General features: G+C 46.1%; 2 protein-coding genes and 1 long non-coding RNA gene across 35 annotated transcripts; 2 read left to right on the forward strand and 1 right to left on the reverse strand.

Moving 5' to 3' along the window:
* The first annotated feature begins 9,957 nt into the window (after positions 1-9,957).
* EYA2 (EYA transcriptional coactivator and phosphatase 2) lies at positions 9,958-303,720 on the forward strand. 2 transcript variants are annotated; one of them, XM_003826012.3, is made up of 16 exons: positions 9,958-10,145; positions 104,759-104,877; positions 116,193-116,238; positions 120,275-120,417; positions 131,498-131,614; positions 187,796-187,863; positions 189,777-189,954; positions 204,891-205,033; positions 212,742-212,825; positions 258,739-258,828; positions 284,728-284,786; positions 288,294-288,454; positions 294,690-294,804; positions 295,709-295,830; positions 298,202-298,302; positions 302,929-303,720. In XM_003826012.3, exons 2-16 carry the CDS (start codon positions 104,769-104,771, stop codon positions 303,007-303,009), a joined length of 1,617 nt encoding a protein of 538 aa, XP_003826060.1. In that variant the 5' UTR covers positions 9,958-10,145; positions 104,759-104,768; the 3' UTR covers positions 303,010-303,720. The 2 variants fall into 2 exon arrangements, with proteins under 2 accessions (XP_003826060.1, XP_034803643.1); XM_034947752.2 differs by lacking the exon at positions 258,739-258,828 and having other exon boundaries at positions 9,968-10,145.
* A 20,511-nt stretch (positions 303,721-324,231) lies between these two features.
* ZMYND8 (zinc finger MYND-type containing 8) lies at positions 324,232-484,766 on the reverse strand. Of its 32 annotated transcripts, none has more exons than XM_055104876.3 (23): positions 484,657-484,766; positions 462,642-462,712; positions 424,858-425,006; positions 413,509-413,652; positions 409,450-409,563; positions 406,635-406,727; positions 405,044-405,131; positions 402,114-402,169; positions 398,434-398,511; positions 396,964-397,079; positions 391,166-391,647; positions 377,131-377,271; positions 364,316-364,468; positions 361,010-361,519; positions 353,874-354,116; positions 351,286-351,476; positions 344,683-344,763; positions 342,159-342,237; positions 339,200-339,439; positions 336,252-336,412; positions 335,196-335,262; positions 327,529-327,612; positions 324,232-325,789 (listed from the first exon to the last, which is right to left on the reverse strand). In XM_055104876.3, the coding sequence occupies exons 1-23, from the start codon at positions 484,698-484,700 to the stop codon at positions 325,653-325,655; spliced, it is 3,522 nt and encodes a 1,173-aa protein (XP_054960851.1). In that variant the 5' UTR covers positions 484,701-484,766; the 3' UTR covers positions 324,232-325,652. The 32 variants fall into 32 exon arrangements, with proteins under 32 accessions (XP_054960851.1, XP_034803006.1, XP_014198550.2 ...); XM_034947115.4 differs by having other exon boundaries at positions 353,736-354,116; XM_014343064.6 differs by having other exon boundaries at positions 413,509-413,727.
* On the forward strand, positions 467,179-469,422 carry LOC130541074 (uncharacterized). The gene is made up of 2 exons (XR_008955119.2): positions 467,179-467,529; positions 467,790-469,422. It is a non-coding gene; the product is annotated as an uncharacterized LOC130541074 (long non-coding RNA).
* Positions 484,767-572,511: the final 87,745 nt, after the last annotated feature.

Raw genomic sequence — 572,511 nt, forward strand, 5'->3', positions numbered from 1 at the left:
TCTTATAGACCGAAGCCTCCTAAACATAAGGCTCTTAAAGTATATAAATTGTTAAATACAAATTATTCCTTTTTAACAAAAAGAATAGTAATTCAGTGATGCTGAATTTGTCAAATATGTCCATGCTTATTTCTGAATCTTATCTCTGTTACACATGCTTACAGATAAAATCACTTTCCCATGTAGGACATTCCTATAAATAACTTTAAATATTCCTGGAGTTTAAAGATGCTTCCCTCCTGGGAGATTATCATATTTCTGGGTACTCAAGGTTGCTTCCAACTAGACTTTTTAACCTGGGGTTTGTGAATAGAATTAAGGGGGTTCGTGAACTTGGATGGAAAAAAAGTATCTCTATTCTCACCAACCTCTAACTGAAATTTGGCATTCTCTTCACATATGAACACAAACAACAAACCACAATTGTGTTAGCAGGACCTGTGACTCTCTCACCAATAGAAATGATAGGTTTTGTTTTGTTTGTTTGTTTGTTTGTTTGTTTTTGAGACGGAGTCTTGCTCTGTCGCCCAGGCTGGAGTGCAGGGGCGCAATCTCGGCTCGCTGCAACCTCTACCTCCCAGGTTCAAGCGATTCTCCTGCCTCAGCTTCCCGAGTAGCTGGAATTACAGGTGTGTGCCACCATGTCCAGCTATTTTTTTTTTTTTTGTATTTTTTGTAGAGCTAGAGTTTTGCCACATTGGCCAGGCTGTCCTCCAACTCCTGACCTCAGGTGATCCACCCACCTCGGCCTCTCAAAGTGCTGGGATTACAGGTGATTTTTATATCACATTATAGTTGTTGTATCTCAAAATACCTTTTCTAGGCAGCACTAACTTTAAAATTAGCTTGCTGCTAGATCCTGTTATTTAATGCATTAATGAAGAAACTCACATGGCCATATCACAATATTTTCGTATTTATATTCACCATATAATTGAAATACAATAAACTGGAAATACTTAAAGTGTTAAATTTTTTACCATTTTTGACACATACACCATGAAACCATCACCACAATCAAGACACTGGACTTTTCCGTCACCCCCACCGGTTTCTCTGTGCCCCTCTGTAATCCATTCTTCCCTTCACTCCCACCCACAGGGGACCATTGATTTGCTTTGTGTCACTATACATTAGTTTACATGTTTAAGAAGTTTACATAAATGGTCCAGGCATGGTGGCTCACATATGTAATCCCAGCACTTTGGGAGGCTGAGGTGAACAGATCTCCTGATGTCAGAAATTCAAGACCAGCCTGGCCAACATAGTGAAACCTGTCCCTACAAAACATACAAAAATTAGCCGGGTGTGGTGGCACAAGCCTGTAGCCCCTGCTACTCGGGAGGCTGAGGTGGGAGAATTGCTGGAACCCAAAAGGCAGAGGTTGCAGTGAGCTCAGATCCTGAGATCACACCACTGCACTCCAGCCTGGGTGACAGAGTGAGACCTTGTCTCAAAAAAAAAAAAAAATTTTTTTTACATAAATGGAATCATGATTCTTTTTTGGTAGGGAAGGTTCTGCCTTTTTCACTCAACATCATGGTTTTGACATCCATCTGTGTTATATGTGTATCAATAGTTCATTCTTTTTTTATAATTTAATAGTCATCTATTGCATGGATATACCACAATTTGTTTATTCATTTACCTGCTGATGGACATTTAGGCTGTGTTTAGATTTGGGCTATTACAAACAAACTTGCTGTTAACAATCGTATACAAGTCAAGTCTTTGTGCGGATTTGTGTTTTCCTTCCTCTTGGGTGTCAAATAGGTGTGTCAGATGACAGAGGGATGTGCAACTTTTTAAGAAACTGCCAAACTGTTTTGCAAAGTGGTTACACCATTTGACATTCCCACCAGCAATGAATGAGAGTTCTAGCTACTCTACATCTTGCCAGCACTTGGTCTGGTCAATCTTTTTGTTAGCCAATATATTGAATACATGGTGGCATTTTATTAGAGTTTAATTTGCATTTCCTTGATTATTAATGTTGAGCATTTCTTTATGTGCCTATTGACCATTTGTATATCATCTTTTTGAAGTGCTGGTTTGAAATCTTTGCCCATTTTAAAAATTGAGTTAATTGTCTTCTTAATTGTTGAGTTGTAAAAGTTCCTCATAGATCTGTTATAGATTCCTTATAGATTCAGAAGATATGTCTGATACATCACATGTCTTTGATACTCAGAACATGTACAACACATGTATCAGACACATCTTCATATATCTGTTATAGATTCTGTTATATGGATAGATTCCTTATAATATAGATTCCTTATATGTGTGTATATAATATGTGTAGGCGTAATCTCAGCTACTCAGGAGGCTGAGGCAGGAGAATCACTTGAACCTGGGAGCCCGGGAGGCAGAGATTGCAGTGAGCCAAGATCACGCCACTGCACTCCAGCCTGGGCAAATGAACCAGACTCTGTCTCAAAAAAAAAAATTATAAAACTTCCAGAAGAAATCATTGCAACCTCAGGGTAGGCAAAGGTTTCTTCGAACACAAAAAGTACAAACCATGAAATAAAATATTGATAAACTGGACGACATCAAAATTTAAAACTTTCGTTCTTCAAAAGACAAAATTGAGAAAATAAAAGGCAAGCCATAGATTGGCAGAAATCTACCACATATATCAGAGACATTTTCTTATATCTGTTATAGATTCTGTTACAAGGATAGATTCCTTATAACAGAGATTCCTTATAACAGAATTGGAGGTTAGAAGCAAGATGGTTAAGTTGGATCTCTTTCACTGTCTCAGTCATAATTTTGCAAAGGTGGTTCCAGGCAGAGAGACCATCTGTCCCAGTTTGCTGGGGACAATCTTAGTTTATGCTTTGTTATTAATGCTCCTTTCGCTCTCAAAAGTGTCCCACTCTCAAAAGGTCTCTAGACCTCTGACCTTGAGGGACTCCTATAGTCTCTTCAGGTACTCCTTACGTCTTCAGGACCACAAAATCTTCTAGAATTTAGAACAATATCTGTTTGGGTTCTGGGGATCTCTGATGTCTCTCAGTCCTTGCTTCCGAGATAATTCCACCGACGCACGCTGAGATCAGTTGACTCCATTCACCATCCAAGACATTATATCCAGCTAAAAGCCAGCAAAAAGACAAGACAAATGTATTAAAAAGCCTTCTGGCTTCATTCTATTTGTTTTTACTCTCCTGGGAAAAGAGAATGCAAAAAGTGACAGATCTTGGAAGGAAATGGCCAGGAGGTGTAGAGATTCTTGTGCTTAGCTGAGAGGGCCTGCGTGGAGCTGGGTGAGGAGGTCACAGAGGAAGAACAGTTAGAGGAGAATGCTGTTTTAAACAGGGTGGTCAGGGTCTCTCTGGGGTAGAGGCATTTGAGCAGAGACCTGAATGGAGTGAGGGTGAAAACCATAGGACTATGTCAGGAAGGGGTAGTGCAGGCAGAAGGAGCAGCATGCCTGGGTGTCTCAAAGGTCCCTCTTCACATGAGTGAATAAACCTCTCCCACCGAACATTGGTGATCCTGAAATTCTGATGCTCTGCCAGAAAATGCACCCAAGAGTTGATTTCCCATTGTTTTAAATGGGAAACATTATAATGCATGACAGGTCAACCCAAGCCTCCAACACCCCAATCCTCACGGCCTAATCACTTCTTCAAGATCCTGGGCTCAAGAGATCCTCCCGCCTTGGCCTCCCCAGGTGCTGGCCCACTTTCTTGATAATGTTCTCTGCAGCAAAAAAGTTTTTAACTTTGATGAAGTCTAATTTATCTTTTGTTTGTTTGTTTGTTTGTTTTTTTGAGACAGAGTCTCACTCTGTTGCCCAGGCTGGAGTGCAGTGGCAAGATCTCAGCTCACTCTCTTAAAATAGAGCTAAGCACTTAAAATGCTGTCTTAGTCTGTTTGCTCTGCCATAACAAAATACCTGAGATTCTGGTATTTTATAAAGAACAGAAACTTATTTCTTATGGTTCTGGAGGATGAAAAGTTCAAGATCAAGGTGCCGGCAGGTTTGGTAGTCTGGTGAGAGCTGCTGTTTGCTTGCAACATGGCGCCTTGTTAGTGTGTCCTCCAAAGGAGAAGTTGAAGCAAGCCTCTATTTAAGAAGGACCTGAATCTCATTCACAAGGGAGGAACCCTCATGACCTAATCACCTCTTCAAGGACTCACTTTTTTTCTTTTCTTTTTTTTTTTTTTTTGAGACGGAGTCTTGCTCTGTCACCCAGGCTGGAGTGCAGTGGCACAATCTCGGCTCTCTGCAAGCTCCGCCTCCCAGGTTCACCCCATTCTCCTGCCTCAGCCTCCAGAGTAGCTGGGACTACTGGCACCCGCCACCACACCTGGCTAATTTTTTTTATTTTTTAGTAGAGATGGGGTTTCACCGTATTAGCCAGGATGGTCTCAATCTCCTGACCTCGTGATGCGCCCACCTCAGCCTCCCAAAGTGCTGAGATTACAGGCGTGAACCACCTCGCCCAGCCAGGACTCACTTCTTAATTCCATCACATTGGCCATTAAGTTTCAACTCCTGAATTTTGGAGGGGACACATTCAAACCACAGCACATGTCTACCAGTAAGTATCAAAGCAGTGAAATGTTTCAAACATAGCTTCCTGATCACCAAATCATCAGGAAAGTTTTCAACAAATAATTGGTTTGTCTGTGGCAACACAGCCACGTCTGATTGCATGTCCCTTTCATTGCTTCTTAGTGTACTTTTCTAAATGTGATTCTGATGTTCTCTCAGTGGTAGTTGACATGCTGCTTTTCCTGCATGGTGTTTTGATGGAGATGCTGACTCTAATTTGGGGGATACAAATATCAGTTTTTCTTTGTAAATATTCATCTGATAATTGTGAGAAATGTGCCTTCTATGAAGTTTGAGTATTAAAAACAAAGTCATTTTATTGGAAAACTACTTACTGAAGAGACATTTGAAACATCCCTGTATTTGTCTGCTTGGGTTAGGAAGGACGTGAGATTTCTCTCTCTCTGTCTCTCTCTCTCTTTTTTTTTTAATGTTTGCAAAAAGCCCCTGCCCATCCCCACATACATACTGTATCATAAACTGCCTTTTTTGTAAAGACTCTTGAGAAAATTTCTCACCTGTATCAATATCAGGCAAAACTCTGATTTGCCCAAGTCATTTGGTTTCTTTCTCATAGAGGAATTAAGAATCATGAACACTGGCTGGGCACAGTGGCTCACGCCTGTAATCCCAGCACTTTGGGAGGCCGAGGCAGGCGCATCACCTGAGGTTGGGAGTTCGAGACCAGCCTGACCAACATGGAGAAACCCCGCCTCTACTAAAAATACAAAAATTAACTGGGCATGGTGGTGCATGCCTGTAATCCCAGGTACTCAGGAGGCTGAGGCAGGAGAATCGCTTGATCCCAGGAGGCAGAGGTTGCAGTGAGCCGAGATTGCATCACTGCACTCTAGCCTGGGCAACGAGAGTGAAACTCTGCCTCAGAAAAAAAAAAAAAAAAAGAATCATGAACACTATGGAGCACTTTGAAATCCATGATTCTTAACCTTGACTCTTCAGAGCTTTGGGGGTTCCTTCAAGACCTTTACACATACCTACAGGAGAAAGGGGTGAGGCATAAGGCTGTGGCTGGGATCCTTCACCTCCTTTTTCCATACTGAACTTCTATACATACTAGATTTTAAACAAAGGAAAGTTTGAAAGCCACTGATGTAATTGATCACATTTCTGTCCTTGCAGTGGCTGCCTGGAAGCTCAGCATCTAATTCTCAGTTCTCCACTGACAAGTGTCCAGGACCTTCTAGCTCACATTTTGTGTGCAAACCTTACCTTGACTTTCTTTTGTTTTCTTTCCTGTTTCCCTGTTGTCTGCTTTTCTTGTTTTCTTTATTCTGCTGCCATATATATGGTTTTATATGTTGCCTCAAATCCTTTTTGGAACGAGCCAAGGTTTAAGTGAATGTATTTTAAAAAATTGAATGCTTTTTCTGTAGAGGTGACCTTTGCAGGTGGGAAAGGAATATGTTTAGAAAAAAGGCATGATTTGTCACGTAGAATTCATATGTGTGTTTGTAGGATATGTATATACATATCCTACAATGAATATACATACATTGGATATATTGTGAGGTTCATAGTTTTCAAAATTAATGTGTTTTTCTGGCTTTAGAGGGCATTTACTTGGAAGACTGGAGGGGGGGAAATGTGTTTTACTCCAAGGTAGGCATGACTGTGGACTACACCACAAAGAATCTGCTGTATGGCTTAGCGCTTTCAAATTTTGTTTGGGATTATTTTGCTGGTTGTTATCAAATGAGGACAAATACTTAACAAAGAGATAGCAAGGGAAGAAAGAGATAGAAAGGGGGTGCTTCTACATAGGAAGGTGGCTGAATTTTCAGGGTCTTGAATAAGCATTGGGGGCTTAAGTCCTATCAGCTTCTGCTCATCTGCTGTGACTCTGTGGTCAAGGTCTCACTCTCCCAAAGATAGGGATTCTCTTCCTCTGCTGTATATTGGAATCACCTAGGGAGCTTTAAAAAAGGATGATGCCGGCCAAGCACAGTGGCTCACACCTGTAATCCTAGCACTTTGGGAGGCCAAGATGGGTGGGTCACCTGAGGTCAGGAGTTCAAGAGCAGCCTGGCCAACATGAAGAAACCTTGTCTCCACTAAAAATACAAAACTTAGCTGGGCATGGTGGCGCATGCCTGTAATCCCAGCTACTTGGGAGGCTGAGGCAGGAGAATTGCTTGAATCCAGGAGGCGAAGGTTGCAGTGAGCCAAGATCACACCATTGCACTCCAGCCTGGGCGACAGAGTAAGGCTCCTTCTCAAAAAAAAAAAAAAAAAAAAAAAGGCAGATGCCACAGTTCCACCCCAGAGTCTGGTTTAATTGGTCTAGGATGGGGCCTCAGCATGGAGATTTTTAAAAGCTCTCCCTGGAGATTCTGTGCACCCAGAGTTGAGAATCACAGCGCTAAGAGAAGGAAAAATAAAATTAATAAGCACCTGCCTCCTGCTTATCTCTCAGGGGCGTTGGGGTGTGTCTGTAATTTATGAAATAATGGGCCAGATTCTGGGGAAGGAATAAAATGGTATGAAGGAAATAGATTAACCCTTTGCATTCTATAGGGTACCTTTGGTTAACAAGTGTTCAAGATTTTTCCCCATGAGCCACAGGAAGAAACATTTCACATCCTGACCAAAGATATAGATATAGATATGGATATAGATATAGATACAGATACATGTGTATATATATGTATATATGTATACGTATATATGATATACGTATACATATATACATATATATCTCTCCATTGTAAATTGAAAATATCCTAAGTTCAAAATGCATTTAATATGCCTAACCTACTGAACATCATAGCTCAGCCTAACCTACCTTAAATGCACTCAGAACACTTGCATTACCTCGCAGTTGGGCAAAATCATCTCATACAAAGCCTATTTTATAATACAGTTTTGAATATCTCATGAAATTTATCAAATATTTTGCTGAAAGTGAAAAATAGAATGGTTGTATGGGTATCTCAATTGTGGTTTCTACTGAATACACATCACTTTCACATCGTCATAAAGTCAAAAAAATCATTAAGTGAAACCATCATAAATTGGGGACCATATGTATACATTTAACTATATATAGGGGATCATATGTATATATGTAACTATATATGTATAGGTATGTATATATATTCTTACTGCATACAATTCACTTGATATTTCCTATTCCAGTCTATTCCTTTAGGAAAAAAAAATTAAGGTCCACAGGCCAAGACAAATTAAACACCTCTGAAGGTCATTAAGACGCTCAATTTATAATGACTTGGAGCACTTAGCAAAGATACTATGGGAAGTGAAGCTGTGTGTACAGTAATAATATTTGTTGAGCAATTGCTAGTGCCAGCTGCAGTCATAGTAGAAAGTGTTTTATGAGCATGAGCTCCGTGAATTTTCACAATAATAGTATAAGATGAGTACTGTTATTTTCACTTTAGTGATGAGAAAATCAAGGCCAAGTACATATGTACATTCTGCCTCTAGAAGCCAGAAGCAGAGCCATCTCCAAGCCTGCCGCGGCAGGCCCAAAGAAGAGAACAACCATGTTTACTGAATACATTTGCTTCTGTCTGAAGTTTGGGGAGTAGAAAGCGGAGTAAGCTATGACCAGAGGTGGGTCCGGGAATGGTGAGGCCTGATACATGTATAATTTGCAGCCCCTATTCAAGAAAAAGAGTACAAAATTATGAGTCCAAGATTAGATAAGAAAATGATTATTTCTTTAAATTAAGAAAAGAAATCACTACAAATTCAAATTTTAAGAAGCTGAAAATTACCACAAACATCACAAAATTCCCAACTCAACTTTCCTCCAAAATGCCAGCAGCCACCCGACACCACCCTACTCAAGGGCAAGTTGGGGGTGGGGAATCGGAGTGGAAAGACAGCGGTGTCTACTGCCTGCAGCCAAATGTCCAAAGCAAAGGACTTTTGTAAACTTTACATCAACAAGCCACCATCTGAACACTTTTCTAAGTTCCCTTAGAAAGGGGTCCAAGCACGTCAGGGGCCCAAGAACTTAACCTTCATCAGCTCCTGTAAACTTACAACTGGAATTGAAGACTGTTACAGCTCAAGAGCAAGGGCTTTGGAGTCAGCCAGGCCTGAATTTCATTCCTGGCTCAGCCACTTTCTGCCTTCTTTGAGCTTGGACCTGCTCATTTGTGAAATGAGTGTGCTGACAGCAGCTACCTTGGGGTCTCTCTTGGGGATTACATGAGATAAGGAAGAGTTGGGCATTGGATGAGCTTAAGGTTGCAAATAAAAATATAGGACCCCCGGTTACATTGGAATTTCGGAGACAAAAGAAATACTTTTTAAATATAAGTACGTACAACCAATCGCATAAGACATATACTGCAACTGATTCCTCGTTTCTCTGAAATTCAAATTCACCTGGGTGCCCTGTCTTTTACTGCACTTAAGAAATGACAGTGGTTGATATTGCTTTTGGATTGAAGCATCCTGGGTGTCCCACGGTGGAATTCATAGACATTAGAGAGTGGGTGACGGGCTAGGAAAGGCTGCATAGACTCCAATTAACACAGTTCATTGCCAGGGAGACTAAAAGGGGGGTGGCTATGAGAGGATGGAGTAAGTGGGGTGCCTTGATTTTCGCATGTAGGTGGAGGAGGCTATACCTCTCACTTTCACTAAACCAGTTAAGCTCTTGAGACCTCAGTTTCCTTAGCTGTAAAATGGGTGAAACATAGGGGAGACCCCTGAACCGTTCTCACCTAAATACCACACCAATGGCACTTCCTCATAATTCAGATGTCACCTCCTCAGAGAGGTCTTCCCTGACTGCTCTAGCTAAAATTACCGCCTCTCCTCCACTCCCCAACAGCAGATACATATATTATTTTTCTCCCTGTAACTCTAACTTTCTGAAACTGTCTTGCTTCTTTACTTGGTTATTTGTTTATGGTTTGCCTCTCCATGTGAATGCAAGTTCCGGGAGGGCAGAAAACTAGTCTGTCTTGTTCTAGCTGAGTCTCTCAGGAGTGGTACCTGGCACAGTAGATGCTCAATATATTTTGAATGAATGAATGGGTGGTTGAGTGAACGAATGTTAGTGTCACTATTGAGGTCCTCTCCGAGCCGTCGTTCCTTTCACAGGGGTCATGCCCGGGTTGCAGGGAGGATGTGCTGCCCCGGGGAGGGAGGAGGTGCGGGGTGTCGGTGGGTGGGGAGGAGGCTGGGCCCTGGCCTCTAGGACCGGCGAGAGTGAGCGCGCTCTGCTCGGCTGCAGGCTCAGGAAGCGGCGCGGCGGCAGCTGCTGGGCCAGAGCCCCGCGCCCTGCGTCCAGCCGCCGGGTGTGTGCGCCCGCGTAGCCCAGCGTCGCGCCTCGGCGCCCCCACGCGCCCACGCAGCGGCGCGGGGACCCGGGCGGGGGCAGAGGGAGGGCCCGGCCCAGGGAGGAGAAGGGGCCGGTCCTCCCCGCGCAGGCAGCAGCCGCGGCAGCCCAGGAGGCGGAGGCAGCGGCAACGGCAGAGACAGCAACGTGCCCGCCGCAGTCAGCCCGGCCTCGTCGGACCCGCACCGGCCCGCCCGCCCGCACCGCGTCGGGGCGCCCTCTCCACTGCGCGCGGTGAGTACCGCCCGCGGCGCCCACCCCAGGCCGCCCGCCGGGATTCGCCGGGCGGGGGGAGTTGTTCACCGGGACCCCCTCGCCCTGCGCCTCTTTCCGGCACTCGCCAAGCGGGGCCTCCGCAGCTGTCGGGACGTTCTGGGGCGCACGGGCCTCCCAGGGCCAGGAAGGCACAAGGGCAGAGGGGACAGCAGCAGAGCCCCTCGGGAAAGGCTCTCCCAGGCTCGGGGCCCCAGTTTCCCCATGCGCTTTGGGGCAACGACCCTGAAGTTTGCTCTCCCGCGCGCGGGACAAGTGCATGGCGCGCAGGCGGTGTAGACGCGGCTGGGTCCTTGGCGTTTTGTTCGATTATGGTCCCGGCGGTTCGCGATAAGGGGCGCTCCCCCAGTCCGCAAACTCAAGCCCTCAGGTAGTGTTTATGGGATAACCAAGAAGCAGAGCCAACCGCTGGAATCCCGGCTTGGGGCTGGAACGGCCCGCTGAGCCTTTGCCTTCTAGCTATTGATATATTTCTTTTCAAAAGTCCGTTTGCGCTCGGCCCGCTCTGGTTCAGGTCTGGGGCTTTGAACCCGGGCAGGGAATCCTGGCGCCTGCTGCGGGTAGAGTTGAAACTTAGAAAAGTTTACATCCGAAGGGTGTTTAGAAGGCGGCAAGGATTTCGTTGTAGTGGGAGAAAGTGGGAAATGGAATTGTTTTTCAGTCATGAAGTCTGGAGGTTAAACGGCCGTGCTGGTCCAGGCTCCTTCAATATATTCCTGCCTCCCTCCCCCCCCAGCAATAAATAGTTTATAAGCTCAAGGAATACTAGGAAAGCGTGACTGGTGAACGTACTCCTATCGCAAAATCCTCAGTGCGCTTTTCTCAGCTGTTGAACTGGAAGCGCCTTTTGCAGTGCGAGGTTCCTGCTTCCCCGAAGCCGAGGCTGAGAGTTGACAGCGTGCGCCCTGCCGCGGTCTGAATTCTTTTTAAAAAGCAAGACCGATGCTGCGTTTTTATGGATACCCTTTTCTTTTCTTTCCCCTTCCCCGAAATGCTATGTAATCTTTAATTACTTTTTAAAATATAACGTGGAGGTATAAATCACCCCGGTAAGAGGTACCTTTTAATTACGAGGTGCAGTGGAAGAGGTGAACATTGGAGTCTAGCTGTTAGCGAGGGCGGAGGGGCAGGAGGATGATTTACAAACATCATGTAAGAATTTGAGCACTGAATTATGTTTGAGTTAGGGAGATCCCTTACAAAGGAAATTATAACCAGTGGACAATTGTATTTCAAACCGAATTTATTAATTTCATGAGCCGTTTCTTGATTGAGTGAAATGTCTGTGACCATAATAGATACAGAACTAGTAAGCACCTTACCAGACTATGACCCATTTGTTAGCAACTAACATACACATGTAACCATCCTGCTTACAAAAAAAAAAAAAAAGAGGTACACAAAGAAAGTGGGAGGAGAGAACCTCTTTTTCAAAATAATCTTTGTGAAAGAATCTTTCACAATTTTACTCGATAAATAAATGTTCATTTTTTCCACTTGTCTTTCTTCATCCCCTTAAGCCCCTTCATCCTTTACATATCTTTGCATTTAGACACTCTCACACTTGGGTAAGTTCTTCTATAATTTATATAACAAATAACAAATGATAGTGGTTTGAATCTTGCTTTTGACTAAGCATTAAATTGTGTTTGTATTTAAAAAAATCTCCTTGCCTTCGTAGCAAACTCTTAACTTTTGCCATTGTGAAAAGACCAATGTGGTTAGATCCAGAAGAGCCTGAACTTTTTTTTACTTTAAAGCAGTTTATATGTCCCCATTCTCTTGTAACTTCAGCTTCACAATATCATTCACTATTTTATCTGAAAGGAATTGGCATTTTTCTTTTCTGTCTTAAAATAGCTCACCTGGTGTTGTGACCATGTGTATGAGAATACTCTATAAACACACAAATCAGTTCCCCAATATCAGAAAAACTAAAGGAAATATAAAATAAAAAGATGTGTATCTCAATACTTTAGGATTTTTTTTTAAAGTTTTCATCGCGTAAGTTTTAGAATCTTCTTTTCATGTCTTTTGTGTTGCATTAAACACATCATAAAGAGGTATGATTTGTTGACTTGTTATAGGATTACCATTTGGCAAAAACGCCCAAGACACGCTGTTTCAAATATGTGGTATTACTTCTGCTTTAAATTGCGTGTAAGAGATTGCAAACCTTGTTCCAGATGGATAAATTGATAAAATGCTAGCTGCTGTTGGGAGAATGGAAAAGCCCTCAGCAAAAAGGCTCTGTGGTGTAGCTAAGTACATTTTGAATTAGGGTGAGCAAGCTATGGAGACCCCAGCCGTTTGTGAAAAAATATACACAGTCCAAGCACGTCCACTTTAAGACGTTGTTGGATCCTCCGTGACAAGATGACTCCTTTCCCACAAAGAAGAAACCGTTTCCTTATTTTTTCAGTTACTTTTCCAAAGACAACTTGCATTGGGCGCAAGAGAGCAGAGTTATGCAGAAATCCAACCGTAACCAGCTCAGAGCGAGGACTCATTCTCTCTCCTTCCACCAGATGTTTTTTAGGTGTCCTCAGCTGGAATGCCCAGTTTGAAACTAATTAGGCCAGCAGTAAACTCCTTGTATAATAAAATCGCAGTCCGTAATGGTGAATAAGTGAGGTTCCCAGCCGCTTATGACAGATGCCTTTCTGGGCAGAGAGAGAAGAGAGCCTGTGGCTGTCAGGAGAAAATGAAGGGAGTGGAGGTGCCTTCTTTAGACACATGCCTTTCCTAAATATCCACGCACATCATCTCAGTGTGGAGGAGTGGAAGTTGCGACTGGGGTAGAGTTTTGTCTTTGCTGGGCAGGCCTCCTTCATACAAAGATGCTTGGGGGAGAATAAATTATAAGTATTAGGCAGTGTCTTCAGGTCTTAGGTGTATGCTGTGTGTGTGTGTGCAAAGGCTTGGGGAGAAGGATTGGTGTCACGTGCGGGGCAGGGTAAAAAACTTAACTGCTTCCCACCTGGGCACAAGATGAAAAGAAAGACTGCCTGGCCTGACATAAATTCCTTGGGAGAGAGGAGAACCTGCTCCCCCAGAGACTTTTGATAAAGGGAGAATTCGCCTAATGATGTGGTTCCCCTTATCTGTGAGGTTTGTGAGGGTGAAGGAGTTGGTTAGTCTGTTACCTCCAAAGGCTGGACTTTCTGACTGTTACTAAGACTGGGTTTTGTTGGTGGAAGGAACCGGGTTTTTTGGGTTTTTGTGTTGTTGGTTTTTTTTTTTTTTTTGGTTGTTTTTGTTGTTGTTTTTTTTAGCTAACTGTTCTGAAAAAGGAGCTGGTAGACTGTGCTCAAAAGGAATCTCTTTACAAAGAATTAATCCCAGAGTTAAGAAAACACAGCCTGTTGACAGAAAACACACACACACACACACACACACACACACCACAATTCTTCACTCACTCCCAACCCTCTTCCCTGATCTCCATCCCCCAATATCATAACAGCTTCCTGAATGGCCCACTTCTCCCCACTATCATTTGTGGCAGTTCAAACAGTCCTAAACATACAAAACAAAAAGAAGATTCTGGTAAGAAAACAATTAGCAGAGAATTCGCTGGAGACAATGCTTCGTTTTCACTGTTTGGAGATCGTAACTGGCCTAATGGTGTTTGACTAACACCCTTTTCTAGTCGGAGGAGGATAAACACCCCCTCCGTCAGGTGGTAAATACTTGAAGTGACAGTAACTGAGGCTGCAGACCCACTTGTGTTATTGTAAATGAATCAGAGGGGCAGGACCTTGTTCTTTACGGCGTGTGATTTAAAATCAGTTTTAAGGTACCTGCCAGGTGTATTTAGAGGAAAAGGCATGAAGGAAGCCACAGGCTTATACGTTCATTTTTAGTGCATATTTCTTTTTGTTCATTTTCATCCTATTGAGTTCCTTTGTCATTTCTCTGACTTGCAAATTATACCCTTCTGTTTAATAGTAATGACGAAAATAGCTGCTGTTTATTGAGAACTGGTATACCAGGCCTGCAGTCAGCTCTTCACGTGTCTTTTTAAAGTGGATTCTTGCCGCAACCCCTTGAGTATTATTATCATTATTTCAACTTTGTTAACAAGGAAACTGAGTCGCAGGTCAAATGACCGACACAGGGCCAGACTGAGTGAAAATGAAATCTAGGCTTTTGCTTCTCTGCAAAATATGCCTTATCCATGTGCAATACAAGCTTTGGCTCAAAACATTTCTGCTATCATTTCCTTTGGAGGAAGATGCTGAATTTGGATGGTTTTAAATGCACAGAACACAGTTATTTTCTGAACCTGCCCTGACGTTTTTTGCCACTGTCATTTGAAATGGGGAAACAAAATCATATTAAATATTTAGAAACACAAATACAAACCTCTGTGAGCCATGACCCTTAGCCGGTTGGGTATGGTTCTGTAAAGGAAAATGATGGTTTATTTAAGGGCTAATTTGATTTATTCCTTCGATACTAACACTACGCATTTCAGGTCCTAAAAAGAGTCGATAAATTTACCGGCAGTGGAGAGGCCCTAAAACATTACGGTAGGCGCAGCCCAAGTCAAGTTTACCGGAAGGTGCTGGATCGCTATGGGTGGGTGTTGTTTCGGGGTTAGATTTTAAACATTTGGAGAGCAAAGAATAATTTGGAACAGGTGGTGCCGAGAGTCAGGTAGCTGGAATGATTTATCTTTGCCTCTTTGAACGTTAAGGGAGGCCACTGGTTGCCTGAATCTGGAACCAGCAGGCTGCGGGTCGGTGGGGGCTGAGAGACTCGTCTTTGGGACAGAATTTGGCAGGATCCAGGGGCTTCGTCAGCGCTGTCATCGCCTTTGGATGATAGTAGTCAGAACACAGTTGTGCCTGCTCGTGCATTTTTGAAAAGTCTGCCTCTGCCTTCAGATATATGCAGAAATCTAAAACAGGAACTTAGATGCGGGGCAATGCCAATTTAAACATCTTTAAAAATGAACAAAGTATGTAATAGAGGTTAGAAACTCTTTTGTCATTTGGTATCAATAGTGTTGTGTCAGTAACATGAAAATGTGTGTAATTTCAATGGCATTGCACTTTCTTCTTTTTTCCTTTTGAGTATCTAGTAAAGTTACATTTTTTAAAAGTCTGTGTTCCCAGATGTAATAGATACGAACGTATCTACTTGCAGTCATTCAGAGGAGAATTGTCAACTCTCTGCTAATGTAACTAAAGGAAAAATGATAAAATCAACATATTTTTCCCCAAAGAACGAGGAACTGGAGGGTTTGACTACTGTATATGGCAACTTACTTTTGTCTCGCGTCAGCTAAATCTGTCAGTTCCCCTTTCTTTTCTATTCATCTCCCAAGAATGGCCTTTCATAACTGAAATACACGTGTATTAGCCAAAAGACATTTTAATTTTGTAAAGAAAAATCATGCCAGAGACAGCCGGGTCTGTTTCAACCATTATTGTTTCTGCAGCATGCATACTTTGGGTTTCATGGTAAGATGTGGGTTTGTCAAGAAAGAAAATTACAGCAAGAAGCTATGCTGAAAATATATACACTTCTGTTTAAGAAATGAGAAAAACACAGAAAAATTCCACACAGTAATTGCTTTTACGTGAGTTTTAAATGTCATTGTTTGACTTATGTCAAAAAGCCCCCTTAGCCAGTTCTCTCATACTCCGTTACCAAATATCTCACCTTAAAAACAGCAAATGTTGGACTTCATTTTGATGATCTTTGAGGCTTTCAGAGATATCCTTAGTCCTAGTGGAAACATTCCAAATTTTTAGATTGTGCAGGCCATTTTTTTAAGGTTACTTAGATATCGATTTTATTTTCTTGACCCAAAATGAGAAAACACGGGGAATTCTCAAAAGCTTTTTACAGGCTGCTATTATGAGAAGAGAAGCCAAACCAACATGTATTAGGTCATGCGCTTGAAGTGCATAAATAAGCCCTATGAAGGTCACCAAACAGGGTGAAAACCACTAGTTCTCGTTACCTTGGCCAACTCTAAATTCCTGCCTGTTAGACGTGTTTGGTTGAAGTGGACGCAGAAAGCGGGTTTCTGAGCCCGTGGTTGAAAGATCTCAATTTGACTTGGGTCCTCAAGGCATCTTTGTGGTAAAGGGAGATAGGAAAGCTGAAATTCTGGTCTCCTCCCCATGGCTCCCTCTCACGGTTCCGGAGAAAAAGCAGGTACTGGGGCCTTCTCTTACTCCAAAGCAGATGTTTCCTACCTGGTATTCGGATATGCGGAAGTCAGAAGCTGAAAATAAAATGAAATGAAAATGTTCCTTCTGGTCAGTTTCTTCACCTCCCATTCCCTTCCTATAGTCACTTTGTGGTTAAGGTATTCATGGTTTCCAAAACAATTTTTTGTTCCCACTATGTTTTCTAGCATTTAAGATGCAAGGTATAAGTACACACCTTTAAATCTCTATTGATTGGCAGCTTCCTGAAATACAGAATCAGAGAGCGTGTCCACCACGTCCTGAGTTTGGTACCAACCCAGGTGCTGATGGAAATTCCAAGTAGGGAGAAAACGTCCTCTTGGGAGAGGCAGGGTGTCAGCGCAAAGAGGTTATTTTCTTTTGTGGGTGTGTATTATTTGCACATATCAGGACTTTTGTTTCAGGGTGTTCTAGAAACATTGATCTCTCCAGCAAAGTTCTGCGTGTCCTTCTTGGTTGGGAAGGGAGTGGAGAGGAAGGAGCCCTGAGGAGAATCGTGCACCTCTGGCCTTTTGTGTGACTCCTAGAGTAGAGGGAAGCCTCCGCTGCTCGGAAGGTGTCACGTGGTATAACAAGTTGTGACTTGTGCCTGTGTTGTCAACAGAGGTTTAGCCCCGTCCAGACATGAAAAAGAATGGAGCCCCGAAGATGATTCACCTCCAGTCTGCGATGGGCCCAAGCTGTCCAGTGCTCTCCTCTTGCTAAATAGACCATACTCCCTGGAGGAGTTAATGGCTGGGGTGTGGAGAGAAGAGGGGTAGGAGGGGAGAAAGAATGCCTTAAACTCAGCAAATGTCTAAAACGCTCAAAATGTCTCAGCATTGCTCAGGCACCCACAAGAAAGACAAACTGATAAAAGGACATAGAATCAGGCTTTTTTTGAGGGGGAAGCACAGAGAGGTTGGGGGATTGCTAGAGGTTTGATCTAGAGTGGACAATTTTTCTAACACCTTGGGACCCCCGGGGCACCTTGAGGAACCCGATTTTGGAAATGTCTTCCTGTAGCCTTGCTGTCATTCCTTTGTGCTTATTTTTAGTGAATTAGTTTTGGGGATTTTCTTTTGTTTTTAAGAAAACACAGAGTTGTAAGACTTGTTTGGGAATCACAGGTTTTATTGAACACTTATTATTTATTGAATATTTATTATGTCCCAGGCATTGTGCTGTGGAAATACTTTATATGTTTTGTCTCCAAATGGCAGTAGATGGAACGTGCTGTTATTATTATTTCTATTTTACAGATGTGGAAACTGAGTCTGGAGAGTAACTTGTCCAGGATCACATGGCTTATGCCAGAGCCAGGATTAAACCCAGTTTTGATTCCTAACCACTAGGATGTCCAGCCTGCTCCCTTGGTATAACAAGAACTTCCCTTTCTCCATCTGTCTGCCCTGGAGAGCTAGATTTTAAAGTCATTTTCCACTTGCATTGCCTTATGGATATTTATTGATGGTTAGGTACAAAAATCAGGTTGAGAAAGTAAGAGACGCCAGCAGATTCTCACAAGATTTTGAATCTGCCCTTGTAGAAATGAATGAATGTTTCAAGCTGGACCTATGGAAATGGTCGTAGCATCACTGCAGTTAGTGGCCTAAGCCATTGCTTACAGCTGCTCTTGCCCTATAACCGCAGAGTTGAACAGCCGTACTACAAAGACCATACGGCCTGCAAAGACTATCTGGCCCTTTACAGAAAAAGTTTGCTGACCTCTAAGCTATTGCAATATGACAAGACAATCCTTGTAGACCAGAAATAACATGCACTTGGGACATTTCGTATACCATTTCAATGATTTATTATTTATCAAGTGCCTCCAATGTGCTTGACACATTGCACAGTGATAGGGGAAAATTACAAGTGACTTCATTCCTTCATCCATTTACTTAACGACACTTATTTAGCTGTGTTCTGGGCCGTTTACTGGAGAGCCAGAGGTGAGAAGGACCAAATCCAGCATCTCCGGTAGGAGGATCCCAATGTGTTCTCACCAGTATCCCATGGCCTCTTCTTTCCTGAGGGTGCAGAGGGTGTTGACATGACTTTTTGAGCTTTCTAATGTTTGAGCAGCACAATGGAAGCAACACCTCAGTCTGTAGACCCTCACCCACAGAAGCTATGCCTGGTTCAGTAAGAGCAGTGCCTCGGCTTCTGCACCTGAAACCGCACTAGGCATATAGGACTTACCAGTGCCCCACGCTTACTCAGCCGACAGCAACTCTCTGCTTCCCTCAATGCGTTGTGCAGAATGAGGAGGAACGTAGAGAATCAGACTTCCCGAACCTCAGCCTGGGTACTGACTTTCAGCCTCGAGATTAAGAGCTTGAGTCCAGGAGCCAGGCTGCTCAGGTTACACTTCCCTCAGTGTTAACGTACTCCTGTGTTTAGCTTGGGGGTAAGTTACCAGACTTTTCAGTGCCTCAGTTTCTTCGTCTGTAAAGCAGGGTGAATAATAACGCACCTTCCTCAGAAAGCTATCGTGGAGATTGAGTTAATAAACATGAAGTGTTTGGAACTACGGCTGGCAAGTGGTATGAATTATATCAGTGTCAGCTACAGTTATTATTATTATTTATGAATTTGACCCAAAGCAAATTACTTAGACTCTTTGGGATGATAATAATAATAGTAACAACAATAATAAAATAACTTTTCATAGTGCCATTGTGAGAATATAAATGAGGCGATACATGGAAAACACTTAGCTTTGCTACACTGCCTGCCTCCATTCAATGTTCAATGAGCTAGCTATTGAGATTATGGGGAACTGCGCACTGGATCAGTGTGGTATCTATAAGCTATTGATCAGTTGAGTCATTTTAGGTATCGAGAGAATGTTGGGCAGTGGTCGATAGCACAGGCCCTGGACTCAGACAGATCTGGTCTGAGCCTGAGTCAGTCCATCACTCACGGGCTGCCATCTCCAGCAGGGGTCTGACCCTCTCAACGTCCCAGACATCGGAGACAGCAGTTAACTGTTCCTGGGGTGGTTGGGAGGCTTAAAAGAGTGGCTGGCACAGCGAGCACAGAGCAGGGTGTTTGGCACATAGTAAGCACTCAATAAATGGTAGCTTGTATTATTATCACCCCCATTTCTTGCTGTACTCCCACCCCCAAGAAAGCACTGAACATTAGTAAATTTTAATTTGAAAATAAAAGAACACATTTTAAAACTGCCAAACAGATTTAAAATAATATTCATTACACAAAATTAAAATATTCTATTAAAGCCAGACTTTGGGCTCAGACCAAATTTTTATAACCCAAGCTTAAAGGCCAGGGAGTCCCCCAGCCACAATGGGGACATTGTGATTGAACTTGAGACTTCAACGCTGCTATTGAGCAGTCTTTGAAATGCACGTTTCCCCTAAAATAAAAGGGAAGTAATGGGAAGGAAAAAAATGAGGTTCCTGCTCCCCTCAACAAGCCTTAATGAATTGGAAAAGAAAAACAAAATATTTCTCATTTTTCTCCTGCTACTCGATCCTGCCAAAGACGCACGGCCCCTCCTAACCCTGGCTTTGAATGGTGCCCACTCAGAACCTTCCAGATCTGATATGCTATACGAGCAAACCTAATCTAAGTTGTAACATTGTAGTCTTCACCAGGTTTTACAGATGGCGGAGTGTATCACTGGGAATCCAGAATGGGGAGCCCAAATTCCTAGGTTCAAGTCCTAGTTCTGCCTCAGTTTCCCTATTCACAAAACAGAGATATTCCTCCTACTGCATAAAGTGGTGGTGGGAGTCTGAACGGTTAGCTCTCCCCATGGATGTTTTAATCTTCTGCTGTTACCTAATGAATGAAACTTGCCCTGAGTTCTGGGACTTTGAAAAATTAAAGTATACAGGTATGCCTCTGAGAGTTACAAATAAAAAAAAGTCTATTCAGGGAGGAGAATGGAGGAGGGAAGAAGGAGACATAAAAATGGCTCACAGGAGTTATTATGTGACAGACACTTTCACAAAGCTCATTTAATCCTCTCAAAAAAAAAATCCATGATATAGATGTGTCCATTTAACAAACATGGAAACAGAGACTTGGACAGATCAAGTGACTGCCCAGCGGCATTCCATTCCAGGTCTGTGTGACCCAAAGCATGGGCCTGTTGTACCACATGACCCACAGCCCTCCTGGAACAAGGTCACAAACAATCATGGTGGACTGGAGAGACTCCCCTGACCAATCAGTTATTTATGATCTATTCTTACATTTCAATAGCATCCTTCATCCTCAATGAGCCTGAGCTGCTGTGGCCTTTTACCCCACATTCCATTGAGAACCAGTAGATTTTTTCTTGAACAGCACATGGAAAAAGTAACGTAAGTGGGTTGCAAAATCCTTTTCTGGATGAACTCCTTCAAGAATCCCTGCCATTTCTTGCCAACCAGAATGAAGTGACTTCCTCCTCAGACCAGGCCAGGCCCTTGGCTATGGTGTGGGACCATGAGACAGAGTTGTCTGAGGCTGGGCAGCTCCTGGAGAGGGTATGGGGTCCCCTCTATCGCCAACCTGCTGTGTGTCTTCGGGCAGATCACAAGAGCCCTCTGAGCCCCAATCTCCTCATCAGCCCATGGAGCAGACACCTTCTATATGAGATTTGTTATATGACTTAAATAAAATGACAGTGGAATACTTAGGGTACTGTGGAATTGGACCCATTCCCAGGAGTACTCAAAGAAAGGGGAGAAAATGAAAGTTACTTGCCCTAGGCACATTCCTTACTGTTCTTCAGGTAGCTACCGTTTGGGGACTTTAGACATTCTGGAAGAGTCTGTTAGTCTCTGAAGGGCAGACTTCTTTTTAATGATGTGGACACCCTTTGCACATTAACTTGAAATGTACATGAACATTTTTTTCTTTAGAGTTCTGTCTCTATCTTATTATGCATTTGGAAAAGATATAAAAAGCATTTGAAACAAATGGTTTTACAATTTTTTACTGCTTAAGACAAAAATGGTTTAAAAACCAAGTCCATCAAGTAATTGATAGCAAAAGTGGCACACAGCCATGGCAGAGTTCATGAAAGTTTCAGAAACACGAATCTGATGATATGAAGTTTTCCCTGTGATCTATTCATTTAAAATAAAACATTTTAGTTTTAAAACTCATCCCCGCAGGCTGCCTACGACAAATTCCACCCAAATACCCAGAACCTTTTACTAACCAGAATTGCAATGCTGTGCTGTTTTCAGGGGAATAAAATGAAACAAATGCAGTCTCTTAGGAACATTGGTAAAGTCGTGTCAGAGTACATCAGTGTCCAGGCACATCTAGTCTGTGTCTTGTATCTTTGAAAGAAGAATAACTAACCTTTGGATGACTGTAATGTTGATAAAAAATAATCTCTGAGGGCTAACTTTATGCCGGGATATGTTCCGAAAGATTATAGGCATTAACTCATTTATTCCTTGCAATAATTCTACAATGAAAGTACTGTTACTATTCCCAGTTTAAGTGAGAAAAGTAAGACACAGAGAGGCCAAGTGACTTGTTCAAGGTCACCCAGCAAGTGCAGGGGTAGAGCCAGGCTTTGTATGTGGGAGTATGGTTCTAGAGTTTGTCTTCATAACCCCTGACTTCCCTGATTCTTTAACCACCATAAAAAATTAAACTCTTTGACCCTCACTTACTTGCACAATGAATTAATTAAGGACAGGCATGAGAAGGGGCTGAAAGCGATGTTAAATCTCAATTATAATTTTTCACTTTCTTACAAGGATGTATTTGCGTATTCCATTATCTTTAGGGTACAGTACACTACAGAAGCCAGTCTCTCCACATTCAAATCCACAGTCTACCACTTACTAGCCTTGGGCTTCCTTCACCTCTGTCAGCCTCAGTTTCCCCATTGATGACATGAAAATAACGGACTCTGCATAACAAATGCATTGAAGACCATGAGACACACACAGTGATTGTTAAAAGCTATTGATTACCTGTGGAAGAAAAATTAAGTCTAGAAATCATATCTTCCTACAGGGCACAAATGCAGTTTGGTATAGTTTGGAGTGAAAAAGAAGGGAAAACTGCCTGAGCTGTGAGGTTCAAGCTGGAAAATAGCTCAGGTTTTTCCAGATGCCTTAAGACTGAGCCAAAGAGACCGGCTTTCCATGTCTCCACATGAGAAGTTACCGAGCTAAGTCCTCAACAGGCAGCCTACAAGCCATCGATGTTAGAATCTGTCCAGGTGAGGAAGCAGCAGCCTGCGGGAGGGTCTTGCCCATGGCCACGTGGCCAGTCTGTGGCAGAGTGGGGACTCCCCACCCTGTTTCAAGACGAGTGAGGGATCTTGGGTAGCATGGGTCAGAGGCGGAGAGGAACACATAAAAAGAAGCGTGAGGCCAGGCGCAGTGGCTCACACACGTAACCCCAGCGCTTTGGGAGGCCAAGGCAGGCGGATTGCTTGAAGTCAGAAGTTCGAGACCAGCCTGGCCAACATGGTGAAATCCCATGTCTACTAAAAATAAAACAATTAGCCAGGTATGGTGGCCCGCGTCTGTAGTCCCAGCTACTGGAGAGGCTGAGGCAGGAGAGTTGCTTGAGCCCAGGAGGTGGAGGTTGCAGTGAGCCGAGATGGTGCCACTGCCAGCCTGGGTGACAGAGGGAGACTCCATCTGAAAACAAACAAACAAACAACAAACAAGTGTGCCTGGAGCGACTGTCTATGCAAACTCTGACATCAGCTCTAGGCTCTAGTTTCATGGTTTTCATTTTATTTCTTGTTCCCTTCTTTACATTGGGGAAAATGTGTTTTTCTCTAGAAGCAACTACCTGGTTCTCAGTGGCAAGGTGCGCAGACTTTCTGGGTCTTCCGTTCACCTTTCTCCTCCACTGTGCCTCCCGCTTCCATTTCCTCTTCAGTATGGAAACGGCACTTATTTATTCATTCATTCAAAAATATGTATTGAGCACCTGCTGTGTGCCAGGCCCTACTCTGGACGTGGGGAATGCAGTCAAGAACAAAAATGACCAGTCTCCTTCCTTGTGGAGCCACAGTTAAGTAGGAGAGAGAAAATAAACATATATGTATATAAGGTACGCAGAATATCAAATGATAAGTCCATGGAGAAAAAAGGTCAAGAGAAGGTGACGAGAACATGCCCAGGGGAGGCGAGAGGAATGCAGCGCTGAAGGAATGTGGGAGAACATTCTAGAAAGAAGCGGTAGCAAGGACAAAAGTCCTGAGTTGGGAGCAGTCAGTGAACAAGGAGGGCAGGGAAGATGAGGCCAGTTCTGGTAGGGCCTTGCTGAGAGAATCCAGCTGCCGTTCTGCGTCAATCAGTCATGTCCAGAGTCAAAATTATCGTAATTTAAAAATGATTTTTCAAAGTACATAGAGCCTAAATCTGAAATCAATGACTGCAACCACAGATACCCAGAGAACCCAAACAGGTAAGAATTAGTGGAGTAGGTATGCTAATAGCAGGACTCCACCCGGTGCCATTCAGGAATGGTCTCCGTGTTGCTAGGTGTTCTGATTTTTCAAAATCTGAATTTTTAAGAGAAATGTCCCACTTTTAAAATCACCATGAGGAACCACCAGAAATATACCTCCAGGCTCATAGTGTACGATCCCTCTCCCAAACATCGACACAGACCCTGGGAATCAAATTTCAGTGAAAAGGCACTAAGCCTGTCTCCCGCACTGTTTTTTTTTTTTTTTTTTTTTTACCAATTCCTGACCAGAAAGGATGCCAAGAGATGCTAAAAATTGTTTCCAGGAAAAAGTAGGACTTGAATCTCATGGGGATGAGGCTGAGACTTCTTCCAAGGAGCAATCAGCTTGCTTCATTATTATGTCTTTCTCAGGAGTTTTTCCTGATCTCCGCTCATCATGGGGAAAGGCAAGATGGTCCAAATCTATCCTCCTTCGGGTTTTCATTAGTTTCTTGATGATGATTATTATGTCATCTGGGGTTGATTTAAGAGTGGTGAAATGTTTGCAGGTCTCATAAATGGTTGTCAGCCACTGTTTAGAATGGCAAAGAACTTCTTGTGTTGTTCCCATTGCAAGGAGTGGGGTGATAGTTTCCAATGGCTACAGACAAAAGGGGGATAGTGGGTTCTGAAGCCTTTTACAAGAGGAGATTGGAAAGTTGAGTAATTCAATGGGGGTGCAGGTGGGAGGCAGTAAGGAAAGCTCCAGGAGCTTTTTAAGACCTGAGATGCCTACATTGACAATACTGAAATCATCGTCGGCCTCCCCAGCCCCAAAGCTGGGCTTAAGCAAAATCCCAGCCAGTGGTCGCCTTAGCTGTGGAGATTGCTCCAGATGTAAGTGACAAAAAAAACTTACTTCTGAGTTGGTTTAAGAAAAAAGAAAATGTATTGCCTTGGGAAATGAAAAGTTTGAGGAGGGCTGGTTTCAGGTACAGCTGGTTCAAGAGCTCAGATGCAGGTCATGTGCCCATCTCTTAATCAGTCTCTCTGTTCAAGAGGATTCTGTACTGTGCCACCTGTGGAGCTGTGGATGGAGTGAGAGAAAGGTAGATTTCCAAAGTGAAATCGGCAGCATTTTCTGGAAGTGTGGGTGGACTGGTTCCTTATATCCCCCAAAACTGTACCTATAGGTATGCCTTCTCCACCCCTCTCCTCCTGGACTACAGTGCTGCTTATGAAATTTGTGCTTTTTCCAGGCACCATGTTATACTCTTTGTGTGCATGTTTTACTTTTCTCCTCAAACATTCTTACTAGGTCAGTATTTTTAAGACCTGCTACTATTCTGCCCTCCACATGCTCTTCCCCATGGGCCTGGAAGATTATCTTTTATTTCAAGTAAGGGTGTTTGTCTTACTTATTTAAAGTAAGGATGTTCATCTTAAGGGTGGGTCATCTGTATTTGTCTGTTCTTGCACTGCTATAAAGAAATACCTGAGGCTGGGTAATTTGCAAAGAAAAGAGTTTTAATTGGCTCCCAGTTCCACAGGCTGTACAGGAAGCATGTTACTGGCATCTGCTCAGCTTCTGGGGAGGCCTCAGGAAACTTACAATCATGGTGGGAGACGAAGAGGAAGCAGGCACGACTTACATGGTGGAGCAAGAGGAAGAGAGAGAAAGAGGCGGGAGGTGCCACACTGTTGTAAACAACCAGGTCTTATGAGAACTCTGTCACAAGAACAGCACCAAAGGGGAAAATCCAATCCCCCTTGATCCAATCACCTCCTACCAGACCCCACCTACAACACTGGAGATTCCATTTCAACATGAGACTTGGGTGTGGACACGCATCCAAACCATCTCATCATCTCTTTTCATGGTCTCTGGTACAAAAGTTGAGGCACTCCAGCCAAGCATAGGACATGCGCTGGGCTTCAGAGGATAAGTGAGAGATGAATCAGGATCACTAGGAGTAGAAGGTTTACCCTAGCAATGCACGCATTCCCAGGCCCCTGATGGTCAGCCTGGATTTCTTTTTCTGCTCTGAGCTTTTGCTCCCGTTGCTGCCTGTATTGAACTTTCTCATGCTCCATCTAGGGGCATGGCAGTAACATCGGGTACACACAGAGCTTGCACACTGGCAATCAAGATGTGTTTTGTTTGGTCTGCAGATCATTTAAAAAATAGAATGGAGCCAACTTTGAAGATCTGGATCTTTCACACAAAAATGTAGATTGCTGGCTCCCATTAAAACATCACAAGATCTGTCAACACTGTGCCCACATTTCCACATTACCGCAGTTGACTGGGGCTGGGAACTGTCTGTCCCTTTTAGGTGGATAAGTTAGTTCACCCAAGTCCTCACCTTTCCCTATAGTCTCTCCAACACCGAGGTTCAGGTTAGTTACCATTTACCGTTGGGACCATGCTGTTGGCTCTCCTAGAGTAGATTTAAGACAGAAAAGAAATCTTTCCTATATCTAGATCTCCATTAGAAGTATGAAAATGAAGTGTAAACCAAGGTGGTCCTTGGTATTTACAAAAAGGAGAAAGCATCTGTCTTCAGGTAACACAGGGTTTCTCAACTTTGGCACTATTAAGATTTGGAGCTGGATAATTTGTGTGTGTGTGTGTGTGTGTGTGTGTGTGTGTCCACCCTGTATACTCTAGGATGGCATTTAACATGTCCATGTGGACATCATGCACCATCTAGAAGTAAATAGGTCCCTGTGCTCTAGGCGCTCACCACCAGGTTGGTACAAAGAGTTACCATAAGTGAGGAAAGCTGTTCTTCTGCATGGCACCCGGGCAGGCTCAGCATTGGCAGTAGAGGTTATGAGTTGGCTGATTTTTGATTTAGTCCTAGGTGGACTTGCCAACCATTGAGGCTGTTTATGATCGCCTGTTTGAGATGTTATAGAAGGAATTCAGTGTTGAATGAGAGGTTAAACTATTTTAAAGAGTCTTTGGAGAATTTCTTAACTCTTAGCTGAGTGAGGCCATGGTGGATGCTACTTGCAAAAAGTTTGAAAGTAGCATGGATGGAACTGGAGGTCATTATGTTAAGTGAAATAAGCCAGATGCAGAAACACAAATATCTCATGTTCCCATTTGTGTGTGGGAGCTGGAAAACTCGATCTCGTGGAGATAAAGAGTAGAATGAGGGTTCCCAGAGGCTGGAAAGGTGGGGGTGATGAAGAGAAGTTGGCTAATGGGTACAAACATACAGCTACATAGAAAGAAAAGTTCTAGTGTTCAAAAGCACAGTAGGGTGACTGTAGTCAACAATATGTTCTATATCAAAATAGCTGGAAGAAAAGATTGAAATGTTCCCAACACAAAGCAATGTTAAATGTTTGAGGTGACGGATATTCTAAATACCCTGATTTGATCATCACACATTGTATGCATGTATCAAAATATCACATGGACCCCCCATAAATACATACAATTGTTATGTATCAATAAATAATCTTGCAAATAGAAGGTGGAGCATGGGCAGTGGTTGGGCTTATTGGAGAGTGAGCAGAAGGACCAAATGACCTCTGGATGTCTCTTATGTCTCCTCCAGCTCTGGTTCTGTGAGCTGAGGCTTAGTGAGTTTCAAAATGTTGCCTACTACATGTTCGCAACTGCTAACCGTGGTCTACCATGGAAACTCAAAGGCATGGATATTCAGGGAGGAATCTTATTTTTCCCTAGGCTAGTACTGTGTACGAGGTGAGACTTTTTTTTCTTTTTGGCCTTCCCCTAGTGTTACAAATCCTGTCGAGTGTCTGAAATACCATCCATGTGAAGGTTTCCCATGATAACTGTAACAGCTGCCATTCATCCATTCAACACATATTTATTGAACACCTCTATGAGGCAGCCACTGTTCCAGGCACTTGGCAAGCAGCTATGTACAAAACTGACAAGTCCTTGCCCTCATGGAGCTTTTGTTTAGGGGGGAAAGAAGATAGACAATAAAAAAGCAAATAGTAAGACAGTCTTGGCATTGCTATGGGGAAAAAGTAAGTAGAGGGGAGGGAGGTTGATGGGAAACATTGAGGTAGAACAGGGAAGAGGAATTTTTAATTTTAATTTTAAATAGGGTGGCCACTGTGATGGCATGCTGGTAAACTGGTTCTCTGGAAATTAAAGGTCCTGATTTGTAGCCTCTGCCACTTACAGTGCTGTAAATACTCCCACCATGGTCACTTACAGCCCAACAGTGATTTTAACAAGGAGTTCACAACATTCATGCACATTTAACAATTGTTTCTTGCAGGCTGGTACAGGCTGGCTGCAGCACATCACTGGCAGGCAAGGCCTCCCTGAAACTATCTGGCAGAAGAGCCCACACAGAAGCTCTGAGTGGGGTTGTGCCTGGTGTGTTCAGGAATGACCAGGAGTTCATTGTGGCTGGAGCTGAGTGAGAGGAGAGGGGCAGGAGATGTAGTTAGGGAAGTAGCCAGGGGCAGATAATGTAGGGTGTTTGAGGCCAGGGTCAGATTTTTGGCTTCTAAGCTGAGTGAGGTGGGAGTCCCTGGAGGAATGGGATCTGAGCAGAGGAAGGACATGATCTGCCTTAAGTAGAGCAGAACTCCTCTGGCTGCCAAGAGAACAGACTGCAGGGGTCAGAGGGTGGGGCAGGAAAACCGTTAAGAGACTGTTCAGACAGGGAGGTGACGGTGACTTGGACCAGGGTGGTGGCAGTAGGATCAGGGAGAAGAGTTGGATTCTAGATATGTTTTTAAGATAGAGCCGATGGAATTTGCTGAGGGATTGGCTCTGGGAAGGGATATGAAGAGAGGAGTCCAAGGTGACTCCAAGGCCTCTGGGCTGGGCATTTGGGAGGATGGAGCTGCCCTTTGCTGAAATGGGGACAGTGGAGGGAGGAGCAGGTTGGGAAAGGAGATGGGAGCACCTCGTGTGGACCTGGCATTGAGTCAGGTGTTTGAATGTATGATCATCTCCTTCTGTCCATTTTATCATGCCCATTTTGGAGAGGATGTGACAGAGAGTTGAGGTTAATCAGCATGCCCAAGGTGGCCCTGCTGGTACGTGGCCAGGCCAGGCCTCCCACACCTTTACCACTCTGCTGTCCTACTGTGTTTTCTTGGCTTTCTCAGTCCCGTTCCTCCTCTTCTTTTTGAGGAAATGACAACAGGAGAACTCTGCAGAAGAAACCACCTAGGAGCCGAGACCTCTCCCTCGTTCCTAAAGAGCTGTCCAGCGGTTAACGCTGGACACACATCAGGTCTGCTCAGTGGATCTGTCACCCACATTTTTCCCTGACAAATTTGTTGGATTAACCTCATGAAGATGCATATTCCACAGTAGAACTCACACTTAAAAAAATAGGAGTCAGTGGCATAAAGGCTTTGATTTTTCTGTGGACACAGGCTTAAATCCAGATTCTACCGCTTGATGGCTTCTCCATGGGAGCCTCAGTTTTCTCATCTGTGGAGTGGGTGTGTATTACTCCGTTCTCACACTGCCAATAAAGACATACCCAACTGGGTAATTTATAAAGGAAAGAGGTTTCATTGGCTCACAGGTCAGCATGTCTGGGGAGGCCTCAGAAAACTTACAATCATGGCGGAAGGGGAAGCAAACACATCCTTCTTGATATGGTGGCCGGAAGGAGGAGAATCAGTGCCCAGGAAAGGGGGAAGCCTCTTATAAAACCACCAAATCTTGTGAGAACTAACTCACTATTGTGAGACTAGGATGGGAGAAACCACCCCCATGATTCTAATTATCTCCACCTAGTCCCTCCCACGACACGTGGGGATTATGGGAACTACAATTCAAGATGAGATTTGGGTGGGGACGCAGCCAAACCGTATCAGGGAGTAAGAAGAGTTCCTCTCTCAGATTCAAGGAGATAATGCGCTGAGGCACTCAGCACTGTGCCAGCCCCATCGTCACACTCAGCACACAGAGGGAATCATGACCATGATTGTTTGAGAGAGGGAATTAGAAAGTTGGGTTCAGTTTTAGGCAAAAGCTGACCTGCCTTCAAAGCTGGAGTATGGGGACAGGGGGCCGTGCGTGGGACATCGTGCTTGAGAGCTTTGCAGTTTGGCCTTTTCTTTTCTCTACCGGAGATGGGAGGCCTCTGTCCGTGTTTCTGCTGTGTTCACCAGGAGGCCAGTCTGGGGCAATTACTGCTCCCCATCTCCCAAAGGAGCCACATCAGCCTCACAGCAGTGTCTCTAGCTTCGAGCTGTTGTCTGTGGCAGGCAGAACAGTGTGTACTCGCAACAAGCAAATCCCCAGATGTGAGCCCATTCGGGGCTGCCACGTTTTTCCTGATGAAATTCCTGACTTGGTGTGTTGTGTTTTTTTAAAAAACACGCCCACTGCCTCCAAAAACCTCAGCCGGGGAAGAGAAACATTTCTCGTTGAATTCCCGGTTTTTGAAACGGTGTCAAATTATGCCCCTTTCATGGCCTGGATACGCCATTCTTTCCACTTAGTGCTTTTCAGAGAGGCCTGGGTGGCAGAACATGGATGTTATCTAGGCCAGCCTTTGCATTATACAGGTGGGGAAACTGAGGCTCAGACAGGCCAAGGAGGAGCCCCACATGGGAAGTTGGTCTCAGAGCCTTGGTGATACCCCCAGATCTCTTGATTCCAGGCCCACTTTCTTCCTTCTTCATCAGAGGTCACAAATGGGCAGGCTGCAGCCACCTCTACCCTACAGATGTGCTTTCTTTGGCCTGAGATTGTTTTGATTTGAATGAGTTGCCGGCATTTAAAAATTAGGAGATTCCATATAAAAACCCAGATTTCTGGCTTCTCTGGGGCCATTGGGAGATCTGCCAAATGAGCTGTGCATTCCTGCATGGTGACAATTGAGGGTCTCAGTCATGGCCACTCCCTTTAGCCAGAGCATGTCTTCATCAGTTCACCACAGTCCCCGCCCCTCCCTCTAGTACCCCCGGACCTGGGGGCTCAATGTCACTTGTCATCATGGCGCTTTCCCTCCCAGTTCTATGGGGGTGCAGTTAAGAGAAAAGTGAAGTATTTCTTGAAACTGTGTCTCTATCAAAAAGAAGGAAACAAAAGATCAACCGAAATGACCACTCATTTAAACATTAATAGTACAGAGCATGATTGCTTTGTGGCAGAGCAAAAAATTTCTATGAATTTCATATGCAAAGAGAATACGTCAGTGTTGAAAATCGCTGGCCCCTTCACTCTCTGAGGTTACCTTCCCCTTCTCTGCCAGTGTTACACTTGCCATCCCTGCGTGCCAAGGCCATAGTTTCCACTTATTTTTTTAAGGCAGCATTAAACTTATTTGACCTACATCTGCCCCCCTCCTGTGAAACTTGAAATGCTATTAAACCAAATTAAGAAGTTTTTAAAAGTTGAAATGGTCTTTAACTGCTCGAGAAAGGGTGTATGTGAATATGTGAATGTATTGTGCAGTGTGTGTGGGTGTGCATGAACAAGTATGCTGTGTGTGAGTATATGAATGTGGGTGAGTGTGTCAGAGTCTGTGTGAATATGTGTAGGTGCTTAAGTGTGTGAGTTTGTGTGTGTGTGTATCTGAGTATGAAGGTATTATGTGTGTGTGCATGTGTGATGGGTTCTTGATTTATAGACTTTGCACCAAGTAGAGTTGGACAAAAGTGTTTTTCTTTGGCTCTGGGACTGGCACTTCTGGGCTTTACCATACATTTAAGCCAAGGTGCAAAGCCAAGTTGGTTTTAACTCTAATGCCACGTCAGTGAGCTGGGTTGAGATTGAGGTTAAGGTTGACTTTCCTTTCTTCTGGGATATAGTGGGGAGCTTTTGGAAGGGAGAGCTGGGGGTGCTAGGCTTTACAAATGATGCTCACTTTCTTCCCAGAGCAGATGGCCAGAAGAGAGGGGGCTCACACTTTGAGAAGGCCTGCTGTGTGCCAGACATTCATATGAAGATTATCTCTCTACCGTTCGAAGTGAGCTTTGGACCCTTCCTTATTTACTGATGTGTTCATTTCGGTGTCTGTTAGGAAAAATATATAGAGAGATAACCTATAAAATACATAAATTAGTAGTATTTCTTAGAACAAGGCTCAGTTTATTTAAGGAGGAAAAAGAGTTCATTTAAAGAAAAATATGTTAAATGATATAGTTTGTGGAGGTGAGAAAATCACAAATAATTGATCCTTACCATGTGCAGGAGTGGTCAGGTGGGCAGCCTCCCCCCACATCAAAATCTTCCTAACATCTTGTACTTCCTCAAAGCACTTAAACTTGTTAAATACTTAATCATATATGCTTTTGCATAATTTTGTCTCTTTTCAACTAGGACTGTTTATGTCATTTCAAGGTTGCCTTTCCAGCATCTAGCAGAGTGCCAGGCACGCAGGAAGTGCTCAGGAAATAGCAGCGAATGCATGCACAGACTCCCTGCCAAGAGGGGAATTACTGTCCCCATTTTATAGATGAGGAAACTGAGGGTCAGAGTGACTTGCTTAAGATTTGGCAACTAGGATATGGCAAAACAAAGATTTGAATGTATGACTCTCAGGCTGCACAAAACTTTTTGCCAAACACCAATATGTGGCCCTCAGGTCAGACTATGACCACTGGCCCATTGCAAAATGAGGAAAGCGAAGTGGATGTGAAGAGTTTCATAAAGCTACAGGCATTCCTTGGAGATGCTGCGGGGTTGGTTCCAGAACACCACAATAAAGCCAATATCGCAGTAAAGCAAGTCACATGAATTTTTTGGTTTCCCAGTATGTATGAAAGTTATGTTTACACTAATACTGTACGTAGGCCACTAAGTGTGCAGTATTATTATGTCTAAAAGAATGTATGTACCTTAACTTAAAAATACTTCATTGCTAAAAAACGCTAATGATCGTCTGAGCCTTTAGCGAGTTGTAGTCTTTTTGCTGGTGGAGGGTCTTGCCCCATTGTTGAAGGCTGCTGACTGATCAGGATGGTGGTTTCTGAAGGCTGGGGTGGCTGTGGCAATCTCTTAAAATAAGACAAACATGAAGTTTGCTGCATTGATGAATCCATTCTCTTCCTTTTATGAAAGATTTCTCTGTAGCATGCAATGCTGTTTTATAGCATTTTACCCAAAGCAGAACATCTTTCAAAATTAGAGTCAGTTCTCGGCCAGGCGTGGTGGCTCACGCCCACAATCCCAGCACTTTGGGAAGCCGAGGTGGGCGGATCATGAGGTCAGGAGATCGAGACCATCCTGGCTGACACGCTGAAACCCCATCTCTACTAAAAAATACAAAAAATTAGCCGGGCGTGGTGGCAGGTGCCTGTAGTCCCAGCTACTCAGGAGGCTGAGGCAGGAGAATGGCGTGAACCCAGGAGGTGGAGCTTGCAGTGAGCCGAGATCACGCCACTGCACTCCAGCCTGGGCGACAGAGCAAGACTCCATCTCAAAAAACAAAACAAATCTCACGCTGTAGCCCAAGCTGATGTGCAATGGCACGATCTCGGCTCACTGCAACCTCCACCTCTGGGGCTCAAGCAATTCTCATGCCTCAGCCTCCCGAGTAACTGGGACTACAGGCACATGTCACCACGCCCGGCTAATTTTTTTTAGTTCAGTAGAGACGGGTTTTACCAGGTTAACCAGAGTGGTCTCAAACTCCCGCACTCAGGCGATCCATCCGCCTTGGCCTCCCAAAGTGCTGGGATACAGACGTGAACCACCAGCACCTGGCCTATTTCCACCACATCTGCAGTGACTTCCTCCACTGAAATCTTGAACCTCTCAAAGTCATTGATGAGGGCCAGAATCAACTTCTTCCAAACTCCTGCTAATATTGATATTTTTACCTCCTCCTGTGAATCACGAATGTCCCTAATGGCATCTAGAATGGTGAATCTTTTCTAGAAGGTTTTCAATTTACTTTGCCCAAATCTATCAGAGGAATCATGACCTATGACAGCTATGGCCTTATGAAATGCATTTCTTAAATAATAAAATTTGAAAGTCAAAATTACTCCTTGATCCATGGGCTGCAGAATGGATGCTGTGTTAGTGGGCGTGAAGACAACATTTATCTCCTTGTATATCTCCATGAGAGCTCTTGGGTGACCATGTGGACTGTTGTGAGCAGTATTATTTTGAAAGAAACCTTTTTATCTGAGCAGCAGGTCTCAACAGTGAGCCTAAAATGTTCAGCAAACCATGCTGTAAGCAGACATGCTGTCATCCAGGCTTTATGTTATTCTATTCATAGAGCACAGGCAGAGTAGATTTAACATCATTCTTAAGGGTCCTAGGATTTTCAGAATGGTAAATGAGCATTGGCTTCAACTTAAAGTTATCAGCTGCATTGGCCCTTAACAAGAGATTCAGCCTGTCATTTGAGGCTTTGAAGTCAACCATTGACTTCTCCTCTCTAGCTATGAAAGCCCTAGATGGGATCTTCTTCCAATCGAATGCTGTTTTGTCTGCATTAAGAATATATTGCTTAGTGTAGCCACCTTCATCATTGATCCCAGCTAGATCTTCTGGATAACTTGCTGCAGTTTGTCCATCAGCACTTGCCGCTTCGCCTTGCACTTTTATGTTATAAAGATGGCTGCTTTCCTTAAACCTCCTGAACTCTTGGTAGCTTCAAACTTTTCTTCTGCAGCTTCCTCATTTCTCTCAGCTTTCATAGAATTGAAGAGAGTTAGGGCCTTGCCCTGGATTAGCCTTTGGTGTATGGGAATGTTGTGGTTGGTTTGATCTTCTATCCAGACCACTCAGACTTTCTCTGTATCAGCAATAAGACTGTTTTGCTTTCTTATCACTCGTGTGTTCACAGGAGTAGCACTTTTAATTTCCTTCAAAAATTTTTCCTTTGCATTCACAACTTGGCTAAACATTTGTTGCAAGAGGCCTAGCTTTCATCCTGTCTCAGCTTTCGACATGCCTTCCTCACTAAGCTTAATCGTTTCTAGCTTTTGATTTAAAGTGAAAGCCATGCGACTCTTCCTTTCACTTGAACACTCAGAGGCCATTGTTGGATTGTGGATTGGCCCAGTTTCAATACTCTTGTGTTTCACGGAATGGGGAGGCCTGAGCAGAGGGAGAGAGGTAGGGGAACAGTTGGTTGAGGTCAGAACACATGGAACATTTATACATTAAGTTCACCATCTTATATGGGCACAGTTTGTGGTGCCCAAATCAATTATGAATAATATCAAAGATCACTGATCACAGATCTCCATAACAGATATAATAGCAATGAAAAAACTTTGAAATATTGAGAGAATTACCAAACTGTGACACAGAGACATGAAAATGACACTGATAAACTTGCTCAATGTAGGATTGCCACAAACCTTTAATTTGTTTAAAAAAAAAAAAAGCAGTATCTGCAAAGTACAATAAAGCAAAGCAATAAAACGAGGTCTGCCTGTATTTGCTTTATTGCGGTGATCTGGAACCAAGTCCACGATATCTCCAAGGTGTGCCCGTATACTGTTCCAATTTAAAAAATGGTCTGTTATTTTTATTTTCTTCCTATTTTGAGGATGTGACATGTTATCTTTTTATGACTAAAATTTCTCATTTTTTGTTTTTAAATGTTTCACTGGACAAATCAAAATGGCAGCCTCCTTTTGTGGGTTCTCCCAGTTTTTTTCTTTGTATTGCTTTTTTTCGGGAGGGAGATTTTCTAGTTGGTGGAATCCCAGAGTCTGAGAATCATCAGACAACTTCAGGCTTATCTGGAGATCTTATCAGGTCCATTGGGGAAATCTCTGTGCTCCCCTCTGACTTCTTTCCAAGTCACTTCACCATTTCCCCTTCATGGGGTGGGGCCAGTGTGTCTCCCTCATTCCAGGCCCCAGGGACACAAATGCAGAAACCAGAGCCACATCTCAAGGATGTGTCCTTGGACCTCTCCAGAGGGCCAGAGCCTGCCCTTACTGATTTTCCAGGGAGCTCAGGACTCATCATCTCTCTGGGAGAAACTGGTGCCACCCAGGATGCCCTTGGTTAGCACGGCATCTCTTCATGGGTTCTGCTCACCTCTTTTGGTTTCAGCACAATGCAGCTTTCCTTTCCATTTTCTTAACCAATTCAGATGCCCCTCATCTAACTGCTAATCATAGCTCCCTGTTGAGCGAGGTGTCACCTCTGAAAGTCTGCCCATTGTTGACCCTGCGGTCTCTTCTTCCAGGCTTGGAGGCTGGGTAGATGCCATTTCTCTAACCCTGCCAGAACTCTAGCTGTGCCGACACCTCTGCTGGCTCTTAGTAGGGGCGCCTTCTCAGTGGGGAGGCTGACACAGGGCTGTGGAGACTTGGAGCCAGAAATGCGCCGGCCCTCGCCTCAGAGAGCTTGGAGCCTCGTAGGTGAGACCAGGCAAGCACAGATGTTTCTTTGGGACTGGATTCTAGGCCCTGTTGAGGGCTGGAGGGTAACCTCTTAGGCTTGCATAGTATATTACAGTTTACAAACAGTCTCCACATTTATTTTCCTCATTTCCATTTGTAGTCCTCTACAGTACGTGATGCTTATCTTGCCCAGCTGGCATCCATTCATCTCCTGGTTTTCTTTTCTTTCTTCTCCTTTCGCGTTTCTACTGCACCTTCAGGCCATTACCCCACTCTCCAGTTCTAAGTGCGGACCTATGACCTCCCCATGGGCAGTCACAACATGCTATCCCTCTGCCCTCAGGGTTCAGGCACAGGAACTGGACTCAGGTTGAGTGGGGCCCAATTCTGGGAACTTTGCTGGAATTGTTGAGGAATGATGCCCTCTTTTCTCTGGGTTGCTAAACTCATAGAATGTGGCCATCTTGCTTAAGGGAAGCCTGCCTGAAACTAAAGGCAACTCAAAGGAAGACAGAGACAAGATATGGAGGGCAAAAGATTCCCAATGACCTCATTTGAGCACCTGGATCCAGCTGTTGCTGAAGCTAGATACCATGTGTTATTCCCTTATATTAGCCAATACATTATTTCTTGTTTACTTAAAGAAGTTTGAATGGAGTCTTCTCCCAATTGCTATAAACTAATACAGGTGGTTTTGCATTTACTAAGTTGCCCTGCTTCCTCTGATCACAGTAAAACTCCCTTTCATGTATGAAACCCTCTTGTAAGTGTTTTCATAGCAATCAGACTCATGTCTACTAGACACAGCACTGGCCTAATTTCAGTGAAGAGGGATTTGAGGCACAGAAGAGAAGGGAAGCAAGTTGAGGCTGGAACCTGCGTTTCCTAACACCTGTTCTAGTGCATTTTCCACTTGGAGCATCCTCACCAGCTTTCAGTTTGGAGAACAGTTTTAATACCCAGGACATCATCACCCCGGAGGACAGGAGTACTAATTGATTTAATGAACAACCCAAGCAAGGTCAGAGAAAACTCTAACTACATCACAGAGTAATCAGAAGAGTTATACTAATGGTAATTTTAGGTGCCTAGAAAATCTCTGGTAGATAAGAGAGGAAATAGCTAACTGTAGTTACCCAGGGGAAAGGAAATGGGGAAAAGGAGTTTCTTACTTTTTTACTGTGTATACTCTACTGTACATTCCAAAATGTTTTACTAGGGGCACCGATTGTTTCATATTCAAGTAAACAGTGAATTTTGAAATGTAACAACAGCAGGCTTTCATCTGAGACAATTAGAGCATCAAATAGTGAATTATAAACCATTGAAAAAATACAAACCTATGAATATATACCACTAATAAATAGGTAAATAAGTAAATAGGGAGGAGGGAGGTTTTGTGCTTACAGTCGAATGCCGAGGACTAGCTAGAATTGTGGGGGAGAGCTGGGTTAGAAACATGCTGCAACCACTATAATAAAGATTGGTTCAGTCAAGAATCATCATCAATAGATGCTGAATTTGGGGTGGGGATGTTGATAAGGAGTAGCATTTTGCATGGTCTTAAGTGATCTCTTCACGGATGGCTTATAAATTTTAAGAGAAAATAATAGTCACTATGCAGTGCAGAAATTGGTGATCTGTATCAATGTCATCACTGAGAGGCAGATAGACAGGATGTCCGGAGAAGGACGCAGCATCACCCATGCAGTATTCTGGGAGGGTGCATGACCCGAATCTAATAAGAAAAGAGCAGACAAACCTAGAATGAGGAACATTCCATTTCAAAAAAAGGTACCTTATTCTTCAAAAATGCCGATGTTGCAAAGTACAGAAAAAGACTGAAGAAATGTTCTAGATGAGGCCGGGCACGGTGGCTAGTGCCTGTAATCCAAGCACTTTGGGAGGCTGAGGCGGGCGGATCACTTGAGGCCAGGAGTTTGAAACCAGCCTGGGCAACATGGTGAAACCCTGTCTCTACTAAAAATACAAATTAGCCAGGTGTGGTGGCAGACACCTGTAATACCAGCTACTCAGAGGCTGAGACATGAGAATTGCTTGAACCTGGGAGGCAGAGGTTGCAGTGAGCCAAGATCGTGCCACTGCACTCCAGCCTGGGTGACAGAGTGAGACTCTGACTTAAAAAACAAACAAAAGAAATGTTCTAGACCAAAGGAATCTGAAGGGATAGGACAACTAAATACAGTACCCAGTTCTAGACTGGATTCTAGATAGAGGGGGAGATGTGATACAGGAAATTATTGGTGAATTGACAAATTGTACTGTGGAGAATGGATTGGTTAAAATATTGTATCAGTGTTAAAGTGATTGAAGTGGGTAATAAACCGGAGATTCTATAAGAGAATGTTATTTTTCTTGGGAAATACCATTGGAATATTTACGAGTAAAAGGCCATTATGCACATAACTCTGAAATGATGCACAAAAGAAAAATAATACACATGTGTGCTGGGTATGTGGCATGCGCACGCACACGTGTGTGTGTGTGGAGAGAGAGAGGGAATTGGTAAGCACATGGGTGAAACATTAACAGCAGATGCATCTGGGTAAAAGATCTGTGAGTATTCTTTGTACTGCCATCACATAGGTCAGCCTCTCTCCAAAACCTGCACTCTTGTTTACTAAACCAGTATTTCCCAAAACATGGAACGCCTTAGTGATTTTTTTGAAATCTCATTTTGCTAACTTTCAGCTCTTTTAATTAAGTCCAAAAGAAAATCTTAAGTTGGTGCTGGATGGTTTGGTTTTTAACACCAAACACTTGCTAATTCTCTTTGTATAACAAAGAGAGTCATCAGGCAAGCAGTGGCCTCTAGAAAGATCTATCTTTCATGGGGGATTCCTCATATTAATTTTTCTAGTTATCTTCTATTTTTTGACAGTGATTTACATTTGTGATTTTTAAAAGTTCCTTTTTAGGTATATTAATTTAAGTTTATTTTTAACTTGTTTTAGGATGTGAGTCAATTCAAAGAAAATATTAAGGTGGTGACAGTGCATGGTATGGGTGGCACATGGAGATGGCAGAGGCTGGGAAGGACTAAAGTTTCAGCCACTGCAGCTGGAAACTCCTCTCAAGTTTAAAATGTTTGGGTCAAGGTGACACTTTCCCGTCTGTGGTCCCTGCTTTCTTAACACTATCATTTAGAAAGGCCCCAAGTGTAGGCCGGGCGCGCTGGCTCACGCCTGTAATCCCAGCACTTTGGGAGGCCGAGGTGGGTGGATCGCGAGGTCAGGAGATCGAGACCATCCTGGCTAACACGGTGAAAACCCATCTGTACTAAAAATACAAAAAATTAGCCAGGCGTGGTGGCGGGCGCCTGTAGTCCCAGCTACTCAGGAGGCTGAGGCAGGAGAATGGCGTGAACCCAGGAGGCGGAGCTTGCAGTGAGCCGAAATCGCGCCACTGCACTCCAGCCTGGGCAATAGAGTGAGACTCCATCTCAAAAAAAAAAAAAAAAAAAAAAAAAAAGCCCCAAGTGGGTAATTCCTTTCCTCTAAGGCAGTAACCAGAATAAACCCTTCTCTATCACCAATGCATGATGCTTCCATTATGTTTCACCTCCCTAATCTTCAGAACTTGGAAGAATGAGTTTGGTAATGTTAGACTGGAAACTCAGACCAAGGAGGCTGTGTTAGTTTCCTGGGACTGATGTAAAAAAGTACAGCAAACTTGGTGACTTTAAACAACAGAAATTTATTCTCTCTGGAGGTGGAAGTCTCCAGAGAGCCTGCAAGGTGTTAGCAGAGCCGTTCTCCCTGAGCCTAGGTAGAATTCTTCCTCACCTCCTCCTGGCTTTGGTGGTGGCCATCCGTCCTTGGCATTCTTTGGCTTGTAGCCATGTCACCCCAATCTCTGCCTCTGTCATCACATGGCCTTGTCCCTGTATGTCTTCATGCAGCTTTTTATAAGGACACCAGTCACATTGGATTGAGGACCCATATAACTCCAATATGACCTCATCTTAACTAATCACATCCACAATGACCCTATTTCCAAATAAGGCCAGAGGGTGACAACTTTAATATGTCCTTTGGCGGAACACAATTCAATCCATAGCAGAAGTTTACTCAAGCACTCAAGGGCTAGGAAAGAAAAGATTGATGACTGGCCCTATGTAAAAATAAAACACCTCAGCATAATGCAAATACCATATGCAGAATCAAAAGATAAATGACAAACTGGGGGAAATCTTTGCAGTTCATATGACAAAAAAAGAGGCTGGTTTCTCCAGCATAGGAAAGAGAGTTCCTAGAAATTGATCAGAAAACAGCAACAATAATCCATTAGAGAAATGGATGGAAGGTATGAACAGGCAATTCACAGGAAAGGAAATACAAATGACTTTTAAATATTTGAAAATATGTTCGATCTCACTTAAAAAAGAGATATGCAATTAAAATCCACCCATAAAATCGAGAACAATTTCAAAGTTTATGAACATACTCTGCTGGTGAGGCTGTGGGGAAACAGACACTCTCATCTATTGTTAGGAGGAGTGTGTGTCACTACGGTCCTTTTGGAGGGCAGATTGGCGTGGTCCATCCAGATTACAAGTGCACCCTCCTTTAATCTGGCAATCTGTTCCTAGGAATTTACTGCAATTGTATGTGTGCAAAGTAGCACTTGTAACTCAGTGTTTATTGCAGCCTTATTTGTAACAGCAGAAGTTTGGGAACTGTCCAGGTGCTCACAGATAATAGAGAATTGGTCACATAACTTGGTATCTCCTTGCAATGGAAAATTATGCAGCTGTAAAACAAAATGACCGTACTTTCCAGGCACCAATTTGATAAAAACCCCTGGAAAAATATTACTGAAAGGAGGTAATATAGCATGCTACTATTCGTTTAAGAAGCAAGTGTGGAGTGAATAAGAATATACATTCACATTTGCTTCTGTTTACATAAAGAAAATTTGAAAGGCTATGCAAGAAATTAATTATTAGGACTAATTAACTATTAATTAGGATTTTTCCAGAGAAACAGAAAAAAATAGGAAATATATACGTACACACATACAGTGATATAGAGAGGGGGGTTGATTTATTATAAAGGATTGGTTCAAGCAGTCATTCAATTATGGAGGCTGAGAAATCTCATGATCTGCCATTTGCAACCTGGAGACCCAGGCAAGCCAGTGGTATAATTCTGTCCCATTTCAAAGACCTGAGAACCAAAGAAACTAATGGTATCAATCACAGTTCAAGGGCAGGGGAAGATGAGATGAGATGTCCCAGTTCAAATAATGAGACAGGAAAAGAAGGGAGAAATTCCTTCTTCTTCTTCCTTTTGTTCTGTTCATGTCCTCAGTGGATTGGATGGTGCTCACCCACTTTGGGGAGGGCCATGTACTTTACTGAGTCCACTGATTCAAATGCTCATCTCATCCAGAAACACCCTCACAGGGATACCTAGAAATAATGTTTCATCTGGGCACCCTGTGGCCAATCAAGCTGACATGTAAAATGAACCATCACACTAATGAAAGTGGCCGTGGAGGGTGGTAAGGATAGAAATGAGACTTTTCCACTATATCTCTTTATAATTTTAATTTTTGAATTATGTGACTGCCGTGCCTAATTAAAAATAAATGCAACACCTTGGGTGTGGGAGCAGAGTTGCCGTGGGCTCACTGGTTGCTGCACACGTTGCTCTGCATGTCCTGGGTTCCTTTTCCTCTGGTTGCTCCTTCTTAGTTATTCTGGGAGAAAGCAGGTGCCATGGGGTACCTGAGACTAATAAATAAATGCAGGTCAGCTTGTGGCCCACAGAGGATGGCCCAGCAGGCATGGGGTGCTGTGTCATGGGCAAGGACATGGGCCATTCTTCAGTGGCAGTCATTTTCCTTGATGGGAGCCCAGAAGTGCTTTGGGAAGGTAGCCTCGTGCTGGGCGTGTCTGCCCTAAGTTGAGTTTACCAACACATAGGAAGGTCTGAAATTCATTTCAGCACAAGAGCAGAACTGACCCTGTGTGCTTACATTGGAAATCACAGATGCCCCTTCCCTCAGTCAGGAAAATTACCCAGGTCACCTCTGGTGAGCAGAAGGCCTTGCAGAACAAGTGCTCAGTGGACAGTGTGACATATGAGCCCCGCCGGGATCTCCCGCTGCAGCAGCGAGGAAGTAGTGTGGTGCAGTGGTTATGTGTTGCGGTTTCAGAGCTGAGTTCACAGCATGGCTGTATTAATCTGTTCTCACGCTGCTAATAAATACATACCTGAGACTAGGTGATTTATAAAGAAAAAGAGGTTTAATGGACTCACAGTTCCATGTGACTGGGGAGGTCTCACAATCATGGCAGAAGGCAAAAGGCACATCTTACATGGTGGCATGCAAGAGAGAATGAGAGCCAATCAAAAGGGGAAACCCCTTATAAAACTATCAGATCTCGTGAGACTTATTCACTACCACGAGAACAGTATGGAGGAAACCACCCAGATGATTCAACTATCTCCCACTGGGCCCCTCCTACAACACGTGGGAATTATGGGAGCTACAGTTCAAGATGAGATTTGGGTGGGGACACAGCCAAACCATATCAATGCCCTGCCCTCTTACTAAACATGTGACCTTGGGCAGGTCACTCAGCTCTTTAACCCTATAGGTTTTGTCACCTATAAAATACGAGTCGCTAGTACCTGTCTCCAAAGGTGTATGAGGATCAGGTGAGGTAATGCAGTGAAGTGCACATAGTAACCCTAACCGTGACCCGAATCAATAGAACACTTAGAATTATCACAAACAATAATAACAGATAATACTAATGTAGCATTTACTATGCTGCAGACACTGTTTTAAGCTCTCCAACTATATTTACTCTCCCTGCAACTCTGTGAAGTAGGTATTGTAATTATTCTCACTTTACAAGTGAGGAACAGAGACATGAAGGGTAAATGTCTTGCCCTACATTACTCAGCTCTGCACTGGAGGAGGTGGGATTTGAACCTAGGTGGTCTGGCTCAGAGACTGCTTTTACTGACTTCATCACTGTGTTCAGTGAGTTCCAAGACGTGAGTTTGAATAAATGGAAAAATGGGAACCTGAAACGCTCAGCAAAGTCTGCTGTGAGCATGTGTCTCTGATCTTTCAAGTACTGCTTTGGCCACTCTTAAGCTTCGTGAACCTTATTTTCCTCATACATAAATGGGAGGAGAGTAGTAATGACATCTACTATTTATTAATCACCTGCTGAGCATCAGGGGCTGTGATGAGTGCCTTACAGGTCTCATTTTTTCCTCACTGGAGCCCTATAAGATAAGTACTGTTTTCCCCATTTTATAGACAAAGAGACTGAGGTTCAGAGAGGCCCAGAAATCTTAGGCAGCCAGTAAATGCCAGAAACAGAAGTTGAAGCCAAGTCTGTTTGATGCCAGAGCCTGGGCCCATCACCACCCCCTGGACTCTGTGCCCTCCGGGAGCTGTTGCAAAGATGAGAGTTATTTTTCTGTGTGGTGCCTGGCACACAGTGCCGGTGTGCAAAATCACCAACGCTTGGATTGTCGATGTAACATTTGCTCACGGAAAGCTGACCTCACCCATGTTGAAGCTCCCTTTCCTCATCTGCTGAGTCAGGATGCAGATGGGGCGGCTTTCAGGGACTGCTGTACGGACAGAGTTCTAGAAGGTTGTGTGGCCCGGAAGCGGTGCTGTGCCGATGTTAGGGGCCTCTACCTCTGAACTACAAGCAAATTCTCCCCTCCAACAAGAGCACATTGTGTTCTGGCCCCGGTCTCCCACTAAGGCTACTTTAAATGCAGATCCTTCTGCCAACAGCTACTTTTAGCAAGGGCAGACTATCATAAGGAGAGAAACTTGCAAGAAAATAGCAAAATGGAAGCATTGTTCCTGAGGGTTTGGAGCAGGCTCAGGGAACGGTGGGGTGGGAGAGCCCTGGAGACGTGCTTTGCCATCACAAATAAGTTGTGCAAAAAAAAAAAAGAAGAAGAAAAGAAAATTCACTTAAAGTTTTTCCTGAAACCTGAAAGGAGGAGAGGGCAGACAAAACTAACTTTGGAAGGATTTAAAATGCTATAGTCCTGTGGAAGCTTCTCTGAAGGAACTGGGAACTGTTTATAGCAAGAGAATTGCATCTTGAGGCTGGAGGGAGCACAGGGCTATTGATGGATGAGTCCCTAGTAACACGGGAAGATGGGAGGCAGGAGAAAAAGCTTGTGGACTGAGAAGGGGCTTTTTTTTTTTTTGAGGAAATTTGTGTTCTCAGGGATGAACTAGGGCCGTATGATAAAAGATTGCAAGGATGGTTTCAACTTCACACCATTTAGAGCCTCTGGCACTATGAGGAGGTTGGCTCATGCGGTAGTGAGTGGACTGTCCTCAGAAGCATGCAAGCAGAGCCCGGTGATGATACAGGGAGTCCAGCTTTAAGATAGGACACAGGACTTGAGCAGAGGCTCATAAACACTGGGCCTTGTGCAGGGTCCGCTCTGTGCCAGCTCTCACACTCATCCATGATGAAATGAGAGCAAAGAGGACTGAGGCTGGGCGCGGTGGCTCACATCTGTAATCCTAGTGCATTGAGAGACCGAGGTGAGAGGATTGTTTGAGCCCAGCCTGGCCAACATAGTGAGACACTGTCTCTTAAAAAAAAAAAATTGAGTAGTGAGATTTTAATCCAAAAAGACTGTTCTTTGAGACTACACCTTCCTAAACTTAGGTGTTCAAATGCTCTTTATAAAATGACCCGTCTGTAAAAGCCTGGAAATATTGGGATTAGATAATGTCCAAGTCTTTTCCTTTGCTAAGATTTTGTGATTCTAGGAAAATATGTTTCTGATTTGGATGAAACAGAATAGGAGGAGCGTAAAAGCAAGCCTAAAACTGACACATCAAGAAATGGCCATGTCAGCATACCAGTTAGAGATGCGGAGTTACTTACCAGGAGGAACAGTTACAAGTTGACTGTGGTCCTCCTGGAGAACAGGGCTGGAGGTGAGATTTTGCATAAGTATCAATTCTGCATTGGTATAGAAATTTTAAAATGACATGCATGTACTATATGACCTTTGGTTAACACTAAAACTTTTAAAAAATAAAAGACAGGTAATAATTATAGCTGCCCTTTACTGGATTCTGTGCTAAAAGCTTTTTATATTATTATTTCCTTTAGTTAATCCCATCTTAGGGATGAGGAAACAGGCTCAGAAAGGTGAAGTTACTTACTTTGCTGTACAGACAGGGTGAATTTCAGGTTTTTTTGACTTGAGAATCCAAACCAGATGCATATACACGAAGCTCAGTTGTCCTCTGCCAGGGTGAGACTTCTGTGGGGCTTCAGGAGAGGAAGAGGATGGGGGGATGTGGGGGTAATGCTATAGAAAGCACCAGAAGATAACTGGAAGAGAGATGATGACAAAAAAGGGGGTCCTGGTTAGGTTTCTTGATCAAACATCTTGAGGAATTCAGCAGCTTGTCATAAACTATAAAAAGGCACACTTGCACATTAAAAGAGAAATAATTAAACAATTGCATGAGACACTTGTGTTCCTTTCTCCCCTCAATTTGGATTTGATGGGAGGGAGGCCACATGGGAGGAAGTGAGCTGTTTGGACGCGTTGACTCTGTGCCAGGCACTGTGCCAGGAACCTTATGGAAATATCAGCCCATCTAGTCTTCGCCATGACTCTGAGAAATAATATTAACCAAGAACGTCACTTAGGAATGCCTACCGTAGGGTCTGTCAGCTTCAGCCCTGCTGATATTTGAGACCAGATCATTATCTGTTGTGGGAGGCTGGCACCCATTAGGTGCCAGTGTGATAACCAAAAACGTCTCCACACATTGTCAGGTGCCCTCAGGGAGTCAAACTCACCTCCAGTTGAGAACCACTGTCCTCAGATGACTAGGCATGTCATATATATTATCTTGAGTCACCCTGCCAGCTAGCTGTCATGATGCCCACTTTATAAATGAAGACACTGAGGCTGAGAGAAGGCTGACATCATTGTCAGTAGCAGGGCTAAGAACTGTGCCACGTATTTTCAATACTGAATTTAGAGAAGCAGCAAATGAAGACCCCGGCCAAGTTAACCTTGGGCTAACACTAAAATATAGATTGTATCTTCTCTTTTTTAACCACGGTGAATGTCTTAGAGGAGGGGCTGGTGTTTCATTATGTTTTGTTTGTTTGTTTGTTTTTTGTTTTTAAGTAAGCTGGCGACATGGCACAGGCTCTGGAACCAAGCACCTTCACTTATTATCTCTGAAACCCTGTCATGTTACTTAACCTCTTTGGCTGTCAGTTTTCTTCTCTGTAAAATGGAACTAATGATTATACCTCCTCATAGGGTTGTTTGGGGATGAAATGAGATCACGTGAGCGAAGCAGTGCCTGGCAGATAGAGACTCAGCATCAACAAATGTGAGCTGTCATTCTTACGAGCAAGTTTTTAAATCCATTTCACATACTCAGACCTGGAAGTGGCCCCAGTGGCATCATTCAGGGCACCATCTCTGGGGTGGCTGACTCTGCTTCTTTGCAGTCAAGCCCTGGGGTTGTAATTCATGTCGGATTTTCGCTGACCACTGAGCAATCCCCTCTGGGCTGCAGGAGTAGCCGGATTTGGCTTGAGCGTCCAGAGGAGAAGCCGTCCAAGCTGATCAAGCATTTGCCTTCTCCACCAATAGGAGTCTCAGGAGAATTATGGAACTGTCTTTGCACATGGAAGAGATTAATTCATGTGGCCACAAATAGCTTGAACACTGTGTCCTCAGCGCTGTGATCTAGTATCCCCTGAAATTTACACAGGGTGCCAGCCCGGCAGCCAGAAAAGCCACAGGACCGTCTTAAGCTGCCCAGCGCTCCTAGCCGGGGGACCCCTCAGGAATTTCAGAGGGTGGGGACAAGATTAAGTCGTTTGTTTTTCATTTCATCCGCCTACCTCACCCCCCGCCTAATAAGCCTGCTTTCTGGCCTCCCGTTTATCAGCCAAATGGAATGATTGTGCACCCCCCCATCCCCAGGTTTGCACCTCCAGGCTCAGTCCGTCTACTTCCTCCACCTGGCGTACCCTCTTTTATGGTCATGCTCACCTTCCAGTCTCTGCATAGCTAAATGCCACCATCCTGCAAGCCTAGTGCCACCACCTCTGCTCCCCCCACCAAGTGGTACATGGCTTTAAAGGATGTGGGCTCTGGAATAGAGTTTAAACCCCAGCTCTGTTAGATGTAGGTGAGGGGTGATATGGTTTGGCTCTGTGTCCCCACCCAAATCTCATCTTGAATTGTAATTCCCATGTGCCAAGGGAGGGACCTGGTGGGAGGTGATTGGATCTTGGGGGCATTTTCTCCCATGCTGGTCTGGTGATAGTGAGTGAGTGTTCGTGAGAGCTGATGCTGTTAAAGTGTTTGGCACTGGCCAGGTGCGGTGGCTCAAGCCTGTAATCCCGACACTTTGGGAGGCGGAGGTGGGTGAATCATCTGAGGTCAGGAGTTCAAGACCAGCCTGGCCAATGTGGCGAAACCCTGTCTCTAGTAAAAATACAAAAAAAATCAGCCAGGCGTGGTGGCGGGTGCCTGTATTCCTAGCTACGTGGATGGCTGAGGCAGGAGAATCGCTTGAACCCAGGAGGCAGAGGTTGCAGTGAGCTGAGATCGAGCCACTGCACTCCAGCTGAGCAACAGAGTGAGCCTCTGTCTCAAAAAATATTTAAAAATGAAGTGTTTGGCAGTCTCCCTCACCACGATCGCCCCCTCTCTGTCCTGCCACTGTGTAAGATGTGTCTTGCTTCCCCTTTCCCTTCCAACATGATTGTGTTTCCTGAGGCCTCCCCAGCCACGCAGAACTGTGAGTCAATTAAACCTCCTTTGTTTATAAATTACTGTCTCAGGTATATCTTTATAGCTGTGTGAGAACAGACTAATACAAGGGGCTTACTTTCCTATGAACCTCAGTTTTTGCCCCTATAGGTGGGATACTAATGGCTGATTAATTCCTGCCTCATCAGATCATTTGAGATTTAAACCGGAAAAGGCAGACTAGGTGCTTGGCTCCCTGCTGAGAACGTGGTAAGGACTCCCTCGATGTGAGCTCAGGGCAGGTCAGGCAGGTAGCTGGCCTAGACAGCTGGGGCAGGAGGAGAACATCCGTGCAAAGAGGCTAGAGTCCCTCAGCAGCAGCGTGGTGGCAGCTGTTGGATCGGCTGGCCACACTTCCACAGATCTGGCCCATAAGGAGACAACACTCCAGATGGATGTAGGTGGGTTCTTACTTCACAGTGGACAAGATCAGGTTGGTGTTGGCTCCCACATCCTAGTCCCACAGGGTGACCCCAAACTGGAAGGGCCAGACAACAGATGGCATCAGTGGTGGGTCACTCTGTTATTGAGGAAGCAACTCTGGACACAGCTAAGTGGTTTTGTAGTCTTCATCTGTACCAAAGTGGGGCAAGATGGAAAGCGCCAAGTCTCACTAGAACGAGGGAGGCCGATGAGAAATGACCGTGCTACAGCTCCTCACAGGACTGCTGTCTTGCAGCACCCCACGCAGGATCCTAGGGCCTTCCGTCAAGATTTGGGTTGGACTGTGCTTGAGTCTTGCCTATGGGGCTTTTGCAGAAATACACAAGGTCACCGGGGCCCAGAGAGTAATGAGAGAGGCAGGAAGACATTGTGCTCACCTAGAACAGTGCCTGGCACATTGTATATGCTCAATTAAAAAGTGTTGGATGAATGAATGAATTTACCCCACAGTATTTAACAAACCCCTGCCTGGAGCAGGCCGTGTGCTGGTTGCTGGGAATTTGGAGATAAGTGAGGCTTAGCCCATGCTCTCAAGACTTCACGTGACAGTGCCAGAGATGCTTCAACTGATCATTAGCAAAGGGTTCTGAGATCTCTGAAAAAGCTAAGCATGGCTCGGAGGCACTGACAGTGGAGTGTCTGCATTTATGAGAGCATTTTGGGTGGCAATTGGCAGAAATGTCAAAGCCGTTGAAACAAACAAAAGTAAGAGACTTAATTGGCTCATGAAACTGAAATGCTACCTGCAGGCATGGCTGTATCCAGGCACTCAAACAACATCAACATAGTCTCTCTCTCTCACCCCGTCCCCACTCACCCATGTCTCTTGGCTCTGTTTTCCTCTGTGTCACCTTCCTCCTGGCCAGCTTCCTCGTCGTGGTGGTCCCCAGCCCTTCTAGGTGTTCATCATCCTGAGGACTGGCAGTGGCAGCAGAAAGAGGGCTCCTCTTTCCCAGTAGCTCTCCCAAAATTCAAGGATTGACCCAAACTAGCCCAGTTAGGTCGTGGGCACATCCCTCCACAAATAGCACTGTGGGACGCGAAAGTGATCAGCTCCATCCAAAGGATGTGGAGAGAGGGTGAAGCGGGAGAGGCTCTCCAAGGGAAAGTGAGGATGCTGCTAGGGAAGAGGAGGTGGGTGCTGGGCAGGTACAGACAACAGATGTCCACTAGATCCACCTAGAAGACCGTTCATTCAAACTTGATTATGTAGACTGGGTGGAAATTTATTGGATGGGACAGGGGAAATAGAATGGGAGGAAGGGAATCTCTGGCAGAGGGAACAGCATGAGCAAAGGCCCAGAGGGAGAGAAGTGGATCACAAGGAATTGGACCAGGAGATGGGTAGGTGGTCGAGGTTGGAGGATTGAGCAGAGGCCAGATGATTGAAATCCTTGAATGTCAAGTGATTCAAAGAGGAAAGAGCTATGGTTAGATTTGCATTTTTAAATTCATTCATCCAACACATATTTACTGAGCAACTACTATGTGAATAAGCAAAGTCCCTGATTATATTCTAATCATACCCTAGGGTAGTGCTAGGAAGCAAGACTGGAGACGCTGAGTCTGGAGGCAGGGAGAGGGAGGAGGTTGCACACCAGTCTAGACGGGAGTGGCTAAGACTTAGCTGGGGCGTGGAGCACATTTCCCCTGCATCAGCTCTGCTCAGAGCCAAACCTTTGCTATGTGGAGTGAGTGCAGGAAGCAGATCTCCAGGCTCTCGTGTGATGCTCCACCAGGGCAGCCTGCTGGGAACATTTTTATAGCATCTGTTTGCACAGGCTGTCACCAACAGAATTAGCCTAGATTTGAATCCTTGCTGTCCCATGCACTGGCTGTGTGACCTGCCGCACCTCTCTGGGCCTCAGTCTCCTCTGTTAAATGACTTTGTGCTGGCACCTACTTTGCAGAGTTGTCATGACGATTAAATGGGATAGTGTTTGGCGCCTAAGAAGTGCTCAATAAATGACGATGTTATTAATTACTATTGTTACTGTGACTGTCTTCAAGGGACATCCACTCCTGAAACTCATCTTCCTCTCTTGGAAACTGGGCACCATGATAGCAAGTGCCTTAGTGGAATGGTAATCCACTTAGTGGCCATGTGACCTTGGGCACATGACGTCACCTCTCTGTGCCTTGGACTCCTCATGGGAAAAAATGGGGCTAATATTAGTACCTGCTTACAGGGCTGTTATATGAATTAAATAAATCATGGTAAGTCCTGAGGAGAGTTCCTGGCACATAGTAAACTCTCAATAAATGTCAAATAAATAATTATTATTATGTATTTGTAATATTATGTTGCAATAGGTTGTTATATTAATATAATATGTTATAATAACAGATTATATTATATTGCAACATCATAAGAATAAGTATTATTATTCGGTAGTAGTAGTTTAGATTGACCATCTGCAATCTGAAAATCTGAAATGCAAAATACTTCAAAATCTGAAACTTTTTGAATGCTGACAGGCGGCTCAAGGGCAGTGCTCACAGGAGCATTTTGGATTTTGGATTTTCAGATTCAGAGTGCTCAACTGCTGAGTGTATATATAATGCAAAAATATTCCAAAGTCTGAAAAAGTCTGAAATCCTCAACACTTCCAGTCCCACGCATTTGGGATAAGGGCTGGTCAGCCTATAGTATGTTATTAACGAGGAGGGGTTAATGATGACATTAAAAAAAAGCCTTATTAGGCCAGGCGCAGTGGCTCACGCCTATAATCCCAGCACTTGGGAGGCCTAGGCAGGCAGATCGCCTGAGGCCAGGAGTTCAAGACCATCCTGGTTAACATGGCAAAACCCTGCCTGTACTAAAAATACAAAAATTAGCTGGGTGTGGTGGCACACGCTTGTAGTCCCAGCTACTCGGAAGGCTGACGCAGGAAAATCGCTTGAACCCGGGAGGCAGAGGTTGCAGTGGGCCAAGATCACGCCATGGCCCTCCAGCTTGGGTGACAGAGCAAGAATCCATCTCAATAAAAATAAATAAATAAATAGCCCTTATTAAATGGCTGTTCTCAGAATCATCATCATTATCCATCAGACACTTAGAGGGAAAATGACTGCATTTGGGTTTGGGGATAAAAGGGCCACCATTTCCTCCCACAAAGGCAGGTGTCTTTCTCTCAGAACACGTGGTTATTAAATATTGCTGTTATTAATATTTTGAAACGACATCAGACTCAAACCCTTCTCCCAGCAGAACAGGAGAAGGAGGCTGGCTCCCCTCCCCTGATCTGTTTCTCCTAGGCTGACCTGAGGGGTGTCCCGTCCCCCACTTCCCGTCGACAGTTCTGTAACTCCCCAGAAGGCCATCCCAGCTGGCACTTTAGTTTTGCGATTCGGGGATTTCTTTTCTGCCTCATGCCTGGAATAATTTGTGGCTCCATTTACAAGAGCAGAGCCCTTGTGTTCAAGCCCGCTCGGGTCCCGGAAGCAGCGATGCCTGGAAAGCAGTTTGGAAAGGTCAGCTCGGGGCACAGTCCAAAGTGATTTTAAGTGCCCCAGCTAAGTGCCGGCCAGAATGGGGAGCGCTTTTAATCTATAAGCCTTGCCCTGTGAAGAAAGAGACAACACTGCTCTGAAGCAGTTTGATTGCAAAGTAATAAATCCCTTTGTGTATATAAAATGTACAGACGTATCTAGCTGACATTTCAGAAGAAAAGAAAATCTCTGCAGTTAGGGCATTGGAGTTGAACTCATGTACATGAATCTATGGGAGGAACTTCATCGAGAAAAAGGAGTTTATAATCGTCATACATTTTTAATTTACAAGGATGTGTTCTGAGACTGCCTGAGATCACAGTTTCCTAAGCTGTGTGTCCTTGAGCCAGTTGCTTCACTTCTCTGTGTCTCATCTGTATAGTGGGAAGAGTGAGTACTCACTTTTGGGTTGTTGTAAAAATTAAATGAATTACTAGCTGTAACGCATTTAGGATAGTGCCTGGAACAGTGTACACACTTAATAAGGGTTAGTTACTATTATCTTATAGTACAGATTCTTGTTTTAGGATTGGCGGCGATTTTCTGCCTGGCACACAGGAAAGCCAGTCTACAGAGTGGCCCTGTTGTTTGCAACAGAAACCTATAATTGTCTGTTTCTCCTTGGTTTTCTGGGTTGAGAGTCCAATGCACACATTTCATCATGCCTTGATTTTTTTTTTTTTTTTTTTTTTTTTTTTTGTCCTTTTTAAATCCAACCTTTCAGGACGTACTTCCAGCAAGGCAATTTGGAATTCTTGAATTCCAGAGAGACCTTTCCGGCCACATTAGCTAACAGAGGAACTTTTCAAAACCAAGAGAAGCTTGCAAACCACTGGTTAGAAAATCAACTCATTCATTCATTCATTCTACAAATATTTCTTGTGGGCTTACTATTTGCCAGGTCTCCGTGCCAGGCTCAGGGCTTTCAAAGAGAGCATGGCATATTAAAGGTGTATCCTATGGGGAGCCAGGCCGTGATTTAAGAGCTGTGTATACATCAATCCACTCACCACAATCCTATGAGATCGATCTTATCTTATCCCCATTGCGCAGACGCAGAAACTGAGGCAAAGAGAGGTTAAGTATCCCTAAGGACACACAGCTGGTAAATAAAGTCCAGATTCAAATCGAGGCAGCTCAGCTTCAAAATTTGTACTCTTCTCTTTTTCTCCCCAGCTCTTTAATTTGGAAAATTTCAAACCTACAGAAAATGTACCAGTATGGCACAGTGAACATCATATATTTGTGCCATTGACTTAGTCATTGTTTAAAGCTTCCCACATTTTCTTTACCCTTTCCTTTCTCTGTAAATTTTTGTGAAACCATTTGAGAGTTACTTGTAGACATGATGATTCTTCACCCCAAAATACTTCAGCATGTGCAGTAGTATCTATTACTGCATAACAAGTTACCCCAAACTTTAATAGATAAAAAAAACAAGTATTTATTATATCATATCTGTAGGTCAGGAATCTGGGAGCAGCTGAGCTTGTCCTCCACTCAGGGTCTCTCATGAGGCTATAATCAAAGTGTGAGCTGGGGCTGCCTTCACATCAGGCATGGTGGAGCTCATGCATGTAGCTGTTGACTGGAGGCCTCAGTTCCTCTGCACATAGGCCTCTTCATGGGGCTGGGGCTGCTCATGACGCATTGGCTGACTTCCCTGAAAGCAAGTGGAGAGAGAGAGAGGAAGAGAGGGAGCAAGAAGCCTGGATGGATGCCACAGTGTTTTATGTCAGTGTTTATGTCAGAGTGACATACCATCACTTCTGCCAATTCTGTTGGTCACACAGACCAACCCAGGTACTGCGTGGGAGGGGACTACACGGGGGTGTGAAGACCAGGGAGGCAAAGACCACTGGAGTATCTTGGATGCTGGTGACCACAGTGTGTTTCTCTGAATGATGAGGACATTCTCCTACAAAACAACCGTACTATGACCACACATTAATACTGTACTACTACCTAACATTCACTCCGTATTCAAATTCTCCCAGTTGTCTCAATAATGTCTCTTTTAATCAGTCTAGATCCATTCCACCTTCTTGACATAAGAACAGGTTGATTGTCCTTTTGGGAAACACTCCTTCCCCACTCTCAGTCCACCTAGTTCAGGAGGGGCCGATTCTGATGCCCCAGCCATGGGTAGGCTTATGGCTCAGATCCAACTAGTGAACACTCAGCATTGCCCTGGTGACAGCGATTGGTTCAGGGATCAGCATGTGACCAAGCTGGGCCAATCAGAATAATTCCTGAATTTTAGCTGGGACTGTTAAGGAAAAGGCGCCATCTCACCACTAGGGTTGCAGAGCTGGTGGGGTCAGATTAAAGATGGGAGCCATCTTTTCTAGCAGCTTGCAGGAGAGGCTGCCTGAGAATGAACTCAAGGTGGTAGAAAGCAAACCTGAGCGATAGAGATGGGGGGAGGGGAGACAGAGAGATATTGACTTTATTTTTATTTTTTTATTTTTTTTCAAAAATCCCTTGATCAAGCTATGTCTGAAGCTAACTACCCCTAGGGGTTCCAGTTATGTGAGTCAATAAGTTCCCCTTTTTATTTAAGCCAATTTGAGCTAAAGTTCTTGTTATTTGCAACAGAAAGGGTCCTGACTAATACATGCATCTTCCAGGGAAAGAAAATGACTTACTGTAAATCCTTAACACAGAAACTAATTTGCAGCAGAAGTGTGCTATGAGGAAGCAGGACTGATATTCTTAGAAATTAGAGTTGTTTTGTCTCCTCTATTTGTAAGAGTCTAACAGATGACACAGCAAAATCTCCAGCCCTCCTACCTTCCATAACGGGTTTGCTCATCCATGGAAGTTCATGAAGTTCCAGTTATGCCACTTATTACTGCTGTGACCTTGGCTAAGTCATTTAACCTCTCTAAGCCTCAGTTTACTCATCTATGAAACAGATATATTATTAAGACATAAAATAAGGGGAGAGTAAAATAAGATAGGGCATGTTAAGCATAGGGACAGTACTGAGCATATAGTAAGTGCTCAATAAAATGTAGCCATTCATAGCAGTTCTAAGATGAAAAACCTACTACGTGCGAGGATCTTGCAAAGATACACAAGAAATATAATAGGCCCACCTGAGGATGTCAGAAATCTTCATGGAGGAAGAAAGGCTCAATCTGGCCCTTCCAGGATTCACTCAAATATAAAAACATAAGCAGATGAATAGAGGTGGGCTTCCTACAAAGAATGTGCAGGAACACAAGTCAATAATAAGAACAGCTGAGATGTATTGAGCACTTACTGTGTGCCAGGCATAGCTGTAAGTGCTTTTCACACATCAACTCACATAACAGTTGAGGTCCTCCCAGCCCTTGAGGTGGGGATTGTGATGGACAGTTTTGCAGACAAGGACACAGAAGCCCAGAGAGGTCAAATCATTTGCTCAAGGTAACTCTGGTCCTGTGTGGAGAGCCAGGATTCAGACCCCAGGTGCCTGAATTCAGAGCCCGCATCCTTAACTGCTCTGCCAACGCTACTGTTGCTTATAAAACGTAAGTGATAACAACGACGGCAGTTACAGAGGCCACATATCTATGCCACAGATACAAAACCCAAATGATATGGATATCAAAGAAAAGGCACAAAGGCCACCCATGCAGCCAGGACCAAGGCCCAGGTCTGTGGGCCTCTTGTCCCTGAGGGGTTAAATGTTCTGTTCTGTGAGAGTGGCCAGGACCAAGCACAGAGCTCCGGGAGGGAAGGTGACAGGCCAGCTCAGGGCGGTGGCCAAAGCTCCAGGCAGCTGGTGGCATCGGGGGCTGTGGCCAGCTGTCTCCTGCTGACCAGGCCTGAGCACCCCCAGGCCTCTCACCAGCAAGACCTCCACAGCTGTCAGAGGGGAACAGTGCTTGCCATCCACGGGCAACTCACGGAACGGGGCCAGTGACCCCGGGGTGAAAGGTTTGCCTGCCGGGCCCCTAGCCTCCTGACTCCATCTGTCTCGCCACCTGCAAGCACCATTTCTGACTTTTTCCTTTGGTATAAATGGGGAGGCAACTACGAAATCAACAGTGGGAAAGGTGCAAGAGGCCCCATCTTCCCAGAGCCCGAGCCTGCTGGCTGTTGAGACATATAGGCTGAGAAGGCTGGACAGGGGACACTGACTAGGGGACCCCCGTGCTGGATGGTGCCATGGGTAGGGCTGTCTTGGAATCCCACAGACCCACATTCAAATCCTGGCTTTGCGCCTAAGAGCTGCCTGAGCTCAGGTGAGCCACGCACCCTATCGCATCTCTCCTCTGTAAAATGGGCACAGCCCACCTCACAGAGGAGCTGGAAGGATGTAATGAGGTGCCTTCAGTTTCCCTCAAGGTCTAGGAGGGTGTTAAGTCCACCGGAAGTAGAACGAAACTCCTAAGTCGATTCCCGGCTCTCCTGCTCCTCTGCTGTGTGGCCTTTCATAGCCTCCTTCATCTTTCTGGGGCTCAGTTTCAAAATCCGCAAACTAAGGGGCATGATATCCATCTGACAGGGTTATTGTGAGAAATTCAATGCATTTCTATGTGTAAAGTACCTGGACTTCAGTAAACACTATTAAAAGAAGCAGTAACAGAGTGGTTAAGGCTCTGACATTTACCTGCTGTGTGATGTTGAGCAAGTTACCTTCCCTCTCTGTGCCTCAGTTTCCTCACATGTATCATGGAGATACTCATGCCCTTATCTTAAAGACTTGTCCTAAGGGTTAGATGAGACATTATAAAGGCCTTTGGAGCTTAGCAGGTGGCGGGTACATGATAGACATGGGTTCTTTTTTCTTTTTTTTTTCTTGAGACAAAGTCTCACTCTGTGATCCAGGCTGGAGTGCAGTGGTGCCATTATAGCTCACTGTAGCCTCAAACTCCTGGGCTCAAGGAACTCTCCAACCTCAGCCTCCTGAGCAGCTGAGACTACAGGCACATGCCACCACCTAGCTAATTTTTAAATTTTTTTGCAGAGATGGGATCTCACTATGTTGCCCAGCTGGTCTCAAACTCCTGGGTTCAAGTGATCCTTTTGCCTCAGCCTCCCAAAGTGTTGAGGTCACACACGTGAGCCCCTGTGCCTGGCCTAGACGTGGGTTCTGAATTTTACAAAAGTGCTTGGCAACGAATGTTACTGAGTTCTTAATAGTAACATGTTTTCTGTTACTAGCCCTCCTCACCAAGGAGTGGGTGGTGGACAACCTAAGGAAAGATACCTTTTTATTTTATTTTATTTTATTTTTTACTTTTTTTTTTTAGACAAAGTCTCACTCTGTCACCCAGGCTGGAGTGCAGTTGTACAATTACAGCTCACGGCAGCCTTGACCTCCTGGGCTTAAGTGATCTTCCCACCTCAGCCTCCTGAGTAGTTGGGACTACAAGTGTGCACCACCACCCCTAGCTAATTTTTGTATTTTTTGTAAAGACAGGGTATTGCTATGTTGTACCATTTTTAGGGAGGGAAAACTCTCTTAGAGAAAAGGTGGGGAATGGGGCAAGAGGTCTCCTCACATTTAGAGACATTTTTGTGTAGTTGTGTAGTGTGGGTGCCATCCTAAAAGGGAACACCTCAAAAGCCTCCAAAGAGTGTTATGCAGATGTGACTTACCCACATGGCCCAGCTTTCGAGGGATCACACAGCTGGGCTCTGGAGTGGATCTGTGTCCCTTCTCTGACTCTCCTGTGTGACTTGGGCAAGGCCAGCCACTTAACCTCACCAAGCCAGGTCCCATCATCTATGAAATGAGGACACTGACAGACCTGCCTCATTGGGAGGGTTCTCTGTTTTGTTTTTTGTTTGTTTATTTGTTTGTTTTGACAGGGAGTCTTGCTGTCGCCTAGGCTGGAGTGCAATGGCACGATCTCGGCTCACTACAACCTCCTCCTCCCCGGTTCAAGCGATTCTCCTGTCTCAGCCTCCTGAGTAGCTAGGATTACAGACACGTGCTACCACGTCTGGCTAATTTTTGTATTTTTAGTAGAGACGGGGTTTCACCATGTTGGCCAGGCTGCTCTCAAACTCCTGACCTCAAGTGATCTGCCCGCCTCGGCCTCCCAAAATGCTGGGATTATGGGTGTGAGCCACCGCTCCCGGCTGGTTCTCTGAATTAATCCATGCAGAGCAGTGATTCCCAACCAGGAGTGACTCTGCCCCCGAGGGGACATTTGACAGCATCTGTAGACATTTGGCTGTCACATCTAGAGGGGAGGCGTGCTGCGGGCGCCTAGTGGGTAGAGGTCAGGGTTGCTGCCAAACATCCTACAATGCACAGGACATCCCCCACCCCGCCCCCAGCACTCACCAACAACAAAGGACCATCCACTCTGAATGTCAGTAATGTCGATAGACATCCTCACGTAGAGTATTGGCTTTAGCATAGTGCCAGTAAAAGGAAGTGCTTGTGTTTGTTGAATGACTAAATGAACTTGCTCACTGCAAGTCTCAGCTTCTCCTGGCATGGAGAAAATGTATCTCTCTCCCAGAGTTGTCGTGAGATTAATGAGAAATACGCCAGCCTGAGGGCCTCTCTGGGGCCCTGGGAACTGCTGTTGGATGTTGAATGAATATCGTAGCAAGGGAGCATTCGGAGTCTCAGATCTGGGATTTGGGCAGGAGGGTTCACCCAGGAGGCCAGCTTGCCTGTGTGTAGCATGTAGTTCTTCCAGCTGAAACTGTTTCTCCCTGAAGGATTTCAAGCACGACATATACCCAAACTAAAGAGGATGGCAGCAAAACGTGCAGAAGGAAGCTAGGTTGGATTCAGCCTCGGCGCTCCCGCCTTGCTCATCTCCAAAGCTGTAAGAATTTAAGGGAAACTTACCCCATGTTTTGTTGCCTCATTTGTGCATAATTCATCAAAATGCTGTCCTGTAAAAGAACTTCTCTGTGGCTTGAAACCCTTTGCACACTTGTATCTTTTCCTGCGCTCTCTTTTTCTTTTATGTCTCTCCCTCTCTCTCCCCCTTTCTTTCTCATTAAAAAGATGCCTTTTCTCTCAAGTGCAAGAAGCTGACTTGTGCTAAAAACAAGCAGGGTGGATGCTGAAAGTTCCCAGGGTTAGCCTGGAGCCTCCCAACACTAGACCTTGAGCAACCTCCCAGCTGAAGTAAAATCCTCCTCCCTGCTCTGCTCCCCCTGGATGGCTCTGGGGAGTCCCAGGAATGGCCAGGACAGAGGGAGCCAGGTGAGGGCCTGGCTGCTCCCAGGAAAGAGAGGATGTCATGGTCCTGTTTTGGCCAAGCAGGTCCTGTTTTGGCCAACCAGTGCTCCCGTGCGCAGATCCCTGTGGTGATGGGAGACAATTGCAAGGGTCAGGGTTCGAGACAAGATGCTCAAAAGTCCCTTCCAGTGGTGGGCACCTGACTCCAGGGCGGGTTCGTAAGGGCTGCGGTAGCTTCGGGGCAGGTGCAGCCTCGGTCTCCTCACCTGGGCAGTGGGAATAAAGGGGTCTATTCAGATTGTTGGGATGAGCAGTCAGTGAGGAGGAGGATGTGAGGTGTGTGGGTGCTGGGCACTACACCAAGCACTCAGGGCATGCAAGCCACCAGTGTCCCTGCATCTTCAGGGCACTTTCTGAACCTCAGCACCTTCCTCTCCAAAATGAGGAGAAAAATAGCACCCGCTCCATAGTGTTGTTGAGAGGATTCAACAAGCTCCTTGCTACAAAGCCCCAGTAGGACCTGGCATGTAATTCCTGTTTTGAAAATGTTTGTGTATGTCTCACATCTTACCTAATTCATGCCCCTGCCTGCTCATACCAAGAACAGGTATCCAGTAAAAAGGGAGAAGAGTGTAAAAGGTGAAGATGCTACATTTATTTTTTCCTGGCAATTCATTTGATTTTTTAAAAAGAGGCCACATGTTGGTGGCTCATTCCTACAATCCCAGCACTTTGTGAGGCCGAGGTGGGCGGATCTCTTGAGCCCAGTAGTTTGAGACCAGCCTGGGCAACATGGCAAAACCCCGTCTCTACAAAAAATACAAAAATTAGCCAGGCGCGGTGGTGCATGCGTGTAGTCGTAGCTACTCAGGAGGCTGGAGCAGGAGGATCACGTGAGCCTGGGAGGTAGAGGTTGCAGTGAGCCTAGATCAAGCCACTCCACTCCAGCCTGAGTGACAGTCTGGGTGACAGAGTGAGACCTTCTCTGGAAAAAAAAAAAAAAATGTTGCAGTTCACAATAGGAAGGTCCTTTCTTTATTTGGGTAGCCTTAGCCTCACTGGACCTCAGTTTCCTCATCTGTAAAATGGGGATAATTATAATACCTGCATGGCAGAGGTATTGTGGATTAAATGAGAACTTCTGTATAAAGTACTTAGGACAGTGCCTGGCAGTTCGTAAGTGCTGTTTTAAGAGTTCGCCACATTCAGCCAGAGTGGACAGTAGACTGACCGATTTTTAGAAAGCCCAAATTCCCTGTGTTTAACCAGCTCTAAAACATCTCAGGAACCTAAGCAGCCTCTCTTGTACCTCAGGTGTTTCTGTCCTGTGAAAAAGGAATGAATTTGCTGGCCGCCTGTGGAGTTCCCACAGTTGCGCTGCTTAGTGTTTGCTAAGCCCTCAGAGCCCTGCGGAAATGCAGGCTGCTACGAATGCTATTACCAGAATCCACATTCCCCAGAGCTCTTTGGAGATTTGGGAAGCTTGGGTTTGTTTGGACTTTTCATGACTCGACTCTGGTCATCGTTAGGGCGTTTGATGATCTTAGACGGAATCTGCCTTTCACCTCTGTGGCCTGCTGGGCCCTTCTGGGCGTGTTACAGGAAGGGAATGCATCATTGCTCCTATCTGCCTAGTCAGCTTTTGTAACAAGCTCTTGATATGATGATTTTGTGCTTGGGTAAGCTTTTCAGACCTTCTGCGGCGCTTTGCTGCAGAAGGTGGAGGTACTGGGACAATCGAATCAAGCCATCAGCTGTTGACAGTGGGCCTGGCAAGGTCTCACGGTGCAGAAGACACTGAGCTGTCTCACGCTGGCTTGCAGTTTGGTATGTGGGATCCGGTGTGCCTGGGATGAGAGCACACTCGCAACCCAAGAGGGTCTGAAACCCTAAGCACTCTTCGAGGGTCTTGAGAATAAGTACTGACCTCAGGATCTGGGTCCCTTTCCCAGTGGGGGTTAGAGTCTCAGTGGCCTTGGTTGTCCTCCTCCAGTGCCTGTTTGTATTTGAACTTCTTCCTCCTCTGGACCTCACCCATTTGATCCCTGCAGGATTGCTGGACCCTCTGCCAAGACTGGCCATCAGCGGGAGGGCTGCTTCCCTCCCTACTTCTAAGCTCAAAGCCCTAGGAGGTCTTGCCCGTGGAGACGAGGTACATGGCTTTGTGTTTTATTGCCATTTATTGTTCTTGTTATTTTAACATTTATGGAGCACGTTTTAGCTGTGAACTCATTTCTTGAGCATCACTGCGGTCAAAATCTCCCCAGGGTGCAGGGCCAAGGGTTACTTTGATTCTTTTTTTGGCTGTTGCCCTACTTACTTTATTAAAAATATCATTGTGTGAGGGGCTCCCTTTGTTCTAAGAACTTTTCTGGACATGACCCTGGGTCCACCCTAAGCCCCTGATTACCATCATTTGAACATGAGCCTGGGTATGAGTAAGGCCATATAGGCCAGCGGTCAGCAAACATTTTCTGTAAAGGACCATGTCATAAATATTTTTGGCTTTGGGGGCCTCTGCTGTAACTACTCAACTCTGCTCTCATCGCATAAAAGCCGCCATAGACAGTATATAACTGAATAAAACTTTATGTACAAAACCAGACAGCAGCCAGAATTTGGCCCATGGGCCATAGTTTACTGACTGCCCCCTCCCCACCCACCCAATGTAGATGATGGGGCTTTGTTCTACGAACTCCCTTTTAGTTCTTCCATAGATCTAAAGAGTCAGTTCTTCTTACTGCAGTTTTGGCCTGTTTCTACTTCTTTGTTTGATCCCCTAGAGCGTGAGTTGGCAAACTGAGGCCAACAACTCAAACCTGGCCAGTTGCCTGTTTTGTAAATAAAGTTTTATTGGAAAGCAGCCACACCCATTCATTCTGTGTTATCTATGGCTGCTTTCCCACTACAACAGCAGAGCTGAGAAGTGGCGTCAGAGACCTCATGGCCCCCAAAGCCTAAAATATTTCCCATCTAGCTCTTCACAGAAAAGCTTGCTGACCTCTACTCTATAGAGTTGAGGAATGGCTGGCTGAGAAGCAGACTTTTTTTTGCATGTACATGAAGAGCATTACTAGCCCTCCCAAACTCATCTTAGAACTTTTCTCCCAGGTTCTCTTGTCTAGTCTTTCAAATATTTTAGATGTTATCCTCTGGAATCTAAGTTTTTTTTTTTTTTCCAAAGTTCCAGACCACTGTTTTTAAACAACTTTGGACTGTGATCCTCATAAAGGACATATTTTATATGTCACCCCTGTAATGACATACAATAAACTGCATACACACAGATGTCCCCACCACACACACATAAACCACACAAAACACGTACAGAAATGAAAGTTTTAAGAAACAATGCTTGCCTTACTATATGTGATAAGCTCTCGTATTTTCTATGAACACCAGTCAGGATCAGCTTGATGGTGCTGTGGTAACAACCCCAAATCTGAGTGCCTTAAATCAACAGACATTTATTTATTGCTCCTGCTCCACGTTTGCCCTGGATCACTGGGGATCCTGAAGGAGCAGAACATCACACACTGATCTCCAAGTGTCTGACAAGAGTGGTACTCACCATTTCCTTGAATATTTCTTTGGTCAAAGCAGCTCACATGGCCATAACTTTCAATAGAGTGAAGAAGTGCAGCCCTACTGTGGACCCAGAAGGTGAATCTGAGATATTTGGTCAACAGCATTAAGATAACTACCATATGGCTGGGCATGGTGTCTCCTGCCTATAATCCCAGCACTTTTAGAGGCCGAGGTGGGAGGATCTCTTAAAGCTAGGAGTTCCAGACCAGCTTAGGCAACATAGTGAGACCTCATGTCTGCAAAAAATTTTAAAACTAGCCTTGCATGGTGGTGCATGCCTGTAGTCCCAGCCACTCAGGAGGCTGATGTGGGAGGATCGCTTGAGCCCAGGAGGTCAAGGCCATGGTGAGCTATGATCTGCACTCCAGCCTGGGCAACAGAGTGAGACCTTGTCTCAAAAAAAAAAAAAGAAAAGAAAAAAGAAAACAAAAGAAAAAAATTACTACCATATTAGTCTATCCCAGGAGTTGGCAAACTTTTTCTGGAAAGGGCCAAATGCTAACTATTTTTGGCTTTGCGGGCCATACCATCTCTGTCACAACTATTCAGTGCTGCAGTTGTCATGTAAAAACAGTCATAGACAACATGTAAACAAATGGGCTTATCTGTGTTCCAGTAAAACTTTATTTATAAAAGCAGGTGGTGGGCTGGGTTTGGCTCATAGGCTGTGGGTTGCCAACCCTGGTCTACTCTATTTCTTTTTTGAAAAACACTGGTCACAGCTCACTAAACTGATTTTATTAACCCATCTATGGGTGAGACTCTATAGTTTGAAAAACCCAACTGACTATAAGCTGCATAAGATGAGGGACTAATATTTCTTATCAGCTGTATCCTCAGTGCCCAGTACAGGGTTAGTGCTGAGTAAACATTGTTGAAAGAAGCCACTGAAAATCCTCTCCAGCTGTTTTTCTGGTGATAAATACTCTGTTCAAGATGCATACGTTATTGCGTTTCTCTCGTAAGGTTGCCTGGAAAAAAAACAAAATAAAATAAAGCTGCACACATTATTGCTTAATTCGTAAAAGGTTGACCCTACTTTCAAGGTAACTGTCAGTTCCAAACTTAGAGACACAAGTATTATGTTCACTTCTCTAAGAGCACTGTTCTTCATTCAAGCTTGAGATGATCGCTCCATAAATGTAGTGTTGAAATCTATACTTGTGGAAACCCAGGTCATTGTATATCTGTTTTCTTCATATATATTTATTATTTATTGTGTCAGGGAAAATACATGCACTATCTCATTTAATTTTCTCAAAAATTGCAGGAGGTGGGTGCTAATGTTATTCGCATTGTACAGATGAGGAAACTGCAGCTCAGAGGAATATGCCCAGTGTCTTGGAGCTCAAGACTGGTAGAGATGGGATTGGAGCAGAGTCTCTGACTCCAGAATATGGGTGTTTGATCATTTGGCTATGGTGTCTCTGGGACGTGCCACCACATACCAAGACCTACTCAAGTGCAAGGTCTTTAAATGCTATTGGCAGTGGAGGCCATGTTTTAAGTCCTCTTAGAAAGACACTATATTGTGCTTCATAAGATGATACAAAACATACATGAGCCGGTTCCTTTTATGGGAAAATCTGAAGTTAACAGTGAGATTGGGGAGTGGGGAGGGTTTAACACTTTAACAGCTGTCCTGCTAAGTGTGAGAGTAAGTCAGGCCAAACCTAGTCTCACAGTCAAGACTTTCAGGTAAAAGTAATAGAGAACTCAAGTCAAACTGGTTCAGCAAGTAAAGAGAATTTAGGGGATCAAGGAACTGAGAGTCCAGGGTCAGAGCTCAGTTCAGGTATAGCTGGATCAGGGTTGCTGATGCAGTCAGGATTTCAGTTGTTTTCTGACTCTTGACTTGTTTTGTTCTTCTCCACGTTTTGGGTTTAACCTCAGCCTGCACATGGAGCTAGATGGTGGGGTAACTGAGCCACACCCTCTAAGGCACATAGTAGGTGCTCACCAAATATTTATTGAATGGATGGACTGCTCAAGATTGGCTTAAAAGCTTGATACTTTTATGTAGGTGTTAGGTTGGTATGCATTTTAAGATTTGTGTGTATCTGTCTGTGTGTAGCCCAGAGGTTAAGAGTGGAAGCACATTGCTTTGGTTGCAACCCTTGGCTGTGCCACTTACCCACTGTGTGACTTTTGGCAAGGGTCCCAACCCCAGTTCTGCACCTGCAACTGCCCTATGAAGTAGGTAGTATCATTTTGCATCTATGATGCACAAGGATAGCATGACACAAAGAGGCTGAGGTGCTTGCACAAGGTGATTTATGGAGCTGGGTGTGCACCTTGGCATTCTGGTTCCATAGCCTGTGTTTTCCTCCACTGTGCATGCAAAGTGCTCAACACAGTGCCTGGCACAGAGTAAGCTCCCAGTAATCAAAAGAGCCATCAATCCAGGCTCATTTAAAGGTGGTGGTGGACAGGGCAAGGGTTTCTCCCAGGAGAACACGTAGTGAAGCATGGAGTTGAGTGATATAAAAAATAATCACTTTCCTAGAGTCTGGGAGAACTGAATTATTATTTCCCAGCTGCCACTAATCTGCAGGGGGACCTTGCAGCAATGTTCCCCTCTCAGACAGAGACTCAATTTTCACAACCATAAAATAATCTAAGGAGTCTCAAGTACCCTTCTAGCCCTGATATTCTAAGAGTCTGTGACTTGATGATGCCTGTGAGTTTGGAGGTCTCATGGCTGGGCTCTGAGTTTCCAAGATTGCACATGGTTTGGGGTGCTGGAGCTGTGGGGAAATCATGAGGAGTCACTCTGCAGCATCTGTTCCCTGCTCCTCCTTCTGAGCCCTCCTCCACCAAGGGGCAGGAAAGCCCAAACTCCCTTGCAGCTAGGTTTCTAGGAGTAATAGAACGTTAAGCAGGCACATGCGCTTCCTTGAAATTCAGAAGGCGGAGGTCGTACTCAAATTGCCTCTGCTGTGTTGGTTGTTTCTGTCACTGTGCAGAGTCTGGAGTAGTTTGGCTTGCTGCACAGCTTTAGCAGAGGCCCCAGCGAGCAGGCACTAGCTTTATGTGTGTTGAGAGGCATGGTGTCTTTGTGTGGGTTCCCAAGAAGCTGACCTCAAGATCAGGGCTCCAGTGCAAGTAGTTCATTTAAGAGGTGACTCCAAGAAACACCAGAATGGGAATAAAGAAGGAAGGCATGAAGCGAAGGAAAGTAACAGAGGGTGTGTGATCCAGCAGGTTACTCCCTGAGCATCTGAGGCTACACCCTGATGGGAAAGGGCTTATAACACGTGCCGCTGAGTAATCCCTCCTTAGGGGTGAGGGAGCTGGGGTCTTTATACCCCACATAATGCCAGAAAGAGCCTTCAGGTAAAACATTGCACTTGCTGCCATTTGGAAGTTGGATGGTTTTCATGGAAATGGTATTTGCCGAAGGGATTTAGGCAAGGTAGTGACAGCATCAGCCACACAGGGCACAGGGCATCCTTGTTGCTTGTGAGGATTCTGGCAAGTGTGATAAGGTCATGAGGCTGGCACATTAGTGGAATGGTTTCCTGATAGAGATATCCACAAGGTGCCTATCATGGAGGGACTTTTTCTGTAACCAGCAGCTTTCTGGTCACAGCACATGTAGCAGTAACCAGTTGTCTGGTGTCGCTTTGGCATTCCCTAAAGCTTATCCTAGCGTCTGTGCCCCCAACCTCCCCAGAAATTCTCTAAGTCGTTTGCTAGCCTGAATTAACCCCTTCCTGCTTAAGCTAGCTGTAGTGGGTTCTACCCTCTGCAACTAAACTCTGGTTGATACCAGTTATAACCTACATCCTGGGTCTGCTGGACAAGCAGAAGAGTGCCAGTCACTGAGGATTAGAACAAAGTTCCCACAACAGCCCTGAAGGGCAACCGGGCTATGCACTTCTACATCATGGGCCACCAGGGAGCTGAGTAATAAAACCACTCTCAGGCGTCAGAGGACTCAGATTCTTGTCCCAGCTCCCCCACTAACCTGCTGTGGGACCTTATACAGGTAATTTTCATCATCTGAACTTCAAGTGACTAATCTGTGGCCCAGGCAGGAGAGGATGGGGGCAAGAGTGTGGATTTCAGGATCAGATGGGCCAGGTTCAACCTCTCAGAGCCTAAGTTCCTTCATTTGTGAAACAGGGATAACAGGGTTCCCAGAGAAATGTTCAGAAGCATCAGAGCCTCTCTGAAGAATTCTGCCACCTCCTGACATTGTCAGTTTCCCTCTCTCCCTCTTCCTTCCTCTCTCTTAACAAATATTTATTATGCTCCTACTTATACCAGGCATGACTATTGGTATTGAAAGCCCACAAGTCTCTCTTTCTGTGGATCATAGTTTCTGGAGGGTAGAGACAGACAAGAAACAGACAAAGGCACGTGTGTAATGAATGTGTCCGGGGGTGAGAAATGCAATGGAGAAGAACTCCGCCGAGCAATGGGGCAGGAGTAGTGAGGGACCCTCCTTAAGGTAGGGTGGTCAGGGAGGTCTCTCTGGCAGAGGCCTGAGAGGGGCAGGGAGAGCCGTGGGCATGTCTGAAAGGAGAGCATGCTTGGTGGGGGATGGGGCTTGAGGGACCACCACTAGGAGGCCAGTGTGAGAAATGGAGGGTGGCGGGAGCTGAGCTCCAGAAGTCAGGGGCCGGATCAGACAGGGCCTCATGGGTTGCGCTTGGCTCTTTAGATTTTACTCTGAGCAAGCCAGAAGCTGGCCTCATTTAACCTCCTTTTAGAAATCGGTGTGATGAATCAATAGCTTTGGCCATTTGTTCATCAGTCATTCATTCATTCAACAAGGATTTGTTGAGCACCTCCTTTGTGCAGCTCTGTGCTTTTCTAGTTCCTCTGCTGAACAGTGAAGGGCAGAGCAAGCACCCACCGGAATAAGGAGGGAGTTGGGCATTTTGCTAGAGCTCCTGTTTGGTCCAGAGGCCGCACACAATGGAAAAGTAAAGCCTGGTCCCCTCCGCAGGCCACCCCGCATCTGGAGGCATCACCTGGAGCTCTTCCTGGCAGGCTGAGGCCTGCGAGTTCAGCCCCACTGGCTTCCCCAGGGCAGGGGTTGCCCACACTTGCTGAAATAAGAACCTCATACCAGATCAGCCCCGCATCCCAAGCAGGGCACCCTAAGGATGCTTTTATGTAAGAGGTTGCATTCCCAATTATCTTAAGATGCAAAGTGAAGGCGTTTTGCCCAGGGAAACTCTATCAGGAGTCGTTGTACATCTAAACACATGAAAAATGAGACTTCCTGAAACATTCCTATTTCACCCTGTGACAGTTTTGCACAGCTCATAGAGTTCAATTTTCAAATGTCATCCCACTCTGAGAGACCCAATATTTGAAGTCGTGGAAATCTATCTTTAAAAATACATTTAACAGCATTATTCCTAATATTAAAACTTGGAAAACACGAAAGGGAGATACTTGAGTTGTCATCATAGCAAATGTTCCTATAATATTTAGTGTGTGTCACTGATGCTTTATATATTCCAATTCGTTTCATCTTCATGACTACCCTCTGAGGCAGATGTACTGTTAACCCCACTTTACACATGGGGATGCTAGGGTCTGAGGGCTTGAGAACTCCGCGGGTTAACCCAAGAGTTATGGGACCTGGTTATGGGACCTCAGTGCTAAGGAAAGTGACACCATCATAGGTAGTGTTAGAACAAAATCTTGGGGAATGGTTGTGTTTTCCTGTTCGGTGGAAAGGAAGCATCAACATAGAAGATTAGGTAGGAGCTCATGTACACTAAAAATGAAAGTAGATTAGAATGAGCCGGGTTGGAAGTGGGAGAAATGTCCCCAAACACAGGTTTAGAGTTGGCCTTGAGGACATCAGCGGTATGGACAGATGTATGGACACTGGGGCCTGATAATTCTTCCTTATGGCGCTGTCCTGTGCCTTGTAGGATGGTTAGCAGCATCCCTGGCCTCTCCCTCCCCAGTTCCTCTCCCTCCCCAGTTATGACAACCAGAAATGTCTCTGGACATTGCCAGCTGTCCACTGGGAAGTAAAATCACTGCCATTCAGAACCACCAGCACAGATGCTAAGATCATGGGTGGCATTTTTCTTTCCTTTTTCTTTTCTGTGGTTTCCAACTTTCCTTGAATAGGCATAGATTGCGTGAGTAAGTAGGAGCAAAGGAGCTCTCGTTGGGATGACCATGCCACTCTCCTGTTCAGAACCTTCCAGCAAATTCCCAATACACTTAGCTTCCCCAGGGCCTACAAGGCCCTGTGTGAGCTGGCCCTTGGCTACTTCTTGGACATGTTCTTCTCTCCCTGTGACTCTTTCTCATCATGTTCCAACCACACGATTCTTCTTTCTGACATTCGGACACATCCAGCTCATTTCCATCCCAGGGCCTTTGCATGTGCTGCTCTGTCCTGTTGCTCTTTCCTACCTCCTCTTCACATCACTTGCTCATCCACTTCAAGGGTCTGCTCAAATATCACCTCTTCCGAGAGGCCTTCCCTGATCACCCTGTCATGAATATTTAAGCGCCTCCTATTTATTGTAGGTCACCCCTACTAGAGCATCATCTCCAGGGGGACTGAGACATTGTTTAATTTGCTGTTCCATGCCTCACTCCTAGAACAACGATCGGCACATGGTAAAAGTTCAATAAATATTTGTGGAAGAAGGGAAACAGACAGGGAGGAAGGAAGGGGGGCAAATAAGAAAAATAAAATCGGTAAATTTAGGAGCTTACAGTAAAGAAGCAATGTCTCAACCCACACAGCTGTGTTTCTCTCTAAATTCTAACTCATTTTGACTTGTGGTTTGTGGACAAAAGATTTGCGTAGCACACAGTCTCCTGGCAGCTCGCTCTCTTTGAGGGAACACACTAATACAGTTTTTATGCCACCTCTCTCCACAAATACCATGCCGATGAGTGGCCAGTGTCAAAACAGCAGCAACAACATAAACAGATGCTCCTTCCTTTCAGCCGAGCAAGTGAAGAAACCCTGTGCGTCATTCCTCAAACACCAGGAGATGCCACCGATAGCCACCTCTCCTCACAGTTTCGTTCTGTTCGGGACTGTGAGTTCATGTCAACCCTGAGCCGCGTCCCCAGGGAAATAGGTTCTGATAACAGTCAGTTCTTACTACGAGGCATTCTCAGAGCCAAGGGGAAGCTGGGTTGGTGGTCTGCAGCTGAAAATCTTTGGCAGAAAATTTACTCGAGGTTTTTCATGTGTGTCATTTGCCTTGATTTTGGGAGTAGGGAAGAAGCACTATCAGTATCTTTGGCCATTCGTAAGGTCAAAATGGTTGTCGGCACGTCCTGCAGGCCTTTTCTCAGCCTGAGTTGATTTCCTGGTGCTTGATGGGTGAGCAGAGGAAGGCAGGTTTTCATTCTCTTCTCTCTTCTTTTTCATTCTTTTTCTGCATTATTCATTTCCTTCCACACTCGTTCATGCAGTCATTTTTTTTTTTTTTTTTTTTTGAGATGGAGTTTCACTCTTGTTGCCCAGGCTGGAGTGCAATGGCGCGATCTCGGCTCACCGAAGCCTCCGCCTCCTGGGTTCAAGCAATTCCCCTGCCTCAGCCTGTAGCTGGGATTACAGGCGTGAGCCACCAGGCCCACCGGGCCCGGCTGTCATTATTTATTTAATGAGCACCTACTGTGTGTCAGCCAGGCCTCACACCTGGCACTTAGAGACTCTGAATAAATATAAGGACCACTTTTATACTCAAGAACAAAGGCCACCTCACCAGAAACCTCTACACACCTTTGGGTTCAGGTTTCTTGTGACTTTCTTTTCCTTTTTTGGTTTCATTTTTAATTACAAAAGTAATTAACATGCTTATCATAGAGCAATAAAATGATGCCAAAGTATATAAAGTAAAAATAGATCTTTTCTGACATAACCCCTGTTAATTGTTGGGTATATACCCTTGCAGACATGTTTTAATAAATATAAAATCATCCACAAATTCATAGTTTTCTTTTTACAAAAAGAGGATCAGACTTTACACACCACAATTTGCTAGTCTCCACTTTCATAATCTCGACATTTTTTCACTGTTAGTACATCTAGATCTTATCTGCTTTGTTACTAATAGTAGTTCATGTTGCTTATATGTTACAATCTTAATCTTTCCTATGTTGATCACTGAGTACAGGCATTGGCAAACTTTTTCTGTAAAGGGCCAGATAGTAAATATTTATAGCTTTGCAGGCCATGCAGTCTCCATTTCAACTACTCAGTTCTGTCATCATAACATAAAAGCAGCCCTAGCCAATATGTAAGCAAAGTGGGTGTGTCTGTGTTCCAATAAAACTTTATTTACAAAATCAGGAAGTGCACCAGATTTGGCCTTCAGGCCATAACTTGCCAACCCCTGACCTTTTTGTCTTCCACATTTTTCTTCATACTTTTGTGTTCCTAAACAGATGTATTCAGGTTTGGTGTTTAGTTTGGTTTGGGTTTTTTGTGGGAGCAGGTGGCAGGAAGAATCACTGATTGTTTTTTAAAAATAATACATTACACCTGCTTAGCATCTGATTTTTTGCCCATCAGTGATATTCACGGAATTGCTTCCAAAGCAATGGGTATAACCCCTACTTACTGTTTTTAACAGCTGTATAAAATTCCATCGAATGGATAGAGGATCTGTGTTGGTTAAGGTAATGTTAGCTGCTGTAACAAATAAACCCTATATTCTCAGGGCTTAACACAATCACAATGGATCTCTCACCTAAGGACCAATAACTGTTCCTGGTAGATGGGTGTCATCCATGTGATCAACCAAGGGCCCAGGTCCTTTCCATTGCATAGGTCTGTCTCCCTATAGTGTCTCAGAGGCAAGTCCAATCAGCAGGTAGATGAGAAAAGAGAGGGAAGGGTCTGGTATCCAAGGTCTTAATGGCCAGCCCTACACATTGCACACATCTCTTCTGCTCATGGTCCATTAGCCAGAACTCAGTCACTGGCTGGACCTAACTGCAAGGAGACTGAGAAATGCAGCGTAGATCTGTGTTCAGGAGGAAGAACATCTGGATTTGGTGGGCACATAAGCGTCCCTGCCTGTATTAGTCTGTTCTCACACTGCTAATAAAGACATGCCTGAGACTGGATAACTTATAAAGAAAAAGAGGTTTAGTGGACTCACAGGCCTCAGAATCATGAAAGGCAAAAGGCATGTCTTACATGGCAGCAGGCGAAAGAGAGCATGTGCAGGGAAACTCTGCTTTATAAAACCATCAGATCTTGTGAGACTTACTCACTATCATAAGAACAGCATGGGAAAAACCCAACCCTATGATTTAATTACCTCCCACTGGGTCCCTCCCATGATATGGGGTGGGAGAGATTTGGGTGGGGACACAGAGCCAAACCATATCACTTTCTCTAAAATTAAATGACTTACTTGAGGTAAAGCAGTTACAACAGGGCCTGGTATGTAGGAAGCACTCAATAAATGCACCTCTGCTATTGCAAGCTTGTATTTTTTAAGTATTCCATGATACTGTCATGTCCTTGGGACCTCTGGTCAGCTCTTTACCCCCGCAGGTTACTGTACCCCTTCCTCCTTCTTTACTGCTTCTAATAGCCTATCAATGGCAAGCCTATCAATTATACACACTTGCTAAAATTTCACTCTAAAAACTAGTCAATACCAGGCTGAATGAGATATCAGGAAGATGTCGGGTTCTTATCACTGGAAACTGTACATGTCACCTTATGTGGCAAAAATACTTTGCAGATGGGATTCAGTTAAGGATCTTGAGATGGGGGATTATCTTGGATTATCCAGGTTGGCCCCAAATGAGATCACAGTTGTTCTTATAGGAGAGAGGCAGAAGGAGATTTCAAACACACACACACACACACACACACACACACGAAGACAATGTGAAGACAGGACAGAGATTTGAAGATGTTGGCCTTGAAGCTTGGAGTGATGCAGCCACAAACCAAGGTTTGCTGGTGGACACCAGAGGCTGGAATGGATTCTCACCTGGAGCCTCTGGATGGAATATGGCCCTGTAGACACCTGGATTGTGGCCCAGCGATTCTGAGTTTGGACTTCTGTCCTTCAGAACTGCAAGAGGATAAATTTCTGTTGTAAGCCACCAAGTTTGTGCTTCTTTCTTACAGCAGCCACAAGAAATGCATCCACTGAGGGTTCTAGGGCTCTCTTGTGAATAAAATGTATAAGCTTCTCAACTTGCAGTTTGTCCCAAACCACATTCCCTGCTCTCCCTACCAACTGCCTTCCCAATGGTCATGAGCTCTACCATCCACTCAGAGTTCACTCTGAAAGCCTTGAAGACTTGCTGGCCTCTTCCCAATCCCTCCCCTGCTGTATCAAAGTTGATCACTAAGACTTATCACCATGGCTCCGAAATAGCTCTTGATCCACTGGAACACTTTATTCTCACCATCACACCCTCGCTTGCAGTGTTGGCATTTTTTGCTTAAGCTAGAACTCTAGTCTGGTAAATGGGTTCAGCTGCACCTGTGTCTCCCTCTCTGCCTCCTGCCATGCTGCTGCCTGGGGACAGTTTTCCAAAGTTTTCCTGTGCCCAGCATTCCCCACAGGCTCTCCTGCTCCTTTGAGAGAGAATCTAAACTTTAACCAAACCTTGAAAATGCCCTCATTTCTCGCCAACTGAGCCATGATGGGGATGACTTAGGCAGGGAGACAAAATGAGCCTGGTTGCAATAAAGTTTGGTGATTTTTTAAATGAATCTGAGCTCACGTGTAATTATGAAAAAAAATGAACATGTTATATAGTTTTTCATTGATGGCTGGTATGAAGATAGTAGCATTATGGAAATGAGAGACAACTTGTCCATGAGGAACCCTCATTTTTTTTAACTGTTAAGTTCAGGGGTACGTGTGCAGGTTCGTTCTATAGGCAAACTTGCATCATGGAGGTTTGTAGTACAGATTATTTCGTTACCCATAAAGTACCCATTAGTTATTTTTCCTGAGCCTCTCCCACCTCCCACCACCACCCTCCAATAGGCTCCAGTGTCTGTTGTCCCCCTCTGTGTGTCCATGTGTTCTCATCACTTAGCTCGCACCTATTAAGTGAGAACATGCAGTACTTGGTTTTCTGTTCCCGTGATAGTTTGCTAAGGGTAATGACCTCAAGCTCCATCCATGTCCCTGCAAAGGACATGATCTCGTTCTTTATTATGGTTGCATAGTATTCCGTGGTGGATACGTACCACATTTTCTTTATCCAGTATATCATTGATGGGCATTTAGGTTGATTCTGTGTCTTTGCTATGGTGAATAGTGTTGCAGTGAACATACACGTGTATGTGCCTTTATAATAGAATGATTTCTATTCCTTTGAGTATATACCCAGTAATGGGATTGTGAGTCAAATGTTATTTCTGTCTTTAGGACTTTGAGGAATCGCCACACTGTCTGAGGAACCTTCATTTATTGGGAACCACCCAACACAGAGTAGATGCTCAGGAAATAAATATGCAGTGGATGAGTAATATGTGCAGAATGACCTGACTGAGTCACAGAGACCTTTCTGGTTGCATTTGCATCTGTCATTGTGTACATAGAGCCCTTCCCCTTAGTTCAGAGTCTCTCCCGTTGGCACTGTGGAGATTTGGGACTGGACCATTCTTTTGCTGGGGGTGGGGGCTGATGCTGTGCATTGTAGCATTCGTTTAGCAGCATCCCTGGCCTCTACCCCTTGGAATTGTGACAACCAAAAAGGTTTCCAGACATTGCCAAGTGTTCTCCGTGGCAGGGGTGTGGAGTGAAGGGCAGAATCTCCTCTGTTACTGCTTTAGCTGATCGTAGTGAGGCCCTGTCCCTTTGCAGAACTTTATTCCATTCCCGCCTCCCACGGCATCCTCCTCAGCTTCCTCCTGCATCACTCTGCCGTTGGCATCCCCCCAACACATACGCACACAAACGTGCACACATGCACGCACACGCACGCACACGCACGCACGTACTTTCCTTCAATTGGTCCCCATCTGGCTTATGAAAGTGACAGAGAATAAAGCTTCTCTCTTACCCTCTCCCAACCCCCAGGTTGTTGTCCTGCACCTGGCTGGCCATCCAGGGCTCATCTCTTTTCTCTGAAATTCTCCAAGCATCCCTGTCATTGTCCTGCACCTGGCCGGCCATCCAGGGCTCATCTCTTCTCTTTGAAACTCTCCAAGTAGCCACTGAAGTCAGCAGGAACTCCCAAAGCAGAGACATGCCGTGGGGGGAATGTGGGAACCTGTCGCCTGATTTTTCATGGCCTTCTGAAATCACGAGAAGTGGTTGCATGGAAACGGTTGAAAGTAAATGATTTTTTAAGTGCCCCTATGGCCACACTGACCAGATTCAGGCTAGGTCTGGCAGCCAGAGCTCAGGGCACCACGTCATGTCTGAATTTTGTTTTATTTTTCTATCCATTATTCGAAGGAATCATGCTGACTTTGGCTGTTAAGTGAGCACTTACTATGCACCAACAAAGCACTCGACATGTATTCACTCATTTCACGCCACTGCAACCTAGGAGATGGACACTATTATTATCCCCATTTTACAGTGGAGGAAATGAAGGCTTAGAGAGACACTTTACCCACGGGACACATCTAGTAGGAGGAGCAGCCAGGATTTGATCTCAGGACTGTCTGATGCCAGATAGTAATAATAAAAACAGCTAAGTTTACTGATGTATTTACTGAGTGCCGGGTGCTGCCTGGGGGGCTTTACATGAATTGATTTACTTTAATCATCCCAGCAGCGCTATGGACTAGAAACCTTCGTGATTCCCATTGGTGGATGAGGAAACAGAGGCACAGCAAGGTTCTATGACTTGCCCAAGGTCGTGTGGCTGGGCTCCCGTCGTCCAGCTCTTAAACCCTCTGCTCTAGTGCAGGGGGGGAGGCAAACCATGTCTCATAGGCCAAATCCAATCCACTGCCTATTTTTGTAAATAAAGTCTTATTAGAACACAGTCATCCCATTCATTTATATGCAGCTGCTTTCACAGTTCAATCGCAAAGTTCGGTAGTTCAGCAGAGACAGCGTGACCCACAAAGCCTGAAATCTTCACCGTCTGGCCATTTACAGTAAATCTTTTCAACCCCTGCCCTAGGACCTTCCCTAACTACCATCCTGCCATCCAAGCTGTGGGGCCCCTTCCCTGCTGGAGCAGCAGCACATCGAAGAACGTAAATGAGTGGGCATTTCTGCAGCCCCCAGAAAGCAAGCCGGCATCCCAGGAGGTGCCTGGGAGGCTCTCTGAGAAGGCTGACTCCCCACCTCCACCGTGTTTCCTGGAGGTTTGGCTGATAATTAGGCCAGTCCTATTATCAAAAAGACCAAAATAAGGCCGAGCACAGTGGCTCATGCCTGTAATCCCAGCACTCTGGGAGGCCGAGGCAGGCGGGTCACCTGAAGTCAGGAATTCGAGACCAGCCTGCCCAACACAGTGAAACCCCGTCTCTACTAAAAATACAAAAATTAGCCGGGCGTGGTGGTGCGTGCCAGCTATTTGGGAGACTGAGGTGGGAGAATCACTTAAACCCAGGAGACGGAGGTTGCAGTGAGCCGAGATCGTGCCACTGCACTCCAGCCTGGGCAACAGAGCGAGACTCTGTATCAAATAAATAAATAAATAAATAAATAAATTTATTTTAAAAAATAGAAATAAAATAACAAATGCTGGCAAGGATGCTGAGAAAGGGGAACTCTGACACCCTGTTGGTGGGAATGTAAATTAGCACTATTGTGGAAAACAATGTGGAGGTTTCTCAAGAAAACTAAAAATATAGCTACCATATGATCCAGCGATCCCACTACTGGGTATTATCCAAAGGAAAGGAAGTCAATGTTGAGGACATATCTGCACTCTCATGTTCATTGCAACGCTATTCACAATAGCCCAGATATGGAATCAACCTAAGTGTCCATCAGCAATGAATGGAAAAAGAAAATGTGGTAGGTACATATACACAATGGAGTACTATTCAGCCATAAAAAGGAACAAATCCTGCCATTCTCAGCAACATGAATGAGCTTGAGGGACATTGTGTTAAGTAAAATAAGCGAGGAACAGAAAGATAAATACCACATGTTCTCACTCGTAGTTGGAAGCTAAAAAAGTTAATCTCATGGAAGCAGAAAGCAGACTGGTGGTTACTAGAGGCTGAGAATGGTGCAGGGGTGAACCAGAGGCTGCTTAACAGATACGAAATTACAGCAAGAGAGGAGGAATAAGTTCCAGTGATCTCTACCATAATAGGATGACTACAACTAACAACAATTGACTATATATTTTCAAATAGCTAGAAAAGCAGATTTTTTTTTCTTTCTTTCTTTTCTTTTTCTTTTTAAGACAGGATCTCACTGTTTGTCCAGTCTGGAGTGCAGTAGCATGATCAAGGTTCACCACAGCCTCAACCTCCTAGACTTAAGTGATCCTCCCACCTCAGCCTCCTGAGTAGCTGGGACTATAAGCACATGCCACCACACCTGGCTAATTTTTTATTTTTGTAGAGATGGGGTCTTGCTATGTTGCCCAGGCTGGTCTTGAACTCTTGGTCTCAAGCGATCCTCCTTTCTCTGCCTCCCAAAGTTTTGGAATTACAGGCATGAGCGACCATGCCCAGTCAGAGCAGATTTTGAATGTCCCCAACATAAAGAAATGATAAATGTTTGAGGTGATAGGTATGCTAATTACCCCAATACATTGTATACCTGTATCAAAATATCACACTGTACCCTATAAATATATACAATTATTATGTGTCAATTAAAAGTTTTTTTTTTAAAGACTGGGCCATTCCACATAGGCCCAGGTGCCTGCCTCAGCCCTGGAGAAAGAGAGGGGCATAAAGAAATCTAAGTTGCTTTCTCCTCAGTTTACTTAATCCCTGACAAAACCTGGTACATCTTCCACAGTGAGATCATATGTCGCCTCTTCCATGAAGCCTTCCCTGATTCCTTCAGGCAGAGTGGGTGAGGATTTCCTCTGGGCTCCTCATTGCCTTGACTACCTTGTCGCATCCTACCACGTAACAGCAAAGTCTGATTTTCCCTTTGCATGCCTGAAGCAGACGCTCTCAGGGCCTTGCCCACATCCCCACTCTTACTGCTTCAGTGCACAGCTGGACTGTGGGTTTCTAGCTGCCAACACCTGTGTACCTTTACCCAAGGGCCTTCTCTCGCCACCAGAGAGCCTGCTTTGCCTGCCTGCATGGCAAGTCCAAAGCACTAGAGTGAATGCCTCTGTTCCCTGGCACCAGCCTTCAGCCAGTGCCTCACAGGAGTGGGTGTATAAATACCACTGCTCCCTCGCTCTACCCCTCCACCCCGTGGGATGATGGCGAGTGGCATTTTCTACACTGACTCGCACAGTGCCTCAGCAGGACTAAGCCCCAGTTGCCCATGGTGGTAACTTGCTTGATGACACACCCTGTATCGGCTCCTTCTGTTTCTCTTGTCACATCCCCAGTCCCCTACTGGTGTTTCTCAGGATCATCTCCCAAATAAACTGCTTGCCCTGGAATCCTTGTCTCAGTGTCTGCTCCTAGGGAGCCCTCATCAAGTCAGCATCCTCTCTTATCCCTCCTGCAGGCAAAAGCTGGGTCTGTCTCTGAACCCACCGCAGGGCCTGCTGTAGAGCAGATGCTCACATCAGTCAGTCGTCAAAAAAGAAATGTACTGAGTAGCTGCTGTGTGCCAGGCACCGTGCCAAGCCCTGGGGACACAGCAGCAGACAGAACCGACAAGGTCCCTGCCCTGGTGAGCTGAGATTCTAGGACAATCAAACACAAATAAATACATGAGCTAACTTTAGATGGTCTCAGTGCTCTGGAGGAAATAAAACAGGGTCATGTGCAAGACCTAGGGGTCTTCCATACTCACTGGGGATTGTTTTTAATGACAATGTCCAGGCCTTATTCCCAGAAATGTCTGATTCATTTGGTCTGAAGTGGAGCCTGAGCATTGATATTTAACAAAAAATAACACCTCCCAAGGTGGTTCTGATGTGCAAAGAACACCTGAAGGTGGGCCGGGGGTGGTGGTGAGGACAGGCAGCTGGCCTCCCTGAGGAGGTAGCCTTTGGCTAAGCCAAGGGAACAAGCAGGAAAAGTGCCCTAGGCAGAAGCAGCTGCACATGCAAAGTCCCAGTGGCAAGAGGTACTATGGTGCAGGATGTTCAGCATGATGGGAACATGGGCTGCCAGGAGGAGACAGAGAGAGATGAGGCCCACAGGCTTCGGGTCCTTGGTCTTAGAGCTCTTGAGGCATCGTGGCTCAGACTGCAGATCTTAACACATCAGCGGGTTATGAAATCAATTTGGTGAGCCACAGCCAGCATCGCGGGAAGAAAAGTAATAGAATCGAAAATACCAGAGTGTGTTGCACATGAGGTCAGTGTGGTTTTTTGAAACTTTTATTTGAAGTTTTATAAAGGTGTACACTGCACTGCATTGCAAAACAGGTTTCTTACTGTGAGTCTTGGTTGAAGAATTCGAAAGCCACTGTTTTTAGTCCCTGCGAAAGTTTGGAATTTAGCCCAAGGGGTAGTGGGGAGCAATTAAAGAGGTTTTAGTGGGGGGCATGACAAGGTCAGATGTATGTTTAAAAACCTCACTCCAGGAGTGTGGAGAACAGATTTGGAGGAGGTGGGCAGTGGAGGCTGGGAGGCGTCTTGGCAGGCTGTTGGAGGCAGTCACTGGGGTGTGACAAAGAGAACCAAGTAGCACCTGGCACACACAGGTCCGCAGGTGGCTGTTGAAGGGATGCACGTGTCTGCAACATGGGAGGATCCTGGGAGGTTGAAAGGCAACATTTCAAGCTTTGCCTCCAACCCCTCCCTGGGATGACCACCTACTTGTCACCTGTCCTGTGACGCAGGTATCCCAGGCATGGCAGATAATAGACTCTGATTTTAACACTTCCTGTTTGCCAGACACTCTGCTAAATGCTTTCAAAACTCATGTAATGCCCTCGGAACAACCCCATTGGTAAGTACTGTTAGGATTCCCGTTTCACAGATGAGGAAACTGAGACCCAGAAAGGATGTTACTTGCCCAAGGTCACAGCGATCATCAAGCTGTGTAGCTGGCACTCCAGCCGGGCAGTGCGGCTCTAGAGTCTGTGTGCCCCAGCATCTGCTGCAGTCATGTGGGAGCCAAGCTGCTTGGGTTTGAATTTAGGGGATAATACACTGAGTACTCTCGTGAGGATTTAGTAAGGGACGGTCAGTGAGTAATACATTCAGGGCAGTAAGGGCCTGGAGCTTAGGACGTGCTAGATAAATGAGAGTGAGTTGTGCCACGAGATGCCCAACTTGTAGAGTTGGATTCAAATTCACGTAACTTGTGAACAGACGGTGGAACTGCCAGGGTTCGAATCCGCCTCTGACACTTAACTGCCTGCATCGCAGGAGTGTGGTACCAGCGTTGGCTCTTGTAATTAGGTGCTCTATGTCCAGTACTTAGAACTGAGCCCGACCTTGGTGAACCCTAAGCATGAGCCATTGATCCTACTGCCCAAGGTCATACAGGAATACAAGGGCCAAGGCTGGGGTTCAAACCCACAGCCAGCTTGCTACTGAGCAACTACAGCCCAGTGTAAAAAGGGCTTTAAACAGTCAAGTTAGGTTTTTCTCTGGCTCTTCGAATCCTTAATCCCTTCTCTCCATGTCTGCCCACCAGCAGTGTTCCCAAGTTAGAGCTTCAGACCCAGGCAGGCCGCCAGAATCACCAGGCACCCCAGAGCACAGAGACCCATCCACAGCCTTGGGCAAAGGTGGGGGGTTGGAGGGAAGCCTCTGAGAGAGCTGGAAGGTCCCAGCCCCGCAGTGGCCACCAGGTGCCAGGGCCTGGGCCTCACGCCTCATAGCTCCTGAGTTTGACCTAAGCGTGCCTTCTTCCCAGCGTGCAGAACTGTTTGCCTGGGCGTAGGTTGGAGACAGGTGACCCCACCTGGTTGGTTCGGGCCCAGGCTTGTTCAGCCTCCTAGACGCTCTGAGTCTTGGCCTCCTGACTCCTCTGGGGTTGGCGCAGCCTTGCTTGCCTTGGCTCCCGTCCGCCGGGCTGTTCCCTGCACGTACGAGTGGCCCTTTAGAATGTGTTTGTCTGGTCAAGGTTGACAAACTTCCTGAGCCCACGTCTGTTGACTTTTGTGGGACCTTCTGGCTACCTGGCTGCCGCGGATGCTTCGCTCAAGCCCTGTCTTCTCTCTTGGGGTGTGGAGTCAGCTAAGAGGGCAGCAGAGCTGGCTGTGTTCACGGAATCCAGTGTCTGGAGAGAAAGCTGGTGCCCATGGCGGCTGGGACTGGCAAGTGAAAACTTGAAATTCCATGAATGTAGCACCTGGTGATTCTTTGGAGAACTTTAAAATGCAACATGAGTATAAACCGTTCTTAACAACCAGGATATGAACGAGGCAACCTCTTAAAGTCTTTTTTTTCTTTTTCTTTTTTGGGATGGGATATCCCTCTGTTACTCAGGCTGGAGTGCAGTGGTGGCATCATAGCCTTGAGCTCCTGGGCTCACGTGATCCTGCCGCCTCCGCATCCCAAAGTGCTGGGATTACAGGGATGAGCCACTGTGCCCAGCATACCGTTCATTCATTTGTTAATTCAGCAAAATACTATTCATCACATATTCTGTGGCAGGTGCTGTTCTAAGCACAGGGATAGAGCAGGAACAATCTAGCTACAGCCTCTGTTCTCACGGAGCGTGTTAAGGTCTCCAGCAACATTGTCCGAGAAAAATGTAACATGCTTTACCAGTGTGAGCCACATATGTAACTGCAAATTTTCTAGTAGCCTTGTTAAAAAAAATATGTAAAACAGCAGGCCTGGCGCGGTGGCTCACGCCTGTAATCCCAGTACTTTGGGAGGCCGAGGTGGGCGGATCACGAGGTCAGGACATCGAGACCGTCCTGGCTAACACGGTGAAACCCTGTCTCTACTCAAAATACAAAAAAAATTAGCCGGGCATGGTGGTGGGTGCCTGTAGTCCCAGCTACTCGGGAGCCTGAGGCAGGAGAATGGTGTCAACCTGGGAGGCGGACCTTGCAGTGAGTCGGTATCATATTGTGCCACTGCACTCCAGCCTGGGCGACAGAGCGAGACTCCATCTCAAAAAAAAAAAACTGTAAAACAGTACATTTTATTTAACGCAAGATGTCAAAAAATATTATCATTTCAATACATCCACACTTTTAAGATTACTAATGCATTATTTTACTTTTTTTGTATCAAGTCTTTGAGATCTGGTGTGTGTTTGGACACATCTCAATTTGTTTTTTGTTTGTTTGTGTTTGTTTTTGTTTTGGGGACAGAGTCTTACTCTGTCACCTATGCTGGAGTGCAGTGACGAAATCTCAGCTCACTGCAACGTTCACCTCCCAAGGTTCAAGCAATTCTCGTGCCTCAGACACCCAAGTAGCTGGGACTACAGGCACACACCACCACATCCAGCTAATTTTTGTTTTGTTTTGTTTTTAGTTGAGATGGGGTTTCACCATGTTGGTCAGGCTGGTCTCAAACTGCTGACCTCAAGTGATCCGCCCACCTCGGCCTCCCGAAGTGTTGGGATTACAAGCTTGAGCCACTGCACCTGGCCCACATCTCAATTTAAACGAGCCACATTTCAAGTCACCTGTGGCTCATGGCTACTGATTAGAGTCTAAAGAGAGAGATAAGCATTATACAACTAAATACTCAGCTGTTAATTCCAATGGTAGTAAATGTCATGATTGACAAGTTCAGAGTGCAGTGGAAATTAATCCAGTCAGGGAGGATGGTGATAGCAGTAATGGTGTCAGGGAAGGCTTCCTGGAAGCAGTGACTTTGTGATTTTTATGCAGAAACCTAAAGTAGGGTGAAGGGGAAGGATGAGCATTCAGGACAGAGGGAACAGCTGTGAGCAGACCCCAAGGTGCCAAGGAGCTTGCTGCTTTTAAGGGATACCAGGTAAAATGCTGGTATCACCAGAGAGTTGAGTAGGAAGGGATGCAACAGGAGAGGTTAGCAGGAGCCAGGCCATGTGAAGCAGCTCACGTGGCTCCTGGTGCACAGCAGTGCTGCACTCACAATGACAATTGGCACTTGGAGAGACAGCTGCTGCTTGCAGTTACATCACAGATCGGGATGATTGGCTTGACCTTGTGTATTGGAGGCCTCCAGGACAACCCCTGGTGGTGGCATAGACAGCAGCCATCATCCCTCCTTGCAGGCCAACAGAAGCTCGATCTTGTCTGGCTGACCATGGGCTCTGCCCAAGGAGATGAAGGGTGGTTAGACCAAGCCCCTTGTGATTGGTCTGGATGAGATATGGGGGATGGCTGCTGGAGGATGCTGATGGAGAATTCCTCTGAGATAAAATGAAGGCGCCACATGAATGGAGCCTCTTTTCCCACTTTCTTCCTTCCTGCTTAGAGTAGGACCATGTCCAGTTGTGTTTCTTAGAAATGTGGCTTCTGATGTCCTGTGACCCTAGGGGGAGGCCAAGAGACAGGCGAAGGCGCCCATCTAGGGCCCTGATCTTGTTAACCCACCTGAACCGCCATCACCAGACATCTTAGCAATTGTGATCATTCATATCTGCACCTTTTACTGTAACATGCATTGTGTGGGATGAACCCAAGAATGGCAAACATTTACCTGGCACCTACTGTGCTCCAGGTGTTCCTCAAAGCCCTTCGTCTCACATCATCCTCACAGCAACTCTCTGAGGTTGGCGCCTTTCTTATCCCCATTGTACAGATGAGCAGGGACTCACGCCCAAGGGTTGCGGCTGTATCTTTTAACCGTCACCTTATACTGCCCCCTCCGTGTTTAAACATGTTGGTTTGGAAAGCTCATTCCCCTCCCCTTCACCACCCCCCGGAACATCATTCCTCTAAAACAGGTTTCTCGTGCTCAGCACTTTTGACATTTTGGGCTGGATGATTGTTGTGGAGCTGTCCTGTGTGTTACGGGATTTTAGCAGCACTCCTGACTTCTACCCACCGGATGCCAATAGCACCCTCCCCATTGGTGATAACCAAAAATATATCCAGACATTGCCAGGTGTCCTCTGGGCAGCAAAATCCCACCCCGCCGTGCCCCCCACCGACCCCACTAAGAACCTCTACGCTAAAAGATGTTTTCCTGCCAGTCACCTGGGTCGCTCTGTGTCCTTGTTCGGTTAACGTTTCTGAACCTCTCTTTCCTCTTCTGTAAAATGAGGGGACAGTATTACTTATCTCATGGGTTATTTTAAGGATTAAATCAACCAGTGTATGGAAAGCAGCTAACAGTGCTGAGTGCATAATGAGCACTTGCTCGGTGTGATGATTTGACCTACACGGCTCTTTCTTGTCTGTTTTCAGCTAACAGGAACTGCTAGCTGGGATTTTTTTTTACCAGCAAAAGAGAATTCCTTGATCCAAGGTGAAATCTACCAGGGTGTTAGCTCTGGGAGTCAGAGGCTCCATCTGTCTTCCTCCGCTACTGGATTGCCAGGAATTTTTTTTTGTTTTTTGTGTTTTGTTTTTGGTTTTTTTTTGTTTGTTTGTTTGTTTGTTTGACACTTAGTCACCCAGACTGGAGTGCAGTGATGCAATCTTGGCTCACTGCAACCTCCGCCTCCTGGGCTCAAGCCATCCTCCTGCCTCAGCCTCCCAAAGTGCTGGGATTACAGGCATGAGCCACCGTGCCCGGCCGATTGCCAGGAATTAAATCAGTGCTGGCACATAGTAGGTTCTCTGTAGTATTTGTTGACTGAATAAGTGACTTAAATCCCTTTAATTAGCTATATAACTTTTTTATAGATTTCTCTTGTTTCTTTCATTCTTCCCTGCCTTCCTCTTTGTTTCTCCTCTTTTGTTTTTGTTTGTTTACTTATGTGTTTTGTTGTTGTTGTTTTTTATTTGTTTTTACTATGGCTTTGGTTTTACTACCCAAGAAATCCCAGACTTCAGCACTGGAAGCTAAAGCTGAACTAAGCTAACTCAGGAGCCTCGAATCTATTTTAGGAGTTAATTCCCTTGGCTTGGTTCAGCCCCACAATGCACTCTTTGGGGGTTCGTTTAATTTTTCTTAGCAGGTTCTGGCTGGATGTTAAACCTGGCCAAGGGAATGTGCTTCAGGCTGTTGAGTTTAGGCTTTACTTAGAATCTGAAGTCCCTCCACCATTTGTGTACAAACATCATTATAATATAATTTACTATTAAATGTAAGGGGGTGAAGGGGCATGCAGAGGTCACACATGTTCCCTGAAACATAATCCTATAATTAAAAGTGTGCTAGACCATAAAACTTATGATGTTCCCATCTCTAAGGCTACTTTTATAAAATGCATCTCATGTTCTTCCGTCGGATCTTCTGACCTGAGGCATAATATTAAAACATAGATCAACTCAAAGGGTCTTTGATTTATGTGGTACATTTGCAGACACCGACTGCAGTTCTTGGTGAAGAATCAGTTCTCAGATTGCCATAGTTAAGCGCGACTGAAGCGTGGTGAAAGTACTTCCTAAAATCCAGAGCGAATGTGAATTCATCTTTTTCTCAAATAGCCACCATTTTGAAAATTTCTCTGTTTCCATTTCACTACTGGCCTCTGCTATAGAAATTAGGGTTTTCTGCTTGTTTAAGTGTATATAAAAATAGAGGAGAGGTTCTCAACCAGGGTTGATGTTGACCCCAGGGGACATTTTGCAATGTTTGGAGACATTTTTAGTTGTTACAACTTGGGGAGAGGGCAGCTACTGGTAACTGGTGAGGAGAGGGGCCAGAGATGCTGCTAAACAGCCTGCAATTCCCTGTACAACAAAGAATCACCCAGCCCAAAAACCTCAATAGTGCCAAGGCTGAGAATTTCTGAGATAGAGAGACGTTTGTTTCATCATTGATTAAAATAGGGTAAAAAAACCCAAACTGTGAATAACCTGGATGTACATTGGTGGGGGGATGGTTAAATAATAAACTCTGCTACATTATTTCAGTGGACTACTATGCAGACGTTGAAGAAGAAGCAGGCGGCTCCATGTGTACTGATGTCGAAAACTGTCCAGGATGTATTTTTTAATGGAAATAAAAACAAACACAACAGAGTTTTTGTTAAACTATTATGTTTTTGGTGATATTAGGGAATTTTGTGCCTTAATGTTAAGGAATATTGTGGCTATGTTTTCAAAAAAAGGATCTTTTTTTAGAGAGAGACTTACACGGAAATATTGACAAATGAAATGGTATTATGGGGTTTGCTTCAAAATACTATGACAGGGGGAAATAGATGGAGTGGAAATGGGGCAGGACTGGCCACGAGTGCTGGGGCTGTGTGATGAGTTTAGGAAAGCTCATTAGATGAGTCTGAGTATTTTTGCAGTGTTTTTGGAATTATCCATAAAGTTGCTACACACACACACACACACACACACACACACACATGCACACACACGTAAATGCACTGAAGAAGATCTGGTGGGAGATAAGAGATGGTGAGTAGATAGAAAAATACAGACAGATGTAGATTTGGCTCTGTGTAACAAAGAGCTTAAATAACAGTGGCATAAATAACCTAGGAGTTTATTTCTCTCTCATCTAAGAGTCTGAGCAGCAGCTCTGCTCTGCAAAGTCATCAGCAGCCCAGATTCCTTTCATCTTGTTTCCTCATCCTTAAGGTGCTGCTCTTTTCCTCATTGTCCAAGATGGCACTCCATCACATGACGTTCTATCCAATAGGAATGGGAAAAAGAGGAAGGTCCACCCCATTCCTTTAAGGACCTAACCTACATGTTACTTGCATCACTTTTGATTCCACCCTAGTGACTGCGCTTAGTCACATGACCACAGCCTAACTGCAAGGGAACCTGGGAAATGTAGTCTTTATTCTGGGTAGCTGAGTGCCCTGCTAAGAATCAGTTGTTTGTAGAAGAGAGAAGAGAAAGAATATTGGGGATCACCTAACAATCTCTACCACGGTGTACTCAAACTGTGAATGATAATTAGTACAGATCAGTGGGACTATGGGGAACTTATCTTTTCACATTATATGTTGTTCTGACTGTTTTACCATTAGCATGTGTATTTTCTCTTTTGTAAAGAGAATTAAATATAAAAAATGTTATGATAAGTGGTGTATGCATGATCCTTGTATGTAACACTGTGAGGCTGTAGTGTCATTTTTCAATATTCATTTCGCTGGTACTCATTGCCTGACTGTTTAGTGCTGATTACAATTACTTTATTAGATGCTAAGGACACAGGAGTGACAAGACAGAAAAAGCCCCCAGCCTCTGACAGTGAACAGAGAAATATGCAGTATATTTTAAGATAGTGATCAGAATTAAGAAGGCAAATAAAACACAATCATGGGATAGGAAGCAGGGGGGTGATTAGGGGGATGTAGGAAGAGTTTGACAATATGATCAAGAAAGGAATCTCTGAGGAGGTGACATTTGAGAAAACACCACAGGTGGAAGAGGATTTGTTGCAGAAGGAACAGCAAGTGCAAAACCTATAAAGTGGGAACCAACACACTAGGTTTAAATAACAGCAAAAAGGATAATGTCCCTGCAGGAGAAGCTATAAGGACAGAACTTCCAGAAGGTGCGATTAGAGGGTGGGAAGGGTTTTGGATTAAGTGTTATGTTAGGTCATTTGGGTATTAATTACTCCAAGTCATTATGACCAAAAGGTGGTTTTCCTAATTATTTGCAATCATTTTCAAAATAATTAGGAAACATGGAATGTGGAAAAACACTCCATTGGCACAGTGTCATGTGGTGAAATGAGATCTGCACCTTGTTCCAGCTCTGCCTATCATTAGCTGTGGGACCTGAGGAAACTTACTTGATTTGTTGGCCTCCCAGTTTCTTCACTTTTAAGGATGGAGAAGAGCACTTACTCTGTATCCTATTCTGCTCTCAGAACTACACAAGTAGTAAGTCATTTTATCCCCACAGCAGCCCCAGGAGGTGGGGACCCTTTTTATCCCCACCTGGCAAGTGAGAAAATTGAAGCAGAGAAGTCAAGGAAGATCCCACACCATTAGCAAGTGGCAGAGCCAGGATTTGAACTCAGGCACCTGGGCACCTGAGGTAGCTGCTTAGTCACCACTGTACCAGGTTCCTGCCGGGTCTGCCTACCTCACAGTCTGGTTGGGAGTGTGCAATAAGGAAAGAATTTTGACGGCAACTTTCAAGAATGTCAATGCTGAACAAATGTATTAACATTATTGGAATATTCTGGAATATCTCTCTTCTTTCCAAATAAATATTTTAAAGTTTCTAAACTCCTAATGAAAGAATCGATTCAGGCCACAAACATTAGTGGATGAAACCATCAGATCGGAGGTTAATGGGGAACTTTATAATGGAGGAAGCAGGTGGTGCTACCTGAACACAAGGGCCCTCGTGGTGTCACTAGGAGGGACACACCTGGGACTCCTGATGAGATGCAATGGTGAGAGCCCAGCACAAATTCCAGAGCATTGCTACCCTCCCCCAAATTACTCTGAACCTAATCACATTTCAAGTTAATTTATGGGAAATACAATGAAAAGAGAAATGCATTAACAACACCGTGAACAGGCAGACAGACAAATACAGAACGTGAGATATTCTACAACACAACTAACCTAGTTTCTCCAACACATCAAGAGTCTGTATAAAAAGGAGGGGGAGGCTATTCTAGATTAAATAAATATAGGCGATACAATAAGCAAATCTACTGTGCAGACTTCGTTTAGATTCCGTATCTTACAATCCACCCTTACAAAGGCATGTTGAGACAATTGGGGAAGATTGAATGTGGACTGTGTTCACGATGGCACAAGGAGTGAGTGTGAATTTTGTTAGATGTGATAATAGAAAATCTCCATAGTTTTAAATGAAGTGTGGTGGAGAGAAGAGACTTCAAGTTTGAATTTGTTTTAAACACTTCAGCAAAGAGAAAAGTAAACAAACCAAAATTCTGAGAAGAGACACATTTGGTAAAAACCGTGAACATTGTTGAGTCTAAGTAATGGGTGCACAGAATTTCATTCCACTATTCTGTCTGCTTTTGTATATGTTGGAAATTTTTCATTAAAAAAACTTCTAGCCCCACTATGAAGCCGTCTGACCAAAAGAGAAGGAGGAAAAAAAAAAAAACCCTCATCGTATGAAATTGCATAAAATTCAGCCAACCTCAAAACAAGAATAAAAACATTTTTTAAAAAACTCATGAATCGCTGCATGGCTCTTTCAATTTTGGGGTAATGATGTAATTAGAGGAGCTCAGTCATTAGAAAAGATTAATTTTAAGACATCTGCTGCTGTCAGTGGCAGATGGCAGAAGAGTGGAACATTCAAAGCACGGGGCTCTCAATCCATCTCTGCTACTTACCGTTGATTTTAGGCAAATGTCTTCAATTTCTGTCCTCACTTTCCTTATCAGTAAAATGGGATTAAAGTTCTACAGGGGCTATTGGGAAGATTAAGGGGACTCAAATATGAAAGGCACTTAAAACAATGTCTGGCTCATAGACAGTGCTTAGTCTACGTGAACTACTATTATTTTCACTTTCATGGTGGTCAGAGCTTCATGGGGGCACAAATAATTTGGACCAAGTGAAGATATTCTCATATTTGGTTTCCAATATTCAGTTTCTCTTACCCATTTTCCAACATTTCTCTCCTGCCTGTTTCCCTTCCCCCAGTAAAAATGCCCTTGCTCTGTAGACTCAGAACAAAGCTCACCACAGTTTTAGTGGTCTCACTTGGGTCCAGGTCATTGCAATGGGTTATGGTTGGGATGAAGGAAAGGAAGAGGTAAACAGTGAAGGGCGGTGTAGTATCTGAAAGCAAAATGCCTCTGCAACCTGAGGATTCTCTTTCCTCCCTGGATCTCTTGCCTGCCTCTTGGTAGGATACCAGGACTCCAGGACTCCCCCAGTGGCCTCAAGCACTTCGTGTTGTCCAGCCATCCTTGGCAGGAAGGACTCTTCCCTTACAGGAAGAGTCCTTGGTGTTTTGCTTTGTGCCTTGTTTTGGTGGTTGTGGGTTGGGGTGTGGGTTTGGTTTGGCTTTTCTTTTTTTCTTTTTAATGGCTCTGCATGAGATATATTCTATAAAGTTCTACATTTTGCTCCAGGGCCCTGCTGAACCCAACCAGGAATCAAGCAGAACGTGTGTGGTCCTGTCCCAGTCTGTCACTGCACGTTGGGTGCCTTTTTGAAGGTTGCCTTTTGTGGGCCTAGAGAATATTGGAACACGCATCGTAAAATGCAGGCATCTGAACTTGCATCATGTGTTTTTCTAAAAAGCTCATCTCAAGAGGTTGCATACTGCGTGATTCCATTTATATAACATTTTCAAAATGACATTTTAGAGATGGAGAACAGATTAGTGGTTGCCAGGGGTTAAGGGTTTTGGGTCGGGTGGGTCTGGGGTGGGTGTGCCTATGAAGGAGCAGCACAGGGAAATCTCTGTGGTGATGGAATCGTTCTCTAGATTGCCGTGGTGGTTATGCAGAGCTGCACATGTGATAAAATGACACAGAGCTACACACACACTGCACCAACCTCAGTTTCCTGGCTTTGACATTGTACTATGGTTATGTAAGATGTAATCACAGGGTGGAAGACATTGGGTGAAGGGTACTCAGGACCTTTCTGTACTATGTTTTGCAACTTTTTGTGAATCTAAAACTATCTCAAAATAAAAAGTTTTGGCCGGGCACAGTGGCTTATGCCTGTAATCCCAGCACTTTGGGAGGCCAAGGCAGGAGGATTGCTGGAGCCCAGGAGTTCAGGACCAGCCTGGGCAACACAGTGAAATCCAGTCTCTTAAAAAATAAAATACATAAAATCAAATAAAATGAAAAAAGTTTTTAAAAATACCAGGGACAGCAAAATTGGGTTGATTGACCAAATGATGGGCCCTTGTTTTACATGCGATCAAGAATGAGGGAAACAGGCTGGGCACGGTGGCTCATGCCTGTAATCCTAACACTTTGGGAGGCTGAGGCGGGTGGATCACTTGAGGTCAGGCGTTTGAGACTAGCCTGGCCAACATGGCAAAACCCCATCTCTACTGAAAATACAAAAATTAGCCGGGCATGGTGGTGTGCGCCTGTAATCCCAGCTACTCAGGAGGCTGAGTCAGGAGAATCACTTGAACCCAGGAGGAAGTAGAGTAAAAGCTTTCCCACCAGCTGTTTTTATTTTTTATTGTATGCCAAGCTCATATGAATGAGAATTCATCAAGCATAGGTGAGAGAATTTAGTCTGGAATTGAGATTCAAGACTCAAGCTGGTTTCCTTTTGTCATAGGACTCCCTAGGACTCAGTCCGCTTGGCTGAAGGATGGTGCTCTGAATAGGCTGCTGGGGAGGCATATTGCTTATGCAATTGCTTATGTAAGCTGAGTGCGGCGGCTCACACCTGTAATCCCTGCACCTCGGGAGGCCAAAGTAGGAGGATCACTTGAACCCAGGAGTTGGAGACCAGCCTGGGCAACAAAATGAGATGCCTGTCTCCACAAAAAAATAAAAATGAAAACACTAGGCAGGTGTGATGGTGCACACCTGTAGCCCTAGCTACTCAGGATGCCGAGGTGGGAGGATTGCTTGAGCCCAGGAGGTGGACACCAGGATTTTGCTAGGCAACACAACAAGGCCCTGTCTCTATAAAAATAGAATAACTGTTTATGTCTTCCTAAGAGAGTTTTTGGGTTTTGTTTGTGTGTTTATTTGTTTTGTTTTGTTTGAAACGGAGTCTCACTCTGTCACCCAGGCTAGAGTGCAGTGATGCGATCTAGGCTCACTGCAAACTCCACCTCCCAGGTTCACGCCATTCTCCTGCCTCAGCCTCCCGAGTAGCTGGGACTACAGGTGCCCACCACCACGCCTGGCTAATTTTTTATATTTTTAGTAGAGACGGTTTCACCGTGTTAGCCAGGATGGTCTCGATCTCATGTCCTCGTGATCCACCCACCTCGGCCTCCCAAAGTGCTGGGATTACAGGCGTGAGCCACCATGCCCGGACCCTAAGAGAGTTTTTGGATAAAGCTTTCCAATCAGGGAGTAAAAACAGCACAAGGGATGAAGACATGGGACATTCCATGGGGAATATAGATTGGACTCACTGCTCTGAAGAGTGACATGCAAACGGGTTTTTCAGTTTTAAACTGGGGGGCCCAGCAGTTTTTCCTTGGAGTATCACTTCTAGAGAACTCCAGGCACGTGCACCCAAGAAGACCTGCTCCAGTCATTGTGGAATTTGTTCTCATAACAACAACGTGGAACCCCTGAGGACTGGACAGGTGAACTGTGGAATAGACATACCTGCAGATACCATGCAGCAGTGAGAAAGAATAAACTAGATTTCTGTGTCATGGCATGGAATCAACACCAAGGTATTTTATTATTAGAGTGAAAAAACATCCTGGAACAAGATGTACAAGATCAATAGCGATAACAACACATTCACAAAACACATTTGTAAAAACAATACTGTATATTTTAATGAATGTGTGCGGGTGTTTGTGTTTATAAGCTATTTATCCTATTAATTGTGGATACATCTGGTAGGAGGTAGTGCCCCAATGTGGCTGTAATCTTATCTGAAATTTTAAAATGTATTTACAAATATTTTTAGATGTTATTTGGGTAACCAAAATTCTATTTTAAAAGAAAAAGGGCCATGCAGTTCTTATCTCAGCAGGAGGAGGCACAGGTGGACTAGTTGGGGTCACCCGTTGAGGAATTCCTACTAAGTCTGGATAGCAAATCCCACTCTGAAATGCCAACTTCAGGAGAGCAGGAACTTGTCTGTCTGGTTGGACACTGTATCCTCAATGTCTGAGACAGTCCCTGGTTCTTTGAAGGCCCTTAAAGGACAGGGGAAGGGGAGGAAAGATGAAATCAATTAGTGAAGGAGTAGCAGCTTTGCTCTTTGGTGTGCTACGTAAACAGCATCGGTGATTCTAAATGATGGGCAGCCTGACTCAATGAATGAATCAGTGAATGGCTTTAGTGTCAGCTGTGTTCCTGATCCATTTATCTGCCTTCTAGCCTTTGCAAAGGAAACTGAATTTGCCTTATTTATCTGGGGAGATGATTCCCAACGCATTGCAGCCCTGCCCCACAACTTCTATTCAATGACACTTCCCCATGTTAAGGGAGACAGGGTAGGGGAGGATGGAGGTGTGGACAGGAGGAGGGATTTGTGATCACTTCCTTGTGGCTTGTGGAGTTCTTCCCCAAAGTTGTTGAAGTGACAACAGCACCTGAATGTCACTGGCTGGACCCACAGCTGATTCCTACTCTAATTTTTCACACTGAACACCTGGGGCGTGATATACCTGTATCAAAACAAAAGGCAGTCTGCAGTCCCGCAGGCAAGGGTCTGCCCACGGCTCCAGGTAGACATCTTCCAGGGCTTGTGTGCAGCAGGAGAGAATGTCTCTTCTCCAGCAGTTCATCTTGGGCCTCCCGTTGGCCCCAGGTGGCTCACGTGACCACCACCCTGGAGCCAATCACTGTAGACCGAGGAATGGGAGATGCTAATTGCCAGGCTCAGAGCTTGTTAGTAGGGTCAGTCCCAGCCAAGCCACATGGACTGAGAGTCATGGGGAGACCTAGGGAAATTAAATAACTCACAAACACCTGTAAAAACTGTTACAGTGACTGGTGTGTGTGATAGAGGGCCATGGGCCTGTGAAAGCTGCAGGAGGGAAATCGCTTACTCAGGGAGAGCCTGGGGAAATCCTGCCGGAACTGAGGCCTCTGCAGGGTGAGCAGGAGGGACTGGAGTTCCAGGCAGAGGGAACAGCATGTACAAAGGCCCTGTGGCAAGAGGGAGTGTGGAGCGAGAGAAAGGCCAGCGTGCTGGAATCAGATATTGGACAAGGAGAAGCCAGATCAAGGCTGTGTTCGGAACTCTTTGCTTTATCTTAAGAGCAATGGAAAGCCATCAGAGGTTATAAGCAAGGATGAGGTGAGGCGGGCAGGTTCAGATTTATGCTGTCATTTGCTGCACAGAGAACAAACTGGAGGGAGGCCCCGGTGGCCCCAGGGAGGTGGGCAGGGGGGCTGCCGTGGTCTTCCTGGGCAGAGAGGATGGTGGCTTGGACCTGGGCGATGGCCGTGGAGGTGAACTTTATAAGGCCTGGAGATGGATTGGACGTGAGCATTGAAGGAGAGGGAGAAGTAAGAGCAATCCTGAGCTTTTGGTTTGAGCAACTGCCCCCGAAATGGGGGAAGCCAAGATGGTTTGTGATTCACAGATGTATTTTGAATGGAAATTGAATGAGGCTGGTGGAGGCTGTCAGAGACGTCCAGGTTTGGGCCACAGCTGCTGTCTGTCCAGAAGCCTGTGATTGAAGTCAGCAGGCTTTGATTTCTCAGCCCGTGAAGGATGCTGGGAGTGGCCCTCTCCAAAGTACCCTTAGCCGACTGGCCATCTGTCCTCTGCATCTAACAGACAGGGCCACCATCCTCAGCCAAGGTAGCTGGTGTACTCACGGGGGTGTGGAAAGGTGAGCGGCCCACCCGCCTGGGACCCTCCATCTGCTTTTGATCCCTCCCAGCCTTTGAAGCTGCCCCTGCCCCCACCCTCCAGCTGTCATCTCTCGGGCTCCCCCACTTCTTCCCAGTCCCCAGGGACAGGGGTGGTGACAAGGGTAACAAATGGCACAAGCCGCAGGCAGCAGCAGGCCAAGGGGGCCAGAGGGAGGGTGTTCCTGAATGCCTCTTTCTTCCCGCTCCTTCAGCCTGTCTTCTGAAGTAGCCAGGCTATCAGGGTTTTGCAACAATGCAACAAAGAAAGAATTTTTTTTTTTTGTAAATGAATTCCATGCTTTTCCTTCCTTTCCCTTCCCTGCCTTCGTGAAAGGGAAGCTAAGTCTTTCTCCTACCCCAGATTCCTTGAAGGCTGTCTGAGTTCTCTCTTCCTTCCCCTGCATAGAGAATAAGCTGGTCTCCAATTTCAGGTAATTGTGAGGTGGGGAAGAGTGGGGAGAATGTGAAGGAAGCCTTCCCCACCAAAGTGCAGCAGAGCTCAACTCTGCCCCTCAAACCACAATAGGAACCAGTGGTTTCCGGGTGATCCTGATGACAGTTTCCAGTGTCTACCTGGAATGAAACGAATGGTGTGTTTCAAGCCTTTGTCTGTGTGCATGCAAATAATCTCAGCTGCCCTTTGTTGAATACCCACTCACTCGTGCCTTCTCTGACTCATTTTTCTCAGAATAACCTGGCGGGGAGGGTATTATTTTCTCCATCTTATAGAACTGAGGCTCAGATAAGTGAAATAACTTGCCCAAGGTTACACCGCTGATAACAACATAGCTGGGATTTGAACCCCTGGAGCAGATAACACGTCTGGTGCTCTGACTGGGTAGCTTAGTAGACTTTAGAGCTGGATGGGCCCTGAGTTGAAATTGTGATCCAGAGCTATTTGCAAGCTGTGGTTAAGAGCACAGATCTGGAGCCACATCACCTGGTTGAGAATCCTGACTCTACCACTAACTAGCCAGGTCAGTCTCTGAACCTGTCTCCTTATCTCTACCTACTTCATAGGATGAAACGAGCCAGTGCATGCAGAGAGATTTAAGCCTCAGCATAAATGCTCTGTAACTGTGAGCTGTTTTTATTTCTAGTATCTGTAAACTAAGCAATATAATTAGGGCCAGGTTAAGACCTTTAGCAGCCTCAAACACCAGAGACTGGCCTCTCTCCTCCATTGTCTCCTCCAATACAATAATAAAACTGTGGTTCGTAAGACAAAAAACTCACTGTGCTGAAATTTTTTTTACAATTTTGTTTAGTTTTATTTTTTATTGATACATAATAGATGGACATATTTTCAGGGTGCATGTGACTGTTTGATACGTTCATATAATGTATACAGATCAAATCAGCATAATTGGGATTTCATCCCCTTAAATATGTATCTTTTCTTTATGTTAGCATCATTCAAATTACTCTATATTCTGGCTATTTTGAATGTGTGATAAACTATTGTTAATTATAGTCACCGTACTGTTCTATTGAACACTAGCTCTTATTCCTTCTAACTGTATATTTGTACCCACTAATCAACCTCTCTTCATCCTCCCCACCACCCTTCCTGGCCTTCAGTAATCACAGTCTACTCTCTATCTTCATGAGATCTACTTTTTTAGCTCCCACATGTGATTGAGAACATGCCATATTTGTCTTTCTGTCCTTGGCTTATTTCACTTAACATAATGACCTCCAGTTCCATCCATGTTGCTGCAAATGACAGGATTTCATTGTTTTTTATGGCTGAATAATATTCTACTGTATATGCATACCACATTTTCTTCATCCATCAATTGGTGGAGCGCGCTGACATTTGAAAAGCTTCTTTTTAGATCCTCATGGCAGAACAGGATAAGTTCACCAAACAGGAATGATTTCACGTTTTCTTGGTGTCTAGACTTTGCTCAGACTTAAATCTGTGTTTAGTCGGCCTTTGAGGAAATACAGGACAGATCCTTCTGTCTCCCAGCGTGGTTGAGAGAATTGAAAGAGATAATGTAAATGTGATCAGGAAAATTGCCTGGTGTATAATAGGTGCTTGGGAAATGAGAACCATGACTAGAATTTTTGGAAGGGTTTTACTAACTCTGGAAACTGAGTTGCCTTGAGTTGCTTGTTCACATTCCTATACTCTGTGGCTAATAGTTTGCTTCTGCAAGTCACCAGTGCCTGTAGCTGTAGCTGACAGCAGGAAAGAACAATTGTCAGGTTCTCAAGTCAGGGTCATGTTTACTTTGTGAAGATTAATATTTCTGTAGCTTTGGCTTTATTAGTGCTGTTCATTTATTTGCCTCCAAAGGATGGTGTGTTTTGATTGCTATAGGTATTTTAATTGCTATAGGTATTTTAGATTTTGCAGATCTAATTCTAGGTCTAACAGAGCCCTAGAATCAGTCAAGTCCCTTTCTTCATGCACATTAATTTTGGAAAAAATAAACTTTTAAATTATCATATATTGGTGGATTATTTTATCATTATTGTATGTCCCTGTAAATCTCTAATAATGGTTTTTATTTTAAAATCTACTTGGGGTATTGTGTTGTATTCATATTATTGAATCCTTGCTTTGAATCTTGGTATGTCTTTATATTTAAAAGGGGTCTCTTGTAATAAGCATGTAGTTAGGTTTTTAAAGTCAGTCTGGTGATCTTTGTCTTTCAAGTGTTGTATTTATTCTGTTTGCATTTACTGTAACTAATGTAATATAATATAAACATACATGAAATGTTTACATTTATTATTATTCTTTAAGTGGTTATCCTAAATATTATAGGATACATTCTTGATATATCTAAAAGTTTACTATAAATTAGTACTTTTACCATTTCCAAGAAAATGCAAGGTCCTTAAAACATGTTAATTGTATTTATCCTCCTGCTCACATATTTACCCTTTTATGTTGTTCTTTATCTTTGCTGAATTTTCATGTTTCCAGAATATTCTTTTTTAGTGCAGGTTTACTGATGGGAAACAATCTTAATTTTGGTTTGTTTCATTTTGATTTTGTCTTCATTTTGAAGTATTTTTTTGCTGGCATAGAATTCCACAGTGGCAGATGAAATTCCATTGTTTTCTGGTTTCCATCAATTCTGCTGAGAAGCTGCTTCTCAGTCTTATTATACCTTCTTTAAAGATTGTCTTTTATTCCTCCTCTGACTGCTTTTAAGATTAATTTGTGCACATGTGCAGTTTAACCATCACATACCCAGGAATGCTTTTCTCTGTATTTATCTTTGGGATTCACAGAACTTCTTGATTCCATGACTTGATGTCTGTCATCCATCTGGCAAGGTCTTCTGTTAGTTTCTCTTTAAATATTGTTTCTGACTTGCTCTCTCTCTCCTCTCCTTCTGTGGCTCCTATTACATGTGCGCTAGATCTTTTACCACGTACCATGTTTCTTTTATGCTCTTTTAAACCTGTTTTCAACCTTATTCCTGAGATCTGTTTACTGACTTACCTTCCAGTTTGCTAATTCTTTCATCTGCTACATCCAGTCTGTAGTTCAACTGATCTATTGAGTTCTTAATTTTAATTATTTCATTTCTCAGTTCTGTAATTTCCTTTTTTTTTTGAGATAGAGTTTTGCTTGTGTCACCCAGGCTGGAGTGCAATGGTGCAATCTCGGCTCACTGCAACCTCCGCCTCCTGGGTTCAAGCAATTCTCCTGCCTCAGCCTCCCAAGTAGCTGAGATTACAGGCACCTGCCACCACACCTGGCTAATTTTTGTATTTTTAGTAGAGATGGGGTTTCACCATGTTGGCCAGGCTGGTCTCAAACTCCTGCTTCAGGTGATCCACCTGCCTTGGCCTCCCAAAGTGCTGGGATTACAGATGTGAGCCACCACGCCTGACCAGTAATTTCCATTTTTAAAGAGCCTAGTTTCTTTAGCAGCATTCTCATCTTAAATCAAATTTTTTATTATATTATCACAGTTGCTAGGGACTCCATGTTTGACAACTTCAATAGCTGAATCTCATGTGAGGTTTTTGTTTTTGTTTTTGTCTTGGTTTTTGATCATTTGGTTTTGTCTTTTTGCATGCCTGGTAATTTTTTTATTGTGTATAAAACATTGTGGAGACTCTGGAAGATGACATCTCCTCCAAAAGAAAAGTTTTTCTGCTGGCTATTGATGATAGTAGAGGCAAATCACTTTGGTCAAATATGGGATTGAGATGACTCAAGGCAGGATCTATTTTGTTTGCTGTTACTCCAAGGAAGTAATCCTTTAGGGTCCCAGTTAAAAGCCTTGAGTGTTTCTCAAGGCTCCTCATCCTTATTGGCCATGAATTCCAATTTTTGCCTTCCTGTAATTAGGCAACTGCAAAAAAGCTCTGCTTAATTTCTTGCCTTTATAGCTACCCCCTTTTTGCTTGGTTTCTCTGCCTCTCACCGCACCCAGCTTGGATATCAGCAAATGCCTCAAGGCTAATAACTTTCAACAATATGAGACTCATACCTCTGTGGTTCTCATATTTCTACAATCTTTGCTCCTGTGTCCTAACTACTTTAGTAATCCTGAACTCCAGTTTTTTTCTCCCCAGCCCTATAAGACTGGAAAACTCTAAGCTGTTGCTTTTTTTCTTCTTTGCTTATAAACTGGCAAATGTCTTGAGGGGAAAATTGATAGAGGTCAAACTTGGTCTGTTTTTCATCTCTCTGGGATCTTGTTCCCTCAGGACCTGCCTTGGTTGACTTCCAATCCCTTAAGACAATATTTTATAGCTTTTATTTTTGATCATGATAGTGAGGTTGACTAAAAATACAAGCTATCCCGTCATAGCTGGGAGGTGCACTCAGTTGGACAGTTTAATACATATTAGGAAAAATGGCTTATTTTTGTTTTCTTCAATATGGAGAAAAATTAAACTTTAAACCACATAAAAAGGCAGACTGTAAATGAATTGAAGACTTAAATATGAAAGGTAAAATTCTAAGTGAATAGTTGAACATGTAGACAAATTTTAAAATCCCAAGAATAGAGAAAGGATTTTTACACCTACAAAAAGAAATTATTAGGTAAATATGTAAGGATTTTTTGTTCTACAAAAGATAATAGAAATAAAGAAAACAGACAAATGAAAGACTAAGAGAAGAAATTTACAGCATTCGAAAAACACATTGAATACCTAGACTCCGTAATGCACTCCAGCAAATCAGTAAGAAAAAAAAAAATAGAAAACCCAGTAGAAAAATGGGCAAGCATAAAAGATCTGAACAGACAATTTCCAAACATTCATATGGCCCACAATTATGTGAATATATGCTCAAACTCACTAGTAATCCTAGAAATGAAAATCAAAATAACTATGAGTTATTGCTTTCCATGCATCAGTTTGGCAAAAAGTAGAAAGTGGGGCTGTGCCAAGTGTTAGCAGGAAATTGTGAAACTGGAACCCTTATGTACTTCTGGTGGAATCTAGAATGGCACAGGAGTTATGAAGAACAGTCTGCTAGTACTTGTTCAAGTTCAGTTCACATATACTCCATAACACAGAAATCCTCCACCTTGGCTATAAATACATTTTAGGAATGTGTGTGTATACATATATATAGGGAGAGATACTGCATTTTAAAAAATGAAGATGAATGGAGATGTTCATTGCAGCATTGTTTATAAGGTGGCTGAGAGATAAAGGCTACCTAGCTGTTCACCACCAGGGCAATGCATAAATTCAATAGAGTGGGTGTGCAGTATAGAATTATAGCTACAAGCTAGATATGCATCCAGTAACATACACATGTTTAAATCAGTGCAGACTGAAAATAAACAGCCTTCTAAACAGAGTGAGATATTGTGCACATTATTCATTAAATTAAAACACATGCCACACATAAAACAACATGGCATCATTTATAAGGAAACATTTACATATTTAATATGTCAGAGTCATTGTCTAGGGTGTGGTGGAAAATAAGGATAAATGGGAACTTTTAAAAATCTCGTTGGAAGAAGGTGATGGCTCAAATAAGATTTCCTTCCTCCCTGTCTCTCTCTCCCTCTGCCCCTTCTTTCCTCCCTTCCTCCAACAGATGCTAACTGGATGATGGAATGAACAAGATTCTGTGTTAAGTGCTGTGGAGGAAATAAAGATGATTTCCCCATTGACTTGGCCTTCAAGAACCTTAGGCAAGGGCCTAAGGTGAATACACCAGAAGCCTTAGTAGCAATACTCTGTCCCAGAGTTCAAACTCATAAACACATTCCTGCTCGGCTTAAAATCAACAAATGCTGTTTTGGATGTGTAAGAGCTCTTAAGGATGACAGCAACACTCAGTAAAGTAAATAAGCTATGTGACTGAGGCCAGAAGTGTCACACTGCCGTCTCTTTCCTTAGCAGGCTTTTCTGATAATACATATGACATAGCTGTCAAATGCAAATGCCTATAGGGACCAGGAGGAAATACAAATGGAAAAAGAGGGTCAAATTTAAGAGAGTAGGGAGTGGTGGGGACTGTGACAAAATGGAGCCCATATGCCTTGACTTAATTGGGCCGCCACTGTTCAGTGCCAGCTGGTTGCTGCCATGCAAGAATAAGGCAATACTCTTGTATTTTCAAGAAAAGCCGAAAATCTAGATTTTTATGTGAAATTGTCTCATTTTTAAATATTGGCAACTACCTCAAATATTTTTAAACCCTAGGGACTGGGGAAAACAATTCATTTTGTTTTTAACCACATTTGGTCAGTTGGCTAACAATTTGCTGCTTCTAATACTCTCATAGCATCTGGATATCTGGAAACTAGTGATATTTTTTAACCTCATTGTTTTTTTTTTAACCTTTAATTATTTGCACATACCGAAAAAATGAAGGGAATGAGTTTAGATAAGATGCAAATTTCTGGCACCTGTAGCCAGATGAAAGATACAATGTCTACCATTTGCTAAGCACCATACAGTATGCTTTGATGTATTAGAGGGAGCAAGACACCTAGGCCTCTATCCTGGAGTGCCTGTGGCATTTGAGAAACAAGAAAACAGGCACCCAGGATGCATGTATACGTGGGGACATTTTAGGACTCAACATTTATATAAACAAAAGGAGATATATATATATAATATATATAATATAATATATATTATATATATATCTCTATATATCTAATGTATATATATACACATTAGATATATTATATATTAATATATCTAATGTGTATATATATACATTAGATATATAGAGATATATATATAATATATATTATATTATATATATTATATATATATATCTCTCTCCAATATAAAGATATAAACAATAGAGCTGATTTGTGTATTAGCCCATTTTGCGTGCTATAAAGGAATACCTGATACTGAGTAAATTTATTTAAAAAAGAGGTTTATTTGGCTCACGGTTCTGCAGGTGGTACTAGCATGGCATCAGTATCTGCTCCACTTCTGGTGAGGCCTTGGGAAGCTTTTACTCATAGTGGAAGGTGGAGGGCCAGCAGGCACATCCCACGGTAACAGAAGGCGCAAGAGAGATGCCCGACTCTTTTAAACAACTAGTTCTTCTGTGAACTGATAGAACAAGAACTCACTCATACCATGGAGAGGACACCAAGCCATTCATGAGGGATCCATCCCTATGACCCAAACCTCTCCCACTAGCCCCACAACACTGGGGATCACATCACATTTTAACATGAGAGTTGAAGGGGACAAAGTCCAAACCATATCAGGGTGGGATTCTGTCATCAGATCAAAAAGTCCATGTACAGAAAGTACTTCCTATGTGCAAGCCTGAGATAAGGGCTTTCTTATTTAAAAATTATTAAGTGTTTCAGGCATACAAAGATGGGTAAAACATACAAAAGTAGGGTACCCAGCATCCTGCTTAACTGATACAGGTGTTGGCAAACTTTTGCTGCCAGATACTAAATACCTTCGGCTCTGCAGGCCACACACGGTCTCTGTTGAAACTACTCCGCTTAACACTGTGGTGTGAAAGTAACCACAGACAGGATAGTAAACCAGTGAGCAGGGCAGTGTTCCAATAAAACTTTACCTATGGACACTGAAATATGAATTTCACGTCATTTTCACATATTATGAAATAGTATTCTTCTTTTGATTATTTTGCAACCATTTAAAATATTTTGCAACCAGACTCGGGTCACACAAAAACAGCTGTGGGCTGGATTTGGCTTACGGGCCATAGGTAGTGTCAGCCCCTGAATTAAAGCACTACATAGTCTGAGCCCCCCAGGTGCCACTTCCAAAATTACATCCCCTCCTACCCCCAGAGTTAGCCATTCTCTTGAAAACAGTGTTGATCATTCCTGAGTGTAATTTTGTTTTTGTAGAATGCATCTGTGTCCATTAACAGTACAGTTGGTTCCAATTCAAGGATTCAGTTAACTACAGATCAAAAATATTCGGGGAGTGGGGCAAGCACGGTGGCTCACGCCCGTAATCCCAACACTTTGGGAGGCTGAGGCAGGCAGATCACCTGAGGCCAGGAGTTCAAGGCCAGCCTGGGCAACATGGCAAAACCCTGTCTCTAAGGGGAAAAATTAGCTGGGTGTGGTGGTGTGCACCTATAATCCCAGCTACTCGGGAGGCTGAGGTAGGAGAATCACTTGAACCTGGGAGGCAGAGGTTGCAGTGAGCCAAGATTGCACCACTGTACTCCAGCCTGGAAGACAGAGTAAGACTCTCTCTCTCTCTCTCTCTCTATATATATATATATATGGGGCAAAAAACAAAAAATACAGAATAAAAATAATATATGTTTTAAAACAATGCATATAACAACTGTTTACATAGTGTTTACATTGCGTTGGACATTATAAGTAATCTAGAGATGATTTAAAGTATATGGGAGGATGTATGTGGGTTATATGCAAATACTCTACCATTTTTTATAAGGTACTTGAGCACTTGCCAATTTTGGTGTCCATGGCGGGGGGCGGGGTTGGGTCCTGGAAACAGCCCTCCTGGGATACTGAGGGGCAGCTGTATTTTTGAACTTTATGTTGAATAAGCATTTAAGTTGCTATTAAAATAGTGCTTTTTTTTTTTTACATGAATCGTCTTTTTAAATCTTCACCGTGACCATTTTCCAGATGAGAAAACTTTTGACTTAGAGCAGTTTGGTAACTTGCTCAAAGTAGTGGGTAGCACACTGGGATGTGAATTTGCAACCTTTTTACAATGGGATCTGAGTTTATAAGCACCACACCAGCGATCGCTACCTTGTGTTTCATTAACCAAATAATAACTGATCTTGCCAAGGATGACCTTATGATAACGATGTGCTCACAATAAATTTAGCCTTTCTCTGAAGACAGCTGCAGGTTAAATGTTACTGGTTGTAGTTCAGACCTTGGAAAATTGCTACGCCATGTACAGTGGTGTGTGCGTTAACCAGAAACCTCATTTTCTAAACCCAGTGGGTGGGAATTTATTAATATTTATTTTGAGACAGGGTCTCACTCTGTCACAGAGGCTGGAAGGCAGTGGCACGATTACAGCTCACTGCACCTTCCATCTACCCTGGCTCAGGTGATCCTCCCACCTCAGCCTCTTGAGTAGCTGGGACTACAGGCATGTGCCACCATGCCCAGCTAACTTTGTTGTATTTTTTTGTAGAGATGGGGTTTTGCCATGTTGCCTAGGCTGGTCTTGAACTCCTGGGCTCAAGTGATCTGCCTGCCTCAGCCTCCCAAAGTGCTGGAATTGAAGGTGTGAGCCACCATGCCTGGCCAGAATTTAGAAGGAGTGACTACCAACATGGTGCAAGAATTGGAAATGTTTTCAATTAAAAAATGAGAAAGACCAAAGGAGACCTCATCCCTACTCTCCCCTGCCCGCCCCCCATAACATATTATAAAAATCATGGGTGATTCAGGAGCCAGTATGTTCTCTCTTGGTCAGGTCCACAGTGATGAGCTGTGGAGTGTTGTCACCTAAAGAGTTGTTAATGACACTTATGCCTTTTGAGCTTTTCTCCATCCCTGCAAGTAGTACCGTGTTTGTTTGTTTGGAGATGGAGTCTCATTCTGTCGCGAGGCTGGAGTGCAGTGGCGCAGTCTCGACTCACTGCAACCTCTGCCTCCCGGGTTCAAGCGATTCTCCTGCCTCAGCCTCCCGACTAGCTGGAACTACAGGCATACGCCACCACGCCCAGCTAATTTTTATATTTTTGTTAGTAGAGACGGCATTTCACCATGTTGGCCAGGATGGTCTTGATCTCTTGACTTCATGATCCACCCGCCTCAGCGTCCCAAAGTGCTGGGATTACAGGCATGTGCCACCACACCCGGCCTGTTTTTCTCTCTTAACCACAGTCAACTCCACGTTCTCCCCAAGCCTCTGGCTTTTGGAAATCTAAATCCAAACGCTCCCTCTCTGCCTATCTGTCTCTTCCTCAGCTGGGAAGTTGCCCTAGTTTGCTCTGGCTCATTTATATGACATTGAAAAGAGACCAAAATATAATTTTTCTAATGGCAAAATACAGCAAGAAGGAGGGGAATGTTTTAATCAACTGGTTGTATTCTCCAGCGGGGAGCAAGAACTTCATTTTAATTTCTCATTTCCCTTTGATGAAAAGTTGAGTGAATTTTTATCATGTAGAATTTATAAGAAGGCTGGGTTTAGGTAATCAGTTTTAATATTTATACTCTTAGGGAAAGAAATAGGAATCATTAGTAAGCATGCATAATTAATGAATAAATTATATTTCCCTTTGTTTTCTTTCAGGTACAAGGAAATGCTAGAACTAGTGATCTCACCCAGCCTCACTGTAAACAGCGATTGTCTGGATAAACTGAAGTTTAACCGTGCTGACGCTGCTGTGTGGACTCTGAGTGACAGACAAGGTAGGCTTCCTGCTGTGAGTTTGGGTCAACAGGTATGGTGGTCCTAGGTCACCCTGAGAATATCGTAAGCAACAGACACGCATCCTTTCCAAAGTACTGTCCTTAGGACAATTTCTCCGCCTGCCATTTAAATGCTTGCCTCTGAACCAAAACTTTGGCATACATCTCTAACAACTCTGTCTCATCGTTAGAGGTAAAAATGTGCTCGTTCGTGTCTTGAACTTCCTTTCTTGTTCTCCAATTCCAAGAAATGCTGACACCACCACGGATGATAGTCACTTTGGGGCGTGTCCCAGGCCCAGCCCTTGGATGTGTTTTGCAGTGTCTGTTTCCGGCTCTGAGCTCTGTCCTCTCTACTCTGCTCTGCCATCCCCTTGTCCAAGCAGGCGTCTTGCTTACAGGGGTTTGACATTAGGACAAGAACTCGTCTGCCTCTTGCTTTCAGGTCGGGTTGGAGTCAAGGAAGCAGAGAAGAATTAAAGTTGTTTAAAAAACTATTGGCAAATGATGCAGTCGAACTAGTTTTCACTAGAACAATTCCAGCTATTGTTTGTTCTGTTTCAGATCTGTCAGCCTTCCTGGTAGAGCTTGGAGTTAGCAAAAGGCATTAAGCTATTATGTTTAACCATTGGGCTTAACCCTTTCTTTGGCCAGCTTTGGGATTTGCTGCTGTTGTCCTGAGACCCCCTCGTTGTTTTTCCTTCATTATCTGTTTGACACCAGCTCATGGGACACAAATGCTATGTAACTGTCACGGAAAACCAAAGTGACATGTATCTAGTGGAATATAACATCACAAGGAATTGGCTTTGAAGCCAATCCAGGCTTCCATGAGTAATTATTGCTGTCAGCAAGACAATGACATTTCTCCTTGCATGCTGGTTACAGAGCTGGAACTGCGCTGATGAAAGTACCACCAGTGGCTTGGGCTCTCATGCCAAAACTGGATGGTGAAGAACATACCCTCATTCTTCCTGGCACTTTGGATCATTCGTGTAAACTGCCCAGGGGCCTTTGAGAGTTTGAGAAAATTTACTGAGCCCCGTTCAGAGACATTCATCATTTTCTTTCCAAATAGAGACACAAGTCAACTTAAGTAGAGACGCAAGTCAACTGTCTTCATTTGCGAGCCCGTAGTAACAGGAAAGGGCATAGGCTGCTCGGGGGGAATCCCAGCCCACTGCTTCTCAGCCAAATGATCTCAGGCAAACTGTTTAACTTTTCTGAGCCTCAGTTTTCTCACCTGTCAAATGGGGGCATAATGGCGTACTTCATAGGGTGCTGATTGCAAGAAGGAAGTGAGGTGATGGGATGTAAAGTGTCTGGCACACCTTGGGGGCATGGTGCATGGTTAAATGCACCATTCCATTGTCGCTCTCCTCTGAACCAAATAACCACAGTAAATTCAAAACCATGGTTGCACACAGGGCAGCCCATAGCCACATCTGGCCCTGAAGTTTGTCTTTGTTTGGTTTACACTATGTTTTAAGTAAAAGTGAATTTATAAAAATTGGGAGCATTCACATAAAAATCTGGAGTTCTGGTTTATCTTAAAAGACTGAAGGCTGGCTGGGAGCGGTGGCTCACACCTGTAATCCCAGCACTTTGGGAGGCCAAGGCAGGCGGATCACAAGGTCAGGAGTTCAAGACCAGCCTGACTGACATGGTGAAACCTCGTCTCTATTAAAAATGCAAAAATTAGACAGGCGTGGTGGCACACGCCTGTAATCCCAGCTACTTGGGAAGCTGAGGCAGGAGAATTGTTTGAACCCGAGAGGTGGAGTTTGCAGTGAGCCGAGATCGTACCATTGCACTCCAGCCTGGGCGACAGACGTGAGACTCCGTCTCAAAAAAAAAAAAAAAAAAAAAACGCTGAAAGCTTTAGCAACCCTGGGCCCCCACATTCCCCGCTGGCTGCCACCGGTAGGAGCTGAGAGGCTGCTGTCCTGTAGATGAATCCCCGCCTCTCCCTTTTGTCCTTAATTTTTATGAGCACATACTTTCTGCCAGGCACTGTTCAAAGCAACATAAATCTAGATTCATTCTCCTCCTCCCTCCCTATCACCATCAGAACAAACACTCGGCACTTGTCATGTCCCAGCATTGCTCTATTAACTCATTTAATCTTCACAACTCTAAAAAGTGGGTACTGTTATTATCCCCATTTTACAGACGAGGAAACCAAAATGCAGAGAGGTTAAGCAGCTTGATTGAGATGGCACAGGTGATAGCCCAGATTTGAACCTAGATAGTCTGACTTCAGAGTTTATTCTCCTGATCAGTACTCTGTACTGTTTCTCATGTAATTATTATACAACTGGTAGGCTATGAGCCCATTTTACAGACATGGAAGTTGGGGCATGGAGGAGTTACGTAACCAGGTTAAAGTCACACCAGAATCAAACCCAGGCACTCTGGTTCCAGAGTTCCCACTTGTAAACCACTTCTAACTCACTTTCTGCCAAGCTGTAAGAGTCTCCAGACCCTGGATCTTCAATTCTCCCACAGTGGTGAAATCCACAGACACACTCCTTTTTGTGACTTGGAGCTGTCAGTGCCCTTTCTACTGCCCTGGAACAATCTGGCTGCCATGGTGAAGGCTTTGAGGGTGGAAGCAATGAGGCAGAGAGAGGTTGCTCCCAAATTCAGAACAGGTAGCGCCAGTGAAGTCAGGTTACACACACTTTCTTTCTCATGGGGCAGGTGGTGAGCTCCAGAGACTCTGCAGGGGACATTCCACCCTGGAGCATGACCCCCAAGTGCCGGATTATGCCTCTCCCCCTGCCTGGCCTACTGTTCTCCCTCCTCCTGGGCCATTCCTTCTATTACAGAGTCTTTACTAGGTGGCTTCAAAGGTCCTGCTCAAAGGAGGACCCCCAAGAGTCATGAGTCACAGGACCTGCACTCAGGGGGATTCTGGAGGGAGCATGGAGCCAAGAAGCCCCCCAGTGGCTTCCATTGCATTCCCACCTCTGCTTCTTACCAGCTGTGGGACCCTGGCTAGTGGCCTAACCTCCTTGAGACCCATTTGCCCCATCTGTTTAATGGGAGTAATTATTCCACCGACCTCACGGACTCAATGTGAGGATGAAATGAGTTGAAACAGGGAGTGGACTTAGTGTGCTTAGAAAGTATAGAACAAGATCTGAATTCCTTATCCTTGGCCACCAGGCCCCACTTGTCTATCCCTGGAAGCCTCCCAAACTCATCTCCGTCCCTATTGCCTTTGCTCCTTGGGCCCAGCCCCTGGCCCCTTTTCCTTTACTTTAACTGAGAAGCATGATTCTGCCCTCCGAGCCTTTGCATCTGCTGTTTCCTCTGTCTGGACCAGTCTTCACCCAGGCTCTGCAGGACCAGCCCTCCCTCAGTTCTCATCAGAGAGGGCTTTCCTAATGAAAGGAACTGCCCCTTCCTTCATTCATTTGTTCATTCATTTATTGAACAAATGTTTAATCAGCCATGTGCTTGGCATGGTTTTAAGTACTACGGAGACAGCATGGAAAAGCCTATCCTCATGGAGCCCACGCTAGGGTGCTGACAAAGCAAAAAGCTGACAATGACGATAAAGAAGCAGAGTATTTAGCACGTTGCATAGTGATGCTTGCTGTGAAGGAAAAAGGCAGGGGAGGAGCATGAGGAATGCAAGAGTGGAGGGTTGCAGTTTTTGTTAGGGTGGCTAGAAAAGAGGTCCCTGAGAAGATAACACTTAAGACCTGTAGGAGGTAAGGGAGGGTGCCACATGGCTACACAGAACAAGAGCCGTATGCACAGAGAAGACAGCAAGTGCAAAGGCCCTGAGGCAGCAGTGTGCTCAAAAAACTTTACATATATTAATACAAACATATGTACGTATACATATTTAAATTTCTGTTCCTGTTTAGCATGCAACTTAGTGCCTGGCTCATGGTAGATCCTTAAAAATTATTTCTGGGTGAGTGAAGGGGTAGGTGGATGAAGACAGAATGGTGCTGAGGAAGCCAGATAACTTTAGGGAGATATTGGTTCTGAATCCTTAGTAAAGTTTCCTTCACTTTCCCCTGCCTCATTTTCTACATTTGCATCATACTGATGACAATAATTTCCTTACTGCATTGTTGTGGAGAATAAAGAGATCATGCTCATGCAGTCCTTGCCACAGTAACCCTGGTTTGTTTGTAGGAACCACTTGAGAAATATTACCTATTATTCCTTATGATTCAAGGGAAAAATGGATTTGAATTGATTGTATCCTGTCTCTGGGAAGGGGTGGTGGGGAGTTCCCCTGAATAGAGGAAAATTTTTCTTTTAAAATGCACATTCATTTTTCAGAAACTGATGCTCTAATCTCATTGTTTCCAAGGAGAGGTGAAACCACCACCCTACGCTACAGGCTGGGCTGTCAGCTGCTCTCACTTCCTGCACCTCCTCTGCCCTGGGCATGACAAGACCTCATTTTCAGTTTCAGTCTCACCGGTTCCAACCCGGGGCTGACGGGTTTTGATTCATTTCATCCAAGCCAGGCTGAGCTGCCCAGAGCTTTGCCCAGGTGCTGGCCTGGGGAACCACATGTCAGCTTCATCCTTCTCACCTTTAAGCCTTTTGTAGCTGTTCACACCCAGAACAACCTCTACCTGTGCAGAACAGAAATCCCGCTTTGTGGGAGGAAACGGTGCTATTAATCCCATCGTGGCCTCCACAGGTAAAGAGCTTCCACTGATGGCAGTAGCTCACAAATGTCATAGTCTCGAGCCACTTTCTGTCATATATTCAGACCACCTCTACTGCCACTTGGTACTAATTTGTTCTTTTTTTTTTTTTTTTTTTTGAGACCGAGTTTCCCTCTTGCGACCCAGGCTGGAGCGCAGTGGCACGATCTTGGCTCACCGCAACCTCTGCCTCCCAGGTTCAAGCAATTCTCCTGCCTCAGCCTCCGGAGTAGCTGGGATTACAAGTGCCCACCACCACACCCAGCTAATTTTTGTATTTTTAGTAGAGGCAGGGTTTCACCATGTTGGCCAGGCTGGTCTTGAACTCCTGACCTCAGGTGACGCACTCGCCTCAGCCTCCCAAAGTGCTGGGATTAGAGGCATGAGCCACCGTGCCTGGCCTGTTGTTTCTTTAAAACAACTCCTTTGAAATAAATTCATTTTAAAAGGATGACTTAAGCCAGTTCCAGAAATGAAACGTTATGACTTTGATGGTCTTGTTGTGATTCTAATGTACATAAAATTAATTTGCAATGATTTCAATCAAAGAGGGAGTATTTATAGACTCTCTAAAATCATTGCAGTCTGGGACTTGCAGCCTCATTCCTTTCTGTCCTCAGCGGCACCTCCCGCAAGAGACAAAGGGCTTGCTCATGGTCACAGAGCCTCTCAGTGACAGTCAGAATTGGGGCACACACTTCTGGATGCCTAGTGTGGTGTCTTTCCAGCTGTCCCTGTCCCTAGTATGGGAGTGATTTAAATCACCCACACAAGGAAGATGAACTGATACAGTTTACAGACATTTACCTTTACAGCAGAGACCCGCCTCGAGACATCTCGCTGGCACTACAAATTGTCTCATCTCACTGGGGGATCCCTTAGAAGCCAGCCCCTGGGGTCCAATTAGGCAACATAACAGCCGTTGCTGCTTTCAGAATCATTAGCTTCTTAATCCTCCCAGTGAGAGGTGAAAAAAGTGTGAACATTCAAATTGTGCTCATGGATTTAAGTGGCTTAACCAAGGGCCCCCAGGAGAGTGGAAGCTAATAATGGCTCCTCTGTGCTGAGCACTTAACCATTTGCCAGGTACCTGCCCCATCTGCATATGTGCAAGATATTGCCCCAATTTGCAGATGAGAAAACTGAGACTCAGAGGGAAGAGGTGAAGGGCACAAGGTCTCATGGCTGTCTTGCAGCACAGCCAATATTTAAATTTGGATCTGACCCCTTAAGCCTATCTGTTTTCTTTGGAAAGAACATCAACAAATTATGAGAATGGGTTGTAGATTTGGCCTACGGTAGGTGCATGATAAACACTTGTTGACTGCGTGAATGAATGAAACATGTGTGTCCTCGGGTAAGTTGCTTCACACAGTCACTCACATACACAATTGCACATAAGTGTGCACTCAGTACGCACAGACTGAAGCTTTAATTTCCTCTCTTAAAACTGGATCTTTTGCTTTGCACATTTATATTGTCTTTGTGGCCCCAATATGCACTTGAGTTTGTGGCTTCTGGAATGGAGATTTCTTTTTATGAACCCCAAATTGTGATAATGCTTAGTGATGTGTAGTTTTGTATTAGCCAGTGGTCTAAACTCTTACTCCTCAAAGTGTGGTTTGTGAACCTGCAGCATCAGCATCACCTGGAGGCTTCCTTGACCAACAATCAGAACCTGTGTTTTAACAAGATCCCCAGGTGAATCCTGGTTCCAGGTGCACTGGTCTCAAATGTCCATTGCTTCCTTTGCACTTCGTTGTAATTGCAGTTAAGTACTCATTTGTGTGATTGTTTATCATCCATCTCACTCACTAGACAGGAGGCTTCGGGTCCATAAAGACAGGGACCCTGACTGCCTTGGCTCACTGTATTAGTCCGTTCTCGCACTGCCATAAAAAAATACCTGAAACTGGGTAATTTATAAAGAAAAGAGATTTAATTGGCTTACAGTTCTGCAGGCTGTACAGGAAGCCTGGCTCAGGAGGCCTCAGGAAACTCACAATCATGGTGCAAGGCGAAGGGGAAGCAGGCACATTTTCCATGGCTGGAGCAGGAGGAAGAGAGGGGGGTGGCAAGTGCGAAACTCGGTCTCAAAAAAAAAAAAAGAACAAATTAGTACCAAGTGGCAGTAGAGGTGGTCTGAATATATGACAGAAAGTGGCTCGAGACTATGACATTTGTGAGCTACTGCCATCAGTGGAAGCTCTTTACCTGTGGAGGCCACGATGGGATTAATAGCACCCTTTCCCCCCACAAAGCAGGATTTCTGTTCCACACAGGTAGAGGTTGTTCTGGGTGTGAACAGCTACAAAAGGCTTAAAGGTGAGAAGGATGAAGCTGACATGTGGTTCCCCAGGCCAGCACCTGGGCAAAGGTCTGGGCAGCTCAGCCCAGAGAACTCACTAATGTGAGAACATGATAAAACTTACTCACTATCATGAGAACAGGATAGAACTTACTATCATGAGAACATGAAGCCAGGGGAAAATACACCCCCATGCTTCAGTCACCTCCCACCAGGCCCTTCCTCCAACACTGGGGATTACACTCACTGTTGTAATCCAGTTCTGAACTCATGCCTGGCAATGGATGAATGAGCTCAGCTGATCCCTCTCTCCTCACCCATAGGAAGCTTGGGAAGTAGAGGAGGCTCAGAGTTTACAATTCAGAAGGAAATAGAGGAGGCACTCTACCCTCCCTACTTGGCAGCCAGCTGGCCTGTTATGCATCAGCCACAGCCCCTTCATCCTGTGGGTTCATTCTCAAGCCCTGGGGGAGGATGAGGAAGGGGCAAAGCTCAGAGTAAGCAGATTTGGTTCTGTTGGGCGCCAGGTCGTTAGAGCTGCTTTCACTACCAGCAAAGTGGACCTAAGTTGCCATCAATGACTCCTCCATTGACCTTGACCTCGTAGCCTACATGGTCCAATATGAATCCATCACGGCAAGTTCAATGGCAGCAACAAGGTTGAGAACAGGAAGCTATGATCAGTGGGAAGTCCACCTCCATCTGCCAGACACCAGATCCCAAAGAGGGCATTGCTGCCTTCATCACCCTAGAGATGCTTGGGGCTCATCTGAAGAGTGGCATCAAAGGGGCATCATCTCTGTCCCTTGTGCTGATGGTCTGTGTTTGAGATGGGGGTGACCTACTCCCTTTAGATTTCCAGCATGCCATCTGCTTGTTCCCCCAGAAGGGTCTATGACAACCATGGCATCATAAAAGTACTCATGACCACTGCCTGTGCCCTCTCTGCCCGTCTGGCAAGCTGTGGTGCGATGGCCATGGCACTGTTCAGAGTGTATTCAGTGGCACTGCCAAGGCTGTGGCAAGGTCATTCCTGAGCTGAATAGGAAGCTTGCTGACACAGCCTCCTGTGTCCCCACCCTCAGTGTGTCTGTCCAGGATCTGACCTGCCATCTAGAAAAAGCTGTTGAGCACAGTGACATCAAGAAAATGGTGATGCAGGCACCTGGGGGGTCATTGAAAGAAATTCCGGGCTACACTGAAGACCACGTTGTCGCTTGCAACTGTAACAGTGATGCCCACTTCTCCACCTGTCACACTGGGGCTGGCATTGCCCACAACCACCAGTTGGTCAAGCCTACTTCCTGGTACTATGATGATGTTTGGCTACAACAACTGCAGGGTGGACTTCCTGGTCCACGTGACCTCTGAGGACTAAGGGCTCTGGACCACCAGCAAGTGCATAAGAAGAAGAAAGGCATTCTCTGCTCCTGGGCAGTCCCTGCCCACCTCTGTGCCAAAGCAGAGAATCTCCACCCTTGACACTGTCCCATCCAAGGCTCCCAGAGGAGGGAAGGAGCTTAGAGAGCCCTGCCTTATCATGTGTGTTTATGATAAGGATTATCAATGAAGTCCACACCACCCTAACCATGGAGAAAGGAAGCAGAAAGGGAGGCAGAAGATCACTCTACATAGAGTTTAATACACTCGCTCTCTAGTTTCTCAATTCCTCCAGGTGTCCTGGGATGAAAAGGTTAAATGCGATTGATACCAGCAGAAAACAGAAAAAAGCCTGTGTTTTTTCAAAAATCACACAATTGCCAAAGGAAAATCTCTTTGCACTTACAAATGCCTGTTTCTCGCTTGCACAGTCTTCCTGAGGTTGCTGGGGTGGGAAAGGGAGAGTATTTACAGGTCTGCGTAGTGGGGGAGGGGAACCTGTCTGCTGGGGAAGGCAGGTTGCTCAATTCAGAGGAACTGGGTGGAAGCTTGAAAAGGAGCTGGGTGAGGCAAACATGCAAATCATGCCATGGAGATTGGCAGAAAAGACGCTTGCCTCCAATTTATGGAATGCCAAGTTAATTCGAGCCCATAGGAATGTTGTTCCCATAGATTTAGATTTTTATGAATATATACATACTTATGAAAGAAAACATTTAAAATGTTTAATTCAGTAACTTATGCAGTACTAAATGCACTCAAGTCATGGGCTTTTACGAGGAATGAGACTGTGGCTGCTTCAGAATGAGACAGTTCATTCTTGAGCCCTGTGGGAGGTTGAAGGAGGAGTGTTGGGGTACAGGACACCCCGCCTAGGAGCAAACCCAGGATAGGGAAATCAGCATTGAGTGAGCACCTACTGTGTGCCAGGGGCTTTCCTTGACATTCGGCTACTGTTGTTCCAACCTTTTCTTTGAATGTGATACATGATGCGAAATATATTTCTGCATTGTTGAATGCACGTGCATGCACACACAACACATTCTCACACCTGGACCTGCAACAAAAGGGTTACACAATTCCTTCTTACTATGGGCAATACATGCTGCCATCGTATATCATAAAATAGGCAATTCTCCTTTTCTTAATTCCAGTTATGACTCTCTAAGTGAACTTCAAGACCACCACCCCCGCCCCGACCCCAGTGGTTTGGGACTTGAACAGAATTTGGCTCAGCCAGGGGGAGGGGATTAAGAGTGTTGACCTTGGACTCACACAGCTTTTGGGTTCAAGTCCCAGTTCCCTTGCCCACGGCTGTGTGACTTGAACAAGGCACTTGACCTTCGGAGCCCCGGTTTCTTCATCTGTACAATGGGGTTAATGGCATTGCGTGCTCGGAGCGCTGTTGTGAGGACTCAATGAGAGCCTGTCTATAAGCAGTTAACAAGGGCCTGGCACATAGTCAACCTCTAAGTGAATGCCAGTTGCTCTTATGACAATGACTGTCATCGTCAGCTGTAGTGTCATGGTTGAGAAGACAGACTCTGGAGCCAGACCACTTGGGTTCAGATCACAGATCCACACCGTACTTCCTGTGTGGCCCTGGGTGAGTTACTTAAGCTCTCTGTGCCTACAGCTGTTCATCTGAGGATGAGAATAGAACCTTTCTCACAGGGTGCTTATGAGGATTAAAATAATTAATCCAGGTAAAGAATTTAGAAGAGAGCTTGGCACGTAATAAGCACTGGGTAAATGATGGCTATCAGCATCATCTCATTTAATCCTTTCCTGTCGTTGCAAGATAAGTATTTTCATCCTCATTGCACAGGGGGGAGCCCTGAGGCCCAGAGATCTAGGAACTTGCCTGAAGTCTCATAACTAGGAAGTGGCAGAGTTGCAAGTGCACGTTGGTCTCCTGAGCCTCCAGCGCAGAGGCTGAGGCAGGCTCAGAGCTCCACAGCCTTAGGGTGTGATGATGACGCAGCCACTGCCCTACAGAACAGGGAGTGGGCATTGGCAGGTTGACGCCGTTCCCATCAGTAGACACATTATCTAGAATTTGTCCAGGACTCTGCAGTGAGGACATTGAGTTGCATTGTTCAAGATGACGGAGCACAAAAGTACTTCCCAGTGAACTGTCCCTATGTAAAATTATCCCCAGGCAAACGTCTCTCCCAGCTTAACTCTGTCACCTTTTCATCACCCCCTGCATATCGCCTCCCATCGATGATTGGACATTGTGTGCTGAGTGATTGGGTGTTAGGTACTTGCATCAGGAGCCCAGGTTTCATCCATCTCTCTGCTCCACCACCCTAGATGGAGCTTAGGAGATGATCGAAGTGGTTCCTTCCCCTAAAGTGTTGGGGCCAGCTGCACCTGCACCCCATGGACTGGAAGTGAGGAGGCAGGGGAGGAACATCAAAGCCATGTCATTAGAAGAAGGGAAATGGAGGTTGGATGAGCAAAGCCAACCTGTGTCTGCCATTCTGGGGTTCTTGGGGATTGCTTTTGAGGCAGGGAAGGGAGCGGTTTTCCATCCAGGAGTGGAAATGGCACCAGCTTGATTCACTTCCTAGTTGTGCTGCTGCCTGGTCATGTGACCTGGCTCAAGCACATTCTTTCTGTCTCTTTGGCCTCAGTTTCTCCATCTGTACAATGGATGGAGAAATGGACTCTACTCTGATGTTTCAAGGTGCTATGGATTCTTTGGATGTCATTTTTCCTTAACCGCACAGAGACGAAGTGCACCCAGAAAGGGCTCTGAACCCCTCAAGAAGAAGAGTGCTGAGATGTGGCGCCTCAGATAAGCATCTGTGGTGGAGAAAGCCGCAGGCAGCACCCCTCCAAGTCTGCTCCTGCTTAAGTGGTGTCTGAAGTCACCACCTCTGCAGAACATCACCCTAATCGCTAAAACTCTTCCAATTTTTCTTTTTCTCCTGCAGGCATCACCAAATCGGCCCCCCTGAGAGTGTCCCAGCTCTTCTCCAGGTGAGTGCCATTCACTTGTCTCCTGCTCACATGCCCACTTTTTCTTCTGTCTTGGAAGGTAGAGGTTAAGAGAGAGGGCCCTGGAGCCAGATTCCCTGGATAGGAATCCCAGCCGTAGCACTTCCTAGCTGAGTGAGCTTGAGCAAGTCACTCCACTTCCCTGGGCCTGAGCCCTCCCATCTGGGAGCGGGGGACAGTCATGCTGCCTGCCCCCACGAAACCAGCAAAAGCAGGTAAAACACACTTAGAATGGGGCCTGGAGCAGAGTGTCCTCTGAGTCTTAGCTATTATTTTCTTCTTTCTTCTCTTCATTCTTTTTTTTTTATTATTATTCTTTTCTTTCTCCCCTTCCTCTGCTTTCCCATGCATAGGGAATTTCTTAATTTTTCCCTCCCTTTTCGCCACTGTCTTTCTCTCTCCTTTCCTCATTCCTTTCCTTTCCCTTCTTTTCAATCTCCCTTCTATTTTTTTTTTCTCCGAGACAGAGTCTTGCCCTGTCACCCAGGCTGGAGTGCAGTGGCGCGATCTCAGCTCACTGCAACCTCTGCCTCCCAGGTTCAAGTAATTCTGCCTCAGCCTCCCAAGTAGCTGGGATTACAGGCTCCCTTCTTTCTATCCTTATTTTTCTCTCCCTTTTTCTCTTTCCCTTCCTCTCTTCCCTCCCCTTTCGTCCCCCATCCTTTTCTCTCCACCTCTCTCTCCCTTTTCCCCTCGCTCCTTTCATCATTTCTTTATTTTAAGTTCCAGTATACGCATGCAGAACATGCAGGTTTGTTACATAGGTAAACATGTGCCATGGTGGTTTGCTGCACCTGTCAACCCATCACCTAGGTATTAAATTCGACATGCATTAGCTATTCTTCCTGATGCTCTCCCTCTCCCCTACCCTTCCCTAACAGGCCACAGTGTGTGTTGTACCCCTCCCTGTGTCCATGTGTTCTCATTGTTCAGCTCTCACTTGTAAGTGAGAACATGCTGTGTTTGGTTTTCTGTTCCTGCATTAGTTTGCTGAGGATAAGGGTTTCCAGCTTCATCTGTATCCCTGCAAAGGACATGATCTTGTTCCTTTCTATGGCTGCATAGTATTCTATGGTGTATCTGTACACATTTTCTTTACCCAGTCTATCATTGATGGGCATTTGGGATGATTCCATGTCTTAGCTATTGTAAATAGTGCTGCAATGAACATACGCGTGCATGCATCCTTTCTTCCTCCTCTACCATTCACACATCACTCCTCGGTACCTAACCCCACACTGAGCCCTAGAAACTCAGAGATGGATGAGATGGAATCTCTGCCCCCGGAGAGCTAGTCCAGTGGGGGAGATAAACCAGTAAATCAGAGATCTCAACCTGGCGCCATAAATGCTCCACCACAGGCACATGCCGGGGGAGTGGGAGCTCAGTGCTGGGATAGCCTTGCCCAGAGCACTCAGGGTGCTGCCCTTGGGAGAAGCCATCCTGAGCCCGCTGCTGCATGCCATGCCCTGGGTGCCCCTCAGGCTAGGTGGTGAGCTCCTCAGCATCTGGAAATCTTCCTTCCTCTCCAACACTGGAGCAGCTCTTGATAAGGAAGACATTTTCTTTGCCTTCCATTCCCACCAGAAGATGTTCTGGGGAGTGTTAGTAGCAACCGAGGACTGTTAAATCTACCTAACTTTTTTAAGGCCTCAGAGTTAGAAAGCTCCACCATCCTTCCTCTGGGTTTTAACTTTAGCCCCTGTTTAATCTGAGCCACTTGGATGGGTTTTGATGGCAAGCAGGAGTTGATCATCTTGGGTCTCCAGCTTCTATTTCTCTTCTAAGGAAGGGCGTGAATTGGGAACATTTTCAAATCAGGCTCTCTGCTCCGCAGGTTGCATGCTTCTCAGGTGCTCCACAGAGGTGAAATATTGATGGATGAGACACCTTCCAGGACTGGGGCTGACATCTCCAGCTCAAATGAGTTTCTTATGCATTTTGCAACAGGTTCCCCCAAATAACCCTTTATCGTGGCAGTAGTCTAAAAGAAAGAAGGGCATAGGGACATCTGTTTATAATTCCATAAACTTTTGCATTCACCTGCTATGAGGCCTCAGGTGGAAGAGGAACTCTGGAAGCAAACAGGCTTTAGCAAAAGTGATGTAACCAAAATGGAATCAGATACAGATTGGGGAGTCTCATCAACATTTACCTGTACGCTTAACCCAGTTGTGACAGTTAGAAACATGATAGTTGTGGTGTCTGGGGGAGGGTGGCATAGTGGAGGGGTTGAGGTGTGGCCTCTGGAGCCAGGGTTCAAATTCTCTATCTGCCGTATGCTTGTGGCGTGTTATTAAGTCTCTCTCTGCCTCTGTTTTCTTACCTGTAAAATGGGGATAGAAACAAAAATTACCTCCAAGGCTTGTCACAGTTGTGGTGGAGTTTAAATGAGCCAATTCACATGAAGTAAATAGGACAGTGCCTGGCACATAGGCATGAGAATTGACTACCTTTACCACTAAGGGAAGTGGCCCTTGTAGGCATTGTTGCGGACAGGATGTGATTCGGTCTCAAGAGGTGGCTGCTGCTCAAATCCAGCTGATAGCACCACACAGGCGTGCAGACCCAGGTACGCTGAAGCACCTGCTTTTCAGGAGAAGGGAGACAAAGCGAGTGTGTTTATGTGCGTGCCTGCATGTGTGTGTGTATCTGTGCAGGTAACCTCCTGGTTTTCAAATTTTAACAACAATTTCAAATTAGGAAAAAAAATAACTTCACTGGCCAAAGAAATTATATCCATGGCTCTGTGGATTGGATGTGGCCCCTGGGCCACCATTTTGCTCCCTTTGTGTTAGAACAACTGACCTTGACTTTATTTATTGCTATCTGCAGGGCTGGATGAATCCTAGTCCTGTGAGAAATAGCAGATTCATGGTTCCAAGCATGGGCTCTGGAGTCAGACTCCTTCGTTTAAGCTCTATATTTACCACTTTGTAGCTGTGTTTTCAGCTCTCTGAGTTTTGGTTTCCTCATCTCTAAACCAGGAGAGATAAGAGCCTCCACCCCAGAGATTTGATAAGAGCATCCATGAGATACAATGTACATACCAGGTGCATGTGACACAATTCCCAACCCTTAGTAAAAAACACAATGCTTGGCAGCACCCATAGTACAAATATCTTAAGTAAGGAGCCCTGTACATCCTAGCCCATTATAGAACCTGTTGTTCTCCATGGAGTAGAGAAGTCATTTGTGGTCTTTGGTTGCAAGCAACAGAAATCAACTCTGGCTGATATAAGTCTAAAAGAATTTTGGGGGGAATATCTGGAATAGCTCACAACATAAATGAAATAATCAGGCCTCGAGAGAGATTAAGAATGGGACAGATTCAGGATTCAAGCAATATGGAGGATTTAAATTCCCAGGGCAGAGTCTGATTGGATGATCTTACATCATGTCCCCACCCCTTAGCTAAGAGCAAGACATCTTGATTGACAGCCCTGTTAAAGCTGCAGTCAATTGAGACAGTATCTAAATTAGGACAATCGGGGTAGGATAGGCTATGCTACAGTAATCAGTAAACCTCAACATCTCAGTGGCTTCACACAACAAAGGTTTGTTTCTTACTCACATAAAGTCCAGTGTGGATGGGGTGAAACCCTGCAAGGCAGCTCTCTCTTCTCCACAAGCTGACTCAGGGATCCAGGGTGTTTCCGTATTATGGCTCTGTCATCTCAACCTGTGCCCTCCACAGTTGCTATCGAAAGAGGAGAAAGGACAGGAGGGTTGCGGGGGATGTGTTCATTGGCCAGGCCTGCTAGTGGCTTACAGCATATCTGCTTACATTCTACGGGGCTGAACCCAGTCACACGGCTGAATCTGACTGCACAGGAGACAGAAAATGTAATCTTTCTGCTTCCCAGGCAGAGGGAAATAAAATGGGATTTGGTGAACATGTATGTTGTCTCTGCTCTGGAAAGAGTAGAACCCCAAAGAAAAATGGGGGTGTTGATATCAAGATAAGAAGGGGTGCCAGACTGGGCTTGGAGATTTAATCTTCCCTCTTTCCACACAGATCTTGCCCACGTGTCCTCCCCAGCCAGCCTTCCACAGCCATGGCAGCCTACGGCCAGACGCAGTACAGTGCGGGGATCCAGCAGGCTACCCCCTATACAGCTTACCCACCTCCAGCACAAGCCTATGGAATCCCTTCCTACAGTGAGTAGCAAACAAGTCCTTACTCTCCTCCTCAGGTCCCCAAATCATGATCTTTGTTCTGCACTATTGTCTCAGCTAAATGTGGATTAATAGACACAACCAACCTGATTTTGGATTAGAGATAAAGGGAAAAGAGTAACACTTTAAATATGGTTCAAATTCTATAGCCTATAATATCAAGATCGCTTTTGATGGCAAGAATTGGAAATTGAACCCAAGCTGGTTTAGGGAAAATCGGGACTGAATGATTTGCATACTGAGAGATCTGTGGATACAGCTGTCATCAGGTATGACTGGATCTAGGTGCTAAAGTGTCATCGTGAGGTGTAAGTCTCTTTCCATCTTCAGATGCTCCCAGCAATTTCTGCCTGCATGGCAGCAAAGATGGTGCCTGTCCACTCAAGGTTTGCATCCTTTTAGCTCTGCATGCCCAGTGGAAAGAGAGCTCATCTTTCCCAGAAGTTCCAACAGAATCCCATATTGGCCCAAGTTGGGCCATGTGGCAATGCTTATAGCAAGGCAAGGAGAACAGGGTGATGGAGATAAGGAAGCTGAAGCCTATGGATTATCTTTGAAGGAGGGGTGGTTTTCTTAAAGGAAAAACAGAGTGGTAGTATCAGAAGAAGGAGAAATGGATGTGGTGGGGGACGGGGCAGAAACAACAGACCTCCCACCCTTGACTGTTCACATCTTACAGCTAAGAACTGAAGACTTGCGAACCTGGCTCACCATCCATGCCCACCTGCCCTTGCCTCTGGCCTTGAGTCATGCTATTCCCTCCCCTCCTAGCTGATATCTTAACCAAAGCCCTTTTAGTATCAAGTGACAAAAACCCAAGCTAATCAGCTGGAGGAAACAGGGGAGTTTATTGCCTACGTAGCTGGAAAAACCTAGGGCACTGGCTTCAGGCAGGCCTGGGTCCAGGTCCTCAAGGTATAATATCAGGACTCAGCCTCTGCTTCCCTTTCTGTGGGCCTCAGGCTCAGGCAGGCTCTCCCACTGTGGTGGCAAAGACAGCCCTGGCAGTTTCAGGCTGCAGTGTCCCCCAAAAAGAGAGCCCCTCCTGTCTAGGACTTCCTGCAGAGTCCCAGGAATTTCTCTACTGGACTCCCACATCCATCCAAGAAGATAGGTGCTGTGGGTGGCCATATTTGGCCACATGTCCACCCGCAGGACCAGGGGTCAGGTCAGCCTCACCCAAAACAACTGATCTGAAGGTGAGGCAGGGGTGGTTCACAGAGGAGAAGGAGGCAGGAAGAAACTACAGATAGCCACTCCACGTGACTTTACAGCCCACCCAAATCCGGGCTATCCAGTGGAAAGGACGTAGCATTGGTGGCAGGGACCTGCCTGCCTGACTTCGCTGCCCCTGACCTCTCCAGGCCTCAGTTTCCTCAATTGTAAAATTAATATGCTCGTTTCATCTTCCCACCTAGAGGGGTCCTGCTTGAGTTGAGCGCAGAGGCTGACTCTTATATTTCTTTCCTCCCTCCTCTTCCTCCATACCTCTGCCCTGTTTGTTTGTTCATTCGTTCATTCATTTATTCATTCATTCAACATTGAGTCATGTGTGGGGCAGACAGTGGTCAACAAAGCAGAACGGGCCCTGTCTTCATGGAGATTACTGCCTAAAACCGATGATCAGGCAGCACTAGACTCACAGTTTTGGTATCAGGGGTTAGTGGCTCTGTGTGGACAAAAGCCCTGCAGACATTTCCTTTTAGCTTTAGTTTGCCACAGTCCTCACCCAGCCCACGTTACTCCCTTGAATTATCTGCCTTTTCCGTGAAGACACTTGAGTTTGCAAACTCCGGCCTAGAGATAGAAAAAAAAGTTTTTTTAATTTTCTTTTTTTGAGACAGCATCTCACTCTGTTGTCCAGCCAGAGTGCAGTGGCACCATCGCAGCTCACCGCAAGCTCAACATCACAGGCTCAAGTGATCCTCCCACCTCAGCCTCCCAAATAGCTCGGACTACAGGCATACGCTACTGCGCCCTGCTAATTTTTTGTATTTTTTTGTAGAGATGAGGTTTTGCCATGTTGGCCAAGCAGGTCTCAAATTCCTGGCCTCAAGTGATCCACCGCCTTGGCCTCCCAAGGTGCTGAGACTACAAGCAGGAGCCACTGTACCTGGCCCCAGATTTTTAAATCTGTATGTGTAATTTCAAATTAGGACGCATGGCATAAAGGAAGCAAAGACTTGTTTTAGGTTCTAGGGATGGGAAAGGCCTTTTAAATAAGGAGCGAAATTCAGCTGAGAACTGAGAGATAGCCATGTGCAGGCACAGACAGGAGAGCATCCAGGCAGAGGGGCAGGCCCTGGGAATGCGGAGGAACTTGGCAGTTCTGAGAAGACTAATGGCTGGAGCACAATGGGAGATGAGGTGAATGAGGTGGGCGGGGCCTCCGAGGCCCAGGAAAGATTTGGGGTTCTGTTCCAAGTGAGACTGGAAGCCACTAGAGGGTTTATAAGCAGTGGGTAATAGGATGCAACTTAGATGGGTTTTTTTAAATTTTATTCTTATTTTTATTATTTTTAGAGACAGGGTCTGGCTCTGTCTTCCAGGCTGGAGTGCCATGGTGCAATCATAGCTCACTGCACCCTCCACCTCCCAGGCTCAAGCAATCCTCCTCCCTCACCCTCATGAGTAGCTGGGACTACAGGCACGCACTACCTCCCCTGGCTAATTTTTTTTTTATTTTTTTGTAGAGACGGGGGGTGGGGGGGTCTCACTTTGTTGCCCAGGCTGGTCTTGAACTTCTGACCTAAAGCAATCCTCCTATCTCTGCTTCCCAAAGTGCTACAATGACAGGCATGAGCTACCATGCCCAGCCTAGGTTTTAAAGATCACACTGGCTGCTATGGTGAGGCTGGCTCAGAGGGGATCAGGAGGAGAAGCAGGAAGGCCCGTTGGGAGACGGATGAAGCCTGGAGCAGGAAATGCTGGAGGCCTGGGGCGAGGCCATGGCAGCGGACAGACACATGTAGACAGAATCAAGAGCAACTCTAGAGGCAGAATTGACAGATCCTGTCGAGGCATCAGTCCAGGCTTAGTAATAGTCACCATCGTTGACTTCCTGTCACTCACATTGGTTTATTTCGACTAATTCCTTTAATCCCCACCTCAACCCTACAAGGAAGGTCATCTCATTATCCACCCTTGAGCGATAAAGAAACAGAGACTCAGAGAGGTTAAATAACTTACCCAAGGTCACCCAGCTGGTTGGTGGCAGAGGTGGAATTAAGCCCAGGCAGCCTGGCTCTGGACCCCGAGCCCTCACCCACGGGGCTCCGACGCCTGGCTGTGCATTCTGTAAATCCCGGGGGATTACCTATGACAGACCTTGGCCAACAGGTGTGGGCATCTTTTCTAACTTTTTTCCCCTGCTATGCTAGAAGGCTTAGAATACAATCACACATAAGTTACCCCGCTTGGCTGACAGCCAAGAAAAATGAAGCCATATTCTTTTTCACATAAAAGAGAAAACTAGCCCTGTTCCCAGACAAAACATGGCATCAGGTGGAAATCAATTTGGTGCAAAGTTATTTTACTGTCTCAGTTACTTTTGGAGCGTCTGTTCCTGGATGATACAGAGTAGATGATAAGAGCACATGTCCTGGAATTCTGCTGCCCGGATTCACATCCCACCCTTGCCTGTTGCAGGCTGCAAGACCCTGAGGGAGCAGCCTCCCCTCCCTAAACCTCTGTTTTCACATTCATACAATGGGAGTAATACTAAGTCTACCCCTCTCATGATTGCTGGGAGGATTAAATGAGATCATCTACACCAGGGGTTGGCTATCTTCTTCTGTAAAGGCCCAGGTGGTAAATATTTTCTACTTTGTGATCCATATGGTCTTTATCACAACTACTCAGCTCTGCCATTGTGGCGTGAAAGTAGCCAGACTGAATGTAAACGAATGGGTATGTCTGTGTTCCAATAAAACTTTATTTACACAAACAGGCAGTGGACCAGATTTGGTCCATGACCCTGATCTAGATGAAGGGCTTCCTCACCAGGGCCCACCCCAAGAGAAATGCTCAACAAATGTCACCTGTCCCAGTAGAAGCCAGGCTGCCACACACACACACATGCACGCACACACACATACACACACACAGAATGTCCATGTCACTGAACAATAACAGGTGGATGAAAAGCCGTTTCCCTTTACATCTGCCTGTGCCTGAGCAAGCCGTATTTGCTCATCGTCTGGACAAACCTTGTTGAATCTTGTCAGGAAACTTTTTTCATTGCTCCTTGGCAAATAGTGCTATTTACTTTGTTTAAATAGCTGCAGGAAATAACACAATTGAGCAAACTAGAGACAAGGACAGTTAGAGTATTGAGTATTTTTTTCTCAATTTATTATGCAATATTAAAGACATACATAATAGAGTAATACTATGACACCTATGAACTGACCATTCAATTTAAAAAATAAAGGGAGGCGGCTTTCCTTTCCTCTGAAAGATTCCTGTGCCCCCAAGTTTCATGTTTATCATTCCCCTGCATTTTTTTATGTAGAAGAGATCAACAAACTTTTTCTATAAAGAGCCACATAGTAAATATTTTTGTCTTAGCAGACCACACAGTCTCTATCTCAATCACTCAACTCTGCCATTGTAGCATGAAAGCAGCCATAGACAAAGCATAAACGAATGGGCTGTCTATGTCTCAAAAAACTTTATTTACAGAAATGAACAGCAGATGACATTTGGCCTATGGGATGGAGTTTGCTGACCTTTAATGTAGAGTATTTTAAGCATGTTTTAAAACTTCACCTACATTGCATCTTTTAGTACACATTCTTTTGCAACTTGCTTTTTCCACCCAACATTGTGTCTGTAAAATGTATCCATGTTCATACAAGTAGCTGTAGTTCATTCATTTTCACTACTGTATAATATTCCACTACTTGACGGCACCATAACTTACTTACCCATTCTTTAGACAGTCTTTTAGGGCTTTGTTTGTTTCTCATTACATAGGACGCTGCAATCAGCATCTTTGTGCATTTCTCAGGGGTGGAAACCTATGAGAGGAATTTCTGGGTCATGGGGTATGTGCATTCTTCACTATCCTGGATAATGGCAAAGAATTTTCATTGTCTCTGGCTTTGTAAAAAGCCACTCCAGAACTTAGTGGCTTAAAATAACACTGACGTATTATTTCTGTGGGCTGGCCAGGTGGGCCTGCTGCTGGTCTCACACAGTCCCTCTCATGCTGCTGTGCTCGCAGCAGGTGGGCTGGGGCTGCCTAGATGGCACAGTGGGGCCTCTCTCTCATGTGGCCCTTCCTCTGGGTTTCTTCAGGCATGGTGGGCTCAGGTTCCAGGAGGCTGAAGATAAAAGCTTCAAAGCCTCCGGGTGCTGAGTCTCAAGAACTACTGGGCATGGTGGCACACACGTGCTCCCAGCTACTAGAGAGGCTGAGGTGGGAGGATCACTTGAGCCTGGGAGGTCGAGGCTGCAGTGAACTGTGAGCATGCCACTGCACTCCAGCCTGGGTGACAGAGTGAAATCCTGTCTCAAAAAAAAAAAGTAGTTACATATTTATTTTAATATGCATTTATATCTATATATATGTGTATGTGTACACATATATATATAATATATATAAAATATGGAACCTGTGATTTCTTGGTCATTATTGCTTAAGGCAAGCAAATAGTTTTAAAATTGAGTTGATTTTTTTTTTTTTTGAGATGTAGTCTCGCTCTGTCTCCCAGGTTGGAGTGCAGTGGCATGATCTCGGCTCACTGCAACCTCTGCCTCCCACGTTCAAGTGATTCTCCTGCTTCAGCCTCCTGAATAGCTGGGATTACATATGTGCACCACCACACCCAGCTAATTTTTTGTATTTTTAGTAGAGACAGGGTTTCACCATGTTTCCCAGGCTGATCTTGAACTCCTGGCCTCAAATGATCTGCCTGCCTCAGCATCTCAAAGTGCTGGGATTGCAGACATGAGCCACCATGCCTGGCCTGATGTTTAAAAATAACATGAAATGAATCATTATATGGATGGTGCTGGGATATGGGAAAACCAAGCAAGTGGTGCACAACATTGAAGATGGGGAAGCACTAATTTGGTCCAAAACCCTCATTGTAGTCATGAGGAAACTGAGGCTTGGAAAGCAGAGGGCACCTGCCTTGGTGATACCACAGAGCCAGGACAGGAAACGAGTACTCTGGGCTGTGCCATGTGCCATGGGCTGATCCAAATTCACATCACGGAGCACCTGCTCAGGGGGCTGTTGATATTTTAAACTTGAACCATCTCCTGTCTCTCCTCTGCTCAGATCCCTCCAGGGCCCCTCTCAGGATCAAAGCCAAAGGTTTTCCACTGCAGTATCTTTGCCCTGTCCCCACCTTGATGATCTTTCTGACCTCATCACTCACCCTCTCCCCAACCCTTACCCCACTCCAGCCTCACTGGCCTCCTTGCTGTTAGTTCATCCAACATACCAAGTACACTCCTGCCTCAGGACCTTTGCACATGCCTTCCCTCTGCCTGGACAGGTATTCCTTCGAGTGTCCACAAGTTTTGCTCCTTTGCTTCCTTCAGGTCTTTGTTCAAATGTCTCTTCCTCCATGGGACCTCTTCCTCCTCCTCCAAGGGACCTTTCAGGATCACTCTGTTTGAAATTTCAAATCCCAACTCCCCTTAACCAACTTTGCTACCTCCTTCCCTGCTTCATTCTTCTTTTTAGCACCATAAGACTCTAAATGGAGTCCAAAAAATTTAATCATGTTTGGAGAATTGTGTTAGTGTGAGGTTCATAAGATAGCAGGGAAAAGTGTGTGCCGCTGAGTGTGCCAGGGAGTCAGGGAGCCAATCATGTTGTCTCTTGTGTTACCCAAAAAATATTTTGTATGCTTCTCCTCTACTGTGTGTTTTTACTTGTTTTTCTGCTGTCATTCTCCTCCCACTAGCATATAAGCTCCAACCGCTACAGTATCTGCAGCATCAAGATCTGTATCTCCTGACCTGTTGCAGGTGCTGAGCTAATAGTTGTGAATGAGTGAATGAATGCTTATTGGCTGTCTGTTGTTGACACCCTCTCTGAAATCCACATGCTCACTTTGGTGCTTCCATGAGCGGAAGCCAGTGGAATTTGCAGATAGTTCACGAGCACCTTTTCGGAGGCCTCTTTCTCTTTGCTGTGAAGATACTTATCAGAGATGCCTGCGGAGTAGCAGGTCTGATGAGATCAGTCTGTCCTCAGGCCAAACCGTGACCAGATTTCCTTTGAACATAATCTCTTAGAGCAGTGTTTCTCTATCTGGTTTAAAAGACCAGTTTTTGGGTTTTTGCTTTTTAATTGCCATTCCACTGTGGACTAATATTTTAGTAAAAATGAATTACCAGAAAAATCAAATTAAAATTTTTATTTATTTATTTATTTGAGATGAAGTCTCGCTCTTTAGCCCAGGCTGGAGTGCATTGGCGTGATCTTGGCTCACTGCAACCTCCACCTTCTAGTTTCAAGCAATTCTCATGCCTCAGCTTCCTGAGTAGCTGGGATTAGAGGTGTGCACCACCACACCCAGTTAATTTTTGTATTTTTTGTAGAGACAGGGTTTCGCCATGTTAGCCAGGCTGATCTCGAACTCCTGACCTCAAGTGATCCATCCACCTCAGCCTCCCAAAGTGCTGGGATTACAGGCGTGAGCCACTGTACCGGGCCAAATTAAAATGTTTTAAAAGCATACTAAATACAAGTCTGGAGAAATGGCCTTAGATGTCAGAACAATGCCAAGTTGCTGCAAAAGTTTCAGGATGTTTACTTCTCAGTGTCTGACTTTCTCATTCTGAACTTGTAACTGATGCATGGACCACAGTCTGGACAACAGACTTAGGGGACGAAGGCCCTCGTGTGCCTTTGCCATTTTCATATTCTCTTCTCTTTCTCATGGATTAGAATTTTATGATCCAACCCCTTCAGCAAACAAAAGAAGAGATGAAAAACTTTATTTTCTTTTCTTTCATAGTCATTCATTTACCAGACAATTTTTGAGCGCCTACTATGTGCAAGACAGGGAGCCACATATGGGGAGACTGCAGGGTACAAGAGGGAACCAGCCCCGCCCTCCTGGAGCCTCCAGCCTAAACAGAGAGCAGAGGTTCAACAGTGAATGGGGTTGAGTGCCAGGCAGGAGAACTGCATGCTACTCAGGGCTGACTTAGGTCATAGAAGACCTTTCTAGGGAAACAACATTTGCCTGATAGAGAAGAGGGAGGTGTGGATTCCAGGCAGAGGAAGCAGCGTATGCAAAGGCTTTGAGTCCAAAGACATGGTTGCAGTTTGTCTGTATCATCTTATTTAAAATGGACAATGTAGGTACCCTTAGAGGCAGCAATTTTTGTCTTGTATCCAACCAAGACAAACACTCTGACATTGCTTGAGGAAGTATGTACATTTCATCTTGGATTGTGATAGTAAAAACTGGAATCAACCTGGAGTTCATCATCAGGGAACTGGCTGAACAAGCAGTGATATTTCCGATTCTGGCTTTCCATCCCGTCACTAAAACAGAGTGTCTGAGCATATGGCTTGGGCAGAGGGAGCGAAGGAGCCCAGGAAAGGCAGTGAGGTCGGAGGGGTGGGCAGAGCCCATGCAGGGCCTTGGGGGTCACTGCAGAGTTTAGATTTTACTTTAGGTGCACAGTGAGTTAGACTGTACCCAATGCAATGTTAACGACTCCTAGTGGACTGAGCAAAAAGAAGGTGCTGTATAAATATTGATTGTTGCTGCCATCATTGTTGTTACTGAAGTCTGGCACCATCAATGGCAGAAAACCCCTTCACACCTGTTATTGAGAAGCATCAAGATAAGGAACCTTGACTTCAGAGTTATCTGCCAATTGCTAGACCCCAGTCCAATGGATTGGCAATCTCAATTCCCACATCCTTAAAATGAAGGAAGTAATGTATAGCCTGTTTTGTGGGATTGATGTGAGGATAAAAGAGATGTGTTCTTTAATTACTTCATTCAGAGCCTTTATATGTTCATTCTTTCCTCTTACTTTAATTTCCTAACAACCCATCATTTCACAAGAAAGGAGGCCTCCAACCTGGGGTTGCAGGAGAAACTTTCCAGGTCACCAGTCAATGAAGCAAACCATCTAGGACTCCAGCCCAGATTTCCTGACTCAGAATCTATCTGTTTTTACCTTACTAAGCATTCTCTTATTTTACGGGGTTGACAGGATAAGAAGGAGGAAATTTCAATACAAAAACCATCAGCAGAACTAGAAATGTTCTTGAAAGAAATGAAACTTTAAACAGCAATGAGATACTGTTTTATACCCATAAGATAGACAGAGATAAGCAATGTTTGATAACAGTTGATGTGGTTGTGGAGAAGCAGGACTCACTCAGTGACTGGAGAGAATGTCACCTACAATCTAGGGAGCACCATTCAGCAACATCCAAGAAGATTTAAGATGTTCTTGCCCTGGACTCAGTGATTCCAGCTACTGGGAATTTACCTAAAAGATAGACTTGCACATGTGCACAAAATATGTGTGTGTGTGTGTGTGTGTGTGTGTGTGTGTGTGGTGTGATGACTATAAGCTGCAGCAAATACATATGTATATGCATATAGGTACATCTATATGTTAAATATATTTTCTTCATGTATATATGTGTGTATATATACACATTTGTTGCATGTGTGTGTGTTATGTGTGTATTTGCTGCAGCTTAAATTACAGTCATAAAATCTCAAAACCACCCAAAAGTTAATGAATAGGAAACTGGTTAAATGATGAGGAAACCACACATTAGAATGTCACACAGCCATCAATACAGAATAAGGAAGAACTTTATAAGCTCATGAAGAATAATCATTACCACATATTGTGAAGCAGTAAAAGAAAAAGAAGAAAATGAAGAACAGAATTTATAGAATACTCCTGTTTATATTTTAAAAGATGGAATAGATATATACGTTACATATATATATTATATACATAAGTTTGCATATGCACAGAACCTGTCTGGAAGTGAATTGTGTTCCATAAAGCTGGTAATCGTGGTTGCCTATAGGCAGAAGAGCTGGGGTTTGAGGTCAGGGATAGGAAGAGACTCTTTGCTTTATGCCTTTTGTACTATTGGAATTTTCTACAATGCATTCATTACATTTTCAATAAAAATTAAGTGAATGAGCTGATGATGGTTAGCCTCTCCTCCTCAACACAGTCCCTTTCTCAGCCAGTTGTTCATGGAATTAGTACCTATGCTTTAGGTAAGCATGCCGAGTTTTGCTGAAGCAGAAGGCAGATTTGTAACTGTGGCCTTGGGATTAGCAGGTCCCCCCGTGAGATTGGAGAGTGTCTTACAGTTAAGTGATATCATCTTTGCAGAGGAAGGGTGATTCATTTCACACCTTTGCCCAAAATCCTAATGGACATTTAAGCCATACACAGCACTACTCAGTGGAGTAGTGGGCTGCAGGCTTGCATACCTACCAAGCTGGCAGGTAGCATGAAGCTCACGGTGGCATGTACAAAATATGAGACCTTCATACCTACCAAGCTGGCAGGTAGCATGAAGCTGGTGGCATGTACAAAATATGAGACCTTCTTGGCCTGCCTTTCCCTTCCCCACTTTTGATAGGGTCCTAGGATGTACCAAAACAAATCACAACTGCAATGAGAAAATAGCACGTTAAAACCAGCCTCAAAGTCCTGCAGATGGAATGGAATCTATGATGACCTGGGAAACACCTGAATTGGGAGCCCACAGGGGCAGCTTGTGGTCACATGGGTTGCAGACATGGTGTTACTAGACCATCTTGTCATTCAAAAAGAAGCCGTAAGTCCAGCTTTTTGTATGAAATATCCTGACTTTTAACAAAATCAACTAATTCAGTTTTTCTTAAAAATATGCTGGCCAAGTCAAATGTCTATAGGCTCACTTTGGCTGACAAGCCACCAGTTTGCAACTCCTCATTTGGAAGCTGATAAAATTGCATGCTGTCTTGACCCAGTAGCTCTTTTGTGGGTGACAAGGACGCATCCTAATCATGTGTCCTTGGTCCTTTTTTTTCCCCCTCTTCCTTCAAAGGCATCAAGACAGAAGACAGCTTGAACCATTCCCCTGGCCAGAGTGGATTCCTCAGCTATGGCTCCAGCTTCAGCACCCCACCCACTGGACAGAGCCCATACACCTACCAGATGCACGGTCAGTGTGGCGCTGTGGCCCCTTCCTGCCCATCTCTAAGGACCACCTAAGTTGGGTGTCCATTCATTCATTCATTCAGCAGATTTTTTGAGCACCTACTATGTGCCAGGCTCTATCTCAAGGAGTGGAGAAAATAGATACGAGATCTGCCTTCATGGTCATTACCTGGCAGTGGGGAGAGACTAACGATAAAGTCGGCAAATAAGCCAGATGATTTGGGAAGGGGTTGAATGTAATAAGGCAAATAAACCTGGTCTTTGCATAAAGAGTGATGAGCACTTGGGAGGTCAGGAAAGGTGAGATTTGTGACTTTAGATCAAATCACCAGGGAAGGCTCTTTGAAGAGATGACATTGGGCAGAAACCCAAAGGGTGAGGCAGAGCAGCCACATAGACATCTTAGGGAAGAGCATTCCAGGCAGAGGGAACAGCCTGTACAAACTCTGCATGCAGGGAAATGTCTGGATGTATTTGAGGCACAGAGCTGAGACCAGTGAGACTGGAGCAAAGTCAGAAGGCATGTAGGAGGAGAGAATCTTGGAGAAAGAGCAAGGCGCAATCACACATGGCCTTGAGGGATATGGGAAGGAGTTTGCTTGTATTTTAAGTGTGATGGGACAGGCAAGTCTATTGTAGAGATTCAGAAATGTCGGGTGGTGGAAATATTGGACAGTCGGGTGAAGAAGCTGTTATTCCAGGCAGGAGGATCAAGGCTCTGCAGCCCTAGAGGGTGGCCTTAAGGAAGAAAGAACTCCATTGTATAACCCTCCACCCACCTGCCATAAGGAACTGGCTTACTGGGTTCTCCCATGCTCATCTCCACTCTTTTACCATCCAAGAACCCTTCTCTGTTCTGATGCCCCCTTGGGAGCATGCTGGAGTTGATGCATGGAGCAGGGGGCTGGTGGCTGTAATTATGGGGATCCCCATTCTGCTGTTTCCCTTTATATAAGCTGCTAAAAATTACCATCGAGGGTCTGAAAGAGTAAAATGATAAGATGGTGGGCTGATGAGTGATTGTACTTTTTTTTGAGATGGAGTCTTGCTATGTTGCCCAGACTGGGCTCAAGTGATTCTGCCACCTCAGCCTCCTGAGTATCTAGGACCACAGCTGTGCGCTGCTGTACCCAGCTTTGATAGTATTTTTCTTTTAAAAGCAACTACTTGGAAGTACTATCACTTCATCTTTATTATTTTAATTTTTTATTAAGGAAGTAATAAAAATGATTGTCAAGGGCAGCATTTCAGGAAAAAAAAATTGTGAAAGGAGAATAAATAATCTTAGGTATGTGTGTAGGGAAAGCAGGTGATAAGCATTCATGCCCAGCCCTGAGAATAGCTTCCTGGTAAGGTCTGTGTCCAAATTTGTCAGTGATGCCATGAGCCAGCCTTGACCAAACATGCTAGGTGCCAGGTGATGCTCTGTGGGTTCTCTCATACAACCTTCATGACGCTCTCAAGCAACGGTACTGTATTGTTCCCATTTCACAGAAGAGGAAACTGAGGCATAGAAGGAATGACTGATTTGTCCAACACCAGGGCAAGGATTTTAGATTTTATTGTAAGCATAATGGCAAAGGGACTGTGTCAGATGTCTTGGGGGCCTGGTGGAATCCCAACCCCCAGCCTCACTGCAAAGCCCATCGCTGTAACCCCGGCACTTTCCTGCCTCCTCTGCTTCTGCTGTCACGTCTGTGTCCCCAGTCGGGCCTTTCTGAGGCCCACTGAAGGAAGTAAACTCCTGAGACCCATCTCTCCAAGTGGGGAGTGAATGATGGCACCGGCCCTGATAACAGGAGGTGTGTGAAGGTACTGAACTTCAACTTGTATTTGAGTCCATCTCAAGCCAGTTTTTTTCCAGCTCTTTAAATAGAAACTGGACTTACTGCCTCAGGGCTTCTGAGGCCACAGAGGTTGAAATGGAGACCCGGTCCCCGTATCCCTTTTTGACACCCCCTCAGCCACACAATAAGTGATCTAAGTTATGTAGGAGAGGCCCCCATTCATTCATTCATTCATTCATTCCGTATGTTGAGCACCAGCTTGACACCTGGCACCCTTCTAGGCACTGAGGGCACAGCAGCCCACAAAGACAATCTCCTCATGGAGAAAGATGGACAGTAATCAATTGACAAGTAGATAGATAATTATAGATTTTGATAAAGCCTGTGACAGACAAAAACATGGTGGCATGCTGGACCGTGAGCAGTGGTATGGACCAGGAGTGGTGATCGGCATTCAGCAGGTGGTCAGGGGCCTCCCGATGGAAAGGAGGCTGCCACAGGAGGGGCCAGAGCTGGGCCGGGCCGTACAGGCAGCGGGAACGCAAGAGCAAAGGCCCCGCGGCAGGAAAAGGCTCACAGTGTTCAAGGACTCCAGAGGAGCCTCATCCTATCCTCCCCAGAGCAGGATATGCAGAATAATATTCTTTCTTCTTACAGCAACCGCGTGAGGTGGGCACCATCAGCCCTGCTTTCATAGATGGTGAAAGTGAGGCTCAGAGAGGGCAAGTGACTTGCCTGAAACCGCAGAGCCAATAAGTGTTCAGAGCTGGGATTCAGACTCCAGTTTCTCCGGTGCCACTTCCTCTAAATGATGAGATTTCCTGGACTCCTTCAGGACTCCAGGAACTGTCCTAATGTCTGCACATAAACATGCGGCTTAATCTCCCCAGTAGCCCCGTGACATGAGCACTGTCACCGCCCTCATCTTACAGGTGGAGAAACTGAGGCATAAAATGTTTCAGTCACTTACCCAAGGTCACACGGCCTTGGCAGTGGGAAATGAGCCAGGCAGTCGCCCAGGCACATAACCCTCACGCCATCCTGCCCTTCACACTCTCTTAGATCCATCTAGAAGGTGATTCTCAGGGGTGAGCCTAGGGCCCCACCCCCCACCTCAATCCCCACCAGCCAACGTCTCCAGCTCTCTTCTCGCCCTACCATGGGAATCGTCCAGGTTATTTTCTTATCCTCCTCACAGCCCAGATGACAGAAGGGCAGCGGCAGCAGCTGGGCTTCGTCCCAATTAACTGCCTTCAGTCTGATGCTAATGGCTATAAACTGCTCTTGAGACAGCCCAGGCATTTTGCAAGCCTGACATATTCCTCCTTAAGTATTTTTTTCAAACACAAACACACAGAACGCTCACACACCATGCCCATGTGCTTCCTATTAACTTTTTTTTTTTTTCTGAGTTGTTCCAGAGGAGAAATAAACTCTCGAACTACTGAGAGCATTTCAGAATGGAAGACATTGGTTGAGCTTAGTTTCTCAGAGGAAGAAGAAAATAAAGAAGATTGAGGCTTATGAACTTTTAGGCCTGAAAATGCTGATTTTGTGAAATTGGCCCATGGTGAGAAGCTAGCATGAGTCTTTTTCCTTTCTAAGAATTAAAACCATAATTTTGGCCCATAATCCCAGCACTTTGGGAGACCAAGGCAGGTATGTTTATTGCTTGAGTCCAGGAGTTCAAGACCAGCCTGGGAAACCTGGTGAAACCCATCTCTACAAAAAAAAAAAAAAAAAAAAAAAAAAAAAAAAAAATTACCTAGGCATGGTGATGCATGCCTGTAGTCCCAGCTACTCAATATGTTGAGGTAGGAGGATCACTTTTCAGCCTGGGAGGTCAATGCTGCAGTAAGCCGTGATCATGCCACTGCACTCCAGCCTGAGCAATAGAGCAAGACCCTATCTTTAAAAAAAAAAAAAAAATGCTGGGCATGGTGGTGTGCACCTGTAGTTCCAGCTACTCAGGAAGCTGAGGCGGAAGGATTGCTTGAGCCCAGGAGTTCAAGGTTGCAGTGAGCTATGATCACCCCACTGCACTCCAGCCTGGGCAATACAGCATGACCCTGTCTCAAAAAAAGAAAAAATATATAATTTTATAGAAGCCAAAAAGGACGCTCTTGGGGCTCACCTCATCATTTTGCAGATGAGTAAACTGAGGCACTGCAACGGAGTGTCTTACGGAAGATCACAGAGCAAGCTTTAGACAAGCCAGGATGCCTCCCACTAGGTCTTCTAGCTAATCTCATAAACTTCCAAAAACTTTAGCACAGCCATCACCCCGTAAGGCCCTGGTTTGAGATCTGTATCTGTTTGGATAACACTGCCCCTCCATGGAATATACAATAAATGTAAAAGAAAAAAGTTCACAGCTCTTGTTCAGCCTTTGCAGAGTTGTTTATTTTCTTTATTTTAAGTTCACCCTGGGGTTTTTATAGCTGAAGTGTGTTTCTTATGGGTTTGATTTTTTTTCTTTTTGGCTTCTTCTGGTAAAACACTGCTATTCACAGAAATAACCACAAAGATTAAAAAGAGGGGGAAAAAAATCTCCAGAGTGTGTTATAAGAAGTTTCTGGTGCCACAGAGTTGTTAAGAGTTCTGGACCTGGCCTGTGGTCAGTCCTGGCAGTACCCCACACACAATGGCATGAGTTGGGGAAGCACGTGGACTTCTCTGTGCCTCAGTTTCCTCACCTGTGAAACTGGTATCATAGTGAGAGAGGTGACAACATGAGGCTTTGGGAGACTAAATAACATGATTCATGGGCACCTCAGCTGAGATCCATAAAGGCTAGATTTTCTTTTTATTATCTCTGTTATTCCTTCCTTAGCATGGTAGTTAAAAACAACTAAAAGCAGGGACTCTGAAGTCAGGTTGAGTTAACATCCAAATACGGCTGCAAACCAGCCCTGTGACCTTGAGCTCAGTTACTTCTCAGTACTCCAGTTTCCTTCCCTATGAAATGGGGACACTAAGAGTACTTTACTCGTGGGGTGCTGTGATGACTAAATGAGTTAATGTACGTGAAGTGTTTAGAGCGCGCCTGGCACAAACTAACGCTCTCTAAATGTTAATTATCGTTATTATGATTGACATTGTTAGCCTCACTTCAGGTTTGATGGGCCATGTTCTTTCCAAGTTTGCTTCTATTTCCTGAACTCTCAATTTTAGTAAGTGGTCAGGGTAAGAGAAAAGAGGAATACTAATCTGAGACTGTGGGACTGTCTGCATCCACATAAACTCCCCTTCCAGTGAACTCTGTGTTGTAGGGAGACTTAAAAACAGGCCAAGTGCAGTGGCTCATACCTATAATCCCAGCCCTTTGGGAGGCTGAGGCGGGCGGATCATCTGAGCTCAGGAGTTCAAGACCAGCCTGGCCAACATGGCAAAACCCCATCTCTACTTAAAATACAAAAATTAGCCGGGTGTGGTGGCACACGCCTGCAATTCCAGCTACTTGGGAGGCTGAGGCAGGAGAATCGCTTGAACCCGGGTAGTGGAGGTTGCAGTGAGCCGAGATCACGCCACTGCACTCCAGTCTGGGCGACAAAGCGAGACTCCATCTCAAAAAAAAAAAAAAGGCAAGAAAACAGTGGGATCCCTATCCAATGGAAACTCTTTTTGCATTTATGAAGGGCCAGGGAACATAAAGACTGAAGCTTAGGACCCCTCCAGCAGCCACTCAGCAACATAGAATCGTGCAATTCAAGGATGTGTAGGAAATTAAAAGTTCAGTAAAAGCACTTGTTACTCAGTGATCTCAGCTCGAGACCTCCGAGACTGGATTGTGTTGGATTTAGAAAGTCTCTATGTCAGATTCATGAAATCTACCACCAGTAAACTGTGTGACCTTGGACAAGTCACAAAGCTTTCATGATCTGTGTTCCACAGTTCTAGTGCTAACAAGAGTTCCAGGAAAAAAATAAAGGGGTTGGGGCGGGTCATGGTCATACATACCAAATACGTTTAGTCAATAGTGCATGCCACAAAGTTAAAATAGACATCTTTGCTACAGGACTTTTCAGAGCCTTTGCAGGCTGTTGTGCCTTGTACTTCTCCAGAAATAGAATTCAGGAGGCAGTTTTCCCAGGCAGATGGGATGAGGGCCCCTCCGTCCAAACTCGTTCTGTGGTCACTGAGAAGCCCTGGATGTCATGATCTTTTAGGACCCTTCCTTTATGAACGTTCTTTGAATTTCTATTGTTTTAAACAATGAACATGTATGTTTTTCTTTTTCCTGTGTTTTAATTAAATTGTTTCTTGTTGAGATGGAGTCTCACTTTGTCGTCCAGGCTGGAGTACAATGGCATGATCTCGGCTTACTGCAACCTCCGCCTCCTGGATTCAAGCAGTTCTCTAGCCTCAGTCTCCCAAGTAGCTGGGATTACAGGCGCCTGCCACCACACCTGGCTAATTTTTGTATTTTTAGTAGAGATGGGGTTTTGCCACGTTGGTCAGGCTGGTCTCGAACTCCTTACCTCAAGTGATCCGCCCACCTCAGCCCCCCAAAGTGCTGGGATTACAGGCATGAGCCACTGTGCTCAGCCTTAATTTTTAACTGAGATATAACTCACATCCCTAAACTTCACCTTTTTTTTTTTTTTTTTTTTTTTTTTTTTTTTTGAGGCAGGGTCTCTCTCTGTCGCCCGGGCTGGAGTGCAGTGGTGTGATGACAGCTCACTGCAACCTCTGCCTCCTGGGCTCAAGCGATTCTCCCACCTCAGCCTTCCGAGTAGCTGGGACTAGCAGGTGCCTGCCACCATGCCCAGCTAATTTTATTTTTTATAGAGACGGGGTTTCATTGTGTTGCATAGGCTGGTAAACTTCACCTTTTTAAAGTGTTCAATTTAGTGTTTTTAGTATATTCACTAAAATTGTGCAACCATCACCACTATCTAATTCCACAGCATTTTTGTCACCCCGCAAAGAAACCCCATGTCCATTAGTGTCACTCCCTAGTTCCCCTCCCTCCAATATATTCCTTTTGTAATAAAAAAAAAGACACATGAATTTTTTAAACAGGTTATGCATTTACCTAGTTCGGGCATCTGTGGAAATCTTTCTTCTACCCTCATGCTACATCCACCCCGTTTCCAAACCCCTAACAATTAACCACTGTAATAATTTCGTGGGAACCCATCCAGAACATCTTTTTGCAAACATAAGTAAAATATAAGCAGTCTATTATATTGTACGTTACTATTACAAGAATTAGTTCAGACGTGATTCATAAATAAGAAAACTATGTTAGTATAACTCGGAAGTTGCATTGTTTCATTTGCTTCTAAGGGTTTCTCTATCACTGTTGTTGTTGTTACGTGCCTTGATGTAGTTTTCTTTATGATTCTTGTGCTCTGTGTTCATTGAGACTCTTAGATCTGTGGATTTATCGTTTCCATCAAATTTGGAAAATTTTCAGCCAATATTTCTTCAAATTTTTGTCTGATGTTCCACACCACTACCTCTCACTCCAAGTTCATAAATCTTTTCTTCTGTAGTATCTGATTTGCTGCTAATTACATCCATGTCATTTTTCATCCCATACATCATTTTCATCTCCAGAAGTTTGATTTTGGGTGTTGTTTTTTTTTTTTTTTTTTTTTTTTGAAGACAGAGCCTTGCTCTGTCACCCAGGCTGGAGTGCAGTGGCATAATCTCGGCTCATTGCAACCTCTGCCTCCAGGGTTCAAGCGATTCTTATGCCTCAGCCACCTGAGTAGCTGGGCTTACAGGTGCTCACCACCACTCCTGGCTAATTTTTGTATATTAAGTGGAGATGGGGTTTTGCCATGTTGGCCAGGCTGGTCTCAAGCTCCTGAGCTCAGGCAGTCTACCCACCTCAGCCTCCCAAAGTGCTAGTACAGGCATGAGCCACCATGCCCAGCCTGGGTCTTTTTCTGATAACTTCCATGTCTCTACTTAACATGTCCAATCTTTCTTCTGGCTTCTTGAACAGATAGAATCCAGTTGTAGTAAACGTTTTAATGTCCATGTCTAATTCTATCATTCCTGTCATTTCTGGGTTCATTTTCATTGATTTTTCTCCATGTCGAAAATCATATTTTTCTGCTTCCCTGCATGCCTGATAAGTTTCAATTGGATGCCAAACATAAATTTTACCTTGTCAGATGCTGGATATTTTTATATTCCTATAAATACTTTTGAGCTTTGTTCTGGGATGCAGTTAGGTTACTTAGAAACTGTTGAATTCTTTTGAGTCTTGCTTTCAGCCTTGCCAGTTGGGATCAGAGCAGTGTTTAGTCCAGGGGAAATTTTTTCCACTACTGAGGCAAACCCTTCTGAGTATTCTACCCAATGCCCCATGAATTGTGAGGTTCTGCAATTCTGGCAGGTGGGAACAGGAACTATTCCCAGCTCCATTATGAGCTCTGAAGCTTGTTGCTTCTGATCTTTTCCAGTGGTTCTCTCTCAGCCCTGGGTAGTTTCCTTACACCCATGTGCTCATCAGTTCTCAGGTGGCCACTCAAGGGGAACTGTGAGCAAACCTCCAGAGCACTCCCAGCGCAACTTTCTTTTTCTGGGAGTTCTGCTCTGCCAATTCCAGCCACATTAGCCTCCGCTGACTTGCAGCTCCATCTCCCCAGCTCAGAGAGACCACGGGCCTCCACCTGGGTTTTCCCTTCCTGGAAACTCTATCCTGGGGCAATCATACAGCTCACCATCTGTTTCTCCTCTTGCAAGGATCACTGTCCATGCCTGAGACCCAATGTCTTGGAAACCTAGTTTTCAAACTGTTTCAGCTGGGAGGGTAAATCCAGACCTTGTTACTCAGTCTTGGCCAGAAGTGAAAATTCCACTGCATTGGTTCATTTGTAATTTTTCCAGAGCATAGGCTAACAGCAGCTGAATATAAAATACCAAACACAAGCAAATGCAGCAAGCCTGGTATGAGTACAGTTCTGCTCAGAATGCCCTATGTTCTTCCTCTTCCTCAGTTTGGTTACATGTTCTATTTTGGGAGAACTAATTTTGCAATTCCTGCCAATTTTTATGCGTTTTGCCCTTGTTTCCATAATTCAGCACCTCCATCATCTCTTCATCACCTCCATCAAGATACTTTCACTTCCTTTTAAAAGCAAAGATCTCTATTTAATGTAATGCTTCTCAGTTTATTATTTACATTTTTATTTTTTCACCATGCTATCATTTTTACTGGGATTGTCACTGCTTTGGTTAATGCTCTGGTTACAAAGTGGCATTGCTGTGGGGCAGTCAGCTCTAACCCTACTTCTTCCCATAAGCTCTCTGATTTTAGTGCACGGGTTTGCATAACTCATGGCCTTTCAAGAAAGCATTATAACATGATGGCAGAAATGCTTGTCTATATTCTTTTCACAGATAACATACTATGCACACTCTTCTGCACTTCGTTTTCCTCATTTAGCTATATACCTTGGAAAGAACTTGCTAAGTCAATATATAGAAAGAGCTTCTTCATTCTTTTTCATAGATGCCTATTATTGCATTGAATGATGTGCTATAAATGATTGAGCCAGTTCCTTACTGGGGGCCATTTGGCCTGTTTCTACTCTTTTGCAACTGCCTCCGAAATGGTCATGAAAACCCCTATATGTATATTATTTTTTATAAGTATATCTGAAGGGCAAATTTCCAAAAAGTAGGAGTTGGGGTCAAGGGGCAAGTCTATATTTAAATTTGGTAGATATCTTCAAGTTACCCTCCATAGGGATTCTACCCATTTACACTCCCCCCAGCAGTGTCTGGGAGTAGTACCTGTTTTCACAAAAACTCATCGACTCAGTGTCATCTAACGGTTGAAGTTTTTGCCAATCTGAGGCATGAAAAAATGGTGTCTCAGGGCAGTAGTAATTTCTAAGTCTTGTCCCACAAGTGAGGTTGAGCATCTTTTCAGACCCTTGACTGATTTATATTTCCTTTCCTGTGAACCAGGAGATTTGACTTTTAAAAGTTTGCAAAAGAAAAGCAATTAAGTACTAGGCATACCAATATTTAAGCATATCATAAAGCTGCAATAATCAAAGCAACATGCTTCTAGTGTGAATACGCTCACCGATCAATAGAGGAGAACAAATGGTCTCAGAGAGAGACCCACACATTCAGTACATGGAGAAGGTGATGTCTTGAGTCAGTGGGAAAATATGAACTATTGAATGAATGGCATTGGAACCGCTAGTTAGCCATCTGGAGAAAAGTATCCATTCCTACTACCAGAAAACAAATCCAAATGGATTGACGGTTTAAATGTTAAAAATAAAACCATAAAAATACTAGAACGAGAATAAGCACAATTTTTTATAAACTTGGAGTGGAAAAGTCTTTTCTAACCAGGACTCAGAAATCCAAAATCCATAAATGAAAAGATTGACAGGTTCAACTACAGAATTTTTTTTTTCTTTTTTGGCACGGCAAAGAACACCAGAAGTCAAAACAACAAAACAAATGACAAAAAACAAGCAAACAAACAAAAAAAAGAGAACAAAATGACAAACTGAAAAGAAATATTTACATCTGAAATCACAAAGAAATGTTACTTTTTCAAAAATGATTCTACTAGTCTATGGATTGAACCTGCTCCAGGATGTGGTTCTTCTCAATCAGGATTTCAGACTCAAATAGTACAGGGCCGAGCAGTAATGTAAAAGAGAGACATGAGCTAGATATAGGGTTATAGGGAGTGGTGGGAACTGTAGCAAACTAGAGACTAAACCCCCCACCAACGCTGGGGATAGTGGGGTGTTACTTGGCTTCAGCCCATTGCTGCCCCTCTAGAATGGATCCCAAGGAGACCACATCTTTCCATTTTTCAAAGTGATCCCTAAAACTCTATTTAATGTGAAATCTCCTTATTCTTTTTCAATATGGACAATTGATGTACACTCTCTTTGAAACACCTTGTGAAGCATACAAACACGTATAAGGCTGGCTTCATGCCCACATCTTGCAGTCTTGCTCCATATTTTCTTAACTGAACCACAGGTTCCGAGATGACTAGATGGGGCAAATCACAAGCCAAGTGGTGACTTGGGGAACCACACAGATCACCTCCTTTGGGTTCCCCCACCTCTGGCTTATTTCATCAGTGAGGTGTGTTTCAGAGAACTTGAGTGATAGGTGTGGCCATAGTTGAGAGTGGAGCCCAGTGGCCTCCTCATGGTGAAATGGAGTCATTTCCCTATTTCTCTCCGGTGATGGCAACTTTCAGGCTGTCCCAGCCCAGCCAGTTTTGAGCAGTCTAAATCTTCCTGATCTCACTGCATCGGTCAAGACAGGAGCCAGTCTTGGCATCCTATGGGTTGTTGGACTGAGGCCGAGTTTCCTAATGTGAATCAGCAACTCTTCTGCACACAATGAAGTGGGTGAGGTTTCCCCATGCATGTCAGCATTCTCGCCCTGTGCAACACCTCCAGCCTGGGGGGTCACTCTCCCCTCCCCTTCATGTGTGCTGGCAGGCTTGCTGCCTTTTGCTTGAGCTAAAGTCTTCTGAATTTAGAACGTATAGAGTTTAAATGGAGGGTCTTTCCTCTAGTTACATCACAAGTTAGATTTGGTCACCCCTATCTCCAAAAGCCACTGGAGGTAACAGGTGGAAACAGCTGGAGAGATTGAGAATGAGTTTGGGATCAGGAGGGAGTTTAGTTCAACAGCAATTTGCTAAGGCAGTGCTGTCCAACAGACCCTTCTGTGATGATGGAAATCCTCTGAGTGGCTGTGCAACGTGATAGCCCCTAGCCACAGGTGGCTACTGAGCACTGAAATGTGGTTACTGCAACTGAGGAATTGAATTTTTAATTTTGTTTAATTAATTGTAAATGCACCTACTCTATTGGGCAGCACAGGTCTAAGCAATGTTTCAAAGCTAACTCTTAAGTTGTGTTATGGACTGAATTGTTTCCCGCCCCTAAAATTCGTATGTTGAAGCTGTTACCTCCAATGTGATGGGTTTTGGTGATGAGGCCTTTGGGAGGTGTTAGGGTTAAATGAGGTCATGAGGGTGGGGTCTTCAGGATGGGATTGCTGTTCTTATAAAAAGAAAGAGAGAGAGAGATCTCGACCTCCTTGTCTCTCCCTGAATGCACATACTGAGGACAGGCCATGCAAGGACACAGCGAGAAGGTGACCATATGCAAGCCAGGAAGAAGACCTTCACCAGGAATCCAACCAGCTGGCACGTTGACCTTGGACTTCTTGGACTCCAGAACTATGAGAAATAAATGTCTGCTGTTTAAGCCACCCAGGTGACAGCATTCTGTGACAGCAGCCTGCACTAAGACAGTAGGTTTTTCCTAGACATGCAAAAGCAGAGATGGAAAAGCTAATATCCTGAGCATTTTGTTTGTTTCTCTTTTGAAGATGCTTCACCTTCTTCTCTTCTTGCCCCCACTATCAGACGGATTTTCAAAGCAAAGCAGGTCTACGTGTGGCATCAGGAGCTGGTGAGTGACAGAAGCTGGTGCCTTCATATAGCCGTCATCCCAGTAGATATTAAGGGAGCATCTCCTCTGTGCCAGGCACTGTGCCAGGTGCTGAGAAAGCAGAGGTGAGCAAGACAAATACAGTCCCTGCCCCCCTGGAGTTCACACCAGGGATGGGAGATGGACAATAATCCAATGATGGCGCAACACATGTAAAATTGTACCTGTAAAGCACTAGGACGCAGGGCCAAGACGGAGTCTGCAACTGTCTGGCTCCAAGCCTGTGCTCTTCACTCTGCCACTGGTCACAGACCCAGATGCCTCATGAGCCAGCCCACAAGGTCAGTGTGTGAAGATGGCTGGGTGGCACTGTGGCAAACTAAGGAGCCCCAGCCCTATATACCGGGGTAGCCCCACCCCATTAAAGCTGGTTATTGCAATGCCATAGATTATTCAAAATTTAAATTAAAAAAAAACAAATGCCAGAAATCTTTTATAAGAAATTTCCCAATTAAAAAGACTTAAATTGGTAGCAACAAATTTTTAAAATAAAATAAAATAAAACTTACTGTGCAAGCCAAAGCACATGTACAGATTGGATTCAGCCCACAGGCTGCCATTTTGCTAACTGTGTTCTCTATCATGACCATGGAGAGAACTGATGTGAAGGCAGGGGACTCTGAGCTCAGAAGGGGAAGAAATGGGGGTTAGCATATTCAGGACAGGGTGCAAGAAGGCAGAAGGGCCACAGGTTATGGATGTGTCCTGTCTCAGCCACATCAGCTGGAAGAATAATGATGGTGTGGTTTCTAGAATTAAGAGTTGAAGTTGAACAAGGGCTCAGCCCATAGAAGGAGCTTATCGAAGACATGCTGTGGCAACTTTGCCTGGCCCCCTGTAGCTCGCCAGTTACTTTGATGGGCAGCCATGGCTTTTATCCATATTTTCAGGGCAGAAGACAGGTGGAACCAAAATGATGCCATAATGGTTGTAACCAGTGGGTGGCCAATTTGGGGTTGACATAACTGTATCTGCAGGGGAAGCATGATCAGGTCCTTCTTCATATTTAAGGCTTACCTACTCCTTTTACCCCTTCCTCTATAAGTAGCACTGCTGTCTCTTACATCCTTTTCCTCATACCTCCCATTCATTCTGTCTGCAAGGTTACTAACTGCCTTATTCTCTATACTTAACACATCTTTACATTTTGCCCATATCACCCAAGCTCCTTGCCTGCTCACTAAGTTTTTATAACACTTCTTCTGAGTTTCATTCACCCCATCTCTTTTTCTTTTTTCTACAACACATAATTGAACATCGTTAAATATTCAATTAAGAATTATTGAATACAGTACAGTTACAATTGAACACATTACAATAGCATTCTTACAAAGTTCTATGTATGTTAACGCCCTGAAAAAAAATTCTGCGTGTAAAATGGACTGATGTGCTAGAACAGAGGTGAGCAAACTTTCTGTAAAAGAGCCAGAGAGTAAATATTTTAGATTTTGAGGGTCATAGGTCTCTGTCCCAATTACTCGTAACTCTGTCATTGTAGATTGAAAACAGCCATAGTCAATACGACAACGAATGGGCAAGGCTGTCTTCCAAGACAGTGTTATTTACAAAAGCAGGTGGTGAGTTGGATTTGGCTGAGCTCTGTGTTCTAGGGTCATATTATTAAAACCAGATCTTATCTGCCTGAATGTTTGGTTGGATATTTGAAAGTCAGGTGGGACCTGGGAATGGTCTTCCTTTTACTGGACTCTCCACACATGGCAGAATGTCTGCACCTCTGTCACATGCCCACTAAATGCCACTAGTTCCTCCAATAAAAGTGTCCCCATGAATTTCCAGGTACCCCCTAGGGGTACTGCAGCCACCCAACCACTGGTTTACACAGTGGCAGGTTCAGGCATGGGGAGAGATGGCTGTGGTGTAGGAATGAACATCTGTCATTCACTCAGCAAACATTCACCAGCGTAGGCTCTGTTGCAGGCAGCATGCTAAGCATGGGCCACGCAGCCCCAGGCTGACAGTCAAGCCACACCTTCATGGAATTTATATCCCAGGGAGAGGATACAGGCAGTGCATGAGTCTAGTTGACCTGCCATAACAAAATACCATGGTCTGAGTGGCCTAGACAACAGAACTTTATTTTCTCACAGCTCTGGGAGCTAGAAGTCCCAGATGAAGGTGCCAGCAGATTCTCTTCCTTGTGAGGGCTTGCTTGTATATGCTCGCTCTGTGAACACATGGCCTCTCCTCTTTGGGTTCACAGAGAGAGAAATCTCCGGTGTCTCCTTTTTTTGAAAGACAGGGTCTTGCTCTATAGCCCAGGCTGGAGTGCAGTGGTACAATCATAGTCACTATAACCTTGAATGCCTGGACTCAAGCGATCCTCTCGTCTCAGCCTCCTGAGTAGCTGAGACTACAGGTGCGCACCAGACTGCTGCTTCTTATAAGGACACCAGTTATTACCTTGTAACTCTTATGACCTCATTTAATCTTCATTACTACCCTGGAGGCCCTGTTTCCAAATACAGTCACATTGGGGGTTACAGCTTCAACATACGAATCTGGGGGCCACAATTCAGTTGCAACACACAGTGGGTAAGGAAATGAGCAAATGACAAGATGATGTCAACTGTGATGAGTGCTCCAAGGAGAATAAACAGGGAGATGTAACAAAGAGAAACCAGGAAGGACGCCAGGCTCTCTGAGGAAGTGACAGTGGAGCTGGCACTCGCAAATTCGGAAGAGCCAGCTGTGGGTCACAAGTGTCGCCAGCAGATAGGAGGCCAAGTGGCCGAGGAGCCAAGGGGAGAGGGGTGGGGAATGAGGTGGCTGGTGCTGAGGCACCGGGAAGCCATGGGGTTCTAAAACAGGGCAGGTGATCTGGTTTGCATCTCAGAAAGACCAGTTGACTGCTGGGATGAGTGGACTATGGGGGGATGGCAAGGGCTGCAAGGAGGCCAGGAGGGAGTTCTTTCCTGAGACAGTGCCTGACCTGTCCCTAGCTCTCCCTTCCCCTCCCCTTCTCTAGGTCAGACACAGTGAAGCCAATATTCACAAGTGTACCTGTGACAATGCCTGACAGATCTCAGTGACCCCATTCAGAAAATTCTAGAATTATCACAACTTATCCTTTTACTCCCAAAGGAATGAAGGCCCAGAGCACGGCTTTGATGACGTTGCTTTTGTGTCACTTGTTTCTTATTTCATTTGTTTATCATTTTTATTTCTGACGTTTCGATGAAATGAGAACTGGGCCCACAACCAAGGTCTGCACCTGCAAAATTTGTTGAAAAGGTCATAGATGAAATCTCTCTGCCATCTGATCATTGGCAGGGGCAGGGGTGGGGGAAGGGGAGTGGAATGAGAAAAAGGAAAAAAAATGCACCAAATTTTAAAAACCAGTACAAACACACAAAAAATGCAGAGTCCTATCCAAGGAACAAGTCCCTGCCCTGCTAATTCCTTAGAGATAAAAGGAGAGCAGCCTGCTCCCAGCCCAGGCAGCCCAGCCTTCTGTTCCGGAATTGAAAGGGGTAATTAAGGGATAGGGGAAATACAGCCTCAGGCAGGGAGCCATTTATTAGAGAGGCACAGACAGACACACAGACCCTGCAACTCCTCAGTTCAGAGAGGAGGCACAGCCAGGACAGAAGCCAGGCTGTGGGATGCTCAGTATGTACCCTTAAAGCAAACCAGATTTTTGCTGCTCCTAAAAGTTCAGGTGGTAAAGGGGGAACCAGAGTCCAGATTCCACCCGCCTTTGAGTTGTGTGCTTCTTTCCCTGGGCCCAGGGAACATGCAGGGAATTCCTGATTTTTGTATTATTTCCCATTCAGTAGCTTTACACATGTCCCAGGAAGGCAGCTTAGCCCCCTAGTCCTGAATCCACCTGCCTTCTTACACTGCTTTTTATTTTTCATACATTTATTTTAAACCACATCAGTGCTATTAGTGTGTATCTTTCCAGAACATTCTCTATGTATGCATTTACGAGCTTATTTTTCTTCTCACTAGTAGAAAATCCTGTTTTTTTAAACGTAAGTAATATCTTGGTGTGCATCTTGTTTTATAAGTTGTCTTTTATATTTTTCACCAATTAACATGTCTCAGAGATCTCTCAAAGTCGGTTCAAACAAACCCACTTTAGTCTCTTGTTTGGCCTCTGCAGACGCTGCAGTACTGCATCGAGAAAGCCAGATGCCGGGGTTGAATCTCCGCCTCTGCACTCACTGGCTGTGAGACTTGATTTTCTCATCTGTGAAATGGGGTTTATAGGAGTAGCTTTTGTGAAGCCTGGGACAAAGTCAAGTGCTTCCTTGCTTTGGCTGTCATGGTTAGTGTTATGGATATACCACGGCATTTAGCCATTCCCCTTGAAATGGACAAAACTTCCCACATTTCACTGTTTTCACAGAGAAGCCTGCAATCTTGAATTTTGGTTGCTGCAGCCATTTGCTGTCCCCGTATGTGTCTCCCTTTGTGGCAACCAGGGCCCCCTTCCAATTCCCGCAGCAGGCCTTGCCAGGTCTCGCCACACTTTGCATCTCTGCTACTCCAGCCCTAAACTGCAGCCTGTAAGAACTGGCAGCTCAAAAAGATTGTGCAACCCCCAAGACCATAGCTCAGGGCCATCCCAGCTGCTGCTGCAGGTGAGCCCTAGCTGGCTGCCTGACCTTTAGGTCAGTGGAGTATTTTTGATCGCTTAGGAGCAAGAGAAGAGAGCCAAGAGGAGGCAAATACCGAAGCCTACTAGAGACAACCCAGGATCCCAGAAGTGTATTTCTAGAAGGGGTGATAGAGATCATCTAGGTCAGGGGTCAGTCCAAATAGGAAAAACTTCAGGCTTTGCAGGCTATACAGTCTCTGTTGCAACTGCTCAACTCTGCCAATGCACTGTGAACATTGTTATAGATGACACATAAACAAATGGCATGGCTGTGTTCCAATAAAACTTTATTTACAAAAACAGGTGACCAGCCCACAGACCATAGTTTGCCAACTCCTGATATGAGTTGGTCTAAGTCAATCCATCCCGGGGCCTGGGTGAGTTGCTATGGCTGCCTTTAGTGCTGTTCCTGACACTGAATCATACACAATGACCCAGAGTGGCAGGACTGTATTTCTTGCCCTTCTTGCAGGCAAGGTGTCGGGGAGAGGCAGTCAGCTAATTCTAGCCACTGAACTGAGAGTGGAAATGATCATGTCATGCCTAGGCCAGAGCATTCAATGGCCAATACAAGACTCTGCCAGTGTTCAAATTGAAGGCTGCTCCTTTAACTGGTGCCCTTGAGTGACTCCAGTGAACATAGTCCCTGATGATTCTCAATGGACATATAGCATGAAAGATAGATCAACTTTGATTGCATTCAAGCCAGTGGGATATTGGGGATGTTTGTTACCACATCATACCATAACCTCTCCTGACTAATTTATTGGCACAAGAGATTATTTTACATGGAACATGAAAGTGGCACTCGAAGTCATTGGGTCACATAGTGAGGAAGTCATTCCCCTTTCTGTCGTCTTTCAGCCCTTCTGATTCAGTGATAAAGGGAGGAAGGAAGTCTCTATTTGATGCTGATATATCTTCAATGTGTCTCTAATCCCTGCAAATATTTCTTTTTAACAAGATGAGAGCAAACCCTAGGTTTAAGGTCTTTGGCAGACAACAGTATTTGGCTAGAATTAAAAACATTTGTTCCCTATGTATTTTTTGTGTTTTGTATTTATCATTAATGGCAAGTGGTATTGATTTTCTATTTACAGTAATAATATAAAGTCTTCTCAGACAAATTTATTTAAGTAAAAACAGTGAATGATTATACGGATAGGGCTTAGGACACAGGTAAGTTTCGCAAAAATGTGAGTCAACATTAAGCTGATATAAGGGAAATATTAAATAAAAGAATAGGCCAGGTAGTTTGAGGATATTGTAAAAACTGTGTGGGGGTAGGGAGATGAGTAGAGTCTGGATGCAGGAATCTTGTTCAATATCTTCCTTGCATAAGTGTGCAAGTGGAGGCTTAGAGAGGGGATGTGCTTTGCTGTGGGTGAACCAGCTTCCCAGGACCAAGGCGAGGAGGGATCCCCAACTTTGCAATTCAGAGGCCAGGCTATCCTTGTGCCCGAGGCCCTGTCCCCACCAAAGTTAAAAGGAAAACTGAGAAATGACAGTAAGTCAACAAAATTGCCTGGATGTGTTTCCTAAGACTGTCATAACAAAGCACCACAATCTGGGTCACTTTGAAGAATATAAGTTTATTGTCTCACAGTTCTGGAGGATAGAAGTCTGAAATCAAGGCATTGGCAAGGTTGGTACCTTCTGGAAGCTCAGAGGGAGACTGTCCCATGCCTCTCTCCTGGCTTCTGGTGGTGGCAGGCATTCCTTGGCAATCCTTGGCCTATAGATGCTTCACACCAATCTCTGCCCCCGTCACCACATGGCATCCTCTCTGTGTGTCTGGGTCCAAATTTCCTTCTTCTTATGAAGACACCCTAATCCGTTATGACCTCATCTTAATTTGATTACATCTGCAAAAGACACCGTTTCCAAATAAGATCACATTCACAGCTACTGGGCCTTAGGAGATGAACATAGTCTTTCAAGGGACGCAACTCTACCCACGACATCACCCAACCAGGGTCCCTGGCTGAGCTGCAAGAGGCTTGGGACCAACAACTGCATCCTGTCCCTGAGCTGGCTGGGCTTAGCAAAAATTGAAACCACCCTAGTGAAAGAGGTCGGTCAAGGATCCTGCTGCTCAGCTGGCTTGCATTAGTCTCAGTCTGAGACGGTGGCGGCAAAGATGGTCTAGGCCCCAGCAAGTGAGGCAGCAAGAGGCCAATGCCAGCAAAGGTCAGGGCTCCCTCTTTAAGTATAAATAGAACCTTCTTCCCGGCCACCCCCTCCGATAGCCACACAATATCTCTTTCAAAGATCTCAAAACACTGAAGCAGACCGTACCAAATTGACTTTATTGTTTTAAAACCAGCCCCTTCTGTCTGCCACCACCCGCCACCCCTTCCCCAAGGGGAAGAAAAAAATCATAATAGATGTCTCTCCAGCGTGCACCTCTGTTCTCCTCTCTCTAATGGCAGCTCGGGACCCTGAGGCAGTGACGCTTAGTAATGTATCCTAATAGTCAGTGTTTGTCTGACAAATACCTAGTGACCACAAGCCTAATCAGGGCTGCCATGAATTAATGGCCAGTGTAGTGATGGGTGCTGAATGATCATAAAAATAGCTAATACTGGGCCGGGCTTGGTGGCTGATACCTGTAACTTTGGGAAACTGAGGCAGGAGGACTCCTTGAGACTAGAAGTTCGAGACCAGCCTGGGCAACATGGCAAAACCCCGTCTCTGCAAAAAAAAAAAAAAAAAAGCCATGTGTGGTGGCGTGCACCTGTGGTCTTAGCTACTTGGGAGGCTGAGGTGGGAGAATCACTTGAGCCTGGGCAGTCGAGGCTGCAGTGAGCTGTGATTGTGCCACTGCACTCCAGCCTGGGTGACAGAGTAAGACCCTATTTCAAAAGAAAGAAAAAACAATGCTCACGCTGAATGAGGGCTTCTGGGGACCACGGACCAGGCTGAGCACTTGGCCAGTATTCACTCCCTTGGTCACCACTTCAGTGTTTGCAGCAAGTTGTTGCCATTTGACAGATGAGAAAACTGAGACTCCGAGGGAGGAAGCGAGAAAGCTGGGAGGTGGCGTAACCGGGATCAGGGCCGGGACTAGCATGAAGTAAGAGAGGCACTGGCTCCATGTGCAAAATGTAACAGAGTGCCAGGAAATTCAATCATGGATAACTATTTTAAGGCACTATTTAAAATAGCCAAAGTTCGTGCAAAAACTCCCTGATGAACAAAGTATCAAATTTTGAAATAAAGACAGACTCCTGCTGTTTGTTTGTTTTGTGACCCAGCAATATTGTGGAACAGGAATGGTTGTTTCCAATCAGCCTAGGGTTCTGGTGCACACGGGCATTATGGTCCTGCCGTGGCAGGGCTAGGAGGGTAAGCAGACAGATTTGGCAATACAGGGACTGTTATAAAGTCATGCTTTTTGATAATAGTGTTTTTAACTTCTTCCACTTGCTTCGTAATATTGGAGGATATTTTGGTAAATGCATATAAGAGCATGTATTTTTCCTTTTGCCTCAGGCTTCAGTACAGCTTGGTTCAGTGCCCATCAGGACACTTCTCTAGGCAGCCGGAATCCAAAGTTCTTGCTTTATTTATTTCCTTCCTTCCGGTAGGTTCTACAGTTTTGCACACACCACCTATGTCACCTGCATAACCAAGTACAGGGGTTCAGAATGTGGCCACTGAACTCAGATCGCCTAAATTCAAATCCCAGTTCTGCCGGTTATCAACTATGTGACAGGCAAGGGGCTTTATTTTTCTGGACCTCTGTTTCCACATTGGTAAGATACAAATGATGGGTGTATTAGTTTGTTTTCACACTGCTATAAATAACTGACCGAGACTGGGTAATGTATAAAGGAAAGAGTTTTTATTGACTCATAGTTTAACATGGCTGGGGAGGCTTCAGGAAACTTACAATCATGGCGGAAGGTAAAGGGGAAGCAAAGCACCTTCTTCACAAGGTGGCAGGAAGGAGAAGTGCCAAGAGAAGCAAGGAGGAGCCCTTTATAAAACCATCAGATCTCATGAGAACTCGCTCACTATCATGAGAACAGTATGGGGGAAACCACCCCCATGGCTCAATTACCTCCACCAAGTCTCTCCCTTGACACCTGGGGATTATGGGGATTGAGGATTATAATTCAAGATGAGATTTGGGTGGGGACACAAAGCCTAACCATATCAATGGGAATTCCCCTACTCATCAGCAGGTTGTTGTAGTGATTAAATGAGTCAAAACTCATGCAACACTGAGAATAGACATGGCGCAAAAGAAGCACTCCATGTTCATTGGCATTATTACGTGTTGCGTTGTTATGTGTTGCATTGTATTATTAGTTTTCCATGACTTCTATAACAAATTACCACAAACTTTGTGGCTTAAAACAACATAAATTTGTTATCTTACCATTTTGGATGTCAGAAGTCTTACTGGGCTAAAATCAAGGCATCAGCAGAGCTTCTGGAGCCTCTAGGGGAGCATCTGTTCCCTTGCCTTTTCCAACCTCCCAAGGCTGCCACTAGTCCTTGGCTTGTAGCCCCTTCCTCAAGCCAGCTACAGTGGGTTATCTTCTGTAGTCCCATCTCTCTGACTCTTTCTGCTGCCTTTCTCTGCCACTTTTGAGGACCCTGGTGATTAAATTAGGCCCTCTCAGGTAATCCAGGATCACCTCCCAATCTTAAGTTCAGCTGCTTAGCAACCTTAATTCCATCTGAAACCCTAATTTCCCTTTGCCACACATGTAACCTAAATATCCACAAGTCCTGGGATTCGTATTGGATATCTTAGTGGGTAGGGGCATTTGTTCTCTCTACCACACGTGTTCATCATTCAACAAGTATTTATTCACAGCATCCGCTGTGCAGCAGAATTAGGATTTACAGCAGTGACAAAACAGATAAAAACTGCCCTTGCAGGGTTTACATTCTAACAGGGAGAGGTAGATGTATATATATTTTTAATTTTAAGTAAAATTCATAGTGTTTCTGATGGTGATGGATTCATGTAGAAAAAATAATAGAGCAAGGGAGAGAATTAGGAAGCTGATGGTTTTAGGTAGGGGTGGGGCGGTCAGGGAAAAAAATCAACTACTGGCTGGGCTCAGTGGCTCATACCTGTAATCCCAGCATTTTGGGAGACCAAGCTGGGAGGATCACTTGAACCCAGGAGTTCGAGACCAGCCTGGGCAACATGGCAAGACCCCGTCTCTACAAAAATTAGCCAGGCATGGTGGCATGTACCTATAGTCCCAGCTACTCAGGAGGCTAAGGTGGGAGGATTGCTTGAGCCCAGGAGATTGAGGCTGCAATGAACTGTAATCACACCATGGCACTCCAGCCTGGGTGATAGAGTGAGACCTTGTCTCAAATAAATAAAAATATAAATATAAACTACTGCTTCTGCCCACAAGGGTGCTCTAGGGACAGGTCCACATAGGGCAGAGGAAACCCTGAGGGGTCTGTGTGTGTGTGTGCACGCACACACACACAATGTTCATTGTGATATAAAATTTACCATCTTAAACATTTTTAATTATACAGTAAGGAGTGTGAACTGTATGCACCACTTTGTGCAACAGATTTCTAGAACTTTTCCATCTTGCCAAACTGAAACTATATCCATTGAACAACTAGTCCCCATTCCCCGCACGCAGCCCCTGGCAGCCACCGAGGACTTCCTGTTTCTAAGAGTGTGAGTACTTTAGATACCTCACGTAAGTGGAATCGTACAGTATTTGTCTCCTGAGGGGCTTTTGTGAAGAGAGTAGGGGCTTCTCGAAACAGGAGAAAAACAAACAAAAACATTGATCTTTTTCACAGCTACTGGGCCTTAGGAGATGAACTTAGCCTTTTAGGGGATGCAACTCTACCCACGACATCACCCAGCCCGGGTCCCTGGCTGAGCCGCAAGAGGCTTGGGGCCAAGAACTGTGTCCTGTCCCTGAAATGGCTGGGCTTAGCAAAAAATCAGAGCAGATGTCGAAATCACACACACACACACACACACACACACACACACACACACAAAATTCTATAACGTGAGTTTCTAACTATTTTGACCTAGACCAGGTGTAGGCTAACTAAAACCCTCAGGCCAAATCTGCCTGCTGTGTTTTTGTACCACCCATGAGCTTAAAATGGGTTTTACATTTTCAGATGGTTGAGGAAAAGAATCAAAAGAAGAATAATATTTCATGGCACATGAAAATGATATGAAATCCAAATTTCAGTGTCTACTAATAAAGTTTTATTGGCACACGGCCACATCCATTCATTATGTATATTGTCTGTGGCTACTTTCCTATCACAAAGGCAGAACTGGGTCATTGCAACCAGAGACCATATGGCCAAAGTAGAAAATATTTACCGTCTGTCCCTTTACAGAAAATGTTTTCCCGTCCCCTGATCTAGACCCACAGAAAGAAATGCGCTTTATATTTTAACCCTGAGCTGGCACTTGGGCGTGCATATACCTACAATGGAAACAAAGTATCAACAAAATCACACCCTCACTGCCTGAGATCAGTGCAGTATTCTCAATTCTCTTTTTTCTATTCCTGAGACGGGGCATCTTGTAGTGATAAAAGACACAGATTGTGGAGCCAGCCTGCCTGGGTTCAAATCCTGGTTTTGCTGTTAGCTGTGTGACTGTGGGATATTGTTTCGTTTCTCTGTTTCCCAGCTTCTTCATCTCATAGGGTCATTGTGAAGATCAAATACTTTTTTTTTTTTTTTTTTGAGATGGAGTCTTGCTCCGTCACCCAGGCTGGAGTGCAATGGTGCGATCTCAGCTCACTGCAACCTCCGCCTCCCGGGTTCAAGCGATTCTCCTACCTCAGCCTCCCGAGTAGCTGGGATTACAGGTGCCCGCCACCACACCAGCTAATTTTTGTGTTTTTAGTAGAGACGGGGTTTCACCATGTTGGCCAGGCTGGTCTCGAACTCCTGACCTCAGATGACCCACCCACCTCGGCCTCCCAAAGTGCTGGGATTACAGGCATGAGCCACCGCACCTGGCAAAGATCAAATACTTAATAGAGGCAATGTTTAGCCATGCTTGGTGAGACTGCACCCAGTAAGTGTTTGCCATTTTAAGCACAGAAGGCCATCTTTTCTACAGTATTGGTTCTATCTGCTAAATTCATTTCATACACACTAGCAGGTCTTACCCAGTTTGCAAATACTGTTCCGTAAAGAAGTGGGAACGGTCTTTGCAGTCTTTGAAGAATGGTATGTTCCAGTTAGAGCCTGTCTCCGTATCTCCCTCAATGGGGGATCTTGGGCAAGCTCCTTCCACAGTCTGAGCCTCAGTTTTCTGGTCTGTCGAAGGGGAATTGCTGTAGCTCTCCTGTAAAGCCAAACTGAGGACTAGTGAGAAAACGCTGAGTTGGGGCTCAGCACGGGGCCAGCCCTCAGGGACATTCAGCACTGCTTTCATTATTTCCTGTTCTGTTACACGCTCCGCTGTTACACAAGGAAAATAACAACCATACAGCAGCAACTGTTCTAATCACATCACACGCATAGCTCCTTTAATCACAGCCACACAATAGGTAGGGACTGAAACACAGAGACATCAAGCAAGTTGCTTGAGGTCACACAGGTAAGAAGCTTGGGTCTCAGCTCAGCCTTTCTGGCTGAAAGTCAATGCTGTTATCACTGTAACTACACTAGAACTTGTCTTGAACTGTCCCTAGAAATGGGAGTGTCTGGGGGTTAGGGGGGAGGTTAAAAAACCAAAACCTGTAAACCACTGTGACTTAGGGCTTATGTAGCCAGCGTCTTATCACTGGACAGCACATGTTCTGAGGGCATGCCAAGGGTTTCACAGAACACGTGAGGCTCCACTGTGTGCTCACAGCTGCAGGGGGCCAGAAGCACCCTGTGGGGTCCCAGCAGGTAAGGAGCTTAGGCCTGGCTGGAGGATAAACCACCCTCCACAGGGAAGTTAGATAACCAGCAGGTGGGTGCAGCCCCCAGGTCCCTGCTCCTCCTGCCAGCCCGCTGAAGCAGTCCCACCCTGCGAGTTAGAATTCTACAGAAAAATCTGATTTCTGTTCTCTAGTGTTTAAAGAACCCTCTGATCCTAAGGAAATCTAAAAACTTTAGCAACTGGCAACTCCAGCCTGCCAGAAAAGCCTCCCTCCCCATGCTCTTTCCTTTAATTTATCTTATGTTATTTTGAATAGTTAATACCTGCACATAGTACAGAGGTAGCAGTTAAGTCTGCCTCCCACTTTTAACCCATAGCCATCCAGATCTCTTCCCCAGAAGCAGCCCCCATCACCAGTTTCTTCTGTGTCCTTCAAGAGATAGTCTGTGCACGTCTAAGCATACATGTATATTGAACACTTTTATACAGATGGTAAAAACCTAACCCTAAACCTACCAGGACTCATAAGCTTGTAGCAACTGCCAACGGTCTGTTCTGGTCTGCTCTTTTTGTCACTGAGTTGCAGTGCCAGGTTCTGAATTCTGTCTGAGAGAACTGGACCAATCAAGGAAGCCACTGGCAAATTCCATTCAATGAATATCTTGTTGGACTTGGTAGGAAGGTGTGCAGGGATCAATTAGTGATGCCTGCCATGACCACGGGAGGGGAGTTTTAGGATAGGTGCTCAGATTGTTCTCCCTCAGTCTAGTAAATGTTTCCTGTACTTTGAATATATTATACATGGCTTTGTCACATCAAAATTCCACCTCCACTATTATTTGATTTTTTTTTTAATTTACAGACTTCTTTTGGTTCAAAAGTAAATTCATTTTAAAAGCCAAATTTATAGCACTACCTTAAATGGAAAGCCAGTATTGTTTGCCATAAATGGAAGGTAACTGGTAAGAATAAATTCACTAAAAATAAAATTATAAAATAAATATAAAATAAAATTGGTAAGAATATATTCACTAAAAATTAAATTATAGCCAAGTATCCAAATCTGAAGACTGTTCTCACTGAGACACAGAGAGATTAGCGAGTGTGAAAGATGTTCTCCTTAACCCAGGAATAATTAATACTAATGTAATACTCAGTTCCAGGTGCTCCCTCATTAAGTGCTTACAACTACCGTATAAAGTAGAGATTATTATCATGTCTGTTTTATAGAGGAGGAAACTGAGGCATGGCAAGGGTCAGTGATAGCTGCAATGTCACTCAGCTAATGAGTGGTAAAGCCAGGAGTTGGACCCAAGCCGTCTACCTCCAGACTCCAAGCTCTTCACTTCTGAGCTAGGCTGCCTATTAGATCGATTAAAAGAAATTAAAAGGGAAATCATCTAAAATTATCTTTTGTATCATCACTGGTGGTTTCTGTCACACTTTGGCAGCCCTAGATTGGTAGAAAGAGCCAAACTAGACTTAAGGCTTAAGTCTGGGTTCTAACCATGTCTTTGTTACAAATTCGTATATGACCCTGGTCATTCAGCCTCTGACCCTCCACTTCCCCATCTGTGAAGTACAGGAGTTAGGCTGTATTTGAGCTTCCAGATGGCGGGAACCATCCCTTATCTCAAAGAACCCACAGCACCTGGCACGCATTATCAGTTGGAGTTCATTCAGCCACCAGCAACAGAGAACCGAGTGTCCCAGCTTCCCTCTGTCGGTCTACCCTGCTATACTTGGACTTAGCTTTTTCATCCCTATGCCTCTTATCACCTCATGGTCACAAAACAGCTGCTTCACCTCCAGCCATCACCTCCACATTACAGGAAGACAGAAGAGAAAAGCAAGAAGGAGCAATGCCACAATCAGGAAAGCCGAAGTTTTCAGGTTTTGCTTTAATGGCTGGATTTGTGTTATATGGCCACTCTTGGCTGCAAGGGAGATAGAGAAGTGATCATTTTTACCTGGGTACATTGCCGCTCCAGTTGGATTTTCTTAACAAGAAAGGAGAGGAAACAGATATTGAGTAGGCACCCATTAGGCGACTGTAAATACTTAGAGAAGGAAAGGCGAGAGGGAGGAAGGGGAGGGTTAATCCTTCAGACCCCTTCCAGCTCTATAGAGCTGTGATAAAAGAATGTTCATCCTGCTGTCTTACAGAGCTCTGGGCCCAAGAGTATGAATGTTATATTTTTCCTTAAAAGGGTTTTTCTGTGAACTTCTGCATGTTGAGGCCACTTTTGTTTTTATTGGCAAACTTATTCCAGGGGAATGAGAGTTCATCATAGTGCAGATGTATATTTAAGTACGACAGGAGGCACAGGCAGGGGACCCACGGAAAGGGAATGTTTTAAAAGGGGGAGACCAACATTCAGGCTGGGAAGGGTACACAGGAGTCTCAGGAAGGAGGTGTCAGGTGCCTTCCAACACAGCCAAGGACTGGAAGTAGCCCTGAAGCCAGTCCTGCTTCTCCCTGGCTGCCCGTGGTCATGGGTGCAGGCCGTATTCTTTTGTGGGGCCTCTCAGCATCCTTTCTGCAGTGCTGTCTTCAGAAGGTGGTGTTTATCCTTTCATTTATGACCTGGCCTGACTTTGCACTTTTTCCTGTCACTTTCTAGCTGGGTAGCCTTGGACAAGTTTCTTAACCTCTCTGTTCCACAGTATCCTTGTCTATAAAATGGGCTGATGATAATACGCATTTCATAGAATTGTTGTGAGGATTAAATAAGTTAATACGTATAAAGCTCACAGAAACTTTCCTGACACATAATAAGTTCTCAGTCTTACCGCACCGTCATCATTATTGCCGTTATCATCATTGTCCTGTCTGAGTGGGTCAATAGAAGCTGACACCTTCCCAATCAATGTTGAGCAGTTTTTGAGTAGTTCTCTCACTTTTTTAGTGATCAAGAGGGTATTGATAGGATATAGATATTGATAGTTCAACATTACGAGGTGTTTGGATCCAAACAAAGTTGTCCAGGTTGTCCAGTAATAGACTATCCTTTTAACCACAGACTTAAATCTGTGTTTTTGGAGACAGGGCACTGGGAAAGTGTTCGTAGGGCATGCTGGTATGGACAAAGTTGGATACTGTTAATCAGCACAGCCCTTCCCACTGGCGCTCTGCTTTTGATTTTACACAACTCCAGGGGGCACCATTCACATCAAAGTCATCATAGACTCAGTCATCCAGACCATTTTCAACATATGGCATTAAGGTGTCTTGAGAAAGTGAGAGGCCTTTTTCTAGCGGGGCTGCTTTCCATATGCTCTGGTCCACCCTTCCAAGAACCACAGAGAGCCCATGAACCCTTCTTAGACTTATTCATTCAGCATATGTTGGGTGACACCCACTGTGTGCCAGGCATTGTTCCAGGCACTAGAGATGCATCCGTGGACAAAGTAGACAACAGTCAATACTCACAGTGAGAAAGACAGACAAAAATCAATATTTGTAATAGAATAAATAAGTACATTGTATTGTAGGGTGAAAAATGCTATGAATGAGGAACAAAGTAGAGTCTTTCGGGGGGGTGGGGGCAATAGCAAGTTGCACTGTTCAACCAGGTGGTCAGGCTGGGTCTCACTAAGAAGTTGGCATTGAGCACATGGTTCATTCAGAGATCACATTTTTGTAGAATGCTGTTCATTTTTTAATCCCTTCACTCAGCAAACATTTATTGAGGGCATGCCAAGTGCTTAACTAACATTCTCTCATTTCATCTCACAAAAATCCTATAATTACTGATATTTCTCCCATTTTGTAAATGAGAAATTTGAGTCACAGGGAGGCAGAGTGACTTGCTCAAGGTCATACGATCAGAGAACAGCAGAACCTAGTTCTAAATCCAGGACTGAGACACTGCCAAGGAAGCATAAATACACTGCTTCTCACTGTACTCATCTAGAGAGGGAAAACAATACTAAACAGATCATCATGTACCTAATTACATCATTGCAATTGTGGTAATTGCTATGAAGGAAGAGTACAAGGGGCTTTGAGGAACTGTAACTGGGCCTGGGGAAATACTAAGCCCAGTGTATGGACTGGTGATTGCTGTGTAACAAAACACCCCAAAATGCAGTGGCTTAAAACAGCAATAATGGATCATTTCTCGTAATGTCTTAGATTGGCTGGGCTGAGCTAGGTGGTTTTCCACTCTTCCTGGTGATACTTGGGGCCACACATAACAGCTGCATTCAGCTGAGATGCCCAAGAAAGCTATCCTCATTCATCTGGCAGCTGGTGCTACTATAGGCTGGGGCACCTTGGTTCTCTTCCACATGGACTCTCTTCCTCCAGATATCCAACCAGCTTCCTCATAGCATAGTACTGGGTTCCAAGAAAAAGAAGGTGGAAACTGCCAGCTATTTTAAGGCCCAGACTCAGAAGTCCCAGAACATCATTTCTGCCACATGCTATTGGTCAGAGCAAGTCACAAGGCCAGCCCATATTCAAGGAGAGGGGAAGATGTGGGAACAGTATACACATACAAGGATCAGAAGAATTCTTGGCAGCCATATTTGAAGGTCAGCCTACCACATCCTGTCCTTAAAATGTCTCACAAGTTTCTAGAGTAACTGGAGCACAGTGCTTCCATGGATTTGTTACCGTGAAGACGTTCTGCCTGAAGCTGCCCCTGTCTTCTTCCTCAACTCTTTTCATATCCGTCTACATGAGCAATGGAATTGCTATGGAACCAAGAGAACTTTTGTCAGGAATTTGCAGGGGCCTGTTTTTGAGAATTTTTTTCAGCATCAATGGTATATGCAGGTTTGGGAGTAGTGTTAGGGTATATTTCCAGCCTCTATAACAAAGACCAAAACTAACAATGGTTTGATGAAGTAGCGGTTTATTTCTCTCTTATGTAACAGTTGGGTGTTACAGAGGAGGAGACCCAGACTCTTCTCATCTTGCTGTTCCACAAGTCTGTGTTGCTGTCCTCTTCTATACGACAGCTAACATCTTAAGGCTAACGTCTAAGTCCATTTGGGCGGCTATAACAAACAGAATATCATAGACTGGGTAGCTTATAAACAACAGACATTTACTTCTAACAGTTCTAGGGACTGGGAAGTCCAAGATCAGGGTGCCAGCATGGTCAGGTTCAGGTGGGGACTCTCTTCCTGGTTCATAGACCACTAACTATCTTTTTGTTGTGTCCTTACATGGCAGAAAGAAGAGAGCTTTCTGGGGCTTCTTTTATAAGGGGCTTCTTTTATAATCACCTTCATGAGGGCTCCACTTTCATGACCAAATCACCTCCCAAAGGTCTCACCTCCAAATACTTTCATGTTAGGAATTAGCTTTCAACATGTGAATTTTGGAGGGACACAAACATTCAGTCTATGACACCATGATGACTCACCATCATGTTCTAGTCCAGCCAGAGGGAAAGATGAGGCACACGTTCCTTTGAAGGGCAAAACCCACATGTTGCAGACAACACATCTACTGGTGGCATTGGCAAGATCTTAGACACTTGGCCACACCCACCTGCAAGGGAAGTTGGGAGATGTAGTATTTATTCAGGATGACCATGGACCCAGCTAAAACTTGTGAGCTTGATCACTATGAGACAGAAGGAAAGAATGGACATTGTGGGCAGTTACCAGCCTCTACCACTCATGGCTAGTGGGGGAACCAGCATGTAGATACACCGAAGGATGAAGGTGTCTGCATCTCTCATCATCTCCGCACAGAGCAGTGTCAGCTGTGGGCTGCCCACCAGAATTCCCAGCCCTCATCCTAAAACAACAGCCCTCCCTTGGTATAAACATCCAGTGAGTGAGCTTTGATGGCAGGCTTGTGTAGGGGGGTGGACTGGGTCCAAGCCCTCCTAGCCAAGTGTGTATGGATTTCATGCTAATCTGCCTTTCTGGACTAGTCCATTCATCTATTCAAAATGTGTCGCCAGGTGGCTGCGACCACGAAGGGTCCAAACTAGGGCCAGTTCTGGACCAGGTTTGACGCTGTAAAATATGCCATGGTAAAATATGACTGTTAAGGTGAGTTCAAGAGTTCAGCAGCTTGGTGAACTCTTGTGTATCTGGGAAGGGTTCTGACAGATCTCAGCTGCCTCATGGAACAAGCACAACTCTTACTGCAGACAGCTTACCACTTAGCTGGGCAACCTTAGACATGTTACTTAACTTCTTTAAGCTTCAATGTCCTTATTTTTGAGATGGTCAGGCTGGGGTATGATATCTCTCTCCCCTGGGTTATTGTGAAGACAAAAATAAGATCAGATTAGGGCAACTTGCTCATTTTCTAAAATGTATCGTGTACATTTCTCAAAGAATGATTTTTTTTCTCTTTTCAAAGTTTAAATGTTGTAGTGCATCCCCATGAATATCCACTTAACGCTGTAGGATCCTGAAGGTCGGGGGCTGTGTCTTATTCCCCTCTGCATCCCTCAGTGAGTAATTCTGGGCCTGGGAGTGAGCAGTTCCCCATTAAACGTGGGCATGCATGAATGAGTGCGTGGATGATCTGAGACTCCTAGGCGAGGGGCAGCAAACACAAATGCCCACAGGAGTAGGGCAGGTCACGCAGAGGAGTAAAGTGGGCTAAGACTAAGAAAAAAGATCGGCAGGCACTGCTTTATTTTTTGTCTCTCTCTCTTTTTTTTTTTTTTTTTTTTTTGAGACAAAGTCTCACTCCGTCGCCCGGGCTAGAGTGCAGTGGCGTGATCTCAGCTCACTGCAACCTCCGCCTCCCAGGTTCAAGCGATTCTCCCACCTCAGCCTCCCAAGTAGCCGGAATTACAGGCATGTGCCACCACTCCTGGCTAATTTTTGTATTTTTAGTAGAGACGGGGTTTCGCCATGTTGGCCAGGCTGGTCTTGAACACCTGACCTCAGATAATCCACCTGCCTCAGCCTCCCAAAGTGCTGGGATTTCAGGTGTGAGCCACCGCGCCCAGCCTGTCTCTCATTTTTGTTAGGGACAAGGATATTGTCTTGTGTCCCACTGGTGCTGTAACAAAGTGCCACACACTTAATAGCTTAAAACAAAACAAATTTATGGCCTTATCATTCTGGAAGTCAGAATTCCGAAATCAAGGTGTTGGCAGGGCTGCTTCCTTCTGCAGGCTCCATGGGAGGATTCATTTTCCCTGCTGCCTGCATTCCTTGGCTTGTAGCCTCTTTCTCCATCCATCTCCCTCCCAGCCTCCCAAAGTGCTAGGATTACAGGCATGAGCCACCGCGCCCCTGCCTCCCTCTTAGTAAGACAATTGTGATTATATTGGGCTCACTGGATAATCCAGGATCATCTGCCCATCTCAAGGCCATTAACATAATCACATCTGAAAAGTCCCTTTTGCTGTATAAACTAACTCGACTTATTCACAAATTCCGAGGATTGGGACATGAACATGTTTGAAGGACCATTATTCCGCCTACCACAGATACACGAAACATTTTTAACTGTAAGAAAGATATCAGGCCAAGGATGATGGCATTTCTCCGCAGTATTAAGGAGACCTCAGGGAGGGGAGGAGAGTGTGGCCACGTGGAGAACACATGCTCCGTCTAAAAGGGGCTGCTACTCACTTTTAGAGTATGGTTATTACATATGAGAAACTGGGCCTGATTTGCCAGAACTTCCCCCACTTTTTTGTTCAAAGGGAAGCCCAAAATCTGGGTTTTCATGGGAAATTATTACATTTTGTCAGTTTCAAAAATATTATGCAGGCCGGGTGCAGTGGCTCACACCTGTAATTCTAGCAGTTTGGGAGACCAAGGCAGGTGGATCACAAGGTCAGGAGTTTGAGACCAGCGTGGCCAACATGGTGAAACCCTGTCTCTACTAAAAATACAAAAATTAGCTGGGCGTGGTGGCATGCGCCTTTTAATCACAGCTACTCGGGAGGCTGAGGCAGGAGAATTGCTTGAACCTGGGAGGCAGAGGTTGCCGTGAGCCAAGATCACGCCATTGCACTCCAGTCTGGGCGACAAGAGTGAAACTCTGTCTCAAGAAAATAAATAATGAAATACTGTGCAGCAGTTCCCTGGCAGATATTATGAAATGTGCCAGGCTGGGAGGCTCAAGACTCTATAAATTGCGAATCTGTGTCCCCTGCTTCACTCCCAGCAAGAGAGAAGTAACAGAGGTGAGAGTAAGAAGAATGATACTAGTAGTGGGTGACATTTGTTCCAGCATTTCTGAGTTCCAACACGTTATGGTACTCAACACATTAAATGTATTAATTCATGTGGTTCTCACAATGGCCCTGGAAGATGGGCGCTATTTTAAGACCCATTTTGCAGATGGAGAAACTGAGGCACAGAGGCACTAAGTCACTTGCATAGGGTCACATAGCCAGTAAATAGCAGATTCAAACTCTGTCAGTCAGTCCCTATTCTGTTTCTTTTTAACTTTCTATTTTAAATTAAGTTTAGACTTACAGAAAAGTTGCAAAGATAGTAGAGAGAGTTCCCTGAAGCCCTTCTCCCGCTTTCCCTAATGTGAACCTCTTACATAACCATCGGGCAGTGATCAGAACTAGAAAAATGACATAGGTGCAGTGCTTTTAACTAAACTACAGACTTTATTTGGATTTTACCAGTTTTTCCAGAAACATCCATTTTCTGTTCCAGGATCCAGTCAAGGGTCCCTGATATGGTTTGGGTGTGTGTCCTCTCCACATTGTTGGAGGTGGGGCCTGGTGGGAGGTGTTTGGATCATGGGGGCAAATCCCTTGTGAATGGCTTGGGGCTCTCCTCGCGATAATGAATGAGTTCTCTCTGTTAATTCACCTGCAGATCTGGTTGTTTCAAAGAGTCTGGGACCTCCCCCTTTCCCTCTCTCTTGCTCCGTCTCGTCATGTGACACCCCCTGCTCCATGTTGTCATGTGACACACCTGTTCCAGCTTTGCCTTCCGCCATGAGTAAAAGCTCCCTGAGGCCCCCCCAGAAGCTGAGCAGATGCTGGCACCATGCTTGTACAGCCTGCAGAACCATGAGCCAATTCACCCTCTTTGCTTTAAAAATTACCCAGCTTCAGGTGTTTCTTTATAGCATGCAAAAACTGATGACAAACACAGTCCCACTTTGCATGTAGCTGTGCCTCTCTCTCTAGGCTCCCATCTGTGACAGACCCCCCCGCCTCCCCACCGCCACCAGTCTGTCTTTCTCTCATGATTTTGACACTTTTGATGAATACTAGCTGGACATTTTGGCAGTTGTCCCTCAATATGGGCGTATCTCCTGTTTCCTGATGATTAGCTTGAGGTTGTGCACTTTTGTCAAGGAGATCACATAAGTGACGTTGCACCCTCAGTGCATCTTTCCAGGGGCTGCACGATGCTGATGTCTTATTATTGGTGATGTCAACCTTGATCATCATGCTCGAGTGCCTCGTAAGATCACAAATCCTGTATCTGTCTGTCCCAATGGGGCAAGGAGCCTCATAGAAATCTGCAGGGTTCTCAGGTATGCCTGCCGGAGAGCTTGGCTTTCTCTCTTGTTAACTTTGATCATCAGAGTCTGGGTCCTAACCCCTTGGTTTAAATGCTTTCTGTGTGCAGCGAGAGGGAAAAATATAAAACAAACACAAAATATTCAGCAGGACACATCAGCAGACCTCACCCATCCCTTGGGCTGACCTAGTAAATACGTATGAAGTGCTCAGTAACTGTGAATACCCTCCAAATTTTAAGAAGGCTTAAAAACACCCACTAGTGATAGCAGGAGTGGGAAAGAAAAGCACCCACATTCGGGGACTTTGAAAATAATTCAAGCAATGAAGATTGGAAGAGATGATCAGGGAAGGGGAAATAAATCCAGCAGAGATGAAAGCCAAGGTCCGCAGCTGCTCGGACCATCAAACCTTTATAAGCAATGTGAGGTTTTTAAGGAAAGGAGTGAATTATAGCTGTTAGGACCAAGGACGAAAAGGCTTTGATCTAAAAGTGGGAGACATCTTAAAGGAAGCTGTGGCTTTTGCATAAGGTATTTCCACATCCTCCTGGGGTGCATTAGATGAACCCATTTGGAATTTACAGGTCTGCAGAAGGGCCCTTATTCCTAAGAGTAAACACTTGAAACAAGCGGCTTTGCAGGAGTGGAGTTGATATTTGGAGAGAGAAAGCGCAGCGCTCCAGCAGGCATACCTGAGAACCTTGCAGCGTTTTACGAGGCTCCTTGCCCTGCTGGGACAGACAGATACAGGATGTGTGATCTTACGAGGCATTCGAGCATTGCCATGGGAGGTCATTTTGGTGAGCCCTTGACCTCTCCATTTGAAAAAGTATCAGTTTGGAAAAGGTTGTCTTTACTGCCAGGAAACTTTAGAACAGAGGCTATAACATGGCTTTTTGGACAGTCACTCTGTCGCTAACCAGATGTTGGCCTCTGTTTGCCCTGGGGCGAGACCCTAGCCTATGCCAGACTTTCCCTCTCGTTGAGCACTGGCTGCCAAGGACTCATCACAGCACATTCTGCATCGCTTCGCCATTGCAGTGTATGCACGGTGCACGTGGCTGGCATCGCAGAACGCCATCAAAACAGCCCCATAGGCGGCCATCTGCTGTGAAGAAATCAGAAGTATGTGCACCACATACATCTAGGTGCATTGGGAGGAAGAAGTAGGGGGGCGGATTTTTAGCTGGGTTAAGTCAAATACCCACCGAAACTATGAATGAACCTTCCAGTAGGACCAAAAATTACAGCAGATTGGAAGTGGGAGAAAATTGAGGTGAAGAACAAGCCCCTGAGGCAGACACTCCTGGGTTCTAATCCCAGTTTTGCTCATAATCTGTGAGTTTTAATTTGCAAGTTGCTTAACCTCAAGGATGAAAGTTTCAGTTTCTCACCTCCTGCAAGTCTGTCCTCAGATGTGGAGCCTTCTCTGATGACCCAACCCGGACCCCAGTGTTCCTGGGTCCCCTTCCAGCTTAGCTGGCTCCAGCACCTATGACCATGGGACACATTATTTTATATATTTATGCACCCTCAGCCCCTCCTGACTCATGTCAGCTCCACAGAGGCAGGGATTTCATCAGTATCCTGCTTAGGACAGACTGGCACACAGTAGGTGCTCAGGAAACATCAGTGAAATGATTGAAAGGAGTCACCGACCTTGCTCTGTTGTTTTCCTTTTTGGCGGAGGATAAGCTAGGATAACCACAGCTCGGGGCTCAGCATAGTGCCCGGCACAGAGCAGATGCCCAGCAATCAGTAACTGTTGCTAATGTCAACTCATTCACTTTTTTCATTCAATGAATAGTTATCAAATATTTGTTGTGTGCCAGGTTCCAGCTGGAAATAGTGCCGAGAACAAAACAGATACTCCTTTTTTTCCCCCCAGAAATTATTTCTTGAGAGCCTACCACGTGCCTCCCACTCTCCCATGCACAAAAGACAGCCTCTGCTCCCATGGGGCTCATATTCCGGTGGGAATGTGATAAACAATAAAAGCAACCCTGAAGAAATGAGATGATTTCAGAGGTGTGCTACTAAAAGAAAAAGCATTAGAACCAGGGTCATGTGCAAGGTGTGGCTGGAGTTGGGGGGAGCATGGGGGCTGCTTTAGCTGGAGTGGTCAGGGGAGGTCACATCTGAGCTGAGACCCAAATGAGGAGGAGGAGGAGGAGCCAGCATGGGAGGGGCTGGGGCCCCCACCTGTGGTCCTGGCAGCATCAGCATCACGAGGGGCGTGTTAGAAATCTCAGGCCTCATCCAGAACCTTCAGAGTCTGTGAACGGATTGCTCAGCTACTGCTGGGCATTTACCCCAAGCCGACCTTTGTTACTAAGGAATGTTTGGGGCTTGAGAGTGCCAGTCCTCTGCTGAGATTTGCAGTGCCCTTTTGTAAACCGCTACAAGGCAAAATAGGTCATTTTAGGAGTCCTCCTTCTTTCTTTTTATTTTTTTTCTTTTTTTGAGACAGGGTCTCATTCTGTTGCCCAAACTGGAGTGCAGTGGTGTGATCACAGCTCACTGCAGCCTTGACCTCTGGGTTCAAGCAGTCCTCCTGCCTCAGCCCCCAAGTAGCTGGGACTGTCACCATACACGTGTCACCATACCCGGTTATTATTCTATATTTTGTAGAGATGGGATCTCACTATGTTGCCCAGGCTGATCTCAAACTCCTGGCCTCAAGTGATCCTCCTGTCTCAGCCTCCCAAACGGGCTTCTATTTCTTTTATCCACATTCACAGTATAAGACTGAGACATGAAATATTTCCAGCCACCATCTGGGTAGGACCTGGTGTCATTGAGTGTGTCCCCTACGTGGTCCTGGAAGTCAAGGACTATGTCTGGGTCATCTTCGTCTCCCCAGCACTTAACCTATTGCCTGTGGAAGGCATAGAATTGGCCACCCTCCATGGTGGGCCTTACATAGTTTCTCGACCTTTTTTTCATTATTGTCCCCCACCCCCACTCCCACCTCAAGGTTCCTTTTTAGACATTTTTTCTTCTAGATGAAATTACAAAGAATAAGGGAGAATGGAAATTGGAGGCCACCCAGATCTCTCTCTCTCCACCCTTAGAGCCCTTATTGGTTTTGCAAGTTTCTCAGCAAGAAAGGCTTCTTTATGAAAAGCGAATGCCACGGACATGCTGTACATCTGTTTATGTGCTGAAGGTGTATCTCTACTTCATTCATAAAAAGAGTAACATTCGGCCGGGTGCAGCGGCTCATGCCTGTAATCCCAGCACTTTGGGAAACCAAGATGAGCAGATTGCTTGAACCCAGGAGTTCTCGACCAGCCTGGGCAACATGACGAAACTCCGTCTCTACTAGAAATACAAAAAATTAGCCAGGTGTGGTGGCGCATGCCTGTAGTCTCGGCTACTCAGGAGGCTGAGGTGGGAGAAACAACCGAGCCCAGGAAGTCAAGACTGCAGTGAGCTGAGATCATGCCACTGCACTCCAGCCTGGGGGACAGGAGTGAGACCTTGTCTCAAAAAAAAAAAAAAAAAAAAAAAGTAAGATTCTTCTATCTCCCAAGAACCAATCATCACCCAAGGAGGTGAATATTGGTTCTTGGGAGATAGAAGAATCTTACTTGCTTACAAGCAATCTCAAGGGTGGGGGTGATATTGCCCCCTTGAGAATACGTGGGCTAAAATTTCCACAAAGGAGGGGCTCAGGGTTGTCAAGGCGAGGCAGTCAGGTTAGGATCCGAGTAGAGTCGTTAGGGTCATAGACTCAAGGCAGACTGCTGCAGTCAGCATCCCAGCTCGGAACCTTACTGAGTGACCTTGGGCCTCAGTTTCCCCATTTGTAAAATGGGGATGGTATTGATGATGACACTCACCTTATAATGTGGTCATGAGGATTAAATTAATTAATACAATTAACTTTCTTAGAGAAGTACCTGTCACACAGTAAGAATTTGATAAGTATAAGTGATTATTATAATTATGTTTGAGAAAACCTAAGTTGTCTGTAAGACAGAATGGACGGGGTTTGTTCATGGAGATTGTGAGGCACTGAGCATTGCACCCCCCACTTCTCCAACTTGACCCTGATGCCACCCCTGGCTGAGGTGTTCAGTGAATATTTGTGGAATAAATGGCATCTCATTCACATCTCTGTCTCCACTTTGAATGAATGAATGACGCTAAGGAAATAGATCACGTCTCATTCATCGCAGTTTCCCCTGAAATTCATATACTGTCAGCGTAGGGCTGGTGATGAAAAAATATTTGTCGAATTCATGAATCCGTCAGTTTCACTGATTCCGTTCAGCAGATCAGCACTGAATGTCTACCCTGCACCAGGTGTTTCTGTGCATGTGTGGGGGGCTGCTTGAGATAAGCAAGGTGTACTGAGTAAAAGCCTCCTCCCCTCTCAGATCCTCTTCACTAATGCGGATAGACAGAAAATGAGCACATTCACCCCTCTTTGCCCAGCACCCAACACTTGACACCTGGGCAGCCCAGGACTTGACCCCAGGACATCCCATACAGAGTTCTTTCTGCTGCTCTGCCCCACGTCCCTCAGATGTGTGACTCCGGGACTCACTTGGGGGACATGCAGCCAGTCTCCTAGCTATGCCAGGCCCTGCTTCTGTCTCTCTCTTGCTGTTACCTATGAACTTTTGATTCAGTTTGGACTCTCGCACACAAGTAAAATAAAACCCAGCCTAAACTGACTTAATATTTTTACAGGAATTTATTGTAAACTGCAGCTATTACGGGCTCCAGAAATAGATGGATCCGGAGCTCAAACATGTCAGCCAGATTTGGTTCCTCTTTCTGTCTCTCTTTTTCTGTGTTCTGCAGCTGTGCTTTGACAGACTGTGCCCTCGTGGTGGCGAAGAGGCTGCAGCAGCTCCAGCCTCTTTACCATATGTCATCTTGAGATTCCCTCTCATTGGACCTGCCTGTTAGTTCAGGTGCACACCCCTAAAGCAGTCATTGTGGTCAGGGGACTGTGATGCACTGATTGGTCCAGGCTCAGTCACGTGATGCATCCCTGCCAAATTCTCACCAGGGAAGTGTAAGCTATCTCGAACCTCATTGCCCTGCATGGGACTGTATCAGTGAAAATCTCTCTCTGACGTGTATAACTTGTTTCAGAAACTCTGGTCTTTATGGGTTACCATTCCCGAGGAGATCCTCTGCAGGAAGAATAGGTATTTGGTCTTGGGATCCACTGTGATCCCCTGATCTGTTTCCACCACACTGGGTGAAGGCAGATGGTCTGTCCCTCCCTATATTGTATCAGATCATGTCACTCCCCTGTTTAAAAGCCTTCATCTCTGGAGATTCCCACTGAAATCAGAAATAAACCCCAATGCCTTGCTGCGACCGCCTTACCTGGGCCCAGCACCGTGCAGTTCCTGATGACCTCTCTGACCTCCTCTCGCACACTTGCCCCCTTATCCTCTCCTGAATTTCACTCGCTCTTGCTTCTTTCAGATCCTTACCCCTCAGGGTCTTTGCACTTTGCTCTTTCCTGTAACCTAGAATGTTCTGTCCCCACGTCTTCATGATGTAACTGGCTCCTTCCTATGCATTTAGCAAATGCCACCTCCTCTAAGAGGTCTTCCGAATGTATTGATCCCCTGTTTAACTGAAATCAACAAACATAAATATTCAGTCCAGCATGTGCTCAGAGTAGCCCCACTGTCCTGCAACTCGCCTTTTTTTTCACCCCGCACTGCATTTTGGACATCTCTCCACACCAGCACATGTGGACCCACATGTGACAGCTTTCTCCTCTGCAGCAGGATGGCTCTTCCCGCCCCCGCTGCCCCCGCCACCCCTGCTCCTTCCATGGCATTATCCCGACTTGTGTGGCAGAGACACAGTGACAGGGCAGCCTATCTGAAATGGCGTTCTCAGGCATGCGGATTGTTTTATTACCAGTTAAATATGCTTTATGCTACCTGTGAGTGAGGCCATTGTGACATTTAGCAACTGATTTGATTAAACACAGATGTGGGCTGGACTCCACGTGGAGCAAAGATGCAGGAAGACAGGCTCCGGGTGTGGGTTTGGAGTTTTTAAGACGGTGAGAAGGACTTGACGACTCACAGCAGCAAGGCAGATGTGGACCAGGCGTCCTGTTGGTCTCAGAGCTGAGAACGCAACATGGGTGCCCCAGGAGGCTTTGTCTGCTTTGGGTTCTGCTGTTTGGTCCTATCCAAATTGTTTTTTTTTTTTTTTAACCTTCCCTGGATGTTTTTATTCCTGTGAATTTTTTTAAATGACAAATCGGTGAAATGCTAGCATTTTTGACATCTTCAGTGGTGATTATGAAGACACAAAAAATTATCACCGTAGCTCCCGTTTGTTGAACATGTACTCGATGCTGGGCTCTGGCCCTTGTATCCCACATCTCACAGAACCACCATCATAAGCCAGATAAACAAACTATGCTTAGCTCCACTTTACAGATGAGGAAACTGAGGCTTAGAAAGTTCAACCATGTGTCCATAGTTATCAGGGAAAATCATGAGTTATATCTGAATTCTCTGTTGTCTTCCAGCCTGTTCCAGGCTCTGAAATCCAAGGAGACAGGACCCTGCTCTTTCTCAAAATAGAAATCTCAGGGCTGGGCATGGTGGCTCACACCTATAATCCCAGAAATTTGGGAGGCCGAGGTGGGCAGATTGCTTGAGCCCAGAAGTTCGAGACCAGCCTAGGCAAGAGAGCAAAACCCTGTCTCTATAAAAAGTAAAAAACTTAGCTGGGTGTGGTGGTGTACACCTGTAGTCCCAGCTGCTTGGGAGGCTGAGGTGGGAGGATCGCCTGAGCCCGGGGAGGTTGAGGCTGCAGTGAGCCAAGATCACACGTCTACACTCCAGCCTGGGTGACAGAGTGAGGCACTGTTGAAAGAAAGAAAGAGAGAGAGAAGGGAGGGAGGGAGGGAGGAAGGAAGAAAGGAAGGAGGGAGGGAGGAAGGAGGAAGACAGGAAGGAGGGAGGAAGGAAGGAAGGAAGGAAGGAATCTCAGCACGTACTAGGCACTCAACAAAGATGTGATGGCTGAAGGAAAATGAATGAGCAGCTGAGTGAATGAAAGGTTTGCCCAGGAGGTGAGGGGATGGGGCAGGGCTTGCCAGCTGCAGCCAGGTCTTTCCCTTCACCACTTTGTATTCTGGGTAAAGAAAAGAAACAGAGAAATAGACTATGAAGCCTGGGATTTGTCCCTTTCTGGAACTTGGGCTGTGGTCAGGGTGCTTGAGTGGGTGAGTTTTGTAACAGGCTCACGCCTCTCTACCCACTTGTGGCTTTTCCATTCTATACATTATCTGCTGACTCCTTTTTATATCACCCCCCCCCCCCATCTCATACCTCCAGACCTTTTCCACTTGCAGTCCTGGTAGGTTTTCAGCAATTTTATTTTCACATCAACATCAGTAAGACTTTATTAAGATGGAGAACACATGCTTTGAGGTGTCACTGTGGAACCAGTACAGAGGTCCCTTTGCTATGGGGAAAGAAATTTTAAGGTGGAAGGGGGGATGTCTGTTCACTGGGATTACCCATGAGGCCTCCTTTGCACTGCCGGGGCTGGCATGTCAGATCCATGGGTGACCATGAGTTCACTGTAGGTTGGCCCAAAAGAACTAAGGCAGGCAGTGGCCTGTGCAACTTCCCACAGGTGTGTGGAGGCAGGACAGCCTGCTGGCTGGGAGTCAGGCTGACCTGGGCTTGAACCCTGCTCCACCCCTTCCCAGGAGGGCCTGCTTCCTAGGGCTGTGGTGGAGATTAAACAAGATAATGCATGCAAACTGATAAGCGATGAGGAAGATAGTAAGTGTTCAATAAATGGAGGCTATTATTACTAGTTCATTAGTATTTATCCAGCTGCTAATGCCAATAACTGAAAGTCTTCCAAGGGCTTGGATTAAGTTAATACCGGGTTTGGCCCAGGAAAAGGAGGAAGGATTTGCATGGTAACTGTCACCTCTCCTTAAAAAGAGGAGGAAATCCAGAAGACAACAAGCCCAAGGAGGGATGTTTAGAATCATCGGTCATCAGAGAAATGTAGACTAAAGACAACGAATGAGATGTTAGTCCCATAGGCTGGCAAAAATAGCAAGTGGGATTATGCCAAGTGCCTGTAGGGGTGTAGGATGTGGGAACCACCTATGGACGGGGCACCCAGCCGGAAATTAGGTCTGTGCAACCTTGGGACCCAGTGGTCCCACTCTATCCCAGGTCCCACTATATCCTGAGGAAACTCACACACAGGCCCACAAGGGGATGGGTGCGAGGGCGTTTATGGCAGCCTTGCTGGTGATGGCAGGAGAGAGGCCACACTGGTGCTGACCCTGGGGGAGTCAGTAGGAGAGATGTGAAGGACACACATGGAAGGCCAGGTGTGGTAGCTCATGTTTGTAATCCCAGTGCTTTGAGAGGTCAAGGTGGGAGGATCACTTGAGGCCAGGAGTTTGAGACCAACCTGGGCAATATAGCAAGATCCCAATCTCTAGAAAAATAAATATCCAGGTATGGTGGTGCACACCTGTAGTCCCTGCTACTTGGGAGGCTGTGGGAGGAGAATCAATTGAGCCCAGGAATTCAGAGCTGCGGTGAGCTATGATCGTGCCACTGCACCCCAGCCTAGGCAACAGAGCAAGACCTAGTCTCTGAAAAAAGAATGCAGATGGTGGAGGAGGAGACATGCCCACGGCAACATGGGTGGGTCTTAACAACTTAATGCTGGGAGAAAACAGAAACCCCACAAAACAATACACACAGAATTTACAGAAACAAATGCCTGCTCCCGAAACACTAGTGCACGTTTTGCACTAATGCAGAAACAAGAGAATATGCAACAGGCACACCAGAATTAGTGCCTGTGGAGTGATGGGGAATGACAGGAAACAAATAAATAACAAGAGGGGTCTTGGGTGGGCTCATAAGGAAAATGTGCATGAACCAAATTAACTCTGCCTTAACACCCGAGGTGCAGGATGGTGAGCGGGGAGGGACCGGCTTCTGAGGCTGTCCACATAGTTTCCCACGATGGGAGTGCCACAGTTCCTGGGACATAAAGAATCCCTCTGTCCTTTGTATAGTAGGTATAAATCTCAGACTACAGGCTCAAGGGGCCAGAAATAAAACTTTATTTTCAGCATGTCAATGTAATTTCTATTTATTTTGTTGTTTGTTTGTGTGTTGACATGGAGTCTCACTCTGTCTCCCAGGCTGGAGTGCAGTGGCATGATCTTGGCTCACTGCAACCTCTGCCTCCTGGGTTCAATTCTCCTGCCTCAGCCTCCCAAGTAGCTAGGATTACAGGTGCCCGCCACCACACCCAGCTGATTTTTGTATTTTTAGTAGAGACGGGGTTTTGCCTTGTTGGCCAGGCTGGTCTCAAACTCCTGACCTCATGATCCACATGCCTTGGCCTCCCAAAGTGCTGGGGTTATAGGCATGAGCCACTGTACCTGGCCCATAATTTCTATTTCAAGCCACCATTCTTCTGGGAAAGTGAGAAAGTTTCATCTTAGTCATTTGGGGCTTTCCCCAAACTCTCCAGAATTTTGGCCACGGTTGTGGAATCTTACTCAGTGCTAGTCTATTTGTAGTGCTGAAGGCTCATCCAGTTCTCCATCATCAGGACCCAGGCCACTGTCTTGGTCTAGGAGGCCCCTTTGGGTCTGGGACTCTTCACATCTGTGTCTTTGCCACATTGAGGACCCAGGAACCTTTCGCTATTCTGTCTTCCTACAGCAGAGATCACAACCTGGAAGCCCACAGCCCCCTCTACACTACAAACACAGTTTTGTTTATTTTGTTTTGTTTTTGGTTTTCTTTTTTGGTCCAACTAACTTGTATTTGTTACCTGCATTTAAAACTCAGGAGATTTTACATACAAATCCAGAAGCCCTGGCTACATTAGACTCACATTCTTATGGGGCAGAGGTTGGCTGGAGCTGAATAGTGTTCTATCAGTGAGGAATGCTTTTAGTTGCAAGTAATAACAAGCCCAACTAATATTGGCTAAACTATAATCACGTTCATTGTGTATTTAACAAGAACTCTCTACCCCAAGGTTCGTTTGGCAACTCAATTATATAATCAAAAATCAGATTCATTTTATCCTTCTCCCATTTTGGCCTCAGCATATGAGCCTTTTGCTTCTACTCTCATGGCTTCATGGCCCAGCATGGCTGCAGTCACTCCAGGAACATCCTCACATGACTCAGGGGAGAAGGTGTGGGGAGTGAAACAAAAGAATAGTCTTTCCCAGAAGCCCCCTTGGCCAAAACTAGATAATATGGCCATTCTGAAGAAGGATCCAGCATCACATCCTGCAAGGGAGGCCAGGAACACAAGACTCAGTCTTCATCAGCCTGGGCAGAGGGAAGCTATCAGGGGAGCGAGGAATCAGGCATGCCTGTTGGGAGGCCAAGTGGTATCTGCCACAAACCACTGCTCCCTAAATACAGCTTGGCATTCCAGTTTGCCACAGTCCCCACCATCCCCTGTTGCTCCCCAGCACTGAAGCCATCTATCACTGTGCCTGCAGCACCTCCTTCCCTCACTGGTGTTGCTTGCTACACCTGTAAGGTTTGGATGCTGCCGGCCTCGGACTCTTCATGCACAGAAGTGAAGGGTCCACAGCTGCTCATCTTCATCAATCTCTCTCTCTTTTTTTTTTTTTTTTTTTTGGAAATGGGGTTTTGCTCTTGTTGCCCAGGCTGGAGTGCAATGGTGTGATCTTGGCTCACTGCAACCTCTGCCTCCCAGGTTCAAGTGATTCTCCTGCCTCAGCCTCCTGAGTAGCTGGGATTACAGCGCCCGCCACCATGCCCAGCTAATTTTGTATTTTTAGTAGAGATGGGGTTTTACCATGTTGGTCAGGCTGGTCTCAAACTCCTGACCTCAAGTGATCCACCCACCTTGGCCTCCCAAACTGCTGGGATTACAGACATGAGCCACCGCGCCTAGCCCAACTTCATCTCTTTACTCTCCTTCTTCCCTTGTCTCTTGTCCTACCCCATTTCCCTAGCCTTGAAGAATTGCCCTCCTTTAAGAAAATCAGGCCTGGCATGGTGGCTTACGCCTATAATCTTAGCACTTTGGGAGGCCTAGGCAGGAGGATCCCTTGAGTCCAGGAGTTTGACACCAGCCTCGGCAATATAAGACCCCACCTCTACAGAAAATACAAGAAAACATTAGCTGGGCATGGTGTCATGTGCCCGTAGTCCCAGCTGCTCGGGCGGCCAAGATGGGAGGATCGCTTGAGCCCAGGAAGTCAAGGCTGCATTGAACTATGATGGCACCACTACACTCAGCCTGGGCGACAGAGGGAGACCCTGTCTCAACTGAAAAAAAAAAAATCCCTCTTAATTCATGTTTCCTGCTAAGCCATTTTGCCTACCTCAATCTAATTCACAGTTGGTTCACCAACGGCAGCCAGTCCACAAACAGCTGCTGGTCTACAGTAACAAATATGGAACTGAGAGAAAAAGTGAGACATGTTTACAGCAATTAGATACGACCACAGCATCCAAGCACATGATCCTACGCTCATCTCATTGCAGAGGGTGTAGGCAAGTTTGGGACTGTTGCATCACAGGGCCAATTGCCTGTGGTGTGAGTTGCATGCTAATCACACATCGTGAACCACGTCTTAATCCCCAAAGGGTTAGACATTTGGAAATGGATTCTTCCCCACAGAGCTGAGAAACACAGGCGTACACCTCAGGTCCTCCCAGACTCTCAGGAGGACTTGGAACCTCAAGAGCCAGGATAACTCCTTTCTGCTGTTCCTTCTTTCCACCTTGCTATGCCCCAGCTTAGGCTCCATGATCCACGATGGGACTGTCTGGGAGGAAGAATCCCAAGGCAGCGTCTCAAAACATCACCCTGACACATTTGCCTTCCTGCCTGAATCCTGGGCTCACTTACCACTTCTCACACGTGATGACGTGATGAGGAATACCTGGTGCATCCTGGACGTCCAACTGTCCACCTCGGACCACCACCCCAGGAGCACTTCCTCAGCAGAGAAGTTGAGGAGAAATTTCCAGAAAATGTACACATCCTCAGCATTTTCTTGAGTATCTGTCCATTAAACATATCCATCTAGATATGATTTTTAAATGGTCTAATCCACCATGTAAAATGGGATCTGGAGTTGAACAGGCCCCTCTGGAGTGCCCCCTTGGACTGCACAGCTGGGGCTGAGTTCGCAGGGAGGTCACCCCGGTATCGCAGGCAGGCGCTGGCTCTTTTATGCAATTATCTCCAGTTATTGGGGAAACAGGAAGGCATGGCATCAGGCTCCAGGATCGGTGCAGAAAACATGTTCGCTTCCCAAGGTACACGTAGCGGCTCTCCTGGCAGCTGTAATAAGGGAGGATGGCTCTTTCGAACTGAAAATATTTTGAAGATCCCAAATCTCACCCAGATTCTGAGCAGCTCTGCAACATGAGCTGTTTTGTGATCTCAGATCTCGGGTTCGTGTTGCATGGGAGGGCCGGGCCCAGCTTGTCCTCCCTCTGTCCAGAAGAGCCTTCTGCGGTGAATCCCAGCAGCCTGGTTAACGTTGAGTCATAATATTGCCAATAAAAGGAAAGAAAAATATGGAAAGGGGGTATGCAGTTGGTGCCAAAGGGAGAGGGATTTGTTCCCTCAACTCCGGAGCGGGGCTGAAGGCATCTTTGAACCTCAGATATAGTCTCTTCTCTCGGGCCTCAAGGTGTAGGGTGCCCAGGAGTGTGGCAGAAGGCGGGGGTTCTGATCTTTCTGGGCCTTTCTGTGCCCTTTCTTTTGCTGCCAAAGCCTGGGAGACAGGCCATGGGGGCAGTGTGGGGAGGTAGTGGGAGCAGTTTTGTTTTTTAAATTAAGGTAAAATTCCCATAACATAGAATTAACCATCAACCATTTTAAAGTGTACAACTCTGTGGCGTTTAGTGCGTTCACAGTGTTATGCAGTCACCACCTCCAATTCCAACACATTTCCATCGCCCCAAAAGGAAACCCCATAACCTTTAAGCTGTCATGTCTAATACTCCATCCCCTAGCCCTGGCAATCACAAGCCTACTTTTTTTTGTCTCTGTAGACTATCTTATTCTGGATACTTTATATGAATACAAATCCTTCAGTATGTGGCCTTGTATGTCTGGCTTATTTTATTTGGCATAATGTTTTTTGGGTTTATTTGTGTGTGTGTGCGCGTGTGCATGTGCGTGTGCGTGTGTGTGTGTGCGCGCGCGTGTGTGTGTGTGTGTGTGTGTGTGTGTGTGTTTTGAGACAGTGAGGCAGGAGAATAGGGTCTGGAGGCAGAGAACCCAAGGCCAATTCATGCTGACTTCCTAGAACTGAATCAAAAGGAAAACCCCACCTCTGCACACCCAAGTAACAAAAGAATCAGAGGCTACTCCCTTTGCAACTCCCTGCCCCTTTTCCACTGTGTTGCAGATGAAAAGGAGAAAGTACCTCTGATTGTGGGCCAAGTCTTCATTTGCATAGGTTATAACTTTGTAACTTTACTTCAGCCTCTGGTCCTTCCTTGCAACCAGACTGGCTGTGGGCCAAGTCTTCATTTACTTAAGGTGTAACCAGATAACCAATGGGAAACCTCTAGAGGATATTTAAACCCGGGAAAACTCTGTAACCAGGACTCCTGAGCTGCTCCCACTCTGTGGGGTGTAATTTGGTTTCAATACATCTGTGCTTTTGTTGCTTCATTCTTTCATTGCTTTTTTGTGCATTTTGTCCAATCCTTTGTTCAAAATGTCAAGAACCTGGGCGACTAATAGTCAAGGCCCTCCACCAGTAACAACAGGGTCTCACTCCCATTGCCCAGGCTGGAGTGCAGTGGCGCCATCTGGGCTTGCTGCAGCTTCAACTTCCCAGGCTCAGATGATATTCCTACCTCAGCCTCCAGAAGAGCTGGGACTACAAGCGTGCACCACCATGCCCGGTTAATTTTTTGTATTTTTAGTAAAGATGGGATTTCAACATGTTGCCCAGGCTGATCTCGAACTCCTGGGCTCAAGTGATCCACCCTCCTCAGCCTCCGAAAGTGCTGGGATTATAGGTATGAGCCACCATGCCCAGCCTCATTTGGCGTAATGTTTTCAAAGGTCATCCATGCTGTATGTAGCATGTATCAGAATTTCATTCCTCTTTATGGCGGAATAATATTCCATTGTATGGCTGAACCACATTTTGTTTATCCGTTCAGCCGTCAGTGGACACTTGGATCATTTCCACCTTTCAGCCACTGTGAGTAGTGCGCCTGTGAACTTTTGCATACAAGTTTTTGCTTAAATACTTGTTTTCAATTATTTTGGGTATAAACCCAGAAGTACAATTGCTGAGTCGTATGGTAATTTTGTATGTACCTTTTTGAGGAATCATCCAATGTTTTCCACAGCTTTTTATGCACCGTTTTACATTCCACCAGCGTGTGTGAGTGTTCCATTCCTCCACATCCTCACCAACACATTTTTTCTTTTTCTTTTTCTATCTTTATTATGGCCAACCTAGCGAGTGTGAAGGAGCAGCAGTTTTCAGCCCAGACACTCGTGTTGGGTCATGGGACCTTTCCCACTCTGAGTTTCTGTAAACTGAAGGACAATGCCCACCTTAGAGAGTAGACAGCAGCGTCACATAAGTCACTGTACATAGCATCCCCAGCACAGCGTCCAACATGAGAGATGCTGTTCACTGGGGCACTGTATTAGTCTGTTCTCATGCTGCTAGTAAAACATACCTGAGGCTGGGTCATTTATAAAGGAAGGAGGTTTAATTGACTCACAGTTCCACATGGCTGCAGAGGCCTCACAATCATGGTGGAAGGCAAAGGAGGAGCAAAGTCACATCTTACATGGTGGCAGACAAGAGAACATGTGCAGGGGAACTCCCCTTTATAAAACCATCAGATCTCATGAGACTTATTCACTATCACCAGAACAGCATGGGAAAGATCTGCCCCCATGATTCAATTACCTCCCACCAGGTCCCTCCCGTGACACGTGGGAATTATGGGAGCTACAATTCAAGATGAGATTTGGGTGGGGACACAGCCAAACTATATCAGGTACCAAGGCCACCTCCAGGCACCATATTACCCAGTGATTCTCATTCTCACTGTCATGAAGGACAAGGGCTTCTTCCCCCATTTAGTGTAAAATAAAAATGAATCACCAGAATATGTATTCTCAGTAGGGGAAATATCATCCCAAGAGGGGAAAAAGTGGTCCCTGGGAGTGGAGCAAAAACACATACATATGCAGTCCCGAAACAGATATACAGTCTAACCATAATAGTAAAATTTCATGGGAGGTGGGGCAATTAGGGGAGAAAAAAAAAAACTATAAAAGAACCCTGGAGAAGGGTGGCAATAATGAAAAAAAGGTTGAGAAACAATGAAGTTTAAAGCAATTTAAATTTGTTTAAGTTTTATTTTATAATTTTTAATAAATTAAAAGCATGTTTTTTTATTATTAGATTTAACAGGCATAAAGTACTGTATTAAATTGCTCTGGAGGTTTAAATTTCTCTATCTCAGACTGGTAATAAACACAGTGGCTTTCAATTTCTCTATTTATCTCATCATAGACTGGTAATAAACGGTTTGTGAGCAGGCACCAATCTGCAGTTCACACCTCAGTAGTGCTGTGCAGAAGCATCACTGCGTCTTTGTCTGTCTGGAATTATCTCACTTCCTTATGTATCTGTTCATTTGATTGTTGTCTGTCTCTCTTACCTGAATGTCAGTGTCAACACCATATCTAAAACAGTGTCTGCCACACAGTGATATTTGGTACATCACTAGGAAATGAATTGTTGAATGCCTGAGGGAATGAATGAACACATGAATGATTGAATGAATATCCACTTAAAAATTGTTTTGCTGGCTGGGCATGGTGACTTACACCTGTAATCTGAGCGCTTAGGGAGGCCAAGGTGGGCAGATTGCTTGAGCCCAGGAGTTCAACACCAGCTTTGGCAACATGGCAAAACTCCATCTCTACAAAAAATTAGCCAGATGTGGTGGCATGCTCCTGTAGTCTCAGCTACTCAGGAGGCTAAGGTAGGAGGGTCACCAGAGTCTGGGAGGTCAAGACTGCAGTGAGCTGTGATCATGCCACTGCACTCCAGCCTGGGCAACAGAGTGAGACCTTGTCTCAAAAAAAAAAAAATTATTTTACTGAGTCAGGCACTGGAGGCTACTTTTACTTAAAACCCAAGAAAACCAATCAACCAAAAATGGTAGCAGTTCTCTGCCTTTGACAGAGACTCAAAATAGCAATGTCTTCAACAAGAAAGAAGGGTATTTCTCTCTCACCTAAAAGTCCTAACTAATGTGGCCATTCTGGTCTGCAAACGTGATGGGGGTCCAAGCTCCTCATGTCTTGTTGCTCAGCTGCATGATCCAAGATGGCCCCATTCCATGGAGAAAGAGAAGCTGCCACGGCCCTTCAAAATTTACTCCTATCCCTTTGCCTAGAACTCATCACGTGGCCACATTTAGCCATAGGGAAGCTGGGAATTGTAGTTTTTATTCTAATCAGCCATGTGCCCAGCTTAGAAACAGATTCTATTAATATGAGAGAGAAGGGGTGAATCAATATTAGGGGACCCTCCAGGAGACCTGCCACCATCACCTTAAGAGGATGTTTTTTTTATCTCATCTTTGCCTTCCCTCACTGGGCATTGTATCAGCCAGAAGGAAGAAAGAGGTCAGTGTTTCACATTCCAGCACCAAGCCGGGTCTGTTTGTCAAAACCCTCCAGAGACCACATCTTGTGGTACAAGACTTCAGGGGCCACGTGCCCCCTTCTTCCTGGGTCCTCTCTGGCACAGGATGGATTTCTCACTGCGGCACTCTGTGGCTGCCCTCACGCTGTAGTTTGTTCAGCTGTCCATTCTTCAGCTGACCCTGGGTCACAAAATGAAAATAAACAAGAGACTATTTTGGAGAAAGCATACCAAGGGACAAGACGATGTCCTGTTTATTTCCAAACCTGCCCTGAGTCATCATTCAGAAGGTTGATACGAAAGAAAAGAGAAATCAGAAGAGAAAACACTGCAGTCAGGAGTCTTCTGAGACAGGTGGCTTCCTAAGCTTTTGCAAGTAGGGTCACCATGGTAACCAGAACCAAACAGATGACCTCGAATGGAATAGACTGACCTAGACCTTCTGCTAAATGTGTCTGGGCAGGACATTGAGGATAGAGTGGGATTTTGTTGACTATAGTCAACAAAAATTTAAATGTACATTCTCAAATAACTGGAAGAGTATAATTGGATTGTTTATAACACAAAGGATAAATGCTTGAGGTGATGGATACCCCATTTACCCTGATTTGATCATTACACATTGCATGTCTCTATCAAAATAGCTCATGTCACCCATAAATATATACACCTACTATGTACCCACAAAAATTAAAAAATTTTAAATTAAAAAAAAATTTAATGTAACGAACCAAATTGTATATTGAGCTGTTGGCACAACCACAAAGAGAGGAACTATCTTAAATGACTTTATTTACACATATTTTTATTCTTTTCCATTTTCTTTCTTCCTTCCTGATGTTTCCAGCTTTTTTATCCTTTTCTTTCTATGAGAAGAATTTCCTGTACCCATTCTTTCTGGGTAGAGCTGCTGTAACAAATTCTTTTGGTTTTCCTTCATTCGAGGATGTCTTGATTTTCCCTTCATTCCTGAAGGATATTGTCTCTGGATATAGCATTCTGAGTTGATGTTTCTTTTCCTTAAGCCCTTGAAAAATGTTGTGTCATTTCCTTCCGGCCTCCATGGTTCCTGATGAGAAATCTGCTGTCATTCCTATTCTTTTTCCCTTATTCTGGCACATTTTGGTTGATTAATAAATGAATGAATAAAAGAATTAATCTCAGCTTCACAGCCTACCAGCTTTATGACTTGGGAAAAGCTCCATTCCTAAGCCTCAGTTTCTCTGTATGGAACATGGGAATGGCAATTATATACCTTCCTCTCAGGATCGATGTAAGGATTAAGTGCAGTTATATACAAAGTGCCTAATACAGTGCTTGGTGCATAAAGCACTCAATAATCTCAGTGGAATGAATAAATGAATGCATGCATGAATTAATGAACTAATTAATGGCCTCAGTATCTTTGTGTAGAGAAGCCATGTGCTGCCATGGAAAGGCCCTGAGCTGGGAAGCATGAGACAGGCTTAAGGCCTTCTCTGCTGCCAAGACCAAAGCACAGGATCAGCACTGTTTGCCTTCCCTCTTTGTGCCTCAGTCTCCCCATTTGGACCATAAAGAATTTGGCATGGACTATTGGTTCTCAATTCTCAGTGTGTACTAGAATCTCCCAGAAAGGTTTGTTGTTGTTGTTGTTTTCATATACTGATGCCTGGCCCAACTCTAGACTAACTCAAATCAGACTCTCTGTGGGAAGGGCCCTCAGACTGCTTTTTTGTTCTGTTTTGTTTTTTGTTTCAAGTTCTTTGGGAGATTCTGATGCAGAACAAGGGTTGAGATCCTATGGTTCTGATGGATCCATCATCTTGGATAATTTTAGAGGTGTTGTGGTTCCTTTATTATCCTCTTATCTTCTCCTACCTCACCCCAGGAAGTAAGTTTCCTGGAGTCCATTGTGTTCATTTTAGCCACTTTATAAAAAGCAGTGTGGGCTCTAGAAGCTTCTTGTTTGATGTAAGTCACCGCTCATTTGAGTAGCCATTTGTTTTCTAACCAGCAACTAGTGTGAATGTTTAGAGATGTGCCTGCAGTTGTGCGGTTGCTGCTTTAAAACCTCTGACAGCAGTCCATGCCCCTTCAGCAGATGCAAACCATGCTCCAGGCTTCCAGGTCCTGAAGCATCCAGCCCTAACTTTCTTAATCTGGCCTCATCTTATAAAAGAAGTCTGTTGATTCAGTCCAATTCCTACCAAAATCCCAGATGGTGTTTAGTAGAAACTGACATGCAAAGTAACTAAAAGCCAAAACAAACTTGAAAAAGAACAAAGTTGGAGAACTTATACTACCTGGTTTCAAAACTCACCATAGGCCGGGCTCAGTGGCTCACGTCTGTAATCCCAACACTTTGGGAAGCTGAGGCAGGTGGATCACCTGAGGTCAGGAGTTCAAGACCAGCCTGGCCAACATGGTAAAACCCCATCTCTACTAAAAATACAAAAAATTAACTGGGCATAGTGGTGGCACCTGTAATCCCAGCTGTAATCCCTTGGGAGGCTGAGGCAGGAGAATCACTTGAACCTGAGAGGCGGAGATTGCAGTGAGCCTAGATTGCACCTCTGCACTCCAGCCTGGGTGAGAAGAGCGAGATTCTGTTTTTAAAAAAAAATCACCATAAAGCTTCAGTAACAAGGATAGGATGGAATTGGTATAGGATAGATAAATCAGTGAAACAGAATAAAGTCCAGAAATAAACCTTCTCATTTATGGTCAGTTTATCTTTGGCAAAGGTACCAAGTAATTCAGTGGGGGAGGAAATGGATACCCCTTTCTCCATGATGTGTTTATATCATATTTCATACTTGTATCAAAACATCTCATGTACCCCATAAATATATACACCTACTGTGTACCCACAAAAATTTTAAAAAATAATAAAATCAGTGGGAGAAAGGATAGACTTTTTATAGTGGTCCTGGAACAACTGTGTGTGTGTATATGTATATATACACACATATACATACATATATATATACACATATATATATGAAAAGATGAATTTAAGCCCTTAATCCACACTGTATACAAAGATTAACTTAAATTGGATCATAGACCTAAATACAAGAATACTGTGAAATTTCTAGAAGAAAACACAAGAGCAGTTCTTTGTGACCTTGAATTAGGCAACAAAAGCAAAATGCATCAAAGAAAAAAATCAACAACCTACAATCTTTTGCTCTTCAAAAGACACCATTAAGAAAAAGACAAGCCACAAACTGGGAGACAATATTCACAAATCATGTATCTGATCAAGGTCTTGTGTCCAAGATATGTAAAGAACTCTTATAACAGTAATAAGAGGCCAAACCTAATTTTTTAAAAAGATTTGACTAGGGTTTGATGGGAAAAAGATTTGAGTAGATATTTCATCAAAGAAGATATGTGAATGGCTAAAAAGCACATGAAAAATGCCCAACACCATTAGTCATTAGAGAAATGCTACTTAAAACCACAGTGAGATACAACCACATACTTCATAGAGTGGCTGTAATCAAGAAGACTGAAATGACCAAGTGCCAGAGAATCGAGAACTCTCGTGCATTACCAGTCAGAATGTAAAATGGCACAGCCACTTAGGAAAACAGTTTGGCCATTTCTTTTAAAAGGTAAACATATGCTTACCACACAACTCTGTAATTCTACTCTTAGGGATTTACCCAAGAGAAATGAAAATATATATCCATACACAGACTTGTATGTGAATGCTTATATTGCATTATCCATAATAGCCCAATATTGGATGTTGTACATCTATGCCATTGTGCATTGTTGTTTAATGGGTACATAGTTCCAATTTTACAAGATGAAAAATGTTCTGAAGATGAATGATGGTGATGAGTACCCAATAATGTGGATGTAGTTAATGCCACTGAACTGTACACTTTAAAATGGTTAAGATAGTAAATTTTATGTTGTATATATACCACAATTTTTAAAATAAATAATTTTTATTTTTTATTTTATTTACTGTTTTCTAGAGACAGGGTCTTGCCCTGTTGCGCAGGCTGGAGTGTAGCGGTGAGATTGTAGTTTACTGCAGCCTCAAACTCCTAAGTTCAAGCAATCCCCCCACCTCAGCCTCCCAAGTAGCTGGAACTATAGGCATGCGCCACCACACCTGGAATTTTTTTTTTTTCCAAGATGGAGTCTTGCTCTGTCACCCAGAGCTGGAGTGCAGTGGCACAGTCTTGGCTCGCTGCTACCTCCGCCTCCCAAGTTCAAGCAGTTCTCCTGCCTCAGCCTCCCTAGTAGCTGGGATCACAGGCACACACCACCACGCCTGGCTAATTTTTGTATTTTTAGTAGAGACGGAATTTCACCATGTTGGCCAGGTTGGTCTCGAGCTCCTGACCTCCTGATCCTCCCGCCTCAGCCTCCCAAAGTGCTGGGATTACAGGCGTGAGCCACTGTGCCCAGCCAATGTTTTAATTTTTTTGTAGAGACAACATCTCACTATGTTGACCAGACTGCTAGAGTGGCCATAATCAAGAAGATTGAAACTACCAAGTGCTGGAGAATCTAGAACTCTCGTGAATTCCTAGTAAGAATGCAAATGGCACAGCCACTTTGGAAAACAGTTTGGCCATTTCTTTAAAAAGTGAAACACTTAAATGACCAAACTCTGGGGCTCAAGTGATCCTCCCACCTCAGCCTCCCAAAGCATTGGAATTACAGAAAAATCTGAGGCCACCACACCTGGCCTCAGATTTTTTAAAAACATAATTATTAAGGACCAGGATCTGGGTAGTGGGCACTATCTCACTTATTTCTCACCATAGCCCTTTGAAAAGGAAACCGTTTATTTTCATCATCTATCCAGGAAATTGAGGTTCAGAGAAATTTGGTAACCAAAGTCACAGGTTCCCTCCCAGCCTGTCAGACCTCAAAGACCCCACCTGGCCATGGCACCCTCCTCCTGCTTGTTCCTCTCCGACTGTAAGAAACCTAACCTGGCTCTTGGGTCTGGGCCGCCAACATGCCATCCGGACGGAGGAAGACCCAGAGACTTAGGGGTCACGTGAGCCATAGCCACGGCCGCATCAGCAAGCACTTGGAAGCACCCAGGAGGCCGTGGTGATGCTGGTGGTAGGCGTCGCCAGAGGATTAGTGTCAACAAGTCTCACCTGGGTTGCTTTGGGAACGCTGGTGTGAGGCATTACCACTAGGAACCAGAGCTTCTGCCCAGCTGTCACCCTTGAAGCCACATGGAGGGAGGTTCATGAAATGCTAACAACTGCTTTAAAGAGAAAAAAAGACAAGAACCCTAACCTGTACCCCTGTTCCTCCTTCCCACAGGCACAACAGGGTTCTATCAAGGAGGAAATGGACTGGGCAACGCAGCCGGTTTCGGGAGTGTGCACCAGGTAGACATGGCTCCCTCCCGATTCTTTCCTCGTTCTTTCTGGAAATATTTCCCTTACATCAGGGCACCCAGAGAGCCCACGACACACACAATCCCCATTGGGAACCTGCCTCTTAGTCCCTGGGTTTGGAGACTACAGGGGCTAGATTGTGCAAAAGGCTGCTGGAAGGACACAGTATACAGGCAGAGACGTAGGAATTGTTAGAAGATTCCTGAGATGTCATGGAGATCTACAAGTATGTTCCATCTTGACCTGGACTCAGGACACCCATCGACTGTTGAATCTGGTATATATCAATACAAATGGGTGGGTTCTTTCACCAGACCATGGGCTTCTCAAGGGGGACCGTATATCTTGCTCACCTCTGCATCCCCAGTGGTGAGAGCCCAGCACACAGTGGGGGCTTTATAAATACTTGTTAAATAGAGCAAAGTCAACTCTATATAGGTAAATGTTGGCTAGTACTTCGATTCTCTTGGTGTCACTTACAAAGTGAATTAAGAGTTCGCATCTGCTCAAAGTGTGCAGTAACTCTGCTGTGTGTACACCTTCCCTGTACACCTAAAATTATTTCAAAACAAAAGGTTCACCTGCTTTCAGGCTACCATTTAAAACAGAACCACCCTGGGGTAGATGGGCTTTAGAAATATTTAACATATTTAGATCTGAGGAATACGCAATTTCTTTTCCAGTGAGAATCTAAATAATTTAAAACTTAGCAAATGTAAAAATTGTTTCATGTATTTTTGCATTATTTCTAATGTACTATGTACATAGATAAAATACTTGTAAATAAAACAGTACTTTTTAAGATGTGGTTCTTAACCCTCCATTTCACCATTAAATCTGTGTTTTTCAAAAACACTGACCACCCCCCCAACCCCCACCCCCAGGAACTCTGACTCCCAGCTCTGGGGTGGGGCCCAGGAAGCAGAACGTTCCATGAGTTCCGTGCAGGGTTGAGAAGCACTGGTTTGGTGATAGTGGGGCAGGATATTTGAAACAATGACTGTTGGAGAATTGGGATCGCTGGTCTGCTTAAACAAAGCTTGATCAAAGGTGATTGGCAGCTATTGAATTGATCTCCATGACTCCCTCATAGAATATTCTGGACCCCTAATGCTGTGTAGGTGCTGCTGTATTTGCACCTCCTCCCCATGAACATAAACTGTCACCTAGTCTCCTGGGTTTGTGTGTCGTGTGGGTGTGTGTGTGGTCTTCTAGGTTTGTGTGTGTGTCATGTGGGGGGGTGGGGCGGGGTGCGGTGTGGTCTTAATTGTTGATGCATTTGTTTATTAATTTAACCAGTATTTGTTGAGTTACTGCATATACCAGGCACTGTTTCAGGTGCAGAGGATACAATAGTGACCAGGACAGGTGCCATCAGGGCCACGTCTATGTCCCTTAGGGTGGCCTGTGGACCTCCAGGTGCCAGCATCTGCACGCCTGGGCCCAAGGGGCTTTTCTAGAACCAGTGCACGGGGCAGGCAGGAAGTGCCTGGGAATTAAAGCCCCCTGGGTGCAGCTCTCAAAGACCAACAAGTTGATGTATAAACCCCTCCACTCCCTTGACCCGTGGGAGAGGCAGTTCTGAGATGTGGATTTTAGACCATCTCAGCTTTTCCTCATAGGGCTCATCTCTGGTCACTACCACAGAAGCACCTATGCAGGCTGCTGTCCCGCATCTCTCTCACTTCCCCGCTCCCCTGCTGGTGTCTCCTTCACCTTCCAAACAGCCTCCTTGCACTTGAATCCTTGCCCCGGGGTCTGCTTCTGGGAAACCAAAATGAAGACAGTTCCTGCCCACAGAGAGCATTTATTCTAATGGAGAGACGGAGTGGCCAGGCTCACCAATGGCCCGAGCCCAGAAAGGCTTTCTCACATATGTCCTTGGTTTGTTTTTCTCTTCCCAGGACTATCCTTCCTACCCCGGCTTCCCCCAGAGCCAGTACCCCCAGTATTACGGCTCATCCTACAACCCTCCCTACGTCCCGGCCAGCAGCATCTGCCCTTCACCCCTCTCCACGTCCACCTACGTCCTCCAGGAGGCATCTCACAACGTCCCCAACCAGAGTTCCGAGTCACTTGCTGGTAGGTGCAGTCACTGGTGGGGCCATTCATGGCTGTGGTCTGAGAGCTATGAAGGAGGGACCCGGACATGGGTCCCAGTTGTAACAGGTTACCCAAGGGTCATTCATGGCTGTGGTCTGAGAGTTTCTATGAAGGAGGGACCCGGACATGGGTCCCAGTTGTAACAAACAGGTTACCCAAGGGTCATTCATGGATGTGGCCTGAGAGCTTCTCTGAAGGAGGGACCCGGATATGGGTCTCAGTTGTCACAAACAGGCTTCCAAGGGCTAAATCCATCTCTCAGACATGTTTTGTTGGCCTTTCTGTTTGTGCATGTGTTTAATTGCATTTATGTTTAAAAGTCAGAAAATTTTATAAATACCTAAAAATTCTATTTTCTGGCTTCTTTTAAAAGAAGATCTGGCCATAGTAGCCACATTCCCAAGGAACACCACTTGGTTAAAACTAAGTGTGTCTGCTCTTTTTAGAAAGGACACACCCAATTCCACATCTAGCTAGCTTACCCCATGTTCATTACTGCCTGGCCCATGTAGGTCTTGGAGTTGATGAACCCTGGTAGTATTTATAATATCACCAGCTGGGCACGGTGGCTCACACCTGTAATCCCAGCACTTTTGGAGGCTGAGGCGGGTGGATCACCTGAGGTCAGGAGTTCGAGACCAGCCTGGCCAACATGATGAAATCCCATCTCTACCAAAAATACAGAAATTAGCCTGAGTCATGGCAGGCACCTGTAATCCCAGCTACTAGGGCGGCTGAGGTAGGAGAATCGCTTGAACCTGGGAGGCGGAGGTTGCAGTGAGCCGAGATCGCGCCATTGCGCTCCAGCCTGGGCAACAAGAGTGAAACTCCATCTCAAAAAATTAAATAAATAAATAAAATACCCATCTGTTTCGTGCTGAGCACATACCTGTGTGGTCTTCTCTAATCATTTACTTATATATTTATTCAACAAATATTTGTTAAGCTCCCACTGCATTCCAGGCCCTCCCTTTAGTTTGGGAAATAAAGTGCAGTGTAGAGTTAAGCTTTGCAGACAGGAATCAAATAATCATACAAATATCTTATTACAAACTGTGATAAGGAGAGGCATAATCCTCACAAAAACAGGTTTATATTATCCCCACCCTTTTTCTAGATAAGAACAATGAAGATGAGAGTGATAAGGAGCTTGCTAGTGATTGGTGGGGCTAGGATCTCAATCCCAGTTTGTTGGCCCCCATAACCAGCACTCCTGCTATGCACTGGCCATACACAGCCAGGAACTGTGTACACAGCCTGGCTGTGTACGGCCAGGAATATGTTATCTAAAATCCATTTGAGAACAGAAGGGCAGAGGCTTTCAAATGTTGATTCTTTGTCTAAGAGGGGTTCAAGTATAGCGACTCAGGGTCCTCAAGAATTATACAATCCTTCAAAACATCCTTAAGCATGTTCATTTTTTTTTCTTTCAACTTGTATTTTAGGTTTGGGGTACACATGCAGGTTTGTTACATGGGTAAATTGCATGTCGTGGAGGTTTAGTGTACAGATAATTTTGTCACCCAGATAATCAGCACAATACCCACTAGGTAGTTTTCCAGTCCTCACCTTCCTTCCATCCTCTACCCTCAAGTAGGTCCTTGGGTCTATTGTTCCCTTCTTTGTATCCATGTGTACTCAATGTTTAGCTCCCACTTATAAGTAAGAACATGTGGTATTTGGTTTTCTGTTCCTGTGTTAATTCACTTAGGATAATGGCCTCTAGCCCTATCCATGTTGCTTCAAAGGACATGATCTTATTTTTTATGGCTGCGTAGTATTCCATGGTGTATATATACCACATTTTCTTTATCCAGTTTGCCATTGATGGGCAGCTAGGTTGATTCTTTGTCTTTGCTATTGTGAATAGTGCTGCAATGAACATACACATGCATGTGTCTTTATGGTAGAAAAATTTATATTCCTTTGGATATATACCCAGTAATGGGATTGCTGGTATATATCCAAATGGTAGTTTCATTTTAAGTTCCTTGAGAAATCTTCAGGCTGCTTTCCACAGTGGCTGAACTAATTTACATTCCCATGAACAATGTATAAGCATTCCCTTTTCTCTGTAACCTTGCCAGCATCTGTTATTTTTTGACTTTTTAATAATGGCCATTCTGATTGGTGTGAGATGGTATATCATTGTGGTTTTGATTTGCATTTCCCTAATGACCAGTGATATTATTTTTTCATATGCTTGTTGGCTGCATGTATGTCTTCTTTTGAGAAGTGTCTGTTCATGTCCTTTGCCCATTTTTTAATTGGGTTATCTTTAAGGATGTTTGTTTCTGATGGCACAATAGTTTTAGGAAACCCTTTTGATTAGCCAAGATTTTTTGGCTTCAAAAGATATAGAAAATCCAATTCAAACTAGTTTAAGAAAAAGCAAATGAACTTTTAGGCATATCTAACCTAGATGTACAGGGGTTTAGAGCTAGGTCCAGGTGTTCCAATGACAATGTTGAGACTTAGTTTCTCTCTTCCTTCTGGCTCTGAATTTTCCTGAGTTCATTCCATTCTCAGGCAAGCTCCTCCCCTATGGTGGCAAAGATGGCCACCAGCTACCCAGAGCTCAATCCTGTCTGCTAATCCATCCCAGCAAACATAGTTCCTCCTTCTTAGCCATTCCTGCAAAAGTCCCAAGTAAAGCTCCCATTGGCCCAGCTTAGGTCACATGCTCATCCCCAAACCAATCTCTGGTCAGTGGAATGGAATGCTGGGATGAAGCAGCAGACTTTGGGCTCATGCCTACGGCTGGAGCTAGAGTTGGGGTCAGCCTCACCTCAACCACCAGGGACTGAGAGTGAGGAAGAGGTGATCACCTCAAAAAACCTAGAGCATTGTAACTACAAGAAGACAGAAGAGACACTGGGTGAGCAAAAACAATAAATGTCCACAACCTTAATATGGATGCCACCTACACTATGAGCAACATGTGGCAGAGTCCATGTCCTGACCCCTCTGTGGTCACAGAACTTGGTATGTAACATCCCTATGCAACTAATGCACCAGCCTGTGGATTCATTCATTCATTCCCCAGACCTGCTATGCACATCTTCTCTTTTACAAGGTGGTTTTGGCTTATCAACATTAAATAACATGGCAGCAATACATTAGAATGTCAGTAGATATCACTGAGTTTCGTTCCTTTGTCTTCTTTTCTGAAACCTACCGATGCTGTAGGGCTTTGCAGAAGCTAAGCTAGCACGATGGTGTGGAGACAGTCATCAACAAATATTAATTGGTTGATTGTTAGAAAAGGAACAATAGGGAAGACCCACCTGTTTCGTTCCTGGGGTTCTTGGTGTGGCTATTGATTTTAGCCCTTAAATTTTCCATCACTGGGAATGAGTGAGTTATCCTTGGTTTGATGACAAATGGAGACAATATGGCAAAGCATGTTAAATAAAGTCAACTTTTTAAAAGGTTTAGAGCTTGAGCATTGATTTTGGTCATTGTGATCTCATCCCAGAATATTTAATGATGCATAGTACCTATTTAATAACTTTCTTTGAAGAGTTTGAAGTTTAACAAAGTTTTTCTCTGTCATCATCTTGAATTATCTTTAGCCATCCTGATTTTCAGAATGTGGTTCTTCCGATCTCATTTCAACAAAGGAGAGAAAAACAAAACACTGATGAGAAATTAGGGCAGAGAGGAACTATAAGCAGGAAACCATCGAGTAGATGCCACTATCCGTCTATAATTCAATGGTGAACTGAATGGCAAACGAAAAACTTACCTCCCCAGAATTTGAGTTTTGTGGGAAGGTTCTCTTCATTCCCATCAGGAGTGAATATAAAGGCTCATTGTGTCTTTGAAATTTTTCTGTCTTGTTTCCCTCTGTTCTTCCTTTATCCCTTGATCAAAGGTTCAACAGTAAGTGGTTGAGATGGTTTTTACTGTGTGTCTAACAAGCTGACATAAAATCTAATGACGTAAATAATGGTCAGCTGTAGCTGAGGTCTCCTGCCTCTTTTTCCTAGTGTTCACTGTAAAGGAATTTAAGCATATGTGTGTGCACATGCGCACATGCACGCACACACACACACACACACACACATTCATGCACTCTTTTTAAATTTCCCATAAAAACTCTACTTTTGAAATTATCCAGGATATCCTTGAGTGGTTGGTTCCAAACTCCAGAGGCTCCAGAGGTTTACTGACAGATCACACTCACTGTGTGCACTGCCTGGATATAGTATTTTGGTGCTCTCACCACTCACATCCCCCATGCACCCCATCCTCGCCACAGGACACTCTGCATTGACATGCATTAATGTGTGTGTGAAGTGCCAACAATTTGCAGATGATTACAGGGCAATTTGCTGATATAGAGGGCAGAATCTGAACATCTCATGTTACTTAAGAGAAAAACCAAATCATTGGTTCCTTAAGGATTTTTTTCTTTTTACATTTTTAAGTATGATACAAGTTATCTAAAAAGAAGTTGAAGGATTTTTTAACTTCTAAGATCAACTTCCTTTGCCAAGAGAAGAAGAATTTTTTTAATCTCTCAAGAAGAAATTGGGAAGGCTCTTCCGTGTAATTTGGCAACATCTAACAAAATTTAAAATGCATAGACCTTTTAACTCAACTATTCGACATCTAAGAATTTATCCGAAAGATAAACTTTGACCTAGGTACAAACACTTAAGTAAAAAGAATACTTATTTTTTTACTGATTAAAAATTTATTAATACTATTATGCAAATAATTTTAGTGATAACCACAAGGGTTTTGTACTGTTAGTACATAAATACATACAAAAATGCATTTTGAAACTTCTTGTATCCCCTTTATCCTTTTCAATTTCTGTTTATGTTTGCTCTACAATATATATGATGGATCTGTGCAGTAGAAAATTTTTTGCTGATGAGTATGGTACAATCAGAAATGTTTGGAGACTGTATCAGTTTCTTCTTGCTGCTGTAACAAATTATTATGACCTTTGTGTCTTAAAACAACACAGTGATATTTTACAGTTCTGGAGGTAAGAAATGCAACATGGCTCTCACTGAACTAAAATCGAGGGGCCAGCAGGGTTATAGTATTGGAGGCTCCAGAGGAGAATCACTTCCTTGCCCTTCTACCTGCAGAGGCCACCTGCCTTCCTTGGCTCATGACCCTGCATCATTCCAGTTTCTACTTACATTGTCTCATCTCCTTCTCTAACTCCTGCCCCCGACCCCTTATAAGGACTGTTGTGATTCCACTGGGCCGACTCAGAGAATCCAGGATCATCTCCCCATCTCGAAGTCCTTAAGTCAGTCACATCAAGAATATTTATTTTTTAAAAAAAGAATATTTATTGCAGCAGCATCATAGCAAAAGGCTGGAAACAACCTGGATACCATGCCATTAACAGGAAACAGGTTAAATCAATCATGGTGCATCCACCAGTAGCATACTATACAGCTGTTAAAAAGAATAAGTTAGATATATTTGTGCTACTATGGGTTTCTCTTTGAGCTATTGTGATAGGTTAAAAAAAAAAGCAGGAGGCAGAATTACATGGGTAATGTGAGCCTGAGTTTTTTAAAAGTTTAAGTGTAGGTTAATACCCATATTTACTCATATTCCATAAGGAATTTCTAGAAGGATGCAATAAGAACTGTTAATAGTCATTTTCTCTGGAGAGGAAAACAAGATCTGGAGTGAAAGGAAAAGACTGTATGTAACAGGCAATCTGTAGAACACTCCACCCAACAGCAGCAAATACACATTCTTTTCAAGTGCACATGGGACATTTACCAAGATAAATATTAATATCTTCTGGGCCATAAAACAAGTTTCAGTACCTTTAAAAGAATCAAGGCATACAAAGCATGTTCTCTGACAGCAGTGGAATTAAATTAGAAATAAATTACAGAAAGATTTTTGGGAAGTTCCCAAATCTTCAGAATCTCAATAATATACATTTCAGTGACCCATGGGTCAAAGAAGAAATCAATGGGAAATTAAAAAGCACTTGGAACTGAATGAAAATGAAAACAAATATATCAAAATTTATAGAATGTCATTAAAGCGGTACTTAAAGGGAAACTTATAGCACGAAATACCTGAATTAGAAAAGAAGACACAATTACCACAGGTATCAGGTGAAGGAAGGGAGGGAGGGAAATGAGGGAGGGAGGGAGGGAAATGAGGGAGGGAGGGAGGGAAATGAGGGAGGGAGTAAAGGGGAGTGGAGGGGAGGGAAGATTGGTCAAAGGATACAAAATTTCAGTTAATAGGAATAAGTTCAGAAGAACTATTGTACAATATGGTGACTATAGTTAATAAATAAGGTATTTGTATTAGTCTATCTTCATGCTGCTGATAAAGACACACCTGAGACTGAGCAGTTTACAAAGGAAAGAGGTTTAATGGAGAACTCAGTTCCATGTGGCTGGGGAAGCCTCACAATCATGGCTGAAAAAAAGGAGAAGCAAGTCACATCTTACGTGGATGGCAGCAGGCAAAGAGAGAGCTCGTGCAGGCAAACTGCTGCTTTCTTAAAACCATCAGATCTTGCGAGACTCGTTCACTATCACGAGAACAGTGCAGGAAAGACCCTCCTTCTTAAAGAGACAAGGTCTTACTCTGTCACCCAGGCTGAAGTGCAGTGGTATGATCATAGTTCTCCGTAACCTCGAACTCCTGGGCTCAAGCAATCCTCCTCCCTCAGCCTCTCAAGTAGTTGGGACTACAGGTGTGTGCCACCATGCGCAGCTAATTTTTAAATTTTTTGTAGAGATGGGGACTTGCTCCTCCTTGTCTTCGGCCATGATTGTGAGGCTTCCCCAGCCACATGGAACTGAGTTCTCCATTAATCCTCTTTCCTTTGTAAATTGCTCAGTCTCAGGTATGTCTTTATCATAATTCAGTCACCTCCCACTGGGTTCCTCTCATGACATGTGGGAATTGTGGGAGTTACAATTCAAGATGAGATTTGATGGGGACACAGAGCCAAACCCTATCAGTGTTATATACTTGAAACTTGCTGAGAGAGTAGATTTTAAGTGTTTTTAGTAAAAAAAAAAAAAAAAAAAGTGAATGTTAATTAGCTTGATTTAGCCATCCCCAATATATAGATATATCAAAACATGTTGTACATCATAAATATACACAATTTTTATTTGTCCAATTAACAAATCATCATCATCATCTACAGGGTTGCTGTGAAAATTGAAATAAAAAGGCTGGGCATGGTGGCTCATGCCTGTAATCCCAGCATTTTGGGAGGCACAGGCACGTGGAGCACCTGAGGTCAGGAGTTCAAGACCAGCCTGGCCAACATGGCGAAACCCCGTCTCTACTAAAAATACAAAAATTAGCCAGGCGTGGTGCCACACGCCTGTGATGCCAGCTACTCAGGAGGCTGAGGCAGGAGAATCACTTGAACCTGGGAGGCAGAGGTTGCAGCAAGCCAAGATTTTACCACTGCACTCTAGCCTGGGTGACAAAGCGAGACCTTGTCTCAAAAAAAAAAAAGAAGAAGAAGAAGAAAGAGAGAGAGAGAAAGAAAAAATATGCATTGCCTATTATTATTATTTTGAGACAGAGTCTCGATCTGTCCCCCAGGCTGGAGTGCGATGGTGTGACCTTGGCTCACTGCAACCTCTGCCTCCCAGGTTCAAGTGATTCTCCTCCCTCAGCTTCCTGAGTAGTTGGGATTACAGGCGCCCACTACCATGCCCGGCTAATTTTTGTGTTTTTAGTAGAGACGGGGTTTTACCATGTTGGTCAGGCTGGTCTCAAACTCCTGACCTCAGGTGATCCACCTGCCTCAGCCTCGCAAAGTGCTGGGATTACAAGCGTGAGCCACTGTGCCCAGCCAACCCTGCCAATTATTAAGTAACATGCAAATATAAATAATGATTAATGAAAATATATTTAAGAACTCACTTTAACCCAGACAGTTAAATATAATAATTTTCATCCAAAGGTATGATTATTTAACTTAATTTAAAATTTTTTAAAAATAAGAAAAGAAGAAGTAAAACTTCATGAAGTAAAGAGATAAAATGACCTGGTCACCTATGTAGAAAATCTGATAGAATCTATGAAAAAGCTACTAGATCTAAAAAGTAACTTTACCAGTGTTGCAGGGTACTAGGTGAATATCTAAAAATCAACAAACAACAGGAAATAGAATATTTTAAATGCCATTTGAAATAGTATCAAAGATGTGAAATACTCAAGGTTAAATTTGGCAAAAGATATGCATGACTTTACACTAAAACCTATAAAACTGCTGAGAGAAGTTAAAGAAGGCATTAATAAATGGAGATATATACCTGGTTCGTGAATCAGAAGACTTAATATTGTTAAAATGCCAGCTCTTCCCAAATTGATCTATAAGATTAATACAATCTCTATCAACATCTCAGGCTTTTTTTTTTAGAAACTGTCAAGCTGTTTCTGAACTTTAAATGGAAATGCAGAGACCAAGAAGAGCCACAATGACTTTGACATTACTTAACCACATAATGTACTTAAGTACATAACCACAGTACTTAAGACAATGCAGCATTGGCATAAAAATAGACAAATAAATCAATGGAACAGAATTGAGAGTTCAGAAATAGGTTGGGTGCCGTGGCTCGTGCTTGTAATCCCAGCACTTTGGGAGGCCGAAGAGGGAGGATCACTTGAGGCCAGAAGTTTGAGACCAGCCTGAGCAACATAGCAAGACCCTGTCTCTGCAAAAAAAATAAAAATAACCCAGGCAGTGGGTTGTGCCTGCAGTCCCATCTGCTCAGGAAGGTGAGGTGGGAGAATTGCTTCAGCCAGGGGTTTGGGGATACAGTGAGCTATGATCATACCACTGTACTCCAGCCTGGATGACAGAGTAAGACCCTGTCTCCACAGTAAATAAATGAATTAACCCACATGTATATGGTCACCTGATTTTTGACAAAAGACAATTCAATGGAGAAATGGAGAAAGGACAGTCTTTTCAACAAAAGATGCTGGAACAGCCGAGCACAGTGGCTCACGCCTGTAATCCAAGCATTTTGGGAGGCCAAGGCAGGTGGATCACCTGAGGTCAGGAGTTCAAGATCAGCCTGGCCAACATGATGAAATCCCGTCTCTACTAAAAATACAAAAAATAGCCAGGCATGGTGGCGCACACCTGTAATCCCAGCTACTTGGGAGGCTGAGGCAGGAGAATCCCTTGAATCTGGGAGGCGGAGGTTGCAGTGAGCCAAGATCATGCCACCACACTGCAGCCTGGGTGACAGAGCAAGAGTCCATCTCAAAAAAAAAAAAAAAAATCCTGAAACAACTGATTATCTATACTTCATACCTCACATGACACACAAAAAATGCAAAATAGATCATAGACTTAAATATAAAACTGTAATCTTCTACAAGAAAACATAGGAGACAGTTTTGTGACTTTGATTTAGGCAAAGATTTCTCATATGTAACACCAAAAATACGATCCAAAAAGAAAAAAAGAATATAAACTGGACTTCATACAAATTTAAAACTGTTCAGAGAATGAAAAGAAATCCATGGTCCAGGAAAAAATAATTGCAAGGCATATCTCGAATAAAGCATGTGTACCCAGAATATAGAAGGAGTGTTCAAAATCCAATAATAAGAAAGCAAACAATCTGATAAAGAAATGGGCAGGGCCAGGTGCAGTGGCTCATGCCTGTAATCCTAGCACTTTGGGAGGCCAAGGCAGGCAGGTCACCTGAGGTCAGGAGTTCGAGATCAGCCTGGCTAACATGGTGAAACCCTGTCTCTACTAAAAAATACAAAATTAGCTGGGTGTGGTGGCATGTGCCTGTAATCCCAGCTACTCGGGAGGCTGAGTCAGGAGAATCGCTTGAACCCAGGAGGCAGAGGTTGCAGGGAGCCAGAATTGCACCACTGCACTCCAGCCTGGGCAACAGAGTGAGACTCTGTCTCAAAAAAAAAAAAAAAAAAAAAGGAAACAGGCTGGCTCTGTGCAGTGGCTCATGCCTCTAACCCCAGCACTTTGGGAGGCCAAGGCCGGCAGATTGCTTGAGCCCAAGAGTTCAAGACCAGCGTGGGCAACATGGGGAAACCCTGTCTCTACAAAAAATACAAACATTAGACAGGTGTTGTGGTGCAGGCTTGTAGTCCCAGCTACTCAGGAGGCTGAGGCAGGAGGATCGTGTGAGCCCGGGACATCAACACTGCAGGGAGCTGTAATTGTGCCACTGCACTTCAGCCTGACAGAGTGAGACCCTGTCTCAAAAAATAAAGAAATAAAAATAAAGAAATGGGCAAAATATTTGAACAGATGATAGATGCCTCACCAAAGAAGATATAGGGATGGCCAAAAGCACATGATTAAGATGCCAAACGTCATTAATCATTAGAGAAATGCAAATTAAGTTCACAATGAGACAACCACTACATACCCACTGGAATGGCTTTAATCACAAAGACGGACCATACCAAGGGCTGACAAGGATGTGGAGCAGCCAGAACTCTCATCCACTGCTGGAAAATGGTACAACCACTATGGAAAATAATTCATCTGTTTCTTTCTTTTTTTTTTTGGAGACAGGTTCTCACTCTGTTACCCAGGCTGGAGTGCAGTGGTGTGATCATAGCTCACTGCAGCCTCAACCTCCTGGGCTCAAGTGATCCTCTGGCCTCAGCCTCCTGAGTAGCTGGGACTACGGGTGTGTGCCACGAAACCCAGTTAATTTTTGTATTTTTTGTAGAGACGGGGGTCTCATTATGTTGCCCAGGCTGGTCTCAAACTCCCAGGGTCAAGCAATCCTCTCACCTTGACCTCCCAAAGTGCTAGGATTACAGGCATGAGCCACCATGCCCAGCCTCATCCATTTTTGAAAAAGTTAAACACTACTTCTTATATGACCTAGCAAACAAGCTCAGTAAAAATAAAAAGCTTACATCTAGACCAATGTGTGAATTAATGTTCATAGCAGCCTTATTAGAACTGAAAACTAGAATCAACCCAAACGTCTACCTACAGGCGAATGGATAAACAAATTCTGATGTATCCATACAATTGAATAGTACTCAGCAATAGAAATGAAATATTAGGCTGGGCATGGTGGCTCATGCCTGTAATCCCAGCACTTTGGGAGGCCGAGGTGGGCGAATCATGAGGTCAAGAGATCGAGACCACCCTGGCCAACATGGTAAAATCCTGTCTCTACTAAAAATACAAAAATTAGCTGGGCGTGGTGGTGCATGCCTGTAATCCCAGCTACTCAGGAGGCTGAGGCAGGAGAATCGCTTGAACCGGGGAGGCGGAGGTTGCAGTGAGTCAAGATCTCACCACTGCACTCCAGGCTGGCAACAGAGGGAGACTCTGTCTCAAAAAAAAAAAAAAAAAAGAAATGAAGTATCGATAAACACCGCATGTACTGAATCTCAAAGCAATTATGCTGACCAAAACAAGCCAGAAAAAAGAATACATACTATATGATTCCAATTGTTTAAACCTCTAGAAAATTCAAACCAAAGTCTATAGTGAAAGAAAGCAGATTAGTGGTTTTCTGGGGAGGGTAACTGGAGGAAGAGCTTATCCAAAGGGATAACAAGGGAATTCTTGGGGTGCTGGATTTGTTTATTGTGTTGATTGTGGCAATGGCTTCACAGATGTGTACATACGTCAAAACTTAAGAAATTGTGTACTCTAAATATGTCTAGTTTATTGTATAGCAATTGTGCCTCAGTAATGCGTTAAATAAGTAAACACATTAAAAGAGAGAAAGAAAAAGAATGAAATTACTCCAACAAAGGTTTACATAAATTGTGCTATCCTGTGGATCTCTGACTGTGACCTTGAACTTTTACTCTGTATTAGTCTGTTCTCTCATTGCTATAAAGAAATACCTGAGACTGGGTAATTTATAAAGAAAAGAGGTTTAATGGCTGGGCACAGTGGCTCATTCCTGTAATCCCAGCACTTTGGGAGGCCAAGGCAGGCAGACCACTCAAGGTCAGGAGTTCGAGACCAGCCTGGCCAACATGGTGAAACCCCATCTCTACTAAAAATATAAAAATTAGCCAGGTATGGTGGCGTGTGCCTGTAATCCCAGCTAAAGAAAAGAGGTTTAATTGTCTCATCATTCCTCAGGCTGTACAGGAAGTATGGTGCTGGCATCTGCTCAGCTTCTGGGAAGGCCTCAGGAAATTTGCAATCATGGTGGAAGGTAAAAGGGAAGCAGGCACGTCTTACATAGCCAGAGCAGAAGGAGGGGGTCAGGGGAGGTGCCACACATTTTTAAACAACCAGATCTCATGAGAACTCACTCACTGTGCGGTACCCGGGGAGGGGGAGATGGTGCTAAACCATTCATGAGAACTCCATGCCCATGATCCAGTCACCTCCTACCAGGCCCCGCCTCTAACACTAAGGATTACAATTTGACAGGAGATTTGGGCGGGGACACAGATCCAAACCATATCACTCCTCATTCTCAAGAATGTGTACGTTTGGGTAAAGGCCTGGGTTTTTTTGTTTGTTTTTTTGGTTTTTTTTTTTGGTACCCCTGCGAAATTGGTTTCACACAGACCTTATTTTAGACATTTCTTAGATAACTAGCATTTACCCCTCTTTTTAATATTTGCCTGTTTTAATGGGGGGCAAACAAATGTTTTCTAAGCCCAGTAGCCTTAAACTACCAAGTGAACCAGGAAAGACCTTATTTACATTGCTCTCCAGCATCTGTGAATTGAGAAGAAATTCTTTTTCCAGAGGAAAGTCTTTGCTCACTCAATGTTTGGGAATCTCTCATGCTGCATCCTGAAGACTCTGGGGAGGTGGAAAACACCCAGCCATCCTGACAGCGCAAAATCATGTCTTGTCTTATTATGTCCTTAGTCTGTTAAGAAGCTTTTATAAGTATTAAATAAACAAAGTTCAGTCCCTTGGGTCTTAAAGGGAAATAGTTCTTTCAGTGTAGAAAAAAACTCCCCCTAGCCACGTCTTTTTAGACAAAGGCAGTTTCCCCTGATGATCCAAGAACTGGCAATTAGGACAGGAAGGATGGGGTCTGTGTGACACATTTGGGAGCTAAACCAAGCAACTGTAAAGTGAGAAAACGGGATGGGATGTCCTCGAAGGTTCATGCTGTTTTACAGTTCTGTCACTCTCTAGTGACAAGGACAGGCCCAAATTTTAGTTCTGGCTCTGCCACTCATTTGCAGACACATGGTCCAGTAAGTTACCTCACTAAACCTGAGTTACCTCATTAGCTAAATAAGGGTAGTAAAGTACAATCAAAAGCCATGCATTTAAAACATCTGTGCTTAAGCAGCAACACAGCTCTGATGCTGGCTTTGGGACCTGGGTCGGGGACAGTGCTGCTTCACTTGTTGGGGACCACTAGACAATCGCCGGTGGGCACAAGTGTGACAGCCTCTCAGTGGGGCCACACCCAGGAGCACCCCGAAGTGAGAAGCAGCAAGGACCCACATTCTGTGCTGCGTCTCTCACTAATCCACACATATCCGTGGGTTGACTCCAGCCAGAACTCCATTCAAGTCACCTCCTAACTGCCAGGCCTATGCTAGATGCTCTCGCCTATATAATCTCCTTTACTTCTCAGATTGACAGCTCTCAGCAGGTAAAGCTTAAAAGGCTTGCATTTAATAGAGAAGTGGCGGGGCACGGTGGCTCACGCCTGTAATCCCAGCACTTTGGGAGGCCGAGGCAGGTAGATCACCTGAGGTCAGGAGTTCGAGACCAGCCTGACCAACAGGGTGAAACCTCGTCTCCCTGTCTCTACTAAAAATACAAAAATTAGCTGGGCATGGTGGTGGGTGCCTATAATCCCAGCTACTTGGGAGGCCGAGGCAGGAGAATTGCTGAATCCAGGAGGCAGAGTTTGCAGTGAGCCGGGATCACGCCATTGCACTCCAGCCTGAGCAACAGAGCGAGACTCCGTCTCAAAAAATAAAAATAAAAATAAAAAAATAGAGAATGGAGGGAGCCCAGTAGGGAGAGGAAAGTAGAGAATCCTTCCCATGCAGCCCCCATTTACCTCTGGGGCAGAGAGAGGGGAATCTTCTAAAGGTGGAAGAGTGTAATGCTCAGCTACAGATAAATACGAGTTGCCCTCCTTCTGTTCGTCTAGGCATTCTCAGGATTTCAGATTGAGAGAGTTGTAAATGCATAACTCCTCCATCATTACAGCACCCAGTGGCCCCTCCCTCACTCCCTGCACAAGGCCTTCCCTGACTAGCCCCATATAAATGAGTCACTTCTCAGCCCTCCCTGCTGCCACACCCTGATTGATTGAATACTCGATTGGTTGATTTTAGAGAAGAGGCCTCGCTCTGTTATCCAGGCTGGAGTGCAGTGGCGCTATCATAGCTCACTGCAACCTCTAACTCCTGGGCTCAAGCGACCCTCCTACTCTGCCTCCCAAGTAGCTGGGACTATAGGCATGCACCACCACACGAGGTCAACTTTTCTATACTTCATAGAGACAGGGTCTTGCTATGTTGCCTAGGCTGGTCTCAAAGCAATCAAGCGATCCTCTCACCTTGGAGGTGCTGGGATTACAGGCGTAAGCCCCCATGCCAGGCCCCCTGACTTGTTAATTCTCTGTGGCCCATTTCCCTCCCGGGCTTGGTGTATGCTTACTTGTCGATGTGTCTGATGGCTGTCTCCTCTCACTAGCGTTGAAGTGCTGTGAGAACCAGGACATAATCCCACTGCCTGGAGCAGTGCCCGCTGACCAAGTGTCTGCTGGATGGATGAAAGATAATGAAGGTCACCAATGGGCAATTTAAGGGACTTCCAAGGGCAGTTTTCATCCTACGAGATCTTTGCCTCTGGTGCTGCCTTGGAACCCACTGCTTTGGAGCTAGACGGTGCTGTTGGGATATTTCCCAGGAGGAGACACCCAGCAAAGCTTCTGATTTGTCCACCATTCCCTTTCTTACGCCAGGTGAATACAACGCACACAATGGACCTTCCACGCCAGCGAAAGAGGGAGACACAGACAGGCCGCACCGGGCCTCCGACGGGAAGCTCCGAGGCCGGTCTAAGAGGAGCAGTGACCCGTCCCCGGCAGGGGACAATGAGATTGAGGTAATCCAAAGGGGCTCTGTGTGACCTGGTGAACGTAATCTCCATCTGAGGCCCAAACAAGAGTGGGGACAGAGTTTTCTCCAAGTACGAGGCGGAGAATCGCCCTTCGTGTTTACAAAGCATGAGCAGGGAAGCATGAGGTTGTCCAAGCAGGTAGCCCTGGGGCCAGGACAGAAGAGAGGTTCTCAAACTGAAGCAGCATCAGAATCACCTGGGGGGTGGGGGATGGTGCTTTTGAAATCAGGGATTGCTGGGCCTCTGCCCAAGAGTTTCCAATTCAGTAGATCTGGGGCAGGGCATGAGAATTTATGTTTCTGACAAGCCCCCAGGTGATAATGATGCTCTGGGTTGAGGACCACACTCTGAGAGTCCCTGATAAAGAAAAGAATGGGCCTCCGACCTTCCAGCTGGGTTAAAGTGGTTCTCTACCCTGGTTACCCAGCAGAATCATCTGGGATGCTCTTTAAAAAACAGATACCCTGGCCCCATCCCAGACCAATTGAAAAGACTCACTGGAGGAACTAGGGGGGAGGAGGGGAGTTTTAAACATTCTCGGTGGGGACTCTAATAAGGCTTAGATATTGATCTGTGTGGAGGCTGGCTGTAATGAGTGTGCCTCTATTTCTGGGATTCTGGGATTCTCACTTCTCAGAAAGGGGCTCTCAACCTGGACTGCACACGACAATCACATGAGGACTTTGAGAAACCTTCATTATCAAGTTGCACCTCAGACCAATTAAATCCTATTCCCTGAGGGTAGAAGCTAGGCATCAGTGTTTTTAAAGCTCCGTGGGTGATTCCTGTGTGCAGCTCAGGCTGAGAACTAGTGGTCAGGGATGCTCCAATCTTTTTTTTTTTTTTTTTTTTTTTTTTTTAAGTGGAGTCTCTCTCTGGCTCCCCCATCACCCAGGCTGGAGTGCAGTGGCACAATCTCGGCTCACTGCAACCTCTACCTCCCAGGTTCAAGCGATTCTCTTGCCTCGGCCTCCTGAATAGCTGAGATTACAGGTGCACGCCACCATGCTCAGCTAATTTTTGTATTTTTAGTAGAGACGAGGTTTTACCATGTTGGCCAGGCTGGTCTTGAACTCCTGCCCTCAACTGACCTACCCGCCTTGGCCTCCCAAAGTGCTGAGATTACAGGCGTGAGCCGCCATACCCGGACTTTTTTTTTTTTTAATCAGGTATACATGAGGTTTTCAACAGGATGCTATGGGATACATACAGATAGATAGTAAGATGGTAATCATCATGAAACAGATTACCAAGTCTACCAAGTAACTCACAAAGTTACTTTTTCTGTCTGAGAAAAGCAGCTAAAATCTACTTATTTAACAAAAATCTCTAATACAATATAACTTTATTAACTCTAATTCTTGTGTTGCACATTAGATCTTTATACTTGTCATTTGTTATGCAAGTGTAGTATTATTGGCCAGGTACTGACATTTTCCCAAAAACAAAACATTATGCCTAGGGGAGGGTACCAGTAGAAATAGGCAAAATGGATGCCCCAAAACCGGAAGTAAGCTACTGTTGTCCTATCAAGGGAGGAAAATGAGCAAACTCACCGGTTTATACTTCTTTGAAAAAGGCAGTCAGTTGCTGGCCTGAGTGTGCTGGGTGTCTCGGTAGGATTGTCAGTGCCAGGCAGTTCAAGTACACCAGTGTCACATCCCTATTTATAATCTGTATACTTTATGCGGCAGCTGCAATGCTCAGCCACAAACTCAGACACACTGAGAAAGATCACCTTTGTCATTTCCTTAAAAAGCAATGTAATTTTAACCCTGAGTCCCCACGCCACCAGATGGTAGGAAATTTCATTTCATTATTAGGGACGCTCCACTCCCAGGATTAAATGAGAATCCAGGGGGTCAAGTGGTCTCAGAAACCAGACCAGCCTCTGACGTCCAGTGTGGCTGGGTGGCCCCTGCCACCTTCATTGTCAAAGCCTGCAGTCGTCACTAAAAGTCCAGCCACTCTCTGGTGTTTCCATGCTATACAATGGGTATGGAAATCTTTCTTGAGCCTGAGAACCTTGAAATATTCGCTACAATTCCTTGGTTGCAAGCAACAGAAACCAGTTCCGGGCCCAGCACAGTGGCTCACGCCTATAACCTTACCACTTTCAGAGGCCGAGGTGGGCAGATTGCTTGAGTCCAGTAATTTGAAACCAGCCTGGGCAACATGGCAAAACACCATCTCTACCAAAAAAAAAGCCAGCCATGGTGGCACACACCTGTAGTCCCAGCTACTCAGGAGGCTGAAGTGGAAGGATCAACTGAGCCCAGGAGGTAGAGGCTGCATTGAGCCATGACCACACCACTGCACTCCAGCCTGGGCGACAAATTGAGAACCTATCTCAAAAAAAAGAAACCAGTTTTGGTTACTTAAGCAAAAATGAATTTACTAGGAAAGGACAATGAGAGGAGGCCGTAAAACCAAGTTTAGAAAGAAAGTAACAAAGACACTGTTGAGAAATCTAGGAATGCCAGAAAGCAAACATTTTAGAGTGCAGTGTCCTGTCCTTTGGTGTCCGATTCCAAGAAGACAGTATCCCAGTGGCCTAGCTTGGGTCTTACCCCTTAATTGACAGCACCACCAAAATAGCACACAATGGGGAAGGAAAACTAGGATGCTCTTTTCAGAAGCCCTGAGGTTGGAAGCTAGGGGTGGGGACCGGGACCTCCAAGCAACACATGCTGACTTCAGCATGTTCAGGGCATTTGATATTTAGCCAGTGGTCCCTAGTTCACCTGTAGCAGTTGTTTATAGCTGGGGTCAGTTCTGATCACCCTGGAAGATATTAAATATCCTGAACATCATGCTTGGTGCCCTACACTTGGTCAGCCTCGCGAGGTCTACCAGTAGCCTTGATCCATGCTAGAGACCTGGTGCAGAGCAAGTGTTCCCACTGTTCCTGGGGCCATTCTCAGTCCAGGGAATTCTGTTCTTGCTTTTTGCCTTATTTTTAAAGCTCCATCCTTTCCCCAAATAGAGGAGATTTTGCACAATCCCTTCAGTGGGTTTAGGCCTTTGCAAAAGACTGAAAGAAAACATATTGGCGTCAGGTTGTACTTGCTGTCTGCCTTCCCATATTCCTAGACTCTACTACCAGCTTGAAGTTGCAGAGCTTCGAAAACACAGAGAGCCACACATACATAATATTCCCTCCCCACAAGAAAATCATTCAGTCACCGAACATGTTTTCTGCTCTCCATAGGGGAACGGCGGGGGTAGAGAGAGATTTTTCCATTAAACTGAGAAAGAGGTGGGGAGGGTTATGGCATAGAAGTCAGGGATTATAGGGTGATATTATTCTGGAAACATCTGCTTCTTGATTTCAGCATAAGTACCACTGGCAAGAACCATTGAAAAGGTGTGAGCTGTGTTTCACTTCTGTGCTTAATGTCATCATAGAAGGTTTGCTTGGGTCACACCTCTTAAGTCTTTGGCTGTTTTGCTAATGACTGAAGCCCACGGGAGAGAAATTATGTGGAAGTGGAAAGGAGGAAAATTCTGAGCATGTATTAGTTAAAATCCTTCAGCTGCACGTGCCAGGGACCAATTTGAGCTACTTAGGTGAAAAAGCAGAATTTATTTTAAGGATACAGGGCCTCTCTTAGAACTTAAGGACAGAAGTAGAGTAGAGTATCAGCGAGGCACTGGAACCAGCAAGGGAGACAGGGACAAGAAACTGCATGTATGCCTTCTCTTCCCATTTGCCACAGTGAAGATGACAGAACTCCCAAACTATAGTGTCCTGGCAGTGCCTTCATGTGCTAGTTACTGGGCACAGCTCTCCTCTGGGCCTCCTCACTCCTCCTTTGCCTCTACTCCCAATGAAACCAGGTCCTGGTAAAGTGTTAGTTTGTTTGTATCTTTCACCTTCTGTTCTTGTCTCTGGAGACTACCTGTCAGATCCCGGGGTCTGGGTCCAGCCCATGCTGAAGTCCGAGGGGAGTGGGTGGATGGGTAGAAAGAACACTCAGGGGGCCATAGGAGGTGAAATGTAGTTTTATTTAGCAGCTTTCTCATCAGCAGCTTTCTCACATTAGCTGTCTCGCATTGTCCACCTTTATCTCGGCTGTCTGCTTCGGCTCTGCGGCTCCTGCTGCCCTGACAGCTGCAGCCGCACAGCCGGCTCTCCCTTGCCTTCAGGGTCAGCAGCTTAACTCTTCCCCTCTCTGGGCACCAGCGCAAGCTGTGCTGTGGCTCCCCTCTGTCTATCTGCAAAACAGTCATTCTCCCTTACAGGGGCCTGTAGCTTCATTCCCTCTCTGGGCACCAGCGCCTGCACAAGAGCCACATTGAGCCAAACTGAGCCAAGAGCCGTGCCCTGTGCACAGCGTCAGCAGGGCAATTATATCTTCTAAAGACAGTAGTGACTGCAAGCCAAGTATGAACTACACAAACAGGTTATATAACAAGTGGAGGTATGCACCTGCACGCCAAACTTGCTGAGTCACGCAGGCCTGGATGTCCATCCTTGACCAAAGCACATCCATGTGCCTTACGCTGCCCTTGTCTCCCCTTCAGATCACATGGCTAAACTTGGCCACCAATAGCCCTCCCCAAAAGACAATTACTTTCTTCCTAGCCCCAATTTTAAATTGCAAAAAAAAAAGGTCTCTGACCCACCCATGGTTAAGGACGCACCCTGGTCTGCACCATGATGGCCTAGGGAATAGGGTCACCTGCAGAATGGCCACCAGGAACTTACCCACTAAGAATCGAGGATGGTAAGGTAGTAGGAGAAAGGGATGGATTTTTTTCAGAGAGGATTTAATGGATAAAGCAAGGGAGCCTGCACTAAATTTGAAAATATTTGCTGATTTTTAAAAATTCTGTTACTGAAATTTCTAAATTTAATTTCCTAAGTTCAACCCCAGTGAATTCAGATAAGTTAGGACTTGGCATGTTTGAATCGCAGAAGGTCCTTCTCAAACACTGATTTTCAAACATTTTTACCATGACCCGTAATAAGAAATATACTTACTATGATGGCCCAGCATATATATGCACATAAATATAACTGGTCCAAAAGATTTATGAAATAATACTTAGCCTTACTAATTGCTTCAGAAATCCCTGTACTAGAGAATCTGGGATGCTAATACCTTTTTCATTCTAGATATTTCTCTTAACTTTCAAAGGCATGGCAAATGCCATTGTGTTAATACAGCCATTGACCTCCAGAGAGTTTTAAAAGGTGGCCCATTCAAGATTGCATACTGGGGAGGGACATTTGCCTCCCCTTCTCAACACTAGCTACAGAGTTAGTCAGGTCCTTTGTCCTTGAAAATAATGATCACCAGAAAAATAAAGAAAATCAACAGTATGAAAAATAAAGAACAAGAATAGCCGGGCGTAGTGGCTCACCATGCCAGCACTGTGGGAGGCCAAGTGGGGAGGATTGCTTGCATTCAGGAGTTCAAGAACAGCCTGGGCAACATAGCAAGACCCTGTCTCTACAAAAAGAAAGATCAAAAATTAGCCAGGCATGGTGCCACATGCCTGTAGTCCCACTACTCAGGAGGCGAGGTGGGAGGATCGCTTGAGCCTGGAGAGGTCTAGGCTACAGTGAGTGATGATTACACCACTGCACACAGGCCCTGTCTCAAAAAAATTTTTTTTTAATTAAAAACAATAAAGGCCAAGGTAAATAAATGGGATAAGTTAGAAGTGAAGTAATTTAAGAAACATAAAATAACTTAGGGAAATTCTAATTGGTTTTCATATAAAAACTCAAGATCTTGCATCCATAAAATAAGAAGTGGAGGCTACTGGGAAAGGAACACTCAGAGGGAAAAAAAGTTATTGGAAATTTTTTAATTACTGCAAAAATCAAAAATTTAATAAGGGTTGTAAGAGAAAGTTTAAGAAATCTCCCAGAACACAGATCAAAAAGACAGATTTATTAAAAAATATTGTTTACAAGGAAAGGCAGTATCAACCCAAAAGGTTTGATTTGACTATTGGGAATTTCACAAAAAGAAAACAGTAGAAAAGATGGGAGAAAATTATTAAAAGAAATAAGAAAATAAAAATTTTCAGATCTGTAGAAAGATGCAAGTCATTGGGTTGAAAATGCTGAAGTGCCAAACAGAATTCGTTAAAAAGAAGACCATACTCAGATATATCTTCATGGAATTTGAGGATACCAAGTGTAAAGAAAAGATCCTTTAAAATTCTAGAAAGAAAAAAAAGGTAAAACCTACAAGGACTGAGGAACAGTGAAATACCAGATTTCTCATCAGTGGCCCTGGACACTTAAAAAAAATGATGAAAGAATTCTTTCAAAGATCTAGAGGATATTGTTTTCAACTTGGAATTCTGTACCCAGAGAAACTATAGAGAAAAATAAAGATAACTTCAGATATTCGAGAATTCAGGAAGATTACTTTCCATGTACCATTTCAGGAAAAGCAACTTAAGGATGTATTCAAGCAAAACAAGGAAGAAAACCAAGGAAGAGAGACTTGGGATCCAGAAAACAGTGGATCCAACCCAGAAATACAGTGAAGGGAAGTCTGCAGCAAGCCTAAAAATGATCCAGTCCACATTGGAGGTTTCTATCACTGAGGATAGATATCTCCAATATAGAGTGTGTGGCTGAATTTGACATTTTAATGAAGGTACATTGTTGCAAACAAGAAAAAATTAATAAATTCTGACAAAACCAAAAAAGTTACATCAGACAGGTATGATACATATATGAACAAACTGAGATATGACATGATTTTAATTATGATGGAGTACAAGTAAAGAGAATACATGCAATGGTAGGGGCATTCTCCTTAAAATCAATCTGGGGATATGACATTGGACACATAGAGAAGACAATGCAATCTTAGCATATTACTTGGCTCTGTAGTGAACAATAATCACAAAATGTAAATGTGTATTACTAGTTACGAACTTTTAAAATTGACGTAGGCAGAGTGCAGAAAATTTAACCTTAGTTATAAAACCAATGTACAAACAAGTTTATCCTCATGGACAATATGAAAGTAAAGCTACAGCTGATAGACATTAGAGCGGGGAGGATGTATGGGAAAAGGTAGGGACTCCCATATCTATAGCTCCATATTTGTTTACCTTTTTAGCCAAGGGAGAATGTCCAAGGAGAATTGGAATAAAGGGACTCACATATGAGAAAGGAAACTCACATAAGTTTCCAGAGAAACAACAGAGATTTCCATGAGTTAAATCCTCATCTTTTAAGACTGCCCAGTCAAAAGATATTGTCTCAAGTTGAAAAATCAGTAAGTCAGGGTATAAATATGTTACTTAGAATTATAGAGGTGATCACCAGACTTTCTAAAAACAGAAATAGTTGAGCGTATGGTGAACAGTGAATTTAAAATGGTAGTATTTCATTTTGTAAGACGAGTTATATGATTTTCGTTGTTGATTTTGGCCTGAATCCTCCTTTTTGAGCTTTTATATGGAAGGCAAGGACAGACTTCTTGATTCTGACATCTTTTGAGTTGATAAGAGCCCAAAAACTGGGCATCCGAGTACACATGACACAGATAAGGTTGGATGGGGATTCATGACACATCAGTGAGTTACATGTTTTGTAACTAAAGATAATGTTTTTCGAGACTTCTTTTCCTCCAAGGGAATGAATTTCTGCAGACATTAAGTCAGATGCACGTGAGTCCATTTGTCTCCATTCTCTTCCTCTCTTTCATCACAGCGTGTGTTCGTGTGGGACTTGGATGAGACAATAATTATTTTTCACTCCTTACTCACGGGGACTTTTGCATCCAGATACGGGAAGGTAAGAATCCATTTTGTCTCTCTCTCTTTTTTTGTTTTCAACATTACTGTCCAGCCAGTTTGTCCTGGGAATTGTGCGGACAGTTTATGAGGCAGCTTCTCCAACAAAAGCTGCCCTTTGGGGGTCAGCCCAGGTTTAAAAATTCCTATGGCATTTTCCTTTCCCATGTGAAAATTTAATTAGCTTCCCCTTCTATTGTCTCCCATGCCTTTTCTTCCAACGTTTGAAGCAATCAACATTTACTTGATAGGAAATACACTTGTTGTCTTCAGCTGTCTCCCTTCCTAAGACAGTGGGCTATGCTGCAGCCAAAGCCAGTAATTCTAGCTAGAAAACGAGGTAAAGTACTTTTCTTCTTCCCTGTTGTTTAGCCTAGTGTCTCCGGCAGATGAATTTAATTTTCCTTCTGTTTTTTTGAGACAAGGGGGAGGCATTGTCAGCTCCAGTGTGGATCTTAGCAATCGTTTTGCAAATGTATCATCAACAAATTATGTCGGGGAACCATCTAGTTAGAATTCTAGGCAAATGCTATTGGCTGAATCGTGGTGGATGGAAGAGACCTTGAAACCACTTTAATAATGCAAAAATGAACTCAACTGCTAAAACTCAAACCTTGCCAATTATTTGGGTTCATCCCATGGGCTACTGAACAGACGACGAGTGGATGCCCTAGACATCTGTCATCTCTTCAGGGGCACGCATGGGGTGGAAGGGCAGTACTTAAGACGACAGCCTAGTTTTCATCTCCTCAGAGGTGAGTGACCCACTGGCAGCTGCTTCCACGCATGGGTAGGAACCTTGAGACTTGCCAGCGCCTGGAAAATATTTCTGTTTCTGTTTAGAGACCAGGAATATGATTTGACATCACTTCATGGCTTTTCCAGCTGCTCATGTTTTTTATGGGGGTTATAACAAGCTGGATGTGTAATTAGCAAGATAGATTTATCGTCTGCCATTATGTTGTAAAGAATATAAAAATGGTGTTGGTGGTGCAGAAATCTCTTGCCGTGTAGGAATGCCGTTAATATGTCTAGCAGTGCCTGTGGGAAATCCGGCATGCATTTTTGGACTGTGCACAGCTTAGGTAAAAGATGGCAGAGTCAAGAGCTGCTGAAAACACTGAAGAATGGGCTCCACAGCCATTGCAAAAATTTGGGCTATCCCAAAGGGGCCACAGTAGTAAGTTGCCTGCTAAGTCGTGGTGTTTTATGGTTTTCCTAACCAATCCTGTAAAGTCACCTCCCCTGAGACACAGGCACTCACTCATCTTGCCCTTAGAGGCAGCCTGCTGTGAAGTTCCATAGCTCCATGCAACAACTCACTTAGTATGGATTGTGTAGGGATGTGTGATCTTGGGTATGATTTTTGTATCTGTGTCTCACCAACATTCCTCAAACCAAACTGTGGGCTCCTTCAAGTCAGAGACAAAGCCCCGAGTTCCTTTCTGGGCCCCATGTCCCCTGGCCCATGCCATTCCTCACTGCGAGCCACCTCTCTCCCACCTCACCACCCAATTCCAGCCACCTTCACCTCCAACTCGGCTTCCTATCTGGTCTCCCAGCTTCTACTCTTGCCCACTGCAGCCCCCTACATTGGAGTCATCCTGAAATGCAAGCTTGGCCATATCACTCTCCAGCCGAAAAATCTTCAGTGGCTTCCCCATTGACAAGCCTACCCCCAGCCTCCAAGGCTCTTCATGAGTGGCCTCCTGCCCCATTCTCCAGCCTCCTTTCCTGCTCTTACCCTGAGTTGTTTTTGGTCCTTGAACCTGCCACATTCTCTCCCATCGCTGCTGGGTTTCTCCCAGAAGATCCTGAGATAAAGAGTGAGTGCGAGTAATCTATCTGGGAGGTAATCCCAGGAAGTAGTGGGGAATTCAGGCAAGGAGGGAAAGGAAGCCAATACAAATTACACAAATATAATAGTTACTGCCGTGGGCAGTTGGGGCTCAGTCCCACCAGGGACAGTGTTAACCCACCCAAGGAGTGAGGGAGCTGGGATATTTACCTGCAAATTCCCTTCCATTAAGGGTCGAAGGCTTTTCCTGGAAATTGTCTCCTTGCACTTCTGGCCTGTCCCCAAGAAGCTGCGGAGGGCAGCCTTGGTGGCTGACACCTATAATCCTAGCACTTCGGGAGGCCAAAGTGAGAGGATTGCTTGAGGCCAGCCTGGGCAACATAGTGAGACCCCATCTCTTTAAAAAACTTAAAAATTAGCCTGGTGTGATAGTGTGTACCTTTGGTCCCAGCTACTCAGGAGGCTGAGAAGGGAGGATCGCTTGAGCCTGTGGTGAGCTATGATCGCACCACTGCACTCTAGCCTGGGCAACAGAGCAAGACCCTGTCTCAATCAATCAATCAATCAATAAAAAGAGAGCCCCAGGGTAGAGCATCACAAATGCTAACTGTGGAAGGTTTCTTCGTATATGTACAGGAATGGTGACAGTTGAGGGGACGTGGAGCTGGGGCACACTGGAAGCCTCTGCTATAATCTAAGATGTTCTAGAATGTTCTTTTATTAAGTTAAATCCTACTTATCTTTCAGTTCTCATTTAAAACGTAGCTTCCTCCAAGAGGACTTTCCTCAGTACTCCTCTCCATCTAAATTGCGTCTGTCCTCATAACTGTGTTTTCCATTCATGTCATAATTATGTTTATTGTATGTCTTCCTTCTAGGCTATAAGCACCATAAGGGCAGAGACCATGAACATTTTTTTTTTATTTCCCCAACCACGCGCAGTACACAGGGCAGAATTGCTCAATAAATATTTGTTGAATGAATGAATCAGGGTGATCCCCTAGAATGTTAAGCTGCACGAGGACAGGGACCTTTGGTTTGGTTTGGTTTGGTTTTGTTCATAGCTTTATCACCAGTGCATGGAACAGTGTCTCCCACTTAGTAGGTGTCAAGTAAATATTTGTTAAATGAAGGAAGGAAGGAAGGAAAATAGTATCAAAACAGAAATTTTTAACTGGTGGCCGCTGGCCAAATTCATACTGCAGATATTTCTCTTTGGCCCCCAGAGTGTTTGAAAAAATGTGAATGTGTCGCCAACATTTAAAAATCAGGAGATTGCACAGACCAAAACAATCTAGATTTCCAGCTCTTCTTGAAAAATTAGAAATCTGGCAATCCTGCATTCCCCTGGGGCCGCAATCAACAGGAGCAGAGGAGGACTGCCCTTTTAGTGGGGGTGGACATTCTCCAGCCCATCGCAGCCCCCACCTGGCCTGGTTAACCCATTCTTGGGACTCTCTGGCCCCATTGGTATCTGAGTTTCAACATCCATCCTAGAATTACAGAATCATAGAAGATTAGAGCTGGAAGGACTTGAGAGATCATCATGTCCAGTTAGTCTCCATCGTCCATAAGGAGAAACTGAGGCTCAGAGGGAGTAAGATCATCCAAGAAAGCATGAGAATCAGACTCAAGCTCACTTGCCTTCTTGTGTGATCTCTGGATGTCCAGGGAAAACTGAGGTGAAAAGCTCTTAGAGCACCCAGATCACCTGTGCCATCTTCATGACTCTCCTAGAATTTTCCATTCCCTCCTCCAGCTCTCGCTAAGGTGAGGAATGAATGAGTATTATCATTTGCTAAATCTAGCAACCTTCAGAGAGACCCAAAATAATTGTGACTTAAACAAGATGCAAATTTATTTCACTCCCCAGCAGTCCAGATGGAAGCAGTTCAAGCTGGGGAAACTGCTGTGCAGCACCAGAGACCACGGCCTCTACAGTCTTATTCCCTGCCATTTTTTGGGGTGTCACCAGCATTGGCAAGATAAATCATAGCTTACCCCCATGTCTGCATTCCAGCCAGTAAGCAAGAATAGGAAAAGGGGGACTTGCCCCTCTCTTTTGATATTTTTATTTTCTTGTCCCTCTTTTTTTATTATTTTTATTAATTTTTTTAGAGACAGGGTCTTGCTCTGCTGCCCAGGCTGGAGTGCAGTAGCACAATCATAGCTCACTGTAACCTCAAACTCCTCACTCAAGCAAGCCTCCCACCTGAGCTTCCTGAGTAGCTGGGACAACAGGCAAGTGCCACCATGCCCAGCTAATTTTTAAAAATTTTTTGTAGAGATGGGATCTCACTGTGTTGCCCAGGCTGGTCTCGAACTCTTGGGCTCAAGTGATTCTCCCACCTCGGCCTCCCAAAGTTCTGGGATTACAGGCCTGAGCCACCACACCCAGCAAGCCCCACTTTTTTAAAGGCCAGACTCAGAAGTTGCAGGCATCACTTCTGCTCTTATGCTATTGGGCAGAACTTGGTCAGATGGCCTCATCTAGCTGCAAGGGAGTCTGTGAAATGTACTCTTTATTTGAGGCTGTCATGGCCAGTTAAAATTTAGAGATTCTATTACTCTGAGAGGGAGAAAAGAAGAATGGGTATTAGATGACAACTAGCAATTTCTAGCCCAAAGTACTGTATAGTAAAAGGAAAAACAATTAAATAGAAAACTGATGAGGAAAAATAAAATTAGTTATGTTTGAGAGGCCTAAGGGACAACAGGATTTGTAGGTCTGAAGCTCCAGAGAGAGGTCTGCACTATGGCTCTAAGCTTGGATGTCAGAGAAGTAATAAGGATGTAGAGGAGAAGTGTGAGCCCCATTTTGCAGACAGAGTGACTGAGATGAGACCTACAGAAGTTGTGTAGTTGGTGGGATATTCATGACAGAACCAAAATTCATGGCCTCAGCTTCTGGCTCACAGTTCTTTCTCTCTGTACTTCCCCAGCACTGCAGCCATGTGAAACTTGTTATTAATAGCTGTCATCAAGTATGACATTCAGTTTGAAGTACAGCATGTTTAAGCTGCAAAGAAAATTTATTGAAGCACAATAATTGAAAAACCCAGGGATACCTGGGATTCAGGTCTGGCTGGATCCAGATGTTTAAGCAATGTTCTTAGGTCATTCTGTATCTCTTAGCCAATTTTCTCCATGTGGTAACTCCCTCTCAGCAATCCCAACTAAAAACTGGAAATTTCTAGTACCCACATTCCAGCACAACTTCCAGGCTTTAATCTCAATGTCCCAAACTGGGTCACGTGCCCATCCATATGCCAACCTCTGTAGCTCTGATTGGCCAGCCAAATAAGAGCCCACTCCTGGCCTGGGAAAGGAGGGGCAGATCAGCTCCACCTCAACCAAATAGAGTGAGAGAGGGAGGATGGTCCCCCAAAGGAAACTGGAGTAATCCTTCCAGAAGAGTATGAAGGCCCATGGATGTCCAGTGAATGGGCACTGGATGCCAAGATGCCCTGAACATCCATGACAAGAACCAGCAGCACTTTGCTTGTGGCCATCATGCTGCATACCATGCAGGAAGCCAAAATCATTAATAGTACCAGCCAGAGTGGGGACTTGCTGTTTTTTGGGGGAACTAAGCCCAACAAAGCTAAAATGATTGGGGAATGATTCAAAATAGGTTGTTTGAATTTTAAGACAGAAACTGGGCTCCCGTTCTGTTCCCAATCAAGGGATGTGCTGCTGGAGGCTGTCATCTCTTCACTTCCTTTCCATTTCTTCCTCCCCAGTGCTCAGAGCCAGAACATCCCTTTGGTAGCTGTATCTCCCAGCATCTTGTGGATCCATTAGAAATTCCCTAGAGAGCTGGAGCAGCCAGTGACTGCTGCCTCTTTCCTAACCCCTCCCTTCCCCTACCACCCTCCTCCGCAGTCTCTGAACTCTGTTTTCTTCCAGCTGGTATTAGGCAAATGCAAGGTGGTCAAGAGCCTTTGCCTGTGGCCAGGAAGGGATTCTAAAAGAAATTAGTCAGCTTTCCTCCAGGGATTCATGGGGAGTTGCCCTGACTCCTCCTTTTGTGCCTTGCCTTCTAGGCAGCCCACTACCAATATGAAGCTCAACTCCAGGACCTGTTGTTGTTGTTGTTGTTAATAACAATTTTATTGAGATACAATCTACATATCATAATTTACCCTTTCGATGTGTACAATTCAGTAATTTTTAGTATATTCACAGAGTTGTACAACCATCACCACTCTAATTTTAGAATATTTTCATCACCCCAAAAAGAAACCCTATACTCACTAGCAGTCACCCCTGCCATTTCCTTCTCCCCCTAGCCCCTAACAACCACTAATCTACTTTCTTTCTCTACAGATTTGCCTCTTCTGGATATTTCATATAAAGGGAATCACACAGTACGTGTGATCATCCGTGTTGTAGCATGTATCAGTACTCCATTCCTTTTTATGGCCACATAATTTTCCATTGTGTATTAGTCCATTTTCACATGGCTATAAACAAATATTCGAGACTGGGTAATTTATAAAGGAAATAGGTTAAATCATCTCACAGTTCCACATGGCTGGAGAGGCCTCAGGAAAGTTAACGAACATGGCAGAAGAGGAAGCAAACACTTCCTTCTTCACAAGGCAGTAGGAGAGAGAAAGTCCAGAGTGTAGGGGGAAGAGCCCCTTGTAAAACGATCAGACATAGTGACAACCCACCCACCCACCACAAGAACAGCATGGGGGGAACCACCCCTATGATCCAATCACCTCCCACGAGGTTCCTCCACCAACACAAGGGGATTACAATTTGGATTATGATTCAAGATGAGATTTGGGTGGGGACACAGAGCCAGACCATATCACAGTTCATGGATAAACTATATTTTGTCTATCCATTTATCAGTTGGATAGTTGAAGTTTGGGCCATTATGAATAATGCTGCTATGAACATTGGCATACAAGTATTTGCATGTGCATATGTTTTTAATTCTCTTAGGTATATGCCTAGGAGTAGAATTGCTGGGCCACATGGTAACTCTAGGTTTAACGCTTTTGAGGAACAGCCAGATTATTTTCCAAAGTGACTGTATCATTTTACCTTCCCAACAGCCATGTAAAATGGCTCCAATTTCTCCACATCCTCATCAATATGTTATTGTCTGCCTTTTTGGCTATAGTCCTAGTAAGTATGAAGTGGTATCTCATTGTGGGTTTGATTGGCATTTCCCTAATAATGTTGACAAGTGACTAGTGATGTTTTTATGTGCTTATTGGCCATTTGTATATCTTCTTTGGAAAAACATTTATTCAAATCTTTTGCTCATTTTTAATTGGTTTGTCTTTATATCATTATAAGAGTTTTTATATATCTGGATACCAGTCTATTATCAGATATGTGATTTGCCAATATTTTTCTCTCATTCTATGAGTTGTCTTTCCATTTTCTTTTTGGTATCCTTTGAAATACCAAGCTTTTTATTTTTATGAAGTGCAATTTATGTATATTTTCTTTGGTTACTTTTGCTTTTGGTGTCATATCTGAGACCCTATTGCCTAACCTAGGTCACAGAGATTTACTCCTGCACTTTTTTCTAAGAATTTTCTCATTTTAGCTCTTACATTTAGGTCTGTGATCCATTTTGAGTTAATTTGTGTGTATGATGTGAGGCAGGGGTGCAACCTCATTGTTTTACCTATGACTATCAAGTCATCCCAGTAGCATTTGTTGAAAAGACTCTTCTTTCCCCCTACTGAATTGTCTCAACATCCTGTCAGAAAATCAATTGGCAGCCAGGTGCAGTGGCTCACACCTGTAATCTCAGCACTCTGGGAGGTCCAGGCAGGTGGATTACATGAGGCCAGGAGTTCAAGACCAGCCTGGCCAACATGGTGAAACTCCATCTCTACTAAAAATACAAAAATTAGCCAGATGTGATGGTGCACGTCTGTAATCCCAGCTACTTGGGAGGCTTAGGCATGAGAATTCCTTGGACCCAGGAGGTGGAGGCTGCAGTGAACCAAGATCATGCCATTGCACTCCAGCCTGGGCGACAGAGCCAGACTCTATCTCAAAAATTTAAAAAAAAAATCAATTGGCCGTAAATATGTTTATTTCTTGACTCTTCATTTTATCCCATAGATCTGTATGTATGCCCTTATGCCAGTACCACACTGTCTTGATTACTGTAGCTTTGTAGTGAGTTTCAAAAGTGGAAAGTAGGAGTCCTCCACCTTTGTTCTTATGACCAGTCTTGACCTTTATAATTGGCATCTCCATTGGTTTTATTTTTTGTGGTTTCAACACAGCCTTTGCACTTGCTGTTGTTCCCTGTGCCAGGAATGCCCATCTCCCCATTTTCTACATGGCTCCTTTATTCACGAATCTGCCCAGTGGCTGGGCACGGTGGCCCATGCCTGTAATCCCAGCACTTTGGGAAGCTGAGGCAGGCAGATCACTTGAGGCGAGGAGTTCGAAACCAGCCTGTCCAACATGATGAAACCCTGTCTCTACTAAAAATACAAAAATTAGCTGGGCATGATGGCAGGCACCTGTAATCCCAGCTACTCAGGAGGCTGAGACAGGAGAATCACTTGAACCTGGGAGGCGGAGGTTGCAATGAGCTGAGATCACGCCACTGAACTCCAGCCTGGGCAACAGAGCAAGACTCTGTCTCAAAAAAAAAAAAGGAACCTGCCCAAGTGTTTCCTCATCAAACCACCTGATGCGTTAAATATGTATTATTTATTACCTGCCCTCTCCAACACACACACATTTGAATGTAAACTCTATGAAAACAAGCACCAGGGCCAGGATTAGCATTTTGTAGGCACAAAATTTAAGTGGGTACTGAGAAACAGAGTAATCAAGCTCAATCATATTTAATGCAATATTTTACAAATCAAAATTGATGCCAAAAAAATCGATCATGAGAGAAAATCAAAATGTAAACAAAGACAGATGGTTGTGTGTGTTACTGCCCTGCGTTATTGTGCAATGGGAACAGTTTCCAATTAGCCCCTGACTCCCTGGCCTGAGTGACTGTTACCTCTCCACAGGGCAGGTTTATGAGCCTTGGCAATGGCAGGAACAGATTGACCAACGAGGGGCTTTAATATATAGTCATCTTTTGTGTTTTGTTTTTTGTTTTTGTTTTTTTTTTACTGTAGAGCTTTTATTAACTTTTTCCACTTGAGTCAAAATACAGAAAAATGTTTTGATAAGTGTATGTAGGGGCCACATTTTTCCTTTTGCCTCAGGCCCTGTGGCTTGGCCTGGAATGGCAAGCACCAGGGTGGTCTGCCTCCCAGCTGTAGCCCCCGGACCTAGCACAGGGCCTGGCACATGGTAGGAGCTCAGTAAACGTTTGTTGATTACATGACTGTAATCAAGGGAGTATTTTAAGTGTTAGTAGCAGGGAGAGATCTCAACCCACACAACATGCATGAAATAGAATTTTGGTTTTCTGTAACGCAATGGAATTCCTAGTTGCAGCCTTTGTTCTGCTGGGTTCTTTTTCCTTCCTCACCAGGTTATATCAGACTTCCAGGGAGCTCACAAAGCACCCAGGGACTGGGTGAGAGTCCATGGACCCACGAGTCCTCTGTCCACTTACGACACTGCTGACATGTATCTGGTTCCTGTCCCTAGGGGTGCTTCAGGTCTGGTGGGATCTGGAATCTCAGTGAGGCTGGCTATGGTCCTATCTGCCTGACCCCCTGGCCCAGACTGTCACTCTCTTAGGTTTTGCTTCCTGGCACACGTGGCAGGGTAGGGAGGCCTCTGAAAACCCCCTTCCATCCTTCAGTTGGAAGTCAGGACAAGAAACCAGTGCCACTTGCTCACCATCCCAAGGCCAAAAAGCTCAAAATCTGCTACCTTATGAATGGGAGGCTGGAAAACAGGGAACTGAGGGAGCAGAGAATAACAACTCACATCTCGCCCATGTTCTTGTTGGCGGATACATCAGATCCTTGAGGGAGCAAACTGGAGTAGAAGGGAGTGTTTGGAAAAGGGAGGAATTTGCAGTTGTCACGGTGATTGGAGGCACAACAAACCCGTGAATCAACCCACCAAGATACCATTAGTGGTATCCATAGAAATGTATGCATTTTCTCATTTTATTCAACAAATATTTATCAAGTGCCCCCTGCATGTCAGGTGTACTGTTCTAGGCCCTGGGGATGCGGCAGGGAACAAAGTCCATTAAAAACACTGCCCTCATGGAGCTGATATCCTTGGGGAGAGGAGGGAAGATGATAAGCAAGATACATAGAAATGCAAGCGGCCAGGCACAGTGACACACGCCTGTAATCCCAGCACTTTGGGAGGCTGAGGCAAGTGGATGACTTGAGGCCAGGAGTTCGAGACCAGCCTGCCCATTATGGTGAAACCCCATCTCTACTAAAAATACAAAAATTAGCCAGGCGTGGTGGTGGGCACCTGTAGTCCCAGCTATCTGGGAGGCTTGAGGCATGAGAATTACTTAAACCCAGGTGGCAGAGGTTGCAGTGAGCCTAGATCATGCCACTGTACTCCAGCCTGGACAACAGAGTGAGACTCTGTATCAAAAAAAAAAAAAAGGAAAGAAAGAAATGCAAGGCCAGGCATGGTGGTGTACCCCTGTAATCCCAGCACTTTGGGAGGTTGAGGCAGGAGGATTGCTTGAGGCCAGAAGTTCAAGACCAGCCTGGACACCATGAGACCCTGTCTCTAAAACAAGAAAGAGAGAAAGAAAAAACAAAAGAGAAGAAGGAAGAAGAAGAAGAAGAAAAGAAAAAGAAGAAGAGAGAAGGAAAAAGGAGAAGAAAGAAGAAGTAGGAGGAGGAGGAGGAAGAAGGAAGGGAAGGGAAGGGGAAAGAAGAAGAAAGAAGAAGAAATAATAATCCAGAGAAAAAGAGAAGTTGAAATTAAATTTGAGAAAAATGTGGCCAGGGAAGGAGGCCGCACAGAGAAGCTAAATTTTGAATAAGGCCTGAAGGAAGTGGAGGAACAGAAATCTGGTGGAAGGGCAGAGGGAATGGCACATGCAAAGGCCCTGCAGCAGAAGTGTGCCTGGGGAGTTTGAGGGACAGCAAGGAGGCCAGCGTGGCTGGAGCACAGCAGACTGACTCTGAAGTTGGAGCTGGTAGAGATTTGGAGTAGAAGGACAGAGTCTGCCCTGGTTTCAGTATGGTTTGTTGAGCCCCACAAAGTCTCATGTTGAAATTTCATCCCCATTGTTGAAGGTGGGGCCTAAAGGGAGGTGTTTGGATCCTGGAGGTGGATCCCTCATTAATGGCTTGGTGCCATTCTTGCAGGAGTGAGTGAGTTCTCTTAGTTCCCGTGAGAACTCGTTGTTGAAAAGAGCCTGGCAGCTCCCTCCACTCTCTCTCTTCCTCTCTCTCCACATGTGATCTGCACATGCTGGCTCCCCTTTGCTTTCCACCATGAGTGGAAGCAACCTGAGGCCTCACCAGATGCAGATGCTGTTGCCATGCTTCTTGTACAGCCTGCCGAACTGTGAGCCAAATAAACCTCTTTTCTTTATCAATTCCCTAGCCTCAGATATTCCTTTATAGCAACACAAATGGATGAAGATGGAATCTGAGTTCCATTCTTATTTATCTTTATTTTTTATTAATTTATTTTAGAGACAGGGTCTTGCTCTGTCACCCAGGCTGGAGTGCAGTGGCATGATCATAGTTCACTGCAACCTCAACCTCCTGGGCTCAAGCAGTCCTCTCACCTCAGCCTCCCAAGTAGCTGAGACTACAGGTGCACACCACTGTGCCCAGCTAATTTTTTTTGAGAGACAAGGGTCTCAGTGGCTGGTCTCTACTCCTGGGCTCAAGCGATCCTCCCCCCTCTGCTTTCCAAGGTGCTGGGATTACAGGCGTGAGCTACTGCATCCAGCCTGAGCTCCATTCTTAAGGAGCCCCTCTGGCTCTCCCCGGGGAGAGGAGAGTAGAAAGTGGCCAGGTTGGAATCCTGGCGATGAGTGAGGAGGCTACTGCACCAGTTTATCTGAAAGACTGAACTGGTCTTTCTCAGTTTACCGTTCTCTCCACCCAGGGAGTGGAGATGCAGGTGGGGAGGAGCACAGTGGGCTGGGTATATTTTGAAGGCAGACCAGCCACAGATAAAGAAGGTAAAGGGAGTCCTAATTCTCACCACCAAGCTGCAAAGATGCCCTGTTTTCCATCCAGGGTCTCCCCCTGAAGAGACCTGATTGCTTCTACCCCTGTTGGCAACCAGCCAATTCCTCCTGAACAAATTCCTCAAGCTTTACTGCACATTTCCTATACACCAAGCACTCACTATCAATTTTATTATTTTCTTAAGTTAAGCCTCAAAGGCACAGCTTGAGTTATTCATATTCTTTGTCCACACAAGGCCCCTTTCTTGTTTCACGTAGGTACCAATGTGTTTCCTTTTAAACCTATTTGTGCTCCTTTCCCTCCCCTCCCTATATAGCTCAGTGTATAGCCTTTTGTTTGTTTCCTGTAACATATACATTCTCTTTTTGTGTGCATTTATTTCTTGTGTGTATAGGTGACATTGTTTAAATACCCTGTGTTTCTTACCTTTCTCCCTCTGTGCTATGGTTTCACTTATTTATTTCTGAGACAGGGGTCTCGTCATGTTGCCCAGGCTAGTCTCGAACGCCAGGGCTCTAGTAATCCTCCTGCCTCAGCCTCCCTAAGTGCTGGGATTACAAGCATGAGGCACCACACCCTGCCTGCACTATGGTTTTAGATCCTCCCACATTGCCATACATACAACTCTATCACTCTAACACAATAGTTTTCAACCAGAGGAAGTTTTGGCCCCCAGGGGACATTTGACATTCCCCATTTTTGGGGAATGGGATACTACTGGCATCTAGTGGGTAGAGGCCAGGGATGCTGCTACACATCCCACAATGCACAGGATGGCCCCACAATAAAGGATGATTGGGCCCTCTGGGTCCATAGTGCTGTGGCTGAGGGCCTGCATCTGACCACTGCATAGTCCCAGGTGCTCCAGGTCTTCCTTATGGCACTCTCTTCAGGGAGGACACTCAGGCTTCCTCAGCTCCACATCAGCACAGACAGAGCTGTGACGAGCAACCTTTATGGACTGCTCTGAGCTTTACACCCTCGCTCTCATTTAATCCCCACCATGAATCTATAAGGCCCAGCTGCTCCCTTTATACTCATTTCCAGAGAAACTGAGGCCCAGAGAGGTGATGTGACTTAGTCAAGGTCACCCAGCTTAGGAGGGATGAAAGCCAGGAAGTGGCCCACTGCTCTTTAATTTATTTTTTATTTTATTTTTCTGCGACAGGGTCTCACTCTGTCACTCGCTGAAGCGCAGTGGTGCAAACACGGCTCACTGCAGCCTCAACTTCCTGGGATCAAGCAATCCTCTCAGCTCAGCCTCTTGTGTAGCTGGGACCACAGACATGCACTACCATGCCCAGCTAATTTTTTATGTTTTTTGTGAGACAGTGATCTCACTTTCCCCAGGCTGGTCTCGAACTCCTGGGCTTAAATCCCAAAGTGCTGTGATTACAGGCGTGAGCCACCATGTCCGGCCGCTCCACTGCTCTTAACCACGTAACATGTCCCTAGTGATCCATGTGACTGTCTCGAGGGTAAAAATTAAAAGCCTCTGGAATGAACTCTTCTGCTGCCTCTTAGCTCATGGAGCACAGGAACTGGGTCTGATATGTTCACAGCTTTATCCCAATACCCAGCACAGTACCTGGCACCTCCACTGGACAAATATTTGTTGAATAAACAAATAAACAAAGGGCTGCCAGGTAGGGAGTTTTCACTTGTGTGATGGCAAATACAGCAGAAATAAGATTCCAAGGCATTCACCCACAAGGGAGCAGACAGCCACGTGTGTGACAAGCAGGGGCCTGGCAGCCTCTGTCTCAGACTGAGATGCTCCATGCCCCCTAGCCTGGCCTCACCTAGAGCCTGGCCCACAGCAGGGTCTCAGCAAAGGCTTCACAATTTTGTTTTCAGACATTGCATCCATCCCCTCCTTCCTGAAAATGTCTTTGTTCTACTGTCCTTCATGACAGTTTGGCTGGGTATAGAATTTTTGTTTGGAAATAATAATTTTCCTTCATAGTTTTAAGGCATTTTCCCATTGACTCTGGCTTCCAGAGAATAAATGACAGGTGCAGTTGGTCCTAATTGAAGTAGGTCAGAAGGTGCTGAGAAAGACATCTTGAAGAAGTGAAATTGATAAAATACCTGGTACATCTGAATGCATTGAGAGGATTTTTAAAAGATCATTATTTACTCCAACGGAAAACAAAAGGCATGAGGAGTGATCATAGTTTACTACCTGGCTTAGCTGTGTTATCAGTTAGCTACAAAACAAATCACCCCAGGACTTAGTGGCATAAAACAATAAGCATTTATTATTCAGCCCATGAGATTTTGAGTTGGCAGAGAGGTTCTACTGAGCTAGACTGGGCTCTTGCATGTGTCTGCAGGGTCAGCTGGCAGATCAGCTGGTAGAGAATGGCCTGAGCTGGGACAACCTGTCTCTGCTCCATGGGGTCTCTTATCCTCCAGCAGGCAAGTCCAGGCTTTTCCTCGTGGCCTAAGAAGTGTTCCTTTCAAGGAGAGAGACCCGTCTTTAGTCCTCCATTTGGAACTGGCTTGCCATTTGGAACTGGCACACTGTGAAAGGTGGGCAGCACTGTACCCTGGGGCTTAGAAACGAGCCCAGATCATTTCTGCTGCATTCTGTCAGCAAAAGTAAACATAAGCCAGCCCAGATTTAAACAGAGCAGTAACCCCACCTCTTGAAGGGAGAAGCTTTACTATCACTCTTCAGAGGGTGAAGGTGTAAGGACATTGAGTCATCAAGGCAGTCAGCCTATGCAGTAATCACAGCAGCGTGAACTCTGACTAGTAGCCCAATAAAAACCATTCACTTTTGAGAAGCAGAGGTGGGCAGATCACTTGAGCCCAGGAGTTTGAGACTAGCCTGGGCAAAACGGCAAAATCCCATCTGTACAAAAAAAAATTTTTTTTTCAAAAAATTAGCCAGGTGTGGTGGTGTGCACCTGTAGTCCTAGCTACTCCGGAGGCTGAGGTTGAAGGATCCCTTGAGCCCAGGAGTTAGAGGCTGCAGTGAGCCGAGGTGGCACCACTGCACTCCAGTTTGGCCAACAGAGCAAGACCGCTGTCTCAAGCAACAAACAAAGCCATGACTATTTAGGAGGAAAAGAGAATGAGAAGGATACATATGTGCGGTAAAGGTAGCAAGAAGAAAATCCACATTGCCCATAGTGGGATCAAATAATGCCTCAAAGTGAAAAATCAAAAAGCCATGTAATTATAACCATGCAATTTAGAGACAGGGCAGTGAGTATCAAGATAACGAATGAAGGAAAGAGTTGAAGGTGGTGACAAAGGGGGCATGAGAGGGTGTGTCAGGGAAACTGCAGTCTTATAACAAGCCTTGTGGAACTTTTTGAGTATTTGACAAAAATTAAAACTATTAAAAAGTAAACGATTTAACTTGATTATATTATGCATATAAAAGAATGAGTTATGCAAGACTATATCTGGTCAGCTCCTTGCTGAGAGGAGAGATTAGGCATAGATTGGAGAAAGAAGGTATCTGCATGGCTCAGATAGTCAAGGAAGACTTCCTGTAAGAGGAAGTATCAGCTGAGACTTCAAAACTAGGCCAAAAAAAAAGCGCTTAGGCACGTTTGGGAGTTTACAGTTCATTCTTACATTATTTGTCTTAATTCCACAACTACCTTCTTGAGGTGAATAAATCAGGAATTATTGTTACTCTTCTTATTTTGCAAAAGAGAAAACAGTTCCAGGGAAGTTGAGGGACTTGCCTGAGGCTCCAGAAGCAGGGAATGGCTCCAAAAGTTAGATTTCATGTTCACTCCTTTTTTTTTTTTTTTTTTTTTTTTTTGAGATGGAGTCTTATTCTGTCACCCGGGCTGGAGTGCAGTGGTGACGTCTTGGCTCACTGCAACCTCTGCCTCCCAGGTTCAAGCGATCCTCCTGCCTCAGCCTCCCTAGTAGCTGGGATTATAAGCATGCACCACCACGCCCGGGTAATTTTTGTATTTTTAGTAGAGGTGGGGGTTTCACCATATTGACCGGGCTGGTCTCGAACCCCCGACCTCAAGTGATACGCCCACCTCAGCCTCCCCAAGTGCTGGGATTACAGGTGTGAGCCACCGCAACTGGCAGATTTTATGTCCAAATGCAACAAAGGCTAGCTGTGGCTAACTTAACCACAAGGAAATTGATTGGGAGGGTATGAGGGAGTTTTCAGGATCCAGGAGAAGAATGGAGGAAAAGTTGGGGCTCCCAAGGAGCAGGAGTGATGAGGTGGCACCTTTAGGCCTTACAGCTGCTGTTTCATCCTTGAATTGCTTCAGTCCCAGGAGAGAGGGGCTGATCGGCTGTGCCTGGGACCTGTGCCCACCTCTCAGCTAAGCAGGGTTAGACACCTTGATGGACAGCCCACCAAGCCACCTGCAGTGGGGGCAGGCAGTTCCCCATGAGGAACCTAAGGAGCTTTTAGCAGAAAGAATGAGAATGGATGAGAGGCAGAAACCACAGGTGCTCACGCCAGGAGCAGAGCCAGCCTCCACATCCACACTCGGGGCTGTCTGCTGTGAAAGGTGGGTAGCGCTGTAGCCTGGAGCTTAGAAACGAACCCAGATCACACACTTTGTATTCACCCACTGCAAAGGTCATTCCCAGGCTGAGATTTCTCCAGAGAGAGAAATGCCCAGCATCTGCCACCAGCACACCCCTCCTTAAGGGAAACCCACTCTCCTGAGACACACAGACCATAATGCTTCTGCTTTTCAGAGTGAATCACTGCCTCAGACACAGCTGAGCCCACATCAAATTCCTAGATGGGTTTTTTTTGTGTGTGTGTGGATATGCTGTGGTTTCAAGGGGGAGATCTCCACTGTGCTTCTGGGGTTTCTTATTTAAATGGAACTGGGTGTCGTTCAAAGTAGCAGTGGCTGGGATCACCACATGTTCCCTGACTTGCCTTTTTAGTGACCATCCACACAGATATCTGTTTGTTCCATGACTCTTGGACTCATGAGTCAGCTCTTCTGTCGGGGGAGAATGGGCAGAACTCACAGGCAGCCTCAAAGGCTCTGTATAAGACACCTGTTGGTGTGATGGCTACAGAAACACACCATCCTCTCATCCCTGGGGGCAGGGGCAGGTGAATGCCCATGTCACAGATGAGAACCCTGAGGCTCACCTCGCTGAAGTGCCTGCACTAAAAGCCTCTGGAAAAGGTCTTTCACACAGGGTTTTCTGTCCCCCTTTAAGGGTGACGTTTTTAGCCTTTCCTCTTCAGAAGGCATGAAAAGCTTCAGCCTTGGCCGGCCACGGTGGCTCATGCCTGTAATCCCAGCACTTGGGAAGCTGAGGCTGGTGGATCACCTGAGGTCAGGAGTTCGAGACCAGCCTGGCCGACATGGTGAAACCCCGTCTCTACTAAAAATACAAAAATTAGCCGAGAGTGGTGGTGTGCGCCTGTAATCCCAGCTACTCAGGAGGCTGAGGCAAAAGAATCACTTGAACCCAGGAGATGGATATTGTAGTGAGTCGAAATCGTGCCATTGCACTCCAGCCTGGGCCACAAGAGCAAGACTCCTTCAAATAATAATAATAATAATAATAATAAAGCTTTGGCCTCTATCAAAGACACTGAGAGAGTTTGGATATTTGATCCCTGCCCCAGTCTCATGTTAAATTATAATCCCCAGTGCTAGAAGTGGGGCCTGGTGGGAGGTGTTGGGATCATGGGTGCGGATCCCTCATGGCTTGTGAGGATCCCACATGGCTTCACAATAGTGAGTTCTTGTGAGATCTGGTCATTTAAAAGTGTGTGGCACTTCTCCGCCACTCTCCCCCTCTTCCTCCTGCTTTTGCCAGGTGAAGTACCTGCTCCCACTTGGCCTTCTGCCATGAATAAAAGCTCCCTGAGGCCTCCCCAGAAGCTCAGCAGTTGCCTGTGCTGTGCTTATACAGCCTGCAGAACTGTGAGCCAATTAAACCTCTTTTCTTTATAGATTACCCTGGCTCAGATATTTCTTTATAGCAATGCAAGAATGGACTCACAAAGATACTTTCGGGCATGCCGAGGCAAGCAGCTGAAGGGTCTTCATAGCCAAATTTGCTCACAGGTGGGGCCTCCTGTCCACCTCCCAACTGCCCACCACCTTACCCTTCTCCCACCTGCCAGAGGGATTGCTTGAAAATGCAAATCAGGCCCTGCAATGACCCCCTCTTGCTGCCAGGGAAGCAGACTGCTCCCAGGGACCCCCTGCCCAGCTCATCGCTGCCGTCTTCAGCCGTCTTCCCTGGCCATACAGGTGCCTTTGCTCACCCAGGGCATCAAATTCCCATCTGTCTGGGCCTCTGCGTATGCTATTCTGAATTCTTAGAATATTCTTCATCCTTCTTTTTTACTCCTGTTATTCACTGGGAGGCTCAGCTTTTCTTTCATAACACAGTTCAGAAGCTACTTCCTCGAGGGTCCCCCAGAGTAAGTCAGGTCACCCGTCTTACGCTCACGTAACTCTCTTAACTGACCCATACGCCAACCATCATCGTTGCTGTGCCTGTCTCTTGAATCCCATCCCCTTCTCTCCAGCTCCCCCACCACCTCCTTCATTTCAGCCTCCTCCGCCCTCTCCACGGGTCTGGACAGCTGTCTCCCTGCTTCCCCTCTGCCTCCACCACCCTCAGCCTATTGGGCAGCCGAACAACCGCTTCAAGAGGCAAATGGGATTGTGCCACCTTCTCCATCCTCACCCAGTGGAAAACCCTGCAGTGATGCTCATTGCCCTTAAGGCAAACTCTTTGCCATGACTTTCCAGGCCCCGGGCGGTCCAGCCCCTGCCAACCTTGCCAACTTTCACCTTGATCTCTTTCACCCACCCCCAGCACTGCTGCAGCCTCCTGCTCACATGCACTTCCCACCACACGGCCTTTGCACACACTGTTGCTCTGCCCAGAACACTCTTCCTACCCTCCCTTAGTCTAACCAGTGCTGCCTGTCCAGTGTGGTATCCTTAGGGACGCTTCCCAATCTTTCCAAGTTGGTTAAAAACCTCCTACTGATGGTTCATAGCACCACAGTGCTCATAGTAGCACAGTTGCAATTATTTATTTCTGGGTGTGATTATTTGATTATAGAATAACATCATCATCCTTCTTTTTTTTTTTTTGAGATGGAGTTTCACTCTTATTGCCCAGGCTGGAGTGCAGTGGTGCAATCTTGGCTCACTGCAACCTCCGCCTCGCTAGTTCAAGCGATTCTCCTGCCTCAGCCTCTCGAGTAGCTGGGATGACAGGCGCCTGCCAATACGCCTAGCTAATTTTTGTATTTTTAGTACAGACTGGGTTTCACCATGTTGGCCAGGCTGGTCTCGAACTCCTGACCTCAGGTGATCCACCCACCTCAGCCTCCCAAAGTGCTGGGATCATAGGAATGAGCCACCGCGCCCGGCCCACCATCCTTCTTAAAAGGCTGGAATTGAAACCTCATTATAACAGATTCTGTCAATCTCCCCTCCCCCATTATTCCCGTAGCACTCTGCTCCTTTGGGTGTGACGATGTCCCTCTGCAGGCACCTGTGACCTTCTGCAGTGCGTTGGGCAGTGTCCCAGAGGGACAGAGCCCCAGTGGCCCAGGCATTGACCTGCTCATTGACCCACCCTTCCTTCCCCTCCACTCTCATGCTCCCACTGTGTCAACAGCCCTTCCTGAGATCACCTCCCAGAAAAACCACCTGCATGTGAACCTTTGGCTCTGGATCAGCATCCTGGGAGACCCAAACTAAGACATCGAGGATGTATGAATGCTGGGACTCCATGATTGCTGCTGCAGGGATGGAAACTCCTCTTAGTAGAGCCCTGCTGTGACATAAGTCTCCTGGCTACTGAAGGGTGGTCTGGCATCACCAGGTAGCTGGCAGAAATGCAGAGTCTCAGACCCCGCTGTAGACTCACTGAACATGCATCTGCATTTTTTTTTTTTTTTTTGAGGCAGAGTCTTGCTCTGTCACCCAGACTTCAGTGCAGTGGTGTAGTGGTGCGATCTCGGCTCACTGCAACCTCTGCCCCCTGGGTTCAAGCCATTCTCCTGCCTCAGCCTCCCCAGTAGCTGGGACCACAGGCGCACGCCACCACACCCAGCTAATTTTTGTATTTTTAGTAAAGACGGAGTTTCACGATGGCCAGGCTGGTCTCGAACTCCTGGCCTCAAATGATCCGCCCACCTGGGCCTTCCAAAGTGCTAGGGTTACAGGCATGAGCCACCGCACCCAGCCAAGCATCTGCATTTAACTCCATCCCCAGGCCATCCTTTCCCACATTCGTCTGTGAGGTGAGATGGAAGCCCCGAATTCAGCTGGTGTTGGCTTTTCTTGCAGATCCAGAGGCCAGGTCGAGAGAGCATGACCTGATCTCCACAGCTCCTCGACCGGCTCCTCTGCCCTCTCTGTTCCACCACAGTCCTCCCCCATTCCTCCGCGGGTGTTATTACGTGATTCCGGCTTGGATTCCGGAATCCGGAACCCAGCACAGGACTGTAGGGATTCAATCAGATCCAGTTGGCGATAGGCGGCTTGGCCTGTCTGTTACTGCTTTACAAACTGAGAAGAAATTTAAAAAAAAAAGAAAAAAGAAAAAGAAAACCCGGTTTTATGACGCAGCAGTTAAAAACTATTTGTAGAAGTTGCTAAGGTTCAAATCAAAAGTGCCCTCCCTAGAGGACTATTAGTTAATTCAGAGGACCACAGATTCTTTCCTTTTCTTCCTTTTCCCCCTTCTACCTTGAAATGTAGCTGTAATTCATTTCTGCCGTTCATACAGCTAGAGCTTTCCATCCTGCGACAAACACAAGCCAAAGTGCTTAAGGACATCTGTTTATTTTATTTCTTTAACGAGAAAACCTTCCCATTTCTCCTGAGCTCAGCTGTGTTTATTTACATTTTCTTGGTCATGTGAGGCGAGCACCTTGGAAGTTTAAAGGCCTGCCCAGACCCTTGCAGGAGCCTGTAGCTCTGAAACGGAGAGGAAGCCCTGCCCAAGGAAAACAGAGTCCTTGGAACTCTATAAAATAGATTCTCAAAATAAATACTGCCTCATTCACTTGGTAGATGTGGATTAAGTCAAGATGAATACAATTTGAAAAGGATTTTCTGAGGAAGTCGGAGATTTCTTTCCCCCACTGGGGGTTAAACCTTGTATTTAAATCTCTCTTCCCCCTTCCCTCTCTCTTTTCAGCTGAGTAAAAGGTGTTTAGTCTTTGTGGCTAATAAAGAAAGGATGACTTTGATTGGGCTCCTCCAGCAGTGATTATTTTCTTTGCAGCACGGCTGGGAGAAGGAGAGTGACCTCACTAGTCACTCTGTCCCATCCTGTAAGGAGTGAGGGCAAGAAGCAAACATCTGCAGTTGTCATTTTGGCGGGGGTGGGTGAAGAAAAAGTTGAAACAGCCTTGAGAGATGTCGCGGAGGTGAATGACATTGTTTGAGGGGTGTTGGATGGGGGTGGTACCCTTTGTTGGCTTAATCCCTTATAATGATGCTTCCCTAAGCCAGGGACCTTCATGCCAAGTACCCCCGCTTATGTATTTTACAGCATTAAAGGATTATTTCCAACATAAAATATATTTTAAAGATGGTTTGGGGTTGTCAGAAAAGTGCTCATTAGTAGAGACTTTCTTTGAAGCCCTGTGCTCTCGGCCGCTTTGAGAGAGGCCATTTCCTTATAGAATCACTCAACTTGGGTTGAGACTTTCTGAGCGAGTTAAGTCTCCTGACTATGCCTAATTTTCCGCCCACAAATTTAACAAACACAGACTGCTTCCCCAGACTTCCTTCGCCAACTTCCCCCGCTTTCTTGCCCCACCTCTCAATGAATGCTGAAGGGCATCTGAAAGGAAAGAAAAAGGAGAGGGATTTAAATCCTCCATGCAAAACCTACAGCAAATTGTCAGCTGGGTTGGAGTAAGAAGCTCCTTTGTCTTCTGTAAATATAGGGGTTGCTGCTCACGATGATAAGTGGTGAAAAAAAAATCCCAGGCACTCTGGGAACCTACATAATGGGAACAATTTTCCTTTACACTTAACTAGCAGGTTGAGAAGCTGTCTCCCCTCCAACTACTCACCTGCACTTTTTACACTACTTATTTCCCAACAATAGGGTTCTTCCAGCGTCCAAAGATTGCTGGTGATGAGGTGTCACCTGCTAAACGGCAGGAAGGTGTCAACGCCATTGTATTTGGGGTTGACTTTGACAGAGAAATAGGAGGTGTCCCCTCACCGTGCCTGCTTCCCACACTTCCTCTGTGAATTCGTGAACTTTCAGGCCCCTCTGATGGCAGATGGGGAAAAGCTCCAATGGATGTCTCCCAGTGGGGCCTAATTCAAAGCAGAAATATGCAGTCTCGGAGTGGAAATGACCATCAATGGATGAATGGATAAATCATAGGATAGTCATACTCATGGAATATGATTCAGCTATGAAAAGGAATGGGGTACTGATACATGCTACAACACACTTATGTCAAGTGAAAGAAGCCAGATACAGAAGGTCATATTTGTATGACTATTTATATGAAATACCCAGAAGAGGTCAATCCTTAGAGCCAGAATGAAGACTGTTGGTTACTAGGGACTAGGGGTAGTGGGGAATGGGGAGTAAGTGCTTCTTGGGTACAGAGTTTCCTTTTAGGGTGATGAAAATGTTTTGGACCTAGGTGGAGGTGGTGGGTGCACAACATTGTACCCTAGATTCCACTGAAGTGTTCACTTTAAAGTGGTTCATTTTCACACCTGTAATCCCAGCATTTCAGGAGGCTGAGGTGGGAGGATAGCTTGAGCTTAGGAGTTTGAGACCAGCCTGGGCAACATAGTGAGAGCTTGTCGCTACAGAAAGAAAAATAAGTAAAATAGGCCGGGCACAGTGGCTCACGCCTGTAATCCCAGCACTTTGGGAGGCCAAGGCGGGCGGATCACCTGAGGTCAGGAGTTGAGACCAGCCTGGCCAACATGGTGAAACCCCGTCTATACTAAAAGTACAAAAATTAGCCGGGGCATGGTGGCACACACCTGTAGACCCAGCTACTCAGGAGACTGAGGCAGAAGAATTGTTTGAATCCAGGAGGCAGAGGTTGCAGTGAGCCAAGATTGTGCCATTGCACTCCAGCCTGGATGACAGAGCAAGACTCCGCCTCAAAATAAAAATTAAATAAAATAGCGAGGCATGGTGGTGTGTGCCTGTGGTCCCAGCTACTCAGGAGGCTGAGGTGGGAGGATCGCTTGAGCCCAGGAGTTCAAGGCTGTGGTGAGCTATGATCGCACCACTGCACTCCAGCCTGGGCAACAGAGTGAGACCCCATCTCAAAAAAAAGGGTTTATTTTCAGTGTTATGGATTTTACCTAAATTTTTTAAAAAGAAAGAAAGAATCTCCTTGGGTAGTCACGTTTTGTTAGACCACTGAGCCCAGGCTTGGTCTTGGTATGTGCTGCCATAGCCCGTGTGCCCAATGCGGTGGGGAAGTCGCTTCTTGCCATGGTGTCTGTTGTGACATTTCTGACTGGAATCCTGCCGGGTGATGTGACACTGTGGAGTCTAAAGGTTCCCAGATCAAATCCCATCCCCACCACTTCCTGGAACAAGTCAGTTTTTTCCTAAGGTCTCAGTCTGCATGTCTGTAAAATTGGAACAGCAGTTCTTGCCCTGCTGACCTCATAAGACAAGCCCGAGAATGATTCTGTTTCCCAAAGGGCACTGAGAGTGCTCTGGAAGGAACGCACACGGCCTGGAGATAGCTAAAGATGAATATTTTTTACTTGGAAATTCAGATAGGACTTTTTGTTAGTTCTTGAGTTTGAATTTTATACTGTCATCATCTGGTTTTGGTGTCCAGATAATATTGGCCTCATCGAATGGGTTGGAAGTGTTCCCTCCTCATTAGTTTCTTGAAGAGATTGTGGAGAATTGGTGCTAATTCTTTTGGAATATTTGATAGCATTCTCCCCTGGAACCATCTAGCCCTTGCAGTTCTTTTTTGTTTTTTGTTTTCTGGGAGGTTTTTAATTAGGAATTCAAGTTTGTTTTTGTTGTTGTTGTTGTTGTTGTTGTTGTTGGGTTTTCTTTGAGACAGAGTCTTTCTCCGTTGCCCAGGTTGAAGTGCAGTGGCACAACCTCAGCTCACTGCAACCTCCACCTCCTGGGTTCAAGCTATTCTGCCTCAGCCTGCGGAGTAGCTGGGTCTACAGGCACCCGCCGCCACACTCAGCTAATTTTTGTATTTTTAGTTGAGACAGAGTTTCACCATGTTTGGCCAGGCTTGTCTCGAACTCCTGACCTCAAGTGATCCACCCACCTTGGCCTCCCAAAGTGCTGGAATTACACGCATGAGCCACCGTGCCCCGCCAGAATTCAGTGTTTTCGTAGGGGTAGTTATTTCATCTTGGGTGAGTTTGGGTAGTTTATGGTCTTCAAGGAATTGATTCATTTCATTCATTGTCAAATTTGTATGTGTACAGCTAAAAAACAAAATTGAAGTATGTACTTTTATGATGACTTTCAGTTTGTAGCATATAATCCATAATCAGAAACCTGCAGTAGGCAGGAGGATCACTCGAGCCCAGGAGTTTGAGACCACCCTGGACAACATAGATCCTGTCTCTACAATTAAAAATAAAATAAATCTCTCTCCCCATGCATAGCACTGGGTCAGATCCTTTGCATGGGTCATCTCCTTGGTCTTCCACACAAACCTGCAAGCTAAACATAGTAATCCCCATTCAACCCAGAAGGACACAAGCTCTGCCCAAGACTACCACGCTGGGAAGTGGCAGAGAAGGGATCAGACCCAGAACTCCAAAGGCCATTCTAAACCCAACTGAGCTGACCAAGGCCCCAAGTTCCCTGGCCCAGCCCTCAAACTTGCCCTCCAACCCCAGCTCCTTCCTCGGCCAGACATCACACTGAGGGCATCTGCAGGCCACACCTGGCCCTTAAACATATCCTTTTTATTACTTTTTAAAATTTGTTGCCAGCATTTAAAATTGGGATATTTCACATACAAATCCAGCTTTCTGGTTTCTTTTGAAAAATCAGAAGATCTGGGCATGCTGCACCCACAATCCCAAATGGCATCACTTGGCTGCAGCTGCTCAGAAACCACCCCCTATAAATGGCTCAGGTGTTCAGTTTGCCACAGTCCCCTCATTCCCTATCATCTCCCTAACATTAATGTCATCATGTTTCATTTTCTTCATAACATTTGTCACTCTCTGAAATGAAATGTTTCTTAGTTATTTTCTTGGTTTTTTTTTTTTTTTTTTTTTTGAGATGGAGTCTTGCTCTGTCGCCTAGGCTGGAGTGCAGTGGCACAATCTCAGCTCACTGCAAGCTCTGCCTGCTGGGTTCATGCCATTCTCCTGCCTCAGCCTCCCAAGTAGCTGGGTCTACAGGCACCCGCCACCGCACCCGGCTAATTTTTTTTTTGTATTTTTTAGTAGAGACGGGGTTTCACCGTGTTAGCCAGGGTGGTCTCGATCTCCTGACCTCGTGATCCACCTATCTCGGCCTCCCAAAGTGCTGGGATTACAGGCATGTTTCTTAGTTTTTTATGCCCTTCTCTGCCATTAGAATATAAGCTCCTTGAGGCAAGGGACTTTCAATATCTGAGAGCAAGGAGACAGCATTGCAAAGTGGTCAAGAGCAGAGGTCAGCAAACTACATCCATCCTATGGGCCAAATCTGCTCCCTCCCCACTCCCCCAGCTTGTTTTTTTAAATAAAGTTTTATTGTCACATAGTCACACCCATTCGTTTACATCTTGTCTATGTCTGCTTTTGTGCTACCGCAGCAGAGTTGAATAGTTATGATGGAAACCATATGGGCCACAGAGCCTAAAATATATGCTTTCCAAACCTTTATAGAAAAAGTTCACCACCCCTGGTCTCAAGAGCCAGACTACTCAAATCCAAAGACAGCTCCACTTCCTAGCCATGTAACCTCAGACAAGTCACTTTGCCTTCCTGTGCCTCAGTTTTCACCTCTGTAGCATGGATGTAATAACAATAATACTCACCTTATAGGGTCACTGGGGGAGGATTACATGAGTTAATACGTGTCGAGTGTTTGGAGCTGTACCTCCTATGTAGTAAAGAGTTTTTGTAGATAAGCAAATGACACTGTCTTTTTTTATTTTTTTAATTGACAGATAATAATTGTACACATTCATGGGGTACATGGTGATGTTTCGATGCATATAAAGTATAATGATCAGATCAGGGTAATTAACATATCCACCATCGCAAACATTTCTCATTTCTCTGTGTTGGGAATGTTTAATATCCTCCTTCTAGCTATTTGAAACTATATATTATTATTAAAATATTGTCATGAGTGGGGCAAGGTCAGATATAACCAGGTCCACGCACGTTTATGTCTTTCCACAAGGTCAGGCTTTCACTGATGCTATTTCAGTTATGAAAGCCACTAGCTAGAGGAAGACAAGAGAATGACCTGTCTGGAGTTCCCAAGGAGGCAATTCTCCTTAATATTACCCTTTCACTTGGTAGTCAGGGCCATGAGCACAAAAGGCTGAAACCACTCCACAAGTCAGTCAATATTGCAAACCATATATAATAGTATACTTAATTGATATATAAATGTTATAGATTAGAATTTCATGCCAAACAGCAACATTAGGCATCAAGAATAAAGGGGATATGAAAAGGGACTAACGGGCTGGGTATGGTGGCTCACGCCTGTAATCCCAGCACTTTGGGAGGCCGAGGCAGGCAGATCACTTGAGGTCAAGAGTTCAAGACCAGCCTGGCCAACATGGTGAAACCCCCGTCTCTACTAAAAATACAAAAATTAGACAGACCTGGTGGCACACACCTGTAATCCCAGCTACTTGGGAGACTGAGGCAGGAGAATCACTTGAACCCAAGAGGCAGAAGTTGCAGTGTGCCAAGTGCACTCCAGCCTGAGTGACAGAGTGAGATTCCATCTCAAGAAAAAAAGCGGGGGGAGTGGGGGGCCTAATGAACCAGTCAAAGGAGAGTGACATGTACAAGGAGAGAGTCCTGATCCGCGCAGTTGCCAGTATCTTCCAAGAGTCCTTTATTTGGGCAGAGCCTTCAGCTTCAAATTCTGGGTGCTGATGACAAGTGACAGTGAGACAGAATGTGTTAAGATGTCAAGCTGGTGAGGTCCTGCTCATTTTATGACCCTTGAGTCCTCTGATGAGGACTGGTGGTAAAGGGTTACACCCTTATCTGGTTGGGTGTTGTCTCTATTGATTAGGTAGACATCTGGACTCTTGTTGACTTGATGACTTTTAAAATGTAAGATGGAGTCTTTTTCTAAGTTGGAGTCACTTATGTCAAGGGTGTGCTATACATATAGTATCTTTTAAAGAGCTGCATCTTTAGAAGCACATTGCTAGTTGTGTAAGATGTTCTATCTGAGGAAGCGTGCTGAAGTGTGACTACTACTAATAATAAGCAGAAAGCACGTGGTGTTGATGGGGATGTTGTCAATGCTGATGGAAGCAGCAGGCACTTGCTGGGCATCAAGCCCTGTTCTGAGTCCTTGGAATGACCTCCCATAAACAAACCCATCTCCCATGTCACCACTTGCCCCTCAGTCCTGGGCAGTGACTCCTGTTAGGGTGATCATCTCATCCAGGTTTGTCTGTGACTTTCCCACTTGTAGCACTGGAAGTCCCAAGACCCAGGAAACCCCTCAATCCCAGGCAAATCAGGAGAGTTGGTCACTCTACTCCATATCCACAATCCATTTTATCTATTTACTTGTTATTTTTGCCTTTAAATTTATATCCTAGAAAAATACTTTAAAAGCTGCTAGACATGTCCAGCTGAAAGAACATTCTTCAAAGATTAAAAAATAAAAAAAATTCTAGAGGCTGAATAGTTGCACAAAACCCCAAAACAGGAACCGGTTTCAACATCTTTCTTTGTTCTCTTAAATTTGACCATGATTTCATCATTTGTCGTGAGTTTGACTCTTGTGATTCAGCGATGATGGAATGTATCCTACAGTCTTTTGGTTAAGTTCTTTTTTTTTTTTTTTTTTTTTTGAGACAGAGTCTTGCTCTGTTGCCCAGGCTGGAGTGCAGTGGCACTATCTCGGCTCACTGCAAGCTCCGCCTCCCGGGTTCACGCCATTCTCCTGCCTCAGCCTCCCCAGTAGCTGGGACTGCAGGCACCTGCCACCATGCCCGGCTAATTTTTTTTGTATTTTTAGTAGAGATGGGGTTTCACTATATTAGCCAGGATGGTCTTGATCTCCTGACCTTGTGATCTGCCCGCCTCAGCCTCCCAAAGTGCTGGGATTACAGGTGTGAGCCACCTGCCTGGCCAGTTAAGTTCTTGTTAGTACAAATAGACCCATTATCTTTTCTATTTTTGGTGTTCTCCCACAAAACTGTCGAAGAAGCCAAGTTTTTTTTTTAACTTTACTGTTTAAACATGTGAATCAACTTATTTTTTCTTTATCAGCATCATTTTCTTGTCTTCCTCTAAAAAAAATTTTTTTAAACAAGCTGATCTGCCTTCCAAAAGTTTCCAAGTAATTAAACCCAATTAAAACCATTAAATTCTTTCTTTTAATGACAACTTTATTATTAAAAGCTAACCGCAAGGAGGAGATTTAACTGGCAAAGCTCTCTGTTGTGTGTTAATCCATTCCTGACCTCTGGCTGACACTTCCAAGAGATAAACCCCACAGAATAGGGAGCTGGTTTAATGAACAGCTTTAATTAATACTTTTCTTCCTTGTGGCAGAGTAATTATTTGTTCAACTTGTAAACAGCTCCTTGGCGGTGATTTTTTAAAGACCCAGTTGGCTTGGATAGTGTGATGGTTTTGATGGGTTTTGTGTGTTTGTGTGTTTTTTTTTTTCTTTAAAAGAGAGAGGGGAGGAGATCTCCATTCCAGGATAGGTGCTGAAGCACATATGTCCTGAAGTTCAGGACGTCAGGGTAATTGACACAGAAGAAAAGTGAGGCGAAGGCAGGCAGCAAGCTGCCTGTATTTTTGAGACATCTCCAGAGAGGGCAGGTCTGCAGACGGGCAGGTCTGCACTTTGCAGCAACAGTCTGCAAGCCCAGACAAGGCCCCCAAGGAGACACAAGCCCAGCCCAAATGCAGTCTGAGTGTTAAGAAAGGAAAGGGCCTGGGATTGCAAAGTGCGAGGCCAAACGCCTCCCCCGACCTTCCCTTCGCGTGGCACCTGAGAAAGGGGCAGCCCAGTGCAAATGCTAGGTGTGACCAACCAGGCCCCGGAGAAGCGATTCTGTGAACAAGGATGACTAGCCCGCTAGTAGTGCTTGCCGCAAGCCGCCCATGCATCCCAAGTGCTTTCCACCCATCACCTCCCTAACCTATCTCAGGGATGTAGATGCCGTGGGTTTTCGTGAGGTTAAGTGGCCTGTCCCAAGTCACGTACCTTCTAGCAATAAGGGCAGAACGCAGATTGCAGCCAGCTGTCTGGCTGCAGGAGTCAGTCCTAACTACTGGGCGGAGCTACCCCTTGAGACAAGAAAGTGGCACCTCCCACTCAGCTGGCGGGGAGAGACTTAGGTTTGTTTTTTTTCATTTAGTTCATCTCTTAGTTAGAAAGCTGGTTTCATTAACAAGTTAGAAAGTTAGTTTCATTGCCCACTCTGTAATTCCAAAGTTAATTTACTAACACTAAGGACCAAGCTTTTTCATTATTTTAAAAATCATTTAGAGGAGTGATTCTCAACTAGGGGTGATCTTGTCCCTCAGAGGACATTTGGTGACGTCTGGAGACATTTTTGATTGTCACAACTGGGTAGGCGTGCTACTGAATTTAGTGGGTAGAGGCCACGGATGCTGCTCAAATTCCTACAACCCACAGGATGGAACTACAACGTGGAATTATCTGGCTCAAAATGCCAACAGTGCCAAAGCGGAAAAACCCTGATTTGTAGAATCCTCAAATGTTTCATTCTTATATAATTACTCAGACTTTTCATTCTTGTAGAATGCTCAAATGCTCACTCTAGAAGCAATTTGTAAACACACAAAAGCAATATTAATGCACCCATCAGTCCCCACCCCACCCCCTCAAAATTAGGCTGAATCTCTTATAAAAAAAAAAAAAGTTAATTAATTAACTTAGTGAATTTGTTAACCAGGCCACCAGAAATTCTTCAGAAACACATCTAAAGTGCCACTAACTGTTCTCAACTGAACAGTTAGCTACGGATGAAATTGTTAGTACAAGAATATTTGAAGACAGTCCCCAAATTCCCAAACATCTACCTCTACTTATTATGCAAGTTTCCTTAAGAAAATGCTTATGTGGCCAAGCTCGGTGGCTCATGCTTGTAATCCCAGCACTTTGGAAGGCCGAGGCGAAAGGATCACCTGAGGTCAGGAGTTCGAGACCAGCCTGGCCAACATGGTGAAATCCCATCTCTACTAAAAATACCAAAATTAGCCAGCTGTAGTGGCACACACCTGTAATCCCAGCTACTCAGGAGGCTGAGGCAGGAGAATCACTTGAACCCGGGAAGCAGAGGTTACAGTGAGCCAAGATAACAAAAAAGAAAAGAAAATATGTATGAAGAGCACAAAGCAGATTAACTAATTTCACCCTCTGAGCCTCCTTGGGCTGAGGGATGTGTTCAGAGATCTCTGATGCCTCTTTGGGGCTCCCAAGACTCTCCTCCCCAAGGGCTCAGAGCTGTGTCTGAAGCTGGAAAGATAAGCAGACAGTCCTGGAGGGCTTAATCCTGGGACTGGGTTGAGTCCAATGCTTAAGATGTCAGAATTCAAGCTTCTTAGAGCAAGGGCCATAGGCTTCATGTTTCTATCTGGAAGGACTGACCGTGGCATCCCACCTGCAAGACCCTTGACAAGAGCGAAACAGACAGCTGGCGTTGCTGACAGACCAAGACATTATTCAGAGAGTGTTGCTGTTTTCTGAAAATTATCTTTGGATATGTTGCATTTGATAAGATTAATGGATCTAAAGAGGCCCTAAAGTTAATCTTTTCACAAACACACCTGTTTTTGACTCCTAGGGTGACATCCTAGAAAGACATGGGCTACAAGTAAGTGAGGGGAAAGGCTGGGAGCAGAGAGAGATGGTTCTGAGCCCTTCGGGGGCAGCTAAAATGAGCTGATTCCCAATCGCGGCCAAGGTGTCTGGTTCCCGCAGAGCCATTCCCGGCCTTTGGCAGGCAGCAAATGGCAGCTGACAAGGAAGGGATTTTCCAGTTAGCTTTGCCTTTTCATATCAAGTCCAGGAAATTAAAGACACACATACTCCACAGCAATAAGGGGAGACGGTTTCCCACCCTGTGGGCTCTCCTTTTGTCCCCTCCAAAGACCAGCATTGCAGTTATCAGAGAGGAAATCCAGCCTGAGACCTGAGAAAAGAATCAGGGCTGATTTTTAGGTGGCAGCTGCCTGCCGTTTCTCCTCACTTTGGAAGTGTAGTTGTCATTAAACACATTGTTTGTTTCATTAAAAGTAGACATCAACAGTTACAAATCAGGCATTTACGGAAAAAAAAAAAATCTGGTGGTTATCTGCCCTAAGCTTTTTTTTCCTAATAAATCATTTCATTTTATGTTACTAGTTCCCATGAAGATATATTTATGAGTAAAATGGTTAAGATTTCGGATTCTTGAGTTAGACAGTCCTAGATTTGAATCCCAGCTCTGCCACTTATTGGCAGCGTGACCTTGGACAAGTCACTTCATCAGTCTGAGTTTTGATTTGTCTGTAAAACAGGGAAAAGATATTTTGAGGAGGAAATGGGATAATGTACACAAAGTTCACACATATTCATATATTCATTTAAAATAAAAAAATGGCCAGGCACGGTGGCTCATGCCCATAATCCCAGCATTTTGGGAGGCCGAGGTGGGTGGATCACTTGAGGCCAGAAGTTTGAGACAAGCCTGGCCAACATGGTGAAACCCTGTCTTCATTAAAAAATACAAAAATTAGCCGAGCATGGTGGCGTGTGCCCATAGTCCCAGCTACTCAGGAGGCTGAGGCAGGAGAATCACTTGAACCCAGGAGGCGGAGGTTGCAGTGAGCCAAGATCATGCCACTGCACTCCAGCCTGGGTAACACAGCAAGACTCTTGTCTCAAAAAAAGAAAATAAATTAACCAAGCATCTGCCATTCAAGCTGTGATCTAGGTATGAGGGACACAGTAATAGCTCCCATGGAGTTTGCCTTCTACTTAGAGGAGAAGCACAAAAAATTATAGATAAATAAATAAGAGCATTTCAGTCAATGATAAATGCTGTTTAAAACTGCAACAGAGTAATGGGATGTGGAGTGAGTGGGGAGGAGCATGTTAGTTTATTTCATAGGGAATGGTCAGAGAAGACCTTTCTGGCATTGAAAGTGGGAATGGAATGTTACAAAGGATCCAGCCATGAAAGAGCCTGGGAAGAGAGGATTTCAGGCTGAGGAACAGCATGTGCAAAGGCCCTGAGGCAGGAGCAAGTTTGGCAGATTCAAGGCAGAGTGGAAGAGTAGGTGGTTACTAGAGCACATGAGGCCACTGGAAGACGGTGGCTTTACTCAGAGGGCCAGGGGAAGCCAGTGGGTTTTAAGTGAAAAGCACAGCTCTGATTGTTGTTTTAAAAAGAGCACTCTGGCTGCTGTGTGGGCAACAGACATGGGGGACAAGGGAGGCTAGCTGCCTTTATAGTGGCCCAGCACACAGAGGGGCTCCTTGTCTTCCTCCCTCACCGCCCCCCTCTCTTGGTGATGGACTGAAGGTGCCTTGGAAATAAGATAAATGACAACATGCAAATAAAGTGCTGAGCGCAGGAGCAGGTGCATAGTAGACCATCCAACCAGCAAAGCTCTGATAAGAATTATTATTTTGGAGAACTATCTCTTAATCCCTTGCTCCTTGGAAAACCTGGAAGAAATCAGGAAATTGGGGTATAAGGACCAGGTGAAGTGCTAGAGCCCTCAGGTCAGGGGAGCAGTTGTGCCCCCCACCCCAGTCACATGCATGTCCCCCTCCAACCCCCACCACGGATCAGTTCAAATGAGGATGGCTAGCATCAGGGTCTGAGTCACTGCCTTAGCTGCCAGTTTTTCCTAAAGCAGATTTCAACCTTGAAATAAATCTCTTAAAATGCCCCTTTTATGATCCCAAAATGAAAACCCCAAATAATATAGCTGACCACTCACTACTTTAAAAAAATGAATGTAATATCCTAACTATAACTTAACGGAAAGAAATAAAAGAAGGTTTATTTTCTTTCTTTCTTTTTTTTGTTTTTTTTGTTTTTGAGACGGAGTCTTGCTCTGTGGCCTAGGCGGGAGTGCAGTGGCGCAATCTCGGCTCACTGCAAGCTCCGCCTCCCGGGTTCACGCCATTCTCCTGCCTCAGCCTCCCGAGTAGCTGGGACTACAGGCGCCAGCCATCACGCCTGGCTAATTTTTTTGTATTTTTAGTAGAGACGGGGTTTCACCGTGTTAGCCAGGATGGTCTCGATCTTCTGACCTCGTGATCCACCCACCTCAGCCTCCCAAAGTGCTGGGATTACAAGCGTGAGCCACCGCGCCCGGCCGAGAAGGTTTATTTTCTAAAAATATGTATTTCAGTATGTAAATGATCAGACATGACCACAATAGAAGACATGACAAAGGAGTCTGATACTACCACCCACTTCTCATTTAAAAGGTTGCATTTCAGAGAACTAGGAAGATCTGGGGCCATTCTCTACTAGAAGTAAAGGAAAATGGAAGAACAGAGATGGGATGGACCATGGGATACAAACAAGTATATTCAGTATTTATCAAAACCATGCAAAGCCCGGGCGCGGTGGCTCACGCCTATAATCCCAACACTTTGGGAGGCCAAAGTAGGCAGATCACCTGAGGTCAGGAGTTCAAGACCAGCCTGGCCAACATGGTGAAACCCCATCTCTACTAAAAATACAAGTATTAGCCGGTGTAGTGGTGGGTGCCTGTAATCCCAGCTACTCAGGGGGCTGAGGCAGGAGAATCACTTGAGCCCGCGAGGCGGAGGTTGCAGTGAGCCGAGATCGCGCCATTGCACTCCAGCCTGGGCTACAAGAGCGAAACTCCATCTCAAGAAAAAAAAAATCAAAATACTCTATGTTTACTTCTATAAAGGAGTTAGATTCTAGGCTCAGATCATTAGAAACAGGTTTTTCACAACATGAGTGTTCATCAGGAGATATGAAAGTCACATGGGTTGTGGGACAATTTTTCTCTCTGTACAACTTCCTACAGTGCATTAGAAGACATTAATATCCTTGGCACCCCCAAATACCACTATCCCTCTCAACTATTACAACGAACAAAATGCTTCCCCCACAAATTTCCAAACCACTCTCTAGGCGGAGGTGCCACACCTGCCGAGAACCACTGCCCTAAAACAGATTCATGGATGATATACTCAAAATAACCGCATTTGGCAATTTTATAATTGCATGCTGTGGTGGGCAGACAAATGCCACCCCAAAGATGTCCGCATCCTAGTCCCCAGAATCTGTGGCTGTTAACCTTCTATGGCCAAAGGGACTTTGCAGCTGTGATTATGTGTCCCTAATGTAATCACAAGGGTTTTTATAAAAGGGAGGGTAGTCAAAGTGGGCGGTAGGAGATGTGAGGCCAGAAGCAAGATATTGGAGTGACATGAGGAAGGGGCCACGAGCCCAGGAATGCAGGTGGCCTCTAGCAGCTAACACAAGCAAGGAAACAGTCTTCTCCTCTGAAGCCTTCAAAGGAACGCAGCCCTGCAGACACCTCTCATCTCTAGAACTATTAGAGAATAAGTGTACGTTGCTTAAAGCCACTAAGTTTGTGCTAATGTGTTATGGCAGCCACAGGAAACTATATCACATGTGTTTATATTCATGGTGACTTTCCATTTATGGTGACTACACCAGGTTTTCTATTTATGATCATGATAACAAGTTTCTTTCTAAACTAAAATGCACTTAGATTTTGTTTTTGTCTTTGAAACAGGGTCTCACTCTGTTGCCCAGGCTGGAGTGCAGTAGCACAATCATAGTTCACTGTCACCTCAACCTCCCAGGCTTGAGCAATCCTCCTGCTAGGACTGCAGGCACACACCACCACTCCCAGCTAATTTTTTAATTTTTTGTAGAGATGAAGTCTTACTATGTTGTCCAGGCTGGTCTTCAGTTCCTGGGCTCAAGCGATCCTCCTGCCTCAGCCTCCCAAAGCACTAGATTATGAGCGTGAGCCACCACGCCCCCAGCGAGGTGTTTTAAAAGGAGGGAGTAGCCAAATTAAAGGAAAATATTAAGTTAATAATAACACAGCTACTCTGTAGCTTGGCAGAACTTGCAAAGGTGTTCCAAGAATGGCCCTAGTTTGGAAAATAACAGGTTAAACTATCGCATGGGAATTTCTCAGCGGGAGAAGTCTTCTGTTGGAAGCTTCTGAATGCTGCTGCTTTTTGTTAGTAATACCTAGGCACCAGGTGTTTTGCAAGACACACCACACACAAATCCTCAGGAGCCCTGGAAAGGACTCACTGCTTATGTTCAGCTGAAGAAACTGAGGCCCAGGGAGAGTGAACATCTCCTTCAAGGTGATGTACCTGGGGAATGGCAGCCCCAGGATTTGAACCTGGGTCCTGCCAACTCCATGGGTGATGCTCTCAACCACTTTGCTTCATGGAGATTCTTGTCTATGGCCACATTCATGGATACCTTGTGAATGATGGAGGCAATTTGTGGTGGCCATTTGGGTGAGTCCCTTGCCCCATTAGGCAATGCTTATATAAGGGAGAGGTTACTCTTTTCAGACTAGATAATAACCCAGGCCCTTCCATGGACTTGGCTTAAATCACCTTGGGGTGGGGGTAGCAAGAGGTGCCATCAGAAGAGAAGACAGTCTTTCCAAAGTGCTTCCTGGCAAAGCTCGACCATTGCTAAGATGTAAAGAAACACTTGGGCTTGCTCAGCAGGCCTTGTCTATGCTACAAACACCTGTTTTTGCTTGGAATTGGCACGTTGCATGCTGAGTTAAGAATCTTTTGATTATAAGCGACAGAAATTCAATGCACATCAGCTTAGGCCAAAAAGGAGAATTTGTTCATGTCACCAAGATGTCCAAACGTAGACCTAAAGCAAGGTGGGATCCAGCTCCCTAAATATTTTCATATGAATCTGTGTGCACTGTCAGGAAGGCTCTGCCTTTAGGGTGACAGAGATGGCTGCCGGCATCCTTGAGCCTAGTTCTACCAGCTCAGCCACCCCAGGAAAAAAAGGTGCCTCTCCCAGGAGTCATAGCTAAAGTCCTCAGGCCAATGCCCATTGGCTCATAATCATCCTTGAATCAATCACTATGATTCTAGCCAGGGATGGGTTATGAGATCACCCTGAAAGACCCATAATGGGTGTTATTTTTACTAAAAATTATTAACTGCTAATTTACGGATGTGACTGCTCATTCTCAGAGAGATTGGGTATCTCCACAATAGCATGCTGCCTCCTTTGCTAACCGGTTGTTTTTTGAAGGTGTCTAATAAAGACACTGTGTTGGGAATCCCCAAGACCACCTTCGGCCTCAATGATTGACTAGAACTCACAAGGCTCAGAGAAGCTGTTAGACTCACAGTTACAGTTATTACAGTAAAAGGACACAGATTAAAATCAGCAAAGGGAAAAGGCACATGGGGTGAAATCCAGGAAAGACCAGGCACAATCTTCCGGGAGTCCTCTCCCAGGGGAGCACGGACACTCCACCTAATTCTCCCAGCAACAATGTGTGCCAACACATGCCAAGTGTTGCCAACCAGGGAAGCCCACTTGAGCCTTGATGTCCAGGGTCTTATTGGGGGTCAGTGACGTAGGCATGCGACACCTAAGTAACTGACCTCAGCCACTCAGACACCAGCACCCCAGAGCAAAAATAGGCATTCACCATAAACTACATTCTTAGCCTAAACTATCTCAAGTGGAAGTGCATGGTGTGGCCCAAGGGCTTGGAGCTCATGCACCAGGAACTGGCCAAGGGCCAGCCCTGAAGACAGACATTTCTTAAGGAATGTGCAGGGTTTGAGCAACCCAGGCCTGCTGAGTTAACCCTTTCCTGCACAGCCAGCCTCTAAATCTTTATAGCAGACCCCAAATGAAATCAACTAAATGGCTCTTCCCAAGTAAAGACCACCAGATAACGTAGATGTCTGGTGCACTTGGAGATTCCACAGAGGGGACAGCACATCCCTTCTGCCCAGTCATGCAGCTGAGCCATGGAAGGCAGACGCTCCCTCGGAGCAAAAAAGCCATGACAGGGGTGGAGGCCTAACCAGAGGATTATGGAGTCTGGAGTCAGATTAGACCTGAGTTCAGTGCCAACACTGCCTCTTACAAGCTCAGCGACATTGAACAAGCTACACAGTAATAATAGTAACAGTAATAGCAATATCAACAGTAGCTATTATTAAGCTAACATTTATTCAGATCTTGCTATGTTCCAGGCATGGTTTTAAGCACTTAAACAGTCATTAATTTATTGTTTTTAATTTTTTTTACATTGTCACAGTAAGAAATACATTTTACACTATAACCCACCACATACACACACACAAACACACACACCACAAACACACACACACCCCAACTGAAATAGGTGTTCACCATTGCTGTGTATGATAGATTCTGATAGTTCGTTGTCTATTCTAGGAATTAACAAACTTTTCCTATAAAGGGATAATAAATATTTTAGGATTTCAGCTAGGTCCTGTGGTGACTACTCAACTATGCCCTTGTACCATGAAAACAGCCATAAATAAACATTAAGTGATCAAATGGGCACTGCTAGGTTCCAACAAAACTTTATTTACAAAAACAGACAACAGGCCGGGTGCAGTGGCTCACGCCTGTAATCCCAGCACTTTGGGAGGCTGAGGTGGGCGGATCATGAGGTCAGGAGATCAAGACCATCCTGGCTAACATGGTGAAACCCCGTCTCTACTAAAAATACAAAAAATTAGCTGGGCGTGGTGGCGGGCACCTGTAGTCCCAGCTACTTGGGAGGCTGAGGCACAAGAATGGCGTGAACCAAGGAGGCGGAGCTTGCAGTGAGCCGAGATCACGCCACTGTACTCCAGCCTGGGCGACAGAGCAAGACTCCATATCAAAAAAAAACAAAAAAAAAAACAAAACAAAAAAACAGACAACAGGCCATAGTTCCATAGTTTGCTGACTCCTGGATTCTATTATATTTCTTCCAGTCTTTTTTTTAATGCTGTTCATTAAACTTTCACTAAAAGGATTATAACCTGCACTTTTACAAAAACGTATTTAATCTTTACAACAATCCTATCAGGTACATAAGCCCATTTTACAGATGAGAAACTGAGACACACTGAAGTTAAGTAACTTGTAAGAAGTGGAACTGGCCTTGATCAGAGGTAGTCTGGCTTAGAGCCCACCTTCTTCACCTGTACAACAAAGCACTCACTAGAGATTGGCCATTATCATTATCAACATTATTATTATTATTATTATTATTATTATTCAGCCAGGAGTTAAGTTATGAAGGAACTCATATTTGAATTATGAAGGAACTCAAAATCCCACAGTCACATAAACCAGTTTCAGGATGAAATCGGCATGCCTTCCTTTTGTTCAAAGGGTTGTACAGCTAATTAGTATGTAAATCTCACTTCTTTGAATTGAACACATTTTAGAGTCATCTATTACAAAAGTGCTGCATGCTTAAAACAGATAGCTTGCAAAATCTGTAATCTCAGCACTTTGTGAGGCTGAGGCAGGAGGATCACTTGAGGCCAAGAATTCAATACCAGCCTGGGCAACATAAGGAGACCCTGTCTCTACAAAAAAAAAAAAAAAAAACTAATTAATTAATTAATTAGCTAGGTATGGTGGTGCAAGCCTATAATCCTAGCTACTCAGGAGGCTGAGGTGTGAGGATCAAGAAGATCAAGGCTGCAGTGAGCTATGGTCATGCCACTGCACTCCAGCCTGGGTGACATAGGTAGACCTGTCTCAAAAAAGAAAAGAAAAGAAAGAAACAGAAAACTTGGAAAATCCAGGAAAAAAAAGTCTTTAATGGATAGAGTTCTGATTCATTAAAACAATTTTTTGGTAAAAATCTATATGTGTTATTTTGAAATGAGAACAGTTACCTCCTAATCTATGTGGACTGGGAAGTAGACTTACAATACGGCATAAATTGGAGAGCTGATAAATTGGAGGATGGTGGAGACACTTGATAGAAAACAACTGTTTAGTCTTAATTAACTATGAATAACTTTGGCATTCACATTTTGAAACTTCCGAGAACCAACATACCATTTTCCTCATTCATGTTTGCTTTACATCAGATTAATTTTATTTTAAGAAAGATTTTTTTATACTCTTATCCTCTCCCTTTCATCCAAGAAATACAACCATACATCCCAAGATAGTGATCCACAAGGCAGATCTTTGGGCAGCCTATGTGGTGAAAGGCCCCACCATCCTCCTGTAATTCAGAGAACTTTGCCTGTAATTCCAGCACTTTGGGAGGCTGAGGCAAGAGGGTCACTTGAACCAAGGAGTTTGAGATTACCCTGGGCCACAGAGCAAGACCCTGTCTCTACACAAAATAAAATATAAGCCAGGTGTGCTAGCACACGTCTCTAGTCCTAGCTACTTGGGAGGCTGAGGCAGGAGGACTGTTTGAGTCCAGGAGTTCAAGGCTGCAGTGAGCTATGGTCACACCACTGCACCCCAGCCTGGGTGACAGGGGAGACCCTGTCTCAAAAAAATAAAAAAGAACTTCATCAAGAATGCATAATAGTTATGTTACTGAGCTGCCATCCAGGTCCATAGCCTCTCTCCTGAAGGGCAGTTCCAACTCGAAAGCTCTTCACCAGCCTCCCACACAAGTATGCAGAGCCCACCACACCATCATAAAAACTGAACCCGGAGAAATCTGTAGAACATTAGGGCACGCTAAGAAAATCTGCAGCGTCTTTGTCTGATCCGTACATTCGCTGCAAGAGAACCACCTGCAAGTTCTCTAGTCAAACAAAGATGACATTCCATCCACCCCCACCCCTTAGCCCCCAGCATGGTCCTTCCCAGGATGAGTTACACATTGAAGCCTGTTTTGGAAAAACTACCTCCTCTCAGTTCATTCTGGTTTAAATTGATTTTTTTTTAAAGTAATCCACTTATGCTGTTGCTTGTTTAGGAAATTAACCACTGTTGTTTTTTGTTTTTTAGTCCAAAGAATATGTAATGCTTCAGAAAATGGGTTTCATGTAAGTGACATGTTAAAAGCTTTTGTACCAACTGATGTGGGGTCTTCCTGCTGGGTTTGCAGAAACGATTCTTTGCTTAAAAGCTCAAGGAAGGGGACTGGGGGATTTTGACAATAACCAATGCTTGTGGAGTGCCTGCTGCAGCCCAGGCCTGGGCTAGGTGCTTCCACACATGCTGTCTGATTTAATCCTCACTGCAATGTTAGGTCTTAGAGGGATCAGGCTGGACTTGAAGGGGTCAGTGGCCCGAAAGAGCATGGTGTGAAAGCTGTCTATTTTAGGCTTTATTTGACTGGGAGAAGTTCTGGGTCAGACAGAGGGTTGCCTCCAAGCTGTCCTCTGTGACTAAAGTCAAGACACCAGGATGGAATATTTATGGTGTATAGTAGGGCTGCATTCAGCAGGCAGCCCAGGATGAAACTGATGGCTTTTGTCTTGTCCTCACTCCAGATGTATTTCACATAAATGAATACTGAGTCCCCACCAAATTTTTTTTTCTTTTAGTTTCTTGCTCTCTGCAACCCTGGAAAAACATTTCCTACTTGGATAAACTATGCAGCCATAAAAAATGATGAGTTCATGTCCTTTGTAGGGACATGGATGAAATTGGAAATCATCATTCTCAGTAAACTATCGCAAGAACAAAAAACTAAACACCGCGTATTCTTACTCATAGGTGGGAATTGAACAATGAGAACACATGGACACAGGAAGGGGAACATCACACTCTGGGGACTGTTGTGGGGTTGGGGGAGGAGGGAGGGATAGCTTTAGGAGATACACCTAATGCTAAATGACGAGTTAATGGGTGCAGCACACCAGCATGGCACATGTATACATATGTAACTAACCTGCACATTGTGCACATGTACCCTAAAACTTAAAAGTATAATAATAATAAAATAAAAATTTTTTAAAAAAAAGTGTTCTGACCCAGGGCAACACTGTGTTACTTAACTCCTGAGTTAGCCTTGCTTTTCTGAGGCTATTCCAGACTTTTCTGCCTCTGTGCAACTAGTTTTTATCGTGTTTTTTGAAAAGAGGTACCACCTACATAGCTTAAAACAATCTTAGGAAAATCTGAAATGATAAGAATGCTCCAAGAGTAGGTGGGTATTCTAAAGGCTCATCATATAAACATTTGGGTGTCTTCAATTTTTAGAAAAATGTTTAATTACATGATAAGTATTTGAATCCCTTCTCTTTTAAAAAATTCTAGAAGGCTGGGCATGGTGGCTCACGCCTGTAATCCTAGCACTTTGGGAGGCCGAGGTGGATGGATCGCTTGAGCTCAGGAGTTTGAGACCAGCCTGGGCAACATGGTGAAACCCCTGTCTCTACAAAAAAAAAAAAAAAAAAAAATTAGCCAGGCGTGGTGGTGCACACCTGTAGTCCCAATTACTTGGGGGCTGAGGCAGGAGGATCACTTGAACCTGGGAGGTCGAGGCTGCAGTGAGCCAAGATTGTGCCACTCTACTCTGGGTGACAAAGTGAGACCCTGTCTCAAAAAAAAAAAAAATCTAGAATATTCTAGATAATACTGAAGTTCACTTTGACCATCACTTTTAATTCCTGTTCCTTCCTCTCTGCCTTCTAGAAGTAACTGCCTTTCTTTTTGTGTACAGCCTTTCAGATATGTATAAATATGTAAGTGCACATGGAAAATATAGTAACATTTTATGTGTCTCTAATAAATGGTAATAACATACAGTACATAGTACATAATGCAATCAGAAAACTTTTTTCACTCCAGTGTATTTTTTGATGTGTCCCTGTTAATACATGGAGATCTGGTGCATTTCCTTCCGTTGAAATTTCATTTCCCATTGTATGAATAGACCATATTTCATTTTTCAAGTCTCCTTTGAAGTGATAGCTAAATTATTCCCAATCTTTTGCTATTTACTGACAATTCTGTAATGAACATCTTCGATATGTCCCCTTGCTCATGTGTATGAGATTTTCTGTAGGATAGATAATGAAAAGTGGAATTACTGAGTATGTTGCCTGTTGTTTTTAAATTGTTAATCCAAGAAATATATGCCTATAGTTTAATATTCATAGTTCTACAAAGGAATATATATGGAAAACAGCAGTCCTCAGTGACTGCCCACCACCCTTTTTTCCTGCCCAGGGGCAACAACTCTTGCTGCTGCTTTTAAAAATGTAACCTCCAAATTATTTTTATTTTATTTTATTTTTTTGGTATGGAGTTTCGCTCTTGTTGCCCAGGCTGGAGTGCAGTGGCACAATCTCGGCTCACCACAACCTCCTCCTCCTGGGTTCAAGCAATTCTCCTGCCTCAGCCTCCCGAATAGCTGGGATTACAGGCATGCGCCACCACACCCGGCTAATTTTTGTACTTTTAGTGGAGACGGGGTTTCTCCATGTTGGCCAGGCTGGTCTCGAACTCCTGACCTCAAATGATCTACCCGCCTCGGCCTCCCAAAGCACTGGATTACAGGTGTGAGCCACTGCACCCAGCCTCACTCCCAAATTTCTAAGTAACATCCTTAGGTGCTACTTCTTGATTCTTTATTTCCCCCCATTGTAGGCATGATCTCTGGCTTCCCAAAATATACTAATTGAGCTCTCTTTTCTCACCCTTGACCCCAACACACACATGCAAACTTTCTCTTCATGTCTTCCCAGTATCAGTCAATCATAACTTGAGCTTTATCAATATGCGGTATTTGCCTTCTTACAACTATATAAATACTTTTCACAGAGAAGTCATTTGGTATGCAATAATTACTTTTCCTTCTCTGTGTGCTGGCCTGGGAGGTGACATCTTTCAGAATAAATCCTTTCAGCAAACAAGTCTGGGTGGCAGCTCCTTCTTGCTTCTTGTCCAGTACATGGAGGGTTGGTAATCAGTGATTAGGTGCACGAATTGCTCCGTCAGAGAGGAGTGTGTGATTGTGCAGAGGTGAAATGCTTTGGATATGAGTAATGCAAAACCTTTTCCCAGGTCACACACGATTCCCTCCTAGGCCCTGAGAAGTTTGTTTTCCTCATTTGCTCTTCATTTTTCACTGAGTACCCTGCCCCATCGACTTCCAGCCAGGACCAAGAGTGCTAAGCTTTGGCTCTCGGGGCCTTGATGAAGTGTTTTGCCTAATGGCTGTGTTCCTGGGCCTGATTCTTCACAGTTGTGTGTGTGAAGCTGAGATCACCAGCTGCATTTTTTTCTTTCTTTTTTTTTAAGGGTCAAGAAGGGTTTATGTCCTTAATTATTTATTTTTATAATAGAAATAATATAGCCTCCAGTGAAAAATTTAAACAGGAAAAGGACTGTATGGAGCAAGGGGACAAGGCCCCTGTCACTCCTCTCCCAACTCAGCCCATTTGAGTCCTCAGAAGCAGTGTTGTTCCAGAACCAGATTACCTATGTTCTAATCTCAGCATTTGTTAGCTTGTATGGCCTTGAACAAGTTGCCTAACCTTTGTATGCCTCCATTTTCTCATCTAAAAATGGGTGTTTTAGTCCATTTAGTGTTGCTATAATAGAGTACCTGAGGCTGGATAATTTATAAAGAAAAGGGGTTTATTTGACTTATGATTCTGGGGGTCGGCAAGTTCAAGATTGGGTAGCTGTACCTGGTGAGGGCCTCAAGCTGCTTCCATTCATGGTGGAAAGTGGAAGGGGAGTCAACGTGTGCAAAGATCACATGGGGAGAGAGAAAGTCAACTCTTTTAACAACTCACACTCTTGGAAACTAATCTATTCCTGAGAGACTGAGAATTCACTGACTCTCATGGGAAGGCATTAATCTATTCATGACCCAAACACCTCCTACTAGGCCTTACCTCCCAACACTGCCGCATTGGAGATCAAATTTCAACACGAGTTGTGGCAGGAACAAACCACATCCAAACCATAGCAATGGAAAAATAATAGTGTTCACCTTACAGAGTTTGGTGGGGATTAAATGAGTTAATACTTATAAAGTGGCACAGAGAAAGCACTTCATAGATATTAGCCAGGAATATTATTAACAGTGTGTTTTATATCCTTCTAGACTAGTGGTTCTTAACCTTGACTGCATATTGAAATCTAGACTAGTGGTTCTTAACCTTGACTGCATATTGAAATCACCTGGGGAGCTTTAAACTTCTTGGTGCCTGGACCCTGCTGTCAGCAATTCTGATTTTATTGGTCTGGAGAGCAGCCTGGGCATCAGGATTTTTAAAGGCTTCTCAGATCATCACAATATGTATCCAGGGGTGGAAACCATTGTGCTGCATATTTTCCATGTGTATCGGTTAGGATAGGTAAGGGCATGCTGCAGTAACAAACATCCCCAAAATCTCATCTACTTCTCATTTATGATACATGTCCATTGTGGTCAGCTGGATCTCTGATCCACATCATCTTTATTCTGGAACCCAAGCCAACAGAATATGTGTGGGCATTGGTGAACATAGCTGCCTTCCAGGCTAACAGAATAAATATCCAGAATACTTGCAGCCTTGTGAAGTGAGAAAAGAGAGTGCATGGGGAAGTGTGCACTGGCTCCTAAAAACTTCTGATAAAAAGTGAAACATAACTTTTGCCCACATATCACTGGCCAAAGCAAGTTGCATGGTCCAATTTCTAAGTAACATGCGTATGTGCTCCTTCTTGTAGCACATACAAGAAGTATGTTTTTTCAGTTGTAGGTATGATCTCTTGCTTCCCAAAATAGAAGAATTGAGCTCTCTTTTCTCACCCTTGACCCCATCACACATATGCAAACGTTCTCTTCATGTCCTCCCAATATTAATCAATCATAACCTGAATTGAACAGGGAGGGTATGTGTCAGCGGCTGGATGGTAAATATTTTAGGCTTTGTGGGACACACAGTCTACTCACCTCTGACTTTGTAGTACAGTGTAGACAATACACTGATTTTCTAAAAAATGTAAAAACCATTCTTAACTCATTAGTCATACAAAAACAAGCAGCAGGCCAGGTATGGCGTGGGGGCTGCAGCTTGCCAACCCCTGCTACATGTCCTCCTTTTGCAGGGAGAAGCACCTCAGGGAGGGACCCCAAATATGGGTGAACAGCAGTACAGTCTACCACACTATGTATACAGAAAGGAGGCACTTTCATTGCACAAGTGTGCAAATTCATACGTTATGCTGTGTTGCAGCTTGCTTTTGTTACTTAGTACTGTATCTCTTGATGACAGTTTCATATCAGTAACTCCAGAATGACTTCGTTTGTATAATGGCTGCCTAGTTTTCCCTCCTATGAATGTACCATAGTGCCTTTGTGTTTGTGTGTTTTTATCATTAACCCTCTATTGTTGGATAACAGGGATTTTTTTAAATATCAAGAGGAGGGAGTAAGGCAGTGTGCATAGAGAGATTGTTGGAAAGAGAGACTCAACATCCCAACTCTCCCAGTAGTTTATACTGAAATCTTCCAGACCTCCCTGAAAACAAAAATGTGTTGGAGGCAACCCCTGAAAACATGCATTTGCCAGGAGGCCCTGTTTTATTACAGCCATATCATATCTGTGATAAGTGTCCTTGCAACGCTGAACACTGTTGCAATCCCAGGGTCATTTTCCAGGAGATTTAAATACTGGATAGGGTAAAAAGAAATGGTGAAAACTAGAAGTGAGATCCCGGAAGCTGTACAACATGATTATCACACCGGCCTCACACAGAGACTCATTTTAGGCCACGCGTGAGCCGAGCAGATGAGGAAAAACCAAAACTGCTTTTCAGCAGTGGAATGGGACCAAAAGGGTAGCTAAGATTCCTCAGGCTCCGCTCGCATGTGATTTTCCCCTTCTCTGCCTCGCAGGACACCACGACGTCCGTGCGCATTGGCCTTATGATGGAAGAGATGATCTTCAACCTTGCAGATACACATCTGTTCTTCAATGACCTGGAGGTTTGTGGTTGCTGATTTCATTTAATATTTGCCATGTTTAATCACCTGCATCTAGTTTATGGGAAGAAGGATGCTGCCTTTCCTTTCTTTTTCTTTTTTTTTTTTTTTTCCTTTTTCTTTTAGAAGCTTGAAACTTTTGCTAACAACCCCCAAAAAGGCCCAAAACTGTGGCCGGTGATGGTTTATTGGAAACACACTTAGCTCAATTATCTCCCTAGCTTTCCTGTGCAGTTAACGGGCTCTTCTCTGTTCCAGTGGTAGTGTCCACTGGCAGTTTTACTAATCCAATAATGGCTATGTAGTTTCTTCCTCCTGAAATTTGCTATTTAATAAGTTTATTAAGGCAAATTAGTACAGATCCTCCTGGGTCAGTAATAATTAGCAGTGGCCCAGGATGGAAGCTTTTAAAAACAATTTACATTCCCCTGAAAGCATGTTTTATAAAGAGAAAGAGTGAGAGTGAGCAGAGGGAATATGCTTATTTAAAGTATCTGCTCCTGAGCCCGTAAGCAAGATCCAAGGGAGATAGGGAAAAAAGCGGGAGAGCAGCTTCAAAAATAAATTGAATTCATTTGTTTATACCCAGCCTATGTCAGAAAGGATTTCGAATGGGAAACATATTTAAAATAGAACTAGTAACACAAAGGCAAGCGGAAGCAAAGCTATGTCATGAATAAGGGTAAGACGTTGCACAAAAAAAATCCAGGCTCAGGCTAACTATTGCAATCAAGTTCAGAGTGTATCACTTCCTGGTAGCCAAAGTAAAGAGGGAAATACAATGAGTTGCTTCCCTCTAATGAAAGAGCAAGCAACTTTCTCCAACGTGAAGAAGGGGTTTTGGCTGATAAAAGGATCAGTATGGAAATCTTCTGGCTTTGTAAATTATGTTCACCTTATTGGTTCAACAGATTGAAAAATAAAGGCAACCGGCCGGGGCGCGGTGGCTCACGCCTGTAATCCCAGCACTTTGGGAGGCCGAGGCGGGTGGATCACAAGGTCAGGAGATCGAGACCATCCTGGCTAACATGGCGAAACCCCGTCTCTACTAAAAATACAAAAATTAGCCAGGCATGGTGGCGGGCACCTTTAGTCCCAGCTACGCAGGAGGCTGAGGCAGGAGAGTAGCGTGAACCCGGAAGGCAGACCTTGCGGTGAGCGGAGATCGCGCCACTGCACTCCAGCCTGGCAACAGAGCAAGACACCATCAAAAAAAAAAAAAAAAAGAAAAGAAAAGAAAAATAAAGGCAACCTAAAATAAAACTGTATACAAAAGAACAATTCTATTTCTCTTAGTAGGAATATTTTTTCCCGGAATCTGGAATATCCCTGGGGACTAAACTGAAGTAGAAATATAAAGGTTATGGATTTCAAATCCATCCTGGCTAGCCCAAGGCACTACTAATATTTATCATTAGGAAAGCATACAGATTTTTCTTTCTAGTCTGCAGGCTGGAGTTCCAGAGAGAGGAATCCTTGCTGAAATAATCAGTCTTGTGTTTTGTCTAATCTATGTAAGCCTCTTGGGCCTCAGTCTTCACATCTATAAAATGGAATTGGTATTCTTTGCCCAACATCTGTTTCAAAGAGCAGAACTAGGTAGAAACTTGAGGAAGAAAGAGAGCTTTGGAGCAATGGAGAATAAATACCATTGGCTTCAAGGCTTGGGACTGTCTTTATTCAAAAGCAAAGTTCAGGCTCGCTTCACGATGACGTCTATGGCTCAAAGGACACAAGAGAGAAAACAAACAAACAAACAAAAACTATGGCCGTTGAATTCAGTGAGTATTTATGGAGCTTAATGCAGTAAAGACTCAGCCGATTGCAAAGATCAGAACCCAACTCGTTTTAACCAAAAGTGGAAATTATTGGCCCTTGTAGTTGAAAAGTTCAGGGTTGTTTTCATTCTTGCTTATTGCCCCCACTTCTGTGAGAACAGGGACCACTCTGTGTGATTGACCCTGAATCTCTAGGGCCCAGGCAGTAAACAACCAAACAAATCCATAAACAAGACCATTTATGATAATAAAAAGGATATGAAGAAAATAAAATAATCAGATGTGAGAACAAGTGATGGGGATGGAGGAGGGTTGGGGGGCAGCATTCTTGAGGGGGCCGGTCCAGGGAAGGCCTCTTAAGGCAGTAACACTTGAACCAAAGGATGACAAGCACCCATTCAGATGGAGATCGGGGGCAGTGGGGCGGGGACAGCAAGTGCAAAGGTCCTGAGTGAGAACAAGCATGAAGGCCCCTGGGATCAGAGAGAAGGCATGGGGGCCGAAGTGCAGGAGTAAAAGTATGGAGGCGGCCAGGATAGATGAGCCTGGGGCAGGAGATATTACAGCAATCGAAGCTCATTCTAAGTGCCTTGGACATCCCTGGGGCAAGCTGGTATTAAGAAGGAAAAGCTACATGGTCTGGGTTGTGTATTAAGAAGACCTCTCTGGCTGCTGTGTGGAGAATGGGCAGTCAGAGGAGAAATGTGGTCTGGGCGCGGTGGCTCACACCTGTAATCCCAGCACTTTGGGAGGCCAAGGCGGGTGGATCACTTGAGATCAGGAGTTCAAGACCAGCCTGGCCAACATGATGAAACCCTGTCTCTACTAAAAATACAAAAATATTAGCCAGGTGTGGTGGCGGGTGCCTGTAATCCCAGCTACTCAGGAAGCTGAGGCAGGAGAATCACTTGAACCCAGGAGGCAGAGGTTGCAGTGAGCCGAGATCAAGCCACTGTATTCCAGCCTGGGTGACAGAGTGAAACTCCATCTTAAAAAAAAAAAGAAATAAAAAAGAAATGTGGAGGCAGAGAGACCAGCCAAGAGGCTACTGCAATAGTCCAAGCAAGAGAAGAAAATGGACTGGATCCAGGTGGTAGGAAGACGTGGACTTGAGGGTGAGGTGAAGCCAAGAGGACTTGCTGATAGACTAGATGTGGAGGTTGGGGGAGAGAGAGGTTGGGGGAGAGAGAGGTGGCAAGGACTCCTGGGCTTGATCTGACCAGGATGTGTTGTCCTTCACTGAGATGGGCAAAACAGAAGAGGTGTTTGGTATGCAGTGGAGGATCCCATCCCCCTGTCTGGGGTACGTGGGGTTTGAGATGTCTGAGACACCCTGGTGAAGATGCCAGATCGGCCAGCAGATAGATGAGTTTGAACCTCCACTGCAGTAACAACACCAGGCATGGAATAGGCGCCTTGTGGATCTTGGTTGAACCTGTGACTCAAAGCCAGGTATTTTGTGGGATTTCTGTGTATTTCAAGCTGATGTCTTCAGAGTCTTGCCCCACTCTGCTGTTTCTCTCTGGCCCCCGAAGTCGAAGTTGCACCTCTGGAAGGAGGATCTTAATTACCAGCTGGAGCTACTTAGGGAAGCCAGTTTGTTTTTATTTTCTAAATTTATTTCGAAAATGTCCCAGTGCCAGAAGCCCCCAGGGCACCTCAGCAGAATTGAAACCACGTTATACGATGATGAAGTTAAAATTCACACAAGTGAAAACATATTGTTTGTTGGTGCAAGGCAGTCCCTGTCAAAATCTAAAGCACAGCCTTCTGCAGCTGCCCAGGGAAGCTGTGTGGACCAGGGAGAGGCGTGCTCAAGGCCCGGCAAAGCCAGAAGCCTTTGTTCTCCGAGCCTGTAGTAGTACCACCTGTAAGGGAGTTCCTTCCTGCGTCCAGCAGCGCTTTATGAAGGGCTTACCATTTGCCAGGCCCTAATGGAATGCTGTGGATTCAGCAGCAAACCAAACACAGCAAGACTCATGCCCACAAGGCATTGACCTTCCAGTTCAGGAGGCTGACCATAAACAATGGAATGCAAAGTATAATGTCAGAGCAAAGTGCTCTGAAGAGAGACCAAGAGAGTCAGGGAGGAGGCTCTCACCAGGGCTTTTGTTTTGTGGTTTTTACTTGTTATATCCAGGAGAGGCTCCTCTGACTTTTTTTTTTTTTTTTTTGAGACAGTCTCACTCTGTTGTCCAGGCTGGAGGTACGATCTTGTCGCACTGCAACCTCTGCCTACTGGGTTCAAGCGATTCTCCTGCCTCAGCCTCCCAAGTAGTTGAGATTACAGGCACACGCCACCATGTCCAGCTAATTTTTGTATTTTTAGTAGAGACAGGGCTTCACCTTGTTGGGCACGGTGGTCTGGAACTCCTGACCTCAAGTGATCCACCCTCCTCAACCCCCAAAGTACCAAAGTACTGGGATTACAGGTGTGAGCCACCGCACCCAGGCTCTTCTGACTTTTGAGCAAAGACCTGAAGGAGGTGGAGGAGGAGGCCATGCCGATATCTGGGTGAAGAGTGTTCCAGATAGAAGCACTGTGCAAAGGCCAAGGCATGATTAGAGTTGATGGGCTCCAGAAACTGGGAGGAAACCAGCAAGACAGAAGCAGAGGGAACAGGAAGAATTGCGGTGGGCAATGAGGGTGACGCCTTTGGGCCATTGTAAGGCTTTGGGTAACAGCCAAGGGTGACAAAAGCCACTGGAGGGTTTAGAACAACATGATGTGACTTTGGTTCAGAAGCTGCCTCTGGCTGCCTGGTGGAGAACAGGCTCCAGAGGACAAGGATTGAAGCAGGTATCCGCATTAGATCAGCAACTTCCAGACTCCCAGGGGAAAGAATCTGTGGGGTTTAAAGAATGGTCCAGGATTGGCCTGGTGCGGTGGCTCACGCCTGTAGTCCTAACACTTCGGGAGGCCGAGGCAGGTGGATCACTTGAGGTCAGGAGTTCAAGACCAGCCTGGCCAACATGGTGAAACCCCGTCTTTACTAAAAATACAAAAATTAGCCAGGTGTGGTAGCAGGCGCCTGTAATCCCAGCTACCCAGGAGGCTGGGGCAGGAGAATCGCTGGAACCCAGGAGGCGGAAGCTGCAGTGAGCAGAGATCGCCCCACTGTACTCCAGCCTGGGCGACAGAGCGAGACTCTGTCTCAAAAAAAAAAAAAAAAAGAATAAAAAAAAAATGGTCCGGGACACAGAAGGTGCCACATGCAGCTGTATCTTAGAATATTCTGCACGCATGTCCCAAGTTGAGGACAAAAGCCTTCTAATCAGTTCCATCTGCTGTTGAGTCCTGGATCTACCATCTCCTAACCTGGGCAAGTCTCTCCATCCCTCTGAGCCTCAGTTTGCTCATCTGTTAAATGGGTGGAAGAAAAGCCCCCACCATCTAGGGCTGTAAGGATGGAGCTATGTGAAAGCAGTCAGCACAGAGCCTGGCATACCTGCCCAATGTGGGGGCCTTTCCACCAGGGGGCTACAGGGGCTACATGTGTCCCTGGGGATAGGCAAGTGGGGGTTCTGTGGTACCAGGGCAAATTGTTTAATTGCTACATATTTATTTTACTGTGAATTAGAAAACTATAACTAGCTTGCCGACCCCTGATTTTACAATCATTTTATAAAAGTATAGGCAACAGAAATATGACAAAGATGATGACAGTCATGAGCAGACCAGGCCTGGGTCCCAGCCAACTGCTGCAGCTTGGGCATAAATATCGACAGCTCCCTCCCCTGCTCCCTGCCACCTTGCCTTTGTGCAAGAGCTGCTGATTTTGCAGCTCTTACTTTGCAGGGCAGGTGAACCCTCCTCTGAAATGTCACCTGGGTCATGGGTAAGGGTGGATGTTCGGTTAAAATTCAAGCACCTGCTCAAGATCTGTCAAAACTGTCCTCCAGCCCCACTCTACTGCACTCACTCTGAAAGCTGTTCATGGGAAGCCCCCAAGCCCTACTTCACAGGGATGTGCCACTGTCGAGTCAGAGCTGGACCTAGGTCTGCGGCCTCTGTCCCAGCCAAGCAGGGACCCCTTAGGTTTTGACTTCTGGGCTCGGATGCAGCCAGGAGAAGAAGAGAATGGGGAGGCCTGGCAGCCGAGACTGTGCTACTGCACTCCAGCCTGGGCGATAGAGGGAGACTCCATCTCCAAAAAACAAAAAAAAAAACAAGTATTATTTATGTTTTGAGATGTCACAACTTTAATTTAAAATACATTTAAAACCTAGATTCATGTTGAATGGCTGAAATTTTATAGGCAGTGTGATTAAAGATGATTCCAAATTTCAGCAAGGGGACATTTAGTTCGGGCATGAAAAAGAAGTTAACAAGCAAAGGTACCTATAAACAAAGGCATCATAAATAGATATAAAGCCAGAAGAAAAGGGATCTAAAGTAGACAGAGAAGATAGGCTGACTCTCCAGTTGCAGATTTTCATTATCAGCTCATCACACCACCGAAACTCTCTGGTGATTTGCTATCCACATCCATGGCGTTTGGTGGCCCTAAAGATTGTAACGGCCCCCATCCTCTTGGTTAAAATGGCAGGTGTGTTGACAAGAACTGTCTTAGGTACCCCCTGCCTGCTGGGCATCACATTCTTCTTGGTATACATTAAAAGAACACAAGTTTGGGCCAGGCACGATGGCTCATGCCTGTAATCCCAGCACTTTGGGAGGCTGAGACAGTGGATCATTTGCGGTCAGGAGTTCAAGACCAGCCTCGCCAACATGGTAAAACCCCATCTCTACTAAAAATACAAAAAAAAATAAAAAAATTAGCCGAGCAGGGTGGCGTGCACCTGTAATCTCAGTTACTTGGGAGGCTGAGGCAGCAGAAACCAGGAGGCGGAGGTTGCAGTGAGCCAAGATCACACCACTGCAGTCCAGACTGGGCAACAGAGCGAGACTTCATCTCAAAATAAGTAAATAAATACATACATACACACATACACACACACAAGATTTGCAGGCAAGATGCAGCAGGACTGAGGAGGGGGCCTTCCTTGCTCTCCCTTGCCTTAGCAGGCAATCTGTCAATGTCAGGGTGTCCTCTGGAAGCCAGGAGGTGTGCCTGAGTGAGGTACTGTCCCTGAAGAAGATGTCCAGGGGCTGGCATGGTGAGGGCAGTAGTAAGAGGGAGGCAAAGAGTTTGGCCCCAGGAGGGTGGAATTAATGCATCTGGCCAGGGAGTCAATGGTCGCACAGCAGTGGCTGAGGTTGGAGGCACCTGGCGTCATCCTGCCTCACCTGAGTTTCTGCTGCATTCTCTGGTCCTGGCCCCTGTCCGCTTCTCTTCACTCCCCATGCCATTACCTCTGTGGTCTAAGTCACCATCATCTTTCTCTTGGACGTCGTCACGGCCTTCTCACTGTCTCCCTGCTGTCTATGAATTAGGAAACAAGCTCATCAAAATAAAGAGGCTTAAGTACAACACAGATCTGTTTCTCTCTCATGAGGAAATCTGAAATGTGAACAGTCTAGGGCCAGAAAGGCAGCTCTTCCATGCCAGAAGCCCAGGCACAGCGGCTTCCTTTTCCCCCACCCCCCGAAAGACAGGGTCTTACTCTGTCACCCAAGCTGGAGTGCAGTGGCATGATCATGGCTCACTGCAGCCTCGACCTCCTGGGCTCAAGCCATCCTCCCACCTCAGCCTCCTGAGTAGCTGGGACTATAGGCAGGCGTCACCATGCTCCGCTAATATTTTTATTTTCTGTAGAGATGGAGTCTCCTATGCTACCCAGGCTGGTCTCAAACTCGTAGTCTCAAGGAATCCTCCCGCCTTGGGCTCTCAAACTGCTGGGATTACAGGCATGAGCCACCTATTCCAGGCACATTCCAGGCAGCAGGGAAAAGGAGGCAGAGACAGAGAAGGGCACCACCCAGCGGCTGCAGTTCTCTCTTCTGCTCACACCCCATTGGCCTTAACTTAGTCACTTGGCCACACCTTCCAAGGCAAGGGAGCCTGGGAAATGTAGTCTTTATTCTGGACAGTCACGTGCCAATAAAAACTGCTACTAATAAAGGGGGAAGTGAATTGGGTATTGAGGGTCAGCTGGCAGTCTCAGCCTGACACCTTTCCTCGGTTTTCATCACAGTAGCCAGAGAGGTGAAAAGGAAAGCTGAACATGTCACCTTCTGCTTAAAACTCTTCAGTAGGCTGGGCACAGTGGTTCGCGCCTGTAATCCCAGCACTTTGGAAGGTCGAAGCAGGTGTATCACTTGAGGTCAGGAGTTCATGACCAGCCTGGCCAACATGGCAAAAACCTGTCTCTACTAAAAATACAAAAACTAGCAGGTCATCGTGGTGGGCACCTGTAATCCCAGCTACTCGGTAGGCTGAGGCAGGAGAATCGCTTGAAACCAGGAGGCAGAGGTTGCAGTGAGGCAAGATCACACCTCTGCACTCCAGCCTGGGCAACAGAGCGAGACTCCATCTCAAAAAAAAAAAAAGCTCTTCAGTGAGCTATTATGGACTGACCCCACCTGCCTCTCCAGACTCTTTTTCTCCTACTCTTTTCATCATTTGCTCCACTCCAGATCCAATGGTCTTTTTTTAATTCCTTGAACATCCATGCTCCCCACTACCTTAAGATTCTGCCCACGCCATGCCCTCTGTATGGAACACGCTTCCCCACCATTCTCCCCTCCTCTTGTTCTCAAGGTCCAAGGCCTCGCCAGTTCCTATGCACCTCTTAAATCTCTGAACCAGTTCCATGTCCTTAGGGAAGTCTTACCCGATTCCCCTCAAAAGGTTAGATTCTGCCATCATATGCTCCCAGGACGCCTCATACTTATGCGGTACATTTTGTACTCTTTGTAACCATTTCATAATTATTTAAAATAATTGATGTGAATTCTGTGTTCCCCACCAGCTGTGTATTCCAGGAGGGCAGAGAACATGTCCACTGTGTTCACTGCTATAACTGGCACATAGTAGGTGATCAGTAAATCGTTGTTTCTTGATGGTTGATGATCTTGCCCTACGACCCCATCCATGGTAACAACTGCCTTCTGGAATTTCTAACTTTCAGGAAACTGACTTTGTTTATGTGCCTTTGACTTTATTAGAAATTAAGTAGGTTAACATCGTCCATACAAAACAGGATGTATTTATCTTATCTGCAGAACTCTAGAGGTTAGCAATCCAGGGACCTCTTCTCGACGAAGAGCTCAGATTCCTGCCAGCACTTAATTCTCACCTCCTATTTCACAGACCTCAATTTCCATTTACTGCATTTTCTTCTCCTCAAATCCTGGTCTCTGGTTCTGCAACCTCAGCCGGGTGCCTGGACTCTGACCCATTCTCCTCATTTGCTAGGTCCTCTAGTCTGGCATGTTTGCCCTGGATTATTCCTCCACACTGTACACATACCTCCTACCACCTGTATTGTGAATTACCAGCCCTGCTCCTTAGCACTGTCATTTGTGTGTTGGGAGGACAGGGGAGTGTACCATTTTTTTTTTTTTCTCAAAGAATGGGCATTCTGAATGTTCTCATTCACATTAGTGTCAGTGTGTTTAACTAGACCAGCATTCCCACCTGAGGGCAGCCCCATCCCTTGGATGGATAGGGGGGCGCATTAGAAACTAGGGGTGGGGCCAGGCATGGTGGCTCACGCCAGTAATCCCAGCACTTTGGGAGGCTGAGGTGGCAGATCACTTGAGGTCAGGGCTTCGAGACCAGCCTGGCCAACATGGTGAAACCCCGTCTCTACTAATAATACAAAAATTAGATGGGTGTGGCAGCGGGTGCCTGTAATCCCAGCTACTCAGGAGGCTGAGGCACGAGAATCACTCGAACCCAGGAGGCAGTGGTTGCAGTGAGCCGAGATCGCGCCACTGCACTTCAGCCTGGGTGATGGAGCAACACCCAGTCTCAAAAAAAAAAAAAAAAAGAAAAGAAAAGAAAAAAAGAAACTGGGGGTGGGTGGGAGGCAGAGATTGCATTGAGCCAAAATCGCACCACTTCACTCCAGCCTGGGTGACACAGTTGAGACTCTGTCTCAAAAAAAGAAAGAAAGAAAGAAACGGGGGGTTGGGGTAGTTGGTTGTCACATGAAGGGAAAGCACTGTTTGCTTTTAGAGGCAGGGCCAGCAATACCACTCAACCCAATATGTTGGACAGTCTTGTACAAAGTGGAATTCTCCCATCCAAATGCCCACCACACTGAGTCCCTGAGAGATGTCAGTCAGCTGAGCAGTATTTATGGATGCCTTGTGCACAGCATGATCCAGGTTTCATGTGGTTTGCTCTTAATTAAAATACAAAACAAAACAAAACAAAAAACCACTTTGTTAAATGTATGGTTTTTTCTTACTCGTGTTTTAGGGGGGAAATGACCAGTACATCAAACCAGTGATGTCATAGGTAATGATGCCCAGGATGAAGCGTAGGTTTGTGAAAGAGCATCAGTGTAAAGATAAATGAGGAGGCCAAGCGCAGTGGCTCATGCCTGTAATCCTAGCACTTTTGGAGGCTGAGGCGGGAGGATCACTTGAGCACAGGAGTTTGAGACCAGCCTGGGCAACATGACAAAACCCCATATCTTCAAAAAATAAAAATAAATAAAAAAAATTAGCCGGGCATGATGATGAGTGCCTATAGTCCCAGCTACTTGGGAGGCTGAGGTAGAGGATCGATTGAGCCTGGGAGGTTGAAGCTGCGGTGAGCTAGCTGTGATCACACCATTGCACTCCAGCCTGGGTGACAGAGCAAGAGTATCTCAGAAAAAAAAAAAGACTGAGAAGTTAGTGAAAGTGGGGACTCCTCTATGGCTAAATCCGTGAAGGTGCGACATGAAGGAGCATGGCTGTATCCGGGTGAGTGCCATCCACTAAGAGGCCTGGCACCATGGAAGGAGTGGGATGCTATTTGGGATCAGAGGACCTAAGTTCCAATTCTGACCTTGATTCTTCTGAGCTCTAAGACCTTGAAGGAGGTATTTAACTTGGCTGACTTTCCACTTCTTCGTCTGAACCAGATCTCAATAATAACTGACATTTACTGAGCACTCACTACATACCAGGCACTGTTCTAGCTGGCTTGTATGTTTCACTTTATTTAATCCTATTATTATCCCCATTATACTAGTCTGCTCAGTCTGTCCTAATAAAATACCACGGAGCGGGTGGCTTACACGACAGAAATTTCCTTTCTCCCAGTTCTGCAGGCTGGAAGTCCATGATCCAGGTGCTGGCAAAGTTGGTTTCTGGTGAGGACCCTCTTCTTGGCTTGCAGATGGCTGCATTTTTGCTGCGTCTTCACCCGGCCTTTCCTCAATGCATGTACATGGAGAGACAGCCAGAGAGAGAAAACAGCTGTCTGGTGTCTCCTTTAACAAGGACACCAATCCCATTGGGTTAGGGCCCCACCCTGTGACCTCACTTAACCTTAATTACTTCCTTAGAGGCCCTACCTCTAAATACAGCCACATAGGGAGGTTAGATTTTCAACATATGAATTCTGGGAGGAGACACAAACGTTCAGTTCATAACACCCATTTTACAAATGGGAAAACTGAGGCAGAGAGTGGCTAAGTGAACAGCCCAAGTCACATAGTTGGCAGTGGCAATATTCAGACCCAGGTGGCCTGGCTCCAGAGACCCTGCCCTTACCCATGGTGCTGTGTTGCCTCTGCCAGGGACAGTGATGTCCGTCTGGTTTGAGAAAAAGGATTCCCAGTAAGAATCTAGGAGCTCGTGCAGTGCCGCAGACAGTGGACTCAAAGGAAGAAAAGAAAGTGCAAGGGAGGCTGGAGTCACTGAGAAGTGTGGTGGCGGAAAGCCAAGATCTGACACCAGGAGGAGGAGGAAGCCCCAATTTTCATGGAGAAGACAAATATTTTTCATCTCTTTGGGTTTTTCTGATTTTGTTTTTGTTTATTTTGTGTGTGTGTGTGTGTGTGTTTTGAGATGGAGCCTCGCTCTGTCTCTCAGGCTGGAGTGCAGTGCTGCGATCTCAGCTCACTGCAACCTTCACCTACCTGGTTCAAGCAATTCTCATGCCTCAGCCTCCCGAGTAGCTGGGACCACCAGCTGATAACTCCTAAAGCCACCACACCTGGCTAATTTTTGTATTTTTAGTAGAGACAGGGTTTCACCATGTTGGTCAGGCTGGTCTCAAACTCCCGACCTCAAGTGATCCACCCACTTCAGCCTCCCAAAGTGCTGGGATTACAGGCGTGAGCCGCCGCACCTGGCCAAGATTTTTCATGTCTTTGTAAGATGAAAAATCGAATTATTAGATTCCTCTGCTATGAGTTTGCATAGCACCTTATGCAAAGTAAAACTCACACAAATAGCAACAAGCAACCACATGAACACGACAGCATCCTTCACTCCCCGCTGAGGGGATGAATCGCCTGGAGGTGATCAAAGCAATGTGCAAGGGATCTGAATGCACCTTCTAGAAAAGACATGTTACTCCCACATGCTGAGTGCACATGTGGGAGTAACAAGCACAATCCCGATGGGAGCTAGTGTGTCCTGCATGCGACTGTGTGCCTGGCAGTGACTGAAGGGCTTGTCTGTACCCATTCATTAACCCTTACAACAACCACAGAGGGCAGGTACTGTTATGTATCCCCATGTTAGAGATGGGGAAACTGAGGCACAGAGCGGTTCACTTGTGCGACAGCTGACGCATATCAAGCTCTTCTTTTGCACCAGGCATTGTGCATGAACCATCTCACCGCATCCTCACAGCAGCCCTGCAAAGGAGATGGTTTTTTCAATCTCCATTTTACAGATGAGGAAACTGAGGCCCAGAAAGATCCCTTTCCCAGGGTCACACAGCTAGTAAGAAGAATGTGGAGATTTGATCCCAGGCCAAATGACTTCTCTGCTAATGTCTATCTTTCATGGAGAATAGAGTTTGAGATGAACTAGGAAGTGGAGAACATGCATCAACTGAATGGATGGAAGAAAAGAGTCTTTCAGGGGGCCAGCCATGGTGGCTCATGCCTGTAATCCCAGCACTTTGGGAGACCAAGGTGGGCAGGTCACTTGAGGTCAGGAGTTCAAGACCAGCCCAGCCAATGTGGCGAAATCCCGTCTCTACTTAAATATATATATATATATATATACATACACACACACACACATATATATACATATACACACACACACACACACACACACACACACACATACACATACACATATATATATATATATTAGCCGGGCATGGTGGTGCATGCCTATAGTCCCAGCTACTCGGGAGGCTAAGGCAGGAGAATTGCCTGAGCCTGGGAGACAGAGGTTGCAGTGAGCCAAGATAGCACCACTGCACTCCAGCCTGGGCAACAGAGCAAGACTCCATCTCAAAAAATAAAAAAATAAGGAAAGAGCCTTTCAGGAGAAACAAGGTAACCCTAAAGATCTTTGGCAAAAGGTATCCCTAGCCTGACGCAGGAATGGCCAGGCATTCGGGCAGGCTGGAAGGGGAGCATTTCAAGATGCAGCCAGGGCTTTAGGAAAGACCATGCCGGAGAGACTCAGAAGTTGCTGAAATCAGGGCAGCCATGGCTGCTTGCCTGACACATGAGCCTGGTTGCTAAACGTGTGATTTATCCTGATAGCTTTAGGAGCTATCAGGAAAATAATATGTCACTGTGTTAACACTGAACTCTCTCCAAAGCATCCTGCCCGATGGTCATTAATACAATTCAGGCCACAGCCTCTTTAGCGCTCTTAAGATAAGTTAAACACTTAGCACAAGAGATGTGGCCCAGGTTTCCCTCCCAGGGAGTAGACTCCTCTCTGGCTAGTCTGGAGGCAGCATTAAGCAATCTCACTTAAAAAATATACCTGCCTCAGAGGAGAAGGAGCAGCCAGGGATTTCATCGGGGCCCTGATGAGCATCATTTTTCTAACGCAAATTTGTCAACAATTTCTGCATTCCTGTCTCCAAGCAGCCAAAGACAAAAAGTAATGGAATCAAACCACAGCAGGAGAGTTTGAGAAACCCCAGCTGTCACCAGCTTAATCAGAACAGGTTTTGATAAGTATTTGTCACTGAGTTTACTGAACAGCAACGTGCAACAACAGTAATACTAAGTATCGGCTGGGGATGGTGGCTCATGCCTGTAATCCCAGCATTTTGGGAAGCTGAGGAGGGCAGATCACTTGAGGTCAGGAGTTCGAGACCAGACTGGCCAAGGTGGTGAAACCTCATCTCTACTAAAAATACAAAAATTAGCCAGGCATAGTGGTGCACGCTGTAGTCCCAGCTACTCAGGAGGCTGAGGCAGAACAATCACTTGAACCCAGGAGGCGGAGGTTGCAGTGAGCTGAGATTGCACAACTGCACTCCAGCCTTGGTGTCAGAGCAAGACTCCATCTCAAAAAAAAAAAAAGAATACTAAGTATCATACCTGTGGGATGCAGAAGGGCAGTCCAGATTGGCATTTACAGTCCTAAATGACATTTGTTAGAAAAACAGGAAAATTCATAAGAATAATTGGAAAGACCGTTAAAATAGATAAGGCTTTAGCAAGCTTAATCAAAGGGGAAAAGAGAGAGAGAGATCAATAAACAACATCCAGAATGAAAGGGTGGACATTACTAAAATCCAGGGGAGGTTGTTTCCTTTAATTACAGGAATGCCAGGTACACTGTTTTACCAATGAATTTGAAAATCTAGGTGAGATTGACACTTTTCAGGAAGACACAAATTACTGAAATTAGCCCAAGTGGAAATAAAAATAAATACAACAAACCAAAGATCATGAAAATTTGTTAAATCATTAAAGAGGAAGTGCGTTTTTGGTGCCCCCACCAAAAAAGGCACCAGGTCCCACTGGTTTTAAACAAGAGTTCCAACAAAACTTCAAGGAAAGGATAAATCTCATCCAGCATAAACTACAGAGCAAAGAAAAAGATGGAATGCTCTCCCACACATTTTATAAGACTAACATCACCCTAAAGCTGACACTGGAGTTATAGCGCATATGACAAATGGACAAATTGCGGTCGTCGCTGCTGAAGTTGGAAGGCCCCTGCGATACCAGCACCTACCTTCATCCATGCCCTGTGACTCTTTACAGAAGTTTTCTGCAGATCCTGTCTGAGCTTTAGTTTCCACACTGGTGAAAAGAGGGGTCTGGACTATAATTGGTATCATTTATTTGACACCTGCCCCTTGCCTCGTAACACACCTGCAAGCAGATAGAATAGCCATATTTTGTAATTTTTTAAAAAACACTGAAGACTGTCTGGGTGCAGTGGCTCACGCCTGTAATTTCAGCACTTTGGAAGGCCCAGGTGGGTGGGATTACCTGAGGTCAGGAGTTTGAGACCAGCCTGGTCAACATGATGAAACCCCGTCTCTACTAAAAATACAAAAAATTAGCCAGGTGTGGTGGCAGGCACTTGTAATGCCGGCTACTTGGGAGACTGAGGCAGGAGAATCGCTTGAACCCAGGAGATGGAGGTTGCAGTGAGCCGAGATCACCCCACTGCACTCCAGCCTGGGTGACAAGAGTGAAACTCTGTCTCAAAAAAAAAAAAGGAAACTGAAGACCTTGCTGTGTTACCTGAGCCCAGGAACGATGACACCCTTGTAGCAATGAGGATACTCAGATAACAGTTTCTAATACCACACTGCAAGAAAAAGGAACCAGAGCTCCATGGAGAAATGGCTGATTCTAGGGCTGGGCCAAGAACTATATGATTATCCCGGAGCATCTTTTAGCACCGTAAAGTAAGGAATTGCTCAGGAAAACCCAAAGTGATGGGTTATGCCAGAGGAACACAGGATCCAACTGAAAAGAGTTCCCAATGGCCAAATCCAGAAAGATAAAATAAAAAGAACAACAAAATAAAACAAAAGCTGGAGTAATAAAATAAATAATGTAATATCAGAACCCAATGGCCAAATCTGGAACAATAAATAAAAAGGAGAGCAAAATAAAATAAAAGCTGGAATAATAAAATAAATAATGTAATATCAGATTCTAACCCAAAGTATAAAATAAGTATGTATGAGTCTATGCTGATGTAGATAAATGATTGCATAAATAAATAAGTGGGGAGACTAAACAAATCTCCCACACAGAAAAATTCCAGGTAACTTATGTAGATACTACACCCATAGTGTGAGCCACGCATAGTGACTTCTTTCCAAAGAGTACAATATAGACGGGGGGAATAGTAACTTCGGAGTGGAGAACCCTGATGAAGACCACCTGAGCCAGGTGATCAAGGTCAACATCAACAGTGATTAGTCATGTTGATAATATTTACCCTTGATGTGATATGAAGAGAATGGCACTCCCCGTCTGTGACCTTCCCAAAACCCAGGAACCCGGTGTAATCATGAGAAAAACATCAGAAAAATCCCAGTTGACAAACATTTTACAAAATACCTGACCAGTTCTCCTTCACACCGTCCTCAAAAGCAAGGAAAGCCTGAGAAACTGTCACAAACCAGAGAAGCCTAAGGAGACAGGACAACTACGTGTCATGTGATATCCACCTTGGATCCTGGAACAGTCAAAGAACAGTACAGGGAAAGCCTTAAAAATCTGAATAAGTAATTGACAGTAGTTAACACAGCACTATCTGCTTATTAGTTTTGACAAATGCAGCATACTAATGTAAGAAGTTAACAAAAGGAGAAAGTGGGTGTGGGGTGTATGGGAACTCTCTGTACTATCTTTGCAACTTTTCTGTAAATCTAAAACTATTCCAGGCCAGCCACGGTGGCTCATGCCTGGAATCCCAGCACTTTGGGAGGCCAAGGTGGGCGGATCACTTGTGGTCAGGAGTTCGAGACCAGTCTGGCCAACATGGTGAAACCCTGTCTCTACTAAAAATACAAAAATTAGCCAGGCATGGTGGCGCATGCCTGTAATCCCAGCTACTTGGGAGGCTGAGGCAGGAGAATCACTGACCCGAGAGGCGGAGGCTGCAGTGAGCTGCAGGAAGCCACTGTGTGGGCAGTGTAGTGAGGAGAGGGTAGGAGATGAGGTCAGGGAGGTGATGAACCCGAAGGTGGGCAGACCACATGGAGCCAGGTTCCACTGTGAGGACTGTGCTTTTATTTGGAGGGAGGTGATATCCATTGTGGGGATTTGAGCAGGAGCGGGACGTGATCCGACTTAGGGTTGAACAGGATCCCTCTGGCTGCTGGCTGGAGACTAGGCTGGGAGGATAGGGGCTAGATAAGGATAGGAGCAGGAAGAGTGAGGAGGTGACTGTAGTAGCCTACACCAGGGGTCAACAAACTTCTGTAAAGGACCAGATAGTAAATATTTTTGGCTTTGCACATCATACTGGACCTGTCTCAGCTACTCAGTTCTCCTGCAGTAGCACAAAAGCTGCAGCAGACCGGATGTAATTGCATGAACATAGATGTGTTCTAATAAAACTTTATTTACACAAACAGGCGACAGGCCAGATTTGGCCCCTGGGTTATAGCTTACTAACCTCTGATCTAGGTGGGAGATGATGGTGGTTTGGACCACGGTGGGGCGGGGGGCGGTGCGGGCAGTGGAGGAGGTGAGAATGGTCAGATTGTGGGTATATGTCGAAGGGAAAGCCAACAGGATTTGGTGATGGATGGGTGGCAGGATGTCAGAGAGAGGAGACGGGGATAACTCCAAGACACATGCAGTACCTAGGCTAGTGTTGGGAACATAGAAGGTGATCAGTGTGTACGCATCTTGAATCAGCAATTTGGTATTTCATGCCTCTTTGCCTTGTCTTTTCCAGTGACATGATAGGCACTGTGAGGGCAAGAGCCAGATTTCATCCTTGAAGCCTCCCCTCTCTTTTTTTTTTTTTTCAAGCTTAATTCACTTTATTTTTCTTGTATAAAAACCCTGTGTTGTAGCCACAGCTGGAGCCTGAGTCCTCTGCACAGAGACTCTGATGGGGTCTTGACAAGGTAGTCAGTGAATTCCTGACCTGAATTCCTGAATTCTAGGGAGACTTGGTGAATACAGTCTCCTTCCAGAGGTTGGGGGTCGGGTAGCTGTAGGTCTTAGAGATAGCATCAAAGGTGGCCTTGGCGAAGTTTCCCAGGGTGGCAGTGCAGCTGCGGCGTAGCAGTCATAGATACCCGCCATCAGCAGCAGCTTTTGGGCATGGGGACCGAGACGATGCCAGTGCACCTGGGTGCAGGGATGAAGTGCACCAGCACAGAGCCGCAGTGGCCTGTCACCTTACAAGGGACGGTGTGGGGCTTGCCGATCTTGCTCCCCCAGTAGCCTCTGCACATGGGGACAATGGAGAGCTAGCCCAGGATGATGGCCCCGCGGGTGGCAGTGGCCACCTCCTTGGAGCACTTAACACCCAGACCGACATACCATTATAGTCACCGATGGCAATAAATCCCTTGAGCCTGGTGCGCTGGCTGGCGTGGGTCTGCTTTTGCACTGGCATGATCTTCAAAACCTCATCCTTGAGAGAAGCCCCCAGGAAAAAGTCAATGATCTCAAACTCTTTGATGGCCAGGAAGAAGAGATAGATCTCCTCCAGGAACTTGATCTTCATGTCCTTGACCAGGTGGCCCAGCTTGGGGATAGACGTCCACTCCTTGTCCTTGGTCTTGCCTCTGTGAGCTCCTCGGCCTTGGCCCGGGCCCTGTCCGCGGCTATGACCCCAGCCCCGGCTGCCCCTGCTGAAGCCTCCACGGAAGCCACCGTGGTTCCCCATCCCAGGGTCCCCAGGGCCTCCAGCCCCCCATCCCCCAAAACCGGATGTTTTCTTGGAGAAGAAAGAAGCTTCCCCTCTCTTGACCCATCATTGTCTGATGCGGTGCCGGGCCCATAGTAGGTGTTTTTATAGTCTTGGGATAGACAGATCTTCTCGAGCACAGGCTCTGAAAGGAGATGGGTCCGGGTGCTGGCTCCTCTTCCCCTCGCCTTGGGCACATCTGAGTTTGCTTGGGCTGCCATTACAAAGTCCCACAGACTGGGTGCCTTAAACAAGAGAAACTTACTGTCCCACAGTTCATGAGATGAGAAGTCCAAGATCAAGGTTGGTTCCTTCTGAGGGCTGCAAGGGAGAATCTTTTCCTTGCCTCTCTCCTAGCTCCTGGTGGTCTCGGATGTCCTCTGACTCGTAGAGAACATGTCACCCGGTCTCTGTCCTCGTCATCACCTGGCATTCTTCGTCTGTCTGTCTCTGTGTCCAAATACCCCCTTTATAAGGACACAGACATATTGGATGAAGGCTCACTCTAAGGTCCTCATCTTAATGTGATCATCTGCAAAGACCCTATTTCCAAATAAGGTCACATTCAACATCTTGTAGGGGACACAGTTCAACCCATAGCAGGCATGTTCCCACGCTCCTCTCTGCCTCGTTTTCTCCTAGTTTCCCACTACATGTATAGAAAGTGCTGGCCATAGTCCCTGGCACATTGAAAGCTTTTAATAAATACTAGTTTCTATCCCTAGTCCAATACTAGTTTCTGTCCAATGATAGAGATTTTTGTCTCTATCTCACTGAGATATTTGTAATTAATTTTTTTCAAAAGCAATACATACACACATTATCCTCTTTTTTTTTTCTTTTTTGAGACACAGTCTCGCCCTGTCACCCAGGCTGAAGTACAGTGGTGCGATCATAACTCACTCCAGCCTCGACCTCCCCAGGCTTAGGTGATCCTCCCACCTCAGCCTCCCAAGTAGCTACAACTGTAGGTACATGTCACTACGCCTGGCTAATTTTTGTATTTTTGGTAGAAACAGAGTCTCGCCATGTTGTCCAGGCTGGTCTCAAACTCTTGGGCTCAGGAGATCCACCCTCCTCGGCCTCCCAAAGTGTTAGGATTATAGGTGTGAGCCACCACACCTGGACCTCATTTTTTTTAATGAAAGTATTTCAATAAGCTAAAACCTTCTTTGATCACCAGCCCAATCCCAGTGACTCCCCATATGAAACTGCTGCTTCCAGCCAGATGTGTGGGCTTCCAGATCTTTCTTTTTCCAGTTATGTACAATATATCCATATAAAAATCTCATATTTTAATGAGATTTTATAAATATATACATGGCATCATACTGGGTGTATCACTCTTTTTTTTTTTTTTTTTAAACAGAGTCTTGCTCTGTCACCCAGGCTGGAGTGCAGTGGCGCCATCTCAGCTCACTGTAACCTCCACCTCCTGGGTTCAAGCGATCCTCCTTTCTCAGCCTCCCAAGTAGCTGGGATTACAGGTGTATGCCACCATGCCCGGCTAACTTTTTGTATTTTTAATAGAGACAGGGTTTCACGATGTTGGCCAGGCTGGTCTCCAACTCCTGACCTCAAGTTATCTGCCCCCCTTGGCCTCCCAAAGTGCTGGGATTACAGATGTAAGCCACCGTGCCCAGCCGGATGTATGATTCTTTAACCTGCGTTTTTCACACTCTAAGATGTCTTGGAACCATTTCCATGTGCTAGCATAAAAATTCACCTCCTTGGCTTGGGACGTGGCTCACGCCTGTAATCCCCACACTTTGGGAGTCCAAGGCAGGGGGGTCATCTGAGGTCGGGAGTTCAAGACCAGCCTGACCAAGATGGAGAAACCCCATCTCTACTAAAAATACAAAATTAGCCAGGCATGGTGGTGCATGCCTGTAATCCCAGCTACTCAGAAGGCTGAGGCAGGAGAATTGCTTGAACCTGGGAGGAAGAGGTTGCAGTGAGCCGAGATTGCACCATTACACTCCAGCCTGGGCAACAAGAGCAAAACTCTGTCTCAAAAAAAAAAAAAAAAAAAAAAAAATCCACCTCCTTTTTCTGCACTGCTGGGTAGGATTCCACTGAATGGATATACCACATTTTATTTAGCTACGACCTCATCAAGGGAACTTTAGGTGTTTTCCAGTTTCTCACCAGGATGATGGACATTTTTACACAAGGCTCTTTGCAGGTGTTACTCTGGGTCAGAAAGTAAAAATCCCTCAAGACGGGGATTGCACCAGGTCCCGGTCCTCAGCCCCACTGCACTTCACCTGTGTCAAGGCCACGGGAACCCTTCCACCGTCTCTGCCAGCAGATCCCATTCAGCACCCACCCCAAGATACTCACACTTTGACCTGGAAGAGACCAGAAGCACCCTGCAGTTCATGTGGACAAGTCTCCCCTCTGACTTACAGTCCCCTCACCCTCGTACCTAGGAGAGGGATGGCAGCACTGAGGGTCATGGGATTCTCTTCCCCGGAGGCTCCCCCATCCTCGTGGCATCTGCGCAGTCCAGCTCCCCTCCGAGCTGGCTCAAGGGGTAACTTGATCCAGGTCAGCTGGTGGAGTATGAGGTAGCGTCTAGCTGAGCGTCACGGTATTTTATTAAGACCGAAATGTGATCGCTACTGTTGTCACACTTTAGCACCCCCAACAATCCCCTTACAAATGAGAAAAACAGAGCCTCCCCAAATGCCTTTCCCCTGACATCAAGGAAAGCGCATGGAACCCTGCCCAGAGGCCTGAGCCCAGGTGACCCCAGGAGTGGCTCCAGAGCTTGAGGAAAGGCCTAGGGGGCGGAGGGGGTGTTTTTCCAGTTTCAGGCAAAGCAGTGAGCTGGGGGCTATCTGCTGTTTCCTCTGCACCTGGGTCTGTAAAGTCAGCGGTTGCCATTTAAATCCCATTTTCCTTAACATGTCAGGATTGCACATTCTAGGCCATCCATTTATATGGCCATGGCTCAGAGGTCTCAGACTCACATGCCTAGGGGGGGTCAAGGATCCAGGTAACGTAAACTGAAGCAAGCCCCGTAGAGATGGTGGGAAACTGTAAATGGATGCCCTGGCTGAAGGAGGTAGCTGAAAATCTGGAGAGAGAACAAGAACAAGAAGAGAAAGGGAAGAGGAGGCAGAGAGAGAAGAGAGAGGATATCCCCCAAGTTTACATATTGCCCATTGCTTCAAAAAAATTTAAGCATGCGATGAGCTAAGTAGATATGTCTCCAGGCCAGTTTGCAGGCTCTTCCGTAACTGAACTTATCAACACAGTAGACAAGCTGCCGGCCTGACTCCCTCACCCCTCTAGAGCAGCGCTGTCCAATAGAGATTTCTGCGATGATAAAATATCTGCAGCGTTCACTACAATAACCACTGGCTACATGTAGCTCTTGAGCACTTGAAGTAGGACTAAAGAACTGAACCTTTAATGTTATTTGACTTTACTGAATTTCAATATAACTATAAATAGCCACAGGCAACTAATTGCTACCATATTAGACAACATGGCTCTAGATTCTTTCAATGTAGAGGGTATCATCGTGCTTGACTACTGCAAAAAAGATCACTCCTTCTTGGGGAGATGGGGTAGATTATACCTGAGACCACCAAGCATTAATCAGAGTCCTGGGTAAATGGAAAGAAAGGAAATTCGAAATACTGAGCAGTAAAAGCTTAGGTGTAACCAGATGTCTGCTGGCTCAAGAGTGGTCACTCAGTGTCCTTCCAGTCCCCCACTTCCCAGTGAGTTTCTCATTCAGGGTCACCCTTTAGCATCCACTGTGTTCTTGGCCATCTGCTTACTCCCATTTGCCCAGAGCTGACCCCTAGGAAGCCACCTGGGGGGACTTCCCTGCTGCCGTTTGTCTCCAGGCCTTAAGAGCACACCACTGTCCAAACCCAGGGTGCTGCCCGTGGGTCACAGAGGTGCAAGGTCCTATGCAGAGGCGAGAATGGCAGTCGCACTTTGTCACCTGCCACAAAGTTGCTGTGCCTGGGCCCATGTGTGTCAAGGACTCTGGAAACAAGCTTCACCTTTCATCAAAACCCTTTCTAATCTGAGGCCCATTCAAGGGGCTGGAGAGGGACCAGCAGCCACACTACCCTCTTGCCAACCCCTCTCTCAGACTCCAGCCCAGCTCCCCACAAGGCAACCCAGGCTGCCCCAGATGCCACTGACCCCTCTCTTGCCTCCCTAAACATCACCATAACAACAAGACTACCTTATGTATCTTTTAAAAATTAATGAGGAGGCCTGTAATTCTACCACTTTGGGAGGCCACAGCGGGAGGATCACTTGAGCCCAGAAGTTCAAGACCAGCCTGGGCAACATATTGAGACCCTATCTCTATTTTTTTAAAAAAAGAAAAAAAATGAATGAGGCAGGGGCTTCCCACCATCCCCCTGCAAAGCTTATATTCTCAAAGATAAATTCAAGCCTTTTGGCCAGGCACAGTGGCTCATGCCTGCAATCTTAGCACTTCGGGAGGCCAAGACTAGAGGATCTCTTGAGGCCAGGAGTTTGAGACCAGCCTGGCCAACATAGCAAAACCTCATCTCTACTCAAAATACAAAAATTAGCTAGGCATGGTGGCACACACCTGTAGTCCCAACTACTCGAGAGGCTGAGGCTTGAGAATCACCTAAACCTGGGAGGTGGTGGCAGTGAGCTGAGATTGTGCCACTGTACTCCAGCTTGGGTGACAGAGCAAGACTGTCTAAAAAAAAAAAAAAAAAAAAAAAAAAAAAAGCTTTTTGCTTGTCCAATTTTCTAAAAAGAGATCTGTTCAAAATGTTGCAAATACCCTTTCTTCCAATTTCTCTACTCCCATCAAGGTTCCAGAGATGTTACAACCAATTTTTTCTCAGTAGTCAAGCTCAGAGTCCCACGTGCTTCTCCTCCTCCAGCAGCCTTTGTAAGGAGGCAGCTGCCTCCAGAAATCACCTTGCAACTAAACTGTGGGAAAATGTGTAAGATCTTAACACAGTGGTAGAAACTAACATGTATGCAGCAGCCACTGTGCACCCAACACTGTTCTCAGTGCTCTCATGCAGCATCTCGCTTCTCCTCACCTCATCTGGAGGTGGGTTCAGTTATGAGGTCCATTTATCAGTCAGGCCTCTGGGGTTCACGAGGGTCATGCCCCTCGCTCAAGGTCACACACTGGGAAGCGGTTGGATCCAGGATCCAGGCCCAGGCGGTCAGATTCCAGAGCCTGCACCCTGAACCAGTACCACAGGGGCTGGCACCCCCGCACATTTTTTGCCCCATCAACATATCATCATGTCACTCCGCCAGCATCATGAAGTGCACTCATGATATGTTTGCCCCATCAGCGTGTCACGAGGGCATTTCATGACACAGGCGGAGTTGGCAGGTGTGCATCGTGTAGGCTCCACATGGGACATGGCATCCCTTATGACTCTTGGCTGCAAAGTGCCAGAAACCCAGCTCCACTCACTTAATCTGAAAAGTGGGTGTATTTGTTCGCCAGGGCTGCTGTAACAAATTTCCCCCAGTTACTGGCTTCAAACAACACACACGTGTCCTCTTACAGTTCTGGAGGTCAGGCTCTGAGAGGAGAATCGGATTTTTTACTTTTTTTTTTTTTTTGAGACAGAGTCTCGCTCTGTCGCCCAGGCTGGAGTGCAGTGGTATGATCTCAGCTCACTGCAGCCTCCTGCCTCCCAGGTTCAAGCTATTCTCGTGCCTCAGCCTCCCAAGTAGCTGGGACCACAGATGTGCACCACCATGCCCAGCTAATTTTTTGTATTTTTAGTAGAGGTGGGGTTTCTCCATGTTGGTCAGGCTGGTCTCGAACTCCTGGCCTCAAGTGATCCACCCGCCTCAGCCTCCCAAAATGCTGAGATTACAGGTGTAAGCCACCACACCTGGCCCTTTGGTTTTTTGTTTGTTTTAGTTTTTCTTCCAGTGGCCACTTGTGTATGTTGACTGTGGTCTCTTCTTCCATCTTCAAAGCACATGACTCCAGTCACCCTCTCCTTTCTGTCATCAGATCACTCTCTCTCTTACAGGGACCCATGTGATTCCATTTAGGGCCCACCCCGACAGCCAAAGAAAAACTTCCCACCTCAAGATCTCTAACTGAACTAAAGTCCTGATTGCCATTTAAAGTAATAGATTTGCAGGTTCCGAGATAAGAATGTGCGCATCTTTGGGGGTTCGTTATTCGGCCCAGCACAGTCAGGGATGGCTCAGCTTCAGTCCTGACTGGATCCAGGGGATCAGATCGCATGCTCATGGCATCCCCCTCTCCAGCTCGCAGCCCTGCTTTCCTCAGCAGCTCCCGGCTTAATCCACCATTCAACAGCCCCAGGGAAGAGACAGCACCTCTTCCAAAAGTGCCAGCCAACGTCCCCGGGCTGGTTCCCATTGGCCCACCTTAGACCACATGTTCATCCTTGAAGCAATCACTGTGGCCAGGGGGACCTTGGGTCCCTCTGATTGGTTTTCATTGTCCCCACCCCGTAGTCTTTTGTTTTTTTGTTTTTTTTGTTTTTTTTGAGACAGAGTCTTGCTCTGTCATCCAGGCTGGAGCACAGTGGCGCGATCTCGGCTCACTACAACCTCCACTTGCTGGGTTCAAGCAGTTCTCCTGCCTCAGCCTCCCGACTAGCTGGGATTACAGGCAGCTGCCACCACGCCCAGCTAATTTGTGTATTTTAGTAGAGACAGGGTTTCATCATGTTGGCCAGGCTGGTCTCAAACTCCTGACCTCAAACAATCCACCCGCCTCAGTCTCCCACAGTGCTAGGATTACAGGCATGAGCCACCATGCCCAGCCTCCACCCCATGGTCTTGTCCCACAGAGAGAGGTGTTTCCCCAAGGAAACTGAGTGGGAAACAGCATGGCATTGGAGTTTGTTCAATGGCAAGCCCTGGGGATAGTGCCTGGCACATAGTAAGCGCTCAGTAAATGATGATCACAGATCATGAGGCACAGCAGGTGTCCCTCCAGGAGCCAATACTTGAAGAGCACAGGGTTTACTAAGCAGATGTAGGCAGGAGAGCATTTCAAGCAGGGGGAACACCTTTAGCGAGGCAGAGGTGTCCACCATATGGCCAGGGTGACCAAATGTCTGGCCATACTTGGGAAGCTGGGGACCTAGGGGAGTCCTAGTTTGAACCTATCCCCCTAGTATAATACCATCCCCCTTTAATGCAAAACTCTCTCTGTTTGGAGAGTATCTGTATGGTCACTTTCCTTGCAGTCAACCTGCTCATTTATAAGGAAACCAAACAGACAAAGAGGATGAGATTGAACCCAAGGACCTCTAACCTTGAGTGTCCAAATCCAGACTAGAACCCGAGCCTGATGACTCCCAGTGCAGTGCTCATCCCAGCCCTCAGCTTATGAGGCCAACCCTTGAAGGCTACATCAGATTAACCAGGCATGTTCTCTCTCTCTCTCTGTCAAATTTTCCATAGGATTGTGACCAGATCCACGTTGATGACGTCTCATCAGATGACAATGGCCAAGATTTAAGGTGGGAATTTGGGGAGTCAAAAATGCCCATTGATTGATTGATTGATTGATTATGAAGTTATCCTTCTACTAGGAAGTGGGGTGGGAGAGGAGGGCTGCTTATAAGGACAAGGTGTGCCTGCCTCCAGCCAGAACTGGGACTTTGGCATCTCAAACTCAAAAATCACAACTAGCCGGGTGTGGTGGCTCATACTTGTAATCCCAGCACTTTGGGAGGTCTTAGCAGGAGGATCACTTGAGCTCAGGAGTTCAAAACCAGCCTGAGCAACATAGTGAGACCCCCATCTCTACTATAATAAATAAATGAGTAAAAATTTGTTTAAAAAATCACAACCTCACCCCTCAACCCTACAGTCTCTTGCTCATCACCTCAAATCACTAAACTCTGCTCATTTATTGCTATTTTTTTCCTGCTTACTGAAGTAATGCATGCATAACAGAAAAAATTCAAACACTTAACCTGACCTCACCTCCCAAAATCACCACCATTAAGAGTTGAGTATATATTCTTCAAAGATCTGCTCAAAATGTTGAAAATACCCTTTCTTTCAGCTTCTCTCCTCCCATCAAGGGTCCGGAGATGTTATAACCAATTTTTTCTCAGTAGTCAAGCTCAGAGTTTCATGTGCTTCTCCTCCTCCAGCAGTCTTCGTAAGGAGGCAGCTGCCTCCAAATAGTTGGTTGTATTCATTAGCATACATATATATTTTTTTTTTCTTTTTTTTGAGGCTGACTTTCACTCTTGTCACCCAGGCTGGAGTGCAGTGGTGTGATCTCAGCTCACTGCAACCTCCACCTCCCAGGCTCAAGCAATTCTCCTGCCTCAGCCTCCTGAGTAGCTGGGATTACAGTCGTGCACCACCACACCCAGCTAATTTTTTTGTATTTTTAGTAGAGGCGGGGTTTCACCATGTTGGCCAGGCTGGTCTCAAACTCCTAACCTCAAGTGATCTACCCACCTCAGCCTCCCAGAGTGCTGGGGTTACAGGCGTGAGCCACCGCACCCGACCAGCATGCATATATTTTTAATATAACAATTGATACAGCCAATACTTAAGAAACACTTCTCAAATGAATAAGTGGTGTGTCTGGTTTCTAGGGGAAAACACTCCCAGGACATGGCTTCCAGGAATCAGGTAACCCATTGCTTAATATGAGATACCTTCAGGCCGGGTGTGGTGGCTCACGCCTGTAATCCCAGCACTTTGGGAGGCCAAGGCGCAAGGATCACCTGAGGTCAGGAGTTCGAGACCAGCCTGGCCAACACAGTGAAACCCCATCTCTACTAAAAATACAAAAATTAGCCGGGCGTGGTGGCAGGCACCTGTAATCCCAGCTACTTGGGAGGCTGAGGCAGGAGAATTGCTTGAACCCAGGAGGCGGAGGTTGCAGCAAGCCGAGATCGTGCCACTGCACTCCAGCCTGGGGTACAGAGCGAGACTCCGTCTCAAAAAAAAAAAAAAAAGAGAGACAGCTTCCAGAGGAATGTGGGCTGGAATGTTCCAAGCCTGCCCCTGGGAAAACTTTGTAAAAATGGAACCATACTTAATCTGTGCTCATCCAAAATTACCACAATTCAACGGCTTTAGGCTCATCAGATATATTATTAGACCAACTAATGTTTTGGTTATGGGATCAGTCATTGTAACTTTATTTAGTAGCTGCTTCCAAGGTGTCTCTCCCAACTTACTGCAAAAACAAAAATCAAAATTTCTGTTCCTGAGCCCTGCAAGTCTTTTCAAAGCCCGGCATGATCGGAAGTGATCAGCCGGCAGATGCCTGCTTCATTTTAATCAGCCATTCGGAAAATCCCTTCTGCAATCAGGACTGGCAAGGAGCAAAGCTCCAGCCCCACCAGGACTTCTCACCTGATGGAATAAATAAACCCCAGATCAAGGTTAATTGGTCCTTTCCATGAAGTCATCGTTGGGAAGCACTCTTCCTTTCAAGGCAGTGAGCAGCACCGTTCTGTTTCTATAGTTTCCCCTGTAGCTAGCTGGCTTGGAATTGAGAGCAACAGTCCTCTGAACCCTGTCTCATGCTGAGCTGTTTGGTACCTCACTTTGAGAATTCTCAGCCCAAGGGTGTTTTCTTCCTTAGAGACCAAATTCTCCACTTATTCATTCAAGAAATATTTATGGAGTACCTACTATATGCTAGGTCCCAAACATGAAATGCCTCTTGTTTGTTTTTTTGTTTTGTTTTGTTTTGTTTTTTTCAGTTAGCAGTAAGAACCAACCTTCAGAGATGCCTCGTTTTGTGCCATGTTCTATTCTAAATGCATTGCATGGGATAACTCATTGCATATCCACAGTAACCCTAGGAGAGAGAGATGCTTTTATCCTCATCCTCATTTTTCAGCTGGGGAATGTGAGGCATAGAGAGATTGAGCAATTGGCCCAAACTCACATGGCTGGTCAGCAGGGAAGGCAGGATTCAAATCCAGGCAGCCTGGCTCTGGGACCCAAGCTCTTAACAGATCCTCTGTCCATCATGGACACTGGTTCCTGCCCTCCCCAAGGGCCTCCATCTCCTAACATCTAGACATCTCCCCATGGTAGCATCTGAGTTAATGGTGAGTGTTCACTTTTTCAAGAATAAATTTATGGCCGGGCACAGTGGCTCACGCCTGTAATCCCAGCACTTTGGGAGCCCAAGGCGGGTGGATCACTTGAGGTCTGGAGTGCAAGACCAGCCTGGCCAACATGGTGAAACCCTGTCTCTACTAAAAATACAAAAAATTACCTGGGTGTGGTGGAGGGCACCTGTAATCCCAGCTACTTGGGAGGGGGAGGCTGAGGCAGGAGAATCACTTGAACCTGGGAGGCAGAGGTTGCAGTGAGCCGAGATCATGCCTTTGCACTCCAGCCTGGGCAACAGAGCAAGACTCCATCTCAAAATAAATTTAAAAAAATTAAAAAAATAAAAAAATAAAAAGTCAAAATAAGGGACGAGGCACGGTGGTGCATGCCTATAATCCCAGCACTTTGGGAAGCCAAGGTAGGAGGATCCCTTGAGCCCAGGAGTTCAAGACCAGCCCAGGCAACATAGAGAGACTCCATCTCTCCAAAAAATAAAAATAAGTTAGCCAAGTGTGGTGGTGCACACACGAGGAGCCTGTGGGCCCAGCTCCTCGGAAGGCTGAGGTAAAAGGATCCCTTGAGCTGGGAGGTTGAGGCTGCCATGAGCTGTGATGACACCACTGCACTCCAACCTGGGCAACAGCGCAAGACCCTGTCTCAAAAAAATAAAAATTAAAAAATAAACAAAAGAAAGGCAAATGGATGTGGATCAGGTAAGAGCAAAAGACACCACTTTTCTTGGGGAAGCTAATGAAAGCTGTGGTCCTGCTGCCCCCCAAATGCACACTCGCAGCACCCTGTGCATTTCGAGGGGCTCATGCACACCCAAAAGCCCACCCGTGGGTCCCACAGAGCCTGTGGTCTCCCAGGGAAGATGCCCTGCACCCCCCTGCACTAACACTGTCCCTCCCCTCCTCTCTCCGCAGCACATACAACTTCTCCGCTGACGGCTTCCACAGTTCGGCCCCAGGAGCCAACCTGTGCCTGGGCTCTGGCGTGCACGGCGGCGTGGACTGGATGAGGAAGCTGGCCTTCCGCTACCGGCGGGTGAAGGAGATGTACAATACCTACAAGAACAACGTTGGTGGTGAGTACCGTAAGCCTCGGGCCTCCGAGGAAGGGAAGCTCATTGGGATGGATGCTGTCAATCTGTGTCCCTGCTGTGCCAGGCGCCAGGCAGAGAGGTTCACAAGTTCAGTACCAGCCCACTTAATGCAACCCTGACGACACCCTTCGGAATAGAGCACTGGGATTTTGTCACCTTCACTTTGGGGGTGGGAAAGCTGAGGGATGGAGGCTGCATCTGGTCCAAGATCCTTCAGGCCACAAATGGCGCGGGGTGGACGTGGGGGTGGAATTCTCTTACCCACAGCCAGAGGCTCTCACAGTATGGTCCTCCAAGTAGCAGCGACAGCATCACCTGGGGATGTGTTGAAAATGCAGATTCTCTGGCCCTACCTCAGGCCTAGCAAATCTGAAACTCTGCGCTGGGGCCCAGAATCTGTGTTTTCACAGCCCTGGAATCCCCCCTTGGATTCTGGAATCCCAGAATCCCTCTGGAATCGGGGGGACCTGTGCCTTGAGTCTTTGCATCTCTGATTGTTGTCCGCAGACCAACCACATCAGCATCCCCCAGAGCTGGTTAGAAGTGCAGGGTCACCAGCAGGCAGAGTCTGCAGTGACCCAAGATTATACCACTGCACCCCAGCCTGGGCGACAAAGTGAGACCCCGTAAAAAAAAAAAAAAAAAAGGTGCAGGGTCTCAGGCCTCATCCTGGGCAACTGACTCAGAATCTGCTTAAAAAAAAATTTTTTTTTTTTTGAGACAAGGTCTTGCTATGCTTCCCAGGCCGGTCTCAAACTACTTCTGGCCTCAAGTGATCTTCCCACCTCAGCCTCCCAAGTAGCTGGGATTAGAGGCATGCACCACCTGCCTGGCCCAGAATCTGCATTTTTAACAAGCCCGCCAGGTGACTGTGGAGGCATTAAAGTTGAAGAAGCCCTAGAAGTCACTGGTTCTCACAGGTGGCTCTCATTGGAACCACCCAGGGAGTTTCAGTTGCTGGTGGTCTTGGTATCACTGCAGCCTGGACATCAGGAGTCATAAAGATCCCTGGGGAATTCTAAGTGCAGCCAAGGAGAGACCCGCCCCCTGGCTTCAGGTACTAGGAACATTTGCTCATTGCCCCAAACAAGAAGTCTGAAGGCACTGAAGGCGAGGCTGGCTCAGCCGTAGCCTAGAGAATTCTGGAGTTCTCTAGAACAGAGGTTTTTAACTGGGGGTGGTACTGCGCCCTCCCCAGGAGACATCTGGGAGTCTTCCTGGTTGCCACAGTGCCTGGAACCAACCACTGGCCCATAAGGGCAGGGTTTGAGTAGGTGGCTAATAGTGTCTGCAATATACATATTGGCCCCAAAAACTTCTAGGGCCCCCTCCCTCCATTCCTAGAAAGAATAGAGTCCCGGTTCTCAAACTGGACAGAACACACTTCCAGTCGCAGCTCTACAACTTTCTAGCTATGTGGCCTTAGGCAACATACATACGGTCATCTTAATGAGCCTCAGTCTTTAAATCTATGAAAGGGAGAATACAAATACTTCTGCTTCCCTGGATTATTGAGAGATTTATTGTTAATGCATACAAAAGGCATGACTCCATGCCTGGTACACAGCGGGAACTCAATAAAGGTGGCATTTGTCACGAGTTGCTCTCAGTTTTGCTTGGGAGCCTCGGGTTCCCCTGCGTCTTCTACTGTCCCTGGAGCTTTCCCATCCGTTCTTTGGGACAGACTTCTCGTCGTGTTCGTGGCTGCGGTGCTAATGCAGCCCACGTGCTAAGCGCGGTCCTGGCAGTAGCTAATGTTTAAGGAGCACTCGCTCTGCCAGTTTTGCCACCGTTTTCATGGACTAGCTCCTTTACTCTTCACAGCATGCCTGTAAGATAAATGTTTTTATCAACGGTGTTGCTTGAAAGCAGAAACTGAGATTACGGAGGTTAAGTAACCTGCCCAGCGTCACACAGCCCAGGCAGAAGGGCCACAGTGGAGTCCCAGGCTGGATGACTGCACCACCTCTGCCCTTCAGGGCCACACTTGGTGGCCTCTCAGATGTGAGTGTGTTGATTGCAGGAGTGAAGCAGCAAGCTCTGGTCAGGTCCCAGCCTTTGTACCCAGCCCTGCACGGAAGGAGGAGGGGAGCAGGAGGGCTGACTCAGGTGAGACAGGGATGGGGTTGGCCACCAGAGAGCATCTGTTCCCCATCCAGGTTAAGGCCCAGGAAATTCCAGGGCTTTGTCAGGCTGCTCTGCTCACCCATAGCTGAGGGGAGAGCACCCAAGGCGTCAGCCAGTGAGGAGCCCACAGCCAGCGGCATGCCGGTCTCCTTCCCCAACCCAGCTGTTCCTGCATCACAGAACTAGCCAGGTGCATGGCTGTGGCTTCCAGCCCAGGGATCACCACAGATCCCCATGATTCCAAGTGTTTTAGAAGGTACACTCGGAAGAAAGCCATCTGCAAAATACAGAATAGAGAAAATGCTTAATAAATCACCATCTAGGAGGAAGGGGTTGAAATCAGGGGCCTTAACCTGATGTCATTCTTCCATCTACCACTTCCCATGTAGCTCTGAGCAGGTTATTTGACCTCCCTGTGCCTCAGTTTCCTCCTCGTTTGCAAAATGGGGCCAGTGATGCTGCCCAGCATCATTGGTAGGTGGCTAATAGTGTCTGCAATATACACAATATACACAAGGATTCATGCCAGGATGTTGTGAATTCACACAGGAAAGGTGCTCAGAACGGCATCTGACACACATAAGCTCTCATTAAGTGGCACTTTTGTTATCTGGGGAAGGTGGGAAGGAGGCCAAGCCTGGAGGAAAACGCCGAGGAAACAGCTTGAAGCACACTTCCCAGCGTGGAGCAAAGTAGGGGTGGTTGGGCAACCAGCTACACAAGACAGCACGTTGGGAAGCCCTTTGTCAACTGAAAAGTTCTGAGCCTTATGAGTTTATATTGTTACTGAGGGTTCCAGCTAAGGGTCTGTGGGGAAGGTGCAGAGAGAGAGGAAAACCAGAGGCCATGTGTTCTCCTAGAGTTGATAGACTAATGAGAAGATGGGACATGTAGCAGTAAGAAGATTCATTCATTCATTCATTCTTCCATGTGTCCATCGTCAAAGGCCTAGGTTGTGGATTCAGCAGTGAACAAAAGAAACAAGGTCCCTGTTTTCAAAGACTTTATATTCAGTGAGTGGAGGAAACAGACCATCAACAAGTGAGCAAATCACTTAAATTCTTTTTTTTTTTTTGAGAGAGAGTCTTACTCTGTCACCTAGGCTGGAGTATAGTGGCACAATCTCGGCTCACTGCAACCTCCGCCTCCCGAGTTCAAGCAATTCTCCTGCCTCAGCCTCCCAAGTAGCTGGGAATACAGGCGCCTGCCACCACACCCGGCTAATTTTTGTATTTTTAGTAGAGATAGAGACTGGATTTCACCACGTTGGCCAGGCTGATCTCGAACTCCTGACCTCAGATGATCTGCCCGCCTCGGCCTCCAAAAGTGCTGGGATTACAGGCATGAGCCACCCTGCCTGGCCCCTTCTATCTTTGTATTTATTTATTTATTTATTTATTGAGACTGGGTCTCACTCTGTTTCTCAGGCTGGAGTGCAGTGGCATGATCTCGGCTCACTGCACCCTCGACCTCCTAGGCTCAAGTGATCCTCCCACCTCAGCCTCCAGAATAGCTGGGACCACAGGCACATGCCACCATGCCTGGCTAATTTTTAAATTTTTTGTAAAGACGGGGCCTTCCTGTCTTGCCCAGGCTGGTCTCAAACCCCTGGCTCAAGCGATCCTCCCACCTCAGCCTCCCAAAGTGCTGGGGTTACAGGCGTGGGCCACCTCACCCAGCCAAAATCAGAATTCTTATTACTAATGAGAAGATCCTTTTGTATTTATATTTTTACTAATTACAAGTGAAAAAAATGGATAGTGGATGGCAACTAAGTGTCTACCACAAACAGCAAATGAAAAGTCTTTGAGACAAAAAGAGTTTGACACTTTTCAGAAAGATAAAGAAGGCCAGCATAGCTGAATAGCTGGAGTGAGGGGGCACGTGGTCCAGGACAGGATGAGAGAGCTGGCGGTGTCCAGATGACATAAGGCCCAGTTTGGACACGGGGGTCTTCTATGTAGAGAAGACGATGTCTTCATAGCACAGGCAGCATTTTGTCCTAATTCATTCATTCTTCCTTCAACAAATACTGATTGAGCATCAAGCACAGGCCAGCCCCTGCTACAGAAACTGCTGCTATGATGGCGAACAAGACCGACTCGGTCCCTGCCCTCTGCCCTAGAGTGAATAGCCTAATGGCCAAGGCAGATGCCAAACACATCGTCACACAGATAACTTAAAATTAGAGTTGTGAGAAGTGCTGTGAAGAAGAGCTACAGTGTGTTGGGAGAATATAAACTAAAGGGACCTGACCCAGCCTGGAGAGATCAGGTTAGACCTTCCAGAACAAATGACATTTAAGATGAGGCCGTAAGGCAGGATGCAGAGGTTCACACCTGTAATTCCAGCACTTTGGGAGGCCAAGGCAGGATTGCTTGAGGCCAGGAGTTCAAGACCAGTTTGGGCAACATAGCAAGACCCCACCTCTATGAAAAATACAAAATTTAGCCGGACATGGTGGCAGGCATCTGTAGTTCCAGCTACTCAGGAGGCTAAGGTGGGAGGATTGCACGATTGCTTGAGCCTGGGAGACTGAGGCTGCAGTGAGCCTTGATCACACCACTGCACTCCAGCCTGGGTGACAGAGCAAGACCTTGTCTCAAAAAAAAAAAAAAAAAAAGACAAGGCCCAAATGCAGAGTGTGAAGGATTTAGCCAGGCAAAAGCAGAAGATGAGATAAAAGAGTGGTCCATGTTCTGAAATGAGGTGTGCAAAGGTCCTGGGGCAGGAGTCCACTTGGTGTTTCAGGGAACAAACAAGAGGCCTCCAGGCTGGAATGGAAAAACAGCGGCAGGAGATGAAACTCAGTAGGGACAGGATCATGCTGCTGGGGGTTTTGAACTTTATCTTAAAGCTACTGAAGGCTGAGAGAATGGCAAGTTGAGAAATACCCAGGGTGGCTCTGGAAGCCAGCTGCCTGGGTGCCGGACCTGTGTCCATTTTTGTTCATATCTGTACATTCAGTGCCTATTACAATATCAAGCACCTAGAAGGCACTCCTGAATTTTTTGTTGGATGCATGGATGGATGGATGTGGGGGTAGATAGGTGGATGGGTGGATGGGTGGGTGGGTAGATGGGTGGATGGGTGGGTGGGTGGATGGATGGATATTGGGTGGATGGATGGATATTGGGTGGATGGATGGGTAGATATGTGGGTAGGTAGATGGATGGGTGGATAGGTGTCTATTATTTTCTCCCTATGGTGAGCAAGTCAGTCAACATCACAAAGCCTGTTTCTTTACCTAAAAATATAGAAATAAAAATGGTGTCCACCTCTATGGTCATTGCGAGAATGAAATAAATCATGTTAAAAGCAGAGCCCTGCACATAAGCACTCAAAAATGTTCATCATTTTTTATGTTATTATTAATTCCCTGTCTCCACCATAACAATATAAGCTCTATAATCTGCATATTTTTGTTCATATCTGTACATTCAGTGCCTATTACAATATCAAGTACCTAGAAGGTACTCCTGAATTTTTTGTTGGATGCATGGATGGATGGATATGGGGTAGATGGGTGGTTGGGTGGATAGATGGGTGGGTAGACGGGTGGATGGGTGTGTGGGTGGTTGGGTGGGTGGGTAGACTGATGGGTGGGTGGGTGTGTGGGTAGATTGATGGGTGGGTGGATGGATGGATGGATGGATGGTTGGATATTGGGTGGATGGATGGGTGGGTGGATGGATGGATATTGGGTGGATGGATGGGTGGATAGGTGGGGGGGTGGATGGATGGATGGATATTGGGTAGATGGATGGATGGGTGGATAGATGGATATTGGGTGGATGGATGGGTGGATAGGTGGGTAGGTAGATAGATGGGTGGATAGGTGAGTGGATGGATGGATGGATGAATGGATGGATGGATGGATGGGTGGATGGGTGAATCAGTCAGTGGATGGATTAATCTATCAATCTGTTGATCTCAGGATAAGATTGAGAGAAGCCACTGGATTGAAGTTTACTTTGGATTGTCATCTGTTTTTAACCCTCAGGGTACAGTAGCTAGATTCCTGTTCCCTACCTTCATCCCCCAGATCTTTCTAATACGATGACTACATCTTTATTTCCTTTGTCCACAGGGTTGATAGGCGCTCCCAAAAGGGAGACCTGGCTACAGCTCCGAGCTGAGCTGGAAGCTCTCACAGACCTCTGGCTGACCCACTCCCTGAAGGCACTAAACCTCATCAACTCCCGGCAAGTGGCAGCCCTCATTTTCCTCTGTGCCACTGAACTTTCTCGCAGTAGACAGTGGTGGCTTCTGCATGTCCACACTTGGGAGAATTGGACTCCTCAAACTCTCACTTGTACACTTTCCAAATATATATTTTTTTTGAGATGGAGTCTCACTCTGTCGCCCAGGCTGGAGTGCAGTAGCGTGATCTCGGCTCACCACAACCTCTCCCTCCCAGGTTCAAGCAATTCTCCGGCCTCAGCCTCCTGAGCAGCTGGGATTGCAGGTGTGCACCACCACACCTAGCTAATTTTTGTATTTTTAGTAGAGATGGGGTTTCACCATGTTGGCCAGGCTTGTCTCGAACTCCTGACCTCAGGTGATCCATCCGCCTCGGCCTCCCAAAGTGCTGGGATTGCAGGTGCTAGCCACCACTCCCGGCCCAAATATTTAATAAAGCTTAAGTGCACAAGGCTCAGTGGATACCTTGGAGCATAGCTGAGCTAATAGCGGCAGAGACTTTTCAGGGCCCAACAGGTTTCCAGGTTTCTGGATTCTCCCAAAAGATGAGAACTGGCATGCAGGCTCCAGCTTACTCCATTCCCCACCTCTCCCTCTTGTCCTACACTTGTTCCATATCGCTCATTTACATTACCCGCAACTATTTAAGTGTATGGCCCTTGCAATAAACATTTGCTTTTTATATAAGAAAAGTATTCCCCCCATACTACATTTCACTATGTCAGGCAGCTTCAGGCTTAAAAGAGAGGAACAGCCTGAGAATCCTTGGGCCCTAACATACCTGAAGATGACAGCCATAGCCTCCAAGCCTACCAGATTTCCCGCCAACTGCAGGCTCATGCAGCAAGAGGAGGCCTGGCCTTGTGGTCCCTCTGAGTTCTGATCCACAATCTCCTTTGTCCTTAGGCCCAACTGTGTCAATGTGCTGGTCACCACCACTCAACTAATTCCTGCCCTGGCCAAAGTCCTGCTATATGGCCTGGGGTCTGTGTTTCCTATTGAGAACATCTACAGTGCAACCAAGACAGGTAGGGAGAAGCCACACCTCGGCGGGGATACAGGGTTGGAGGGTGGGGTTAGCTTTCCATCCTGGGAATGGGGTGTTTAAGGAACATGACACTACAGAAATGGATGGAGTGTGCCTATGGCCATGACTCAGATTCCCAAAACAGCCCCCACAGACCACATGCCTTAACCTCTGCTTCTAAAGAAATTGGTTAGGACCACAGTTTTCCAAAGTGTCTGTATGAGTTCAGATACAGGCAAAGCTGCTGTAACAAACACACCCCAAATGCAAGGGCTTGCAAAAGAGTCAAAGCTGATTTCTCCCTAGTAGAACAGACAGAGGTGAGTGATCCAGGCTGGTGGGGTGACCCTGTCCTCAAAGACATCCAGAAACCCAGGTCTCTCCCGTTTTATTTTTCCACCATTTCTTTTGGTTTTATTCTCATGTATGGGGTCAAATCAGAATCCTAGCCCATCCTCATTCTAGCAGGTCTGGTATTTGAAGGCCAAGCTCAGAAGGCTATGTACATTACATTCTACTCACTTCCTGTTAGCCCCAGCTTAGTCACGTGGCCACAGGTAGCTGCCAGGGAAGCTGGGAAATGTAGTCCATAGCTGAGTGATTCATACTGTCACTCAGTCTGGAATGCAGTGGCGAGATCATAGCTCACTACAGCCTCAAACTCCCAGCCTCAAGCAATCCTCCCACCTCAGCCCCCAAAGTACCGGGACTACAGGCATGAGCCACCATGCCAAAATATTTTTAATTAGAAACCTTTTCCACTGTTTTTTCTCTAGAGCAAAAAATAAAAAAAATAAATAATTTATAGTACTTTGGCAGCATTTTCTTGGAGCAGTTTTGGTTTTACTGAAGTTCTACGTCCAAACATTATATGAAAGTGCCTTTTGATTTTAAAATTATAGTAGTAAGGGCCAAAATGGTTGTTGAAGATTTTTCAACAAGATCCTGTCTTTTCATTTTTGCCATTTTTCCTGCATACCTCAAGTACCTTTGCAGGTTTATTTTGAATCTCTTTTTTAAATAATATTTTTATTTTTAATTGTGGTAAAATTAAATAATGTAAAATTTTCACCATCTTAACCTTTTTTCTTTTTTTTAAGATGGAGTTTCGCTCTTGTTGCCCAGGCTGGAGGGCAATGGTGCAATCTCGGCTCACTACAACCTCCACCTCCTGGGTTCAGGCGGTTCTCCTGCCTCAGCCTCCTGAGTAGCAAAGACTACAGGCGTGCACCACTACACCCAGCTAATTTTGTATTTTTAGTAGAGACGGGGTTTCACCATGTTGGCCAGGCTAGTCTTGAACTCCTGACCTCAGGTGATCCATCTGCCTCAGCCTCCCAAAATGCTGGGATTACAGGCATGAACCACCACACCTGGCCATGCACTATACGCTTAAAAATGGTTAAGATGGGCCAGGCGCGGTGGCTCACGCCTGTAATCCCAGCACTTTGGGAGGCCGAGGCAGGTGGACTGCCTGAAGTCAGGCAGTTCAAGACCAGCCTGACCGACACAGTGAAAACTCATCTCTACTAAAAATAAAAAAATTAGCAGGGCATGGTGGCGGGTACCTGTAATCCCAGGTACTTGGAAGGCTGAGGTAGGAGAGTCGCTTGAACCCAGGAGGCAGAGGTTGCAGTGAGCCGAGACCAGGCCATTGCACTCCAGCCTGGGCAACAAGAGCGAGACTCCGTCTCAAAAAAAAAAAAAAAAAAAAAAAAAAAGGTTAAGATGGCTGGGTGCAGTGGCTCACTCCTGTAATCCCAGTACTTTGAGACACTGAGGTGAGCAGATCACTTGAGGCCAGGAGTTCAAGACCAGCCTGGCCAACATGGTGAAACCCCGTCTCTACTAAAAAATACAAAAATTAGCCAGGTGTGGTGATGCGTGCCTACAGTCCCAATTACTCAGGAGGCTGAGGCAGGAGAATGGCTTGAACCCAGAAAGTGGAGGTTTCAGTGAGCCGAGATGGCACCACTGCACTCCAGCCTGGGTGACAGAGCAAGACTGTGTCTCAAAACAAAACAAAAGTGTCCAGCGCAGTGGCATCAAGTGCATTCAAATGGTTGTGCATCCATTGCCACTTCTACATCGGACAGCTGCGGAGACTTGGGAGCCTGCTCTAACCCCTGCGCTGCCTCCTCCTGCTGTGTTGCCCTGGGCAAGCTACTGACCCTCGCTGTGTTTCCGGCTGTCATCATCCTTCATGTGGGGATGGTAACAGTGCTCACCTCAGAAGTTTGCTCAAGAACGAAATGATGAATACCGGGCCTTTGGGAGCACAGCTGCAGGCACCGAGCTGTTAATGAGCGGGTATTGGCTGCAATCCGGGGTCCTCACAGAGCATTTTTTCTTTCCTTCCTGTGTGCGTGCAGGGAAGGAAAGCTGCTTCGAGAGGATAATGCAGAGATTCGGCAGAAAAGCTGTCTACGTGGTGATTGGTGATGGTGTGGAAGAGGAGCAAGGAGCGAAAAAGGTACTTCTTCCACCTCTCAGACTGCGTTTTCCTGCTCTTTCGAGCACCCCTCGTGGTCTTCAAGGGCTCCTTCCATGATTTCCTCCACTCCCCGTGGCTGGCTGGGTCCTCCTTCCCAGGCTCCTTGCTTGCCAGTCCATTCCATTTGCAAATTGCAGAAGCATCCTGAGTAATTTCCTTCTACAAATCCCCCTCTCTGCCTCTGGCTGCTGCCCCTGGTAGCCCTGGATTGTTTCTGGGACAACTGTTCGGGAGCCTAGAGACGCTCCGGCGGGGCAGGCTGGTGGGGGGCCAGTGCACGTGCATGTGTTTTATTTAATACTAACTGATCATATGTTCCAGCAACCCTTCCCAGTTAATAAAGACAGCATTAAGCTAATGAAAAAGAAAATCCTGCATTTGTGATCTCGGGCCCGTGAGGAGAGGGCAGGGGGTTCTGGTGGCCACATCTCTGTTCTTGGAAAAGAAACAGCTGCCAAAGTCCTGGGTCTGGATCTGTCAACAGCGCCCCAGAGAGGCTGCCACCCCCAACCCGGAGGCCTGGGAAGTGGATTGTTAATGTCACAGAGCTTAATTAGGGGGACCTGGTTTCCCCCATCTCTGCCTGGCAGCAAATCCCAAGGAAATGCAAAAATGTTCAGGGTCTCAGCAGATGAAACCCAGAAGAGGGAAGCCCTAGGGTCCTGGGAGAGGGCCCCGGGAGAGAGGAGCTTGGAAGGCTTTGCAGGCACTGTTCCCTCCACCTGGAAGGCTCCTCCCCTTTCCTGGGAGATGTAGTCTCTATTATCTGCCGCCATGAGCCCCGCTAAGAAATGGGAGCTGCTTCTGAGAGAGAAGGGGAGAAGTGATATTGAGGGGCAGCTGCCAGGGTCAGTCGCACTGGTGTGTGGCCAGGCTGTCGCTGGCATCTTGAGGTGCTGACCTAACCCCATGCCCTTCACCACCGTAACTTTATTGCTAACATCATCATTGTATTCAATCCTCCAAAAACTCCTACAAAGTGGGTATCATTGCATCCCTCTTTTTTTTTTTTTTTTTTTTTAGAGATAGGGTCTCACTCTGGCACCCAGGCTGGAGTGCAGTGGCACAATCTCAGCTTACTGCAGCCTCTACCTACTGGACTCAAGCGATCTTCCCACCTCCGCCTCTAAGTAGCTGGGACTATGGACAGGCACCACCATACCTGGTTAATTTTTTGTTTTTTTTTTTTTGTAGAGATGGGGTTTTGCCATGTTGCCTGGGCTGGCCTCAAACTCGTAAACTCAAACAATCTGCCCACCTTGGCCTCCCAGAAAGCTGGGATTAGAGGCATGTGCCCAGCCACATCCCATTTTATAGATGACAGACTCAGAAAGGTTAATTAATTTGCCTAGGGTCACACATCTAGCACATGCAAACCTACCTGTGTCATGCTCCAAACGCCTGGCAGGGAGGAGACGGACTTACGAGTTTCAAACACAGTTGGTTTTCACCCCTGAGCTAGTCAGGCAAGAGTAGAGTCAGCCAAAGAAGACTAGGTACACACCCACCACACACACAACTCCCATAAAAGTCCCAGTGTCTGAGGCAGAAGCCCCAGAACGTTAGTGAGAAACAGTGTCCACCAGCAGCTCTCTCAGCCTGACAAATGGAAGTCATTAGCCCAGGCCACCGGCCATCTGAGCGGTGTAAAATACGGCCACAGGACCAGGGGCTTCGACTGTTTCCGCTGACAGTGTTGTTAATATCTCCATTTTAGTGGGTGATTTGTCTCCACCTCTCCACGAGTGATGAATCCACTGGCACTCTGGAACCTTTAAGCCTGGGTTAAAGGCAGCTAGAACATTCTCTTTCTTCCACCTTTGCTCATTCTCTCCCAGAAAAATGAATCACACTCTTTTTTTTTTTTTTTTTTTTGAGACAGAGTCTCACTGTGTCGCCCAGGCTGGAGTGCAGTAGCATGATCTCGGCTCACTGCAACCTCCACCTCCCAGGTTCAAACGATTCTTGTGCCTCAGCCTCCTGAGTAGCTGGGATTACAGGCATGAGCTACCACATGTAGCTAATTTTTTGTAATTTTAGTAGAGACGGGGTTTTGCCATGTTGGCCAGGCTGGTCTCGAACTCCTCACCTCAGGTGATCCGGCCACCTCAGCCTCCCAAAGTACTGGGATTAGAGGTGTGAGCCACCACACTCAGCCAAATTACACTCTTTAAAGAGGGCAAGATTGGCCAGGTGGCAACCAGAATCTATCTTTGCAAAGAAAGGAAGGCTTGGCCGGGATGAGGGCAGGGTGGGAATGCTAGGGCAGTGAGAAGGCATTGAAGAGATGAGAGCTGTTCCCATAGGAGATGGTTTTCTGCTTCCCTTGAGCTGAGAATTGTTTAGAAACTACAGAACAAAGAGAAAAGGATACATTCAGAGGACTTTGCTTGAGAAACTTACCTTCTTTTTTTCCCTCTCTCTCTTCCTCTTTTCATTCCTTCTACGAATATTTCTTGAGCACCTACTATGTGTCAAGAGCCATGCGGTGCAGCAATGAGCATTGCATTCCAAGCTCAACCTTCCTGGGGCCTTTGCACTTGCTGTGTCTTCTACCTGCCCCCACGTTCCCCCACATCTTTGCCAGGGCCTGCTTAAATGACACTCCCTGGAGAGGCCTTTCCTGACCCAGCTCTCAAAAGTAGACACACAACGCTGCTTTCTACCCTGTCTCATTCTGTTTCCTTCCTAGCACTTACCAGGAGATGAACTTATCTTGTTTATTTCTTATCTGTGGGTTTATCTGAGCCTCCAATGAAAGCCCCATAAGTGTTTGTGACCTGTATAGAAGGCCCCACTGGGGTCTGCCCCTGGCATCTTTATAGATCTTCCTTTGCTCACCGAGGGATTCTCAATCTGGGACGCCCTTCCCTTCAGTGACCTGCTAAGTATGAAGCACTTATTCTTTTTTTTTTTTTTTTTTTTTTTGATGAAGTTTCACTCTTGTTGCCCAGGTTGGAGTGCAGTGGCATGATCTCAGCTCACTGCATCCTCTGCCTCCTGTGTTCAAGTGATTCTCCTGCCCCAGCCTCCCAAGTAGCTGGGATTACAGGTGCCCACCACCACGCCCAGCTAATTTTTGTATTTTAGTAGAGACGGGGTTTCACCATGTTGGCCAGGCTGGTCTCAAATTCCTGATTTCAGGTAGTCCACCCGCCTTGGCCTCCCAAAGTCCTAGGATTACAGGCATGAGCCACCACGCCCGGCCTCCTCATTCGTTCTTCAAGGTCTGGGTCTCATGCGCCTCTTGTCCCCTGAGACACCCCCATCCCATTCACTTCTACCAAAAAAGAGGCTGCTTCCTCTGGCTGGCTCCCATGACATTTTATTTACACCTGCCTTAATTATTTCTTTACATTCTTCCTAAGGTAGTCTTATTTATTATCTTTTAAACTACTGAGAAACGCCAGCATTCTTTCCTCCATATACATGCACATATATATACAATTTGTCCTGCATCCTTCCTTTTTCCTATTTACCTAGATATGTCCCTAGCTACTCAGGAGGCTGAGTCAGGAAAATCAGTTGAGCCCAAGAGATCAAGGCTGCAGTGAGCCATGATCTGCATTCCAGCATGGACAACAAACTGAGACTCCATCTCTAAAATTTAAAAAAAAAAAATTAATGAAACGAAATTCAGCTGGGCACAATGGCTCATGCCTGTAATCCCAACACTTTGGGAGGCTGAGATGGGTGGATCACTTGAGCCCAGTAGTTTGAGACCAGCCTGGTCACCATGGTGAAACCCTATCTCTACAAAAAATACAAAAATTAGCCAGATGTGGTGGCATGCATCTGTTGTCCCAGCTACCCGGGAGGCTAAGGTAGGAGGATCGCTTGAGCCTGGGAGGTTGAGGCTGCAGTGAGCAGAGATCATGTCACTGCACTCTAGCCTGTCTCAAAAGAAAGAAAGAAAAAAAAACTCCACATCATGACAATAACTTGAAGCAAGTACCACCTGCTACAAAGAAAAGGAAAAGATAAAAACAAAAGCTATAAAAAAAACAGATTAGTGTCATCCTGACCTGGCTAGCTACAGTGGCCTGGTGAAGACTCTCCAAGACCAGCCCTGTTTGTTCACAGTGGAGACTGTCAAATGTTGGGGCGGGGTTCCAGCACCGAGCTGTGACTTTCTTCTTGAAGTAACAGGATTCAGAGCACTGCAGCCTCCAATTCCTGGCCTCAAGCAATCCTCCCGCCTCAGCCTCCCAAAGAGCTGGGATTACAAGCGTGGGCTACAGTGCCCAGGCAAGAACAAATTTTTTTAAAGGAATCGCTTTCCCATTGTGCGATTTAACACCATGTCAGTGCACCACCTAAGACCACGCTGGTACCAACGGAGGCGAGAGTGTCAAACAGCGAACACGCTGGGCAGTGCTGGATAAGCCCGTCAGAGCAGGCTCTGAGTGAATAGAAATGGTTGGCCATACTGGTGGGTACTGGCCAGATGTGGGTCTGCCAGCAACGTCAAGTGCCTCATAGTTTGGGAAGTCCCCACATGCTAGACTTAACTGGGTTGACTTCTCACATGCTCTCTAACCATGGGCGTGGGATCCGGGGGCAGGGGCGGGGCCATAACCTTGTGGCTGGTGTTCTGTGTTTCAGCACAACATGCCTTTCTGGCGGATATCCTGCCACGCAGACCTGGAGGCATTGAGGCACGCCCTGGAGCTGGAGTATTTATAGCAGGATCAGCAGCATCTCCACCTGCCATCTCACCCTCAGACCCCCTCGCCTTCCCCACCTCCCCACCGAGAACTCCAGAGACCCAGATGTTGGACACCAGGAAGGGGCCCCACAGCCGAGACGACGTGTCCAGTGACCATCTCAGAAGCCGTCCATCAGTCCAAATGGGGGTTCTGAGAAGGAAAGTACCCAACATTGGCTTCGGAGTATTTGACTTTGGGGAAAAGGGCTGGCTCGGAGTCTAGACTCTTCTATAAGACTCACAGAACAAAAGCAAGGAATTGCCGATTTGGGGGGTGCCTGGTGATGAGGAGGGGATGGGTTTGTCTTGTCTTCTTTTTAATTTATGGACTAGTCTCATTACTCTGGAATTATGCTCTTGTACCTGTGTGGCTGGGTTTCTTAGTCGTTGGTTTGGTTTCGTTTTTTGAACTGGTATGTGGGGTGGTTCACAGTTCTAATGTAAGCACTCTCTTCTCCAAGTTGTGCTTTGTGGGGACAATCATTCTTTGAACATTAGAGAGGGAGGCAGTTCGAGCTGTTGAAAAGACTATTGCTTATTTTTGTTTTAAAAGACCTACTGGACGTCATGTGGACAGTGCACGTGCCTTACGCTGCATCTTGTTTTCTAGGAAGAGGGGGATGCTGGGAAGGAATGGGTGCTTTGTGATGGATAAAAGGCATTAAATAAAACCACGTTTACATTTTGAAGTGGGGTAGGATGTGGTTACTTTATTACCACTCTTGAGGCTTCCAAATGTGTTGGCCTTTTTAAAGACTTTATCAGTTGCAGAAGAATAAAATCCAACTGACACTGGCTTAAGCCAAGAAAAATGGGGTGGAGGGAGGGAGGAAGGAGAAGAGGGAGAAAAGGAGGGAGGCAGAAAGGGAGGGGAAGAAGGACAAAGGGACAAGTGTCTCCAGGAACTTTAGGTGGTATCTGTCTGGATCCAGGTGGTCAAATGAATTTCTCTCATGTGGCCTTAATTCTCAGGCAGGCTGTTCCCTGTGTGGCAAAGATGGCTCTACGAGTCCATCAGCAAAACCACACAGACAGAAAGAGACCACATTCTTCACCATGGTGCAGCGAAAGCCTCAGGACTGTAACTCATTGGCCAAATCTGAGGCTTAGGCAACTCACGGAGCTGGATTTAGGGTTGGATCCTGTCACGAACAGCAAGTTGAAGAAGCTGATCCTCCAAGGGAAAGAAAATCAGTGAGCTGTTATTCAAAGAATTGGGGGAATTGAGGGTCGGGCTGGAAAATGCAACTGACTTCCGTTCTAATGGTAGGACTTCATTTTCCAGTGGATGGGACATGAGTGAAGGATCCAGTTTAAGGGGCAAGGAGGGAAATCTGGAGAAGTTCTGAAGACATCTGGAGCACTGCCACTACCCATAGTGGAGCAGGCAGGACCTAGGTCTATCTGATTGGATGCTAAGCAGGAATATAGGCTTCTTCCTTATTAATGCTGGTAAAATCCTGGATTATCAGTCAGCTGACCCATGTCATGGGAGATGGAGATCTCTGCCACTGGAGTCTCAGAGCTAGAATCTTTGATGATTAGAAAACTGTCACCGGCCAGGCATGGTGGTATATGCCTGTAATCCCAACACTTTAGGAGGCCAAGGCATGTGGGACTCTTGAGCCCGGGAGTTTGAGACCAACCTGGGCAACATGGTGAAACCCCGTCTTTACAAAAAATACAAAAATTAGCCAGGCATATAGCATGCGCCTGTAGTCGCAACTACTCAGGAGGCAGAGGTGGGAAGAGCTCTTGAGCCCAGGAGGTTGAGGCTGCAGTGAACCAGGTTCACACTGCTGCACTCCAGCCTGGGTGACAGAGCAAGACCCTGTCTCAAAAAAAAAAAAAAGGCATCACCAAGGGTCAGATAGACTCCCTTACTAGACCCTGAGCTTCTCAGGGGGTAGGTACTGTTGGTTTCATCTCTATATCCACAGAATCAAGCACAGAGCCTGACACAAAATAGAATCCCATTATAGATGGCATAAAATGAAGGATGGAAATATGAATGGAACCACAGCCAGATGGCTGATAATATGGGTGAATGGCCATTTGGACAAATGGATAAAATGGAGTGTTAAATAGTTGAGTACGTGGGTAGATGAATGGTTGGTTAGGTGATTAGATGATTAATTGGAAGGTGGGTGGGTAATTGGGTGACTGGAAGATGGATAGATGAATAAATGGATACCTACTTGGGATGACTAGATGGATAGTTGGATAAATCATGGGTATATGGACGAACAGATAGATTATTGGATAGATGACCAGATCGATAACCAAATAGTTGTTTGGTGACATGAATGAATAGATGGTGGTTTGGATGAGTGAATGGCTGGGTGGTTTTACGGAAATATGGATAGATGGTTAGGTGGGTGAGTTAGTGGATAAATGAGTGGGTTGTTTGGACAGGTAGATGGATGGAATGACTGATGGTTGTTGGTGGTTGATAGTAATATTATGATGGATATGTGGACAGTTTAATGGGCAGGTGGATGGAAAGTTAAATGGAAATGAAGTGTGATGGTTAGATGGATAGAGAGTGGAATGGAAGTGAAGAATCTTTAACGTTGCCTAAAATACCTGAGTCAGCCTCACTATTATCTGTCAGCTTAGGTTTCTTCTAGAATGAGTGGAGGAGCTTTATTGGATAAGCTGACTTCTAGCTGGAGTGGATAACAAGACTAGAGTAGAGCCACCCAGTCACCAACCATCCACTGGGAGTCAGTGATGTGAATACTCCTGAATCCCCCTGACTCCCCATTGTTTAGCACCCTTGCCACACAGGAACCCACTTATAATCATGATCTACCCATCTCTCCCTTCCTGCTACCATCAAAACCTGCTGTCGGGGAAAATTCTGTTTAGGGTCCAACAAAGGGTAAATTACTTATTAAGAAAATTTTTTCTTTTAGTAGGATTTCATTAGAAACACAGGTAGAATTTCAGCCATGCACACAGGAGGTTTTGGGTGAAACAGATCTTCCCCTTGACCCTGAAATTAAACTACCTAGGTGATCAACTACTTCTTTGTTGTGACGAGTCAATGTCAAAGACTAGTTCTGACAAAAGTTAACAGTCCACAGTCTTTAAGGTAAGTGTTTTAACTTGAATTCCTTCTGGATGACTCAGAGTTTCTGCTGAGTAAGGATAGTGTTTTTCTCATCTCTGTATGCTCATTGCCCATCACAGAGCCTGGCACAGATATGCCACTTAATGAATGTTGGATGGCTGAATGGATGGGTGAATGAGTAGATAAGTGGTGGATGGATGGATGGATGGATGGAGAGATGGGTGAATAGTAGATGGATGGATGGATGGATTAGTGGATGGTGGATGGATGGAGGGATGGGTGAATGAGTGGATGCATGGATGGATATAGATGGATGGATGGATAGATGGATAGGTGAATGAGTGGATGGATGGATGGATGATAGGTGGACAGATGGGTGGTTAGGTGGATAGATGGATAGATGGATGACTGGGATTTCATGGTCCCAGGCTTCTAGACTTCACTGTTTCCCCAGCAGTGTCTTGCTGCTCTCCAGAACATTCTTAGAAGTAGAGTAACAGGACTATTCAAGACTCACATACAAAAGCTTTTGGACTCTCAGAAGTCCAACCTTGACTCCAGAACTTCCTGAGCAGCCCAGCAGAAGGATAGAGACCCACAAAAGTGCCCAGGTTGACCTCAAGGATGAAAGAATTTGCATATCCAAGGGATTTAGAAGTCAGAGAGCTACCATTTGGATTTTTTCCATTGCAAATGACAGAAACACTATCAAAATGGCTTAAACAAAACAGAATTCATCTGCTCACTTGACTAAAAGATTCAAGAATGAGTGACCTCAGACCCCTTCAAATGCAAAACTCAAGACCCATCTTTAAAATTCAATTTATTTCTCTGAATCCCTGGACTCTGTTTCCTCTCCTTTGGCTTCGTTTGTAGGCAACATCCACATTCTTAGAGTGGAAGCTGTGGAAGACATAATCCAACAAAGATTTTCATGAGTAAAGCGTTGCTTAATTTTTAAAAGATAACTGCCTAGGACAGATAATCAGGTTAAATGTATTATGGGAGTTAATGTCCTTTAAATATTTTGAGTTGTTTCTTCCTGAGTTACTTGCAGCCAAAAGCGCTCCAACTGATATAGCACATAATAAATAGCATTACTAGTTTTTTTTTCTTTTTTTTTTTTTTTTTTTTTTTTTGAGACAGAGTCTTGCTCTGTCACCCATGCTGGAGTGCAGTGGTGTGATCTCAGCTCACTGCAAGCTCTGCCTTCTGGGTTCGTGCCATTCTCCTGCCTCAGCCTCCTGAGTAGCTGGGACTACACGTGCCTGCCACCACGCCCGGCTAATTTTTTTGTATTTTTTAGTAGAGACGGGGTTTCACCGTGTTAGCCAGGATGGTCTTGATCTCCTGACCTCGTGATCCACCCGCCTCAGCCTCCCAAAGTGCTGGGATTACAGGTGTGAGCCACCTCGCCCGCCCAGCCTTTTTTTTTTTTTTTTTTGAGACAGTCTTGCTCTGTCACCCAGGCTGGAGTGCGATGGCATGATCTCGGCTCACTACAATGTCCACCTCCCAGGTTCAAGCGATTCTCCTGCCTCAGCCTCCCGAGTAGCTGGGATTACAGGTGCATGCCACCATGCCCAGCTAATTTTGTATTTTTAGTAGCGACAGAGTTTCACCATGTTAGCCAGGCTGGTCTCAAACTCCCAACCTCAGGTGATCTGCCCGCCTCAGCCTTCCAAAGTGCTGGAATTACAGGCATGAGCCACAGCACCTGGCCAACACTTTATATTTTTTTAAATGCAACTGGTTCTTGTTTTTTTTTGTTGGTGGTGGTTTTTGGTGTTTGGTTTGGTTTTGGTTTGGTTTTGGGGGATTTTTGTGTGTGTGCGTTTTCTGGTTTTGATTGTTTTTTAGACAGGGTCTCACTCTTGTTACCCAGGCTGGAGTGCAGTTGGCACAGTCATAGCTCACTGTAACCTCAAACTCCTGGGCTTCAGCGATCTCCCCACCTTAACTTCTGGAGTAGCTGGGATTACAGGCATGAGCCACCACACCCAGCTAATTTGGTTTTAAAACTTATAAAAAAAATGCTCAGGCCAGACATGATGGCTCACACCTGTAATCCCAGACCTTTGTGGGGGCCAAGGCGGGAGGATGGCTTGAGGCCAGGCGTTCCATACCAGCCTGCAACATAGTGAGACCCCATCTCTACAAAAAACAAAAATAAAAAAATTAGCCAGGCCTGGTGGTACACGCCTGTAGTGCACGCTACTCAGGAGGCTGACGCAGGAGGCTCACTTAAGCCCAGCAGTTCAGGCTGCAGTGATTTATGATTATGCCACTGCACTCCAGCCTGGATGACAGAGTGAGACCCTGTCTCTAAAAATAAAAATAAAATATAAAAAAATGTCAGTGCAGTGGCTTACACCTATAATCCCAACACATTGGGAGCCGGAGGCAGAAGGATCACTTGAGCTCGGGAGTTCAAGATCAGCCTGGGCAACATAGTGAGACCCTGTCTCCACAAATAATTTAAAAAATTAGCCAGGTGTGACAGCATGCACTTATAGCCCAAGCTACCAGGGAGGCTGAGGTGGGAGAATCACTTGAGCCCAGGAGGTCAAGGCTGCAGTGAGCTGTGATCATGCCACTGCACACCAGCCTGGGTGACAAAGCGAGACCCTGTCTCAAGAAAAGAAAAGAAAAAAGTTCAACCTCACCTATAACAAGAGAAATGCAAATACATTCATTGTCCACATTAGTTGGACGAAAATCTGAGAGTTTCATGACTCATGGTACTGATGAAGCTCATATATTGAAAACGATGAACGGATTACCTATAAGAGCACCTTGTTTTAAATTTTTTTAATTTTTTATTTTTGTAGAAACAGGGTCTCACTATGTTGCCCAGGCTGGTCTCAAACCCCTGGCCTCAAGTGATCTTCCCGCCTCAGCCTCCCAAAGTGCCGGGATTACAGGCATGTGCCATCTTGCCTGGCCCTATAGGAGCATCTTAAAGGTCAGATGTCAGTTTTGGAGACTTCTCTGTCGATAACCTGTGGCCCTAAGGAGCTTGTTTCCAGCCTTGGTTTCCCCCAAACAGCATCACTAGCCCTTTCTCTGTGTGCCCCACAGCATTGGGTAAAGGCTGTGGCCATGTGGGATGTAACAAGAAAGACCCCTCTCTGAGGCCCCATTGTCCAACACAAGGTGGTCTCAGTGGTCTGAGAGCCAGGGACCCCTGGGAAAATCCTGTTAACAAGTTTCAAAGAGGCTGGAATATATCCACTCATCCATGCTCCTACAGCTCACCCATTCACAATTTTCAGTGTGAGGAAGGCACTCTCCCACCTGTCACTCATATGTCTGATTTCATCAGCCTCCTGTAAGCAGCTGCATTCCTTAATTTCTTTTGAGACCAAGTCTCACTCTGTTGCCCAGGCTGGAGTGCAGTGGCATGATCTCAGCTCACTGCAACTTCTGCCTCCCGGGTTCAAGTGATTCTCATGCCTCAAGCCTCCCAAGTAGCTTGGACTACAGGTGTGAGCTCCCACGCTCAGCTAATTTTCGTATTTTTAGTAGAGATGGGGTTTCACTATGTTGGCCAGGGTAGTCTCGAACTCCTGACCTCAGGTGATCCACCTGCCTCAGCCTCCCAAAGTGCTGGGATTACAGGTGTGAGCCACCGCACCCGGCCCATTCATTTCTTTTATATCCTTTTAAAGTTTCTTTATGGAAATATGACAATATATTTCTTATTTCTTCTTCATTGTTACACAAAGGGTGGCATGTGCCATTGGCTTTTTTTCACTTAGCGATGTGTTTTGGAAATAGATCTGGGTTATGCACAGGTCTGTTATTTACCAGGTGCTCGTTTCAACTTCTGGATGCAGAGGTGAAAATGAGCAGATGAGGTCCCGACCGTCACAAAGTGCAGGGAACCGGACTGAAGGCGGCCCCATTGACACTGGGAGGTAGCCTTTGCCACCAGTCAGCCGGGTCCCACAAGAAGAAAGGTTTTCGCCAGCCAGGAGCAGGGAACCAGCACACACCCCAGGCACAGGCTTCGTTCAGGCTTGAGCCACAATCTGTGTCCCCTTCCAAGATCTGCCTTGAGGTCAGCAGGAGAGGAGGGGTCGTATGAGCCTCCGCAGGGAGGGGAAGGTGGCTCTTGGAGGCCTACTTTAGCCAACTTCAAAAAGACCCGTTGAAAGGGGTCCCAAGAAGAACTTCTTGACAGAGATGGCAGTATCTCTCCAGGGAACATTCAGGGGCCATAAAGGGGTCTCGGTGCTTGCCCAGGAGGTAAAATATTGAGGATCTTTTTGCTGGCTGAGATTTTAACTTTTAGGGCACACAGCATGGTACTGTTAGCTCAAAGAAGGAGGCTGCTTTCTTCCCCAGTACAGAGTCACTTCAGACAGTGCCCGGAGTCCGGAAGCAAGGATTGGGCTGATGCAGCGCAGACTCCCCCGAACAGCATTTGCTGTGGACTCGCTGGTCACCTCTAAGGAGGTGACACTTGAACTCAGACCAGTACGACAAGAAAGGCCAGGGACAGCATTCCAGGGAGAGGTGCAGGAAATACACGGTTCCAGGCAGGACAAAGGAAAGAAGCCGGTGTGGCTGGAGGCCAAGGCCAAGGTCAGAGGGGGCGAGCATGATAGGGCGCAAGGGCAAGGCCCGGCCAGATGTGGTGGGACCCTATTCATTTTGGATTTTAAATTGTATTCTAAATCCAGTGACAAGATATCAGAAGGTTTTAAGCAGGGTGCTTAAAACCAATCAGGTTTTAAACAGGAGGGTGCTGTGATATGATTGATATTCTCAAAATCACCCTGGCTGCCGTGGAAAGAATGGTTAGAAGGGGCAGGATGAAGCGTCTGGACAAGGGATTCCTTCACACATTTAAAATTTTTTTTTATTTTATAATTAATATAAAGTCTATTGCACAAATCTCAAATCTCAAGTATTTTTACGTATGATTATGCTGGGATAATTACAGCACCCAGATCAAGATGGAAAACGTTTCCAGGCAAAAGGCTGGCTCCCTCGCACCCCTGCCCAGTCTATATCCGCATTCCATGACTGTTCCGGTTCCTGTCGCTAAGATAGTTTGGCCTGATCTAGAACTTCATATAAATGGACTCAGAGCGTAATCTTTGGCGCCTGGCTTCTTTGACTCAGAATGTTTTTGAGGTGTACCCATGTTGTGGCACGGACCTGTGGTTCATTCTGGCAAGAGGAGAATTCGCATTAAAAACGATGGACCATTTTTCCCTAATATTTTGAGCCCCATGATGCAAGCTCAGCGCCCGAGAAGCTGTGCTCATCTGCAACCACCAGGGGGCAGTGCGGCCTCACAGCTGACCCAGCCGCCCGCAGGTGCCACTTGAAGTGGGACCCGGAAAGAGCAATAACGCAAGCCTTCCGAGAAAGGATTCCCAAGGCGTCTGCTTTGGGCTGCGCCGGGCTACAGGGATTGCTGTGATGATACTGCAGCACCGTCGACGATATGTTAGGCCCAAGAGGTCATGGTAAGGTAACCTTCTACAGTGACCATAGTGGTGGCCTCGGTTGACACAATGTCTATGCAGGAGGCAGATGGACGCTGTGGTGGCCTCGAGAGTGGCCCAGCCACCTACAGGGCTGGGAAACGCTGTTCCTGCACTCTGCCCAGCTTTAGACACAGGCCGCGCCAGTGTTTAATAATGTAATTGTAACAATGGCTTCAATTGTCTGGGAGAAATGTTAGGTTGGTAGGTTGGTTGGTTGGTTGGTTTGAGATAGGGTCTCACTTTGTTGCCCAGGCTGGAGTCAAGTGGTGCGACCGCAGCTTCCTCGACCTCCCAGGCTCAAGTGATCCTCCTACCTCAGCCTCCTGAGTACCTGGGACTACAGCCGTGCACCACCACACCTGGCTGAATTTTTTGTATTTTTTGTGGAGATTTTGCCATGTTGACCAGGCTGGTCTCAAACTCCTGGGCTCAAGCAATTCACCCACCTCAGCCTCCCAAAGTGCTGGGATTACAGGCATGAGCCACTGAGCCCAGCCGGATTTATTTTTATATCCTGAAGTTCATCTGAGAGTGATGATAATCCGGCTCTAGCCAAATGCTGATTTTATAATTCAACCATTTGGCCATGTGCAGTGGCTTACACCTATAATTCCCAGCATTTTGGGAGGCTGAAGCGGGAGGATCGCTTGAGCCCCAGAAGTTTGAGGCTGCAGTCACAATCACATCACCGCCCTCCAGCCTGGGTGACAGAGAAAGGCAAGACCATGTATCAAAAATCTCAAAAAAAGGCTGAAGCAGGTGGATCACTTGAAGTCATGAGTTCGAGACTAGCCTGGCCAACATGGTGAAACCCCGTCTCTACTAAAAATACAAAAAAAATTAGCTGGGCATGGTGGTGCATGCCTGTAATCCCGGCTACTCGGGAGGCTGAGGCAAGAGAATCGCCTGAACCCAAGAGGCAGAGATTGCAGTGAGTCGAGATCACGCCACTGCACTCCAGCCCGGTCGACAGAGCGAGACTCCATCTCAAAAAAGAAAAAAAAATCAACCATTAAGTATTTGGTATTTGTTTGGGGTTTTGGTTTTATTTTGAGACAGAGTCTCGCTCTGTCGCTCCGGCTAGAGTGCAGTGACATGATCTCGTCTCACTGTAATCTCTGCCTCCCGGGTTCAAGCGATTCTTGTGCCTCAGCCTCCCAAGTAGCTGGGACTACAGACGCATGCCACCACACCTGGCTAATTTTTGTATTTTTAGTAGAGATGGGGCTTCGCCATGTTGGCCAGGCTGGTCTTGAACTCCTGGCCTCAAGTGATCCTCCCGCCTCAGCCTCCCAAAGTTCTGGGATTACAGGTGTGAGCCACAGCACCCAGCCAAGTATTTGGTGTTTGGCAAACTCCAGCTCTAGGTGACGGGGGAGCCTCTTTGCCCTTGCATCCCCTACCCAACTCCGTGGGGATCTGGGCCCACAGAGACCTACCCACCTCTCCCTCAGCCCCTGAAGTCTACTGGCCCCCTTGTGGGGTAATAAGAAATGCATATTACATATTACATCAAGACCCAGTACAGCACATACATACGTGTGTGTATAAATAGGAGTGTATGTATATCATGTATGTGTGTATAACTAAGTTTCACAAAGTAATGCTTACCAAACAACTGTGACACATTCTATAATTTTTCCATCCTGCTGTTTTTCAATGATGCAGGTTCCAATCTGCAAAATCAATTTCACAACCCATGGATTGGAAAACACTGGTTTAGAACAAGGATTGGCACATAAGCTCATCCAAGTGATTGTTTTTATAAGCCCCATTTAACAGAGGGTGAAACTGAGACTCAGGAGGTGTCGTGGCTTGCCTGTGATTCACAGCTGGAGGCGGGCAGAGCTGAGACTCCGATCCTGCACTCTCTGACTCAGGTTGCAAACTCTGGTCCACAGATACATTTTATTACTCTTCACATGATTTTTTTCATACTTTGACCCGATTATATAAAACTTGGGTGATTTCACTCGAAATGTAAATTTTCAACTTCTCTAAAATTCAAGTGGATCCCTTGGCCTGCATTTGCACATGAGCAGCTAAAGCCATCCCATGGCCACCCCTGTCAGCTGACTCGGGGGCTCTCCAGGTTGACCCGTTCGCCACAGTCCTCACCATGCTGTGTTTTTTGTTTTTTTAATTTTTTTTTTTTTTTTTTGAGACAGAGTCTCGCTCTGTTGCCAAGACTGGAGTGCGGTGGCACGAGCTTGGCTCACTACAACCTCCAACTCCTAGGTTCAAGCAATTCTCCCGTTTCAGCCTCCCGAGTAGCTGGGATTACAGACAGGCGCCACCACGCCTGGCTGATTTTTTGTATTTTTAGTAGAGATGGAGTTTCACCATGTTGGTCAAGCTGGTCTCGAACTCTTAACCTCAGGTGATCCACATGCCTCAGCCTCCCAAAGTGCTGGGATTACAGGCGCGAGCCACCGCGCCCGGCCACCATGCTGTGTTTTCTCCCTGACACCCCGAAGTCAAGCATCAGTTGCCATTGATCCTCACACCAGCCAGCTGTTGTTCTCGTAGTGGAGAAATATTTTTTCTATCAATAGTGGAAAAATAAAAACTAAACCAAAGGGCTTACATATTTCAAGAAAAGCAATAGTGGAACACGCTGGCTCACACCTGCGATCACAGTGCTTCGGGAGACTGAGGTGGGAGAATCATTTGAGCCCAGGAGTTTGAGACCAGGCCGGGCAATATAGTGAGACCCCATCTCTACAAAAATAAATAAGTAACTGGGCGTAGTGGTGTGCACTTGTGGTCCCAGCTACTTGGGAGGCTGAGGCAGGAGGATGGCTTGAGCCCAGGAGGTCGAGGTTATAGTGAGCTATGATTGTGCCACTTTGCAGTGAGCTATGATTGTGTCACTGCACTCCAGCCTGGGCAACAGAGGGAGAGCCTGTCTCAAAAAAAAAAAAAAGATTAAAAAAATGCACAGATTATTCAAACACGTGTTTTTGTTGTTATTGTTGTTTGTTTTTTGGTTTTTTGAGACGAAGCTTCGTTCTTTCTCCCAGGCTGTAGTGAAGTGGCGTGATCTCGGCTCACTGCAACCTCCGCCTCCCAGGTTCAAACAATTTTCCTGCCTCAGCCTCTCAAGTAGCTGGAATTACAGGCACTCGCCACCACGCCCGGCTAATTTTTGTATTTTTAGTAGAGACTGTAATGCCTAAGCTTGTTTTTACTAACCTTGTTTTTAGACTCTCCCTCTTTCCTTTAATCACCTAGCCTTAGTTCCACCTGAACTGACTCTCCCTTAGCTAAGAGAGCCAGACAGACTCCATCTTGGCTCTTTCACTGGCAGCGCCTTCCTCAAGGACTTAGCTTGTGCAAGCTGACTCCCAGCACATCCAAGAATGCAATTCACTGATAAGATACTGTGACGAGCAATATCCGCAGTTCCCAGGAATTCGTCTGATTGATAACGCCCAAAAAAAGCCCCGCGTCTATCACCTTGTAATAATCTTAAAGCCTCTGCACCTAGAACTGTTTACTTTCCTGTAACCATTTATCCTTTTAACTTTTTTACCTACTTTATTTCTGTAAAATTGTTTTAACTAGACCCCCCCAACTCCCCTTTCTAAACCAAAGTATAAAAGAAAATCTAGCCCCTTCTTCAAGGCCGAAAGAACTTTAAGCGTTAGCCATCTCTTAGCCGCCGGCTAAATAAACAGACTTAATTCGTCTCAAAAGTGTGGTGTTTTCTCTAACTCGCTCACGTGCAACAAGACGGGGTTTCACCATGTTGGCCAGGCTGGTCTCGAACTTCTGACCTCAGGTGATCCATCCACCTAGGCCTCCTAAAGTGCTAGGATTACAGGCGTGAGCCACCGCGCCTGGCCTCTAACATGTTTACTATACAAAGAAAGCATATTTATGTCAGTGTTACCCCAGCCTGTTTCCCTAGCTTATATCCCCTGCCTGGGTCCTGGGAGCAAACCCCAGCTGAACTCACTACCCTGTGTCCACGTCTTGTCTCTTTTGTCCACAGTTGTGTCCCCAGCACGTGAAACACAGCCCAGTGAAGAGTAAGTCCCTAGTTAATAATTAACTTGTGGCTTTTATACAAAAGTTTCTCCAATGATGACAAAGATATAGTCATGGTTAAGAGCAGGCATTTTTTGGGCCGGGCGCCGTGTAATCCCAGCACGCCTGTAATCCCAGCACTTTGGGAGACCGAGGCGGGTGGATCACAAGGTCAGGAGTTGGAGACCAGCCTGGCTAACATGGCGAAACCCCGTCTCTACTAAAAATGCAAAAATTAGCCAGGCGTGGTGGCTCATGCCTACGATCCCAGCTACTTGGGAGGCTGAGGCAGGAGAATCGCTTCAACCCGGGAGGCAGAGGTTGTGGTGAGCCAAAGTTGCGCCACTGCACTCCAGCCTGGACAAGAGCGAAACTCTGTCTCAAAAAAAAAAAAAAAAAAAAGCAGGCATCTTTTGTGTCATTAGACTGGGTTCAAGTCCAGCTTCGGCTACGCACAAGCTGTGTAGCCTCAATCCCTCTGGACCTGATGTCCTTTGCTGCAAAATGCAGGTCATCAGGATGCAATGTGCATAAATTGCCTGGAGCACAGGAGGTGCTGTGTATGTAAATGAAGTTTCCTTCTCGGGATCATTAAAGTGAACCAAGGTCAGTACTCAGCTGTCTTAATAAAGCTTGTAGTACCCAACTGGCCCAGGCTTAGGCTATCTGTGGGACCAGGAAGGCCACAGTTTTCCATTAACACCACAATCTGAAAAGAGTGCCCTGGGCAGATTAGAGCCCTAGACCAGGTGGCAAAGCCACGGGTTTGATCCCTGGTCACATGTATGAGAACTGGCTTGTTCAACATCTGATCATTCTTCTGGGGTGGTTTTCTGAACTAAACTAAAAACCGGCTGGGCCCAGTGGCTCACACCTGTAACCACATTACTTTAGGAGGCCAAGACGGGAGGATCACTTAAGGCCAGGAGTTCTAGATCAGCCTGGCCTATATGGTGAAAACCTGTCTTTACTGCAGTTACCAAAATCAGCTGAGCGTGATGGCACACGCCTATAATCCCAGCTACTCAGGAGGCTGAGGCACGGGAATCGCCTGAACCCAGGAGGCGGAGGTTGCAGTGAGCCGAGATCACGCCACTGCACTCCAGCCTGGGTGACAGAATGAGACTCTGTCTCAAAAAAAAAAGAAAAACAACTTATTCCTCAGGCTCTATTCAGCCAGGCGTCTGATATGTTCAAGGTTCCACCCATCAGCTGCATTTGGTACGGATTAAGTGGGGAGAAAAGTGACTGCACGTGGCGGTGTGGACCAGCCCAGGGCCAGCGTGGTTGTGGCCTCGGTGCATCTGTTTCTTTGCAGCCCAGTCCTGCACGGTGGCTTCGGTGGCTTCCTGGAAGCTCAGACCTGATGGCTTTCTTCAGCCCTCCATGTGAGTCCAGAAATACTGTTTTGGGGGTTTGTTTTTGTTGTTTTGTTTGTTTTTGTTCGTTTGTTTTGTGTTTGTTTGTTTTTTGAGACAGAGTCTAGCTCTGTCGCCCAGGCTGGAGTGCCATGGCATGATCTGGGTTCACTGAAACCTCCGTCTCCTGGGTTCAAGCGATTCTCCTGCCTCAGCCTCCCGAGTAGCTGGGATTACAGGTGCCTGCCACCACGCCCAGCTAATTTTTGTATTTTAGTAGAGATGGGGTTTCACCATGTTGGCCAGGTTGGTCTTGAACTTCTGACCTCAAGTGATCCGCCTGCCTCGGCCTCCCAACGTGCTGGGATTACAGGCAGGAGCCACCGTGCCTGGCTTGTAAATACTGTTAATGCATCAGTGAGATTGAGCCCATGAGTTTGGGCGCAGTCATGCACAGATGATGGGTATTAGACCTTACATAATTGTGGGAGGAGCTGGGGAAGCAGGGGTCTGAGGAGAGATCTGGAGTCACCAAGAAGGTGATCTGAGAAGCTGTGGGGCAAGTTCAGAGGACTCAATGGGGATCTGTGGCCTCTGCAGCCCAGCGGCTGGTGACAGGCCAGGTGCTGACATGCAGGAGTCAGGAAGATGACCTGGACGCAGAGTGGAGGGGAGCAAGGGCAAGCTGGAGCCTGCTGGCGCCACTGCAGTTGTCTGTCCCACATCTAACCACAGCGACCTTGCAACAGTAGAGGCTGTGGCTTCCTTACAGCCTTGGAAATCTCACACAGCTCCTCTTTTGGTCAACTCTAACTGGGAAGCCCTCGAGAGCCAGGATTCTGGGAAATGTGGTTCCAGCCTAGCCAGGTTGGCACGGAACTGACCAGTGCACTTACTAATGCCTTGTGCTTAAACTGGTTGGGTGAATTCTGCTCTCTACAACTGACCAGGCTGACAGAGACCTTGGACAGTTCTGCAGTGGGTACTGTCATCGTTTTGTCCACACAAGACGTTTTGTTTGAACACTTTCCCAACTTATGAGTCTGCACCAGAAGAGGCTTGAATCTCACTTTCCCAGCCTCCCTTGCAGTTAGAAGGTTAGCTATGTGGCCTAGGCTCAGCCAATCACGTACACCCAGGTGGCACCCAGGCTCAGCAATCAAATACCCCTGATATGGTTTGGCTCTGTGTCCCCACCCAAATCTCATCTCGAATTGTAAGCCCCATGTGTCACAGGAGGTGCCTGGTGGGAGGTGATTGAACTGTGAGGGTGGATCTCCCCCTTGCCGTTCTCGTGATAGTGAGTTCTCACAAGATCTGATGTTTAAAAGTAAGGCACTTCCCCCTTTGAACTCCCTCTCCTGCCACCACGTAAGACATGCTTTGCTTCCCCTTTGCCTTCTGCCATGATTCTAAGTTTCCTGAGGCTTCCCCAGGCCTGCAGAAGTGTGAGTCAGTTAAACCTCTTTTCTTTATAAATTACCCAGTCTCAGGTAGTTCTTTATAGCAGTGTGAAAATGGACTAATACAACACCTAAATGGTGCTTAGGTTCAGTCAATCAGATGCACCCACAAGGGACCTGGGCTCAACCAATCCAGATACATCCACATGTGAAAGCAATGGAAGTGGATTCTGATGCATGGAATCCAATCTGGCAAGGAGGCAGAAGGGTCATGCCCAGCGTCACTAGAGAAAGTCGCGGTGTTTGAACCCAATGGGGCAGTGATGTGGGAAGTCTTTTTTTTTTTTTTTTTTTTTTTTCAGACGGAGTCTTGCTCTGTCACCCAGGATGGAGTGCAGTGGTGCAGTCAAAGCTCACTGCAGCTTCCACTTCCTGGGTTCAAGTGATTCTCCTACCTCAGCCTCCCGAGTAGCTGGGACTACAGGCGTGCACCACCATGCCCCTGCTAATTTTTGTATTTGTAATAGAGACAGGGTTTCGCCATGTTGGCCAGGCTGGTCTCAAACTCCTGACTTCAGGTGATCTGCCCGCCTCAGCTTCCCAAAGTGCTGGGATTACATGCGTTAGCCACCATGCCTGGCCAATGTGGGAAGTCTTAACACAAAGGTCCTGCAATGTAATCTGGACATTGTTGGTTGCTGTGCAATCTCCTAATCCATCTCTCTGGCCTTCCCAGGGATTTGTGAGCCACTCAATATCCTTTAACAAATGCCTTTTCTGCTCAAATTAGCTGGAGTGCATTCTGTTATTTGCAACTAAAAACCTGACCCCTCCCAATTCATGTATCCCCCAAGTGTCTGTTTCCCGAGCTGCACAGAGTAGAATAACCACCCCAGGGCAGCTAAGAGAAGCCTGGGGAGTCATTTTGTAAACTCACCACGGTGTCACACACACACACACACACACACACACACACACACACAGGGCTAGTTGTGACTGGGGCAGTGTTGCCTGATGATTCACTGAACTGGCTTGGGAAGTAAGCAGACTGGTTTGAGTCCCGGCTCTGCAGTGACCTTTTGTGTGATCTTGAGCAAGTCACTTTTTTCTCTCTGAACTTCAGCTGCCTCACTGGGAGAATGGGCCCGTTACGAGGGCCTGCTCCATGTAGGGAGTTATTACAAAACCCGAAGGATTACAGCATGGAAAGCCTCAGCACAGAGCCCCACGTGGGGCAGGCCCACATCAGCGACACTTGGAGGAATATAGGTGACCTTTGCTTCTCTAGACTAAAGAAAATAAATAAGAATATAGATGGGGTCCTGATGTACCTGATATGAAGGTGGCAGCTAAATGCTGACCTTTGGAAAACTCAACTCTGGTTAATGCCACTCGACTATATAGTTTAAAATGGATGGTCGGCCGGGCATGGTGGCTCATGCCTGTAATGCTAACACTTTGGGAGGCCAAGGCAGGTGGATCGTTGAGGTCAGGAGTTTGAGACCGGCCAGGCCAACATGGTGAAACCCCGTCTCTACAAAAAATACAAAAATTAGCCAGAAATTGCTTGAACCCGGGAGGCGGAAGTTGCAGTGGGCCAAAATCGTGCCACTGCACTCCAGCCTGGGCAACAGAGTGAGACTCTGTCTCAAAATAAAATAAAATAATAAAATAGGCACACTGGCTCACACTTATAATCCCAGCACTTTAGGAGGCCAAGGCGGGTGAATCGCTTGAGCTCACGAGTTCAAGACCAGCCTGGGCAAAATTGTGAAACCCCGTCTCTACAAAAAAATTTAAAAATTAGTTGGGCATGGTGGCGTGTGCCTGTAGTCCCAGCCGCTCAGGAGGCTGAGGCGGGAGGATGGGGTGAGCCTGGGAGGCGGAAGTTGCTGTGAGCAGAGACGTCGCCACAGCACTCAAGCCTGGGCGACAGAGCAAGACCTTGTCTCAAAAAATAAATAAATAAAATAATTGGGCTCAGTCCCCTCGGAAAGAAACCCCCTTCAGGTTCTACTGAACGGTGAGCCCCTCAGAGAGGGATCCCAATCATATCATCTCCCTACCCGCCTAGCTTTATTTACCTTCAGCGCATCTAGCCCGCCTGGGATTATATTACATGCATACAGGTATCAAATTGCTTCCCAGTGAGAGTGTCAGATCAATAAGGACAGAGACCGAACCTGTTTTGTTCACTACTGTGTCACTACTGAGGACTTGACTCATACAGAGAGCTCAGTGAACAGCTGTCTCCGGAATGAAGGGTTTTGGCCCACGTGCTCGCTGTCCCCAGTGGGCCAGATCTCTCCACAGGCTGCAGTTTTGCCTATGGCCACCAGATGGCGAGCTTGCTGGACTGCATGAAAAGGTCTGAGCCAGTTCCTGTCCCGGTCATTGCCAAAAGAAACCAGCAAGGAACTGGCAGCTTCTGCCAGGTTCACCAGACCTCACTGCATCTCCCTCTTCTTCTCCTCATTCTGAAAACACTCAACTCAGACTGGAACCTTCAAGCCCCTCCCCTCCTACCTGGCCTCTCACTGACCCACTGGTGTGGCCTGAGAAGTAAGCAGATTAGAGAGGGTTCTAATTAGGTGGAGTGGATTCTGTTATTTGCAACTAAAAACCTGACCCCTCCAAATGCATGTAACCCCTGAGTCTCAGTTTTCCAAGCTGCACAAAGAGTGGAATAACCACCCCACTGGGCAGCTAAGAGGAGCCTGGGGAGTCATTTTATAATGGTGCTCACTGCAGGGCCATTAGCCGTGGCCAGAGTTTGGGGACAATCTCAATGTCCACCAGCTGGGGGCTGGCCACATGCATTATCCCGTGTCCACATAGCAGACATCACACCCCCTAAAAATGGATGGAGGTGCTCTTGAACTGCACTGATATGGATCAATACTCAAGGCTTCAGATTAAGTTTAAAAAAAAAACGGGGCAAGGGGACAGGGCAGAAGAGTGTGTATCAAATGCTATCATTTATGTAGAAAAAAGGGGGCCGGGAGCAGTGGTTCATGCCTGTAATCCCAGCACTTTAGGACACCGAGGCGGGCAGATCACCTGAGGTCAGGAGTTCAAGACCAGCCTGGTCAACATGGTGAAACCCTGTCTCTACTGAAAATACAAAACTCAGCTGGGCATGGTGCCCTTAATCCCAGCTACTCGGTAGGCTGAAGCAGAAAAATTGCTTGAATCCGGGAGGTGGATGTTGTAGTGAGCTGAGATTGCGCCACTGCACTCCAGCTTGGGCGACAGAGCGAGACTCCGTCTCAAAAAAAAAAGAAAAAAGGAGCAGAGAAAAATGTCTCTGCATTTGTTTGTAAATGCAGACTCTCCCTGAGGACTATGTGGGAAGGGGGATTGGAGGGGACCAAGGTAGCAGGGAGGGAGAGGCTTTATACTATAGGCCCTTTCGTATCTTCAGATTTGAGTCATGTGGCTGTTTTACCTGGTCAGATGAATGGTAAAACTAAAAGCAACCATTTCTCTATCCTCGAGTAAGCAAGCCACTTCCCTAGATGTCTTTGCTTCTAAGGGAGGTTGCGGCAGAGGCTGGATGGGGGTGCAGTGGGACACCTCAAGGTGGCCTCTGCATTTGAATGCTGCGCTGCTGGCTACTCGCTACTTAGGAGCCCAGCTGCTGGCTGCTCGCTACTTAGGAGCGGCATGACCTTCATTGTGTCCAAGCCCTGGGGACACAGCAGGGAACAGGGCTGTTCCCTGGCTCCCTCACCCAGCTCGCATTCAATTGGGACACACAGGAGAAGTAATAAAACCCCACACCCTTTGCTCAGGGATATGAAGAAAATATTGAGGGCATGATGGGCCCGTGGGCAGGTGGCTATTTCAGGAGTGACATCTGAAGAATCAGGTACCAGCCACAGAACAGGGTGTCAGGTCAAAGGAGCAGAGAGTGCAATTGAGACAAGAAAGGCAGGAGCTGAAAGAAGACAATGGATGACCCCTCATAGCCGTGGCCCCTCCTTTCTCTGGTCTTCAGGATGAAATGAGACAACAGAGGAAAGGTGCACACACATGCCCAGGAACGGGAAGCTAACATTCTTCTCACTTAAAAAAATGACTTGGAGGCTAGGCACGGTGGCTCACACCTGTAATCCCAGCACTTTGGGAGGCTGAGGCAGGCGGATCACCTGGGGTTGGGAGTTCGAGACCAGCCTGACCAACATGGAGAAACCTCATCTCTACTAAAAATACAAAATTAGCTGGGCGTGGTGGTGGATACCTGTAACCCCAACTACTCGGGAGGCTGAAGCAGAATTGCTTGAACCCAGGAGGCGGAGGTTGCAGTGAGCCAAGATCGCGCCATTGCACTCCAGCCTGGGCAACAAGAGCAAAACTCCGTCTCAAAAAAAAAAAAAAAAAAGACTTGGGAGGCCAAGGTGGGTGGATCACCTGAGACAAGGAGTTTAAGACCAGCCTGGCCAACATGGCGAAAACCCCATCTCTACTAAAAATACAAAAATTAGCTGGGCATGGGTGGTAGGCACCTGTAATCCCAGCTACTCGGGAGGTTGAGGCAGGAGAATTGCTTCAACCCGGGAGGCTGAGTTTGCAGTGAGCTATCACGCCACTGCACTCCAGCCTGGGTGATGGAGACTCTCCCTCCAAAAAAAGACGAGTCCAGGTGCCATGGCTTACACCTGTAATCCCAGCACTTTGGGAGTCTGAGACAGGCAGATCACTTCAAGTCAGGAGTTCAAGACCAGCCTGGGGAATATGTGAAACCCTCATCTCTAAAAATACAAAAAAAATGAGCCACGCATGGTGGTGCATGTCTGAATCCCCAGCTACTTGGGAGGCTGAGGCACCAGAATTGCTTGAACCCAGGAGGCGGAGGTTGCAGTGAGCCGAGATTACGCCACTGCACTGCAGCCTGGGTGACGGGGCGAGACTCCGTCTCAAAAAAACAAAAAATAAGAATAACCTGTAGACAGTCTGTCTTCCTGTGAAGAATGAGGGGCCCACCCTGACAGGGCTCCTGTGCCTTGCTCACCATCTGTCCCCAGTAACTGAAACTGTGCATGGCTCATGACAGGTCCCCTGTAATACTTGAGTAACTGAACGATTGTTGTCCCCATTAGGATGCAAGTTTGATGAAGGCAGGGACCCGACTCCTTGATGGCACCATGGGATCCTCAGTGCCTGGACAGTGCCTGACGCGATGTGTGCTTGCTGATTGGCACGAATGAACTTATGCCCACGCGGGCCAACCTCCCCTGCCGGCCATGTCATGTCTTGGCCCTTGGCACAGGAAGGGGTTTGTGGAGATCTTTTCTGGGGAGTTACTGGATTGCAGAGAAGGAACACTGCTGCCCAGGAAACCAAACCTCAGCCTTTCAAGCCGGCTTCATTCTACTCATACCCTGTGCACCTCCAGCCAGGCCCAGAGCCATAGACCAGGGCACCTGCGAGGGGCTGGGATCCTTGCTGCCCACGCGAGGCCTGTTAGCTCGGCCTCCCTACGGGCTTCAAGAAGACAACTCCGTCCTCTCCCAACTGTCTGACAAGGACTGGCGTGGGGGGCCCCCACTAGGGCCCATTCTCTCCAGTGTGCCCACCACCTGGCTGTGGGGGTGTTCGTGACCTCTCACGGCCCCTTCTGTGTTTGGTCGTGCAAACCTGACACAGCCATCCCGACCAAATGGAAAACTGCAAATTCGAGGACGACCACGGCATTTTTCCAAAACAGTTTAATTAAAAAAAGGTAAAGAAATCTGAAAAAACTGGGGGGTGGGGGAAGGAACGGGCAAACCCAAAAAAGCATATAGTGTGAGTCTACTGGCTCAGTCACAAAGAAACACCACCATCAAAAAGATATTTAAGTTTAATACAAATTTTATACAAAGAAAATGTGAAAAAATACTTCCATATGCTAAAAGCAATTATGCTTCACAAATAAGGCCAGCTAGGCTATTTTTTTTTTTTGACAACTGCAATTCACAAATGTTCTTTCTCTCCTGTTTTCTTCTAATACTCTCTTCTTATTTCTTCTCTAATATGGGTAACTAGCTGGAAACTGTACAGTTCGCATCCTCTTAACAATGAAGAGAAAGTAAACAAGACTAAAATGTACAACAAAACGTACTGGAATGATATCGTACAATTAATTTTCTCATATACATACATCACCTTTTGCTTTTTCATCAATGCTTTTTGTTTTACACAACATACAAAATGGCTCTACAGCATACGTAGTGTACGGACAGCATGACGGGCCTTGCTTTCTCTCATACTGCCTGTGTTTCATGCTTACATAAAAACGTGAAATTCCATCATATAAATAATACGTACATGCTTCATCCCAGACTCAAACGTCCTCTGCGTGCACCTTGCCTTTGAGTCCTTGCTTCCAAGAAGCACAGCATCTCTGACCAAGTGTGTGTGAGTGTGTTTAAAGGAACCACAAAGCAAAGATAAGGTTTCTCTTTTTTTCAGAGTTCATGATTCTATGACTTTCTGTGTTCTCCTCTCCTGTGACTGAGCTGAGTGGGGCTTGTTTCTGTTTCTCTTCTGTAAACAAGGATATTGTTTTTTCCCTTTTAGGAGTAGAGTCATCATTTCAATCACATGAAAGAAACTAGCTTCTCCCTGTGTCCGTCTGGTCCGGAGAGCTTGCGTTTTAGGAACGTGGTAACGTAGTAGCTGAAAGGAGCCAACGGCTTGATGGGATAGAGTCTGTGCCGAAACTCCCGATCCCAACATGCTGTGTACAGACACACGAGTGAAAACGGTTCGCCCTCCCCTGCGTATCCAAGGATGAGGACGTGAGTATGAAAGTGGTCCCCGGGCCCAGTATCCATTCCGTCGTGTGACAGACAGGCTAACTGACCATCCCTTCTCCAATACCAAAACATTCTTTTTTGTTGTTGGGGTTGGTTGCTTTTTTTTTTTTTTTAATTGTTTTTCTTTTTCTTTCTTTTTTTTTTTAATAAGTTAAAGTTAATACAAATATAAAAAGGGGAAGGTCCTCTAGATTCAATGACATCCACAAATTGTACATTATTTACACCAAAGCACAGGGCTCATGTGGGTGAACAGTCTGCAGTCAAAGCCGATGCCGGGTGTCCTGTAGTGTAGCAGCCCCCGCGCCGGGGGCTCAGGCTCAACTGAGGGTTTTGTCATTTTCAAGTCTGAAAGTGGCTGTTCTCCTGCCTTTGTTGTTTCTTCTTTTCCTGGCGTCTGGGTTTTTCTCCCAATGGGGTGGGTGGTTTGTGTCCCGATTCACTGCTAGTCCCAGAAGGTGTCCAGCCGAGACTCTTTCGGGAGGAGGCTCTTCGTGCCGGTACTGCTGGTGTGCTCGGAACGTGTCGATCCCCTCTTCTCATCACTGCTGCTCCAACTGGATTTATTACTCCGGGAATGGTCTGAGGAGGAAAACCAATGTGTTTAGCGTGCCTGCCCACCTGCGCCTGAGCACAACTATCCTGCAATCTGACCTGCCCCTCCTGCACAGGAAGCCACCTTCCCCTCCCCACTGATGGTTCAAACACTGCCACCGCTGACTGCCCTGCATCTGTGGGTCTGTAGAACAGAAAGGTAGAACAACTTATTTTTTAGGATTTAACGACAACCGGTTGAAAAAACGGTAGGGTGTCATGCTCACAGAGAATAAAGATTTGTGGAAAAGGTGCTGAACTGCCAAGGAAGGCATTTCTTGTGCCGTGTCTGGAACCGTGTATCCTTACTACATCACTGAACGACACCAAGCACCCCATGCACTTCTGGGTCCAACCTTGGCCCCTGGAGAAAGACACTGAAATTTGGCATGCAGTCTACTTCCGTTAGTGGGATTTCTTTTATCAATGTATAGGCAACTTGAAAAATGGACTTACAACCAAATCACACTTGTCCACCCAAGGGAAAGGATCATAAAGGAGAAAAATGGTTAAGTCCACCTGGGAACACACACCCACTGACTCCCGGTAAGGACAAGCTTATGGGTGACTGAAGAATTCAGAATCAGAATAAGACCTAGGATGGCTTCAAGGACACATGGACAAGGAGCTGAGTAGTGACTGAGTAAGAAATAAGTGAAGAAGCTGAAGGAAGAGCCGAATGAGGTGTCTGTGAAGAGCACTTCAGCCAACAGCCCAGGTCTGCAGCTCTGCTAGATGGCTGACTGGAGAAACCTTCCAGCCAAGCCCTAAGATCCCATCACATCCTGGATCATGTACTAAGTTCAGACAGACTGGGACAGAATTATTTTTTAATTCCTTAAGGTGGGTGATAATGTTTGGTTGAAAGAGGTTGAGGGCAAGAGTGGAGTGGGCCAAGGAGGGGACCATGCTACTACCTAGGGGGGCTGCATTTCTTACTGCCTGGTAAAAAGGCATGTGTGGGTAATCATGAGTTCTGGAAGATAAGCAGTGAAGAGAATGACAAAGATCTCCAAAGTCATGTAGTTACTCAGGAGAGAACTCTTCTTAGTCATGTGCATCAGTGACCAAAATGGAGCAATACTATGGTAGGCAGAGCTGGGGGCAAGGGCAGAGTCTTCTTACCAATCCTCAATCTGCCTTCTTATGCCTTCTTCCCTTAGCCGCCATGCCTATGCTTTTATTTCTCCGGAAGGACTCTGGGGAGTGATGCAGCTGGTCATCCCCATCCGGGAGAAAATCCTACAGTGATGTGGTCAAACCACATCAAGTCCTTCCAGCTCTGGTGAGGGCAGAGACCACCAGCGGGTACTGGAAGAAACGGGACCAGGGCCAAGCTGAGTTCAGTATCTCTCTCCCAGAACCAGGCTGGCCAATGGAGGGATCTGCAGGCCCTCACTCCTCATATGGAGAGGACACGGGACACTGGCTGCCATAGCCAATCACCACAGGAGGGAATCGGTGTTCATCTAGGACCCTTTATGAAAAGAGCGAGGACGATCTCCATCAAGAAGCCAGGCCACATGCTCGCTCTCATTTCCTAATGCAGTTTGTGATGGCGACCAGAGGCACAGCAAAGAAGAAACGTTGCAAAGGAAGACCCACGACTCAAAAGAACAGGAGAAGACACACCCACAAAGGAACACACACACGGACACACACAGAACAAGCCTTCTGCATACCAGGAAGAAGCCCCGGCAGCTTTCGTAAGACAGGGTCATACTTACACTTCTGGGCGGGGTAGTTGGGGTGCGGCTGGTGGTCTGTGGTGGTTGGGGCATAGGCAGGTTGCTTGTCACACCTTTTGCTAACTGAAGAGATAGCACAGGTAGCCTCAGAGTCTGTCAGAGAGCTGGAATTCCGCACAACCCCAAGTGCTTACTATTTTTGTTCATCAACAGGCTACTGTTATTAGAACCAGTTGGCACCTTCATTCATGTCACCATTGTCCAACTTTAATGCAAGCACAGGAGACTAAGTCTCTTTAAAAATGCATATCAAACCACAAACAGCATCACTGGACACAGCACAGCATTACAGGTAGGAAATAAGGTACACAATGACATAAAAGCAACTCAGCATTTTGTAAGCCACAAATTCTCAGAACCACTAGCTCTGCCAATAGCCTAATTCAACCATGGGAAACGGAGGCAGGCACTAGAAACGTGCTAAGGTTGAAGGCAGCACCCGAGAAAGCCAGACAATTTAAGGCAATAACTCATCAACTGCCCACAGTGATAACAGAATAGGGAGGAGAGGATGGAGAAGGCACACGTGATGAGGAGGACTAAGGAAGGGGCTCCAGATGAGGTGGCAAGTAAGCTAAATTCTCAGCTACGATGGTAGCACACCAACAAATCACCTCTGAAATCAGAGTCAAAAAACAGTGATATGAAAGGAGTCTCCGTAAACAGCTGATACGGTGAGAAGCTTCATAGGAAAACAATTGAAAGTAAGATCAAGAGAAAAAATAGAAACTCCAGGAAAAAGGCTATAAAAGAATGGAATATAATCACAGTACACTATGTGACTCTGCCATGAATGATATGGTCATAATCATACAAGTAAGAATTGTCACACTGCAACTTTTTAGACTAAGCCAACAGACAAGAGTGAGGCTTAACTGCAGTTATAGGACAGAATGCACATGTTCTCAACCTTGACAACGGGGAAAGTCACAGGACAGGTGGGAAGCCTGGCTATGACAGGGGTGGGAGAGGTAAGGAGAAGATGGACTGCCAAAAGAGGGGTCAAGAGATACTGTCTGTAGCAGACTCTGTAGCAGACAGAACAAAAGAGCTAAGGAGGCAAGTGTTTCACTGGAGCAAGGTAGCACATAAAATAGCAACCTCAGTAGTGTGGGAAGAGGAAGAGGAAGAGTAACTCTCATCTTTTAAAGCTCGAAGTCAACAAATAATATCTAAAGATGAAGTCAAGAAATAGAGGTATAGCCAAGTACATTATTTATTAGTAAGGAGGTAACAGAAGGACCAGAATGAGCAGTGTAAACTGGAACTAGGAAGAGTTATCCCCTGCACTATTTTATTCTCTGCAACTCTATGCATATATAGCTTTAACTAAAAGCTTAAAACGAAAAGACGAACAGGAGAGGCCCATGCCCACACACTAAGGGAGCTCATACCCCTAACTAAAATTCTCTCTCTTCCAACTAAACTTAGATGTACTGTCCTAGTACCTGATGCACATAAATAGCTTAGAAGCCTTGACGTTTTTAAAACCCATGTTCCTTCTAGATATGTCACGTGCGCTGTCACCAGAAAGCAAGTGCTGGCAGAAGTAAAGTGACATGGATGAGGAATTAATTAGAAGGGGATCAGAACTGAGGAAGTCTTTTTGCTTTGACGTGACCTGTCAACACAAACTGCTTTGGTGAGAAAATCGGGAAGACTGAGAAGACTGACGGCTGCATTCCCGCACAGACCCCTGCAGCCTCCCTGCAGCTTCTCACTCACACTCTCAGAATCACTGCGGCACTGACTGCAAAACGCACTTTTTCTGCCACTTTCTGACCATGGGCTCCATGGCGCTCTCACTGTGCTGATGTGACTCTGCCCAGCCTCTTTCCAAGTCCTAAATGTCGGACTAAATCTATTGTTTTTGAGACACAGTCTCACTCTGTCGCCCAGACTGGAATGCAGTGGCACGGTCTCAACTCACTGTAACCTCCGCCTCCTGGGTTCAAGTAATTCTCATGCCTCAGGCCCCTGAGTAGCTGGGATTACAGGGGTGTGTCACCACGCCTAGCTAATTTTTTGTACTTTTAGTAGAGACGGGGTTTCACCATGTTGGTCAGGCTAGTCTTGAACTCCTGACCTCAAATGATCCACCCACCTTGGCCTCTCAAAGTGTTGGGATTATAGGCATGAGCCACCACGCCTGACCTAAATGTGGGGCTAAATCTCTTTTAGTGTAGCCCTGGGTGCACCTCAATCTTTATCCAAACCCTGGAGAGGAGGCCCTTTCTGACATGAAGATACCATGATTCTAGCCAATCTGGTCGTCTTTTAAGAAAAAAGTCTCTGCTGCTGACCACGGTGGCACATGCCTATGATCCCAGCTACTCAAGAGGCTGAAGTGGGAGAATGGCTTGAGCTCAGGCCAAGTTCAAGGCCAGCCTCAGCAACAAGGCAAGAGCCTGTCTCTTAGGTTTCAAAACAACATTTAGAATTAAAAATGTCGGCCAGGCATGGTGGCTCACACCTGTAATCCAAGCACTCTGGGAGGCCGAGGCAGGTGGATTGCCTGAGCTCAGGAGTTCGAGACCAACCTGGGCAACACGGTGAAACCCCATCTCTAATAAAATACAAAAAATTAGCTGGGCGTGGTGGCGTATTCCTGTAATCTCAGCTGCTCAGGAGGCTGAGGCAGGAGAATCACTTGAACCTGGGAAGCAGAGGTTGCAGTGAGCCAAGATTGCACCACTGCACTCCAGCCTGGGCAACAGTGCAAGACTCCATCTCAAATAATAATAATAATAATAAATGTCCATGACTGTTAATGGCTTAGGGGGATGGTGGAGTAGCAGAATAGAAACTGTATCATAGCAGCAGCTGAGTGTGTAAAGAAAGGGAAATGGAGACAAATGAAACAACTTTTTTTTTTTTTTTTTTAAATATGAGGTCTCACTCTGTTGCCCAGCTGGAGTGCAGTGGCTATTCACAGGCACTCACTGCAGCCTCAAAACTCCTAGGCTCAAGTAACCCCCCTGCCTCAGCCTCTCCAAGTAGCTGGGACTACAGGTGGGCCCTAGCTCTAGAATAACAACCCTTGAAGAGACATCTAACTGGGTTGAGGAAGGAGACAGGACAGGTCTTAAGCTATGCCATTCAATATGGTAACCACTACAATAAGATACAATGTTAAATTCCATTCCTCAGTCGCACTAGCCACAGTTCAAGGCTTCAGCAGCGACACGTGGCTAGTGGCTACCATAGTGGACAGTGCAAATATAAGAACATGGCCATTGTCACAGAACGTTCTATTGGAGATGCAAGGTGTCAAGGAAGGCACTTGGAGATAGATAAGGATATTTAAGTGCCTAGGAAGAAAAGCAATACAGAGTGAGAAATCTGGCTACAACAAAGGAGGCAGATGCCTTTGAACGGCAGGAGGGAAGGACAGAGCACACCACGGAGGCCCTGCAGAGGGCAGAGGAGCAGCCCTGAGCGCCCAGGGATGGTGACGCAGGGAGAGATGCAGGGCCCGGTCCAAAACACAGCAGAGAACTTGAGAAATAGCCATCATGGACGATGGAATCCTGATAAAACAAAAAAACAAAAAACTTGGGTCACAACACAGGCCTCTGGCCAGGCACGGTGGCTCATGCCTGTAATCCAGCACTTTGGGAAGCCAAGGTGGGTGAATCACTTGAGGTCAGGAGTTCAAGACCAGCCTGGCCAACACAGTGAAACCTTGTCTCTATTAAAAATACAAAAAATTAGTTGGGCATGGTGATGCACACCTGTAATCCCAGCTACTCAGGAGGCTGAGGCAGGAGAATCACTTGAATTGAGGAGGCAAAGGTTGTAGTGAGCCAAGATCACGCAACTGCACTCCAGTCTGGACAACAGAGCGAAGACTCTGTCTCAAAAAAAAAAAAAAAAAAAAAAAAAAAAAAAAAAAAAAAGGGCCGGGCTGGGCGTAGTGGCTCAAGCTTGTAATCCCAGCACTTTGGGAGGCCAAGGCACGCGAAATCACCTGAGGTCAGGGGTTCAAGACCAGCCTGGCCAACATGGTGAAACCCCATCTCTACTAAAAATACAAAATTAGCTGGGTGTGGTGGTGCACACCTATAATCCCAGCTACTCGGGAGGCTGAGGCAGGAGAATCACTTGAACCCAGGAGGTAGAGGTTGCAGTGAGCCGAGATCATGCCACTGCACTCCAGCCTGGGCGACAGAGCAAAGACTCTGTCTCAAAAAAGTAGAATAAAAAAAAGAACACAGGTCTCTGGGGACAAAAAGTATTAATAAAAGAAAAACATATTGGAAAGACGATCAGGCAGAAGAGAATATCTGCTTCTGAGGTTAGTGACCCAGATTTGCGTGTGTGATGAGACGAGTTTGTGTTCTTGTGTAACATTCTCCAGTTAAGCACTGAGGCTCAGGTGCAGGTAAATCAAAAGTGGAAAGCTGGGGTTCATCCAAGGTGAGGTTTTGCCAAATGGACATGCTAGGAAAACAGGAAGGGCCTGGGAGACTGGGTTGTATTAGCAACGGTACTGCATGGAAATTAAGCTGGGTAAGGAGGTAGGAAGGAGGGAGGTATAGAAACAAGACAGTTAGTAGAATTGGGTGAGGAAAAAAAGGCCACATCTGCACCCTGACGTTTCCTAGAGATCAGTGCCTTATTAGCAGAGCCACGCACAAGTGCCATTACTCAGCCATTTTTGAGTTACAACAATTTTATAGGCGTCCACCTAAGTATACCTGACATATGGTTGCAAGCATGAGTCTGGATTGCAAAGCTCAGCTGGTTGCATATGGTTGCAAAGCTCAGTCCTTGTTAAAAAGAGAATCAAGAAATATGAGAGATGCTAAAGACATCTCAGTATCAAACTAAGCCTGTTCGAAGGGGAAGTGAAGAGGGAGTTGCTTTCTCAGTAGGTGCTTCCGACATATTTAATGCCAAGTTCGTATCCTTCCTAAAGTCAGCTCACGTTACTTCCTCTGACTGTGCCCCCGAATCCCACCCACCCACCTTTCAAAGCATGAGTCTGGAGAGATCTCAACTGAAGTCTTGGCTCTCATAATTACTCATTGAGTTACCTGGGCATATGAGTTAATGTCTCTGGACCTCAACTTGCTCATCTGTATAATGGAAATACTAACTATGCTCTTACAGACATTGGGGATAAACACGATAAGGTATTCATGCTCTTCAGTAGCACCAATAGCTGCTCTTCTGACTTCCTTTGAAACTCCACGAAGACAGGCATTTATCTGCCTTATTCAGAAAAACTGCCCCTTCCTCCCTCTGCTCGCCCCCCTCTTCCCCCCACCATTTACTGGGGCTTCTTGCCTCCTCTCCCTTCCACTCCCTGGGCCAGTGTGCCTCAGGTCAGGAGTCAGCAAACTATGGCCAGCTCAATGACTGTTTTTGCAATTCAAGTTTCACTGGCACAAGGCACACGTTTGTTTACGTATTATCTATGTCTACTTTCACACTACAACGGCAGGGTGAGCAGCTATGACAGGAACCATGCGGCCTGCAAAACCTAAAATACTTACTAAATGGCCCTCTATGGAAAAAGTTTCTTGACCCTGGTCTAGGTAATACTCCTCCAGCTCAGAATGGAATACGATGCCTCTCCCAACTACCTTCCTGTATGCCACCCTCCTGATGCCAACAGACTCCTGCCAGATTCATCCTACCACGGCATCATTCATCTTCTCAGATGCCATTTCAATCAAGCCACTTTGAGGTTCCAAAACCCTAACAGCACCCCTCTGTCTGAAACGGTGTTTCCCTAACTTGGACCTTCCTCACACCACTTGTGCCATTTCGACACATCCATAGTCCTCTTACATATTGCTTAGTTCATGTTTTTATTTTAAACTTATGTAACTTAGGTAAATAACTAAACTTTTATTGTTAACCAACAAAAAAACACAAAACCAATAAAATCTACTGTTAAATCAAGGGCAACTCCAAAAATGAATGTAATGAAAACCTTAAATTAAAAGTTCTAGGGTGGGGAGCATGCTGCTAAAATCTAGAGTCTGCTCAGTCTTTGTTAAAAAGAGAATCAGGAAATATGAGAGATGCTAAAGACATCTTAGCACTAAACTGAGCCTGTTACAAGGGGAAGTGAAGAGGGAGTTGCTTTTTCAATAGGTGGTTCAGTCATATTTAATGCCAAGTTCATATCCTCCCTCCTAAAGCAAGCTCATATTACTCCCTCTGACTGTGCCCCCAAATCCCATCCAACTTTCAAGGCCTAGCCCCTTCGGGAAACCGTTCCCAGCCCCTAACAATGGACATCACTTCTTCCTCCATGCACTCAATATGCAGAAGTGAAATGAAATGTTTGCTTTTCAGCTCAAGAGAATCGTCAGTGGCTCACGCCTGTAATCCCAGCACTTCCGGAGGCAGAGGCAGGAGGATCACTTGAGGTCAAGAGATCAAGACCAACCTGGCCAACATGGCAAAACCCCGTTTCTACAATTTTTTTTTTTTTTTTTTTTTTTGAGAGAGAGAGTCTCGCTCTGTCTCCCAGGCTGGAGCGCAGTGGCACGATCTCGACTCACTGCAACCTCCACCTCCTGGGTTCAAGCGATTCTCCTGCCTCAGCCTCCCAAGTAGCTGGGATTACAGGCGCATGTCACCACGCCCAGCTAATTTTTGTACTTTTAGTAGAGACAGGGTTTCACCATGTTGGTCAGGCTGGTCTCAAACTCCTGACCTCGTGATCCGCCCACCTCAGCCTCCCAAAGTGCTGGGATTACAGGCATGAGCCACTGTGCCCGGCCTACAAAAATTTTTTTAAAAAATTAGCCAGGCATGGGGGTGCGTCCCTGTAGTCCCAGCTACTTGGGAGGCTGAGGCAGGAGAATCACTTGAGCCTGGGAGGCGGAGGTTGCAGTGAGCTGAGATCACACTACTGCACTCCAGCCTGGGCGACAGGGCGAGACTCTGTCTCAAAAAAAAAAAAATCATCATCAGGCAGAAAGGTCCTGGAGCTGTGGTGCCAGGCAAAAACCTTGAATGAAGTAAAACTGTCTTCCACCAGGAAGACACCTTCTCTGAACCCTTCTGGAATGACCCAAAACTGCTTTAAGAAAGTGCAGGAAAAAGATTCTTTGGGCTAAGGAAGGAAGACAGCTCAAACCCCACAGAAGAAAAAACCTAGATGTCAAGTCTCAGAAATTTCCCCAAACCTGCCTGCCAGGTTATTCTCCAAAAGGAAAGGATTTAACAGAAAGATCATCCATTTAAGCACTGCCTTCAATTCTCAAAGGCTTGAGTGCCTTCATCCACCATATGCAGGTGTCAGAACCTCAGAATAAAATCTTACACAGTGTCATTTACCGTTCTCATTTCCCTGAGAGAGAAAAAAAAAAAAAAACTTCCCAATCCAAATGCACTTCTTCTACCCTACCCCAGGTCAGCAACAGAACCCTCTGTCCAAATGGAGTTTTATGTGGATCCCCAGTAAATACAATAGGTAATACCGATCAGCTTGAAGAGGTACCTGAAAGTTAACATGCTCAGCTACCCCCTCACCCCCACTGACCCACCCCAGGCACCCCTAAGGATCCATAATCGTTTGGAAACCATTGGAATAAACCCTTCAAATTCTCCCTGACAAAATGGCTCCCCATCTGCCCATCTGAAATGTGAAAGCACCGTTCGCCCACCAGGGGGCAACATACCAGAGCCTTGGTTGGAGCCTAAGAGAATGGAGGAGGGCGTCTCTCTGGAGCCAGAAAGGTCAAGGGTCTAGAAATACAAAAAGAAAAAGATGGACTCAAGGCACTGAGGCTACTGTCGCCCCCACAGGGAAATCCAGGGAGTCATGGGGGTGCTCATCGCTGCCCCCAAAGCATCTCAGTGTCCTCTGCCTGGCACGGTCAGGTGGGAGTGATGGGCACAGGGCGGCCAGGTGGCCAAACCCCAGGTACCATCTCCCACACTGAACAGACTGGAACGCAGCACCAGGGTGGCCCCTCACTGTACCCTAGAACATTCACTGTTTCCTAAACTCCACTCACTAACAGACCCCCCTCCAGATTTTTGCCATATCCAAGGAGAAAGTACATTACTTCAAAATTCTGTCAGTCCGCTTTTAATTCATGCTAGCCTCTGACTAGGTAATACTATCAGTTAAACCAACATGTTTTAACTGACAGTCTAACGATTTATCTTTTTCCTAATATGCAATGAAATAGATATACAGTGACTAAAAATGTAAAAAACTACATACTCATGAAAATAGTCTTTGCATACCATCAATGTCACATACATCACACCCTGGCAAACAAACAAGGAGGTGAAACCTTCGTGGCCCAATAGGGCAGCCACTAGCCACATGTGGCTACTGAAATCTCAATTAATTAAAATTAAATAAAACTGTAAAATCAGGTCCTCGGTCACACTAGCTGCATTTCAAGTGCTCAAAAGCTGCATGTAGCTAGCAGCTACCATTCTGGACGGGAAGTACAGAACATTTCCATCATCGCAGAAAGTTCTCCTGGGCAACACTATTCTACACTTTGAGGGTCCCCAGCGGAGAGTACTGGGGAGCGGCTGCCAGGTCCCACACACGCCGGCCCAGGCTCCATGTTCCCACACATCCACTGGAAATGCCGGCACACTGTTAGGACAAGCCTCCCACAACACGGAACTTTCAGGGCGGCAGACGGGGGGTCCTAAGTCCACTTGGCACAAAGGGTAGATGTCACTAGCCAAAGGCATGGGGGGATCCTCACCGAGCCACTGTCCTTGCTTTTCTCAGCTGACGTCTCCTTCTCTTTGGAGGCGCTGGCCGTCTCTGAAGGTGCTGATTGTGTGCTCAAGGAGCTCCCCTGGGAGGACTTATTTAGTGTTTCTGTGTTCACCTCAGCATCCGCTTCCTGCTGAGGAGCAGTAGCTGGGGACAAAGGAGAGAGAGACACGCCACATATACACAGAGTACGATGATTCTGAAACATGCATGGAGCCCCGCCCTGCACCCAGTGGCACCCAAGGCTCAGCCCTACCCAGGGCATAAAAGTGGAGGCTCAAGGGGGCCGGATTGCCAGAGTTTTCCAGAAGCTGGAATTCCAAACTTTAGAATTCCAAATTTTAACATAAACATGCTGAGATGGAGTCTCGCTCTGTCACCCAGGCTGGAGTGCAATGGCACGATCTCAGCTCACTGCAACCTCTGTCTCCTGGGTTCAAGTGATTCTCTTGTCTCAGCCCACCAAGTAGCTGGGACTCAGGTGCACACCACCATGTCCGGCTAATTTTTGTATTTTTAGTAGAGACAGGGTTTCACCATGTTGGTCAAGCTGGTATTGAACTCCTGACCTTAGGTGATCCACCCACCTCGGCCTCCCAAAGTGCTGGGATTACAGGCTTGAGCCACCGTGCCTAGCCAACATGGTGATTTTTAATGGTTAGCAATTCAAGTTTTATTAAATCATTCTGGAGATGAAAGTATATTCCTGGAACAAACAGAGCCCATCAACAAGAGCCAACCTGTAACTGCTGATTTAGTTACTCTCTTTAGTCATTTCTAGGTGGAGACCTACATTTTTAGCCCCAGAGACTTTCTTCCTTCTAAGGTGGGACAGGAAAACCACGTGAAAGGCGACATGCTATCAGAGGCCCAGAGAATCTGGAGATGGCAGAAACTTGGACACATAGAAAAACAGGGCGTTTGGGGCCGGGTGCGGCGGCTCATGCCTGTAATCCCAGCACTTTGGGAGGCCGAGGCGGGCGGATCACGAGGTCAGGAGATCGAGACCATCCTGGCTAACACGGTAAAACCCCGTCTCTACTAAAAAACACAAAAAATTAGCCGGGCGTGGTGGCGGGCACCTGTAGTCCCAGCTACTAGGGAGGCTGAGGAAGGAGAATGGCATGAACCCGGGAGGCGGAGCTTGCAGTGAGCTGAGATCGCGCCACTGCACTCCAGCCTGGGAGAAAGAGCGAGACTCCGTCTCAACGAAAAAAAAAAGAAAAAGAAAAACAGGGCGTCTGGGAGGAATTTAGGAAGAACAGATGTAATTATGTCACAAAAAAAGGAAAGCCGAAGGACATTTTGGCCATCTTGGCGAAACAGCAAAAGGCTCATCAGACACATTCCAGAACGGAGGGAAAACACAAAGAGACTTTACTCCAGTAAGACACCAAAAGTCTCTACAAAGAAGACATCTCCCTACAGACTAAAGAACAGGGCAAGGTATTCTCCAATATTGCCTTTTAAAAAATAATAAAATAACAGATTTGTCTAGAGCAAGAGCTGGCAAGCTAGTGCTGCCTGTTTTATTGGCAGACAGCCACATCCATCCATTTACATATCATCTATGTCCATCCATTTACATATCATCTAAGACTGCTTCTGCACTGCAACAGCAGAGTTAAGTAGTAGCAACAGAAACCACATGGTGTACAAAGCCTAAAATATTCACTCTCGCCCTTCACAGAAAAAGTTTACCAACCCCCGGTCAAGCTTCTTGACTGGGACACTTGAAATTCTTTAAAATGGAAGTGTTTAATTCGAACCATACAAAGCTAGTATCATTTGCCACAAATAAAAGCTAATGGTAAAAAGTAACTTATAGGCTGGCTGGGCGTGGTGGCTCACGCCGGTAATCCCAGTACTTTGGGAGGCTGAGGCGGGCAGATCACTTGAGGTCAGGAGTTCAAGACCAGCCTGGCCAACATGGTGAAACCCTGTCTCCACTAATAATACAAAAATTAGCTGGGCATGGTGATGTGTGCCTGTAATACCAGCCACTTGGGAGGCTGAGGCAGGAGAATCAATGGAACCCAGGAGGCAGGGTTGCAGTGAGCCGAGATCGTGTCACTGCACTCCAGCCTGGGGGACAAGAGCAAAACTCTGTCTCAAAATAATAATAATAACAATTCATAAAATATTATTGATGCCAGGCGCTGTGGCTCACGCCTGTAATCCCAGCACTTTGGGAGGCCAAGGTAGGTGGATCACCTGAGGTCAGGAGTTAAAGACCAGCCTGACCAACATGGAGAAACCTCATCTCTACTAAAAATACAAAAAATTAGCCGGGCATGGTGGCATATTTCTGTAATCCCAGCTACTCGGGAGGCTGAGGCAGGAGAATCGCTTGAACCCGGAAGGCAGAGGTTGCACTAAGCCGAGATCACACCACTGCACTCCAGCCTGGACAACAAGAGCGAAACTCTGTCTCAAAAAAAAAAAAAAAAAAAAAAAAAAAGGATAAATTCTAACTAGATAGTGCTTCCTGCTGGAAGCTCTAGGCCTGGGGACTGCTTGTTCTATGTTGGAAAGGGTGATTACAAATATTACAGCAGTGTCAAAGATAGGTTAGTACCAAACTAACACTTTTTACTTAACAAAGAAATTGGGAATCCATATTATCTAAAGCCACAAGTCCATTACTGCCAAAAAAAACACAGTGTCTCAACAGTACTACTGACACTTTAGGCCTGAGAAGAGATCAAGGGTTCTGCAAAGATCAAAGGTTCAAAATGCCCATGGCTCAAGTTTTAGCTATGTGCCTGCACACTGCTCACCTGTGTGTAAGAGACACAGTTGTTTTTGAGTGAAAGTGACCAGAAGCCAGGCAAGCTCCCTTGTCAATTAGCCCTGAGACCCCTGAAGTCCACAGGGGAGACCAATGCCAAGCCACTGCAGCCCAGGACGGGAGGCAGCCCCACAGGGCATTACCTGACTGGGTGCAGGACTTCATGTGCTCAGGCCAGTGGGCTTGCTGGCAGGGGTAGTCACAGTAGCTGGTGTTCCAACAGCAGTAAAAGATGGCCTCCTTCTTGCAGTTGGCGCACCACTGCTTCTTCTTGGTCTCATCCACCGCCTGCTGCTTCTCCAACTCCAGCTGCTTCTTCACCTCGGCGATGAGCCGGTCCCGCTCCTGCTCCAGGCTCTGCCGCATCTCCGCCATGGTCAGCTCTGGTGGAGGAGGGGAAGAACACCGCTCATCACCTGACCCCAGCCTGGGGTGTGGGGTTATTCCTGCCCCCAGATTCAGGCAGACGTGGATGCAAGACCTGGCTGGGAGAAGCCCTGGCTGTGTGCCCATGGGCAATAACCTAGCCCGAGTCTTCATCTGTAAATAGGGCATTCATCATGGCGACCAGACGGTGCTGCCTGTTGAGAGTGGACATGAGGTGCCCAGCGTGGACATAACTGCAGCCCCAGAGGATTTTCCACACCAGACCACATTCTGGGAATTCCTCAAAGTAACTCTTGAAACAACTGCCACCAAAACTCACTTTCTCTCCTATTATTCATTAACATAAGCCTTTTCCCCCCTATCAATCAAATACCTATACAGCACCCACTACATGAAGGCACTGTTCTAAGAACTTTATAAATATTAACTCATATAACCCTCATCCTAATAATCCTACGGGGTAAGTACTACTATTCTACCCCTTTCGCAGATGAGGAAACTGAGGCAAACAGCTGGCTGGGCCTAGACCTCAGGCGTGCTTTCTTGTAGGTGTCTCCTGTGGCACTGGATCCAGATGGGACTGTGGTTGATGATTATACTAACAGGACAACTATGAACCTACTCAGTCTACCAAGATTTCTCTAATTTTACTTCAGACAGTTAAGTCCACTGGTAATTCATTTAGGAGTGACCTGCTGGCTGTAATAAAAGAAAAATAGGCCAAGTGCAGTGGCTCATGCCTGTAATCCCAGCACTTTGGGAGGCTGAGGCAGATGGATCACCTGAGGTCAGGAGTTTGAGACCAGCCTGGCCAACATGGTGAAACCCTGTCTCTGCTAAAAATACAAAAATTAGCTAGGCGCGATGGTGTAATCCCCGCTACTTGGGAGGCCGAGGCAGGAAAATTGCTTGAACCCAGGAGGCAGAAGTTGCAGTGAACTGAGATCATGCCATTGCACTCCAGCCTGGACAACAAGAGTGAAACTCCATTGACAAGGGAGGGGAAGGGAGGGGAGGGGAGGAAGGAAAGGGAGGGCAGGGGGGAGGGGAGGGGAGGGGAGGGGAGGAAGGAAAGGGAGGGCAGGGGGGAGGGGAGGGGAGGGGATGGGAGGGGAATGGTCCCTCAATTCCTTCAAATACTCTTCCTGAACTTTATAAAGTAAAATTAACCCCTCATAAAGAAGTTAACTACTTGTGGCCAGACAGAACCTTTGAGTCAATCTAACTACATTTAACTAGGGGCCTGCAAACCATAGCTAAGTTTTGGCCAGCCCACAGGTAATTTTTTCAAATGTGCAGTCAACACATAAAAAGAAAAGGATTTTATGAAAGTAAGATTCCCTGATTTTATTAGAAAAACAAGAAGTGGTGGCAGGGGCAGTGGATCACATTTGTAATCCCAGCACTTTGGGAGGCTGAGGTGGGTGGATCGCTTGAGGCCAGGAGTTTGAGACTAGCCTGGCCAACATGCTGAAACCCCGTCTCTACTAAAAGTACAAAACTTAGCCAGGCATGGTGGTGCATGCCTGTAATCCCAGCTACTCGGGAGGCTGAGGCATGAAAATCACTTGAACCTGGGAGGCAGAGGCTGCAGTGAGCTGAGATTACATCACTGTACTCCAACATGGGAAACAAGAGTGAGACTCTGTCTTTAAAAAAAAAAAAAAAAAAAAAAAAGGAAAACGAGAAGAAGCAACAACACCCAAATCAGCGTCCAGAAAGAATGAACCAAGGGCTCCTCTCCAGGGGGCTCTGAAAGGATTCATGTCTGCAAGGTGTGACTTAGATGCTGACCACAAGTGAGCAGGTAGGCACACCTGGGCATGGGTCCTCAACCTGAGAGTTCTCCTGGCTGCCAGCAGCCCATCTGATCTGATACTACGTGAGGGGCTGAAGCAATCGCTTCTACCTTTGGGGAAAAGCTTAACTATACAGAACGACAGGCCAAAACATCTGTCAATCTAATCCAGGGACCAATAAAGTATCTTTCTCCGCACTGAGCAGTGCACAGGAAGCATCCAGATATTGTTAAAGTGCCTAGCATTCCATGATGAACAGGGTGAAGAGTGCCCAGACTTGAACTGTGGCCATGTGACTTTGAATAACTTTCTCAACACGTCGGTTTCTTCCCTTGAAAACTGGGGATATGTCCACAGCATGCGGAGTGTGAAAAAAAGGAAAGGAAAACCAGGGATATAACAGATCCCTTTATCACAACAGTTTGTGTAATGAAATTAGTTAAGTGCACTGCAGCCTCAACTTCTCAGGCTCAAGTGATCCTCCTTCCTCAGCCTCCCAAGAAGCTGGGACCACAGGAGCGCACCACCAGGCCCAGCTAATGGTTTAAAATTTTGTGTAGAGATAGGGTTTCGCCAGATTACCCAGGCTGGTCTTGAACTCCTGGACTCAGGTGATCCTCCCATCTGGGCCTCCCAAAGCGCTGGAATTACAGGTGTGAGCTGCCGTGCCTGACCAATCCTCATTATTTTATTGTTGAGGCTGGTGTTCTGAACAGAGGAAAGGGGGGCTCCCGCCAACACCCACTCTTACACCTGGTTTCTCCAGGCCCAGACTCTCAGGATTCTGTGGTCTCCCTACAAGTCATACAATCCTAGCCTAGTTTTAATTGCACTCACATCTCGGCTTGACTCCAGAGGTGCAAAGAAGTTCACACCCAAAACCCTCCTCAGTCCAGACCAGTGTGTCAGGCCTTACCCAAGTTGTGTTTCATTTCGGAGAGCTCTTGCTGGTGCAGCCACTGGAGCTTCTCTATCTCGATCCTCAGCCTGCGAATCTGGAAGAGGGAGAGTGAGCGTCTTCAAAAGCTGTCTCACGCAGTTCACCAGCAGGGCTCAGAAGCTCAACCACGGCTGGCTGTGAGGGGTATGGGAATCATGCTAACCTTCCCACAGCTATAGTCCAGAGAGGTGATCACTGGTGGGTGAACCCAAATTCACCAGAAACACTGGTTCAGAAAACCAAGTATAAACAGGCCATCAATTCCAAGAAATACTGGCACGAGGGAAAGCCACTTAAAGTGACAAGGACCAGACTTTCATATAAATAATATATTAAGGGTTATTTAGGATTTTGGTCTATAAATACGTAACAAATACAAAGATAGCTGGATTTTCACTCTTACATAACAACATTTAGGTGGTGGGATCCACACTTATTCACCTGAAATTCCAAAGCCTGACATCTCTGAAAACCAAAGGGTATTTCTGGGCAGAGGAAGTGTAACTTTGGAGCCAAACTCATTTGGAAGGGCAAATAAACAAACAAACTCGACCTGATCTGATAGGAAACTAATTAAACAGTGTTTTGGCCAGGTGCGGTGGCTCACGCCTGTAATGCTAGCACTTTGGGAGGCCAAGGTGGGTAGATCACCTGAGGTCAGGAGTTTAAGGCAAGCCTAGCCAACATGGAGAAACCCTATCTCTACTAAAAATACAAAAATTAACCAGGCATGGCGGCGCACGCCTGTAATCCCAGCTACTTGGGATGCTGAGGCATGAGAATCATTTGAACCCGGGAGGCGGAGGTTGCAGTGAGCCAAGATTATGCCACTGCGCTGCAACCTGGGTGACAGAGCGAGACTCTTCTCAAAAAAAAAAATTTTTTTTAATTTAAAAAATAATAATAAACAGTGTTTAATTATCGCAGTAGTTCTTAACTGGGGCAATTTCGAGTACTCTCCCCTGTCGTGAGAATGTCTGGAGTCATTTGCGGTTGTCATAATTGAGCAGTGTTGCTGACAGGGATGCTGCTCAACATCCTAGAATGCACAGGGCAGCCCCACAACAGAAATTATCTGGTTCAAACGTCAGTATAGCTAAAGCCGAGAAAACCTGATTTATTCACGTAGTGTGAACAATCACATTTCACTGCAGAAATGGTGTCTCTAATTGTGGGGGGCTGCATATTATAACCTCTCTAAAATCCAAAAAAAATTCTGGCATACATCCAGACCCCGGGTTTCAGGTGAGATATTATGAACCTGTATTTTCAACCACACACCAATTCTTACAACGTATACAAACAAGAATGAAGCTGTTTCTAAAGCATTATTCTTTCCCTTCTTATTTGATGTCCAAAGCATAATCATAAAGGTCATACTTGCAAAACTATTCAAGGGGATTCATTGATTTTTCTTGGGTCTCTTAAATCTTTGTATTCACATTGTCTTCTGTTGAAGGGACCACCAGGTTGCCTTCCTGAAGATCTTCTCCTCTTCGTCTGAGCACCAGCCTAATGCTGCCAAGTCCTAAAAGGTCAATAGCTCTGCAAAGGATTCCCACAGCTCCCCAACGTCACCTTAAATGACCTCTGTAAGTCCTGCCACTTGTCATTTCACCTGATAACCCGTTTGCATCTGGCCTACACTGTACCATCCACAGACAGCCGGCAAGTGGCCCACTCTCCAAGCCCTGATAGGGAATTAGCCTAAAGGGGAAGTTCAGGGAGGTATATTTTTAAAAGCGGATGCTTTATAAGTAGATAGCTTAATTTTTTTTTTTTCCTTAAGAGACAGGGTCTCATTCTGTCTCCCAGGCTAGAGTACAGTGGCACAATCACAACTTACTGCAGCCTCAAACTCCTGGGCTCAGGCAATCCTCCTGCCTTAGCTTCCTACAGGAACACACCACCATCTCCTGCTTGTTTTTTTTAAATTTTTGTAGAAATGGGGTTTCACTATGTTGTGCAGGCTGGTCTCAAACTCCTGGCCTCAAGCAATCCTCAGGATTCCCAAAGCGCTGGGATTACCACAACTTCCCAAAGCGCTGGGATTACAGCCAACATGCACAGCCAATGAAATGTCTTAACCACTTTCTTGTCTACACAATCACATAATTATGGAGACTCCAGTACATAAATTATTGAACAAGAAGAAGCACTTGTATTAAAAAGTCCAAACTTACAGAGAAGATTCAGAAGCCAGTTTTACATGAAGCAAAAAGAACCGGTGTCCAGTTTCACCAGTAGGTTAACTGAAGCTCTGATTTTGGCTGTTTTATTAGAAATGAATTGATCACACAAAGCAGGGCATGTCTCCACAGCCCCAGCCGTCTGGCTAAAGGAAAAAATACCCCCATCAATAATCACAATCAGTAGAGCCAGCTTAGTGACCAAGCCAGGACCCAAGAGGGGTTTCCAGAGAAGCTTCTTCATGGTACCACCTTTAAAGCAGCCCATAAAACACTCTTAGCAAATAAGAAATTCATGTGTCATCTCTGACCTCAGCTATTGTGCTTCCAGTAGTGTTTTTAGAAAGATCGTTGTATATTTCTGTCATTGTTCCTTTTATTGCATCCATCATCTGAAAGATAAAAACAGAAACAATTCAGCTGATCACTTCTTGGAGGCTTTTCCTGGTGACAAATACTTAAAATCTATCTGTATAAAGCAGAGGTTCTCAACTTAGGGCAGTTTTGTCCCGCATGAGACACTGGGCATTTCTGGTTGCCAGGACAGGTGCAGGAGCGAGGAGAAGGAGCTGCTACTGGCATCTAGAGGGTGGAGGCAGGGACGCTGCTAAACTTCCTACCTAAACCATGCTAAATGCACAGAAGGACCCCCCACAAAAAACAATGACCTATGAGCCCAAAATGTCACTAGCACTGAGGTTAAGAAATCCCAGCATTAATGGGGTAAAAATTTCCAACAAATTTCATGTATCGCATTGTGGTGCCACTTCATAACCATAAAGCTAGTTTCCATACCACAGTTTGGCTGAAACTAGAGAGGCCAAATTTGGCCCCCAGATGTGTGGTGGTTTTTTTTTTTTTTTTTTTTTAAGATGGAGCCTCACTCTGTTGCCCAGACTGGAGTGCAATGGCGTGATCTTGGCTCACTGCTACCTCCGCCTCCAGGTTCAGGCGATTCTCCTGCCTCAGCCTCCCAAGTAGTTGGGATTACAAGCGCACACCACCACACCCAGCTAATTTTTTTTCTATTTTTAGTAGAGACGGGGTTTCACCATGTTGGTCAGGCTGGTCTTAAACTCCCGACCTCAAGTAATCCACCCACCTCGGCCTCCCAAAGTGCTGAAGCCACTGTGCCTGACCCCCAGATGTCTTTTATTTGCCCAGCACAGTAGGTTCGAGAGAGGGATTACTTTGTTTTGGTTTTCATTATTTCCCGTCAAAAAACCAGCACCGCTTTATTGAGGTATATGCATATACTATACCATTCATTCATTTAAAGTATACAATTCAATGGCTTTTAGTACCTCAGAGTTGTGTATCTGTCACCACAATCATTTCACAACATTTTCATTACCCCAAAAAGAAAATCCCACTCCCCCGGCCTTAGTCTTCACCTCCCGGTATCCCATCCCCCGCTCCCCCAGCGCCTGACAGCCACTGATCTGCCTTCTGTCTCTCCACATTTGCTCAGTCTGGACATGTCATATAAATGGAATCACACAACTCAAGGTCCTCTGTGACTCGCGCATCCGTGCTGCAGCAGGCAGCGGAACTTCATTCCTTTTTATAGTCCATTTTACAGATATGGCTGGTTTGTCATTTTAATGCCTTCAGTCAGGACACTGTCTTTGCGGTTCATTTCCCATCTTTTTCTTTAACGATCTGACCCCTGAAGGCATCAGCCAGTTGGTGACATCAGCTAAGGTCCCTGCAGCAGGCACCCAGGGATTTGCTGACTCAGTATGTTAATAGGATGAATTTCTCTTCTACCTCCCACCTGCCAGCTGACTCTTCCCCCATTACAGCAGAAAGAGGAGGGGACAAGAGATCAGGCTCTGTCTCAGGCCTGGCTTGACTGGTGCTGAGTCTCTCCAGTGCTTTCTAGATGCCCCAATTCAGGGAGAAGGCGGGACAAAGAGCAGCCTCCTATCTGATGCCTCACTATCCACTGCCTCTAAGCCTCGGTTTCCCCACAAAAAAACAAGAACTGCATGCCGCCCCGGTAGGGTGTGCACGAGGATTAAATGAAAAAAACCACGCAAACACTGCAGCTCGTTACCTGCCACGGAGTAGGTGTTCATAAAGAAATACCCATTCATCTTATTTTTAAAGAAAAAGAAATTCATGTAAGTATGCAATTGCGTAATTGCTGCCAACCCCCAAAATAGTAGGCCCAAATTCGCCCCAAAATGGAGTAAAATGAATAAAATCTCTGTTGAGATTTCCGCTCCCAGCTTGCTGCAGAGCCCACACCAGGCCGTTGCCAGCAAAAACACTCTGCGCTTTCCACAGCTTCGCAGCCCTCCTGCACTTGCCTCCTTGCTCTGTTGCACCCACCGTGTCCATTTTTAAAATTACAACTAAATGGCTTTACAAGAAAACTTTAAAAAGGGGGTGAAATTCAATACATTGCTAATGTAATGGTCACATTCCATTTCAAAGATATCATGCATTCATGGACTGCCTTTTACTCTTAACTTCCAAATATAGCAAAGACTTCAACATCGGTAAAGAACACCACTTTGCCAAAACACACAGAACTGCATCTTCCACTCCAGGTCAACTCAGAGAAAGGAAAAGTTCATCAGCTCCCAAAAAATGTCACTGTGTTCATTTTTTTTAACTTCAAAGAAAACACTTATCAAAAAAGTCATTCCTGGACAGGCACAGTGGCTCACGCCTATAATCCCAGCACTTTTGGGAGGCCAAGGCAGGCGAATCACCTGAGGTCAGGAGTTCGAGACCAGCCTGGCCAATATGGTGAAACCCCATCTCTACCAAAAATACAAAAATTAGCCAGGTGTGGTGGTGGGCACCTGTAATCCCAGCTACTTGGGAAGGTGAGGCGAGAGAATCGCTTGAATCTGGGAGGCAGAGTTTGCAGGGAGCTGAGATTACACTGCTGCACTCCAGCTAAGAGTGAGACCTTGTCTCAAAAATAAATAAATAAATAAATAAATAAATAAATAAATAAATAAATAAAGTTTTGCCAAAAGTGTCAAGGGGAGCTGGGGGCCTGAAGACCCAGCTACCTGGGGAAGCCAAGGTGGAAGGGTCGCTTGAACCCAGGAGTGGCCAGCCTGGGCACCAGGGTTAGACCCCATCTCTAAAAAAAAAAATTTCTTTTAGTAATTTTTTAAAGAACAAAGGGGATGCAGAAGGTAACAAAATTAAAATGGCTGCAGGAGCTGAGAAAACAGCCTTCCTGCAAACCACTAATCAGACCCACTCAGCAGGCCTCAGCTTTCCCATTCATAAGCAAACAGCTGGGACTAAATCAAGGGAAGGTGATGTAAGGACAACCGAAGGTAGAACAAGATTTCATTCAGGCAAAACCAGACACCTACTTATATCACTAATGAAAAAATTACCCGCTTTCAATTCTCTAATAATCCTACAGATTGCTTCAGCAAGAAGTCTCAGTTTGGTGCTGTTATGCCTTTAACACTATCATGACAACCTCCCCCATGTTTTTTGTTTTGTTTTGTTTTGTTTTTTGAGACAGAGGAGTTTCGCTCTGTCCCCCAGGCTGGAGTGAAGTGGCGCAATCTCAGCTCACTGCAACGTCCATCCCCTGGGTTCAAGCAATTCTCCTGCTTCAGCCTCCTGAGTAGGTGGGATTATAGGTGCCTGCTACCACACCGGGCCAATTTTTGTATTTTTAGTAGAGACGGGGTTTTGCCATGTTGGCCAGGCTAGTCTCGAACTCCTGACCTCAGGCGATCCACCCGCCTGGGCCTCCCAAAGTGCTAGGATTCCAGGTGTGAGCCACCGCACCAGGCTTTTTTTTTTTTTTTTTTTTTTTTTGAGACAGGGTCCTGCTCTGTCCACCCAGGCTGGAGTGCAATGGTGCAATCACAGCTCACTGCAGCTTCAAACTTCTGGGCTCAAGTAATCCTCCCATCTCAGCCTCCCGAATAGCTGAGACTACCGGCATGTGCCACCAGGCCCAGCTAATTTTTTTTTATTTGTAAAGACAAGATCTCAGTGTGTTGCTCAGGCTGGTCTTAAACTCCTGGCCTCAAGTGATCCTCCCACTTGAGCCTCCCAAAGTGCTGCGGTTACAGCCACTGGCTCAAACAGCCACACTGAATCCTAAGAGGAGTTGCTTATAAAAGTCATGTGGCAACAGTTTGTGGACCATGAACATTTGTGGTCAGCAGGCTTGTCTGAAATGCACAAAGCAGTTCAAAGCCAGGTTAAGTGCACACTCTCTAGGGCCTGGCTGCTATCGTTCAAAGTCCAGCTTTGCCATTCACTAGCTTGTGACCCTAGACACACTGTGTAACCTCACTGGGCTTCAGTTTTCTCATCTATAAAATTGGGGTGATAACAGTACCTACACTTCATCAATTTGTCAAGAAGACTGAGTAAGTAACATACAAAAAGTGCTTAGGACAGCATCTAGCCTAGAGTAAATGCTATGCAGACATATTGCTACCTTATGTGGTAGGCAAACTCTAAGTGGGCTCCCGATGATCCCAACCTACTAATATTTTGTGCCCATCTGTAATCCCCTCCCTCTGACCTAGCAACTTGCTTCTACCCAATGGAATACAGCAAACGTAATGAGGTGTCATTTCTGTGACTGGCCTAAGTAAGCCTGCGACTTCCATCTTGCCAGCAGGCTCTCTCCATTGCTGGCTTTTGAGACAGTTTCGCTTTGTCGCCCAGGCTGGAGTGCAGTGGCAAGATCTCGGCTCACTGCAACCTCCACCTCCCAGGTTCAAGCAAGTCTCGTGTACCAGCCTCCTAAGTAGCTGGGACTACAGGCGCATGCCATCATGCCAGGCTGATTTTTTGTATCTTGGTAGAGATGGGGTTTCACGATGTTGCCCAGGCTGGTCCTGAACTCCTGAGCTCATGCAATCCACCCACCTCAGCCTCCCAAAGTGCTGGGATTACAGGTGTGAGCCACCATGCCCAGCCTCCATTGCTGATTTTGATGAAGCAAGCTGCCATGCTGGGGAGGCCCACATGGTAGGGAACTGAGGGTGGCCCAGGCCACTTGCCCTCAAGAAGTGAATCTTGCCTGCCACCACCTAAATGACCTTGAGAGTGGATCCTTTCCCAGTTGAGCCTTTGTGTGAGTCCCAAACCCTTGCAGACACCATGACTGCAACTGCAAGAGATCCTGAAGCGGAGAGCCCCGTGGAGCCATGCCCAGATTCCTGACCCACACACACTGTAGGATAATAAAGGTGTGTGCTGTTTAAAGCTGCTAAGTTTTGTGGTAATTTGTTCTGCAGCAATAGATAACAATTACACCTACACAGAATAAATAAAAAGAAACATGACCAATGAAAACTCATTTGTGTAAAAAAAAAAAATTCATATATATTTCTCTCACCATTCAGAATTTTAAAAGATTCCTCTTCCCTTAACTCAATATAATAAAGCTAATTCTTTATTATTAAGACTATAAGAGTTTTAGAAACAGGCTGGGTGTGGTGGCTCACACCTGTAATCCCAACGCTTTGGGAGGACTAGGCAGGAAGATCACTTGAGGCCAGGAGTTTGAGACCAGCCTGGGCAACAAAATGAGACCCTGTTTGCATTTTTTAAAAAGAAAGAATTCTAGAAACAACCATCCTCAATTATTTTCATCCATTCTAAAAACTAGAACTGTTTACTCATCAGTATTAGTAATCTACTCATCAGTAAAGAATAAATTATTACCTACTTAGTAATTTACTAATCTCAGTAGATTATAAATCAATAGCTATTATTAAGTTATTGATAATAATTGAAGCCAATAAAAACAAAGCCCAACTATGGGTCAAGCACTTACTACATGCCAGGCACTGTTCTAGGCCTTGGCAGTGAGCAAAACAGACAAAAATCCCTGCCTTTGTGGACCTGACATTCTGGTGGTTATTATTACCACCGTGGTCTAATGACAAGATACACAGCACATCAGTCCAGCGCACTCTCACATGACGCTGAGAACTGCAGATGTTATCTACCTGAATTCAACAGTGACCATAAAAGCACTTGGCAGGCCGGGCGTGGTGGCTCACACCTGTAATCCCAGCACTTTGAGAGGCCGAGGTGGGTGGATCACCCGAGGTCATGAGTTTGAGACCAGCCTGGTCGACATGGCGAAACCCCATCTCTACTAAAAAAATACAAAGATTAGCCAGGCATGGTGGCGCGTGCCTGTAGTCCCAGCTACTTGGGAGGCTAAGGCAGGAGAATCGCTTGAACCCAGGAGGCGGAGGTTGCAGTGAGACGAGATTGTGTCACTGCACTCCAGCCTGGGGAACAGAGTGAGACTCCATCTCAAAAAAAAAAAAAAAAGCACTTGGCAACTTAAGAGAAAAAAAGAAGGGGCCTGTGCTGAGACAGTTCCCATGAGTTCACCAACAACAGGCAATCCTGCCCACCATGCCACTTAATGGGGACTGTGCCCCAGAGGGCAGGAGACAGGGGAGAGGGAGTCCCCTTGGTCCCCCTCCCCATCCATCTTGATTCCTGGAAAAATCAAAGTGTGGGCATCTCACCTTGCCAGTCTCATGTTTAAGTCTCTGTCACTTCTGCTCCACATGCAAAGCTCTAAATGCAAACCAAACCCCTGGTCAGCTGTTCACTGAAGGATCAGTCATGTGTTCCAGTGCCTTAATGAGTGACTTGAATTCTCGAAGGTAATTCTGATTATGTCATTTGCACTTTATGAACTGACTTTAGAATCTAAGCCCACTTGGAGTAAGATTCAGTCCATTCTACATTTCTCCATTAGACCCAAATTAAAGAATGTGGTCTTGGAGATTCTGTTTTAAAAAAAAGGGTCTTCCCTCCTAACCACTCCCTAAAGCCTGCGAGGTTAAGACGCTCACGCTTCCCCTCGGGAGACCAAGGTTCTGGCATCCTGCCAGGTGTCTGCCATCTCCACGGTAGCTCTCCCATCCACTCACTTTGCTAGTGTACTTGGCAATATCAGCGGCGACATCAGCTGAGGCAGTGGCGATGGGCAGGTCAGCGTTGACTGAGGACACAAGGGTGCTCATGGACCCCGAGCTGGTGACCAGGGGCGATGACTGTGTGCTGGTCACCAGGGTGATGGTGGACGTGGATGGGCTCTGTGTGATCTCCTTCTGCTGGACAGCTAGGAAGGCAAAGCATCCTGATTACCCCACGTGGGAAGGACCCATCCCAGCACAAAGCTGTGGTGTAGAAGCAAAGCCCCTAATAGACATCCTGAGAGCTTTTCTACTTTTAAATGACAAAGATGCTCCCCTTGACCAAACTCTATCCAAGTTTCTCAACTAGGCCCTAACCTTGGCCTGGAAAGACTTGAGCAAACATTGACAGTTTCTAAGAGCTCAAGAGGGCATGCTAGGATGACCCCAACCCCCTCTTAAAGCGCCTGCCTGGGAAAACTCAATGCTGGCAAAAGAACTGACAGTTTTGTTCCAGCCAACACCTGAAGACAGGACCTCAGCATCCCAGTCTCTATGGGAGAGTAGGGGCCCGACTTCATGAAGTGCCCGTTAGCAAATCAAGATGTTTAACTTCCCTGACTCTACTGAGGCCCAACTCGCTCCCATCCCTACTCCCTCATTCTCCCTCTAAAATGTCCAGTCACCCCTGTACAAATCAAAGTTAATTTCAGCTTATGCTAGACTCTTGCCCCTATTACAGTAGCATATTACCAATTTAAATTGGTCTTTACCCCTTTAACTAGGCTCTACTTTGGCGTAAGACAATCTGAAGCAATGAGCCACTTTTTGGCAGCGCTTTTTTTTTTTTTTTTTTTTTTTTTGACACAGTCTCACTCTGTCGCCCAGGCTGGAGTGCAGTGGTGCAATCTTAGCTCACTGAACCTCTACCTCCAAGATTCAAGGGATTCTCATGCCTCCCTCCTGAGTAGCCAGGGTTACAGGCATGTGCCATCATGCCCGGCTAGTTTTTTGCTTTTTTTTTTTTTTTTTTTTCCATTTTAGTAGAGATGGGGTTTCACCATGTTGACTGGGCCGGTCTTGAATTCCTGGCCTCAAGTGATCTGCCTGCCTTGGCCTCCCAAAGTGCTGGGATTACAGGTGTGAGCCACCACGCCCGACCCTCTTCTTGGTAGCAATTAAACTCCCCTGGGGAAGCGTCCTGCTTATGAGATATGAAGACAGAAGACAGGAAGCCGCAATCCCAATCTCAAATATCCTAGACTCGGCTTTGCCCCACCAACTTTTTAAATAGCAAGATTAATCCAACTGTACTCTCAATTTTGCCTGGCCAATTTTTCAGGACCCACTCCCTTGCCATCTTTGAAGGGTTTCACTGGGGGCCAATTCAAGACCTGGCCACCTTTCAACCTCACATTCTGCGGCTCATGAGCCCCACTCACAGGGGCGCATTCACTATGAGTTTCAGTTGAAGAACCCAGACTTTGAGGATCTAGATGCAGGTTTCCTGGTAGAAAGATCTACATCAATGCTCACAAAAGCCAGGCAAACTGGTACCAACCAGTCAGATCAGCACTGTGTTTGGCCTAATTTCAGCTCCAGATGGAGCCTCCTGCAGGACTGGTGGGAGTTCTGATTCTGCAACTTCAGCAAGTGGTTCTTGAGGCTGGCTCATTTTGTGTGTGTGACGAATCTCCAGTTGCTAAGGTAACCTTCGCTATCAACTTCTCGCACTGTACTTTTTCCAAAATAACTCCAAGAGGTTCCCTCATGTGCACAAGGAAATTTATATAAAGGTATTCATTGCAGCACTGCTCACAGTGGAAAAAAAACTGAAAGCAACCTAAATGCCCATTAGTAGAGGAATGCTTTAAATAAACTATGAAATACTATGCAGCAGTCCAAAAGAACAAGGCAGGGCTGTATGTGCTGATGTGGATGGACCTCCAAAACATGCTGATGGGTGGGAAAAAAAAGCAAGTATGGTACCATTTTTATGTTTTAAAAAAGAAAAAAAAAGGGGGAAAAAAGGACTAATTTTATGGCATCATATACATGATGCACACATATATACATACAGATATGTATATATACATATACATGCATACATGCATAGAAAAGCTTTTACAACGGTTGATACTGGCCACTGTGGAAGGGAAGAGAATGAAATGGATGGTAAACGGGATAACAGACTTTTATGTAAAACTTTCTGCCCCCCTTTTAAGGAGAATATATGCATGTATCATTTATAAAATGAACAAAAAAAACTTTTTGAAAGTAAAAAAGCAAGTAGCAAAACAATTTTTAAAAATAATGCCAAATGGAATGTGCAAGGCCTTCAAGATACAATGGCCCGGAAACAAACGAGAACTAAAAAATAAAAAATAAAAGAGCAATGACTTTCTCCTGTCGATGTGGCAAAATGGGAGCGGGCGCCACGGAGAACAGAAGGGGAGGCTCGGTACCTTTCACAGCCTGTCTGGTCTGATATCTCGTCCCCTGGGAAGACTGAGGCTGCTGCTGCTGGTTTTGCTGCTGCTGCTGCTGCTGCTGACGCTGCATCTTCTGCATGTGCCACTTTTGGGAGGACGTTTGAAACTTACTTGATGAGTTCCACACGACCCGCTGCACGGCCGGGGCAGTCTCCTTCGGTAAAAGCGGCCTCTGCTTTTTCACTGGGCTTCCTGTGGCGGCGGGGGCCGGGGCCGTGACGGTGACCGTGGAGGACGTGCTGGTGGTGGCTGTGGCGCCAGCCGCGGAAGTTTGGGCGGAAGAGCGGGTGAGCACCGGCGTTTCCGGGGGAGAATGGCTGCCCGCCGTCGTGGATGGTGGAGTTTTACCTACAACTAGCCAATGCATGAAGAAAAAACAAACAAAAACCGGATTTCACTCAGGTTCACCTGCACGGTCTTGACGCCACCAAGTTCTGGGTAAAACCTACGAAAGCCAGGAATGCCGAACCAATTCGACGTGCCAAGCACACCGCGCCGGAGGAGTGGAGTACATTCTCACCTAACGCTGAGGCCACTTCTGCTGCGTCTTCCATCTCCGCGAGCAGCGGCCTCCTTTACTGGGCGCCGGCCCACATCTGAGATACAAGTCAAGACCTCTAGGGGAGAATGAGGCAAACAAGACCCGGCTCCTGCGCTCAAGCTCCCCTACACCTAGTGGACAATGCGGTGAGCGAACAGATTCAATGTTCACGCCCTTTTTGCAAAGTTAAAATCTAGTCGGCACCTTGAGAAGGGCCCAGCGGAAGTCAATCCAGACAGGAAGAGCAATTCTTTGGCTAGGGAACGTAGAAAGCAATACCTCCAAAGAGCCAGATGGCCTCCCAATGGCCAAAGCAGTAACACTCAGTCACCCAGAAAGAAAAGTATTCTTTTCATCTCTTCTGATTCCCTCCAGGATAAAGTTTGAAGGCGGTACTGATAGCCAGGACAATACCAGGAAAACAAATTCTGCCCCAAGGCCAGAACCTTCCCCCAACGCAATGGTACTGATCTAGGATTGAGTAGCATTGCTTTGGTTTTGATTGGATTTATTCCTATCACCAGCTTTTATGTATACTGTGTGCTATTGTTCTTATTGGGTGGTGTTCAAGTCTAAAATGAGTTTATACTTGCAGATGCTTTTTTCAGGGGAAATTTTTTTACTAAAATAATGAGGCCAAGCACGGTGGCTCACGCCTGTAATCCCAGCACTTCGGGAGGCTGAGGCAGGCGGATCACTTGAGGTCAGGATTTTGAGACCAGCCTGACCAACATGGGGAAACCCCGTCTCTATTAAAAATACAAAAAAATTAGCCGGACGTGGTGGGAAACTGAGGCAGGAGAATTCCTTGAACCCAGGAGGCGGAAGTTGCAGTGAGCCGAGATCGCGCCACTGCACTCCGGCCTGTGAGAAAGAGTGAGTGAGACTCCGTCTCAAAAAATATTACTAATAGGCCGGGCGCAGTGGCTCACGCCTGTAATCCCAACACTTTAGGAGGCTGAGGTGGGCGGATCACTTGTGGTCAGGAGTTCAAGAGCAGCCTGGCCAACATAGTGAAACACCGTCTCTACCGAAAATACAAAAATAGCCGGGTGCGGTGGCAGGCGCCTGTAGTCCCAGCTACTCAGGAGGCTGAGGCAGAAGAATCGCTTGAACCCGGGACGTGGAGGTTGCAGGGAGCCGAGACCATGCCATTGCACTCCAGCCTGGGTGACAGGGTGAGACTCCGTCTCAAAATAATAATAATAATAATAATAATAAATGAAAAGTAAATAAAATGAGTTTATTTTATTTATTTATTGAGATGGATTCTCACTCTGTCACCCAGGGTGGAGTGCAGTGGCACAAACTTGGCTCACTGCAACCTCCGCCCTCTGAGTTCAAGCGATTCTCCTGCCTCAGCCTCTCGACTACGTGGGATTACAGGCGCCTGCCACCGCACCCAGCTAATTTTTTTTATTTTCAGCAGAGACGGGGTTTCACCATCTTGCCCAGGCTGGTCTTGAACTCCTGACCTCATGATCCATCCGCCTTGGCCTCCCAAAGTGCTGGAATTACAGGCGTGAGCCAACGTGCCCGGCCTATTTTATTTTATGTTTTAAAGAGATAGAGTTTTGCTATATCACCCCGGCTGGGCTCAAGCAAGCCACTTCAGCCTCCTGAGTAGCTGGGACTACATGGGACGTGCTACTGTGTCCCGCTTTAAATGAGCTTAATTTTATTTTTAAAGAATGAGATTCTTGGCCGGGTGCAGTGGCTCACGCCTGTAATCCCAGCACTTTGGGAGGCCGAGGCGGGCAGATCACGAAGTCAGGAGTTCGAAACCAGTCTGGCCAACATGGTGAAACCCCATCTCTACTAAAGATACAAAAAATTAGCCGGGCATGGTGGTGTGTGCCTATAATGCCAGCTACTTGGGAGGCTGAGGCAGGAGAATCGCTTGAACCCATGAGGCAGAGGTTGCAGTGAGCCGAAATCGCCCCATTGCACTCCAGCCTGGGTGACAGGGCGAGACTCCGTCTCAAAAAAAAAAAAAAAAAAAAAAAAGATTCTTTAAATAAAAATATTAAGTCAAAAATTATACAAGCAGGACTTGAGAACGGGAAAGACAATGAATGTGAATGACTCAAGTTTGAAAAACGCTGCCATATGGAGTATGTCATCTTGGAGGCGCTGGGCTGGTGGGGAATAAAGGGTAGGATTTCAACAGGCGGAAAGTGAGAATCTGGAGGGAACAGCATCAGCCAAGATATGTCTAGGAATACAGAGCATTTGAGTAAGTGAGGGCAGGCAGGGAGGAGGGGCTGGAAGGGAGGTTAGAGCCAGAAGCACTGAGCAGCAGGTAGAGGCGATGACCACACGGGAGCTCATTTGTAAAGGTGGCTCAGTTATGGATGCACAGGCCTCAGCCCCCAGTAAGGTGAGCCTATGCCCCAGAGAGGATATCTGGGGAACACACACCACACCCAGGTACAAGCCAGCACCCCGATCTTGGACTATGCTCCCTGACATCAAACTCCTTTAAATAAGGATTATGTCTGCCTCTTTTTCTTTTCTTTTTTTTTTTTTTTTTTTGAGATGGAGTCTTGCTCTGTCACCCAGGCTGGAGTGCAGTGGCGCGATCTCGGCTCACTGCAAGCTCCGCCTCCTGGGTTCACACCATTCTCCTGCCTTAGCCTCCCGAGTAGCTGGGACTACAGGTGCCCGCCACCATGCCCAGCTCATTTTTTGTATTCTCAGTAGAGGCGGGGTTTCACTGTGTTAGCCAGGATGGTCTCAATCTCCTGACCTTGTGATCCACCTGCCTCGGCCTCCCAAAGTGCTGGGATTACAGGCGTGAGCCGCTGCGCCCGGCCTATGTCTGTCTTTTTAAGATCAGTATTACCCAGAAAAAGACATGAGCCTGATTACTCCAGCAAGGATTTTCATTCAGTAAGCTGTGGGTTTTAAGAAGCCAAGGAGGGGAAGAGACAAGCTGACTATCCTGACTTCAGAGGGTGTTCTCGACGGTTATCGAGATGTTGCTGGCCCTTGTACTTCCCCAGAGAGGAGAATCCAGCCAAGCTGGTCGGCAAGAGCCTGGGGCGGGTCTGGAAGGAGAGCTTCCTGCAGTGAAGAACTCCGATGCTTCCAGGGCCACCTGCCAGATATGGGGCACAGTCCCCGCCTCTTCCAGGTGGAGATGAGGTGCTGAACTGGGCCCTTCTAAGAGGAGGGCAGGGGGCAGTGCCTTAGCAGAGCTTCTAACCCGCGTAAGTGCCTTCAATGCCTTCCTTTCCTGCCACATCACCAAAAAATATACTGTTATTGTTGATGAGCTAGCCTGTCTCCCCACCATAAGGGCAACCGCAAAATGGTCGTTTTCTCTCTCCTGATTTGCAAAAGCAAACAGCCAGCAGGGCGGAGGGGTTACTGCTCTGCAGTGATCACAGCTGGCTCTCTGCCAAATAAAGAACTGGAGTATACAATCCGATAAGATTCCAGGCTCAAAATTGTTTGAAGTTATTTAGATACCAAAATATTTAAATTTCCAGGAATCCTGATGGTTTATGGAGACAAAATAAGGCTATAGGAAATTTCATTTGTCCCAGAAATCTGGAGTACATAATCAATCACCTGTAGCGGGAAAAAAAGGGTGAATTTTTTTTTAAAGGGTCAGCACCTGAGAAGCTGCCCTATCAAATTAACCTACTTAATTCCTGATTTGTCACTGGTCACTGTTTTTCATTTATAAAGCAAGGACTTTTTAAGAGAAAAATTAGCATCCCCTTTGTAGAAGGATGGAAATTACTGATGTGCCAGTGAAAGCACAGCAAAGAGTCTAAGTGTGCTCTCTTTGCTTCTGTTCTGAGGTTATTAGCTATAAAAGCTGTTTTGCCATCTGAAGATTCATATTCTACCCATAAGCTGCATCCCTAGTGGAAGGTAAGCTGGAGGTCACAACAGCGCAATCCAAAATGCCCTTCACTTACTAAACTCTTAAGTGAAAACATGTCATTGAAAAGATGCTCTCTAGCGGAGTCTGACACGAGAATTTTTCAAGACCCAAACCACCATCAGCTCTGAATTTAAGATCAATTGGTTTTGCCCCAAGCCTTAGGAAGCTGCTCTAACTGAACTGTGTTTCAGAATCATCTTCAGCTTAATTGTGCACCATCTACTAAAGCTTCCTGGAGAAATTCCCTTCAGACATCAATGTGAGGAAAAGTTCTACTTCTTTTAATCAACTAGAATGGTTTTTTGTTTTTTTGGAAAGTATGAGATCTTCTAAGGTACTGTGTTTCCCATTCTGCTTTCAGAGCCAACTTCCCTAACTCTGAAGATTGAAATAGTACAGATTTCTGTATAAAACCTTTCCCCAAACCACTTGCTATTCTACCTTCATTTTCCTTTTACATGGATGTCTTTATTTTCATCTTGTTTCATATGGTTATGTATCCTTGTCAATCTGTTGCAAATTCTTTCTGGAAGAGGTAGGGGCACAAAACCAATCAATCAAAAGATCTGTTCCAGAAAGAAAGAACAGTATAAATATGTCACTCATAGGAGCACTGCCATCTGCACCCAAATATTCCTACGATCCTCATGAAATAAATGCTACTCCTATTGTTCTCTGCAACAACAGAGACAGTCTCTCAAACCCCAATCCACAACATACTCATATTTTTCAGAGGCCATCTATAAATCTAACAGATGGGTCGGGATGGTTTGATGGCCTATCCTCCCTCCCTTATGTAACTGTATCTCTCTCTTCCTCCACTGTACCTCTCACAGACATTCTCTTTAGCTGAACTGCAGGAATCCTCTCTCACTCTGACAGCTGAGGTTCCAGAGCAGCCCAGGTTGACCATAACCACAGCAGAAAGATTCTCAAGGCCCATCCCTGACTTGCTTTAAGCCACCAGACAATGGAAACCCCAAAGGACATGGAGTTACGTCTTATTCAAGGGTTTGATTGACAAGTTAGCTCCTGATAGAAGTTAGGCACAGTCAAGATTTAAACCTGGCTATCCCTTAAGTCACTCGCCACATACATAAGGTTTTATGGCTACAACCTGTAATTTGTCCTTGGGCAATGTTTCTTCTGGGCCCTTAGTTAATTCTTCAGTATCTTTATTGAGCATGTTGAATCCTCTAACCTAATTGCCAAGCCAACTGAAAAATGTGCTGAATACTTTGTCAGTGGGAAGGACATCCTTCCAATCATTCCCACACCCCTTTTGGTGGGCTTGTTAACATGCCCAGGCTGCACTAGGCTGTGGGGTAGTCACTGCTGGTTCAGGATATAACCGTAGCCTCTGAGACTCAGGGGATTTTTGGCAATATTTGATTGCCACATTTGTGACTGCCACAACTGAGTAGGTAAGGTTGCCATCTGGCTGGTAGAGGCCAGGGATGCTGGAAAACATCCTCCAATACACAGGACTAAGAATTATCCAGGGCAAACTGTCAGAAGTGCAAGGTTGTGAAACTCTGGGCTAAGTTAAATGCAAATAAGATTAAAAGCCAGTAAGGCCAGACGCAGTAGCTCATGCCTGTAATCCCAGCACTTTAGGAGGCCGAGCTGGGTGGCTCACCTGAGGTCAGGAGTTTGAGACCAGCCTGGCCAACATGGTGAAACCCTGTTTCTACTAAAAATACAAAAATTAGCCAGGCGTGGTGGCAGGTGCCTGTAATCCCAGTTACTTAGGAGGCTGAGGGAGGAGAATCACTTGAACCCGGGAGGCGGAGGTTGCAGTCAGCCGAGATTGTACCATTGTACTCCAGCCTGGGCGACAAGAGCCAAATTCTGTCCGCCCCCCCTCCCCAAAAAAGCCAATACACATATCCACCATACTCCATTTTCTAGTGCCCTAAGAAGCACTCAGTATTCTGGCACCAATCACCCAAATACTGTCCTACTACTGTAAGAAAATATACTTGGAGATGCCTAGGTGGCATGAGGGGAGGAAAGCAAAGCTGAAATCATCAAAACCTTTGAAATGAACACTGCTTTTTTTTTAGAGAGGGAGTCTTGCTCTGCCACCCAGACTGGAGTGCAGTGGCGCAATCTCAGCTCACTGCAACCTCCGCCTCCTGGGTTCAAGCGATTATCCTGCCTCGGCCTCATGAGTAGCTGGGATTACAGGCGCCTGCTACCACGCCCCGCTAATTTTTGTATTTTAGTAGAGACAGGGTTTCACTATGTAGGTCAAGCTGGTTTTGAACTCCTGACCTCAAATGATCCACCCGCCTCGGCCTCCCCAAGTGCTGGGATTACAGGCGTGAGCCACCATGCCCAGCTTGAAATGAACACTCCTAACCGTTTGAGACTTGTCAAAAGAGAATGAGATGTCTGTGGAATGCAGCACTGAAGGACCATTTGACAAGATCCAAATGTTAACAAACACTTTGGGGAAATAAATGAGCATATTGGAAAAGAAGCTGCTCAGACTAAAAATGACTTGGTCACTAAAAGTAACCATCATTTTCTAACAGACTTCTCTTTCTGTACTCAAAATCAATCATACTGGATACCGAGCAGGTTAAAGGTAGGCAGGCCCGTGTCTGAGTCCAGGTCCTGTTCTATGACTAGCTGGGCAACCTTCAACCAAACACAGCTTCACTGTGCCTCTCTCTCAATGTGGTAGAGGGTCACATAACTTCTCATTTGTTTCTTTAAGGGTCACATAACTTTTGATAGTAAGTGTACGAGGTAGGATTCTAAACCAAATTAAGAAAACTGGAAACAGATACAGTCACTTACCATCCTGTTTGGGAGACGGTTCTTTGGGTTCCTTCTTATTTTTTCGACCCTCCCGCCCAGAATGGTCTTCTCCTAAATCTATGACAAGTTCGCTCTCTGAATCAGAGTCCAGGCCCAAATGGACTGTTGGGGAATCCGTCTCATCTTTTCCCTTCAGTTTATCCTTTATGGGGTGAGGTGAAGGTTTTGCCTTTTCGGAAAAGTCCTTCTCAGGCTCAGGGCTGGCCTTGTCCTTGACTGCTCCAGGGTCTGCCTTCTCGCTGGCTGGTGACGTGCTTTTCAGCTCCTCTTTAATCTCCACTGGGTTTGTAGGCTTGGGCTTTTTTTTAACAGCAGATGGCTCTTTGTCCATCCGACAACCTTCTTTGTCCTCTGTGTCTTCTGGCTCGTTCTTAGACTTCTGCTCATCATCACTGATATACTCACTGTCGCTACTATCTGACTTCTCAGAATCCTCCGAATCGCTGTGCTCTACGGCCGTATAGACATCTTCCGAGATTTCATTTATGCCTAAATTCAAAAAGAAAACCCAGCATGTGGCGTAGTCACAAAATAAAGAGCAGGACGAAAAATGCAAACATTTTTCCACACCAAATGCTGGAATAAGAAAAGCACGTTTCAAATCGCATCACATTGGCCTAAATGGGGCCGGTAATAATCTCAAGTGGCAACTGGCTACGGCTGCCAAGTGGTACTTGCCTTGGGAGAGGGTTTTGGTTGTTAACATTCAAAGGAGACACGGGACCTACCAACGGAGATTTTAAATTTATATGGCACTAAACATGTGGTGCCAAATTTTTGCAACGTTGATAACTAACTGGGATTATTGAGAATGAAGAGGGCTGGAAGGGAGCAGCAGGGACAAGCTGTTCAAACTGATCCAATTTACAGATTAGAAAACAGAGGCCCAGGGATATCACCTGCCCTAGGACACAAGACAGAGGCCAGACCAGAACCCCGGGTTCCTGGCTCCCCACCAACACTCTTCCCTTGGGTTTCCAAAGCGTTAAAGTTCTTGATCCTTTGTGTCTAGGCCAAAGAAAATAAGCCAAAGCCTTAAAGCAGAGGTTGCAAACAGCCCACAAGCCACATCTAGCTTGCAGACATGTTTCATGCGAGAGGCACTGGTTTGGCCGACAGGGTATCTTGTCTGCTTTTAATTTATAAATGTGTTGTCCAACTCACAAATCAGGAAATTTCATATAGAAATCAAAGCAGGGGCTTCTGATGAAAGAGCGGAAAATCTAGCCGCTCTGGGTCACCAGCCTGCCAGGCATTGGCTGAAACAGGAAAGCCACTGGCTCCTCTAGGCAGGGGACACACTTGTCTCCAGGTGACCCGGGTGCCCAGCCCTCCCTGTTGTTCCCTGCACTCGTGGAAAGTCAACTGCCACTCGGTGTGCATTGCTCTTCCACTGGTAAAGGAGTCAGGAGAGAAGTCACATACTTCTGTCTCTTTCAAAAGGAAGAAGCACAAACTAGCAGGTGTTTCATACACACAAACAAAAATGGGCAGAAGCACATTTCTAACAATAGTTCCATTTAACCCATTTACGGCTCCTGCTCCCAACCATATGTTATGCCATCATACTGTAGATAATAATACTATATCCTAAACTTTTAGAAAGAGGAAAGAAAACCCAATCAAGTCTGTGCAATCTCTTCATTCTAGAGCAATGGCCACTGTGAATGGTGCCACTGTCCGACCTGTATACAACAAAAAGAAACCTGCAAAAATACCAGAGCCATGAACAGCCCGGGGCATGGGGGATCAGCAGGATCATTGGGGAATGTATCTGCCTCCACCAGGGCTCAATCAAAAACACAAGTCGAGCCAGGCATGGTGGTGCACACCTGTGGTCCCAGCTACTCAGGAGGCTGAGGCAGAAGAACTGCTTGAACCCAGGAGTTCAAGGCTAGCCAGGGCAACACAGGAAGAACACAAGCCAAAATACAAACACCCAGATCTGGTATAATTCTGGGATCCTAGGCTTGTGCTACTGGTAGGTAATGATTGGAAACAAGAAGGAAAAGTGTAAGCACATATGTGATAGGAAAAGCTTGGGTACTGCAGTCCAAAGGACATGAATTCAAATCCTGCTTTTCTGTTTTTATTACTGGTGTGACCCTGAACAAGTTATTTATCTCTCTGAGCCTCAGTTTCTCTATCCGCAAAATGGGACTGATAAAAGTATCAACCTCCCAAGACAATCTATATGCAGTGCTTAGCATAGTGTCCAAGGAAACACTCAGTAAATGGAAATAATAAAATTCTTATTAGCAATAAAAACAAATCAAGAGTTGGGCCAGCTGCATGGAAGGACCCAAGAGGATTATTTAAATGGCATGCCAAATTTCACCCATGCCACCCAATGTCCTCACCAAACAGGCAACCCAACGGGAACTGTTGTCCTCTGGATAGCCCCAGATGGGTCCCTAACTCTAGCTGCTTTCTCACCTGAAGATGCAGAGCACCCACTGACACTCAGAGGAGCTTGCTCTCCAGAGGCCCAGCCATCCCCCACTTCTTTACAAATGCCCTCCTAGCTTTATTTACTTATTCAACAAACATTCCAGAGCATCTACCATGTGCACAGACCAAGTACCATAGAGAAGGCAAATCCTCATAAAACGGCCTCCCTGCCCTCAAGGAGCTTCCAGTCTAGATTGGGAGGGACACCCCCACACAAAGGGACCATTGCTACTTCCGAGCAATAAAGTACCAAAGGAGGAGGGCAGATGGGGAGGGCAGTCAGGGGAGACTTCCTGGAGGAGGTGAGATCTGAGCTCAGCCTCACAGAAGGCAGGATTCAGGTAGGCAGTGTGAAGGCAGGCAGCACAGGGAAGAGGAAGAAAGGCAACAGCTACAGAAGCAGGGTTTGCCCGGTGGGGAGGAGACCAGTCTGGAGGGAAAGGGTTTCGTGTCGGACACCTGCAGAACACACTCACTACTCGTGTGGAGACACTGATGCGTACTGAGAAGGAGAGCAGAGGCAAACTCAGAGGATCCTCATTCTGCTTGCAAACCTTGATGATTCAAACCTGTATCTCGAGTTTCCAGACTGCTTTCACCAAAGAATAAACTGATGAGTTCAAAAAGCCCTGAATTAACTAGCAAGTCTGAAGTCCTTTGCCATGAGTGGAAATATATTTTAGCTGAGCAAATAGTTGAAAGTTAAAGCAGCTGCTAAAAGCAGCCAGGATTCATCCAGTAATCAATCCTTGATTTCATCCAGGTGGTATCCCTACCAGTAATGATAACAATGATACTGCTGGAAAAAAAAAAAAAAAAAAACCAAAGATATACCTAATTGTGCTTTGCAACTCTCTATGGTCTTGTCAAGATTCAGCTGGAACCTGCTACGAATCTGGCGCTTGGGAGAGATGAGAGGAACAGGGGTGGACTGTTGCTGGACCGACTCGCTCAGCTCCTTCAAATCCATCTCAGCTTTGCTTCGATCTGAAAGAAACCATCACACCCTCGTAAGATCAGGCACACACCATCCTCATCACGGAGCTTCGTCTTTGCAAAGTCAGAGCAAAACACACATTTTAGAACATGGGGGAGGGGGAGATACTTTTTTTGTCATTCATCCCAACAATATCATCTGCTCAACCAAATGGGGTGACATGAAGATAATGGCCCACGTGAACACGTTTGGCAGGTTTAAACAGTCCACTGAACAATCGTCTGGGTGACTTTCAATATTTAAAATGGACAATCCCAGCCAGATGGCTCAGTGTGTGGAAGTCAACATCATTAGGGACCCTCCAAAGACAAAGGTTATGGGCAGATATTCAATCTCAATTTCAGTGAACAAAGCAACACTGAGCCTGGTCAAGGTGTACTTGTAACTTCAGGTCCAGATTGAAGAGGACTTGTATCCAAGAAAGATGGCGACCCCCTCGAAAACACCCTGATAATTGGGGGCCCTAAATGCCTATTTGCCACAGAGGCTTCATTTTTCATTCTCACTGGACCTAGTCTGGGGTGGAAACTAGAAAGGGCAGGGAATATAAGATAGGCAGATCTTCCAGCCAGTGTGTTGTGGCTCACAGCATCTATGTGAGGCAAGGGGAACAGATTAGCCCTGGATACTCAACCTCTGTCTAACAGGTCTCACTCAAGTAAGAGTCCAAGGTCCTCAGCCTAGTTCCCAGGCAGAGGCCTCTGTGGGGTGACTCAGGCCGGAGGTCCTGTCCCCTCACTTCTTCGAGGGCTCTTTGTAGGACCAGCAGGACGGATTCCAAAGTCAGTGAGCTTACATTTCTTGGATTCCTCTCCCACCGACTCCAGCGCCCCCAAAATATTAAGAGTTTCAGTGGCTGCAAAGGTCCAGAAAGCAACAAGCAACTCTGCAGGTGGGGCCTACTGTCCTCCACTGTGCCTGCCACCCTCTGGCATCCCCTCCAACCCACCCAAAGCGAGTGTGGGGCATCTGTCCTACTCCGGCCGATCCCAAAAAATAAGTCAGAAAGCAGGTGGAATCCAATCAACCCACAAAGAGGAGAAGCCACCTCTGAGCCTGTTCCCAACAGCTATCAGGTTGCTCCCTGGACTTCGTGCTTCATCTCCCTGCTCCCTCCACACCTCAGGCCACCTCCGTTCATTGGGCTGTGAAAGAGGCCCCAGAATCTACTCTGAGAGCTGGGCTGGAAGCACTGTTTAAAGCCATCACTCTCTCCTACCTTTTTCCTTTGGCCTGACCCAACCACTTTCCTGTTCACGCAGTAAGGGAGAGTTCTCAAACACTGCATACCCAGAAATCAGCTCCTTCAAAGTAACTAGAAGCAGCCTCCCAAAAGCCCCACCCAATCCACTCACAGGTGACCAGAAGCAATAAATTGCTCCAACTTAATTTTATCAGCCCCCAGGATAAGATTAGAAAGGGGTCTTTTCCCAGCCAGGTGTGGTGGAATGCACCTGTAGTCCCAGCTACTCAGGAGGCTGAGGCAGGAGAATGGCTTGAGCCAGGAGTTAGTGGCTGTACTGAGCTATGATCACGCCACTGCACTCTAGACTGGGAGACAGAGCAAGACTTTTTTTTTTTTGAAGAAAAAAAATGGAGGGAAGAGATGGGTCTTTTCCTAAATCACACTTACAGACTGCCCCTCCCAGACCCAGGGAGATTCCAGAAGTGAGTGCTTAAAGCAAGCAGAGACACTATCCCTGTAATTCAAGAAAAATACCAAAAACAGTATCTGTGTGCATGCATGTGTGTGTGCACACTTATCAGGGCTTTAAAGACAGGCTACTAGAGACAGGACTGCAGACATTCACACAGCCACCTCTGAGAGGGTGAAGAATGTACAAATTTACTGCAGTGGGGCCGGGCACAGTGATTCACACCTCTCCCAGCACTTTGGGAGGCAGAGGCAGGAGGATTGCTTGAGGCCAGGAGTTCGAGACCAGGCTGGGCAACATAGCAAGACCCCCATCTCTACAAAAAATACAAAAAGTAGCTGGGCTTAGTGGTGCACGCCTGTAAACCTAGCTACTTGGGAGGCCGAGGTAGGAGGACTGCTTGAGCCCAGGAGTTTGAGGCTGCAGTGAGCCATGATTGTGTCACTGCACTCCAGCCTGGGTGAGCAAGATCCTGTCTCCAAAAAAAAAAAAAAAAATTTACTGGACAAAGAACTAGAAAACTCTTTATACCTGTCTCTGTCCGGCAAGAAATCTGAAGTAGCTTAACAAAGAGAAATTATAGGGTAAAATAATTTTAAAAATAAGGAATGGGGAACACTAAAAGAAAAGGGAGGAGCGCCTCTGCCCAGTCGCCCCACCATCTGGGAAGCAAGGAGTGCACCTCTGCCTGGCCGCCGCACCGTCTGGGAAGTGAGGAGCGCCTCTGCCCCGCCCCGCACCATCTGGGAAGTGAGGAGTACCTCTGTCTGGCCGCCATGCAAGCCTCCAGGTGTAAAGTGGCAGCCTTGTGTGTGATCTTTCTGCCCTCCCCGAGTTTGCATTTTTGACATTAAAGTTTACTTTTAAATTAAAAGTTTATTTAAAAAAAAAAAAGAAAGAAAGAAAAGAGAAATGCCGGGCGCAGGAGCTCACGCCTGTAATCCAGCACTGTGGAAGGCCAAGGCGGGAGGATCACTTGAGGTCGGGGGTTCAAGATCCGCCTGGCTAACATGGTGAAATCCCGTCTCTACTAAAAATAAAAAAATTAGCCAGGCATGGTGGTGGGTGCCTGTAATCCCCGGTACTCAGGAGGCTGAGGCAGGAGAACACTTGAACCCAGGAGGCGAAGGTTGCAGTGAGCGAGATCGCACCACTACACTCCAGCCTGGGCGACAGAGCAAGACTCTGTCCCAAAAAAAAAAAAAAAAAAAAGCCCAGATTAAAGAGTTCCAGTAGGCAGGACTCAAGGACTTAACAGCTGAGTTGCATGCAAATGTGACAGCAAAGGGGGAGGGATTTGAGGCCTCCCTCGGAATTTCCACTTTCAGAAATGAAGAAGCATGCTAGATTCCAGAGGGAAAAGCCAGCCTTTTCAAGAATAAAGATGGAAACGTATACTCACAAAAATACTCTCCATGGCTACCCAAGTGACACATTCATCAGTGTCCTCAATATTCCTATATACTACTAGAATACACAGTTAACGAAAAAATTTACAAAAGAGACCAACAAACTTTCTTTGTAAAAGCCTGGAGAGGACCGGGAACAGTGGCTCACACTTGTAATCCCTGCAGTTGGGAGGCTGAGATGGGCAGTTCCCTTGAGCTCACATTTGAGACCAGCCTGGGCAACATGGTGAAACCCTGTCTCTACTAAAAATATGAAAATTAGCCAGGCATGGTGGCACACGCCTGTAATCCCAGCTACTCAGGAGGCTAAGGTGGGAGGATCGCTTGAGCCCAGGAGGCAGAGGTTGCAGTGAGCCGAGATCAGGCCACTGCACTCCAGACTGGGCAAAAGAGCCAGACCTTATCTCAAAAAATAAAATAAAAGCCCAGAGAGTAAATATTTCAGGCTTTGCAGGCCATACAGGCTCTGTTGCAAAAGCAGTCATGAACACTACATAAACAGATGGGTGTGGATGTGTTCCAGTAAACTTTATTTGCAAACACAGGTGGGGGCCAGATTTGGCCTGAAAGCCGTAAAATCTGCCATCTTCTCTACTAGTCCAGTGACTGCCAACCCTGGCTGCACACCAAAATTGCCTGTAAAGTTTTAGAAAATCCTGAGGCCTGAGCCCCATCCTCAGAGACTCTGACTCAATTGGCTGAGGGGAAGGCCTGGGCATCAGCCTTTTACAAACTTGCCAGGAGGTCAAGCGCAGTGGCTCATGCCTGTAACCCCAGCAGTTTAGGAGGCCAAAGCAGGTGGAGCACCTGAGGTCAGGAGTTCAAGACCAACCTGACCAACATGGTGAAATGCCATCTCTACTAAATATACAAAAATTAGCCAGGCATGATGGCACCTGCCTGTAATCCCAGCTGCTTCGGAGGCTGAGGCAAGAGAATCACTTGAACCCAGGAGGAGGAGCCTGCAGTGAGCTGAGATCACACCACTGCACTCCAGCCTGGGCAACAGAATGAGACTCCATCTCAAAAAAAAAAAAAAAACCACACCAACAATAAACTTGCCAGGTGATCCTAATTGGCAGCTAAGGCTGAGAACCCCTGTATCAGACCAATCTTCTATGTGAGTAAAGAAAACTCACTATTTGCCTTAACTCCTGTGTGTGTTAACAGGACAACCTTTCTAAACCTTAGGGTCCATAAAAAGAGACCTAGACCTCACCTGAATAACTGAGCTCTGTGTGTGCACCTGCGTGTCTACACGTATGCCTACAGTAAATGCGACCCATTAACTTTAGCCTAAAAAGACTGAGCACTGGAATGTTCATAATCAAGAAAAATGCAAAGAAGGTAAATTCCCTCATTTTACAAACTAAGGTTTCTCTGGTCAGTAAGCTGCTGTTATGTTTATTCTTGTTAGAATAAACCACCAAATGGCTAGGGGCTGGGCCCAGGCCCTGGAAGCTGACCTTCAGGAGTTTAGCCAAATGTAATGATCTTTATCCAAACCTGCAGCTGCATTTGACTCTCCCCTCCTCCGCAGAGAGAAAAGAGCTTCACTTTCTCATTTAGCTCATGTAGCTTATCGGGACTTCTTCCACCCCTGCCCTTCTATATCGGGAATATCTTCAGAATCCACCCTTGCTGCCAACATTTTGAACTTTTCAGCTGATATGAAGACAGCTTAGGCTATAAATGGAAACCAGGGATGAAAAATACTCACGCTAGAGAAAAAGGCACGATCTTACATTTCTGGAGGGAGCATAAATCAGAACCACCTCTTTAGAGGGCAGTTGGGCGATACCTCTCAAAATGTCACCGCATGTGGCCTCTGATGCTCAATTCCACTTCTAGGAATTTATCCTATGGATTACCCTCCCACGTGGGCAAAAGGGTTCTTCATTGCAGTTGTCTTCAATAGCAAAAATGGAAAAAAGCGTAGCGTCAGTAAGTAAGGCGCCTGAATAAATGTTACAGTTTACCTTTAAATGGAATTAAATACAGCTGCTAAAATGAAATGAAGGCCGATTTCTGTGTGTTGATATGAAAAGCCAACCTGTTTCATGAAAAAGCAAAGACTGGTGGAGCACCTTAGCACTGCTGTAGGGGAGCCAAGAAGGAAAAGGAAAATCGCTGGGAATACTATATATTCTCAGGGTTTCTCAACAGTGGCACTATTGATATTTGGGTCCTGGATAAGTCTTTGTGGTGGGGGTGGGGTGGGGTGGAGGGGCTGTCCCGTGTGTTGTAGGATGTTCAGCAGCACCCTGGCCTCTACCCCCTAGATGCTATTAGCACCTACATACCGGTTGTGACAATAAAAATATCTCCAGGCCAGGCGCAGTGGCTCATGCCTGTAATCCCAGCATTTTGGGAGGCTGAGGTGGGCAGATCACTCGAGGTCAGGAGTTTGAGACAAGCCTGGCCAACATGGTGAAACCCCGTCTCTACTAAAACCCCATCTCTACTAAAAATACAAAAATTAGCCGGACGTAGTGGCACGCGCCTGTAATCCCAGCTACTCAGGAGGCGGAGTCAGGCAAAGGTTGCGGGGAACCAGATTGTGCCACTGCACACCAGCCTGGGCAAACAGAGCGACGTTCCATCTCAAAAAAATAAATAAAACATAAAAATATCTCCAGACACTGCCAAATGTCACCTGGGAGACAAAAATCACTCAGAACTCATGCTATATATCTAGAAGGGCTCTAGAAACTAAAAACTTGCAACAGTGGTGACGTGCAGGAAGAGGGGTATAGAGACAGGTGGTTGGAGGTTATAGACACGCTGGCCTTTCATGAAATGTCCTTCTGTGCTTTGAAATTTTTGTTACCATATGTACTCATTACTTATAAAAACAAACTCTATAAAAGAAAAATTTAAGAACTTCTTTTTCCATTTAAAAAAAGAGAGACAGGGCCGGGTGTGGTAGCTCACACCTGTAATCCCAACACTTTGGGAAGCCGAGGTGGAGATATAAATATATATATCCACCATATACATATACATATGCATATGGTGGATATAGATACACACCATATACATATACTCAGTGTATATATATATATATATACCATACACATATACTCAGTATATATATATATACCATATACATATACTCAGTATGTGTGTATATATATACATACACCATATACTGAGGTCAGGAGTTCGAGACCAGCCTGGCCAACATGGTGAAACCCCATCTCTACTAAATACAAAAAATTAGCCGGGCATGGTGGCGTATGCCTGTTATCTCAGCTGCTTGGGAGGCTGAGGCAGGAGAATCACCCGAACCCAGGAGGTGGAGGTTGCAGAGAGCCGAGATTGTACCATTGCACTCCGGCCTGGGCAACAAGAGCAAAGCTCTGTCTCAAAAAAAAAAAAGGCAGATTTTTGTTCTAAAGCTGAACGCAAACTACAATGGATGGACTTCCAGGAACTACAAAATGGCAGTTCCTTTCAGGGGGCAATATCACTTAGACAAGAGACCCTAGCTGGCCAGGCATGGTGGCTCATGCCTGTAATCCCAGCACTTTGGGAGGCTGAGGCAGGAGGATTGCTTGAGGCCAGAAGTTTGAGACCAGCCTGGGAAACATAGCGAGACCCTGTCTCTATATTATTCTTTTAAAAAAGAGAGGCCGGGCACAGTGACTCACGCCTGTAATCCCAGCACTCTGGGAGGCCAAGGCGAGTGGATCACAAGGTCAGGAGATTGAGACCATCCTGGCTAACACGGTGAAACCCTGTCTCTACTAAAAAATACAAAAAATTAGCCAGGCATGGTGGCGGGCACCTGTAGTCCCAGCTACTTGGGAGGCTGAGGCAGGAGAATGGTGTGAACCCGGGAGGCGGAGCTTACAGTGAGCCGAGATCGCGCCACTGCACTCCAGCGTGGGCGACAGAGCAAGACTCCATCTCAAAAAAAAGAGAGAGAGACCCTGGCAGACACTATCTTTCAGTCAAAGCCAAACAGAGATCTTCCCCACCTCATTCACTCTAAAGAAAATCAAGACAACATCTGAAAAATCTGGGACCAGGCACTCCATGTATGCTCTCAAAGAAAGCCCGACTTCCAAGATACCGCTTTATGCACAAAAAGAAAGGATGCCTCCTGTCATTAACAGTGGAGAAATAAACAGAAAGTCTCAGGGTGTGACGACGTTCCCTGGCCCTGCCTGCATTTTCAACAGAGCATCAAGGCGCATTTCTGTCACTAACAGGACTACTGACTGCTGAGTTTCTTCAGCTCAAAGTAAACACCCTCTGTGAAATAAGAGGAGATGGGATCATCAGAGAAAGCAAACAGGAGTCTGGAAGAAGAAAAGGACCGGGCCCACCTCTTCTCTTCTAGTCTCAGAAACTCATTCCTATTTATGACTTACTTATAATCACTGCTGAGTCATACAGGGGGCTCGTAATAATCCACTGGGCTCAGCTCCTTGTTTTTTAGTGAGGAGAGGAGAGGCCCCAGACAGCAAATGAGGGGAAACAGTGAATTAGCAACCTGGGCAAGAACCAGGTCTCTGTACAAACCTTCCCATCTTATACCATATAGTCATATACCATACACACACACAAATACCATATACTCATATACCACATATACATATACTCATATGCCATATACACAAATACACATACACTCACCATATACACACATACATACACACAAATACCATACACTCACATACCACATACACATTTACCATATACTCATATGCCATACACACACAAATATATACCCATATACTATATGCTCACCATATACACACATGCAAATACAACACACACATACATACTTATATACCATACACACACATACATATACTCACATATACCCAATATACACACATACCCATATACCATATACTCATCATATACCATACACACATACATATACTCAAATATACCCAATATACCCATATACCATATACTCATACCATATACACACATACATATACTCATACCATATACCCAATATATATACATATACCATATACACACATACATATACTAAAATGCCATATACTTATATACCATATATTCTTAATTATAGTGTAACAGTATAATATAATTACAGTATAGTATAAATAAAAACTGACAACCTATGGACTATTTTTGTATTGTTGGTTGTATGTGTTTGTCTGGCCCAAATAGAGTTTTGGGGTTTTGTTTTTGTTTTTGTACCACAGGGTCTCACTCTCTCACCCAGGCTGGAGTGCAGTGATGCAATCATAGCTCACTGCAACCTTGAACTCCTGGGCTCAAGCAATCCTCCTGCCTCAGCCTCCCAACGTGCGAGAATTACAGACATAAGCCACCAAGCCTAGCCAGTTTTTGTTTTTAATGAAATTGATTGTCAGCTTTTAAAAACTAGGAGAGTTCCTGTAATAATCTAGAGTTCTGTTTTTCTTGACAATTCAGTCCGACAATATGGGTTAAGCTGGCAAGAGCCACATCCTTTACAAATTTCAAAACTTCACCTTACCCCCTGACCCCCAAAAAAGCTGACGTATCCAATAGGCACAGGAGACATTCAGGTATCTCAGCTAAGAGCTCAAGTTTTGCAGCAGACAGGCCTGGGCCTGAAGGCCAAACTCTACCACAAACCATGGTTGATCCTTGGGTAGGTAACTTGCTTCTCTGTGCCCCAGTTTACACTTCTGTGAAACAGAGATATTACCTACTTTAAAGGTTGTTGTAATTTTTAAAAAGTTTTAATTTACAGACAGCAAAAATCACTTTTGGGAGAATACAGTCCTATGAGTCGTAACACCTGCATAGATTCCTGTAACCACCACCACAACCAAAACACAGAGCAGGTCCATCTCCCGAAGAGTTCCCTCCCAATGTGTAGGCAAACCCTCCTGCACTCCAACCCCCAGCTATCACTCATCTGTTCCCCATCTCTGTAATTCTGCCTTTTCTGATATTTTTTTAAGGAAATCCTGTTTTGTTAGCTACAATAACCTCATCATTATCCAGGGTGCTCCCTTTCATTGTCCCTGTCTGCGGAAAGTCGTTCCACGGCTGACAGACAGAATCAAGCCCTATAAAGCATTTGTTCAGTCCCTGGGCAGTCACTGGAGAATTCCTTAACATTGCCCTGCTTGTTCTGATCTCCTCCCCACCCACGGCACTTCCATCGGTCCCTAGCTGATCCTCTTCCCGTTAGGTCATTGCAATCCCAGCCCACAAAACGCCCACATTCCCAATGCTCTTGTTCCTGCTGACGAAGATAAGAAATGTGTCCTGAACCGGAAGAGCTGCCAGGGGAGACACAAGAGGGCCTCGGTTCCCCTGGTGCCCACCCACCACCATGCCCACCCACCAAGACACACGACAGGAAGAAACCTTTCACTCCCACAACAGATCAAGCCAAACTGAAAGACCCACAGTGTCACGAGGAAGCCCAATGACCACCCAGTTTCAGCAAAGAGCTATTCTTGACAAGCATGACTGGCAGAGAGGAAATGTCACCGTGAGAACGCCTCCAAACAGCATTTCTTTTCGGGGTGTGGAGGTGGAAGGAGGGTGTGAGAAAGCAAACCACAGATTTGGGAACAATGAATGTTCCCAAGGAAGCACGTGTGTCCCTTTTCACTCAAGTGAGGAACCAACTGGTTGGTCTGAATGGGAGCCCCGAAAGCAACTGCCCTGACCATCCTATTACATCAGGGCTGTACTCACAGGTGAGCCAGGATTGGAGCCAGGCTGTGCTCCAGCCCTGCTGCTCTGGGATCCTGGGCACCCCATGCCTCCTCTCCAGACCTCCCTCAGTTTCTCCATCTGAAAATGGCACTGTAGGACAAGATGGACCTGGAGGGCGCCAACCACCAAAGGTGTGGAATTCACACATAGGCGTCACTGGGCACAGGCGGCCGCCCTCTCTTTCTGAAACCCCCATACTGGAGGCTCCAGGGCAACACACTCCCCTGGTGTGGCTACTCCACCCCTTGCTTCTCCTCCTCAACCAGAACTCCACATCCTCAATGTCCCAGGGGCCTCACTCCTGCTCAATGCTCTACCCCTGACTCGCAACCTCAGTAAGCCAATGGGGCTGGAGTCTTTGTTGAGTGAGGCTGTCCTATGCACTGGGGGATGTTTAGTGCAACTCTGGCCACCAATCATTAGATGCCAGCAGTGTCCCCATCACCCCCTCAAAGTCATTTCGAGAACTACCACCCTAACCCAATCCCACGTACACGTCAAGATTCCCAGAATTACACCTCCTGCCTGAACCTGGCCACAGGGCACCCTAATTCCTGCCTCCAGCTGCCCTATTGACCTCTTCACCTAGGGGTGTTAACAGCTGCTCAAATTTACGTAATCTAAACTGGACCCTTGGCTTCTCCTGCCATACCCAGATCTGTCAGCACAATTACTGACACAATCTAGAAATTCTCTGTTGGGGGCCTGTTCTACATTTTGTAGGATGTTCAGTGGTATCTCCCTGGCCTCCCTCCATTAGGTGCCAGGAGCACCCCAACCCCAGGTGTGACAACCAAAAATGTCTCCAAACATTGCCAGGGGGTGGGGAAGTGTTACAAAATTGCCCCCAGATGAGAATGGTTGACTGATATGGACTATTTGAAACACAGCACCGAGGGCTTCTTCTGAGATGTGAAGTCCATTCACATCCCTCCCGCGCTGAACCCTCCATCCACACCAGGGTCTACAAGGCCCCTGTACTGTCTCCGACTCCATGGACTGGCCTCACCCTCACTCACTGGGATGCAGCCACCCTGGCCTCCTTGCTAATCCTACAACACACTCAGTTACTCCTATAGCACACCAACTTAATCCTTACCCTAGAGCCTTTGAAATCTCTTATTCCTTCTGGAATCTTTTTCCTCCTGACACTGGCATGGCTGATTTTTCTTGTCACGTAAACTTCAGCTCAAATATCGCCTCTCAAAGAGGCCCCGTTTAACCCCTCCACCTAAGTGAACTGTGACGTCTGCTTCGCAACTTGCCCATCTCTTGCCTCATCACGTTACCTTCCAGACACCCATCATGGTGTGAACTATCTTGGTGTGAACTGCCTCTCATGGTGTGAACTGCCTTGTTATTTGCCTTTATTATTTTCTCTATCTTTCTAAAAACCCAGCCTCTACAAGAGCAGGTCCTTAGCTGACTTGCTTTGCACTCTATTTCCATGCCTAGAATAGTGCACAGCACATAAGAGATGTTCAAGAAAAATCAATGGTGATGATGCAATGAATCAATCAATAATGAATCAATAGCAGCCGGGCACAGTGGCTCATGCCTGTACTCTCAGCATTTTGGGAGGCTGAGGCAGGCAGATCACCTCAGGTTGGGAGTTCGAGACCAGCCTGACCAACATGGAGAAACCCCATCTCTACTAAAAATACAAAATTAGCCAGGCGTGGTGGTGCATGCCTGTAATCCCAGCTACTTGGAGGCTCAGGCAGGAGAATCACTTGAACCTGGGAAGCAGAAGTTTGCAGTGAGCCAAGATCACGCCATTGCATTGCAGCCTGGGCAGCAAGAGCGAAACTCCAACTCAAAACAAATAATAATAATAAGGAATCAATAATGGGCCAGGTGCAGTGACTTATGCCTGTAATCTCAGCACTTTGGGAGGCTAAGGTGGGAGGACTGCTTGAGGCCAAGAGTTCAAGACCAGCCTGGGCAACATAGCAAGACCCAATCGCTACAAAAAATTAGCTGAGTATGTAGCTAAAAACTAGCTAGGCCTGTAGTCCTAGCTACTCAGGGAGGGTGAGGCAGGAAATAGCTTGAGCCCAGGAGTTCAAGGTTGCAGTGAACTATGATTACACCACTGCACTCCAGCCTGGGTGACAGAGTGAGACCCCATCTCTAAAAAAACAGTTATCGTCGTCATCATCATCATCACCATCATCATCATCATCATCCAGGGAATAAAGACCAGAGTGTAAAAATTAGAAGAAGAGAATTAAGGAATATCAGAGTATGCTGCACATAGGAAAGGTAAGTACTGATTCCTCCTACTTGCTTCTGTGCCATGGGTATCATTTACAAATAGAACTGGGTTAATGTGGTCAAGGACAACTGAGGTGGAAACACTGGCCTGGATAAAAGTACTTTGGGCCAGGCATGGTGGTTTATGCCCGTCATCCCATTACTTTTGGAGGCAGAGGTGGGTGGATCACCTGAGGCTGGGGTTTGAGACCAGCCTGGCCAACATGGTGAAACTCTGTCTCTACTAAAAATAGAAAACTTAGCCAGGTGTGGTGGCATACTCCTGTAATCTTAGCTACTCGGGAGGCTGAGGCAGGAGAATTGCTTCAACCCAGGAGGCGGAGGTTGCAGGGAGCCGAGACCGCACCCTTGCCCTCCAGCCTGGGCAACAAGAGCGAAACTCCATCTCAAAAAAAAAAAGTAATTTGTATGTCAATAAGCCCCAGGAAATCCCTTACTTATTCTTTTCACAGATCTTTTCTCACCTTCATCCACTGAAACTTTTGCATTTTTTGCATAGAGAAAAGAGTTAAAGGTTCAAGAACCACATACAAAAGAGGATACGTCATTTGCAAAAATATCCACAGTTGCCAGAGAAAGATACTGGCAAAAATTCTGACTGACCCAGGTTAAGATTCAGGATGCTGCCGGTGGTGGAGGTTTTGTCCGTTTTCGTCGTGATAGGAGCTGACAGTTGAGGAGAGAAGGGCTTTGGGCTGCCGGATAAACTCCCTGCTTGTCCCGTCTTGGTGGAGGCTGGTGAAGCTGAAAAAGTATGGCATTGTTAAAAGACAGGTTTACAAATAAACAAGTAAAACGTGTAGGTGTGGTGTAGGGAGAGAATGGAGAGATTATGAAATTGTGTTTGATTTCAACAAGGCTGCTACAGTATCACGAATAGGGTGGGGTGGGGCATAGCAGGTTGGCCATTTATTTTCAGCAAAGGGCTTTAACCGGATGTGAAACCGTTAAAGCCACAAATGAAGAAGGTCTCCCCAGTTACTCTATTAAGCACAAAGCTCTAAGACAAATCGGCTAAGCTGCCACTGAAATTGGTTTGGCCCATTCATGGATATAAATCTCAACATAAATAGCGATTAAACCAACCCCCACATGGTCCAGATGCGGAGAACGGGAGCCAGGCTTACAAATGCGTATCATCTGTTTGTGGAAAGACACCATGGCCAGCTCACACGCAGCCACTGCACCTGCCAGGGACCAACTTGGCCCCTTGGGAAATCTCCAGCTCCCATTTCAAAGGTTCTTGAGGCTATGTAAAGCCAAACCCAGTACCAGATGGAGTGAGGGAGACGTTGGTAAATTATGTCCTTCTTTACTGTATTTCAAACTTTTACAGGAGGAGAGAGAACTGTACCTATGCCTAAGGCTTTTAAAGATACCTTAAAATGACCTACGACCTGCTTCTCCCCTGCCTCATTTCACAGGGTTAGGACAATAAACCACTTACGTTTAAAAAAGCAAGCATTCATAGGGGCCAACGAGCATCCTAAAGATCCTTCAAATCCTGCCCCTTTGTCCTTGCCCCTCCATGGTACTGGGACTGTCCTGTTAATGCCTCTTGGGCCCATTTAAAAACAGCTGGGACTAAAGGCATCCCTGACAACAATGACAGCCAACTCTTCCAAGATGAGCAAGAAACATTCTGAGTTGGTCTGGTGCTGGAAAGAAATTTGTGGATGGCAAATTGGAGTTAGGAACTGAGACTCCCCAGGGGCTTCGAAAGTGCTGGGACACTTATGTGGGCAGCACTTGCCTCAGTTTCCTCATCTGACAAATTAGAAAACTCAGAACAAGGCTTCAGTGTGTTGAAACTCACATACCACTCGGCTGGTGAATCCAAGGAAGCTAGGCAGCTCTGGTGCCAGGACCTGCCTGCATTACTGTTAAATTAATATAGTGGGAAAGACTCCAGACGTAAAGAGGCCTGGATTCAAGCACGGATTAGAAGCCAGACACTGTGGATTCAAGCCCCGGCTCAGCTGTTGCCCTGCTGTGTAACCCTGGGCCAGTTACTGGCACCTCTGCCTCCCTCTTCCTGGCAGCAGCAAAGAGAGACACTAATAATATGATACAAAGGGACAATAACAGTAGCTACATCTCATCAGGCTGCTGTGAGGATTAAATCAATCATCTGAACAGTGCCTGGCATGCAGTAAGTACTCTGTTACTGTTTGCTATTAGAGTGGTTTTATTTTCTATTTCCCCATTAACCTCTAGGGCTTTGGGGTTATCCTCTGAACCACTGATTCTCGGCTATGAGCAATTCTTCTCTCCAGGGCACACTGGGCATTGCATCCAGACATTTTAGGAGAGTGGGGGGTTGCTACTGGCATCTAGGAGCTAGAGACCAAAACGCTGCTAAATCTGCTGCCGTGCACAGAGCGGCCCCCCACAAGAAAGAGTTATCTGGCCCCAAACGTCAAAAGTGCTGAAACTGACACGCCGCATAGGGATGGAGTAGGCATGCAGCTGAGAATCCTTTTCCTCATCCGGAAATGAGAAGGGAGTGAGGATCAATGTCGTCGATCTATGTCAATTGGTGCCCAGCAAGTGCTCAATAAATATTAGAAATTGTTTTAAGAAATAAGTTTTCTTTGCTTTTGTTTTTTTGAGATGGAGTCTCGCTCTGTCACCCAGGCTGGAGTGCAGTTGTGCAATCTCGGCTCACTGCAACCTCTGCCTCCTGGATTCAAGCGATTCTCCTGCCTCAGCCTCCCAAATAGCTTAGAACTTCAGGCTCCTGCTATCACACCCGGCTATTTTTTGTATTTTTAGTAGAGACAGGGTTTTACCATGTTGGCCAGGCTGGTCTGGAACTCCTGGCCTCAAGGGATCCACCCGCCTCAGCCTCCCAAAGTGCTGGGATTACAGGCATGAGTCACTGTGCCCAGCCTATAATTAAGTTTTTAACACAATAAATCTGTTTTACTGCAAGAATTAATAGAATTGGCCTAGCACGTGGCATGACACATTCCTTCACTGGGGGGGCTGCTATATTATTACTAGTCCTATCACTGGTACTGTAAGACATAGAACTGAAGTGTTTGTTACATGAAGAAACAAGAATAGGCCAGGTGCGGTGGTTCACCCCTGTAATCCCAGCACCTTGGGAGGCTGAGGTGGGAGGATCACTTGAGCTCGGAAGTTCGAGACCAGCCTGGGTAACATGGCGAAACCTCATCTCTACTAAAAATACAAAAAATTTAGCCGGGCATGGTGGCACACACCTGTAGTCTCAGCTACTTGGGAGACTGAGATGGGAGGATCCATTGAGCCTGGGAGGTCAAGACTGCAGTGAACCGTGATCATGCCACTGCACTCCAGCCTGGGACACAGAGAGAGACCCTGTCCCCCCAAAAAAAAAAATATATATATATATATGGGCATTTTAACGGAAGTATTACCAATAAAATCTTTAGCATTAGAATTTTTAACCTTATTAATTCATTTATGTTCTACCTCATTCCAAAAGCAATTTGCAGCTGCTCAAATATCTGTGTAATAGATTCCCCTTGAGGATTAAAGACCGGGGCTTCTCTAATTGTATTCCTATAAGCAAACTGGCAAGGTCTAACAGGGAGGGCCTTACTATACTATCAAATACCCTGCTTGGGACTGCAGAGAACATTGACAAGGACATCCAACCCTAAAGGGTAGCAGGAACAAACAAACAAAAACACGCAAAGATGCTGTTGCACGTAGAACACAGCCAAGTGAATCCATTTTCCTGCTCGACAGGTCAAGTTTGTTTGTTTGTTTGTTTGTTTGTTTTGAGACAAAGTCTTGCTCTGTTGCCCAAGCTGGAATGCAGTGGGGTGATCTCAGCTCACTGCAACCTCTGCCTGCCAGGTTCAAGCAATTCTCCTGCCTCAGCCTCCCGAGTAGCTGGGGCTACAGGTATGTGCCACCATGCCCAACTAATCTTTTTGTATTTTTAGTAGAGACGGGGTTTTGCCATGTTGCCCAGGCTGATCTCGAACTCCTGACCTCAGGTGACCCACCCACCTCGGCCTCCCAAAGTGCTGGGATTACAGGTGTGAGCCATCACGCCCAGCCTATTTTTATAATTCTGTATATACATTCATGTGTGCTAAAAAATTAATAACTAGAACAGGCCTTTAATTTGATAGATCTATTTCCTTTGTTAATAAATAAACAAGTGTTGAGATTTAAGAGGTATGTTCCAAATATTAAAAAATGGTTTTAAGCATAGCACTTGGATATGGCAAGAATAAGGGTGTCAGGAAAACATTGGTTTCCCATGGAGATGGGTCTGGTTCACACTCTACCCAGCCAGTGAAGGGCAGGGCCCATCCTCCTAAGGCATCTGGGACTGCAAAGCTTCATGGAGTCAGGAAAAGGACATACATGAGAGTCACTAGCAACCCACAAGCCTCACGCTGCAAAACCCTCCTCTGCATCTCCCTGAGAAACAGGTCTCCTATGTCCACCTCCTAGTGCCACCAATCCTACTCCCCAGTCTGTGAAACACCCTACACCTGCCTTGTCCTCCCAATATCATGAATGCCACGGCCACCCACCTGGTGGCTCAAGGCCAAACACAGCTGGATCATTCTTTTTGTTTTTGGGGGGGAGGGGGGCGGGGAGAGAGATGGAGTTTCACTCTTGTTGCCCAGGCTGCAGTGCAATGGTGCAATCTCAGCTCACAGCAACCTCCACCTCCCGGGTTCAAGCGGATTCTCCTGCCTCAGCCTCACAAGCAGCTGGGATTACAGGCGCCCACCACCACGCCCAGCTAATTTTTGTATTTTTAGTAGAGATGGGGGTTTCACCATGTTGGCCAGGCTGATCTGGAACTGCAGACCTCAGGAGATCTACCCACCTAGGCCTCCCAAAGTGCTGGGATTACAGATGTTTGAGCCACTACACTCAGCCCATTCTTAATTTCTCCTTTGCTCTCATGCCTGAATTCACCCAACTCTTCAGGAAGGCCTCTGCACTCCTCTTCCTAAACATATCCCAAATCTCTGCACTCATCTCCACCTCCACTACTATCACCCTAGTCCATGCATCTCAACAGGGACCATATGGCCCCCAACGGGGCAAAAATAATTTTTAGGGGGTGAAAAAATCTTATCTTACTATTCCTTTTATGTACAAAGCACTCTGTGTGTGTGTGTGTGTGTGTGGTGTGTATAGACAGTACATAAACAGATCTACAATATTTTCAAATTTCATGAAAGTTCACTCTTAGGTAAGTACCTATCCAAAATTGAAAACAGGTACACAAACAAATCCTTGGATACGAATGTGCACAGCAGCACTATTCACAATAGGCAAGAGGTAGAAACAACTGACTGTCCATCAATGGACAAACTGAGGTATCCCACAATAGAACGTTACTGAGTCATAAAAGGAATGAAGTTCTGATACGTGCTGCAGTGTGGCTGACTTGAAAACATGATGCTAAGTTAAAGAAGCCAGACACAAAAGGCCCCATGTTCTTTCATTTCACTGAAACAAAATACCCAGAATAGGAAAGTCAGTTCAAACACAACACAAATTGGTGGTTGTTAGGGGCAGGCTGTGGGGTGAGAGGTAGGGGTAGAAGTTTGTGGGGGACGGGGAGTGGCTGTTTACTGGGTACAGGGTTTTATTTTGGAGTGACGGAAATGTTTTAGAACTAGACAGAGGTGGTGGCTGCACGGCACTGTGAATGCACTAAATGCCACTGATCTGTTCAAAATGGTAAATTTTATGTTATGTGAATTTGACCTCATTTTTTTAAAAGATCTCAGGGGGAGTAAATAGGAAGAAAATGTCTAAAATGGTTCAGGGCCGGGGCGGGGGGGGGCAATTAAAAGACTGGGCAATACTGCCCTGCCCATCATTTCCCACGGAGACCCCGTAAGCACTTCCCACAGGTCTCCCCACCATGTGCACAGCACCCTTCTTCCGGGGCACTCTCCACACAGCAGCCAGGGCAGAACCCCTGAAATGAGGGCATATTGCTCCATCACCTAAAAACATCCAGAGGCACCTCATTCCCCAGAATAAAATCCAACGTCCTCTCCAACCTCAAACCCAACCTTTCCTTTCTACCTCCTGGAATGTCCGGCCACAGTGACCTGAGGGCCACCCTGGAAGATCAAGTCTGTTCACACCTCAAGCCTTTGTGCCTGAGGTTGCCAAGGGAAGGCTTTCACGCCCACCCTAGATCACACTGGCTCGAATTCCTCCATGGTCAGGTCCCAGCTCAAACATCACCTCCTCGAAGGCCTCCCTTCTTGGCCACCTAAACTGGCCCAAGTGTCTCTGGCCTACTGTCTTCCTTTTGACCTGAAAATATTGGCCCTGAAAGAGCAGGATCTGCGCTGGCCAGCAGGCATCCAGGATACCTCTGGATGCTTATCAGGTGCCTAATACATTTACTGAATGAGCAGTGCATAAAATAATTGAAGAAGGAGGTTTCCATTTCTCTTCTCACTGCTGTAGTCATGATAAGCAAAAAACAAACAATGACGAGGCCGGTCACGGTGAGTCTCGACTGGTCCAACACTTCGGGAGGCGGAGGCAGATGCATCACTTGAGGTCAGGAGTTTGAGACCAGCCTGGCCAACATGGTGAAACCCCGTCTCTTTTTTTTTTTTTTCTTCAGAAGGGAGTCTCGCTCTCTCACCCAGGCTGGAGTGCAGTGGTGCGATCTCGGCTCACTGCAGGCTCCGCCTCCCGGGTTCACGCCATTCTCCTGCCTCAGCCTCCCGAGTAGCTGGGATTACAGGCGCCCGCCACCATGCCCGGCTAATTTTTTGTATTTTTAATAGAGATGGTGTTTCACCATGTTAGCCAGGATGGTCTCGATCTCCTGACCTCATGATCCGCCCAAAGTGCTGGGATTACAGGTGTGAGCCACCGCGCCCGGCCCTGGTGAAACCCCGTCTCTACTAAAAATACAACAAGTAGTCAGGCGTGGTGGTACACGCCTGTAACCCCAGCTGTTCAAGAGGCTGAGGCAGGAGAATCGCCTGAACCTGGGATGCGGAGGTGGCAGTGAGCCGAGATCACACCACTACACTCCAGCCTGGGTGACAGAGACTCCATCTCAAAAAAAAAGAAAGAAAAAGAAACAATGACAACCAGATAAAACCTTTTTCATACAAAAATATCAAACAATCTCCCCCATGTTATACACCTACTAAACACAAGGTGCTTGCTAAAAGAGTGATTAACAATCCAAAGAAGAGATATGACAAGGCCGGGCGCAGTGGCTCACACCTGTAATCCCAGCACTTTGGGAGGCCAAGGCAGGCAGATCACCTGAGGTCAGGAGTTCGAGACCAGCCTGGCCAACATGGCAAAACCCCTCTCTACTAAAAATAAAAAACCAGCCAGGTGTGGTGGCACATGCCTGTAATCCCAGCTACTTGGGGGGCTAAGGCAAGAGAACTGCTTAAACCTGGGAGGCGGAGGTTGCAGTGAGCCGAGATCACGCCACTGCACTCCAGCCTGGGCAACAGAGTGGGACTCCATCTCAAAAAAAATAAATAAATAAAAATAAAAAAACAGATATGACTAAGCAGATCACAAAAAAATCCAAGTCAATATACATGAGGGTGTGGGTGGTACTGGCATGGAGGCCAGAGATGGTGCTCAGCATCCTAGGTGCACAGAACAGCCTCACAATACAGAATTATCTGGCCTTAAATGTCAATGGTCCTGAGGTTGAGAAAAACCTGCTTCGAATCACTCCAGACATTTCAAAAGCAAAAAGACTTGGAAATGCTTGTTTCAATTAAAACTTTGAAACAGATGCCAATCCTTTTATAAAGCCATACATTTTGCCCAAAGGAAGAACTAATTAATTGCCTCTGAAGTCACAAATAATTTAACCAGATTTCATATTTTGATGTACAATTCACAAGTGTGGGCTGAAACACATCATTTATTATCTACATTTACAAAATCCTAGCCTGCGTGAAGGGTTGTTCTGACTACAGTAGGAAACATGAGCCTTGGAATTAAATTAGGAAAAAAATGCCCCTTCCCTCCCATGCACCCCAGCACTCTGGGTGGGGTGGAGAGGCAGAGTGAATGATTCACGCTAAATGTCCTCCAGTTATAAAACCTCAGAAACAACCTGTATGTTCAAAGTGCCGCACCTTGCACAACTCCTATGGTGCCATGCACAGATGAGCAGAGCATGGCCAGATGGTCTAGGATGGGTCAGGATGTGTTGGTAAAAATGCTGTTTTGAAGGATTATTCACTAACACAGAAACACATATTCAGAATACAAGGCTATGGACCAGGCATGGTGCCTCATGCCTATTATCCCAGCATTTTGGGAGGCTGAGGCAGGCAGATGGTTTGAGCCCAGGAGTTTGAGACTAGCCTGGGTAACATAGCAAGACATCATCTATACTAGGTGTATAGCTAGGTGTGGTGGCGCACACCTGTACTCCTAGCTACTCAGGAGGCTGAGGCAGCGGGGACTGCTTGAGCCCAAGAGTTGAAGGCTACAGTGAGCCATGATCACACCACTGAACTCCAGCCTGAGTGATAGAGTGTGACCCTGTCTCTTTAAAAAAAAAAAAAAAAAAATCCCAGCTACTCGGGAGGCTGAGGCAGGAGAATCGCTTGAACCCAGGTGGTAGAGTTTACAGTGAGCCAAGATCGCACCATTGCACTCCAGCCTGGAAGACAAGAGTGAAACTCCATCTCAAAAAAAAAAAAAAAAAAAAAAAGTTTTTTTGAATGTATAAAAATAAAAAATTAAAAAAGAATACAAGGTTAAGCTTTAAAAAAATAAATTCTACAGTCTACACCAGACATTGCAAACAGGTGATCCATGAACCAAGGAGTTCACAGGTGCATTTAATGTGATGTAGCTTTTATTTATTTAAAAATGTGAGCCAGTACATAAAAGTTGATAGCTGGGTGTGGTGGTACGTGCCTGTAGCCCCAGCTACTCAGGAGGCTAAGGCGGGAGGATCGCTTAAGCCCAAGAGTCTGAGACCAGCCTGGGCAACATAGTGAGGACCCTGTCTCTTTAAAAAAAAAAAAAGAAAAAGAAAAAAGAAAAAGCTGGAGTAGTTCCCATTTTTTTTAATTTGAGGGTTCTCTTGAAAAAACAGAAATCGGCCAGGTGCAGTGGCTCACGCCTGTAATCCCAGCACTTTGGGAGGCAGAGGCGAGCAGATCACGAGGTCAGGAGATCGAGACCATCTTGGCTAACATGGTAAAACCCCGTCTCTACCAAAAATACAAAAAATTAGCCGGGCATGGCGGCAGGCACCTGTAGTCCCAGGTACTCGGGAGGCTGAGGCAGGAGAATGGCGTGAACCCGGGAGGCGGAGCTTGCAGTGAGCCGAGATCGCACCACTGTACTCCAGCCTGGACGACAGAGTGAGACTCCGTCTAAAAAGAAAAAAAAAAAGAAAGAAAAACCAGAAATCTCTCAATACAGAGCCCATACTCCTATGTGGCAAGAACCAGCAGGAGGAAAAGGTCCCTGGTCTCTTTCAGAAAGGCACAACTCTCTAGCTCAGCGTCTTGGGAGCTCATGACCTATTAGCCGTGTGTAACACTTATGGGTAACATGGGCGTGTAAAACTTACCCAAGAGCTACTGACTCTTCTGATACATGGTGCATGCTAGCATTTGCCCTATTGTATTTCCTTATGAAAGAGCTGCTTATCATTGTAGCACTAAAGTAGCCCCAAGCTGCTGTAGTACCTCTAGCATGCACTATGTATCAGAAGAGTCCGTACCCCTTGGGTTAAGTGTTATACACCCATATGCACACACAAGCACACGATGTGTAACAGGTATGGAAAGAAACGTATGTCTGCTTTCATTCATCCTAGTCTCTACCTACCACTCCCCAACCTCACTCACTGCCATATCTGCCTGATCCCTGTATGTGAGCTTTCAGCTTAACAGTAGGACTTATAACCACATATAAAAAGCTCTGGAAACACAATCTAAGGGCTGGCTGTGAGAGGTGAGATTCTCAGTGACTTTATTTCATTGACTGATCGATTGAGATGGAGTCTCGCTCTGTCTCCCAGGCTGGAGTACAGTGGCATGATCTCAAGCTCACTGCAACCTCCGCCTCCCGGGTTCAAGTGATTCTCCTGCCTCAGCCTCCTGTGTAGTTGGGACTGCAGGCGTGTGCCACCATGCCTGGCTAAGTTTTTGTACTTTTAGTAGAGACGGGGTTTCGCCATGTTGGCCAGGCTGGTCTCAAACTCCTGACCTCAAGTGATCCTCCCACCTCAGCCTCCCAAAGTGCTGGAATTACAGGCATGAGCCACTGCACCCAGCCATCAGTGACTTTAAATTCTGTAATAAAGAACTAATTTATGACAAAAACATATTGATTTCACAATTATAAAAAAAGGGGGGGAGTAATATGAAAACTCTTTTTTTTTTTTTTTTTTGAGACAGAGTCTCACTCTGTTGCCCAGGCTGGAGTGCAGTGGTGCGATCTCGGCTCACTGCAAGCTCTGCCTCCCGGATTCAAGCAATTCTCCTGCCTCAGCCTCCCAAGTAGCTGGGATTACAGGCACATGCCACCACGCCCAGCTAATTTTTTGTATTTTTAGTAGAGACGGGGTTTCACCGTGTTAGCCAGGATGGTCTCAATCTCCTGACCTCGTGATCCGCTTGTCTCGACCTCCGAAAGTGCTGGGATTACAGACGTGAACCACCGCACCCGGACCCTCTTTCCTTTCTTAAATGGTAACTCACAGTGTAGCTACCAGACCAAAGGACCATTAGCCCAGAGGGTGGTGAATGTCAGGCCCCCCGACTCTGACCCTAATACATATTAATAACTTACATCCAGATCGCGCAAACAAATACCGGTGAAGGTAACCATTCTGGCCAGGAGGTCTATATAAAGGGGGAACTACAAAAATCACTGAGAATATTAACCACTTAGGCCGCCTAGCTAGCAAGATTATAGGACACTGTGAGTTAAAGGCTTCTGGCTGAGCAAAGTGCTTCTTAGAAAGCTAAATATCCAGTTCTAAGGATTATAGGCACACAGCTCTGAGTTCTCCAATCTTCTAAACAAAAACAAGATTTCTACACTGTTGTACAAGTTTTATGCAATAACATTTCAATCTGTAGTTTTATGTTACTGGTTACAAAACTTTCACTGGTGAGGCTACTATATTATTTTCTATTCTATGACATGGCAATTATTTTACACGATTTTGGGTGAACTACTGTCTTATCTCAATTATATTATCCTGACTGTGGAAGCATTTTAATACAAATTTCCCATCTCCCTCCACTAAATGCTATTATCACTGCTAACAGCAGATGGCAGTAGGGTGCAGAGAAAGGAAACAGGTATGGATGCAGAATCTGGCTGTGGGGACTTTCACACCTCCCTTACACTCTGCATGGCTCTCAATTTGCCTTCTGTAAAATGTGAAGACTGACTCAGTTTCTTCTAATCCTCTTAGTCTGTAATAGTGGTTGGCAAACTATAGCTCAAGGGTCAAATTGGGCATATCACCTGTTCCTGAGGGGCCTGCAAGCGAAGAAAGGTATTTTAACATTTTTTTAATGGTTGGGGGGAAAAGAATTAATAGCTCATGAAACATGCCACTTATATGAAATTTAAATTCCAGTGTCTGGACACCTCGGGAGACTGAGGCGGGCGGATTACCTGAGGTCAGGAGTTTCAGACCAGCCTGGCCAACATGGTGAAACCCTGTCTCTACTAAAAATACAAAGAACATCTGGGCATGGTAGCGCATGCCTGTAATTCCAGCTACTCGGGAGGCTGAGGTGGGAGGATTACTTGAACCCAGGAGGTGGAGGTTGCAGTAAGCCGAGATCGTGGCACTGCGCTCTAGCCTGGGCAACAGAGCAAGACTTCATCTCAAAAAATATAAAAATTTAAATAAATAAATAAATTCCGGTGTCCATTAAAAAAGTTTTAACTGTCTATGGTTGCTCTATTTTCTTCTATCTAGCTAGCTGTTTATTGAGCTAGGGTCTCACTCTATTGTCCAGGCCGGAGTGCAGTGGCACAATCACAGGTCATTGTGGCCTCAAACTCCTAGGCTTAATTGATCCTCCCAGCTCAGCCTCCTCAGTAGCTGGGACTACAGCAGCTTGTGGCTACGTTAGTGCAACAATGACTAAATAGTTGCAGAGTTGGAAAAAAGACCCAAAAAGCCTAAAATATATACTATCTAGCCCCTGACAGAAAAGGGGGCAATTTGTAAGAGTAAAATAATTTTCAATATCACTCTCTCTTCCTACACTACACATTGGCTAATTCATGATTAGTAAAATGACCTAAGCACATACCAGCAAGGAGATTATATTTTAGGAAAGGGACTTTAAAGTCTACTCAAATGGGGGATTCGACTAACTTCTCACCTAAAAAGCACTCAAAGAATGAGGTATTTTTCCAGGAAGTCTGATGTCATTTATCTTTCTCCTTTTGTACCTCCCAAGGGAAGACAGAAGCTAAATTAAACACATTATCCCTGTTCTTATATTCCTACAAAACTGAATTTTTTGAAATGTGCAGGAGAACCAATGGTCATATATATGCCATGTTTCATTTTACTAGTTATGTATTAATTTCACATATATTAGGAAAAGCCACAACAAGCAATTTAAACACACGAGCCTATACATTGTGTTTAGCTTAGGACAAAGCTGCGTTACAATTTTCATATTTAAGCATGTAATAAAATACGGCAGAAAACCATGGCAATGAAAGTTCAGGCAACACTAATTCACAAAGTCGCTGCCAAGGTTAAAATTTTAAACATTTCCTGAAAAGCATGCTCTTTATGGGAATTAATGTGCCGAAGGGTTTGTGTAATTAAGTACCATGTTTTGTGAACTTGGCTTAAATGGAACCGTGTCATGAAACAAAGTAAGCTTTTAAGGACTCTGGTCAGAAACAAGGGGGTAAAAAGGAAGACTTTTCTGAAACTGTGTCAACACAAATTATGTCAATTCCAAAACAAAACTCTATGACTCAACCATGAGTGTCTAGGACCACACGGCTATGAATCAGAACTAGAGAAAGATATAGACTGCAGCCTTTATTTTACAGAACCAAAAGCCACAGGCTCTCTCTACCCCTCCTACCACCATCTGGGGAGCAGCTAGAAGCAGTTCTTGAAAATAACCCAAGGAAAAGAAAAAAGAAAAAAAATTTCCCAAGAAACAACACAAGCAAAGTCAGTAGAATTATTTGAGTTCACAACTAAGTCCTCATTATTTTAACTTTTGGGGACATTCATGGTATCCTGAAGAACTGATGCTTGCTCCTTAAAGAATTCCTGTGTGAAGGAAGGGAGTGAGGGAGAGAGGGAGGGAGAGAGAGAGACCAAGGAAGGAAGTGAGTGTGAAAGGCTGTCCAAGGCTTTAGGCCAGAAGCCTAAAGCTGGTACTCCAACCTGCTTTATTCATTCTGGAAAATCTTCTAAGACATCTTAAACTGACATTTAATAATTGGAGATTTTACTTAAAAACCTGACATTTAAGAATTGGAGGTTTTACTTAAAAACTCAGACTTTCGGCCAGGCCCAGTGGCTCACACCTGTAATCCCAGCACTTTGGGAGCCCAAGGCGGGTGGATCACTTGAAGTCAGGAGTTCGAGACCAGCCAGGCCAACATGGTGAAACCCTGTCTCTACTAAAAATACAAAAATTAGCTGGACGTAGTAGTGCGCGCACCTGTAATCCCAGCTACTCGGGAGGCTGAGGAACGACAATCACTTGAACCCAGGAGGTGGAGGTTGCAGTGAGCTGAGATGGTGCCACTGCACTCCAGTCTGGGTGACAGAGCGAGACTGTGTCTCCAAAAAACAAAACAAAACAAAACAAAACACAACACAACTATTAAAAGATATGACCTTTAAGGGAATGGGATCACACTGGGAAGACAGAGTACTATTATTATTTTTTACCTTTTTTTGTTTTTGTTTTTTGAGACAGGGTCTCACAAGGGGTCACACTTTGCCCAGGCTGGAATACAACAGCGCAATCATAGCTCACTGCAGCCTCAACCTCCCAGGCTCCGGCAATCCTCCCACCTCAACTATAGTCCCAGAGTAGCTAGGACTATAGACACACGCCACCACGAGCAGCTAATTTTTGTATTTTTGGTAGAGACAAGGTTTTTGCCATGTTGCCCAGGTTGGTCTGGAACTCCCGAGCTAAAGCAATCTGACTGCCTTGCCCTCCCAAAGTGCTGGGACTACAGGCATGAGCCACGGCGCCTGGTCAAGTATTATTTTTTATCATATGTGTTTCTCTAAGATTTGCACTGTTTAGTATGAATGTAGGGTTTTGACAGAAAAATACAATTTCAACTAAAACAAAATTATTTGTGTTATGGAAAGTCAATAATCCAAAATGCAGTGACATCTGAACAGAACTCCACAAGATTTCTGGCCATCTCCATCTACTTCTAGGTATAACCTCCAGGTGGCCTTTTGGGGACACTTTTCTCATTTCTGGGTTACTAGCAGCAAGAACTCCACTGGTGACTTCTTGAAAATCTGCTCTGTGGCCCCCTACAGCTCCCCACGATTGGTTGATGCTCACCTGCTTGGGCCCACCAGGTGTGCACCCATGGGAAACCCCCGTGTCCAAGGGGCCTCCTCCCCGCTCCCCCGCACGGAGCTGACCTGTGCTCTTATCCAGGAAGTCCATGGACTCCTCGCTCGCACTGAAGTGGCTCGACGTGGCCTTCTTCTCAGCATCCTGCTCCACGTCGGAGCCCGTGTGCACAGAAGAGTTTGTGCTCATGGGGGAACGCGGCATATCCGACAAGGAAATCCGGCGGCCTGTGCCCCCACTCAGCACAGGCTTGCTCATCAGGATCTTGGGGGATGCCGTCATGTCAAAGTTGAGCTTGACCTTCTCCTGCTTGTCTATCTTGGCAGTGCCGGCGCTGGGGTTGGTGGGATCGAGCAGCATTTGATACTGGCTGTTGGGTGTGTAGGGTGTCCTAAATGGAGAGTAATTAAAAACCCCAAACTTCCTGCGGATGTTCTCCACGTAAACCTCCATCTCTTGCATGGCACTGTTGAAGATGCTCTTAGTCTTTTTCACAGAAAAAGGAATTTCTTTAGACATGAGGTAGCAATTATTTATTGGAACCCAGGCCCTGGAAGGGCAAAAGATAAAGAGAGTTTAAGTCAACTTCAGTAATTTCCAAGATTGCTTTTTTCTTGATGTGAACCAAATTAGCCAAGCATGTTTGCCAAGATTCTTATTCCATTAAAAAAAAAAAAAAAAAAAAAAAAAACTTGGTTTGAAGGATTAATTAATGATCCATTTAACAAGCATGTTCTACCATAACAGAACATGAGTAACAAAACTTTAGCGAAAACATTTAAAAGTGCAATAGACTTAGTCATTGTGAGCCACTAAAGAAACAATCCTCTTTGGTTTTCTCTTAGTAGAGAAAAATAAATCAGCCACTGCATCCGACAACACCTCTGAAAAGAGACTTATTCCTCAGGTCACACTCAGACATAAAAAGCTTCTTTTTCCCATTGCCATTTGAAATAGGAACAGAAGGAAACTTTGGAATACTGCATCCCTAAAAGGAGGTACATGTTTTTGAATGTAAGATAATTCACACAGAAAATCACTGAAAAAGGAGCCCATTCGCCTCCAGGCGTGCACTTTCCACCTCCCATCCCAGGCCAGTTCCATCTTCCTAACATCCATACCCCACATTCCAATTTTGCTCTGCAAAGACCCATGACAGCATGTTTTTGCAGAACAAACAATGCCAGCAGCAGCTTTTCTAGAACCAGAGCCAGTGGCCCCCAGGGGAGGTGGAAACACCACAACCGCTGCTGCGGGTGACCACGTAGCTGATACAGGGACATCCCAGAAATAACTTGGCTACCATGTATGATCTGCTGGCCTCAACCCAGTTTCTGGCTGGAAAAACTAGTGAGAATAAGCTTTCCAAGGAAGGCTTTTGTGGGGGATTTTTTGTTTGTTTAATTAATTCATTTTATTTATTTATTTATTTATTTATTTATTTATTTATTTGAGACAGTCTCGCTCTATTGCCCAGGCTAGAGCACAGTGGCATGATCTCAGCTCACTGCAACCTCCATCTCCTGGGTTCAAGCAATTCTCCTGCCTCAGCTTCCCAAGTAGCCAGAACTGCAGGTGTGTGCCACCACGCCCAGCTAATTTTTGTATTTTTAGTAGAGACGGTGTTTCACTATATGTTAGCCGGGCTGGTCTTGAACTCTTGACCTCGTGATCCACCCACCTCAGCCTCCCAAAGTGCTGGGATTATAGGTGTTAGCCACCATGCCCAGTCTTTTTTGCTTGTTTTTTTAAGAGACAAGGTTTCCCTCTGTCACCCAAGCTGGAGAGCAGAAGTATGATCAAGGCTCACTACAGCCTCAAACTCCTGGACTCAAGGAATCCTCCCAGATCAGCCTCCCAAGTAGCGGAAGTACAGGCACGCGCCACAACACACCCAGATAATTTTTTAACTTTTGTATACTTTTGTAGAGATGGGGTCTCGCTACATTACCCAGGATGGTCTTGAACTCCTGAACTCAAGCAATCCTCCCACCTTGGCCTCCCCAAGAGCTGGTATTATAGGTGTGAGCCGCTGCACCCAACCTCCAAGGTGGCCTTTTAGATTTCACAGACCACAAACTGAAGCCCGGTAGAAAGCAGTGGGGAGCAAAGGGGACTTTGCAGAAGCAGAAAACTCACGTCTGGTGGAAAGGGGGAAAGCAGTATCTACTCAGTTGCGATCCAAAGCAACCATGTAGGAATCTGGACCCAATACTGCCACGTTTTCCAATATTTTAAAGAGAAGAAGACAAAATAGACTTCTTATGTTACATTTTACCCCCATTTCAACAGTTGGCATCTAAGAGAAAACAACCCAGGAGAAATAAAGCATATCCCTGGGACCGAATTCAGAATACAGGCGGATTGTTTGCAAGTCTCGGTGATACCAGATCGTAACACAAACTAAAACTAAACACCCCAAAAATATCGATCTGCTCTATCAGAGGGCTGGAAATCACCAGCTTCTCATCCATTCTGACTGCTGTCTTTCTCCTGAGACCTGAAGAACCGTATCTCCAGCAAGAGGGGCAGAGCGGAACAGAAGCCAGATGCTAGATGCTCTCAAGGTAAGAGTTTGCCTCACGGTGAGATTCTGCGTTCAAAGTGAGCGGGCACAGATCAGGACTACTAGACAGGACAGATCTGAGAAGGCATCGGGGTCTCCAGGGCTGTCCCAGGGCAAATGACTCCCCTTCCTGAGCTAGCCTCAGCTCTGTCACCGAGAAAAAGGAGAGTGAGTCCTTCTCTGGAGAATCAAGAGGCAGGGCCACCAGGAGCTTATCACCAGTTGGTCCTGGTATCATAACCTCGCCCCCCTGACCTGCTCCACACCCACCTCACCCACACACTTTTGTCCGGTATCCAAGGCGCTCACTGTTCCCTTCCCCCAACTAGTTTCCATGAAATTGCTTGGCAGGGAAGGAAAAGAGTCTCTTTTCTTTAAAACAAGTCCAAGGCTGGGCATGGTGACTCACACCTATAATCCCAGCACTTGGGGAGGCGGAGGCAGGAGGATCACGTGAGGTCAGGAGCTTGAGACCAGTCTGGCCAACACGGTGAAACCCCATCTCTACTAAAAATGGAAAAATTAGCCGGATGTGGTGGCACGCCCCTGTAATCCCAGCTACTCAGGAGGCAGAGGTGGGAGAATTGCTTGAACGAGCCACTGCACTCCAGCCTGGGCAACAAAGCGAGACCCTGTCTCAAATAAATAAATAAATAAAACAAGCCTGGGTGACAGAGCAAGACCCCCCCTCTTAAATAAATAAATAAATAAATAAATAATAAAACAAGCCCAGGAAGTATTTCAAGCGAAATTAGATTTGCTTGACAAAATACAGTCTCTGCGGGGGACAATATCTAGTTTCACATTATCTCACATCTAACCCCACGGTGGCTTCTCCCTAGCTGTGTGACCCTAGGCACTCTCTGACCTTAAGTTTTCTTATTGATAAAATAGACATAAAAGCAGCTTCTACAAAAAAGCACTTAAAACACTGCCCAGTACATAAAAGGCAATTGGTTGGTGTCCGCTTTTTTTTTTTTTTTAACTCTGCAGGCATTTAATAAAATATTTCCTACATTTTTATATGACTGTGCATCTATAAAACAAAACCAGGCCAGGCACAGTGGCTTACGCCTGTAATCCCAGCACTCTGGGAGGCCAAGGCAGATGGATCGGTTGAATCCAGGAGTTCAAGACCAGCCTGGGCAACATGGCAAAACCCCATCTCTACTGAAAATACAAAAAATTAGTTGGGCGTAGTGGCACATGCCTGTAGACCCAGCTACTTGGGAGGCTGAGGCAGGAGAATGGCTGAATCCGGGAAGGGGAGGCTGCAATGAGCCGAGAGCTCGCCACTGCACACACCAGCCTAGGTGACAAACCAAGACTCTGCTCCAAAAAAAAAAAAAGAATGGTGGTCAGAGACTCCCTGCCCAAAGCCTACTAAAACATCCCAAGACCTCCAAAGTTGTTTGTCTACCACTGTGGAAGGTCCTGAACAACTCCCTCCAGGGGATCCCCTCTCCCAAAACAAGCCCAACAACACGGTGCACTCCCTTAAAGCAGGTGCTGAGAGGGGCTTCGAAACTGGTGACCATCAGACCCATGCTGCTTTCTTTTTCACAAACAGAAGGAGGCCAGCTTCCACGACAGCTCTCATCCAGAACCAAGACCTAAACACACAAAAGGTTTTGGGAAACAGCTTCTGCACACAGAGCTGGCCAACTCACACGCCGTCCTTCATGCTCTGTAAGCCACCTTCAGTCGCTGTCTGACGGGTGAGAGATGGAGGTCCCTGCAGAGCAGTCACAGCTGAGAGACTAGAGCCATCAACCATAAGGGTCTGGGAATATTGGGTGCAAGGGGGTAGGTATTATTTTTTCCCATCCTGCCTGTGTCCTAAGTATATCTACTCATACTGTATTACTGTATCAACCTATAGAGTAAGAATCCCAAATCATCAAGATGGTTCACATTTGTCATGCTCTGATGAAGAGGAGGGATGTACAGCCTGTCACCAATTCCTCCTGCTCTTCAAATAAAAAACAAACTCCTGCCTACCCCTCTGACTCCAGCTGTGAGCATCCTCTCCTCCCTGACCCTGTTTAAACCCCACTATCCTCCCAGCATTTCCTGAACCCTCTCAGCCTCAGCCCTTCCCCTCCCGACCTCTGCTCTTCCTGGTCCCTCATCCCAGATCTTCACACCAGGCCCCCACCACTACCTCCTGACCTGAGATTATCTTGCCTATTAGTTCACTTGTGTATCATCCTTCTTCCCCGCTAGGATGTCAGCCTTCACATGGGCAGAAACATTTGAATCACCAGCTTCCACTACACAGGCTGGCACGCAGCAGGCATCAAATATGTATTTCTTTGAATGAAGGAATAAAGGAATTAAAGTCAAGGTGCAATACTTCCTACCAAATCCAGCACCATCTCAATAATTTCCATTTTGTCTTCTGACAGTGGACCATTGGGATTCCTAGTAAATGAGTTTGCAAATGACTTGGGAATTCACTCTTTTGGTCTGCAAGACGACTAGCAAAATTTAACAGGGGAAACCAATTTTCAGCTTCTGGACACTCTGTGTGTGTACATAATTTGTAGTATATATATTTTAAGTAGTCTCGCTACATACTAACACGCTTTCTCAAACTGATTGGTAGGGTTTCAAAAGGGTCTTTGCCTTACTTAATCATAACTTGATAAAAGAGAACTAAGATATTAACCGCTGCTCATCTCTGCCTACCTGTTGTTCTCAAGCACACAGCAGGCTCTGCTCTACAGGGAACTGCTATTAGCTGGAATAATTCACTCTGCCGTGTACGGAGGGAAAGGGGAGGGCAGGAAGGCTGGGAGGGAGGGCTCACACCTGTCAAAACAGCAACCCCTTCCCACTGTAGCTTCAGAGAAAAGGGAACAGGAGAGAACTACTCAGCATGATGATAAGAGATTCATTTACTGGCAATCTAGGAAACTACTTCTATTCTTTGAAAGAATGATTTGGAAAGCAGTTTCCATGGAGGTTTAATTTACTTCAGAAACCCCCTCCCAAAAAATCAAACCAAAACAAAAAAGAACAGCAGCACTTCAAACAGCCACAGAACCCATTCCAATGTTGGTTTCATCAACAGACCCAGTAAAGTAAGATGATTTTCTAACACACCTGAGAAAACTGTAGCCCACGCCATTACCAAGCTTAACATACCACAGGAAATTTATTTCAACAACAAGATCAATGGTTGGTATCATGACAATAATGAGAATAATAGCTACAGCCTCCACTTCTTTTCTTATCTAATAACAGTATCAAAGTTCAGTGAAAGCTACATGCTCCAAGCCTGTTATTAACTCCCACCTGTCATGTTGTCCAAAGAATCGGGCATCGACCTGCCCGTCTTTATCCCTCAGAGCTTTTGCAGGCCAGAATGGAAACCCCTTCAGTTTGGCCCAGACCAAAGGATGTGGATTGCTCTAGGAAAAGAAAAACAAGATCCAGAGTTTGTACATATTTGACAGCAAGATGCCCACTAAAGTTTGGTATGTGAGGATGAAGCAGGACCGTGGGACACAGGCCATGAGTGGAAAAAGAGTTTCAAGCAGGGTCGGCCCGTGTGGTATTCCCTAAAAGGTGTGTGGCCAAGACACCTGGACAAAACTGCAAATGGAGTTAAATGGTGAAATCAAAAGCTGAATGAAGTCCAGGCATGGTGGCTCACGCCTGTAATCCCAGCACTTTGGAAAGCCAATGCGGGTGGATCACCTGAGGTCAGGAGTTCGAGACCAGCCTGGCCAACATGGTGAAATCCCGTCTCTACTAAAAACAGAAACATTAACCAGGCGTGGTGGCACATGCCTGTAGTCCCAATTACTCAAAAGGCTGAGGCAGGAGAATCACTTGAACGCAGGAGGTGGAGGTTGCAGTGAGTCAAATCACGCCACTGCACTCCAGCCAGGGCGACAGATCGAAACTCCATCTCAAAAAAAAAAAAAAAAAAAAAAAGAAAGATGAGAAAACCAGGGTTGGATTCTAGCTGTACCATTATTATCTGGGCAGGCACGAGCAAGACATTTCACCTTTCTGTGCAACATACACAGAGACAATGACACCAATACCTTCTGTTTTTGGATTAAATGTGCATCATACCTAGCATCTAATAAGGGGCAGTATTTTGCTACCTTTATTCTTTATTAAAGGCTTAGCTATTCCGGTGTTAATCTCCAAAAGCACGAAGAGATGCAAAGTATATTTTCTCAACTTTCCTCGCCTAATCTTGCCTCCAAACCCACTCCAACCCGCCAACCCCACCCCCAACACACACACCAGTGCATCCCAACAATGTACTTCTCTCTGCAGAACCCCAGCTTGGAAAAGGCAGATCCACAGGGAAACTAGGGTGACTTTATTTCCCCCAAGAACCATGTTTCGGAGGGACTATGGAGTTAATCCAGGGAAGTATTTTCAAACCTCTTAAAATAGAACCAACATGATTTGTAAATCCACACTGATTTAAGCTCATCTTATTATCTGAACAGCTTTGCTGCATCCCACATCTCTGATGAGCTCCCTTTTATGCTGCACCTTGCAGTCTGCCCAGGCTAATCAACCCAGGAAACCATGATGCTATCTCTGGCACATGAACTTTCAGCCTAAGAGGTTTATCCTACCTAGATTACTTTCCTTCTGCCATAATTTTATCAGCAAAAAATTATCTTAAAACTCCATCCAAAGTTTCATCTAATAAGCCACCTGGAAAAAGCTGTCTCAGGGTAGTCATCCAAGGCACAGGGTTCAGTAAATGAAATAAGCAAAGTAAATCCAACTTACACAAGGCTCACAAAACCAGTTATCTCGTTTTTGGCAAGCAGCTAGATAACATTCTGGACATACTTCGATTTCATTCATCTGTAAAGCAAAAATACATTAGAATGTGTCACCCCAGGGGTGGATATCTTGTGGACCTCAATCAATGCTTGATGATTTTGAAGGTTAAGATGTTTTAAAGTCCCATAGAGGGAACACCTTGGAGATGAATCCAACCACTATGTATCGCTCCCAATGCTTACACCCAGTCCAAGCCACCGTCCTTTCTCTCTGGACCAATGCAACAGCTAACTCCCCACGTCACCCACTTCCACTCTTACCCCCATTACAGACATTCCCTGCAGAGCAGCCACAGCCACCGTTTTTTTTTTTTCCTCCAGAGTCTCACTCTGCTGCCCAGGCTGGAGTGCAGTGGCCCGATCTGGGCTCATTGCAACTTTCGCTTCCCGGGTTCAAGCAATTCTCATGCCTCAGCCTCCCAAGTAGCAGAGATTACAGGCGTGCACCACCACGCCCAGCTAATTTTTGTGTTTTTAGTAGAGACAGGGTTTTGCCATGTTAGCCAGGCTGGTCTCAAACTCCTGGCCTCAAGCGATCCACCCGTCTCAGCCTCCCAAACTGCTAGGATTACAGGTGTGAGCCACCACGCCCAACCCAGAGCCACCTTTTATAGACATAAATCTGTTCTTGTCCTTCCCCGGCTTAAAAGCCCCCAGTGACTTCCCATTATACCCAGTAGTTCTCTGTCAGAGCACTTTAACCATTCCCCCCACCCACAGGGATCACATAGCAATGTCTAGAGGCATTTTTGATTGTCACAAGTAGCCCGAAGGAGGGATGCGGGACTACTGGAATCTAAGAGGTACACAATAGTCCCTGCAACAAAGAATTCTCCAGCCCTAAGTGTCAGCAGTACCAAGCTGAGAAACTAACAATAAGTCTAATGACCTGACAGGTTCCCTCAAAGCCACATGTGATCTGGCCCCAGCCCACCTGTCTCGGCTCACCTTGCAGCAATTCCGCTCCCCAACCCCTTCCAGCCACTCTGGCCTGCTCTGCTTGCCAAGCTCAATTCTATGTCCAGAGTAGCTAATTAATACCATGTTGCCCTATTTCAGCTCCACTGACGACAATCCGAAAATTCAATTAACTTATTTATTGTCCTTTTCTCTCATAAGAAAGTACATTCCCCTAGAATAACATTGTGGCTTAGAGTCAAAGATCCCAGAAGCTCCCTTCTTGGATCTCAAGTCAGACTCCACCATTTACTAGCTCTGTGACTTTAGGGTAAGCTGCTTCTCTTCTCAGAGCCCCCATATGTTGATCTATTGAAGAGAAAAAAAAGCAGCACCCACCACAAAGGGCTGTTATAAGAAATTAAATGAGATAAATGTAAAGTGCTTCAAGTGACAGAGTAATCAATATTGCCCATTAACATTTACTGAAGACTTAGAGTGTGCTGGTATCATTCTAAGAATTCTGTAAGTATTAACTCATTGTATTCCTTACACCTCGTGAGATAAAAAAAAAAAAATGAGGCCCCAAAAAGTTGAGTAACCTGCCCAAGGTCTTACAGCAACAAAGTGGCATGGTCAGGATTTGAACCCAGGTAGTCGGGCTCCAAAGCCCATGCAGGTCACCACTGCACTGATATTTGTTATTCCTTTCTACCACTATCTGCCTTATTCTTCTCTTTAACTCTTATCATCATGCAAGGTGCCACATATTTAACAGGTGCTCAATAATTATAAGACTAACAGATTTCACAGGTCAGCGAGTAAGTAAGCGAATGAATGTGCGAACAAATGCATGGATGGCAGAGTGCACCTCCTGCTTCTAAGCCCACTCTACTTCTGAGCTATTCCAAAGGAACATATCCAAAACAGCCTGTATGACTTTCTTCAAGGAAATGCAAACTAAAATCACAGTAAGATGCCTACCGTTTTTACAGATCACATCGTTGGGGCAGGGGGGCACATATTTACATATAGTTTTGTAATTACAACTCCCAATATTGGAAAGGACATAGCCTCATTGTAACTGGAACATCTGACATGTTCACGGCCTCATAGTAATTTTATTTCTAAAAATTAAACTAAGGAAATCATCAAATGCGCAATGATATTCATCACCTTGTTACTTAAGATGCTGATAAAACTGGGTACTATTTAATGACAAGAGGAGTAATTAAATGAATGTCCATGAGTTGTATGTAATACTATACAGCCATGAAAAATTCTGTTCTTCCTACGAGTTTAATTACCTAGGAAACAGAGAAAATACATAAAATAAACTAAGTGAGAAAGCAGTTTATAAAACTCTCTCTACATAAATATACAGACATAAGCCGGGCTTGGTGGCTGAGGCCTATATTCCCAGCGTCTTTGGAGGCTGAGGCAGAAGGATCGCCTGAGCCCAGGAGTTTGAGACCAGCCTGGGCAACATGGCAAAACCCCATTTCTACAAAAAAAAAATAATAATTAATTTAAAAAAAAAATAGCCAGGCTAATTAATTAGCTGGGTGTGATGGTGCACCCAGTCCATGTTGAGACCCTGCCTCAAAAAATACATAGATAACTGTATCTATATATAGATATAAATTTATAAGGATAGATTTTTTTTTTTTTTTCTCAGAGACAGAGTCTCACTCTATCACCCAGTCTGGAGTGTAGTGGTGCTATCTTGGCTCACTGCAACCTCTGCCTCCCAGGTTCAAGCGATTCTTCTGCCTCAGCCTCCCAGTTTAGCTAGGATTACAGGCGTGTTCCACCATACCCAGCTAATTTTTGTATTTTTAGTGGAGACGGGGTTTTGCCATGTTGGCCAGGCTGGTCTTGAACTCCTGGACTCAAGTGATCTCCCTGCCTCAGCCTCCCAAAGTGCTGGGATTACAGGTGTGAGCCACTGCACCTGGCCAGGTATCTATCTATCTATCTATCTATCTATCTATCTATCTATCTATCTATCTGGATATATCTAGATCTAGATCTATATATCCATATATAAAAAGACATGGATGGGTCCCAGTGCTATCTGAACAGTTTTTCTTTATGAATGAATGGGAGCACACTGACAGGTTGAAGGTCATTCCATCTCATTTTTTTATTCTCACAATGAGATCTAATAAAGAAAAGCTCCCTCATACCATTTTGGCTGCCAGCCTGTCCCACAACCACCAGAGCCTCACAGCTCACACGCCTAAGAGGTCTGTTCCATCCACGCCATCACAATTATGGGCATTTGCAAGAAAACAGGTTCTCCTGGACACCTAGGCCACTCTCCCAGAAGCAGTCAAGGACATGCCCCCAGATACCAAATCCTCTTCTGCAAGAGGACCAAAAGGGACCTGAAACAATACCAGGCTGTGGGGCCAAGGTTAGAAATTACGAATTCTATCTAGGCAATCAGGAAAAGACAGGAGGCCCGGTGCTTACTGGTGACTCAAGGGTAAAAAACAAAAAATCCTTTCCATCTCCATTAGATCACTGCTACAGTAAGGGTGTTTTATAATACATTGGGGCCCCTCTTTGTTCTTTTTACTTTCCTTGAAGAGTAGGGGTGTGGCCTCAACAAATTCCAAAATCACCTCGGCTACCTAATAGGAGATTCTGCAAATGGAAACTTCAGCTGCCCCATCCCCTCCTTCTGGGTGCATCTAAAACAGGACAGTGGGAAACACATACCTCATGTTCACAGATTTTGATGACTACTTTCGCTATTTGCGTCAATTTGTGATTTCCTAAGGGAATAAGAAAACAGGATTAATTCTAATGGAAATACTGCAACACCGGGCCTGGGGACTTTACTTCCGCTAACAACGTGTTTACTTGCTTTTCCCCCAGGATCAAGCTTTTAAAGGCTAAAACCAGAGGTTCCTGGCTTCTAATAGTAATTCACATTATGTGATTCCTCCCATCAATGTCGACGACCCTTTGGCGCCTCGATGTCATCTTCTCTGCAACTGAGCAATTTATGTGGGTTTCCCTAGGGATCATGGATTAATATTCTTAAAATGCTTTGACATCCTAAAGGCTCAAATTAATGAAAAAAGGCCTTATTCTACCCATTGTCCCAGACGCCAACCCAAGAAGAATACAAGAGAAAGAAGACATTTTCTTGAATAGCTCTGGTGTGGCTAGTGCTTCAAAACACATTTTCTTATTGGGCCAGGCGTGGTGGCTCATGCCTGTAATCCCAACACCTTGGGAGGCTGAGGCAGAGGGATCACTTGAGCCCAGGAGTTGAAGACCAGCCTGGGCAACATAGCGAGACCCCACCTCTAGAAAAAAACAACACACACACACACACACACGCACGCACACACACACACATTTTCTTCTCAGCTCCTCAAGAAGTCATACTAGGAAGCAGGAACAAAATGTGCCCATTTAATGAATGAGTAAGCCAAGGTTCAGGAGTCACCACTTACATTACTTAGCTAATAAAGTAACCATCTAGCCCCAGGTCTAACTCTACACTAAACCAGACGACAAGATGGTCCAAAGTCATGTTTTCTTTGAACTTTATGGTATTTTTAGAAATTGTAAATTTGTTGACATGAAGATTTCACACACACGAACACACAATATACCTACATTTCTGGTTTGCCTTGAAAACTCAGAAGATCCAATAACTATAATCAATGGAGCACTGGAGCTGCCAACAGCGACCTTTCCAGGCCAGGTAGGAGTTTTCTGTTCTCCATGATCCACAGCACATCACTTGACCTGCAGCCTCCTTGGCTTGTGCTAATGTTTTTGTTCTTCTACCTGACCTCATCCACTTGTTTATATAATTTGATAGGCGGGGCCTTTCTATATATTTGAGTTTATAATCTTTACACCAATTCTTTTTTTTTTTGAGATGGAGTCTCGTTCTGTCACCCAGGTTGGAGTGCAGGGGCACAGATCTCAGCTCACTGCAACCTCTGCCTCCTGGGTTGAAGCGATTCTTGCGCCTCAGCCTCCAGAGTAGCTGGGATTACAGTCATGCGCCACCACACCCAACTAATTTTTGTATTTTTAGTAGAGACAGGGTTTCACCATGTTGGCCAAGCTGATCTTGAACCCGACTGAAGTGATCCGCCCGCCTCAGCTTCCCAAAGTGCTGTGATTATAGGCATGAGCCACTGCACCTGACCCACACATTCTTAATGCCTAGTGCCTCTCCTTTTTCCCCTCCTTGCACTCTCAGCCCTGCTATAGTTAGTAATGCAATATGGTGCGTAAAGCAGATACGCATATATCTTTCCTTAAACACTAGCAAACAGGCTGGCGTGGTCTCTAACGCCTGTAATCCCAACACTTTGGGAGGCCAAGGTGGGCAAATCACTTGAGGTCAGGAGTTTGAGACCAGCCTGGCCAACATGGCGAAACCCCATCTCTACTAGAAATACAAAAATTAGCCAGGTGTGGTGGCAGACGCCTGTAATCCCAGCTACTCGGGAGGCTGAGGAACGAGAATTGCTTCAACCCAGGAGGCACAGGTTTCAGTGAGCTGAGATCACACCACTGCAGTCCAGCCTGGGTGATTCAGTGAGACTCTGTCTCTAAATAAATAAATAAATAAATAATCCTATTTTTGCAATGAACAAAATATCTGAATAGATGTTTACAAAAAATGACATACAAGTCACTAATAAGCACAGGAAAAGATATGCAATACCACTGATCATTAGGAAAAGGCAAATTAAAACATCATGACATAATACTTTACACCTTCAAGAACAGGTAAAATTTAAAAGGCAGACAATATCAACCCTTTTAGTGTGTGGAGCAAAAGAGAACTCTAATATACCCTGCTGGTAGAATGTAAAATGATAGAACCACTTTGCAAAAACTGTTTGGTGAAACGTACTAAGTTAAATAAAACCTACTCACTGAGCTGGCAACACCACTCCTAGGTAGTTACCCAAGAGAAAGAAAAACCTATGTCCATGCAAAGACTTGCACAAGCAGGTTCACAGCAGCTTATTCCTAACAGCCCAAAGCTAAGAACAACCCAAATATCCATGAGCATCAAGGTAAATGGATGAATGGCGGCATATTGATCGAATGAAAAAAAAAAAAGGAACCACTAATACACATAACACAGATGACTCCTCAAAATATTACACTGCATGAGAGCAGCCAGACACACAAGAACACTAACTCTGACTCCATTTATATGAAATTCTACAAGAAGCAAAATTAATCTATCCTAACACAAAGCAGAAAGTGGTTCCTGTTGAGAGTGGGTTTCCTAGAAAATGGCATGTATGAGACTCCAACAGGCTGATAGGAATGTTCTGGATCTTGTGGTTACACATTTGTCAAACTCAGTGAATATAAACATAAAATCTGTATGTTTTATTTTATGCAATTATACTTCCATTAAAATAAGGTTTGTAGAAACAACACTAAAAGGCAGCAGCACCATGCAGCTGCGAGCCACTTTAGATGTCAGCTCATACCTTAAAATGAACTTGGTCACTGCCTCCTATTCACATATATTAGCACAATCTATACGCAAGTATTCTCAATATGAATTAAGAGTCTGATTTTTCATGAAGGACAGGAATTTGTGCAACACATACACAGCATACTCTTTCTTAGGAGTAATCTAAGCCACTCACCCCCATTATAAATGATGCAGTTGTGCAAAATCCACTTTGCATCAGCCAGGAAGGCTTCTGTGCAGCCATACATTTTCTTTTTCGCGTTCTGGGAAGAAAAGCGATGGAGCATAATCACAGTGAGTCTAGACAAGCCACAGTCAGTGACTCTTGTGTCCCCACATAATTTTTGTAGCAGTCATTTGCCAAATCAATTAGTGTTCTTCTATTCATTTCCCAAGATGCTTCTTTTTAACCTACAACACACCGACTAAAGAATGCTTTTATTTTTGAGATCTATAACCCTATAAAAATGCACTTTGAATTTAACACAATAACTGGAATTTTCTCATCTTACAGTAGCTGTCATTTATCATGCAGCTTCTTCCAATAAACAGGGTAGTTTATTTATTCAGTTTTTTTTTTTTGGAGGCGGAGTTTTGCTCTTATTGCCCAGGTTGGAGTGCAATGGCGTGATCTCGGCTCACTGCAACCTCCACCTCCCGGGTTCAAGCAATTCCCCTGCCTCAGCCTCCTGAATAGCTGGAATTACAGGCATGTGCTACCATGCCCAGCTCATTTTGTATTTTTAGTAGAGACGGGGTTTCTCCATGTTGGTCAGGCTGGTCTTGAACTCCTGACCTCAGGTGATCTGCCCGCCTCGGCCTCCCAAACTGCTGGGATTACAGGCTTGAGCCACCGCGCCCGGCCAAACACGGTATTTCATATATTTATACATTATTTATTATTAGTCATATGGTCTCACATAAACCTCACAATAATTTAATGAAGTACTTATTATCATACCCATTTTACAGAAAGGCAAACTGAGAGAGAGTAATGTTAAGGAACGTATCTAAAGTTCCACAGCTCTTAACTTAATATAAAGTTAGGTTTCCAACTCCATCTCTTTTGAATGCCTCCTTTTCTCCACCACACCATGAAGGTATGTGCAATTTCCTAAAAACAGACTGGATTTATGGTTTGGGAGTTATTGGGGAAGACAATATGAAGTAATGTTTCTTCCTCGTGGATGCATTTCACTGCCCATATTTTGCTGCAAACAGTTTGAAAATCAGCATCAGAATAATGTGCACAATCTACAGTGTTCCAAGTGTAATTTTCAGCGTGGAATTTTAGCATGAACTTTTAAAACCTTCAGGCATTCAAGAAAAAACCTAATCAGTAGAGTAAGTCAAATTCTAAGAAGCCACATCTTTATTGCTAATCTGGAGGCTTCCCAGACACTTAATTTTCTCTTCTTCCTTCCTGCTGCTCTCATTAGCACCTCCGAAAGAAAGAGGAGGTAACGCTCAAGTCAATCAAATCACTAACTCTTAGAAGCTATGGCTTTTGCAGGTAAAAAGCTAGAATCATCGCAGAAGTATTACCAAAGAATTTCAACATTCCACTGCAATCTTGGAAGAATGTTACAAAGGAAAGACGTTAGAGAATCAAGAGTTCTTCTATCCAAATAAAGGAGCAATGAAAATGTAGAGAAACAATTTAAGATTGTTATGTCCAACTTGTGATAGAGCATGGGCAGTGAGGGAAGAGCCTTAGGCATCTCAACTGTGGGCTAGAATGGTGAGGTTCTTTGACGGAGGCCAACCTTTTCCAATGTACAAAGGTCCATTGGATGGAAGATGTATTCCGCATAGTCAGGGTGCTGTTCCAATGGAACGGGCTTCTGGAATGCATCTGTCTATAAAAGAGAAGATATGCAGAGGAACGAACCCATCATTACTATGGAAAACCAAGCATTAATGCTAACAAAAGGCTTGAAAAATTGAGACAACTTTTCAGACAATATAGTTCTAAAGTTTTCCATAAAGGATGACCTTGGGGAGCTCCAAATTGGTCTACCTTCTAATTCTGCCTGGTTATTGATAATTATGAGCCCAATTGTGATCCAATTTTATTCTTGGTTTTCAATACACACTCAAGAAGCAGATCCTGTCCTCTAGATTGACAATTACAATACACACTGTAAGTTAAAAAGATGCTTTAACAAAATCAGCAACTTTCTCCCCTGACTGATTTGACGTTCAACGATTTACTTGAGAAATTAACGCCTTCTTCAATTTTTCTTCTTGGTTTTTAATTCTATGGGGCTGACAAGTCTACATGACTCATTCTTTTTGTTAACAGTCATTAGCACATATAATTTAGCCTATGAAAATCGAAGGTAATTCCTTGCCACACTCAACATAAAAATTATACCATAGCAAAAAAAAAAACAAAAAAAATTGTGTAAACCAAACTAAGGCTACACCTTTTGCTTCCACTGATTGAGATTTTGTTTAAAAGAGTCCAATTTGTTAAAGGTTCTCAATTGAAGGATATCCAATCAGCATGCTCTAAATTTTTTTTATCATCTCTTCAAAATTTCAGAATATAATCTCAAAGCAAAAGCTTCTTTTTTTTAAAGATATAGAACCACAGTGATTAGCCCCAAGAATCTACATTTCTGTACAGTACTCTCAGGAGTTGTACAAAGGGTCACCACTAGCCCCTATGGTGCCTTTGTGCAAATCAGGTAGGGGGCATCATGTCCGCAAGTTTCTCTTCATCTGTAGGGTCCAGGCGCCGTGACTCATGCCTGTGATCCCAGCACTTTGGGAGGCTGAGGCAGGAGGATCATTTAAGGCCAGAAGTTCAAGACCAGCCTGGGCAACATAGCGAGACCCTGTCATTACAAAAAATAATAATAATAATAATAAAGTTAGCTGGGTGTGGCGGTGTGTGCATCTATAGTTCCAGCTACTTGAGAGGCTGAGGTGGGAGGATCGCCTGAGCCCAGGAGGTTGATGCTGCAGTAAGCTATGACTGCGCTCCAGCCTGGGCAACAAAGCAACAGTCTGCCTCCAAAAAAAGAAAGGAAGGAAGGGAGGGAGGGAGGTAGGGAGGGAGGGAGGGAGGGACGAGGAAAGAAGGAAGGAAGGAAGGGAGGGAGGGAGGGAGGGAGGAAGGCAGGCAGGCAGGGAGGGAGGGAGGGAGGGAGGGACAGAGGGAGGGAGGAAAGGAAAATATTCATCTATAGAAAAAATGTCATAATATGCTTATTATATTGTCAAAATAATACTATCTTCAAAAACAAGTTATTTTTCTGCCATTTTCCTGAAAAGTATTGTGATAAATATACAAACCACAGTGGCCATGGTTTGACCTGGGACTCACAGGTGAGGCACCACTGTGAGGTACACAACTGGCCAGCCCTGCCCCCACATGCAGATTTTCCTCAAGGGGCAAAGGCTGTATATCAAATCCCATCTCAAAATTGAAGGAACTAACCAAATTCTCACCCTCTACGGAAAAGTCACTGGTTGAGTTTTCCTTGAAGGTTCCATCATCAGATCTGGGACATAAATAAACTGTGTTGTGCTCAGCTTCCTCATTGAAATGGATTTTCCTAACTCCCATGGGAAGGAGCACAAAGCTCCCCTTGCTGGGTGTTGTAGGAGGTTTCACTTTGCAACCAGTCAGAATTTTCAATCCCCCTCAACGTTTTACTATGTCATTGCCCAGTTGATATGGTTTGGCTCTGTGTCCCCACCCAACCTCATCTCAAATTTTAATCCCTACATGTCAAGGGAGGAACCTGGTGGGAGGTGACTGGATTATGGGGGTGGTTTCCCCCATCCTGTTCTCATGATAGTGAGTTCTCACAAGATCTTGTGGTTTAAAAGTGTTTGGCACTTCCCACCCCCCTTCTCCTGCTGCCATGTAAAACGTGCCTTGCTTCCCCTTCGCCTTCCACCATCATTTTAAGTTTCCTGAGGGCTCCCTAGCCATGCAGAACTGTGAGTCAATTAAACCTCTTTTCTGGCGAGCCACAGTGGCTCATGCCTGTAATCCCACCATATTGGGAGGCCGAGGCTGGAGGATCACTTGAGGTCAGGAGTTTGAGACCAGCCTGGCCAACATGGTGAAACCCCGTCTCTACTAAAAATACAAAAAAAAAATAGCCAGTGCGGTGGCGGGAGCCTGTAATCCCAGCTACTGGGGAGGCAGAGGCACGAGAATCACTTGAACCTGGGAGGCAGAGGTTGCAGTGAGCCAACATCACACCACTGCACTCCAGCCTGGGTGACAGAGCAAGTCTCCATCTCAGAAAAACAAACAAACAACAACAAAAAAAAAACCTCTTTTCTTCATAAATTACTCAGTCTCAGGTAATATCTTTACAATAGTGTGAAAACAGACTAATGTACCAATTAAACTCCTTTGGGACATACAGTGCTTACTACGACAGAGAATTAAGTGAATGGCATCATATCTCATGTGTGATTTACACATACTTGAATTTGGGGACGCAAGGAGGCCCAAAGAATACATCAGGTACCTAAAAAGCTAAGCTATTAACAGAACAAAACATATGTCATTACGTTCATTTACGCTTATACCAAGAGGAACTTTCTTCTTACCCCTGGCTGTTTCATTTTCTGAATGGCAAACTTGAGCAGGTAGGATAACTGTTCAATGGTGAGCATTGTCATGGCTTTACTCTGGGTCTCGATGCATTCTGCTACTGTAATTTTCTACAAGTCAAAGTCATACATAAACGTCCGGTTAGAAAAAAGAAATTACCATCCATGTACTGATTTCTATTTTTTCAGTCAACTGACAGACAAAGAGCAATTCTCATCCCAATGAGACTTGTTGTTTCACTTAGCAAAGACTCCTGGAACAAAATGTACCAGATCAGTGGGTAACTATTAAAAAGTGTATCAATCTATTTCCTTATCAGGAAGCATTTTTAGCTCAGGAAGACGACATGATCTGAGAAAAGATGTGGGTAAACAGGGGCCTGAAAAATCATCATTATTATAACCTTTAGGTTTGAAGAATGGGATATGAAAGCAAAGGCCAGGTGGGCGTGGTGGCTCACGCCTGTAATCCCAGCACTTGGGGAGGCTGAGGTGGGTAGATTGCTTGAGCCCCAGTGTTGGAGACCAGCCTGGCAACATGATGAAACTCCATCTCTACAAAAAATACAAAAACCAGCCAGGCATGATGGCATGCGTCCGTAGTCCCAGCTACTTGGTAGGCTGAGGTGGGAAGATGGCTTGAGCCTGGGAGGCGGAGGCTGCAGTGAGCCATGATTGTGCCACTGCACTCTAGCCTGGGTGACAGAGCGAGACCCTGTCTCAAAAATATGTATGTATAAAAAAAGAAAGTAAAGGCCACGGATGATTTCAGGGTGATTACTTCACAGGATGGATACTTATCAACCATTTATCCTGATCCTCTTAAGGTTCTGGGCTGTCATTCAGGAAACTGACAAGGCATTAATTCAATGGCATCACTGATGGAAAGGGACAGACTTCCCTGCAGAAAGATTACAAGGGAAAGCAGTGGACTAATAATACGTATGACTTCATTGTCCATCTCCCTTACTTTGAACCCACCTAAGGCACTGTGTCAAAGTACACAAGGAGCACAACCTAACCTAACTGTCTATCTCCATGGGCAATAGATATCAGCTCCTAAGGGAAATTCCCATCAAAGAAGAGACCCAAAGGAACGTCTGAAACCAGATTCTGCTATGTAAATCTGGTACTACATCTTAAGGCTTCAGAATCCTTATGTAGCAGCAACAACAAAAATAGCAAATTCTGATCATGTCAGGAAACACTCTTTAACCATCTGTGTAGGGAGAGCTGAGAAAAGTTTTCTCCAATTAATTTGGATTCTGTTTCCATTTTTCACATCTCTGGGGCCTCCAAAAGGAACTCTCAGATGTGTCTCGTTGGTTGTCGAGGAAAAGGCCAACACAAGAGTCACTCAGAAGCTGAAAACAGTGCATGACGCACGCATCTATTTGCTTAGCTACCACAGCCTGCAACGTTCAGTCTTCCCAGTTGACTGCCGTAACAACTCATCCCTGGAAGAAATTCAGAGCCCCGAATCTTAGACACAGAGCACCTGTTTGTTTGATTCTGGTTTGTTTCCAGGTAACTTATCCATGGCAAACACTTGGGCTGCCTGCCCAACTATCATTCATTCCCTCTCACCCCCCACTCCTTCTTCCTGGCTGGCAGTGCCTGGTTCCCACAACACAAAAAGCACCACATATGCAATTTTCAAGGCTTTTTTGTACAAGGACTGGTGATGCAATACTGACCAATGAGCCCAAGGGCAAATCAGCTGGGAGATGAGGGACAAAATCTTTCTGCTTGATAAAAAGAGATGCAAGGAGAGACACCCTCCTTTTGGGAGAATTTTTGTCTATCCACACATAATACCTGAACCCTAGCAGTCAACTTATGGCCATGGAGAACATGTCACCTCAACAATGAGATGGAAAGAGTCTGGCTCTGAATAAACTCTGGCCTGGCCCTGCCTCTAGGTTCTGATGATAATAAATCCACATTGTTTCAGCCCCCTTCTATCAGGAACTAGTGCTTGCATTAACAACTATATTTTGTTGGCCGGGCACAGTGGCTCACACCTGTAATCCCAACAATTTGGGAGGTCGAGGTGGGAGGATCGCTTGAGCCTAGGAGTTCAAGACCAGCCTAGGTAACATAGCAAGACCCTGTCTCTACAAAAAACTTAGTAAGTAGCTAGGTGTGGTGGTGTGTACCTGTGGTCCCAGGTACTCAGGAGGCTCAGGTGGGAGGATCGCTTGAGCCCAGGTGGTCAGGGCTGCAGTGAGCATGATCTCGTTACTGCACTCCAGCCTGGGCAACAGAACAAGACCATGTCTCAAATAAAAATAAAAGAACTATTATTTGCAGCAAAAGCATCCTATCAGAGCTGCTGTCATCTTTGTAATATCATTAAACAATTGGGAAAAGTTGGCCAAGACTAAAGAAAATTGGTGAAGGTTCCAGATCCCATGACAAATGTAGTAGAATGAGGTCAGCCTCTGCGTGCAGAGGAGGGCGCCGCTGTCAATGCAAACCCTACATATTTCTCCATCTAGAGTAACCCAAAGAGAATGGCAGCCGCCTTTTGCCATTTTAGAGAGGACACCATTACAATATCATCGTCATCATATTGATTTCGTGTCTACTTTCTTTTTATGTATTTATTTTTCTCCTCTCCCTACACAAAAGTATGACAGACACTGTCCTATAGCTGGCTTTTTTCCCTACTAAAGACATCTGGATGATCTTTCCATTTCACACATAGAAAGCTTCCACATTTGAGATCAAACTCCAATGTACCTTTTTTTTTTTCTTTTTTTTGAGACATGATCTTGCTTTATTTCCCAGGATAGAATACAGTGGCATGATTATAGCTCACTGCAGCCTCAACCATCTCGGCTCAAGTGATCCTCCAAGCTCACCCTCCCAAGTAGCTGGGACTACAAGCACATACCACCATGCCCAGCTAATTTCTTTAAACTTTCTGTAGAGATGGGGGTCTCCCTATGTTGCCCAGACAGGTCTTGAACTCCTGGGATCAAGCAATTCTCCTGCCTCGGCCTCCCAAAGTGCTGGGATTACAATCATGAGCCACCACGCTCAGCCTCCAATGTATCTTTGAATCCAAGAGACATTCCACATTAAATAATTGTGGAGATGACATTTTTATTTTCAGCAATTCCAAAAAAACATCAGAGTTGGGGGTCTCCAAGAACAGGAGCCACCTCCAAACGGTGGAAACCCTAATAGTTGGCTTAATAAAGGGTGCCTGGGGTTTGCTACATAGGAGGCATACACACTGCCCCGACTACGCCCATGCACTGCTGCCTCCGGCCGTCTGCCTGGAAGTTGTCCCCCAAATGGCTGCATGGCTCACTCCTCTCCTTCATCAAGTCTTTCTCAAATTTTAGTGAGGCTTTCCCAGACCACCACATTCAAAATGAAAACAACTTGCACTCCCTTGGACCTCCTATTCCCATCCTGAATTTGTTTTCTTCACAGCACTTTTCTTTTAACTCATTATATGGAACTTTATTTATTTTGGTTTTTGTCCTTTTCTGCTGGAAAAAAAAAAATGATCCATGCCTGTTTTTGTGCACTGTCGAATTCTCAGCACCTAATAGGCACTCAAGAAATACTTGTTGCACAAAAGAAAGCACCAGACGGCCACCACAGGGAACATGCAACCAAACGTGGTCTTCTCAGCTTGGCTACTGCTGATGATTCGATGATGCGGCAGGCAACAACATCCAAGACGGAGAAAACAGAATGAGATCTTTTCAAAATGTGTGAGCCGTTCATGATTTGGGACTTAACTTTCAAAAAGTTCATCATAGAAGATGCAGAGATGACGACTACAGATCTCCAAGGAATCCAAGGACTCATGAGAAATCAGAAATAATATTCCGTGCAATTGTCTTTTCCAAGAGCTGCAGTACTGCAGCCACTGCCGGTGTTGGTCAAGAAGGGGGTGACCAGGATAGAACAGGTGGAAAGCAAGAAATTTCTCTTTTCCATCTATCTGGATTATTTGTAAATTTAAAAATAAAAGGAAGAAAGAGAAAGGAGAGGAAACGAGGCAGGTAATGCATTCATTCATCAGGAACTAACCTCACATTCAGGACAAAACCAGTCCCCCTCTGGTTCCGATGTCAGTCTCAGACACTTAGCGTGATAAACCCGGGGACAGAGCTCACAGCAAAGGACTTGGCCTTCCCGGTGACAAACCCAGCAGTAGAAATCATTCCGTCCATCCTGCGGTACAACATCAACAGGGTCTGTGGTGAGTGGCTGCTTCATATAGTAAAACGGACCATGTCTTAGTTCTGACTGAAATGTAGGCAAGAAAGACAGGTTTGGTTTCAAAACAAATGTGCATTCTCAAAAGGAATTTGAACAAGTACATCAATAACAACAAAAGAAAATTACAGCATTTCACAAATTCATTAAAAAGCCAAACTATCTTAGGTTACTCTACTAAATACATAATTGGCAAGTTGTTAAAATTATGAGGATTTTTCTTTTTTCTATTTTAAGAGGCCACGATTAAAAGCTGGTATCTAAGAGTTACAAGGCAGCCCTAGCAGAATGGCACATTGCCTATAACCCACATCTACCTAGGTTCAGATTTTAACTCTACCATTAACCAGGTGCATGACCTTGGACAAGTCTCTTAACCTCTCAGCTTCAATTTTCTCATCTGTAAAATGGAGATGATAATGCCTAACACTTCATGGTACTGTGTTGCTATTAAATGGGGTGATATAATGTATGCCTGTTTATCAAAATGCCACCATACTAACAATGCTAATGTGGTTGGAAGCCCAACTTATGGAAGTCCCAATTTACAAAGCCAATAAAAGCATAGTAGTTTGCCCTGGGATTCTTCAAATGGCAGACATTTAGAGAATAGATCAATAGGGTTTCAGTCACCAAAAAATGGTTACCTAATTTTTTTTTTCTTTTTCTTTTTTTTCAGAGACGGAGTCTCGCTCTGTTGCCCAGGCTAGAGTGCAGTGGCACAATCTTGGCTCCACTGCAACCTCTGCCTCCCAGGTTCAAGCCATTCTCCTGCCTCAGCCTCCTGAGTAGCTGGGACTACAGGCGTGTGCCACCATGCCCGGCTAATTTTCGTATTTTTAGTAGAGATGGGGTTTCACCATGTTAGCCAGGCTGGTCTCAATCTCCTGACCTCGTGATCTGCCCACCTCGGCCTCCCAAAGTGCTGGGATTACAGGTGTGAGCCACTGCACCCAGCCAGTTATCTAATTTTTAAGTTTACCCCCAATACATAATACATGAGCCAACAAGAGGCTTCCTAAAGCCATAATTCTTGAGCATGGTAGGTCCTTGTTTTTGCTAGGGAGACATATCTCTTATTTGACATCAGCAATGGCAGAAAGATGAGATGGGTGGCCAACTCATGGGAGGTCGACCTCTTCCTGGTATATTATGGAATATTATGGTATATTATGGAATCCAGCAAAGCCACACTTGAACACAAAAACTCACTCAGGAGAAACTCATAATGAAAATGTCTATCAGAAACAAATACGAAATCCTATTTAGGAAGTACACATGTAAGTCCCGTGGGAAGATTCAAAAAGACCTGGTAACTAGCTATGTGATCTTAAGAAAGTGACTCAACCCACTTTGAGCCTCAATTCCCTGGCAATAAAACCACAGAGAATAGTTTAGCCACAACCATATTCCCTACCCTCGAATAAATCTCACTGTATAACATGTTTCTTTTCTGTCCTTCAGTAAAACATGATGGTTTCCTCCACAAATATCTTCTACGTTGGTGAGATCCTGCATACTTTTTGATGATACTATGAATGGGGATTTACTAAACGGTTATCATTGATAGACAGAAATGCTGTCAGATTTCTAATACAGACCTCATATATAGACAGTTCCAATAGTTTATTGACTGAAAATCATATTACTCTAAGTAACATCAGTTTTGTCTTTTCCTATCAAATACTTTAACACGACTTTTCTTTTTAATGGCTAGGACCTCCAAAATAATGTGCAAGAGTTGCCAAGAAGGCAGGCACCCATATCTTGTTCCCAGCTTTTATGATGAGGTTTTGTTTAGTATTTGAGACAGGGTCTTGCTCTGTCGCCCAGGCTGGAGTACAGTGGCAAGATCTCGGCTCACTGCAACCTCCACCTCTGAGGCTCCAGCAATCCTCCAGCCTCAGCCTCCCAAGTAGCTGGGACTACAGGTGAGCGCCACCATGCACAACTAATTGTGTGTGTGTGTGTGTGTGTGTGTGTATGTGTTTTGTTTTGTTTTTTTTGTAGAGACAGGGTTTCAACATGTTACCCAGGCTGGTATTAAGAGGTTTTACTGTTCCCAAATGCCTGGTATTTCCACAATCCTTGATGAAGAGCCTTGTAGATGCTTGCTTAGTAGACCTTTGTAAACCAATGTTTCTAAGCCTCTCTATTCTCATTTCTGCAAAGTAAGTAGCTAATACTTATAAATGTGATTGCATAATTCTTTTTTTTTTTTTTTTTTTTTGAGATAGTGTTCCGCTCTTGTTGCCCAGGATAGAGTGCAATGGCGTGATCTCGGCTCACTGCAACCTCTGCCTCCCAGGTTCAAGCGATTCTCCTGCCTCAGCCTCCTGAGTAACTGGGATAACAGGCACCCACCACCACGCCCAGGTAATTTTTTGTATTTTTAGTAGAGACAGGATTTCACCATGTTGGCCAGGATGGTCTCGAACTCCTGACCTCAGGTGATCTGTCCGTCTCTGCCTCCCAAAGTGCTGGGATTACAGGTGTTGGCCACTGCTCCCAGCTGCATAATTCTTTAGCCCAGTTATTTCCCTGTGTCAGACCAACTTTTAAGATAGAGCTCTACTTGGTTTCCAGGGAATATCACTGCTACAATATTTTTTTCATGTTACATTTTCAGCATGCCATTGCACACACCATCTTCATTTTATCCTGACAACCACCCAGAAAGGTACTAAGAGCACTCCCTAATGAGAAAATCAGAAATCAAAAATGCTCCAAAATCCTTAAGTTTTTGAGCACTAACATGAAGCCACAAGTGATCTCTTGTGATGAGTCACATATATTATTTAAAATATTGTAAAAAATTACCTTCAGGCTATGTGTATAAGGTATGTGATATGGTTTGGCTGTGTCCCCACCCAAATCTCATTTTGAATTGTAATTCCCATAATCCCCATGTGTCATGGGAGGGACCCAGTGGGAGGTAATTGAATCATGGAAGTAGTTACCTCCATGATGTTCTGGTGATAGTAAGTTCTCACAAGATCTGATGGTTTTATAAGGAGCTTTTCCCCCTCTTTGCTCTGCACTTCTCCTCGAAGCAGCCATGTGAAGAAGGACGTGTTTGCTTCCCCTCCCCACCTTGATTGTAAGTTTCCTGAGGCCTCCCCAGCCATGCTGAACTGTGAGTCAATTAAACTGCTTTCCTTTATACATTACCCAGTCTCGGGTATGTCTTTATTAGCAGCATGAGAACAAACAAACTAATACAGTATGTATGAAACATAAATGAATTTTATGTTTAGGCCAGGCGCGGTGGCTCACGCCTGTAATGTCAGCACTTTGGGAGGCCGAGGTGGGTGGATCACCTGAGATCAGGAGTTCCAGACCAGCCTAGGCAACATGGTGAAACTCCATCTCTACAAAAAATATAAAAATTAGCTGGGCATGGTGGCACATGCCTGCTACTCAGGAGGCTGAGGCAGGAGAATCGCTTCAACTCAGGTTGCAGTGAGCCAAGATTACACCACTGCATGCCAGCCTGAGCGACACTGTAAGACATCATCTCAAAAAAATATATATCTATGTGTTTAGGCTTGGGTCCCATCCCCGAGATATCTCACTATGTATATGCAAATATTCCAAATTAAAAAATAAAAAAAAAACACTTCTGGTCCCAAGATGAATAAGGAATACTCAACCCATACTAGTCTTACTTGATGTGTAGAAAAACTTGGTTACTTGGTTAAAGATATTTATCTGACCTTGGAGCCCAGAGCAAAGACTCAAACCTGGGTCTCCCAGCACACTCTCTCTTCCCTATAGCCCTCATAAGACAATGTTGAATCCAGGAAGAGTGTGTGTTGACTTAGAGACCCCCTCAGAGAACATTATCTGCAATGCAAACTAAGTTCAGATTAGTGCACAAAGCTAGAGGGGAAAAAACATCTGAACAATAAGATGACTACTAAAAACTTGACAGAAGGGGACAGCATCCAGGGCACAGGCTCTCAATGTTGGTACTGGTGACACTGGGGGCCAGAAAAGTATTTGATGTGGGAGATGTCCTGTGCATTGCAGGGCAGGTAGAAGCATACCTGGCTAGATTCCAGTAATACTCTAACACTCTCACACACATGTAATTAGGACAACCAAAAATGTCTCCAGACTTTGCCCAACGTCCCTTGGAGGTCAAAACTGTCCCTAGCTGAGAACCACTAACCTAGAGGGTCTGCTCTCTGCCTAGGAAAATGGTTGCTTTGAATTTATTGTAGGGGTATGGGGGTGCTAAAGAGGAGATGGGTGAGGAGCAGCAGGAAGGGGAAGAGAGGGCGGGGAATTCCTGTTGAAAGATAAACTATACATACCAAGCAAGCAGAACTATTTCCCTTTTTTTTCTTTTTTTTCAGAACTATTTCTACCCCGAGTGGGGTCTTCTAGGATGCTACTGTGGTTTTTGAAAGATAACAGTAAGCCGTATTTTCAGTATCTGACTTCTTTTCAGTGAGTTAATAATACAATAGGAAGAGTTGTTAAGAAGCTAGAAGAATCAGCTGGGCACAGTGGCTCACGCCTGTAATCCCAGCACTTTGGGAGGCCAAGGCAGGTGGATCACCTCAGGTCAGGAGTTCAAGACCAGCCTGGCCAACATGGCGAAACCCCGTCTCTACTAAAACTATAGGTGGGCGCCTGTCCAGCTACTCAGGAGGTTGAGGCAGGAAGAAGTGCTTGAACCCGGGAGGTGGAGGTTGCGGTGAGCCAAGATCACACCGTTGCACTCCAGCCTGTGTAACAGAACGAGACTCTGTCTCAAAAAAAAAAAAAAAAGAAGCTGGAAGAATCAAATATGACTGTACATCTCCCTAACCAGCAACTCAAATCCTCTCTGTCTGATAGTAGCCGAGGTACTGATCCTCCAAAATTAAGTTTCTCCTGGTGCTCCCCTCCCAACCCCACCACCTCCTGGCTGGGGCTGGCTGCCCCTAGGAGGATCCCGAGGACTGCCTGGCTGCTCTGTACTCTTTTCAGAAGATTTTCTCATTTCCTGAAACAGTAGCAGTTGCTGAGAGCTAGATGCCTGGTTAATCTCCTTATCAATCAGATATTTTCCTTATCTGCTGCTTGTAAGTGTTTCCTGTTCCATAAAAATAATCTGATAACAAATATGGAACATTTTAAAAAGGGAAAGCAAATCATTTCTGAGATATGATTTTTCTCCCCTACATGTATAATGTGTGTTACCAGTTTGATAACTAGGGAAACAGGTTGCAACCTGTGTTATCATGGAATATTTGCAGGTTATTATGGGATACTGCAGGAGAGAAAATGTTCTTATTTCCCTGCTTCCATAGGCTGGCTAACAAGAAAGTAGAAAAAGCCCTGTCTATTTGCTTCTGGAATACCTTCAATGATAACAACAGGAGCCGGCAAACTTTTCCTATAAAGGCTTCTATAAGGATAGTAAATACTTGAGGCTTTGCAGGCCATAAGACAAATACTCAATTTGAGTATTGCAAATACTCAATTTGGCCACTATAGGGCAAAAGCACACACAGAGAGTACATAAATGAATGACTGTAGCTGTGTGCCAATAAAACTTTATAAACACAGGCTTCAGGCAGCATCTAGCCCACAGGCTGTAGTTGCAGACACCTGGTCTACATAAACCAGAGTATGGGTGCTCTGGCTGTGTGTAAACACAAGGTCCATGTGTGGACGATGAGGACCATAGACTCCAGTTCCTACAGAGGCCACACAGGGACCATACCTGAGTGAAAAAAACCATAGCTTCAGCTCTCATTCTCCTACATCTGGTAAAAGCATGAATACTGTGAAGTATGTAAGAAAGAACCACCTAGCCCTGGAGTGTGAGGATGCACTGGCATTCAACCTCACAGTGGGGGACACAGCAGGGCTGGGCAGAGCTCAGACCCATCTTACAGAGGCAGCCCCCACTCAGCTCCAGTGATCCAAGGAGTTGGGCAGACACAAACTCCTAGTGTTGCCTGACCTTGGGGAGAAACTGGCAATCCCTGCACTCCCCTGAACTATCTCAACTGTTAATACACTCTCTCAGCCCAACAAAAGACTTCTGTGGGCCTAGTGCAGTGGTTCACACCTGTAATCCCACCAATTTGGGAGAATGAGGTGGGAGAACAGCTTGAGCCCAGGAGTTCGCGACCAGCCTGTGCAGCAAGACCCTATCTCTACAAAAAGTTAAAAAAAAAAAATTAGCCAGGCATGTTGGGGAACAGCTGTAGACCCAGCTACTTGGGAGGCTGAGGTGGGAGGATTGCTTGAGCCCAGGAGGTCAAGGCTGTAGTAAGCCACAATGACACCACTGTACTCCAGCCTGGACAACAGAGCAAAGCCCTGCCTCTTTTTTTTTTTTTTTCTTTTTTCTGAGACAGAGTCTCGCTCTGTCACCCAGTCTGGAGTGCAGTGGTGCGATATTGGTTCACTACAACCTCCGAGGTTGAAGCGATTCTCATGTCTCAGCCTCCCGAGCAGCTGGGATTACAGGTGCGCACCACCATGCCTGGCTAATTTTTCTATTTTTAGTAGAGATGAGGTTTCACCATGTTGTCCAGGCTGGTCTCGAACTCCTGGCCTCAGGTGATCCGCCCACCTTAGCCTCCCAAAGTGCTAGGATTACAGGCATGAGCCTGGGCCTGGGCCTGCAAAGCCTTGTTTCTTTCAAAAAAAAAAAAAAAAGAAAGCAAAAAAAGACTTCAAATGTCCCAGTTTTTAGGGCAACGTGTGGGCCCAAGAAAATGAGTACTAGCCACTCATTCATGATATGCATGAATGATATGCAGACTTCTCTGTCCTCAGAGAAGGTGAAGAGGGGCCCCATCATTTCTTTGCTATATTTGATCAAAGATACACCTAAGGCCATTCTGTACAAATCTGCTGGCACGTTATTTCTCAATCCTTTAATGCAAGGAAAAAAAACCAAAACACCTCCCAACAGGATGTTTGAACTCAAATGTGTCAGAACTAAAGAGCAGAGTGGTATTTATCTGTAAAGACCCTGACGTCATTTGGGGCAAGGCATTTCTTGCCCCATATACTACAGGACATCCATTTAGCAACCTGACCCTCCTCCACAAAACGCCGAGAGCATCTTCCCAGGCATTCTCAAACCTTCCTAAGGGGTGAAAACACTGGACCAAAGGTCTTTAAAAAATGCATGGTAAACCTTAGGATGCTTTTAAACCCTGAAAATAAAATGTGTTTTAAAGCTCTTTAAACTTTTGGCTCGGCGCAGTGGTTCATGCCTGTAATCCCAACACTTTGGGAGGCTGAAGCAGGACAATCATTTCAGCCCAGGAGTTTGAGACCAACCAGGGCAAGAAAGAAAGTGAGACCCCAATCTCTGTAACAAAATAAAAAAACTAGCCGGGTGTGCTGACATGTGCCGATAGTCCCAGCTACTTCGGAGGCTGAGAGAAGAGAATTGCTCGAGCCGGGGAGGTCGAGCCTGCAGAGCCGGGGAGGTTGAGGTTGCAGTAAGCTGTGATCATGTCACTGCACTCCAGCCTGGGCAGCAGAGTGAGACCCTGTCTCAAAAAATAAAAATAAACTTCCCTAAAATGAATTCCTAATATATGATAAATGGGTGGAATAGGGACCAAACTTAAAACTCATCCCATATTTTCACATGGTAATAAAACATCTCTACCAAAAATGGAAATATATGGATTATTTGCCTTTTTTTTTTTTTTTTTTTTTTTGAGACAGAGTCTCACTCTGTCGCCCAGGCTGCAGTGCAGTGACACGATCTCAGCTCACTGCAACCGCTGCCTCCCGGGTTCAAGAGAGTCTCTTGCCTCAACCTCCCAAGTAGCTGGGATTACAGTCCTGAGCCCAGCCTATTTGCTCTTTATGAGGTGAGAATAGCTTTCTTTCTGGAACAATGGAACAAAGAAGAGAAACTAAAGTGAAGAAAAAGAAGACGACAGTGGAGAATCTTCACATATGCCAAAGTCAAAAGAACATGGACATGGAAAGAAATTCAGAGGTGGATGAAATGAGCAGAGCAGGCTGAGTATGAGACAACAGGGAAGGGTGGGCAGTGTGGCAAACAAGCAAGCACAGGCCTGTGTCTAAAGGGGCAGGCTTGACTCAGCTCCAGCTATTGCTAGATTTTGCTGAGTGCTATGGTCTGAATGCTTGTGTACCTCCCAAATTTCTATGTTGACGTTCTAACCCCAAGGTGATGGCATTAGAGAATTGGGGCCCTGAGAGGTGATCAGGGCCCTGCCCTCATGAATGGGATTAGTGCCCTTATAAAAAGGGACCCCGGAACTTGGCCAGGCACGGTGGCTCATGCCTGTAATACCAGCACTTTGGGAGGCCGAGGTGGGTGGATTACCTGAGGTGAGGAGTTTGAGACCAGCCTGGCCAACATGGCGAAACTCCGTCTCTACCAAAAATACAAAAAAAAAAAAAAAATTAGCCGGGTGTGGTGGCGCACGCCTGTAATCCCAGCTACTCAGGAGGCTGAAGCAGGAGAATCGCTTGAACCCAGGAGGCGGAGGTTGCAGTGAGCTGAGACTGCACCACTGCACTCCAGCCTGGGCAATGAGAGAGAAACTCCGTCTCAAAAAATAAATAAATAAATAAAGGGACACCGGAAAGCCCAGGTACTCAGGAGGCTGAGGCAGAAGGATAACTTGAGTATCCAGCTTGAGCAATATAGCAAGACCCCATCTCTTAAAAAGAGGGTAGGCTGGGCACAGTGGCTCACGCCAGAGGTCAGGAGTTCAAGACCAGCCTGGCCAGCATGGTGAAACCCCGTCTGTACTAAAAATACAAAACTTAGCAGGGCGTGGTGGCAGGCGCCTGTAATCCCAGCTACGTAGAGGCTGAGACACAAGAATCTCTTGAACCTGGGAGGCAAAGGTTGCAGAGAGCCAAGATTGCGCCATTGCACTCCAACCTCAGCAACAAGAGTGAAACTCCATCTCAAATAAATAAGGCCAGGCGCGGTGGCTCACGCCTGTAATCCCATCACTTTGGGAGGCTGAGACAGGTGTATCACAAGGTCAGGAGTTCGAGACCAGCCTGGCCAAAATGGAGAAATCCCATCTCTACTAAAAATAAAAAAATTAACTGGGTGCAGCGGCGGGCGCCTGTAATCCCAGCTACTCGGGAGGCTGAGGCAGAAGAATCCCTTGAACCTGAGAGGTGGAGGTTGCAGTGAGCCGAGATCACACCAATGCACCCCAGCCTGGGTGACAGAGTCAGACTCTGTCTCAAAAAAAAAAAAAAAAAAATTGAAAAACTCAGTTCCTCAGTCACTTGCCATTTTCAAGTACTGAAGAACCACATGTGACCTGTGGCTACCATCTTGGACGTGAGGTTTTTTTTTTTTTTTTTTGGAGACAGAGTCTTGCTCTGTCGCCCAGGCTGGAGTGCAATGATATGATCTCAGCTCACTGCAACCTCCGCCTCCCTGGTTCAAGCAATTCTCATGCCTCAGCCTCCCGAGTAGCTGGGATTACAGGCATGTGCCACCACGCCCGGCTAATTTTTTGTATTTTTAGTAGGGCCAGGGTTTTTGCCACATTGGCCAGGCTGGTCTCGAACTCCTGACCTCAGGCGATCCATTTGCCTCGGCCTCCCAAAGCGCTGGGATTACAGGCATGAGCCACTGCGCCTGGCCAGACATGAGCATTTTTACAGGAATTGTTTATTTCATATAAAGATTGTATGATTATTCTACTTAGCAGAGAAACTGACTTTATGTTTCATTTTTAATATCACTATTTATGGCATTTAGCTCAATGTTCACAACCCTGTGAAATTCGTGGTAGTAGTATCATTATCCCCATTTCAGTAGATGAGAAAACTAGGCACAAAAGAGGTTAACTTGCCCACAGCCACACAGCAAAAGCAGGGCTGGCATTTCACTATGTAATTTTGAGAGTGAAAATAGATTCATGCTCAGAAACACACACCTCTCACAGGCCTGGGTATTTAACCGTTGCTAGGTCTCCTTCCATGAAAGCAACAATCTCGCTTAATTCAACTTTCCATCCCCAGGGCCCACTCCTCTACTCAATAATGCACAAAGTGGATGAATGCATCCCTAGGAATCACTGCTGAAGAACAAGTGGCATCAGAACCAACGGGACACTGTTTCCTTCAGTGCTATGAGATCCGACCTCATAGTCCAGGGGGATAGATACAATCCACCAGTAAATCCACTAAAGTGCCTCCCCATTTTTGTAATCTGAAGAGTATCTAGCCTGCCCCAGAGAATTCTAAAGCTAGAATGTCGCTTAGAAAAGATCCAAACGGTGAACGGATTTTTCCTATCTAGCTGACTGGTGCTAGCTGCCAAGGGAGGATGGGCTCTGGAAAGAATCCTCTGCTTCCACGAAAAGGAACTGTGACCAATTACCTAAGCCTGCCCCTGGCAATGCCTCTTACCAGAGACCTAAACCCTTCATTTTTTTTTTTTTTTTCTGAGATAGAGTCTCGCTCTGTCACCAGGCTGGAGTGCAGTGGCGCGATCTCGGCTCACTGCAAGCTCCGCCTCCCGGGTTCAAGCGATTCTCCCGCCTCAGCCTCCCGAGTAGCTGGGACTACAGGCGCACGCCACCATGCCCAGCTAATTTTTTTTGTATTTTTAGTAAAGGCGGGGTTTCACCAGGTTGGCCAGGATGGTCTCAATCTCTTGACCTCATGATCGACCCGCCTCCGCCTCCCAAAGTGCTGGGGTTACAGGCGTGAGTCACCAGGCCCAGCCTCTAAACCCTTCATTTTACAGATGAGAAAACTGAGGCCAGAAGGGAACTTGCCTCAGCCAAGCAACCGCTTCCAGACAGAGCTGAGAACTAGTCCTATGGGCATGGCCCAGGAGGGGAAAACTCCTCAGGCCACATGGGGAAAACAGTCCTAAAAGCATGAAAAAAAAAAAAAATACAAACACAAGGAAACGCCCCAAACCCTAAAGAATTATATACCCTCATCTCATCTGGGTCCCTGCTCTGTCCCCAAAACAGATCTGAAAACCCACTGGAAATTCCTACACAGGCCCATTTTTAGCCACCTTTTTTTGTCCAAGGCAAATGACAGCCAGCGCAAGGCAGCTAACTAAATCCAAGAAAGCCGGCGCTTACAAGGACCCAGAGGTTCAGCACTACTAGCTGGCCTCTGTCCCACCAGTGAGGACACCGTTCCCAGCAGCTGCTTTACCTGCTCCTTATTGTTACTGTTCAGTAAGCCAGGTTTCTTTTTCTTTTTAATGGGGCTTGTTGATGTGTCCTGCGGCGAGTGGCCATTGGAAGAATGTGGAGGGCTGGGGAACTTTCTTTTCTGGGCTGTTCTCTCTGCAGAGCCAGGATCTGAAAGAGATACAGGACCACAGGTTTTAAAGCAGTCAGGGAGGCCTGGGCCCCACAGGGAGGAGGTGTGGAGGAACAGAGTGTGGGAATAGAGTGTGGGAACAGAGTGCATTCTGTCCCCCAACTCCCGAAGCCACTTCAGTGTTCCTCCTCCCAGAATATATGTGCCCCCTTCTTCACTGTCTGCCTCAACAGTCAGACAAGTATTTCTTTGACCTATGTAACATTTTTGTAAAATCTTAATTTGTTGCCAAGATACAAAAATCAGGAAATTTCATGTAATAACCTAGTTTTTTCACTTTTCTTAAAAAAACAGATTAGGAGGGCCGGGCACGGTGGCTCATGCCTGTAATCCCAGCACTTTGGGAGGCCAAAGTGGGCAGATCACAAGGTCAAGAGTTCAAGACCAGCCTGGCCAATACCGTCTCTACTAAGAGTACAAAAATTAGCCGGGTGTGGTGGCACATGCCTTTAATCCCAGCTACTCGGGAGGCTGAGGCAGGAGAACTGCTTGAACCCAGGAGGCAGAGATTTCAGTGAGCCGAGATTGTGCCACTGCACTCCAGCCTGGGGGACAGGGCAAGCCTCCGACGTGAAAAAAAAAAAAAAAAAAAAAACAGATTAGGACCTGCAGGCCCCTATAGCACCAGATACAGCTGAGTAACAGCTACCCCACTTTCAGATGGAAACATGTGCAATCGCCACTCTTCCCCACTATGTCCCTGCTGATGAGACCGAGGCCAACCTGCCAAGAGTCATCACACAGGGACCAGTATTGTTCTTACCCCAAAGAAATACGACTTCTCCATGCCCATGCCTGATTGCAAAAGCAGAAAACCAAAGAAGATAGACCAGGAAGGCCATACTTCAAGGAAATGAAGGCATACATTCTCCTTTGTGGAAAACAACATCATTTATTCGTGTTTAATAGGCTATGAACTGTAATTGTGTGAAAAGAACACACCCCACCCACCGGGAAGTTCCCATGGTCCCACCGCCACTGGGCCTCGTGTTTGAGACCCTCCTCCAAAAAGATCAATACAAATTACATCCTTGGGGATTCTCACCAGCCCCACTCTTGTTCATGCACCCCTTGTTTTCATCTTTCAGCATCTCATTTAAACACATGTACACTTCAGCCAGGCACGGTGGCTCACACCTGTAAACCCCAGCATCTTGGGAGGCCGAGGCAGGCGGATCACCTGAGGTCACAAGATCAAGACCAGCCTGGCCAACATGGTAAAACCATGTTAACGAGATCAAGACCAGCTGGGCCAACATGGTAAAACCAGTCCTCTGTTTGCAGACGTCTGTTTCAAGTGCTTTGAGTACAGCCCACAGTGCTGCAACACAGTCATCTTGCCTTTGCTCCTTTTCCACTGTATTTGTAGAATGTGTTTCTAGAGGAGATTGTTGGGTCAAAGGCCAAGTGGAGAAAAAGTTTTCACGAACAATGGCAGGAGGTCATGAGATCAAGACCAGCCTGGCCAATAAGGTAAAACCCTGTCTCTACTAAAAATACAAAAACAATTAGCTGGGTGTGGTGGCACACACCTGTAATCCCAGCTACTTGGGAGACTGAGGCAGGAGAATCGCTTGAACCCAGGAGGCAGAGGTTGCAGTGAGCCGAGATCACACCACTGCACTCAAGCCTGGGTGACAAAAGTGAGACTCTGTCTCAAAAATAATAATAAAAATACATAAACACATGTACACTTCCACTACCATCCATTCAATCTTCACCTCCAAGGAATTGAATCCACTCCATGCCCAATGGTGGTCTTCTTAACTTGGGGACGATGTAATGACACAGCCTGGTGTATCTGACATCCTGAGGAACGAAAGCTACAAATACCACAAAAGGGGTGAGCTGTGCCAAGACCATAGAGGGGATGGGGTGGGATGGGATGTGAAATCTGCGAAGATGTCAATTACCAAAGATGCTCCTGCCCCAGTTTTACCACTCAGCATGTAGGCTGCATGGTGCATCTGTCTCCCTGTCTGTAGAAGGGTCACTGACAGCAGATTAACAGCATCCAACGTGGTCCACGCAAGGCCTCCTAGTGGTTGACTTTCGTGAAAAGGCAAAGTATCTTCCAGCAGATTCACAAAGGAAGACAATGAACACTTTCCCAAAACCCAATCTACAGGATGGAACTCTCCAGCCTCACCGTGCAAGCTTCTGGACAATCCTGAACAAATATTCAGGGTGCTGCGTGGAGACCCAGTCATGAGTGGAAATTAAATGCTAACAACAGGTACCTTGAGGGTGAACAGACCTGAGAGTCCAGAGATCAAACCACAGACATCAAAAGGGCGGCCCAGAGAGCCCAAAGCGCTGGACCAAAGGCACACAGCAGCTAGTTAGTGGGAAAACTCACGAAAGAGACGCAGAGGTCAGCCTAGCCAACATGGTGAAACCCCGTACTTTTGTACTAAAAACACAAAAATTAGCTAGGCATGGTAGCGCACACCCATAATCCCAGCTACTTGGGAGGCTGGGGCAGGATAATCACTTGAACCCGGGAGTCAGAGGTTGCTGTGAGCCGAGATCACACTGCTGCACTCCAGTCTGGGCGACAGAGCGAGACTCCGTCTCAAAAAAAAAAAAAAAGAGAGAGAGAGAGGTGCAGCCCGGGGTGAGCACATTCCCCCAGAGAAACCTCCCCTCCCTCCCACATGGGTCCTCACCTGACTCTCGCCACTGTTCCTGAAAACTTTTTCTCCACTTGGCCTTTGACCCAACAATCTCCTCTAGAAACACATTCTACAAACATAGTGGAAAAGGAGCAAAGGCAAGATGACTGCACTGCAGCACTGTGGGCTGTACCCAAAGCACTTGAAACAAACGTCTGCAAACAGAGGACTGCTCTAAGAATACATTACAGTCACATGGCCGGACATGGTGTTCACACCTGTAATCCCAGCACTTTGAGAGGCCGAGGGGGAAGGATTGCTTGAGCCCAGGAGTTTGAGGGTATTGTGAACTATGATCACGTCGGAGCCTGGGTGAAAAGGAGAGACACTGTCTCTGAAAAAAAAAAAAAAAATTTAATTATAAAAATTTTTAAGTTCTTTAAAAAGATTTAAAAACACCTGGGCAACATGGTGAAACCCCGCATCTACAAAAAATATAAAAATTAGGCTGGAGGCCGGGCGCAGTGGCTCATGCCTGTAATCCCAGCACTTTGGGAGGCCAAGGCGGGCGGATTACAAAGTCAGGAGATCAAGACCATCCTGGCTAACATGGTGAAACCCCGTCTCTACCAAAAATACAAAAAATTAGCCGGGCGTGGTGGCGGGCGCCTGTAGTCCCAGCTACTCGGGAGGCTGAGGCAGGAGAATGGCGTGAACCTGGGAGGTGGAGCTTGCAGTGAGCCAAGATCGCACCACTGCACTCCAACCTGGGCAACAGAGGGGTGAGACTCCATCTCAAAAAAAAAATAATAATAATAATTAGGCTGGGGACGGTGGCTCACACCTGTAATCTCAGCACTTTGGGAGGCCGAGGCAAGCGAATCATCTGAGGTCAGGAGTTCGAGACCAGACTGGCCAACATGGTGAAACCCCATCTCTACTAAAAATACAAAAAACTAGCTGGGTGTGGTGGCACATGCCTATAGTCCCAGCTACTTGGGAGGCTGAGGCAGGAGAATCGATTGAGCCCAGGAGGCAGGGGTTGCAGTGAGCTGAGATCGCACGACTGCACTCCAGCCTGGGCAACAGAGCAAGACTCTGTCTCAAAAAAATTAATAATAAATAAAGTGTATCTAGCACCATTAATGGACCAATATTCCTCCCAAAAAAAGATTTAATATACACATCAATGTTTGCATAAACCTAGAATATTCCTGGATGAACACAAAAGTACAACAAAGCTCGACTTGGGGACTACTGGTTGCCTTGGGAGGGGTGCCTGCAGGGAGTCCGGGGAAGCGGAGATCAGGGAAGGATTATATTCCACTCTATACCCTTGTGTACTTATTTATCATGTGACTGGATGACGTTACGAAAATAAAGAAAATTGGCCAGGCGCGGTGGCTCATGCCTGTAATCCCAGCACCTTGGGAGGCTGAGGTTAGCAGATCGCTTGAGGTCAGGAGTTCGAGACCAGACTGGCCAAGATGGTAAAATCCTGTCTCTACTAAAAATACAAAAATCAGCCAGGTGTGGTGGTATGCTCCAGTAGTCCCAACTACTAGGGAGGCTGAAGCGGGAGAATCACTTGGCGCCAGGAGGCAGAGGTTGCAGTGAGCCAAGATTGCACCACTGCACTCCAGCCTGGGCGAAAGAGAGAGACTCCATCTTTAAAAACAAAACAAAACAAAAAGAATGCAAATTATCAGGCCCCACCCCAGATCTACAGAATCAGAAACTCTGGGGTAGGGCCCAGCAATCTGTTTTAATAAGTCCTCCCGAAGACTGGGAGGTACACTAGTTTGAGGAACGCTAGGGTATGTGTATGTGTTTAGGAGATGGGGTCTGAGTTCTCAACTCTACACAATCCTGTTCCACACTGGCGAGCCAGAGCCAATGGCCTCTACTTCCAGACATTATTTGAGGGGTTGGTTCAGGACTCAGGATAGAAGCTAAGCAAGGGAGTCAGGCTGGAGAATGAGGCTAAACAGGAAACAACCCCAGGCAAGTCTCCACCTCTCAGGGCCTCAGGGCCTCACCTGCAAAATGGGAAGAGCGGGGAGAAAGGGACTAGACTAGAAGTTCTTGTTTAAAGACCAGACAGTGCTCCAGGGACCCTTGAACAGGCCATCACTGTATACAGGAGTGCAATTTCTAGGGACATGGAGTCATAGCTTACTTCACCTTTGCAAAGGTGTCCTCGGCTCCAATGATTAAAAACTTCAGGGCCCCCAGAGGATGTTAAAAGTCCCTCTTCAACATTACTTAATTTAATGAGAAAGTGGGAAAAAAAATCACTAGACAGTAATATACTTGTAAGCGATTTAGAGTTGGCAAGGGACTATCACCCAAGCCCACCAGGAAACAAAGGGGGAAACTGAGGTTCTGCTCAGCAAGAGGTAGGGGGAGGTGGGTCCTAGCCCAAGCATGCCCACATCTGAGAGTATTCCAAACCTTCTAGTTTCAGCAAAACATAAAAACCCCAATTCTGTTTGCTGTTACAAACACCAATTCCCCCTGGAGTTGATGAGAGTTCAGTGACTGTATCCAAGGGGTCGAAATTTGATAGGTTCCAAACAACAGACACATCAGTCAACAGCAGGAGATTTCAATGAAGGGTTGTAGGGAGAAGAATTAGGAAATGCCTGCTGGATTCAGTATCCTTCGGAGGGATGAGACAGCAGGGGGGCATTACTACTTAAATGCCCCCCACTCCAGCGGGGGCTGGGCCTCTGGTGATGATGGACTGGTGGGTGTACACCTGACTATAGCCGTGGTAACCAGGCTCCATAAGGACCCTTTCCAGAAAGCTGAGTCAATTTTTTCTTCTTTAATGATTTAATTCTGACAAGGATGTATTGCCCAGTGCATTTCATCTATAAACTTTGAACAATGACAAACAGCCACTGTCGACTGAACCACTGGTTCACCCTGGATCTGAAAGACTTTTCTGTTGCCTTTTCTGAGGGAGTAGGACCTGTGACCCCGCCGGGCTGGCTCACTCACAACCCTCTGCCTCCCACCCATCCCCCAAAAATGAGTGGTTCTGAATGAGTTAACGTGGGTGAGGGAGGAATGCAGCCTTATGGAGAGGACAGAGCAGTGACTCAGGAAAACAGCTTGGCATGGAGCGGAAAGCAGCAGAATTTTCCTCTCCTTGTGACATTTTGCTGAAATTGTAACAATATGGGAAGGTCTACTGGGTATTAAGAACCAGGCATGAGGCCGGGCACGGTGGCTCACGCCTGTAATCCCAGCACTTTGGGAGGCCAAGGTGGGCAGATCACAAGGTCAGGAGTTCGAGACCAGCCTGACTAACATGGTGAAACCCCGTCTCTACTACAAATACAAAAATTAGCTGAATGTGATGGTGAGCACCTATAATCCCAGCTACTCAGGAGGCTGAGGCAGGAAAATTGCTTGAACCCAGGAGGCGGAGGTTGCAGTAAGCCGAGATCATGCCATTGTACTCCAGCCTGGGCAACAGAACGAGACTTTGTCTCAAAAAAAAAAAAAAGGAACCAAGCATATGAGGAGATCCTTCCCAAGCCTGTGATCCACCAGAAATCATCCTGGAGCTTAGCACTTCCTGGATGTCTTTTGATTTAAGGGGCATCTTAATTCAAGATAACTCAGGCTCATAGCTTTCCTAAGCCAAGAGTATGAAGAGCTAAGAGTTTCGGCCAGGTGTGGTGGCTCACGCCCATAATCCCAGCACTGTGGGAGGCCGAGGCAGGCAGATTGCCTGAGGTCAGGAGTTCAAAACCAGTCTGGCCAACATGGTGAAACCCCATCTCTACTAAAAATACAAAAAAATTAGCCAGGAGTGGTGGTGTGCGCCTGTAATCCCAGCTACTTGGGAGGCTGAGGCAGGAAAATTGCTTCAACCAGGGAGGTGGAGGTTGTGGTGAGCCAAGATCGCACCACTGCACTCCAGCCTGGGTGACAGAGCAAGACTCGCTCTCAAAAAAAAAAAAAAAGAAAGAAAGCTAAGGGTTTCTTTTATTATATGTGATATTCTAGGCACTGTTCAAAATGCATTTCCTGTAGTCCCCACTAAGTCACCTGCCTGAGATCACAAAGCTACCAAGGAGCAGTGCTGGGATTTGAACAGGCAGTGAGGCTCCGAGGGCCAGAGCAGTACTGGGATTTGAACCCAGGCCGTGGGACTCCGAGGGCCAGCTTCTAACCTCTGCACCACATGGCCTTGTACCAGGAGGGCCTCATCCTCAGCCCTGTAGCAAGAGGACTCCCTAATTTAGGGTCTATGATTTAAGAGCACACTCTCATTTTGCCTTTTTTCCCCTAAACTGCAGATGGAAGTATAGGGACAGGGAAGGTCCAACAAACAGTTCCAGGAACTGGGAAAAGGTGGAAAGTCGTGTCATTCACTGATGACGCCGTTCTCTCAAAGGCAGTCCCCAGAAAGCACATTCACCTCCCAATTTCCAAACAGTGGCATCAGTCCCTGAAATAGGCTGGGGGCTCCAGGGCCAACTCACCTCCCCTTTTCCAGCCTCCATCAAGGCTAGGCCTCCCCAGCAGGCCACATCAGGTACCCGCCCTCCACCCCACTCCTGCCCCCACATCCGGTGCCTGAGTCACAGCACATGCCGTTCTCCAGGGGCTAGGAAATGACACACCATTACAGGGAATTGTCTCCTCCCTCAAGGGAAAGGGCCGCAGCTGAAAGGCCGGGAGCTTCTTGTGTTTTTGTGGGTGTTTAATTTCCTTAATGATGTCGACAGCAAGCCTGCTGGGGCCTGAACGAAAAGAGAAGCTTGGTCCACAGGCTGAGACAGGCATGACAGGCCACAGGAGTAGGGCAACCAACCATGTGCTTAGCTGGGTCCCGGGCAAACCAGGACACATAGGTCAAGGCATATGCTCTCATGGGCCAGGTTGCAAACGACAGAGAGGCAGGATGCCACAGTGGTGGGGAATCAGCTTTCTGGCGTCAAAATGCATGCAGAACCTGGCTGTGCTCTCCCCTGCAGTGTGACCGTAAAAAGGCAACTTAACCTCTCTGTGCCTCAGAGAGTTTACCACTTTACAAGTGGTACCTTGTAAAGTTATCGAAGAAGTCAATGAGTCAATTCACGTAAAGCTCTTAGTATAATACCTGGCAAATAGTAAGCACCCATTCAATGGTAACTAATGGGTAACTATATTTTTTTTAACCAATCACTCTTCCTCCTTTTCTTGCTTCTCTTCCACCTCCTCCCCGACTACCGCCCCCACTCCAAAAACACAGCTTGCTTTCTGGAAGGAGCATGTTATATCAATTCCACAAGTTCAAAGCTATGGAAAACACCGGCCTGTGTAGACTGGAGACCAGAATCAGCCCAGGACAGGATTTCTGCATTTCAATCAGACTGAAAATGCCAGGTTTCCCCCAGTAACTGTGAAGGCAGGGTCAGAAGCAGAGGCCTGCTCTACAGCCCTTTTCGTAATCACCAGTCCTCCCCTTGGCCTACTTCAAACATGACCACACACTGCTGCTCCCCCAGAAGCAGCAAAGCAGAGCACGGTTAATCACTTCAAAGCGTTTCCCAAAGACACAGAGCAGGTACCCAAACAGGCCTCCCTTCCCCAGGAATATTTGGGGCCCTCCCCAACCAGTAATTACATCATAAAGAGACAAAAGTCCGGAATTTCCTCCTGGCAGAGCATAGAAGTAAGAAATCAGGAGCAAAGGTTGGGGGTGGGGAGGAAGCAAAATTGTCCTCGCAGCAGAGAATGCCTAAGCCAGGAGGAACTTGTAAATGAAAACCGCTCGCATTAGCAAATGATTATTTCCTCCAACGATGACCGTCTCTGAGACCCACAGAAACTCGAGGACCGGTCTGCACCCCGGCTGACTTGGGCCTGCCAGAGCTGCCGGGCTGAGCCCGCTCCTCCAGAGGACTGCACTGGCCTGAACTGTGCTTATAAAGAATCTCTGCAAATCAACAGGAACTTCTCATCCAGAGCCGGGATAGGGAGGGCTGGAATGGAAATGAGGCTGTGGAATGAAAGGTCACTCTCAACTTGGGGAAAATGGCATTTCACCAGGAACATCAAGTACCTCGGAGGCAGAACATGCGAGGGGCAGGGAACGCCAAGAGGAGGCACTTACCTGCCATTGAGAAAGTGCGGCTGCTCAGAGGGCCTAGCCTCTCTTGTTCAAAAGAGAACAGAGGCTCACCCACAGCAGACATTCCTGCTTCCGGATCCTCAGCGGCCTCTCCCAGGGGGAGGAGGAAGAAGCAAAGAGAACAGGCTAAGAGTCACCACTTACCAGGCCAGCCCCGGTCTTGTACGCATTAGGTCGCCCGGCGGGGCAAGGACACTGTCACCTCTTTGCAATCAGGCAGTCTGAAACCCAGCGACTTGCCTTCATGTCCCCAGGCTTTCGCCTATAATTTATCACCCTCAACAGCAGCTCGGCTGAGCTGAAAGTCTCCGGTGCAGTGCACCGAAGAGCCATTGATTTCGTGGGATTGTGAATAAATACGAGGAACTGCAGTTGTTCTGCTGGCCGAGGTGACAATGTCAGAAGGGAGCCTGGGGGGAGGGAAACAGCTGTGGTTTGCATTTTGAAGTTGTTTTTAACATTTTTAGTAATTGTTTCAGATTCTCCAGTTCTGATGCCCCTCTCCTAGAAATGAGAAAACCCATCTTTTATACTCGAGGTATAATCCTTTCCCACTAGACACAGCCTCCTCCACCCCTCTCTCAATAATGCAGAAGTGGTGATTAAAGGGCACATTCATATGTAAAAGGCGAACTTCCAAACTCGCCTGGCAGGACAGAAATTGCTTCAATCTACGGAAAAGAGGCTGATTTACAAATGAATTCAGTGTTTAGCCCTCAACAACTAGAGGCAATTGCAACCGCGGCCCTTTCTCCTCCCCAGCTGGGATGAGGCCCTCTGGAAAAACGACAACATCGCAACAGGAATTTCCTGGATCAAGAATGCCAAGTTCTTTCCAATTTTACTGAGGCAGGATCCGACTCCCTGTGAGAACGCACTGCCCACCACCCACCCACCCCCTCAGCAGGCCCAGGCCCCAAAGGCTCCCTCCAACATGTGTACATGAGGCCCTTCAAACTCGACCAGAACACCACAAAGAATGTGGAGAAACCGGTTGCCTCTGGCCTTTACATTGTGGCTGGCTGAGGAGCTGGTTCTGGTGGCTGACACCCGTTGGCACTATTTATCCAGCCCCTGCCTGGCTTGGGTTCTGGAAATCTCCGGTGGTAGTGGCTTCCAAACTGCAATGGGGAATCGCGGCGTCAGAGGGCAATTCAGAAACAAAAAGACAGTTCTGTGCTGGCAGCAATTGAAGCACAGAAGTGGGTTGGGAGAAGCAAAGGGAAATTAGCTTCAGAAAGGGGGCAGATGAAGGAAGAGACGCCACTGCTAACCAACCAAGGTCCCCATCTGCCCTGGATGGTATCTCTAAAAGCCACCTAAAGAAGGCAAAATTCTCTACTGAAACGCCAGGTACGAAGGGATAGGCCCTCCACAGTCACCTTGTCACATTCCTTTGGGGAAGCGAAGAGTTCAGACCCAACATGTCACCCAAATTACCCTGGCTAGCCACCACGTAAAGATGCTGCGGCTGTGCATGGTGGCTCACGCCTGTAATCCCAACACGTTGGGAGGCCAAGGCGGGTGGATCACCTGAGGTCAGGAGTTTGAGACCAGCCTGGCCAACACGGCGAAATCCTGTCTCTACTAAAAATACAAAAATTAGCCGGGTGTGGTGGCACACACCTGTGGTACCAGCTACTCCTACTGGGGAAGCTGAGGCAGGAGAATCGCTTGACCCTAGGAGGCTGGAGTGCAGTGAGTCGAGATCACGCCATTGCACTCCAGCCGGGGTGACAGAGCAAGATGCCATCTCAAAAATAAATAAATAAAGATGCTTAACATCACTCAGATAGTAGTGGGGTGATTCTAAGAACATGTCCTATTGTCTACAGGGCTCATGGGTGCACAGAAGGATAGACGGGGTAGCCACTGCAACAGGGCTTTGTAGAAAAGCCAGACAGGAACCAACATTGATGCCCATATGTGAAACATCATGATGCAGCCATAAAATGGAATAAAGATGGAATCCCGTCTGCATAGACGGGCATGGTCCAAAATCCAAGTGAAAGGAGACCAGAAATAGAACTAGGGTAAAAGTTTGTTCTCTGAGGCTTCTGGGTTTGCAGAGACATGGAGGAACACCCAGGAAACCCAGTAAACGCTGGACTCCTCTGAATTATTTCTGATCATGTTTACATATTTAACGAAGGTATTTACTAATGGCTTTGGGGAAACTGGGTGATAATGACAATATTTATGGAACACTCACTGCATCCTGGGCACTGCCCAGCCAGGGATCACATCTGTATCCCTTGTACCCGGCATACAGCAGGAGCTCAGTACACGCCCCCATCATCAAACAAACACTTTTACGGGGCTCAGGTGTTTAGAAGAGTGGAAAGCAGTATCAGCACACCCAGGGGACATCTGGCAATGTCTGGGGACATTTTTGGTTGTCACAACTGGGCAGGAAAAGGAGTTGCGACAGGCGTCTACTGGGTAGAGGGGAGGGATGCTGCTAAACATTCGACAATGCACAGGACAGCCCTAAGACAAAGAATGATCAGGCCCAAAGTCCACAGTGCCAAGGCTGAGAAATCCTGGTGGAAAGAAACTTCAGTGAGCTACCAGGCAGGTCTCACCGTGTGTAAACACACCACCCACAGAGGTGCATGTATTCATTAAGAAGGAAAATGATTCCTAATGTTTCACCTGGTGGCCCTGACTTCAGACTTCAAAGAAAACAATGGGACCAGTCAGTCAACAAATAGTCACTAGGCAACAACTAGATATCTGGGCTACCAGGAAAACTGTCCCAGGAAGGCCTCTGCCCTGATGGAAGGACAGCTAGAAACACAGTCATAACAGCTACCTTTTATTGAGCACTTACTATCTGGGAGGCATTGTTAGAAATACAAATATCAATTTATTTAAAACTCGCTGCACTTTTTTTTTTTTTTTTTTTGAAACAGTCTCACTCTGTCACCTAGACTGGAGTGCAGTGGCACAATCTGGGCTCATTGCAACCTCAGCCTCCCAGGCTCAGGAGATCCTCCTGTCTCAGCCTCCCAAGTAGCTAGGACTACAGGCACAGGCCACCATGCCTGGCTAATTTTTGTATTTTTTGTAGAGAAGGGGTCTCGCCATGTTGCCCAGACTGGTCTCAAACTCCAGGGCTCAAGCAATCCCTCTGCCTCAGCCGCCCAAAGTGCTGGGATTACAGATGTGACCCACCTCACCCAGCCTCCCTGTTTCATTGATAAGGTAACGAAAGCCCAGAGAAAAGCAGGCCCATGGTAAAGCAGCTATTAAGTACAGAATGATTGAGAAACTGATTACAGATGGACAAACCACTGAACAGGAAAAATCTCAGGAGTTTGTGAACACACCTAGCAGGTGTGAGGATAGACAGGGAAATATTCCTCTATTTCCTTTGCAGAAGGGTTTCATGTGGTTCACAGCTATTGTTTACTGAGAAGCTACAAACTGTCCCAAGAATCCCAAGAGGTTGGGATGGCATTTCTTTTTTTTTTTTTTTTTTTTTTTTTTTTTTCAGCACAGAATCTCACTCTGTCTCCAGGCTGGAGTGCAGTGGCGCGATCTTGGCTCACTGCGACCTCCGCCTCCTGGGTTCAAGCGATTCCCCTGCCTCAGTCTCCCAAGTAGCTGGGACTACAGGCACGTACCACCACACCCGTTTCACCATGTTGGCCAGGATGGTCTCGATCTCCTGACCTCGTGATCCACCTGCCTCGGCCTCCCAAAGTGCTGGGATTATAGGCGTGAGCCACCACACCCAGCCAGGATGGTATTTCTGTACCCATTTTATAGGTGAGGCTCAGAGAGGCAAAGTCATTTATATGCTTCAAGACAAGCAGATCGACACAGCACGCCCCACCTCCATCACGGTTGAGTTCCACTCTAAAGCCCTTCACTGTACAGGTCAACTGTCTCTCCTAGGCTTACGAGTGCCACCTGGTAATTCTCCATCACAAAGGGCATGCTTGGCATTGGCCAACGTCAACACAGCATTGTCGTTCAGTGTGTGGGCTCTGGAGCCAGACTACTAGGTCTGAATCCAGGTGCTGGCACCTGCCAGCTGTGTGACCTTGGGCAAGTTTCTTAGCCTCTCTGTGACTCAGTCATTCAGTTGGAACTATTAGGCTCTTCCCAAAAGGGTTGTGAGGATTAAATAAGATAATGCATACAAAGTGAAAGGCATCTGGCACATCAAAGCACCATACTTTATTACCATTATTCTCCTGGGGGGAAGAGGGGGCCAGGGCACAGAAAAAGGCAATAACCGAGAAATTTCAAACTCATTTCCCCCAACTTTTCTCTTTTTTGGGGGAGACAGGGTCTCACTCTGTCAGCCAGGCTGCAGGACAGTGGCACAATCATGGCTCACTGCAGCCTCAACCTCCCAGGTTCAAGCGATCCTCCCACCTCAGGCTCCCAAGTAGCTAAGACCACGGTGTGCAATACCATGACCACTTAATTTTTTATTTTTCGTAGCGATGGGATCTCCTAGTCTCAAACTTCTGGGGTCAAGTGATCCTCCCACCTCAGCCTCTCAAAGTGCTAGGACTACAGGCATGAGCTATTGCACCTGGCCCCCAAATCTTTCTGTACCTTCACCAGACTACCTCTTCCAAGCCTGTTTTTAAAAAGGGTTCACTGATGAGAAACACAAATATTCACAATAAACCCCCTCAGGCTGTCAGGAGCTCAAGGAAGCCAGGCTCAAAATCCCTCCAGGGCTCAGAACTTCCTTGAAAATCAAAGCAGAATTCTCCAGATGGCCCACAATCCCAGCCCCGCCCCACTTCCACTGACCTTCCCCCAGGACTCCTCCAACTGCACTCCCCTCTCCACTCAAATGAGGCTCATCAAGCTAGGGAGAGAGCTGGTCCTGGCTCACATGGCTGTGTGTCACAACAGGTTACTTCACTTCTCTGAGCCTCAGAGTCCTAGTCATCTGCCAAGTGTTATTAAGAATGCCAAACCTGGCCGGGCATGGTGGCTCACGCCTGTAATCCCAGCACTTTGGGAGGCCGAGGCTGATGGATCACAAAGTCAAGAGATGGAGACCATCCTGGCCAACTTGGTGAAACCCTGTCTCCACTACAAATACAAAAATTAGCTGGGTGTGGTGGTGGAGGACGCCTGTAATCCCAGCTGCTCGGGGGGCTAAGGCAGGAGAATCACTTGAACCCGGGAGGCGGAGGTTGCCATAAGCCGAGATCATGCCATTGCACTCCAACCTGGGCGCCAGAGCGAGACTCTGTCTCAAAAAAAAAAAAAAGAAAAGAATGCCAAACCTTTACCGGTCGTGGTGTCTCACGTCTGTAATCCCAACACTTTGGGAGGCCAAGGCAGGTGGATCACCTGAAGTCAGGAGTTCGAGACCAGCCAGGCCAACATGGTAAAACCCCATCTCTACTAAAAAATACAAAAAATTAGCCAGGCATGGTGGCGGGTGCCTGTAATCCCACCTGCTCGGGAGGCTGAGGCAGGAGAATCGCTTGAACCTGGGAGGCGGAGGCTGCAGTGAGCCAAGATCGAGCCACTGCACTCCAGCCTGGGCAACAAGAAGCTCTGTCTCAAAAAATAAAAAAGTAAATAAAAACCTAAATAAGATAGTGCACTCCCTGCTTAAAACCCTCAAAGAGCTTACTGTAGACACCTAAGGTCTTATGAAGACCTGCAGTGCCCCTGGTGACCTGGTCCTGCCCACCTTCTCTCCTTCATTCACTCAGCTCCAACCCCAATGGCCTCCTTTCCACTCCTTAGACAAGCTCCTTCGCATGTGGCTGGCCCCTTCATCTATAATGTTCTGTGCCCAGTCCTCTCCATAGCTGCCACTTCATCTTTTGGCTCACTGCCCTAGAGAGGCCTTCTCTGACCACCCCAGCCTCCAGCCTCCAGACTCCTTATTATATAATCCTGAAGTTATTTTTTTCCCTTCATTACAGTCATATATAGGTGAAAATTATTTTTTATTTTTTATTTTTTGAGGAGTCTCGCTCTGTTGCCCAAGCTGGAGTACAATGGTGTGACCTTGGCTCACTGCAACCTCCACCTCCCGGGTTCAAGCCATTCTCCTGCCTCAGCCTCTCGAGTAGCTGGGACTACAGGCGTGCGCCACCACGCCCAGCTAATTTTTGTATTTTTGGTAGAGACGGGGTTTCACCATGTTTGCCAGGCTGCTCTCAAACTCCTGACCTCAGCTGATTCACCCACCTCAGCCTCCCAAAGTACTGCGATTACAAGCGTGAGCCACCACACCTGGCCCATAGTTGAAAATTATCAAAAATTATTTTCCTCTTCTGCTGGTTCACCGGTTTATTGTGTCTCTCCCTCCAGAGTGTGAGCTCAATCTCAGCTTGTCCATCCTTCTTTGCTGTAGCCCAGTGCCAGGTACATGGCCTGGCTCGGAAGTACCCCAAAGTACATATCAGACCGACTAACTGAGCGACTGTACAGGGTTAACAAAGCCCTGTACAGGTGAGCCAGCCAACCTGACTCAGCAAACTCCAGTTTTTCTTCCCCAGTCTAAGAATTTCTTCCAGCAAATCAGGAAGGCAGCAGGGTAGCGAAGTCAACAGGGAAGATTACACAAATGGGAGCCTGGTCGTGTCGGCCTCTGAAAGGGACCCCAGAACAGGACATTCTCCTTTCAACAGGTACTCAGCCATTCTCTTGCCTAAAGAACCCATTTCCCCCAAAAGCAGGGGAGTAAGTAAAGATTTATAACTTGAATGGGATGGGGCCATTCAGCTAAATGCAATTACTGAAAAATCAAAGGGGGATATCTCAGGAGGTTTTTCTAAGACAACCAATTTACTCATTCTCTCAATTATTCTTTTTCCATTTTGTTTTGTTTTTTTTTTCTGAGATGGAGTTTCGTTCTTGTTGCCCAGGCTGGAGTGCAATGGCACAATCTCCACCTCCTGATTCAAGCAATTCTCCTGCCTCAGCCTCCTGAGTAACTGGGATTACAGGCACATGCCACCACACCCAGCTTATTTTATTTTATTTTATTTTATTTTATTTTATTTTATTTTATTTTATTTTATTTATCTATTTATTTTTTTGAGATGGAGTCTTGCATGTGGCTCAGGCTGGAGTGCAATGGTGCAGTCTCTGCTCACTGAAACCTCTGCCTCCCAAGTTCAAGCGATTCTCCTGCCTCAGCCTCTTGAGTAGCTGGGATTACAGGTGCCCGCTACCACGCCCAGCTAATTCTTTGTATTTCTTAGTAGAGACAGGGTTTCACCATGTTGGTCAGGCTGGTCTTGAACTCCTGACCTCGTGATCCACCTGCCTCGGCCTCCCAAAGTGATGGGATTACAGGCATGAGCCACCACATCCAGCCCACCAGCTAATTTTTGTATTTTTTAGTAGAGATGGGGTTTCACCACGTTGCCCAGGCTGGTCTCGAACTCCTGACCTCAGGTGATCCACCTGCCTCGGCCTCCCAAAGAGCTGGGATTCCAGGCGTGAGCCACCATGCCCGGCCTCCCAGTTATTCTTGAGGAGAGCTATTGTTTCAGAATTATTTAGCAGTTCAAAAACTAAAAATAAAAGAGGCATGACTTTCTCCAGGGAAAACATATTCCCTTCTAGGAGACCCGCCACTGAGAGGGCCATTTAACCAAATCTTCAGTCTTGGTTCTGGGCCCTTTTTCTTATACGTCTGAGTCTGAGGATCTCTTTTTCCAAAACCTCCGTAGATCCTCAGTCTCCCTCTGGGTTCTCCAAGTCTGCCCCTGCTATGAGAAGCAGGGATCAGATACAGGTACTGATCTATGTGCAGACAGGCTCAGCTTCGACTGGGAAAAGCAAAAAATTATTTTTCAAGTTCATCTTCCCTGCATCCCATGGACATGAGTCAAGAGATATTCATTCTGCTCCTTCCTGTCTCCATCTAGTTCCCTCGAGCTTCTCAGAGTGTCAGCATCACACCAGGCATAAGATGGGTCTAGATTTTCAAGATAAATATTTGTCTTACAACACAGTCCCTCGGCTCTTATCAACTGCTACTGTATCTGGTCCCAAGTCAAGAAATAGCAACCTGGTTTGAAGTGACTGTACCCAAACTTGAAGTCTGGGGATGGGGAGTTATGGGAGGGTCATTAAGGAGGTGGCACACAAAACCAGGTCAGCCTTATTAGGAAGAGAGCACTACTTACAGCTGATGCGGTGAACCAGTGATGTGGAAAAGGAGCAATCAGTGGCCAGGAAACCAGTCAGCCTCCCTAGTAGCTGGAATTACAGGCATGCACCACCACGCCTGGCTAATTTTGTATTTTTAGTAGAGATGGGGTTTCACCATGTTGGCCAGGCTGGTCTCCAACTCCCGACCGCCCACCTCAGCCTCCCAAAGTGCTGGGATTACAGACGTGAGCCACCGCCTTTAAAGAGAAGGTCTAGCTTCTCTTTTAAAATAAGGTCATTCACAGATGAAACAAGGGGTTAAAGAAAAAATAGGCCAGGTGCGGTGGCTCACACCTGTAATCCCAGCACTTTGGGAGGCCAAGGCAGGCAGATCGTTTGAAGTTAGGGGTTTCAGAGCAGCCTGGCCAACATGATGAAACCCTGCCTCTACTAAAAATACAAAAATATTAGCCAGGCGTGGTGGCACACACCTGTAGTTCCAGCTACTCGGGAGGCTGAGGCAGGAGAATTGCTTGAACCCAGGAGGCAAAGATTGCATTGAGCAGAGTTTGTGCCACTGCACTTCAGCCTGGGCGGCAGAGTAAGACTCAAAAAGGAAAGAAAAGAAAATCACAAGATCCCTCCACATAGGGCCCCCTATTCCCACATGGAACAATCCTCCCGCCTGCCCACTTTGGGTAGAACTCCAGAATCCCTGTTTGCCAAGGTCTCCATTATTCTTAACTTTCAGATAATTAAATCTATAACTTATTGTTTGTTTGTTTGTTTTTCCAGAAACAGGTCTTGCTCTGTCGCCCAGCCTGGAGTGCAGTGGTGCAATCACAGCTCACTGCAGCCTTGACCTCCTGGGCTCAAGTGATCCTCCGGCCTCAGCCTCCCACGTAGCTGAGGCTACAGGTGCATGCCACCAAGCTCAGCAGTTTTTTTTTATTTCAGAGATGAGGTCTCACTATGTTGCCCAGGCTAGTCTTGAACTCCTGGGCTCAAGTAAGTCTCCTGCCTTGGCCTCCCAAAATGCTGGGACTACAGGCATGAGCTACCATGACTACCCTAGATCATTAAATCTAAACTTGAAAGGCCCTTAAAGGGTGTAACAGGACAGGGGAAGCAGAGAAGGATAATAAGGTAAAGAGAGGGATCAGAGACAAGGGATGTTTTGCTAGGATGGCCAGGTCCTAGAAAGTTCAACCCCATTATAGGTATTGCATAAGTTTTTTGACATTTTTATAAGCATGGAGAGGGTAGTATAGACAAAAACATATCAAACTGTTATCACTGGTTACCTGGCAGGAGAAGATTTTTAGCTTTTTCTTTGTATACTTTGGCTTGTTGTCAAGGAGATACACTGATTTTTATCATTTGAAAGGAAAATCCAATAAACCTTAACCCCTCTGCCACCCCACAAAAAGTTAATTCTTTTTTTTTTCGAGACAGAGTCTGTTGTCCAAGCTGGAGTGCAGTGGCATGATCTCAGCTCACTACAACCTCTGCCTCCCAGGTTCAAGCGATTCTCCTGCCTCAGCCTCCCGAGTAGCTGGGATTACAGGCGCGTGCCACCACACCCAGCTAATTTTTGTATTTTTAGTAGAGACAGGGTTTCACCATCTTGGCCAGGCTGGTCTTGAACTCCTGACCTCAGGTAATGCACCGGCCTCCCAAAGTGCTGGGATTCCAGGCATGAGCCACCGTGCCTGGCCAAGTTAGTTTCCAGTTCTTGGAAGAGATCCTTCATTCACAAAACATTTAATGGGCAACTACCATGAAATGCCAGTCCCTTGTTAGTCTAAAGAGGTGAGAGTTATTTGGTCTATCAGTCTAGAAGAGACACACAGGTAAATGCATAATTACGGTAAAGCATGTTGAAGGCTGGAGGGAGGACCGCCCAGCTCCCTGGCATATCCTGTGGAACTTTACCCCAGTCAGGCCTAGGTGCCAAGGGGCCTGGCAAAAAGGGAATTCAGCAGGGCCTGAACAAAACACACCAACTTGCAAAGATAGAAAGAGGACTGTGTTCTCTGCACAACTTTTCAAAGAATAGGCAAGCTCAGGAGGCAATGACCAAGCAAAACTTAAACTCAATAATCATGCATGGAACATGTTCAGTGCTGTGTCCCCTGGCGACGTAGCTTCACCTACAGCATTCAGCACAGCATGCACAACAAATCCATTAATCTACTAAGGCTACAGAACAGTGTGATCCAATCAAGCTTGCTCGAATGATGGCAATGTTCTCGATCTGTTCTCTATCAGTGCTGTCTAATAACAGCAGCCTCTAATCACCTGTGGCTGTCAGACACTTGACACGTGGCCAGGGCAGCTGAGGAATGAATTTTATTTTGTAAATCTAATTTTTTTTTTTTTGGAGATGGAGTTTCGCTCTTATTGCCCAGGCTGGAGTGCAATGGCGTGATCTCAGCTCACCGCAACCTCCTCCTCCCGAGTTGAAGCGATTCTCCAGCCTCATCCTCCTGAGTAGCTGGGATTACAGGCATGCACCACCATGCCTGGCTAATTCTGTATTTTTAGTAGAGGCGGGGTTTCTCCATGTTGGTCAGGCTGGTCTCAAACTCCCAACCTCAGGTGATCCACCCACCTTGCCTTCCCAAAGTGCTGGGATTACAGGCGTGAGCCACCATGCCCGGCTTGTCAATGTAAATTTAAAGAGCCACGTACAGCTAGTGGCGACTGTGTTGGACAGCACAGCTGCAGAAGCTTAATATTAAGACAAAGAAGTATGCCTGGCAAGCAAGCAGGACACTGCAGAATCATCCACCCATCCCAATTCGCCTCTAGGGACTGAGTAGTTGAATTCAAGGCACCGGATGCAGGGAAATGTGAATATGGATTCACCTTTCACTCCTTTAGTCTAGCCTGGCAATTGTTAACTCTTTAGTATGCATACGAATTTCTGATCAAACCTGAATACTTTCGTGGGCAATTTAAGGTACTTTGAAGAGTGATTTTTGACTTTGGAACCTAAAAGAACTTCTCTGTGGGAGACTGTAAATAAAGGGTTCAGGCCAAGAGAGGGCTTGGGTCTCCATGGACACAGTGAGGATGGTCCTCACGAAGGTCAGTCTGGAAGGCAATGCCAAGTGTGTCTCAGCAAGGTGCACATCACAGGACTCTCACGAGGCCATGCAGTCTGTCCAGGAAAGACAGATGCTGCAGGACCCCTGCAGTGCAGTGGCAAGATCATAGCTCACTGCAGGCTCCACCTTCTGGGCTCAAGCTATCCTCCCACCTCAGCCTCCCAAGTAGCTGGGTCTGCAGAGACAAGCCACCATGCCTGGGTTTTTTGCTTTTTTTTTTTTTTTTTTTTTGTAGGAACGGGTGGGTCTTGCCACTTTGCCCAGGCTGGTCTTGAACTCCTGGGCTTAAGCTATCCTCCTGCCTCAGCCTCCCAAAATGCTGGGATTACAGGCGTGAGACACCATGCCCTTAAGGCTGTGTTCTTAAGGAGCCACTGCAAATTTAAAGGAGAGTGGGACAATCTGACTTGTGTTTTAGAAGGCGCCCATTAGAAGTTATACTAATATGTCAGAAAGCAAAGAAACCAGGGGGAAAGGGCCATTTCAAAGAGTACTATGTCCCTAGAGGGAAAAGGAAGACAGGCCACCAGTCGCTTTGCAGAGAACAGACACTTGAGCTGGGTAATAATCTCCAGGCACTGGATTAATGCTGAAAACAAAGCCATCCTCTCTTGCCGAAAGGCTGCTTTTACTTCAGTCTCTAGGATAGAAGTTCTACCCATCTGATAGAGCTAAATCATTTGTTCATTCAAAAAAATATTTATTAACGCTCACCAGCAGCAGGCAAGGTGGTAGTAAAACAGGATGAGCAAAAACAAAAGGCAGAACTCATCCTCATTTTGAGCCTTAAAATTGATGGGGAGTAAGGAGAGGAAGGCAAGGAGGGGACCTTCAAGGTATGAGCAAAGGCCCTGAGGCTTTGATGGATCTGCACAGTCAGTGTGGCTGGAGCAGAGAGAAGTGGAACACAGAGAGAACGGAACAGAGAGAACAGAGACTAGCAAGATGGGCAGAGGCCAGCACAGGAGGGTTTTGCAATTATGAATCTAAAAGCCAAGGAGGAAACACTTAAGAGTTTAAAGTAGGAAGGGATAGCCAGGAAGATGTTCCTTTCAAAAGACTGGGAGGGTGCGGCAGATAGAGATAGTGAGAACAACTACGAGGCCACTGTAGTTCAATGGTGATAGGCTGGTTGAAGTGGAGTGACATTTAGGATACGATATTGTAAGAAAATGACACAAAAGGGCAAAGAACAGAAGAATGGGGAATGAGTCCATATCTCTGGGGGTGAAGATGTGAAATCTCTCGTGGACATCTTGAGTTTGAGACGCCCATGAACAGGCAGGGAGGTCAGGTAGGCAGCTGACCCTCTGCACCATGACTCAGAAGCAATCTAGGTTGGAAACATAAATGTCTGAGTCATAAAGCTCCAGATGTGGGCAAGATCACCCAGAGAAGGAACATGCTAGGCGAGACAAGGACAGGGCCAAGCTTTCAGCAACTCCAGCATTTAATGGCCAGAGAGAGGAGGAGAAGGTGCCAGGGAAACAGAAGGAAAATCAGCACTGTGGTGGCAAAGAAGGCAAAGGAAGAGAGAGTGTCCACAAGAATAATCAGCATCTCCAGTACTGCAGAGACAGCGCAGCAGATGAGGATGGAGAACCTCCCCTGGAAAACGCAACACAGAGTCTCCAGGAAGCTCAGTAGGGATGTGAATGTGGAAGGTCAGGGTGGAAGCCACATTGGAGCTGGCAGGACAAAGACAGGAATACAGACGCTTCTAAGAAGTTTGGCTTGCTGGACGCGGTGGCTCACGCCTGTAATCCCAGCACTTTGGAAGGCTGAGGCAGGCAGATGACGAGGTCAGGAGTTCAAGACCAGCCTGACCAACATGGTGAAACCCTGTCTCTACTAAAAATGCAAAAAGTGTAAAAAATACACTTTGGAAGGCTGAGGCAGGCGGATCACGAGGTCAGGAGTTCAAGACCAGCCTGACCAACATGGTGAAACCCCGTCTCTACTAAAAATACAAAAATTAGCCGAGCATGGTGACGTGCGCCTATAATCCCAGCTACTCAGGAGGCTGAGACAGGAGAATCACTTGAACCCGGGAGGCAGAGGTTGTAGTGAGCCAAGATTGTGCCACTGCACTCCAGCCTGGGCAATACAGTGAGACTCTATCTCAAAAAAATATATAAGTTTGGCTTTGAAGAAGAGGACAGAAATACAGCAGCTGCTAGTAGGAAAGATGTGGGGGTCAAGACAGCAGAGAAGGGAGACAAGTGCCTTTAAAAGTCTGTGACTCCAAGCATGGTGGCTCACACCTATAATCCCAGTATGCTGGCAGGCCAAGGCAGGAGGATCACTTGAGCCCATGAGTTGGAGACCAGCCTGGGCAACATAGCAAGACTCTGTCGCTACAAAAAATTAAAGAATTAGTCAGGCATGGTGGCATGTACAGGTAGTCCCAGCTACTCAAGAGGCTGAGATGGGAGGATTGCTTGAGCCCAGAAGTTCATGGCTGCAGTGAGCCAGGATCATGCCACTGCACTCCCGTTTGGGGAACAGAGCAAGCCCCTATCTCAAAAAAATAAATAAAGACAACACAAAAAATTTAAATATGTATATTCTTCAAAAGGTTAATAGTTACCCTATGACCCCACAATTTCACTCCTAAATCTATACCCAAGAGAAATGATAATGTGTTGTGTCTGCACAAAAACTCAGACATGAACACTCACCGCAGCATTATCCCTACTAGCCAGAAAGTGGACACAACTCAAACGTCCATCAACACATACATAGATAAACAAAGTGTAGCATATCCATCCAATGCAGCATTATTCAGTCATAAAAGGAAATGAACTACAGACGCTCCTCAACTCACGATGGAGTTACAGATGATAAACCCATAAAATGTAAGTACCAGAAGTCAAAAATGAGGTCACAAACAGTGGCTCATGCCTGTAATCCCAACACTTCAGGAGACTAAGGCCAGAGGATCACTTGAGCCCAAGAGTTCCAGACCAGCCTGGGCAACACAGTGAGACCCCTGTGTCTACAAAACATATATATATGAGAGAGAGAGAGATAAAAAAACACAAATGCATTTAAGCCAGACATAGTGGTACACTCCTGTAGTCCCAGCTACACCAGAGGATCCCTTGAGGCCACTACTGCACTCCAGCCTGGGCAACATCGTGAGACCCCATCAGAAAGTAAGGCAGGCAGCACTTTGAGAGACTGAGGGAGGCAGATCACTTGAGGTCAGGAGTTCAAGACCAGCCTGGCCAACAGGTGAAACCCCGTCTCTACTAAAAATACATGGCAGGGCACAGAGGCTCACATCTGTAATCCCAACACCTTGGGAGGCCGAGGCAGGTGGATCACATCAAGAGATTGAGACCATCCTGGCCAACATGGTGAAACCTCGTCTCTACTAAACATACAAAAATTAGCTGGGTGTGGTGGCACATGCCTGTAGTCCCAGCTCCTCGGGAGACTAAGGCAGGAGAATCGCTTGAACCTGGGAGGCAAAGGTTGCAGTGACACGAGATAGTGCCACTGCACTCCAGCCTGGTGACAGAGCGAGACTCCGTCTCAAAAAAAAAAAAAAAAAAAAAAAAAATTAAGCTGGGCGTGATGGTGCTCACCTCTAGTCCCAGCTACTCAGGAGGCTGAGGCAGGAGAATCGCTTGAACCAGGAAGCAGAGGGGTGCAGTGAGCTGAGATTGTGCCACTGCACTCCAGCCTGGGTGACAAAGTGAGACTCCGTCTCAAAAAAAAAAGAAAAAAAAAAGGAAATTAAGAAAGGGAAGGAGGGAGGAATGAATAAATGAATAAATAAATAAATAAGCATCGAATATACATAACCTAGGGAACATCACAGCTTAGCCTAGCCTACCTTAAATGTGCTCAGAACACTTAAGAGTTGGGCAAAATCATCTAATGCAAAGCCTATTGTATAATAGTGTTGACTCTCTCATGTAATTTATGGAATACCATAATGAAAGTGAAAACAGAATGGTCGTATAGATTGTTTGTTTACCCTCGTGATCATGTGGCTGACTGGGAGGTGCCTGGCACCCCAAGAGAGTCTCATACTGATGCTAGCCAGAGAAAAGATCAAAAATCCAAAATGCCAAGTACTGTTTGTACTGAATTGTCACTTCCGCAGCACTGTAAGTCAGGGACTGTCTGTACTGATGATCTATGCTACAAGAATGTGGATGAGCCTTGAAAACATTATTCTAAGTGAACGAACTCAGACCAAAAGGTCACATACTGTATGATTCCATTTATATGAAATGTCTAGCATAAGCAAATCCACAGGCACAGAAAGTAGACTGGTACTTGCCAGGCACAGGGGTAACGGGGGAATGGGAAGTGACTGCTAATGAGTATGAAGTTTCTTATTGGGGGTGATGAAAATCTACAACTGATTGTGGTGTTGGCTGCACAACTCTGTGAAAAATATATATATATATATATTTTAGGCAGTCTTGCTCTGTCACCCGGGCTGGAGTGCAGTGGCACGATCTTGGCTCACTGCAACCTCCACGTCCCACGTTCAAGCAATTCTCCCGCCTCAGCCTGCTGAGTAGCTGGGATTACAGGCACACGCCACCACACTCAGCTAATTTTTTGTATTTTTAGTGGAGACAGGGTTTCACCATGTTGGCCAGGCTGGTCGGAACTCCTGACCTCAGGTGATCCACCCGCCTCGGCCTCCCAAAGTGCTGGGATTACAGGCGTCACAGCCACCACACCCGGTCTCCGTGAAAATATATTAAAAACCATCAAACTATTCACTTTAAATGGAGAACTGGGCCCAGGAGTGGTGGCTCACACCAGCAATCCCAGCACTTTGGGAGGCCAAGACAGGAGGATCGCTTGAGCCCAGGAGTTCAAGACCAGCCTGGGCAACATAGTGAAACCTCATCTCTACAAAAAAATATAAACATTAGCCAGGGGTGGTAGTGCACACCTGTAGTCCCAGCTACTCGGGAGGCTGCAGTGGGAGGACTGCTTGAGCCCAGGAAATCAAAGCTGCAGTGAGCCGAGATCGTCCCACTGCACTCCAGCTTGGGCGACAGAGAGAGACCCTGTCTCAAACAAACAAACAAAAAAAAAGGAGAATTGTATGGTATGTGAATTATATGTCAATAAAGGTATTTTTTTTTTAAGTCTGTAAAGCGCTGGATCTCTAGGTTCCCAGGAAAGCCCAGGATAGGTGAGGGGAGTCACAGGAAGTTGAAGGGGGCTTATTATCATTCCATTCACCCTCACCGCCCCCCCACAGCCATGACACCTGGTCTTTCCAAACTGATCACCTCAAGTCATCGGTAAAGGATCCACTATCAATAGAGAACAATGAAGGAATGACGACTTTAATAAGGCAATAAAAAGTACCCAGATCTCTAAAAGGCCTCAGCCCTGATATGCTTATTCTACAGGCATTTAGAGAGGAAAAAGAAGAGATGGTTCTTTTTAAACTAAGCTTGAAACGGTCGATTTTAGATCACAGTCTTCTAGAATAATAATAGTCACACAAACATATAACATGGGTCATGCTTCAAAAATGGGGCAAACACAAGGTTTGCATGAGTGAACCACAAAGCTAAATTGCACAGACACTGCCGACAGGATTCCATGAACAGATGCACAGTAGAGACGATGCTGGCCAAGAGAAGGTAGAAGATTTCTCATTTGCAAAACCATAATCAGACATCTTCAGAGTTCTGGGATATTTTAGACCTTGTTAGGAGAGGAACAATCTGGTAGTCATCTAACTCACAAATAAATTCTTTCCACTGCACAGTACACGGATGGCACTTCTTGGGCTGTCAGAGATAGAGAGGAGCCAAAATACGGTTAAAAATATGGATGCTCATTTTTTGAAAGGAAAATTCTCAGCACTTCTGCATCGCGCTGTGATTTAAAAGTGTTTGTGGTTATATTTTCTGAAAGAGTTTCCTTGAAAAATGACAGAAGGTCTCTATCTCACAGCCGTCCTCATAAACAATCCCTTTGTGAAAGTCTTAATTTACATACAACAGTGAGAACAAGGATCCTGTGCTAATTAAGGTCTGGGGCTGGTTAGCAAATTGCTATAATTGTATATTCTCTAGCATCCTTCTCTGAAAACACATCCATACCCCCAGCAAATCTCTGCAAGAATGATACTGTTCAAGATTTTAATATCTTGGGCTTCCGCTGCATCTGTGCGTGTTTCCAAGTCGTTCATTCCCTTGTGCCGGTGACATTACACAGACATTTTTAAAAATGGTTTCAGCTTTGGCAGGCTGGCATCCACACACCACAAGCATTACCACAAAACGCACACATGGCAGGATCAAGACGCAAGCAGCCCAAACAGGGGAGCCTTTGTATAAAGACGTGAATTCAACCCGTGGAGTACATCATTTCTCAGGCTGCAAATCCCTGGCCTTCAAGGCGCTTGTTCTGACTCACGCATGGTGAGGCCAAATTCTGCAATGAATTGTGCCTTGGCCAGTCTCGCACAGGGAATGCAAAATGAAAGCCCTCGGCTTCTTCTGACCCGGAAATATGTTTTGTTGGGTTCACGCATGATCTTTAGAGAAGCCAGTCTACATAGACCACATTTCTAAATGAGGCAGTTTTACAGGGGAAAAGAAAATCCCAGCTGGCCACAGCGGATGAGCCATATTCCTGCTGGTCAGCAATCAGATGGAGGCACCCTCCCCACTTTGGCACACTCTCCCATTCACCAAAGCTCCCCTTCCCCCTGCATCCCCAGATGCCAGCCACAATCACTGATCTACCTGCTGGGCCCTTCAGGCATTTGACTTGCAACCCTTGGAATACAGGTCATGGTTAAGTACAAAGGTTTAAAATCTAGGGACATTAAACACTCTTATCAAAAAAAAAAAAAAAAGGTTTAAAAATCAAAGGGCCAGCCGGGCACGGTGGCTCACGCCTGTAATCCCAGCACTTTGGGAGGCCAAGGCGGGTGGATCACCTGAGGTCAGGAATTCGAGACCAGCCTGGCCAACACAGTGAAACCCTGTCTCTACTAAAAATACAAAAATTAGCCGGGCGTGGTGGCCGGTGCCTGTAACCCCAGCTACACCGGAGGCTGAGACACGAGAATCAATTGAATCCAGGAGGCGGAGGCTGCAGTAAGCCGAGATAGGCACTCCAGCCTGGGTGATGGAGGGAGACTCTGTCTCAAAAAAATAAATAAATAAAATAAAATAAAATAAATCAAAGGGCCGGGAGTGGTGGCTCACGCTTGTAACCCTAGCACTTTGGAAAGCCGAGGTAGGTGGATCCCTTGAGCCCACGAGTTCAAGACCAGCCTGGGCAACACGGCAATAACCCTCTATATAATTAATAAATAAATAAAGATAAAACCTGACTCTAGTTCCATCCCTACTTTGACACTTCCTTAATTCATCTGAGCCTCAGTTTCCTTAACTGTAAAATGGGAATGACACACCCACATCATGGAATTAGTATGAGAATTAAATGAAGTAATTTGCATATCATGCCATGAAGTACTCAGAAAATATTAGCCACGCAAACACACCTGGCATCGAGATGGCACTTCCCATTGATGTAGGAGCATCTTTCAGCAGGATCATTACCCTCGGACACAAATGTCAACCTGACATCTTGAAAGCTCGAAAGCTTTGTCTCCTGAGAGCTAAAACGCTCTACTAAATGCCAAGGCTGGCATAATGGCAATGACTGGCTTGGGAATTACTCAGTTAATAAGTGAGTATGTGTCAAGGGGAGAGGGGCGTAAAAATTGAAATTCAGTTAGAGAACCTGAAAGGTCACATGGACTAGATGTAGGAATAGGACTGAGGAATTCCGCACCAATTATTGTCAGAGTTTCTAAGTTTCCCAAGAAGAGGACGGCTCAGCACCTGTTTTCTAAGTGCAAGTAGAGAAAAACACATTGCCAGGTTCATAAGATGGTAGAGTGGTCACCTTATCTCCTTTTGAGGACCCATCTCTTTCCCAGTGGGGACAGCGCTGCTGGGTCCAGGTGTCCAGGATATTAGCCCTTCCCTGGCCAGAGATGTGCACGTGGACTTTGCGCTATTGTCCCTGAGGAGGCTCCGGGCTGGCTCTACTCCCGAGAGTGGCCTGGACCTCCAGCCTTCCCACCAATGCAGTGGGAGCAGCTTCACACCAACAGACCACCTGCAGTCCATCCCTTTCCTGCTCAGAACCGAAGGACCCTGACCCGGGTCATGTCACAGGGGAACAGAGTCCCTAAACTTCCCAAGAAAAGCAGGCTGGAGGAAAAAAAAACATGTTCACTGAGCCTGGAGATCATCCCACTGTGGACGCTGAGATCACTGGGACTGAACAAGAGATAAGGCTTCATCCCGGTCAGCTTCACAGACATCATATTTTCACCATGCAGACTTCAGCTCTGGGAACCTCAGCAACCCCAATCTTAACCCCAGGACTTTGAATATTAAGCCAAGTGGCTCCGGCAGAAAGGTGCTCTGGAAACAGAAGCTACCACCACCGCCACTCACTATGGGGCACGAGAGCTCAGTTTCACATAACGACAACCACCCCAGGGAATCCTTGGGGAAAGTTCTCCCTCAAAACAAGGTGATCCCTTCCCCTCAATGATTCCCTACCAAAGCAAGAATTCCCAAGCACCCGAGAAAATCCTCCCAAACACCTGCAGAATGGCTTCTTCAAATGTCACAGAGGCCAACAGGACAGGAAGCTTGCAGGGCAGTGCAAAGCACTGGACTCCTAGATGGAGAGAAGCAAATTCCTATCTGATCCCGAGCCTGCCTGCTGGGCAAACCTACACAATTCTTTCTTTTTTTTTTTTTTTTGTGAGACAGAGTCTCGCTCTGTCACCCAGGCTGGAGTGGCGCAATCTTGGCTCACTGCAAGCTCTGCCTCCCGGGTTCATGCCATTTTCCTGCCTCAACCTCCCAAGTAGCTGGGACTACAGGCGCCCACCTCCACGCCCGGCTAATTTTTTGTATTTTTAGTAGAGACAGGGTTTCACTGTGTTGGCCAAAATGGTCTCGATCTCCTGACCTTGTGATCCGCCCGCCTCGGCCTCCCAAAGTGCTGGGATTACAGGCGTGAGCCACAGTGCCCGGCCCACAAATCTTCACTGTGCCCCCTCTAAGCAGGGGGTCTTCCGGGCATGGTTTCCTCATCTGCCTCCAGACCTTCTTCCTAGAGGCTGCAAGTGGGGGAAATGGCAGAACAGTCATTCTCACCACCTGACAGACCTAGCAATAAAAATTCACTGTCTCTAAGTTGATGCAAATCATAGCTAACATTTTTGAGCAGCCACCCTGTCCCAAGAACCATTCTTTTTTGAGACGGAGTCTCACCTGTCGCCCAGGCTGGAGTGCAGTGGCGCGATCTCTGCTCACTGCAAGCTCCGCCTCCCAGGTTCACGCCATTCTCCTGCCTCGGCCTCCTGAGTAGCTGGGACTACAGGCACCCGCGACCACGCCCGGCTAATTTTTTGTATTTTAGTAGAGACGGGGTTTCACCATGTTAGCCAGGATGGTCTCGATCTCCTGACCTCATGATCCGCCCGCCTCGGCTTCCCAAAGTGCTGGGATCACAGGCGTGACTGAGGCACCACACCCGGCCCCAAGAACCATCCTGAACATTCTATCTGTGTGAGCAAAGTTCATCTTAGCCATAACCTTCTATCTTTATCATCCCCATTTACAAAAGGAAACCTAGCCACAAGGAATAACTCAGCTAGAAAGGGGGCAAGACAGAACCAGGAAATCTGGCTCTAGAAGCCAGGTGGTTTTTGTTTTTTTTGAGACGGAGTCTCACTCTGTCACCCAGGCTGGAGTGCAGGGGCACGATCTCAGCTCCCTGCAACCTCTGCCTCCTGGTTTCCAGCGATTCCCCTGCCTCAGCCTCCTGAGTAGCTGAGATTACAGGTGCCTGCCACCAAACCCAGCTAATTTTCTATTTTTAGTGAACACTGGGTTTCACCATATTGGCCAGGCTGGTCTCAAACTCCTGACCTCATGATCCGCCTCTCAAAGTGCTTGGCCTCCCAAAGTGCTGGGATTACAGGCATAAGCCACCCAGCCAGAAGCCAGGTGTTTTAAATCTCAATGGCACCTTGCCTCTCAAATCATTGGGGTAAGTAAGAATGGTGGTCCAGGGGGTGCTTAAAGAGGGAACTTGAAACCATGGTGCGCACTTACAGTCCCAGCTACTCGGGAGGCTGAAGCAAGAGAATCACCTGAGCCCAGGAGTTAGAGGCTGTAGCGTACTATGATGGCAACTGTGAATAACCACTGCACTACACTGCAGCCTGCGCAACACAATGAGATTCCATGTCTTAAAAAAAAAAAAGGCCGGAGGCGTGGTGGCTCACGCCTACAATCCCACCACTTTGGGAGGCTGAGGCGAGCAGATCACTTGAGATCAGGAGTTCGAGACCAGCCTGGCCAACATGGTGAAAACCCATCTCTACTAAAAATTAAAAAATTAGCTGGGTGTGGTGGCATATGCCCCAGCTACTCAGGAGGCTGAGGCAGGAGAATCACTTGAACCCGGGAAATGAAGGTTGCAGCGAGCCAAGGTCAAGCCACTGTACTCCAGCCTGGGCAATAGAGCAAGACTCTGTCTCAAAAAGTATTTTTTTTAATGTAAAAAAAAAAAAAAATACAGCAGCCAGCATTCTAGCAGAGTAACAAATAAGAAAATACAAAGTGAGGACAAAGGCTATAAACAAAATCAGAGGGATAGAGGACGCTCTGGATGCTGGAAATGTTTAATTATCTTGATCTGGGTCAGGGCCCCATGAGTGCGAACGTGTGTTAAAGTTCATCAGACTGAACACTGTAGATCAGGTTAAAATGTACCAGAAAATAGTAAACAAACGGTGGACAGTAGAAGCCAGCCTTCTCACTGTTGGAGGAGGAGGTTACAGAGAAACCAGGGAATAAGGCTAGAATGATCCATGTGGTAATGCGAAAAGGTCAAACGAGAGAATGAACTCATGTTTAGCTGATATAGACACAGATGGATACATGTAAAAATGTTTACACAGTATGTGTATATATCCTTCCTTGTCTACTGAGAGAATCTAGAAGCAAGGTGGCTCACACCTGTAATCCCAGCACTTTGGAAGGCCGAGGTGGGCAGATCACTTGAGGTCAGGAGTTCGAGACTAGCCTGGCTAACATGGCAAAACCCCATCTCTACTAAAAATTTAAAAATTAGCCAGGCATGGTGGTGCATACCTATAGTCCCAGCTACTTAGAAGGCTGGGGCAGAAGAATTGCTTGAACCTAGGAGGCAGGGGTTGCAGTTAGCTGAGAGTGCACCACTGCATTCCAGCCTAGGTGACAGAGCGAGACTCCATCTCAAAAAGAAAAAAAAAAAAGAATCTAGAACAAAGACATTCCAGTAGCAATGAGCACACTTGGCCAGGTGCGGTGGTTCATGCCTACAATCCCAGCACTTTGGGAGGCCGAGGTGGGAGGATCACAAGGTCAGAAGTTCCAGACCAGCCTGGCCAACATAGTGAAACCCCATCTCTACTAAAAATACAAAACTTGGCCGGGCGCGGTGGCTCGTGCCTGTAATCCCAGCACTTTGGGAGGCTGAGGCGGGCGGATCACGAGGTCAGGAGATCGAGACCATCCTGCCTAACATGGGGAAACCCTGTCTCTACTAAAAATACAAAATATTAGCCGGGCGTGGTGGCGGGCGCCTGTAATCCCAGCTACTTGGGAGGCTGAGGCAGGAGAATGGCGTGAACCCGGGAGGCGGAGCTTGCAGTGAGCGGAGATCGCGCCACTGCACTCCAGCCTGGGTGACAGGGCGTGACTCCGTCTCAAAAAAAAAAAATACAAAACTTAGCCAGGCGTGGTGGTGTGTGCCTGTAGTCCCAGCTGCTCAGGAGGCTGAGGCAGGAGAATCATTTGAAACCAGGAGGCAGAGGTTGCAATGAGCCGAGATTGTGCCACTGCACTCCAGCCTGGGCAACAGAGGGAAACTCCATCTCAAAAACGAACAAACAAACAAAAACGAGCACACTTAGTGCCCACATCTTGGTTTCTAATACTATTCTCCAATAAAAGAAACCAGGATCCTCTGGGTGCAGTGGCTCACACCTGTAATCCCAGCACTTTGGGAGGCCAAGGCGGGCGGATTACCTGAGGTCAAGAGTTCGAGACTAGCCTGGCCAACATGGTGAAACCCTGCCTCTACTAAAAATACAAAAAAATTAGCCAGGCGTGGTGGTGCACTCCTGTAATCCCAGTTACTCGGGAGGCTGAGGCAGGGGAATTGCTTGAACCAGGGAAGTGGAGGTTGCAGTGAGCCAAGATCGCGCCAACTGCACTCCAGCCTGGGAGACAGAGCGAGATTCTGTCTCAAAGAAAATAAAAAAAAGCTGGGCATGGAGGCTCATGCCTGTAATCCCAGCACTTTGGGAGGCTGAGGCAGGCGGATTGCCTGAGGTCAGGAGTTCGAGACTAGCCTGGCCAACATGGAGAAACCCCGCCTCTACTACAAATACAAAAAAATTAGCCGGGCATGGTGACATGTGCCTGTAATCCCAGCTACTAAGGAGGCTGGAGCAGAGGAATTGCTTGAACTAGGAGGTGGAAGTCACAGTAAGCTGAGATCACACCACCGCACTCCAGCCTCGGCAACAGAGCAAGACTACATCTCAAAAAAAAAAAAAAAAAAGAAAAGAAAGAAAGAAACCAGGATCCATAGAGAAATGGATGATTTTAGGGCTGAGGCAAAGACATACAAAATGAGCCTGGAACATCTTATAGTGTCAGAAGACAAGAAAGTGCGCAATAAATAAATAAATAGGCCAGCCAGGCATGGTGGTTCACACCTGTAACCCCAGCACTTTGGGAGGCCAAAGTGGTAGGATCACTTGAGCCTGGGAAATTCAAAACCAGCCTGGGCAACACAGCGACACTCCATCTCTACAAATAAAAAGAACAAAAATTAGCCAACTGTGGTGATGCATGCCTGTGGTCCCAGCTACTTGGGAGGCTGAGGCAAGAGGACTGCTTGAGTCCAGCAGGTCAAGGCTGCAATGAGCTGTGATTGTACCACTGCACTCCAGCCTGGGCAGCAGAACGAGGCTGTCTCAAACGAACAAATAAATAAACCCCACAACGATGGAGTCTGTCAAGGGGACACAAGAGCCAACACAAAGAGCTCCCAACTGCCAAAGCTGGAATGATTTGAGCAATAAAATAAATAAGTAGTATTGGATTACAACCCACAGTATAAAGTAACCATCCCAGAGTCCACACTGCTAGAGATAAATGACTGAATAAATACATAAGGGAGAAGAGACTAATACCCCATACAGAAGAATTCTAAATTTTTTTTTTGAGACACAGTGTCACTGTCACCCAGGCTGGAGTGCAGTGGTGGAATCTTGGCTCACTGCAACCTCCGCCTCTCGGGTTCAAGTGATTTTTCTGCTTCAGTCTCCCAAGTAGCTGGGATTATAGGCATACAATGTTTGCTATTTTTAGTAGAGATGGGATTTTGCCACGTTGGCCAGGCTGGTCTCGAACTCCTGGCCTCAAGTGATCTGCCCGCCTTGGCCTCCCAAAGTGCTGGGATTACAGGCATGAGCCACCACATCTGGCCCCCAAATAATTTATGTCAAGCCTCTGCTTTCGAGGAGGTGGAGCATAGCTCTTCACTCCTTAAGTGTGGGTGATGCCTTGTGACTTCCTTCCAAAGAGCAGAGGATGGAAAGAGAAGAAAGACAGCCAGATGGTCATGGTCAACATCAACAGTGATAAATCTTTTTTTTTTTTTTTTTTCTTTTTGAGACAATCTCATTCTATCTCCCAGACTGGAGTGCAGTGGCATGGTCTCAGCTAACTACAACCTCCGTCTCCACCCCCTCCACCCCGGGTTCAAGTGATTCTCCTGCCTCAGCCTCCCGAGTAGTTGCGACTAGAGGTGCCTGCCACCACACCCAGCTAATTTTTGTATTTTTAATAGAGGCAGGGTTTCACCATGTTGGCCAGGATGGTCTCGAACTCTTGACCTCAGATGATCCCCCCACCTTGGCCTCCCAAAGTGCTGAGATTACAGGTGTGAGCCACTGCACAAGGCCAACAGTGATAGATCTCATTAATAATACATACCCTTGATGTGATATGATGAAAATGGCATTTTACCCTCTGTAGTCTTCTTCCTCCCCAAAACCCATAACCACAGTTTACCAGAGTCTAATCACGAGAAACACATTATACAAATCCCAATTGACAGGACAATCTACAAAATACCCGACCAGTATTCCTGAAAACCGGTAAGTTCAACAAAAACAAGAAAAGTCTAAGAAACTGTCACAGCCAACAGGAGCCCAGGCAGACAACTAAATGTAATGAGGAATCCTGAGTGGGATTCTAAAACGGAAAAGGGACTTTTGTGGGAAACCGAAGGAAATCTGAATAAGGGATGGCCTTTAGTTGGTAATAACATATCAAAATTGATGCATTATTTGTAACAATTACACCACACTAGTGTATGATGTTAATAATAGAAGAAATTGTGTGTGTGGAGCCAGGGGCTAACATGGGAACTCTTGGCACTATCCTCAAAACTTTTCTGGAAATCTAATACTACTGTTAAATTAAAAGTTCATTTTAAAAATGTAATAGAAAATTGGCCAGGCATGGCGGCACATGCCTATAATCCCAGCACTTTGGGAGGTCAAAGAGGGAGGATCACTTGAGGCCGAGGGTTTCAGACCAGCCTGGGCAACCCACTGCGACCTCATCCCTACAAAAAAAAAATTTTTTTAATTAGCCAGGTGAGGTGGTGTGCACCTGTAGTCCCAGCTACTCAGGAGGCTGAGGTGGGAAGATAGCTTGAGCCCAGGAGATTGAGGCTACAGTGAGCTTCGAGCCCAGGAGATCAAGGATACAGTGAGCTATGATCATACCAGTGCACTCTAGCCAGGACAGTGCAGTGAGACGTTGTCTTTTATATAAATATTTAAAACAGAAAATAATGAAATGACTCCTTCAGACTTGGTGGCCACCAAAAGCCTCTTTGAGGAGCCACCATCTGAGATAAGTCTGAGATCACAATGAGAAATGGGCAGCCTGCTCCTGGCAAAAGACACACAGGGGCCCCAAGGAAGGAACCAAGAGGAAGGAGGCCAAGGAGCTCAAGTGAAGTGGGGGGAGAAATGGCACAAGGTGAACAGAACATCACAAAGGAAACAAAGGTAAACAGGGCCGGCCCAGGAAGGCAGGTCACGGTGACTTCAGACCTGAGTGGAAGGGTACTGGAAAATCATCAGAAGGAGTTAGCAAAATGAGACAGAACCTGACCCACTTTTTTTTTTTTTTTTTTTGAGACGGAGTCTCGCTCTGTCCCCTAGGCCGGAGTGCAAAGGCGTGGTCTTGGCTCACTGCAACCTCCGCCTCCTGGGTTCAAGCAATTCTCCTGCTTCAGCCTCCCAAGTAACTGGGATTATAGGCACATGCTGCCACGCCCAGATAATTTTTTTGTATTTTAGTAGAGATGGGGTTTCACCATGTTGCCCAGGCTGGTCTCGAACTCCTGAGCTCAGACAATCCACCCGCCTCGCCCTCCCAAAGTGCTAAGATTACAGGCGTGAGCCACCGCACTCTGTCCACTTTTTTTTTTTAATAGAGATGGGGGCGGGAGGGGGGGGTCTCATTAAGTTGCCCAGGCTGGTTTCGAACTCCTGGCCTCAACTGATCCTCCCACCTCAGTCTCTCAAGTAGCTGGGATGATTGGCATGCGCCACTGTGCCTGACCCCAATCCACGTTTTTGAAGCGCATTCTGGCTGCTGAAGGGTGAGGATGGGAGTAGGAGAAAAGAGAGAAAGAGACAATGGTCACTCAGCTTGGTCATGCTTGGATAGAATCTAATCCAACACCCCACTTCACAAATACAAAAATGAAGGGACAGAGCCAGTGTCCAAGCCCCCTGGGGAAGGTAAGCAGCAGAACAGGGACAAGACCCCCACCCTCCTGGCCCCCTCTCTTCAGTCCGTCTCCACTTTGCCCCGTCTCCTGCTGGACCACATTTGATTCTGACCACAGCAAGGGGGCTGAGAAGTGGCTGAGAGGCACGTGCTCCTGCAACATCAAAAACACCTCTGTGAGAAGGTACCTTCCTTGCTCTGAAGTCCCTGGTGGCTCAGCTCTCTTCACCATCAATGGCACTGAAACTTCCTGCCACCCAGCACAGGCTGGGTCATGCTGTGATGAGGGGGCAGCAGCCCTCTGCCTCCGCCCAGCCTCCTCCTGCTGCTCCCCAGCACACAGCACCCACCCAGTAAGCCAGGCCTTCCCACCCAGGGTGCCTCCCCTTCTGTGACCCCTGCCAGAGATCAGCAGCCAGCTTCTGCTTCCCAGGTCCCAGCCTTGACTACTGGACCCTCAACTTTGCCCCAAAATGACATACTGTCTTTTTTTTTTTGAGATGGAGTCTTGCTCTGTCGCCCAGGCTGGAGTGCAGTGGTGCGATCTCAGCTGACTGCAACCTCCGCCTCCCAGGTTCAAGTGATTCTCCTGCCTCAACCTCCTAAGTAGCTAGGATTACAGGCGCGTGCCACCATGCCCGACTAATTTTTGTATTTTTAGTAGAGACGGGGGGTTTCACCATGTTGGCCAGGCTGGTCTCGAACGCCTGACCTCATGATGGCCCGCCTTGGCCTCCCAGAGTGCTGGGATTACAGGCATGAGCCACCACGCCTGGCGACACGCTGTCTTGTAACAATCCTCAAAATGCTTTTGGTTTCAGACGCCTTTAGGGAGTCACTTTGTGCGACACTCTGCAGCCAAATGAGAATCTCCTTCCGGCAGTATGCAGTAACCCTGTCCAGCCTCTTCCTCCCTCCCCATAACCCCCAGTGCAAGGCTGTGTGTTCCAAGAAAGCACTCAGTGACTTGATGAAGGAATGAAAACACCTTGGTACAACCATTAAGTTTGGAGATGAGCCTTTTCATCAACCAAAGATACGAAAAATACTCCAGTAGCTTATTTGTGAAAGCACCCTGAAGGTAAAAGTGAATAACTGCTTCATTTTGGGAAGCCTCATAAAATCTCTTTCACAAAGACCAAATGAAAAGTACCAATCCCTCAATTAGAGGATATTCAGGAGTCTACTCCAGGCTTGTGAATAAACGCATAAATTGTGTTTGTCCTAATTTGCTAAATTTTGAACTAAATGCAAACACTGGCCCCGGCATCCCAGCAAGCTCTACATTTCCTTTTTATCTCTAACCCAAGACCACCACTTTCCAATGAAGCGGGCTGACTTCATCCCACTTCTGGGATTCCAAAGAGGTCTGTTGTTAAAATCAGAAAACGAGCAGCAGCTAGAGGCTCTGGTGGCTTCCAGAACATGCTTTATTTAAACCGTGGCTCCTGAAAGTCACCCTGCGGAGAGGTAGCCAGCCACCCTCAGTCATGACACACAGGTAAAATTCACTGTCAGGACCCCTACACAGGCACCAGGGAAAGAAAACCAAAAGGAGGAGAGTTCTCCATCAATTAGGTTCATCCATCAAAAAATCTTATATCTGAAAATCCAAGAAGAGTTACAACGTCGGCTCAGAGAGCCACACACTTCACTGCACTACAACAACAAAAAGAAATTCCAATTTCCTCCTTAGCTCTAGAATAGATAATACAAGATTTTTACTCACCTTTGGAGCGAGTAGAGATATCCATGCCCTCTACCACCTCCTGTTCTGTTTTTATTTCCTCTTCAGCCAAGCTGAAACAGAGCAAATTATGTTCATGTTTAGGAAGGCTGAGAACTTGCCCCATGGGGGCAGCTATTTGGAAGTTCTAGCAACAAACACACCTTAAAGACATTCCCTCATCCTTATCCAGGGCTGGGGGGAGGAAACCCACACCTGATTTCAACAAAGTGTGAAGAGTCCTAAAGGAGTTTTTTAAAACACTAGGTTGTTCTTTTTTTTTTTAAGTCAAATTACTATTCCAGTTGTCATGCTATTGGGGAATGCAAAAGGCAATTTTTTAGACACACAATTACAACCTACCCCTGTGGGCCAATGAGAACCCAGCCTTCAAATAAACAAGCTTCTCATTGTTAACGCAGGGTTCAAAGGCAGGGAGGTTGGAGGTGTTTTGCAGGGTATCCAGAATTCTGATCGCTGAATACTTTAGGGCAAAGAGTAAGATTTCCCACACCTCCCCCTAAATCTTACAATTCCCTGATGAGGCAGGAACATGGGAAAAAAAAGATACAGGTTAAATTACAAAGCAGAAAAATATGCCCAGCTAGAAGCTAAAGACCTGGTCTCAAAACACTGATTCCAGGAATCAGACTGGGGTCTCCACACTTCCAACCCCCTGAATGCTTCCTCTCTACAGCAGGCACGGCTTACTACTGAGTTGTGACTAATTATCCCCCACCACAAAAGTGGAATGAGGAAGGATTATTCAAAAGACAAAGGCTAAGAGTGGAGGGTTGGGGAGAGAAGCAAATAAAGCAAGCCCCTTTGCTGGGAGGGTCCGTCACCCAGAACATTCTCTCTCACTCTCTGCTGGAACTAGGGTTGAAAGAGAGCCGGCCATATCAGATCTTCCTCCCACAGAGAACTCACAAGCTAAACCAAAGGGAAAAAATAGAGTTCTGCTTTCATAGATGCAAATGGTTTGAGGTGCTAGAACTTTCCAAACATTCAGGCTGACACTGAAGTGGTAAGAAGCTGGGCATTTACTCCAGAAGCAATTCCATCAGACTGTCATTCCACAGGAAGAAATGGGTGCATCACCAATTGATATGGCTGGAATTTTCCATTTGGAAGACTCAACGCCAGGACAGGAAGGAGGCTGGGGAAGAGAAAATGTCCTGTCCTGGGGAAGAGAGAATGTTCCGTGGTCTGGGACTGTGACAACGCAAAAGGCCCAAAAAGACAGCCTCATGTCTCGAACCCTAGTATAAGGAGAAGATTTTAGGAGAGTTCCACGTTAGGAGGAGAGGACTTAGGATGGGAGCTAGATAGAATGGAAAAGATTATAGTTCAGAGTTAAATTATAGGGGCTTGGAGACGAAGAAAGGTAGTTGGGTTTAAATGAGAATATTAACACATTTAGCCATCTGATTTTGAACCCCATTAACAATTTCATTTACACCGCATCTGTAAAGAAAGCCTGTGACACAAATCACCAAAGAAACAACTGACATGTTGTCACAAATGGTTTTCATCAGGAGAAAGCAGCCTGCTAAATTTAAACACATCGCTTATATGCAATAATACAACGGTGATTTATTGAAGGTTATTTCAGCACTAATGCTTTCTATTCCAACTTAAGGAGAAAACATTCTCAACTCAGAAACACTCCGCCTGAAACATACACAGGTTGTCCAACTGGATGCTGTTGATGGGTTCTGGCTTGGGGTGACTGGAAATACATCTTAACAAAAAGCCCCATGCAGCCCTCGGAGATGGGTAGACAGTTAACTTCAAAGGAACAAATAGCAACCTTGATCTTTTCTAGCAACTAGAATTCTGTTTCCCTCTCTAGCATGAAGTATGTGAAATTCTAAACTTCTTGAAACCGATCCCATATTTTGAGTAATAGAGAAAACGCTAATCTGTGATCCAACTGAAATCTACAGTGGTGAGGGAAACAATTATGCAGAACTGAGCCAAAAAAACCCACTTGAAGGATTTCTGCAGCGATGAAAACATTCAAAGGTGTATTGATCATGGAGGAAGGCTGCATTCAAGGGAACCATTATTTGGCTTGTAACAGCCTAGAGGAGCTGAATACTTCAGGCAGGAATGCTGCTGAGAGACGAGGAAAATGCAAACTAGTTATGTGGTGGCTATTTGCTTCTGAGTTTTAAGATAATCAATGCTGGAGCAGAAGAGAGAGGGAAAAAAAAGTTAAGCTGTTTTATCTCTCCAAGTATTACAAGTGGGCACCATAATCACCCAACTTTAGCAATAGCACCACCAGCTTTAGCACAGCATTTCAAGCACAACAATTTAAGAAAACCATCTTTTTCACAGATCAGCAAACCATCCTTTCAAAAGGAACCCGTGCACACACATGCACGCACACTCACACACACAATTAACTTGTATTTGACTAAAGGAAACTGCAGTGTCTATGCATTAAAAGGAGAAAAAAAAAAAAAAAACTTCATTTACAAAAGCAAAGACCAGAATGCAAAATTAGTCATTTTGAATAGCCACATCTAAAGGGACTTCCTTTTTCCTACACCACTGATTTCGGTTTGTGTGTGTGTGTGTGTGTGTGTGTTTTGTTTTTTTTTTTTTTTTTTTTGATTTAGTGTTAAGAACTAGTATGTTATTAGGGAAAAAAAACATGAATATTACATCAAAAGTAGTGGCAAGAAAAGATCTGTACCTGTCTGAATTGCCCCACTGATGTTGGTCAATTTAGGTTAAGAACTGTTCAGTCATTTGGGGGAAAAAAAACAGTCAAATAATTCTTAAAAAGAAAAGGCAGCTGCATCTGGAGAAAATACTCTGAACTTCTGTCATTAACACATTAAAGTCTTAGAACATAGACAGCTTATTTCCTTTCATATCTGCTAGCTTCCAGCAACCCTGATGATTTAAATCAAAAACAATGGGACAACAAGCTCTTGTTTCAAACTGACATTACTTTTTTCCCTTTAAAGGTCTGTTGAGGAAACTGGGGGCCCGCTACAGAAAAGGGTAAAATTAGCTGAAAAGCAAACAATTTCTCACTCCAATAGGAAAATACACCATCAACTAGTTAGATACATTGTATACACCACCACCTCTTACACTCACATTTACCCAAGTCATTTGCCTGCAGATTTCACAAACTGATACATTTGAGGCAATTCAAAGAAATAACAGTACCTGCAAAGATAACCAAGACCACCCCATCCCATCCCAAAAAGAATAAAAGATTTCTCCCCCAGTGCCTGAGCAAGAAAACCTATGCTTACTTCTTAACCTGCATGCACTGAAAAAAGAGCAATTAAAAGTTGCAGATGAACTACTGCACCTCCAGGATGCTTTAAGCCTTCTGATTATTAATTCTGAGGACTCAGGGATGGTCCGTAATTCCCAGGAATCTCATCTCCTCAACACTTCCAAGAGAGAGAAAAAAGAAAGCATCTAGTTTTGACAGAAAAATGCCTGGATACACAATGCCCACATATTTCTTTTCCCCAAGTGCTCCTACTATTTGACTTTTAAAGAAGAGTATCTAAGCCATCTAGAATATATAACCAACATGCACAAGACTCTGGTTCTACAGATGAGGATCATCGCACAGCAATTCAAGAATCATGCATCATTCGAAAGGACTTTTCCTGGTTTTTACTTTTCATTCAAAATACCAAAATGGTCCAGGCTGTAAGAAATATTTAATCCCCAAGGCATAACATCTTCCTCTTCTAGATTACAAAATAGTGAACATCAAAATTAAAAACCATGCTTCCCTAAATCTACAATTAATTTTTTAAGAAATTGGGGTGGGGGGGAATGGTTAGCAGAGCAGCTTTATATAAGCACTCACCTAAAACAGGCAGAGTCATCGGTAGCTAAGCTATTTATGCAGGATTCTTAAAATGGCGTCTGGCAACACTGCCTCATTCCTGTGTTGAAGCTAAAATGGTAGCAGTTTGTTCAATAGCTGTAGCTCTTGTTTAAGCAGCCCTGCGAGTTTCAAAGCCACCTTCCTAAATACCAGAACTAGGAAAAGCTGAACCAAAGGACACCAACAACCCAACGTTTAGAAGCTTAAAAAAAACTCTGCAATGACAGGGAGAGTTTGTGAAGTCACAGGTTCCTAAGGAAAAGCCTTCTCTTGTAGATCCTGAGCCTTCAACATGAGGCTCTGTGATGAGGCCCCCTTGCCCTCAAATTAGGTGGGTAGAAGGTTAGGAATTGTGCAGCCCCGTGGCACAAACTGCAGACGGACAGGTGTCTGTGCAAACACAAAAATGTTCCCAGGGAGCAGCCTGGGGGAAGGCAAGGAGGAAGCCCGGTCCCCCTTCTCTTCTCAGTCTATTAGAAACCAGCTTTGCATCCATACCAAAAAGGCGCTAGGTAAAATGAAAGTGCTTCAAGGACAGCAGGCATCTGAAAAGCCAAGCTAAAGGGCTGCACCTCAGTCTACGGCAAAGGTAAAATTAAAAGGCTGTTTATAAGCCTGCAAACAGCCACCAAATACCCAGCCCTCTGAAGCAGCCAGTCCTAAGACAGTTAACATCAAGGAAAGACAATCCGAGTCTGCAGAGGAGAAACACAAGGAAAACATTCCCTTATCCAATGCACAGGATACTCACAAATTAGATTTCTGACCACCCCCAACAGAGCCTGAGAATTAACAATGGGTTTTGCAGAACCCGCTTTCAGAGGCCGAACTAACAGCCTGAGTGGATAACGTCATTTACTGTTACAGGTCTGAGCATTGGCCTCAGAACTCCTCTGGTGCTGGGAGTGAGGAGTTTCAAGGTGACTGCTTTTTAGCTCCAGGGGAGAAAGGAGGGCACAGTGCCCAAGGCCATGCCAGGGCAAGGACGGGCCACTGGCCCCCGCCGGCCGGTAGGTAAGGTAATCGGGATGGGGGGGACAGGCTGGCAGCACACTGGCTGCAGAGCTGGCATGGCCACTGCCTGTTTGTTTGTCTGCAAGGAGAGTGGGAAGTAGCGGGGAGGGCGACCATAACCTTAGCAACCTGAAGCCAAGGGTGAACCCTTGCTCAGATCTTGCATTTTAAGAGTAACCAAAGGGTTCTGAAACATATTCCCTTTTTAAATCTCTGCTGTGCAGTAGCGAAGGCCCCTTTGAATGTATCTTTCTTTCCAGAGTCAACCAGAGGCAAAGCCAGATTGAGGGTTCCCAGGCTGACAAATGTCTGCTGCCTCTGCCACAGAAGAGAGAAGGGGAAAGAGGGCAAAAGAAACAAAGACATCACGCGTTGCAAGTGGCTGGACTTTTAAAAACCTACCTTTGCCTCCAGGGTTTTCTAGGTTACTGTCACCCCACTTCCTAAAAAGTGTCTCCCCCCTCATCCTATTTAAGACCTGATGCAGTCTCCCCACTGGTTCTCCCAGGGAAAGAAAAGGGGAAATGTTTTGTTGAAAATAAAAGGAGTGACAAGAAAGAAAGGAAAAAAAGCTATTGTTTTCATCCCTAATTTATAATCCAAGAGGCCCCCAATTGTTTCTTTCTTTCTGACTCAAATCTTTGAGCTGTTAATTATAAAAGTAACTGGACTTGGCGCCAACGGGCTAACTATGATCAGGCTCAGCAATTAGAAAAACTCTGTAGAAAGTTTACTGAGTGATTATATATAATTAATTCCTAGTTACAGACTGAACACTGACCATTTTCTGGAGCTAATAAAAGCAGTTACTCCCCCTCCCCCACGTGAATGCCACTTAATTTCCCAAAGCAGAAAGTGAATCCATCCTGGAGGGTCTTGAAGGAAAAAAAAGGAGAGGAATCAAAAGCTTCAGTGTGTCTGTGTTTGCTCCTTGCAGCTGTGTATCCTCTTTGGGGACTGAGGAGGCAGAAGGAAAAAGGAAAACAGCCCAACATTCTGTTCCTCCTTCTGCAATTTACAAACGTGACAGAGAGAACATTCTACCTTGATGAGAAAAAGAAGGGGGGTTGGGGGGAAGCAGGGAAGGGAGATGACCTAGGAATGGAAGGTAGGAGACTCTTCTGCTTGGCAGATCTGCTTTTCCTAAAAGGAACAAAGATGGTAGAAATTTCCAGAAGGCCCGTTCTTAGTTCGGCCACTGCAATTGTCAATCTTTAACCTTTCCTCCAAGTCTATTGGTTTAAAAGCTAGAGTAGAAGAACCCCATTGGGCTGCTCTGGGAGCCAGTACTGCCGTCCCTACCTAGTCCTGCTGCAATGCAGACATTTATTTTTTTTCCCCTTTCCTGAAACTGGAAAATAATGCTACTTTGAAAGCAATTAACTTTTTACAGACTCATGCTTGGTAGGGGTCACAGTACCAGAGGAAAAGTGGCTAGCTTGGTCCAGGGTTGGGAACTTGCTGGGGGCTGTACATTTGAAAACAGATCTTGGCTCTCCAAACCTGTGGGAGCCATTTTAATGCAAGCTTTTAGAGGACAAATGCCTTGCCCTTAAGTTCCCTTCCAGCCCAACAAACACAGTATTATGCAAACGTTGAAGGCACCAAACCAGGAGTCTTATGATTAGATATTGCTTCTAGGGAGGCCACAAGAACCTCGATATGTAATTTCCATTTACAGCAAGGAGATAAGAACAAAGAAAATAGCTGAGTGTCTGAACTTACTTGTTTGGGGCAGTGGCACTGTTCAGTTTTAAGTATATAACATCATTAACTGCCTGCAGTTTTACTCTAAGAAGCTAAGCTGGCCTGCCTTGCACAGACTTTTCTCAACTTAGAATGTGGTACGTTTCTCCTGATTAAATGAGCCTTTTTCCAATTCGGTGTCAGAAAGTGGGCTACTGGACACTCATTTGAAAGAAAAAAGATTACTGACTCCATAAAGTTGACATAACACAGCAATTGAATATATTTCCTGCATTTACGGTCATGTCGGATTGGTCTCCAAGCTGAAAATTTATGTACTGAACTTCTAGGGAAATTCTGAAGGTACTGCTGAACAAGACTCTACTTTTCCCACTTAACTTCTAGCTGCAGCCTTAAGTGGTCAAGGGAAATGTAAAAAGTGAGAAATCTTATGTGGGGCCAGCATGCATACAGATGTGTGGAGGAGACCTGAAAAAAGGCCAAAATGTGTTGGTCAGTGAGTCCTGAATCAAACCCAGTCTGGTGGTAGATGAGATTTTGCACTATACATAAGTCCTAAAACATGAGCACACTGACACCACCCCCCCAATACACACATACCACCACCACCACCAGCTTCTGCACCACCAATGTTTTTAGGGCTCTGCACCTCTAAGAACAAGCAGTTTCATGACATTTCACAAGCACATCACCTACTCACAGTTTGAATATCCAAACAAACCCCATTAAAGGTCTAGAGTCAAGTCACAATGAACTGAACATTTCTCCCCTGACTCAGGGTAAACAGGAAGTATAATCTTCAATCCTAGCTGCAGGTTATCAGGAAAAACAGTGGATTCAAACAGTCACCTAAAATCAAGACACTCTTTAAAAAGCCCTTATTTTGTTCCTGCTAATGAAGCCCCCAACTCCTGTAGCCAAGACCCCCTATTACAAACAGACCCCAAATGTTCGCAAAACTCTTCAAACATGGTCACAGAGGAAATGGATTGCTTTACTTACCCAACAAATGTTCAAGCAACCGTCTCATTTTTCCACAGTTAGGAAGAGAGAACAGGCTGGCAGATTTGGGACTTGATCAAAAAGGAAATTTTTTTAAACAGTTACATGGTATTATTAAAAACACACACAACAACAACAACACAACCCAACAACTGAATATGGAATGCTGTCATGAGCCACAGACATGATTTTATTTCCTCTACACTCCGTGACACAGGAGAAGAGAGGAGGATACAATGTATAAAAGGGACAGGAAAATGAAAACAAGGATAAAAGGTAACATTAGTTCCTTGAAAATCATGCAAGAGTAGAAAGCTAAGGGATTCAGAATCCTTGCAGATTTTTTTTTTTTTTTTTTTTTTTTGCAGGATGTGGTCCAAGATCTCTCCCCCCACCCCCCAGTCCCCATCCCTACTCCAAAAAACTTCCTCCAAAGCCTAGAAAACACTTTCAGAAACATTTGCTGGCTGTAGGCTGGCTTGCAGAACACTCTGTAGCAACCTAAGTCAGGAAAACAGGCTGAACAATGTAGTTTCAAGTGCAGAAGCTCTGTAGAATAAGAGAAGACCGTGTACAGACACCACCACCCACCTAGGCCCCAGGAGCTAGACTCTCCTTAGCACTGCTCTGCTGAGGGCACAATTCTTTTGCAAACACGCTCCTCTCTTGTCAAAACTTATCCAGCCTTCCCAGAACCTCTTTGGAGAGGCAAACTTGCCTGCTCTGCTGTCTGCCATGAGCTCTCCTTGGAGAGGAGCCTGTTTGCTTACCTTCCATTTTCTTCCCCCAGCAGGGCATGTGGCAAAAGAGAAGACAATAGTGCAGGGGTGGGAGGGGGGGAACTGCTCAGAGAGAGAGAGGGGGGAAGAGAGAGGGAAGAGGGAAAGAAAAAAAAAAAAAGCTTCTTTTTTGGCATACCAGGATCTAGCTTCAAACTCTTCCAGAAACACCATGCCCTGGTGGAAGGAAAGGTGTGCCAGGCCCTTGCCAGTTTGCAAAATCAAGCTATGGCTAATGGCTACTGAGCCATGTGACCCAAGAAAGCAAAAAAATTCTCTCTAAACAGTTCCAAGTTAACATAAGTGCTCTGGGGGTGAGTGTGGCACGGCCAGCCACAGAGAAATCACACTGCTCGCCCACAATTCGGATGTCTCAGAGGGAGGGGGAAAAAAGATGGTTAAAAAGTCGAGCTTACCTCTGTGGATGCATTGTTAACACTGTGTAATGTCAATACTTATAAAACATGGAGGACAGGCTCCTAGTTCTCACAGAAAAAGGGTTTGGCACTTCGGCTGATGATCTGGCCGCCTAATAAAAGCTCATCCCCGATTGGCTGCCCCGGCAAATCGGAGTGTAAAGCCGCCCCGGATTGGCTGAAACACTTCCTGAGCGATTATCTTTGTGAGGCTCGGGTGAGCAAGAGCCATCCTGTGCATAGAAAAAGACAGGCTAAGCTAGGCCTTTTGCAGCAAGAAAAACTTGGGAAAGGGGCCCCCACACGCACTTCTCCTGCACCCTGGCTAGATTTCCCGGCACGGGCCAGCCAGGGCAGCCAGCCTGACCTGCTCCAGGAAAGCCTGAGGCCCGGAGGTCGCTGGGAAGGGCGTTTCTTGGAGTGGGCTGAACGGCTCACCCTCACCTGCCCCCAGAGAAACGGCCCTTGTCCAGGGAGGAAGGCCAGCCTTTTTCTAGAACAGTCCAGCAGGGTGGCTCTCCAAGGGGAAGAGGAAGCTGGGGAGTGGGGAGTCCCGGGGAAACAGCCAAGGGACCAGAAAAAGGGGCTTGAGGCAGGCCTCTGAGAAGCTGGGGGAAGCAGGCAGCCCGGGGGAGCCCCGAAAAATCAGCAGAGAGCAGCCCTGGCTTCTCAGAGGAGCGAGGAGTAGCTGCTGAGGGGAGGAGGGGAGCAGAGTGGTCAAGTTTGCATAGTCATTGTCCCCATGCCTCCTTGCAAGGCAGGCCAGGGAGCCCTGGGCCTCTCGCGCCCTGCTTAGCCAGTCCTGCAGGCAAAATCAACGTGGGTTCCTGTCGCCCTGCCACGATGCCAAGGGGGACCCCTCTCGGTCCTTACCCTAAGAAAAACCCAAAGCCCTCCTCGCAGGCCACATGCCTGGATCTACAAACTTCCCTTCCCTCCCGGCCCCTCCCCCACGGCCGAGGCCTGCTAAACCTGTCAGTTAAACACAAATCTGACTTCCGTATTAGCCTGCGATGCCTTCGGCTTCCTGCCTGTTAACCCTCTCTCGGACTCGGGGCCTGGCTGGGAAAAACTAGGCCTTGAGATCGCAGCAAAGGCCTGTGGAAAAATACCAGCTGCAGCTCTCCCGGCAGATGCAGAAAGAGAGAGAGAGAGCCGCTGTCTCTCAGCCTTTGCTTCCCAGGGAGGCGTGTACCTTGTGAATCCAGGGCACAGGCAGTGCCTCTCGGGCTGAGAAGCCATTTCAATCCAGAGGGAGACAGAAAGATGGCACGCTCAGCCCGGAAACAAGAGCCCCCATTATGCGTCAGGCCTACCCCCGTAGGTCAGCCCTTCCTGCCACAATCATCCCTGTATGTGTGTGCCTGGGGGAGTTGGGCCCTCCTCGGTGGGCAGACAAATCCCCTGGGCTTCCTAAGGATTCTTGCTTCCATTTATTTGCACAGAGAACGGCTTCTTTTCGTCCCCCAAGGCAGATGGAGCAGCGATTTCACACACAGCCCTCCATTTGGCAGCCCCCCCACCCCCCCATCTCTGGCACCGCTCCCCAGTAAAATATTAACTGGTTGTTCAGAGCTGCTTATAATTCTACCCACTTCAATTGCGTTAGGAGGTCTTTGCCGGTCTCCTCCCTAAAGCTGCCTTCGCAGTTGGTCTGTACCCAGAGATAGAAAAGGACCGTAAAATGTCCCCAGCTTTCTCGCTCTCTTTCCTTCTTCGCTCTCTTTCCTTCTTCGGCATTTTAAATGACCAGGTGCTTAATTAACAGGATTTTTTAAAACAGCAACCTGGAACCACAGAAGCTAAATAAACACCATTCTTTAGAGGCTGGAGAAAGCGTCCAGAGTTAACGCAGCCATATGCCAGGAGGCATAACTCCGGAGCAATAAAGTCTCCCCTCTCCTCCTAAAATTAGGACTTGAGGGCTTTCTTGTCCCACACGGTTCCCACAAAGAAAACGAAGAGCTGATGGCTTGCTTTCCCTGCCCTCCCAACCCCCACATGGACAACAGATGCCCACTGCTTGTACATAAATTCTTCCTGGCCGGGAATCTCATATCAAACAGGCTCAGGAACGAGCTGGGAATCGAAACTCACTGTACGGCAGGGCAGGACCCAGGCTTTATAAAAACGGACAGGATGTTGCTGTTGTTACTGTTTTAGGCTGCTGAGGCCAAGCTGCAGGGAGGGACAGCTCCATGGCCACCCAACCTGACAAAGCTCCAGGGCTCAGGACAGCAGGCCTGGGCCTCACCAAAAGGGAGGGGCCTGCTCTTCCTGGAGGTAGAAAGCTGCATGGGGAGACTAAATGGGAGGAGGCGAGAGGTGGAGGCCACAGTGAAGCAGTGCGTGCTCACCCTCCTAGCTGTGTGGGCAGCGGCCCTCCACCGCCATCCCATATGGAATGCTGTTTGTTTCTGCGGGTGCTGCTTTGAGGGGAACAAACAGGACTGTGGGGTTGGTGGCAGATCTCCCATGCAGCTAAGTCCACGAACCAATGAGGAAATAAAATATGCCGCTGGTGTGCGTGGTGGATTTTAACCTGGGATTAAAGCTTGTTGCATAAGCAGCTACAGCATCCTCCCCGCCTCCCTCCCTCTCTCTGATCACTTGATCACTTGAAATGTTTTCTGGGGCAAAGAGCAGGAAGCTGCTGGCTTATTCTGGCAGCTCTGCTCTGTTTGAGGAATGCTGTTGGCATTCGGGTAGGTCTGAGGTTATCTGGAAAACAGCAATTCGGCTGGGGACAGACACAAAAGTATGGTGGCAGATGGAATCCTGGGAGGAACACAGATTGAAAAGAAAGCCTGGGGCAGGCCTACGAAGGGCTGGTCCTGGGCTTCATGGAATGTGGCTGATAAGCAGGAAATAAAACCAAATGTTGCAGGTCTCAGTCTAGAAATCCATTCAGCAGCTCCTCTTAAAGCCCCACTGCAGTGAGTATCCCAGCAGTTACTTCTAAATTAGTGCTTTACATAGACTGATTCCTGAAGTAGGTGGCATTGTTAGAAACCTGGAACTAAGCCCAGAGAGGTGAAGTGAGCTGCCCAAGGTCACACAGCTGGGAAGTGCCAGAGATCAGATGTCCATCCCCGTTAGCACTTCACATCCCTAAACTCTGTACCTTCTCCTGGCTCTAAAGAAAGAAGCAAAAGCAAAGCCGAATCGAGCACAGCAGAAACAATGAGGCTGAAACCTATGAACAGCAACTGCATAATCTGTGTTTTCTTTTAGGAGGTAGACCAGTTTTTTGCTTTTTTGTTTTTTGATACAGTGTCTCGCTCTGTCGCCCAGGCTTGAGTGCAGTGGCGTCATCACAACTCAATGCTGCAACCTGAAGACCCACCCTTTTGAGGTGGGTTTTCAGTATTGAATGATGGCGCTGAAGGAAACTTTTAGATTAGACTCATTCAAATGCCCCTCATTACAGATTGAGGCCCAGAGGAAGCGACCCTCTCCCTCCCAACCTCCAGCAAGATGCAAGATGTCAAGGGGGAACACTTTGCCATCTCTAAAATTAGGCTTTTATATTCCATGAAACCAGTGGTTCAACCATGGGGGGGTTTGCCCTCCAGGGGGCATTTGGCAATGCTTGGAGACGTGTGGGTTGTCACAGTTAGGGAGGTTGTATTACCGGTATCTAGTGGGTAGAGGCCAGGGATGATGCAAAACATCCTATAAGTACACAAGACCAGCCCCGCCACAACAAGGAAGTATCTGATCCAAAATGTCCAAGGTTGGGAAACCCTGGCTTTAAGCCCTTTCAGGAAAGGGAAGAAAACAGTCCAATCATTCTGCCTCTGGCTAGAAAAGCCAGCACAGGCCTAAACAGGCAGGTTCTTTGGTGATATTAATAAGCAATGAGCTAATAAAAATAGATTAAAACGTGTCTCTCTTAATATTCCCAGGGTACAGAGAGGATTGGGGTACAGAATCAGGCTGTGGGGAGCCAGGCAGAGTGTCACAGTAACAACACTGGTCTCGAGGGAGAGGAAAGGCTGGCCCCAGCTCCCTTCCCCCAGCACCTTACGAGCTGAGGCCTGGCCTCCCTGAAATGGCTCGCCCGTTCCGCTGGCCTCCAGCCAGGCGAGCAGCGGCAGGAGCGGCCCCACAAGCTGCATCCCGAGATAGCCTGTTCGGCTGCCTACAAAAATAAGCACACTTGCAGTTATCGGCCTCCAGCTACAGCCGGCCTCTCTGACCGTTACGCGAAATGGACAGGATTGAGTCAGGGAAGTGTTTTAAATATCTTGTTTTGTTTTGTTCCTTTCTGGCCAATTAGAACCGAGGCCAACTTCGGGCACGGTGACAGAAGGGCTCACCTTCAGAGCCCGGAGCTGACTGCGTCATGTTACAGCCACAAAGAGGCAGATAGGAGCCTCCCTCCCTTGGAGAAGATGCCTACTAGGAGAGGGGTGTGGGGTTTTTTGGTTTTGTGTTGTTTTTTTACCTCTTTCTAGGAGGGACTGGCAGGATTAGGCAAATGGCGGGAGGCAAAACAAAAAGGGCTAGTGGAAAGGGCAGGGGGTGGATGGTCGCCCCTCATCAGGCAGATGGCCACAGCGCGGGTGGGGCGCCGAGCAAGGGATGCAGGAGCAGAAGGAAAATGAAAAGCAGGAAAACTCAGGCCCTCCTCTTTTTTCTTTCTAGCAATTACTTTTATGGGCAGAAGACTATAGATTCGTTCGCTCTGTTTCTCCCTCCCACTAGACCGGTGGTTTTGCCCCCGCAAGGGGACATTTAGCAATGCCTAGGGACATTTTGGGTTGTCTCCATTTTGGGTTGTAAGATCTTTCAGGGAAGTGGGGAGTGCTACTGGCATCTAGTGCTGCTAAACATCCTACAACACATAGGACAAGACCCCCCAGCAGAGAATTAGCCAGCCTCAAATGTCAATAGTGCAGAGGCTGAGAAACTGTACACCAGGCTGAGCGCTTCACGAGGCAAGGAAGGACCTTGTCTGAATTCTTCACCATCATGCCCTCAAGAGTTGAACACAGCACTTGACATATATTAGAGCTCAGTAGAACACCATCTCCCATCCGGATGGTTGCAAGAATCTTACCTGAGCTCTCTGCTTCTGCCCTTGCAAACTCTTGTACACATGTACTCACACACACATACACACACCGTACCACCCAGGCTGCCAGTGATCCTTTTAATTTTTTTTCTCTCCTTTTTTTTTTTTTTTTGAGACAAAGTCTCACTCTGTCGCCCAGGCTAGAGTGCAGTGGCACAATCTCAGCTCACTGCAACCTCCGTATCCCAGGATCGTGCAATTCTCCTGTCTCAGCCTCCTGAGTAGCTGGGATTACAGGCACATGCCACCACACCCAGCTAATATTTTGTGTCTTTAGTAGAGATGGGGGTTTCACCATGTTGTCCAGGATGGTCTCGATCTCCTGACCTCATGATCCGCCTGCCTTGGCCTCCCAAAGTGCTGGGATTACAGGCGTGAGCCACCATGCCCAGCCACTTATTTATTTTATTTTATTTTTTCTGAGACACAGTCTCACTCTGTCGCCCAGGCTGGAGTGCAGTGGCGCCATCTCAGCTCACTGCAACATCCGCCTCCTGGATTCAAGTGATTCTGCTGCCTCAGCCTCCCGAGTAGCTGGGATTACAGGTGCAAACCACCACGCCCGGCTAATTTTTTTTTTTTTTTTTTTTTTTGTATTTTTAGTAGAGACGGGGTTTCAAATTTCACCATGTTGGCCAGGCTGGTCAGGAACTCCTAAGCTCAAGCGATCCGCCTGCGTTGGCCTCCCAAAGTGTTGGGATTACAAGCGTGAACCACCGTTCCCGGCCAGCCAGTGATCCTTTCAAAACACAAGTCAGCTCCTGTCCTTCCTCTGCTCAAAATCCATCAATGACTCCTATTTCTCAGTAACAGCCCAAGTCCAGATAACGGCCCACCAGCCTCCCGGCTGGCGCTGTGCCCTTCTGATCTCCGACCATCTCCCTCCACCCTCCTGTGGCTCACTCTGCTCCGGCCACTCCGATCATCCACCTATTCTTTCCATTCTCTAACTTGTTCTCTCCTCCTTGGAGCCATGGTACTTGATCTTCTACTCTGACCCTTCCTACAATCAATGGATCTGCCCACTTCCCCAAACCACCCAGCAGCTAGCCATTTCCTCCGCGGGGCCTCAACATGTCTGCATCTTCCCTGCTGCTTCTGAACGGATTCCCCACAGCCGACGAGGCCTCTCTTCTGCTGCACCCTACATCAGATATCTTTCCATCTCAGCCCTGGCTTAAAAACTAGCCCCATTTCTCTTGCACCTGTAACCTTTTTCCTCTCTCTTCCCCACATCAAGAAGCACAACTGTGCAGTGATTGAGTGTGTGGCTGCTGGTGCCACACTCTCTGGGTGTGGATCCCAGCCACCCCACTTGCCAGCTGTGCGGCCTTGCTTGAAGTACTAAATTCTCTGTGCCTTGATTTTCTCATCAGTACAATGGGAACAAAAATAAAAAGTGCCTGGAATCATTGAATAAATCATCTCTACCAAAAGCTTGCAGCAACGCTGCACAGAGTCAGCACTCATTTAGTTGCTGTTACTATTTCCCTCTTGGCTCACTCTTATTTTTTTTTATTATTATTATTATTTTTTTTTTTTGGAGATAGAGTCTCACTGTGTCTCCCAGGCTGGAGTGCAGCGGCGCAACTTCAGCTCACTGCAACCTCCACCTCCTGCGTTCAAGAGATTCTCCTGCCTCAGTCTCCCGAGTAGCTGAGATTACAGGCATGAGCCACCACGCCGGGCTAATTTTTGTATTTATAGTAGAGACGGAGTTTCACCATGTTGGCCAGGCTGGTCTCGAACTCCTGACTCAAGTGATCCACCTGCCTCAGCCTCCCAAAGTGCTGGGATTACAGGTGTCAGCCACTGTGCCCGGCCATCAGATACGATTTTAAACGCTTTACATGAACCAACCCGTTTATCCTCAAAACTATAAAGCAGGCACCATTATACTTAACAACCCACTCCTATATGAGTAAACTGAGGTCAGGACTAACCATCCCATTCTTTTTTTTTTTTTGAGACGGAGTCTCACCCTGTCTCCCAGGTTGGAGTGCAGTGGCATGATCTCGGCTCACTACAACCTCTGCCTCCCGGGTTCAAGCGATTCTCCTGCCTCAGCCTCCCGAGTAGCTGAGATTACAGGCATGAGCCACCATGCCTGGCTAATTTTGTATTTTTAGTAGAGACGGGGTTTCTCCATGTTGGTCAGGCTGGTCGCGAACTCCTGACTCAAGTGATCCACCTGCCTCAGCCTCCCAAAGTGCTGGGATTACAGGTGTCAGCCACTGTGCCCGGCCATCAGATACGATTTTAAACGCTTTACATGAACCAACCCATTTATCCTCAAAACTATAAAGCAGGCACCATTATACTTATCAATCCACTCCTATATGAGTAAACTGAGGTCAGGACTAACCATCCCATTCTTTTTTTTTTTTTTGAGACGGAGTCTCACCCTGTCTCCCAGGTTGGAGTGCAGTGGCATGATCTCGGCTCACTACAACCTCTGCCTCCCGGGTTCAAGCGATTCTCCTGCCTCAGCCTCCCGAGTAGCTGAGATTACAGGCATGAGCCACCACACCGGGCTAATTTTTGTATTTATAGTAGAGACGGGGTTTCACCATGTTGGCCAGGCTGGTCTCGAACTCCTGACTCAAGTGATCCACCTGCCTCAGCCTCCCAAAGTGCTGGGATTACAGGCGTCAGCCACTGTGCCCGGCCATCAGATACGATTTTAAACGCTTTACATGAACCAACCCATTTATCCTCAAAACTATAAAGCAGGCACCATTATACTTAACAACCCACTCCTATATGAGTAAACTGAGGTCAGGACTAACCATCCCATTCTTTTTTTTTTTTTTGAGACGGAGTCTCACCCTGTCTCCCAGGTTGGAGTGCAGTGGCATGATCTCGGCTCACTACAACCTCTGCCTCCCGGGTTCAAGCGATTCTCCTGCCTCAGCCTCCCGAGTAGCTGAGATTACAGGCATGAGCCACCATGCCTGGCTAATTTTGTATTTTTAGTAGAGACGGGGTTTCTCCATGTTGGTCAGGCTGGTCGCGAACTCCTGACCTCAGGTGATCCGCCCGCCTCGGCCTCCCAAAGTGCTGGGATTACAGGCATGAGCCATCGCAGTCGGATTTTTTTTTTTTTTTTTTTTGAGACGGAGTCTCGCTCTATTGCCCAGGCTGGAGTGCAGTGGCGCGATCTCGGCTCACTGCAAACTCCACCTCCTGGGTTCACGCCATTCTCCTGCCTCAGCCTCCCGAGTAGGTGGGACTACAGGCGCCCGCCACCACGCCCGGCTAATTTTTTGTATTTTTAGTAGAGACAGGGTTTCACTGTGTTAGTCAGAATGGTCTCGATCTCCTGAACTTGTGATCCACCCGCCTCGGCCTCCGTAAGTGCTGGGATTACAGGCGTGAGCCACCGTGCCCCGTCCTGTTTCCCAGACTGCAGCGTGATGGCAAGATGACAGCTCACAGCAGCCTCAACCACCTTGGCTCAAGCAATCCTGCCACCTCAGCCTCCTGAGTGTCTGGGGTCACAAGTGTGTCCACCACACACAGCTAATTTTTTTTTTAATTTTTTACTAGTTTTTTTGTTTGTTTTTGAGACAGAGTCTCGCTCTGTCACCAGGCTGGAGTGTGGTGGCGAGATCTCAGCTCACTACAACCTCTGCTTCCCGGGTTCAAAAGATTCTCCTGCCTCAGCCTCCTGAGCTGGGATTACAGGCGCATGCCAACACGCCCAGCTAATTTTTGTATTTTTAGTAGAGACGGGATTTCACCATGTTGGCCAGGATGGTCTCGATCTCTTGACCTTGTGATCCTCCCGCCTCGGCCTCCCAAAGTGCTGGGATTATAGGCATGAGCCACCGCGCCCAGACTTAATTTTTTATTTGTAAGAGACAGGGGTCAGGCTGGGCACGGTGGCTCATGCCTGTAATCCCAGCACTTTGGGAGGCCGAGGCGGGCAGATCACCTGAGGTCGGGAGTTCGAGACCAGCCTGACCAACATGGAGAAACCCCGTGTCTACTAAAAATACAAAATTAGCCAGGCATGGTGGCTCATGCCTGTAATCTCAGCTACTCAGGAGGCTGAGGCAGGAGAATCGCTTGAACCCGGGAGGCAGAGGTTGCTATGAGCCAAGATCGTGTCATTGCACTCCAGCCTGGGCAACAAGAGTGAAACAACGTCTCAAAAAAAAAAAAAAAAAGAGAGAGACAGGGGTCTTGCTCTGTGGTCTGGGCAGATCTCAAACTCCTGGGCTCAAATGCTCCTCCCACCTCAGCCTCCCAAAGTGCTGGAATTACAGATATGAGCCACAGTGCCTGCCGGTTTATCTGCTTTAGATAGTGTGGGCAGGAAGTGGGGAGACCCTTTAAGGAGGCTGTGACATTGGAGCGAAGAACATAGAACCTTCCTGGTGGAGGGAACAGGAAGTATGAAGGCTCTAAGTTGGTCTGAGCTTGGCAGTTTGATGTTTCAGCGGAACAAAAAAAGGCCAGGTATGGCTACACCAAATAAGGTGCAAAGAGGCTGGGTCCCATGGCTCAATCCTGTAATCCCAGTGCTTTGGGAGGCTGAGGTGAGCAGATTGCTTGAGCCCAGGAGTTCGAGACCAGCCTGGGCAACAAAGCAAGACCATGTCTCTACAAAAAATAGAAGAAATTAGCCAGGCGTGCTAGTGCACACTTGTAGTCCTAGCTATTCGACAGGATGAGGTAGGAAGATCACTTGAGTCAAGGAACTCAAGGCTACAATGAGTGGTGATCATATCACTGCACTCCAGCCTGGGCAGCAGGGTGAGATTCTGTCTCAAAAAATAAAATAAAGTGGCCGGGCGCAGTGGCTCACGCCTGTAATCCTAGCACTTTGGGAGGACGAGGCGGGTGGGTCACGAGGTCAGGAGTTCAAGACCCACCTGACCAATGTGGAAAAACCCCATCTCTACTAAAAATACAAAATTAGCTGGGCGTGGTGGTGCATGCCTGTAATCCCAGCTACTCAGGAAGGCTGAGGCAGGAGAATCGCTTGAATCCAGGAGGCAGAGGTTGTGGTAAGTCGAGATCGTGCCACTGTACTCCAGCCTGGGCAACAAGAGTGAAACTCAGTCGAAAAAATAAAAAATAAAAATAATAAATAAATAAAAATACAAATACAAAAAATTAGCACACGCCTGTAGTCCCAGCTACTCGGGAGGCTGAGGCAGGAGAATGTCTTGAACCCGGGAGGCAGGGGTTGCAGTGAGCCAAGATCGCGCCAATGCACTCCAGCCTAGGCGACAGAGCGAGATTCTGTCTCAAAATAAATAAATAATAAAATAATAATAATAATAATAATAAGATGCAGAGGACCAGGCCAGGCATGGTGGCTCACATCTGTAATCCCAGCACTTTAGGAGGCGAGGCTGAGGCAGGCAGATCACGTGAGGTCAGGAGTTAGAGAACAGGCTGGTGAACATGTTGAAACCCCGTCCCTACTAAAAATACAAAAATTGGCCAGGTGCAGTGGCTCACACCTGTAATCTCAGCACTTTGGGAGGCCGAGGTGGGTGGATCACGAGGTCAGGAGTTCGAGACCAGCCTGGCCAATATGGTGAATCCTCATCTTTACTAAAAAATACACAAAATTAGCCAGGCATGCTGGCGCATGCCTGTAATCCCAGCTACTCTGGAGGCTGAGGCAGGAGACTCACTTGAACCTGGGAGAAGGAGGTTGCAGTGAGCCGAGGTCACGCCATTGCAGTCCAGCCTAGGCAACAGTGCGAGTCTCCTTCTCAAAAAAAAAAAAAAAAAATCAAAAATTAGCCAGGCGTGGTGGTGGGCACTTGTAATCTCAGCTACTCAGGAGGCTGAGGCAGGAGAATTGCTTGAGCCCAGGAGGCAGAGGTTGCAGTGAGCCGAGATCCTGCCATTGCACTCCTGCCTGGGCAACAGAGACTCCGTCTCAAAACAAAACAAAAGATCCAGAGGACCTAAGCATGAAGATAAGCTCAGAGACAAGGTCACCATTCCCTCCACCATCTTTCCATTACTAAGACTCAAAATATTCCACAATGTTCTTTACCTTCCCATCCCCACTCTCCTCTACATCTAATCCACACCATCCCTGAACCCACCCCAAAAGAGAGCCCTATAAAAGGGTAGCTAGACATGTACACTCAAGCTTAAGACAGACTGACTCTGCACTGTGTAGCTCCAGAACCCCAAATAATTTCTGTAACACTCTACACCTGATCCTCCACATGTAAAATAGGAATACTACTCTCTATCTCATCGGGTTATACAGTAAATAGAGAAAATGACAGGTGGATCACCTGAAGTCAGGAGTTCGAGACCAGCCTGGCCAACATGGCGAAACCCTGTCTTTACTGAAAATACAAAAATTAGCCAGGCGTGGTGGTGGACGCCTGTAATCCCAGCTACTTGGGAGGCTGAGGCAGGAGAATCGCTTGAATCCAGGAGGCAAAGGCTGCAGTGAGCTGAGATCACGTGCTGCGCTCCAGCCTGGGCGACAGAGCGAGACTCTGTCTCGAAACAAACAAACAAACAAAAATTAGCCGGGCGTGGTGGTGAGCGCTTGTAATCCCAGCTACTTGGGAGGCTGAGGCAGGAGAATCGCTTGAACCTGGTAGGGGATGGAGGTTGCAGTGAGCCAAGATTGCACCACTTCACTCCAGACTGGGTGAAAGAGCGAGATTCTGTCTCAGAAAGAAAGAAAAAGAAAAGCCAGGCGTGGTGGCTCACACCTATAATCCCAGCACCTTGAGAGGCCAAGGGGGACGGATCACTTGAGGTCAGGAGTTCGAGACCAGCCTGGCCAACATGGTGAAAACCCCATCATTACTAAAAATACAAAAATTAGCCAGGCGTGGTGGCACGCGCCTGTAGTCCCAGCTACTCTAGAGGCTGAGGCAGGAAGGCAGGAAAATCACTTGAACCCGGGAGGCAGAGGTTGCAGTGAGCCAAGATCACGCCACTGCACTCCAGCCTGCGTGACAGAGGGAGACTCCGTCTCAAAAAAAAAAAAAAGAAGAAGAAATAAAATACAATAAGATAAAATAAAATAATGTATTTTGGCTGGGCACAGTGGCTCACACCTGTAATCACAGCATTTTGGGAGGCTGAGGCAGGTGGATCACCTGAGGTCAGGAGTTCGAGACCAGCCTGGCCAACACAGTGAAACCCCATCTCTACTAAAAATGCAAAAAATTAGCTGGACGTGGCAGCAGGTGCCTGTAACCCCAGCTACTCGGGAGGCTGAGGCAGGAAGGCAGGAGAAACCCTTGAACCCGGGAGGCGGAGGTTGCAGTGAGCCGAGATGGCACCACTGCACTCCAGCCTGGGTGACAGAGCGAGACTCTGTCTCAAAAAATAAAAACAAAAAAATTATGTGTTGTATTTGCTTTTCAGGGCAGCAATCTTGTCCTTTACAAGCACTTGATATGACGGTTCATCTCCAGAGCCTAAAGTAGGTCCCACACAGGGGAGTCTGTTGATTTGAGTGAACGTCAATTCCTGGGGCTCAGTACAAATGCTTTAAAACAATTTGCTCAATACTGGGCACAATAGGCTTAATGTGGCCTTGCTAAGTTCCTGGAGTGACTTCTGTGGGCTTTAGCCTCCTCCTGCTGCCACCACTGCCTCCGTCGCCCTCCTCGTTGTCATGATGACATCTCCTCCTCCTCATCTTTACCTTGGAAGAGTGGCTTGCACTTATTGAGGTGCCATGTGCCAGGCACTGTTCCAAACACACTTTACGTATTAATTAATTTAACCCCTCCAACAACCCTATGAGGCAGGTATAAGGATAACCCCCATTTTACAGGTTAGAAACTTGAGGTGCAGAGAGATCAAGTAATTTACACATCTGAAAAAAGGAAAACATTCATAAGAAAAGTGAAACCTCAGCCTACTTGGCCTCTAAAATTTCAAGAAGCTAAAACTATGGAGAAACCAACACTTACAGGCGATCAGGAACCAATTTACCAACAACAGCAGCAAAAAATAGACCAAACACAAACAGAAATTCCAGAGAGGGCAATTCAATCACAATTCATCTCGTGTTCTGAGGCCCCCCAAACCTCCCTGTGTTTTCCATCCACCTGGTTCCTCAAGTCCCAGATCTGGACATCACCCTTGACCACCGCTTCCCCATCTCCCATCCCAAGCCCTGTGGCTTCACCTTCTGAGCGCCTTCCACTGCCGACTGCGGCGGCGTAGCTCCATTCTGCACAGGTGCTTGGCTCCAGAGCCACCATTATCTGCTATCTGGGCTGGAAGGGAACAGCCTCCTCACCCCGACTCTGCTCCCATCCTCCACCCTCAGCAGCTGGAAGGATCTTTTGAAATTTCAATTTGGGCCAGATCACATCCCCATCCCCCAACCCCCACCTCTAAAACCCTTCACAGGTTTCCCATTGTTCTCAGGCCACAGTCTGAAATTCTTCAACGAGCCCTAGGGGGCCTGTAGGATTCCCTTCTCCAGCTTTTGCTCAGGGTCTGAGCTCCAGCCAGCTTCAAAGACTGAGTGAGTTTGCCTGGATTCAAATCTTGGCTCTGCCTTTCACTCACTGTGCCACCGCATGTAAGTAACTTAACCTCTCTGGGCCTCTAAAGTGGGGATAATAGCACCTCCTAGAGTGTTGTCAGGATTAAATTAATTCATGTAGTAAAAAGTGCTCACTTAGCACAGCATCTGGCACCCAGTTAGCTATTGCTATTGTTATTGCTGTCAGGTAACTCCTACTCATCCTTCAAAACCCAACACAAAATTCATTTCTTCAGGACAGCCTTCCCAGACTCATTTCCCAAAAAAAATCAGATCCTAGGCTGGGCACGGTGGCTCACGCCAGTAATCCCAGCACTTTAGGAGGCCGAGGTGTGTGATCACCTGAGGTCAGGAGTTCAGGACCAGCCTGGCCAACATGGTGAAACCCCGTCTCTACTAAAAAATACAAAAATTAGCCGGGTGTGGTGGCGGGCGCTTGTAATCCCAGCTACTCTGGAGGCTGAGACAGGAGAATTGCTTAAACCTGGGAGGCGGAGGTTGCAGTGAGCGAGATCACGCCACTGCACTCCAGCCTGGGCGACAAGAGCAAAACTCTGTCTCAAAAAAAAAAAATCAGATCCTCCAGTTGTATGGTGTCCTCATAGTGCCCATGACAATCATAATTTAATACTTTATACATGTTTAATCACCGGGTACAAATTTTATTTTATTTTTTTTTTGAGACAGAGTCTTGCTCTGTCTCCCAAGCTGGAGTTCAGTGGCCCGATCTTGGCTCACTGCAACCTCCATCCCAGGTTCAAGCGATTCTCCCACCTCAGCCTCCTGAGTAGCTGGGACTACTGGCACGAAACACCATACCCAACTAATTTTTGTATTTTTTGTAGAGACGGGGTTTCGCCACTTGCCCAGACTGGTCTTGAAGTCCTGGGCTCAAGCAATCCGCCTGCCTTGAACTCTCAAAGTACTGGGATTACAGATGTGAACCACCGCGCCGGGCAGGTATAAATTCCTATGATCGAGTTCTTACCTACTGTCTGTTTTGTTCAATTCTGTATCACTCTGGCACATAGTAGGTGCTCAAAAATAATTTGGTGAATATTGGACAAGAGAGTAGCTGAATGAATCAGCTGCAGAGGAGCCCAAATCCCCACTTTTCAAGTTAAATAATTAGAAAAATCGGCTTTTGGCCAGGCGTGGTGGCTCACACCTGTAATCCCAGCACTGTGGGAGGCCGAGGCAGGCGGATCACGAGGTGAGGAGATCGAGACCGTCTTGGCTAACATGGTGAAACCTCGTCTCTACTAAAAATACAAAAAAAAATTAGCCGGGCGTGGTGGCGGGCACCTATAGTCCCAGCTACTCGGGAGGCTGAGGCAGGAGAATGGCATGAACCCGGGAGGCGGAGCTTGCAGTGAGCCAAGATTGCGCCACTGCACTCCAGCCTGGGTGACAGAGCGAGACTCTGTCTCAAAAAAAAAAAAAAAAGAAAAATCGGCTTTTAATGAGGATGCAGGAAAACTGAAGCCCACTGGGGGTAACTGGGTTACAAAAGGAAGCCGCACTGATTCCAATGTAAAGCAAAACTGGGAGCGTGGCCCAGAGAGCTGCAGTGCAGGGGCTGGGTTAGCCTAAGAGCTGACTACTTGATATTCACAGCAAGCAGCTCAAACAAAGAGAGAGGAGAGGGACGAATTCCATGGGGAGCTGAAGGCCAAAGGCCCGAAGCTGAAGGCAGAAGTGGTGGATTACCCTGGGGGCGGGAGGCTTCCAGCTGCAGAAATCGCCCAGATTCTAGGAATCCATCCCACCCGTGCCCCTGCTCACTGCTGTCTTACCTGAATTGCCTGCCCGCAACCCTTCGGCTCACCAGCCTCAGGAACAGTGACTCACTCCAATGCCTCTGTCCCAGCTACAGCCCAGGCCTCCACCAGCCTGATGTCAGAACCTCTGTAGGGTGGCCAGGTCTAGCAAATACAAATACAGGATGCCCAGTTCAGTTTGAATTTCAGATAAAGAAGGAATCTTTTTTTTAGTATAAGTACATCCTGTATCAGTCTGGCACCTCTACCTCTCTGGTCCCATCAAACTCTCCCCAGCAATGTCCTTTCACAGTTACCTTTCTGCTGCTCAGAGTCTTGAGCCTCCTTAGAAGATAAACTGGCCCCCTGTGACCTCTGGGTAAGGGAGAAACCAACGCCAGCCGAATAGGGTGGAGTAAGGACCTCCCCGCCACCACCAAAAAAAAAAAAAAAAAATGCAGGCACAGTGGCTGAAGCCTGTAATCCCAGTGCTTTGGGAGGCTGACTTGGGAGGATCCTTGAGGCTAGGAGTTTGAGACCAGCCTGAGCAACACAGCACGATCTCTTCTCTACAAAAAATTTTAAAAATTAACTGGGCTTGGTGGTGCACACCTGTAGTCCCACCTACTCAGGAGGCAGAGGCAAGAGGATTACTTGAGCCCAGGAGTTCAAGGCTGCAGTAAGCTATGATCATGGCACTGCACTCCAGCCTAGGTGACAGAGCAAAACCGCATCTGAGAAAAAAAGGAAAAATAAATGACCTACCCAGTTCTTAGCACAGAATACATTCTCCATAAAAAGCAACTTCATACAGCCATCCTTTACTCTACGGTCACCTAGGGGCCTCTCACAAGTCCTTGTGAGATACATGGCATGGATGGTTGAACCCTTTTCACAGAGGAGAAAACTGAGGGCCTGCTAATTGGTGGAAGGGCCAAGAAGAAAAGTCCTGCTCTTTAGGATTCTGCTGCTAAAGCTCTGCTTGAGTCTGTCAGATGTGAATATGCAGGAAACTATAAGCCACATGAGGGCAGGTTAACTGTGGCTTCACTGATGGACTCCTGGATCCCAGCACAGTGCTCCAGCCCTTAGCAGCTGCTCCGGAAATAACTGCAGAGCAGCTGAGCGTGATGCCTCACGCCTGTAATCCCAGCACTTTGGGAGGCCGAGAGGGGCGGATCATTTGAGGTCAGGAGTTCGAGACAAGCCTGGCCTTCATGGCAAAACCTCATCGCCACTAAAAACACAAAAGTTAGTTGAGCGTGGTGGTGGGTGCCTGTAATCCCAGCTACTCAGGAAGCTGAGGCAGAAGAATCGCTTGAACCCGGGAGGTGGAGGTTGCAGTGAGCCGAGATCACACCACTGCACCCTAACCTGGGTGACAGAGTGAAACTCTGCCTCAAAAAAAGAAAGAAATAATTGCAGAGCGAATACAAATCCACCAGAGTCTCCACGACGACCTGATAATAGAGCACACACTTGTGGTCAGGCCCCTTCTCTCAATCTCTCTCTCTCTCTCTCTCTCTCTCTCTCTCTCTCTGTCTCTGTCTCTCCCCTGCACCCCTCTGCCCTGCCCCATGTTCTGGGTCTTGAGCCCAGGTCTGTCTTTCTGTGCTGTCTCCGTAGCCCCAACTACATGGCTACATGGTGGGGAGAAGGAGAGGATGAAGCTTAAGGCAGATTTCTGGCTTTTCTCTCCAAATGAAGCAAAATAACAAATGTAGCTTCAAAAGGAAAGCAGCATGATCATGGAAATGTCAAAACAGCCACGTTCTTTTCTAGCCAGGCAGAAGAGACTTTATAGAACCTGACTCAACACAGTTGCATTCAGCATTCCTTAAACACCTAACATAAGCTCCCCTTTACTGGCAAATTGCCCTGAAACATTTAGGAGGTAAAGGAATTCCCAGAAGAAAAGGATTTTCTAGGGCCTTTGAAGAGATGTGTTGACTCTAACCCAAACAACCCTCTGAGAACATGGAGCCACTTGGTTAGCTCTCTTTGAGAGTTGTCCAACAGGTAAAGCAGGGGCATCCACCAGTATCTGTTTTTAATTGCTTCTGTCTTTACCCAAGGTCAGAAATGAACATTGGGATTTGACTGAGGAGTTACTTTCCATTTCTTACTTATGTTTTCTTTATTCAGTTATAGGGACAGGGTGGCCATGGGGTTGGTGAGGGAAGTTTGGACTTTGAGACCATTTTGATCAGGGCCTTTACTCTTTATAAATGGGAAGTGACTTGCAGGCATTAATAGGCTCATCAGGTTCTCACCTTTGGTGCATCTCCCCCATGGTCAGTGCCAGCCCAGTCATGGATCTTGACCTGATCAGCGGACTTTTCTCCATAAACTTTCCCTAACACCTGGAGAGATACTTCAGCTGCAATGTCACCTCCTCAGAGAGGCCTTCCTTGATTGCATTATCTAGAGGAGATTCCCACCCAGCCTTGCCCAGCAGTCACCCTCTATGAGGTCACCTGTTATATATTGTCCTATGAGGACTCCTATCAACTATCACACGCTGTTGCTTTATTATTATTATTATTATTATTATTATTATTATTATTATTTGAGGCAGAGTTTCACTCTGGTTTCCCAGGCTGCAGTGCGATGGCACAATCTCAGCTCACTGCAACCTCTGCCTCCTGGGTTCAAGCGATTCTCTTGCCTCAGCCACCCGAGTAGCTGGGATTACAGGCATGCACCACCACACCTGGCTAATTTTGTATTTTTAATAGAGACAGGGTTTCTCCGTGTTGGTCAGACTGGTCTCGAACTCCCAGCCTCAGGTGATCCACCCGCCTCGGCTTCCCAAAGTGCTAGGATTACAGGCGTAAGCCACCACACCTGGCCTATTATTATTATTATTATTTTAAATTTATTTATTTTGAGACTGAGTTTCACTCTATCACCCAGGCTGGAGTGCAGTGGTGCAATCTCGGCTCCCTGCAACCTCCATCTCCCAGGTTCAACTAATTCTCCTGCCTCAGCCTCTGAGTAGCTGGGACTACAGGCACGTGCCACCATGTCTGGCTAATTTTTGTATTTTTTGTAGAGATGGGGTTTTGCCATGTTGGCCAGTCTGGTCTTGAACTCCTGACTTCAGGTGTTCCACCGGCCTCGGACTCCCAAAGTGCTGGGACTACAGGCATGAGCCACCGTGCCCAGTCTTATTTTTTTGAGACGGAATATCACTTTGTCACCCACACTGGTGTGCAGTGGCACGATGTCAGCTCACTGCAACCTCCACCTCCCTGGATTCAAGAGGTTCTCCTGCCTGAGCCTCCTGAATAGCTGGGATTACAGACCTGTGGCACTGCACCTGGCTAATTTTTGTATTTTTATTAGAGACAGGGTTTCCCCATGATAGCCCAGGCTGGTCTTGAACTCCTGGCCTCTAGTGATCTGCCCACCTCAGCCTCTCAGAGTGCTGGGATTACAGGCACAAGCCACCACACCTGGCCTGTTGCTTTATTTTTGACTTGTTGGTCTCTTGGTCTCTGCAACCAAGATGACAGATGTCATCCGACTGTCAGCAGCATGACGACAGGGCCTTGTCTGGCTTCTTCACTGTGGATTCCCAGCCTCAAGAAGGCAACCAGGCCCATGTGTAGCCACTGAGTCAGAGCCTTTAACAAAAAGGATAAAGAAGAAGAAGAAGGCCGGGTGCGGTGGCTCACGCCTGTAATCCCAGCACTTTGGGTGGCCGAAGTGGGTGGATCACGAGGTCAGGAGATCAAGACCATCCTGGCCAACATGGTGAAACCCTGTCTCTACTAAAAATACAAAAATTAGCCGAGTGTGGTGGCGCACGCCTGTAGTCCCAGCTACTCGGGAGGCTGAGGCAGGAGAATTGCTTGAACCCGGGAGGAGGAGGCTGCAGTGAACCGAGATCACTCCACTGCACTCCAGCCTGGCGACAGAGCGAGACTCTGTCTCAAAAAAAAAGAAAAAGAAGAAGAACAATAATAATAATGACTTACATTAACTGTTTGCTAATTGAATCCTTACAGCACTGTGACATAGTAGGTACATTGATTTTGCCACTTTGCACTTGCTGTTCCCTTTGCCCGGAACACTCTTCCCAGGTGTTTGCAGGACTGTTCTCTCCATGCAGGTCTCTGCTCAAATATCACCAACTCAGAGACGCCTTTCCTGACCCCCTCCCTAAAGGAGTGCCAAGCATCACTCCCTAATCCCATATCCTGTGGTTAAGGATTTCACTGTGTCCCTTCTAAAAAGATACGTTAAAGTCTTAACCCCCAGTACCCAAGGATGTGACTTGATGTAGAAATGGGATTTTTTTTTTTTTTTTTTTTGAGACAGAGTCTCGCTCTGTTGCCCAGGCTGGAGTGCAGTGGCGCAATCTCGGCTCACTGCAACCTCCACCTCCCTGGTTCAATTGATTCTCCTGCCTCAGCCTCCCAAGTAGCTGGGACTACAAGCATGTGCCACCACGCCCAGCTAATTTTTTTGTATTTTTAATAGAGATGGGGTTTCACCGTGTTAGCCAGGATGGTCTTGATCTCCTGACCTCGTGATCCACCCACCTCAGCCTCCCAAAGTGCTGGGATTACAGGCGTGAGCCACCACGTCTGGCCTGAAATAGGATCTTTACAGAAGTAATCAAGTTAAAATGGGGTCATTAAGGTGGGCCCTAATCCAATATGACTGATGTCCTTATAAAATGGAGAAATCTGAGGCCAGGTACGGTGGTTCACACCTGTAATCCCACCACTTTGGGAGGCCAAAGCAGGTGGATCACCTGAGGATGACCTCTGGCCAACATGGCAAAACCCCATCTCTACTAAAAATACAAAAATTAGCCAGGTGTGGTGGCACACGCCTGTAATCCCAGCTATTTGGGAGGCTGAGGCACAAGAATCACTTGTACCTGGAAGGCAGAAGTTATAGTGAGCCGAGATCACACCGCTGCACTCCAGCCTGGGCAACAGAGTGAGACTTCACCTCAAAAAAAAAAAAAAAAAAGAAATAGGATCTTTACGGAGGTAATCAAGTTAAAATGGGGCCATTAGGGTGGGCCCTAATCCAATATGACTGAAGTTCGTATAAAAAGAAGAAATCTGAGGCTGGGTGTGGTGGCTCACGCCTGTAATCGCAGCACTTGGAAGACTGAGGCGGGCGGATCACTTGAGGCCTGGAGTCTGAGATCAGCCTGGCCAACATGGTGAAACCCTGTCTCTACAAAAAATACAAAAATTAGCTGGGTGTGGTGGCGCACAGCTCTCAGGAGCTGAAGCAGGAGGATCACTTAAGCACAGGAGTCGAGGCTGCAATGAGCTGTGATGGTGTCATTGCATTCCAGCCTGGGTGACAGAGTAAGACCCTGCTGCCAAAAAAAGAAGAAGAAGAAGAAGAAATCTGGGCTAGGCACAGTGGCTCACGCCTGTAATCCCAGCACTTTGAGAGGCTGAGGTAGGAGGATCTCTCAAGCCCAGAAGTTCAAGACTAGCCTGAGCAACATAGCAGGACCCTGCCTGTTTGAAAAAAATTTTTTAAATTATCAGGGGTTGGTGGTATGTGCCTGTAGTCCCAGTTACCTGGGAGGCTGAGGCAGGTGGACCACTTGAGCCAAGTTGAGGTTGCAGTCCAGCCTTGGTGACAGAGTGACACCTTGTCTCAAAACAAAAAAGAAGAAATCTGGACACGTGGCCTGAAAAGAGCCGTGCACATTCCTCAGCCCCGGGCTCAAAACAAACAAGCCCAGTACAAACACATCCCATCCTCCCATCCCACCACATATCACCATATATCTCTTAAACTTCCCCCGGGCTCAAAACAAACAAGCCCAGTACAAACACCACCAGGAAAGTCTCCGATAAGGGGACAGATGAGGGGACAGCCGTTCGAAGTTTTACTGAAAGAGCGGGAACCAAAAGAATTCCTTTGTTCCCCTGTAACTTTCAGGCTATAAAAAAGCAAACACTCGCATTGTTCGGGGCCCTCTTGTATGCGGTGGAATGGAGGGACCAGGTTCGAACTTGTAGTAAAGATCCTTGCCGCTTGGCTTTGACTCTGGACTCTGGTGGTCTTCTTTGGGGAACAAACGGTCTGGGCATAACAGGCCGGGCATTGGTGGCTCATGCCTATAATCCCAGCACTTTGGGAGACCAAGGCGGGCAGATCACCTGAGGCTAAGAGTTTGAGACCAGCCTGACCAATATGGCAAAACCCCATCTCTACTAAAAATACAAAAATTAGCCGGGTTGTGGTGGCACATGCCTGTAATCCCAGCTAGTTGGGAGGCTGAAGTAGGAGAATCGCTTGAACCCGGGAGACGGAGGTTGCGCTGAGCCGAGATTGCACCACTGCACTCCAGCCTGGGTAAAAGAGCAAGACCCTGTCTAAAATAAACAAACAAACAAACAAACAAACAAATAAAAAAGAAAGGAAGGAAGGAAGGAAAGAAAAAAAAGGAAAAGAAATCCAGACACAGAGACAGACACAGACGGAAGATGATGTGAACACAGAGGATTGGAGCAATGCATCTACAAGCCAAGACATGCCAGAAATTGCCAGCAACCACCTGAAGCTAATAGGAAGAGGTAAGGAAGACTGTCCCCTACAGGTTTCAGAGGAAGCATGTCCCTGCACACCTCGATTTGAGACTTGTAGCCTCCAGAACTGTGAGACAATATATTTCTGTAGTTTTAAGCCACCCAGTTGTGCTGCTTTGTTTTGGCAGTCCTAGCAAACGGACACACTTGCTTTATTTTTCTTTATTGCTCTGATAGCCACCTGCCACTGCACACATTTATTTGCCTGCTGACTCCCTGCACCCAGGATGGACTGCAGGTCTCTTGAAGCTGAGGTCTCATGTTCATATGTTCATGCATCTGTTACAAGGGCTGGCATTTACTCCTTCCTTCAGGAACTATTCATTTGAGTGCCTACTATGCCAGGACCTGCCTTCTTCTTTTTTTTTTTTTTTTTTTTTGAGACAAAGTCTCACTTTGTCACCCAAGCTGGAGTGCAGTGGTGCAATTCTCATGCCTCAGCCTCCTGAGTAGCTGGGACTACAGGCATGTGCCACCACACCTGGCTAATTTTTTGTATTTTAGTGGAGACGGGATTTCACCATGTTGCCCAGGCTGATCTCAAACTCCTGACCTCAGGCAATCTACCCGCCTCGGCCTCCCAAAGTGCTGGGATTACAGACAGAGTGAGCCACCGCGCCCTGCCAAGCCTTGGCTTTTTGAAGTTTACATTCTAGTAAGAAGAGACAGGTAATAAACAATAAATAGATAATAAAAAACAACAATAAGTAAATAATAAACAATAAATAGGAACAATAAAATAGTGTGTTAAATGGTGATGAGTGCTATGGAAAAAAATATAGCAGCAAGGGAGATGGTGGGGGTTGGGGTGGGCAACGGTGGTCATCAGTGTAGACAGAGGCCTCACCAAGGAGGTGACAGCTGAGCCTGAATAAGATCAAGGAGGAGGCGTGGGGATTTTGGGGGAGAGCAGTACAGGTTGAACAGGGGTTCCCAGCAAGAGCGATTTTGCCCTCCAGGGGACATTTGTCTGGAAATATTAGGGAGTTGCTCCTGGCATCTAGTGGGTAGAGGCCAGGGATGCTGCTAACCATCCTGCAATGCATGGAACAGCCCCATAACAAAGAATGGCCCAGCTGGCTGGGCACGGTGGCTCGTGCCTGTAATCCCAGCACTTTGGGAGGCTGAGGCTGGTGGATCACGAGGTCAGGAGTTCGAGACCAGCCTGGCCAACATGGTGAAACCCTGTCTCTACTAAAAATACACAAATTAGCCGGGAATGGTGGCATGTGCCTGTAATCTCAGCTACTCAGGAGGCTGAGGCAGGAGAATTGCTTGAACCCAGGAGGTGGAGGTTGCAGTGAGCCAAGATTGTGCCACTGGACTCCAGCCTGGGCAACAGAGCAAGATTCTGTCTCAAAAAAAAAAAAAAAAGAAGAAGAAAAAGAAGAACGGCCCAGCCACAAATGTCCGCAGCAGGGAGGTTGAGAATCCGTAAGGGAGAGGGAAGAGGAAGCCCTCGGCCTCGGAGTGCCCTGCAGGGACCAGGTGTTGGAGGAATAGCCAAGGCGATCACTGCTCAGATGTTTTACTCTCTGGGAGGACACCGTGGTGGGGAAGGTTAGAGGGTACTGAGGAAACAGAAATATGTCACAGGCCATTTTAAGAAGTTCAGTTTTTACTCTAAATAAGACCAGAAATCACTGGAGACTTTCCACAGATAAGAGACACAGGCTGACAAGTTCCACAAACATCACTCTGGTCATGGGGTTGCAAATCGACTGAAGGGGGCCATGGCAGATGTAGGGAGACTAGTGGGGATGGTTGGAATGTTCCAGGCCTGCGATGCTGGTGGCTCAGAGCAGGGTGAAGGAGGACAGCAAGTCAGGATTCTGGATCTACTTGGGAAATCTAGTTGTCAGGGTTTGTGGAGTATGGGAGGGAGGAAGAGGAGGCATGGATGACTTCAAGATCTTTGTTGTTGTTGTGTTTGTTTGTTTGTTTTTGAGACAGGGTCTCGCTCTGTTGCCCAGGCTGGAGTGCAGTGGCGCGATCACAGCTCACTGCAACCTCCACCTCCCGGTTTCCAGCAATTCCACTGCCTCAGCCTCCGGAGTAGCTGAGATTACAGTTGCACGCCACCACGCCTGGCTAATTTTTGTATTTTTAATGGAGATGGGATTTCACCATGTTGACCAGGCTGGTCTCAAACTCCTGACCTCAAGTGATCCACCTGCCTCCCAAAGTGTTGGGATTACAGACATGAGCCACCGCAACCGTGATTTGTTTTGTTTCCAGGCTGGAGTGCAGTTGGCGCCATCATGGTTCACTGCAGCCTCTACCTGAGCTCACGTGATCCTCCCATCTCAGTCTCCTGAGTAGCTAGGACCACAAGCCCACACCGCTATGCCCAGCTAATATTTTGAATTTTTTGTAGAGACAGGGTCTTGCTATGTTTCCTAGGCTGGTCTCAAGCTCCTGGGCTCAAGTGATCCGCCCCCACCTTAGCCTTCCAAAGTGCTTAGACTTCAATATCTTCTGACCTGAGCTGCTGGGGGGCTGGAGTTGGTGCGGGCTGAGATGGGGACAGCAGTGGGAGGAACAGGCTGGGGGAGGATGAATGTGGGGGTGAGCTATTAGTCATCCAAGTGGAGATGTCACGGAGGCAGTCGGATGATGGAGTGCAGGGGAAGTTTGGGCTGGAAGTATAAATGTGGGAGGCATCAGCATCTAGACGGAATTTAAAGCCATGACGCATATGGGCTGAGATCACCTAGGACTGTGCGTGATGGGAAAGAATCGGGTCCAAGGGCCAGTCCCTGATGCTCTCCACAGCTTGGACATTTGGCTGTGAGAATGAACCAACAAAGATGACAGCCGGGTGCGGTGGCTCATGCCTGTAATCCCAGTACTTTGGGAGGCCGAGGTGGGCAGATCACCTGAGGTCAGGAGTTCAAGACCAGCCTGGCCAACATGGCAAAACCCCATCTCTACTAAAAAATACAAAAATTAGCTGGGCGTGGTTGCAGGCACCTGTAATCCCAGCTACTCGGGAGGCTGAGGCAGGGAGAATTGCTTGAATCCAGGAGGTGGAGTTTGCCGTCAGCTGAGATCTCACCACTGCACTCCAGCGTGGGTGAAAGAGCCAGACTTTGTTTCAAAAAATAAATAAAATAAAAAAAAAAAAGAAAAAGAAAATTGCTCCTTCAAGCCACATAACAGGAGCAGAGAAGGAAAGGTGGGTCGAAGCCCAGCTTGGGCATTTTCCAGGTGTGACCTTGGACAAGTTCCGGCCTTCCCCAGTTACCCCATGACACTGCTGTCAAGGATAGAGGAGATCATGAAAAGTGAAGAGCCTCTCAGCTTTGTAAACTGTGAAGTGCCTTCTAAGGATCGGGGTGATTGCCAACTGAGCATTTCTATAACACCACCACTGAAATAAAAGTTCAAGGTCGCACAGCTTCTGCTGACATCATTCAGCAGAGAACAGATGCAGAATTTCCAACCTTTCAAGAGCTGTGCACCCTGTTAGCTTGAGGGCCAAGACCTTACCACTTCCTGACCAAAACATAATGCATACAGCATATTAACCTGAAAAAAATTCTAGGAAATAGAAAAACATGCATGTAGTAAATAATTAAAATGGCATAGAAACGTATCCATGGGGCTGGGCGTGGTGGCTCACGCCTGTAATCCCAGCACTTTGGGAGGCTGAGGCGGGCGGATCATGAGGTCAGGAGTTCGAGACCTGCCTGGCCAACATGGTGAAACCCTGTCTCTACTAAAAATACAAAAAATTAGCCGGGCATGATGGCAGGCACCTGTAATCCCAGCTAATTGGGAGGCTGAGGCAGGAGGATCTTTTGAAGCTGGGAGGTGGAAGTTGCAGTGAGCTGAGATCAAGCCATTGCACTCCAGCCTGGGCGACAGAGCAAGACTCCGTCTTGAGGAAAAAAAAAAAAATTAGCTGGGCGTGGTGGTGGGCGCCTGTAATCCCAGCTACTTGTGAGGCTGAGGCAGGAGAATCACTTGAACCTGAGAGGCAGAGGTTGCTGTGAGCCGAGATCGCGCCATTGCACTCCAGCCTGGGCAACAAGAGCAAAACTCCGTCTCAAAAAACAAAAAAAGTGGCTCATGCCTGTAATCCCAGCACTTTGGGAGGCCGAGGTGGGCGGATCACAAGGTCAGGAGATTGAGACAATCCTGGCTAACACGGTGAAACCCTGTCTCTACTAAAAATACAAAAATTACCCGGGTGTGGTGGCGGGCGCCTGTAGTCCCAGCTACTCAGGAGGCTGAGGCCGGAGAATGGCGGGAACCCGGGAGGCGGAGCCTGCAGTGATCCCAGATCGCGTCACTGCACTCCAGCCTGGGCTACAGAGCGAGACTACGTCTCAAAAAAAGAAAGAAAGAAAGAAATTTATCCATGGAAAAACGAAGTCTCCGTCCCACCATGATCCTCTGATACTCTCCCCAGAATCAGAATCAATTACTATTACCAGGTAGCAGAAATAACCCGTGCATGCAAAAGCACAGTACCTTGCCTTTCCTGGTTTTGTTGACACAAATACTGGCATGCCGTGCACACTGTTCTGCTCCTTGCTTTTTTGCAGTCGTCAGTATATCTTGGAGAATTGCTTGGTATCAATTCACATAGAGCTGTTTTATTGTTTTTAAGTGGCTGTGGAGTTGTATCCACCAAGCAGCTGCATCATCATTTACGTAACCATCTCCTATTGATGGACATTTGGATTGCTTCCAGTCTTCAGCTATTATGAGCAATGCAACAATACATCTCCTAATTTATCTGTCTTGGGCAAGGATTATCTATAGGAAAAATTCCTAGAAGTGGAATTGCTGGGTCAATAGGTCTCTGTATATTAAAGCATTGGTGTAAGTATATGTAAGGATATCTCTGTGTTTAAACTTTTATAGGATGGCCACATGACTAATGTACAGGCTTCTTGACTATGTATGGAGGAGAGAAGGTATGTGAAGGTAATTTTTTTTTTTTTGAGATAGAGTCTCGCTCTATCACCTAGGTTGGAGTGCAATAGCACGATCTCAGCTCACTGCAACCTCTGTCTCCCGGGTTCAAGCGATTCTCTCACCTCTGCCTCCCGAGTAGCTGGGACTACAGGCATGTGCCGCCACGTCCAGCTAATTTTCCTATTTTTAGTAGAGACAGGGTTTCACCATGTTGGCCAGGCTGGTCTCGAACTCCTGACCTCGTGATCCGCCCGCTTCGGCCTCCCAGAGTGTTGGGATTACGGGTGTGAGCCACCGCGCTCGGCAATATTTTTATTTTTTATTTTTATTTTGTAGAGACAGGGTCTCACTATGTTTCCCAGGCTGGTCCCAAACTTGTGGACTCACATGATCCTCCCACCCGGCCTCCCAAAGTGCTGGGATTACAGGAATGAACCATCATGCCTGGCCAAACACTATTTGTTTGTTTGTTTTGAGATGAAGTCTCATTCTGTTGCTTAGGCTGGAGTGCAGTGGCACAATCTTGGCTCACTGCAACCTCTGCTCCCGGGTTCAAGCAATTCTTCTTCCTTGGCCTTCCGAGTAGCTGGGACTACAGGCAGGTGCCACCATGCCCGGAGTATTTTTGTATTTTTAGTAAGGATGGGGTCTTGCCATGTTGTCCAGGCTGGTCTCAAACTCCTGACTGCAAATGATCTGCCTGCCTCAGTCTCCCAAAGTGCTGGGGTTACAGGTGTGAGCCACCGTGCCTTGGCCCTGGGTTTTTTGTTTGTTTGTTTTTTACAAGATATTGGATAAGCTTGGATGTCCAAGCTAACAGTAATAGGTAACATTTGTTCTCTCTGGTAGTAACAGGCACTGGGCAAAGTAGTGTCATCTCATGTAAATGTCAGAACAACCCCCGAGACTGAAGTAATTGTCTCCATCCACAGGTGAGGAAACTGAAGCTCAGAGGGGCTCATCCAGTGTCCCCCTGCAAGTAAACAGCCAAATCAGGATGTGAGTGCTATTCTTTCTGATACCAAAGCCCACTAGAGATGCTTCCTGGAACTGGTCAGACTCCAGCTGGGAAGACAGAACAGACTTAGAAAATCAGAATGTACAAGAAGGTCACTGCCAGGAAGGGAACACTCAAGTGATCAGACTCCAGGGGGTGGATATATTTTTCAGCCAAATGCCTGAGAGTCTACAGGCTACAAGACAGATTAAATTGAAAACATTATGCTAAGTGAAAGAAGCCAGACACAAAAGGACAAATACTGTATGATTCCACTTATATGAGGTCCCTTGAATAGGCAAATGCAGAGACAGAAAGTAAATGGTGGTTGCCAGGAGCTGGGAGTGATGGATAACAGAAAGTTAGTGTTTCGTGGGTACAGAGTTTTAGTTTGGGAAGATGAAAAAGTTCTGGAGATGGATGGTGGTGAGGGTGGCACAACGACGTAAATGTACTTAATGCCACTGAATGGCAAACTTCAGGTTACAATGGAAAATTCCATGTTATGTATATTTTATCACAACTTTATTTTTAATTTTTAGAGACAGGGTCTCTCTCTCTCTCTCTCTCTCTCTGTCTCTCTGGGTCTCTCTCTCTCTCTCTGGGTCTCTCTGTCTCTGGGTCTCTCTCTCTCTCTCTGGGTCTCTCTCTCTCTCTGGGTCTCTCTCTCTCTCTCTCTCTGGGTCTCTCTCTCTCTCTCTCTGGGTCTCTCTCTCTTTGGGTCTGTCTCTTTGGGTCTCTCTCTCTCTCTCTGGGTCTGTCTCTCTGGGTCTCTCTCTCTCTCTCTCGCTGAGGCTGGAGAGCAGTAGTGTAATCACGGCTCATTGCAGCCTCAACCTCCTGGGCTCAGGCTATCCTTCTGCCTCAGCCTCCCAAGTAGCTGGGACAACAAGCATATTTTACCAGAATTTTTAAAAATTTTTATTTATTTATTTAGTTTTGAGACAGACTCTCACTCTGTAGTCCAGGCTGGAGTACAGCGGCGTGATCTTGGCTCACTGCAGCCTCCGCCTCCCAGGTTCAAGCAATTCTCATGCCCCAGCTTCCCGTGTGAGCCACTGCACCTGGCCTATTTTACTACAATTTTAAAAAACATCTGGCTGGGTGTGGTGGCTCATGCCTATAATCCCAGCACTTTGGGAGGCTGAGGCAGGCAGATCACCTGAGGTCAGGAGTTTGAGACCAGCCTGACCAACATGGTGAAACCCCATCTCTACTAAAACTACAAAATAAGCTGGGCATGGTAGCGCACACCTGTAATCCCAGCTACTTGGGAGGCTGAGGCAGGAGAATTGCTTGAACCAGGAGGCAGAGGTTGCAGTGAGCTGAGATTGTGCCATTGCACTCTAGCCTGGGCAACAAGAGTGAAACCCTGTCTCGAAACAAACAAACGAACAAATCCTAGGCCAGGCGCAGTGGTTACCACCTGTAATCCTAGCACTTTGGGAGGCTGAGGCAGGAGAATCTCTTGAGTCCAGGAGTGCCAGACCACCCGGGGCAACATAGGGAGATCCTATCTCTACAAAATAAAAAACATTAGCTAGGCATGGTGCCGTGCACCTGTAGCCCAAGCTAGTAGGGAGGCTGAGGCAGGAGGATCACTTGAGCCCAGGATGTTGAGGCTGCAGTAAGCTGTGATTGCACTACTGAACTCCAGCCTAGGCAACAGAGGGAGACCCCCCACCCCACATACACACACCCACCTCCTCACTCTGATCCACCAGGTCCTATACATCTGTCCCCCAAGCCGCTTTTCTCTGACCTCATTTGCTTTCCATCCTCCCCTAGCTCACTCCAGTACTACTACCTTGAGGCACTTCCTTCTGTTCTATTCTCACAGCAAAGCACTCAGGGCCCCAGGGCCTTTACACTTGCTGTTTGCTCTCCCTGGAATGCACTTCCTTCTGTGTTTCTTGGCACCCTTCCCCTCATTTTATTTGTCTCCACTCAAGTGTTTCCTCCCTGCCTTCTCTGTTTAAAATAACTCCTCCAGGCCAGGTGCTGTGGCTCATGCCTGTAATCCCAGCACTTTGGAAGACCTAGGCAGGCAGATCACTTGAGGTCAGGAGTTCAAGACCAGGCTGGCCAACATGGCAAAACCCCATCTCTACTAAAAATACAAAAATTAGCTGGGCATGCCGGGCACCTGTAATCCCAGCTACTAGGGAGGCTGAGGCAGGACAATCACTTGAACCCAGGAGGTGGAGGTTGCAGAGAGCCGAGATTGCGCCACTGCACTCTAACCTGGGCAACAGAGCAAGACACTGTCTCAAAAAAAAAAAAAAAAAACAGTTCCATCTGTAACTGGCTGTGAACAATCAAATGAGATAACTCACTGCCTTCGGGCCAGCCAGGGTGTAGACTTTGAACAGTTTGCCTTGAAGGCCCAGAATTTAAACTTCTTTCCATGGCCACACTACCAGCCCTCTGTAATTGTTCATGAATCATTAACTTGCTGGTATGCATTTTTATTTTTATATATTAATTTGTTCTCTGCTTAAGGGAAAGAAAATTCTGCTGTTGTAACACAATATTGGCTTTTTTTTTTTTTTTTTTTTGAGACGGAGTTTTGCTCTTGTTGCCCAGGCTGGAGTGCAATGGTGCGATCTCGGCTCACTGCAACCTCCACCTCCCACGTTCAAGCAATTCTCCTGCCTCAGCCTCCCGAGTAGCTGGGATTACAGGTGCCTTCCCCCATGCCCGGCTAATTTTTGTACTTTTAGTAGAAACGAGGTTTCACCACATTGGCCAGGTTGGTCTCGAACTCCTCACCTCAGGTGATCTGCCTGCTTCCGCCACCCAAAGTGCTGGGATTACAGGTGTGAGCCACTGCGCCCGGCCAATTTTGGCTTTTTAACAAGCCTGCCCGGTTCTGGCCCTCCTCCTTCAGGGAATGAGAACTACCCAAGTTACTTAGAAGGTACTTAAGGAGGCACTGGCTCTCAAGCACCCACCCTAGACTTGCACAGCTCCGAGAGTGACAGCATCCTTAAATCCTGGCACCTCTGGGCTGGGCGTGGTGGTTTATGCCTGTAATCCCAGCACTTTGGGAGGCCGAAGCGGGTGGATCACGAGGTCAGATCGAGACCATCCTGGCTAACACAGTGAAACCCCGTCTCTACTAAAAATACAAAAAAAAATTAGTTGTGCATGGTGGCGGGCGCCTGTAATCCCAGCTACTCCAGAGGCTGAGGCAGGAGAATGGCGTGAACCCGGGAGGCGGAGCTTGCAGTGAGCCGAGATCGCACCACTGCACTCCAGCCTGGGCGACAGAGCAAGACTCCATCTCAAAAAAAAAAAAAAAAAAAAAAAAAAGAATTTATAAAAGCACAGGGTCTTCCAGAAATTGTGGATTAATTGGTCTGGGGAGACGACCAAGCATTTGATTTTTGTTGTTTTTTTTTTTGTTTTTTTGAGTTGGTGTCTCGCTCTGTCGCCTGGGCTGGAATGCAATGGTGCAATCTGCGCTCACTGCAACCTCCGCCTCAAAGGTTCAAGCAATTCTCCTCCCTCAGCTTCCCAAGTAGCTAGGATTATAAGCACCTGCCACCATGTCCGGCTAATTTTATTGCATTTTTAGTAGAGACGGGGTTTCACCATGTTGGCCAGGCTGGTCACAAACTCCCGACCTCAAGTCATCTGCCCGCCTCGGCCTCCCAAAATGCTGGGATTATAGGCGTGAGCCACCGCACCCAGGTTGATATAGTTTTTAAAGAGCCCCAGCTGATTCTAATGTGTAGCCACGGTTGAGCGCCACTGTTCTAGAAAACTACAAGTTTAAGCTAGAAGAAAAAGAGGCATTTTGGCCCGGCGCAGTGGCAAACGCCTGTAATCCCAGCTACCTGGGAGGTTGAGGCAGCAGAATTGCTTGAACCCGGGAGGAGGAGGTTGCAGTGAGCTGAGATGGCACAACTGCACTCCAGCCTGGGTAACAGAGCGAGACTCCGTCTCAAAAAAAAAAAAAAAGCAGGGGGAGGGGCGGCATTTTGGCATGTCCATCACTAATGGGATATACACGCACACCATATCCTGGGTTGTAGCTTTGCAGGCAGTAAATCTAATTTTTAAATTTTTTTTCAATTTCAGCTCCACTCCTAACTAACTATGATTTAGGGCTGTAGGGAAGAAAAAGTACCTTTTCCTCACCCATCACAAGGTTCATGGCTAACACCCCTAAAGACAGATTAACAAGAGATGAGCATGACAAATTTATTTAACCCAAGTTTTGAGTGACTCAGGAGTCTTCCAAAGTGAAGAACCGTGACCCAGGGCACCTGTGTTTTTATGGACAGTCAAGCAGCAGTGTCACAGGAGGACAAAAGGGTTTGATCCAATGATGTACACGGTGGGAACTTAGCAAGGCCTGTGAGTTTAGTCTTCATTGTCTCCACGGACAGGACCGGACCCCCTCTGGAATGAGGGGCTTGGGGCCTGCTTTCAGGAGAGGCAGGTCAGAGAAACCTTGAGTGGCCCACTGCAGAAGAGGAAGGCAGGAGAAGGTCAGAGAGTGACCTTCCTGCTTCTATGGCTTCCTCAAATTCCTTCAGCTTCAAATGCTCAGTTTGCCAAAGTGCTGTAATTTGGGGTATTGTGTTCCAAACCCCTACAGGAGAAGTCCCTACTGCTCTAAGCAGACTTGAGCAGGCATCAGAAGCACGTGGGCAGCTTGCTAAACACTGATTGAGGGACTCACCCCCACCGAGTTTCTCAATTGAAAGATTTGAGAATCTGCATTTCTTGAAATTCTCAGGCCTTTTGATTAAGAAACTCTTTTTTTTTTTTTTTTGAGACAGAGTTTCACTCTTATTGCCCAGGCTGGAGTGCAATGGCATGATCTCGGCTCACTGCAACTTTAGCCTCCCTGGTTCAAGCGATTCTCCTGCCTCAGCCTCCTAAGTAGCTGAGATTACAGGGGCCCGCCACCACGCCCAGCTAATTTTTGTATTACAGGTGCCACCACGCCCAGCTAATTTTTGTATTTTTAGTAGAGACAGGGGTTTCACCACGTTAGCCAGGTTAGTCTCAAACTCCTAACCTCAGGTGATCCATCCGCCTCGGCCTCCCAAAGTGCTGGGATTACAGGCGTGAGCCATCACACCCGGCAGATTAATAAATTCAATCAAGGACTTTGGGGGAAGTGGGGCTGAGAATTTGCATTTCTATCAAACGCCATCAGAATTTAGCAGGTGCTGCTGCTGATCCAGGTAACAGGCTTTGAGAACCAGGGCTCAGTTGATTAGTAGTATAATTAACAAACTCTGATCCCATCACTGGCTCCCATTTCAGAGCAATGGTTGGTGCCTGCAAGCTTTCATCTCACTGTGTCCACACACAATCCCATGGGGTCCCAGTGTTCTTATGGATGAGATTACCACGGCTGCAACATTCACAGTGAATTGTCCAGGGTCACGCAGCTGCAGCCAAAGTCTGGGGTGGAACACAGGTCTAATTACAAGCAGGAGAGAACCTGGGCAACACTTTCTTTGGGAGCATCAAAGCAAGCTCTCCCACCACCTGCTTGAGCACTTCCAAATCCTGCCGACATACCCAACCCTGCAACAGGCAAAGAGCCTCGCCTCCTGCTGGGAGAGCAGCTTCTTGCGGCGCGGCCTTCGCGAAACTCCGTGGAGAAATGGCGCCCCCTGGTGGCTCCAGAGAGAGCAGCGTTCCATTCCCCGGGCTGGGAGCTCTGGTCTCATGCGTCATGGACATTCTTGGACCCCATCACTAACATGGAAAACATTATTCAGTCCATTCCATCCTAGGAAAGAACTCAGGGTGCTGAAAGGAGGTGGGGACTTCAGAGCTCAGGAATGTAAAGGAAGGGCGGCGGACCGAGCCCTGGGGCTCTCAGGGGGCTGGAATGGTTAAAGCACAGCTGAGAACAATTCGGAGTTTCACCTTTGACCTTCCCAAAGACTTCTGCTGAGGAATTTTCTTTCTTTTTTTTTTTCTTTCAGACGGTGTTTCACTTTTGTCGCCAAGGCTGGAGTGCAATGTCGTGATCTCGGCTCACTGTAACCTCTGCCTCCCGGGTTCAAGTGATTCTCCTGCCTCAGCCTCCTGAGTTGCTGGGATTACAGGCGTGCACCAGCTAATTTTTGTATTTTTAGTGGAGACGGGGTTTCGCCATGTTTGGCCAGGCTGGTCTCAAACTCCTGACCTCAGGTGATCCACCCACCTTGGTCTCCTAAAGTGCTGGGATCACAGGCATGAGCCAGCGCGCCCGGCGGAGGAATTTTCAGTACTAAAGCTATAGTGTTGTGATGAGAGTCCGGCGTGCTCCCTGAATGCCGGTGCCCGATTCATAATCTAGTGCATTCGTTCACACATTATTCATTCAACAGATATGCTTTTGCGTGCAGTACTATTCTGGGTGCTGGGACCACAGAAATCAGCAGAACAGACAGAATCTTTGCCTTCACGGATGCCTCCTGCCCTAGAACAGTGAATGAATGAATAAATCAATAGGTAGAACACATGGAAAATAAAGAGATGACACTTAATAAAGAGATGTCATTGAGATGACACTTAAGCAAAACCTGGAGTGAGGAGAAAGAGCAGGTATCTGGTGAAGAAGTGTTCCAGGAAGAGAGAATGATAAGAGCAAAGCCCCCGGGGCGTGGGTGTGTTTCTTTAACATGTTTGAGTTCTTTTTTTTTTTTTTGAGACGGAGTCTCCCGCTCTGTTGCCCTAGCTGGAGTGCAGTGGCACGATCTTGGCTCACTGCAAGCTCCGCCTCCTGGGTTCACGCCATTCTCCTGCCTCAGCCTCCCGAGTAGCTGGTATTACAGGTGCCCGCCACCACGCCCGGCTAGTTTTTTGTATTTTTAGTAGAGACGGGGTTTCACCATGTTAGCCAGGATGGTTTCGATCTCCTGACCTTGTGATCCGCCTGCCTTGGCCCCCCAAAGTGCTGGGATTACAGGCGTGAGCCACTGCGCCCGGCCTTTTTTTTTTTTTTTTTTAAAAAAAAAATAAGGGCCAGGCACGGTGACTCACGCCTGTAATCCCAGCACTTTGAGAGGCCTAGTGGGGTGTATTACCTGAGGTCAGGAGTTTGAGACCAGCCTGGCCAACGTGGTGAAACCCCATCTCTACTAATTTGCTGGGCATGGTGGCACGCGCCTGTAGTCCCAGCTCCTTGGGGGGCTGAGGCAGGAGAATTGCTTGAACCTGAGAGGCTGAGGTTCCAGCAAGCCGAGATTGTGCCATTGCACTCCAGCCTGGGCGACAAGAATGAAACTGTCTCAAAGAAAGAAAAAAAATAAACATAAATCTGGTGCTGGGCGTGGTGGCTCATGCTGTAATCCCACCACTTTGGGAGGTAGAGGTCAGGAGTTGGAGACCAGCCTGGCCAACATGGTGAAACCCCCTCTCTACTAAAAATACAAAAATTAGCTGGGCGTGGTGGCCTGTAATCCCAGCTACTTGGGAGGCTGAGGCATGAGAATCACTTGAACCCAGGAAGCGAAGGTCGCAGTGAGCCAAGATCATACCACTGCACCCCAGCCTGGGTGACAGAGCAAGACTCCGTCCCCCTCACCCCCAAAAAAGAGAGAGATGGGGTCTATGTTGCCCAGGCTGGTGTCGACCTCCTGGGATCAAGGGATCCTCCTATCTTGGCCTCCCAAAGTGCTAAGATTACAGGCATGAACCACTGCGCCCAGCTTGAGTTGTTAAAAAATTTTTTTTGTAGAGATGGGGTCTTGCTATGTTGCCTGGGCTGGTCTTGTACTCCAGACCTCAGCCAGTCCTCCCACCTCAGTCTCCCAAAGTGCTAGGATTACAAGTGTGAGCCACCACGCCTGGCCTAGACTAGACTGTTGATGATGGAGTGGGATGTATCTCTTCATATCCAAGAACCACTTACCCTGTTATTAATTCGACAGTTTTTATTAAATCAACTTATTTTGTTTTATTTTTTGTTTATAGAGACAGGGTCTTGCTATGTTGCCCAGGCTGGTCTTGAACTCCCCAGCTCAAGCAATCCTCCTGTCTGGGCCTCCCAAAGTGCTAGGATTACAGGTGTGAGCCCCCATGTCTGGCCTGAAATAAACGCAGTTTTTTTTTTTTTTTTGAGACAGTCTTGCTCTGTCGCCCAGGCTGGAGTGCAGAAGTGTGGTCTTGGCTGACTGAAACCAGGCAAAATCTGGGCCGGGTGCGCTGGCTCATGCCTGTAATCCCAGCACTTTGGGAGGCCAAGGCAGGGGGATTTCCTAAGGTCAGAAGTTCAAGGCCAGCTTGGCCAACATGGTGAAACCCTGTCTCTACTAAAAATACAAAAATTAGTCAGGTGTGGTGGTGCACGCCTGCAATCCCAGAGCTACTGAGGAGGCTGAGACAGGAAAATCGGTTGAACCTGGGAGGCAGAGGTTGCGGTGAACCGAGACTGCACCATTGCACTCCAGCCTGGGCAACAAGAGCGAAACTCAGTCTCAAAAAAAAAAAATCTAAATAGGCCAGGCACGGTGGCTCATGCCTGAAATCCCAGCACTTTGGGATGCCGAGACAGGAAGGTCACTTGAGCCCAGGAATTCAAGACCAGCCTAGGAAACAGAGTGAGACCCTCCATCTCTACTAAAAATTTAAAAAATTAGCCCAGTGTGGTAACACATGCCTGTAGTCCCAGCTACTAGGGAGGCTGAGGCGGGAGGATCGCTTGAGTCTGGAAGGTGGAGGCTGCAGAGAGCCGTGATAGCACCACTGCATTCTGGCCTAAGAGAAAGAGCCAGACCCTCACACCTAATCCCAGAACTTTGGGAGGCCGAGGTGAGCAAATCACGAGGTCAGGAGATCAAGACCATCCTGGCTAACACGGTGAAGCCCCGTCTCTACTAAAAATACAAAAAATTAGCCGGGTGTGGTGGCAGGTGCCTGTAGTCTCAGCTACTCGGGAGGCTGAGGCAAGAGAATGGCGTGAACCTGGGAGGCGGAGCTTGCAGTGAACCGAGATCGTGCCACTGCACTCCAACCTGGGTGACAGAGTGAGACTCAAAAAAAAAAAAAAAGAGCCAGACACTGTCTCAAAAAAAAAAAGAAAAGAAAAGAAAAGAAAAAACTGAAATACTTATTTCAGCCTGATAGAGTCCATTGAGGAGAGAACAGGAACAGGAGAGAAAGGGGAGATGGTAGCGATAAACATGCCTTCGAGAAATTTTACTAAACAAAGGAGCAGAGAAATGGGACCCTCTGTGGAATGACATCCCCAGAGGTGTCTAGCTAGATAAGACAGTAAGATTTGCTGGGCGCGGTGGCTCACGCCTGTAATCCCAGCACTTTGGGAGGCTGAGGCGGGTGGATAACTTGAGGTCAGGAGTTCGAGACCAGCCTGGCCAACATGGTGAAACCCCATCTCTATTGAAAATACAAAAATTAGCGGGGCATGGTGGGCAGGCCCCTGTAATCCCAGGCAGGAGAATTGCTTGAACCTGAGAGGTGGAGGTTGTAGTGAGCCAAGATCGCACCACTGCACTCTAGCCTGGGTGACAGAGCAAGACTCCGTCTCGAAAAAAAAAAAAAAAGATTTAAGTGCATGTTGACACCTTGTATGGTCCCAGGATTTGGGGCCTGGGTCTTGCCTTGTTTCTAGATAATCTGGTTCAGTGCCAAGATTTTAAATAGCATCTCCATGCTGATGACTTCCCTATTCATATCTCCTGTCTCCTGCACACATCCAAATCTACAGACTGGCTGGCGTTCTCAGCCATCAATTGTCCAGAACAGAACTCTTGACTGGCTCTTGTCCCACCCTCTGCCCCTTCCATACGGCTTCATAAGGATGAGAGTAAGGAGTGGTCCTTGTTCTCTTTTTCCTCTCACTTGGCTTCCAGGCCATTAGCAAGCATTGCGGGCTCCCACCCTCACCCCCATCTCTACTGCTCCCATCTTTTAGTCTCTCTGTCTCCACCCTTGGCCCATGAATCACTTTTCCACTCAGCAGTCAGGCAGATCTGAAAAAGTAAATCAAGTCACGCCAGTCTTCTACTTAAAATTCAACATTTTTATCCAGGACAACCAGAATAAAAACCAAATTGGCCAGGTGCAGTGGCTCACGCCTGTGGTCCCAGCACTTTGGGAGGCTGAGACGGGCGGATCACGAGGTCAGGAGATCGAGACCATCCTGGTTAACACGGTGAAACCCCATCTCTACTAAAAATACAAAAAAATTAACCGGGCATGGTGGCGGGCGCCTGTAGTCCCAGCTACTCGGGAGGCTGAGGCAGGAGAATGACGTGAACCCGGGAGGCAGAGCTTGCAGTGAGCCGAGATCACGCCACTGCACTCCAGCCTGGGCGACAGAGCAAGACTCTGTCTCAAAAAAAAAAAAAAAAAAAGAATAAAAACCAAATTTTTTTTTTGAAATAGGGTCTTGCTCTGTCACTCAGGCTGAAGTGCAGTGGTGTGATCACAGCTCACTGCAGCCTGGATCCTCCTGCATCAGCCTCCCAAGTAGCTGGGACCACAGGTGTCCCCCACCACGCCTGAGTTTCTTTTTTTTCTTTTTTGAGATGGAGTGTCTTGCTTGTCACCCAGGCTGGAGTGCAATGCCAAGATCTCAGCTCACTGCAACCTCCACCTCCCAGGTTTAAGCAATTCTCCTGCCTCAGCCTCCCAAGTAGCTGGGATTACAGGTGCATGCTACCATGTCTGGCTAATTTTTATATTTTTAGTAGGGACAGGGTTTCACCATGTTGGCCAGGCTAGTCTCGAACTTCTGACCCCAGGTGATCCACCCACCTCAGCCTCCCAAAGTGCTGGGATTACAGGCATGAGCCACTGCACCTGGCCTAATTTTTTAATTTTAAAAAAATTATTATTATTATTATTATTATTATTTTTTGAGACGGAGTCTCGCTCTGTCACCCAGCTGGAGTGCAGTGGCATGATCTCAGCTCAGTGCAACCTCTGCTTCCTGGGTTCAAGCAATTCTCTGCCTCAGCCTCCACAGTAGCCAGGATTACAGGTGTCTGCCACCATGCCTGGCTAATTTTTGTATTTTTAGTAGAGACAGGGTTTCACCATGTTGACCAGGCTGGTCTTGAACTCCCAACCTCGTGATCTATCTGCCTTGGCCTCCCAAAGTGCTGGGATTACAGGTGTGAGCCACTGCGCCTGGCCAATTTTTTAATTTTTATATTTGTTTGTAGAGATGGGGGTCTCCCTGTGTTGCCCAGGCTGGTCCTGAACTCCTGAGCTCAAGCAATCCTCTGGCCTCAGCCTCCCAAAGAGTTGGGATTACAGGTGTGAGTCACTGTGCCTGGCCCCAGACTCTCTTCAGTGGCCTCCAAGTTCCTCCATGATCTCTTCCTGGCCTCTGATTTCATCTCATACATTCTCTGCCTTCTTCATCATTTTGTTCTCCAAGAGTCTATCCCCTGCCACGCCCACACCACCCCCACCACTGGCACCTCTTGAATTTCTCAAACTAAGATTCCTTTCCAATGGCATATTGCGTGGGATTCTCTCTTCCAGTATCTGCACATGGCCAGTTTCTTTTCATCCATCTCAACTTAAACATCACAGGTAGATGCTTTTGTGCAAACACAACTTCCCTGTCCACTCTGCCCCACATCCACATGTGGCCTTGTCATGTGGTCATGCCTAGCTGCAAAGAAAGCTGGGAAATGTAATACTTAATTGGGCAGCTCTGTGCTTCCTTTTAGTCACATCCCCCAAGGGCAGCACTATCTTGATTACTCACCGTGACATGCGTTTTATATTTACACAAATAGCCTCCTGTTTTTTTTTTTGAGACGGAGTCTCGCTCTGTTGCCCAGGCTGGAGTGCAGTGGCGCGATCTTGGCTCACTGCAAGCTCCGCCTCTCAGGTTCAAGCCATTCTCCTGCCTCAGCTTCTCGAGTAGCTGGGACTACAGGCGCCCACCACCACGCCCGGCTAATTTTTTTTTTTCATTTTTAGTAGAGATGGGGTTTCTCCATGTTAGCCAGGATGGTCTCGATCTCCAGACCTCATGATCCACCCGCCTTGGCCTCCCAAAGTCCTGGGATTACAGGCGTGAGCCACCGTGCTCAGCCAGCCTCCTGTTATTTATACTTACTTTTCACTCTGTTTTGAATATCTCTTTTACTCCAATGCTGATGAGTTCCTGTCACCTGGATTCCAGGACTTGCCTCAGATCCTAGCCTTCCAGAAGCCTAGTTTCAGCCTTTTTTTTTTTTTGAGACGGAGTCTCACTCTGTCGCCCAGGCTGGAATGCAATGGTGTGATCTCGGCTCATTGCAACCTCTGCCTCCTAGGTTTAAGCAATCCTCCTGCCTCAGCCTCCCTAGTAGCTGGGATTACAGGCGTGCACCACCACGCCTAGCTAATTTTTGTATTTTTAGTAGAGACAGCGTTTCGCCATATTGGCCAGGCTGGTCTCAAACTCCTGACCTCAGGTGATCCGCCCATCTTGGCTTCCCAAAGTGCTGGGATTACAGGGATGAGCCACCACACACGGCCTCCAGCCTTTCTTTTGAGTCAATAAGCTACACCATATTCTACCAATATTTTTACTTGAGTCAGCAGTGGTTTCCTACACCTGCAACTCAAGAACTCTAAGGGTTACTGCCTCCATTGTTTGTTAAGGCACCACAAGACTTTGCTGAACTGTACATAATGCTTTAGGTCAATAAAATAATCATCATCATAATGACAACTGAGGAGAAAGTCATGATAATATCAACCTATTGAGCACTACGGTTTTTTTGTTTTATTTTGTTGAGACAGGGTCTCTGTCACCTAGATTGGAATACAGTGGTGTGATATTAGCTCACTACAACCTCTGGCTCTTGAGCTCAAGCCATCCTCCTGCCTCAGCCTCCCGAGTAGCTGGGACTATAGGCACGTGCCACCATGCCCCGCTAATTTTTTTTTTTTTTTTAAGTAGAGACGAGGTCTTGCTATGTTGCCCAGGCTGGTGTCGAACTCCTGGGCTCAAGCTGGGCTCAAGCTATCCTCCTGTCTCAGCCTCCCAGTGAGCAATATATTAGTTAGCACATAGATTCTGTACAAAGATCAAGAGAGAACAGTCTACTTTATTTCCCATTTAGTAGTCCATCTATAAGGGGTTGAGAGCTATTTGGGTGGCTTCCTGTTCTCTGGCTGGGCCCCAGGCTCCTCCTATCTTGTTGCTCAGTGTCCTCAACACATGGCTTCCACCTTAGGGACCAAGAGAGTCACTCCAGCTCCTGCAGGAAAGAAAGAAAGAGAGAGGGAGGGCACTCTCTTTTCCATTTATGGTCTTGGTCCAGGAAGTTCCCATCCCATTGGCCAGAACCTTGTCATGTGGCCACGCCTAGTTGCAAAGAAAGCTGGGAAATGTAATATTTCATTGGGCAGCTCTGTGCTTCCTTTTAGTCACATCCCCCAAGGGCAACGCTATCTTGATTACTCACCGTGACATGCGTTTTACATTTACACAAATAGCCTCCTGTTACAGAGTTCTTTGGTTTTCATTTTCACTCTGTTTTGAAGATCTCAACACGGGTCTCTGTAAATATCTAGTCCATTTCTTCGGCTTCCCCATCTTCTGTGCATTCACCACATTTTACCAAAGTACTCTCCTAGCAATGGCCCCCATATGGCCGCCTCCACACACATCACTGCCTCTTCTCCCCAGGAAGGAGATGCCGGGGCATAGGCTATGTGGGTGCAAAACACTGCCAGGTTGCTCTCCCACATAGCAGCTGCCAGCCCACACTCCTGCCAGGTGCATGTGGGGGTTCTATAGTCCCATAAAAGGTATTTTATTCATTTTTGTCATGTCTATAGTTGGACATCTGTTGTTTTTTGCATGGCCAGCATCCATTCTTCTTTTTTTGGTCACTGTGCCCTAGCATTCTTTTGGGAAACTACCTTTTCCGTCATTCTCAATCCACGTGATTCAGATGGGACTGAATCTCTTACTTACTGGTGTGACCAGGTGACGACACACTGGCCAACAACCATCTAGCACCTCCCGATCAATCCAGTGAAGGCATGTGACTCAAACTGAATCAAATTAGAGCCAGGTCAGGACTCTCACTGGAACTGTTGGGAAAAGGGCTTTCCCTTTCTCTGTGGGTGGTTAAGCTAGAGTGGGTAGAGGCCAGGACTGCTATGATCTCAGGGTAGAAGCTACCTGAGGGTGAAGCAGGCCTCCACAGAAGAAAGTATAGCTGAGAGATGAAGAGAGAGGGTAATTCTCATACTGTGAGAACCAACCATGCCTGAAGGCGACTTGCACTAGAGCTTTTATAAGTTACATAAGTTTCATAGAGTTACATAAGCCAGTAAATTCCTTATTTATTTATTGAGACAGAGTCTCATTCTGTCGTTTACACTGGAGTGCAGTGGTACAATCTCAGCTCACTGCAACTTCTGCCTCCCAGGTTCAAGTGATTCTCCCACCTCAGACTCCCAAGTAGCTGGGATTACAGGTGCGTACCACCATGTCCAGCTAATTTTTTTATTTTCAGTAGAGACGGGGTTTTGCCACGTTGGCCAGGCTGGTCTCACACTCCTGGCCTCAAGTGATCCACCTGCCTCGGCCTCCCAAAGTGCTGGATCACAGGCGTGAGCCACCATACCCAGCCAAATTCTTTTTTACACAAGCCAATTTGAGTTGGGCTTAGGTCACTCAAAAGAAGTCAGACTAACCCCACCCATCCTGGTGCTAGGCATACAGTAGGTCATAGGACAAATGTTTGTTTTTTCTTTTTTTGGTAAAGAAAGGCAGACTTACTAGAGAAAGTAGGAAGATACACTGCATGAAAGCAACGGGCAGCACAGCAGAGAAGGGGCTGTCTGCAAATGTTTGTTGAATGAATGAATGAGCCCATGTGTGGGAATAAATGAGACATGACAGACAGCTACCCAGTGATGTGTAAATATCCACAGTGAGTTATCCAGGAGTTCAGGTGAGGAGCACAGGCTTACTTATTTTGCTAAATATGAATTCTAAGGCTAAACAAGACACATGTGAGCTCATTCATTCATTGCACTTCAGTTTTGTTCCTTTTGCTTTCAGATAATCAGATCATGACAGGCACCGGCCATCACACCTGGCTTATTCTTGTATTTTTAGTAGAGATAAGGTTTCATCATGTTGGCCAGGCTGGTCTCGAACTCCTGACCTTAGGTGATCTGCCTGCCTTGGCCTTCCAAAGTGTTAGGATTACAGGTGTGAGCCACCACGCCTGGCTCTAAAAGGGTATCTTTTTTTTTTTGAGGTGGAGTTTTGCTGTTGTCACCCAGGCTGGAGTGCAATGGCGTGATTTCAGCTCACTGCAACTTCCACCTGCCAGGTTCAAGTGATTCTCCTGCCTCAGCCTCTCGAGTAGCTGGAACTACAGGCACACGCCACCACGCCTGGCTAATTTTTGTGTTTTTAGTAGAGACAAGGTTTCAATGTGTTGGCCAGGCTGATCTTGAACTCCTGACTTCAAGTAACCTGGCTGTCTTGGCCTCCCAAGTGCTGGGATTACAGACGTGAACCACTGCACCCAGCCAAGAGGGTATCTTAAGACCCCACTACATTCCCCCTAGAGGAACAGAGACTAGATAGGCACCACAGGACCCTCTATTCTGCAATTTTCTAGGTATGTTTTATTTTGAGCTGATTTTTATGAAAAGTGAGTACTGAGAAATCCTGAGTGTGGATATTAATCCCATACATCTTACAATGATTTAAATTAAAATTAAATTTGAATTTTTTTTGGTCTTTTACTTGAGTATTTGTAAAAAGTAATAAATGTATTTCATTTAAAAATTACCAGTGTTCAGTCCAGGTGCAGTGGCTCACACCTGTAATCCCAGCACTTTGGGTGGCCGAGGCAGGAGGATCACTTGAGGTCAGGAGTTCGAGACCAGCCTGACCAACATGGCAAAACCCCATCTCTACTAAAAATACAAAAATTAGCCGGGTGTGGTGGCACACGCCTAGTTCCTGCTCCTCGGGAGGCTAAGTCATGAGAATTGCTTGAACCCAGGAGGTGGAGATTGCAGTGAGCCGAGATCATACCACTGCACTCCAGCCTAGGCAACACAGTAAGACTCTATCTCAAAATAAATAAATAAATAAATGTAAATAAAATTACCAGAGTTCAAGCACAACACAGGACATGTGTGACAGGCCTGTGTCCTTTGCATCTCTTACCTGTGATTTGCTTTTTTTTTGAGTTGGAGTTTTGCTCTTGTCACTTAGGCTGGAGTGCAATGGCGAGATCTTGGCTCACTGCAACCTCTGCCTCCTGGGTTCAAGTGATTCTCCTGCCTCAGCGTCCTGAGTAGCTGGGATTACAGGCACCTGCCATCACACCCAGCTAATTTTTTTATTTTTAGTAGAGGCGGGGTTTCACCATGTTGGCCAGGCTGGTCTTGAACTCCTGACCTCAGGTGATCCGCCTGCCTCAGCCTCCCAAAGTTCTGGGATTACAGGTGTGAGCCTCTGTGCCTGGCCCCTGTGATTTGCTTTTGTATTGAGATACAGTCTCACTTTGTCACCCAGGCTGGAGTTTGTGGCATGATCATGGCTCACTGCAGCCTCAACCTCCCAGGCTCAAGCAATCCTTCAACCTCAGCCTCCTAAGTAGGTGGGACTACAGGTGCCTGCCACTACACCTGGCTAATTCTTGTATTTTTTGTAGAGGCAAGGTTTCACCATGTTGCCCAGGCTGCTGTGATTAGTTTTTGTTTTTGAGATGGAGTTTTCCTCTTGTTGCCCAGGCTGGAGTGCGATGGCACAATCTCGGCTTACTGCAACCTCTGTCTCCCGGGTTCAAGTGATTCTCCTGCCTAAGCCTCCCAAGTAGCTGGGATTACAGGCATGTGCCACCACACCTGGCTAATTTTGTATTTTTAGTAGAGACGGGGTTTCTCCATGTTGGTCAGGCTGGTCTCAAACTCCCGACCTCAGGTGATCTGCCTGCCTCAGCCTCCCAAAGTGCTGGGATTACAGGTGTGAGCCACCACACCCGGACTGATTTGTTTGTTCGGTTGGTTTTTTTGGAGATGGAGTCTCGCTCTGTTGCCTAGGCTGAAGTGAAATGGCGCAATCTCGGCTCACTGCAACCTCCACCTGCCAGGTTCAAGCAATTCTCCTGTCTCAGCCTCCCTGTAGCTGGGATTACAGGCGTGCACCACCACACCCGGCTAATTTTTTGTCTTTTTAGTAGAGACGAGGCTTCACCATGTTGGTGAGGCTGGTCTTGAACTCCTGATCTCAGATGATCTACCCGCCTCGGCCTCCCAAAGTGCTGGGATTACAGGCGTGAGCCACCGTGCCCAGCCTGATTTGTTTTTTATCTATTTTTCAACCTTGAATTTCCAATTCATTAAAAAAGAAATCCTGGGGGTGCCAACTCTCTAGGAGCTTAATAATATTTCACTTCGGGCCTGGCGAGGTGGCTCACACATGGAATCCCAGCACTTGGGAGGCTGAGGCAAGAGGATCCCTTGAGCCCAGGAGCTCGAGACTAGCCTGGGCAACATAGCAAAACGCTGTCTCTACAAAATATGAAAAATTAGCAGGGTGTGATGGCACGCACCTGTACTCCCAGTTACTCGGGAGGCTGAGGTGGGAGGATCACTTGAGCCTGGGAAGTGGAGGCTTCAGTGAGCTGTGATCTCACCACTGCCCTCAGCCTGAGTGGCAGAGGGAGATCCTGTCTTAAAAAAAAAAAAAAAAAAAAAAAGATTTCACTTGAGGAACGGACTTTTGAATTCCCAAGCTAAAAGAAATCATAAGTATAATTATAATTATGGCATATTAGTGTTGCACCTAAGTAGCATAAGAAATGAATCAGTTAGGAACTTTCTGGGCTTTGGGCTTTAAATAGCAGAAACCATGATTTAGGATGGCTTACATGGCCAGGCACAGTGGCTCATGCCTGTAATCCCAGCACTTTGGGAAGCCGAGGCAGGAGAACTGCTTGAGCCCAGGAGTTTGAGACGAGCCTGGGCAACATGGCAAGACCACACTCTACAAAAAATAAATTAGCTGGGTGTGGTGGTGCATGCCTGCAGTCTCAGCTAATCGAGAGGCTGAGTGGGAAGGATCACTGGAGCCCAGGATGTCAAGGCTACAGTGAGCCACGTTCACACCACTGCATTCCAGCCCAACACAGGGCATGTGTGACAGGCCAGCAACCTTTGCATCTCTGACCTGTGATTCACTTTTGTCTCATAAAAACAAAAACAAAACAAAACAAACAAACAAACAAAACAGAAGAAAGGAAAAAAAGAGTGGCTTACATTTTTTTCCCCCAAAAATCTGGAGGTAAGTATCTGCTGTCGCTGGCGGAACAATACCAGTGCTGGCTATTCTGTGATCATCTTGGCTTTTCTTCTTGGTAAACAAGATGGCTGCTGCAGCTCCAGGTATCATGTGAGTATTCAAAGCAGGAAGAGGCAGGAAAAGGGCTGGAGCCAGTTGTGTCTCTCCCTTTTATCTGGAAAGCAAACATTTCTTGGAAATCCAACAGCAGAGTTGGCAACTGCAGTTGCAAAGGAACCTGGGAGAACAAATGTGAAGCTTTCCAACTTCTAAAATAGGAAGAAGAATGGCCGGGCACGGTGGCTCACGCCTGTAATCCCAGCACTTTGGGAGACCAAGACAGGTGGATCACCTGAGATCAGGAGTTTGAGACCAGCCTGGCCAACATGGTGAAACCCCGTCTCTACTGAAAATACAAAATTAGCCAGGCATGGTGGCCTGTATCCCAGGTGCATGCCTGTAATCCCTGCTACTCGGGAAGCTGAGACAGGAGAATCGCTTGAACCTGGGAGGTGGAGGTTGCAGTGAGCCGAGATCATGCCATTGCACTCCAGCCTGGGCAACAACAACGAAAGTTCGTCTCAAAAAATAAATTAAAAAAAAAAAAATAGGAAGAAGAAAAGAGTCACAGGTTAGTGATGGTAGTTGGCGTAGCTAGTAGGCTGTATCTGTCACAAGAAAGATCACAGAAGCCACAGTGTTCTAGAATATTGAAATCTCTTGTCCTCCTTTCAGTTCTTGCCCCTGAATGACAGACACCGCCAGAACTCATTTCAGGTCTATATGCATCCAGGGGCGACTTAATAGTAATTCACTATGTGAGTTATTAACGGTTATTAAAATGCAGCATTTGTGAACTAAAATTAGCCAATTTATCCATGCCTGTATTCTGCCAAGTCCTTCTGGCTGCCACTCAATGCTTAATGACCTTGCCTTTGCACAAACAGCTGAAGTGGGTATGGGGTTTCCTTTTGAGGTGATAGAAATGTTTTAGAACTAGATAGAGGTGGTGGTTACACAGCATTGTGAATGTGGTAAATACCACTTTGGTTAATTTTCCCTTATGTGAACTTCACCTTAATTTAAATGAAGGAGAAGGAAAAGGAAGAGGGAGAGGGGGAGGAGACACAGAAGGCAGAGGAAGGGAAGGAGAGAAAGAAAAACAAAGAACCTTAACAGTTATTGCTGGTGGCCATAAGGAAAAAAACTCTAATACTTTTTTTTTTTTTTTAGACCTGAGTTTTGCTCTTGTTGCCCAAGCTGGAGTGCAATGGCGCCATCTCGGCTCATTGCAACCTCTGCCTGCTGGGTTCAAGCAATTCTCCTGCCTCAGTCTCCCGAGTAGCTGGGATTACAGGTGCCCACCACCATGCCCAGCTAATTTTTTGTATTTTTAGTAGAGATGAGGTTTCACTACATTGGCCAGGCTGGTCTCAAACTCCTGAGCTCAGGTGATCCACCCACCTTAGCCTCCCAAAGTGCTGGGATTACAGGCGTGAGCCACCTCGCCTGGCTCTACGTTATTGTGCTTTTTTTTTTTTTTTTTTTGAGACATTGTTTCTCTCTTGTTGCCTAGGCTGGAGTGCAATGGTGCCATCTCTGCTCACTGCAACCTCTGCCTTCCAGGTTCAAGTGATTCTCCTGCCTCAGCCTCCCGAGTAGCTGGGATTACAGGCATGCGCCACCGCACGTGGCTAATTTTTTGTATTTTTAGTAGGGACCGGGCTTCAGCATGTTGGCCAGGCTGGTGTCAAACTCCTGACCTCATGTGATCCACCCGCCTCGGCCTCCCAAAGTGCTGGGATTACAGGCATGAGCCACCGCGCCCGGCAACCCTAATACATTATTGTTACAGCCTTTGGGCAAGGCCTTTTAACATTTCCATGGGATAAGTTCCACTATTGGGAACTAATATGTAAGAATATATGTGCAAGAAGATTTGTGCAATATTGTTCATCTTGGCAAAAATGGCAAACAAAGTAAATATCCATCCTTATAGAGTTTCTGAATAGATCACGGTATAGCCACACCACAGAATATTGTACAGCCACTAAAATGCTCTTTGCCAGGTGGCCTGGAGGGATGTCAATGTGATGTGTTAAATGAGAAAAGGAGGATACAGAAAAATGAGTATAACATGATGCTATTTATATAAACTCCTGTGTATTCAATGTGTATGTAGTATGTTTGCATGTCTATATTTACATATACATGTACGTGTATCCAAATATGTATGTATATGTGTATTTGTTTTTTTTGTTGTTGTTCGTTTGTTTTTCCAGATATAGTCTTGCTCTGTTGCCCAGGCTGGAGTGCAGTGGCGCAATCTCAGCTCACTGCAACTTCACCTCCTGGTTCAAGCAATTCTCGTGCCTCAGCCTCCTGAGTAGCTGGGATTACAGGAGCCCACCACACCTGGCTAATTTTTGTATTTTTAGTAGAGACGGGGTTTCACCATGTTGGCCAGACTGTTCTCAAACTCCTGACCTCAAGTGATCCGCCTGCCTCGGCTTCCCAAAGTGCTGGGGTTAAAGGTATGAGCCCCCGAGCCTGGCCGTATATGTGTATTTGTATAAAATTACCTAGGCATGGAGAAAAAGATGGGAGCATACAAATCCGAGGTGAGAACGGGAGAGAAAAAGGAGAAATAGGGAAGGAGAAGCCAAGAGAAAAAAGAAAGAAAAACCAAAAAGATTTCTCTAGAAGAAACTTCCTGGCCGGGCATGTTGCCTCACGCCTGTAATCCCAGCACTTTGGGAGGCCAAGGGCAGGGGTGGATTACCAGAGGTCAGGAGTTCGAGACTAGCCTGGCTAACATGGTGAAACCCCGTCTCTACTAAAAATGTAAAAATTAGCTGGGCGTGGTGGTGAGTCCCTGTAATCCCAGCTACTCGGGAGGTTGAAGCAGGAGAATCACTTGAAACTGGGAGGTGGAGGTTGTGGTGAGCTGAGATTGTGCCATTGCACTCCAGACTGGGTGACAAGAGCAAAACTCCATCTCACAAAACAAAAAACAAAAAACAAAAACTTTCTTTCCCCCAACATATATGATATGATCACATTTATGATTTTATGTAAAATTATATGCGTGTGCATGTACATGTATAAAACCGTTAAATCATAGACTTAATGCATTATAATCAAACAGAATTTAACACAGAATTAGACTTACTGTTATTATGGCACCATCATTATTAATTATGCCTGCAATGCCTCCTTTATGCAGAGAGTAACAATGCATTTTTGCATGAACAGTATTTCTGGTGTATAATTTTCCAATTATTTGGTATTAGAATATGCACGTATTATGAGTCAAATATGAATTATTTAGACTCTTCCCCCGAAATATATCCAGAGTCCTGGAAGTTAATTTATGTGGTTGAATAATTAATATAAGTGATTATAGCACCCCGCCCCCTTAAAGAAAAGACCATTTGGTCTTTGTCTGCCCAGCAACTGAGGCCCTTGGAGGAGACTCTGCCTTTGCCCAATAGTTTCCCTGGATTTTTGTAATGGGAAGAATGAAACAGGAGCCAGACAGAGAGGGAGCTATGGAGTAGATCAGTAGAGCTTTTCCTGCTGAGCAGACTCTTGCCAATCACTTTCGTTCTTCTACTCCAGATCTGGATCTCTCAACGCTTGATGTGAACATGTGACCCAGACCTAGCCAATCGGAGGGCTTCATCCATCTGGCCAATGTGATTGGTCAGATCTGGGCACATGACCCAAACTGGGCCAATCAGAGGATTCATTTCCTACCACTTCCTGCTGAAACTGTCAGAGGCACGCCTTTCTTGAGACTGCTGGCCCCTCTCACCACACTGAGAGTGAAGCCTCACAGAAGACGCTGACAGCATGAAGGACTAGAAGATTCTGAAGACATCTTTGAGCACCTGGCTCCAACTGTGCTAGGATCTTAGGATCTGGGTATATTTAAAGTGCACAATGTCTTTTATTTTATTTTTTTTTTGAGACGGAGTCTCAATCTGTCGCCCAGGCTGGAGTGTAGTGGCGCAATCTCGGCTCACTGCAAGCTCCACCTCCCAGGTTCACGCCATTCCCATGCCTCAGCCTCCCCAGTAGCTGGGACTACAGGCGCCTGCCACCACGCCCAGCTAATTTTTTTGTATTTTTTTAGTAGAGACGGGGTTTCACCATGTTAGCAAGGATGGTCTCCATCTCCTGACCTCGTGATCCGCCCGCCTTGGCTTCCCAAAGTGCTGGGATTACAGGGCGTGAGCCACCGCACCCGGCCTTTTTTTTTTTTGAGACAGTCTCTCTCTCTCGCCCAGGCTGGAGTGCAATGGTGCGATCTTGGCTCACTGAAACCTCCGCCACCTGGGTTCAAGAGATTCTCCTGCCTCAGCTTCCCGAGTAGCTGAGATTAAAGGTGCGCACCACCATGTCCGGCTAATTTTAGTATTTTTTGTAGAGAAGAGTTTTCGCCATTTTGCCCAGGCTGGTCTTGAACTACTGGGGTCAAGTGGTCTTCCTGCCTCTGCCTCCCAAAGCGCTAGGACTGCAGGCATGAGCCAACACGACTGGCTGTGTTCATGAGCTAATATTGTCTCTTCTGGTTTCTGTTTGATTTCCAGATTAATGGTATATCCATCAAGAGTAGTATTCTTGGCCTGGGGCTGTGGCTCACACCTGTAATCCCAACACTTTGGGAGGCCTAATTGGGAGAATCACTTGAGCCCAGGAGTTTGAGACCATCCTGGGCAACGTAGAGAGACCGCATCTCCACCAAAAAAAAAAAAAAAAATGCCGAGCGCGGTGGCTCACGCCTGTAATCCCAGCACTTTGGGAGGCTGAGGTGGGCGGATCACTTGAGGTCAGGAGTTCGATTCGAGAACGGCCTGGCCAATATGGTGAAACCCCGTCTCTACTAAAAATACAAAAATTCGCCGGGTGTGGTGGCGGGTGCCTGTAATCCCAGCTGCTCGGGAAGCTGAGGCAGGAGAATCGCTTGAACCCGAGAGGTGGAGGTTGCAGTGAGCCGAGATCGCGGCATTGCACTTCAGCTTGGGCGACAGAGCCAGACTCCGTCTAAAAAAAAAAAGAAGCCAGGCGTGGTGGTGCGTGCTTGTGGTTCCAGCTACTCAGAACACTGAGGTGGGAGGATTGCTTGGGCCCAGGAGGTCGAGGCTGCAGTGAGCTGTGATTGCACCACTGCACTCCAGGCTGGGTGACAGAATAAGACCTTGTCTCAAAAAGGAAAAAAAAAAAGCAAGATTCTTGGGTTCTGTTCTTTCTCATTTGTTCTTTCTTTCTTTCTTTTTTTTTTTTTTTTTTGAGATGGAGTCTTGCTCTGTCTCCCAGGCTGGAGTGCAGTGGTGCAATCTCGGCTCACTGCAAGCTCCGCCCGCCGGGTTCACGCCATTCCCCTGCCTCAGCCTCCCAAGTAGCTGGGACTACAGCGCCCGCCACCACGCCTGGCTGATTTTTTGTATTTTTAGTAGAGACGGGGTTTCACCGTGTTAGCCAGGATGGTCTCGATCCCCTGACCTCGCGATCCACCCGCCTCGGCCTCCCAAAGTGCTGGGATTACAGGTGTGAGCCACTGAGCCTGGCCTTGTTCTTTCATTAAACTTTTCCTCAACACTATGTGCCAAGCCTTTCTGAGGCTCTGAGGATACAAGGATGAATCAAACTGAGTATTATGGCAGAGACAGCTGTTTCAGCACTAATATCTCTTTTTTTCCCCTTCTTTCTTTAATAACAGAAGTTATGAGTTTTAGGTGGGTGCATGTTTATCCAGTTGATGACTACATTTCTCTTTTTTTGTTTTGAGACGGCGTCTCACTCTGTTGCCCAGGCTGGAGTGCAGTGGCACAATCTTGGCTCACTGCAACCCCCACCTCCCGGGTCAGTGATTCTCCTGCCTCAGGCTCCCGAGTAGCTGGGACTACAGGTGCCGGCCACTGCGTCTGGCTAATTTTTGTATTTTTAGTAGAGATGGGGTTTCACCATGTGGGCCAGGTTGGTCTCCAGCTCCTGATCTCAGGTGATCTGCCCACCTTGACCTCCCAAAGTGCCAGGATTACAGGGGTGAGCCACCATGGCCGGCCCCCGATGACTACATTTCTTTTTTTTTTTTCTTTTCTTTTTTTTTTTTTTTTTTTTTGAGACAGAGTCTAGGTCTGCCACCCAGGCTGGAGTGCAGTGGCGTGATCTTGGCTCACTGCAACTCCTGGGTTCAAGCAATTCTCTTGCCTCAGCCTCCTGAGTAGCTGGGATTACAGGCACCCACCACCATGCCTGGATATTTTTGTATTTTTAGTAGAGACAGGTTTTCACCATGTTGGCCAGGCTGGTCTTGAACTCCTGATCTCAGGTGATGTGCCTGCCTCGGCCTCCCAAAGTGCTGAGGTTACAGGTGTGAGCCGCTGTGCCCGGCCCAATGACTACATTTCTCAGCCTGCTTTGGATCTAAGTGTTGATGTGACTGAGTTCTGGTCAGTGAGATATAAGCAACAATGATAAATGTTCCTTCTAGGTCATGCTATTTTTTTTTTTTTGCTCTGACACACTTTATCATCACTTAGTGGGTCATGCTATTAAAAGGAATGGATATGTTCTCCCTTTGCCCCTTTTTCTGCCATTTTCCACTGGCCAGGATGCTGGTGTGATGGCAGGACCTAGAGCAGGTACCTCGACCCAGAGATTGAAGCTGTGTGTTGAAGCTGGCCATTGCCTCCCTGCTACCCTAGGACCTCCTAACTTGGGTTGTTAGTGAGAGAGATATATACTTGATTTTGTTTAAGCTACTAAACTTAATGTCTCTTTGTTATAGCAGCCTAGATTTTACCCAAACTAATAAGCCTCTGACCTCCACTTCTAGTGAAATAGACCAAAGAGACAGCCACCCCCTGCCCCCCGCAAAAAAGTGACAAGTTCTGAAATAGATATAGCCCCATGGTGTTGTGAGGTTATAAATTAGGGCATGCGTGGCTGGGCGCAGTGGCTCACGCCTGTAACCCCAGCACTTTGGGAGGCTGAGGCAGGCGGATCACCTGAGGTTGAGAGTTCGAGACCAGCCTGACCAACATGGAGAAACCCTGTCTCTACTGAAAATACAAAATTAGCTGGGCATGGTGATGCATGCCTGTAATCCCAGCTACTCGGAAGGCTGAGGCAGGAGAATCACTTGAACCTGGGAGACAGGGGTTGCGGTGAGCCGAGATCACGCCACTGTACTCCAGCCTGGGCAACAAAAGCGAAACTCCATCTCAAAAAAAAAGTTAGGGCATGCTCAACTTGGGCTGAGACACTGTTTGATGAAAGGCTTACTGAGGAGGATGGCTGAAAAGAATTCCCATAAGCAGAAATTGGAGTAGGGCTGGACGTTTGAATCAATTAAAAATGTTTTGAGCTGTGAGCAGTGGCTCACACCTGTAATCCCAGCACTTTGGGAGGCTGAGTCAGGAGGATCACTTGAGTCCAGCAGGTCAAGGCTGCAGTGAGCCATGATCAGGCCACTGCACTGCAGCCTTAGTGACACAGCAAGATCCACACACACACACACACACACACACACATACACACACACACACACACACGGTGTTTTGGCTATAAGTAACAAGAATAACAAAATACAACAAGGAATATCTTTAAGGAGTCATTCATTTATTCTACAAACATTTTCCTGTCACTTACTATGTTCCAGGTACTGTTCTAGGTGCTGGGGATATGGCAATGAATAAAACAGACCAACCCCCTCACCACTCCTGAAAATCCAAGAAAAACTCTGGCTTTATAGATTTTATGATCTGTGGGGAGAGATTTATTATCTTACAGAACAAGAAATCCAGAGATAGGTGGTCCTGGGCTGGTGGATACAGAGGCTCAACACTATCTTCAAGGACCCTTATTCTTTCCATCTCTTCACTCTGCCATCCTCAGGGTGTCGGCTTTTTTCTCAACCTTGTAACCTCATAGTTGTAATATGGCTGCCACTGCTCCAGGAGGCACATCACATACACATTAACCCAGTGGAGTAGAAGAAGAGAACCTGTTTCCTCCCATGCTGCTCTTCTTTTTTATTTTTCTAGCAGGAAAACTTCCTCGGAAGTCTTCAGCTAACTTTAAATCTTATTTACTAGAATTGCATCACATTCCTAATAAAATCACTGGCAAGTCGAAGGAAACAAGCATGAGTGGCTTAGGTCAGTGTTCTCAAATGGTTGTCTCAGGACCAGGCACGGTGGCTCATGCCTGTAATCCCAGCACTTTGGGAGGCCGAGGTGGGTGGATCACCTGAGGTCGGGAGTTTGAGACCAGCCTGGCTAACATGGTGAAACCCTATCTCTGCTAAAAATACACATATTAGCTGGGCGTGTTGGCACGCACCTGTAATCCCAGCTACTCGGGAAGCTAAGGCGGGAGAATCGCTTGAACCTGGGAGGCGGAGGTTGCAGTGAGCCGAGATCATGCCACTGCACTCCAGCCTGGGTGACAGAGTGAGACTCCGTCTCAAAACAAAACAAAACAAAATGAGACAAAAAAGCTGTTGTCAGGTTATTAATGACTCCAAAGAGCTTTGGTTTATGTGGTTATGTCTATTGATATTTGCTATATTAGAAGTTAAAAGTGAAAAAATTAAACATGTATTTATTAGTTTATTCAAAATTACCCTTTACATAGTAACACAAATAATTTTTTTATGAAAAATAGCTATACTTTGCAAGACAAAAAATAGTGCAAAGCGTGGCATTTTTTGTGTGTTTCTTTGTGTGTTTGTTTTAGACAGGTTCGTGCTCTGTTTCCCAGGCTAGAGTGCAGTGATGCAATCATAGCTCCCTGCAGCCTCGACCTCCTGGGCTGAAGCGATCCTCCTTCCTCAGCATCCTGAGTACCAGGAAGCACAGGCGTGCAGCACCACATCCAGCTAATTACTTCATAATTTTTGTAGAGACAAGGTCCTTCTGTGTTCCCCAGGCTGGTCTTGAACTCCGGGGCTCAAGCGATCCTCTGGCCTTGGCCTCCAAGTGGCATAGTGGCCCTCTTCTGCATTTTGCTATTATCTCTTTGATGTCTGCTTAACAGAAGAAGCTGGATTTTCATGTCTGCTTCTGCATTCAACCCATTGTGATATTCTGTTTTGCTTTAAATACACAGAAATTCTGGTCTCATACAGGTATGTTGTTGCAAAAAAGAAGGCTTTGTGGACCTCTTGGAAAGGTCTTGAGGATTCAGCATTCACAACTGGAGAACCACTGACTTAGATTGATTAAAACTCGCTCTCTGAGGATCCCTTGAGCCCAGAAGTTTGAGACCAGCCTGAGCAACATATTGAGACTCCGTCTCTAAAATATAAAAATAGGCCAAGTGTAGTGGCTCATGCCTGTAATCCCAGCACTTTGGGAGGCCGAGGCAGGTGGATCACTTGAGGGCAGGAATTCGAGACCAGCCTGGCCAACATGATGAAATCCTGTCTCTACTAAAAATAGCAAAATTAGTTGGGCATGGTGGCGCACACCTGTAATTCCAACTACTTGGGTGGCTGAGACAGGAGAATTGCTTGAACCTGGAAGTGGAGGTTCAGTGAGCCAAGATTGTGCCACTGCACTCCAGCCTGGGCGACAGTGCGAGACTCCATCTCAAAAAAATAAAATAAATAAAAATTAAAAAAATTACCTGGATGTGGTGGCGGTGTGCACTTGTAGTCCTAGCTGCTTGGGAGGCTGAGGTGGGAGGATCATTTGAGCCCAGGAGGTGGAGGCTGTGGTGAGCTATGATCGTGCCACTGCACTCCATCCTGGGAGACACAGCAAGACCCTGTCTCAAAACAACAACAACAACAACAGCACTCACTCCCTGGGCTATAAAGAGGCTTAGCCCCCACCCATTATTCCACACAGCTCAACCTCCCTATAAACACATGGCTGCTTCCATTCCTTAACAAAATCATAATTCTCTCAGCAAGGAGAAAGGCAGGGAGGGTTATTGGGTGGGCAGCCCACAGAGTCTGCCACGGATTACTCTACAGTGGAGGTTTTCCAGCCTATTCGACTGTATCCCACAGTGACAAATACATTTTACATGGTGACTCGGTACACACATGCACACAACAGAAAAATTTTTATTAACAATACTTAGGCTTGCAACATGGAATGCCCTCTGATATTTTCTATTCTTTGTATTCTTTTCTATTTCATTTTTTAAAAAGTGCTGGCTGTAACCCAATAAATTCACTTCATGATTCACTAGTGGGTCATAATCCTCAGTGTGAAAAATACTGTTCTCTAGGGACTTGTTATTTGATTGGATAGAGGGGCTAGACAGAGGCCTTCAAAGGAGGGAATTCATAACCATTGCCTCAAAAGTTGGCCAAGGAATTGCCCCGAGATGCCTGTGTTGACCCAGCCTTTGTCCTTTTTGCCTGCATTAACTCTTTTATATTGAGCAGAGGGCAAGCAGGCTCAACTCTAATGGTGTTAAGTAAAAAGGTAAGGCTGGGCGCAGTGGCTCACACCGCGGCACTTTGGGAGGCCGAGGCAGGCGGATCACCTGAGGTTAGTCTGGCCAACATGGTGAAACCCCATCTCTACTAAAAATACAAAAATTAGCCAGGCATGGTGGTACGCGCCTGTAGTTCCAGCTACTCGGGAGGCTGAGGCAGGGAGAAACCCTTGAACCCGGGAGGCGGAGGTTGCAGTGAGCGGAGATTGCACCACTCACTTTAGCCTGGGTGACAAAAAAAAAAGTCTCAAAAAAAAAGTAAAAAGATAAACAGAATTATAATTATAACAAAATTTATTGACTCATAGAATTGGAAATCCCAGGAGCCTCGTGAGCTTCAGGCACAGCCAGAATGACGGCCACAGGGTAAGTACTTGTTGATCTCCACCTGGAGACCCTCATGTCCTCCATGTTGGCTTCTCAGGAGGAGAATCTCAGGCAATAGTGCCCCCTGTAGCTCCCCAACTTCAAAAACCAGAGTATAGAAAACTACATCTTACTGGCAGGTCTAGAAAAATGTCGCCAAACCTGGATCATGCATCCACCTTTTTTTGTTTGTTGGTTTTTGAGACAGTCTCGCTCTGTTGCCCAGGCTGGAGTGCAATGGCACGATCTCAGCTCACTGCAACCTCCACCTCCTGGGTTCAAGCGATTCTCCTGCCTCACCCTCCTGAATTGCTGGGATTACAGGTGTGCACCACCATGCCTGGCTAATTTTTGTATTTTTAGTAGAGACAGGGTTTCACTATGTTGGCCAGGCTGGTCTTGAACCCCTGACCTGGTGATTCACCTGCCTCGGCCTCCCAAAGCGCTGGGATCACAGGCATGAGCCACCACACCTGGCCTATGCATCCACCTTTTGAAGGGAATGCTGAGATCAGCCTTCTCTGAACACGTAGGGTGAGAGTGGATGGGCAGTGGCTCTCCAGTGGAGAGGAGGAAGTTGTTGCTTGAAGCTGAAGCAGGGAGGATTTTGAGCAGGAAAAACCAGCAGATGTTTACTACCTCAAGCTCCATGAGGCCAGGGAAGGTGCTGGGTCCTGAGCACCACTGTATGCCCAATGACTGGCACAGATTAGACTCAGAAAATACTTGTATGAACAAGGGCAATTGTGTTGTATGATTGGGTATCCATGGACAATTTACATATTTGAAAAGGTAACAGAAAGATTTGTAGGGCATGATGGCTCATGCCTGTAATCCCAGGACTTTGTGAGGCTGAGGTGGGAGGATTGCTTGAGCCCAGGAGTTCAAGACCGGCTTGGGCAGCACAACAAGATGCCATCTCTACAAAAAATTAGCTGGGTGTGGTGGCATGTACCTGTGCTCCCAGCTACTTGAGGGGCTGAGGCAGGAGGGTTGCTTGAGCACAAGAGGTCAAGGCTGTAGTGTGCTATAATCCTACCACTGCACTCCAGCCTGGGCAACAGAGAAAGACCACATCTCAAAACAAAAAAAAAATAAAATAAAGAAAGATAGACAAATAGGTTAGTGGAAGAGAATAGAAAGTCCAGCTAGCTGGGTGCGGTGGCTCACGCCTGTAATCCTAGCACTTTGGGAGGCCGAGGCGGGCAGATCACAAGGTCAGGAGATCGAGACCATCCTGGCTAACACCGTGAAACCCTGTCTCTACTAAAAAAAACACAAAAAATTAGCCAGGCATGGTGATGGGCGCCTGTAGTCCCATCTACTTGGGAGGCTGAGGCAGGAGAATGGTGTGAACCTGGGAGGCGGAGCTTGCAGTGAGCGGAGATGCGCCACTGCACTCCAGCCTGGGAGACAGATCAAGACTCCGTCTCAAAAAAAAAAAAGAAAAAGAAAGCCCAGCTGAGACTGACACATATATGGCCAAATTCTCTTCAACAAAGTCACCAGGGTAATTCACTGAAGAAAATCAATTTTGTATTTCAACAAATATTACTGGGACAGGCCAGGTGCAGTGGCTCATGCCTATAATCCCAGCACTTTGGGAGGCTGAGGCAGAAGGATCACTTGAGGCCAGGAGTTTGAGCAGCCTGGGCAACATAGGGAAACCTCGCCTCTGTCTAAATAAATAAATAAATAAATAAAATTCACTGTTGAGAAAAAGAAAAGGCCACTGAATTGTATACTTTATTTTATTTTATTTATTTATTTTTGAGACTGAGTCTCGCTCTGTCACCCAGACTGGAGTGCAGTCTCATGATCTCAGCTCACTGCAACCTCCACCTCCCTTCAAGCGATTCTCCTGCCTCAGCCTACTGAGTAGCTGGAATTACAGACACGCACCACCATGCCCAGCTAATTTTTGTTATTTTTAGTAGAGATGGGGTTTCACCATGTTGGTCAGGCTGGTCTCCTGACCTCGTGATCTGCCCACCTTGGCTTCCCAAAGTGCTGGGATTACAGGTGTGAGCCACTGCGCCCGGCCTGAATTGTATACTTTAAAATGGTTTGGCCGGGTGCTGTGGCTCACGCCTGTAATCCCAGCACTTTGGGAGGCTGAGGCAGGTGGATCATTTGAGGTCAGGAGTTTGAGACCAGCCTGACTAACATGGTGAAACCCCATCCTTACTAAAAATACAAAAAAAAAAAAAAAAAAGAAGAAGAAAGAGAAAGAAAGAAAGAAAAAGAAAGTAGCTGGGCGTGGTGGCATAGTCCCAGCTACTTGGTGGCTGAGATGGGATAATCACTTGAACCCGGGAGGTGGAAGCTGCAGTGAGCCGGGATTGCGCCACCGCACTCCAGCCTGGGCAACAAGAATGAAACTCCGTCTCCCCACCAAAAAACCCCCAAAAAACATTGTATCTTCCTGGCTAAGTGATTGGCTTATGGTAACTCAGACTGAGCCAACGAAGCCCTCCTCAGTTTGTTCTTGGAACTATTGTCAGGGGTATTTTCCCTTTCCATTGGTGTTGCTGTGCTGGTGAGAAATAACCCCAGAACCAGCATGTAGGCAAAGCTACAGGAGAGGAAAGCCGACTTGGAGAAGAACCGAGAGATGATAGAGAAATGGAAACCAGCCATGTTGAGCCCCTGGGTTCAGGTTCACCTGATGTCCTCCAAACTTTTTGTTCAGGCTAGTTTAGGATGTGCCTATATTTCTTGCAAATGAGTCTCCAAATACAAATCCCAAATCATTGTAGCAAAATGCACTGACCAACTGTGCTTCCAAGATCAGATCAGTAAGCTGGGTGCAGTGGCTCACGCCTGTAATCCCAGCACTTTGGGAGGCCAAGGTGGGCGGATCACTTGAGGTCAGGAGTTGGAGAACAGCCTGGCCAACATGGTGAAACCCCATCTCTACTAAAAATACAAAAATTGGCCAGGTGTGGTGGCAGGCACCTGTAATCCCAGCTACTTGAGAGGCTGAGGCAGAAGAATCACTTGAACCTCGGAGGCAGAGGTTGCAGTGAGCTGATATCATGCCACTGCACTTCAGCCTGGGCGACAGAGCAAGACTCCGTCCCAAAACAAACAAACAAACAAACAAACAAAAACCAATGTGTAAGTGAACAGAGAGAACAAGAAGTTTAAGGAAAATTAAAAACATAAAGGACAAAGTGAGAGAAGAGAATATCTGTAAAATACATGAATACACACACACACAGTAGATGTTTCATGGTTGTTTATCCCCCACCTCTTGCTGGAACACAGACCGGTGCCCCACTTCGTGCTTGGGATGTCCTTCCTCTGTTTCTTGGCTGAGTCGAACTTGTGCTGCTTCCTTTCTCCTTAAATATCCTTTCCTCTGGACAGGATGTTCCTGAAGGAGGCCACAAGGCAGAACATCTCGGCTAACTTTAGTTTGCTATTTTCAGCCTGAATTTGTGCCTGGGCAAATCAGTCCACGGACAGAGTATCCTCCCCAGTTGGATATTTCTTGCATGAGCATCAGAATTTTGTGGGACACAAGGCTTAGTTTCACTAAGCTCTGAGCCTCAAAACCTGGTATGCATCTGGGTTAGAGAGCCTCATCCAGTCTTTTTTTTTTTTTTTTTTTTTTGAGATGGAGTCTCACTCTGTCGCCCAGGCTGGAGTGCAGTGGCGTGATCTCAGCTCACTGCAAGCTCTGCCTCCCAGGTTCACGCCATTCTCCTGCCTCAGCCTCCCAAGTAGCTAGGACTACAGGCACCCACCACCACACCCGGCTAATTTTTTGTATTTTTTTTTAGTAGAGACGGGGTTTCACCATGTTAGCCAGGATGGTCTTGATTTCCTGACCTTGTGATCTGCCCGCCTCAGCCTCCCAAAGTACTGGGATTACAGGTGTGAGCCACCGTGCCTGGCCCTCATCCAGTCTTAAAAAAAAATTCCCTGAGCTATAGAATATATGGTGGACATATTTTCTGCATTCCTTTTTTGATGCAGGTAGGAAAAAAAAAAACCCAAATCACAATTGTCCCTCCAGGGAACTGAGAAGCTGGGGTACTTACCCATTGACTCCTGTATTCCATTGGTTAAGAACAGCTTCTGGTGGCTTTAAGTCCCTAACACTTTTTTGGGGCTGTCTTGCATCCTGTGCTGGAGACAGCTCTTAGGTTAAGAGACACAGGTGTTCAGCCTGGGCAACATAAGGCGACACTGTCTCTGCCAAAAAATAAAAAAAATAAAAAAATAAAAGCCAGGGGGTGGTGCGTGCACCTGTGGTCCCAGCAACTCAGGAGGCTGAAGTGGGAAAATTGCTCGAGTCTAGGAGGTTGAGGCTGCAGTGAGCTGTGATCATGCCACTGTCCGCAGCCTGGGCAACAGAGCAAGACTTTGTCTCAAGAGAAAAGAAAAGTCAGATGCGGTGGCTCATGCCTGTAAACCCAGCACTTTGGGAGGCTGAGGCAAGTGGATTACTTGAGGTCAGGATTTCAAGACCAGACTGGTCAACATGGTGAAACCCCGTCTCTACAAAAATACAAAAATTAGCCGGGCGTGGTGGCTTGCACCTGTAATCCCAGCTACTTGGGAGGCTGAGTTAGGAGAATCACTTGAACCTGGGAGGTGGAGGTGTCAGTGAGCCGAGATCGCCCCACTGCACTCCAGCCTATGCAACAGAGTGAAACTCCATCTCAAAATAATAAAAAAGAGACTAGTGTGGGAGGATCACCTGAGCCCAGGAGGCGGAGGTTGCAGTGAGCTGAGATCACGCCACTACAGTTTAGCTTGGGTGACAGAGTGAGACTCTCTCAAGAAAGAAGAAGAAGAAGAAGAGAAACAGATGTGTGTGTGAGGTGGGAGCTGCCAGCCTGTCCATCACAGTTGTAGCTAATCTCAGAAGCAGGCCAAGGGGATTTGCTATAGGGCACCAGCAGTATATGCTAGAAAGAGAATGTAGTACATATACTGGCTTGTAGCACAGGGGACATTCTAGTTTTAGGCAATGCTGAATCAAGAGCCTCAAATAATGTCAACAGGACTTGAACTTTCACCATCTTTTAGTTCCTTACACCTTATATCCTCTATTAGTGGCTTCTCACAACTGTGGGCTTAATCCTACCAGTCCAGGAGCCCCAGTAGAACAGAGCACCCTTTCTAACACCTGAGCTGACTTTCATGGTCTTGCTTGAGTTCTGTGCCCAGTCCTGCTCTACGGCCAGGAAGCTGTGGCCCTCTGATTGACCAGATCTGAGCTACACGCAGTGGTGTGTTGATACATGTCTAACAATAGTCTTTTTGAGAAAATAAAAGTTTTGATTTGTAGTGTTTCCTGATTTCTATGATGTAAGTACCCCCATTAGCTTGAAACCATAGCCGATTTCAATTACCAATGTAGTGTCAACCGGTTTACAGAACTCTTGTCATGTCCCATCAGCTCTAGTGAGCTAGTTCGAACCAGCTCAAACACAATGCTGGCTCATGTGTCTCCTGTTGAGCAGAGGCAGTTGAGGCACCCCATGCATTCCACAGGGACTGAAGGTGGGGAAGGGAAATCGGGTGCTGTTATCACGATTTGGGGGGCGAATAGTTGCTGAATGGGAAAAACCAGGTCTCCATCAATCATACAGACAGACAGAGATCCTGTCTCCAAAAAAAAAAAAAAAAACCCCAAAAAACTGCAACAAACATCTTGGTAAATATATCCTTATAATATAAAATTATATATCCTTTGTTTGTTCATTTGCTTGTTTGTTTTGAGACAGGGTTCTCGCTCTGTCACTCAGGCTGGAGTGCAGTGGTGTAAACTCAGCTCACTGCAACCTCTACCTTCCCGGCCTCTACCTCCCTCACTATAACCTCAACCTCACACCTCAGCCTCCTGAGTAGCTGGTAACATAGGCATACACCACCATGCCTGGCTAATTTTTTGTATTTTTGGTAGAGAGAGGGTTTCACCATGTTGCCCAAGCTGGTCTCGAACTCCTGAGTTCAACCAATCCACCACCTTGGACTCCCAAAGTGCTGGGATTATAGGTGTGAGCCACTATGCCTGGCCACCTTATATATCCTTATATGTTGTCTTTTCTATAACACTGGTCAGCAAACCAAGGCCCACAGAAAACCAAACCCAGTCTGGCACCTGTTTTTGTTTGTTTATTTATTTATTTATTTATTTATTTATTTATTTATTTTAGATGGAGTCTCCCTCTGTTGCCCAGGCTTGAGTGCAGTGGTGTGATCTTGGCTCACTGCAACCTCCGCCTCCCAGGTTCAAGTGATTCTCCTGTCTCGGCCTCTCGAGTAGCTGGGACTACAGGCACGCCCCACCATGCCCGGCTAATTTTTATATTTTTAGTAGAGACGGGGTTTTACCATGTTGCCTAGGCTGGTCTTGAACTCCTGACCTCAGATGATCCACCCGCCTCGGCCTCCCAAAGTGCTGGGATTACGGGCATGAACCACCTTGCCTGGCCTGGCACCTGTTTTGTAAACAAAGTTTTGCAGGAACACAGCAAACTCATTCATTTACATAATGTCTGTAGCTGCTTTTGCAGTACCCCAGCTGAATGGAGTCATTCAGAGACTGCATGGCCCAGAAAGCCTAAAATATTTACACTCTGGCACCCTTTACAGAGAAAGTTTGCTAACCTCTGCTCTATAATATAGGACCTACATTATGGAAAGGGAAAAAGATATATGTTTTAAAAAATTTAACAGAGAGCCGGATGCAGTGGCTCACGTCTGTAATCCCAGCACTTTGGGAGGCCAAGGCGGGTGGATCACCTGAGGTCAGGAGTTCAAGACCAGCCTGACCAACATGGCGAAACCCCGTCTCTAATAAAAATACAAAAATTAGCAACGCATGGTGGCACGCACTTACAATCTCAGCTTCTCAGGAGGCTGAGGCAGGAGAATAGCTTGAACCTGGGAGGTGGAGCTTGCAGCGAGCCAAGATCACACCACTGCACTTCAGCCTGGGCGACAGAGCAAAACTTTGTCTCAAAAAAAAAAAAAAAAAAGAAGTGTACAAAGAAGAAAGCCCACTCTTCTATCGCAATTACTGTTACCAGTTTGGTGTAATAGTCCAATCAACACAATAATCAATACCCACACACACAGTTTTGTCCTTTCTTAAAACAAAAACAAAAACAAAAACAAAAAAACAGGAATGGATCAGTAATTTCCTGTAGCTGTTATCCCCGAAATACTTTTGTATTATTCTGCCCTTTTTCTGATAGCTCATATCCAAAGAAAGATCACTGCAGGTGTTTGGACACAAAAATCCTAGCAGCTGGTGCCCCTCGCAGCAGAATTTCAACCTGACACACTGGGAGCCAGAATGTTTGTTGGCTCTGATAAGCTAATAACCACATGTTTCAATGTTCCGTGTCCCTGAAGAAGCCATTTTCATGTGACTTTCCTGCTTCAGACCAGGCCCAGTTCACTGAGTTAAAAACCAAAATGCTCATCGTGGCCTACAAGTTCCTCCGTGACCTGGCCTGTAGCCAGTTTTCTGGTACCGCTCTTCCCCTTGGTCTCTGTGCCTTCTTTCACTTCCTCCAAGTTGCACCAAGCCCTTTCCGGCCTCATACTGGGTTAGTCAGAACTCTTTCAGTTTCAAGTGACAGAAACCCAACTCGAACTGGACTAAGCCTTTAGAGTGTATTAGGCTCATACAACCGAAAAGTCCCAAGAAGGCCGGGCGTGGTGGCTCACGCCTGTAATCCCAGCACTTTGGGAGGCTGAGGTGGGCGGATCACCTGAGGTCAGGTTCGAGACCAGCCTGGCTAACATGGTGAAACCCCCGTCTCTACTAAAAATACAAAAATTAGCCAGGCATGGTGGTGTGCGTCTGTAATCCCAGCTACTCGGCAGACTGAGGCAGGAGAATTGCTTGAACCTGGGAGGCGGAGGTTGCGGTGAGCCGAGATCGCGCCATTGCACTCCAGCCTGGGCAACAAGAGTGAAACTCTGTGAAAGGAAGGAAGGAAGGGAGGAAGGAAGGGAGGGAGGGAGGAAGGAAGGAAGGAATGAAGGAGGAAGGAGGAAGGAGGAAGGAAGGAAAGAAAGAAAGAAAGAAAGAAAGAAAGAAAGAAAGAAAGAAAGAAAGAAAGAAAGAAAGAAAAGAAAAGAAAGGACGGACCCAAGAAGGTGGATTCAGACATAGATGGCTCTAGTCTCCCTTGGCTGCCCCTAGTCTCCACTGCATTATCTTCATTCTCAGTCTCTCCCAAAGGGATGGAAGGATGGTCCTAAGGTTGCAGCCTAATTAGCCATCCAGGTGGAAAGAGGACTCTCATTTCCTCTTTATTGCTCTAGAAAAAGGTCCTGTGGGCCAGGTGCAGTGGCTCATGCCTGTAATCCCAACACTTTGGGAGGCCAAGTTGGGCGGATCACGAGGTGAAGAGATTGAGACCATCTGGCCAACATGGTGAAACCCTGTCTCTACTAAAAACACAAAAATTAGCTGGGCGTGGTGGTGCAAACTTGTAGTCCCAGCTACTTGGGAGGCTGAGGCAGGAGAATCGCTTGAACCCAGGAGGCAGAGGTTGCAGTGAGCTGAGACTGCACCACTGCACTCCAGCCTGGGCTGCAAGGCGAGACTATTCTGTCTCAAAAAAAAAAAAAGAAGGCGGCCCTGTGGATAAGGCTCATTGAATCAGCTGGCGTGACACAACCATCCCTGAACCAATCGCTGTGATCAGTAGGGTAGGCTTCACTGATCAGTCAGCCTTGGGTCTTGTGCCTCACACCCTCCCACCAGCACTGGTGGGGGAATCTGCCCCATCTGAAACATGAACACTGGCAATCAAGAAGGGAAATAGCCGCAGGCAGGCAAAAACAACAGGTGTCCATGGCAAGCCTCTGTTCATATCCTCCCCTCTGCCTGGAGCACCCTTCACCCACTTTTCACTGTGACAGCAAGGTTATTCTTCACAGCTTTGGTAGAGCAGGCAAAAGATTAGAAGTGGCACAGCTGCCTATTAATAAGAAATTGCACTTTGGGAGGCTGAGGTGGGAGGATCCCTCGAGCCCAGGAGTTTGAGGTCAGCTTGAGCAACACAGTGAGACCCCCATCTCTACAAAAAATAAATAAACTAGCCAGGTGTAGTGGTCCTGTAGTCCCAGCTACTTGGAAGCCTGAGGTGGGAGGATTGCTTGAATCCAAGAGTTTGAGGCTGCAGTGAAACCCTGTCTCTAAAAAAAAAAAAAAAGAATGTAGAGAATAACTTTGCTTGTGCTTCAGACATAGGCAGTAGAATGCCTAAATAGGCTTGTCCCTGCTCCGGAGAGCCACTTCCTAAAAAGTCAGGAATCTTAAGTCAGTTGTACACTGTAGGTAGCTTGAAACTAGCCATGGTGGAAGTATTTACACCACAGAAATTGGCAAATGCTGCAAACCAGGGCTGTTTTGTTTGTTTGTTTTTCCCTTGGAGAGCCTTTTCATCAGCACACCACTGCCAAAGGGGGGTTTGAAAAGTTCCTCTGGTCAGAGGTCAAAGAGCACTGACAATTAGCCCCAAGAAATCAGAACAGCCAGGTATGGTGGCTCACGCCTGTAATCCCAGCAGTTTGGGAGGCTGAGGCAGGAGGATCTTGAGCTCAGGATTTCGAGACCAGCCTGAGCAACATGGTGAAACTCCATCTCTACAAAAAATACAAAAAATTAGCTGCGTGGTGGTGTGTGCCCGTGGTTCCAACTACTTGGGTGGCTGAGGTGGGAGGATTGCTTGAACCCGGGAGGTTGAGGCTTCAGTGAGCTTAGATTGCGCCACTGCATTCTAAGCCTGGGTGACAGAGCAAGACCCTGTTAAAAAGAAAAGAAAGAGAAGGAAGGAAGGAGGGAGGGAGGGAAGGAAGGAAGGAAGGAAGGAGAGAAAGAAAGGAAGGCAAGGCAAGGCTTGGCTTTGGGCAGAAGGGAGAAACTTATTGGGTCAAAGGAGGAACAGAGGTCTAGGTAGTTGACTTTTCTCCCAAAGTACAGATCCCTTTGAAATAAAGCCAAGGCACTATGAGGGTCGTGACCCTGAATCATATAAGTGCTGGCTGGTCTTTGTTTAATGCTCGCTGATCTTTGTTAAATGCACTGGGTGGTAGGATAGTGCTTTTGTCTAGAGCTAAGGTCAAAGAATATTACACTAAGGCAAAGATTTCTCCCTACTTGCAGTAGGGATCAAATAGGAAAATGAATGCAAACATTTGGAAAAGTACGAAATAGCCTCCCAAAACATTAGGCAAAAGTTAGAGAAAATGATGATTCATGCTACAATAATTACTACCTTTCCAAGGAAAAATCAAATCCTTTATGCTTCTGGCACAGTAACATTGCAATGTACATTACCACTCACTGCATTGCCTCAACAGTCCTCATTTCGTGCCCCCAGGAAAGGAAAGTTACAGTGATTCGGAAAAGCAAAAAAAATCTCCACAGTTATTGACAACAGTATTCATGGAGGTTAAAGAGGCAGTTTGGCCTCATTTTATTGTGAACTCCGGTTCTTATAACAGCAAGAATAATCATCCACTTTTTTTTTTGTAATGCACACTTGATGTGAAAATCCAGGAAATAAAATGTTTCCAATTCAAGATGTTCTTTCCATATAATTCCCAGCATCCTCCCTCCCTTAGCCCTGAGACCATCAGACAGGACCAAGAATCTCTCCCTCCCTTCTTTCTTCACAGATAACTTTCTCATTGGCCAGCCTGCCCTCAGCCCCTGCACTGTTAAATGCTAGCGGCTTCCTTCCTTCCTCCCTCCCTCCCTCCCTCCTTTCCTTCCTTCCTTTTTTATTTATTTATTTTTTATTTATTTATTTTTTTGAGCTAGGATCTCGCTCTGTCACCCAGGCTGGAGTGCAGTTGTGTGATCATGGCTCACTGCAGCCTCGACCTTCTGGGCTCAAACAATCCTCCCCTCAGCCTCCCGAGTAGCTGGGACCACAGGCATGCGCCAGCCACCACAACTGGCTAATTTTTTTTTTTTTTTTTTTGAGACTGGGTCTCGCTCTGTCACCCGGGCTGGAGTGCAATGGCACGATCTCGGGTCACTGCAACCTCTGCCTCCCGGGTTCAAGCGATTCTCCTGCCTCAGCCTCCCAAGTAGCTGGGATTACAGATGCCTGCCACCACGCCTGGCTAATTTTTTTTTTTTTTTTGAGATGGAGTTTCTCTCTGTCACCCAGGCTGAAATGCAGTGGTACGATCTTGGCTCACTACAACCTCCCCCTCCTGGGTTCAAGCGATTCTTCTGCCTCAGCCTCCCAAGTAGCTGGGACTACAGGCGCGAGCCACCATGCCCAGCTAATTCTTGTATTTTTAGCAGAGAGGGGGTTTCACCATATTGGCCAGGCTGGTCTCGAACTCCTGACCTCGTGATCCATCCACCTCAGCCTCCCAAAGTGTTGAGATTACAGGCGTGAGCCACAGCGCCTGGCATTTTTAAAAAAAATATTTTAAGTAGAGACGGGGTTTCATCATGTTGACCAGGCTGGTGTCGAACTCCTGACCTCAGGTGATCCGCCTGCCTTGGCCTCCCAAAGTGCTGGGATTGCAGGCATGAGCCACCGCGCCTGACCACAACTGGCTAATTTTTAAATTTTTAATAGAGACAGGGGTCTCACTATGTTGTCCAGGCTGGTCTTGAATTCCTGGCCTCAATCAGTCCTCCTGCCTCTGCCTCCCAAAGTGGTAGGATTACAGGCGTAAGCTGCTGTGCCCGGACTACCTCTTTCTTAATATGCAAATTGTCCCCACGTAGTAGGGGCTCAAAAGGAAGGCGGTGCTGGGGTGAAAGCAGGCATCAATTTAAGCAGTTCTTAGACTAGAGCCATAAAACCAAACTACACTGTCTGTCATCACCTGAAGAGAGGGGCTGTTCCAGGCGCAGCTGGGAACACAGCAGCAAACTGGGTTTCCCAAACGTGAGTTAACCAGCATCTTACACGCGGGTTAAAATGTCCCCTTACATTACGAGATGTAGGGAAGGGGTGGTTCCTGATCAAGAAGGCCACTTCAAACCAGATGACTTTGCTTGTCCGCATAGAGCCTGCACTGTGCATGGCTGCCCTGTGTCACAGATGGGCTCTTGCTTCCTTCTGTCAATTTCAGGAAAGATGTGTGCTGGGAGACCTGGGGCAGGAAGAGAGGGATGCCCCTAACTACATTACTCTGTAGAATCAGATTAAGATGCTCAAGTAGAGGGGCCTAGGAGAGGGAAGGAGTTCACAGAAGGGCAAGCAGAGAGGAGAAGGAATGATTTCCAGCATCCCCATCTTCCCTGTCCCTCCTGCTCCACTGCTCTGAGCACTCCCTCCCTGCACAGAGGGACTAGAAATAGGATCTCAGGGCTGGGAGAGCAATGGCTCATGCCTGTAATCCCAGCATTTTGGGAGGCTGATGTGGGAAAATCACTTGAGCCCAGGAGTTCGAGACCAGCCTGGGCAACACGGCAAAACCCCCATTTCATTATTGTTATTATTTTTAAAGACAGAGTCTCACTCTGTTGCCCAGGCTAGAATGCAGTGGAGTGAGCTCAGCTCACTGCAACCTCCGCCTCCTGGGTTCAAGAGATTCTCCTGCCTCAGCCTCCTGAGTAGCTGAGATTACAGGCACCCACCACCACACCCAGCTAATTTTTCTATTATTGGTAGAGATGGGGGTTTCACCGTGTTGGCCAGGCTGGTTTTGAACTCCTGACCTCAGGTGATCCACCCACCTCGGCCTCCCAAAATGCTGGGATTACAGGCGTGAACCACCGTGCCCGGCCCCAAACCCCCATTTCTACAAAAAAAAAAAAATTAGCCAGGTGTCATGGTGCATACCTGTGGTCTCAGCTACTCAGGAGGCTGAGGCAGGAGGTTTGGTTGAGCCTGAGAAATTGAGGCTGCAGTGAGCTGTGATTATACCATTGTCCTCCAGCCTGGGTAACAAAGCAAGACCCTGTCTCAAAAAAAAAAAAAAAAGGATCTTGGGACTTTTCACAGGGCCCAGGGCCCAGGCCTCCCATCCAGAGAGGGCCTCCCACCAAGATGTGCACATCCCCTCTGACAGGACCGAGTCTTAAAAATCAACAACAGTGTTGGTAACCCTATTTGGTTTTTCTGCTTTTTTCTTTTTCATTAAGTGAGACCTTTAAAAAACAGAAGTGCCTTGGTCTTCTCTCAACCTCTGAGAGGCCCTGTGTGCTGCAGGCATCTGCTTTTCAGCTGGGAAAGTTCAGCCTCCTCCCACTCCACAGCCTCTCTCTGGCTCCAACCGTCAGCCCCCAGCTGGGGTGGCAGGTGGGACCTTCAGAAAGGTGGTGTCTTGAGTTGAGTTCCTGCAGAAGCTGACTAGGGACAGACTCCGTGCAATAGTGGCATGAGCCACTGTGCCTGGCCACAAATGGCTTTATTTTATGTATTAAATTAATTAATAATTAGGGCTGGGTGCGGTGGCTCAAGTCTGTAATCCCAACACTTTGGGAGGCTGAGGCGGGCGGATCAGTTGAGGCCAGGAGTTCGAGACCAGACTGGGCAACATGGTGAAACCCCGTCTCTACTAAAAATACAAAAATTAGGCAGGCGTGGTCGCGGGTGCTTGTAATCCCAGCTACTCAGGAGGCCAAGGCAGAGAATCACTTGAACCTGGGAGGCAGAGGCTGCAGTGAGCTGAGATTGTGCCACTGCACGCCAGCCTAGGCAACAGAGTGAGACTCTGTCTCAAAAAAAATTAATTAATAATTATTAATTAATTTGCCCAGGCTGGAGTGCAGTGGTGTGAATACAGCTCACTGCAGCCTTGAACTCCTGGGCGCAGGTGATCTTCCTGCCTCGGTCTCCCGAGTAGCTGAGATAACAGTTGTAAGCCACCATACCTGGCTAATTATTTTGTTTTTTGTAGAGATGAGGTCTCACTTTGTTGCCCAGGCTGGGCTTGAACTCCTGGGCTCAAGTGATCTGCCTGCCTCAGCTTCCCAAAGTATTGGGATCACAGGTGTGAGCCACTGTGCCTGGCCACAAATGACTTTCTGAGACCCGTCTCCTCCCAATTTCTAATCTTAAGAAAATCAGAGGATCAGGCCACATTGGGCCCACGTCCCTGTCTTGCAACTCTTGGTTGAACTGAGAAGTGACTGCCTCTTTTATTTATTTATTTATTTGTTTGTTTGTTTGTTTGTTTTGAGACAGAGTCTCGCTCTGTCTCCCAGGCTGGAGTGCAGTGGCACAATCTCGGCTCACTGCAACCTCCACCTCCCGGGTTCAAGCTATTCTCCTGCCTCAGCCTCCTGAGCAGCTGGGACTACAGGTGCGCGCCACCACGCCCAGCTAATTTTTGTATTTTCAGTAGAGACAGGGTTTCACCGTATCGGCCAGGCTGGCCTTGAACTCCTAGCCTCGTGATCCACCCACCTCGCCTCCCAAAGTGCTGGGATTACAGGCGTGAGCCACCGTGTCCGGCTGTGACTGCCTCTTTTAAATAGAGCCACGCTTTCCTCTGGGTCCCCATTTGGTGCATTTCACACCTTTTGTTAGTTCAGTGTCAATATCTTGCCTCTAGAGAAGTCAGGGACCATTTCTGTCTTATCCTTCTAAAACCCTCCTCCCACCCTCCTAGTCACTTGCTACCCCACCCACACTGTCTCCCTGTGGCTTGCACACGTTCCCTTTGCACCTGTACTTCCCTCTGTCTGCCCAGAACACTCTCTCTCCAGAGTTCCCGCTGGCTCACACACTTTCTGGTTTGGTACAGATGAGCATTCTTGGAAACCAAGTGTTAAGGACAGTGGAGCCACAAGATAGGGGTTCAGGAACATGGATCCCCGAATCTGTACCTGGTGGAGGAGGAGCTCCATTGATCAGGAACTCCTATTGTGAAATTTATAGGAGAAGAACTAAATGATTGCATCAAACCATCAAGATTTGGAGCTTATCTATCCATGACCCTGGCAGTACCCTAAATGATGAACAAGGTGAGTCACATTTGGGGTGGAATGCTTGCAAGCTCGCTTGTCCACACACCAAAAGCCATATTCTCCAGCCAGCATTGTTGGGGATAATGGTGATCATTTGTTCTCACTCTGAGACAAGCATTTGTCTTTCAAACTATTCTGAATTCAGGTGATAGAAGAGGATGTTGCTTATTACGACACTTAAAATTCCAACAAGAATTAAGGCCTGAATAATACCATGGGTGGTATTGATGGTATTGATGGGGAGAAGGGAGGAACAGGTTCTGAAACACATATAAAAAAATCGATCGGATGGCACAATTGTTTTCCAGGCAAAAGAGCAAACCAAACTATTTTTAAATGTCAAGAGCTAAATATCCTGGAGAAAATGTAATATATTACAAGCAGTAAGCAACAGACCTACATATAAGTTGATACCTTTCAGCATAACAGAATGGCGAGTCCTGGCTTAACCTTCTGCACTTCCAAACCGGTTCCCTCCTAGAATTAGCATTTTCTTGTCATCTTAGAGTAAAGGCTGTGCATTCTCAGCCATTAAGTCTTCCAGGCTGAAAGCTTTCCTTAAACTTGTTTCAATCCGTCTTTGATTCTGAAATGCTCCGATTACATTTCCATAGTGGCCATGTTAATTAATGGTGATGATCAGACTTAATGAAAGAGGGAATTAGTAAGCCATTCCCTGGCCACTTTCATAAAAAGGGAGAGTGCTAACAAGTGCTAATGGCCTGACATGGAAACCTCACCTTCCCCGGAGCTTTTAACCTGCAGTCACATCCTGAAACATAACCTGAAGGCTGCTCTAAGCAACTGGGTGTTTGATCTTCTTCTTGTAAGCAGAGCTACTTATACTCAGATTTCTCAACTGAATTCATCCTAGAAAATAGGGCCTTCAGGCCTGGCATGGTGGCTCACACCTGTAATCCCAGCACTTTGGGACGCTGAGGTCGGGGGATCACCTGAGGTCAGGAGTTCAAGACCAGCCTGGTCAACATGGTAAAACCCTGTCTCTACCAAAAATACAAAAATTAGCCAGGTGTGGTGTCACATGCCTGTAGTCCCAGTTACTTGGGAGTCTGAGGCAGGAGAATCGCTTGGACCCGGGAGGTAGAGGTTGCAGTGAGCCGAGATCGCACCACTGCACTCCAGCCTGGTAACAGAGTGAGACTCATCTCAAAAAAAAAAAAAAAAAAAAAAAAAAAAAGGGGCCTTCAAGCAGCAAGAGATTTGGGTCCAGAAAACCATGACTGGCAAAAGCCAATCATTTTGCCCACAGACTTAATAGTTGCATTATCATGTAGTATACATTGTTATGTTAGTATGTTATATGACATTATATTATTTTATAAAATTATGGGCTTTTTTTTGTTTTTTGGTTTTTTTTGAGACGGAGTCTTGCTGTGTCACCCAGGCTGGAGTGCAGTGGGGTGATCTCAGCTCACTGCAACCTCCACCTCCCAGGTTCAAGCGATTCTCCTGCCTCAGCCTCCCAAGTAGCTGGGACTATAGGCGCATGCCACCACGCTTGGCTAATTTTTGTATTTTTAGTAGTTACAGAGTTTCACCATATTGGCCAAGCTGGTCTCAAACTCCTGACCTCGTGATCTGCCCGCCTCGGTCTCCCAAAGTGCTGGGATTACAGGCGTGAGCCACCGCGCCCGGCCAAAATTATGTTTTATAATTTTCTTTTTTATTTTATTTATGTTATCTACTGCACAAGAATTAAAGCTCTCTGTGTATGGCCAGGCCTGGTGGCTCACACCTGTAATCCCAGCATTTTGGGAGGCTGAGGCAGGTGGATCACTTCAGATCAGGAGTTCAAGACCAGCCTGGTTAACATGGTGAAACCCTGTCTCTACTAAAACTACAAAAATTAGCTGGGCGTGGTAGTGCGTGCCTGTAATCCCAGCTACTTCAGAGGCCGAGGCAGGAGAATCACTTTAATCCGGGAGGCGGAGGTTGCAGTGAGCCAAGATCCCACCACTGCACTCCAGCCTGGGCTACAGAGTGACTTCGTCTCAAAAAAAAAAATACCTCCTTGTGTAGAAGTCTGGTATTGTTCACTTCTGCATCCTCAGTGTCTATAAGAGTGAACAAGCTGGGTGTGGTGGCATGCACCTGTAGTCCCAACGACTTGGAAGGATTGCTTGAACCCAGGAGTTTGAGGCTGCAGTGAGCTATAATCACGCCACCGCACTCCAGCCTGGATGACACAGGGAGACCCAGTCTCAAAAAAAAAAAAAAAAAAAAAGCAGGTGCGGTGGCTCACGCCTGTAATCCCAGCACTTTGGGAGGCCAAGACGGTTGGGTCACCTGAGGTCAGGAGTTTGAGACCAGCTTGGCCAACATGGCAAAACCCAGTCTCTACTAAAAATACAAAAACTAGCCGGGCATAGTGGCACGCGCCTGCAGTCCCAGCTACTTGGGAGGCTGAGGCAGGAGAATCGCTTGAACCCAGGAGGCAGAGGTTTAGGTGAGCCAAGATAGTGCCACTGTACTCCAGCCTGGGTGACAGAGCAAGACTCCATCTCAAAAAAAAGAAAGACAATCACAAGTTTTTTTTTTTTGTTGTTTTTGAGATGGAGTCTCGCTCTGTCGCCCAGGCTGGAGTGCAGTGGCACAATCTTGGCTCACTGCAAGCTCTGCCTCTCGGGTTCACGCCATTCTCCTGCCTCAGCCTCCCAAGTAGCTGGGATTACAGGCGCCCACCACCATGCCCAGCTAATTTTTTTGTATTTTTAGTAGAGACGGGTTTTCACTGTGTTAGCCATGATGGTCTTGATCTCCTGACCTCGTGATCCACCCACCTCAGCCTCCCAAAGTACTGGAATTCCAGGCGTGAGCCACCGCGCCCGGCTTGTTTTTTTTTTTTTTTTGAAATTTTTGTGTTTTTAGTAGAGACAGGGTTTTACCATGTTGGCCAGGCTGGTCTTGAATGCCTGACCTCAGGTGATCTGCCTGCCTCAGCCTCCCAAAGTGCTGGGATTACAGGTGTGAGCCACCGTGCCCTGACCCCATCTTGTTTTTTTTTTTTTTTTTTTTTTTTTTTTTTTTTTTGAGACGGAGTCTCGCTCTATCGCCCAGGCTGGAGTGCAGTGGCGCGATCTCGGCTCACTGCAGGCTCCGCCCCCCGGGGTTTACGCCATTCTCCTGCCTCAGCCTCCCGAATAGCTGGGACTACAGGCGCCCGCCACGTCGCCCGGCTAATTTTTTGTATTTTTAGTAGAGACGGGGTTTCACCGTGTTAGCCAAGATGGTCTCGATCTCCTGACCTCGTGATCCGCCCGCCTCGGCCTCCCAAAGTGCTGGGATTACAGGCGTGAGCCACCGCGCCCGGCCGTTTTTTTTTTTTTTTGAGAAGGAGTCTCACTCTGCCACCCAGGCTGGAGTGCAGTGGCGCAACCTCTGCTCACTGCAACCTCTGCCTCCCGGGTTCAGGCAATTCTCCTGCCTCAGCCTTCTGAGTAACTGGGATTACAGGTGCGCACCACCACATCTGGCTAATTTTTGTATTTTTAGTAGACATGAGGTTTCACCACGTTGGTCAGGCTGGTATCAAACTCCTGACCTTGTGATCCACCTGCCTCGGCCTCCCAAAGTGCTGGGATTACAGGTGTGAGCCACACGCCTGGCCCCCATCTTGTTTTTAAACTCCAAACTGCCCTTGGTCACTCTTGAGTGTGGAGTGAGCTAACATTGGGAGAAATTTAGTTCATAGTTTAAAGGATAATGGCTCTTCCCTAAACTAAGCTGCTTTATAAAACTAATAAAAGGCCACAAGTTTAAGATTATAAGAGGGGTCTGAATTCTGCTAAAATGTAGGCATAGTTAAATAATTACCAGCCATTGTTCTGGAAGTCACAACTTCCCCAGTTAGTCCTGTAAATAACATCACTATTATAAAACTTAAGATTGGGGCCAGGCATGGTGGCTCATACCAGTACTCCCAGCACTTTGTGTGCCAAGGCAGAATTGCTTGAGTCCAGGAGTTCAAGACAGCCTGGGCAACATAGGGAGACCCCGTTTCTACAGAAAACAAAACAAAACAAAAATAGCAGTCATGGTGGTGTACACCTGTGGTCCCAGCTACCTGGGAGGCTGAGGCAGGAGGACTGCTTGTGCCTGGGTGGTAGAGGCTGCAGTGAGCCATGATCAACCACTGCACTCCAGCCTGGGTGACAGAGTGAGACCCTGTCTCAAAACAAACAAACAAACAAACAAAAAACAAAACCAAAGAAACCAAAAAAACAAACAAAAAACCCCCCAAAAACCTAAGATTGGCCTTCCAAGATATCTTTTCAGATTTTTGCATTTCTGACTACTAGGTAACTCCACTTGGATCAGCAACTCCTCTGTGGCCCTTACCCAGAAGCAGACTCAGTGCACAAGGACTGTTTTCTACAGCCCTGTGATTGCATCCCCAACCAGTCAGCAGCACCCATTCCCTAGCCTCCTGCCTCCTATCCTTGAATAACCCTAGCCTTCAAATTTCGGGGGTGGTTGATTTGAGTAATAATAAAACTCCAGTCTCTTGCTTAGCCAACTCTAGGCATATTAAGCTCTTTCTCTATTGCAATTCTCCTGTCTTAATAAATTGGCTCTATCTGGGCAGTGGGGAAGGAGAACCCACTGGGCAGTTATGTACCTATGTAAATGCATACTAAGAATTTTGGAGGCTGGGCACAGTGGTTCACACCTGTAATCCCAGTGCTTTGGGAGGCCCAGGCAGAAGGATGGCTTGAGCCCATGAGTTCAACACCAGCCTGGGCAACATAGTGAGATCTCATCTCTCCAAAAAAAAATTTTTTTTAAATTACCTGGGTGTAGTGACAAGCACCTGTAGCCCCAGCTACTTGGGAGACTGAGGTGGGAGGATCGCTAAAACCTGGGACGTGGAGGTTGCAGTGAGCAGAGATCACATCACTGCTCTCCAGCCTGGGTGACCGAGCAAGATCCTGTCTCGGAAAAAAAAAATTTTTTGGAAGAATCTACCTAAAACCTATGACAGTGGTTACTTCAGGGGAAGAGCCTGAGATTGGGAACTGTAGTTGAAGGCTACTTCAGATTTACCTGGAACGATTCTCAGCCAGGGGTGATTCTGCCCTTTTTTTTTTTCTTCCTTCTGCTTTTTGCAGAGCAGGGCTACCCCACAGGCAATGCACCCGAAGTAGTTGATTCTGCTCTCTAGGGATATTGGGCAATGTCTGGAGATATTTTGGGTTATCACAAATGGTTGAGATGGGGGAGGGTGCTACTAGCATCCAGTGGGTCAAGGCCAGGGATACTGCAAAATAGTCCACAATGCTTAGCACAGCCCCCGCAACAAAGAATTATCCAGACTAAAATGGCAATGGTGCTGAAGTTGAGAAACCCTGATCTGGATCATTTTAACTTTTATAAGGAGATAGGATTCAAGTATTATTTGCATAATTTAAAAAGGGCTGAAAAAACAATGATGTGGCGGGGAGGAGTCTCTCTGAAACTATTTTGGTCTGGGAGGCTGCCTGATTAAAAAAAAAAAAAGACAGGGATGCTGTGATCCACCGTCCACCTTCCCTTCCCTCTGCAGGACACAGCAGGTATTCCCCTAGCTGCCAGGAGTGTTAGCTGCTACTCCCTCACATTCTGATGAGTCCCTCTTCAGAAATTGCCCTGAGCTGAAGGAAGCTGCCTTGTTCAACAGACTTTCTCCTTGAGAAGCCTCTGCACTGTTGACATCATGCTTTGTAGCAGGGGTTGGGGGAAGTGTCCTGTGCCCTGTAGGACACGTGGCAGCATCCCTGGCCTCTATCCACTAGATGCTAGCAGCCCCCTCCTCTTTTTTTTTTTTTTTTTTGAGAGAGTCTTGCTCTGTGCCCCAGGCCGGAGTGCAGTGGCATGATCTCGGCTCACTGCAACCTTTGCTTCCGGAGTTCAAGCAATTCAATTCTCCTGCCACAGCCTCCGAAGTAGCTGGGATTACAGGCACGCACCACCATGCCCAGCTAATTTTTGTATTTTTAGTAGAGGTGGGTTTCGCCATGTTGGCCAGGCTGGACCCCTTCTCCTATTACAACAACCAAAAATATCTCTGAACATCACCAAATATCCTCTGGGAGGCAAAATTCTCCCCCTCCCTGCATTAAGAACCACTGATGTACCCAGTGCCTGGTTAATACAGCAGCACAAAGGCCCAGCCCCCTGACCTCAGTTTGGAGTATCTCTGAGGGCCATCTCAGCCTTTGTTGAGATTGCATCATAAATTCCTCTCTTTGCCCAATCCTCCTTCCCTCTCCCCATCATAGGTGTTGTTTTCCAGAGCATTCTCCAATAAATATTCTGGTGCAAATCTCCCTCCCAGAGACTGTTCCTTGGAGCCACTGACCCAAGACCAAGACGAAGGCTTAGGGGGGTTAAGTGGCTTTTCAAAGGTCCCACAGCAGGCTGGATGTGGAGCTAAGACTGTGACCTTTCTCCTCACTCCACAATTGGTGCTCACAAGCATTGCGCTTCAAGGCCTTATTCTTGGGCTCTGCTGACCACAGCTATCTTTTTCTTTTTTTTTTTGAGACAGAGTCTCGCTCTGTTACCCAGGCTGGAGTGCAGTGGTATGATCTCGGCTCACTGCAATCTCCGCCTCCTGTGTTCAAGTGATTCTCCTGACTCAACCTCCTGAGTAGCTGGGACTACAGGTGCCCGCCACCATTTCCTACTAATTTTTGTATTTTTAATAGAGATGTTGCCCGCCTCGGCCTCCCAAAGTGCTGGGATTGCAGGAGGAGCCACTGCACCCGGTGCGCAACTATCCTTGATCTCTGACTTTTCAACCCCCTTGCCTACCCCATGTGTATTTCTATAATAGAAGAAACAGAAGAAAAATTCATAGAATGTGCAACCCAGTGGCATGAACTTCAGCCCTCTTCCTTTGTTGTTCTTAAGCAATATATCTTGTAGTTGTGCTTGTCTGCACCCTCTCAACTGGTTGACAGCCAGCAAGTTCAAACACATAGACTTTTCAACTACAAGTATCTCATATGATTGCATAAAGTCCTTTGTGCTCAAAAAACTTTTAAAATTTTTTTTGTTTTTTATAGAGACAAGGTCTTGCTATGTTGTCCAGGCTGGTCTCAAACTCTTGGGCTCAAGCGAACCTCCCATCTTGGCCTCCCAAAATGCCAGAATTACAGGTGTGAACCACCGTGCCTGGCCAGAAAACTTTTTTGTGTATTTGTTTTTTGTAGAGATGGGGGTCTCACTATAGCCCAGGCTAGTCTGGAACTCCTGGGCTCAAGAAATCCTCCCACCTCTGCATTTTTTGTTTTTGTTTTTTGATAAAAGTATGGATGTGAGATAATGGGCCCATACAAGTATGTGGCTGGGACGAGGTCATTTCTCGGTATGATGGTCCATTTCTAACATCATGGGACAGTTATGGAGGTTAGAATGCTGTGGTCTGGTGTGAGAACTCTTGCTATGCCAATAATAATAATAAACATTAGGCTGGGTGAGGTGGCTCACGCCTGTAATCCCAGGACTTTAGAAGGCCGAGACCAGAGGATTGCTTGAGCCCAGGAGTTCAAGAGACCAGCCCGGGCAACATAGCGAGACGCTGTCCTGTTAATAAATAAAAATAAAGGCTGGGAGCAGTGGCTCACGCCTGTAATCCCAGCACTTTGGGAGGCCAAGGTGGGCAAATCACGAGGTCAAGAGATTGAGACCATTCTGGCCAACATGGTGAAACCCTGTCTCTACTAAAAATACAAAAATTAGCCGGGCGTGATGGCAGGTGCCTGTAGTCCCAGCTGCTCGGGAGGCTGAGGCAGGAGAATCGCTTGAACCCGGGAGGCGGAGGTTGCAGTGAGCTGAGATCGCGCCACTGCACTCCAGCTTGGCGACAGAGCGAGAGTCCGTCTCAAAAAAAAAATAAATAAAAATAAAAAAGAATAATAAACATTAATCGAGCTATTGCTATATACCAAACACTACATACTTATATATATATTTATGTATTATTAAATATATACTATATTAATATATAATACATATAATGTATTTTATAATATATATAATACATATAATGTATTTTATAATATATATAATAGTTAATAGTAACATAATATTAATATATTACTGTATGTATATATACTGTATAGGTGTATGTATACTGTATAGTACATTACTATATTTACTGTTATATATATACATACATATTTATAACATATAAAATAACATTATATATCATGTTATCAATAGGCAGATATTGTTATTTCACCCACTTACTGGTGAGAAATCTGAGGCACAGAGAAGCTAAGTAACTTACTCAAAGTCACACAGCTAGTAAGTGGCAGAGCCACTCCAGCCTGCATGACTGCTCTTCATTTTCAGAAGGTGCGGCTCTAACTCAGAGCACATTTATTCAACTGAATGCATTTATGAGGAAGATCTTGAAAGCCTGTCTCCCTCTCTCCCTCCCAACACATCAAAAAATAATGGAATGTAAAACAATTGGCTGGTCTTCATCTTAAACTGGTCGGCTTAAGCTGGTCAGTGTCACCCAGGTTCAAGTTATGGAACTGTGTGTAAATGTTGAAAATGTATCATTGTATCTTTTTTTTTTTTTTTTTAAGAGACAGGGTCTCCATATGCTACTATGACTAGCAGCATAGTCATAACTCACTGTAACCTTGAACTCCTGGGCTCAGGTGATACTCCTTTCACCTCAGCCTGCTGAGTAACTGGGACTATAGACAGGCACCACCACGCTTGGCTGATTTTTTAATTTTTTGTACATATTGGAGTCTCACTATGTTGCCCAGGCTGGTTTCTTTCTTTCTTTTTTTTTTTTTTTTCTCCTGAGATGGAGTCTTGCTCTGTCACCCAGGCTGGAGTGCAGTGGTGCTATCTCAGCTCATTGCAAGCTCCACCTCCTGGGTTCACACCATTCTCCTGCCTCAGCCTCCCAGGTAGCTGGGACTACAGGCACCTGCCACCACGCCTGGCTAATTTTTTGTTTATTTTTAGTAGAGACGGGGTTTCACCGTGTTAGCTAGGCTGGTTTCAATCTCCTGACCTCGTGATCCACCTGCCTTGGCCTCCCAAAGTGCTGGGATTCCAGGCATGAGCCATGGTGCCCGGCTTGCCCAAGCTGGTTTCAAACTCCTGCCCTCAGGTGATCCTCCCACTTCAGCCTCCCAAAGCATTGAGATGAGAGGGGTGAGCCACCATACCTAGCCCTGTGTATTGTATCTTAAAAGGAAAATGTAATTATGGATTTATGGTATATTTTCTTTTTTTTTTTGAGACGGAGTCTCACTCTGTCACCCAGGCTGGAGTGCAGTGGCGCAATCTTGGCTCACTGCAAGCTCCGCCTCCTGGGTTCACACCATTCTCCTGCCTCAGCCGCCTGAGTAGCTGGGACTACAGGTGCCCACCACCACGCCCAGCTAAGTTTTTTGTATTTTTAGTAGAGATGGGGTTTCACCATGTTAGACAGGATGGTCTCGATCTCCTGACCTCGTGATCTGCCCGCCTCAGCCTCCCAAAGTGCTGGGATTACAGGCGTAAGCCACCGCGCCCGGCCAATTTACGGTATATTTTCTTGCATTGAAACTGGAAACTCTTGCAACACATAAGTACATTACTCAACTTCCAGTTATTCAAGAAACACTCTAATTTTTTTAGCCATCATGTATTGTATAAAAGCAGTAGGAGAGTTGATCAATTACTCACTGTTTATTTAAAGCTGTGGTTTAAACACTTTCTGTATAGTATCTCTTTATTGAAGGATTGTTGAGAGAGCTGGAATTACCTCTGTCACTCATCTTTGTGCTAAGAAACCCTGATGTGTGTTTTGTATTGGTTAGTTTTTGCTTCTCTACTGACGAACAGGATCTGATCAAGTTGAGCTTGCAGTAGAATAATTCACAGAAAAGTGCAGGGTGCGGTGAGTCACGCCTGTAATTCCAGCACTTTGGGAAGCCAAGGTGGGTGGATCACGTGACGTCATGAGCTCAAGACCAGCCTGGCCAATGTGGCGAAACCCCGTCTCTACTAATAGTACAAAAGTTAGCCGGGCATGGTGACGCGTGCCTGTTGTTCCAGCTACTCGGGAGATTGAGTCAGGAGAATTGTTGGAACCTAGAGACGGAGGCCGCAGTGAGCCGAAATCGCTCCACTGCACTCCAGCCTGCGCGACAGAGCAAGACTCTGTCTCAAAAAAGAAAAAAAAAAAAAAAAAGAATAATTCACAGAAAAGTTAAGAAAGGTTATCTATGGCCTCTTAATCTTCCTGATCTGAAACGGCAACTTGGGGTAAGGGAAGAATGTTGAGGAAGTGGAGCATAAAAAAAAAAAAAAAAAGAGGAAGAAGAGAAAGAGAAGAGGGAGTGAGGGGGAGAGAGAGTGAGGAAGGAAGGGAAGAAGGGAGGGAGGGAGGAAAGAGAAAAGGAAAGAAGGAAGGGAGAAAAAAGGAAGGAAGAGAGAAAAAGAGAAAAGGTTGGTGTCATAAATAGTGTAAATATACTTAATAAGCAAGTGAAATCAAAGGCTGAGTAGTACGTCATACTGATGTCTAATATTTTAAAATTTAGGCTGGGCACGGTGGCTCACACCTGTAATCCAAGCACTTCAGGAGGCAGCGGCGGATGGATCACCTGAGGTCAGGAGTTCGAAACTAGCCTGGCCAACACGGTGAAACCCTGTCTCTGCTAAAAATACAAAAATTAGCCAGGTGTGGTGGCATGCACCTGTAATCCCAGCTACTCTGGAGGTTGAGGTAAGAGAATCGCTTGAACCCGGGAGGCGGAGGTTGCAGTGAGCCAACATCGTGCCATTGCACTCCAGCCTGGGAGACAAGAGTGAGACTCAGTCTCAAAACAGAAAAAAAATAAAAAACATTTTTAAAAAAAAGGAAAAAGGAGAAAAATTTGGACACAGAGACATGGACATACAAGGGGAGAAGGCAGGTGAAGATGTAGGCAGAGCGTGGAGTAATGCATCTACAAGCCAGGGAAAAACAAAAATTGCTGGCAACCTCTAGAAGGTACAGGTGGCAAGGAAGGAATCTTCCCTAGAGGTTTAGAAGGGAGTCCAGCCCCGCTGACACCTTGATTTTGAGCTTCTAGTCTCTGGAACTGTGAAAGAACATGTTTTGGTTGTTTAAAGCTACTAAGTTTTTGGTAATTTGTCATTGCAGCCCTACGATACAAATATATTCACAATAAAAGAAATGAAAATTAAAATTATACTGACATGCCATTTTTAACCTGCCACTTAGACAAAGATCAAAAAGCCTGATAACAGACTAAGTCAGAAAATGTGTTGGGAAATTGATTGCTTTTATTTGCTGCTGGTGGGAGTGAATGTAAACTGATATAATCTCTAGAAATTACTTGACAATTTCTATCAAAATTACAAATGCACATATCTTTTGACCCAGCAATTCTGCTTCTAGGATTTTCCGACATTGGAGAAAGTTGCATACGTGGACAATTACACATGGACACGTTATGTATCACAGCACTCTCTGTAACCGCAGACATTTGGAATGAACACTAACTGTTCATTGTCAAGCGATGTTTGAGTACACTGAAGAACATCTATACTTGGAGTCAGCAAACTTTTTACATAATGGGCCAGAGAGTAAGTACTCTAGGTTTGCAGACCCAGGGGGCTCTGGTGCAATGACTCAACTCTGCAGTTGTAGCTCAAAAGTAGTCATACAGGCTGGGCACTGTGGATTACGTCTGTAATCTTAGCACTTTGGGAGGCTGAGGCGGGTGAATCACCTGAGGTCAGGAGTCCGAGACCAGCCTGGCCAACATAGTGAAACCTCGTCTCTACCAAAAATACAAAAATTAGCCGGTGTGGTACTGGACACCTGTAATCCCAGCTACTCGGGAGGCTGAGGCAGAAGAGTTGCTTCAACCCAGGAGGTAGAGGTTGCAGTGAGCTGAGATCGCACCATTGCACTCCAGCCTGGGCGACAGAGCGAGACTCCGTCTTAAAAAAAAAATGTAGTCATATATCATACATCATATATAAGTGAATGGGCATGGTTGTGTTCCAATAAAACTTTATTTACAAAAAACAGGCAATGACCAGATTTGGCCCATGAGCCTGTTTGCTGATCCCTGATCTATTCAATGGAATATTATGAGCTGAAAAATTAGGGAGGTGGCTATGTTCTGCTCCACAGTGACTTCCAAGGTAAAGTGAAGAAAGCAAGACTCAGAACAGTATGGATTTGGCAGAAAAAAATATATAAATTTATATAAAGAATTATTTGTATATTCACAGGCAATGTCTGGAAGTATCCATAAGAAAGTGGACCCATTACTTATTTCTGGGATAGGAAACTGGGTGTCTCAGTGTCTCAGTGGGGAAGATATTTTCCTTTGTGCTTTTTGAATTCTGAACCAAGCTGAAATTATTACCCATTCAGAAAACAAAATAAAAATGTGAAAAGGTAAGCAAATTTATTTCCCTACCACATACTTTTTCTTTGCAGGGCCAGTGAGCACAAATGGTTTTTAGTTCCGTTTTTGTTTGTTTGTTTGCTTTTAATAGAGATGGCATCTCACTTTGTTGCTTGGGTTGGTTTCAAAAAGGCAAATTTTTCTTCTTTCTTTTCTTTTTTTTGGGATGGAGTCTCGCTCTGTTGCCCAGGCTGGAGTGCAGTGGCACCATCTTGGCTTACTGCAACCTCTGCCTCCCAGGTTCAAGCAATTCTCCTGCCTCAGCCTCCCGAGTAGCTAGGACTACAGGCATGCACCACCAAGCCCAGCTAATTTTTGTATTTTTAGTAGAGATGGGGTTTCATCATGTTGGCCAGGCTGGTCTCGAACTCATGGCCCCAGGTGATCCTCTGGCCTCAGCCTCCCCAAATCCTGGGATTATAGGCATCAGCTATCACACCTGGCCGGGTTTTCACATTTTTGGATGGTTGAAAACAATCCCAAAAAGAATAATATTTTGAGAAGGGGGTGGGGGAAAAAAAGAATATTTTGTGACAAAAGAAAATTATGTGAAATTCAAATTTCAGTGTCCACAAATAAAGTGTAATGGAACACAGCCCTGCCTATTCATTTGCATTCTGTCTATGATTGCTTTGCCTTACACTGGCAGACTTGAGTCATTGTGACGGAGAGCCCATAAAGCCTAAAATATTTATCTGGTCCTTTACATAAACAGTTTACAGATTGTTGTTCTAGATTAAAGAACAAAACAATCTTTCACATGCTTCTACAAATAGAAAGTTCATATTTAATATTGAATGACCATTCCATGAGGACTTTAAAAAATGAAATGGCTTATGAAGAACTCAAAATTAAATTGTGAATTTTCTTGCTTCTTCTTAGAGAATATTTTAAAAAGCCGTGGCCTCTAAACAAAAATAAAGCACTTATCCCATCTGTCTGGGTCTCACTGTGCACCGTGTTGGTGAGGCCATCAGAATGAAAATGTATCACAACCCACCTTCCCCTTTATTTTTATTTTTTATTTTATTTTATTTATTTTTTTGAGACGGAGTCTTGCTCTGTCGCCCAGGGGCGCGATCTCGGCTCACTGCAAGCTCCGCCTCCTGGGTTCACGCCATTCTCCTGCCTCAGCCTCCTGAGTAGCTGGGACTACAGGTGCCTGCCACCACGCCTGGCTAATTTTTTTGTATTTTTAGTAAAGACGGGGTTTCACCGTGTTAGCCAGGATGGTCTCGATCTCCTGACCTTGTGATCCACCTGCCTTGGCCTCCCAAAGTGCTGGGATTACAGGCGTGAGCCACTACGCCCGGCCTTATTTTTATTTTTAATTTATATATATATATATTTTTGGGGGTGGGCAGGGACAGGGTCTCACTCTGTTGCCCACACTGGAGTGCAGTGGTATGACCTGGGCTCACCACAACCTCCGCCTCCCGTGTTCAAACGATTCTCCTGCCTCAGCCTCCCGAGTAGCTGGGATTACAGGTGCGTGCCACTGCTGCCGGCTAATTTTTGTATTTTTAGTAGAGACAGGGTTTCATCATGTTGGCCAGGCTGGTCTTGAACTCCTGACCTCAAATGATCCACCCGCCTAGGCCTCCCAAAGTGCTGGGATTACAGGTGTGAGCCACTGCACCTGGCCGATTTTTTTTATATTTTAAGATGAGGTCTTGCTATGTTGCCCAGGCTGGTCTTGAACTCCTGGGCTCAAGTGATCCTCCTGCCTCAGCCTCCCAAAGTGCTGGGATTACAGGTGTGAGTCACTGCATCCGCCCCTCCATGTCCCTTATTTGACAGAAAATTCAAAGTACTTGATGTTAACAAAAAGCTGAGATGACCTGGAATTGCTTTTAATTTTTACTAAGAATGAATCAAAGCTTTCTGTTGTTGTTTTGATGGTGGGAAGAACACACTTGTACCTTTTTTTTTTTTAATCACCGATAAAACAAGGATACAAGGAAACTCTGCCTTCTGAAAGTTTTGTTCTTGGTTTATAGGAGACAATAAACCCATATAAAAAGTTATGTAATAAGAGGACAGTCAATAACTATGTTTTCAACCTTTTCGGCAATGATCCACAGTAAAATATATGTTTTATACTATGACTCAGTAGATACATATATACACACACACAAAAATAAAAATATGGGGCTGGGTAAGGTGGCTCACACCTGTAATCCCAGCACTTAGGGAGATCAAGGTGGGTGGATCGCTCGAGCCCAAGAGTTTGTGACCAGTCTGGACAACATAGCAAGACCCCGTCTTTACAAAAAAATTTAAAAAATTAGCCAGGTGCAGTAGCATGCCAGTGGTTCCAACAGCTGGGGAGACTGAGGAGGGAGGATCACTTGAGCTCAGGAAATCGAGGCTGCAATGAGCCATGATCATGTCATTGCATTCCAGCCTGGGCAACAGCAAGAACCTGTTTCAAAAAAAGAGAAAAGGCAAAAATTTTTTTTTCTTGAGACAGAGTCTCACTCTGTTGCTCAAGGTGGAGTACAGTGGCGCGATCTTGGCTCACTGTAACCTCCACCTTCCAGGTTTGAGTGATTCTCCTGCCTCAGCCTCCCAAGTAGCTGAGAATACAGGCGTGTGCCACCAGGCTTGGCTAATATTTGTATTTTTAGTAGAGATGGAGTTTCACCATGTTGACCAGGCTGGTCTCGAACTCCTGACTTCAGGTGATCTGCCCACCTCGGCCTCCCATAGTGTTGGGGTTACAGGCATGAGCCACTGTGCCCAGCCAGAAAAGACAAATCTATTTTTTTGTTTGTTCTTTTTTTGAGTTGGAGTCTTGCTCTGTCGCCCAGGCCGGAGTGCAGTGGCGCCATCTCGGCTCACTGCAACCTCCACCTCTCGGGTTCATGCCATTCTCCTGCCTCAGCCTCCCGAGTAGCTGGGATTACAGGCACGTGCCACCACACCCGGCTAATTTTTGTATTTTTAGTAGAGAAGGGGTTTCGCCATATTGGCCGGGCTGGTCTCGAACTCCTGACCTCGTGATCCACCCGCCTCAGCCTCCCAAAGTGCTGGGATTACAGGCATGAGCCATCGCGCCCAGCCAGAAGAGACAAATCTATTAAGGCAAAAAGTACATTAGTGGTTGCCTGGAGCTGGGAGTGGGATCAGAGATTAAGGATAAGCAGGCCTGAGAGTTCCTGTTGGGGTGATGAAAAAGCTGCATTATATTAAAAATTTACTAAAAATAATCGAATTACACAAACAAAAGCAGTAGATTTCATGGCATGTAAATTACATAGCAATAAAACTGTCTTTTAAAAAAGAGAGGAAGAAAAGAAGAAGCAAAAGAAAAGAGGCCGGGCAGAGTGGCTCATGCCTGTGATCCCAACACTTTGGGAGGCCAAGGCGGGTGGATCACCTGAGGTCAGGAGTTCGAGACCAGCCTGGCTAACACGGCAAAACCTTGTCTCTACTAAAAATACGAAAGTTAGCTGGGTGCTGTGGCGTGCGAGTGTAGTCCCAGCTACTTGGGAGGTTGAGGCCGGAGAACCGTTTGAACCCAGGAGGCAGAGGCTGCAGTGAGCCGAGATCACACCACTGCACTCCAGCCTGGGCAACAGAGCAAGACTCCGTCTCAAAAAAAAAGACAGAGAGAGAAAAAAAAAAAAAAAAAAGGAAGAGGAAGCGGAAGAATAACCACCCAAACCAATCGGTCTGCAGGGCTTGGGATTCAGCTTTTAAAAATTACGTACATTTGCCCAACTCCAATCTTCCAGTTGTTCCCACTCTCCACAATTTCTTGAAGATTACTGCCTGCATTTCCTTGGTCACATGTGCCAATTATTTCAGTCCTCTGGAATGTCATTCATCAGGTTTAGAAACTTTTCGACAAGGTGAATATGGTAACGAAGTCCAAGAGTTGGATGTTTTCCCGCCCTTCTGAACCTCTTCCCTTCGCATACTCTTCTCCTCTGATGACTTCTCCTTTAGTCCGTGTTTACATTTTGTGATTTCTTAGACGTGAGCTCCTAGGCAACAGAAAGAGCTGGGGTAGTTGCGTGCACAGTGAGCTGCACCTTAGGAAACTGTGGGCTTCTGGGGTGGCCTTCCCCTAAGTTCCCTGTGTGACTGTTGTAGATGTTTGTAGCTCAGTCTACCTAGCAACCCCTCCTCCTTCTGGAAACAGCTCTAGGTTTCCTGGGTGGGGTTTCCTTCTCCCCCTTGGTGTCTGTGGTCCTGGTGAGGCAGACCGCCACCCATGGGCTCCAGGAATAAGCAGGCGACTCAGGTCAATCCGGACACCAACATAGCTCAGCTCTGGCTGTGGTGATTGGCTGAAAGATGGACATGTGACCTAAGAGAGTCCAGTGAAAGTCAGTTCTGAGATGTTTTCTAGAAATACTGGAAAAGAGATGTTCTTTTTCTACCATGATTGCTTTGTGGTGGGATGTAAGGTTGACTGCTGTGAGCCTCGCTGGGCCACCATATGGGAAATTACCAAGAATGAAGCATTTACCTTTCCTATAGTCCCTGAAAAAAATAAAAATAAAAATAAAAATAAAAATGAAGCTAACACAAGCCGGGCACCGTGGCTCATGCCTGTAATCCCAGCACTTTGGGAGGCCGAGGTGGGCACATCACCCGAGGTCAGGAGTTCGAGACCAGCCTGGCCAACATGGTGAAACCCCGTCTCTACTAAAAAAATTACAAAAATTAGCCAGGCGTGCTGGCATGTGCCTGTAATCCCAGCTACTCGGGAGGCTGAGGTAGGAGAATTGCTTGAACCCTGGAGGTGGAGGTTGCAGTGAGCTGAGATGGTGCCACTGCCCTCCAGCCTGGGCGACAGAGTGAGATCCATCTCAAAAAAAAAAAAAAAAGTTAAATAAAGGAAATGGATCAGGAAATAGAGACAGCCAGACGCAGTGGCTCACGCCTGTAATCTCAGCACTTTGGGAGGCCGAGGCGGGTGGATTGATTGAGACCAGGAGTTTGAGAGCAGCCTGGCCAACATGGTGAAACCATACAAAATTAACTGGGCGTGGTGGTGCATGCCTTTAATCCCAGCTACTAAAGAGGCCGAAGGAGAAGAATTGCTTGAACCTGAGAGATGGAGGTTGCAGTGAACTGAGATCGCATCACTGCACTCCAGCCTGGGCTACAGAGTGAGACTCTGTCTCAAAAAAAAAAAAAGAAGCTAACACAAAGGAAATGAATCAAGAAATAGGGAAACAGTACTGATCTCACTGTGTGAGCCTCTGGGTCCATCCATACCTAAAGCTGGTACAAGCTGTACCCTTGCTATCAGGTGAGCCTGTGAATTCTCTTTTCATAACCAATTTGATCGTGATTTTTGTCACTTGTTGGCAAGAATAACACAGTGTCTGGCCAGGTGCGATGGCTCACATCTGTAATTCTAGCACTTTGGGAGGCCAAGGGCGAGGGATCACTGGAGGTCAGGAGTTTGAGACCAGCCTGGCCAACATGGTGAAACCCCATTGCTACAAAAATACCAAAATTAGCTGGGTGTGGTGGCAGGCACCTGTAGTTCCAGCTACTCGGGAGGCTGAGGCAGGAGAATCGCTTGAACCCGGGAAGTGGAGGTTGCAGTGAGCTGGGATCATGCCACTGTGCTCTAGCCTGGATGACAGAGTGAGACTCTGTCTCAAAAATAAATAAATAAATACATAAATAAAATAAAATAAAAATAAAATAATGAATAAAATTTTTAAAAATGTAAAAAAACCCATCCAGGAATGGCCAGTTATTTCCCAACATCCATTTTTTGCCCTTCTCCACATTAAGAGAGTCCAATTTTTTCTCTTTTTTTGTGGGGGGGGACAGGGTCTCAGTGTGTTACCGAGGCTGGAGTGCAGTGGAACAATCACAGTTCACTGCAGTCTCGACCTCCTGGACTCAAGCCATCCTCCCACCTCAGCCTCTCAAGTAGCTGGGACCAGAGACACGTGCCACCGCACCTGGCTAAATTTTTTTTCTTTTCTTTTTTTTTTTGTAGAAACGGTCTCACTATGCTGCCCAGGCTGTTCTTGAACTCCTGGGCTCAAGTGGTCCTCCTGTCTCCGCCTCCCAAAGGGCTGGAATGATAGGCATGAGCCACTGTGCTTGGCCAGATTCCAATTTTTATTCTAGCACATTGCCACCTAGAACTTAGAATAAAGGTTAAATTTCCCAGTTTCCTTTGCAGTTAGGTATAGATGAAAAAGTAGTGTCATTTTATAGCTTAGTCATATGTCTAAGTTCTGGCCAATGAGATGTAAGTTGACATGAGTGGAGGCTCCCAGAAAGGAAAGGGTGCACCCTTTTCTCCCTTCCCGCTTCCTGCTGCCAGGAATGCAGATTTGATGGATGGCATTCCAGCCACTATCTTGAGTCACGTGGATTTAAGAATGGAAGCAGACAGACAGAAACAAGGTTTCTGGGGAAAGAGGACCCACCATACCAGCCTTGGAGAACTAATCTATAGACTTCTTTTACATGAGAAGAGAAATAAACTTTTATCTCATTGAAGCCACCAATCTGTCCTGTCTCTGTTACTATATCCAAAGTTGAGTCTGATTGACAGTGCCATGTTCCTCACACCCTGGCCACATGTTGTATTATCAGTTATTTTTTCATTTAGCCTATCTGACAGGTGAAAAAGCAGTGTCACTTCATAGTTCTAAATTCATTTCTGATAAGAGCTGATCTTATTTTTGTAGATTTTGAGCCATTTGTGGGATTTTGGGTCTGTGAACCATCTTCCCTCCCTTCCCCTCCTCTCCTCTCCCCTCCCCTCTCCTCTCGTCTTTCTTTTCTCTCCCTGTCTCTCTCTCTCCCTTTCTTTCTTCCTTTTTTTTTTTTTTTCCAGACAGGGTCTGGCTCTTTCACCCAGGCTGCAGAGCAGTGCTGCAATTATGAATCACTGCAGCCTCCACCTCTCTAGGCTTAAGCAATCCTCCCATTTCAGCCTCCCAAGTAGCTGAGACTATAGGTGTGTGCCACCATGCCCAGCTAACTTTTTTAGGGATGGTGTCTTGCCGTGTTGCCCAGGCTGGTCTCAAACGGCTGGGCTTAAGCAAGCCTCCAGCCATGGCCTCCCCAAGTGCTGGGATTACAGGCCCCATTTCTTTCTTTCTCTCTCTTTTTTTTTTTTTTGAGATGGAGTCTTGCTCTGTCGCCCAGGCTGGAGGGCAGTGGTGCGATCTCGGCTCACTGCAAGCTCCGCCTCCGGGGTTCACGCCATTCTCCTGCCTCAGCCTTCCGAGTAGCTGGGACTACAGGCGCCCGCCACCTCGCCCGGCTAATTTTTTGTATTTTTAGTAGAGACGGGGTTTCACCGTGTTAGCCAGGTTGGTCTCCTGACGTTGTGATCCACCTGCCTCGGCCTCCCAAAGTGCTGGGATTACAGGCCCCATTTCTTTCTTGACTCCATTCTCAGTCAGCCCCATTCCTGTGATTCCAAGATGGCTGCCAGCAGCTCTGGACTTTCATCCCACCTCTCAGCACCCTCAGCAGGGAGAATGCCGCTTTCCTGGATGGTGCAACAAAAGTTTAGGGATTGTCACGAGAAAGAGAGGACAAGTCACAGACTGAGAGAAACATCTGCAAAAACATATCTTGATAAAGATCTTTTATCCAAATAACACAACAATCCGGCTGGGCACAGTGGCTCTTGCCTGTAATTCCAGCACTTGGGAGGCTGAGGCAGGTGGATCGCCTGAGGTCAGGAGTTCGAGACCAGCCTGGCCAATACGGCGAAACCCAGTCTCTACCAACAATATAAAAAGTAGCCGGGCGTGGTGGTGCATGCCATAATTCCAGCTACTCAGGAGGCTGAGGTAGGAGAACGGTTTGAACCCAGGAGGCAGAGGTTGCAGTGAGCCGAGATGGCGCCATTGCACTCCAACCTGGGCAACAGAGCGAGACTCTGTCTCAAAAAAAAATAATAATAAAAAAAAAAATAATAATAATAATAATTAAATAAAAATAAAAATAAAAAAACACGTAACTCAACAATCTGAAAATGGAGCTGGGCATGGTGGCATATGCCTGTAGTCTATTCAGGAGGCTAAGCTAAAAGAATCACTTGAGCCCAGGAGTTCAAGATTGTAATGTGCTATGATCCTGACTGTGAATAGCCACTGCACTCCAGTTTGGGCAATATAGCACGATGCTGACTCGTTTAAAAAAACACGAACGTGAATGACCTGATTAAAAAATGAGCAAGGCCAGGCGTGGTGGCTCATGCCTATAATTCCAGCACTTTGGGAGGCTGAGGCAGGTGGATCATGAGGTCAGGAGTTCAAGACCAGCCTGGCCAAGATGGTGAAACCCCATCTCTACTAAAACTACAAAAATTAGCTGGGTGCGGTGGCAGGTGCCTGTAATCCCAGCTACTCGGGAGGCTGAGGGAGGAGAATCACTTGAACCCGGGAGGCAGAGGTTGCAGTGAGCCAAGATTTTGCCACTGTACTCCAGCCTGGACGACAGAGCAAGACTCTGTCTCAAAAAAAAAAAAAAAAAAAATATATATATATATATATACGCACACACACATAGCAAGACTCTCTCAAAAAATATATGTATATACAGATGGCAAATAAGCATATAAAAAAGTGCTTAATGTCATATGTCATTAGGGAATTGCAAATTTAAAAAATGAGGTACCACTACTCACCTATTAGATAACAGCTAAATTTTTTTTTTCTTTGTTTTGAGACAAGGTCTCATTCTGCCACCCGGGCTGGAGGACAGTGACATGATCACTGATCACTGCAGCCTTGACTTGATGGGTTCAAGGGATCTTCCCACCTCAGCCTTCTGAATAGCTGGGACTACAGGTGCACGCCACCCTGCCTGGCTAATTTTTAAATTTTTTGTAGAGATGGGAGTCTCCCTATGTTGCCCAGGCTGGTCTCAAACTCCTGGGCTCAAGTAATCCGCTGGCCTCAGCCTCCCAAAATGCTGAGATTACAGGCATGAGCCACTGTGCCTGGCCTAGGATGGCTAAAATTTTTTCTTTTCTTTTCTTTTCTTTCTTTTTTTTGAGGCGGAGTCTCGCTCTGTCGCTCTGTTGCCCAGGCTGGAGTGCAATGGTGAGATCTCGGCTCACTGCCACCTCTGTCTCGCGGGTACAAACGATTCTCCTGCCTCAGCCTCCCAAGTAGCTGGGATTACAAGCACGTGCCACCACGCCTGGCTAATTTTTGTATTTTTAGTAGAAACGGGTTTTCACCATGTTGGCCAGGATAGTCTCGATCTCCTGAACTCATGATCCTCCCACCTCAGCCTCCCAAAGTGCTGAGGTTACAGGTGTGAGCCACCATGCCTGGCCGAATGGCTAATGGCTAAAATTTTTAAAAATGACAACACCAAATGCTGGTCAAGATGTTGAGCAACAGGAGCTCTCATTCATTGCTGTGGAAATGCAAAATGGCACAGCTACCTCGGAAGACAGTCTGATAGTTTCTTCTAAAACTGAAATGCTCTTCCTACATGATCCAGCAATTGCACTCCTTGGCATTTAACCCAAGTGAATCGGAAACTTACATCCACACAAACACTTGCACACAAATGTTTATAACAGATGTATTCGTAATTGCCAAACTTGGAAGCAACCAAGCTGTCCTTCAGTAAGTGAATGGATAAACTGTGGTACGTCCAGACAGTAGAATATTATTCAGTGCTGGCCGGGCGCAGTGGCTCATGCCTATAATCCCAGCACTTTGGGAGGCCGAGGCTGGCAGATCACTTGAAGCCAGTAGTTCATGACCAGCCTGGCCAACATGGCAAAAACCCATCTCTACTAGAAAAAAAAAAAAAAAAAAAATAGCCGGGCATGGTAGCACACACCCGTAATCCCAGCTACTCAGGAGGCTGAGGTGGGAGAATTGCTTGAACCCAGGAGGCAGAGGTTGCCGTGAACCAAGATTGCACCACTAAACTCCAGCCTGGATGACAGAGCAAGACTCTGTCTCAAAAAAAAAAAAAAAAGAATATTATTTAGTGCTAAAATGAAATAAGTTGCCAAAACATAAAGAGGTGTGGAGAAACCTTGCCTTAGTCTGTTTTCTGTTACTATAACAGAATACTAGAGACTAGGTAATTTATAAAGGAGAGAGGTTTATTTAGCTCAAGATTCTGGAGGTGGGGTTGTCTAAGATCTGCAGGATGTGGGATTCAGCTTTTAAAAACTGAGCTTCTGGTCGGGCTTGTAGCTTACACCTATAATCCCACTACTTCAGGAGGCTGAGGATCACTTAAGGCCAGGAATTTGAGACCAGCCTGGACAAGATAGGGAGACCTCTTCTCTACAAAAATAAAAATAAAATGGGCCAGGTGCAGTGGCTCACGCCTGTAATCCCAGCACTTTGGGAGGCTGAGGTGAGCGGATCACAAGGTCAGGAGATGGAGAACATCTTGGCCAATATGGTGAAACCCCGTCTCCACTAAAAATACAAAAATTAGGCCGGGCATGGTGGCTCACGCCTGTAATTCCAGCACTTTGGGAGCACTTTGGGAGGCTCGTTCAATTCGAGCACTTGAACGCCTGAGATCAGGAGTTCAAGATCAACACGGTAAAACCCTGTCTCTACTAAAAATACAAAAATTAGCTGGATGTGGTGGCATGCACCTGTAATCCCAGCTACTAGGGAGGCTGAAGCAGGAGAATCGCTTGAACCCGGGAGGCAGAGTTTGCAGTGAGCTGTGATCACGCCATTGCACTCCATCCAGCCTGGGCAACAGAGTGAAACTGGGTCTGAAAAAAAAAAAAAAGAATTAGCCAGGCATGGTGGTACGCACCTATAGTCCCAGCTACTCTGGAGGCTGAGGCAGGAGAATTGCTTGTAACTGGGAGGCAGAGGTTGCAGTGAGCTGAGATTTCACCACTGCACTCTAGCCTGGGTGACAAGAGTGAAACTCCATCTCAAAATAAATAAAATGGCTGAGCATGGTGGCTCATGCCTGTAATCCCAGCAATTTGGGAGGCCGAGGCAGGTGGATCATTTGAGGTCAGGAGTTTGAGACCAGCCTGGCTAACATGGTGAAACCCCACCTCTACTAAAAATACAAATAAATTAGCTGGGTGTTGTGGCGCACGCCTGTAATCCCAGCTACTGGGGAGGCTGAGGCAGGAGAATCGCTTGAACCTGGGAGACACAGGTTGCAGTGAGCTGAGATCACACCACTGCACTCCAGCCTGGGCAACAGAGTGAGACTCCATCTCAAAAATAAATAAATAAATAAAATAAATAAATACAAATAAAAATAAAAATTAGGTGGACATGGTGGCCTGCAGTCTCAGCTACTGGGGAGGCTGAGGAGGGAGGATGGCTTGAGCCCAGGAGTTTGAGGCTGCAGTGAGCTGTGACGGTGCCACTGCATTCCAGCCTGGGTAACAGAGGAAGATCCTGTCTGTAAAAAACAAGCAGGCTGACCATGGTGGCTCATGCCTTTAATTCTAACACTTTGGGAGGCCAAGGTGGGAGGATTGCTTGAGCCCACGAGTTCAAGACCAGCCTGGGCAACATAGTGAGACCCCATCTCTACCAAAAAATTTAAAAATTAGCTGGACATTGTAGTGCATGCCTGTAGTCCCAGCTACTCAGGAAGCTGAGGTGGGAGGATTGCTTGAGCCCAGGAGGTCAAGGCTACAGTGAGCTGTGATCATGGCACTGCATTGCAGCCCACGTGAAAGAGTGAGACCCTGTCTCAAAAACGAATGAATGGGCTAGGCGCGGTGGCTCATGCCTGTAATCCCAGGACTTTGGAAGGCCAAGGCGGGCAGATCACGTGAGGTCAGGAGTTCAAGACCATCCTGGCCAACATGGCAAAACACCATCTCTACTAAAAATACAAAAAGTAGCCAGGTGTGGTGGTGCGTGCCTGTAATCCAAGCTACTTGGGAGGCTGAGGCAGGAGAATTGCTTGAACCTGGGAGGCAGAGGTTGCAGTGAGCCGAGATCATGCCACTGCACTCCAGCCTGTGCAACAGAGCGAGACTCTGACTCAAAAAAACAAAACCAAACAAAAAAAACGAATGAACAAAGAAAAATTGAGCTTCTAGTGAGGGTCTTGTGCTATGTCATAACATGATACAGAAGAGGAAGCAGACATGTGCAAAGTGACCAACACAAGAAGCAGTCTCGCTTTTTTTTTTTTTGAGATGGAGTTTCACTCTTGTTGCCCAGGGTAGAGTGCAATGGCACAACCTCGGCTCACTACAACCTCCACCTCCCAGGTTCAAGCAATTCTCCTGCTTCCTGAGTAGCTGGGATTACAGGCGTGTGCCACCACACCCGGCTAATTTTGTATTTTTAGTAGAGACGGGGTTTCACCATGTTGGTCAGGCTGGTCTCGAACTCTCAACCTCAGGTGATCCACCCGCCTCGGTCTCCCAAAGTTCTGGGATTACAGGCGTGAGCCATCATGCCCAGCCTGCAGTCTTGCTTTATAACAACCTGCTTTGGAGCTGATGAATCCAATCCCATGGGATCGAGAACTCAAGGGAATGAGAAAGAACTTAATACATCTTAATGACCTAATCACCCCTTAAAGGCACCACCTGCCAACACTACCTCATTGGGACAAAGTCACGACATAAATTTGAGTGGGGACAAACTGTATTTAAGCCATAGCAAACCTAAAATACTTATTATCAAATGAAAAGAAGCCAATGTGGAAAGACTACAAACTGTATGATTCCAATTATATGACATTCCGGAAAAGGCAAAACTATGGAGACAGTCAAAATATCAGCAGTTTCCAGGGGTTAGGAAGGAGGAGATGTAGGTGGTACACCGAGGATTTTTAGGGCAATGAAATCATTCTGTCTGATACCATAATGTGCTTACATTTTACTATACATTGGTCAAAACCCATAGAACCGCATAATACCAAGAGTAAACCCTAATGTAAACTATGGACATTGATTCATAATGAGGGGTCATGAGGGTTCATCAATTTTAACAAATATACCACTCTGGTGCAGGATGTTGATAATCAGGGAGGCTGTGCATGTGAAGAGACTGGGTATATGGGAACTCTCCATATTTTTTATTTTATTTTATTTATTTATTTATTTATTTTGTGATGGAGTCTCACTTTGTTGTCCAGGCTCGAGTGCAGTGGCATGATCTCTGCTCACTGTAACCTCTGCCTCCCAGGTTCAAGCGATTCTTCTGCCTCAGCCTCCCGAGTGGCTGGGATTACAGGTGCCCACCACCATGCCCAGCTAATTTTTGTATTTTTAGTAGAGACGGGGTTTCACCATGTTGGCCAGGCTGGTCTCGAACTCCCAACCTCAGGTGATCCACCTGCTTCACCCTCCCAAGGGCTGGGATTACAGGCGTGAGCCATGGCACCCAGTCTATTTATTTATTTATTTGAGACAGGATCTCACTCTGTCACCCAGACTGGAGGACAATGGCACAATCTCTGTTCACTGCAACCTCCACCTCCCAGGCTCAAGCGATTCTCCTGCCTCAGCCTCTCCAGTAACTGGGACTATAGGCATGCATCACCACACCTGGCTAATTTTTGTATTTTTAGTAAAGACGGGGTTTCACCATGTTGGCCAGGCTGGTCTTGAACTCCTGACCTCAAATGATCCACCTGCCTCTGCCTCCCAAAGTGCTGAGATTACAGACGTGAGCCATGGCGCCCAGCCCATATTGTTTTTTTTAGAGACAGGTCTTGCTCTGTGGCCCAGGCTGGAATACAGTGGTGTGATCATAGCTCGCTGCAGCCTCAAACTCCCAAGTTCAAGGGATTCTCCCACCTCAGTCACCTCCCAAATAGCTGGGACTGCAGACGTGAGCCACCACGCTCATCTAATTTTTCTATTTTTTAGAGGCAGGGCATCCCCATGTTGCCCAGGCTGGTCTTGAACTCCTGGCTCCCAAAGATCCTTTTACCTGGTCTCCAAAAGTGTTGCAATTATAGGCATGAGCCACCATGCACAACCAGCTCTGTGTTTTGCCTTCAATTTTGCTGTCACTCTAAAACTGCTGTATATTATAGTCTATTTTTAAATTTAATTATTTTTATTTTTATTTTATTTTTTTTGAGACGGAGTCTCACTCTGTTGCCCAGGCTGGAGGGCAGTGGTGCGATCTCAGCTCACTGCAAGCTCCGCCTCCCGGGTTCACACCATTCTCCTGCCTCAGCCTCCCGAGTAGCCGGGACCACAGGTGCCAGCCACCATGCCCGGCTAATTTTTTGTATTTTTAGTAGAGACGGGGTTTCACCATGTTAGCCAGGATGGTCTTGATCTCCTGACCTCGTGATCTGCCCGCCTCGGCCTCCCAAAGCGCTGGGATTACAGACGTGAGCCACCGCGCCCAGCTTAAATTTTAATTTTAATTAATTAATTTATTTTTTGAGACAGAGTTTTGCTCTTGTTGCCCAGGCTGGAGTACAGTGGCACAAGCTCGGCTCACTGCAACCTCTACCTCCTGGGCTCAAGTGATTCTCCTGCCTCAGCCTCCTGAGTAGCTGGGATTACAGGCACCCACCCCCACGCCCGGCTAATTTATTTGTACTTTTAGTAGAGATGGGGTTTTGCTACGTTGGCCAGGCTGGTCTCGAACTCCTGACCTCAGGTGATCCACCCGCCTCAGCCTCCCAAAATGCTGGGATTATAGGCGTGAGCCCCTGTGCCTTGCCTATAGTCTACTTTTTAAAAGGAGAGGGGGATTGGCCCTGAATGGATCAACTTAGGTCATATGACTCTCTGTTCTAATGAATGTGGCCAGAGGAACTGAGCACACTGGTTAGTCATGTTCAGGTGCATGCTCATCTCTGGAGCCAGGAGTGGAATCAGCCCTCCAAACACATGGAGGCCGGGTTTGGTGGCTCATGCCGGTAATCTCAACACTTTGGGAGGCTGAGCCAAGCAGACTGTTTGAGCCCAGGAGTTTGAGACCAGCTTGGGCAACATAGTAAGACCCTGTTTCTAAAAAAGAAAAAATAAAAATAAATTAATTAACCAGGTGTGGTGGCATGTGCCTGTAGTCCCAGCTACTCAGGAAGCTGAGGGGGGAGGATTGCTTAACTGGGTAGTTCAAGGCTGCAGTGAACTATGATTGTGCCACTGCACTCCTGCCTGGGTGAAAGAGCTAGACCCTGTCTTCAAAACCAAACCGAAACAACAAAAAAAAACACACGGATTAGGGATGGGAGGGATAGAATCCTAGAAAGAAATTAAGGACTTGTTTCCAGAGAACAGGGGAACAGATATTCAGAGGTTAAATCAATAGATATTGACTCTCCTAGGCAAAGAGGAGAATGAAATCCTTGTGATCAGACAGCACAGAGTCCAGAGGCCTTGTTGATAAAAGAGATGGAGTTTGTGGAAATACTGAGTGATCCATTCTCATTTAGATGTCCAATTAACTCCCATTCACGTCAGCTTTATTAATTTATTGACCACCTAATATGTCCCAGACTTTGTGCTTGGAGTTGAAGAGACTTTTGTGAATAACAACTCAGCCAACAAGTCCATGAATTTTCAAAGGCTCCATGTTTATTCCGTGCACATTTAGAAGACCTTGCAAATTTCACCACTATGAAATTAAATTTCACATGGCCTAATTAGAATATCCGCACCCCTAAATCATTGCAATTGCAGAGAATCGGAGGGTTCAAAGGAAAGCAGGGCACTCACGTAATTCACCACAACCCCCAGGCTGCTGGAACCCTTGGTTAACTTTTGACCTTGGCCAACTCCAGTGACCACTTGAAGGGAAGAAAGTGCCATCCCAGGATTGCCCATGATTACTCTTGGGTGGTTAGACCCCTAACTGTGTGCGTCAATCTGGAGATATTGTTACTGTTCAAAAGAGGGGGACATGAACCACAAATTAATTGGTTTTACATAGGCTTTTAAAACCAACAAAATTAACTTTTTAATATTGTTCATGAAACGAAATACAAACCCTTTATTATTTTAAATTTTAGTGTCTGGACACTTTTGAAGTGGTTTTGTCCGTTTTTTTTCATAAAATACTGCCACTGCTCCATTACTGTTTGTGAGGAAGAAAGTATAATAACACATTATTTTCTCTGCCCCCGCCACCACCCCACCATGGTTCCTGTTTTTATATATATATATGTATATATGTGTATATATGTGTGTATATATATTTTTTATTATTTTTTTTTCTGAGACGGAGTCTTGCTTTGTCACCCAGGCTGGAGTGCAGTGGTGCGATCTTGGCTCACTGCAACCTCCACCTCCTGGGTTCAAGCAATTCTCCTGCCTCAGCCTCCCAAGTAGCTGGGACTACAGATGTGTGCCATTATGCTTGGCTAATTTTTTTAATTTTTAGTAGAGACAGGGTTTTGCCATGTTGGCCAGGCTGGTCTCCAACTCCTGGCCTCAAGTGATCCGCCCGCCTTGGCCTCCCAAGGTGCTGGGATTACAGGCTTGAGCCACCATGCCCGGCCTCTTGTTTCTATATTAAAAAGACATTTACCTAACTAGATAAAGACCTGCTATGCCATTAACTTAATTTTTTTTTTTTTTTTTTTTTTTTTTTAGAGACAGGGTCTCACTCTGTTACTCAGGCTAGAGGTGAGTGGCACGATCACAGCTAACCTCAGCCTTGATCTACCTGGCTTAAGTGATCCTCCCACCTCAGCCTCCCATGTAGCTGGGACCATAGGTGCAGCGTAAGCCACCACATCGTTTAGCAGAAACGGGGTCTTAGTATGTTGCCTAGGCTGTTCTTGAACTCCTAGGCTCAAGCCATCCAACCACCCAATCTCTCAAAGTGCTGGGATTACAGG

This window comes from Pan paniscus, chromosome 21 (genome assembly GCF_029289425.2).
Source record: "Pan paniscus chromosome 21, NHGRI_mPanPan1-v2.0_pri, whole genome shotgun sequence".
NCBI classification, from domain to species: Eukaryota; Metazoa; Chordata; class Mammalia; order Primates; family Hominidae; genus Pan; species Pan paniscus.

Bases quoted from the DNA above. Each gene is read 5' to 3' on its own strand.
- ZMYND8 (XM_014343062.6), bottom strand. From the start codon at position 484,700: ATGGAGCTACGCCGCCGCAGTCGGCAGTGGAAGGCGCTCAGAAG. The intron at 342,238-344,682 runs GTCAGAGATGAC...TCCCTCTTCCAG, and splicing joins CTGGAAGCACAATAGCTGAG to ATTCGCAGGCTGAGGATCGA. The intron at 325,790-327,528 runs GTAAGTATGACC...TTTCCTCCTCAG, and splicing joins CAACTACCCCGCCCAGAAGT to ACCATTCCCGGAGTAATAAA.
- EYA2 (XM_003826012.3), top strand. From the start codon at position 104,769: ATGCTAGAACTAGTGATCTCACCCAGCCTCACTGTAAACAGCGATTGT. The intron at 189,955-204,890 runs GTAGGTGCAGTC...TTCTTACGCCAG, and splicing joins GAGTTCCGAGTCACTTGCTG to GTGAATACAACGCACACAAT. The intron at 205,034-212,741 runs GTAATCCAAAGG...CTTTCATCACAG, and splicing joins CAGGGGACAATGAGATTGAG to CGTGTGTTCGTGTGGGACTT.